The 540823-nt window shown below is 45.9% G+C and overlaps 2 protein-coding genes across 11 annotated transcripts in view; one reads left to right on the top strand and one right to left on the bottom strand.

Moving 5' to 3' along the window:
• Positions 1–73137: 73137 nt before the first annotated feature.
• On the bottom strand, positions 73138–421637 carry CTIF (cap binding complex dependent translation initiation factor). Of its 10 annotated transcripts, none has more exons than XR_007773256.1 (15): positions 421470–421637; positions 383648–383802; positions 335507–335719; positions 328569–328652; positions 312122–312244; positions 303471–303544; positions 302244–302348; positions 296661–296736; positions 246596–246672; positions 189978–190422; positions 185570–185899; positions 117987–118142; positions 96755–96808; positions 80733–81415; positions 73138–80539 (listed from the first exon to the last, which is right to left on the bottom strand). XR_007773256.1 is itself a non-coding variant. In XM_050944701.1 (14 exons), the coding sequence occupies exons 2-14, from the start codon at positions 383690–383692 to the stop codon at positions 81200–81202; spliced, it is 1998 nt and encodes a 665-aa protein (XP_050800658.1). In that variant the 5' UTR covers positions 383693–383802; positions 421470–421637; the 3' UTR covers positions 73138–81199. The 10 variants fall into 10 exon arrangements, 8 of the variants coding, with proteins under 8 accessions (XP_050800658.1, XP_050800659.1, XP_050800665.1 ...); XR_007773257.1 differs by having other exon boundaries at positions 73138–77647; XM_050944701.1 differs by having other exon boundaries at positions 73138–81415.
• A 97837-nt stretch (positions 421638–519474) lies between these two features.
• Positions 519475–540823, top strand: part of ZBTB7C (zinc finger and BTB domain containing 7C) — a 312136-nt gene continuing 290787 nt past the window's right edge. The window contains exon 1 of the mRNA XM_050944717.1: positions 519475–519529. The gene's annotated coding sequence lies outside the window, so the exon portion shown is untranslated. The remainder of the gene's footprint in view (positions 519530–540823) is intronic.

The raw sequence follows: 540823 nt of genomic DNA, 5'->3' as shown, positions 1-540823 counted from the left end.
GCAGGCCGTTCCATTTTTAAGGGCTCTGCTGAGAGAGCCACACACAATAGTTTTCATAGTAACTCAGCCTTAGTACCTCCGGGAGGAAGGGCTGAGTCATATTTGACTGTGACGTACCAGGGCAACGAGGTTGATAAAACTGAGGCAAACCTTGGGATCCTGGCCAGTTTCTGGTGTTTGGCAGCTGGATGCATCATGTTCTAAGAACTTGGGAAGCAGGTGAACCATGTCTGGTTACCAGGATGGGTTTAGGGCAAGTGGGAAACACATTGTGACAATTGGCTGGTGGGTGACTCACTCTTGCCCATCTCCCTACCACTAGAAGCCATCCCTGCTACCCTTAGCTATACACCGACCAATCTCTTTCTGCCAGTTCCCTGCTCAGCCTGTGGCTCAGAGAGCATTCAGGTTACTGGAATGGGAGTGGGCCTGGACAGAATTGCCAGCAGAGATGGGGTATGGGATCAAGCATTAGAGCACTTCCAGGCATTCAGCAGGAAGACAGACGTATTGAGAGGGTATTGAATCATTGTGGGGGGGGGGGAGGGGGGATTATGTCGCTTGGGTGTGTGAAGAGAAAGGAAGACAAGCTGGGGTTGTAAACTGAAGGCACAGTATGGATTGTGCTGCTAAAGGTAACGGTGGTTTTCAGGAAAGGCAATGCATGGAGATAGGAAAGAAAATTATGGTAGGGTTGTCACATTTCAGGGCTCTAGGAAAATCCTGTTCCATGTTAGGGCAGTTTCTAACTAACAGCATGTACCATGTTTGGCTGCTGAGCTGATCCTGTTTGGCAGAGGCTTGGTTACAGCTGGGGGGCCAATCACTGCTTTCTTTGAAAGGGAATTTGGTGCCAAGATGCATTTGAAGCTTAACATTAGTTCTGGTGAAAAGCAGCAGAATCCTGTTGCCTGAAGCCCAGACAGATATAACATGAGACTTAGCAGTGCAGGCTCTTAGCAGCACGGGCTTCCTCCTAGTCACCATCCCTAGGTGAGGAGATACTCAGTCTCTAGGCCCTCTCAGTTCCCAGCCTTTTTGATGACTCAGCTCTGGACAGAGATGCCAGTTGTGATGGTGTTTTTGGTAACATAGTTTATAAATGCCTAGACTAGGAGAAGCTCTTTAAGCCAGGGACTGTGTTGGCCTATACGTTTGAACAGCATCCCGCATGATGAGGAGCTCCTCATGACTGAACCCTCTGGGAAATATAAATCAAATATGTATGTCACTAGGAACTGACTGCACCCTCACTTGGGCTCATTTCACCCTGGCCACCAGCTAGTCATCAAAATAACTGTCTGTCAGGTGCTAGGTTTGAACTGGAGACTAAAAGATAAAAGGCACAGTATCCCATTGCCAGCCCCCAGCCTTTCCTCTTTAAACAGAGTGTCGGTGTCAAAGTTAGTGATTCTTTAAATGCTATTGTTATTCAGTCTGTCTTGCTTGATATGTTCTTAAGTGACGGCTAAGGGCTTATCTACACTACCGCGTGGGGTTGATCTTAGGTACACAACTTCAGCTGTGTGGATAACTGTAGCGGAAGTCGACATACTTAGATCTACTTACCACGGTGTCTTCACTGCGGTAAGTCAACAGCTGACACTCTCCCGTCGCCCCACTTGCGCTCCTCGTTCTGGTGGCGTACCGGACTGTTGAGCATATACAGTCTATTTATCGCACAGGATTGATCACTGCCCACCGATCTGGCTGGTAGCATAGCCCTTAGGGGTCAAATGTTGTGGAAACTTCATTGCGACCATAATTCAGTTTGTTTTCTTAGTATTCTCTGCCAACTGATGTGAAATATTCAATTGTCACATCACAGCTTTTGCATGAGCTGAGAATGCTAGTTTTTTGCTAGAGGTTCAAACATATCTGCATGTCTAAGAAATTCATATAGGGCTAGATCCACAAAGGTATTTAGGCTCCTAACGGCCACTTTAGGCACCTATGTCCAACATTTAGCTCCTAAAAAAACCCTGCTTAGCTGCTGCTTAAAATCCCTGGGCAGCTAAGGCTCCACTGATAAAGACCCACCCCTCCCCTGCCCAAAACTGCCAGTGAGCATGTGAACAGCTGTGTCAGTCCTAATGTTCAGAACCTCAATCACATTTATGGCTTTGGCTACACTACAGCATGTACAGCAGCGCCACGCTACCCATGCAGAGGTGCTACTGTAGCACTTAGTGCAGACAGCTCGCCCGACGACTTAATTGTTTCAGTCCCTCCGCGCGGCGGTACCTATGTCAGCGGGAGAAGCTCTCCCACCGATATAGCACTGTCCGCACTGGTGGTTAGGATGGTGTAACTTACATCACTTGGTTGGGGGGAGAGGTGCTTAGTTACACCCCTGAGTGACATAACGTGCACTGATGTAAGTGGTAGTGTAGACATAGCCTTTGCCTGGCTAATGAAAGTCAGCATAGTGCGCACATGGCCTATGTGTCAGAGAGAACCTCAAGCTTCACCTGTCTTCCTAATAGAATAGGCCCCACACACCCCACTGCTGCAGGAGGAGGTGAGCGACACACGCATGCAGACCCCCCCACACACACACACACAGAGCAGACAGGATGTAGGAGACCTGCATCTAAATCCTCTCTCTGCCTGATCCAGAGCAGTGAATCATATATTCACAGGTGCCAAGTCCAGAAGGGACACCTGTGCTCATCAAGGCTGATCTGTATACACAGCTTACAGAACTGCCTCAAAATAATTCCTAGTGCAGATCTTTTAGCAAAACATGCAGTCTTGATTTTAAAATGGTCATTGATGGCGAATCCACCACAAAACCATGGTAAATGGGTCCAAGGATTAGGTACGCTCCCAATTAATATTTTATGCCTTATTTCCACTGAATTTGTCTAGCTTCACCTTGCAGCCCATGTATGATGTTATACATTGCTCTACATGTAGATACTTATAAACTGTAATCAAGTCACCTGTTGAGCTTCTCGTTAAACTGCACAGATTGAGCTCCCTGAGGCTATCATTATAAGGCATGTTTTCTGATCCTTTACTCTGCGCCTCAGCCCTGTACCCCTCCAGAGTACAAATGTCCTTCTTGAATTGTGGGCACCCGAACTGGGCACCATATTCCAGCAGCAGTTGCACAAGTGCCAAATAGAGCCAAAATAACCTCTCTCCTGCTACTTGAGCTTCCCCTGTTTGTGCCGCCAAGGAGCACATTCGCTCTTTTGGCCACGCACCTTATTTGAGCTCATGTCTCCCACTTGACTATGCTAACCACTGGGCTATGGAGTCTTTCTGGTGCTGTCTCTGGCCCAATGGATATTTCATTATTTATACAAAGTGGAACGGCTTCAACAGGAGAAGCTGAACGAGACTAGACAGCTACATACCAGAGCTGGGCAGAACATTTCCAACCAGCATGAATATTTAGCATTTATGTAGTACTTTTATTTTGAAAGGGAGAAGTCGCATCTTTCAGTGGTTAAAGCCAAGGACTTGCTCTGTGGGACCTTGGACACGCCAGTTTAAAAAAAAAAAAAAAACCTCTGTGCCTCAGTTTCCCCTTCCACAAAATGAAGACTGCCAAAGCCACATAATGCTACGGGTTGATTTTTTAATGTTTGTACAACAGTCTGAGCACCTTGGATGAGGTGTGCCAAGAATTATAGAAACTTTATGGACTTTAACTAAATCAGCCTCATGACAACCCTGTGGAGTAGATGCTATCCGTTCCATTTTTACAGACGGGGAAAATGAACCCGAGAAGTTAAGTAACTAGCTCAAGGCCACAGATGGCGTCAGTGTCAGAGTCAACATTAGCTCTCAGGATTGCTGTGCCGTAATTGCAGAGCGCAATAAAATAGGTACAAACCATCTAACTTTTTGCTGATCAAGCACATAAAAAAATGCTTGAACCGTCAAGCTCCTGAGACTAGAATAGGGTGGATAATGTTTCATGTACCACAGGAGCAGAGCTAGGCTGAAGAAAAAGTGTTTGTTATGAAACTTTGTTTTAAGCCCGTGCTGCAATCCCAGCAGATTCCCCCAGGCTAAATCAGTTTGGGACTGGACGGGAGTCTGCCAAATTCCTCCCAGGAGCTGCAGGAAGTGGTGTTGGTGGTTCATTAGGCGGTGGCTTCCTTTGAGCCAAATACCAAATTCATGGTCTACCACAGAACTAAGGGGCACTGTGCACTCAAGGAGCCTCCTTGCCCACATGCTCGGGATCTAACTGATCACCATATTTGGGCTCAGGAAGGAATTTTCCCCTGGGGTCAGATTGGCAGAGCTCCTGGCGGGGTTTCGAGTCCTCTGCAGCATGGGGCATGAGTCACTTGCAGGTTTAAACTACTATAAATGGTGAATTCTCTGTAACTTGAAGTCTTTAAATCATGATCTGAGGACTTCAGTAACTCAGCCAGCGGTTAGGGTCTATTAAAGGAGTGGGTGGGTGATGTTCTGTGGCCTGCAATGTGAAAGAGGTCAGACTAGATGATCATGATGGTCCCTTCTGGCCTTAAAGTCTATGAGACATGAAACTAAGGCCCCCTAACTACTTGTAGTTAACTATCAAGGCTCTGGCCACCGCTCTAATTATGTGTGTCCATCAGACAGCTCCTTAATGACAATACTGACCCTGGTGCATAAGTGAGTGCAGCAGACTACCAGCTTGGAGTGGAAACATTTTAAACTCATTGTGCTCTGGAGTAAACGGTGACACAAAGTGCAGAGAACTAGTGAATCCAGGCCCTCTGTGAACAAATATTCAGCATTGTTTCTGGAGCTGGTCTATCTGTCTGCACCGATACTCTCTTGCCTTGTACGTACATTGTGTGCTCATTCGGGCAGGCATTGCTCACTGTTCGTACAGCACCTTGCACAGTGGGCTCTTGCTGCATGACTAGAGCCCCTAAGCGCTGTGGCAATACAAACAATAAGTGCTTGACATGATTGTTTGCTGATGGCTTATCTACACAAGAAATTTCCACCCGTTTAATTGAACTCAATTTTAAAACCAATTTAATTAAATCAGTGCAAGCCCTGTGTAGACACTGAGCTCAGTTAACAAGTGGTTTCTTGCAGTTTAGTATAAGTTGTAAATCAGGACAGTGCCAATGAAATCAATGCAGTGACACCAATTTATTACAAGTATTTATTCGTACGGCAGTAGCAGCTAGTGGTCTCAGCCAGGGATTGTGGTATCGGGGACTGAGCCTTTAAGGGCTGAGGTTTCCAGATAGAGTCTGGGCTGGGTGCTGCAGTAAAAGGCCATGGTGTTGTTTGCATGCCCAGTTAGAACTGGTCACCAAAATCAAACAAAGCTGCTAAAAACATTGTATCATCAGTGACCACCACAGAAATCAGGGTCCCATTCTGCTAAGTGATTAGACAAATATAACAGAAAGCCCCAAAGACCTTACAATCGACGTATAAGACAAGGGACACATGGATACAGATATCTGCCAGGGGCTTATCTCTGATCTCAAATGTGTCAGTGTACAGCAGAGTCCTTGAGGCAGGCTGTGATCTGAAGTGAACATTGAGTCCAGAGTTCTGGAGGGGGCCCGGCTAATCCAGGCAAAGCTCCCACTGGAGCCAGTGGGAGTGTTACCTGAGCAAGGCTGGCTGGATCAGGCTTTAATAGGGTCCAGATGTCATTCAAGAGCATGTCAGAATAAATTACCTCCAACCTGTGCGTAATCCACCCCATTTCCTGATTTAGACCATGCTTCTGCCTGGACGGCGTCATGTTACATAACACAGTGCAACGGCTGGAAGTCAAAGCTGATTCTCCAGTTGGATATTTGCTGGCAAGTTCCCGATCAGCCCATCCAGTGCTGCAGAAGCTAAAGGATCCACGGCATCTGAGAAGCAATTTGCCAGCTTTTCTAGTTGTTTCAGAATAGCCTGGCACAAACCTGCTGCTGCTTCCCTTGGCCATGCTGCTTGCAGGTCTCTTCACACTCCCTAGCCAATGGTACTCAGGGTGGGTGGACCCTTGTACTCCACATGGAACCCCACTGATTTCAGTAAGATTCTGCACTTGCATAAGGGGCTACCTACCTGTGTGGAGCACTTCCAGGCTCAGGGTTCTGTAAAGTGCAACCTTCTGCAGGCCAAGAAGTGGGTTAGTTCCTCATGACAGGCCAGGGCAGATTGACAGACAGATATGTGTGTTTTTACCTTGGAGGCCTCACCTAACTCCTCCCTGGTCTACACTTCTAACATAATCTCTTATCATAGAACATCAGGGTTGGAAGGGACCTCAGGTGGTCATCTAGTCCAACCCCCTGCTCAGAGCAGGATCAATCCCCAGACAGATTTTTGCCCCAGATCCCTAAATGGCCCCCTCAAGGATTGAACTCACAACACTGGGTTTAGCAGGCCAATGCTCAAACCACTGAGCTATCCCTTCCCCTCAACACCTCTTCTTCACCAGTGGTGGACCTCCCTGTGTGTCCATGTCTCCCACAACCATCTCTGTGCCTATTTCCACACCATTCCCTGCACATGCACCGCCCATTCAGGTCCAGCTCACCACAGCACTACCCTCTTCTCATTCCTTTTCCTACCTTCTCCCTACCTCTGTGAAGCCCACAAGAAATGAGTCGGCATTACTGCACTGGGCTTCTCAGTGCATCCGTGCCTACTCCATGTCTATTTTGCTTAGATTGCCAGGCCTACCTTTTTGATAAGAAAGTGCTGAGCAAACAACCTCTGAAAACCAGGTGCTTGTAAGGTGTCTCAGGTTGGGTACCCAAAATTACTAGTCGCTTCAGAAAATGTATTATTATCACTATTTATTATTTGTAGTATGGTAGTGCCTGGAGGCCCCCAACCATGATCAGGACCCAATTGTGCTCAGTTCTGTTCATACACATTGTAAGCTCATCAGCGTAGGGACTGCCTCTTACTATCTACCAAGAGAAGACAGATCAAGAAAGGGATGGGGAAACAGAGTCACAGAAAGGGGGAGTGCAGGGATGAGGTCAGCTTGTGGCTGAAGAACAACTGGCTGAAGCTGAACCCCAGCAAGATAGAGGGGATGCTGGTGAGCAGAGGAAAATTCTCTGAAGAGCTTGCAGCCCGGGGCAGTCTCTGTTGGTTGAAGATACATAGCCACAGTCAGGCAATGGCTAGGCGTGCTCTTCAATTCCTCACTGACGCTGAATGCGCATGTAGCAGAATCCACAAGTAACACTTTACCATGTCTGCTTGGCTAGGAGACTCCTTCACTTCCTGTGAATGAAGATCTGGCTTCTCACCTGCATTACAACAATGATATACCTGGGCATGAGGTCGTCAGCACTTAGGAAACTCTAGCTGTTCAGACCATGCTCCTTAACAACACAGGCTACTGCAAAGGTGTAATACCTCTCCTCCATGGGCGGTGGGTGGAGCCCCACTTAGGGGAAGCTAGCCCCCAGCTCTGCCCCTTCTGCCCCACCCCCAGCAACTGAAGGCCTGACACACCCTGCCCCTCCCCTGTGGCCGGAGGAGCCCTGAGTGCCTCCTTCCCCCCAGAAGAAGGAGCCCTGGTCTGGCCGAAACCGCAAGCATCGCCCCTGCACCTGCCTGGACATGCCCTGAGGGCCCCCACCCCGGTACCTGCCCAGAGATGTTCTGAACCCTCCCCCTCCCGCCTGCCCAGAGGAGCCCAGACCAGCCACAGCCGCGCTTCCCCTCCCCAGACCGCAAGCTGCTGCAGGAAAAAGCCTCTCACTCTCCTCTGAAGAAACTTTTGATATGCCCCATGCAGGTTCTGGGGTGGCTGAGGAGGTGGTATATGCTACTCAGCTTCTTGGGTTCTCAGTAATCTCCCTGGAGTCCCTGATGAACCCAGGAAGCTGAATAGCACATACCATCTCCTCAGCCACTCTGGAACCTGCATGGACCATAATAAAACAAAAACTTCCTCCCAAAACACCACAATCGGGGGTCTGCTGGCAGCGGCAGTGCCCGGGAGCCAGCGCCTCCCCTGGCCTATCATACCCACTGCCCAAACTGTCCTCCACTGTCCTCCTGTACAATTTTGTATCAGTTGCAAGGTCTCAGTCTTTATCTTCAAAGTCTGAGGCCATGGTATCGAAAAGACCATCTAAATCTCTACAACGATGATCATGTTCAATAACTCTGCTCCTTTGGAACGATGGAACTCAACTATAATAGTAAAGCTTATCCGTGGGGGAGACAGAACTGTCTCTGGGGCGGTCTGAGACCATGTAAAGAATGGCCACAGGAACTAAGGACCATCACAAACCTCACCACTTTCTGCTCCAAGTGCAAAGTGGGTGTTTCTTTGACCTGGTCTTCTCTTACATAAACACATAGCAATAGGTATTCTTATATTACAAACCAACAAAAAACCCACCACACCCTACGACAACAAGACACTCCACCACACATGCATCCCCTTCTGAGGAGAAGAAGGGAAACCCAATAACATGTGACAAATGTTTAACCATATTGCTCAATGCACTACTGAGAGGCCCTCAGCTACCACAGCAATAAGCTCAGTATAAGAATCTATGCAGAATAGAAAAAAATGTGACTTGCCCAAGAGCACACGGTTGTCCAGTGGCTGAGCCAGGAATAATAACCAGGTCTCCTAATTTCCAGCCCAGTGCTCAGGCTTTTGGGGGCATGGGCTAACTGCATTTTGTACCTTGTGTAGATAGCACTGATCACATTATCAGTTCTTAACAAATATACAATCATAACAATAATGAATAATACGTGGCATCATTTAAAAAAAAATGTGGACCAAGTTTATTCCAACAAACCAGTTTCTCTCAGAGCAGCCCAGATTTCAGTGGTGCAAGCTCAGTTGCTGTTTACCCACCAAGATTAGGCATTTAGAGATTACCACAGTGTGGTTAATGGCATCAATTTTTTTGTCTTTTTTTTTTTCTTCAAAAGATTACAGAAGCATGACTCTCCACTGAGCCGGTTCCAGGGCTGTGGTGCGAACATCTCTTCTGTGTCATGCCTTTCTCCTAATTCCTCTCATTTCTTAGCAGATGATTTGCTTGACTAGGGGAGAATGTTCTCACTTCCTTTGCAGCCTGTAACTAATGTGTGTGGAAAAAACACACCTAAGGGGTTAAAAAAAACATCCCCAAGGGAACTGATTGAATCAGACCTTCAACTGGGAAAGGCAATCTATCGTCTGACCTGTTAGAGAAAGGGTGGGTCTAACATGCAGGACAGTGATGGGGTGTGAATTTAAGGCAAGCAGGGAGTGCAAAGAGCATTCAGTCAGGACAAGGAGCGGGGACAGCGGCAGTAGATGTGCTTGAGGAAGGGACGGGACAGCTCTCTTGCTGTGCACTGAGGGGAATATGTTACAGGGCCATGCTGAAGCTGAGGCTGTGTTATAGGGCCAGAGCAAGTGTGGGGACCCCTCTCCACCCCTGTGGTCCCATCCCCTTCTGCCCTTTCTGCCTGCGGCCCTACCCACAGACCCACCCCTTTCTGCCCCTTCCTCGAGGTCCCATCCACCCAGGGTCCCCCTCTTTCCACCCCTCCCTCAACGCTTTGCTCCTTTCTGCTCCCCTCAAACCACTGCGGCCTCAAGACTGGAGAAGCTCTGTTCCCACGTCACGGCCCTGGGGCCGCAGCGGGGAGTGAGCGCTTCTCCAGTCCCAGAGCTGCAGCGGGCATCCAGGTGCTGGGGCTTCCCTCACCATCCCCTGCACTTCTGCAGGGGACCAAGGTCGAGGTGCTGGGGCTTCTCTGGCACTTCTGCTGTTCCAGACCTGTAATCTATGTTGTTGCCCTTCTCTTTACTTTTTCCAATTCTAATATATCTTTTTTGAGATGGGGTGACCAGAACTTCATGCAGCATTCAAGGTGTGAGTGTCCAATGGATTTATATTGTGGCATTATGATATTTTTTTGTCTTATTATCTATCCCTTTTCAACATTCTGTTACCTTTTTTGATTGCCACTGCACACTGAGTAGATGTTTTCAGAGAACTGTCCATGATGTCTTTCCTGAGTGGTAACAGCTAATTTAGACCCCAGCATTTTGTATGTATAGCTGGCATTATGTTTCCCAATGTGCATTACTTTGAGTTTATCACCACTAAATTTCATTTCCATTTTGTTGCCCAGACACCCAGTTTTGTGAGGTCCCTTTGTAACTCTTTGCAGTCAGTTTTGGACTTAACTATCTTGAGTAATTTTGTATCAGCTACAAATTTTGCCTCCTCACCCTTTACCCCTTTTTCCAGGTTATTTATGAATATGTTGAACATTTATGAATATGTCTCCTTCAATAATTCATCTTTCAGGGTCTCCCTCAAAATACTAAAGGTTGGACGAGCTATACTTTCATTTTTTGCTCCATATACCTGTACTTTCCTGTATGTTCAGATGTTTGGTTGTTTTTTCAGCCCGCTGTCCCAACTCTGTGCAGATAGCAGAGATAGTAGGCTCCGATCGAATGACCCAATAAATCCACAGACTCAGTTCATAGCAAAGGAACTTGATCAGGTTTATTGTCAATGAAGCATGGTCCTAGTGTCCAGAATCCATGGTTACAGGTACATTAACATATGTATGCCCGTTGCAATGGACTAGCTCCGTTAATGGCAGGACTTTCTATTATCCCCTATGCCAGCCAAAGACAATCCCTCTGAGAATCCATTTTATACACCAATACAAACAAGTTACGCATTACTCCTGATGTAGCCTGGTGCCACCCTCTGACATATTTGGTTGCCACCCATTAGCTGGCACATGTTGGTTTGATCAAAACATCTCTATCCATCATGCTGTCCTCCTGACCTCATCTTTAGGATGGGTTAGAGTGTTCCTGTTATTTTTGGGGAATGTGTTTGGTATTGAGGTGTTCTGGTATCACATTGCTGGAATGTGTTTGGGTATGTATTCTTATGCCTAGCACAAGAAGAAATTCACAAGTGTTTCTGCAATATCAGACCTGTTCTTGTCAGATTCTGTGAGCAGGGCATGCCTCTTGCTCACAACTTAACTTTGCTTTATATTAGCAAGTTTTGATCATTACATTAGCCCATGCCTCAGGCCTCATACCAGGCCTCTAATACAAGGCCTTATGTTTCAGGCCATCTTCATACTACACACTGAAAGCCTTTCCACCTGTAACTCAGATCTGGTCCACACTTAAACCCCTGGTTGACCTAACCACATCCCTCAAGGGTGCAAAAAATTCACACCCTGAGAGATGTAGTAAAGCTGGCCTAAACCCAGTATAGACATAGCTAGGCGAATTCTTCTGGGAGCCCAGTTACTGCCTCTCATGAGGATGGGTTTATTACTGCAATGGAAACCCTCCTTCTGTTGCTGTAGCACATCTGTGCTGCTGTAGCACTTATAGAGTAGACATACCCTCAGTGAATGCTAATAGGACATAGTGGTCCAGAGCTAGATGGGACTAGAGTGGGAGTTTGGAGATCTCTATTCAGTTCCCAGCTCTGCCACAGGCTTACTGCGTAACCTTGGATAAATAGCTTCACTTCTCTTTGCCTCAGTTTACACAGCTATCAATTGCAACAGTAATGCTGAAAAATCCATCCTTGTGTATGTAACCCTAGAAAAGAGGGTTTTTCCACAGTATCTTAATAAATCATAAGTAGGAGCCCATCTTGAGCCTGTTTGGACTTAGATACTATATAGCTGAATTCTTCACTGTAAACAGGTCCTCCACCTACATCTCCCTCTGACTGATTTGCCTTCCAGCCTTCACTGGAGGTAGATGACAACAGCCTGATTCTTCTCTGTCTTGTAAAGCCATTTCCACCAGTGCAAAATCAGAAGGGAGCATTTAGAACCACTTAGCACCTACATAAATGACTGCCCAAAGGGACAAGGAAGGGAACAGTCAGGCCCCACAGATTCTTCATGGGCACCCAAAAAGGATGACTTTGAAATTGTTATTACTAATGGTGCCAGGAAAATGATCTCTTTATCTCCACCCATTTTGTAGTGCTTGGCTTTGGCTGTGTTCACAGCCCCCTTGAGTTTGCTTTCTAAGAACGTTTGTGCAAATGGAATTTACTGGTTACAGGGAAAGCAAATGGGAAACTCACACACTTGTGGAATTTGCCATTAGACTCCAGCTTGGTACAGGCAGAAGCAGCCAAAGCAAGTATTAATGCATTGGTAAGGAGGCAGCAAAATGGGGCCCAGCCAGGGCCACTCCTGTCCCTACCAAACTCCTCTGATGCCAGATCAATGCAGGGGAAACCTCCTACACACACTCTGAGGCACTAGAACCATAGGTGCTGGAACTAAGGGTACTGGGGATGCTGCCACACCCCTTGGCTTGAAGTGGTTTCTATCATATACTGGGTTTACAGTTTGGTTCAATGGCTCTCAGCACCTCCCCATACACATTGTTCCAGTGCCCCTGACTAGGACTTAGGTGATACCTCCCTGGCCCTGTGGGCTTGGGAGAAAATTGCAAAAAGGAGCCAGGCAGAGACTCAGACAGGAGGGGCAGAAGCAGCCAAAGCAGGACCTTTGGAGAACTCTCTACAGTTGTGAGTGGACTTTCTCTGCCTTGTGCTGTTTGGTTGTTTGCACCAACCCTTCCCTGGCCTCTCCATCACAGTCTCTTCACCTCGGTGTTGTCATAAACAGATAGTTAAGGGTTAATGTCTCTCTTTCCTGTAAAGGGTTAACAAACAGGGACCCCAAACACCTGACCAGAGGACCAATCAGAAGACAAGATACTTTCAAATCTCATGGGAGGGAAGCCTTTGTTTGTAGGTTTGGGTTTGGCTTTGTTCTCTCTGGGTCCTGGATGGGGGTAGAGGTGCAACCAGGTTTCTGCCAATCTCCCTGCTACAGTCTCTTATCTATTCAGAATTGTGAGTAAGAAAAGGCGGTCATAGTCTTTTAATTTGTTTTTTTTTTCATTTACATATGTGTACTTGCTGGAAGTAGCTTAAATTGTGTTTCTGCTGGAGAAAGTTTCTTTCTATTGTTTATAGTTGAAAGACCCTGTAACTTTTTACCATCTAAAGTGCAGAGATAAATCTTTTACTTTTTTCTTTCTTTCTTATTAAAAGTTTTGCTCTTAAGACCTGTTTAATTTTTTTCTCCTAGTTAAGGTTCAAGGGAATTGGTGGGGAGAAGGGAAGGATAAATTTTCTCTTTGTGTTATATTCACGCAGCTTGTATTGCCTCTGGGTGAGGGGGAAGGTAACACTCCTCTCGGTGTGGTGATTCAAAAAGTTGAATCAGATGATCTCCTAGTGTTCCCAGGGCGGGAAGGAGCTGAGGGGAAGAAGGGAAGGGAGAGGGAATGGCTTATTTCCCTTTGTTGTGAGACTCAAGGAATCTGGGTCTTGGGGTCCCCTGGGAAGGTTTTGGAGGGACCAGAGGGTATCAGGCCCTAAAAATTCCTGATTGGTGGCAGCCTATCAGATCTAAGCTGGTAACTAAGCTTAGGGGAATTCATGCTAGTACCCATATTTTGGACGCTAAGGTCCAGAATTGGGAATTATACTACGACAGGTGTCACTCTTCTTACCCTCTTCTCCCCATCCCTATCCCCTTCAATGTCCCTCTCCCTTCCATGTAGGGTGACCAGATGTCCCGATTTTATAGGCACAGTCCCAATATTTGGTGCTTTTGCTTATATAGGCTCTTATTACCCCCCACATCCTGTCCCGATTTTTCACATTTGTTATCTGGTCACCCTGCTTCCCTGTAGCTGATCCCCTCCTGCTAAACTCACCAAAAAAAAAAATAATAATAATAATAATTGTGGCACTAACATGACTTTTGGTGCGATCCCATTGTTTGTTCATCTGGTGCATTCTGCTTCTTTCCTCCACCCTGTGTTTGTCTTGTCTAGTTAGCCCGTGAGCTCTTTGGGGCTGGGGCCATCAAACAGGGACTCTGTCTGGACAGTCTCTAGTGCAGTGGGGTCCTGAGCCATGACTGGGGCTCCTAGGTACTACTGTGATACTCATAAATAATATCAAAAATAGTTTGAGCTCCTGACCATAGATTTATAGACATTAAGGCCAGAAGAGGCCATTAGATCATCTAGTCTGACATCCTGTATATCACAGTCCATTAAATTTCACCCAGTTGCCCCTGCACTGAGCCCAATAATTTATCTGACTGTAGCCTGCCTTCCAGAAAGGCATCTAGTCTTGAACTGAAGACATACCCCACTTCCCTTGCTAGTTTGTTCCAATGGTTAATCACCCTCATTGTTAAAAATTAGTGCCTTTGAATTTGTCTGGCTTCAGCTTCCAGCCACTGGTTCTAGCTCTGCCTTTCTCCGCTAAATTTAGTACCTGGTATTTTCTTCCCATGAAGGTACTTCTACACTGTAGTGAAGTCACTTCTCAATCTTCCTGCCGATAAGCTAAACAGACTGAACTCTATAAGTCTGTCACAGTAAGTCATTTTTTTTCCAGGCCTCAAATCATTTTTGCGGCTGTTTTCTGAACTCTCTGATTTTGCAATGTCCTTTTCAAAATGTGGACAGCAGAAATGGACACACTATTCCAGTATTGGTCTCCCCAGTGCTGTATGCAGAGGTAAAGGCACCTTCGTGTTCTTACACACTACTCCCCTGTTTATACATCCAAGGGTCACAAACACACACTAGGAGTCCATGGTGCTTTGTCTGTCCACCATGACCCAGTGGCAAGTTCTATTGCATCTCTCACCTGGGCAAAGTTTGGGTATCCCTGATAGACAGCGACAGGAAATTCTTCCCATCGCTAGTGTAAGTTGTCTATTTTAGAGATCACGATCAGTTCTTCCGAAGTGTGTTCATACAGACTTTGCCGACTGTGTATTAAAGACAAAAGCTGAGTGCCTTCTAAGGATAATATTCCATGTGACTGAGGTCTAAAGAAGAAATACTACTGTTGTTGCTGCTGCTACTGTTTGTAGAACCCACAATCCAATAGACAGACTGTGGCACCCTTTGCTACAAGGCAACAGGGAGGTGAAATGCACTTCCAGTGCAAACTTGCCTCAGAGTTTGCTAAAACCACTTCATATTAATCTATGTAATTATGTCCTGGCTCTAAACAACCCTTTCAACAAGTTTAAACATGGGGAGACCTGAAATATACAAAACTGGCATGTTGCATACTGAATATCCCTCAAGCATATGTTTCTCCACTGTGCTCCCCTGGGAGCTGGTTGCCGTATGTCTCACAAAATCCAGCGTGTCCCTACATCTAATTCCAGATTGGGCCATCTACCATCTTTTTCACATTTAAAAATACATGATCCTCTCTGTTTGCCTGATGAAAAGTTGGGCACTAGTTTCATTTTCCACCAGGCGCTCTGGCATGGTTCTATCATATTAAATAGTATTTCAAATTCTTACTTGTCTTCTGAGTGCTTCCCTGCTCCTCCTTCAAATCCCTCCTTAAGCCCTGCTTCTTTCCTGACAAATTCCTCTAAGGATCCCCATGCCTAAGGCATTCCTACAGACCTTCCCTTTGTATCACATTTGTCTGCTTGCCCTTGGTGTCCAAATTGTTGCTCAGCTGAAAAGGAATCCCATCTCCCCTGAAAGAGAGCTATGCCTTGTGCATTGTTCCTTATTAGTGCCACGCACACAAGAACACATTGTATTTAAAATCTCTGTAAAGCAAATATCCAACTCCAGGATTCAAACCACCCAAGGGACAAACCCCCTTATGAAATGGGGAGATCTGGGCAACTCCATCAAGAGTCTCAGACTCCTGGCTTCATTCACCATTACCTTGTGCAGTCAGCTATACCAGCACAAAGTAGCTGTCAGACATGACCACATCTGAACTGGACTTTGCAGTGGTGCAAATGGTGGCAAAAGTATTGAGACTCTAATGAATTGGGCTGTCTTTCTCCGAGAGTCTCCTACTAAATAAACTCAATGCATTGCTTTCAGGGTAGATTAGTGTGCAGGTCTCATTTCAAAGAGGTAGTCTTATAAACTGAGGGCTTGTCTTCTTTCTATGGACGTTAACGCGCCCAAAGTAATTTCTGAACAAACAGAGGCTTACCCTGTTCTTTGGCCCCTATTCCTTACCTTGGCTCCTTCCGTCTCACGGCCTGATGCTCACAACTCAGGATGCAAGTTGCATTGCCATCCTTGGGAGTAAATTTAGCCCTGCTGCATGAGAATAAAGCCTTTGCTGTTGTGCAGCAGGATGGTGCACAAACAAGAGAGGAGAAAAATGTGTCCACACACACACATACTCTGATTTTTCATCAAAATTTCCAAATTCAACTAAATAAAAAAATAAAAATATAGTTAAAAATGAAACCAACTCTGCTGCTCAGCTATTTGCCAGTTGGTTGGTGCACTCCATCCCATTTCCGTGATGATAGATATGTGTTACACCTATCAGCTGGCTCTGAGGGCCACAGCAGTAAGGGTATGTCTACACTAAAAAATTACATCAACGTACAGCCATCTCAGTAATTAAATTGCTTCTGCATGTCCACACTATGCTCCTTGTGCCGGCGCTGCACGGTCTCACCAGGAGCTCATGCACTGATTGAACTGTCAGTGGGGGGCATTGTGGGATGGCTTTTGGACACCAGCAACAGTCGATGTCAGCAACGCAGTGTCTACGCCGACACTGCATCTACTTGTGTCGGCCTATGCGCTACGCCTCTTGCGGCGGTGGAGTTATTAAGTCAGCATAGTGGGTGAGTTACGACAGTGGGAGTGACATTTTAGTGTAGACTCTTACAGAGTCAGGTCGATGTAAGCTGCCTCGTGACAACCTAACTCTGTAGTGCAGACCAGGGCTATGACAACGCAAACTTTTAAAAAGAAACGCTCTAGTTCAACCACCAGTAGCTGGGCTAGCTGCAGGGCTCACCGGATAGAATTGTATCACTTGTGTTATGCAGGACATCAGACGAGATGGTCTGTATAATCCCTTCTGGGCTTAAACCTACGCATTGCCGCAAGGGAAAAAAATAGTTCCCAAAATTATATATAAAACCATATATAGTGGTGGGAACGGTTAATCCCCTTTGGAGGAATAGCTTTGCTGGTACTGCTGTCCAAGATAGTTGGTATTTATTATCCCTCTGAGCAAAAAGATGCTAATATTGTGTAGATCTGTTTAAAGTGTTACACTTCACTGAGATTGCTTCACAACAGGTATTTTTCTTCACGATGGAATGGTCCTTTTGTCTGCATAAAACTTTTCTTATAAATTATGAATAAAAATACAGCTCACTGCATCGAATTGTTGGAAAAAATAGAAAAGGCTGTATGTTTTTTATAGCTGTTAGTTCTTTGGATAAGCTAGAGTTCCACTACAGATGACTGCATTATAGAAACACTTATATTTCATAAGTGAAATAATCAACATTTCCATTAAAGATTGCACTAGAGAAAGAGGGCCAGAGGCTGTGAATTGGCCTTGTTCTATTGAAGTCAATGGAGTTAAATCGATTTACACCAACTGAGGGTATGGCCCAGAATCTTTAAAATTAAGTCATAAATAGCTGTTTGTAGACAGCCTATTTCCATTACTGATTTCTGAATGAAAGAAACTGGTTTTGAAACAGTGTCACACTTTTGTCTGCATAAAAGATCCATTAGCATGGAAGGTTTTTGCATACATTGCAGTTCGTTTGTGAAAGTGCACATTTATTAGACTGCAGGCTTTAACTTAGCCCGTTTAGCACATACTAAAGTACAGCTCACCTTGTCTTGACAAGAGTTTTAGATGGTGGTACGTCAAGCTAGCTAACATGCTCTAACAACACACCTTTAAATCGTCATTGAGGTAAAGCCTAAATCCATCTAGTTACACCAGTGCAAATGCTAATATAGCTGCAATACACCCTTGTAGTGTGGAGCTAAGGGTGTGTCTAGGTCAAGGAGAAATTATACCCACACTAGCTTTGATGTAGCGAATGTGCTAAAAATAGAGCATAGCCACTTACTCTTTGATTTGAGATGCTAGGTATGTACTCAGGGCAGTTAGCCCCTCCACCATTTGTGTGGCAGCAATTCAACTCTTTTTTTGGTACACTAGCCTGGTCACAGCTAGTGGGGAGTCTGTCTCCTCACACACCTGCAATCTGGTAAGTTACTACACTGGTAAGATGTAAAAGCAGCAAAGAATCCTGTGGCACCTTATAGATGTTTTGGAGCATGAGCTTTCGTGGGTGACGAAGTGGGTATTCACCCACAAAAGCTCATGCTCCAAAACGTCTGTTAGTCTATAAGGTGCCACAGGATTCTTTGCTGCTTTTACAGATCCAGACTAACACGGCTACCCCTCTGATACTTGGTAAGATGTAGTTACACCAGTGAACACTTCTCTGACGTAGACAGGACCTAAGTCTGGTTATTTCAGTAACAAAAACAGAGGTCCCTGGCGTAAGTGAGAGTGGAATTTGGCTGAGTGGACTTAGCAAGGAGTACGAAAATCATCCGTGAAGAATCCTTGTTGGGCTACATGAAAGTTACTCCACTTGATAGCTGCATTTGGTTAGAGCAGTGAACTGTGTGCTGATCTGAACCTCTTCTCTGCAGCAAAAGCACATCTTGCTGTTACTCAGGAGATGCCACTGATTTTAATGGAGTTATTTAGCGCCAGTGTAAGAATCTGCTAATGCATCACTGAATGTGGCCTATCTGTTCTTTTCCTTAATCCCTATTAACATTTGAAACATTTTAAACATTTGAAACATATTAAACATTTGAAAAACGAAAGATTCAGTCAAGTTCAAGGGACAAAAGTTCCACCAACTTCAGTGGAGGCAGGACTGAGCTTTATGGGCTTTTCCTGCAGGAAATTAAACTCAAGGAGGTGAAATGGGATGTGGAAAAATGCAAGTAACAGGCTTTGGGAGGGAAATAAAAGCAAACTGAGGAAGGATGCTGATGCTGTTAGAGGGCTGTAATACAAAGGGTTGAAAAGGGAGATGGGAGATAAATTAATAGTAACTGGGAAGTGTGACACTATTGCACACAAAGCAGCAAACTTCATTCTGGGTTGTGGCCATGGAGGGCTCATGTGAAACTTTAGTGAGGTTAATACTGATAAAGTCTTACTAAGAGCACGGTGGGTCCTGTATGCACTTCAAGGCTCCCCATTGCAGAAAGCAGATGAACTTCAGAGCAAGTCCAAAGAAGGGCATTGAAAACGACAGAGGGCTTATCCTCTAAAGAGACTGAAGGAAATGGATATGTCCTGCTTGGGAAAGAGGCACCAAAGACAGGATGGGAGTGATAATAGTCTATAAATACTTGAGGGGCAGTAACAAAAAAGAAAGAGGGATACAGCAGAGGAGTTAAAGACAACAAGACAAGGACTGAATGGGCCCAATGCAAAAGCCTGGACTTTAAGAAAGTTATGCAGCCCTCCCCAACACTTTCACACATTTTTAGGAAGTTTGGATCTGGATCCAAACACTGAAGCTTGGGGCTTTCTCTGTCTGCAGCTAGAGCAGGGGAAACTGGGATTAGATAGTTGATAAGAATTTTAGTCTGTGAGGTCACTCAGACAGTAGAACTATGTAGCCAGGGACATCATGAGACTTCATTGCATGGGGCGTTCAAGCCATAAATGATGTGTAACTCTTAGAGAAATATCACTGAAGGCCGCTTGCTGCACTTATGAGCTGTTGAACTAGAGTTGCCAGGTGTCCAGTTTTTGGCTGGAAAGTCCGGTTGAAAGGGGACCTGTGCAGTGTCCGGTCAGCACTGTTGACCAGATACCAACTGTCCTGTTACTGCAGTAACTGGCTTCCACCGCTGGGAGGGCGGGAAGAGCAATTGAAGCTGAGCTGATGGAAAAAAGCTTAATTGGGAGAACTGGCTCCCGGCTCTGGTGGCGAGATAGGTACCAGTGACACCGGGGGAGGGATCCTAACTGCACGCAACATTTGATGAGCAGGGCCGGTGGCCGGGCTCACTACTCATGATGGCTCAGCGGAACTTTTCAGTGAGAGTGACAGCCCCGGTGTGGGGGTAGAGGGGATGTAGTGTCCAGTTTTGAAAAATTGGAAAGTTGGCAACCCTGTGTTGGACTGAATGGTCCAGAATGTGCCAATCAGCACTAAGACCTACCAAAGCTCAACTTGCCCCAACTGTGACACAGAGACCCCCTTTGCAAAAGATACTCTGTTCTTTGTAAACAGCTCTCACCTCAGACCTGACAGACAGATGTCTTGCAGGATATTTAACCATAAAGCATAACATGTTAAGGTAGCTACAGAAAGCTCATAACTTGTCAAGAATCATAATCACTGTCAGATGTATATACAGGTAATATTTAAGGAATAAATGTATTTATATTGAAAGTACGCTAGAAGTAGATTAGTCACCCGGATGGTTTCTTAATGGCCCATTTGCGCAAGGAGAAGTTGCCACCCCACCCTGTCTGGCCGTTGATGCAATGGAAGGCTCAATAGTTTAACTCTGAGCAATACTGAGGGCTTGTCTACACTTTAAACATTGCAATGGAGCTGCTGTAGAGTTTCAGTGAAGACACACCTATGCTTACGGGAGGGCTTCTTCCTGGTGGTGTAGACAATCCATCTCCTCAAGTGCAGTAGCTAATTCAATGGGAGAATTCTCCTGTCGACCTACGACTGTCTACACTGAAGGTTAGGTCAGATTAACTGCATCACTCAGGAGTGTGGGTTACACTCACCTAATTTCCTCACATAGACCAATCTTAAGACTTTGACTGGGAAAACATCAGAGGCAACAACAGTCAAAATCACTCAAAGGTAATAAAGAAACTCTACCACAAGACAGGGGTCCACCCTGTCTATGAACAGAAACAAAAAAGACTTTATAACAGAGTGTGGGGACAGATACTCCACATCCATCACTGAGGAAACCACTTGAAAAGTGTGGGGAACATTTATGAACGTTTGGATCCTGCTTTGTTTGAAACCAGCTAGCTCTGCAAAAGACTGAACTTCTTAGGGGAAAATCTACTTATTTAGCTAGGAAAGGTAACAATTAATAAATGTAGACCAGGGTTCATGTTTTGTATTGTAACCACTTGTTTCCACCACTTGCTCGTATTTCTAGTTAAATCTTTAGACTTACCGGTAATTTAATAAATCTTTTTTTTTGTTTTTGTTTTATTGTAAGTGCTCGCAAGTGCTTTGTGGTTTACAGGAGCAGTGGTTTAAGCTAAAACTAGTAAACTGAAGCTAAACTAGTAAGCTAAAACTAGCACTTTTGTGTGCTGAGGATCTGGAAATTCTGTAAGTGGCCAGCGTCCAGGGATGGATGTCAGCATCACAGTGGAATGAGTCAAGAGGACTCAGGGATTGGTGTTAACCTGCAAGGTGAAGTCAAGACTGGCAAAGAGCAGAGGAGAGCGTTTGAGCGTTTGAAAGGCGGATTGTGCCAGGTTGCTGACACCCAGCTACCACAAAAAAGACTCCTCCCACTGATGGTGATGGGGGGCTTTGAGAATAGGCAGGAATTTTAGCCCTCAAGTGCCACAATCTCCGAAGATGTGTGCAAAACTGCTACACTAATTTCTTTTGCATCTGCACTAGTCCTGGTGCCCTGCTGCTCTTCACTTTCCTCCCTTTTTCAGTGGCATAATGAAAAAAGTGAGGAAAGGGGGAGAAACAGGAGGGGAAAAAAAGGAAAATATGAACCGCTGAAAACACAAAAATGTTCAAAAACCGAATAGGTATCAGTAGTAACATTATGATGTTAAAAGCACAGTGTGAAGTTATAATATATGTGTGTTTTGAGAAGCATATTAGCGTCTTGTCTCTTAGGCCAGCTCAACATCAGTAACTTTTGAGGACATTGCTTTAACAGCAAAAGCCCTTGTGAAGACACAGTTATACCAGCTTATAAAGTTATAAAATCTTATTTTGCTCAGGGAACTTGCTATATCTGGAAACTGTAGTTAGATCAACAGACCTTTTTTAGTGTATGTCTGGCCTCAGATTATAAGCTCTTTAGGGCAGGGAATGTCATTTACTATATGTTGATTAATCAATGTGACGCTGACTAGGCGCTACTTCAATATACATAATTAGACAACAAAACCTTTGCAAACTCATTCTGTTTAACTCTCACACTAGCACAAGGCTAGGGTCATCCAGGAGGTGGTGGTGGAGAAGCTCTGTTATTGCCCTTTTGGAAAAAGAAGTAACTTGCTCAAGATGGGGGTGGGGGAGAAACGGGGTGGAGAGCAGAATTAGAACTCAGAGCTTTTGTTGCCACTCTTGGGCCTAAGCCTCTAGATCAGAGGCTCCACAGGCCAGTGATGGGCTATGTAACAGCTCTTGATGGCTGGTTATATTGTGCTTGCTCTCCCATTTGTTTCCAGGCTAAAGAAACAGAACACGGAAGAGGAGGAAATAAAGACTAAAAGGAGATTGAGCAAATAACGATTTTTCAAACAGACCAAAATGCCACAAGACAGGTGAAAATGTGTCTGCACTTTCTGAGGATCACTTGCCCAGGTTAGCATTTGCTGCATTTCTTCCAAGAATGTTCTGTCATCCTGAATGGAGCATCAGAGGGAGGGAGATGTGATTGTGAATAGGGAAACAGGTGTCCATGTGACAATCTACACATTAAGGATATGATTGGAGTCCTTTGTTTTTGGTTATTACTGAAAATCTCCAAAACAAATTCCCAGAGTTTGAAAAAGCCAGTGTTTGGATTTTTCTGATTTCTCCCCAGATTTTACACCTGCTCAAACTCCCCAGACCTGGCTCCTTGCTTGGAGATCCCGTTAGATGGCAACAGAGCGACCTGCACAGAGGGTAATTGCTGGCTGGCGGCTGCTGCAGCAGAGCAGTGGGGAGCAGCATGGAGAGGGATGACATGAGAATTGACCCCCTCCTGACCTGGGGCCTTCAGCGTGACCCGAGGGTTTTTTCCCATGGAACATCCCCCGCTCCTATTCAATCTCCCTGCAAATGCTGGGCACCCCCTTTCCCACCTCACCACCTGTTGCCACTGGAGTAGCAGGCATACCTACTTTTCTCTTTGTTGCTTTTTTTCTGTCCTCCCAGTCCCCAATATTAACCCTGATATTTACCCAGAAGACCATGAAGTTCATTTTTTGCACTGTCACCCATTTTTTAATTTTTGAAATAAACACTGATAAATTGCTAGGAAAATAAAATAAAATCCAGAAATGAAAGGCCTCAGATATGATCCATGTTCTCAGCAAGTCTGAGAACCTCCTCCCTTGTCTGCACTTCATCATCCGCTGGGGAAAGCTTGTATACAAACCCAAATTGCAACTGTTCATCCAAATACACCTGAACGCTGGACTGCAATCCAAATTATTTCTCGGTTTTGGTTTTGCAATTCCCAGTGCCTCCCTGATGAGGTTCCACAAACCCATACCCATGACCCCTTTATTTACCTACCTCTCCTTGTCCTGGTGAATCTGAAGTGGGGTATAGAGAACATGGGCTGCCTGCTGTTCTTTGCCTGAGAAGCAGCCTCAGACACCAGGCCTATACAGCTCCCCAGCAATGATTTTTGTTGAATCAAGTGAAGCCAGGGTTGCCATTACACTGGGAAAGATCAGAGGGAGGCTATTTCCATTCTCAGGCCACACATCTGCCATTGGCAGTATATGGAGAGACAGAAAAGGCTTCCTGGGTAACCACACTGCAAATTTTAGCCCTTCAGAGCAATTTTCCCTGGCACCTGCCTCACCAGCCAGGCAGGAAATCTTTTCTAAGCGTCATTTTAACCATTTGGTTTTAATTAACAGCATTTAGGAGTCATTTTGTCACTGACTGAATTTACTCCCTTCCCCCACCAGCTGCTAAACTAAATGAAAATTAATTAAATTTTATGTCCCAATACTAATGAAGCCATTTTTTGCTGCTGTCATTGTAGTCAGTGCATCAGCTTTATTCCATTAATCAGGAAGGTCATTGCCCATTCTCCTTCATCCAAGACATCCGCCTACGGCTAAGAGAAGGGATTCTCAAATCCTGCCTCAGCTTGAGGTCACTCCTTTGCACAGCAACCAATGTAGCACCCAAACTAGAGGCTACTAAAGGTTTGTTAATTTGTTTTTTTTGCTGGGGGAATTTAGAGCTTGTGTATGGACTGGAGTGATAGGCCTGGAGACACAAGTCCTCTGTACATCCACAGTCCGGGTACAGAATGGGCAGCAAGTAGTACAAAGTTCTCCACACGGTGCTGCTAAGTAGGCCTCAGCTGTGATCTGGAAGGACCACCTCTCATAATGATAATATTGCACACTTCTCCAGCACTTCCCACAAGAGGCTCTCAGAGTTTTTTACTGACACCGACAAGTTTAGCCTCTTAAAAGTCCTGTTGGGAGGAGGGTAAGTGATTTTAGTGCCAAATGGGCAAACTGAGGTAGAGCATGGTTAAATGGCATATTCCTTTTAACGTGGTGAATTGGAATCCACTCCAGTACATTTTTTTTATCGTCAGTGTCAGTTAGGCCTGCACAGCATACACTATATCCCATCCATAGTGTCTAACTGCCCTGTAGCCTCAAGAAAGAAAATGGAATTGTCAACCCTTCTCTTTGACTTGATACTCTCCTCAACTTCCCCCAATTACCTCTAATAAAAATTTCTGTGGTGCTTTGAATATGCAAAATATTATTTAATACCATTTTGGTAAAGGGTAACTTGAAGAATGAAGGGTTAACTCAATGAGCCTCTCACCTCTGACCTTGACACAGAATCCCATTACAGTGCAGTAGGATAGGACACAACGATCTAGTATCTTGTTAAGAAAAAGCCTGATGAAGGAGGGGACAAAAGCCTTAATAAAACTAGTGCTGCCCAGGGGAAATTTAAGGCTGTAGACTAGAGCCGTGCGAGTAATGGATTTTTTTTTCGCTGCCATGACCAATTTGGCAAAAATGGCACAAATTCAACAAAATGTTTGTGTCATCAAATCTTCATTTTTCACTCAAAAAAGTTTCAGCTGAAAAACTTGGCCCAGCTTTGCTGTCTACACATGGCCTGTCTCCATTCACAGGGTTCAAGGCAGAGTGTTGGTCTGACACTCCAATTTCCAGTCTCACTGAAATATGTCTTCTTCAAGTAAGTATTGCTTCACAAAGAAAACCGAAGATGAACAGGGCAGTGTAGATCAGTGGTCTCCAGTGTGCTTCGCTGAAAATAACATTTTGAGCTGATGTGAGATGGCTGATTAGGAAGCAATCTTCTGGGTGCCCCAAAACTCACCTTTAATGTTGAAGTCTGGCCCTTTAAAGGCGTTCATTTCAACAGAGAGAGGTAGCTAGGCCAGCTGAATTGGCATCCTTGTCCTTATCTCCTTCCTTCACCTTATCTACTTCCACTAGAAATTGGATTTGAAATACAGTATGTACCTCTAGCTTGAAGCAGGGAGCTACTGCACCATCTTGCTGCTCAAAATCAGCCTCGGATGAGGGCTGCCGATAACATCACATTGTTTCCTGGAAACCGAACGCTTGGGCAAGGACTCGTAGAAACAACTCCTCGCAGACGGGGAGAAGGCTGAGATCTGAGAGATAAAAGCACTTTGCAGCAATGGGCTCGTAATCTGCTTGCAAAACAGGCCAAGAATCAGTGAGTTGGACTGGGGCCAGCAAGCACCAAGCTCCTCTGTGACACCTCTGAGACACAATAAAACAGAGAGAGAGACACCAACAACCTGAGATGACCCTGAGAAACAGATACAGGCAAGGAGCTGAACAGGAAGGCCAGGTGATGCCTTCATTGAAAGCTTCTGCTCCTGAGCACTCGACTTCAATTTCTGCATAATTAATAATGCCGAGAAACTTATAAAGTGACTCTAATGCATAGCCTGAGCTCCTCAGATCAACAAATGCATCTGGGTCACAGCTGGAAATCCAACCAAACAGAGCAGTGAGATGAGTAAAAAATAGCAATACTAATAAAGTAACCACATTTGATATGAATGATAGCTACCTACAGAAGATATCAGCATCCCTTGCAGAGACACACGCTACTCCACCATATGGGAGCCACTCGGAAGATAGATAGGGTATACCTACGCTGCATACTTCTTTCAGAGGGGCGTGGAGTGTGTGCTCAGGGAGAACTTCCAACAGGAGTGTAAGTAGCAGCATAGATGGTGAGGAACAAATAGAGTGCAGCGGGTACGTACCGAAGTACATGCCCTACATGGTTCTCTACTTGTCCAAGCCAGGCTTCCCCATCTACCCTGGTATTTTTAGCTGGGGAGCGTCCTGCTGCCTCTCAACTGTGGGAGCCTTTCCCATTGGAGGAAAAGACTGCAGCAGTGGGGAAAGGCTCTGGCAGGCAGAGGGGGTCGAGCATTTCCCTGCTGCCTTTCCCCCGCCAGAGCCTTTCAGCAACACATGTAGCTACAGGCAGCAGTGTAGACCCAGCCTGCTTCTCACTGCAGCATGATACATACGCTACACCAGAGCCAGCTCTAGGCATAAGCAGACTGATTGCTTAGGGCCCGAAGGAGCTCAAGGCGGCCCCATTTTCACTTTTTTAGTATGTGTTCTGTGTGTTGGCCCCCCAAATATTCCTGCTTAGGGCCTCCCAGTGGGTTAGTACCACCTCTTCCCTACACACAGCCCAAAGTGGTGCGTAGCGTAGCTATAGCTATAGAGCAGAGGTCAAACTTACTGACCGTCCGAGCCGCATAAAACAATCTTCAGAGTTCAAGAGCCAGGGCGCACCTGCTGCAACTCGGGGCTTCAGCGCTGCGGGAAGCACCTACCAGGGCTCAGGGCTTCAGATGTGTGGCAGAGGCGAAGCGTGGAGGGAACATGTGGGATCACATGCCCGTTGCTTGGTTTTTGCCAGGATTTGCTGGCCCCACTCAGTCACAGGGTGCTGCCAGGCCCCCTCTCTGCATGGCAGGTGTTGGAGCTAGCAAGCTGGGAGTTGTGGCCATGGGGAGAGGCAGTGGCAAAGAGCTGGGAGCTTCAGGGAGAGCCACTGCTTTTGCTGATGCCTCTCCCTGCGGAGCTAGAGCAGCTGCCCCTCCCTGCAGCTGCCAGCTCTTTGCTGCCTTTCTGCATAGAGCTAATACCTGGGAGCTGCCAGGAGGGGCCACTGAGGGTAAGAGGGGGGATGTGCCTGGTGGGGCATGACTCAGGCTACTGGGGGGGTGGACCTTTAAACTGTGCTTCCCCCACTCTCAGCAGGCACCAGGGGCAGCCCCTAGCCTCACCATCCTGCCACAGCGCAGAAGCCCCAAGCCTCTCCCATCCCTCCCAGTCTGGTAGGCGGAGAAGGGGGGTAGGCATGGGGGGGCCTACTTGACTGTAAAAAAGCTGCTTGCGGCTTGTGAGCCACAGTTTGACTACCCCGGCTATCAAGAGAGAAACCCCAGATAGTCGTTTCATACATTAGAGTCCTGCCTGAGTCAGATAGGAAGTGACACTAAATCCAAGACTGAGGGTACAGCGACACTTAACACACTTGAGCTGCACCAGGGCAGTATTTCGGCGTAGGCACTAGCTACACCGACAGGAGGGCTTCTCCCATTGCTGTACATAATCCTCGTCCCAAGAGGCAGTAGGCGCTAGGGTTGATGGAAGAATTCTACCTACACCAGGGACTAGGTCATCTTAACTATGTCGCACAGAAGGGGTGGTCGACCTAACTTTTCAGCATAGACCTCCCGAAATGAGCACGGCCCAGTTGTCTTTTGCTGGTTAGGTTTCATGGGCTTTGGATCATGCCCAGCAGCTAGGGAACGCGAATGAAAAAACAGGATGCCAAATTGGTCCTTCATGACTTCATTAGAGCTACGTGAATTCAGCCTGAGGACTCTTGGATTCTATAACCAGCTTATTGTGGGAACTTAGGAAAATCACTTGGGCCCGTCTTATTTTCAGAACGAAAAAACCAGACTTGTAACTGACATAGTCATACTTGTACAAAATGTGGGTGTACACAAGGCCTTAAGCGCCTAGAGTGCCCAAGTCACTTCTGAAAATGGGACTTATCACTTTTGAAAATCCCACCAAATTAACCACATCTAAGAGTGTGGGTGCTCAGCAACGCTGACAACTATGTACCTCAACTTCCTTTTCCGTAAAAGGGAGTCAATGACACTGAGCTCCCACAAGTGTCGGGCCTAGTCAATGGATTGTAAAGCACTTGGAGATCCCTAGAGGCAAGGTGCTATAAAAGACCAGGATGTTACTATTGTGACTTCGTGGGCAGGGCTCATTGAACACATCATGCGCTCCTTGCATCCCTCCATTCCCCCCACAAGCTCTGTGTGCCACACCCTCCCCGCCCTGCATGTCCCAATCTACCCCCTGCCAAGGGCTGTGTTCGCCCCCTCCTCCATATCAGAGTACCCCCGATGCCTCTGCCAGGAGTCCTGTGTGCCCTCCCATTCCAGGACCCCCATTTTCTCCATGGCCTCCATTCTTCCTTCCCCCATATGAGGGTCACCCCACCTCCCAACCACCACCAGGTGTCCCATCCCCTCCATTTCTATCTCCCCTGCCTCAGCAAGGTCTCTGGGTGTTCTCCTATTCCCTCCTTTCCACCCCCCTTCTACCTCCCTGGCAGGGGTTCTCTTGTGCCCCATTTCCCCATCCCAGGGTTTCCTATTTTCTCAAGCCAGGGATTGTATGCACACCTCCTCTCCCACCTCCAATCCTCCCCCTGTCTTGCCCCTCCAACAGCTATTCTTGTTATTGTGTAGGATGTAAGTGATCCATACTGTCAACATATTAAACTCTCTTGGGAGGAGGGGCAGAGAGGAGATGGGGTTTTGTTATGATGGAAGGCATTAATGGTTACCGTCAACCAACCTGACCTATAGATAATTGCAGGGGTGCTTACAGCTGAGGATGTGCTAATCAGCTAATCAGCCGAGGCTCCAGTTTTCCCCTTTCAGTTTTCCAATTTTCCCAAAAGTCAATAGGGTTCTGGCCACTTGTGCCTAAAACGTTCCCTGAAATTTTGGAGTTCATTGGATGCAGTGTTCAAAATCTATCACATTACAGAGAGACAGACAGAAAAATGCTATTGAGTTGAGTGTGAAGTCCTTCAGAGTCTCAGCCAAAGTGCGTGTCTTGCACTGGCACATTCAGATGAACTGAAAGAAGAAACTGCAGGCACGAAATTACATAAATTCCCCAATCATCTTTAACCGAGTAGGAAGTGTGTCATAGTTTGAAGCCAGCCTAAAAAGAATCTTTCACCCACGTGCTTCCACTCCAGGAAATGAGTCTGCTCTATCACACATATGCCCTATGTCACTAGTGCAGTCATCCTTATTAAAATTAGTGTGTCCTTTTCAGTTAACTTTCTAATAATTATTGGGTAATCTAGGAGGTGAAGTAACCATGCAGTACATCCCACATCTTTTCCAGTAAGAGAGATTTTGAGCTCAAACACTTTCAGAAATGCAACTCATAGGAAATGATGCATTGCTGAATGTCCTTCTACAACTGTGCTAAGAGTTACATTAGAAATGTAAAAATGCAACTGGTAGCAAATTGCATTCCTAAAAGCAGCTAGAGTAGAAATATCCATTGCCTGGTTGTCACGGAGTCACCGGGCGATGCTCTGGATGCTCCCCATCAAGCCAGTCAGGACTTTGGGGAGCCTCCTCTCCCATGGAGCAGACTTGTTCAGGGCAAGAAGCTCACACATCTTCACCTCCTGGGTCTCTCCTTGGAGCATTCAGCATCCTCTGCCCCTCCGTGTGCTTCCCACAGCGAGCCCGCCTCAGTGGGGTCCTGGGGAAGCCACAGGGTCCTGCACCCCCACTTCGCAGTCAGACGTGACTCTCAGCCAGCCAGTAAAACAGAGGTTTATTCGATGACAGGAACAGGGTCTAAAACAGAGCTTGTAGATACAGCGAACCAGACCCCTCAGCCGGGTCCATTCTGGGGGGCAGTGAGCCAGACCCCCCACGTCTGCACTTCACTCCTCGACCCCAGCCAGCTCCAGACTAACAACCCCTTCCAGCCACTCCTCTCTGCTCAGCTCCTTTCCCAGGCCAGGAGGTCACTTGATCTCTTTGTCTCCAACACCTTCAGTTGGCACCTTTGCAGGGGAGGGGCCCAGGCCATCAGTTGCTAGGAGACAGAGTGTCAGGCATTTAGGTGCACTGGCCCTTTGCTCTGCCAGATACTTAAGAACGGCCATGGGGACACTGAGGCACCGACACAGTATTCAGAGAAACATTAAGAACATTCCCAGTTCGTCACACTGGTCAGCGGGTTACATGGCAAAGGGAAAATGTAGACATTGTTCTGAACACTGGTCATTTTGCTTGAATAAAACAAGATTTATTTTCATAGATTTAATAGAATTTAAGGCCAGAAGGGACTATCTGGAACATGTAGTCTGAGCTGTATATCACAGTGTAGAAGACTGGATTCACCATTCCCCCCACCTCTCGAATGGCATATCAACCTCCTCTCACTGAATACCCCCTCCAATAGTTGCACTGGCCTGTGGTGGTCTGCCTCTTCCTGTGAGGTTGCCCTCTGGCCACATCACTTACAGGCCACATCTACACTGGTGGCAGCACATAGGGTATGTGGAGCTACACACCGCAGTGAAAGGCACGCTGCATCCAGACTGTGGTGTGTAGCTACATGCAGCCCTGGCAGTGAAAGGCTCTGGCAGGTAGGAGAGAATGGGGAAAGGTTCTGGCAGTGGGACCTTACACTGCTAGACACAGCAATATAGATGGGGAGTACTGCTTGGGTGTGTAGAGAGTAAGGTATACTACTTTAGGGTCCTGGCAGGTTTTGACACTACTCGCCTAGTGAGTGCCTCACCATCTACACTGCTATTTATACCCATGCTCCGGAGGTGCCATGCCCACCATAAGTGTAGGCACACCTATAGTCTCCCCCACCGGTTTCCTCCTTCCAGGGTAACAGAGCTCAAGAAACAGAAGTCTAACATCTTTACATCAGGTCTTTGGCCCCTGAGTCTGCGCCCCATGGTCCTTACTCCCTCCTGTCTCGGGGCTTTTCAAGTCTTTATTCCTTTATATCAATGGGCTTCATGCCACCTTCCCAAGTGGCATGGGGAACCCAGGCCCTCCCTTCTCCTCTGGGTTCCAGTCTAGGGACCCTGTAGTGAGCAGGCAGGGTACATCTATTCAGGCCCACCCCCTGCTATCTCACTGGGCTTCTACCCATCTCAGCCTGTCAGCAGGCCTTTCTCACAGCCCCTGGCTGGGCCCACTCTGTACTGGTACCCTTCTCAGGCTCCATGGCCTCTCTGGGTTCACTCTTCTTTCAGAACTGGAACTCCTGGGGTTCCTCCCTTGAGTCCTCCAAGGAATCCCAGATGAAAATAGGAATCTGCCCTCCTCAGCTTCAAGCCTTCATCCCTTTTAAGTTTTCTCTAGAGTCTGTTCCTCAGCTGAATGCCTCCACGGGCTTTCTCATTGGCAATTTGGATACTACCCTTTTACCAGGGCTCACCGCTAGAACTTTCTCCACCCTGGTGGCTGCTCCTTGTCTTTCCTGGCCTCTTGCCAGAGTCTTAACATGGGGACAATCCCAGGACCGATTCTTCCTCTGGGCTTCCTCTTCTTTAACCTTGCAATGAGTCTTCCTATTCCCTGCAGGCCTTTGCCCAGAGAGGGAGTGTAGAGTTCTACCCTTCTCTCCCTACAGCCCTCTTTCTACTCTGGGCTTTCTCTCTCTAGAGTAAACCCCCAGCTCATCCTCCAGCTGGAACTCATCTTTCACTTGGGCCTGGCCCACCCTCCAGGTGCAACCAAGTACCATAATTGGGTTCTCCAGCTCCAGTTAAAGCTTTCAGACACAGTGTGGGATATACACCCCACCACACACAGGCCACTGCATTTCACCCAGTTCGCCTGTATTGAGCCCAATGACTTTAGCTAGAACAAAGCATTTCAGGAGACACCAAGGTGCCACCAATGCCTGAGGCCCCTGCACTGGCAAGGAATTCAGTAGGTGAGATATGCCCAGATGAACCTAGTTGGCAATCTATGTGCCATCCTGCAGAGGAAGGCAAAAAACAAACAAACAAAGAAACCCACCAAAGTCCCTGCCAGTCTCATTTGGGGGAAAGTTCTTTCCTTACCCCAAATCTGGTGTTCTATTTGACCTTGACCACATGGGTGAGACTCACCAAGCCAGGCCTCTAAGAAGGAGGTGCTCTGTACCACCCCGAGCACTCTGTCTGGTATCTTGAGGCCAACCTCTGACACTCCAGAGGAAGGTGAAACAAGTAAGCAAATCCAGAATTTATCTGACCAATTGTGCCTCAAGGGGGGGAAAAATCCTTCCTGACTCCTGTAGGTGACCAGCTGAAGCTCTGAAGCATGAGATTTAATTATAGTCATTGGCTCAGTGCTGAGCTGCAAGTGTTATGAGCACGCTGAGGGCAACACATGCAATCTTGTTTTCCTGAATGGCCCATGAAGAAAGGGGATGAACACAGGGATTCAGAGTCACAGAAGGAATCACTGCAATCATTCAGCCTAACCTCACCCCACCCCCACTCACATATTGGACATAAAATTTCTCCCAGAAGCTGGATTAAATCATAACTTTTAGACAGATATCTACTCTTGTCTTTTCTCTTTCAACTCTCAGTGGTTGATTTGAATCTAGGCCAGGTCAGTCATTACCAGGGGCAATGGAAGCTCCATAAAAGTGTGTGTGGGGGGCCACTGGGGCCGACACTGTGGTCCCATCCTGGACTGCCCCTTCCCTCAAGGCCCCGCCTTCTTGCCACCCATTCCCCTGAGACTTCACTCCCTGCTCGCTCCTCTCTACTCCCATTCCCCATTGCTCGCCCTTATGGCCGGTAAAAAGTGGGAGGGCTTTTAAAAGTGATGAGGCCATGGCTGCTGGCACTCCCAGTTCCAGTACCCCTGATAATGACTGAATGTTATTACTATCTGGTGGCTGTTCACTAGACTGTGTGAAACGAAATTGGTGGAGCACATTTTTGGCACTCAACAATAACGCAACATCATCACAAAAGCCATTACCACAACTGGTAGGTATTGGTTGCCAATTGTTAGTCATTGGCAACATCATCAGCACCTTCAGCAGCCGGAGCACGGCCTGAATGAGACAGAGCCATCTAGCTTCCTCTTGTGCTGCTCCCTTCAGGTCAACAGGAAAGCAGGCTGACAGGCACTGCGCTATATGGTAGATAATAAACAGGGGACTTCATTTTCCAGGGCTGTTAATTTGATACCATTCACAAGCCGTAAATTCACATTGCTATGAATTTTAATGGTGGTGAGAATGGAAACAAGTTAAATGTGAGTGAAAAGTTCACCCTGGAACATTTCTGCTCTTAAACAGCCTTATTTTTTTGCCATTGAGGCCAATAAATAATGACAGGAGGAGACGTGGATACACTGTTAAGCATGCAGCATTCTTGGCAGTTCTAGCTATATTTGTGGACTGAGCTTCTGTGTTGTGCTTCCAGAGGGAAGGAGAGACAAAGGGAAATTCTGTGCCCCTGGAGGCGTAGTACTGGCCACTAGATGCTGTCAGGGACTGGGATTGGGACAGAATCTGTCCTGTGGCAAGTCATGTCAGACTTGTGACTCCACCAACCAGGGAGAAACCACTGTAGCAGGTGATGAGAGCTGTGGCAGAGAGTGCGATGGGAGAGCTGAGTGGATTTCAGCATGAAGAAGAGAGTGGGAGACTGCTGCTGTAGGATACCACCACCACCTGGCTGTTCTACAGATAGGGTGACCAGATAGCAAGGGTGAAAAATTGGGATGGTGGGGAATTGGTACCTATATAAGACAAAGCCCCAAAAATCGGGACTGTCCTTATAAAATCAGGACATCTGGTCACTCTATCTACAGCACTTTTCATCAGTAGATCTCAAAGTGCTTCATAATCTTTAAAGTATTTATCCTCCCCACACCTCTGTGAGGTAGGGAAGTGCTGTTATCCCCATCATCTAGATGGGGAACTGAGGCACAAAAAACCCAAATGACTTGCCCAAGTTCAGAGGCTGTAGCAGAGCAGGGTGTTGACTCTACCTCTCCCAACCAACCATCCTTCCTTTTTCAATGAGCAGAGAGAGGCAACTGGGAGGGGAGGGCAGCTCCGGCCATGAACAGAAAGGGGCAGCTGAAGAGGAAAATCCTGGAGCAGAGAAGGAGGGTGGAAGACCAGCAGCAGAAAGTGGGAAGGAAAAGGGCAGTAGCAGAGGAGTTGTGAGAGCAACAGGGCTGAATGCTGGGAGCAGAGAGTATCCTGTATGAAGCATGAATATGCATCAGTGGCTATGGTGTCTAGCTAAAGTACTGGAGCTCGACAGATTATTATGGGATCAGAATCCCTGGGAGATACTGCAGCCCCAACACTGGCACCTTGGTTAACCGTTGCCTATCCAGTGTACCATCCCTGCTGTTTCATTTCTCCTCCAAACACAGGCTTTTCTCCAGGGAGTCACAATTCACCTACTAAAGGAAATATTGCAAGTTACACAACACATAACCCACACAGTGAAATGGAACATAAATAATCAGCCCTCATTCCATGCTGCTGTTGGAGACAAACGCCAGGGGGACAGGAAGGATGCTGTCTTGCTGATGCGTAAAGATGTTCTTAGCTGCTAACCAACAACAAGCACAGCTTTGCTGCGGGGTGCGAGGTTGACTCAGAGAGAAGCTGACACTCCATGGCAGACCATCTGCTAAGAGGCAACGCTGCTTCTCTTCCCTCGTTTGTTATCATGAGAGATATGTCTGAATGAAAGCAGGGGCCTCCTCTCTTGTGGGCCTCCCCTTGTCCTGCACTTGAAGTTATGCGCCTCCATTTGGGACCTCATCATCTTCACAGCAACCACACCAGAGGTTACGAACACAAAGTGTGGCTTCGAAGCAGGGAGAATAAGCAATGGGGCAGATGTGCTTTAAAAACGAAAAGGGAGTGGGGGAGGTTGTGGTGCAGAGGAGAAAGAACAGGCCTGCTACTCAGACCTGGGGAGCTCCAGTCCCAGCTCTGCCAGTGACTCACTACGTGACCTCGACCAAGTTATTTACCGCTCTGCACCTCAATGATAGAAGATTAGTTCATGAGGTGTGGACACCAGAACTAGACACAGTATCTCTGTAATAGTTTCACTGCAGCTGTACACAGAGGAAATACCATCTCCCTACTCCTGCTTGAGATGCCCTAGCTTACACAACCAAGGAATGCATTTGCCCTCTTAGCTACAGCTTTGAACTGGGAGCTCATAATCCACTGGTTTATTATGACCCCTGAGTACTTTTCAGTGTCACTTCCCTCCAGAATCCAGTCCCCATCTTGTAAGTGTGACCTATTTATTATTTTGTTATTGCTATTATTATTTATTACTATAGCACCTAGAGTCCCACTCATGGACCAGCACTCCATTGTGCTAGGTGCTGGACAAACACAGAACCAAAAGATGGCTCCTGAACCAAAAAGTTTACCATGTAAATATGAAGCTAGAGATAACAGCTGGATGCAGACAGATAGGGGAGTACAAGGAAGTAGTGAGACTATACTGATCAGCATGCTAGGCACAGCAGCCTACCCATTATCAGGTCTCTTTGTAAACCTACATTCTTTCCTGGCTATATGACCTTGCAATTAGCTGTATTAAAACTCATATGTTTCAAAGGCCTCTGTCATATTAAGTGAACCAGAGGGGCGTTTCCTCTTCATTGTTTGCCACTCCACAAATTACGGAGTCATCTGCACATTTTACCAGCAATTATTTTATATTTTCTTACAGATTATTGATAAAGATATTGAATAGCATCAGGCTGAAAACAGACCCCTGCAGACCCCACGAGAAACATCCGCACGAGAAACAGTTATCCAGTTTTTAATCCATTTAATACGGGCTACCTGTAACTATGGGGAGGCAGTATCCAGTATTAAGGCTGAGTGTTCCTACACAACAGAAGACACAAACTAAGCCATGTTGCCTGTAACCCACTGATGGTTCTGGTTATAAAATCATGGTTTTACTTGTTGTGTGGATGAGCCTTACAAAATAGTTGCTTCACCTCCCATACCTGAAATACCAATTTGTTGACTGCAGTGACCTGGAGAGACAAGCAAAACAGCCACCTCAGGGAGCACCTGTCTTGAGAACAGCGCAGGCTGGTACCAGGAGGAACATGTTGTTTTCATCATACATTAGAGAGGCAGGCAAACAAACCACCTCTATACTCTGAGAAGGTTCAGATCCACCCCAGCGCTGTCTTTGGTCCTTATCTGACGCCCATCAGCATAGTGTCTAAGGTCCTCACAGTCTTTAATGCACTTATCCTCACAACATTGCTGGGAATTAAGGAAGTGCTCTTATCTCCATTTTACAGATGGGGAACTGAGGCAAAAAGCAATGAAATGTCCTGCCCAAAGTAACATAGGAACTCTATGGCAGACCAGGGACTTGAACATGGCTCTCCAACAGTCCAGGCCAGCAGCTCAACCACCAGCCAACCTTCTTCCTTCTATCCCCCTTTTTAAATATTGGGTTTGTGTATTGGCTTTGGTTTCTCATGAGAAAAGAATCGCCTGCTAGATGACTCCTTTCCTCCTCTTAGGGGCCTCTCTCTCTCTAGCAAATCCTCACTAGAGCTCTGCTAAGACCAGAGCTTGGCAATGCCCTGTCTAGTCCCTGCTCAAGCAGCATGGAGAATAGGAGAGGGTCCTGGATTGCTAGTCGCAGTCTCCAAGGGAAGGGAGTTGAAACTGGCAACTGAAGCTGTTCTGGGTAACAGAAAAGCTCCCCACAGCGGGATTGAATGAAAGAGGAGTGCTGATGGTGAAGGAGTCTCAGGAGTGCACCCGGGGATGTCACACGTACTAGCAAACTAGAAAGGCGCATGAAGTCTGATCACAGGGCACGTGATAATTTGTGGTTTCACATTAATCTGCAACACGGTTTTCAAAGGACCTAGACAGACAGACAGGAAGTTTGTTAGTTCCCATCTGCTTTCTTTCTGGGTGCTGTTATACCACTTGCTAGCCTTGCAGAAGGACTTGGTTTATTTCTTCTTTTCTTTCAGCTTCACTAACCAGTACAAGGCATTGGAGGGCTTGTAATGTGCTGGGGACATGATGTGGTCCTCAAGGCTGTAACATCTGGGACCGATCTTGTCAATCCTTACTCACATGAGTAGTTATTACTCACCCCATCAGTCCGATTGAAGGATAAGCGTTTGCAAGTTCTGGCTCTATATTAGGACTGTTTGCTAAATACAAGATCCTTTCACGTCACCCACACGTAGTCTGCAACCTTGGGCCAAATTCCGCTCTCAGCAGCACTGGTTTAAAACTGGAAACGCTTCACTGACGTCAATATAGTTGCTCCAGGTACAAAAACAGAGTCACTGATGGCCAATTATTTCTATTAGGATTTAAGCTCCGAACAATACATTTCGTGCAACGTGAGAAGCCTGAACAGAAGCTGTTACAGGGGAAACTGGTAGCATATACAGAATTCCCTAGGCTAAAAGACTACGTGCCAAACCCTGCTCATTTTACTCACACAAACACTCCAATAGATTTTAGTAGGATCACTTGCTCAAGAAATCTGATCAGGATTTGCTCCTATATGGTTGTATCATCAACAAGTTCTTCTGCACTGCCTTAATGGTGCCAAACGGAATTTAATTTCACCAGCCTGTACATACAATAAGCTACTAGTTAGGCCAGGGATTCTCAGCTTGGGGGTTAAGTCTCCACTCAACACGGGTCACGTGACTATCCTACCATTCACTCCCTCCAGGATGGGGTCCTGGGTTGGGGTGGGAGGGGAATTCTGAGAGGTTCCCGCTATGGAAAAGGTTGAGAACCCCTGCCCTAGTCCATAAACAAATGTCTGACATGTAGCAAAGGGATCTCAACCCCAATTAATGCTCATTTCCATAGCAATTTGCTTCAGATAGAAGTTCTGGGAAAACACTTTAAAGGGGGGGGAGGAGGGGGAGGTGGCTGCAGTGAAGCCTCTGATCTGCCTTCCTGAACTGGGCTGTGGCTTTTGAGAGAAAGAAGTCTCTCAAGTGTTTTGAGTTCTGACTGATGCCAGTTGAAGCAGAAGTATTACGAGAAGAGCCGCTTTTGCAGCATTCTAGCACTTCTACCTCAGCCCAGGAAGTAGAGCTGCAGCAAAACAACAACAAAAAAGAGTTTATTAAAAAAAACCTATAACCCTCAAAGACAAAGCGAACTTCTGAACTTCAAAATAAATAAACAGGCTGCAGATAAGAAAGTAAACAAACAAACAAACCAACAGTAAACAGCTGTAGCTAGAAGTTCAGCCTAGTTCTAATTTTATTTAAATTCTAACTTCATTCAAATTTTACTCTGATTTGATTCAAATTCTCTCATAAAATGTACTCCAGTGTTCTATCCTTCAGCAGCTTCTGGTCTTACTCATGCTAGTCCAGATCAAGAGTGCTGCTTTTAAAGCCAATAGAGCTACACTAGTATAAAACCAGTGTGAGAGCAGACTATGACCCTGAATCTTACACCAGAAAGGAATAGCTAGTGACTACAAAATACAATAGTATACTAGAGTAACAGCATGAGCCATTTGCAGTGACTTTTGTGTGTGTGTGTATGTTGTAGAGTTTGGGCCCATTGCTGTGGAATGCTCTATTGTTCTATAGTAATGGACAAGTGCTAAGAACCAGGTCTGGCTTATGTATAAATGGAGATATCTTGGCTAATCAGGTGATCTTTGGGGGTCTCACAAAGGATCACAGGGTAGCTTTAAGAAGCAGAGAAATCAGACATATAGACCCAGTGAAGAGGTCTCTCAGCAGCCCTCAAGGGGGTGTGAAGGAGGGACTAATGGAAGAATGACTATGAGTGACCATGTGCCAATTTTCACCTCCTGCCACTTACTGCAGTATGTGAAACATCCCAGCCATCAACAGTCCCTGCAAAATAGAACTGTAACCCCCGCCCAGAGCCATAGAGATAAACAAAGATTTGTATCTATGGGCAGGTTATAAACACTCTCCATTGAGCTAAGGTCAGGTCAGCATTCACCACCTCCCTGCAGGCTCAGGTCTCTCAGAGATCTCCACCCTCAGCCGGGCCATCCCATGCAATGTAGAGAGGCTAAAGCAGATACTAGATATAATGATCTCTCATAGTCAGACACATCCTGTAATGTACTGCATATCAATAGTGACCAACCTAAAAGGAGCCACCATTGGCCCACTCCCATTCACACATCATCATCTGACTCTATTGCTCCTGCTCTTTGTGGCAGCCTCTACAAACTGTTTCAGGAAAGTGGAACCACCATTAAAGACAGAGAGCCACAGTAGCGCTTTGTGGGGTTCTGTGCTTTACCTGTGCCCTGCCGTTTTTGTGTGTGCTGTGCTAGAAGACTGTCAATGCAACTGTTTGATTTTGCGGTGCTTGCTGTACATCTATGATTATTACTGTGTGTTTGTCAGTGATGCTGAGTTGTGTCACACTGTACGGCAACAAGTGGGTGTTTTCAGAACTGCGAGGCACTCTACAGCATCTGTCGTGCACTAGTAAAGATGGCTTATTTTCCAAATGATAGAATTTTACTCAGTAACAAAAGCAGTGCAAAGAAAAAGCTGCACAATTTTAAAGTAACAACATTAAAAACATCATAAATGAATGGAACAGAACTTAAAGGAAAAGAACACCTGTGCCCATTTTACCTACACATTCAGCAACCATGGCTTTCACAGGGCAGTGCATGTGAAGCTGTGGTTGTCGTTGTCCCCAAGGATGGAGTGGTAGGAGTAGGATGCAGCCCCTGATGCCTCATGGAACACTGGTGGTGGGGTGTAGGGAGGTATGTCATGGAGTTCTCCCTGGATGGCAAAGGGAGGTGAGCCAGGGCTTGTTGAACCTGTAGGTAGGTCCACAAGAGTCTGCAGCGTCTGTGTTTGCTACCAGAGAAGCTCCATTATGTTCTGGTGCATCTCCCTCTCCTTTTCCTGCTGGGACTCCTGGGCCTTTCCCCTGTCCAGTCTTCCTTCTCCAGATTGTCTGCTGTGTCCACTCTCCAAGCCCTTTGCTCATGGTTTGCAGGACTGGCTTGCAGGATCTCACTGAACATGTCACCCTGAGTTCTCTTCTTTCTCCTACTTATCTGGCTCAGGTGTTCCACGGGTGTGGAGGGGGAACCCCTCAAGGTCACAACGGCAGCAGCTGCAGACAAAGCACACACAGAGATACCATTGTCAGTACAGTCACAATGGAAAGTGACAGTTAAGATTCAGAACTCCCTTCCCTTGGTCCCTTAATGTTTGACTCAAAGGCAGGCTTATTGACACTACTGCTTTGGATTGCTTGTGCACAGGGCCACTCACAGCACCAGCCATGATGAGTATGGCCCACCAGGGGTGAGGGAAATGAGGAGGGAATTGCTTGGTTTCATGAAACTATGAATACCAGGCAATGGCTCTGAATACTGGCACCATTTTTCACAGGCGGTGGTGAGTTTAGCTGATCTCACTCCTGAGTGTAACAAAGGCAGAGAGAGCCCAGCGGGTCTCTCTCCTGTGTCCCGAAGCCACCCAGGACCATATGCTGCGTCCTAGACCATCCCTGCGAGGTGTTTTTTAAATTTTGTTCTTAAGATTCCACAGCTTCCCTAAGTAACCTGTTCTAATGCCCTTAACTATCCTTATAATTAAAAAGTTTTCTCTAAACTCTAATTTAATCTCCCTTGCTGCAAACTGAGCCGATTACTTCTTGTTCTGCTGTTGGTGGACGTGAAGAACAATTGATCACCATCCTCTTTATAACAGACTTTTACATATTTGATGACTTATTATGTCCCCCCTCAGTCCTCTCGTCTTTAGACGAAACACGTCCAATTTTTTCATCCATTCCTCATAGGCCAGGCATTCTATGCCTCTCATCATTTTTGTTGCTTTCCTTTGGACCCTCGCAGTTTGTTCCTATCTTTTTAAAAGTGTGATGACATGGTCTCCAGGCCTCACCCATACCAAACAGAGAACAATTGCCTCCTGTGTCTTACATACAACACTCCTGTTAATACATCTCCTAATGACATATGCCTTTTTCATAACTACATCACATTGGTGGCTCACATTCGATTTGTGATCCCCTATAACCCACAGATCCTTTACAGCAGTGCTAGCGCCTAGCCACTTATTCCCCATTTTGTAGTTGTATGTTCGATTTTTCCTTCCTAAGTTTAGCACTTTGCACGTCTTTATTGTCTCATTGAAGTCAGACTAATTCATCTAGATCATTTTGAATTATAATCCTGTTCTCCAAAGTGCTTACAGCTCCTCTCAATTTGGTGTCATCTGCAAATTTGATAAGTGTACTCTCCACTCCGCCATCTAATCTGTAATGGAGATACTGAATAGTGCTTGACCCAGAATGGGGCCCCGTGGAACCCAACTTGAAATGTCCTTCTAGTTTGACAGCAAATCATTGATACTACACTTTGAGAACAGTCTTTCAACCAGTTGTGTGCCCATCTCTTAGTAATTTCAAATAGACCATATTTCCTAGTTTGCTTATGAGAATGCCATGTGGGACTGTGTCAAAAACCTTACTAAAGCCCTGATATATCATGTCTACTGCCACTCCCTTATCCATGAAGCTGGTAATCCTGTCCCAGAAGAGAAATAGGTTGGTTTGGCAAGATTTTTTTTTTTGACAAATCCATGTTTGCTATTACTTATCATATTATTATCCTCTAAGTGCTTACAATTTGGTTGTTCTTTTTTTTTTCCCCTGGATATTAAAGTTAGGCTGACTGATCTATAATTCCCTGAATCCTTTTTGTCCCACCTTTTAAAGATTGTTACTCTGTTTTCCCCTCTCCAGTCCTCTGGCACCTCACCAGTCCTTCATGAGTTATCAAGGATTAATGTTTCTGAGATTGCTTCAGCTAATTCAGCTAAATCCTGCTAGAAAAGTTCACAAAAATGATCACCACAGAGACAACTAAGTATTGAAAAAGTATTGAGTATCATTAGCCTGGTCAACCTGAGCTGATGCAGCCACTTTTTCAGGAAGAATTTGAAGGCAGGGGGTTAAATTGGGATCCGATTCTTTGGCCTTGCCTGCATTAGGAAGTCGTACCATTTTAACTATACCAGGATAGTTAAAGTGGTACAACACTCGCAATATAGATGCAGGCATGTGGTATTACTGGTGCTTTACATTGGTATAGCTATTCCTGTGTGGGAAGGGGCATAACTAGACTGGTACAAGTCACCTTTATAGCAGTATAACGGTGCCCATACCAGGGGATGTTCTAGGATAACTCTACTGGGAATCACTCCCTTAACCTAAAACTTTTAAATGTAGACAAGGCCTTAAGATGAAATCCTGGGCCCACTGAAGTCAGTGGAAACACTTCCATTCAGTTCCATAAGGTCCAAATTTCACTCCGTATTCCTCACCCTTGTCTTTGTTTCCTCCAGGAGCAGGGTTGAGCCATGCTTTCTTATCAGGGTTTTCTTCATGAGCTGGAGCTCCTGTTGCTCCCAGATGGTAATAAATCCTGTATAAATCTCATCGGCTATGAGCTAGAAAATGTGATAGTGCTGGAATTCGTTGCATTGTTCTCATGTTATATCTTTTATGGCTCAGATCCAAGTCCCTATAAAGCCAATGGACTTCAGTGGGGGTTGGATTGGACTTTATGTGAATCATTGTAATCATCTTTGGGAAGTAAGAAATAATCCCCATTTTTCCAATACATCATTGACAAGGATTTACAGCCGAGAGTAGATTATGACTTTAGATAAAGATAAGATAGGTGGATGTGTCTGAGTAACTATTGTAAAGACAACCTAGATACAACAGTGAGGAGTGGTGGATCAATTCTTGTAATAACAATATCACAATAATAAAATCAGAATATTATGATTTTTTCTTTAATTTATCACTGGAAAGAGCAGGTCTCATCTTTATTCTGCAGCAGTGTTTGAAAGATCAGCTCTGACGAAGCAAGCAGTATTCTCTGACATATCGCATGCATCTCAATTTTATTCATTAAAAAACACAAAAACCCAGAGCCGCGAAACAGGGATTGATTTCAAGCAATAGATGCAAAATATTGCCCTCAGGATAGAAGTTATCTGAGCTGTAAAATAATACACAAACTAAATTTCACAAGCTCTGTAATTTTTCTCTCCCTGGGGCAACATTTTACAACAATGGCCCTCAAGACAATTTTTCATAATACAAAATGTTCTGTTACTGCAAGGCTTATTTTTTCTATAATCTGTCTTCTTCCAACACGCCTTTCAATCTCCTTCCCGCCTTACCTTCAGCATGATTTTCTTCAGAACCTCATTTTTCTCAACCTGGTTTGTCAAACCATGATCTCTATTTTTTTTCTCTGAAATGTGAGTTTGAACTAAAGTGTTAATAATTCCCAGCATCAAGAGAACTATTCGTGGTGCTTAGAAGACTCTATCAGAGGTAAAGAAGTTTTATTATCCCCATCTTAAAAATGAGAGAAACTGAGGCACATAAGTCCAGTTACTTAATCAAGATCACAGAAGAAGTCAATCCAAGCCAGAAATAGGATTCAGGAGTTCTGCATTCACAGTCCTCTGCTCAAACCCACTGTATCATACGTCTCTAAAGTATAGCCAGCACTTTAACAGAGAACAAGTGATTTTAAACTATATAAAACAGCAGCTGAGGGCACCACTAAAGTTAAGGGTGTTTGAGGGTTCCCATTTCAAATGAAATTTTCTGGGCTTACCACACTGTCATAATAACTAATGCCCCAACCATGCAAACACTGAGGGTATGTCTACACTAGACATGCTACAGCTGCACAGGTGCAGCACTGCAGCTGAACCACTGTAGAGCTGTAGTGTAGACATTTAGTACAGGAGTTCTTCTGTCACTGTAATAAATCCCTCTCTCCAAGAGTTGGTAGCTAGGTCAATGGAAGAATTCTTCCGTCACCCTAGTGCTGTCTACACTGGAGCTCGGGTTGGCTTAACTACATCTCCCACGGATGTAAATTTTTCACAACCCATGAGTGACATAATTAGGTTGACCTAACTTTCTAGTGTAGACCAGCCTTTACACACAGGAGCAATTTTATGCACAGAAGTAGATCCATGGGTGCAAAGTTACTCATGCTTGTAAGAGCTGGTCTACACTGAAAAGGTACATTGGCATAGCAACACCTTTCTGGGGAGTGAAAAATCCACACCGCTGAAAGACGTAGTGAAGCTGATTGAAACCGCGGTGTTGACAGCACTACGTCAACAGAAGCATTCTTCCCTCGACCTCGCTACCACATCTCCAGGAGGTGGATTACCTACAGCAATGGAAGGGTTCTCCTGTCACTGTAGTAAGTGTCAACACTGAAGTGGCACAGTGCCGCTGTAGCATTTTAAGAATAGTTATAGCTTCAGTATTCATAGGACTGAGGCTTAGACTATAAGCTCTGTGGAACAGGGACCAGCTTGTTATTCTGTGATTGTACAGCGCCTGGCACAATGGAGTCCGGGTCCATGACTAGGGCTTCTAGGTGCTACTGCTATACACATACTACTTAATAATAATTTAAAGGGGTACTGTCATGCTAAAAATCAAGGGCCTGATTCTCACTTATGTGAAGACCTCAGTGTCTTAATGCACAAATGAGATTCAAGCTTCAAGTATTTAATAAAAACATCCTCGCCAGGAACAGCTATTGTAATGGAAAGGAATTTTGAAAATTCTGTGTGCTTTAAATGCTCCAGCTAGCCTGTACAACAAACGTTACGTTTTAGTACTGGCAGAGATGTGGGGGGGGACATGATATGTGGAGAAGATGTTTCTTTTCACAGCTTTAGGTTACAACGGCTTACTTCATCTTGACCTTCATGTACATAATATGATTTATTAATGGTGTTAGCGGCAGTTCCAACATTACTAATTAATGCAGCAAATTTGTTTTCTCCAAATCAAAGTTTAATCCGGAAAGTGGCCCTCAAGGATTTCAAACGGGAGAATGGCTGAAAATTGTAAAGACACATGGAATAAAAGAGAACAATGTGTTACTCTGAGGGCAGAGTAAATATGGAAGCTGACTGCTCCTAGTTCTTCCCTGGCTCTATGACATTACTTGCCCATTGTAATTTTGCTAGCTGCTTATAAATTGGCAAATCATTGTATGAACTGTAGTTTGCACCACATGATCCAAACAAGTTTGTTTAGGGATCTGAAGTATGATTTGAAGGGAAGGGGCTGAGGCTTTCTTGTGGGCGAGATGCATGCAGAGACTAGAGGATTGTGGAAAGTGGCACCAACAGCTCCCACCAATGCGATGAGAAAAGCTAGAGTCAGGCATGATTTTTGCATTTTAACCCTTTCTGTGCTATAGAGATTTTAACCAGTCACAAGATTTTTCCTGTGAAAAAACGAGGGCACCCAGCTCACAATTCTCCCTTTCTTAACCATGCTGTATAAAGAACCTTAAAGGGACACATTCAAGTTGGATTAGGTCTCATGTTTAGGCTCTGTTGTAATAAATCCATGGCTACCATGACATTGTGGCTAGTACATTGCACATACCGTGGCCATACAGAACTTCATAGTAACAGCCAGGTGAGAACGCAGATGATCCATCTCCAAAATCCCAGTCTCGACATATTAAAGGCGAATCTTCACTAGCTGTCAGCAGCATATGGCCTATGACATGCAGATGAGAAATTCAGATTCCTTCCAGAGGTGCATAGTGATGGTGACATACGCACACTAGCCTTTTCAATTACAATACATATAAATCTGCCTTGAACAGTCAGCAGCTTTGGGGTATAACCAGATGGCGTAAAAGACCATTTCGCTCTGAATACAATTTGTCCAACATATATCAGCTACATTAGGATTCAAAGCATGTAACCCAAACAGGATGTCGTAAATGCTGATCTTGATTTTGTCGTGCATTTCCACCAAGGACAAAGAAATGCAGCATTAGCCTCTTACCAAAAGTCCAACCTCAAGCCCCAAAGTCCAGTTCTGGCCAGAAGTCCTTCGCCCACTCAATCATAAATTGCTTATCTAATTTAAATCTATCTAGCTGAAGTGTTTATATAGCATCAAACTTGAAAATATCATCCTTCACCGCTCTAGTCCTCAATTTCACCATTTGTGACAGGGGATAACACTTACCTTGGCCAAGTGTTTTGAGAACCTCAAAGTGTGTAAATCCAAAGTACTATTATTATAAATTCCTGCCATGTACCACACTCATGACTAATTTGTGCAGCTGATTATTTATTAATGACAGGGACCAGCCATAGCCCTCCAGACCAATCAGAAGTGAGAGTAGCTCTCATCCATGCAGTCACACTGGTTAAATTGCCACTTACCTCTTTAAAGCTGCATTATTTGTGTGGCCTTGGAATGGAAGACACTTTGCAAAGTATTGTGAGGAACTCACCTAGTGCAGCAGGGAATTGGAGCCAAGCGAGCAGCCATAGATCTTTGGCCTCCAGAGAGTGACGACAGAAGGGAATTAATTGGATGCAGTTGGCTCATTCGTGCTACAGATCACTGCATGGTGACGAATCCATTCACTTGGACTGGAGTCTGAGAACAGACACACAAAGCTAATCTGAGCCATGAGTCTTGCCTTGCCCATCAGAGCACAATGCCCTTGCTCAAGTCTCTTGCTCAGTGGAGTAGGGAAGGAGGTGCTGCTGTATATGCTCTGAAGCACTGCAGGGATATGTCTACTGCCATAGAGGTCTATGTCTTTTTGGGTGGCCCTGGTGTTTTTTGTTTTAAAAAGTCTCAAAGGATGGCATTGTAGGATGTCTAACAGGACTCCTTCCTCAGTGAGTGCACAAAAGGCCCTGTAAAACAGAGGTGGCCAAGGTACAAGCCCATGAACCAAACACGCCCCAAGTCCCATGGCTAACTATCTTCAAAGAGACAAGGTGGGTGAAACAATATGTTTTACTGGACCAAATTCTGTTGGTGAAAGAGACAGAGTGAAATATCCTGGGCTGAACATGGCTACAACAGAACTGCAGTAGCTATCTTTAACACAGAGACGTGGCTCACAAAGACCAGACCTCCGAGCAGGGAGACTTGCATGCTGGGAGCTATAGGTTTCTGTGGGCTAGACTGCCATATTAAAGATGAGTTCTGCTCTGTGGCGGGTAGTCATGTTTATCTGAGGTTTAATAATGTTTGTTGAGCACTTTGAATGCGGAGAGCAATAGATATCATGTGATACAGATCAGGTCTGATGAAGTTCTGACAAGTTGCCAACAGGGTCCCCCACTGGACATAGTTTGTGCATCCCTGCTGCGCAGTTATTATTATTATTATTATTATTAATTTGTATTATCATAGCACGTAGGAGTTCTAGTCATGGACTCGATTGCACTAGCGTAAAGCCAAAGAAAGTCCAGGGAAGTGACTCAGACGCCGTTCAGAATCTGGATCGGTGCTGAAATGTTTTAATTACTACCAAAGACATTTTTTTTTAAAAGGACGATTTTTGAAAAAGTTTCCAGTTTAAAGAAAAGTTTCCTTTAAAATAATTGCTGAATGAAAACATTTGACTGACTCTCGTCATGACAGCTGTTCATTGCCACATGTATGCATCTCCCATGGTGCATTGTAATTGTCCCTCTGACCAAGCTGGGTGGGGTGGGTGCATCATGGAGGTCACATGGCTATGGTGCATCAGTTGAGATGGAGTTCAGTCAGGGAGTCCAGTCTCCAGGGAAGGCTTTAGGCACAATGCACCCAAACTACAACTCCCATGAGGCACTGCAGCACCAGAGGCTGAAGCAGTTTAATATGACATTGACTTTAAACAAAACGTTTGCTTGGGTTCAACACACCAAAACAAGCCATTCAGTGGCATTAGAACAATCTGGATAGTGGGGTTGCTGAAGGCCATTGAACAAAACTGTAAACCCTGTATGTGATGGAAACCATTTCAAGCCAGGAGGTGCTGCTGCGTCTCCAGCACCCCAGTTCCAGCACCCCTGAAAATATCACAACATTTTTTTATTCAGAGGTGTCTGAACTTTTCATTCCGTGGAAAGTTTTCAACATTTCATCCCAATTCAGGACAAAAACAAAGGCCAAATTTTGGAAGGAAATTCTAAATTAGAAGGAAATTTTGATTTTTGCTCCACTCTACACAGGAGAAGTTTGCATGGCTGCTGCCTGGGCTCTGTGTGTTTTTTGAATAAAGAGGACTTCAGTCTTCTGTGTTACAAATCTATGTGCCACCATCCCTAAATACAAAGAGACACAGACACAAACATTGTGGGCCAATTCCTCAGCTGACGTAATTCAACATATTTGCATTGGCTTCAATGGTGTTACCCTGATTAACCAGCTGAGGAGCTAGCCTGGTATGTTTTCTGATGTTTTTATGAATACATAATTAAGTACTATTATTGTATTTTAATGGTATGTCCAGCATCCTGCGTCTCTTGGCTGGGAGGAAATATGTTTAGCAAATTACGAATTTATTATTATATGTATTAAAATGCTCAATAATTATGGGCATGAGGAACCAATGCAAAAATCAGGAGAGAGTTTATCTCTTGTAAGCCTTACACAGTACAAGTATAATTGATCACACTGGGCTTGACTTGACACTCTCTGAAATCACTAACAAAACTTCTTCCACTGGCTTTAGTAGAGGACCAAAGTAATGCTGATCTAAGAATTTTTGGTTTAAGGATATTAATAGCTTTAGACTTTTAGTTCCGAGTTTGATTTGGATGAAGGAGGAACCATAGCCAGCTGGAAATTTTCCAGTGGGTCATTTTCCTGCTGTTTACTATTTTGTTTTTTTCAAGTTGGACAGATCAGGGAGATGCAGGTTAGAGTTTATGGCAAAAATGTTTTCAAGACAAAGTCATTTAGTCTGTGATCCAGTCACCACTGCCAATGATTTCACAAAGTGATCATTGCTCCAGAACTGTTGAGTAGAACTGGGCAAAACTTTTCCAACTGAATGTTTTTCCATCAGAAAATGCCAATTTGATTAAACTGAAATGTTTTGTGGAAACAGATAGATTTTTTCAGAAATTTAATTGGAAATTATCAAAATGTTTTGTTTCAATTTTGCTTTGACTTTATTATATATATTTTATATTAAAATTTATAATATATAAAATAAAAATGTTTAGACTTTTATATTATATTATAATATAAGTTGAAATAATAAAATCAAAATGCAACTTTTTAACCTTATCAAACCTAAACACTGTGGTAAGGCTGAAATGAAACATTTCAGAATATTTAATTTCATAAAAAACTCAGATTTTGAGTTTTCATCATGATTTGAGACAAAAGCAGCATTTTGAAATTTTGGAATTTCTCATGGGATGGAAATTCCATTTTTCAATGAGCTCTACTGCTGAACTGTTATACCTAGATAGATAGATAGATAGATAGATACAAAGTTAGAGCATAATTCTCCACTGTCTTGCACTTTGAATCATCATTAACACCTGTACAAAGTGAGGACAAAGTGCTACAATTCAAATTTTTGCATAGGTGTAAATGACGAGAGAAGAGAATCAAACTCTCCATCTCTAGCTAGGATTTCCTAAGGTCTATCACTGCAGAACGCTCCAGTGAAAGTCATCCATCTACAGCAAAGGATCAAAAGGGTCAGCAGCAATGCATGTTTCCTCACACAGTGTGGCCAGTGTGCCCCACTCCTGACCTGGAGAGAAGCGTGACAGGGTCCATCAGCCTTTATTTTTGCATTCAGTCTATCAGTTGTGATGGAAACACCCTTCCAGTAGAAAATGGGCTGAGACCCACCAAACTCATTTCACACACTGATACTCAGCTGGCCATTGTATAATTCTCAGCATAGCGTAAAAATATGAATTTCTAATCTTTCCCTTAATGGTTCTGTCTCATATGTCACAGGATTCAAACAAAAGATGCCAACAGGCACTCTCTACTGACCGATTGGTTTAAACTGAATGAGTAGTAGTATTTATTATTTGTTTTTGTGGTAGCACCCACCAGGGACCAATCGTGCTAGGCTCTGTATTTACATCAATGGAAAAAGTGACCACTGCCCCTGAGAGCTTATCAACTAAATGAATTAGTATAGATTATTTACTATCAAGTGGATTTAGCAAAATCCCTGGCTAAAAAAGAACACTGAAAAGTGAACTTCACGTGAAGGCTTTGTTAGACCCACTAATACGGCAGGACTATTTTAACATGTTTCCAGAACAAATATAATGGGACTGGTCTCATCTTAACCCCCTGGCTAAAAGTCTATCTGAGTCTCTATCAAAGCCTACAGGCCCCCAAAACTATTTGCACTGAAAGGATTTTGTTTATTGCTGGCTCTGCTTGGGGTGGTTAATTGTGGGTTCTGCGCCTTGCATCTGTAGCAAAACAAAAAACAGTCCCAAGCAAGTCAGATATAAACAAAGCTGTGCACTCACTCTCCCTGCCCTGTAAACATGCCCACAATATACGTGCTTTGCTGGAGCACCCAGGGGACTTTGCCAAGACACACTTTCTGTCTGTCTTATGCATAAGCTTTCCTCTTGGTCGGGGTATCACTTACGTAGCACCATAAACGTATATGGTGGTGTACATATTGTGCCCTCATTGGAATCAACAGTAAAATGCTCCTTGCCTTCTCTAGGATCAGGATTTGACCCATAGATTAAGACAAGTTCCTTGCCCCAAGATCTTACAATGGAGACAAGATAAGTGAAGGGAAGGGAAGGTGTGAAGATTATACACCTAGTGATTGGTGTAATGTATTTATCTTACCACTACACCCTAGTTTTAAACGCACTGCACTGTTTAATCTCTAAGGACTCTGCTGTCTCAGTGGCAGGTAGCAATTTTGTTCAGTACAGATTGTTACAGAGGAGATACATACACAGTCCTCTTCCATGGAGACTTTACTTTTGTTCTTTCTTGTTTGTTGATTTTGATGAATCTAAAATAAACTCTTTCAGACTGAAATCAATTTGCTTTTTTGTGTATGACAAATATAACAATATGGGCCTTGTCAACTGGACTGTGTTGGAAGGAATTTTTACATGGGGAAGAAAAAGTCAGTATTTGTGAAGGTGCATACAGGGTAACGGGTCAGGTTGTGATTTACCCAAGACCACAGATTGTCCAGGGAGTCACTGTTCAGGACATAGATCTTCCTCAGCCAGGTCTGGAGGCAGAAGAAGTCTGGCAAAAGGGGCACATCGGTGTATGACACCATGTGGCCTAGGAAGACCAAGCAGGACTAGACTGTTGTGTGAGGACTGAGTCTAAGTTGGATGCTGAGGTCTTTCATTGCTAGGCACCTGCCCTGCAGTAAGTAGGCCCTGGCCACAACTGAGTCCAGGACTGCTCCAATAAATTCTATAGCTGTTAAAATGGACTTTCCTGGGTTTACTTGACAACCCAAGGAGCGGGAACGGTTGAGCAGGGTGGTGAGCATTACCTGCACTTCTTGAACAATCGACACTTGAGGAGCAAGTCATCCAGGTAAGGAAATATATGATAGCTCTGACAGTCCAGGTGCACTGCCACTACAGCCATGACCATTCTACAAACCCTTAGAGGCATGGAAAGTCCAAAGGGGAGCACCTTGTACTGGGGTTGGGGTGGATTTGCCAGCACTTCAATTTCAATTTCAAAATCAAGATTGGAAGGTTTTCTAAACCATCTAGGAATAATTTTGGAGACGCTTGTGTTATACAGTCAGGTGGATTAGATGATCACAGTGTTCCCTTCTGGCCTTGGAATCGATGAATCTATAGAAGTGCTCTGAACTCACTGTAAAGCACAGGAATTTCCTGTGTGCTGGGTGGATTTTACACGAAAATAAGTGTCCTTTAAAGTAAGAATCGCAAACAGATCATCAACATTCAGGGAGGACGTTATATCTGCAAAGGTAATCCTCTTGAATCTTGAATGGTGGATGAAGACGTTTAACTGCCTGAAATTCAAGATGGGTCCCCAGCCCCCTGTCTTTTGGGAGATTAGGAAATATTTGGAGTAAAAGCCCTTCCCTTGTGTTGAGGAAATGCCAGCTCTATCATCCCTAGATGGATCAGGGATTCTACCTCCTGCCTGAGAATGAAGGGGAAGAGGATTCAGGGGAAGGGACATAGAGAAATTTGGTTGAGAGGGAGTCCAAAATCCATTTGTCCAAAGTTAGGTGGCCAGTGAAGGGAGTGATGGAGATTGGCTGTGCTGGGACTGGTTGATGGCTCTCAGACATCCTGTCAAAATGCCTTCTTTGGAGATGGCTGGGTCTAGAGAGGGGATGGTGGCGGGATGGTGTATCTGCCATGCTGTGCCCTCAGGTGTTTTTTCGGTGGTTCATAGAGCCTCTGATAGTCGAATGGCTGTGAGGCTGGCCAATATCTATGTTGCCCTGCCTTAGAGTGAGGAGCTGGGTTGTAGATTTCTCAGGAACAGAGGGTGGCATGCATGTGTTTGAGTGAGTGAAGTGACTCATTGGTCTTTTCACAGAAAAAGCTGTTACTTGAACTTTCTTGGGAAACCCTGATGACTGCAGCCAGGAAGCCAGTCTCATAGCTGCCAGATTGCCAGGAAGTGAGATGCCATGGTCGCTGTATTGAACGATGCCTGAAGGGATGACCTCGTTAATAATATCTCTTCATCAAGGATAGCCTGGAATTGGGGCCTACTTTCGTATGGTAATTTACTGATGAACTTTGGTAGCTTGTTGTAGTTAATTAAGTTATGCTTAGACACCAGTGCCTGGTAGTTCGCAATATGGAAAAGTAGGCTGACAGAGGAAGACTCCTGGCATCCTTATCCAAAGGAGTAAATCTCAATCGGTATTGTTTGCACTGCACTATGACTGCTTATACTACCAGAGAATTTGGGTTCAGGTGAGAGAATAAATATTCTGCCCCCTTAGAGGGAATGAAATATTTCTTTTCAGCCCTCTTGGGGGTAGAGGCACAGGTGGCTGGTGTGTACCAAATGTCCCTGGCAGGCTTCAAAATGGCCTCATTACTAGGAAGTGTAACTTTGAAGGGAATTTCCAACTGGAGAATGACCAGCGGCCTGTGTGTGGGTTCTCCTTCAGCAGAATCTGGAAGGTTTCCTACTTAGAAGCCCTTGGTACTGTATGTAATCACCAAGAGGAGAGAGGGAAGCTGGTGCTACTGCCTCCTCTGGGGATGAAGAAAAAGCCAGCAGCAGATCCAGAGGTATGGGCTATTCTGGCTGCTCTTGTTCCTCACCCTACTCCAGGAGCAGTTGGGATCCTTCCGCTACAGGCGATCTTTGGCAAACGCAATGCCCATGCTTTTCAAATTCTGGGACTCTTTAGTAGGGATCCCAGGCACTCTAGTAATGCCAGTGGGTGGGATCATAGTGATAGGAGGATGGACTGCTTGATGGGGTACCATTGAGGTATAAGGGTCTCGGCGAGTAAGGGTCATTGGACTTGAAGGGCTGAGCCATCAGTACCAGCAGTGCTGATGAGATGCGGGGGAAGCCTGTACAAATTACCGGGGCCTGGCTGTCCGGAAGGAAGCCCGGGGCCCGGCTTTCCCAGCTTCATCGGCCCTGTTTAGCCGGTCCGTCCTAGCTGGGGGGCCCGAAAAATTTTTTTCACTGGGGTCTGAACCCGCTCTCGGCGGCCCTGAGTATTAGTTGTGTTTTGGTAGCTCAGCCAGTGTGTAACCAGGTGTGACAGGTCAGCACTCTGATCACTGTAAGGTCAATTAGTTTCCCCAGCGACTGGGGAAGTAGGGAGGCATTAGCCAATCGAACAGGGAGGCTGGGTGAGTTAAGGAACTAACTGGCCCATCAGATGATTAGCTTGATAAAAGGCAGAAAAGTGGTGGAGAGGGAGGGAAGGGCAGGGCCAGTTGTGCCCAGGCTGAAGGAGATCCCAAGGAAGGAAGATCTTTTTTCTTCCCAGGGCCCTGATGAACAGGATCTGGAAGTAATAGGGCCATAGTATTAGAAGAGTTCTATTGGCCTGTAAAGATGGCGGTGGAGGGGACTTAAATAAATTACCTGGAGTGAAAACTAAAAGAAGAGTATATGTGTTCTGTGCAGACCAAGGATGGGAGGAAGGAAGCCTGGGTACATCAGGTGACTAGCATACCAACAGGACTAGTGGGTGACGTGTTGTGTCGTGAAGTCTCTCACTATCACTGGATCTGAAAGGATCAGAGACTCCAGATCCATGTAAATTGCCAGATACTCAAGAAGGGTATATCGAGGTCTGACAGGAGGAGAACTAGTGGGCGTCTTTGGAATTGGATCTGTTGGTGCTGGCACGGTTGTCTAGGCTTGGTGTGGAACCACTGGTGCCAAAGGTGATCTGCTTCTACTGTCCTTATGTGCCTTAGTGGTTAGTTTTGGAGTGCTAGAAGCATCTAGTACCATCAGTGCCAGCCTGTGATCCCATGAACTACACATGTGCCAGAGTGTGCAGAGTCACTTGGCTCCAAGGGCGGGGGGAAGCTGCCCACGTCTTAGCAGACTTACAGGTGGTTTTGACCTCCTTCCAGTGAAGGTGCTGCTCTTTACCCTCATTGTGCCTCTTTTTAGAGGAGTCTTTGTGTCTGCTATTCTGTCAGTACCGGTGAGGCACTGCTCGGCAGCTCCAGGCAACAAGGTGGGGACTGGTATGGTCCCGGATCCAGGCAGGGCCTCATGGTGATCTCCGTCAGGTGCTTGTGAAGTCTGAACTCCTGGGACTGCTTGGTGTGGGGAGGGAAGGAGTGATGATTACCTGTTTTTTCATTCCCTCTGGGGCACCTGGCATTGGCCACCATTGGAAGACAGGATACTGGGCTAGATGGACTTTTGGTCTGACCCAGTATGGCTGCTCTTACGTTCTTAGATGTCACACTTCGATGGGATATGTGACTCCCAGAAGTAAATGCAGCTCTCATGTGGGTCACTTACTAGGTAGGAGAAGCCAGGCAAAAGGAGGGAAATCCCTGATTCCCACTAACTATAAACGTTCAAAACTATTTACAGTGTTTTTATAGGAACGTTGAGCCTAAGAAACTAGGAGCTCTGGACACAGGAGGTTCTGTGCCAGTAGAAAGGGATTGAAAAGGTGGTTGGGCCAGGCTGCCACTTACACCATCCGTTTATAGCACGAGGGAGTATAGTGTGCAGGCATGGACCAACAAATACTGCTATGGAAAGTTGCCATTCCCGGGAGCATGGAGTCCATGTGCACCTAGCAATCAAAGGAAAACTTGTCTGTCTTCTGAGCACACAGAGGGAATAGTGGGAAAGCATAGGAGGACTATCAGCTCCCAAGTGGTTTCGCCCGTGTCCTCGTTTCAACATGCATGGGTTACCAGCCTGAGTAAAAGCAGCATGCAGGCTTTAGCCTATAGCCCTGGAAAAGCCAGCTAGCCAGGTTTGAAAGCACCACTAAACTCAGGGGAGAGGGTTGTGTGTGGGGAACAGCTGTTTAAGAGCCCTGGGGTATACACCTACCCCCGTAGCGGTGGAGCTGAGGTTAGAACTCAGGCGTTCTAGGATCCTAATCCTGTGCTCCGGCTATTAGACCACCTCATCAGAGACAGGCAGCAGCTTTCTATGGATACCCACATGGTATCCATCTGTTCAGATACCAGTAGCAAAACCTTTTGGCCTTCTGATCTGATGCACCTGTGCATGCTAGACTCCAGGCCAAATCTGGAATGAAGGTGTCTTACCAGGACTTCACAATAGGTGCCTTTCTTTCATCTAGCACCTCATGAAGATAGACCTGCTAAGTATTTTCTGAGTTTAGTTCTGAACATCAGACCGATGACACTGCGCACAGCTGTACATTTGTCCAGTTCACTCTGGGCACAGCTGTTAATGATGCTGAAAATGCCCAGTGCAGCTTCCTCTCTGTCCCCGAAATTAGAAAACGCTGTTAACAAATCCAGTGGCAGAGAAGGGTTTAATTACAGAGCGAGGGAACCCACACTGTTCCACATTCGTTTAATGTTCTGTTTCATCTTTTGCCAAAGCAATAATTATTTAAGCTACATTTCAGCTCACATCAGGGCAACAATGCATTACGTCAAGCGTGAGCTTGGTATGTCACTTCAGCGGGATTTATCGTTGCGATCCATGCTGCCACTAGGCCTGTGCTTCAAAATGCACCAGCCTTTACACATTATTAAGGGTAGAGCTGAAAAGTGACCGAACCCTGATTTGTAAATGTGTCACATTTAGAAATGCCAACTTTGGATTTACGGGCTCTCATTAGTGGTACTCACAGGTTTTCGGACTGCAACTATGAAGTCATGAAAATATTTCCCAATCTTGAATTTCGTATTTGCACCAGTGAGTATGTAACTGTCAATTCAAGCTGAAAAGTATTCTCCAGTTTAAAACATTTCAGCCGGCCAGCCAGGGAGCAGAAACAGTGCTATATGATATCCACACAACATGAACAGTAGAAGCAAACAATTTACTAACAACCCCGGGGCTGAAACTTATTAATCCAAACCATTTGATGAATACTTATGAATAATCAGTACATCAGAAGCTCATCACAGTGGGTTTGTGACATATTCGCTGATCAAATGGGGACTAAATTACTAATGGATATTGTTCATAATGGACAATAAAAGTCATAGGTGCCAACTCCGTGGGGGAGTTGGGGGAAGAGGTGGAGTGTGGGTGGGGCCTGGGGCATCTCCCAGCTCCTGGCTTAGGTGAGGAACTGGCTAACCTGCTGGCTTTTGTGAATCCCATTCTAAGGCAGCTCTCTCTCCCCATGCACTGTAGAGGGAGCCTAGGTGCCTAAACCAGGCTTTTGTGAATCCCAGTAATTTTCTTCACAGTGATGCTGAGGGTCGCCACACATAAGTTTCATTGTGAGGCTAGCCCTTACCCGTTATATAATGATTTTCATCCATGGATCTTACAAAGAAAGGGCTGTATCATTATCCCCATTTTACAGAGGGAAAAACTGAAGCAGAGAGCAGCGAAGTGACCTGTCCAACGTAACCAAGCTGGTTAATGGCACAGCTGGGTATAAGATGCAGGTCTCCTAATTCCCAGTGCCCTGCCGCGGTCACTGGGTCAAAGCATCTTCCAAATAAAGTGTACCACAGATCCCTTCATTATACTATAATGGAAGCTGATGTTTCTAGTAGTTAGAGCAGGCCTGCACAGCTCGTAAAGCGGCAAGGGCCATATTACTCCAAAGAAAACAGCTGAGGGCCAACTCCCCCGACCCCTACTGGCCCTCCCCCAGTGTCGCCAAGCTCTCCCCAAACACAACCCCCCCCAGTGCTGCCCAGCACACCTGAAATACTCCGCCCCTCATCCCACCCACCCCACGGAAACAAACCCTCCTTCCCCAGCACTGCCCCACTGAAACATTGAACCTTGGTAATATGTTATAGCGGGCCCCTAAGGTACTATAATTAAGGTAAAAGAAAAATGTCTTTTTGCTAGAAGTAGAATAATCTCTTCCCCCCACTCTGTAATCGATTGCTCTGTTGAATGAATGAGGTGTGACTGAGGAAGGCATGGAAGGCGTCACCTCCAGACAGCTGCAACCCTTGGAGAGGGGATGGGAGCCAGACCAGATCAGTAGAACAGGTCAGCCACTGACTCCTCGCTCGCCTCCTCAGCCCTTCTCCCGTCACTCGCCTCCTCACCCCCCCCACTGCCCGCCTGCCTCTTCAGCCCCACTCCCTCACCCGCTGCTTGCCTATTCACCCACCATGGGCCACACAGTGAGCCCACACGGGCCGCATGTTGTGCAGGACTGAATTCGAGTAAACCATCTGAGATTAAGGCCTTGTCTAGACTAGGATTTGGAAGGTGGGAGCTAACACATGGTAGGAGCCTAAAGTCAAGAATGGCACACTGCATTATCTGCACTAGAAAGGCGACCCATGTTAGCTAACATCTTCCAAATCCTACTCAAGACAAGGCCCACAACTCTTGGGCTATGGCTACACTGCTTAGTGTACCCAGGTCCACATATCTGCTCAAGCATCTCTGTGCTGCCCAAGGTGGCCTGTGAGCATCTACACTACATTGGTATGCTGCCTCATACCCACCCCATACCTTGGCAGGCATGTCCATTCAAGCTCACTTTCTGAGAGGATGCAGCTGCCTTTCAGAGGGCTTTTATGTGCAGACAGGAGAGTGGTTTGGGCACAAACATGTGTCAGAGTCTCTGCCCACACTGTAGCGTAGACCTCTTTGCAGCTCAGCCACAGATTCAAAGACATTCGTTTCTCAATGCCTCTGTTTGCCCGCTCTGTAAAAAGGGTATTTGCAACCTACCTTCAAGGGGAGGTGAGCTATTCACTTGTTTGTCAGACGCTCTGAGGCCATCAGAAAAGGAAAGGAACTGTGTATGTTCAAGGGATTCAGATGACAATACTGCGGTGAAGACTGTTTTGCTGCGGCTGACCAAAGAGAAAAGGTAAAGGGAAGCTTCACAAAAAAGGAAAAAGAACAAAAAAGCAGAACTAAAATTAATTGTTTGCACTGCAGCCTTTCTTCAGGAACTAGTTGCACATGCTATGCTATGGGATCTTCCCCCTCTGCTGCCATCATGCAGATGGACACAGTCCATTAAACCAGCTCTGCAATAAATCCCCTGCAATTCTCCCCCCAACTAGCCCCACAAATGTTCTGTCTGAAATTAGCTGCTCTTATTAAAGGAGAACGACCCAAACTTCTCATAATAACAATGCGCCAGCTGTGAATGCCCTGGGCTCTAGAGATTGGGAGACCTACTTACCTGAGATTAGCAACAGCAAGCCAGGCCAGGTGGGAGAGCAGAGCCAGACTCAAAAAAAGAAACTCAGCAGCTTGGCAGGCTGCACACAACTAAGCGAGTCTGAACTGCTTTGTTACTGGGTGGACACAGTCAAAAGCCAGACAAGTTCACCTGCTTGACGCTTCTGAGAGTGACAAAAATAGCAAAAGGACAATTCAAACAGGCAGCGCCAGAGAAGATCGGATTTGGAGAGATGAGATGAAACTAAGGAAAGGAAAATTGAAAGCCATCACGTGGAGAACTTCACTTTGACCAAATCAATTAGAGTGGAATATTCCCCCCACAAGGGAGTGGTTGGAGGCCTCCTTAATCTGGACAGTTTAAAACTAGATAAAGCACCAGACAGTGTCCTGGAGGGGAAAGGCCTGTGTTGACTGGAGATAATGTAATGGGCCAAGCATGCAGAAGCTTCCTCTGTTATTCTTGCTCTTACATCAGTTTTGTGCCCGTAAATTATTGTGTCTGTGTTTCTGTGCCTGCAGATCAGACAGATGCTTCACTACTATCACTTATCATCACAAATTATCATGGCACAAGATGACACCTGTAAAAAGTGGAGGCCAGCTGGAAGCCTAGCTGCAAATCTGGTCCAGTGGGTCTTGCCTGTCTCTAGCGTCTATTATTTTATCATCTTGATTTTCCTTAAATACACACTGGGCTAGTGCTCTGAATTCTACGTAGTTACACTGTACTCATAACCATGGTATCTCAGTGACTATATTGTTAGTAATGCACATTAAAATGTGTCCAGATGTAGTCTGACTTGCTGTCTCACGCAGATCTACAGCAGTGGTCTCCAAACTTTTTTGATCGCGCACCCCTATCAGTAAAAAATGTTTGAGCACGCATCTCCTGCCACGCTGGCTCTACCATTTTTGCTGAAGAAAAAAAAAAACGCGCCTGAACTGCTGAAGCAAAAAAAAAGCGCTCCTCCTCCTGCCATGCACCCCTAAGAATCCTCTGGCGCACCCCACTTTGGAGACCACTGATCTACAGGGCCAATGCTACCGTCTGCTTGGCCTATAGAGGACTCTTTTATCGTTGCAAAACATTCACATGCCCAGAATCGGAGTCACAGGAGCAAACAACGAGTAAATAAAGGAACACAAACAATTACAAACAAAAGTCCCCAAAGACTTTAATAATTCAGCTGCTCACCCTCTGGAACTCATTGTATAATAGAGGAGCATATATCTTCATCAGGCTACTGACAAGGCATACTGCACACTGTCTCAAATAATGTGTCTCAGGTTTAATTCCTGAACTTCTCTCATCTCCTCGGCTGTTAGGAGCTCAGAAGTCCTGCTCTAAGGAGGGTTCCCGATGATGCTACAGTCTGGGCACACATTAATTGTCTGAAGGTAATCTGGTCTCTAGTCCCCCTCTGTTGTGGTGGAGCCATAGGACCTATGGGATGGAGTTTTAAGGATGGACAATAAAGACTCTGGGGGAAGAAACTCACCTCTTTTTTTGGTGAATGTGGTGTATGTAGCTATTGTGATGGGGCAAGGCCAGATGGCTACAGTAAAGTACTGAGGAACAGGTATGTTAGCCCCAGGCTAAACAAATCCCTAGGACCGTTGCGGCAGGAGTGCCCCCTCTTGGGCCAGCTGTACACTCTGGCGATTGAGCCCTTCCTCTGTCTCCTCCGCAAGAGGTTGACAGGGTTGGTGCTTCGGGAGCTGGAGCTGCGGCTGGTCCTGTCGGCGTATGCTGATGATGTGCTCCTCGTGGTCCAGGACCCGGGAGACTTGGCGTGGGTGGAGGCTTGCCAGGCTGTGTACTCAGCGGCCTCCTCCGCCTGAGTCAACTGGGTCAAGAGCTCTGGCCTGGTGGTCGGGGACGGGGGGCAGGCGAGCTCCCTCCCACCCATGCTTCAGGCCATCCGGTGGAGCGCGGGTCCGCTGCTCTATCTCGGCATTTACCTTTCTGCCACGCATCCGTCTCCGCCGGAGAACTGGCAAGGTTTGCAGGGCAGGGTGATGGAGCGGCTCCAGAAATGGACAGGACTACTCCGGTGCCTCTCCCTTCAGGGGAGGGCACGGGTGCTTAATCAACTGATCCTGTCCATGCTCAACACCCTGGTCCCAGCCCCAGATTTCCTGGCCAACCTCCGGACGGCGATTCTGGAGTTCTTTTGGCCAGGGACGCACTGGGTCTCTGCAGGGGTCCTCCACCTGCCCCTGGAGGAGGGGGTCAGGGCCTGAAGTGCTTACGCACGCAGGTCCATGGCTTCCGCCTCCAGGCCCTGCAGAGGCTCCTCTATGGCGCAGGTAGTCCTGCGTGGAGCGTATTGGCGCACACCTTCCTCCGCTGCTTCTGAGGGCTCCGATACGACCGGTAGCTCTTTTACCTCCATCCGAGAGGTCTTCTGGGAGACCTCTCCGGGCTGCCAGTCTTCTACCAAGACCTCCTCCGGACCTGGAAGCTCTTTTCAACGACCAGGTCCGTGGCGGCCACCGTGGGGGCCGACCTCCTCGCGGACCCCCTGCTACACAATCCCCAGCTTCATGTGCAGGTGGCAGAGTCCCCCACGGTGCGCCAGAGGCTGGTCTTGGCGGGAGTCACCAGGGTCGGAGACCTTCTGGACCATGACTGGGGAGACTGGCTGGATCCCCTGACGCTCGCTCAGCGCATGGGGCTCTCCAGACCTCATACTCCCCAGAGCGTACTTCAGGAGGTGAAGGCCGCTTTACTGCCCGCTGCTCGGGCTTACCTCAACTGGGTCCTGCGAGAGGGCACGCCCCGCCCACCCTCCACCCCAGGCCCCGTGGACATTTTTATCGGGCCCCTGCCCCGTGGACCCAATCGGCCCCCTCACCCTTTCACTGCCAGCCGGCTGCATGATTTGCAGCCGGTTCTGTTCCAGACCGGGCCATGGAAACATCTGTACACGCTTGTGCTCCACACCCTTCACTACCTCACCCTCGCATCCCGCCCCGATACCAAATGGCTGGACCTCTTGCCACCTCTCGAGGGTGAGAAGCCCCGGTGGGCCAGCTTGTACTCTGCCCTGGTCCTGAGGCCTGCCAGGGATGTCAGTTGGTGGCTCCTTCACGGGGCCGTGAGCACGGGCGTGTACTTGGCACGGTTCACCCATCCCTAGCACCTGCCTTTTCTGTGGCGAGGAGACCGTGGCGCATATTTATTTGGAGTGCGCCAGGTTGCAGCCCCTGTTCCAGCTTCTCTTGAATATTTTCTTCCGTTTTTGGTTGCACTTTTCCCCTCACCTTTTTATCTACACGCTCCCCATCCGTGGCCCCATGAAGTCGCAGGATCTCCTTCTCAACCCCCTCTTGCCCTGGCCAAACTGGCCATCTACAACACCAGAGAGAGGAGGTTGGCCAACAGGATTTCCTGTGACTGTAGGGCCTATTTCCGTTCCTCCGTCTGTTCATGCATCCAGGCAGAGTTCCTCTGGGTGGCGTCCACTGGCTCCCTTGACGCCTTCGAGGAGCAGTGGGCGTTGTCCGGGGTTCTCTGCTCGGTGTCCCCATCAGGTTCCCTTCATTTAGCCCTATGACCTCACTCCCGATCCTGTTTTTTCATTAGTTGTCCCAAATAATTACTTGGTGTCCCAGACCTGTGGGTCCTCCCCTTAGGCTGGGGGGAGGTCCTTTAGAAGTGGGTGGGATTCGCCCGCCAACCCCCGCTGGATGCCAATAGGACCGTGGTAACCAAATCGCAGTTGCTCCAGGATGATCAAGGCACCTGGGGCCAATTAAGATCTTTCTAGAAGGCAGTGGAGATAGCTACTTTGATTAGAACACCTGCAGCCAATCAAGGCAGGCTAATCAGGGCACCTTGGTTTAAAAAGTAGCTCACTCCAATCAAGCAGGGAGGAGCCAGAGGAGAAGGAGTGTGTGAGAGGAGCTGGGAGCAAGAAGCACAAGGAGCTGAGACTGAGAGAGTGTGCTACTGGAGGACTGAGGAAATTATCAGACAATCAAGCATTATCAGACACCAGGAGGAAGGCCCTGTGGTGAGGATACAGAAGGTGTTTGGAGGAGGCCATGGGGAAGTAGCCCAGGAAGTTGTAGCTGACATGCAGCTGTTACAGGAGGCACTATAGACAGCTGCAATCCACAGGGCTCTGGGCTGGAACCTGGAGTAGAGGGTGGGCCTGGGTTCCCCCCAAACCTCCCAACTCCTGATCAAACACAGGAGGAATTGACCCAGACTGTAGGTTCCACCAGAGGGGAAGATCACTGAGGAGAGCAAATCTGCCAATAAGCACAGGACCCACCAAGGTAGAGGAGGAACTTTGTCACAACACGTAACAAGGAGTTTGTGTACTGTACCTTGACATTTCTAGGCCTTCTCCCTGTGAGCAGGGGCAGTTGCCATTAACTGAGACAGAGCTGATGCAGCATGTCCCGGAGGGGAGAGACACACTGTGCTCTCCCATGAAAAGTCTACTTCCTTTAGTGTAAAAGAAGGGCTTGTCAAGGTGGACTCCTCCACCGCAAACCCCATTATAGATGTGCTGCACTGGTGCTAACCTTCCCCTTCCCCCAAAGAAACAGCTGTGTAGGAACATGTCATCCAGGCTGGAAGTATTTGCTGCTCTGTGTATGCATGGAAATGCAACAGCTTGTGCTTTTTGCTCCTACATTATGAAACAACCTGTTAATGCAAGAGGCATAAGAATGCTCACAACCCATCAGCAGTTGGATTTAGCACTGCCAGAGTCCTTTAATAATAATGGGCCAGATCCTGCCTTTATGAGGTGACCTCTGGAGGGACATGACATTTATGAGGTTCCCTTGGTGAAATTTCCTCTACATTCTCCCTCCCCTCACAGAAGAAAATGGTGGCCTGGCTCTCAAAGCCCAGCACCTTTCTGCCTATTAGAGATGCACCAATTGTGACCTTGGGGCAGAGGTGGGCAAACTATGGCTCACAGGACCGTCCTGCCCTGAGCTCCTGGCTGGGAAGGCTACCCTGGCCCCTCCCTTGCTGTCCCCCTGCAGCTACGCCGCCGCACAGGCAGCGCGCTGGGCGGCAGGGCTGTGAGCTTCCGCTGAGCAGAGCAGGAGAGTGTCTAGCTCCGGCCAGGTGGCGTGGCAGCCAGACGTGCTGCTCTGAGTGGCATGGTAAGTTGGCCGAGGGGTTGGATAAGGGGCGGAGGGTCCCGGGTGGCAGTCGGGGACAGGGAGCAGTTGGATGGGGTGGATGTTCTGTGGGTGGGGGCGGTCAGGGGATGGGGAACAGGGTGGGTTGGATAGGCGTGGGAATCCCAGGGGGCCTGTCAGGGGGCAGGGGTGTGAATAGGAGTTGGGGCTGTCAAGGGACTGGGAGCAGGGGGGTTGGATACAGGGTGGGATCCCAGGAGGGGGCAGTTAGGGGACAAGGAGTGGTGGTGGATGGGTCGGGAATTCTGAGGGGGGCAGGAAGTGGGAGGGGGCAGATAGGGGGTGGGGGCCAGGCTGTTTGGGGGGCACAGCCTTCCCTACCTGGCCCTCCATACAGTTTTGTAACCCCAATGTTTGCCCACCCCTGCCCTGGGGCCTTCCCAAAAGGAGGATCCCTGCCACCTCTGGCTGTATTACATTCCCTGGGATATACAGAGGACAACGTGTTTCCCTCAGCCCCATTCCTGACCTATTTATGTGACTGCTGTCATCTTGGCCAACACACCAGGGATTGAACCGGGGACCTCCAGAGTGATATGCATAGCTCAAGTGATAGCAGCTCATCTTGCTGATTGGGACTGTAATAAACACACAACTTCTGAAGATTGGACATAAAGAGGGGATGTGTGACACACACTCACCAATGGGTAACATTTACTTCCCACCCCACTCTGCATTGCTGTGAAGGTGCTAGAGTCCCTTTTCTGCATGCAAAGTGGGAAATCTGTGTGCAGGGTGCCCTCCAGAACTACAGAGGCATCCCTTAGGCCTCTCCCATTCGTGTACTGAGACAAATCAACCCAGCTTGTGAACTCTGACATGACCACAGTGCAAATACCAGGACATGAAGAGACAATGGCGAGGAGTCTGTCTGTTCCACTCCCCATGTAGAGAGACCATTCCCTTCTTAGGGTCCGAATCTGTGAGTCTTTCCAGGATGCTCTTCAGGGACAATATGTTCAGCCTATGCCAAGCTAAAACATGCCTAGGGTCCTGAAAGTCACAGCCAGCACTGCCCCTTTCCAACCTGATCTGGTGCTTTATTGCCAGCATGCTGCAATGGTTTCCTGGCTGCAGCCCCGATACTAGGTTGGCGAAGGGCTGCAGCTGCAAGTTAGCTGCTGCAGCTTCTTAAGGGGGTGAGAAGGAAGCCGAATGACTCGGGATTTCCTTCAAATGACCGTGCTCCTTTATCCTTCCCCACAGGGTATGAGTCCAGTAAAACTCCTCATTTGCCTTATGGTGGGAGGGAGCAGAAGGGCTGTAGTAGAAGAGAAACGTCTCTACAGAGCACATTAAAACATGATACTAACAAGGGAGATATTTTTTGCATAGGACTCCACTGCACTCACCTGGCAATGGTGGATTTCCTCCCTCCCCCCCAAACCCCCTTTGGTGGTGGCTGCTGAGAAGAAGTCTGGCTCATCTGAAAAAAGCAAAAAGGAAAGCAAAGCAGGGATGATGGCCATTTACTAAAATAAACTCGGAATCAGAACTTGATTCTGATCTGTGTACCAGCTACAGTTTGAATGCTTTGCTTTAGAGAAGCAGGGCTGCCTAGTGGTTGAAGCTCAGCTAGGGCCCCTGGGGCCTGGTCCCAGTTCTGCCATATGACTCTTTTTGGTGAGTCATGTAGTCCGTTAAAGGGAGATGTTAGCACTTACTCACCTCCGGGGTGTTGTGAGGGTTAATGGGGATTGGTACGCTGCTTAGAAGTCTAGCTACAGCCCAATGTCCTGCAATCCCCTAGGGTAGGAATTCTGAGGGACACAGTTCATCTGGCTGGGGAGAGATAAATGTGTCAGGTAAAACATTTTAAGCCAAGTGTAAAACTGCTGAGTGAAATCCTGGTGTGACATTGTGGGGCTCATTCAGGCCGGGAGGGGGTTCTCTCACTGACTGCCCTGTAACTTTGGAGCCTTAACGCCATGCTGTTGTGGCTCAGAGCCATGACTCCAGTAGTTAGCCCACAAGTAGAAAGGTCTCACCCTGGCTTCCACCAGCCTTGTTACTTCCTTGCAAGATGACTCCAACAACCTTTCGAGTCTCCTCAAATCCGTCTACTATGGGCAGCGGGTATCATAGGCCAGGGGAGGCCAAGCCTCCCCTAACTTAGGCAGTGGCCCCATCCATGATTTGCCCCAAGGCCCTGCCCTTGCTCCTCCCTCCCCTGAAGCTGGCAGATGCTATGCTCCAGTCAGCAGCCATGGGCAGCTGGGGGCCAGCCTGGAGGATGGGCCAGTGGCCTGGGGCAACCCTAGGTCGGCCGGCTGCTCAGTGCCTCGGCTGGCAGCTTGGGGTGGCTGGGGCAAGTGGGCTGGGGCTTCTCCAGCCGTGGGACTGAGATGGAAGCTTCAGTCTCCAGCCACAGGGAGGCTCGGAGCTCCGGCGGAGGGGGCGGGGGAGGTAGGGCCTCAGGCAGTAGGAGGTGCAGGGGCTAGCCTCCCCAAAAGGGGAAGATTCACCTGATGCCTGTACCCATCTACCTTGGAATTTTACCATCTGGTTCATCTCTCCTGAAAGCATGTACCCTCCCCGCAAACACCAGCTTGCTTCAGCGCACACAATTTGCACACCAGAGACCTGCTTGAGGTAAAATAAACCAAAGGTTTATTCAATAGAAAACTCACAGTTTCAAAGCTGAAGGAGCCAGGGAAGCAAACACATACAAGTTACACAGAAAATAAACACAAAAGACACAACTTCAGGCTTTACACTTTCAAATTAGATAAAAATCCCTTTTCTAATACAAGTTACTTATGAACAGCTTCCCAGTCATAGAGGGGATCCAACCTTTCACGGTGACTGTCCCTCAGTTTCTGGATAGATTTCACTTCAAAGCCTTTCCCCTTTAAAAAGGGGGTTCAGGTTTTTTTCTTCAGTTACTATAGATATTCCAAGTGGGGAGAGCTCCCTCCTTTCTTAGTTTTCCAAGACTGGGGTTTTCTTTCCAGTATCAGGTTGTTTCAATGTTTTCCCATTAATGTTGATGGCCCATCATTTGTCTTTTCCTGGTTCCTACAATGCTAAGTGCTCAGAGCTGGGCCTCTCCCTGCCTGGCTACCCACCGCCCCACTGTGAGGTGGAGCTGAATGCTACAATGCCATTCATGAGCACAGTTTTATATACACACAAGTACATACATTCATAACCACCATCTGTATGCATATCTCGTAATGACCATCAAGTTCAGAACATCACAAGCTTCCATAAAAGACCTTACTCAACGTATTTGTATACACAATAACACTGTATACGATCAGTTGACTCAACTGCTTATTCTTTAGGGTTCAAACCCCCTGTTCTCCTCTGGGGAGGATGGTCCCTGATTGTCACCCTGGCCCCATTGCAATCAATGGCTAAAACTCCCCTTGACTTCAGTGGGGCCAGGATGTCACCCAGGGTTGCCATGGAAATACAGTATCATCGAGCTGGCAGTGAGCTTGAGGCAGTTCCGTCAGGAGAATGGGACTGGCACTATGGCAGCTAAATATGATTTTGGCTCAGGGAGGAGGCTGTGCGTGTGCAGGGAGCAGGGGGTCTTGCTTAGGAAGGGAGTTGCTTGAAAAAGGTGGCCTTTTGTACAGGTTTCACTGTGTATTCAGTGTCTGGATCCCTTCCACATGTTCTGCTGACTCCCTGCGGAGTTCTGTGGAAACTCTGACCAAGGTCTGGAGCTCCTGAGCTGAATGCAGGTGAGGTTTTTCAAAGCCAATTTGGGGATTTTGCCACCCAAATCCCATTACATTTCCATTTGGCTAAATCCCCCTCAATGGTTTTGACAATCTTAACTTGAGTGCTCACTCCTGCTCTCATTGAAGTCAATGAAAAAATTCCCAGCGACTTTAATGGGATGGGGATCAGGCTCTGGACATGGCTGAGGTGATTTATCCCATGTGAATTCCTCAACAGGTAGCACTGGTACATGCTGAGCAACAGGAGCTATTGTGGTTTTAAAGCACTTTAGGCTAGACGTACAAAGGAGGTTTTGGGACCTGCCACTTTAGGCACCTAAGTCCAACTTCTAGGTACCACCAACATTCTCAAAACCACCACTCAGCAGCTGCCTGATTCCCCAGATGCCTACGTTTCCACTAATGGGCATGCACACCACCACCTAAATCCCAGTGCTGCCCCAGAGCTAACAAGCAGCTCGGAACTCTAGTGCAAGCCGAAGCCCTAACAGTCCCTGACCTATCTTGCCTGAGTCTGAAGCCATGACTGGACCATGCCTACAGACTTGGGCCCTGCACAAAAGAGAGGTAGGAGAGAGAAAGGGTCTGTATCCTCTCAGAGTACCCAGTAGCCTGGTGGTTTGGGTACTCACCAGGTTTGGATCCTATTCTGCCTGATTTGCTGCAGGACTTGACCCTCCGCCCCCAGTCCAGAGGAGTGCCCTAACCACCAAGGTATTGAGGGGAAGGGGTCTTTCCTGTTGAAACTGTTCCACTTTATATAAATAATTAAACATTTGAGGCTCTGGGCCTAAATCCCACCCCTTTCCTCTGTATTTCACTCCTGGCTAGATAGGCAGATCCCTGCTCAGATTGCTGGCTTCTGAGAATCCTTTCTTAAGTGCCTAATTCTCCCCATACAAGGCACGGGGAGCCTGGGTACCTAGGGGTTATGCCTTGCAGCCCCTAAATACCTCTGCAGGTCGAGCCTCTTGCCTACTCACAAGTTAACTCCACTAACCGAAAAAAAAAAAAAAAGGGCATAGCTTACACCTGCAATATTATGGTTAGTGCAATCTCTGTGCATCCATTCAACATATAGTTAGCATGGGAGCTGGCTTGTTAATAAGGGCCCATCTGCACACGAAAGTTGCAACTCTTTAAGTATACCAGAATAGTTGGAGCAGTACAACCTTCTTATGAGGATGCAGTTATACTGGTATAAATATACATATATCACTATAGCTGTTCCTGTGTGGGAAGGGAAATAAGTTATAGCCGTACAAGACACATTCACACCCCTATAACGGCATCCACACTAGGGGCTGTGCTAGTATAACTATATTGTTACAAAATATCACCCCCTTCCCCAACCATAATTATACTGCTAGAAAAACCGGCCTGTAGACCCGGCCCTAACTGGTTGTAGTTTACAGCTCTGTAAATGATTTCAGGACAAGTCTGTGTGTGGATACTCTGATTTCAAATTGTGTGTCTTATTTCAATGTAAATCAAGTCTATCTTTTTCTGACCTAAGAAATAGGACTCTCTTAACAGCAGTATCCACTGAAATGAAGGTGTGAATAAAAGCCGATTTAGTATTTTTTGCTCACCAGTGAGTTGAAATAGTCACAAGCTTCAGACTGTAAATAAAATGCAAGTAAAATATATTGTGGATATGAAATTTACATGGCTTAAACTGATTCAAGATGCTTAATTTAGTTCATAGATCTGGATTACACATAAAGTTGCACATGATTCAGTAAAAGTGTGATCCTCCCCCTCGCCCCATCATCATGACGGAGCAGCACCTGGGCTAAACCTGAGCAGCACTGCAACCCTGGGCACCAGGCTGTAATGCCCAGAGCAGGGGGCTGAGCCCAAAGCCCCAACACGCCTGTGGGATAGGAGCCATCGCTGTGGGGGAGTGTGGAGGAGGCTTGCAAGCCCCCCTTCTCCTCCTTCCTTCCCTGCAAACAGGACCCACCCCACCCCCTAGGCCTCCCATGTGACCCTTTGATGCACTCTGGGCTCAGTTTTGGGTCATGCCCCCTGGGTTGAGAAACCCTGTCTTAAAGGACTTTACAAACATTAGTGGAGCCTCACAATACCTTCCACCAGCATTATTCTCCACCTTGCCAATCGGGAATCTCAGGCAGAGAGGCTGTGGCTTATGCAGCATCAGGTAGCAAGTCAGTAGGAGGGTGACCACAGGAGTCCAACTCCCAGTCCCCTCGAGACCTCCCTGCGTTGTGTAGCATCTCCCTCCTTCTCCCTCTCTGTCACCACACACAGTGCTGAGCGTCATGCATGCAACAGCCTTACGCAAAGCAGGGGAGAGCGCTGCATAGTGCTGTGCTCTGCAATGACAGTAATGCACAGGATTACAGAGCAAAGATAGATTTTACTGGCAAGATGAAAGGAAACTGCATCTTTAATAATTTACTTGGGTAGTTTGGAGGGAGCTAGGTTGGTGCTATCAGTGCAGTCAGAAAATCCCACCATCTGTTCCTGGGAATCTTGCTGGCTCCACTGTCCAGCCAGAAAGACCACAGGGGGCTCCATTTTCTCATTAAAAAGGGACAGTGGATACTCAGTGGTGTCTAGACCAGGGTGAAAGGTTAAAACACAGTAATCCCTGGAACATGTTAAACTGATCTTTCCTGGAAAAAAAGAAAGAAAATCAATACAACTGTAACTGAGGTAGGCACAGAGACATTGCTCTATGTGTGTGTGAATTTAATAACTGCAGAATCGGATTGTATACCTTGTCTTCTGTGCATGTTACTAACGATGCTTTGGGTCGGCAGTTCTCATTGTGATCATCTCTGTCCCACTGGATAACACAGGTCACACACCTTCCCTTTTCTGATCTTTCAGGAAAACCATCCAGTCTTGATTTTAAAATTGCCAGTGATGGAGAATCCACCACGACCCTTGATAACTTGTTCCAATGGTTAATTACCTGCACTGTTAGACATTTATGCCTTATTTCCAGTCTGAATTTGTCTAGCTTCAACTTCCAGCCATTAGATTATTTATCCATTTTTCTGCTAGACTAAATAGCCCATTATTAAATATTTGTTCCCTATTTAGGTACTTATGAACTATGATCAAATCACCTCAGCCTTCTTTTTGATAAACTAAATAGATTCAGCTCTTTGAGTCTATCGCTATAAGGCAGGTTTTCTAATCCTTTAATCATTCTCATGGTTCTTCTCTGAACTCTAATTTATCAACATCCTTCTTGAACTGTGGACAACAGAGCTAGACACAGTATTTTCCATCAGGAGCCACACCAGTGCCAAATACAGAGGTAAAATAACCTCTTTATTCCTACTAGAGATTCCCTCATTTGTGCTTCCCAGGATCGCACTAGCTCTTTTGGTCACAGTGTTGCACTGGGAGCTCATGTTCAGCTGATTATCCTAAAAGCAGTGACTCTGAAAAAGACATTGCTTGTTCCTAGATGTATACAGTTACACTCAGTCCTATTAAAATGCATATTGTTTGCTTGCAACCAGCTTATCGTGCAATCTAGATTGTTCTGTATCACGGGCCTGTCTTCTTCCTTATTTACCACGCCCACAAGTTTTGTTTCATCTCCAATTTTTATCAGTGATGATGTTATGTTTTCTTCTAGGTCACTGACAAAAACGTTAAATAGCATTAGCACAAGAACTGGGGTCACTGTGGGATAGTGATTCCCCTTTTTACAACTACATTTTGAAACCTATCGCTTAACCAGCTTTTAATTTATTTAACGTGTGCCAGATTAATTTGATATTGTTTTATTTTTTTAATCAAAATGTCAAGCGGGACAAACTCAAAAGCTTTACAGAAATCTAAGTGTAATGCATCACCACTATTACCTTTATCAACCAAATTTATAATCTCACCAAAAAAGAGGATATCAAGTTAGTTTGACAGGTTCTATCTTCCATAAACCCACGTTGATTGGCATTAATTATATTACCCCTCTCCCCCTTTAAGTCTTTATTAATCGAGTCCCCTATCAGCTGCTGCATTCTCTTACCCAGGATTGATGTCAGACCAACAGGTCTATAACTACTCAGGTCATCTTGTTTACTCTTTTTAAATATTGGCACAAAATTAACTTTCTTCCAGTCTTTTGGAACTTTCTCAGTGTTATAAGACTTATTGAAAATCAACATTAATGGTCAAGTGAGCTCTTCAACCAGCTCTTTTAAAACTCTTGGATGCAAGTTATCCAGACCTACTGATTTCAAAATGTCTAACTTTAGTAGCTGCTTCTTCTGAGATACTAATGGAATGGAAAGAGTGTTAGCATCATATGATATGACTACGTCCAGTTTTGTTCCCAAATACAGAATTGAAATATGTATTGAACCCGTCTGCCTTTTCTGCATTATTATTGATAATTCTGCCATTTCCATCTAGTAATAGACCAATGCCAGTCAGGATTCTTTTTGTTCCTAACATACATAAAAAAACTCCTTCTTATTGTCCTTAACTCTGCTGGCCATAAATTTCTCCCTTTGGCCTTTTGCTTCCCATATAAATTTTCTACAATTCCTAGCTTCTGATTTATATTAATTACTATCAACTTTCCCTTTTTCAGGGTATTATACATTAATTTTTGTAATTGCCTTCACTTCCCCGCTAAACCCGGTGAGTTTTTTTAACCAATACATCTTTCTTTCTCAATTATGGCTTTTGGGGCATCTAGTAAAGCATTCCTAAACAATTCCCAATTATCAGTCACATTTTTCTGATTAAACTCTTCCTCCCAGCTGATGTGGCTCATAATTGTTTTCAGCTTTGTGAAATTGGTCCTATTAAAGCACCAAATATATATATATTACTGGTCTGGATGTCATTCTGCTTGCATGTTATAAATGTGATCAAGTCATGATCACTTGTACCTAAGCTACCATTAATTTTTAGTTCTGTGATCAGTTCCTTTTTAGCTGTGTAGATGAAGACTATTATAGAATCATCCTGTGTTGATGTTATTAACAGTTTTGGCTCATGCAGAATTGGGAGAGAACCCTTACAGCCAGCTTTGCATAATATTTGAACCACAGAATATTAGGGTTGGAAGGGACCTCAGGAGGTCACCTAGTCCAACCCCTTGTTCAAAACAGGACCAATTCCCAGATTTTTACCCCAGCTGCCCAAATGGCCCCCTCAAGGATTGAACTCACAACCCTGGATTTAGCAGGCCAATGCTCAAACCACTGAGCGATTCCTCCCCCCAAACCAGCTGTGTTACCAGGGCAGAGTTGGCCCATGCTGCAAAGTTTGGCTCAGAAATGGAACTTTCCAACAGCTAGGGAATACCTGGATCCTTGATCTAGCAATTAAAGACGTTGGGGCCTGATCCTCAAAGGAGCACCAGGAACTCCCATAAAAGCCAATGGGAGATGTGGATGTTCCATGTAAAAGGCCCTTGATTTGGGCCTTCATCTCCATTAAGGTTAACTGGCTGCCCTGTAGGGAACCAGCAGTATTAGATAAGCCACAGGTGCCAAATTATTTTGTGTGAGGGGGGCTGTTACTTTTTTGTAGAGCTGAGACATGAAATATGTGAGGAACACAAATACTACAAAAACAAAAACAACCCTCCCTCCCCGCAAAACGTGGCAAAATAAGGAGGCAATGGAAGTTTCTAAACATTGATTTCAATATTTATTCTGTGATTAATATCACAATTCACCATAATAGTTGCACTATTTGTCATCCATTTTGATGAAACCATAATATAATAAAAATGAAAGTTTCAGCAAGAGAGTTTTTGCATATATTAAAATGCAGACTTTTACAACAGCAACAAAAATGTGCAAACCCCCTTTCTCCCCAATGTAACAAAACAAAACAAAACCTTATACTGAGGTATTTAGTCATGCTATCAATTTCAACAGAAGCAGGGGAAAAGAGAACCTAATGGATATCGCTTTGGATGCCCCTGCACTGTTTCTTCTTGGGGAATGGGATCAGATCAGTAGCAGAGTCAGAAGACTGGCTCTGATCCAATGCCCACTGAAGCCAAATACAGTCTTTGCATTGACTTCAGTGGGCATTGGATGGACTCTCAGGGCCCAAATTTGTTCTCACTGAAGCCAATGGCAAAACTCTAATGATTCTAATGGGAGGATCCAGCCTTCTAAAACCTGATAATGTGAAATGGTGAGCGCTCTCAATTTTCCATTCTGAGCCCTCTGCATGGCACAGGATTGAGGCCTTAGTGATGAGTACATGACAGGGTGATAATGGATCAGACATGCAGCACAGCCTGCTGTACCAAACAATAAAGGAAGGAAGAATGAATCCCTCCTTTAAATTTTTAACCAGGCAGGTATTCTTTTTCTTCCATACTTAGTTCCAAGCTCAACAAAATAAACATCTCAGCAGACCACCAAAACTGATACCACATATCGAGAGAGATGGTGAAATGTCAGGCTTTAAACATTTATTATGCAGATGATGTATTTCATAGCATACAGTGGTTCTGGATGTTCTATAAACGAGACTGAATTGCCATGAAGAGTGATCTCCCTTGTCTTAACAGTCTAAGAACAGCAGAAAATGATGTTTTTCTCCCCTAGCACAAATAGCTAGTCTCTTCCCCCCCAAAAAATGTTTCCTTTTCTCTTTTTTATAAAAGCGCCTAGTTTAACAAATCTGATGATTAAATTTTCAAACACAATAAATACATTTAAAAAAATAATTGTTAGTGTGACTGTGTTCTGAAGGAAACCTCAACTCCCTTTGCTTTTGACACTGGACTTGGAAAGCTTTAGTGTTATTTCTCCTGGAGATCACAAAAGGATGGGATAATAGCTTAGTGGAAAGAACAAAATTAGTATAAATCCACAGAACACCCGGAGGGGGAATAAAAATCAAGTTTAAGATTCTGAGACTTCTAAGTGAGAGGTGTTTGTAAAAATAAGGCTAAGCTTGTGAACAAAAATAAACCATAGGGCTTCTATCAATTTTCCTTTCAAACTCATCCATCACGCCAAGAATAGATACAAAGTAGTCTCCTTCAGGGGGAAGGGGAGACCCAAGCATATCACTTACTTCACTGCTCTCCCCTCTTTGTGTTTCACCCTTTATATAGATGATGTCTTCTCCAAACAGTGGTGAAATCCCTCGTGGGAAACCACACAAGTCACTTTGTGGAGAACTAAAACCTTCAATTCGGAACTAATTTCACTAGGAACCAGTCTAATCACATGCCATATAGACTTTGGGCAGATGGCTAACCACTTTGTAGTGGAAGACTCCACAAATCTGTTCTTCATTTGAGCTTCTCCCTCCCCCTTCATCCTCTCAGTAAATTTAGTTACTGTAACACTGAGAAAACATTCTTTGCCTGTGCAGCTTCATCTCAGGGATTTCCCAACGGTACCACTGCTTTTCTCCACCTAGATCCACAAACCGCAGGTGAGAAGATATCTTCTCAGGGTACAAGGCAGGACAAATTTAATGACCTATGGATGAAGGGCCAGATCCTGAGCTGGTGTGAACTGATATAGCTTTAGTGATGTTACTCCAACTCACATCAGCTGAAGATCTAACCTGACATATCTAAGCCCTGGTCTACATGGAGGACTGGAGGGTGGAGACGGGGATCGATCTAAGTTACACAACTTCAGCTACGTGAATACTGTAGCTGAAGTCAGCGTACTTAGATCGACTTACTGTGGTATCTTCACCTTGGTGAGTCAGCTGCTGACGCTCCCCCGTCGACTCTGCCTGCACCTCTCGCAGTGCTGTAGTACAGGAGTTGATGGGAGAGCACTTGGGGGTCGATTTATCGTGTCTAGACTAGATGCGATAAATCGATCCCTTCCGGATTGATCGCTGGCCACCAATTCAGTGGGTAGTGTAGACATACCCTAACTGGACTTCCTGCCCCCTCCCTCCACTGATTTAATTTTAAGGGAACAATTTTTGAAATCTACGTTTATTGAGAACACAAAGGTTGAAACTGGACAAAGCTAATGAAGAAACATAAATGGTAACTCATGTTCCTTCAAAAGGTAACTCAGTGCACACTAAGGCTATGTCTACACTAGAGAGTTTACAGCAGCAGAGCTGTCCTGATACAACTGCACCCCTGTAAGATCTCTCGCGTAGCCACTCTATGCCCACGGAAGAGAGCTCTCCTGTTGATATAATTAAACTACCCCCAACGAGCAGCAGTAGCTATGTCGGCAGGAGAAGCTGTCTCACCAACAGCACAGTACATTCTACCACTTATGCCAGTGAAACGTATACTGCTTAGGGGTTTGTTTTTTCACACCTCTGAGCGACAAAAGTTTGCTGACATAAGTGCTAGTGTAGACATGGCCTTAATAATTACAGGCTCTGGTGGCTATAAAGAATAGAAACAACAAACAAATTCACTTGGATTTTTGTACTTGACCTTACCATGAATTGGTGAAAATATTAAAAACAGAGATGGTTTTACAGTGCTGATTTATAGACATTTCCAGTGAACCTATAATATTGGATCTAGTTGTATCTTGGCACTACTGCTTCTGCTGGACACTTCCCACCACAGAGCATCTTATAGAATGCATGTTATTTACACCAGTGGTACTGATGATGCTTTCACATTCATATAGTGGACAGTCTCTCACTATTGAGAAACCTGGAAACATAAATTGGTGACCACTCTTAGATGGAGAAAAATGCTATTTTGTCCTGTTTCTTTCATTCCTTAGCAATGCTGTTCAGGGGTAGCAATGTCATAGGTAAAGTTTATTGTTATCAATGGACTTTCAAAAGATATGATTGATGGTGTGTATAGTTCCAGGGGAAAAAATACATTTTCAGTCAACATTTAGATTCATAGGTACCCATGGAACAATCAAAATTTCAAATTACAAAGCAGTTAATGGCAGAATGAACACACTTTAAATGTCAGATACAAATCACGAATCATTGAAAGATGGATTTCACATCACGAGAAATTCTTAGACACTGTCCAAAAAGGGCTGGGGGAAAATTTCAGGGCTACAGAACAAAGTAACAGGCCAAATCCATTAAACCTGAATATCTGGGTACAGGACTGCAGCTAGAAGGCAACCTCTAGTAAAGGAAAACTATGAATAAATCCTCATGCCTGGCGGTGGAGAAGCATTTGAACAGAATTACTGTCATGTGGCTTGGCTTTGCTTCTTGGTGCTCTAAGAAAATTCCCAGTGATTAGGTGAAAATTCAAGTCTTAGAAATGCAATTTCCAATTCTTCTCTGGGTTCTTCTTTTTCCCTTCCTTTGATACATTCAGAGGTCAATTCTGAAATGTTGCAGACTATACTGGGTGAAAGACAGGAGCCACAGAAGCTGGCATGTATACTGGGAGGGCTGGGAACAGGAGCTGGAGATCGTGGTTATTGGAGGGCTCAATTCGATCATTCACACATTTCCCCATATGGCCTGTATTTTAGGGGTTGTTTTTCTTTTTAAAAAAAAAAGCTAAACCCAAAAATAAAACAAAAAATCACTTTTAAATTCTTTGTTCAAGTCTGAAAAAGTAGCAGCAGCACATGGATATATTAAGCTGCTTAAATAATTATTCTGATTGGCTGTGGACCTTCTAAAGCAATCAAATAATCAACTGAGGATAACCCACATATCACATTACATCAACCTTGAACATTTTTGTTTTCCATCTTTAGCATCGTCTTGAAACGGGGGTGAGTAGAGTTTGTGCTCAGGTTGATAAATTGTCATGACAATTCTGTGAGACTGCACTGAATCCAGTCTTAAGCAGCTGCTTCTTTCACACCCCAAGGGGCAAGGCATCAGAGGGCAAACACGTTAAGGAGGGTTTAGATTCAAAGGCTACAGCCCTGAACCTTATAACACTGTTGGGCTTTGTTGTTCTATAAAGTCCAATCTCTCAAGGATATTCACTATAAAATATTGCTGCCCCTACTGCGACACAGTCTTCTCACAGACAACCTAATGCTGAGGTACTGCAAGTGTCAGTCTTCAGAGAGCTAACCTCTTGTCATCCCTAGACTGTTTCTGGAACTTAGAAATCAGTCTTTCCAGAGAAGTCCAGTGCATTAGGCAATTTTTTACAGCTGAATCAAGGTCTTCTCTTTCTTTCTTGGACACGGTACTGTTGAGGATTCTGTTTCCTGCTGTTTTCTCTTGCTTTGTATGCACCTTAGAAAAGACCCAAGCAGAGAAGTTTTGAATAACTGTGAACCATAAAACAAATCTTCTCTCCTCTTGTGGTATTTTCTCTGTTGGAAATTTTTGCCCTCAAACTTGGCTTCCTGCAAATAATTTCTCCCCAAGTAACGGAGAAATCTGGTTCTCTCTTATACTGAACATCCAAAAAAGATCTGGATTGAATCTTTGTTCTTGTCAACAAGCAGGCAGAAATTCAATCTACTTGTCTAAGTTGTGGAGTTCAGATCCAGATCTGTATTGCCTCCAGGTGGGTGGGTATTTGGATCTGGGGGTTTGTGTTTGGGTCTCATGTTTAAACAGGAGCTACACTCCAGTTTCATGGTGCCAGAGGTGGGTTGCCGAATCCATACTTCTTACTATCAGGGGAAAGGGAAGAAAACTGAACAACAGGAGAAAAGTGAAGAAAAAATTGGAATATATCATCCTCCCACATTATAAGCACCGATCAGTAGCGCCCTAATCACAAACTGACTTTTGGAAAACAGCTTGTGAGTGTTACAAACACCAAAACAGATTTTCTAAATGAGTTTCTGAGACCTGTTGCAATAATGAAATAACGCAGATATTAATCTCTTAATGGTTAGATTCACCCAACATTGGCAGCTATGCTCAGATCACAGGTGCCTGGAGGGAGGGTTATGTACTGTCTCTTCCTTCTCTAATCTTCCATTGTAATAAGTGCTGAACAAATAAAGGGAAATTTCCACCCTCTAATTCTGTTAGACTTCATCAAGTAAGCACCAGAAGTGATGTAGTAAATAAAAGCATCAATAAAGAAGCAACTGCTAAGCCATGACATCATTTCCTGGTCACTGTACAGGAAGTGAAGTAATGGCCTGCCCATCCCTCTTTATCAATATAAAGTTACTGAAATAAGTAACTTAAAAGCATGTTTCAAATACGGGGCTGGAACAGATCTCCTTTTCCAAAAAAGAAACTGAAGTTAGTCAACAGGATCCATAAATCTGGTTAATGTTACTCACACCCCAAATGGTAAATATTGTGTTTACGTCGATCTCACAAATTTCTTGCCTTATATTATACATTAAAGCCCTAAGTCTGCAAGTTGATGAGCACCCACACATCCTGCTGGCATCATTGGGAATTAAAGCCATGCTGTCCCGTGGGACTGGCCCTTAAGGAAGGGTTTGGTGGGCAGCTTTGCTCTTCTTAGGAATTACAGACTTGCTACAGAATAGATACTTTAAAAAATAAATGTACCATATGCTTGGAAGCTGTGGTTTCTCTGCCAAACTTGCAGGTGCTTCAAAACTAATACTTGTTTTATGACTGACATGGCTCCATCTCAGTCTAAAAGCACGTCGCACATCTAATCAAGTCAAGTCACTGGCTTCACCTCTCATGCTAGACTGATCTGCCCTAGGGGCATTCTGCAAACACTTCTCAGCATTGCCAACACCACTTCAGCTTCATCGATGTGACCATTGTGTAGAACCCTAGAACAGACGGAGCACTAGGGTTTTTAAGCACGTATATCACTTAATCCTGCACGTATATCGCTTAATCTCAGGTCTAGAGAACACAGCGCTTAAATTGCAATCAGCAGCCTCTCTATAAAGGGCTCCCAATGTTTCTAACACCAGTGAAACTGCACTAGTGTTAAATATGATGGGACAAGTAGATGTGATGGCTGCTGCCTTTGCCAACTGGAGATTGAACTGGGCACCTCCAGAGCTCAAAAAGCATGAGCTGCGACAGCCTGCACTAAAGAATCAAATCTCTCTAGCTCGGGCTGTAACAGACTCCTCTCTCTGCGCACTGGGCATGGAGGCTGGGGACCTGTAACACATGCTCACCAGTGAGTTATGTCCTTCCTCGGATCCAAGAAAGCTCATCCTCAGTGTCTGAGGCCCAAAGCAGTTTGAATTCCAGACAAGCTTCCACTGTGCGACAGCTGCCATCTTGTCTGACTCACCAGGGATTGAACCAGAGATTGCCAAAGTTAAAAGCATGAGCTGTTACCGTTTGAGCTGAAAGTCCCTAGCTGGGGCTGTAACAGACTCATATCCTCTGTGAATTGGACACAGAATGGGAATTGTAACACACATGCACCAGTGGGTTACGCGGGTAAGGCCAGTGAGGTGTACTGTGGCTTGCTTCTCGTACTACCTCTAACTCCGTCTCTAGCCATTCACATTGCTCTCCTCTTTAGTGGAACGAAACAACCCGCTCTGACCCTCCTCCATATCAGAGGCTGTATTAGTTACACCGACTAAACAGACTATGCTTCTGGCAAATAAAAAAGACAGGGACAGCCTCCTTCTGAGTTCCACGTCTATACAATGCAAACTGAGACACACTGGTTAGGAAAGTTTAGCTGATTAGAAGCCAAACCTGAAAGCTATATTTTCAGCTTTTCTTTTTTCCTTTCCAATGCCATATACTTGTCACCTTCTGTTTACCGGTTTCCAAAGAAGAACTTCAAGTCTTAATTTTTCCCTCACCTTGTCTATTATTAGGACCAAGCATAAGGGACCTGGTTTAAATGTATAATTACAACTGTGACAGTAATTACAATAAAGCACTCTTTAAACAAACAAAGTAAGTTACAAAAAATAAATGGATTATAGTTTAGTGGATGAGGAATACTGCGTCTTTAGTAGCAAACAGCTGCAGAATGCCTGTGTTTCTAAGAGTTACCAGTGCAGAGTGTACATTTTTTCAATTACCTTGACAGGTTACTGGCAAGAAGACTGTGGCTATGATACTTCTAAAGTGGCTTTTGGATTTTTTTTAACTTCTTCTTCCAATTTAACACCCTCGTGCCAACCATTCAAGCGCTCACATTATAATGTTATTTTCATATTTCAAAGTTGATAGCAAATGTCCATTTAAAAAAACCTAATAAAACAACAACAAAGAAAAATGAAAACCCAGTGCAAATAAATAAATCATCTTGTGTGAAATCCTAACCTAGAACTAGGTGTTTCGTGGGGATTTTGCAGAGGGAGGGTCGGGGGGAGAATAAAAAGTTGAAGACAAGAGGAGGGGAAAAAATAATAAAAGCTTCGCTTTGACAAAAGCCGTCAATTACCGGCGTCTGGTGTGGAACGTGTCTTTCTTTGTCTTCCCAAGACATCTGCTGTGTGTTGTCTCCTGCCAGTTGGCTGGTGCAAGCCAAGAGAATGGCGTGAAAACAATGCTAGCCTGCACGTCCACTTGCTTTTCAAATTCTCCGTGTTCTTTCTAAAGCCAAACAACAACACGGTGGGATGAGCAGCTGCATGAGCAATGATTTAATAAAAGAAACCTGAAACAAAAACTCAGCAGGAAAGAGGGGTGGTGCTCCGCAACGCAGCTGAAAAGAAACATGCTCCCCTGCCCCCCAACCTCATGAACAGATTCTTAAGCATGCTGGGGTTTGTCTTCTTAGGTATTTTCTCATAAAGGTTCTTGCTTCTCTCTCCAGTAGCTGATCAATTTGTAGCACAGTTCCTTCCTGTTTCCTTTTAAGGTGCACGTCTTCTTCCTGCTCCCTTCCATCCCCACCGCCCCGCGTTCTCAGGCTGTCAGTTTCTGGATTGTCTTGTTGTAGTACTGTGTGATGGTGGGCGTCAGGGGGTTCCAGTTGTTGGCGTGCAGCTCAATGACCTCGAGGAGGAGGGACCGTGTCAGCATGGACTCCGAGGGGCACAGCATCTTGTCACGTGCTATTGCCAGCAGCTCTGTCATCATCTCAGGCAGCTGGTCCTCCAGCAGCCGGCCTGTGCTTTGCAGCTGTCAAGAGAGAAGGGTTGAAAGTTGCATGTTAAAGTGCAAGTCACCACTCCAGTGTTTATTATTGTTCAGTTTTAAAACTATCCTGGTTGCAACTAAGATGTCAGCTTGGGCTTGTCATGTAGGGTGGTGGGGGGCTCAAGGGAAATATAAAGCTCAGTTAATCACAGCATTGCTACCAGAATCCCTCACTTTGTGGAGACTCTCCTGGAAAGCTATCCTGCCGGCACCCATGCTTGTAAATTATTAAAGTGCAGAGCTGGATGCAGGCATATGGCACCTCTGAAAAAAGTGATGCTGGCTGCAGAGAAACAATGGCAGAAGAGCCACAGATGGTCTGATGTTTGCTGTCATGTAACAACTTAAGGGCTTCTGGAGGCTACACTTAACAGCATTCAACTATAAGGACAAAATATTTACATAATAGGGCTGATTTCAAAAAGTGTAGCCATCCTTTCTGGAGACGAAGTCCTCACCTGCATTTGGCACCTGCAGCTGAGATATGAGTGCAAATCTTGAGATCTTGTACGCTGAATTACCTGGTTATGGGTGCAAATGTGACATAGGTACGGTGTGATAACTGGGCCTACAAACTTATCTTTATTGTGAACTCAACTGTAAGAAAGTTTAAAAAGTGTCACAATAACCTGTGACAATAAATGTTGATGGGAGAAGATACAAAAAAGAGATACAAAGACTGAATTAGTCCAAATAAAAAGGCCCTACTGATATAACTCAAGATCATGCCTGGCAAACAAGAAAAGTGTGCAACCGTAAATTAACGAACCAAAATTGGTGTGTCAGAAATTAGGCCTAATTGGTGGACAAAATAAGGAGGAGGATAGGCTATTCCAGTCAAGACTCTGCTTTTTGTGTCCTCCAAAAGAGACTTTGGGGAGAAAAAGCTGGCTAGCGCGATGCTGGCTGACTGAAAGATGGGGAAAGAGCGAGCTTTATCAATATGGCTGCCACCACCATCGCCTACTGGGATCCACAGGACCTTCTTCATCCTAACCCTGAAAGATGTCCTGACCAGACAGGGCCAGAGAGTGGGAGACAGATGCTGACATCGCCACCTCCATCAGCTTCAGATCCCAACCCCACCTGGAATGTGAAACTTTGTCCCCCACACACTGTGTCCTTTTCCTTCCCTACCTTAATCATTCTCTTTCCCCTCTCTCTCCTTTTCCCTTTTGTCCAACAAGAGTCTGGTTTAGATGGCCAAGCTTGCATATTTTGCCACACTGCTATAAGTCTGTGACCAGAAAGGCAGCTAAATGCAATGTCAAAAACATCTGATGCTCGTAGAAGTTTGCCAGGTCTCAGAGTGGCTGCTAAGGTGAATACGTGCTCTTCTTGTACTTTTCCAGTAGCAGGGCTGCAGGTGAAAGATGAAGTTTTGATCTTTGTTGTATTTTTCACTCCTCTTTTTGTGTGCGTTCACCTTGTTTTGTCTTAACAGAAGCAGGATTGCGCTTTAAGAACAGCAATAACAAATTGGAGAAATGGTCTGAGGTAAACAGGATGAAGTTCAATAAAGATAAATGCAAAGTGCTCCACTTAGGAAGGAACAATCAGTTTCACACATACAGAATGGGAAGAGACTGTCTAGGAAGGAGTATGGCAGAAAGAGATCTAGGGGTCATAGTAGACCACAAGCTTAATATGAGTCAACAGTGTGATACTGTTGCAAAAAAAGCAAACGTGATTCTGGGATGCATTAACAGGTGTGTTGTAAACAAGACACGAGAAGTCATTCTTCCGCTTTACTCTGCGCTGGTCAGGCCTCAGCTGGAGTATTGTGTCCAGTTCTGGGCACCGCAAGAAAGATGTGGAGAAATTGGAGAGGGTCCAGAGAAGAGCAACAAGAATGATTAAAGGTCTTGAGAACATGACCTATGAAGGAAGGCTGAAGGAATTGGGTTTGTTTAGTTTGGAAAAGAGAAGACTGAGAGGGGACATGATAGCAGTTTTCAGGTATCTAAAAGGGTGTCATCAGGAGGAAGGAGAAAACTTGTTCACCTTAGCCTCCAATGATAGAACAAGAAGCAATGGGCTTAAACTGCAGCAAGGGAGATTTAGGTTGGACATTAGGAAAAAGTTTCTAACTGTCAGGGTAGTTAAACACTGGAATAGATTGCCTAGGGAAGTTGTGGAATCTCCATCTCTGGAGATATTTAAGAGTAGGTTAGATAAATGTTTATTAGGGATGGTCTAGACAATATTTGGTCCTGCCATGAGGGCAGGGGACTGGACTCGATGACCTCTCGAGGTCCCTTCCAGTCCTAGAGTCTATGAATCTATGAACAGCTCACAAGAACAAAAGCAGGGACAAAATCAGAAAGGCCAAGGCACAAAATGAGTGACACCAACAAGAGACAGAAAAGGCCAAAAGAAGAGGTTCTTTAAATACATTGGGAGCAAAAGAAAAATGAAGGAAAGTGTAGGTCCTCTACTTAGCAAGGAAGGAGAGCGAATAAGTGATGACACCAAAAAGGTGAGGTGATTAATGCCTATTTTCTTGAGCCTTCACTAAAAAGGTTAATGGTAACCAGATACTCAACACAATTAATATTAACACCAAGGAGGAAGGAATATATGCCCAAATTGGGAAAGAACAGGTTAAAGAATATTTAGGTAAATTATTTGTATTCAAGTCGGCAGGGCCTGATGAAATTCATCCAAGGGCCTTAAGGAACTAGCTGAAGCAATCTCAGAACATTAGCAATTATCTTTAAGAACTCAGAGGATAGGCAAGGTCTCAGAGGACAGGAGAAAAACAAACATGGTATCTATCTTTTAAAAGCGGAACAAAGAGGACCCAGGGAATTGTAAACCAGTCAGCCTAACTTTGATACCTGGAAAGATACTGAAATAAATTGTTAAACAATCAATTTGTAAGCACCTAGCGGATAATAGGATTATAAGGAATAGCCAGCACAGATTTGTCAAGATCATGCCAAATCAACCTGATTGGCTTCTTTGATGGGGCTACTGGCCTAGTGGAAAGGGTATGTGGGGGGGGGGAGGAGGACACAGCAGATGTGATATATCTTGGTTTTAGTAAGGCCTTTGATACAGTTTCACATGACATTCTCATACATAAACTAAGGAAATACGGAGTAGATGTAATTAGGTTGAAATGGGTGCACAACTTGTTGAAAAACTGTACTCAAAGAGGAGTTATCTATGGTTCACTGTCAAATTGGGAACGCAGGGTACATTTAGTGGGGTCCCAGAGGTGTCAGTCCCGGATCCGATAGTATTCAATATTTTCATTAATGACTTGAATAGTGGAGTGGAGAGCATGCTTATAAAATCTGTAGATGATACCAAACTGGAAGGGGTTGCAAGCACTTTGAAGGGTAGGATTAGAACACAAAACTACCTTGACAAATTAGAGAATTGGTCTGAAATCAGTAGGATGAAATTCAATAGAGGCAAGTGCAAAGTAGTTCACTAAGAAAGGAAAAATCAAATGCACAACTACAAAATGGGGAATAATTGGCTAGGTGGTAGTACTGCTGAAAAGGGTCTGTGGGCTATAATGGATCACAAATTGAGTATCAGAAAACAATGTGATGTGAAAAAGGCTAATATCATTCTGGGGTGTAGTAACAGAAATGTTGCATGTAAGACACAGGAGGGAACTATCACGCTGTACTCGGCACTGGTGAGGCCTCACCTGGAGCACTGTGTCCAATTCTGGGCGCAACACTTAGAAAAGATGTGGACAAACTGGAGCGAGTTCAGAGGAGGGCAACAAATGTGATAAAAGGTTTAAAGAAAACCTGACCTACATGGAAAGATTAAAAATATTGGGCATATTTAGTCTTGAGAGAAGGGGGTACCTGAAAACAGTCTTCAAATACATTAAGGACTGGTATAAAGAGCAGTGATTGATCATTCTCCATGAGCACTGGAAGTAGGACAAGAAATAATAGGCTTAATCTGCAGCAACAGAGATTTAGGTTAGATACTCACTTTCTAACTATAAATTAAGCTCTGGAAGAGGCTTCATCATCACTTCCCGAGGTCCCTTCCAGCCCTACATTTCTATAATTCTCTAATCTTGCTCAAATAACTGGCAACCCACTTCTCAATGTTACTCACTAGGTCCTGTACTGAGGCCATGTATTCCTAAGCCTCTCAAATTTTTTTTTAATAAAATATACTACTGAACATTCAGTGGTAAATCATGAAGAACTGAACAGTCAGAGTGGGAATTTGAAAGCACTCACTCCAACAGGAGTACTGCTGAATGCTTTACCAAATCCCACTCGAAAATCAATCTGACAAAACAAAATGCATGCTGTGAGGTGATAGTCTGGGTTTTTAAAAAGCGACAAGGAGTCCTGGGTCACCTTATAGACTAACAGATGTATTGGAGCATAAACTTTTGTGGGTGAATGCCCACTTCGTCAGACATTTTTAAATGTTCATTCAGTAATTTTGCTGATTCACAAGTGTCAGTTAACCCCCAGTCATTAGTGTTAATTTAGGAAAGTTGCACTGAATTGGTAATCTATATAAAACAATGATTTTCATTTATCAGGTATGGTGCACTTCCTCTGAGAGTCTCAAGTTGCTTTAAAACAATGAATCCTCAAAACATTCTTGTGGGATAGAATACGGCATTGCAGCCATTCAGCAAAGGTGGAAATTGAGGTACAGAAAGGTTGGTGACTAGTCCGAGTTCACACCATACCAATGGCAAGGCATGGACTAGAATGCATGTATCCAGAATGCCAGACTCTGCTCCAGCCACAGTGCTGCAAATCCTTTTCCTATTATTATCTTATGGCAGCGCCAGCTATTATTAAGGTTGCTCCACACTTTCCATTATTAGACCCTGTTTTCAGTTGTTTATATATAACGTTGCCAATCTTTAACCATTTGAGCTGAAATTTCCCAAGCCAGGTGTCTGCCTCAGCCTGAGTCTTTTTGGAGAATTTCAGCCATTTCCAAGAGAGACACTAGCGAAAAATAAGTTGTTTTGTCCATGTTAAATTCTGGCAACTGTTTCTTTGAAATGCTTTCGTGCCTCCAACTTTGAAGCAGGAACTTGAAATTTGGCAAGGGGGTGGGATGGCCTTTGTGTCAGGGATGTGCCTTTTGTCAGCCTCTCGAAAAACTGCCCAAATTTGGCCAAGTTAAAATCCTTCAAAAAAAATAAAAAATTGCAGTTTGCATATGCTGAGTAGTGACTTGCTAGAGCTTTGAAGCTAAAAACTCTGACCATTCCATCCACACTGAGCATGCTCCTCCATCCAGGGCAGAGATGAACCTTCCCTGGAATTGCAACTCTCAAGATGATGTGGGCCATGCCAGGGCTGGCCCCTAAACTAAGAGCAGGGAGACTGTCTCTCCTGTGCTCTCAGCATTCGCCTCTCCTGCCATCCAGGCAGTGTCGAGGAAGAAACAGCCTTTTTCAATTGGAGAGGGGACAAGAACCATACGCGGGGGGAAGGAGACAGATTTGGAGAAGGATCCTTGGGTGGGAAGACAACACATGACTGAGACTGAAGGCTCGGGTGTGGTGGGGAGAGGGAGAATGAGACAGGAAGCCATGTGGGGAGACCGGAACTGGAAGCTGGGTGGCGGGAGGCAGTTTCATAGATTTTAAGGCAAGAAGGGACCAACAGATCATCTAGTCTGACCTCAAAGGAGATCAGGACTAGCTGGGCAAAGAGACTGGGAACCAATGTAGTGGGGGGAAAGGGATGGGGAAGAGAGACAAATTTGACAAGAAGCCAGGGTGCAGGGGAGAATGGGACTGTCTGCAAAGAGACTGGGACAAGGAACTGGAGGGGAAAGGGAGGGAAATGGGATGGGGACAAGAGCTTGACAAGAAGTCCAGAAAGGCAGACTGGGACTGGGAAAAGACGGTTACTCACCTTTGTAACTGTTGTTCTTCGAGATGTGTTGCTCACATCCATTCCAGTTAGGTGTGCGCGCCGCGCGTGCACGTTCGTCGGAAACTTTTTACCCTAGCAACTCCAGTGGGCCGGCAGGTCGCCCCCTGGAGTGGCGCCGCCATGGCGCTCGATATATACCCCTGCCGGCCCACACGCTCCTCAGTTCCTTCTTGCCGGCTACTCCGACAGTGGGGAAGGAGGGCGGGTGTGGAATGGATGTGAGCAACACATCTCGAAGAACAACAGTTACAAAGGTGAGTAACCGTCTTTTCTTCTTCGAGTGATTGCTCACATCCATTCCAGTTAGGTGAATCCCAAGCCATACCTAGGCGGTGGGGTCGGAGTGAGAAGTCGCGGCATGGAGCACTGCAGATCCGAAGGCCGCATCCTCTCTTGACTGCTGGACCAGGGCGTAGTGGGAAGCAAAGGTGTGGACCGATGACCAGGTCGCTGCCCGACAGATTTCCTGGATGGGCACACGGGCGAGGAAAGCCAGCGACGACGCCTGCGCCCTGGTAGAATGCGCAGTCACACGGCCCGTAGGGACGTGGGCCAAGTCATAGCAGGTCCTGATACAGGACGTTACCCATGAGGATAACCTCTGGGAGGAGATAGGAAGCCCCTTCATGCGGTCCGCTACCGCCACGAAAAGCTGGGGGGATTTGCGGAAGGGTTTGGTCCTCTCCACATAGAACGCGAGAGCCCTACGGACATCAAGCGAGTGGAGCTGCTGCTCCCTGCCTGAAGAGTGAGGTTTCGGGAAAAAAACCGGAAGGAATATCTCTTGGTTGATGTGGAAGGTCGAGACTACCTTGGGGAGAAAGGCAGGGTGTGGCCTCAGCTGCACCTTATCTTTGTGGAAGACTGTATACGGGGGGTCTACCACAAGAGCCCGGAGTTCCGACACCCGCCTAGCTGAGGTGATAGCTACTAGAAAGGCAGTCTTCCAAGAGAGATAAAGTAGGGAGCAAGTAGCTAACGGCTCAAAGGGGGGCCCCATGAGCCGAGACAACACCAGGATAAGATCCCAGGTTGGAGCAGGGAGTCGGACGTTAGGGTATAAACGTTCCAGCCCCTTAAGGAATCTAGACACCGTCGGGTGAGAAAAAACAGAGCGACCATCCCCACCCGGGTGAAAGGTGGAGATAGCTGCCAGGTGGACCCGAAACGACGATATCGCCAGACCCTGTTGTTTGAGGGACCAAACGTAGTCTAAGATATTGGCCACCGAAACTTCCATAGGGCGGAGACCTTTCTCCACGCACCAACAGGAGAAACGCTTCCACTTGGCCGAGTATGTCGCTCTCGTGGAAGGCTTCCTGCTGCCCAAAAGCACCTCCCGCACCGGGGTGGAGCAGCGCAGTTCAGAGCCGGTCAGCCACGCAGGAACCACGCCGCTAGGTGCAGCGACTGCAGGTCCGGGTGACAGAGAGTCCCGTGCTCCTGGGTAATCAGGTCCGGGTGAAGGGGCAGGGGAACTGGGTCGGCTATGGCCAGGTCCAGCAGCATGGGGTACCAATGTTGCCTGGGCCACACCGGGGCTACCATGATCACGTGAGCCCTGTCCCTGCGCACCTTCAGAAGGACCCTGTGGACCAGAGGAAACGGGGGAAACGCGTAGTACAAGTGGGTCGTCCACGGAATAAGGAAGGCATCTGCTATAGACCCGGGCTCCCTGCCCTGAAAGGAGCAGAACGCCTGGCACTTCTTGTTCCCCCCGGACGCGAAGAGGTCCACACGGGGATAACCCCACCTCTGGAAAATGGAGAGGGCGACGTCCGGGCGAAGGGACCACTCGTGCGATAGGAAGGATCTGCTCAAGCGATCCGCCAGCGTGTTCCGTACTCCGGGGAGGAAGGAAGCCGTGAGGTGAATGGAGTGGGCTACACAAAAGTCCCAGAGTCGCATCGCCTCGTGACATAGGGGAGAGGATCTGGTGCCGCCCTGCTTGTTGATATAGTACACGGTCGTCGTGTTGTCAGTAAACACCGCGACACAACGACCTCGAAGCTGGTGACAGAACGTTTGACAAGCAAGGCGGACCGCTCTCAACTCCCGCATGTTGATGTGCAGCTTCACCTCCTGCGGGGACCACAGGCCCTGTGTTCTCAGGGTTCCCAGGTGGGCCCCCCAGCCGAGATCTGAGGCATCCGTTGTCAGGGACACCGAGGGCTGAGGTGGGTGGAAAGGGAGCCCCGCACACACTACGGACTGGTCTAGCCACCAGTCGAGAGAATCTAACACCCCCTGGGGGATTGTGATCAGCATGTCTAGCGGCTGCCTTGCCGGCCGGTAATGTTCGATGAGCCACAACTGGAGGGGCCTCATGCGGAGCCGAGCATAACCGGTCACAAACGTGCATGCTGCCATGTGGCCTAACAGGGTTAGACATGTCCGCACTGATGTCAAGGGGGCTGCCCGCAGTCGTTGAACGATCGCCGACAATGCCTGGAACCTCGGCAACGGCAGAAGAGCCCTGGCCACGGTGGCGTCCAGGACGGCCCCGATGAACTCCACCCTCTGCGTGGGGATCAGGGTGGACTTGTCCATGTTGATCATGAGGCCCAAGGTAGCAAACAGGCCGGTGATCACGCGGATGTGGCTGCAAACTTGCAGTTCCGACGTGCCCCGAATTAACCAATCGTCTAGGTAAGGGAACACGTGGATACGACTGCGCCGAAGATGTGCCACAACGACTGCCATGCATTTTGTAAATACCCTCGGGGCCGTAGAAAGGCCAAATGGGAGGACTGCAAATTGGTAGTGAAGGGGGCCCACCACGAAACGAAGGAAACGTCTGTGGTGTGGCCAAATGGCAATGTGAAAATAAGCGTCCTGCATGTCGAGGGTGGCGTACCAGTCTCCCGGATCCAGGGATGGGATAATGGTCCCCAGGGATACCATGCGGAACTTCAACTTCACCAGGTATTTGTTGAGCTCTCGCAGGTCGAGGATAGGCCTGAGGCCTCCCTTGGCCTTGGGGATCAGAAAGTAGCGGGAATAAAACCCCTTACCTTTCTCGTTTTCCGGAACCGCCTCTGTAGCTCCTTTGTTGAGGAGCGTCTGTACCTCCTGTCGAAGGAATTACTCGTGAGAGGGGTCCCTGAAGAGGGACGAGGAAGGGGGGCGGGAAGGAGGAAACGATGTAAACTGCAGGCGGTATCCCGTCTGCACCGTACGCAAGACCCAGCGGTCCGATGTTATTTGGGTCCACGCCGGAAGGAAAAACGAAAGGCGGTTGGAAAACGGGGGGGAAGGATCCGTGGGGGAAACTGTTACTGCGCCCTCGGGCGCACCTTCAAAATGAAGGCTTGGGTCCAGGCGGGGGCTTAGAGGAGCCTTGATTCTGCCCCCCTTGGTTCCCCGAATGCCTACGCCTTCCATTCCTGCCACGGCGCCTATTGAGGTCCTGCCGTTGGCGGAACTGGGGGTATGGCCTGCGCTGCTGTTGCTGCTGTGGCCGGAAGGGTCTGCGCTGTGTTCCCGGCGTGTGCATCCCGAGGGAGCGCATAATGACCCGATTGTCCTTGAGACTCTTAAGTCTGGGGTCTGTCTTTTCCGAAAACAGGCCCTGGCCTTCGAACGGGAGGTCCTGGATGGTATGTTGGAGCTCCGGAGGAAGGCCAGAGACCTGCAGCCAGGAGATACGGCGCATCATTACCCCGGAGGCGAGGGTGCGGGCAGCCGAGTCTGCAGCGTCCAAAGAAGCTTGCAACGATGTACGCGCAACCTTCTTGCCCTCGTCTAGGATGGCCGCAAATTCTTGGCGGGCGTCTTGCGGCAGCAGCTCTTTAAATTTGTCCGCTGCCACCCATGAGTTGAACGCGTACCTACTGAGCAGGGCTTGTTGGTTCGAAACCCTGAGCTGCAGTGCCCCAGCCGAGTAGACTTTGCGTCCAAGGAGGTCCATACGCCTGGCCTCCCTGGATTTGGGGGCTGGAGCTTCCTGCCCATGACGCTCCCTGTCATTCACCGACTGTACCACCAGGGAACACGGTGTCGGGTGGACATGGAGGTACTCATAGCCTTTAGAGGGGGCCATGTACTTCCTCTCGACGCCCCTCGCCGTAGGGGGGATGGAGGCCGGTGACTGCCAGATAGTATTGGCGTTGGCCTGGATCGTCCTTATGAAGGGTAGGGCGACCCTGGTGGGAGCATCCGACGAGAGGATGGTGACAATCGGATCCTCGATCTCCGAGATCTCCTCGGCTTGTAGGCTCAGATTCTGAGCTACTCGCCTGAGGAGGTCTTGGTGCGCCCTGAGATCCAGCGGGGGGGGGGCTACTGGAGGAGGTGCCAGCCACCGCTTCATCAGGGGAGGAGGATGAGGAGACCCCCGGCAAGAAAGTGTCCAATGGGGGGTCCCCCTCGGCCCTCGCCTCTGTCTCAGGAGCCAGAGCGGAGTCTTGCTGCTTGGACCCTTCCTCTCCATCCGGGGAGGGAGGGGGGCGAGACAACGAGGCTTCCGGCACCCTGTGCTCCGCCGTCGCAGGCCTAGCAGGAAGCTGTTGGGGGCCCTGGGCTTGATGGTATGCCCATGGGGTCCAAAACCCCCACTGCTGCGGGCCTTGGTCCTGTTGCGGCGGGTCTTGGAAGAGCGCCGCCTGCCGGTCGGTGCCCAGCGCATACCCGCTGTCCATCTGCGAAGACACCGACGGCTGCCTAGAAGGCCACGGCGGGGCCGACCCTGGCTGGTAAGGGTCTGCGCGGGTTGGCAGCGAAGATGTTCTCGGTGCCGGGGATCGGTACCGGGAGTCATAGCGGTGCCGGGATTGGGACCGGGACCGGGTTCTGTCTCGGTGCCGGGATCTGGACCGGTACCGGCCGCTGCTTCGGTGCCGGGATCGGGACCGGGACCTGCCACCAGCTTGGTGCCGGGAGGTCGACCGGTGCGGCGAGTGACGGCGGGACTGGCTCCTGGAGTCACGGTGCCGGTATCGGCGGCTGGAGTCAGACCGCGACCGTCTGGAGGTCGATCGGTGCCGCGAGTGCGACCGGTACCGCCGAGGGGAGCGGTGCCGGGACTGCGAGCGGCGATGGGATCTTGATCTGCCGTGACGTCGGGACCTGGACCGCGAGCGCGAGTCCCGAGACGGTGCCGACATCATGGGAGGTACCGGGGGTGGCAGCTGAGTAGGCTCCGTCAAGGCAATAAGGTCCCGTGCCGAGGCGAAGGTCTCCGGTGTGAATGGGACCAATATCTCAACCCCAGATCTTATGGGGGAGCTTGGCGGCACCGGACTCAACGGACCCGCCGGGCCCGGAGTCGACGGTGCCGGCGGCGCCGCGGCCGATGTCGAGGCCGGGCGCTCAGTCGGGTCTGCCTGGCTGGAGTAGCAGACGCTGACGGACTCCGCTCTGCACCCGGTGCCGGAGAAGGTCGGTGCCGGGGAGTCTTCCCGGTGCCGGTGCCGGTGCGATCCGGTGCCGGCGCCGAGATCACGGCCTGCGAAGCCGCCGGGTCAAGTGCCGCCTCCATAAGGAGAGTCCGGAGTCTTTGGTCTCTCTCCTTTTTTGTCCTGGGCTTAAAAGCCTTGCAGATGCGGCACTTGTCCGATCTGTGCGATTCCCCCAGGCACTTCAGGCACGCGTCGTGGGGGTCGCTGGTAGGCATAGGCTTCTTACAGGCCGCACACTGCTTAAAGCCCGGCGAACCAGGCATGAGCCCGGTGCCGGGTGCCGGGAAGGGCTACAGCCCCCGGCGAACAACTATCTACAACACTATTTACACTTAATTACTTACTAACTATACTTAACGATCTAACTAACAACTATAACAATAACGAGAGATAACAAGGAGAGCTAGGGACGTGGAGGACAGCTATGCCGCGCTCCACAGTTCCAACGACCGACACGGCGGTAAGAAGGAACTGAGGAGCGTGTGGGCCGGCAGGGGTATATATCGAGCGCCATGGCGGCGCCACTCCAGGGGGCGACCTGCCGGCCCACTGGAGTTGCTAGGGTAAAAAGTTTCCGACGAACGTGCACGCGCAGCGCGCACACCTAACTGGAATGGATGTGAGCAATCACTCGAAGAAGAACCAGTGGAGATGAGGAACACACAGGATGGATGGCAGGCAGCGGGAGGCTGTCAGGGAAGAGAGACAGATCAGATGAAGAGCCAGAATTCCCAGGACTGGAGCTGTGAGTGACAGGGGAAACAAGCAGAAGAATCTGTGCCCACTACAGCTCATATCCCTTTCAAGCCTGGAATGGAACTCATGATTCTTGATTCCCACCATTTCACTGCTGTCAGAAAATATCTGTGAAACCTACTGGCAGAGTGTTTCGCTCTTGTCATAAACAGATAGCTAAGGGTTAATGTCTCTTTCACCTGAAGCACCTGACCAGAGGACCAATCAGGAAACACGATTTTTTTCAACTCTGGGTGGAGGGAAGTTTGTGTCTTTGTCTGTCTGCCTGCTTTTCTCTCAGCTTTGAGAAGTGACTTCTGTTTTCTAATCTTCTGTTTCCAAGTTGTAAGGACAAAGAGATCAAATAGTGAGTTATATGATTTCTTTTCTTTGGTATTTACATGTCTATAGTTGCTGGAGTGCTTTGATTTGTATTCTTTTTAAATAAGGCTGTTTATTCATATTTCTTTTAAGCAATTGACCCTGTATTTGTCACCTTAATACAGAGAGACCATTTGTATGTATTTTTCTTTCTTTCTTATATAAAGCTTTCTTTTTGAAACCTGTTGGAGTTTTTCTTTTCTGGGAAACTTCAGGGAAATTGAGTCTGTACTCACCAGGGAATTGGTGGGAGGAAGAAGTCAGAGGGAGATCTGTGTGTGTTAGATTTACTAGTCTGATTTTGCATTCCCTCTGGGTGAAGAGGAAAGTGCTTTTGTTTCCAGGATTGGAATTACAGAGGGTGGACTCCCTCTGTTTAGATTCACAGAGCTTGTGTCTGTGTATCTCTCCAGGAGCACCTGGAGGGGGGAAGGGAAAAGATTTATTTCCCTTTGTTGTGAGACTCAAGGGTTTGGGTCTTGTGGTCCCCAGGGAAGGGTTTCGGGGGGACCAGAGTGCCCCAAAACACTCTAATTTTTTGGGTGGTGGCAGCAAGTACCAGGTCCAAGCTGGTAACTAAGCTTGGAGGTTTTCATGCTAACCCCCATATTTTGGACGCTAAGGTCCAAATCTGGGACTAAGTTATGACAACTCTAGTGCCGGTCCACACAGAGGATGACAATCTACTACTGCTATCTGATATTCCATTAGCTCAAGGGGCAGAGACCTGTGCGGTGGATCTCGGACAGTCTTTTTGTTCTGTGGGGAGCACCTAGAGCAGTGGGGTCCTGGTCCATGACTAGGGTGCCTAGGTGCTACAAAAATACAAATAATATATATGAATAAAGGTTCCAACCATGCTCATGATCCATGTGGGTTTCAATATGACGCCACATGATGGAATTTCAATGTTTTCAGTTAATTTTTTTTAAACCTAGGAAATTACATACAAAAATTCATTAAAAGAACATTAATATTAGAAAGTCAAGCACTCATACCTTAGGAGATGTCAGAATTAAGGTAGTCTATGCAACCTTATTCAGCCCCTTGGTGTTTCTGCCTTATGACCACGAGACAGTCTTTAATTACATGATCCCATATTATTTTTTCCACAGGACCCGTCTCATTCAGTGCACAGGAGAGAGATGCTCTGGGGTTGAATCAGGTTTGGGTAGTGAAGGAGGCTGTTATCTGTAGGATCCCTGGCTCATTTGTTGCACAGGCTGGAAGGTGTGTAGTGAAGAAGGCAGGGGATTACAGAAGACAAAGGAAGGTCTCATGCTTAAGGCAGTTGAATGCTGCTCTGGAGAAGAGGATTTTATCTGTGCCTCTGCCACAAAGAGTCCCAATGTGATTCTGAGCAAGTCCTTTAAACCAAACTTTTCACAAGTGGTCACTAATTATGTATTCTCGTTTTCTGGGTGCCTGGCTTGAGACACTGGGGTCTGGCCTGCCCAAGTGCTGAGCACTCAGAGGTGCAACTGACGTCAATGGGAGCTGCGCTTTGAATTTATAAAGGGCACAGACAACCTTAATTCTGGCATATCCTAACTTCTGAAGGCTTGACTTTGCTACCTTGCTGTTCTTTTTAACATAGACTTTTAAAAAGTGTAATATAAAATCTAAAGCAAGAGTCAGTTGGGTGGCGTGGCACTGTGTGCACAGTGATGGGACTCATACTTAGGATTCTGGGCCCCAGGCCTGGTTGAGACCGAGCGTGCAGTGTATATACCTAAAGTGATGGCTCAATTTAGGGCTAATGAGATGCTCCAGATTTCACTGATGACTGCCAATCAGAACACTTCACTGAGGGTGGTGCAGGCCTATCATAAGGACGGTCAGTCAGGGGGAAAGCAGAAGCAGCATGTAAGGAAGGAAGAACTATGGGGGATTGAATTGGGAAGGGAAAGGGAAAGAAAATCCTCAATAATTGAAAATAAATCAGGGCAGTTAGAGGAATGTCAGTCTTTGAGCGGAAAGTGTCCTGTGTCATACAGGAGCATTTTAACATCTCAGATGGGGAACCAAGTTCTAGCAAGATTCCACTGTGTGCAGTAGATGGGACCTTAAATGGATTTTGTAACCACGTCCAAAGCTTTAGCCTGGTTACCGAGCCCTGGAAAAGTCCTGTTGAGATGAGAGATTGGCATTGCATTGGAAGTGAGACAGGAAACAACTGGGTTATATCTGGGTCCCCTGACCCAATTTGATTTGTGCTGCAAAGAGGAACTCAATACTTCACCCTTGTGGTCATTAAGTGGTTAGGACATTAACTTAACATTTCACTTGTATAATGGCCCTTCCAGGAGCTCAGAGCCAGCACACACTGGGCTGGGCACTTTCTCAGTACTGACTCATGTTGAATCGCCAGTGTTATTTCAGATATTCCCCACCTACTACGGGCCTGCCTTGACTATACATAGCTTGTGATGGGACCACAACACAAAGCAATAAGGCTGCAGGATGCAGTTTGCTATATTCAAATATAATGAAACAGACACACTCATAATGGTAATACCCTTATCACAGACAAGGTGTTGTGGGATTTTGATGATCATGGGTGGTCAGGAGCTTGATTTCACACCTTGGCCTGGGGTCATTTGTAGCACAAGGCTGTGAGACAGAAACTGTGGCCCCTCTTGAGAACTTTCATTTTGGTTGCAATGTCCCTCAAATAAACAAGTTAAAAAAATAAAGATAAAAAAGAGGGCCTGATTCTCCACTGCTTGCCCTCCTGTCACCATTTACTTCTGCACAGACCAAGTGCAAAGGGGGGGGGGGGGCAGATGCAAACACCACCGTTCTGATTTCACAAACACTTGGAACAGGTGTAAACAATGACACAAGGTGAAAAGCTGTGAAGAATTTGGCTTGGAATATCTGAGGTCCCAACAGCCCCTTCATACCTCCATGGAACAGCAAAGGACAGCGTCTTCTTTCACATCCTGAGATTGCAACAACTGCAAGAGAGAGAGAAAAAGAGGCAGCCAGTTATTAAGGCATGCCTTGTTTCTACTGCATTATAATCCCTCCCCTACCAAACTGCTCCTTTCATGTTTTGACCTGTGTTCGTTTTCCTCACAGCCACAGCAGGGAAAAGAAGAAAGCGGAGGGGAAAAAGGAAAGATGTCTCTGGTGTGAATTAAGAGAAACAAAACCCGAATGCAGCATTTCCACTGATGAGACTGAGGAAGCAGAGAAGAACATACATAGTAGATAATAACTTTCAGGGTAAATGTTAAGTGTGTAGCGAGAGTTTTTATGACATAGGTAACTGTACACAAGGAAATGCGCTGAGTCCCACCAAGTCATTTCACATACATAGGTGATGAAATATCCATCACATGACAATTTTCAGCCATTGACAGTCTGGGCTGTAGCTGAAGCAGTAAGTAGAAGTGAAGGGCTTTCCATGCCCTTTTCGAATTAGAAAGCATAGGAAGCATTAAGAATGTGCACCCTGAACCTGATTGTCTCTTTCAGAGCCGTTCTTCTGAACAATAGGAGAATTACACTGCACAAGAGCATCATTTCCTACGCACAGGGACTGATTTTACTTCCTGATTTTACTTCACTGATTTCACACTCCTGTAATTCCACTGATTCCCAACTATGCCGAATCGTGTTTAAAGCCAGCTCATAAACATGGCTGTGAGGCCAGTGCAAACACAACCATCACACAGGTGGGAAGGACCAGCGCAGAGTAAAGGTAGTGATGAATGGGGACCCTTTCAAATGCTGCTCCATGGAGAAGGAACAGATGGGGTGAGAGAGGGGGCTCTTCCCACCTGCTGTCATAGCAAGCTAATAATAAACAGAGAGCAGTTAAACAGTGCTGGGGTATTGCCTCCTCTCGAGATGGGTTTTCAAAAGCTGTTTGCAGAGAATCACAGGCTAAGACCTGGTCTACACTAGGGGGTGGGGTGTCGATGTAAGATACGCAACTTCAGCTACAGGAATAGCGTAGCTGAAGTTGATGTATCTTATTTCGACTTACCTCCCGTCCTCGTGGCGCGGGATCGACGGCCGCGGCTCCCCCATCGACTCCGCTTCCGCCGCTCACCCTGGTGGAGTTCGGAGTCGACGGGAGCGCGTTCGGGGCTCAATTTATCATGTCTAGACAAGACACAACATATCGATCCCCGATAGATCAATCGCTACCCGCTGATACAGCGGGTAGTCTGGACGTACCCTTAGAAGGGATTGCGAAGGTCATCTAGTCCAACCCTTGGTGAAGATGCAGGAATTTAGTCACATTACGTCCTGTCTGCACTGGAGGCTGGACTGCGCTAGACAAAACCATTTCTAAAATGGGTGATTTGTGCAGCATAGGCAGGGCTCAATCAATGCCTCTCAGGCTAGCTTAGATGGCTGCGCATAAGCTTCCCCGCCGACAGAAATAACAGATCTCTAAGCTACTCCTCAAACCTAAGGGGGCTAAACTGGCTGAGACACCTCACATTTGCATGCAAGGGCTGCTGGCTGGTTAGATTTTTGCAGGTTGGGGCTACAGAGCTCAGGGCCAGGGATTTTGTTATTTGGCCAGTGATTTTGTAACCCTTTTCAAAGGAATGTTATTCTGATATGCTTCTCTCTTTGTCTCCCTGAGTATCCTACGCGTAGGAGAAGAGTCCGTGGGGCTGGCACCACAGCTAGACTGCACCCTCTGAGTGGCTCCTATGCACTGGCAGGCTGGCACGGCTGCCAACAATCTTGTTACCTCACTGCCTGCCTCCGCAGCCCTGGGAAATCTCTTCTGTATCGACCCTTGGCTCCAAGACCCCAGCGCTGAACTGCATAAGACCATATCCTGAATTCCCATGGCATGTGTGACACCCAGTCCCAATGGGATATCAAGTCAATGGAAGTCACACGCATGCAGAGTGCACAGTTTGACCCTGAGGTAATGAAGTTTTCACCATTCAGCTGCTGTTGGAATTGCAACTTTGAAGTGTCTGGCTTTTGTGTGATCAAAGTCTCAACCTAATTAATGGCATTAGCAGTTTAATGTATTTTCTCCAAATGTATTATTTATGCCTATTATGTAAGTGCCCCTCCTACATTATAATTATGATCTATATTTAAAAATTTATAACTCCACACTGTTTGAGGTGGGCAAACTTTTTGGCCTGAGGGCCGCATTGGGTTTCTGAAATTGTATGGAGGTCTGGTTAGGGGAGGCTGTGCCAGGCATGGCCTGGCTCCCACCCCCTATCCGACTTCCCTCTGCTTCTCGCCCCCTGATGCCCCCCACCCCCAGGACTCCTGTCCCATCCAATCCACTTAGTTCCCTGTCCCCTGACCGCCTCGACTGTCCCCTGCCACCATATCCAATCTCCCCTCTCATTCCTGACTGTCCCCCTGGGAACCCTGCCCCATCCATCCCTCCTTGTCCCCTGACTGCCCCCAGAACCTCTGCCTCGACTGCCCCCTGCTGCCCTATCCAACCCCCGCCCTCCTTCCTGACTGCTCCCCCAGGACCCTTGCCCCTATTCAACCCCCCTGTTCCCTGCCCTCTGATTGTTCCGCCCCCTAACCACCACCCCAAACTCCTCTGCCCTCTATCTAACACCCCCTCCCCAGCTTTTTTTCCCCTTTACTGTGCTGCCTGGAGCACCAATGGCTGGTGCCACTACAATCACGCCGCCCAGAGCACCAGGACAGGCAGCAGTGCTGCCCGGCTGGAGCCAGTCATGCCACCATGCAGCACAGAGGACCGGGTCAGGCAGAGGCTCTGCAGCTGCGCTGCCCCAGGAGCTCACAGCCCCGCCACCCAGAGCATTGCGCCAGCGGCGCAGTGAGCTGAGGCTGCGGGGAGGGGGAACAGCAGGGAAGGAGCCGGGGTAGCCTCCAGGCCCAGGGGATCAGGGGCTGGGCAGGAGGGTCCCGCGGGCCGGATGTGCCCCACGGGCCATAGTTTGCCCACCTCTGCTGTGTATGCTACGTTTGCAGAAATACTACCACAGAAATGAGTCGTCTTTCCAAAAACAGGCACTCACATCTATCAGGACAGCTACAAAATGTGGAAGAAGGAGCTTAACAGAGTAGAGAAGACAGAGTAACAGGGAGGAGGAGCAAGAGGCAGACAACAGCACAGGTGAGAGGAGACTCACACACTTCTCTATCTAACCTGTAACCATCCCCGGAGGCTTGGACTGTCTTGGGGAAAACTTCGTTTTGCCCCCGAGTCAGTTCCTCATATCAGGAGAAGCCACGGAATGAGAGAAGTGGTTGGAGAGTAGACAAAGTGTCTACTTGATTTCCCAACAGGAGGAGCCGCATGCCAGACTCTGCCTGACTGGTCGGATCATACCCAACCTTTGTTGCGAAAGGATTCTCACTTTTGCTCAGGGTTTCTGGTGCTAACAGCTTTGTAGACTGGAAGGAGACACTCCAAGAACACTCATTTAGTTCTCTGGAAGGGAGGGCTCCTGCTTCCAAATTTCTGTATTCCTGTGACAGATAAAGCATATGCCAATCTGTCTGGGAAAGCTGGCATGTCTGGAGGGTCCCAGGGGGTTACATGTTTTCATGAACAAATGCAAATAAACTTTATAGGCTTGCTTCCTGGAAATAATGTGTGCTGCATGGTTAGAGTGATTTCATGGGAGCTGTAATGCATTTTTCCTAGAATTCATTAATCTTTGCACTCAAATGGTCCACAATTTCTTTTACAAAGTAGTCCAGGAAAAGAGACTTTACACTGACATTTTCGTGTGCAGCAAAGAAGCAAAACCAGATATGTGCCTGGCATGCGGAGATGACAAACTGCCATCTGTGCCAGTAGATACTCCCGGAGCACAAGCAGCCTTGAGTCCGTGCCAGTGTTTTTACCATCCACTTTGGGAGAAGACAACGGATTTCTTTCAAAAACTGAACGCATGTCCACACTAGAGGTGGTACCTTTCATCAAAAGAATCTCAAGTGACTTACAAATGCAGCTGAAGTTTTACTGCATCCCTAGGAGGATAGGGAAGTATTGTTATTTCCATGCTACAGAGGTAAACTGAGGCACAGAACAGTTAAATGTCTTGCTCAGTGTTAGCCAAGACACTAGCACCATGAACAGAATCTACGGACCCTGACACACAGTCCCATGTTCTTATTACTAGACAAAATGTGGAAGTAAGGATACATGAACATTTAAACGTATTGTTAATTCCATTCTTCCTGTCAAACAGAGCAGGAACATTTTAAGTCCAGAGGCGTAAACTACACTGCATCCTTATTAACATTATTCCTGAAGGCACAGTGCTAATTACTAGAGATGTGTAAAATACTTCATGCAAAAGAAAAAAAAAAATCAACATTTGCCACAAAGTTTCTAACAACATATAATGGGTCTGATGTAAAAACGTACATAGAAAGATACATTTTTCATCTCCATGAACTTGTCATTCAAACTGGGCACACAATTTTGCACCCATCCAGACAACCATGAACATTTCACCATGTTTCAAAATTATTTATACTGTGGAGGTCAAATTGACTGAAGTCAGTGATATTTCTTCTGGTTCCCCAACAGGCTGAAGCTCCCGTGTGCTCAGCAGCGCTAGCAAAAGCCACTAAGAATATGTGTACGCTGTGGCTGGGACTGAGCCTTCCAGTCCTGGTCCACAGACTTGTGTTAGCAGGACTCAAGTCTCCATGTCACAACAACATGCCTGCAGCTCTTTTTAGTGCACTAGTGCAAGCCCTGCTAACACAAGTCTGTGGGGCCCAGGCCGGGAAGCTCCCTCCCAGGTGCTGTGTAGCCAAACCCATGACTATTTCTACAAAGGAGGGGTTGCCCTTTGTGTGTTCACTCCAAGTCAGTCAGGGGACCCTCTTCCCGCAACACTCTGATACCAGTTGTCTGTTATTCTTCCAGGGGCCATTTGCCTAGCGACCACTGCAAGACTCTATAGGGTCGTACGCCTGTGCCCTGATTTCTAAGAGCCAGGTGCGCAGCGGCGCACATGGGAGGATCAGGTACTTAACTGAATTGTTACAACTCCAGCTTTTATTGTCACAAGACAAGGGGTGATGAAAACAGGCAAGTGGGGCAAATTGCACAGTGCAAACCAGGATGCAGGGGATGAGTAACCAGAAAACACTCTACCAGCAAATCCAGTTTGAAGAGTTCCACAGTCTGTACCAATTCTGGATCGGTTTGGAAATGTTAGTGCTCTCTCTACCAAGGCATCAGAAGATCAAGGAGCCTGCTCCTTGCTCCCACTGAAGCCAGTGACAAACTGCCATTAATTTCAATCGGGAACAGGATAAAACCCAATTCCTCTAATGGGATGTTGGACTCGGTGCTAAGGCTGTGAGCGAAGAGAAGTACAGTGGTCATGGGGCTAAGGGCTTCTGAGACATTCCTTTCCTTTAGCAAAACAAAGGACCACTGGGAATCACTGCCTTTGGGGGACCATGCTCTTGTGTCGTCACAGGAACTGCCCCGATCTCCCCCACTAGCAGCAGCAGGTCTGCAGAGCAGTGCAACTCATCACTGAACTCTGATTATCCCTGAGGCTGCAGAACAAATTATGATAGCTTTTTGGAGTCCCCCAGCCCAGAGAGAGAGAGAGAGAGAGAGAGAGACTGTGTGTGTGTGTGTGTGTGTGAGAGAGAGAGAGAGAGAGAGAGACAGACAGACAGACAGACAGAGATGCAGACTTCATCCTGCCTGTCTGAAGCCATAATGACCACTAACCAAGGCAGCAGAGGATGTGATCTCAAGTTAGGCACAGATGTTTTGAGCTCCTGGAACCTGCCAGTGTCAGAGTAATGCACAGCTCCAGGACAAACAGGTAGAAGAGGAGAAAGGTTTTTGAATTGGAAAGATTCTTTTATGTACTGAATATGCCTCCAAAGTGCTAAAGAAGTCTCCCTGTGAAACTCTAAAGCACCGCAGCTAGGAGCCATTTACAATGATGAATTGTGGCACTGGGATTTCTTGGTTACCAAATCTCCATAAATTATTATCAATACTAAATGCTAAAAATTAGGCTCTGGAAGGGCACAGTCATATAATAAAAGTGTATGCAGTGGAAGCAAAGCGACAACAATTACTGTCTCTTAAGCTGCCTGGCTGGAATATCTGATGCCCCTTCCCTGACTGTTCCCCACAGCCTTTCCGTGCTTCTTACAAACGTCTGTTACAATACACTGCAGTGTCAGGGAGACAGGGAGAAGTCTCCAGGGACCTTCACTGTTAACAGAAAGTGGCATGTAAAACACTGAAGTTTGAAGACATCCCTGCTAGGAGTTGGGCTGTGGCAGTCATGCCGTGGAGAAGAAAATCTCCCACACCTCTGAGACAGGGTGAGCAGATGGTCAAAGGGGAAAGCCAGGACACATGCTGCTGGGGTGGGGAGAGTTTTAGAGATTGGGCCGAGGTAAGCGGGGACAAGGAGATGAGCAAAGGAAGGTTTGGCCGGGGAGGGATGGGTGGAAGGGAGTGAAGGTAGTTCACGCCCCACTTGTCAGCCAAGCCATCTCTTTTCTTTCCCCACACACCAAATAAAGATCAGGGCCTTTACCCATCCCTTGTTACCCTCTTTAGTCTTTTTTCCCAGGCTCACTCTATCCACAGGCCCAGCTTGGCTGTATCTGTGAATGTCTCCTGCTCCAGTCCTACAGTCTTTCTCCTTTTCTAGATTTTACATTCTCCTCCTCTTCCTTCTCTGTTCTCTTATCTTCTGTGCTTTTGTCTTCTCCTTTTCCTTTCCCTCACACCCTTCTCTTCTTGTTCCACCTCTCTGCCTCCCCCAGCCCTCAATCTGCTTCCTTTCTGCCATTTCTCTTTGAAGCGCTCACTGCCCCTACCCCCCCCCCACTCATATACAGGGAGTATAATGCTCCTTAACTCCTCTCTCTCTCTCTCTGTGTCTCTCTCTCATTCATTCCTTTGTCTCCTTTTCCCTCTAAAAACAGCCTCGCTGTTGTCTCCACACCTCCTGCCACAATCTGGTGCTCACCCCTGGTGCAGGTGAGATGGGGAGAAGCCAGGATGCCAACGAGGCTGGGTCAGTAGCAATGTGCATATGGTAGAAATGCAGCAGAGGTGCCTGCTGCCTTGCTCATCACTTGGAGCAATGCAGAAGTGACCTGCTGAGGCCGGCTGGCTCCAGGTCTCACGCAGAGGGCAGGAAACAGGGTGGTGACAGTCCTGGTGGGAGAGCAGCCCTTGAGGTGCATAAACAGCCAGCCAGCCTGCTATCAGTTTCACTGCCCAGAAGCTTTGTTAGGATGCCAAAGGCCACACGGATTTCGAGGAATTGGGACAAAACACTAATTTTTGTAAAACAGACTGGGATACCAGGAATAGCACTGGAAGGGAGACATTGCTTGTTTTCAGACACAAGCTACTCTATAGAGGCTTAATTGCAAATATCTATTTCCTCCTCCTTTGGATGAAGGTGTCTGATTTTTCTTCCCTGCATATTAATCATTTTCTTCCTGAGAGAGGGCCTGATTTGATCTCAAGTACTCTGAGGTGCATCTCCACTGAACTGTATGGAATAACTGGTGTAAAAGCAGTGTGAAGTAAAAGTCACACTCCACTCAAATCTTTAATGCTACAATATACAGAGGCAAATTCTGTCTCATTCTATTACTAGAAGAAAAATCTTAGAATCCTATCATCTTCTTATACTGTCAAAGACCCTCATTAGTCTCAAAGGGTTGATTTTTTTAAAATGTGAAAGATTAAAAAAAAAAAAACAAAAAACAAGGACAACCCAACCCTTTAAAAGCTGCAGTTGTCCTCTAAGGAAGACAGTGAAAAGACGGTGTCCTCTTGACTTTTAGACATTAATTACCGAGTTAGAATATTTTCCTAAATTACACAGTGTGGCCCCAGGAGATAACAGTAACTAAGAGGAGGGAGGGAAAACGATGAAGTCTACAAAAAAGAACTAGATAAGGTCATGGAGGATAGATCCATCAATGGCTATTAGCCAGGATGGGCAGGGATGGTTTCCCTAGTTTCTGTTTGCCAGAAGCTGGGAATGGGCGACGGGATGGATCACTTGATGATTATCTGTTCTGTTCATTCCTCTGGGGCACCTGGCATTGACCACTGTCGGAAGACAGGATATTGGGCTAGATGGACCTTTGGTCTGATCCAGTATGGCTGTTCTTATGTTCAAATGACACCACAGACTCAGGCACAGGGGAAAGGCAATTAGACAAGGAATATTATTCTCTATACTCATCACCTTGAGGCAGAGGTGAAAGTAAGCCGGTCTGGTCCAGTCCGGCATACCAGCAAGAGCCAGTACACTGTGCCGGACCGCACCGGCTTCCATGGCGGGGACTGAAAGGGATCTGGGCTGCCCGAAGCTGCAGGCAGCCCAGAGCCCTTTAAATCCTGGTCGTGGCTGAGATTTAAAGGGCTCAGAGCTCCTCGCCGCTGCGGGCAGCCCAGAGCCCTTTGAATCCCGTCCGTGGCTGAGATTTAAAGGGCTCAGAGCTCCCCGCGGCTGCAGGCAGCCCAGAGTCCTTTAAATCCCGGCCACAGCTCCGACGGCACGGCTGGGGCTGGGATTTAAAGGATTCAGAGCTCCCCGCAGCTGCAGGCAGCCCAGAGCTCTTTGAATCCCGGCCACAGCTCTGGCGGCCGGGCTGGGGCCAGGATTTAAAGGGCTCCGGGTTTCCTTCAGCGGCAGGAGCTCTGAGCCCTTTAAATCCCGGCCCCAGCCCTGCAAAGCTCGGGGTTCCCCCTGGCAGCCAGAGCCCCGGGCCATTTAATTTGCCCCTGAGCCCCAGGGGGGCTCCTAGCCACCTCTTCAGCTGGGAGCCCCTGGTTGATTTAAAGGCTCTTGGTCTCCCAGCCACAGCTGGTTCCCCAGGGCCTTTAAATCTTGAGAGGCCATGCCTCTTCCAGATGAGGCCACGCCTCTTCCAGATGAGGCCACGCCCCCTCAGGACTCCAGCAGTTCTGGTAAGTCCTGTAAATTACTTTCACCCCTGCCCTGAGGCTCATACTTAACAGCCTGTACCATAGGCAGTGAAGGAATGGGTTAATGCCAGTACTTTAAATGAGACTGAAATGGAATGGTCTCTGCCAACCAGACTACAGGGACGATTCACAATTGCAAATATGCAAATCTCCTACTCTCTGATTGGCTGTGAGATCTGCTCTCTCCATAATCATTGGATGATTATTCATCAATAATGGTGTTGTGTAAATCCTTGTATGCCGATAAACTGGGGGTCATTAATGCCCACTCAGAGGCAGAGTTTTGGACAATCACAGCAGAGTTATTTAATTGAAAAAATGCTCAAAGCATGCAACATCAACCCCCCAGGTGGTCTCAAACCTCCCACTCCCATGCAAGCCTTTTAGGAAGGCAGCAAAGAGATTCCAATGGCACGTAGCCTCTGCCAATTTCCTTCAACCTCTGAGTCTGGCTTCAGGATAAATCATAGCACAGAAGCAACCCTGGCTGCATTTGGACATCCTCCTTGAGGACAGAGAGAAGGCAGTGATATTCAGCCATTCAATACTGCTAATCCATCTGCAGCTCTTGATGGAGTGACTCTGGGCTGGCTACCATCTTTCCATTCCATCAGTTCCCAGTGAACCGTGGGCAGATGCCCAGGTTCACTTAAAGCTTTGTCCTGTGGAGTCTCACAGGACTCAATCCTGACACTGCCCTTCTTTAATGTCTATGTACAACCGTTAGGTGATATGGTGAGACAAAACAGGCTGCTCCACCACCAGATATACCCAAAACATACAGTTCTGTGCAGTCTCTCAGGGCAGGAAGGACCCCATGAAAATCTGCTGCCTCCAACTGAACCCAAGACAGATTCAAGCTGTGACAGTTGACAGAAGGACATTATTATTTATATTAGTGAAGCACCAAGAGGCCCCAACTGAGATCTCATTATACTCAGCACATGGCATGAAACAGTCCCTGCCTTAAAGGGCTTACAGTCTAAATAGACACGACAGATGATGGGGAGCAGACAGGAAATACTATTATCCACGTTACAGGTGGGGAAAAAAGCACAGGCAGGCTAAGTGATTGGTCCATTGTCTAAACACAGATCTCCTGGATCCCAGCCCTATGTCTTAACCACAGCACCGTCTCTCCTCTCTTCCTACTTCAAGGAGCTGCTGAGCATCTCCCATCCTGAAACTCAGGATTGCCACCATGATTGTGAAGCAATCGTTTTCTAGTCTGTTTATTAGCAGGTCTACATACAAAATAACATGGTAAATTTATGGAGAGCTGCGCTTCCTGCACAAATCCTGTCTCCCTGCTCCCCAGCCACTAATACAAAAGGACAAAACTGGCGTAAACTACTGATTCCTGCTCTACTGAAACTCTGGGAAAAACTGCATGAACCTGATCCTGAGAGATGCTGAGCACCCACAAGTCTCTGCTGACGTCATTACACAGCATCTCTTTGGGGCTTTTACTCTGCATTTTCCACAGGTGTGCTGTCGTCGCCCTTCTCCTGTTTCAACCAGGCAAGCGAGAGCTGGATTCAATATGGTTGCTGGAGTTAAAAGAAAAACGTAGATGTAAGTGAGGGGAACTACTTGAGTTCCCTCCTGACCACCCAGCTTCAGGAGTAACTAATCTGTACCCCTCCTGTGGAAATTCTTCCATGTGAGAGGCAGCATGGTCCCCTGGCCTGGGTGCTGGGCTCAGGAGACATTGAGTCTAACCTGGCTCAGCCATTGTGCTGCTGTGCATCTTCAGCAAATCCTTTCGCCTCTTTCCTTTCGTCCCCATCAGCTGTCTTGCCTATTTAAAATGTCAGCTCTTTGGGGCAGGACTTGAGCTCTTACTGTGTGTTTGTACAGGGCCTAGCACAATGGAATCCCAATATTGGTTGGGGCCTCTAGGTGCTACTGGAATATAAGCTACAATAATTCCCCTTTGCTGGTCGTCAGTCTCCCTGCCTCTCATCCCATCTGTTTCCATTGTTCCTATTTTTATGATCATTCTGAAAGAGTTCCATAGCCACAAAGGAACAGAAACACGGTGGTGCTACAAGAAGCCAACACCCTTTGGATGTGCTCCTGTTTTAAAAGTTGTTTTTTTTAATAGGAAACAGAAAGAGGCAGGCAGCAGAATTTAGAAAAGTGGACATTTAAGGCCAATTGAGTTGCATTTGCTTATGCCAGGGCTGAATCTGACCCTAAGAGTTCAATCACATTACTGTCTCTTTGTTGGTGCAAGACCAGAAATTAGAATACTAACCTCAGTTATCCTGGGAAGGATGAGAGGGGGAGTTGGGATATGCCCCCACCATGGTACTCTGGGAACTGTGTGTGTGAGAGAAAGATCATTTGTTGCAGCCTTGTGAATTACAGTTACTTTAAATTAGGCGGATGAAAGGGGGACAATTGTACCAGGCTCCAAGCTCAGGGGAGTCCACAAAACATCTGTAACTGGGGTGAAATGGAAGGGCGTGGGGCCCCAGTGCACATGATGTACCAGGGCCCCAGAGTTCTCTCGTAAGGCCTAATCATTGGGCTTTCTGAGCAATGCTGTTGTACAGAGGGATAGAGTTCAGGGCCATCAGCTGCATCTGGCATAATTTTGAGCAGCCTTCCAGTGGCACTACCTACATGGGTGGACTAGCCCTGCACACAGGGAACAACAGAGAATATATTACCCAGCCCTCCAAGCCCTCACATAAACACCTCCCTGGAGGCGAGGAGCTGCGAATACATTCAAAGCCATCACCGTCAAGTGGATTCCACCTTAGGAAGAAAAATTCTGGGAGATCAACAACTAGCTTTTGGCAACTGCAGCAAACCCTACTGGCCTCCAATGCCCCTCAACAGCCATCCAAATTGCATCAGTAAAAAGCCACAGCTCAAGCTTCCAACTCTTCCTGACAAATACTAGGTCAGCCCTTAGCACAATGAGCATCACGCTTGAGCTGTTCACAGAAGAGACTTCCAACTGTACACAAATCATCAAAACCTGCTTATGGTCCAGTTTGTCCCCACACAACACCTACCATGCAACCGCCTTACAGCATGCAAGGGCAGTGGGGTGGCCATTTTAATTTCACTGGACCAGAAATGCACCATGAAAACGAGGAGAGATCTGAGTGTATGTGAAGTGAGCGATGGAAGAAACTGTGGAACATTTCTGCTATTGAGATCTCCAGCCATAAGAGCTTCCAAGGCCCCAGTCGAATTCCTGAAAGAACTAACAGAGTTTCCACCAAGGCAAAGTCTCCAAGAATCATGGTCCTGGAAGATCTTAATATCCGTGTGTACAGCAGATCTGAATAAAGAGACCCAGCGATGGAAATCCTTGCCAGGAGAGACAAGAATGAGGCCAAACCTGACTGTGTTCAGACTGAAATGTAAGATGGCCTGTAGAGAAAACCTTTCCCAAGGAACAATGTCCTGTTCCACACACACTCAGGCTGCTCCCCCCTTCAGAACACACACATACCCTCCAGTCCAGGGGCATGGATGGGAAGAAAAGATTTTCATTTATTTATATTTTGAACTTTTATGCTTCATTATAATTTTGCCTGGTGCCTGTAAACTAAGCCAGCAAGCTCCTTAGCTTTGACAGTTGCAACAGTCCTCTATCCTCCTGTTCTTATCTGCCCTCTTCTCTCTTTCAATTCCCTCCTTAAAACCCACTTCTGCAAACAATCCTTTCCACCTTCTCCTTGTCAATAAACCTCTTACCAGTCCAGCCCTCAACTTTGTCCAAGGTCTTTTCTCACATTTGCCTTGTCCAACTTTAACCGCTAGTTCTTCCAAGTGGTGAATGTGTTTTCATCTCGGTTTGTAAAGCACTATGCAAATTCCCCAGGTTGTGTAACAGATTTCTTTTAACAACAATAAATAATAATGATCAGCTGCAATAACTAGGTACGTGTTATTCATTACAACACATAATACTTCCAGCCCCCAGCATATACAGCTGTACCTCACTTTTACTTTCCCAAGGTCAGCTTTCCTCTTGAATCCAAACAACACAAACTGAGCTGACATACAGCAAAAAAGTGAGGCTTACTCACTGCTGTAGAAGTCCATTTTTCTCTTGTTGAGAGAGGCTGCTTTGGTGACCTCTGAGTTGTCGTCATCCTCCTCATTAGCCAGCAGCAGGAATTCTTTCAGGCTGGCCCAACCCGTTCCAATGTCTTCACTGCCCCTTGACCATATCCACTCCCCATTCTGTCCAGCCTAGCATAAGCATAGGCCATTATTGAAGGTGTTAATATGCTTTTACTGGGGGAGGAAAGGAAGGGAGCTATGGAGAGGGAGCCTCCCTGGGGGAAGGGAAGAGACATTCCTGCCACAGCCATCAGAAACATTCCCCTTCCTCTTGCTCACTCCCTTGGTGACCTTTGGCTGAGTCTGCCAAAGCTATAAAGGAAAAGGGGGAGGGGGAGAGAGGCTAAGATGCAGGAATTGCTGAAAGGACTGAGGCCATGTCTACATCTAAAATTTTGCAGCGCTGGTTGTTACAGCTGTATTAGTACAGCTGTATAGGGCCAGCGCTGCAGAGTGGCCACACTTACAGCAACCAGCGCTGCAAGTGGTGTTAGATGTGGCCACACTGCAGCGCTGTTGGGCGGCTTCAAGGGGTTTTGGGGAAGGCGAGAGCAAACCGGGGAAGGAGACCAGCTTCGCCGCGGTTTGCTCTCGCGTTCCGCGAACCACCCAGCAAACCGCAGGGAAGGAGACCTGCTTGCTCGGGGGTTCGGCGAACGCGAGAGCAAACCGGGGAAGGAGACCAGCTTCGCCGCGGTTTGCTCTCGCGTTCCCCGAACAAGCAGGTCTCCTTCCCTGCGGTTTGCAGGGTGGTTCGCGGAACGCGAGAGCAAACCGGGGAAGGAGACCAGCTTCGCCGCGGTTTGCTCTCGCGTTCCCCGAACAAGCAGGTCTCCTTCCCTGCGGTTTGCAGGGTGGTTCGCGGAACGCGAGAGCAAACCGCGGCGAAGCTGGTTTCCTTCCCCGGTTTGCTCTCGCCTTCCCGGAACCACCCAGCAAACCTCAGGGAAGGAGACCTGCTTGCTCGGGGTTCGGGGAACGCGAGAGCAAGCCGGGGAAGGAGACCAGCTTGATTACCAGAGGCTTCCTCAGGTATGCTGGGATACCTGCTTATTCCACGGAGGTCAAGAAAAGCGCTGGTAAGTGACTATACTTGATTACCAGCGCTGGATCACCAGCGCTGGATCCTCTACACCCGAGACAAAACGGGAGTACGGCCAGCGCTGCAAACAGGGAGTTGCAGCGCTGGTGGTGCCCTGCAGATGTGTACACCTCCTAAGTTGCAGCGCTGTAACTCCCTCACCAGCGCTGCAACTTTCTGATGTAGACAAACCCTGAGAGACAGAGATCTTAGCTTGTCTCTTATAACGATTTTTTATAAAGGACTACAGAGTAAAAGAACTGGGTGGATGGGAGGCAGGAGAAAAAACAAGCACAAGTGTTTGAAGGGTGTCATCAAATAGGAGGGAGAATCACAGAGTTTAAAGCCAGTAGGGACCACCAGATCATCTGGACTGATCTGCTGTATAGCACCAGGCCACCAAAACCACCTGAGCCTGCACTCCAAACCCAACAAACAAAATTAGACAGAAGTATTACACCCCTCAGGAGACGAGCATGTGCCACAGACAGAAGAGGGACTGAGGTGTACCAGTGCCCAAGGTCCCCGCCATGGCAGGGAAACAATTAAGTGAGATATACCCAGATAATCCTGGCAAGTGACCCACACCCACATGGGGCAGAGGAAGGTGATAAACCCCCAAGGTCACTGCTGATCTGACTGGGTGAAATTCCTTTCCGATCCTACATGTGGCATTCTGCCGAGCATGGGAGCAAGAACCAGCCAGCCAAGCACCTGAGAGAGAAGCTGCTCAGTGCCAACTCAGTGCCCTGGTGGTCCCCGTCCAACGTCTCATCTCCAGCTATGGCCATCCCTCATTCTTCAGGGGAAGGAGACAAGACAAAATGAAAAAACAACCTCCCCAGGCTCTCCAAGAGGGTACAAACAAGAGTGATGGGATGAAGTTACACAAAGGAAAATTTAGGATGAATATCAGGGAGATCTATTAGGCTGCGAAAATGTCTCCCAAGGAAGTGGTGTAATTCCCATGTTCTTGGGACATTCAAGACTGGACTGGGCCCTAGAAAATACACTACTGGGAACAATCTTGCACAGACAGGGAGAGTGAAAGATCAGGCTAGTTTTGCTGTCTAAGTTGAGTGAAAGGCAATATGTGAAAAGCATGAAAAGCAAAGGAGATTTAAACAATCCTGCCGCTTGTAAGAATTCAAGCTGTGATGGGTAACACAAGCAAGGAGAGTGCTGTCAGAGCCACCTAGGCCTGCCTTTCATTGCCTGAACCACTCTGATCTGGCTTTGTCTTAAAGAGACCTGCCAAGGGCAGAATGTCCCTGCAGGAAGGAATGGTGCCTGCATCGCCTCCCCTGGAAATCCACAAATGCACTTCTATGGGTAGCTCCCAGGGTTGGACCTGACAGGTCCTGGAGGTTGGGGAGGGGACAAGATGCTCTTCCAAGCCTTGTACCCTGCTGACCCAGCAGATCTCCCTCCAGCCAGCTTCCAATGTTACTATCCCCCCTGTGGAGTTCCATCTGCAACTGCTACCGAGCAGCCTGAGAGCTGGGCTGAACACGAGCAGGGGCCATAGCAACTGCACTACGGGGCTGCTGTGCATGGAGGACTGTTACAGCTTGCATAACTCCAGGGGTTCCCAGTATCCAGCTTGGGTTTGGTGATCCATTTAGAGTTGCCACCTATCACAAACGCTGACTGGCTGAACCCTTCTCATGAGTCCATCCTGCGAGATAAGATTAGCTAAGGGTATTAAAAAAATCCCAAAGCTGGTTATGCCTAGATACCATGAAACAGAGCACCTGCACCATCAGGTCACAACCTCCCTCCAAGGATCAGCCCGAGATCCACCATTTTAGGGTTTGAAAACAGCAGAGTTGTCACCGCCACTGCCAATCCTGATAACTAATGAACGAAAACACTTTGCTCAGGAACGAAGATGGGAAAAGACAATCGCAGCATAACTTGGCTCTTTATTTACATTTATTTAGAGATTTTAAAGTATCCTTGCTGATAGTGAATCACCAGTATTCTGAATTAATTTTCTGTTATCCAAATGAATTTTAATTCACACTGGGTTTCATACAAAACCCCACATACTCATTGGGATGACAGATTGGCAATTTCTTGCAATATCTTTGGGAGAGCTTACAGTATTACATTTACGTATTATTTGGCCACAGATTGTAATTCCATAGGGGAGGGTGACCACAGCTCCTTCAGGAATTAAGAAGAGTGAGGGGATGATTGGGCAAAATTCTGCCAGATTGTAACCCCTTCAGTGAGGTACAATGACCAGCAGAGGCTTGGATTTATGGGTTCAAACTGGATTCTCCAGAGACCAACAGACAAAGGCAGGACTTTTGGCTAAACAGCCTGAGCTTAAACTGTCTCAGGCCCTGCTTTCTGATCCAGCAAGCAGACAGAACATACTGTCCAAGGGGGCACCCAATCCTTCATGGGAAGGGTTGGAAGGACTTTGGTCTACTGAGGCCCCATAAGATTGATGGGTGACCTCTGGTAAGCATGTGTAGAGGAACTTTTATTGTTTTAATGTTTTTTTTCTATAATGCTTTCACCTTAAGAATAAATGTGCTTGCTTAGAAAGGGCTGTGCAATAACTTGTGACTGCGGGAAACCACAGTTGTTCATAGCCTTCGAAGAGAAAGCAAAGTGCAGACACTGGCTTATTTAGGCAGACTGGCTTGCTGGGGATGTCACAGTGCCAGCAGAGAACTGGACAGCCTGGAAACCCCTCGTTCAGGAGGGAGAGACACTGGGTCTCCACCCTAAGAGAGGTGACAGTTGAGGAGCTGGAAGCCTGAGAGTGGGACTGAGAGTCCTCGAGGGACCACGGAGGTGGAATACAGGGGCAGTTGCCCTGAACTGTCACACTGACAACACACCAGAACATATTATTAAACAATCCATTTGTAACCATCTAGAGGATAACAGGGTTATAATCAATAGCCAGCATGGATTTGTCAAGAACAAATCACGCCCAACCAATCTGATTTCCCTCTTTGACAGGGTTACCAGCCTAGTGGATAGGGGAGAAGCAGTAGATGTGATTTATCTTGATTTGTAGTATGGGTTTTCACACCGTCCCACAAGACATTCTCATAAGCAAACTGGGAGGAAGTACCTAATAGGGTCCCACAAGGATCTGTCCTGGGTCCAGTACTAGTCAATATTATTTATTAGTGACTTGGATAATGTCGTGGAGAGTATGCTCATAAAATTTGCGGATGACACCAAGCTGGGAGGGGTTGTAAGCACTCTGGAGGGCAAGATTAGAATTCAAAACGACCTCAACAAATTGGAGAATCGGTCTTAAATCAGTAAGTCGAAATTCAATAAAGACAAATGCAAAGAGCTACATTTAGGAAGGAAAAATCAAATGGATAAGTACAAAATAGGGAATAAATGGCTAGGCCAGAGATGGGCAAACTATGGCCCATGGGCCACATCCGGCCTGCGGGACCCTCCTGCCCGGCCCCTGAGGTCCTGGCCTGGGAGGCTAGCTCACAGCCCCTCCCCTGCTGTCCTCCCTCCCCCACAGCCTCAGCTCACTACACCACCGTCTCTACGCTGTGCGGTGGTGTGGCTGGCTCCAGCCGGGCGGCGCCACTGCCTGTCCTGGTGCTCAGGGTGGCGTGGCTGTAGCGCCGCCAGCCACCAGTGCTCCAGGCAGTGCGGTAAGGGGGCAGGGAAGAGGGGACGTTGGATAGAGGGCAGAGGAGTTTGGGGTGGTGGTCAGGGGGGTTGTGTGGATAGGGGTCGGGGCAGTCAGAGGGCAGGGAACAGGGAGTTGAATGGGGGCAGGGGTCCCCAGGGGGCAGTCAGGAAGGAGAGGGGGGATTGGATGGGCTGACGGAGGGCAGTCAGGGGCAGGTGTTCCGGGGGCAGTCAGGGAGAAGGGCGGTTGGATGGGGCAGGGATCCCGGGGGGTAGTCAGGAATGAGAGGAGGGGTTGGATGGGGAAGTGGGAGGCAGTCGGGGCAGGTGGTCTGGGGGCAGTCAGGGGACAGGGAGGGGTGGATGGGGCAGGGATCCCGGGGGGCAATCAGGGGACAGAGAATGGGGGGGTTGGATGGGGCAGGAGTCCCAGGGGGGCTGTCAGGGGGTGAGAAGCAAGAGGAGAGTCAGATAGGGGGTGGGGGCTGGGCCATGCCTGGTACAGCCTCCCCTAACCAGCCCTCCATACAATTTTGGAAACCCAATGTGGCCGTCAGACCAAAAAGTTTGCCCGCTACTGGGCTAGGCAGCAGAACAGCTGAAAAGTATCTGGGGGTTACAGTGGATCACAAATTGAATGAGTCAACAATGTGATGCAGTTGCAAAAAAGGCTAATATCATTCTGGGGTATATTAACAGGCATATATATGTAAGACATGGAAGGTAACTGTCCTGTTCTATTCGGCACTGGAGCCTCAGCTGGAGTACGGTGTCCAGTTTCGGGTGCCATCCTTTAGGAAAGATGTGGACAAACTGGAGAGGGTCCAGAGGAAAGCCATAAAAATGACAAACGGTTTAGAAACCCTAACCTATGAGGAAAGGTTAAATATACTAGGCAAGTTTAACCTTCAGAGAAGAAAATTGAGAGGGGACTTGGTAACAGCCTTCAAATATGTTAAGGATGGTATAAAAGCGACTGTAAATTGTTCTCCGTATCCATTGAAGCTAGGATAAGAAGTAATGGGCTTAATCTGCAGTATGGGAGATTTAGGTTAGATATTATGAAAAAACTTTTCAACTATAAGGACAGCTAAATAATGGAGTAGGTTATCAAGGGAGCTTGTGGATCTCCCATCCACTGAAGGTTTTTAAGAACAGGTCAGACAAACACCTATCAGGGATGCTCTAGTTTGACTTGGTCCCGCCTCAGCTCAAGGGGCTGGCCTAGGTGGCCTTTCAAGATCCTTTCCAGCCCTACATTACTATGATTAACATCACATGGGGGAACGCTGTCTTGTGTGTATCATAATATTGTCTAGTGTGCGTCACTTGTGACACACTGGGGAGTGTGTGCTAAAAATCCCCCTCTGTGCTGATGCAGAGAGGATATGAATTGGTACAGGCCTCAGCTGGGCAGCATTACCCATCATGCTTTTAGCTCTGAAGGTCCCTGGTTCAATTCCCAGTACCTATCATGATACTGGCACACTGGGAATTAAACCAGGGACCTTCGGAGCTAAAAGCATGACTAGTACTGCTTCTCAGCTTGAGCCTGTAGCAATTCATATCCTTTCTGCATCAGCACAGAGGGGGATGTTCAGCACACACTCCCCAATGTGTCACACTTGTGACACACACTAGACAACATTGTGACACACACTAGACAGTAATCTCGGTTGGGGTTGCTAGGCAGATAGGGCTTCTGGGTTCTCTTAGCTTATAATAATGACTCACTTAATTTCTCTGTGCCTCAGTTTACTCATCTTTCCACTCACAGTGGTGTTGTTATGAGCTTAATGTTTACAGCATCCCCTGGCACACACAGACGAAAGTTGCTATGTAAGTACAAAATAATTACTCTTAGCACTTCCCTTTTTTGCTGTCGTGTTTGTTTCAAGAGCAGAATTTATCTTAGGCCACAGATCGCTTTTTCTAAGAATATCTTCTACAAGCAGCAGAAGATATAAAAGCTTTTAAATTGGCTGGAGAAAAGTTCTCTTCAACACTTAGATAATATTTTAACACTTTAGCTTATTTTTGTATTTGCAAATCTGAGGCGTCTGCCAAAGTCATTAAAGTTCGATGTCTCACCATGCTTTCTATCTATCCCCCCATCTCATTTAAATGATGGAAGGCAGTATTGTCTAGTGGATAGTGCATTGGCCTAAGAGATCTGGGTTCTGATCTTATCACTACCACAAACCTGCTGTGTGACCTCGAGTAAGTCTCTTCATTTATTTGCGCCTGTTTTCCCTCCCATCTTTTGTCTGCCTTGACTATTTAGACCAGGGATGGGCAAACTTTTTGGCCCGAGGGCCACATCTGGGAATAGAAATTGTATGGCGGGCCATGAATGCTCACAAAATTGGGGTTGGAGTGCGGGAGGCAGTGCGGGTTCTGGTTGGCGGTGTGGTTCTGGGGTCGGACTGAGGAGTTTGGGATGTAGGAAGTTGCTCTGAGCTGGGACCGAGGAGTTTGGAGGGGGATCTGGGCTGGGACAGGGGGTTGGGGTGTGGGAAGAGGATCAGGGGTGCAGGCTCCCAGCGGTGCTTACCTCAAGCGGCTCCCAGAAGAAGCAGCATGTCCCTTCTCTGGCTCCTACGTGGAGGCGTGGCCAGGTGGCTCTGCATGCTGCCCTGTCCGCAGGCACCGCCCCTGCAGCTCCCATTGCAGTGCTAGAGGGGGCCATTGGAGTGCGTAGGAGCCGGAGCAGGCCATGCTGCGGCTTCCGGGAGCCACATGGAGCAGCCCCTGCCCCTGCCCCCCAGCAGGAGTGGCACAGCGGGGCTATGCTGTGACTTCCGGGAGCTGTGTGGTGCGGCCCCCGATTCTGCTCCCTGGCTGGAGCCGGGCAAGCCCCAGACCCCACTCTCCAGCCAGAGCTCGTAGGCCGGCTTAAAAAGTAGTTTGCCCACCCCTGATTTAGACTGTAGATTCCTCAGGGCAGGCATGGTCTCTTCTGGTAAACCACATGGGTTTATACAGCACCTATCATGATACAGCTCTGCTCTCAGCTGGGGTCGCTAGTTGCTATTTTAATATAATGCAACACCACCTCACTCTTTTGGTTTCCTCAGGCTGCTCTCCGTGAGATGATTCTGCGTGTCCTAGTCCCCTGTGGTTGGAGTTGGCCATTATTTACCCTTTGTCCTTCTGGATTTTGCACAGTTGGTGTCCTTAAGGATGGGGTCTCGGGACTCTGTGCTTTAATTCAAAGGGCTGTGCAGGACGGAAGGATCCAAAAGCCCATGCCAGAATGGAATAATTTAAAGGGACAGACGAGGGGCAAATGTTAATAATTGAAAAGAAAGAATGAATAACCAAGGACTCCATCAGAATTGTAACTCAACAGCTTAGCTCATACACAGCTGAGAAAATGAGGCATTACCTCCCTGAGGCAGGTATAAATGGGACAGACAAGGACTCGGAAGGGCTCCCCCGTGTTGCTTCTCATGGTGCCAAAGACTTCGCAGAGGAAGGTGATGAACCCCAGCCAGCGCTCCACGTCGCGCTGCTGCAGCTCCTCCCGCATTGTGAAATCTTTCTGCAAGGGGGACAGACAACAGGCGGCATCAGCAAAACCACAACTCACTGGGAGAGGCAACGGCTGTCTAGGGAGGGAATTAAGAAAAGAGGAAATTGAAACTAGACGGGGAGAGACAGTCTGACTGTCACTTTAGTAATGAGCATGCAGATTACTCAATGTAAGTGCAGTGGCTGAAATTTCAACACAGTATAAAGCAGGTATTGTAGAAATATCAGCAGCAGCTGCACAGTGCAATAGAAACAACTTCCCTTTGGCCTTTCTGCCTTTTGTAACATATGTGAGTATTCAATTCAACATGCAAAAAAGTGGGGCTGGTTTAATGGGTGTGGCAAACACAAAAGGCAAATGAGCTGTGCAGGCAGCACACACACTTCCTGGTTTTTCTGCTGATGGGAATTCCTGTCACCACAGGTAAGTTCAGTAAGTTCAGGCTGTCTCTCAAAATTAGCACCCAAAGGGACCATGGCTTCCCTGGGCTGCTGGTGATTCTTGGCTGCTGCAACTGCTTCTTGGCATCCTCTAAAGTACAGCAAGGGACTGGCCCACTGCCCACTTGGATGAGGACCAGGAGGGTACAATGTTGGCATTCAAAAGTCACCCCCTCCTGTGCCATACTCTTGCCACAATGAAGGACTGTGAGAATTATGCAACTCCAGAAGCAAGGTCAAGATCAGATGCACAGCGAGTTATGTCTCTCTCAACTGGGCCTCTACTCTAATCCATAGACAAAAATGGTGGCTGCCAAGGGAAAGAAAGTAAGAACATAAACAGGTGAGGGACAGGAGAAGAAAAGAATTACAGAGAAAATACAATAAAACAGAATCTTCATCTTTTTAAACAAGAAATTTGGTACTTTACTTTTACAGGGACCAAATAAAAATTATGATGCTATAATCCAAGTGTATATAGTGCTCAGGACAAGGGGATGTTTCCCTAATCCCTTTTTGATGTTATAGCTGCGTGCTTCAAGAAATATCACAGCAGCCTGCTAATTTCCACTCTTAATTACCTTTCCTTATGGTTATAATTTAGTTGACATAATGCAGAGAAAAATTACAGAACAAGTTCATTCTCGAGTATAACATAAAAAAACTACAGGTGAAGTGTGTGTTCAATGTGTGTTGCTCAATATATGAAATCCAGCAACTAAAATGATAATTATTTAAGTATCTTTTCTACATCATCTTATTCCTATTGACTAAAACTAAAAAGGATACATTGTTGCACCCAATGAGCTAATCTGCACCTGCACAATATGGAGACAGCTGTGCAGAAGAGCCACCGGCGAGAAGAGTACTGGTTTATAAACTGTGTGAAATACTGATGTTTAAATGCATGTAAGTGAAGCAGCTGCTGAAGAAACCCAAGTGAGAGATTTGTGATTTATTTTATTATGCAACAATATGTGTAAAAAACTCAAGAGATGTTAATCAGTGCCCTCCTAATACTCAAAAGTGAGCCACCAACAGACTGATGAGCCCTCTATAGCAGGGGTGGGCAAACTACGGCCCGGGGGCCATATCCGGCCCTCTAGATGTTTTAATCTGGCCCTTGAGCTCCCAGCAGGGAGCAAGGTCCAGGGCTTGCCCTGTTCTGGTGCTTCAGTCAGGGGCTTGTCCCGCTCTGTGTGGGTTCTGGAAGCAGTGGCATGTCTCTCCTCCGGCTCCTATGCACAGGGGCAACCAGGGGGCTCTGCAGGCTGCCCCTGCCCCCAAGCACTGCCCCTGCAGCTCCCATTGTCTGGGAACAGCAGCCAATGGGAGCTGCAGGGGCAGCACCTGCAGATGGGGCAGTGCACAGAGCTGCCTGGCCCTGTCTCTGCGTAGGAACCAGAGGGGGGACATGCCGCTGCTTCTGGGAGCTGCTTGAGGTAAGTGCTGTCTGGAACCTGCCCCCCTCCCATGCCCTTTTCCCCCTCCTGCTCTCTGAACCCCTTGGTCCCATCCTGGAGCACCCTCCTGCACCCCAACTCCCTCATTTCCAGCTGCACCCCAGACCCTGCATCCCCAGCTGGAGCCCTCACCTCCTACCATACCCCAACCCCCAATTTCATGAGCATTTGTGGCTCGCCCATCCCTGCTCTATAGCCTTGGTTCTTTCATCTCAGGCAGCAGAAGCTAATTCATTACGATCCAGAGATTCCCAGGTTCAATCTCTACTGCCAACAACTCATCCAGAGGTGTCGGTGTTACAGAATAATAATACCAATCTCCTAGAACTGGAAGGGACCTTGAAAGGTCATCAAGCCCAGCCCCCTGCCTTCACTAGCAGGACCAAGTACTGATTTTGCCCCAGATCCTTAAGTGGCCCCCTCAAGGGCTGAACACACAACTTTGGGTTTAGCAAGCCAATGCTCAAACCACTGAGCTATCCTTCCCCTCTTCTGTTGGTCCTAGGTCTGTTCCAGTTCTTCTGCACCTGGGAACACGCCTAGATCACAGTCCCTGTAGGAAAGGATAGTTTTGAAGAATGCCATTCACTTGAGGCTATTTAATGGCTTGTTCTGGAGCTTTCATTCAACTTTTAGTTTAAAAATTATATCGACAGAACAAAAATATCAATGTGATTATTGAGCAATTAAAAATAAAAACACTCTAGCATTTGGCCATATGCTTGGACATCTTTACCTCTTCCCTTTGGGACTGGATCACTCCACCAGCCCTTCTTTCTCCACTGTGCTCACATTCTGTCCAGAAGCATAAAGTAAGTTAAAGCACGGTTCAGATTGCATCTCAGAGCACCTGTAATGCTTTCAGCTTTGTGCAGAGGTAGAGGGGTTTCTTTGATTTTCTTAGCTTTCAATGCTTCTGCCTGCAAGCAGGGGTGGCCTGTCCATATAGACGAACTAGGCAGTTGCCTAGGGTGCCAAGCAAAATGGGGCATCAAATTCGAGAAAAAAAATTAAATAAAAAAAAATGAAAAAGATGAAAAAAAACCAAATAAAATAACAAAGATGTCATTATTTCAATTCCCGTTGCACGTATGGAGGGAATATGAATTATTATTCATTTCTCCACATTTCTGAGAATTTATTAATATGTGAAATCTTGTATTTACTGCAAAAATAAATTATATTTTAGCATTTTTTTTCAGTTAGAGATGGAGGGTTAAGATGATCCACTCTACAATGCCAATAAAAGAAAATTGTAGAAGCTGCCCATTCTGCAAAATACTTTTTAATAACACTGGACTGTATACCAGATGTGAATTGTGTTGAACAAATGACAATGATCATTCGTTTGGTGGATACAGAAAAGTCTGCAGATGAAGATAATTCTGAAGTGCTCATAAAGGAACATTTTTTGGGTTTTGTACCACTGAAGGAGAAGACTGGAGCATTTATGATTGAAACTATTCTACAAGAGCTTGAAACAATGTCATTATCTGTTGAAAACTTAGGTGGCCAAGGCTATGATAGTGGGAGTAATATGGAGGGTAAAGACAATAGTGTGCAAAGGAGAATGATGGAAATCAATCCTAGGACCTTTTTCGTTCTTTGCAGTGCACATTCTCTGAATCTGGTTGTCGATGCTGCTAGATGCTGTTTGGAGGCAAGCAGTTTCTTTGATCTGGTGCAACATGTTTTTCTCAGGCTCAACACACTGTTGGGAGATTCTGACTCGCCATGTGACTTCTCTAACTGTGAACTGTGGTATAATATCTTTTCAGGATTAACGGCAGCTTCAGGAATAGAACCTGAACATACATTCTGCTGTTCAAAAACTGCAGCAAACTAAAAATATTCTGAAGGAATTCAGAAGTGATGAAGGGTTCAAAAGAACACTGGTAGATTCTCTCAAGCTTGCTGAAGAAATAGACTTTCCAACAGAATTTGAACCAGAGCCAGTTCACATTCGGCAAAAGAAACAGCAGTTTTCATATCAAGGACGAGACACACCCATTCAGAACCCAAAACAAACGTTCAAAGTGAATTTCTGCTTTGCAGTCCTTGATATTGCTATTTATTCAGTTGACAAAAGATTTCAACAGATGCAGCAGCAAGAGTCAGTATTTGGCTTTCTATATGATATCCACAGCTTGCAAAAGAAAACAGCAAAACAGATAAGAGAATTTTGTATAAAACTGGAGTTGGCATTGACTCATGACCATTCAAAAGGCATTGATGCTACAGACTTGTGTAGTGAGCTTCAGGCTTTTTCAAGACGACTCAAGAAATATTCCACTCCTGAAGAAGTACTGAAGTTTGTTTGTGAAAGTAAATTCACAGACAAGTTCCCCAAACATCTGTATAGCTCAATGCATTCTTTTAACTTTGCCAGTTTCTGTAGCTAGTGGGGAACGTAGCTTCTCAAAGTTAAAATTGATAAAAACATATTTGTGTTCAACAATGGTGCAAGAGAGACTTGTTGGACTTAACACAATGTCAATAGAGCATGAAATATCTGCAAAACTGGATCTAAAAGGACTAGTGACTGAATTTTCAAAACTTAAAGCAAGAAAAGTCATGTTTTAAGAGCACAGAGTGTTTTTTATTCGGAGTGTTTTGTAAACACAGGTTAAAGTTCATGTGTAAACACAGGTTAAAGTTCATGGAAGAGTTTTCTTATTTCTTTCTATATTGGATGTGGTGCTAATGGCAGTTAAAGAAGGATGGCGTAATGGATGATTCTGGATTCGTAATAATAAACATTATAATTAACATTTTTAATGCATTTTTATTTGAAATTGGACAGAAATATCATCTAGCTGTCATGTGCAAATCTATTCTGAAAATTTCATGTCTCTGTTTTATCTGATCTCAGAAACGTTGACTGGACGGACGGACGGACAAACTGAATAATTAAGCCTCTGTTTTTTTTAAAAAAAAATGCTTAAAAAACACTGAAAGGAGAAAAGGGGCAAAATGTTTCCCAGTTTACTGAAAACCTCAGCTTAGATATGTCGTTGGGGTTTGGGCGCCAATTGCATGGCTCGCCTAGGGCGCCAGTTGCCGGCAGCTAGTCTAGGGTTGCCCCTGCCTGCAAACAGCTCCAGTTCCATGGAGACAGGCCCCTTCTCAGCTCCTGAGGTTCCTCTGCCAGCACCTGACATCCCTCTATCCCTTTAAAGGCACATCCCTGTGGTATGAGGATGAGCCGCACTGCAGTAGGAACATCTCTATTCTCCTCAGCCTGAGTTCCTCCTGGGGGCTCCCTGAGAAATGCCTTCTCCTCTCTCCTCCCCTTTCGGGAGCACAGGCTCTGCTTTCATGTGGGCTTTACACTTCCTAGCTGCACTATGCCTTTGGTTTAGTGGAGGAAGGTTCCTCGGACTCTCATCATCTCCTTATACAGTCAAGCATTGCTAGTCACAATCCGACCTTCGGCATTTTCCTGCAGGATCTCACACACCCTCCACCAATCCCAATGTCTTCCCCTCCAAATCCTCAGGCTTCCATTTAAACCCCAGTTTCCTGCCTGAGAATGTTTACTGAGGCACTGTTATTTCCTGCATGGAACCACATCAATCCAGTTTGAAAGCCATTTAGTGTCTAAAGATTCCCAAAGCATTCTGGGAAATTCTTAGCCGCTTGGGATAACCACATGAACTCATGTTCCAATAAGTCTGTTAGTCTATAAGCTGCCACAGGACTCTTTGCTGCTTTCACATGAACTCTGGCATGGTGTTTTCGATCGCAAAGCCAAGAACAGCTCCATGCAAGCGCGGGAGAAACAGAGACATGTATATATTCAACTCCTCTGTGGATTCACCTTGAGAAATGCAATGGGCTCATGCACAAACTCGGTTTTGTATTTTTAAACTTCCTTAAGTAGGCAGCCCCTCTATCATTCCTAAAAACCTATCATAAAAAACCCAGGCTGGGATACCTTACAGTTTAAATAAGAAATTCTGGGAGATTTATGTTTTGATCGTGTCCAGAGCGGTGAGTTTATTGCCAGCTCAAACACTTCAAGCTGAAAATACACCTTTCCTTATTTACTGTAAGTAATTCATAGCAGATTATTGGGAAACTGCAGGGAGAGTTAGGATGCAGTTTTGGAATTGCGCAGAGCACACATAAAGGACATTGCACCACACGCTCTTCCTTCAAATTCCTGCTTAACACACATTCCCCTTCAGCAAAGCCTTCCCGAGAAATGCCTCCAAAGAAATTCATTTTAAAAATACAAACATCTGCCCTACTTTGAGATTCACCCTGACTACCACTGGATGGATCTGAACTGTAATATCTATCTTTTTAGACTGGAAGTTCTGTGAAGCAGAAACATCTTTTCTTCTTTATCAGCGACACAAAAATCATGGGGCCAGCGCTAAAATATTTTGGTCATAAACTTCCTTTGATTCATAGCAGAGTGTCACTGGACAACTAAGCAAAGATGGGGAGGGTTTAAGCACTGGACTGGGACTAAGGAGACCTGAATTCCATTCTCAGCTCTGTTACCGCCTGCTGGGTGACCTTGGGCAACTCACCTCACCTCTGTGTGCCTCAGTTTCTCCATCTGTAGGATGGGGATAATAATACTGCTCTCCTTTGTAATGCACTTTGAAATCTACGGATAAGAGCTAAGGCTAATGATGAAGACCAAGGGTAGATAAAGGCCCTTCTGAAGTAAATAATCAATCATCATCTGGCAACACAAGCAGAAGCTGCAGTTGCTCGTGTTGAACAAAGAACCATCTACAAAATGACGTGGCTTATCTGTGGTAAATGGCAGACACCAACGAACACTCTCATCAGGAACAAACAACCGAAAAAGACTGGACAGAGCATTTCAAAGAATTGCTGAACAGGAAGCCACCTAAAGAGGAAGCAAACGTCCAGGAGGTAGAAGGAGATCTTGATATCAACACAGACATCCCAACTAAGGAAGAGATCATTCAAGCCATTAAATCCTTAAAAAATGGGAAAGCTCTTGGCGAGGATAACTTGAATGCAGAATGTTCAAGGTAAATCCTAAATTAGAAGCATCTATCGTGTCCCCTCTGTTTACATCAGTCTGAGAAAGGGAAAAAGTGCCAGATGAGTGAACCAATGGGGTTATAATGAAGATGCCAAAGAAAGGAACTCTCAGTGATTGCAATAATTGGTGTGGTATCATACCACAATCTGTGCGAAGCAAAGTATTGTGTAAGATCACAGTTCAGTGTATATCAGAGGCAGTTGATAGTGTTCCCAGAAAAGAGCATGCTAGTTTTCGGAAAGGGTGTGAACGCACAGACCAGATCTTCATTCTACGAAACATAACAGAACAGTGCTTAGAATGGCAATGGCAACTCTACATAAACGTCATAGACTTTGAGAAGGCTTTTGGTAGCATTCACAGGACCAGCCTATGGCGCATTCTGCGGGCATATGGAATTCCTTTCCGTATAATCAATGTCATCAAAAGCTTCTATTTCAACTTTATATGCAGTGTTGATCACTATGAGCTTAGTTTTGAAGTCAAAACAGGAATACATCAGGGGTGTATCATGTCTGCAATTCTCTTCAACACTGCCATCAACTGGGTAATGCGGCGTACAAAAGAAGACATGCCAAGAAGTATTAAATGCACGCTCCTCTCATCCCTTGAAGACCTGGACTTCACAGATGATGTCACTCTCCTATCACATACCCAACACCACATACAAGAAAAAACAACTTGACTCAACACATTAAGCCAGCAAATTGGACTGAAAATCAAGAAGATCTCATGACCTTTAATGTTGCCTCACCATCACCAGTACGGATAGAGGATTATCTTCTCACCAATGTAGAAACATTCACATACTTGGGCAGCTCCATCAGCCAGGATGGTGGAACAAGCAGGACATTTGGAACAAAATCAGTAAAGCCAGGAAAACCTTCAGGAGCTTATATACAGTCTGGAATTCATCAAAATACAACACCAAAACCAAACTCAAGATTTATCAGAGCTGCATACTTCCAACACTACTTGATAGTGCAGAATTCTGGGGAATGAGGAAGTCTGACATGTCCAAATTGTCTTCATTCCATACAACCTCCCTCAGAAAAATCCTCTGTATCGCTCAGAACAATCTAAAACCAAGATCTGTAGACACAGTGCAGCCAAGAGGATCTGAGCACTGTCATTGCCAGGAGGCGTTAGAGATGGATCAGTCATGTGCTTCGGATGGAAACTGATGCCATCACCAGCGTAGCAATAAGATGGACACCTGAAGGCAAGTGAAAATGAGGCCGCCTGAAAACAACATAGCGAAGAGCTGTGGAAGCCAAGCTGAAAAACCTGGAGCACAGCTGGGAAACTATTGAAAGACTTGCCAGAAGCAGACAGGAGTGACGGAGCTTCGTCACTGCCCTAAATGCCAGAGGCGTAATAGGAACGTGATGATGATGATAAAGAAGTAAATAAACTTTTATTAGAAGTTACTACTGCCTTGTACAATGGGGGCAAATGATTCAGGGGACTTAAGTCAATAGCTATTTCTATCCCTTGTTTATCTGGGATTTGCATGTGCACAATTGCAGTGTTTTGTTTCTGCAACTGCTTGTTTAAGTCTGTAGAAAACCTGGCCTGAAAGGTGTAATCATTATGATTCGGATTCAGCATCATTTAGATGAGGTTCCTCCTAGAACTCACACCTCTCTTAGACCTATTTCATATTTCACAGACACCGTTCAGTTCTGCCTATTTTACAGCTTTAAACCAAACAGTAACCAGGTCCCCTGACTGTGTTACAATTGTAGCCTACTTACAGCCTAAGCCATTCAAACAAAAAATTAATTTGGGCTCCAATTTCACCTACTCACTTATGAACTCTTCCAATACAACCTACACACTCCTTGGCCTGATTTGCACCCCTTGCTCTGGAGAAGATCAAAAGTGGCAGAGGCTGGCCTGGAGAACTCTGCACGGCACGCACCAGTACTATGCTTGGTTGTACCCGCAGTATTGTTATTATAAGTGCTGACAGTGAACTTGCCGTTGTAAGGATAGAAATAAAGCTCCCCTATCCCAAGGAGCAATGAACAAAGCCCACACAACCAGCAGAGCCTATAGCGCCGAAAAGCAGCTGCAAGCTTTCCTATAAACATGGTCTGGCAACACTGCACACCAAGCCACTCGACACCAGGACCTGGCTATCGGTTTCACAAAGCATCCAGCGCTTCCATGAGAGCAAATCCAAGCGACGCAAAAGGCCTCACTGGATCACTGCTGGTCTGTTTGTTTCCCAACCGTCAGATCACTCATCTGCGTCTCCCGCTGTCCTCCACCTAGGAGGGCGAGAGAGCCCTTTCGGACCACAATCGGCCAACAGTCCCATTCACCTACAGCACGGCCGGCCTCCAAGCCACAAGCCGCACTGCAAACAGCTGTCGCTGAAACGCTCGAATGAGAACTAATGTGTTAAGTCAGTGTGGCTACCTTTTCCAGCTGTTCTGTTATTCTAACTGAAGCATCCCTGCTGACAGAGGTAAAGCAGCCTTTACTGAACCCTTCTTAAAGACCTCACTGTGCTTTTTACACCGACTTCTTCTATCCTTGGTTTTTAGCAGGTAGGCCCCCTTGGGGCTGTGACGGTATCTTGCTGTGTGCTCTGTGCAGGGCCAGGTAGGCTGTTGGCATGCAAATAAATGCTACTTTTTTAGTGCTTAAATAGCATGTCTCCTCCTCTGAGCACTTTAGGAACATTAAGGGATTCATCATGTGATGACCTCCCAGGTACCGGGACGAATTAAGGGCTCTTTCTTCAGCATTTCCATAGTTTGAAGCAAGAATACAAGCAGTGCTTGATGGAGAAGGATAACTAGCAAGAAAGCAACATTTTTGTTTTATTTATCGGGAGGCTGTAAGCCCAATTCTGCTTGTACTAGTGTAAATCTGGAGTAACTCCCCTGGAGATGGTATGGATTTACACTGGTGTAACTGAGCTGTCATAAACAGATAGCTAAGGGTTAACGTCTCTTTCACCTGGAAAGAAGTATCTGAAACACCTGACCAGAGGACCAATCAGGAAACAGGATTTTTTCAAATCTGGGTGGAGGGCTTTCTGTGTGTGAGTCCTTTGTTCTGGGTCTTCTGCCTGACTCTCTCTCGGCTATGAGGGGGTTTCTATTTCCTGCTTTCTAATCTTCTGTTTCCAAGTTGTAAGTACAGAGATCATAAAAACAATAGGGGTTAATTGTTTTTTTCTTTTGTATTTACATGTCTATAGTTGCTGGAGTGCTTTGAATTGTATTCTTTTTGAATAAGGCTGTTTATTCAATATTCTTTTAAGCAAATGACCCTGTATTTGTCACCTTAATACAGAGAGACCATTTTTATGTACTTTTTCTTTCTTTTTATATAAAGCTTTCTTTTAAGACCTGTTGGAGTTTTTCTTTAGTGGGGAACTCCAGGGAATTGAATCTGCAGCTCACCAGGGAATTGGTGGGAGGAAGAAGTCAGGGGGAAATCTGTGTGTGTTAGATTTACTAGCCTGACTTTGCATTCCCTCAGGGTGAAGAGGGAAGTGCTTGTGTTTCCAGGACTGGAAATAGAGAGGGTGGACTCCCTCTGTTTAGATTCACGGAGTTTGCTTCTGTGTATCTCTCCAGGAACACCTGGAGGGGGGAAGGGAAAAGGTTTATTTCCCTTTGTTGTGAGACTCAAGGGATTTGGGTCTTGGGGTCCCCAGGGAAGGTTTTTGGGGGGACCAGAGTGCTCCAAAACACTCTAATTTTTTGGGTGGTGGCAGCTTTACCAGGTCCAAGCTGGTAACTAAGCCTGGAGGTTTTCATGCTAACCCCCATATTTTGGACGCTAAGGTCCAAATCTGGGACTAGGTTATGACATGAGTGGCAGTGGTAAGATAGATACAATCCAGAAGCCAGTAGGAATATTATATTTTTCTTTTCTCTGCTAGGTGCTTTTTAGCAGAGAGAAACAGTTTGGTTTTAAAAGGGAACCAGAGAGAATTTTTTTTTCTGCTCTCTCTGGCAGTTGTGGCTTGCATATTAAGCAAGAAACCATTAAGGAGCTGTTACGGGTCTTTTGTCACACAATAGCACTCCCATTAGGAGTCAAATACCAGCACTATATACATGCAAATAAAGTGGTTTTTCTGGTTTACTTTACATTGAAAACATTAGCTAGAGAAAGAAAGGGAAAAAGGCACTGTTGCTAGGCAGATCCCAGGAGGCAACAGAGAACCTGCAGTTCAGACAATAAACACCGGAGGGCACCCCAACACAAGAAAACAGGAACCATGCCTTCCAATACAAAAATGGTGGCCGAAGGACAAATCAAAGAAGCTGAACACAGGCGACAACTGGAAAAAAGACAAAAAGAGGTGGAGCTGAAAGAAAAGGAAGAAAGCATCAAACTGGCAGCCTACAAAAGAGAACAAGCAGCCAAAGAGGCAGCCCACAAAAGAAAACTAGAAGAAGAAGAGGTGGCCCACAGAAGGAAACAAGAAGAAGAAGAGGCAGCCCACAAAAGACAGATAGAACTCCAGAGGGAGGCACACCGCCAGACCCTGGAATTAGAAAAGGCTAAGCAACAGGCTCCAGCCAATCCTAACAACCCATCGCCAATTATGGTTCCACATCACAGAAAATTTCCCACCTACAAGGCAGGTGATGACACCGAGGCCTTCTTGGAAAATTTTGAAAGAGCCTGTCTTGGGTACAGCATCCCTGAAGACCAGTACATGGTAGAATTGAGGCCACAGCTCAGTGGACCTTTAGCAGAGGTGGCAGCTGAACTGCCTAAGCAGCAAATGAATGACTATAAACTTTTTCAAACCAAGGCCAGATACAGAATGGGGATAACCCCAGATCATGCCTGTTGGCGTTTCAGAACCCAAAAGTGGAAACCAGATGTGTCATTTCCCAAACACACCTACTACGTTGGGAAAAATTATGAGGCCTGGATATCAGGACACAATGTTAAAACCTTGGAAGAACTGCACCTCCTCATACAAATGGAGCAGTTCTTGGATGGTGTTCCTGAAGACATCACACGGTACATACAAGATGGAAAACCCAAAAATCTCGCTGAGGCGGGGGAGATTGGAGCCAGATGGATGGAAGTGGCAGAAAGCAAGAAAGCTACAGTCAAGGGGAACGAATACCCCAGGGGGCACACCGACCATAAACCCTACAACCGAAGACAGCCAAAGACCCCACATACAACCCAAGTAAAGCCACAGACGCCCTATTCTTCCACCTCACCAGTCTCCAGTAACTCACCTCGGCCCAGTGATCCATCAGATGGAAGATGCTTTAAGTGTAATGAACTGGGACATATCAAGGCCAACTCTCCAAAGAACGCCATCCGAGTGCAGTTCATTACACCACCATCACACAAAAGATCCCCAGGCCCAGATGCCTCTCAAATACCCTTGGAGCGAAGGGAAGATTTGAGAGTGGGCGGAAAGAAGGTTACTGCGTGGAGAGACACGGGGGCACAAGTGTCAGCTATCCACCAATCCTTCGTAGACCCCAAATTCATCAACCCAAAGGCCAAAGTGACAATTTACCCCTTCATGTCACAAGCTGTAGACTTGCCTACAGCTGAACTGCCTGTCCAGCACAAAGGCTGGTCAGGAATGTGGACTTTTGCAGTCTATGACAATTATCCTATCCCCATGCTACTGGGGGAAGACTTGGCCAACCAGGTGAAGCGGGCCAAGCGAGTGGGAATGGTTACACGTAGCCAAACCAGGCAAGCCCCCAGACCCATTCCTGTTCCTGAGCCATCCACAGACGCCCCGTCTGTGTTACCAGAGACCCAGACAGAGGTAGTGGACCCGGATACCATGCCAACCACTGAAACAGCCACAGCACCTCCAGTCCCAGGCCCGGAACTGGAACAGCAACCAGCACCAGCAATTGCAACCACATCTTCTAACTCAACGCCAGAGGGCACCAGCGAGACAAAACTGGCAGAAGCAACAGTCAGCCATACCCAAAAGGCTCAGCCAGAGCCTGAAATACCCTCAGGTGCACCACCGGAGAGCGGTTCACCAGCAACGGAAACAACCCCATAACCTACATCGCTTCCAGAGGGACCAAGCCCAAGTCCACAGTCTGAGGAAGAACTGGTGACCCCAGCCTCAAGGGAACAGTTCCAGACTGAGCAGGAAGCAGATGACAGCCTTCAGAAAGCTTGGGCGGCGGCACGGAGCACCCCACCGCCTCTCAGCTCTTCTAATCGATCCCGGTTTGTTATAGATCAAGGACTTTTATACAAGGAGATTCTTTCTGGTGGACACCGGGAAGAATGGCAGCCGCAAAAACAGTTGGTGGTTCCAACTAAGTACCGGGGGAAGCTCTTAAGCTTAGCCCATGATCATCCCAGTGGCCATGCTGGGGTGAACAGAACCAAGGACCGGTTGGGGAAATCCTTCCACTGGGAGGGGATGGGCAAGGACGTTGCCAAGTATGTCCGGTCTTGTGAGGTATGCCAAAGAGTGGGAAAGCCTCAAGACCAGGTCAAGGCCCCTCTCCAGCCACTCCCCATAATTGAGGTCCCACTTCAGCGAGTAGCTGTAGATATTCTGGGTCCTTTCCCAAAAAAGACGCCCAGAAGAAAGCAGTACGTACTGACTTTAGTGGACTTTGCTACCCGATGGCCGGAAGCAGTAGCTCTAGGCAACACCAAGGCTAACACTGTGTGCCTGGCCCTAACAGACATCTTTGCCAGGGTAGGTTGGCCCTCCAACATCCTTACAGATTCAGGATCTAATTTCCTGGCAGGGACCATGGAAAAACTGTGGGAAACTCATGGGGTGAACCACTTGGTTGCCACCCCGTACCACCATCAAACCGATGGCCTGGTGGAAAGGTTTAATGGAACTTTGGGGGCCATGATACGTAAATTCATCAACGAATACTCCAATAATTGGGACCTAGTGTTGCAGCAGTTGCTGTTTGCCTACAGGGCTGTGCCACATCCCAGTTTAGGGTTTTCACCATTTGAGCTTGTGTATGGTCACGAGGTTAAGGGGCCATTACAGTTGGTGAAGCAGCAATGGGAGGGGTTTACGCCTTCTCCAGGAACTAACATTCTGGACTTTGTAAGCAACCTACAAAGCACCCTCCGACACTCTTTAGCCCTTGCTAGAGAGAACCTAAAGGATGCTCAGGAAGAGCAAAAGGCCTGGTATGACAAACATACCAGAGAACGTTCCTTCAAGGTAGGAGACCAGGTTATGGTCTTGAAGGCGCAACAGACCCATAAAATGGAAGCATCATGGGAAGGGCCATTCACGGTCCAAGAGCGCCTGGGAACTGTGAACTACCTCACAGCATTTCCCAATTCCTCACTAAAGCCCAGAGTGTACCATGTTAATTCTCTCAAGCCTTTCTATTCCAGAGACTGACAGGTTTGTCAGTTTACAGTCCAGGGAGATGATGCTGAGTGGCCTGACGGTGTCTACTACGATGGGAAAAAAGATGGTGGCGTGGAAGAGGTGAACCTCTCAACCACCCTGGAACGTCTGCAGCGGCGACAAATCAAGGAGCTGTGCACTAGCTTCGCCCCATTGTTCTCAGCCACCCCAGGACGGACTGAACGGGCATACCACTCCATTGACACAGGTAATGCTCACCCCATTAGAACCCCACCCTACAGGGTGTCTCCTCATGCCCAAGCTGCTATAGAACGGGAGATCCAGAACATGCTACAGATGGGTATAATCCGCTCATCTACCAGGGCATGGGCATCTCCAGTGGTTCTGGTACCCAAACCAGATGGGGAAATACGCTTTTGCTTGGACTACCGTAAGCTAAATGCGGTAACTCGTCCGGACAACTATCCAATGCCCCGCACCGATGAGCTATTGGAAAAGTTGGGACGGGCCCAGTTCATCTCTACAATAGACTTAACCAAGGGGTACTGGCAAGTACTGCTAGATGAACCTGCCAAGGAAAGGTCAGCATTCGTCACCCATGCGGGGGTGTATGAATTTAATGTCCTTCCTTTCGGCCTTCGAAATGCACCCGCCACCTTCCAGAGGCTGGTAGATGGTCTACTAGCAGGACTGGGAGAATATGCAGTTGCCTACCTTGATGATGTGGCCATTTTTTCAGACTCCTGGCCTGAACACCTACTACACCTGAAAAAGGTCTTTGAGCGCATCAGGCAGGCCGGACTAACTGTTAAGGCCAAAAAGTGTCAAATAGGCCAAAACAGAGTGACTTACCTGGGGCACCAGGTGGGTCAAGGAACCATAAACCCCCTACAGGCCAAGGTGGATGCTATCCAAAAGTGGCCTGTCCCAAGGTCAAAGAAACAGGTCCAATCCTTCTTAGGCTTGGCCGGGTACTACGGGCGATTTGTACCACACTACAGCCAAATCACTGCCCCACTGACCGACCTGACCAAAAAGACCCAGCCAAATGCAGTTAAGTGGACTGATGAGTGTCAAAAGGCCTTTACCCAGCTTAAGGCGACGCTCATGTCTGACCCTGTGCTCAGGGCCCCGGACTTTGACAAGCCATTCCTAGTAACCACGGATGCATCTGAGCGTGGTATATGAGCAGTGCTCATGCAGGAAGCAACAGATCACAACTTCCATCCTGTCGTGTTTCTCAGCAAGAAACTGTCTGAGAGGGAAAGTCACTGGTCAGTCAGTGAAAAGGAATGCTACGCCATTGTGTACGCCCTGGAAAAGCTACGCCCATATGTTTGGGGACGGCGGGTCCAGCTACAAACTGACCATGCTGCGCTAAAGTGGCTTCATACTGCCAAGGGGAACAACAAGAAACTTCTTCGTTGGAGTTTAGCTCTCCAAGATTTTGATTTTGAAATTCAGCACATCTCAGGAGCTTCTAACAAAGTAGCGGATGCACTCTCCCGTGAGAGTTTCCCAGAATCCAGTAGTTAAAAAGTGTTCTTACCATGTAGAAGTCTGTTAGTTATATACTTAGTGGTATATGTAACGGTGCATGTGTTGTATTAATCTGTTTATTTTAAAGTTCTAGAAGGAAATCGCCGCCAGTGAGCTTCCCCACTGTCTGCAATTTGGGGGGTGGGTCATAAACAGATAGCTAAGGGTTAATGTCTCTTTCACCTGAAAAAAAAGTAACCTGAAGCACCTGACCAGAGGACCAATCAGGAAACAAGATTTTTTTCAACTCTGGGTGGAGGGAAGTTTGTGTCTGGGTTCTTTGTCTTCTGCCTGAATCTCTCTCAGCTAGAGAAGGATTTTTCTATTTCCTGCTTTCTAATCTTCTGTTTCCAAGTTGTGAGTACAAAATGGTTTGTTGTTTTGTATTTATATGTCTGTAGTTGCTGGAGTGTTTTGAATTGTATTCTTTTTGAATAAGGCTGTTTATTCATATTTCTTTTAAGCAATTGACCCTGTATTTGTCGCCTTAATACAGAGAGACCATTTGTATGTATTCTTCTTTCTTTTTATATAAAGCTTTCTTTTAAGACCTGTTGGAGTTTTTCTTTAGTGGGGAACTCCAGGGAATTGAATCTGCAGCTCACCAGGGAATTGGTGGGAGGAAGAAGTCAGAGGGAAATCTGTGTGTGTTAGATTTACTAGCCTGACTTTGCATTCCCTCTGGGTGAAGAGGGAAGTGCTTTTGTTTCCAGGACTGGAATTAGAGAGGGTGGACTCCCTCTGCTTAGATTCACGGAGGTTGCTTCTGTGTATCCCTCCAGGAGCACCTGGAGGGGGGAAGGGAAAAGAGTTATTTCCCTTTGTTGTGAGACTCAAGGGATTTGGGTCTTGGGGTCCCCAGGGAAGGTTTTTGTGGGGACCAGAGTGCCCCAACACACTCTAATTTTTTGGGTGGTGGCAGCAGTACCAGGTCCAAGCTGGTAACTAAGCTTGGAGGTTTTCATGCTAACCCCCATATTTTGGACGCTAAGGTCCAAATCTGGGACTAGGTTATTGACAGGAAATCGCCGCCAGTGAGCTTCCCCACTGTCTGCAATTTGGGGGGCGTGTCATAAACAGATAGCTAAGGGTTAATGTCTCTTTCACCTGGAAAGAAGTATCTGAAACACCTGACCAGAGGACCAATCAGGAAACAGGATTTTTTCAAATCTGGGTGGAGGGTTTTTTGTGTGTGAGTCCTTTGTTCTGGGTCTTCTGCCTGACTCTCACTCGGCTATGAGGGGGTTTCTATTTCCTGCTTTCTAATCTTCTGTTTCCAAGTTGTAAGTAAAGAGATCATAAAAACAATAGGGGTTATTGTTTTTTTCTTTTGTATTTACATGTCTTATAGTTGCTGGAGTGCTTTGATTTGTATTCTTTTTGAATAAGGCTGTTTATTCAATATTCTTTTAAGCAAATGACCCTGTATTTGTCACCTTAATATAGAGAGACCATTTTTATGTACTTTTTCTTTCTTTTTATATAAAGCTTTCTTTTAAGACCTGTTGGAGTTTTTCTTTAGTGGGGAACTCCAGGGAATTGAGTCTGCAGCTCACCAGGGAACTGGTGGGAGGAAGAAGTCAGGGGGAAATCTGTGTGTGTTAGATTTACTAGCCTGACTTTGCATTCCCTCGGGGTGAAGAGGGAAGTGCTTGTGTTTCCAGGACTGGAAATAGAGAGGGTGGACTCCCTCTGTTTAGATTCACGGAGTTTGCTTCTGTGTATCTCTCCAGGAACACCTGGAGGGGGGAAGGGAAAAGGTTTATTTCCCTTTGTTGTGAGACTCAAGGGATTTGGGTCTTGGGGTCCTCAGGGAAGGTTTTTGCGGGGACCAGAGTGCTCCAAAACACTCTAATTTTTTGGGTTGTGGCAGCTTTACCAGGTCCAAGCTGGTAACTAAGCTTGGAGGTTTTCATGCTAACCCCCATATTTTTGACGCTAAGGTCCAAATCTGGGACTAGGTTATGACATGAGCAGAACTACCTGTGTAAGTAAGGCTCTGTACGCGCATAGGAAAAGGAGGAACATTCCCGCAGGCTCTCCTGTCTCTCATCTGTAAGGTTAAGTATAAGAGACCTCAGTCTTTATCACTGTGTTGTCCTGTAACTTTCAGTACAAGCCATTCTCCTTCACTCTACCCCTAAGCAATATATATTAACAATACATAGAGAGCAGTATATACACATACACACTAGAAAGATGACTGAAAAGAGAAAAAAGAGCCAATTTCTACACTCTAGCCTAGACAGACGTGCATTTTCACACAATGCATTTTTGAAATATCCATGCAACTTTAAAATCTACATTCGTAGCTTGACAAGGATTTTTTCTGGCAACTAAAAACAAACAAACCTGTCCTAATTCTGTCAAATCCTATTTCTTCTCTCAGGTACTACAAGCAGCATCCATTTTAGAGACCAGATTTTGTCAAAGTCAGGTTTTGATTGTTAAAACTAAATAATTGCTGGTTTGAATTAAATTAAGGTTTAGGGTGGACTTGGTTGCTGACCTATAAACTGCATCCCTTTGACCCGATCAGGATCATGGGATCTCTTTTCAGATCTGCATGCAAATGAAAATGAAGATATCCTACTACTGAATCTTCATTCTGGTTCAGAGAAACCAGGTCTCAGACACTTCCAAGCATTTAGCATGCCACCAGAATGCTTTGGCCACCTGAGGATTATAGGTATCAATGACATCCATCATTGGATGGAGAAACCAGCTCCAAATTCCAGAAGCACTACATTAGTTTGATGTATTATTTGTATCAAATTAGTCGCTCAGCTCTATTTATCATGTTTAGCATTTATGTGACATTTTGTGTCCAAACAACTTTATTTAATGTAGCATCTTCCATACGCACAGTACCCCACAACGCTTTCTACTGCTAAATAATAAATAGTATCTGAGATGGAAATGCAAGAGGTACAGCTGGGGGAGAGAGCTCAGTGTGCAGACTGGAGATGAGCTGGTGAGGTCAATGAGGTGCTGAGAAATATGAAGATTGTTTCAGTCTGCATTAGTGAAGGCTCTCACATCACCAATTTGCAGAAAGCTGGGATAAATCCTCAGTAGATTTTACAATACATTTTAAGGAGGGGCCAAGCTTTCAAGCACGAGTGACTGAAGTTAGACACCAAAGAGCTGACCTGGCCTTTCAAGAGCGTTGAACGCTCGCAGTTTCCACTGTCTTTTCTGGCCCATCCCCAGACCATCCCCATCTTCACCTTCTGCTCCCATTCTATATAAAGAACTGGGGAGAATAATTGCATAGCATACAGGGCTGCTCAACATATCAAACCCCTTATGCAGTCTCTATGCTGAGCTTAAGTGGTACGGAGGGTCTAGTGCCAATGTGAATCTGGCCTTTAGACATCAAGCATTCACTAGCAGCGTGGCACTTATGAGGATGAACAAAACATCACACTGCAGACGTTGGGAGAAAAGGACATTATTCCTTTTGGATTTCAAAAAAACAACTCAACTGGCCACAAAACTCCCAGACACCAAAATGATTGCATTACAGGAGCACATAGGGCTCCCACTGAGATGGAGCTCCATATGCGCTAGGCACTGTACGAATGCACAGTCTAAATAGACAAGACAAATGAAGGGTGGGAAGCAGAGCAGAGACAGTTGCCCAGTGGCATACAGCAGGTCAGTGGCAGAGCTGAGAACAGAACTCGGCCCTTGCAACTCATGGTCCAGTGCCCTAACCACTAGCCTGTGCTGCTGGTCTTATTGACTATGCATTAGCTCTGCTGGAAGAATGGACGCTCAAAACTACCAGTGTGAGTGTGCACAATGAAAACACCATTCTAACGTGGAACAAAGTGGCAAAGACTTCAGGAGGCTGGGACAGACACTGACTGTTATAATTAAACAAAATGTAAGAGACCCCCACCTCAACAAAATTTAATTTGCTATAGAAATGCTTTCTTAACCCAGAAAAAATAACCTCTGGGAGGCAGATGGGCTTGCTCCGCATGCTCAGGTTGTGATGTCAGTGCAACGAGCAACTTATCTTTCATCAACTCGACTATATTTTTAAACACAAACTGTATTACTAATCTGAAGATGTCTTGGACTCTAGATAGTCCAAGTGCATTCACCAGATTGCTTTCCTCCAGCACCCACAGATTAAAATACATCCTATTTATACCATGTAGCAGGTTTGATCTCACGTACTTCTCCGACCCGGAGAAAAGATCGTTACAAAACCAAGCAGCAAATGGGGAAAGTGTAAGGGGCATCTCAAGAGGTTCCAGATTGGAAGGAAGAGCTCTGATAGGGCAAATTATACCTCCAAGCAAAGAAAGTGCTTAATTATCCTTGGGTAGCAATGGATGGCCTGCCGAGGGTGCTCAAAAAGGCCAATATCACAAGGAGCCACTCTCCCTCTCTTGGACCCAGCCCCAATCCCTGTCCTTGTACTTTCTGAGGACAAGGACTGGGAGGGGCTAACACAGCTGGCAGTGCTGGCCTCTCCATGGGCCCAGGGAAGGAAGATTCCTTGTCCCAGCCCCACTTCTACTTTGCACTGGTCAGCAGAGCTGGGGGTGGCAAGGAAGCCTATACTTCCCTCTGTTATGGGTGTTTATGTCTCCATCCAGGCCAATAATTCACGACTAGAAACTTTGCAACATCTTTTAATCTGGTTCCCAAACAGGTTTGTTCAGTGCCCAGTAACTCCCTGCCGGGTTACTGGATCAGCACCAATTTGGAGGGTAAACGTTTACAGTGGTATCAAAATGAGGGTTAATTTAAGCATCGGCACTTATAAAGGAAAAAAAAATAAATCACACATTTGAGCTTGTTGGTCTCTAAACACATGGCTCTTCCTCTGGCAGCTATACTGTTTGCTTAGTTATTGGCATGGAAGCAGGAAATATTGAGTCAGAAATACTGTGTAAAAAAACAAAACAGAGCTTCGATATCACGGTGATAGACACTGTAGAAAAACTTGAGAGAGAGTGTGCTAAATACTTGATCTTATTGCCAATAGGCTACAAAAGGCTGGAGCCTTAAATGGCTGCTTGGAAAGTGTCCACAATATATAAAACAACTCAGAGGGGAGAACTGGCTGACGCTAGCAAGGAGAGCACCCGCCCTTTGTCATTTTCACCTTTGCCACCAATTACTATTAAATACAGTTTCCAGTTATTACAATTCCCTCCCAGTGCTTTCCAGAAAAACCCCTTCAGAAATGTACTGTGGTAAACCCCACTCTGTATCCCTCCACCACTACCCACTACTGGATGCCCTAGGACTCAACCTATTATGAACAGTAGCACTTAGAGGCCTTAGCCAAAATCAGGGTCCCATCAGGCACTGTAGTAAGTAGTCCCTGCCCTGGAGAACTTACAGTCTAAACAGACAAAGAGAGGCGAAGGGTGCGCAAAAGGAAATATCATCATCTCCATTTTACAGAAACAGTGAGTGAGCTGCCCAAGCCCACATAGGGAGTCTGTAACAGAGGAGGAAATTGAACCCAGATCTCCTGAGTCCAGCCCAGCCCAGTGCCTTAGCCACCAGATCATTCTTCCTGTCTGTCTCAGGGCAGCCCTTCCCTCAGTCAAGCACACTTAGGACACTCTAGCTCTCCACTCCGCTGCCTCACACGTATGCCGTGGTGCCCTGTGACTAAGATGATTGGGTGGTTCTAAGTGCCCCTGCTTGTGGGCATCTGCTAGCTCTGAGGAGCAGCGCAGATCACTGTCCCAGTGTCGGAGCAACAAAGTCCCTCAAAGGATACTCATAATCTCCAAGGGTAAAGCAGAAAACCACGTCCACCCGCCGGACAGCATCAAGGAAAAGCCAGGCTCTCAAGCTGGGAGATGAGGGCCAAGCCATGATGGTGGCATACTTTAAAGCACAGCCTACTTCCAGTTCCATATTGAAAATGAGACCAAGAGGGAGTCCTCATCTCCCTGTCCCAAGTCATAAACAAACAGAGATAGGTAATGGCTACAGAGCGTTCACTTCTAGGCTGGCACTTCAAATCCAGGCAAGGTGGGAAGTGACTGAAAGCAGTGACCCTCTGAGGACTGTTTGTTGGTCTCTGTTAAGTGGCTTTCATGGCCTCGGTCTGGGTCTCAGTGAACAGGTGCCAGTCGAATTAGCATCTTTTTCTGGCAGCCTCAGCAGAAAGACCAAGTCATGACTGGATCATGGAGAACGAACTCTTCTGGGACTTGAAAAGCTGGTCACTCTGGCTAATGGTTGAAGTACACAATGACTTTGCTGTATTTATCCTTTGGAGCAACCAGCCACAAGTCAGCGGGGCCAATAATCTGTTTTCTTTACACACCCTACAAATTTCATACAGAAAATACAGAGAAGGAAGAGAGGGGTGCCATGTATCTTGATGAGCAAAACCTGCACTGATAGCTTACCTGGCCGGCTCCTTCTGCACTGAAAGCTTACCCGGCCGGCTCCTTCTGCATTGATAGCTTACCCGGCCGGCTCCTTCTGCACTGATAGCTTACCCGGCCGGCTCCTTCTGCACTGATAGCTTACCCGGCCGGCTCTTTCTGCATTGATAGCTTATCCGGCCGGCTCTTTCTGCATTGATAGTTTACCCGGCCGGCTCTTTCTACATTCACATATTGCAAAAATCCAGGCCTGTCAAGTCACACATTGTCATGTTGCTTAAAAGCAGAAGAAAACAGCAAGGGGAGCCAGCTGCTCTTTTGTGAGTCCCCTGCCACCTTGGAGCCAATGGATTTGCAGGTAAGACTTTCAGGCTCTTGACCGTAAATATGGATTTACAAAAATAAATCTACACTTCTGCTCTGCATGAGAGTAACCAGGGGCTCATTACTGTATTCAGCAAGGGACTGTAATCTGAGGGAGAGGGGGTGTAAGGGTGGGGAAAGTAAGAGGAGGGCACAACCACAAGTGTATCCATCTGAATTTCTTTCTTTAAAGTTATGCAGCAACCAGAGGGGAGCCAAGACTGGATTTATTTGTAGAAGTTGCTTTAGCCTTTGCAACAGCGGATGGATTTTCTATCCTTAGTTTTGTGGGGGATAGGAGTGCAAGTGATGAGTCATATTAAAATGCCAGGCTCCAGAGCACTGTGCCATTCCTATCCCAGGGATTATTAACACTATAGGGGAAAAGAAAAAGCAGGGTTGGATGTGAGGGGTTTGGGAGGGAGAGAAAAGCCAGTGCAACTCTATGATTAGGGAAGCCAAATCAGAATAAATCACTGTCTCAGAAACTAAATCACTGTCTAGTACAATGGTTCTCAACCGGGAGTCTGGGGCCCCCTGGGGGGTCATGCGCAGGTTTCAGGGGGTCCTCCAAGCAGGGCCGGCATTAGACTCGCTGGGGCCCACGGCAGAAAGTTGAAGCCCCACCTCATGGGGCTGAAGCCTGGGGCCCTGAGCCCTGCCACCCGGCGCTGAAGCCAAAGCCTGAGCAATTTAGCTTTGCGGGGGCTCTGTGGCATGGGGCCCCAGGCAATTGCCCTGCTTGCTGCCCCCCTAACACTGGCCCTGGCTTTTATATGCAGAAAACCAGTTATTGTGGCACAGGTAGGCTGTGGAGTTTTTATATCATGGTGGGGGAGGGGAGGAAGGGGCCTCAGAAAGAAAAAGTTTGAGAACCCCTGGTCCAGTAGGTCACAGGGATGGGAGGCAGGAGACCTGAATTTTATTTTCAGCTCTACTATGGACTCACTCTATGAACATGTCACGTATGCGCTCAGTTCCTCCATCTGTAAAATGGGACTATTATTATTTCTGTGTAGCGCTTTGGGAACTATGAGTGGAGAGTGTAACATAAGCACACATTGTTATTATTACCATATAAAGGAGAGCTACTGAAAACTTGGCACAGGATAACCATCTAAACCTGTTCTGAACCTCAACTCTGCACCTTCCGTGCTGCAGCATTCCTAGTGCATTTCACACCACTGGACTCTCAGCACTGTGTTTCCCCTAAGCTATAATTACATTGACATTGTCATACATGGTTTCCTCTCTCCTCCTGTTTGAGTATGTTTCATCTACGTTGGCAGGATCTGCAGGAGCAAGCAGCTGCCTTTAATGTGTACCTTTCACCACCATCACCACCACTGCACTCTGCGATCCTACAGTGCCTTCCAGCCAAGGATCTCTAAGCACTTTCTGAACGTTAATGAATGAAGCCTCACAACCGCCCTCTGAGCTGGCTAGTATCATCAGCATTAGTTTACAGAGGGAGAGAGAGCTGAGGTGACTTGCCCAAGGTCGCACAGCAAATCTGCTGCAGAGCTGGGACTACAACCAAGATCTCCCGACAACCAGTGTGACTCTTTAGCCATAAAATCCCTACAAGACTTTTTGGACAAAACAGGAAATTCTGTGGCCTGGGCTTTAACAATACTCCAGTCAGCTATGACCAGAGGTAGATATGAAAGAGGCTCCAGGAGAACAGCCTGGTGATAAGTTCAGCCCCCTTGTCATCACCAGATGCAAGGACTGAGGAGATTTCTTGGATTCCTCCCAGGGTGCTCTCCCTTGACCCTGCTTGTGAGCTCCATCTTTGCTATCTGCCTCTGGTTAGCCGGTGTCTAATAAATATGAACCTTCAAATACCTGCTACTGGAAGGGAAAGGAGCTTTCTCTCTCTTCCACACACTCTAAAGCTCCCTGGAAGTACTGATGGGCCTGCTCTCTGCCCTCCCTAGAACATTTAACTGCTGAGAGAGAAGTTCTCCGCTCCTCTACCCCTGGCTGAGATCTTTACTACTTGACCTCTTCACTACTTTGTTTTTCAGTCCTCTTCCCTTGTGACTAATTACACTGCCTGCCTTTGCCCATGCTGAGAGATTTCCTCAGCAGCATCAATGTCCGCAGCAGAAAGCTAACATTCCTCTGACAGTTTTGTGGCTTCCCAGAGGGCACTGAAGCAGTGACCAGTCTTGTCAGTTTCATTTTGCTGCTCCAAGAGGTTGGGAGAGCTAAGAACATCAGTTGTCTGCAGGCCCAGAAAAGCAGCACTGGGTCAGTTTATAGTGAGGTCACATTTGGACTCACAATTCAAAGGATTTTTTTTTAAAGAAAGCTGTAAATTCTCCAGAAGCCGCTTGCCTAGGGCTTGTCTACATTTGAAACACTACATTGGCACAGCCGCAGTGCTCCAGTTGCACTGCTCTGGCGCTTCAGTGTAGACGCTACCTGCACTGACAGGAGGGGTTCTCCCATCCGCATAAGTAATTCACCAAGAGGCATTAGCTTGGTTGATGGATGAACCCACACCGGGGGTTAGGTCAGCTTAACTACATTGCTTAGGGGGGTGGATTTTTCACACCTCTGAGTGACGTGGCTATGCCGACTTAACTTCCCAGTACAGACCAGCCATTAAGATCCTACAGTCATCAGAGGAATCTTCCCACTGGGACATGGATTTCTCAAGTCCTGCCTGTACAAGAAAGACACTCTGCTCATTGAAGAAATATTACTCGCTCTTCTCCATTGTACATGGTTATGAGGAGGATGAGCGTGGGTAGGAGGCTAAAATCAGAAGATTGGGATTATAGTTCCTGGCTCAGTCAAAGACTTGCTGTGAGATCCTGAGCAAGTCACTTAGGACCAAATTTTCAAAACCATCCATTAATTTTAGGTTCTTCGATTGTCTGGGTGCCTATCTTGAGACACCAAGGGCCTGATTTTCAGAGATACAGTGACTGAAGCCAATGGCAGCTGTGGTTACTCATCACATCTGAAAAATCAGGTATTTAGGTGTCTCTACTTGGGCACCCTAAAACTGAGGCCCCAAATTTAGTGGACACTTTTGGTTGTAACTTCTCTGTGCCTCTGTTTGTTCAGCTGTAAAATGGGGATCATGACAATTACCCACCTCCTATGGCATGATTCAGTAACGTTCCTGAGTTCTCTGAGAAGAGTTCATAGACAGCTAGTTTAATTACTAATTTCACAATACCTGAGTGGGAATATCAAAATGGATTTTCAAATACAAAAGCGTTGGCATTAACGTACCAGTGTGAGAGATTCTGGAGCTCTCTCTTAGCAGAGGCTCTCAGATGAGTAAGGTTATGTCTACATTGGAAACTTCAAAGTGCTGCCTGCCGTGAGCGCTAGGAGAGAGCGCTCCTGGTAATCCACCTCCACGAGGGGATTAGCTCCGAGTGCTGGAGCCTGTCTACACTAGCGCTTTAAAGCACTCAGACTTCCTGCGCTCAGGGGGGTGATTTTTCACCCCCCTGAGCCAGCAAGTTAGAGCACTATAAAATGTAAGTGTAGACAAGCCCTACGAGAACAGAGTAGACACAATCTGGATGAGAAGACAAGCAAATACCATGCATAGTACTAAGCTGTTACTCTAATGCAAAACCTTCTCCAATGACCCTTTGAATCTGTGGTGACAGTCTGCAAAGGGACTCGTGTAAGGGGAGGGAATCTAGGGAAAAAAGGGGGGACAGGAAAAGACTAAAGCCCCATGCAAATCACAGACTTTCTTGCTATTGTTTTTCTTTCCTCTTGAGGAGGGAGAAGGGCAGAATTCAGCTGCAGCCAAATCCCGAAAAGAATATATCACCCAGGGGTGGTAAGGAATTGTGGTTATCGTGTGCACTGTTACAATCCCCATTTCAGCTGCAATACATTATAATTTGTAATAAAGTGACAAAGGCAGATAACAAATTACAGCGAGAGTTACTCTTCAGACTGTTTTAAAAGAAGTATAATGCATGGAGAGCTATTGCTATGGCAATACTTTGGAAACAGGTAGTTAATTGCTGGGAAAAGGCTGGGAGTCTGCTCTTAAATGGGCTCATTGACTGAGTGGAGAACTCTTTCCCCATTCTTTTAAAAATTTTCCTCTACAGGATTTTGCCACCTTGCAGAGAGAGCCATCTTTCCATTTTATTGCGGTTATCCCCACCTTCCAGATCCTGGGTTAAGTTAATACAAATTTTGTCATATTCCAGCTATTGGGTAGAAGTGATTTTGGTGCTTGTGGAATTTCAAGATGAACCCACCCTGCTTAGAGCCAGGTACAATGCAGGCAGAACTGTGCCATCTTCCCCACGTCTCTGCCAATCCTGACCTACAAGATGCCCCTATTGTTTCCTTTCCTGGGCCCTTCACAAGTCGAGATGGGTAATGATGCCCAAATGTCCAGTACACATAGTGATGAGAGACATTTCTACAATGAAGCAGGCAATAGCTTTCAAATCAATCAAGAGTGAGTGGGAGGCTGCAGTGCTTAATTTGCAATGAAAGAGATGCTGGGGCTCAAGCAACTAGATGCAGGAACTCCAACAATTATTTTACTTTCATAACCGACGCAGCAAGTCCAGAGGTGCCGGGGCTCTGAACGGCCGAGCCCAGAGGTGCCAGGGCTCTGAACGGCCGAGCCCAGAGGCGCCGGGGCTCTGACCGGCCCAGCCCAGAGGTGCCGGGGCTCTGACCGGCCCAGCCCAGAGGCGCCAGGCTCTGAACGGCCGAGCCCAGAGGCGCCGGGGCTCTGAACGGCCGAGCCCAGAGGCGCCGGGGCTATGAACTGCCGAGCCTAGAGGTGCCGAGGATCAGCCCTAGCAACCCTCAGCCAGCACAAATTAAGAACTGGGAAGCTGGCTTTGAAAAACGGTGACAAATTCCCTTAAAATGAAGGCCCATGTCAAAAACAGCAGAGTGGAGACCTTGAAATGATGGGATAGACAGTGGGGGGGAAACTCATCAGATTTGTGTGGGATGGAAACAAACTGGTATCTATAATCAGTTCCGTTACTAGAAATTGAACAGAGTGGAAAGGTACCCTCTGGATAAGGATAAGACCGGCAAATGAGACTGCAATACAGGTCTCCAGAGGTAAAAGTAGAGTGAATTACTCCACCATGTCACTTGAACTGTCTCCATTTAGGATTACTCCATCTGTAAGTTACACTGTCTACCTCCACTCCCTGCACCCATCTACTTAAAGTATAATTACAGTATTACAGTAATCTTTCAGATGAGCTGTAAAACAGGGGTCATGACCACTTATGTTCGTAGAAAGAACATTTCACAGAAGTAAGGCTGCTAACTTGGTATCCTCTTTGGGTCATGTTCAATTTACCTAAAATCCCTCCAAGAGTTTCAGCTGGATTCTTCTTCACCTCCTGCCATAAAATATTGTGTGTATAATAAATAGCTGCTGTGCTCCACCTTGGAGGTGGCTGCTTTTCAGCCTAGGGGACAATTATTCATAAAACAATTTGGGTGAAAATACTGTTACAAAGATCAGATATGATTTTGATAGTTGGTATTTCTAAGGAATGGTGCAGATGTATTAATGACACCGATAAATACAAATACACAAGATTTTCCCTCTCTGTTTCCCTTGAAATATTACCTTTATTTTGTGGTCACTTAACATAGCCACAACCCACTCTGGTGCAGCATTCGGAAAGATAACACTGACAGCACAGCAGCCCCATGCCCTGCATTTTGAAAAAAAAAGCCATCTTGTCAATGTAGGTTTTGTGCCTGGAGCCAGTATTTGAAGCTCTAGAAAGCTGTATAAGACAAGTCTGCAGCGTAGTGTGAAAAGTCAGGCTGTTGCCAGATGCAACAGAGCCGTGTTCAGATATTTCAAAGGGTTAGGAGACAGTGGGGCATGTGTGAGGGACAGTGGGGTGTATGTGTGTTTGTGCGTGTGTAAGAGGGGTAGGTGGGGAGAGAGCATTTCTGAATTATGACATGACGGGACAGTTAAGTCAGGTTCATAAGTGCTTCCTAATGTGCTCACAAAAACGCCAGGACAGCTTCTCAAGAAGCTGTGAATTCTCAGCAGTACGTGACAAAAGGAAGTCGGGAAGGGGCCGCGCTCAAAAGAAAACCCTCAATGCTCTTTAACAAGGAGGCAGAGTTCCTTTGCGCCAGGCTGGCATTGTCCTGCCAAACTGCGGTGGGCATAAAACAGCAGGACTCCAGGAAGCCACAATGACAACACACACTATCAAGGTAACAAGACAGGCTCCAGTGAATTATTGCTCAGGCTGCTTCTGCAACTCAGGAGCTCTCAGCTTCACTTATCCAGACCCTGTTGCTCACAGTCAGACAGTATGTTTCTTCGCTGGGGTTGGATCATTGCCCCAGCCTGCATCTCAGCAATCCCTACTTTAACCCCTGGTACCTTTCACTTGTACTTTCTGCCCCCTCAGCATACAGGTTACACTAACTTACACCCCTTACACACCACTGCAGTAGAAACAGATTCAGGAGTCTAAATAAAGAAACAGTCTAGTGTCTCGGAGGAGCTTGGGGCTTAGGTGAGGCCTACCTGGCTATCATGACAAGTTGGTGGGCTAAGGGGAGCAGCTGGAAGAGTTGGCAGAACTTATAGCAGTGCCCTGACTGTGGGAGCACTGCTGTCATTTGTAAGACAGGCGTGCCACGTCCTGGGTGGCCCCCCAAAACCCAGAGAGTGACCATAGCCAAGAGGGCGTCTATGTCCTATCTACACAGGGCAAGGAGAATGAGGTCTTTTTCTTCCGACACAGGGGCCTTGGCACATCCATCCATGTCTTTGTTGCCTGCTACTATGCCCTCTACATGGGGCTACATACTGAGCCCACTTGGAAACCTCACCTACTGCTGAATGCCATGGGCTCTTCATTAAATCCATCTTCCCACCAGGACCATATAACTGCTAGTGCCCAGGGGTCGGCACTGGCTCTTGACAAGTGGTCAGGTGAAACTCAAGGTGCTAGTTATAACCTCTAATACTCTCTCTCATTGGGGACTTGGTTACTGGCAGGATCTGTCCTTGGGAAATCAATAGAGATGTTTGAACTGGGTTCCTCTCACTATCAACAGGAGAGACCTGCTGGCAGGGCGCTTCTCTGAGAGGGGGTCCTCAGCTTTAGAATTCACTCACCATCTATGCCCAGATCTGCTAACTTCCCAGGCACACTGTAGAGCCCATCTTCTCCTTCAGGCATTCGGTGAGGGCTGGAGAGGTCATGTGATTTTCCTGGGAGGGGTCCACTTGATGCTATGTAATCGCTTTACAGCAGGACGAGTGGTCCACTGTATTTCAGATTTATTGTGACAAGACATTTGTGTCAGGGCTTGGGATGGGATCCTACTTATCTTACGTATCAGAGGGGTAGCCGTGTTAGTCTGGATTTGTAAAAGCAGTCAAGAGTCCTGTGGCACCTCATAGACTAACAGATGTTTTGGAGCATGAGCTTTCGTGGGTGAATACCCACTTCGTCGGATGCATGGGTTTGGACATGCATCTGACAAAGTGGGTATTCACCCACGAAAGCTCATGCTCCAAAACATCTGTTAGTCTATAAGGTGCCACAGAACTCTTTGCTGCTTTTACTTATCTTACAAAATACATTTCAAAAAAATAAGTTAACTAATCACGTGGATGTAAGACAATGTGGGCTAGAGTAAGGGACCTCTGCATTGCCCAGGGCATGGTCAGCATAGGCACTAGGGGAGAAACCCTTCCTTCAACCCACTGTCTGTCATTAACCAGACAGACAGGTGAAGCCCTCGGCTCCTGTTTCTCTCTCTCATGCTCCCGCCTGCCTGTCGCTGCCTCCTCTGAGCACTGAGTCTCTTGCCCACATTTGCTGGCACACACAACACTGAGAAATACCACTGCAGAGCCCTCCCTGCGGCAGTCATTCATCAGCAGGCAAATACAAATCCCAGTGGGGTTCTCCATCCCCTCTCCTAGCCCCTCTATGCCTGGGATCCCGAGAATTTCATCTAGGTGTTTCAGTCCGTCTGGAGGGCAGCGGGTCCCAGGAATGCTTGCCTTACAATCTCAGGCAAACGGAGAGCTGGAGTAGCTGCTGGCATCTGCCAGCACACTGCATTCTTTTTCCTTAAGCTTCACACATGCAATGTGTCCTCTCTATAAGGCGAAGGTGCCAGGGAGTCTATGGGGTGCAGCCAAGTCAGCAAGAGGAGCCAGCGAGAGTGAAGGCAGCTATGTGTTTGCATATGTATTAGGGGTTTCCCCTTGACCTTCCCTGTTGCTGTGACCCAGAGACCTAATCAAACAGCAGATCTCCAAAAGTCAATATCCCAGCGATCGAAGAAAGAGGGGGAACATTTGGAGCTGTAGGGGTGACTCACGCCGGATCTATGCCTACAGGACATTAGGTGGTTTTAAATAGCTTGGCCTCCACCTTGTCCTGTGCTCCCCTCAGCTCAGAGGCTTAATTGCTTCTGAATTATTTGAACTTGTCTTTTCTCCTTGTGTTGCCTTCCTTCTTCACACTGTCTCTCGGCCTCATTCAACCCGACATCACCACTGGAGAGCCTGATCCTCAGAGGTGCTGAGTGCCCTCTCCTCCCCAGTGTGTTAGACAATCAGAGTCTGCCAAGTCTGGGCCTGAGCCTGTGAGGAGCTAAGTGTCCTTGGACCCTGCCAATATGCGTGTGGGAAACTCTCTACCTTCTACCACCTATGCATCAAGAGACAGACTGCAACACAGACAGGAAGGTGGCATCTCTTTTATTCCATGCATCTAGGCAGCCCTGTGCCACCACCCATCTGTCTGCGTGTCAGTGGCTCCCCTCACACTGATAACCATCGATCATGTTCTCTGGCAGAGATGAAACCCCCGGGCATCACTGTAGTTCCTCCCTGCAGCAGAGCCCTCTCCAAAGCAGCTGTTCACCAACAGGCTGGGCATAGTGACTGTTTTACTAACAGGATCCTCGGCCTGACTCGCCCCATGCTTGGGATCTCTGGGTGCCTCATTAGTGTGGGGGAACCAGGAGGGATAAGTTGCCCACGTTCATACAAATCGTCATTGGCTCCCTCTCCATTTCACACCTCACAGCATCACTGACCTCAACCATTCAAAGGTCAGGTGTCTGGCCCCCAAAGTCACACAGACATGTTTTGGTTTTTGAAGTTTGCCGTCTGCTACGGTTCACGTTCCCAACTTTTCCCTGCAAACACAAGGGCTAGAAACTTCCTTTTTTAAAGACGGGAAAGCTGAGGTTCCCAGGTGACATGAGGATGGCAGCAGCTGGGGCTTTAACTAAAACGTTAATTATCATGAGACTTGTGATAAAAAGTAGAAAAATTGGAATCACTGAATCCTGCACAAAACCTCACCTTAGTCATACTCAAGGCTCCCTTGCACCCCGACTGTTCTCCTACTTGACAAACCCTTCTACCTTATCTTTATTCTCTGACTCAACCCTATGCACCTCTGCTTATGATACTCCATCCCATGCTGATGCTGACATCTGGAGCAACCCACTCTCTCCACGATTCTTCGCATATTTGATTCCTGGTTCATGCTGCTTAACTCACTCCCCAATAAAACAACCTAGTTATGCTTCCTTGAACCTACTGGTTTAATGAAACTCAACTGTTCTCCTTAAAACATGGCTATTGCCCTACTCTTCCAGCCTGGCTTTCCCTGATCAGCAGATGCTGCCTGCATCACACTCGCAGAGCAGTAACTGGAGGGGTATATGCTACTACTCTGTACAGACTAACTCATTTTAGGAACATTGCCTCTTGGAAAGGAGCTGAAGCAATTTGTTTTAAATCTTCCATTGAGCAGAAGCGAGTTGATTCTCAGCTTAGGGACTGCCGAGCGAAGGACTGCCTTCCCCATACTTCATGATAGCTTCCCCCACCCCTCTGTAACTGTACTACCTAGCTCTGAAGAGTGTGCTGGATGGCAGTATCTATGACTGATCCTAGTGAAAATAAGGGCTCGGTTCTGTCAATACTTTATGCCTGAGCACGCTGCTTTCTAGTGCCAGCAGTTTCACAAACTTCCCTGCAACCCGCTGTGGATTCAGAGGTGCCCAGAGTTACACTCTGCAGTTGCAGACAGGCAGAGAACATTGGGAGCCAGCTGGAGTTTGCCAGAAGGCCACATTCTTTTTTTAAGCTTCACACATGTAATGCATCCTCTTTATAAGGCGGAGGAGCCAAGGAGTCTATGGGGAACAGCCAAGTTTGCAAAGAGAGATATAAGAGGAACTAAAACTGAAGAGGGGGCAGGTGCGTAGGGGCGGGGGAGAGGAGGTGTGTGTGGGCCTGCGTGCTGTAGTTATCCCTCCCGCAACGTTTTAACATTTTGTGAAGCCATCGTGACAGAAGAAATGTAACTTGCATTTGAAAATACGCTGCCTCCGTTGAAATATCGGCATCTCTATGACTGAAATACAATAAAAAGCAGTAGCTAAGCCCAGTTAGCATTTGGAATGTCTATGGGTGAGTGCTTCTGATTTTAGCTAGCTGAACCTTAGGAGATTTACCATAATTAAATTATGTCTCCACCTTGATTGGCTGGGTCACTGACTCATCTCTGCCGCTTTACTGCAGCTTTAATTATTTGGAGAGGGGGAAATACTATGCATTTCATGTATTCATTTTGAGTTATTTATTTTACAGATGCCAAATGACACTGTAGTCCTGGGGACCTGATCTTTCTTCTGTCCTGTTCTGTCAAGACACAAGTGCACGAAGATCACAGCCTGAAAAGAAAGAAAGAAAAAAAAAAAAAAGCAGGTAGCCCTATGGACTGCAATGACAGTTTTGCTGGACTGGGGCCAGACAGCACATTGGAAAGTTACATACACATAATTCCCAATTGTTGTCATCTCCCTGCCCCTACCCAGTTTGAGCCAGTATTGGGAAACAGAGGGCATGATGGCTCCACCCACCAGGAAGCAAACAAGACTTCTTCTATATAAGCTCCAGATGGACCCTCTCCCCCAGCTAAGCACTTCCAAAGAAGGAACCGTTTAGGCAACTGAGAGGGAAGACTAGGAAAAGCCACATCTCAGAGGGGAGGAGGGTAGTTTAGGATGGGAGGAGATGAGTCTAAGGGACTCAGCGAGTGATTTTACTTTGTCGTATGACCCTCTTCTCCCTTCCTATGACAGAGATGGTTAGGGAGGGTTGGTAGCTGAACAAGCAGTATCCATGGAGAGGATGGCGATTAGTAGATCTCCGTGTCCACCAAGGGTAGGACAAAAAGCCACTGGCTTAGTTTGCAGCAAGGGTGATTTAGGATGGATATTAGGAAGGCCTTTCAAGAGCTAAAGATATTTAAGCTCTGGAGCAAGATGCTTAGGGAGGTTGTGGAATCCTCATCACTGGAGATTTTTAAGAAGACACCTGCTGGTGTAGTTAGTCTTGCCTCAGCACACAGGGATGGACCAGATGACCTCTCAAAGTCTCTTCCAGCCCTCTATTTCTATGGTTTTTATGATTCTGCCATTTGCAGCACATTCTGCCCATAGGAGACATCCCATGCAGACAGCAGCCGCAGAGTGATTTCCAAGTAAGTGTGGCGGCTGACACACCTCAGAGACACCCACCTGAGCCCTGGCTGCCCAGGAAGCAGACATACTTCTAGAAGGGTGAGAGGGGTTGCCGGGTTGCACATCATCACAGATGTGTGACAGCCACCATCTTAGCTGACCTATTGAAGATTAAACCAGGAACCTCCAGAGCTAAAAGCATGAGCTGTTACAGCTTGAGCTAATGTGCCAAAGTGCCCTGGCAGGTACCGGAACATGCTCACATCCCCGGTGGATCAGGTATGGAAGGGCACTCTCCAGTGTGCTCCACATGGCAATGGTTTCATTTAATCCAGTGATGGTTATCTGAGTAGCTGCTTTCCCTTATGGCAACCCTCTAAACAGATAAATAGCTGCTTCACTCCTCTGAACTCTCAAAGTCATCATCCAAGTTTGGAAGGTGTTTAATGTCCAATAACTGCAACTTCCTGTCACAAAGGTAACCGGGTTAAGGTAACTGGGTTAGGTAACTGGTACCTCAGAGTGCGGGTTGAGCACAAGATGAAGCCTAGCCTCTGGAAAGAACGCCAATATGGAGGAAAAGTGATGAGGGAATTCTATGACTCTCTTGCACAAAATCTCCACTAACGGGGCTGCTTTCAGAATAAGAAATATTTGGAAGCCTGTCCTCTGAGCTCAGAGGGGGCTCCTGAGCGGGGCACTTCCCACTATGGCCTCACAGCAGAGGGACAGGTCAGGGGCTCTTTCAGGGACATCAGGGATAGGGGGACTTACTTGTGTCCCAGAAGGCTGGAGGTAAGAGCAGGCAAGATTCTGCGGAGCTGGTGGCTGGAGGCTGACTAGGAGGAATTCCAAGCATCAAGAGAGTTGAAGACAACTCCCCGCTGTCCCCCAAATGGTTGTCTAGATTCTGCAGGCAAGTGAGGAGGAGAGCATGTCCCTGACCAAGCAAGAAAGTTCACATCCTTGGCAGAGGTGAAATGGCATCTCCAGCATTAAATACCAGAGAAACGAGCACTGCAGCAGGCTCCTTACAACTTTCCCCCAAGTGCGATCCCTTTATCTCAGCGGGTCACTCAGATGCAAAGTGGGGGACTCTGCCTTCCAATATTCTTCTGACTGAGAATCCCCCCCAAGTAGATTTGGTGGGGGCCCAAGGCCTAAGAGCCTAGAGTTTCCATCCTAAGAAAAGGAAGAATGAGGGAAGGACTGAGGGGAAGATATCATACTTCAAAGGTGAAGGATGAAAGAACCACAGAGGTGTGTGGGGGTATATAAAAAGAGAAAGTCTCACTCAAGTCTTTTATCTCCTTGCCTCCAACAATCTCTCCCACAGGACATGAGAAGAGAGGAATACCACAGCTTACATTCCTCTTCCAGGGCTGTCCACCTTACATGCCACAGCAGAAATTTGAACCAACCATGATGCATCAACATTCTCATGTCCAAACTATAAGTACGCATGCCCATGCACTGTACTAATGCGGCTACACACAATGGCTCACGTAGAACAGACTCTTGTCTCTTGGCTGAGTAGCAAATACCATGTGACCCTCTATAGCCTGGTCTCACAACAATCTGCAAATCCTGAAAAAGGTCTTGAAAATCATTTCATGATTGAAGACTGCTCTGGAGCATTCACTAGGCCTCCAGGCAAACTCATTCTTTTCAAGGTACAACTTCACCCAACAGCCAGTATTTCTTTGCAACTAGATTTGCCCATTATTGTGCCCCAAAACAATCTGGGGCTTTCAGTCTACTTGTCAGTTTCATTAAAGGGGGGATTTTTCCACTCTATGCACAGTATATAAACAATCAAACATATGAGTGGGGAGGTGACAGAGTTAACAGATTCCAAGCCAGAGATATTCATGGCACCAGGGATTTGCGTAGTTTCATACTGGAACCCTTTTCTAAATTCTTTTGGTCATGAAATGACAGAGGGGAGAAAAAACATTGCAACTGTTTAGTCTGCAGGGGAGGTGGCTCTGGCCCAGCACTCCGAACATACTGTCGCTCAGCAAACATTTGAGAAAGGAATTTAACAGACAACTCTCTGTGCTCTTGCCACCCCTTAGTGTCCCACTGACAGTGCTGAACTACCTGACTGTTCAATAGATACGAGCTCTATCATTAGCGCTTTTTGCTAACGATGCAACTTGGGATACTGTGAGGGACTAGGGTTGCCAATTTTGGTTGGATGTATTCCTGGAGGTTTCATCACATGGCATAATCTTTAATTAAAGATTAATCTTTAATTCATGGAGACCCCAGGCCAGTCCTGCAGCGTCGGCAACCCTATGAGGCACAAGTAACAGGAGTAGTAACTGAAAAACATTTCCCAAGAGAAATGACCAATCTGATTAAAAAAAAAGAAAAAAAGTTATTGGCCAGGTCCACTTAGCTAGAAGATCTCTGAAAACCTTTTTGAGCCGATATGCACAAACCCTATGAAGTCATATAGTTTCAACAGTAGCAAAGCTTTTATTTTGCTAAAAAATAAAAATATTGTTTCGGGGATTAATTCAATTTTTTAAAAGGAGACAAACGGTTCTGTAATCTTTGCAGTTTGCACTCTGCAGCGCACATGTACTGAACACACTCTGCATGCAGTTCAGCTTCTATGAAACTAACCGCATGGCGCTCAGATCAAAAAAGCCAAGTAACAGAAGAGAAGGGGCTGGATGGAAAGCTGCAAGACTGCAGAAAATAACATGAAACCACAATAACCTTCTTTGCTGAATCCTCATACTTAAAGGGACACTTTCAAAAAACAAATGCAGTATCGTCTTGATCTAGGATGACCAGATGTCCCAATTGTATAGGGACAGTCCCAATTTTGGGGTCTTTTCCTTATATAGGCTCCTATTACCCCTCACCCCTGTCCCGATTTTTCACACTTGTTATCTGGTCACCCTATCCTGATTTGCCAAACCTCTGCATTGTCCAAATCCTTGTTGACCCACATGAGGGGACAAGGAAGGGATTTGGAAAATGCAGAAGTTCAGATAATAGAGCAGAGACACACACACCCCCGGGTTGGTGGTGGGAAAGGAAGGCCACACCCAATCTCTGTAGGCACAAGGTCCAGAGACAGCTGCGGTCCTGGCTGGACAGAGCAGATTCCTGTTAAAGGGTCTCTGCTCTGCCCCACCAGGACTGCAGCCTCCCACCAACATTTCCAATAACAAGGAGCACAGGAGCGACACTGCAGGGAGCCCTCTGCAGCCAGGCTGTCACAGGAGTGAGCAAGCAGCACTGTGACAGCGCAGCTGCAAGGGGCTCCCTGCACTGCTGCTCCTGTTTCCTCGATTGTCCGAATAAAATCCATGCCCCCTATGCTCTCCGGTTAATGGGGAGTATGCTGTAGTATAATAACCTTTCCTTATGGGTATGACAAACAACATATCTGTAAACTGGCAGGTATGGGGTACAATCTCTTTATAAAGGTGCCCAGTGATGGGAGTGCTAGAGAGAGGGGAAAAAACCCTCCAATTATTATAAGGCAATGAATTTTTAAAATCTCATTTACTTTTCACCGCTGATGCTAATTGTTCACTTGATGTTTTTCAGCTGGTTGGATCGTGAAACCTGACCAGTTCATTCTGCTCACTTTATACAGTCAGTTTCACTTTCTGGTTCTCCTGCACTAGCACCATGTAGCTGTGCTTGGGGTACTCACACTTGGCAAAGAGAGCTTTTCCGAAAGCTCCCCCCACACTGGACGCTGTGTGGGTAAAAGGAAGCACATGTAAAGTTAATGACACTGATGGCAGACAGTCAGTTACTAGGAGGGGCGCAGAGGTGATTCCATTACTTGCAGCATGTTCTATCCATTGATTAATCCAGAGGCTGTATTGTGATGTGAAATCAGCATCACACTATGCTTTAGAATCATAGAACATCAGGGTTGGAAGGGACCTCAGGAGGTCACCTAGTTGAACCCTCTGCTCAAAGCAAGACCAATCCCCAACTAAATCATCCCAACCAGGGCTTTGTCAAGCCTGACCTTAAAAACCTCTAAGGAAGGAGATTCCATCACCTCCCTAGGTAACCCATTCCAGTGCTTCACCACCCTCCTAGTGAAAAAGTTTTTCCTAATATCCAACCGAAACCTCCCCCACTGCAACTTGAGATAATTGCTCCTTGTTCTGTCATCTGGTACCACTGAGAACAATCTAGATCCATCCTCTTTGGAACCCCCTTTCAGGTAGTTGAAAGCAGCTATCAAATCCCCCCTCATTCTTCTCTTCTGCAAACTAAATAATCCCAGTTCCCTCAGTCTCTCCTCATAAATCATGTACTCCAGCCCCCTAATCATTTTTGTTGCCCTCCGCTGGACTCTCTCCAATTTTTCCATGTTCTAGCTATGTTGTTTAGGCCACACCATCTACAAGCTGTCCTACCACACTGCTAGCAACATATATACACATGTAGTAACATACATAGATCTCAGCAACTTTGAAGCAGCTGCCTTGCTAGTCTACTTCAATCTCTTATCTAGGGCAGAGGAAAGTTTGAAATCACTACTACTCTACTTTGTTACCCAGTAGATGGGAGTGGGAAACTTTTTGGCTTGAGGGCCACATCAGGGAATAGAAACTGTATGGCGGGTCACGAATGCTCACAAAATTGGGTTGGGGTGCGGGAGGGGGTGAGGGCTCTGGTTGGGGATGCTTTGTTTCCTCCTCTCCCTAAAGAAGTCTTTGGGTGCTCTGCTCAGAGCTCAGGTGCTGCACTTCCCACTGTTTGCTGTCCAGGTATAGAGAAGACAGATGATGGGCAGTCTCCCCTCTCTTTGGCCAGCGCATATCAGTCCTGCCCTCCCACCATTCTAGTTCTAGAACAGATTGCGGACTATGATCATGCAGAATTCTATGTAGTGATTTTGGAAATGGACAAATGCCAATAGGGGATAAGGATAAGGATGAGACCCTCCAATATTATGTCCACTTGAGAGGTAATCTGAACCCAAGGTTACTCTGAACTGCTAACTCACTTGTCCCTCATTATTGACTAATCACCAGCTCCAGCATTTTACTCTGTGAATTCTGTTTCTGACTTATAAGCACGTTAAAAACTTTACAGGTAGATCGTCAACTGGTGTAAGCTGTCAAGAGCGCCTCTCTGTCCTGAGTGGAGCTATGACAATTTACACTAACTGAGGATTTGACCCTAGCCATTATGTGCTTTTTCCTGTGGAAGCTTTTCTCTTGAACTTCTGCAACTTAAGGAAAAATGTTGGGTCCCGAATGGTGTAGGGGATTAGTAACGGGTCATCCACCTTCCAAATCCAGCCCAAGGTAGCAGTGACTAAAAGTTGCTCCTACTTGATGGCCTTGTAAAATGAATTTGGTGGTCCCAACGGAGAGGTGCATCAAGCTGGCATTTACTCTCAACAAAGAAGCTAATGACTGAATGGACCAGAGGGATGAACTCCATTCACACCCCAGGATTTGATACCTTCTGGGCAGAGCTGGAACACATTTGTGGCATTAGAGAACCCTGTGATACTGCTGCCCACGCTGTACTGGTCCTGTAGAAAGCTCTAGGACTTCACTCTCCAGCATGCCTCACTAACTGATTTAAATAACAGTTCAAGCAGTCTGTGTTTGCAAAATGCTTATTTTAGAATTGGAAAAGGTGCAGAAAAGGGCAAAAAGAATTATTAGGGGTATGGAACAGCTTCCATATGCAGCGAGATTAAAAAGACTGGGACTTTTCCGAGAAACAACTATGGGGGTATGATAGTGCTTTATAAGATCATAAATGGTGTGGAGAAAGTAAAAGTGTTATTTACTCTTTCACATAACACAAGACCTAGGAGTCCTGATTAAATGAATAGGCAGCAGGTTTCATTGCACTGGGATATTGTGAAGGCCTGAAGTACAACTAGGTTCAAAAGAGAATTAGATAAGGCCACAGAGCATAAGTCCATCAATGGCTATTAGCTAAGATGGTCAAGGACACAACCCCATGCTTTGGGTGGCCCTAAACTTCCAACTGCCAGAAGCTAGGACTGGATGACAAGGAATGGACCACTTGAAATTGTCCTGTTTTGTTCATTCCCTCAGAAGCATCTGGCACTGCACGCTTTTGGAAGATACGATACTGGGCTAGATGGACCATTGGTTTGACCTATTATGGCCATTCTTACGTTCTTGTGAATGTGTCAATTATCGTCATTACTTTGCTTTAAAAAAGAAAAAAGCTCCTAGGTTCAGACCTTTTCAGGCCAAAATTTTAGCCTGGAGCAAAGCATTGTGGCTAAGTTATAAATACTTAGAATAGGTTACTAGAGGAAATGCTAAAAGATCATAAGCTACAGCAGGACCAAATAATTTATCCACAATATTTTTGGAGTCTGTAGTCCATGTAAAATGTTAATTTCCACTTAAAAAAAATAAAATGAAGAGAAGAGGACATTTAAAAACTGCAGTGTCACCACGGGACAGATGCTTACAAACTGTATGTAGTTTCCTACTACATACTCTATGCATGTGTATGAGGAGTTCAGTCATTTGCCGGCTAGTTCGGTTACTCCAGCAATCCCTGCAGCATAGGCGCCACCTAGAGAGCAGTCTGTATCTAGACTAATAAAACATGCCATGTATCAGAGAGAGAGAGAGAGAGAGAGAGAGAGAGAGAGAGAGTGTTAAGATTTACAATGCTTTGGACAGGGAATTTCAACTCTTAAAGGAAAAGAGCCTACATTGCTGGTTAGGAAGAAACAGAAGAATGCTAAAAATATTAAAACAAGATCACACTAAAGGGATGAGGAAGCGATACTTCCTTTTTGATGCTGATGCTGTAGGTCATAAACACAACTCAACCTTCAGTGCTTCACACTCCCAGAGAGCTTCTCAGGGTACGTCTATACTACCCGCCAGATCGGTGGGTAGTGTTCGCGGCATCGGGGATTGATTTATCACGTCTCGTCTGGACAGGAGAAACTGATCCCCGAATCGACGCCTGTACTACAGGAGGAGTAAGCGGAGTCGACAAGGGAGGCACGGCGGTCGACTTGCTGCTGTGAGGACGGCCAGGTAAGTCAAACTAGATACTTTGAAGCGTAGCTGAAGTTGCGTATCTTAGTTCGACACCACCCCACTCACACACACACAGTGTAACCCAGGCCCAGACACTATTTAAATAATGCTTACAACACTCCTGTGATGTAGGCTGGTATTATTATTCCCATTTTATGGTTAGGGAAATGGACACTAAATGATTTGCTCAAGGTCACAGATAAAGTCGGTTTCAGAATTAGGAGTCAGAAAGTTGCTGGCTCCTAACGCCTTCCCTTCCCTTTCTCTGTGTTCCTATTCCAAACCTCCCATTTTCAAGCCTTTACAAATTACCCCTAGAAGCTCGTTTTCTGTTGAAACTAGAGGTACAAAGGCAGAGAGGATGCGGGGGAGGAGAACTGGTTTTCTAATGGAATAAAAATGGGATTGCCACTTGTTAAAGTCAGACAAAGGCATTCAGTGAACTAGTGGTTTTAAAGCCTTTTTTAAAGAAGAAAAAAGGGAAGTGGACCCAAAAGAAAAGAATCTTTATCCCTTTGGTGCTGGTTCTCACTGCAGTCTCCAGGCCAAATTCACCTCCCACTGAAGTCAACGAGCCCCCAGTCAATTCAGCAGGATTTGGCTCTCTGAGCAGTGAATATATGCTCTGAAGTCCTGACCTTCCAGATTTGTAGGCGAGCAGGTGTCCTTTACCCCAGGTAAATCAGACAACTCTGAGTAATTAACTAGAGGTTTAGGAGAAACACTAGCATGCTCCACCACATGGACTATATCTTTAAGAGGTTGGGGGTGGGGGGGATCCTAATATCCTAATTAAACTGAAAAAACCTCTAAATATGGGTAATACTTAATTTCAGTTGGCAATGCATATCCTTAAAGCCACCGGGGGCCTAATTCTTTGAGAGATCTCCTCCCTCACCATATCCAGCTGGGTCAGTTATGATCCACTGAGATGCACTTTGCATCTGGTCCTTCAGATTAATCTCTATGCTCAGCAAGGGGACGGGCATTCTCAGCAGAAGCGCTTTCAGTTCATCAGAGCTAGAGATTGGTGAGCTTCGGTGCAAGGCTCTTTAGTTTTGATTAATATCAAAGCTAGAGCCACCAAGCCTATCAGGAGAGTGAGTTACTCATCAGTTAGCTAGAGGGTAAAGGCATAGGCACAAGATAATTGCAACAAATGAATGCTGATAAATAATAGGGAAATGTGGCTGAATTATCTCTACTTGGAAAAGCAGCATTTGAGCAGGGCCTCCAGACATGTAGCAGGGGTCAGGCTTATGCTCACGCTGTCAGGAACCACCTCACTATTCCATGCTTTGTACAGTACATCCCAGCTGGTTTCCAAACGAGTGGCCCAGACACTGTTGGGAAACCAGTGCAACTGACAATGGCTTTGCAGTTGAAACCGTGCCACAATAATCTACGTTTGAAAACAGCTGTAGAGGTTTGTGCTAGCGCAGGCAGGATCCTAACAACTCAGACTGAGAGGCAAATGGAGCAAGGACAGACTTGCCACCCTGACAGGGCAGCGCGTTGACTCAAAACGTGGCAATTCAGGACGTGGCAACCAGGGCAGTAGAACAGCCAACTCATATTGGAAACAGCCTCTTTGCTGCTACTGGGACAAGTTGGAGTGCTGATGGCCGTCCACTCCTCTGAAGAGAACACTGGGGATGCCCCAGGTATGGACTGCTTGGACTGCTCTAACGGAGAGTAGTTCATGAACCTGCCAAGCATGCCATTCGACCCTAAATAGATTAATATGCTGTGCCAATCTCATAGTGCAAGATGGATGGTGCAATGTCTGGGATAATGCAGTAGCAATAGACCTAATTCCACAGAATATCAGGGATGGAGGCAAGGGCCATTGGACGGTAGAGAAAAAGTTGCAGATGTCTCTGGGGGCTAAAGCTTGTTATAGATTGGGAGAGGAAAACATTTGGTATGATTCACCTCTAAAGTGGCACCCCTAGAAATACAATATAAATCTGAGACCTGGTATTACAACAACAGGAATTTGTGTTATTCATTTATCTGCATGCCACACAGCGCCTAAATAAACTGCTCAGCAAAGCCAGGGCTGGGCTGAAGCACGAAATATCCCCTATCACCCTGTTCCCAAAAAAGAAAAGACCTCCTCCATCCCGACAGACTTTTACTGATTATTCGGTGAACATTTATTGCTCAATGTATTTGTCTGCTATCTGTGCATATCTGCTATCATTGGCTAGATGGAAACATGGTGCCCCTAAACCAACCACTTCCATGACACATTCTCTGTGCTCATCATTTACCCTGTAGTCAGACAGACTGGATGTTTAAGAATTGCCTGCTCCCATTCCCTATTGGATTTCCCTAGGTCTTGTCTACACTGCGATTTCAGCCACCAGCGTAGCTGCGCCAACGCAATCCCGGAGCACAGACAGAGTTTGCACTAGTGCAGCTTACCCCCATTTCAAACCACGGTGTCTACAGTAGGGGGGATGCACCCAGACAGCTGCACCGGTGGTTAATGTGTACACTAGTTCGTTGTTAGGCAAAACACCCTTTATTGAGTCACTGGCCTGTTTGCACTATACTCTTAGTTGGCTCCCTCCATACAGCTTGATGCATGCTCTCCACTACACCAGGCACTGGAAGGTAGAGGGTAGTGCAGTCTATTTCCCAGGCAGCAAAGCTGTTCTGTGGAATTTCCCTACCATACAATCTTTCTGTTTACTGTTCCTTGTGGTGTCAGGGCTCTACAGAGATAGCTGCCCCTTCAAATGCTCACCCAGCCCCGGCACAGATTTACAGATAAGCATGTCAGCTACCACCTCAGGCCAAGAGAGGCCCCTTTCACCACAGCCCATCACAACAGCTTTCCCAGGCACAAGGAAAAGAGAGCATTTGAAAGCAATTAAATTAGGGGCATTCTAGGTTGGATATAGCAATGTGCTTTCAGCAACCACTGAAATGCAATGTGGACTCTGTATTTTTGGATGAGGAGAGGGGAAATAAAATCTCTCTGCACCCTTCCTCCTCAGAATAAGGCTCAAGTGGCAATACACAGAACCAGACCTCTAGGGAAGTTGACAGCATCCCTGAGAAACCTAGCAAAAAACTCATCCTGCATTTCCCAATGCCAGGAGAAGGGATCAGCTGAGGGACGGCCGGGGTTGGGGGGGTGGGAGGAAAGACAAGCTCTTTCTGGCATTAGCCTTCTGGTGCCAGGTGCTGGGATTTCCCAACAATGCAGCCATCAAACCTCTAAACTTCAAGCAGTTCTAACAGAGTGACGTGGATTTAAGCTGGAACGCTCAGGAGCAGATGGCCTGACAGACTAAGCTGAGTCCCTGAGCTGGCAAGCACACATATTCTGTCCTGGGCTAGGATTTGTACCTTTTGAATAAAAATGGATCCTCTGCATCAGTCCTGGAAAGGGAGGCCAGCACTTTAAACACCATTCTCTCTGCACTGTTGTGATCTGAGGGATCTCGCAAGTTAAACAATTTTGTGGCTGTGTAACAGACAGAAATATTTTGATGGGTTTTTACAAGCTAACTCCTCTAACTTTCAACTCAGGCAGGGGCTGCGAGTGCAAGTGGCTTTAAGTCATTTTTATGCTATATTGTCCCCTCCGAAATTCTGGAGCCATGAGTCAGGAGGCACAATTCAAAGCAGCCTCAGAGCTGCACTAAACTGCATTGGCTATAGACAGCTGTGGATTGGCTGAATGTAGCAGCCCCTAACCCATGCCCTCTAACTGGGAGCTGGGAGAGGACATGGCAAGGGAACTGACAAGCCAACCCTATGACACCTGTGGATTCCCTCACACCAGGGCACTCTTCAGGTAGCCAGACCCACCAGTTTGTACTACTGAGGCAATTGAAAGCACCCCCTGGGGGTGGGAAGGATCTGGCTCAAGGTATGTTTTCCGCAGAAGAACTAAACTCCAGGCTGCAGTTCACCACAATCAGAACTGCAGTCTCCTCATGGAGATCTTTGGGGCTTGCATTCCAGTTTACCCTGCACCCAGGGTCACTATACACACGCTCCACTGCACACACAAACACCCTGCAATTCTGTCAGGATCCTTTACAGAGCAATTAGGTTACACAGGAAAAAAACCAACTGCAAAATAATGAAGGGAAAGTTTCTGATAGAGAAAGGGAGCAGCATGTGGCTTGCAAGACTCATTCATTCTGGGCACTGGAAGACCACTCTTTTTTTACTCCTCAGAGGACTGATAAATATTCACAGTTGGAGTTTACATGGAGCCTGATTCAACAAAGTATTAGTAGCCACCAATTAGATGCACTCCCACTGAGAGGCATCAAAACAGTGGCACTGAAGGGAACTGATAAATCTCATCACACCCTCCAGCTGAACCATATACATTCCCAGTTCCCTGGGTCTCCTTCCTCAAAGAATAACAGATTTGGTGTGTGTGTAAAGGCTTCATGTTTAAGACAATTTACAACGTACCAAGTGTGCTGTTATGTCAATAAAGCATAGAGAATAAAGTTCCCAAGCAGCTGCTGTTTGGTCTGACGTGTCAGAGGTTGTAGATTATACCAGCATAACCAGTTAAAAGAACTGTTAGACACACGAACAGTGTGTGTGTGTATATAACAGAGTAATTATAGATGTATAAACATTTACTCATGATCCTTAATACAGGTGTTTGAGCAATTATTACCTCTACTGAATAAATAGATTATTATAATTATACCTAATGATATCCAGTACTTCTATAGTACTTTGCATCTTCAAAGCACTGGCCCATATCCCCATTTTATAGGTAGGTGCATGGAGACACAGTGAGGTTAAGTAAAACTTTCTCAAGGCTACACAAAGCACCAGTGTCAGATCTGGAATCTTACCCCTTTCATTCACCCACAAATAACGTGTAGCTTATTCTTCTTCAGACTGGAAATGGAGCTACAAGAAATCATTATCCATTTAAAGGATTTCATTTATTTAATAGAGGTGAGGAGAACTTGATGTTTCTTTTCTTAACATGGCTGAGGTGCATTAAACTCAACACAAGCCTATCATTCTTCTGGACTTTTAAGCCCTTTCTGCAACTTACTTGGACATTCTAATCAATCCATCCATCCATCCCAGGACACAGCAATTAAACTTTTCCCTTGTCGGGAGTCAGGAACCATTGCTGGGTCAGGTGGGTTCCAACCAACTTCCTGCTACGCCCCAAACCTGAACCGAACAGATGCAAGGGATGGCTGCTAGTCACATGAGCTGCTTTGCGGACTGTCCCACTACTCAGGGCATTTCTGCAACAGTCAAATTTAGGTTCAGCTCAGATGCTCCAAATCCACGATCCCTGCAGCTTGTGTTTTTCCCCTGCCCTGTTATCAATTGCTATTTGTCTCCCTTATGTAGTCCACTAACACCTCATGTTTATCCTACTAGCCTCAGAGACGTCCTAGGTACGTTATTATATAACGCTGCAAGCAGTTTTTCCGTGCTGCTCAGCCGCTGCCAGTTTTTCCATTCACCGACCCAGCAGGTACGTGCCTTGTTCCCACTGCCAGGCGTGCCTGTGCTATGCTGAGAGCTCCTGCTAGATCGCGTGGTTTGGATTCCCTCATCTGACTGACTGCGCAGGAATCGATCTACACACAGTCTTCCCCTCCCACTCCCCCCACCCGCACTCGTAATGGAAAGGATCTACAAATTGACCGTGCAGCTTGTACAGCCGGAGAGGTGCCACTGCTCCACTTACAAAGAGGAAACTTTAAACCATGCATCTTGACATTTAATACGGGGTTCTCCAATAACCCACTTATCTGCCTGGGACCTGTTTAAGAGCAGCTCTGTAACGTTAACAAACACAGCAAAGCCTGTCGAGTGTTATTACTATCAGTAGATATGCAAAGACTAGGGCTTGGCCAGACTGGCAGGGAACAGTGGAACATTCCCAGGGCTGAGTGAAGCTACTCCAGAGCCGGCCCTATAACATTAATTGATTTTAAACCCTCATCTTCACCTGCCGGGTCAGGCAGACGGCCAGAACTGCCTCCCCTGCTCTCATTCCTCCCCAGTGGAATTTTGGTCATTACAGACGTTTGGGCCCTGACTACTACACAGTGTAGAATAAACCCCCTGTTACAGAATTACAACACATATTCAGAGATATATCTACAAGTAATTGGCAGCAGGCCCAGTGGTTCGGGGAAATGAAAAAACGGAACATACTCTCCTCTCCCATCTTTTTTTATTTTAAACTCGAGTGAATATGTTTTGTCCATGCTGATCACTGATTCAGCAAAGTGGCCTCTCTGAGCAGATCCAAACAAGCCCAGGATGCTTCTCGGAACCACTCCCGTGTCCATTCCTTTCTCTACTCTCAGCCAGCTCTCCAGACACAATGGCCTGATTTTGCTCTTCCTTTCACCACTGACCCTGGGGGAAGCTATTCCTGATGCACGCCAGTATATGCAAGCTCAGAATCAGGCCCGATGAAACCAGATGAATGAACTTGCAAAACCATATAAAAATGACACATTCGGTTTTGTAAGCTGCTTGACCTTTCCTAGCTGCAAAGAAAAATACATTTTATTTGCAACACAAGAACAACTTTAATGCTTTGCACTTACAAAACAACTTTCATCTCAGGATCTCACAGTGGTTTACAAAAGGGCAGGGAGAGGTGTCATTATTATTATCTCCATTGTACAGGTGGGGAAACTAAGGCACCCAATGTCTGAAAACTCATGAGTGCCCTATCTAAAGCCAGTGTTTCCATTTACACTAGGTCTGTTCAATCCACCAGAACCCCCAGAGACAAGAGCATGTACCTCTATGTCACTGATGAACTAGATCTATGATTTCTAGAATGGAGCCAGCTATAGTCTGAACAACTGTGGTTTAGTGGTCTGAGCAACGGGCTGGGAGTCAAGATGTGTGGGGTGAAATCCTGCCCCTATACTGAAGTCAATGGGAGTTTTGCCATGAACCGCAATAGGTCCCAATTTTCATTCCCAACTCATCTCTGCCACTGGCTGAGCGAGTTTAGGCAAGTCACTCAGTCACTATGTGACTCGGTTTTCCCATCTGTAAAGTGAGAGTAATAATGCCTGCCCGCTCTCATAAAGCCCCATGGGATCTACAGATGAATAGCACTGTTTCAGCGCTAACTTTTATCATTACATGCCATTTCTGCACACACACATACTTTGGGGGGGAGATTCTCAATCTACTACAGCAAAGGAAGATCTTTCCCCAAATCATCATCCTGCTACTCATCGTAACAGCTAGTAAGAAACGTTTCTGGATTACTAATCAAAAGCTGTAAAATGTTGGATCACACACCATCCACAGTGAAAAAAGTGGTAACCCTTGTGATGCAAAGTTAACAAAGTTGTATTTGCTGTCATGCCTTGCTTAATGAGACAGATCCATTTCTAAATTCTGGCTTGTACTGTGTTACAAATCTAAGAGGCTCACATTTTTAATGCTCCAGGATCTCTACGTGAAGAAACCTCTTTGACATCTCCTGGGCATCGGGTTTTCATAGACAGCAAGCATTCCTGAACTGCCATTGTGTTTCCAGTACATGGATGGGCAATTGTCATCCTCTAATTAAATTAAATTGAACTAAAAAGACACCAATGGCTAGACACTTGGGCTGAAGTTACATGTCAATGCTACAGTTTAGGTTCTCATTCCGAGCTGCATTTTGGTTCTCTCGTCTTCCCTTCTTTCCAATTTCAAACAACAACCCCCTATTCCTTATCTGGAACCTGGAACACTTTCGCCACCAGTTCATAATCATGTAAAGGAAAAAATGCTGCTTTTAAACATTGTCTGTGGTATTTATTTTGTCCCCATTACCATTGCACCTGTGCTAGGAGGGCCTTCAGGTGCAGTGCAGACTCAGGTACTTGGAAGGTTATTATAGCAGCAGCTGCAGTTCAGCAGCACGTCCTATCTTTAATAGACCTATCCTCACAAAACCTCAGTGAGGTAGGGCAGCACTATTATCCCCATTTTACAGATGGGGAATTGAGGCACAAAGAGTTAGAGTGACTACTCAAGCACCCATGGAAAAAAAGTAGTGGGTGCTCAGCACTCACCAGCCACAGCTATTTGATAGTGCAACCGATCAGCTGTTTGGTGGCTGGGGAAGGGTGGAGAGCAGTGAGTGACAGGGGGTCAAGGGTCTCAGGGGAGTGGCTGGAGTGAGAGTGGGAAGAGGCAAAGCGAGGGCTGGGCCTCAGGGGAGGGGGCGGAGTGGGGCAAGGCCTTGGGGTGGAGCACCCATGGGCAAAAATAAAAGCCAAAGATGACAAAAGAAGTCTCGGGGAGAGCAGGGAACTGAACACAGGTTTCCCAACTCCTAGGTTAGTGCCCTAAGCACTGGACCAGCCTTCTTCTCTTTAAGCCTTCATTTTAAAAGATCTGTTTATTCTCCAATGCTCCATACCACCATATTTACATTCTAATATGGTATTAACATTCAGTGTTGTACTAGCTTATTCACAGACTTGACTGACAATGGAAGGGTTTGTTTTATGGACTTAGGTACAGCTCTACCCCGATATAACGCTGTCCTCGGAAGCCAAAACATCTTACCGCGTTATAGGTGAAACTGCATTATCTCGAACTTACTTTGATCCGCCAGAGCACGCAGCCCCGCCCCCCCGAGCGCTGCTTTAACGCGTTACATCCGAATTCGTGCTATATCGGGTTGTGTTATATTGGGGTAGAGGTGTATTTCTTGTTAGCATCTCCCCAGAATCTGTTGCCTTGAATTTATCAAATACAGTGGAGTCCACTGAAATATAGTATCTTTGAATATATTATATGCAAAACGAATAAAAAAATAGGGTAACATTCTGAAAAATGAGTATAAGATACCAGAATAGACGAACTGAATGAAGACATTTGCAGTGCATCAAGAGGTCAAATCCAAGATCATTACTTTCTGCCTCTCAAAAAAATGCAGTGTTTGTGAAAAGACATTAGATTGGATAAATAAATAAATTCAGTGACCTACCATAGACAAAGTAAATTCTGGGCTATGGCAACTTCCCCACACATCCACTGACCATAATCCTTATTTCTTGGCCTTTCCATTGCCCTCCTCTGTACAATATCTAAGCAGCCCCCAAAACATGTATTCATTTAGCCTGAGATGGGGGATTATCACTAGTCTATGGATGGGGAAACTGAGGAATGGAAAGATGGTGACTTACTAAAGGTCACACAGCAACAGGTTGATTCTCCATTGCCTCACATCGTGTGCAATCGTTTACGCTGGCATGAAGTGAGTGTACAATGATCCCAGTCAGCCTGGTAACAGTTTTTTATACCCACAAGGAAAAAGGCAGGGATCAACCAGGTCCAATGGCTGTGGCTAAGCTGGGAACAGAATAGAACAATCATCTACTAGTTCCCTATCTCTGAACCACAGACCGCCCTTCCTCTCTTGAGGACAATGGTCATGACTAGTGGGGAGAAGACTGCACAGTCTTCATGCTCTCTCAGTCATTGCCCCCCTCAGGCTATACCAATCAGTGCCAAGCAACCTGACCTGCTGACGTACATCTTTCATGCACTGTACTCAAAACACAGTATACTTCACAAAAACTACCTTCGGTGAATACCTGATAACGAGAAACAGCTTGGTGCAACGGAGGGGTCAATGGTTTAGGGTGTGTACTAGAAATAGCCCTGCTACCGTGACCCAGAAGTTTATTTCTAAATGCAGGGACATACCAGATTTTGAATCTGACTGGATTCACGTAGCCTTTCCGCAACAGCCTGGCTCTGTTGATCTGAGTACATAGATGTGTATTTTTTTTAAAAGGTATCACATCCTTCTGTTTGATGTGTTGTTGGGAACAGTTGCTAAGGAAAGCAGTGTACAATTACAGCCACAGTGATGTCCACTCTAATAATATACTTTGCTATGCATAGTTCAGATGCAGACACCTCTCTGCTATAAAGAGCACACAGATTTCAGCGGAGGAATACTTTAACTTATGTTACAGACACAGGGTTTGCAGTAGATCTAGTTTTCAAAATGCGGGGGCTGCGTAAGCCTGTGTTTAAAACTATGACAAGCGAAATTCTCCTGTGGGAGACGAATCACCCACAGGCTAGGAGACAAGGCAAACACATACACAAGCTTTGATTTGTTTTTTGATGAACTCGCCTCTTCCAATACTCTCTGGGTCTAATGCTGCACTGTATCTCCCGGAGCCAGAACCTAGGGCCAGCCATGGACTCTGCCCCCTGCCCTCAACCTCCTCTTTGCAGCATATTTGCTCCTACTATGGAGAGAATTTGCCTGTTTCCCCTGCATTGGGACCTAGTGTTTCGGAGAAAGAGGAGGCCCTAATCATGGAAAAAGAACTAATATCAGCCCATTCTGTTTAGCGGAATTATTGCTTCTGAGATTCTGAAGGATAACCTGTATTAAAGGCCAAAAAGGACTACTCCATACCTCTAGCCTCAGTATTACATGATCCGTTATGTGTGTTTAAAAGACACCCCCCCAAATAAAACCCTACCCGAGTAAAACTCTCCACTGCGCACATACAATTCTCCCCTTGAGGAGAGAATGAACCACACATGATGGACTTGAGTCATGTCACTGCATGGTCTACCAGAAGATGCTCTACTGCTGGGCTGATATAACAACTTATATAGAATACAATGTGCTCCGCATACATGTGTTTCACATCTATTTATAGTCTGGGTGGAAGAAGAAAGGCAGCATGGAATGATACCTACCCTGTATTCAGAGGGGTTCAGCCCTGGGTGATGACAAACCAACGAAGTCTGCACTCATCTTTAACTGAGAAATACACTTGCCACAGACTATAAGGCCCAGAATAGAATGTAAAGCTTCATGGCTCACAGAGGCCTGATGCACGTTGCATCACATGCTGGGACTGGCCACACATCCATAGTAAAGATGAGGGCAGATGCAATCTGCTCCATTTTGTGCCAATTAGTTGGGGCCAGCGGCTCCTGGCAAGTTGCCAAGGCAGCCCTCTGTTGGGCAATATTTCGATGACTCTGATTTAACCCATCTGATTCCACTCAGAATTTCACTGGTTTAAAAGCAAAGAAAACCGGTGCTGGGTCCAGAAATAGCAACAGTTCCCCAAGGCCCATCAGACATCAGTTGCATTATTTTGCTTTTCATGTGCCACTGAAGTGCCTCTAAAGGTTTACATCATTCAGATTCAAGAGCAAAGACTGCATTCACAGCCAAAATACGGGGAGAGCGAAACCCAAACCAGAGCTTTCCTGTCAATCCCAGTATTTCACATCAAGACAGCTGCTACTTGAGACACCAGTTCGTTTGCAGCCAGGGTTATTAAGTCTGAATATCTGTAAGTCTGCCAAGAGAGATACTCCTCAGAGGAGCTGTCTTGAGGGGGGCACTGTGGCGTCTCTGTGCCACCGAACTGGCATATGTCTTGGGATCATAAAAGTCTCACGAGATAAACTATGAACTTGAGCAGTTCCTGAAGCGAAATCAAAGCAGGTGCCCCTGCTATGCATGTGCTTGTCAACAGCTAAAAACAGAAGAGGAGCCAGGTTGAAAAGACAAAACCACATTTGTTCATTAAGCAGTATCCTTAGCTCTGCGATTTAATTGTTCTGCACCTGCTTTTCTCTCACAAGGATCAGCCAAGGTTTAGGGACATGATCAATATATATTGAATAGCGCAGGCAGGACGGCTCAGTGGGTTAACACTCTAATCTGTTAGATCCTCTGCCAGAGCCTGGTTCGTGTCTGGGTGTTGCAGGACTGGCTGGGGATCTCAATTTGCAGTTATTTGCTCCTGAAAGAAAGAGACAAACAGGTCCACACAGCTCCTACAAAACAGGAACATCTGTTGGGACCATATGCGAGGGGCTTGACCTGCAGTTATCGGTTCTGCCTTCGCTGTCAGTGGCCAATAGTATTCAGAGGATGAGCGGGCATGTTTATCCCTATTTATCACACCCTTGTATAGAGAGACTATAGCTTGACCACGTATGGCTAGCTGAGCTCTTTACACTTTGGGATAAGCTTAGTCTGAAAGATGTTACTGACAAACAAGCCCAGTTCTAGACCAGGCGTTTTAGAGAAGTTATCAATTAAAAGTAAAGAACAATGTGTGAGTTACAATTCGGAAACACTTGTCTCCTAGGGGCTGGAAAAGGTCAGGACTCCTGGGTTCTATGCTCTTTGCAACTGATTTCCTGTGTCACTTTGCGCAAAACGTTTAGTCCTCTGTGCTTCTACTTCCGAAACGGATGTTAGCTCCTTACCTATCACACAGAGCACAGTGAACTTCCTGTGTGTAAAGCATTTGGAATTGCAGTTACTATATTACTAGTTAATATTTATTATATTACGATGTTAGTGCTAAGTGTTATTGTAATGATACAGGCTCTACCCAGCATTCACTCCATCAACAGAATGGTCAACGGTGCCCAGGGAACAGTAACATGTAAAACTGTTCATTATTGCACTAATATTCTTTCTTGAACCAGTTTAATCAGCTAGTCTGGGGGAGAGCGATAGTGACAAGCAGTAAGAGAAAGATATTAGTAAGAAAGGTGCTGTCTCCTAGCCTCGTTAAACTGCCGCTGTGATCTTTGTAACACTTTCAAAACTCCTTTCTGGCTTTACAGAAAATTACACATTCTGATGAGTGCTTTATGATTTTTCAATAGCCAATGATTATACAGAACAATCACAAAGGAAAAGGTTGGGAGAACCTCTGTAACTCGAGATTACACACATTTGTTTTCATGCCACATTCTCAGACGGTGCAAGTACACGTATCAGGGTTGCCTGGCCCTTCCCTCTTCCCCCAAACTCCACAACTGAGCAATTTCCTAGATATGTTCTATGTGCCCATATAAAGAGGCCAAATTCGGCATTAAATTACTCCAGGTTGACACTCGTGTAATTGGGGGGCAGAATTTATTCCTTCCCTTTCCAGTCGCTCATAAAAGGAAATTGTTCATGTGAAAATCCCTTTCTGATATGCATTACTCTTACCCTGTGTTGTACATTGGGAAGCTGATGGACTTGCCATCAGTCAGTGACAGAGCCAGGAACAGAATCCAGGAGACCAGACTCTTTGTCTGCTATGCTAACCAGAGCAGGCTGACATTTTTTGAATGGACGACACTTCCCTGGGACATGCTGGTTTGAAAACATTCTGTGGGCACATGTCAGTTCTGTCGAAGGTTTGGATAGAAACCAGGCAGGCAACATGTGGAGCCAGGGAACAGGCAGCAGCCTCCTGGGGCTTCCCGACTCCCCAGGGAGTGTGGCAAGCTGCTAACTGCCTGACTTCCTGGGCGGCTGCCTTGCTGTGCTAACTAGATTCCCCAGGGAGCTGGGGCAACCAGGAGCAAGCTGACAAATTCCGTTTTGGTTCTTCTCAAATGGCTTTCTTCCTCACGTGAAAAATGTTGACTTTCTGGTCCAGATTCGGGATGAAATTTTATTCCAGAAACATGAAAATTTTTAGTGGGAGGGAAATTCTGTTTTCTGGGCAGCTCTAATGCTAATGACAGCACTAGACTTTCAAGTCAATGAGAAAAGCTAATAAAAATCAGTTGGCTGTTGACTTCTAGAAGAGAGATGCTAGCTATACCTAACGTTACTTCTTATGCTACCCAGGGCACTAGGCTGAGAGTTAGTAGACACAGTGCCTCTTTTCAGCTCTGCTAGTGCCCTGTTATATGACCATGGGCAAGTCACTTCACCTCTATGGCTATTTCACCTCACACCCTTTGTCTGTCTTCACCATTTAGAACTTAAGCTTCTCTGGGGCAGGCATGGTCTCTCACTGTATCTCTACACATCACCTAGCACAACAGGGCCTAAACCTTGGTTGGGATCTCTAGGCATAATATTGTTATACACATTAATATTTCTCCTTTTCTGTCTTTTTTAAATTACAGGTGTTACCCCCTTTGCCCAATGATATTTTGATTGCCTTACAACACATTAGTGCAGTATCTATCCTACAAAAACAGATTCAGAAAAGTGTTAATTCTTGCTGACTAAGTGATTTCACTCTATTTTGGAAATGCTTTCTCTGGAGAAAGCAAAAACCTGAAATAGCCTTGCTTTCTGCTGCCAGTTTGCTTCCTCCTGAAAGCTCAGCTCTGATACAGCACCTGGTGATCCTCAAGGACCATTTCTTCTTTAACATTACTTTTTCAATAGAACAGTTTCTGAAACAGGACAATCATGTGATTAGTTCAAAGTTCCACCGGCATTTAAACTGACTCCCAGGACTCTCTGTATCTGCCCACCCTACTTCCTTAAACGTCTCTAATCCCGGAGGTGGGAAATCACTTAATGGTAAATAACTACAATACTGTTCACAAAGTAAATCCCAGAAAGTGTGTTAGCCAATGCTTCACGCTGTATTTAGCCATAAGCATAAGCTCAATGATCCTCCAGTTGCGGTAACAGCAAATTAAAAAGACGGATGACTTCCTGGAGCTACTGTCAGTTGCTGAGTTTTACAAGTATCATTTTTTTCAAAGATCAGTTTAAATGTTTCCTGATCTTGCTGTATGACCACAGAGAGCCCAATCCTGCCAGTTGCTGTGCATGTCTTAAAAGGTGCCAAGTATCTTCAACTCCCAGTGAAGTGAGTGGCTCAGCAACTCGCAGCATCTGGGTTGCCCTTTCCTCTTTCCACAAAATCACTGGTTCTGCAGTTGATAATGCAGAAAACTTGTCATGCAGCATCCCTGGATTGCCCTGCCCAAAGTAACTCTGTTGACTGGATTAGAGACATATCTGTCAGTTACTGACGCCTGAGGTCAGCCGTTTCCTTGCTGAAGAAGATTTTAGATTCTTTTCTTCTCCTCTTCGGACCGTTAGCCCTCACGCTGAACTCCACTTCATCACAGGAGAACCCTGGATGAAAATAGCTGGAGCCACGTCTGATTTCCTCTGGCTTTAATAGACGGGTGCGCAGCACAACACACAAGACGGATATCCTCTCCTCGGCTCTGTGCATTCACTCACATGGATGTTTCAAACAGAGCTCACAAATCCCGCAGGTAAAGACAGGATTCATAGTGAGGAGAGCGGAGACAATTCTGGACATGAACCTGCGCCAGCTACAGGGCTGGAAAGGAAAAGGCTGGCTGCAAAGGAGGATTGTGCAACTTTCTGAAATATTACGTTTAACTGTCAAAGTCCTGATTTTCAGAAGCGCTGTGCTCTGACTGTTCCAGTCTAAGTCAACGGGAGCTGCAGATGTAGGCCTCTGCTGGTCTTAACATGTTTTTTTAATGGGCCTGCAAAATTATCTACCCTCTACCTATGCTACCACTGTCACTGTGAACAACCACCATCATTGACAGCTGAGATTAACCTAGCAACTTTTCAAGGGAAAGAGCCCAGAGCCACAGGTCAGGCTCAAGCCTAACTCATCTAAAGTACCCCAGGCAGGTACAGTATGTCTAGTTGTTTCTGATGACAGTATATGACAGTTAAACATTATTCCTGGGGGTGGGAGCTGAGCCAAGGACAGTGTCTTGCTTGAATTCCTGCCTTATAGCAAAGAATTATTAATTCTTAACATAATAGCTTTCTTCCCCCTTAATGGAGACAACGGTTTAATTTAAACAAAGAAAAGAAGAGCGTTTGTGAAACTGGACTTTGAAATAAACACATTTAGGACCAGCATGGTGGGCCTCTGCTGCCTCCCAAGAGACCTAGAGTGAAATCCTGGCTCCATTAAGGCAATGAAAAAACTTCCATGTGGCCAGGATGTCACTCCTAGGTTCAGCTGCTGGGAGCAGTCTCTTGGTCCCCGGACTGAAAGGCACCGCAGCACCTTGGGTCACCCCCGTGAGGGAATACACCCTACACATCACTGCAATAATCTTTGTACAAAGTATGCCTTGTGAGGTGTCATTTGAAAACTCATAATTTGTTGGTCAGCATTGTCCTGATAAAATACATGTGGCAACACTATGTGAAGTTATAAGATTCCCCTGTCAGAGGGTATTAAAACAGGTTCCATACCCCCACAGCCCTGCCCACGCAGAAGTCAGCAAACAGGTCTGTCCTAAACAAAGGAATGTATGTTTGCCTTAATTTGCATTTAGGCAATAAACAGAATAATCAAGCAGGAAGGGAAAACAAAGGAAGCTCAGACAGGTGAAAAAACCCAGCAAGGAGTATCCTTTCACATAGATTCTTTATCTTCTGGCTCTTAGCTGGAAATGCTTTTCAAGAGGGGGACTGAAACTATCCAGAGGGACAAACACTCTCAGGCACCCACTTCTCTCTCCTTGCTCACCTCATTTTCCAAACCTAAGAAGAAAAGAGGAAACAGCCATCGGACTCTGGGGAAGGGGTCCTGACCTGAAAGTTTGGTCAGTAATCTGCTGGAATATGCAGCATGAAAGTTTGCTTTGCCACAACAATAGTTTCTTAAGTAGATATTAGAAAGTGCTTTGTCTTCATTTTTCTTGTAACCATTTCTGGCTTTTATGCCTCATTACTTGTACTCACTTAAAATCTCTCTCTTTGTAGTTAATAAACTAGTTTTACTGTTTTATCTAATCCAGCATGTTTAAATTGAGGTGTCTGGGTAACTCTACGTAAAATAATAAACTGGCATATTATTCCCTTAAAGGTATAATGGACTTAATATATCTAGTATTATCCAGTACTATCCAGAAGAAGGCTAGGTAGTACAGGACATAATTCCTGTGGGGGTGTTGAGGTCACCCTGTAGTATAACCGAGGCTGGTGAGAACCATAGTATAACCGGTAGGCACCCAGGGTGTGGCATGCATGCTAGAAAGCTGTTTGTGAGTGGCCCAAGTGGGCCATAGACATTGTAAGACACCCATAGTTGCAGGGCAGGGGTGACACAGCCCCTCACTAGTCTGGATTGTATCGCAGTATGTCACAACCCCACAGTAATGTCCATGGCCAGCTGGCAAAGCTGAAGGGACAGTTCACCTGAGTGTTCATCCATCTTATGTTCCTCTTTCAGTTCAGCAGCAGGGTCCCCCCAGCCACCAGAATGTGGTGGTGTCAGGGATGCCGACAGCCTCTTTAGCCCAGGAAGTTCCCCAAGACATGAGGCCTGCAGGAAGAAGCTCTCTGCTGAGGAAAAGTCTCTCAAATCCAATTCAAATACACTCCTAGGATGCTTTCCGCCAATCCTGATGATTGTAGCAGCTTCCCGGGCTACTGGAGTGTTAACAATGACAGAGTTTTTGTTTGTACTACATACATACTCTTAGAAAAGCATGAATGGGATCCTGTTTCTGATTTATAGCTTTCAGGATGTTAAATCATTGATAAGTCTTGCTGATAAGTCTCCACAGATCATGCTTTAAAGAAAGCGTTACAGGTTTCCTGCAGTGGCACAGAGGATCTAGCTGAGAGCTCACCAGACAGAAGGATCTGCTGCTGCTTAGGGCTCCAGATGGCACATGACAATGAGGTTAGTTGTATCTCCAGAGGCGCCGAAGCTTGGTTCAAGTTAGACGGATAGTAGTTTTTAAACACTAGAACAGGGGTAGGCAACTATGGCACGGGTTCCGAAGGCGGCACGTGAGCTGGTTTTCAGTGGCACTCACATGGCCTGGGTCCTGGCCACCAGTCTGGGGGGCTCTGCATTTTAATTTAATTTTAAATGAAGCTTCTTGAACATTTTAAAAGCCTTATTTACTTTATATACAACAATAGTTTAGTTATATATTATAGACTTATAGAAAGAGACCTAAAAATGGTAAAATGTATTACTGGCACGTGAAACCTTAAATTAGAGTGAATAAATGAAGATTTGGCACACCACTTCCGAAAGGTTGCCGACCCCTGCACTAGAACATGAACATTTTAGGGATTTGCTAGTTTAGTTTAATCCTGGATGTGGCTGCCAGAAATGACTGAAAAATTTCACCACCACCACAGAAGTCTCATAGACTCAAGGTCAGAAGGGACCATTATGGTCATCTAGTCTGATCTCCTGCACAATGGAGGCCACAGAATCTCACCCACCCACTCCTGTAACAAACCCCTAACCTATGTCTGAGTTGTTGAAGTCCTCAAATCGTGGTTTAAAGACCTCAAGGTACAGAGAATCCTCCAGCAAGTGACCCAGGCCCCATGCTGCAGAGGAAGGTGAGAAACCTCCAAGGCCTCTGCCAATCTTCCCTGGAGGAAAATTCCTTCCCGATTCTAAATATGGCCATCAGTTAAACTCTGAGCATGTGGACAAGACTCACCAGCCAGCACTCAGGAAAGAATTCTCTGTAGTAACTCAGATCCCACCTCATCTAACATCCCATCACAGACCATTGGGCATATTTACCTGCTAATAATCAAAGATCAATTAATTGCCAAAATTAGGCTATCCCATCATATCATCCCCTCCTTAAACTTATCACAGGAAAGAGCGAGTCATAACTGCAACTACCAAGGGGAATCTCCTCTGCTGTTGGGTTAGGTGCTAGTATCTCATGGGCTCTCAGTGTATTTTGCTACCTACCCCTCTTGCTTATGATCAGGGCTCTGAGTTTTTTGCTGTGATTTTTTACTCAAAATCATGGGCTGGTCATGGATTTTGTTTTAAGGAAAAATCAATTTTCTTTTACCCTTAGAGATAATCTCTCTGCCAAGTTCAGCCTTTGGTGGTTTTGCTGGAAGACTTCTTGGGAGTCAGTCTTGCAAGAAGAACCATGGGCTTGTGGTTAAGATACTGGGCTGAGACTTGGGCTGGGCTGAGACTCTGCCAGAGACTCCCAGTGTGCCCTGGGGCAACTCACTTCAGTCTTCAGTTTTGCAGATCCCCAGCGGTAAAATGGAGGTGATGGCTTTGCCTTTTCCCCCACTTTATGTCTCTCTTGTATATTTAGACTGTAAGTTATTTGGGGCAAGGCTGGGCCCCAATCTTGGCGTGGTCTCTAAGCACCACAGTAACATAACTATTAATCAGCTCCACTATATTTCCTTCCAGCCTCACTAGGACTTGCTTCCTCAAATTCCTGCTCCTGATGCCCTAGCATCTACCTCACACTGCAAGGACATATAGCAGCATAGTCACCTAGCATCATCTTCATCTTCTAGGGCAGAAACCAGAGCAAGAACCGAGACAAAACCACAAGAGGTTTAAAAAAAAAAATCACTTGACCCAAGGAAAAATACAAATATTCAAAGGATTGGCGATTCCCATACACCTGTGCCTAGCTTGTGTATTTAACCAGCAGGAAGGTAAAGGAAAGATGAAACAAGCCCATAAGTTGCCTCCAGTAAAATGCCCGTTGTTGATATTGTCCATGCAACCTCCAAAGCCACAACTCCTTACCTAAGCAATACTTGAATTTTCCTCATTCAGTAGCTGAAAGCAGGGATAGGTACATAATGATACAACGAGGGAGTGTGGACTATTGGTTAAAGCAGGTTCTGGGTCTCAGGACTACTGGTCTCTGTCTACTGTGGAGCTAGATACCACAGGGACTAGCCCTGTCACGGACTTGCTGCATGACCCTTGGACTAGTTAGTTAAACTCCAGACCTCAGTTCCTTCATGTGCGAAATAAAGGAACGAATGGTAAATGTGGCATCGTACCTCCCATAGTTTAATTAAATTAGTTATTTATTTGTGGAAGTGTCTTGAGACCCTTAAATGATGCTTGACAGCATGCAAGCACAGAGTGCTACTACAATCATCCAGCACTGGAGTGAGCTAGAAAACAAACCCCTTGAACAGCACGTGGGCATTGTATAACAGACCTCGTTGCTGAAACATGTGCATATACAAGGGGATAAATAAGGATACAGTTTAACCAGCTTGTCTAGCTATAGAAGTCACAGGTGACACATTACACATAAATCTCTCTCTCTTATTTTTTCAGACTCCTCTGTGCATCAACAAGCCAGCCTTGGCTACGATTCTTATTATATATGCCTGCCCTCTCATTGACCCAGAATTGTGAAAGCAAAGCCCTCTTTTCATTGTAAACCCATTGGAGAGCAAGACTCAAAATCACTTAAAACTTTGTGTAATGGAATTTCTCTTAACTATAGTCAAGATTTGCCCCATCTATTAGCACGAGCAGGAAACAAGAGCTGAGATTTCTTGCACTCAGAAGGATCTACAGGTTAGCTTTTATGTCTACCTCGTTACTACAACTGATATTTCAGAATACAATGGACATACACAGCGGAGGAGCTGCATCACATTAAAGGCTTTCTGCTGGCAGCTTCAGAGAACTTGGGGCAGATTCCGTCCCTGCATAATTTCCTTTCTTCAGAGACATGGCGTTTCATGAGATCTGCTAGTCTCTGAGATTTGGCTGAGCACAGGGAGAACCAGAAGGCGACGGGCAGTTCATTAAATAGACATTTTTAATTTGTATTTAATATTGCACCTTCTTCTAACGTGAAAGTGCTTTACGCACACGTTAATTGGGGATCACAACAAAACACGCAGGTAGGTAAGTCAGTATGATCATCCTCATTTTATAAACCTCAAAGTACTTCACTCCAGTAGGTGAATGCAGTTGGGAAACTGGAGTGCAGCGAGATACAGGGACTTGCCCAGGATCAGACCATGAGTTGATAGCAGATCGGAACCCAGGAGCCTTCACTCCTCATCTCCTGCCATTTGACAGAATTCTACCCACCTTCCGAGTAAACAGCATTTGGGGGTGTGAAGTTTTGACCTTACTGGAAACCTCTCAACTCACCAAAATCACAAAGAGAAAGATTTAGCTCCACAGAGTAATTATTTTCCATAAAAAGGGACAAGGAGTAAATGGAAAAAATGGGAGGAATCTTCCAGGACACTTCCCCACTCAAAATACTGGAACAGACAGTCAGTGAGTTCCACTGAAGCCAATGATCTACACCCATTTACACCAGGTGAGCATCTGGCTACAGCACTGAAGGAAGAGTTAACAGCAGACAATCAAGAGAAGATGGTTACTTTCCTTGAGAGGAAGAATCCTCTAATCGTTAAAGAACAAGAGTGGGAGCAAGGACTCCTCAGTTTTATTCCTGGCTCTGCCAGTTGGTCAGAGTAACCTTGGGCAGGTCACTTAACTTCTCCGTGCCCTATCTGAAAATCGAGGATGATACTTACTGCAGGGTTTAATTAGCGTTCCCTAAGTAGCTGAAGGTCTGGAGTTTGAAGGTGATGCCTGATTACTGTTATGTTCATAAGAACTGTACATACTCGATATTAACAAAAAACCCATAGAAAGAGGTCACCCTTATTGGACAATCTCCTTTCTTAAGAAAGTGGCCTGAAGTATCCCAGATGTAGTGAATAATGAATACACTTTTGCCTCTCTCTTCATGAGAAAGTCACCATGAGGAATCGACTGACTTTTGTGGGTCACTGGAGCAGTTGATAAGACAGTGTTCACTGGGGTTTGTTTCTTTAAACAGAAACATGGACCCTTTCAGAGAATGATCAGCTAGTGACACAAATCTCACCAATGTGAGGCTAACTTGCAAAGCCTTCTGAGCAAGGAATGCTCTCAGGGTATGTCTACACAGCAATTAGACACCTGCGGCTGGCCTGTGCCAGCAGACTCAGGCTCACGGGGCTCAGGGACTGTGGCTGTTTCACTGCTGCATAGACATCTGGGCTTGGGTTGAAGTCTGAGCTCTAGGACCCTGTGCGATTGGAGGATCCCAGAGTTTGGGCTCCAAGCCCGGCAGTCTACACAGCAATGAAACAGCCCCGCAGCCTGAGCCCTGCAAGCCCAAGTCGGCTGACACGGGGCAGCCAAGGGATTTTCTTTCCTGTGCAGATATAGTCTCAGGTTCCTGGAGATTGGCTCACGCCTGCATGTTCACCACAGCTGCTATTTCATATTCTTTTTTGGGGGATGCAGTCGTTCTAGCTGACAACGTCACAGTAATGGCAGCAGCCACCGCAGGATGGCACAGTAGCACTTTAGCAAGATCTTCTCCCTCCTTGGTTTGTGGCTGCATCAAATCAAAGCAGAGGGAGTCAGAGGCTCATTATATGTTTAAAAGATTGAAGAATATAGTGAGAATTGATGGCAGAATATTCTTATATTCTGGGCATCACTTCAACCCATCTCAAAGTGAAATGTAAGGCTAGGAATCGGTGCTGTTTCTCCACAGAATAACAGCTGTCACATACTAATACTGAGCTGGAGTCTATTTTACTGTGTATAGTGAATAGTATTGTTAACAAAGTTACATTTGCAGAGCCAGATTCTGCTCTTATTTCCATCTGTGCAGTTTTAAGTTGTAATGGGGTTGCATAACAGAATGAAAAGAGACAAGAACAATGGTGACTTTCACAATCCAGGTTTTGTGGTGCTGGCAGTCTGGAAAATATCCTGGTTCTTCTTGAACAATTATTATGTTGTGGTCTGACAGATGAAGATGGAATCCCATGATATGCGTGTATCTTTTTCAGAGTAGAACCCCATTTTCGTGAGAGGTCTTCAAACCACAATTTGAGGACTTCAATAACTCAGACATAGGTTAGGGGTTTGTTATTGAAGTGGATGGGTGAGATTCTGTGGCAGGAGGTCAGACTAGATGATCATGATGGTCCCTTCTGACCCTAAAGTCTATGAGTCTATGTAAATCAGAGTGCCAGCATTTTGCCAGATGGATTAAGGGTAGATATATGGCAAGAAGGAATGTCAGACAACTGCCATGTGCTGTTTGCCCAAAAGCCTGACTCAGCCCCGGGCACTGCACACAGCCAGCCACAGGATTGGAAACAAGCAATGCAAAGTATAATAAAGAGATGAATTCCAGCCACAGCAGAAAAGGAAAGCAGAATGGCAAGGAAAGTACATTGAAAAGAAAGATGTGATTTCAATGACAGGGCGTGTGCGTAACATACACCATCAGCAACAAAATGAAAATGAGGGCCGCTCCCACATCACCACCACAAAGCATTTCTGCACATAAACGAAGCGCCAAATTCTCCTCTCTGCAGAGCACAAAAAGGGAGCCTGTGTCTATATAAAATAACATCACTGGCTGGGGTACAACATTGTTACATGCTATGGACAATGCCTTAATGTGGCAAGGGGCTTTCCATATAATCCTCATCGACTTGGTTCTTTTCACTAAGGGCATCCTTGCCATCCACCACCCTCTCAGCTCACGGAGTGATGCTGTGGCTGTCAATGCCTGTTTGTTTCTATCAATGTGACCTTTTCCACTTTCCCTGGGAAGAGGCACATCAGTCATGACCACACCTGCGGGGCTGAACACTTGCTTGGAGTAGACAGAGGACAGACAGTTTAGGTGAGATACATGGATCTCCCATCAGCCTGGGGAAGCCTTAGCTGAGAAGTGAGAGAGACCCTGTCATCATTTCCCAGAAGCTCCCTTCCTCCACGTGATGCCTGGGGCTCAAACCCAGGCCTGTGAGTTCCCAGACATCCTGGCCTGCAGCCAATGTCTTCTGAAATCTGGTGGGTCAAGGAGCTAGTAGAACTACAGCCTCAGCCAAGGCACCACCCACAGAAGCCCTGATTAGAAGATCGCCCGGCTCCACCGATTGGCCCAACCATGCTATTTAAGCCAGATGAAGGCACAGGCAGTTGTCTGAGCAACCAGGTGATTCCCTGTTGCTGCTGCACTGGAGCCTGCACTTGTGCCCACTTCCTGCATTTGGCACCCTGTACCCAACCCTGTTCCTGATTCCTGCTCCGCTCCTGGCTCCTGCCTCATCCCTACCTTTGCTCCTGGCTCCCACAGTGCTCCTGGCCTCTCCTCTGGTTCCTACCCCTACAGCTTGCTTCCAACCATCAGTTACCAGTCCTGGTTTGGATCCCTGGCTTGGACTTCTGACTCTGGTTTGACACTTGGCTCTGGCATTTGGTATCTAACCCTGGCCCCACCCTTCAACTTCGATTCCTGTCCCTGATTCTGCCTCGACCCCTGGCTCTGGTAATTGGCAGTTGACTCTGGTGCTGACCCTCAACTTCATTCCCCAACCTGAATGCCTGCTCCACCCACTACACCTACTCTGACCACTCAGACCACCTAGGGTCCTGGTCTCTAACACGTCAGCCAAGTGCTGGTATTTTAGTTGCCAGGGTATTAAGAAAAATGCCCATGGGACTTTGGGAGCTGGCACCACACATGTACTGCTGAACTGAGCTGTTTTCAGCAGATAACTAACAGGTTAAAAGGTCCCACAGACTATCAATCCCATAAGACAGCCAGCCTCCTTGCAAAACAGTGAGCTAAACTGAGCCCAAACATTCAAGACTGTAGGGCCACATCTCATGGATCCAACCCATCAAAGATGTGGAACGAGGTAGGCCCTGACAAGGCCGGCTCCAGGCACCAACGAAGGAAGCAGGTGCTTGGGGCGGCCAATGGAAAGGGGTGGCACATCCAGGTTTTCGGCGTCAATTCGGCGGTGGGTCCCTCAGTCCCTCTCGGAGGGAAGGACCCGCCGCTGAATTGCCACCAAAGAGTGAAGCGGTGCGGTAGAGCTGCCATCAAAGTGCCGCCAATTGCAGCTTTATCTTTTTTATTTTTTTCCTTCATTTCACTGCTTGGGGAGGCAGAAAAGCTGGAGCCGGATCTGGGTCCTGATGAGCTTTGGAGAGAGCCAGCTATAACCCTCCTTGGCCAAACAAATCAGGCACGGCATGTGCCCTGTGCAGGCAGAGAACAAAGAGGGTATGTTGAAGGGTGCAGGCAGGCCTACGGACTCTAAGATACCCTCTCCCAGAAAACAAATAATCACATATTAACCATGTGATGAGCTGCAAACCAGCATAATAAATCAACACAGACATTTAAGCTTATGCTCTCCATCAGCGTGCAGCCCGTGCCTAGGGGACAATCCCAATCTCCCTGGTTATATATCATTATTATGGCCTAAATGCCATGGCTGTCAGTTTATTTTTTAATTGACTTTGCTTTTCTATAGAGTTCTTGGACACGGTACAGTAAACCCAGTGCTGGGTGTACTGACAAAAAAGTCACCCATGATAATCAATGATCTGAACACACACAAATCATTACCGTCCGGGTTGTAAGTGCAGCTGTTACAGCTGCAAGCCATGCAGGTCGATACCAGCAATTTTCATCCAGCAGCGAGCCGCTTCCTAGACGGTGTAATTGAGTCAGGGCTCATCTCGGATGAAAGCAACTTTCAGCTATTTGTTTGCATGTGTTTGGCACCAAGAGCTGTGAGATATGTGGCAACAAGCTTGGGCTCTGGCAGACCAATGGGGGACATAAATAAAAGCGGTGAAGACCCTCTGCGGATAATGCCCAGCTTTCTTCCATTAAGCCAGAGAGCTGTCTCCTCAATGCCCATTACCTCCTCAAGTGCCTCACCGGATCTTGTAGGAAGGGAGATCTGGATTCAGTTCAAGACTGTGCCATAGACTTTCCTGTGTGACCCTGGGCAAGTTGCTTCAGCCCAGATCCACAAAGGTACTTCGGGGAAGGCCTCTGAGCACACCTATCGGATTTAGGCCCCACAGGTGAGATAGGTTGGGGAATGCCTATCTGCACCTGCCTTGAGGATCATGCTGGGCTTAGGCGTGAAACAGGCTGCCTACATGCCTGCCTGTGCCAGTAGTGCACTTGCCCCCAGGTAGAAACTCAGATGCCTCGGGAACTTTTACAGTGAAAACGTTGGTGCCGAGCGAGTTTAGGAACCTACAGGGCAAGGCAGCAGTCGAATGGGGGGTTTTGTGGACTGCAGCAACACATTCTGGTCTTCAGGTACCTAAATCCCTTTGGAGATCCTGGCCTTCATCTCCCTGAGCCTCCTCTCCTGTCTGTAAATGGGGATAAAGATCCTTCCTTTCTCCTCTTTGGCCTGTCTTGTCTATTTAGACTGCAAGCTCTTCAGGCCAGTGGCTGTCTATGTACACTCCCAGCATATGGGCTCTGAAGTTGGTCCAAGATTATAGGTACTATAGTAATACGAACCACAAACAATAATAATCTCAACCGCTGGGGAATGGCATAAGGAGAGAGGTAGTCTCCGAGGTACTAAGAATCCAAACCTTTTAGAGCTTTATGGGTTAAAACTAGGTGGGGACAGTGCCTGGGGAATGAGCATTTGTTAAACTGAGCTTTTAAAATAGAAGGAGAGATAGAGATGGATATTAACCGGATGGTGCCTACAAAATTATATCGGTCTGTCGTAACCATGAAACACTTGCATAAACAAACACAAAAACCACTGCCCTCTCTTCACTTACACTTTTCTTTTCTATAATTAATTGGGCAAGAATGGAACTTGGGAAAAGCTCAACTATGGTCAGAATTTCTGGACTTCTTTCTAGTAATAACACACTGGGAACAGCTGCAAATATCTAATTACCTGCAGCATGTTGAGAAGCAGGCTTCGGAACTTGGTCCCCTCCACCATGAAGAGCGCCATTTTGTCACAGAGCTTGGCGGCTGTGGAGGCGAAGCTGCGGTCCGTCACCGCTTTCTGGTAAATGGTCTTGACAATCTCACCCAGCATCTCCTCAGAGTTGGTGGAGTTCTGAGCCTCCTCCATGAAGGTGGTGAGCTTGGAGTCCACATCACTGCTGTTGTTCCTCATGCTGTTGAGGATTTCAATTAATTTGTCCATTTTGTTCTTTTGGGGGTTGGTTGCCTCCACCAGCACTTCGTCCTGGTCCGTGAAAAGGGAAAGACAAGGCATCTGTTACACAAGGAAAAAACAGACATATCAGCCTTTGTTCTTTCACAGAAAACAGGGGGTAGGGGGCAATGGGAGTCATACAATCAGATCTAAATCTAGGCGTGTTCTAGTGGCACACTCTAGAGGTCCAAGGTCTGGAATGGGAGCCAAGAACTTGGGAGAGCTAATTCCTGCTCTGATGGGGACTCCATCTATGATTCCTCTGCAAGTCATATCACATCTCCGTGCCTCAGCGTCTCCATGTGATAGATATACCTGGGTACTTCAGAGGTGTGACATTTACTAAGTGCCCATGAGCCAGGTTTGCCTGAAGAGAAAAACCGTAGCTACTGATACTGTGAACACACTGACTCAGCATGATCCTGCTCAGGCACCTGGAAATACCAAGGTGACATGGGTGTCAGAGTTTGTATAATTTTTGGTGGTGCCCAGAATGGGTCCAAGCAGAATTATTCCGTCCATAGGACGCACTGGGGCAACTGCCCCAGGACCCGCACTTTGGAGGGCCCCACGCTATGGGGGGCTGTGGGGTCCAGGGTGGCCTAAGGAGTTAGCGGAGGCCTGGCGCTGGCAGCATTGAGAGACCTGGCCCCAGCCCCTGCCCACTCTGCCAGCTCCCAGCATCACTCAGGGTAGGGGACGGGAGCTGGAAAGAGGCAGGGTGGGTGCTGGGGGAAGGGGTGGAATGGGGGCAGGGAGGGGGCGGAGCAGGGGCAGGAAGGGGTAGAAGAAGTGCAGACTTGGGGGAAGTGGTGAAATGGGGATGGGGCAGGGGCAAACCAGGGGCGTGACGAGGTGGAACAGGGGCTTGAGTGAAGGGGCAGAACAGGGGCAGGGTAGAGTGGGTTGGGGGCAAGTCGCTTGCTGCTGCCGGCGCCAGGTCTCCCACTAACCCCCCAGGCTGCACTGGATCATGCGGACCCCTGAAGAGCAGGCTCCCCCAAAGCGTGGGGCCCGGGGTAGTGGCCCCGGTCCATCCTATGGACGGGACGGCTCTGAAAATATAAGCCCAAACATTGGTGGAGCTGGGCCCACGTTCCTGAATATTGGTGGAGCACGAGCACCACGGGCCCATATAACTCACCACCTACGCAAGGTCACAGTGGGCATATGCAACTTCCCAGTTTGGGTAGCATGAGACCTAGCTCTGAAACAGGGAAGCTGTGGGGATTACTTAATGCTCATAAAGTATCTGGACGGTGGAAAGCGCTATGGACATTCTAGTCAAGCCTCTCTCATAACTTTTTGAGCAGCTCACAATGATTAGCAGTGAGCACTTGAGGTTTCTGCAACATACTGCAGGCAACAGAGAACTTTGAATATTCGGTCACTGAGTAGCAGAATGCTATAAGGAGCTAGTTCTGCTTAAAGGAGCCAGAAAGGCCGGTTCTTCTGTTGCTTTTGTGCAGCAAGTGCTGCATGAGAGTCAGCCATGTTATGCCGTACCCTCTCTCTCTTCCACTCCTCTCACTTTCCCTTCTTTATTAGTGGTAGTAGGCTGGTCCCAGTAGACGTGGCTCCTTTCTCCCTCATGTTACAAACTTACAGCCCATATGCTCTGGTCAGTGGGAAGAAGAGTAGCCTGAGGGTTTAAGGCACTGGGCTGGGACTCAAATCTTCAATCAATTCCTGACTCTGCCAAACACTTTCTGTGTGATCCTGGACAAGCCCCTTGATCGCTCCATGTCTCAATTTCCCATCTGTAAAGTGGGAATAATGCTGCTTTCCTGGCTTATGGGCTTTTATGAAAATAAATTCACTAATATTTGTGAGATGCTCAGATTATAAGGCTACAATGCCACAGAAGTACCTAGATCTGGATAGACATTGAACAATCTAAGCACTAATCAAGACTATCGCATGTTATATATGCACAATGTGAACCAACTGCAGCTACTACAAGAGCTCTAACTTTTTCATCTCCTGCCTTTTGCGCATCTAAAGGAATAACATTACCACTCATAGTATTGCAGCTTTTTAACATTTAATTACGCTGTGAAAGTTTTTGCTAGGGACAGACATGCAGTGGACATCTCACATTTGCTAGAGCTGATCACCTCTTCCTTTTTTTCCATTGACAAAACATTGTGCCACACTCTATGAAAGTCTCCTGAAACCTTTAGCAAATTCCAGGTGTGGCCTTGAAACCTGATGGCTGGAGTTGTCAGAAGGCCAGCTGTGTAAACTCAGTGCTGGACATGGGGCATAAACGTAACTTGGTGTTTACCTGGAGTATTGCTCTCACATGACACCAGGCTCCTAGAAGCTATGATTATCGGTTTGAGCCTTCAAACCATCTCTTCTCATGTAAATAGTCCCACAGAAGCCAGTGAAATTGCTCACACGAGAAAGGACTGTTTAGGTGAGTGAGAATTTGCAAGCTCAGACCCTACATTAGGGCTCAGGAAAGAAACCTGCAAGTGAGTATTTTAAAACAGTTTGCATATCATCTATGTTTTACAGGAGAATATTAAGAATTAAAATAGTCTACATCGCACTGCATACATACAGATACACAGACATAGTCAAATGGGTATGCACACAAACACACAACAGAGCTGTTTATGTTCATGTTTGCTTCATTTCATATACTAGATATGCTCTGCATATTTGTGTTTATTTTTTACTACACATTTGGATATTTTTGCTGAAAATTCGTTTGTGTGGATTTTTTCAATACGCACAAATACACTTACAACAAAAATCCTGCATTCTCTAGGGTGCATGCGGACGGATTATCTATTAAACCCTCAGAAATTTGAAACTTTGTCTCCAGAAAGGATTTCTCGCCCATCACTTGCACACACAAGTTTTGTTATTGTTGAGTTGGTCAAGAGAAGGGGGAAGGATAAGTGTGCTTTTGATATATTTATCCATCTATCTAGACAAATGGATATCAGGTTTAAGTGGCTAAATCTAGGTATCCAGTGTTCAAAGTCTGAATTCTGCACTCAGTATCTAGATCGGGGTGGGCAAACTTTTTGGCCTGAGGGCCCCATCGGGTTTCATAAATTGTATGGAGGGCCCATTAGGGGAGGGGGTCATGTGCCCCCCGGACTCCTGCCCCATCCAACCCCCTCGTTCCCTGATGCCCCCCCCCGGATTGACACACCCCCGCTCCCTGTCCCCTGACTGTCCATGGACCCCTGCCGTCCCATCCAAACCCTCCTTCTCCTTCCTGACTGCCACCCTGGGACCCCTACCCCCATTCAACCCCCTGTTCCCACCCCCCCGCAACCACCCTGGGCCCTATCCACACTCACACGCCCTGACCACCACCCCAAACTCCTCTGTGCTCTATCCAACCCCCCTGCTTCCTGTCCTCTTACCATACTGCCTGGAGCACTGGTTGCTGGTGGCGCTGGAGCCATGCCACCCGGCTAGAACTGGGCCACACCACCGCCGCTGCTGCCACCGTGCAGCACAGAGCACCGGGTCTGGCCGGGCTCTACAGCTGCGCAGCCTCAGGAGCTCACAGCCCCACTGCCCAGAGCATTGAGCCAGCGGCGGAGTGAGTGAGCTGATGCTGCGGGGAATGGGGAACAGCAGGGAAGGGGCCAAGGGCTAGCCTCCCAGGCCAGGAGCTCGGGGGCTGGGCAGGACGGTCCCGTGGGCTGGATGTGGCCCGCGGGCCGTAGTTTGCCCACCTCTGATCTAGATTCTCGAAGACACACAAAACCACATTTTAGAACACTCCAGTGTTTAGAACACTTCACCTGACATTTGTAAAGAGGCTGGGAAATGCACATGTTCTTGATTTGGGCTCATAAACCCTCATCTTCATGCAGTGTTTTCTGCAGGGGGGAGTTCACAATTCCTCCTTTGAAAACTCGGTCTTAACATGAACACCAAACAACAGGTCAGGTGCAGTTAGATAGAGAGACTCTGCAGTGTGTCAGTTAAAGACCCGACAAAGAACCACAAAAAAGCCCAGCCACCCACCAGAAGAAAAGTTGACTTTAGGAGAGGAGACGGTAAGTTTGGCTTCGCTCAAGAACAAAGCCCCATGTACGTGTGCGAAATGATCAACAGCTGCGATTTTAATAAAGGGAAATTCAGCTCCCCACAGGAATAGTACCTTTTCTTTTAGTCTCCTTCGCAGTCTGTCTTTGGAAGACTGGAGCAAATTGACCTTTGGTCTTTCCCCGATGCGCTCATGAACACTGTCTCTCCGCTTGGTTTCTGGTTCCTGAATATACTGCTGGGACTGTCGCTCCACAATCTCCGTGCTCCGGTGCATCTCCAGGGGGATGTGCACTGTGCAGACGGAGGCGTCCTCGATTTTCAAATTCTCAGTCTCTTTGGCATTTCTGTGCATTTCTCTGTCGTTGGGCGAGTGCTTCTGGTTGTGGTGCCATCGCCGGTTTTGGCTGTAGCCATGGTGGCCTGGCCTCCCTGAGGAGTGAGGGGGTTGGCCTCCCTGGTAGAGTTTCTGGTGTTCCCTGTTGTGTTTGGCAGTACCTTGCTGATGATCCGTGTGCTGCTGCTGTGATTTGTTTCCTCCAGGAGGCCTCTGCTGTCTCCTGCAAACAAACGGATAAGTCAGCATGCTCAAGCCCCTCACCTTCTCCTGCGTTCATCTGCACCAGGAGACCAACAAACTTGCTACAACAGCTTCCAGAACAAGGGCTTTCCAGTGGTGTAATTTGAGGCACTGACGAAGAGAGTGATTTCCTGGGGAGTTGCTCAGCCGTACAGAATAACACAGCAGCCAAGCAACTGGAACATCTTAAAAAATGATCCCAAATAATAACAGTCGAACCGTGTTTGCATTACTCAAGCCCACAGCGCACTCTCATGCTGATCAATACATCTCCAAGCCCTGCTGGGACCCAACACAACTTCCATAGACTCCTGGATGATCACCACCAAGAGTCTTTCACATAATTCCCGTTTCCATGCTGGTTCTTTCCCTGGGGCTATGCTGCAGGGAGCCTCTAGAGGAGTGGTCACCCGCTCCTGATTTAAAAGGTTTAAATCAGCCTGGGGAGAGGGCTGCGGCAGGGAAGGAAAAGCGGGTTTGACTGGGAGAAGCAGCCTCAGCTGGGGGCCATGCCCCAATCAGGCCATGGCTGGCTTAATGAGGGCCCAGGTGATCCTTATAAGAGGGCTGGGGTCAGAAGCCAGAGGAGCACTCTCCCTTTAGCTCTTGAAGGAGAAGGGCCTGGCTGCCTGGAAGCTGAGAGGGTACCTAGACTGGAGCAGGGCTAGGGGAAGGGCTGAGGAGCTCCGGCCTGGAAAACCCCCAGGCTGCTGGCCTTGTTAAAGCCCCAGAACAGGTATTGGGGCTACAAAGGGGTAGCCTAGGGTAGGCGGAGGCAGCAGGTCCAAACCCCCCTCGCCAGTGATGAGTGGCACTTACACTGCAGTCTGCCCCAGGGAATGGGGGCTAGTTGATGACTGGCAGTAGCTATAGTCTGAAGTGAGGTGGGGATAGAGGGTGGGGGTTCCCTAAGGAGGGGAGACCCAGATCTGTAGGGGTACTGCCAAGGGGCAGCACCAAGGCCTGAATAGGGCACCGGGGTCCAGGACGGACTTGGGCCCAGCGGCAAGCGGAACATCGGCCTGCAGAGGGCGCTCCGGAGGCTGGAAACACTAATTCCTTGGACAACCAGCAGGAGGCGCCACAGGGGTGAGTCCCACCCCGTTACAGAGCTAGACAGAGTTAGCAATCTCTTGTGCACCCAGTTCTCACACTACTATTCCCCCTCTTCTCCCATTTTTCTTTCCTTCCTGGTTAGAGTCAGCTGCTCTCACTTGCTCTCTGCCACCTGCCTGTGACTGTCCCAAACAAGTCTCCAAGCCTAACAATTCTATTGGTCTTAAATATAAATAGGTTTTATTGGTAGATTACAGAAATAGAGAGAAAAAAATATGACATCAAAAGGAATGTAAGAGAAAAACCAACTAGACAAATGCTGCAGAATGTGTTGTTACAGGAGGAAGGATGGTCCAGTGGTTAGAGTCCTAGCCTCGGCCTTGGGAGGCTGGGATCAAGTTCTTGCTTTGTCACAGACTTCCCATGCAACCTTGGCAAGTCACTTACCCTCTCTGTGCTCCAGCCCCTATATCTGTAAAATGGGCATTCCCTACATCACGGAGGTGTTGGCAGGATAAATACTTTAAAGATTGAAGCAGTGAGATACTACAGTAGTGGAGACAGATAGCTAACCCTAGGCTTCAGTAACAAAGATGGCTTGACACCTGAGAAACCTTACATATCGTTGCGCCCAGTGTGTCTGATCTCTGCCAACTGGGTCTGTATTTCACCATTGACCTAGCAGACTAAGCCACCTAGTCTCAGATAGTCTTTGTGTCTCACGTCTCACTAGAAAGTCTTCCCCCTCTTGCAAGGAAGAGCTCTGTGCACCTTCCCAACAAAACAGGAGAGATGTTATATCGCCATCCAAGGTGGTACAAAACCTGACACATGTCTCTGAACTTCCCCCAAGAAGCTGGGTTGGATTTTCAAGAGAGTTAGGTGGTCAAGTCCCATTGAATGTCTAATTGCTTTGGTCCCCTTTGAAGGATTTCAGCTTGTTGCTATGTTAGTTTAGCAGTCCCTTCTAGACCAAAGATCTGAAGGGTTGGTTTCTCCCAACCCCAGCAGTAAAAACGTCTCTTTGGATAGAAGCCAGGCAAGGAAGAGATCTCAGGAAAACTTTTCCCCATAAGTTTATGGCAAAATAACTTTTGGGTGTACCCCTACACTGTTCCACCAACGTGGAGCCCTCGGTTTCAAAGGGGCCTGCTTCTGAGTTCTTTAAACTGTTCTCGTTCAGGTAGAAAGTTATTTGAAATGTAACAGAAGTTGCTAAAATTGAGCATCAAGGGACAAAATTAGAAAAGAAAATGAACAAATATAAAATCCAACACTCGACTGCCAACTCTCCCTATTCAGGCCTTACTTTTCAGCAAAGCTCTGACTGTTTTCACCCTGTGCCCTACAAAATGCCCTCCCACTTCTATGGATTTCAATAGCATTTTCTCCCCAAATGCTCCTATTTATGGCATTCATATGCCGGCATGCCTGTACAGTAACACTCGCTGAACATCAGCAGGTTCCTGTGAGGGCCAGAGGAGGAACAGAAGAGTGTCAAGTTATATCAGAATGTGGCGTGTGGGCTTCTGCTCCTTCCTGACAGGACCCCCGTTACTGCTCAGCTGTTTACTTTCTAGTGAAAAAAGAGGGAGTCATTATCCGCTCTGTCCGAAGAGACATGCTTTGTCCCTCTGTAGCACGTCATCCAAAGCTCTAAAGACACTTTAAACACAATCATTATGTCTCCCAACACCCTTGTGAGGTAGAGGAGAACCTTTATCCACTGAGTCACTGAGAGCTACGGTGGAGATTTACCCAGGCACAGATGGGAATAAAAGTCTGCAAATGATTTGCCAAAGATAGCACAGCTAGTCAATGGGGAAGTCATCTATTCAACCCACAAGTCCTGGCTCTTAGCCTCTTTCTCCAACTACTAGATTAGAGTGTGTGTCACCATGAAACGCAACAGTAAAACGAATGAAGTAATCTGGCCGCACATTCACTTGTGTCCACAGTTTGTATTTTCTCTACAGGAGCAAATGTATCTGGTGTGGGATGTTTCCCCAAAGCAGACACTATCATCCTAAACAACAAACAAACAAAAAAACAATAATGTGCCTGTAACACTGAAAAGTGAGGACATTTCCCCTTCCTCCTTTCTACAGGAAGCTGAAGGAAATTCCTGCCAGTAGATGTGGCCAAAGGATGTCTTGCATTCTCCATCTGAACTTGGATATTTCAGATTTCCAAAAAGGCTGTCAAGCCAAGATTATCAGGATTTGCAAAACATGAAAAAAGGGGAGGCAGTTTAAAGGCCTGTTTTCATAAAAAAAGGACAGGATTTAGGGCATCCTATGACCTATGTGGTCTTCCATTGCTTTAATCCAGGCTATCTTCAAGGCAACACCAGAATAGAGTTTTAAAAGATGCACAAGAATTTTTTTAAGTATACCACACTGCATCCAAATCCCATGTAGCAGTTGTGTGCCTTTTACCAGGGTTATTTCCTTTACTCCTGCTCTTGATTATCCAGAAAGCTGTACATCTAAATAGAAGCTCCTGCTCTTATCTAATCAGACTCTCCTCCAGCTCATTCAGTCTGGTGACTGTAACATGACAACTGCTTCCCCATGGCGGTGACATGTGAGGTCACCAGTTCTGGACTGTGACTGCATCAAGATGGGGAAGCAGACAGTTCTAAAAAGGAGGAGAGCCTCTATTTACAGTGCTGTCCCTTTAAAAGGAGACACCCCAGAGCCCTAGATTGTGTTGGCTTCTCAGTGACTACATTAGGGCTAACAGCAAAACAGTAGCAGTTCCCAGCATGCCCACTGTCCTTCTAACATTTGCTATGTTGTTTAAAAAGCATGCTGGATCGGCACTGTAAAATTCAGCACTTTTCAGGCCCTTGGGGTTGCAATGATGTAGCTTCACAATTTGCACTGACAGAAGGAGAGAGGCTGTAGGGAGTGGGGCAACCAAAACATTCATGAAACTGACTTTGTAATGTTGTGTCTTTCCCCTTCTCTCTAGGCCCTTAAACCTCAACCCTCAGAACGCTGGATCTTTTTCACTGTTCATTTTCAGACATTCTAACATTTGAGTTTTTCAAGGGGAAGAATTTTTATAAAGAATGTGCAATTTTGAGTTTAGGTGTCAGCTGGACTCCAATGAAACATTTTTGCCTTAACCTTTTTAATTTTTTTAGTAAAGATTTTTGTTTGCAAACAGATGTTTTATGTGTAATTAAATGTGTTGTTACCTGAATCATTTCCCTGCAATATTTGCAACCCAAACACAATAACATCATACTGCTGCATAAGAACTAGAAACTGAGACTGAATATAAACAGAAAGCAAAACTGACCAGTTAAACTCTGGTGTTCAAGTGGAGGGAAGTGCAAAGCAATAGAGAATGAAAAGTAACAATGTAAGGAGTTACTAGTAACCTAGGTAAAGATTTTTTAACTCACCTTTATACTGACATTGCCCTATTAAGGATAAAGCTTAGCTCTCAAATACCTCTTTACACACTTACAAAACAACATTCAACCGTATTAATTAATGGAAACAAATATATATTGTTAGAACCTTGTGTGGAGAACCTATATTTGTAACATGATTGTAAATTACAGCAAACAGGAAAGTTTCCCGTCTTCCTCATCTTTCTATTTCTTCTCCCATTCAGTTAGCAAAATTTTTTTTGAATGTCTCAAACCTAAATTCAGTGGTATGAGACTAAACACAAATTCCTTCCATTGCCACTGAGCACGAGTCTGTTCTTCCCACATTTAGCCAAATATAAGCCCTCAGTCTTTATGGTTAAGAGCCAGTTGGCCTCAGAAAATGGGTTGAACGAATGCGGGCACCAAGGAATACAGTTCTGATGGGCAGACTGGTTTGGCAGACAGATCTGGAGACTGTTCAGCCACTGACCACTGTAATATATTTATGAATGGCCACTTCCTTTGTCAGAGCACATTTAGCAGATCAGTGCAAATTTGTTCTAGGAAAAGTATAATAAATTGCTATGTGAAATGTTTTAAATTTATCTGGAGGGGAATTGGAGTATGAGGATGAGGATGACACTGAACCACAGAGTGGGGGATTATTCACAATACCAGTACAAAACCAAGAGTGAAATGCAATCTTATTGGTTTACTGCAACAAATTTGTGTCTGTCCCTCTGATGTATATGCACATTTGCTTGGCACAGATCTGGAAATTTAGAACATTAAAACAGTGTCTCTCACTAAAGATCCAATTTTGGGCTGCAACAGTAACACAGGAATGTGAAAGACACACTCAGGATCAGCGTTCTGACAGTCGTAAAGACAGTATTCAGATGGCAAGCAGCTGAACACACATAAATGCAAATTTGCAAATAGAGTCACCAATTATGGCTGAACACACGGCAGTTAAACAAGTAAGGAAAAAAGTTTACAGAAAATAAAGAGGCAAAGGAAAGAAAATGTCAGACACATAGTGATGTCATTGACTTGGCAGCTGGTAGAAGCAGAGAAACTGTCCAGCATTCAAGCAAACGTGGAGAAAGTGTGACGAGTCCAACCTCTTTGCAAAACAGCCCAGACATAGCAGAAAGATGCCTGGGGAGAATGAGGATTCTTCAAGTGATGGAGAACTGTTCGTAAAACTTAATGAAGAAGCTGCAGATTCAAACGGAAATATGAATGACATACAGGGATCACTTCATTCATCACTAAAAGCAGCGACTTCTGGGATGGAACACAGCAGCCATTTAACAGCTCACAGAAATACACAACTTTAGATAATATTTTCACCCCTCAGCTCATAGAGCCGAGAAGCGATGAGAACAGGAAGTGAAGGAAAAGGACAGTTACCTGTTCCCTAATTGGAGTTCTTCGAGATGTGTTGCTCAGGTGTATTCCACAGCAGGTGTGCGTGCTCGCCACATGCATCGGTGTTGGAAGTTTTTCCCTTAGCAGGAACCGTACCGGGGGAGCACTGCTGTGACCCCTGAAGTGGCACCTCTATATCATGCTATAAGGGGAGCTGTGTGCTCCCCCGACCCTTGGTTCCTTCTTGCCAGACAACTCCGACATAGGGGAAGGAGGGTGGGATGTGGAATATACCTGAGCAACACATCTCAAAGAACACCAGTTAGGGAACAGATAACTGTCCTTTCTTCTTTGAGTGATTGCTCCTGTGTATTCCACAGTAGGTGACTCCAAGCTGTATCTGATGGAGGTGGGTAGGAGTTTAAGGGTTTCCGGGACGCAGTACTGCCCTACCAAACCCAGCGTCATCCCTTGCCTGGGAGACGATCACATAACGCGAAGAAAATGTGTGGACAGAGGACCATGTGGCAGCCTTACAGATGTCCTGGATCAGGATGTGGGCTACATAGGCAGCCGACGAGGCCTGAGCTCTCGTTGAGTGCACCCTGACGATCAGTGGTGGGGGAACCGTCACCAGGTCATAGCACGTGCATATGCACGTGGCGATCCAGCGGGAAAGGCGCTGGGTGGAAGTTGGTTGCTCCCTCATACGCTCGGCTGAAGCAATGAACAGCTGTGAGGATTTTCGGAACAGCTTAGTCCGGTCCAGGTAGAAGGCCAGTGCCCTACACACATTGAGCGTGTGAAGGCAACATTACTCGTTGGAGGAAGGGGGCTTTGGACAGAGCACCGGGAGGAAAATGTCCTGTTCCATATGGAAGGCAGAGACCACCTTCGGGAGGAATGAGGGGTGTGGGCAAAGCTGGACCTTATTCTTGTGGAAGAATGGAAGGGATGGTTTGATGGGACAGCTTAATTTTGGCAACTGATCTTTGATTATCAGCAGGTAAGTATGCCCAGTGGTCTGTGATGGGATGTTATATGGGATGGGATCTGAGTTACTGCAGAGAATTCTTTCCTCAGTGCTGGCTGGTGAGTCTTGTCCACATGCTCAGGGTTTAGCTGATCGCCATATTTGGGGTCAGGAAGGAATTTTCCTCCGGGGCAGATGGGAAGGGGCCCTGGAGGTTTTTCGCCTTCCTCTGCAGCGTGGGGCATGGGTCACTTGCTGGTGGATTCTCTGCAGCTTGAGGTTTTCAAACCACAATTTGAAGACTTCAATAACTCAGACATAGGTTAGGGGTTTGTTATAGAAGTGGATGGGTAGGATTCTGTGGCCTGCTTTGTGCAGGAGGTCAGATTAGATGATCACATTGGTCCCTTCTGACCCTAAAGTCTATGAGTCTATAAGACTGGATGTGGGGGTTCTGAGGACAAGGCCCTAAGCTCCGAGATATGTTGGGCTGATGTGATAGCTACAAGGAATGCTGCCTTCCATGACAGGTGAGACCAGGAACACATGGCCAAGCGTTCAGAGGGAGGTCCCGTGAAACGGGATAACACTAGGTTTAGATCCCATTGCGGAAAGGGGGACCTAGCACACGGGAGTGAATGGTCCAGGCCCTTAGAAAGCGAGAGGTCATAGTGTGAGAAAAGACCGATTGGTGGAAGGCCGATATGGGAGCTAGTCCTTGGGTCCTAAGGTATAGGAGGTAATCAAGGATAATCTGGAGCTGTGCGGACGATAGGGAGGTTCCCCGCTCCGCCTCCTGCGTAGAAAACCTGGTCCACTTTGCCAGGTACGTCCGCCATGTGGATGGCTTTCTACTTTCCAGCAGGACTCATTTGACATTCTCTGAGCACCTCTCCTCTTCCTAATCTAACCACTGAGCAACCACGCTGTCAGGTGGAGCGCGGCTAGGTTGGGATGGAGGCGGTGGCCTCCTTCCTGGGAGAGGAGGTCCGGGTGAAGTGGTAGCCTCCGTGGGTGGGGGAAGAGGGGGGCGCTAAGAAGTGCTATGAGGATAACCCACGTCCTGTCTGTTTTTACTTTTTGCAGGACCTTGCCGATCAGGAGAAAGGGTGGGAAGGCATAGAAAAGCTGGCCTGATCACTGCAGGAGGAAAGTGTCCAAGATCACCCCCTTCCCCACTCGTCCCCTGGAGAAGAACTGGAGACAGCGCCGGTTCTGGTCGGTTGCCAACAATGTAAAATAGATTATGAGCCTCCACCTTACATACAACAGGTCGGTCCAGTCTTGCACCCACTGAAATCAATTGCCCAACACTCATATATTTGAGGGAGCACTGGCTCCAACTGGGCATTAAGGTCAATTAGCTCTTCTGTAGCACTACTCATGGATCAGGCCTTTCATTTGAGAGAGTGGTAAGGTGTCATCTTTGTCCCACTCAGTGTCCACTAAGGTGCTGCACTGCAGAGACCTCCAGTCTGGCTGGAGAGCGATGGGGCCCAAAAGAGGTGACCAGAAAGATCCAGATTCTGGCACTGCTACTCATGTAAAATATCCAGTATGGGACTCTATGGATTTGTGTGCATGAGCTCTTGAATTAAAAACATCCCCTCCCCCTTCCAATGGAAACGGGGATTTGCTGTTCTCTGTTTCTCAGATAGGCTAGCCATGTAGAGGAAACATTTTTCTTAACCTGAGGTTTTCGTCGGGTGCAATGTCAGAGTTTTAGGCTTCACTCCTGAAGCCTAGTGTAAGGCTACTGCAATGGGATATAACAGGTGCCTCTGAGGAGACAAGGCCATCTTTCTAATGACGTGTTGAGCTTCATGGTCCTCACTTAGGGCCTGATTCAACAAGCCATCCTTATTCAGCACAGCACAGGCTGCAGCCTGATCTACACGTGTGCTGTGCTGAATAGGGATGCACTTTAGCACATGCTTCAACACCTTATTTCTGATACTAGGGCAGGATGGTTTTCCCCTGCAGTCCCTTCCTCACTCATCTCTTTTCACCTTGCTCTTACAAGCACCACACTGTGCACCTGCACAGCGCAGGATCAAGCACTCAGAAGGAAGTGAGTGTTAAAAAAACAACAGTCATTAAAGATTTGTCTGAAACCTGGGTGCAGCTTCTCAGTAGACTCCAGTGGACGAATGCCAGGACACCAGCAAAGGGTCTGACTCAAAGTTTTAAAAGAACAATCTGAAGACAATGTCAGTTGCATTCTGACAATCTGACAACTGATGGACAGCCTGCAGTTTGAACATGAGCAAAAACTGGCAGAAATTCGAATGAAAGAGAAGCAAGCCTTGGCCCAGCTGGAGAAAGAGGCTGCTGAGAGAAAGAAAGAAGCTGCTGAGAGAGAAAGAGGCAGCAGAAAGAAAGAAAGAAAGAAAGAAAGAAAGAAAGAAAGAGGCTACTAAGAGAAAGAAGGAGCTGCTGGCTGCTGAGGAGAAAACTCGACAGATGCAACAGGAGACAGCTAGACTCCAGCTCCAAGTCAAAAAAGCAAAGGAAGAACAGCAGAAATTGTATCCTTTTGAAAGTCCAGTTTATAACAATGTTGGTATGTTGTATAACTCTGAGCAGTTGTCTGGGTGTAACCAAATGTACCCCAACACTGCCACCTTTTATGCAAATGCTGTTACTGAGCATTCAGTAGAGGGTTATTATAACCTAGTCCCAGATTTGGACCTTAGCGTCCAAAATATGGGGGTTAGCATGAAAACCTCCAAGCTTAGTTACCAGCTTGGACCTGGTAAAGCTGCTACCACCCAAAAAATTAGAGTGTTTTGGGGCACTCTGGTCCCCCCAAAAACCTTCCCTGGGGACCCCAAGACCCAAATCCCTTGAGTCTCACAACAAAGGGAAATAAACCTTTTCCCTTCCCCCCTCCAGGTGTTCCTGGAGAGATACACAGAAGCAAACTCCGTGAATCTAAACAGAGGGATTCCACCCTCCCCGTTTCCAGCCTTGGAAAACAGAAGTACCGAGAGCTAATTTCTCTTCCCCCATCACCCAGAGGGAATGCAAAGTCAGGCTAGTAAATCTAACACACACAGATTTTCCCCTGACTTCTTCCTCCCACCAATTCCCTGGTGAGCACAGACTCAATTCCCTGGAGTTCCCCACTAAAGAAAAACTCCAACAGGTCTTAAAAAGAAAGCTTTATGTAAAAAGAAAGAAAAATACATAAAAATGGTCTCTCTGTATCAAGGTGACAAATACAGGGTCAATTTCTTAAAAGAAATATGAATAAACAGCCTTATTCAAAAAGAATACAATTCAAAACACTCCAGCAACTATACCATGTAAATACAAAAGAAAAAAACAATAACCCCTATTGTATTATGATCTCTGTACTCACAACTTGGAAACAGAAGATTAGAAAGCAGGAAATAGAGAAATCCTTCCCATAGCCGAGAGGGAGATAGGCACAAGACAAAGAACTCAGACACAAACTTCCCTCCACCCAGACCTGAAAAAGTCTGGTTTCCTGATTGGTCCTCTGGTCAGGTGTTTCAGGTTACTTTTTTTCAGGTGAAAGAGACATTAACCCTTAGCTATTTGTTTATGACAAGGGTGGCCCTGTAAATTGTGCCAGTGCTATGTATGGGAGTGGTAATGGAAAACTCATAGAGAGTGTAAAAAAACACTGATCAGAGCCCAGGAAATGCACCATGCCTCGATCTGGAGCTCGGCTGTTCTCCATGGTGGCCGATGACAGAACAAGGAGCAATGGTCTCAAGTTGCAGTGGGGGAGATCTAGGCTGAATATTAGGAAACACTATTTCACTAGGAAGGTAGTGAAGCACTGGAATGGGTTACCTAGGGAAATGGTGGAATCTCCAATCCTTAGAGGTTTTTAAGGACTGGCTTGACAAAGCCCTGGCTGGGATGATTTAGTTGGTGTTGGTTGTGCTTTAAGCAGGGGTTTTGACTAGATGACCTCCTGAGGTTTCTTCCAACCCTTATATTCTATGATTCTATGCCACTGTAAATCAGAGACAGTCAGAGCCTCTGTAAATGCTAGCATTTTTAATTTTTTTTTTAAACCAGAGGTTAGTTTTGCCTCTTTCTGTCCCACCTCAGTGTCACTTAAGGTGCTGCATTGCAGCGACTTCCTCTCTGGCTGGAGAGAAATCGTCACTACGGCATGCTGCTCCATGTGTTGATCATGGACCATTGTTCTGGGAAAACCCAAATTCATATTCTTTGCAACAGTGCAGTGTATTTCTCCAAGCCTCAATCTGTTCCTTAGCAGGAGGCGCAGTTGGGAGTGAATCAATGAAATATCAGTACCCACGGAGAGACACACCAAAGCCATTCAATGAATGGAGACACAGGAATTGCTAAACACTATTTGGAAAACACCTATAACGTGTTCTTATCCATACAATATTTATTTTGCTACCTAAGGCGTGAGCACTAATCACTGCACTGTGCCTTGAGAGGGTGCCTGGAGCTTGTGGAAGCCCTAATGCATTTCCTTTCAAGGAAATCCAGCTCAGAATTAACACTGACCACAGATACAATTGCCCCATCACCTCTGCTTAAGAAAATGCTGCTGTTAAATGCGGCCACATATACAACAGTTTGGTAAAGTCATTCTGTACAGGGAGATTTTATGACTCCCTGGAAACGGAATAGCTGTGTACAATTGGTCCTCTCTGGTTGAAAAAGGAAAAATAATCAGGACAATGTGACAGTCTGTTTCCCCTTTCCTTTGACTTTTATGACAAATAACTATTTTCCCTTTAAGGGTCAAATCCTGCTCCAGCTCAAGTCCCCGACAAAGCATCCATTCACAGGATTTGGGACATAAGTCAATATGTAAACTAAAGAGACACTCAAGAGTTACAGACTAATTGAATAAGTATTAAAACTGACAGGCTCTGGTCAAGGTTACTAAGCTTAAAATGTGATGGCCCTTTAGGAGGGCGTATTTTCATTTGCAACATCCCTCTATACTGATTTTTAAATTAACGAAATGAGGTACCTTTCATAAATCAGGAAAACTGCCTGTTCTGCTGGGAGAGCCTATACACCACAAATCTAAGACTCCAGCTGTCTCAGCGATTACCTGAATGTCACTTCAAAATGTACAGGATCCTTGTAAGTTTCAATATGATGTTTGCTCCCAAGAAAGAGGGGCTGGAGACACGGTGGTGGGGAAAATAACTGCAGAAACATGCATACAGTAGCTGTGATCTAAAACACAGTTGCTCTGCCCCATCAGCCTTGCCTCACATCTCTTTAGCTACACGAGTACTCTGAAGGCTCACCTGATTTGTCTGGCATGTGGAAAGCTCAAGGACAATACATGGGTGCATTTTCATAGTGATTGCACGGCGATTTGGTCAGGCAATTCCCATTAATTTCAGTGAGAGTTAAGCAGCTACATCCCTAAAAAAGCATTTTGGAAATGTAACCCACAATGTACACCAGCATGTTTTGGCTGAGAACACCAAAATCCTGACTACTTACCTACCCACCCACCCTGTGAACTCTCTGGAGCAGGGACTCTCTTTTGTTCTGTGTTTGTACAGTGCCTAGCACGATGGGGGTCCTTGTACATGACTGGGGGGCTCCTGGGCACTACCCCAAAACAATTAATAATACTCGCAGTCACTGGAGATCCCAGGAAATTCTTTGCAAGAATTGGAGCATTAACACTAGCGTCCTGCCCAAATTCCAACTTCTTTTTTTTACAACTGTTCTGTGGTTTTGATGGGGTAAAGCAACTCCCCCTTCCTTCCACACACTACCATAGAGTTGCTGTGGTCTATTATACAAAACACAGTTTGTCTATAGATAGATACAGGTATAGATATCTATACACTAGATAATACGTTACATAGGTCTAGAGCAGAGAACTAACTTATACTAATCCTTTTCTTGGGGCAGACAGTGCCTTCTTCTAACTCCACAGGCCTTCTCCTTGGAGGCCAGCTTTACTATTAACAATGTGTCTCCTGCTGAACAGGAACTCCTATTAGCGGGGATGAAAAGCCAGCCATGGGGACATCTTAATGGAGAGGATTCTGCTCTGCTCTTAGTCAGGGTCTCCTATTGTCACCGTCCCTTTGAATATCCTGCGGCTGTGAGGAATGAGTGGACCACAAGAAGGCTGGAAGAACAGAGCACTGCAGATGCATATAGCCATTTTCATTATGAATATTCAGTAGGGTTAAACCCATCTGATGAAGAAGTGTCTCCTCTCCCACTTCCTGCCTGACCTGTAGGGCTTTCCTGAAAATCTTACTAGTACAATTTTGCATTTGCAGGGGCAGGGAAAGAAGGTGAAAGGGAAGATTTTTTATTTTTTTACATCAAGAGTCAGCAATAGAAGTGTTAAATGTTATGGCATCTAGGATACCAATGGGCCGACTGCCTTCTTCGTTACTATTCTGCTTAGCTGACTGGATTAAGTTTGCTAGAAAAGAAAGAGCCAGAAAGAAGCAGAGACCTCTTAAATATCTGCCTGAACAAACCGATTTCTCTTGGCCCAGCCTTTGTGAATTGTTTCATTCAGCATGAAATCTGAAGGGAACCTATCCCCAGCCAAGGAGGTGACCTCTTGACACCAGAAATAATACAACTCCCCTGAGATGTATGATGAACATAGTACTTTTGAAGGGGAAAACACCTAGGCTTGCCAATCTCCTCCAAATTCTGATTCATCACTTCGCATAACTCTGGCACTGCTTGGCCTAACATCCTTTTGTTCATGCAGAATAGCACAGGATACCGAAACAGCCTCTTCTCCCTGCAGCAGTGGTGATTAATTGGCAAGATCTTGCCTCAAGATAATATTGTTCTCTGCGATGCTGCATTAGTTGCTTAGGCCCCAGTCCTGAGTAACTTTAACCATGTGCACAAGCATTTGTAGGATCGGAACTTTAGGGTTTAATCCTGCTTCACTGGAGTCACTGGCAGGTTTGCTATAGATTCCAGTAGGAACAGGGCCTTGATTTCCATTCTAGAGGTTCTGACATTGCACCAAAGATAGTTGTTTGTACCCAAGCGAGTTCCATCTAAAGTACTTATATATTATCACAGTGTTTGAGCACCTGGCAGGTTTTAATGTGCTGATTCTCAGAATACTCCTGTGAGGGACAGCAGCACTAGTACCCCATTATACAGATGGAAAACTGAGATATAGAGAGGCTAAGTGGCCCAAGGAAGTCTGTGGCAGAGCAGGGACTAACTCTGAATGTGCCAAGTCCTAGTGTCCCATGGGTCATCTTCCTTTCTAGTTCCATCCTTGTTCTAAGTAATGTTATCATGGAAGCTAAATGCTGTTTCCAGGATGCAGTTTATTACAGCCCAGATATGGCTGTTTGGTATCTTTGTTCCGGCTTGGAGTGGGAAACATTCACATGAGCTTGACAGTTCCACACCTTTTAATCAAAACACTCAATACTCCTCAAAAAAGGACGACGACTGACACCAAGCATGGGGAAATGAACTTCTGTTAGCTCTTTCCTTTGGCTTCCTCCCCACAAATGGGTTCAGTTGGCTCGGGTTTCATTTTTGTTTGCATTCTTCTCATATGAGAAAGAAGCAAAGAAACATGTTAGCTTTTGAAAACAAGAATGAAAACTTTCACACCTTCGTTATTTATACATCTTCATTAATTGATTTCCACATACAAAGCACCTTTCATCCCAAATTGCTTCATGGACTCTGTTACACACAGAAAATAGACATGGCCTGAATCTTCCAAAATGTTTTATCATTTTGGGTGGCTAACCTGAGTTACCATAAAAAGGCTGGATTCTCATAAAGTGCTGGGAAACCCACCCTTTGAAAATCCAGTCTCAAGATGAGCACCCAAACATTGAGGCATCTGCTGCACAACAATGCAGGGTGAAGAGATTTTTCGACACAATCACCTTGCTCTTCGGAAAAGTTCTGTGAAATTTTTAAATGTACTCATTTACCACGCTCGTTACCATGGTCTCTGAGCGTTTGCCCATAGCAGACAGGACTATAGTCTTGCTATCAAGTCCTTTTCCCTTACTATAAAAGTCACTTCATTTAGATATTATAAAAACACCAAAACAAACTGAGTACTACAAGAAGCTTTTAATACAACATCTGCTACTGGAAATGTAATAGCAAATATGTCAAAATGTAATATGTTGTTTAAGGCTGACACCTGAAGAGTTTGTATGGTTGATAATTTAATATGTTGCAAAAGGTGATGTTTCTGTTTTACTTAGGTTTCAGCAGAACCCAACTGAGCTAGGTGACCTCTAAACACAGAGGAAAGCACAGAGACAGGGAATGTCTCCTTCTCTCCCATTGCTTCCCAGCTTCAATTCCAACCCCTTCTGCCCCTTCCTCCACATTGATCAGCAGTTGACTCAACCAGAGAAATCAGTGAAATAGACAATCAGATAGGCTATGGGCCACATCCAGCATCCACTGAAGTTAACAGAAATACCACCATTGATTTAAAGGGGCAGTGGATTAGGCCCATCGGACTGATTTGGCAAAGCACTTCAGCACATAATTATGGTCACTGAAGTCAAATGGGCATACTCATGTGCTTAATGTTAAGCACGTGCTAAAATGAGCGAGTGAATTGGGGCCTTGCTCGGCTGGTCTCTTGTAAGGCTCATGGAAGTGATTCCTCAGGTGGGATTAAAACAAAGTGGGTGCAGCTCCTTTGCAGACCAGCTCAGGGAAGGGTTCCAAGTACAGATGGCATGAAAGATAGCACAGAGATGGCATGTTTAAATACTCTGTTTGGTTTTTCACAAATTGTTCTGGATGCCCAGGTATGACCCCTTCCTACACACAAAACCTACTGCCAACTAGAAAGCCATCCCCATGATTCTCAAGCTGTTGCTTGGATTGTTGCATGTAGTTTTTGGCCTCTCTCTCTTTTTAATAAATATGCAGAAGTACTGAGAAATCTAATTTAGAACATGCGAAGCAATGGCTGCATTAGTGAACTGCAAGTGCTGTTATGCAGAGTTATGTTTTTGATCATTTGGCCTTTGGAAATGTAATGGCAAATACTTCAAGAAATTCTTAAAAAGAGCCTGCAAGTGAAAACCATTTCATTCTAACTTCTTTAACCACAGTGAACCACAGCATGCAATCAGTATTGTGAAGATTCACTGAGTGGAAATACGACGAGGGTCTTGGACTATTGCTGAGAATGTGAATTTAATTAATATTTATATTATTTTACTACTCTACAATAAAAGAATTCTCATCTCAAGCTCTAAGAGCCCTTTAAAAGCTTTTAAAAATATACCCACACCTAGTTACCCAAAGTTCAAATAATCCTGTAAGAGAGAGAGAATAAAATGTAGTTTAAATTCCCACCAACACAGAATCCCAACCAGACTCCACATCATCACCCCCAGCCCTACCCATCACCTTATGTCCTAAATAGAACATATAAAAATCCCACCCACTGCCCTTTTGTTACAGCTGTTTTTATTTAGATCTCCATGAGTCTTTGACCCGCAGGCAAGAGACATCCGACTGTGTGTTTTTTCCATAACCTATTTATACCAGTACTTTTAGTCAACAAACATTGTCTTTCCCGCAGAAACCAGAGCAAGCTTCGGCAGGACCTCCTACCGGCTGTCCAGACATGTGAATTAATTCTGATCCCACGACCAACGATTATTTCCGACTCAACTTGTTTGTAAAATATCAGTCCAAATAGCGAAGATGCTTTTGAGCTACACCTGCCCATGTATGACGGTGGCCCATTGTAAGCACATTAAATAAACTCATAATGATGGAACATACTATAGTATTTAAGGGTTATAGGACTGGGAGCCAAGATTCCTGGGTACTAAGACCTATTCATAGGGGTTGTTTATTTTTCTCATCCTTGAGGTGAAAAATGAAGCCAAAGTGATTTCAGTTCTGTTGGTTTAATGTAAAAAAGGAAAATTTTCATTCATGCCTTAAATGAATGACGAGCCTAAAACAAGACATTACCGGACATAGAGCAGATATTCAACTTCATGCCTGTTAATGACCTCTACCCCTTCCCACTCAGTCTTGGGAACATCTTTGCTACAGATGGTCTCTTTGCAGACAAATCCGGCTCTAGCATTAGCAGGAACAAATGCAATAAAAACAATTAAAAATATTCACTAATAGTGTTTGGTTAACTCCTCATTTGCTTATACAGGGACCCACGGTAGGGGCGAAAAGAAACCCCAAGTGGTTTATGTGATATCGGCTCCAGAATAGATGTCATACTTTTAATATTAATATTTTGGGCAGAGACTAAGAGAGAGAATGGAAAATATTTCCAGGGCCATGACTTCTTTATTTTGCAAACATCAGTTGCTAACTGGGGTCAGACAGAAATACTGTTCAGAAATAAGAGCCCAAACAACTCAGGCTGGCAGCTTCTCCACACACTAACCATGCCCTAAGGCGCTGAGAAGATTCTCCACATTGCTGACTCTTAAGTCTCCTGTGTCTGGTCTACGCTCCACCTGCTAGCACGTTAAGGAACTGTTTTTAAACAGTGTACTATACAACTGGTTTCAGGTGAGACTATTGCGCAGGATGTGACTTGGCTAGAGCGGATTTTGAAAAGCTTGGACGTCAGTCTTGAGATTTCTTTCTTTTTCTAAATAAAAACACTTTAATTAAGACATGCCCTGTCCATAACTGTGTTAGTTGAACTCATTTGTAAGCGGCCTCCTAACATAATGGGCACTGAATGCAGATGGTCATTAGCACACTTCTCAACAGCATAAAGCAGTGTCTCTCCATCTTTCTAAACTACTGTAGCCTGATTTGTCTTGTGTACCCCAACTTTCTCCTCACTTAAAAATGACTTGCTTACAAAATCAGACATAAAAATACAAGTCTCACAGCACACGATTACTGAAAAATGGCTTACTGAAAAATGGCTCACATTCTAATTTTTACCATATAATTATAAAATAAATCAATTGGAATATAAATATTGTACTTACATTTCAGTGTATAGTATACAGAGCAGTATAAACAAGTCATTATATGAAATTTTAGTTTGTACTGATGTTGCTAGTGCTTTTTATGTTACCTGTTGTAAAACTAGACATTCTAGATGAGTTGATGTGCTCCCTGGCAGACCACTAAGTACCCCCAGTGCTACGCATACCCTTGGTTGAGAACCACTGTCATAAAGGAACACTTCTTAGGAACACAAAATTGCCCTTGCCCCCAAACACACACACAAAATTTGGGCTTGATCCTCCATGGCTCAGGTGCAGGGCGCTGCACATACGGTGTAAATACAGGGTACTATGCAACGAGCAAGACAAGTAATGTAGGGCTGCCAGATCCTGCTGCTGGGTTCTTCCCAACCTGCTTCTGCCTAGGAGTAAGGGTCGAGGCGAATATGCCTCATTAGCATAGTGAAGATTCCATTTAATCCTTAGACACTCCCATTTTCTGCCCCGACCCCACCGTCCTCTTACCTTGAACACCTTTGAGTAAGGGTGTAGGCATGCAGGGAGCTAGAGAATTACTGCTGGAGGGAGGAACCTTGGTTTTGACCACACATAACTTCCTTTCATTGGGGCACAACAACTTTGCATACAATATAAGGGGTTGCAGGATCAAGGCCCCTGAGTGATATATAGGAGTGGAGCCTAAAAGATGCAGATGGAGGCTCCTCACTATGCCCCTTTACCAAAAGACTTAACACACAAGAGGAAATCATGTAACCAGACAGCTAAAGTGCCACAGAACTTTTCTGAATCAACCAGGTTTCATTTACAGGTCCATCTTACTAAATCACATATGATGTTCCAGATACTGTCAAACCTTAACCCTCTACCTAAGGGTCCAAAATAGCAAATAACTTGCCCAGTAGAGACTGATCTTTAAGATCAACCAAAACAGTAACAGAGACTTTAATTTTAAAATGGATGCCCACAAGAAGACCAGATCTATTGGCAAGGATCCTTCATTCTGATTTCACAGCCCTGTATTCCTGCTGCTTTGGTGGTGAACACTGCATCTTTTATCCTGCAGCATCTCATTAGATATTACAAACAGAAATAAATTTGTTAGTCTCTAAGGTGCCACAAGTACTCCTGTTCTTTTTGCAGAATTTATGTGCAAATCAAACCTCCTTACACTAATTTAGGGCTTGCTTGTCTGACTGGGGATATCCAGGAAAACTAATCTGAAATAACTAAAGGTATGAATTTGAAGTGGATTAATTAAATTGCATTAAACCCCTGTGTGAACACCCACATTCAGAATTAAAGTGAATTAAACTAAATCATAGTAAGGCCATTTTAAATCTGAACAACAGCATCCACACAGGGATTTAATGTGGTTCAGCTAATCCACTTTAAATTCACACCTTTAGTTAATTCAGATTAATTTTCCTGGATGACCCCATGCAGACAAGCCCTTAGACTCTTACATTCAGATTCTCTTAGAACTTCTTTCTGGTATATTTTCTCTACCAATGCTTCAGGGAGTTTACACTGGCATAACTTCCATTCCAAGAAGCTGGAAGATGTACCAGATATCCAGAATGTGGCTCCTTTATCACCAGCTACAGTACCTCATAGCAATTCAGCTGAAAGAGGAGAAGATAGCATAACTTCTTATTCATTGTATAAGTTTACAAAATAAGAGGGTATATATTTATATACTGTAGTACTGACCAGCTACTGACACTAATTGCCATGAACTGGTGCTGAAACATATAAATAGACAAAGCGACTTTCATATCATACAGGAAACACGCCAGAGAGACAACCATTGTCGGTAATTGGTCAGTTTCCTAGTGTAGATGAACCTGCATTGTACCATTTTTGTGTTGCCCCCTCTCAAGTCTGATTGGCTAAAACAGCATCACATGACCATTTATTTTCTGTACCACCTGTCACTAAACCAGAAGTCTTCCAGGGTGGCACCATGATCCAGAGGCTAGCATGCTGGACTGGCAGTCAGGAGATCTAAAGTTTATTACTGTCTCTGTGACAGACCTGCTGTATCACAGAAGTCCTGTGACCTTGCACAAAGTCATGTCACTTCTATTTTGCCTCAGTTTTCTCATGGGTAAATTGGGGATAGTGACACCAACCCTTCTTTGAAAAATAGTTTGAAGTCTATGAATAAATACCACCATATTATTATTTCAATTTCAGCCAGCTGTTTAAATTAAGAGAAAACTAGTCACTACAATGCTCAATGAAATATGGCAGCACCTTCTTTCTCCTGAAGATTTTCCTGCCTTCTTCATGTCTTTTCCTCTGGCTCACTTTACCCTGGATCCCACATAAGGCTTTATCTACACAAGGAAGGTTTTACCACCCAAACCCTCTAGTGTGAATGCAGTTATATGGGTATAAAAGTGCTTAAACTAAGGCCTGGTCTACACTATGCGTTTAAACCGAATTTAGCAGTGTTAAACCCATTTAACCCTGCACCCGTCCACACAACGAAGCCCTTTATATCGACATAAAGGGCTCTTTAAAGCAATTTCGGTACTTCTCCTCGATGAGGGGAGTAGCGCTGAAATCAGTATTGGCATGTCGGATTAGGATTAGTGTGGCAGCAATTCTACGGTATTGGCCTCCGGGCGGTATCCCACAGTGCAAATCTGAACTCAGATGAACTGGCCAGGTAGTCAGGAAAAGCCCCACAAACTTTTGAATTTCATTTCCTGTTTGCCCAGCATGGAGCTCTGATCAGCATGGGTGGCCATGCAGTCCCAAATCCAAAAAGAGCTCCAGCATGGACCGTGCGGGAGATACTGGATCTGATCGCTGTATGGGGAGACAAATCTGTTCTATCTGAGCTCCATGACAGAAGACGAAATGACAAAGCATTTGAAAAAAACTCCAGGCTATGATAGACAAGAGTCCACAGCAGGGACTCAGCACAGTGCTGTGTGACAAGCGTAACGGAAAGCGAAAGAATCAAATGGACGCTCACGGAGGAAGGGAGGGGGTACTGAGGACTCCAGCTATCCCACAGTCCCCGCAGTCTCCAAAAAGCATTTGCATTCTTGGCTGAGCTCCCAATGCCTGAAGGGTCAAAAATATTTTCCTGGGTGTTTCAGGGTGTATGTATTCAATTTACACCCTTCCCCACCCCCGAAAGAAAAGGGAAAAAAATTGTTTCTCGCCTTTTTTCAATGTCACCCTATGTCTACTGCATGCTGCTGGTAGACGGGGTGCTGCAGCGCTGAACACCAGCATCCCTTTCCCGTGGCAGATGGTGCAAAATGACTGGTATCCATCGTCATCATCAGCCCATGAGTGCTCCTGGCTGGCCTCGGTGAGGTCGGCCGGGGGCGCCTGGGTAAAAATGGGAATGACTCCCGGTCATTCCTGGCAGATGGTACAGAAGGCTTGGTAACCGTCCTCATCATAGCAGCTGGAGGCTGAGCTCCATCAGCCCCCCCCTTTCATGTCTAAAGAAGATTCTGTACTCCCTGAACTATCATAGCAGCTGGAGGCTGCACTCCTCTCCCGCGCACCCTTTAATGTCCTGCCTGGACTATCATAGCAGCTGGAGGCTGCCTCCCCTTCACTTTATCTCACTAAAAACTCAGTGTTTCTTATTCCTGCATTCTTTATTACTTCATCACACAAATGGGGGGACATTGCCACAGTAGCCCAGGAGGGTTGGGGGAGGAGGGAAGCAACGTGTGGGGCTGTTGCAGGGGCACCCTCATTTCTGTGGAATCTCTGGGGCTTTGACCCAGAGCAGCTATGCTCTCTGGGTCTCTAGTACACTTGCCTCATATTCTAGGCAGGACTGACTATTTTTAGACAAAACATAAAGAAGGGAATGATCCGGGGAGTCATTCTCATTTTTGTGCATGCACCCCCGGCCGACCTCAGCGAGGCTAGCTAGGAGCACCCATGACAGCAGCAGATGGTATAAAAGGATTGAAATCATCATCGCCAATTTCCAAATGCAAATGGTGCAAAATAACTGATAACCATCATCTCATCGCCAATTTACAATGGCAGACAGTGCAATAAGGATGGTAAACGTCTCTGCTACCGTGCAAAGGCAAATGAATGCTGCTGCGTAGCACTGCAGTACCGCCTCTGTCAGCAGCATCCAGTACACATACGGTGACAGTGACAAAAGGCAAAACAGGCTCCATGGTTGCCATGCTATGGCGTCTGCCAGGGCAATCCAGGGAAAAAGAGTGTGAAATGATTGTCTGCCATTGCTTTCACAGAGGAAGGATTGAGTGACGACATTTACCCCGAAACACCCGCGACACTGTTTTTGCATTGGGATCTCAACCCAGAATTCCAATGGGCATGGGAGACTGCGGGAACTACGGGATAGCTACAGGATAGCTACCCACAGAGCAACGCTCCGGAAATCGACGCTAACCTCGGTACATGGATGCACACCGCCGAATTAATGTGCTTAGTGTGGCTGCATGCACTCAATTTTATACAATCTGTTTAAAAAAACCGGTTTCTGTAAAATTGGAATAATCCCGTAGTGTAGACATACCCTAATCCATTTTACGCCAGTTCCCCTCACCAGCCTACGCCATAGCAGTATAAAGAGTTATACCAGTATATCTGTGCCCACACTAGGGCTTATACTGAAATATCTTTGTCAGTTAAAAAAAATAAAAAAAATAAAAATCAGCCCCTAACCAGCCTAACTATGCTGGTAAAAATTTTAAGCATAGATGAGGCCCAAGAGAAGCACATGGCTTTGGAAGACCATAGATTAGAGAGCGGCTCTAAGTGCCCACTGGGCCTTCACAGTGGCAACCAGAGGACACTTTGGGAGCCTTCTTGGTTAGCAGCAGCACAAGCAAGTTGCAAGGCAGTTGCTCTAATGAACTCCTTGCTTTTGAAGCTTTTGGCAACATTTTCTTCACTGTCTGGTCTTGTCACTCTCCAGCAACTCCAACTTCCGTTGCTAGTTACCTCCAGCTGCCAAGGGAACCTTCTCTCCACCTTCTAGCATCCCTGCCAGTCTGTCTTTTAAAAATACATTCTCGTGGTTTACATTGTCACAAAAACACTCAACAAAAATCCATCCTTCTCCCACACAGCAATTTATGCTGTCTGAGTGAACATGTGAACACATGCGTGCGCACGATACAATTACTTTATGTAGGTCATATTCTCATGTGGAAAAAGACACGGCACCCATATTGTACTCTTGAGGTTGGCAATTCAGAAAATTAATTTAGCAACATAATACTGTGCCAATTAAAAATATTGCAGCTCCTGAAGGTCAGTGGCACCAAGACAGTCGAAACAGAAGAAACAGCTATGTATTTCTCAATCACTTGGAAAAAACAGCTTAGTTGACACAATATTTATGTTCCTCCTCAGATCTGGGGTGGTTGTAGCTGTGACGGCAAACTGTGCTCATCTGGGATGGATAAAAGGAGGTAACTTAAGCACTGACCTTGCATGCTGAGCTGTATAAAGACAGTAGAGTGTCTCTATTCTTATTTTTGAAACTTCTTAAGCATGGACACTTACCACTCAAGAACTCTCATCTTGACAAACAAAGACTTTGATAAGTACTTCATTTTCTTCCCGAGTTTGACAACTCTCAATTTACTTTGATTTCCCAAGTATGGCACTTATTTCTGAAGATGTTTCTTTAATGTGGTGGCTTCTATAAACACAACTTGTCTTTGACCAACAGTTCAAAGTTTCTAAATCTCCAAGCAGGGCAGTAATTATTATGTTAACAATGAGGCTATAATTAGTTGCTTTCAAATACCTAAATTTTTTTTACCAGAGGTCTCTGCAACTCTAAATTTTCACACTATCGATCTATATTCTTGTGTTGGCACCCATCACCAAAGTAAGCAAAGGTATATTTACTTCCCTTCTTTATAAGCTCTGGGGTCCTGGATCTGTTTCAAATTACTGGTTCTGAGTTGGCAGGTTCTGTCTCAAGGTACAATACTGGTCCTGAGTTAGCTTAAGGGACAGATTCCTCCTGCTTCTGGCAAATTTCCCATACATTCCCTGGATAGGGTTCTCTCACTAGCTCACACTTCCTGTTTTCCACTTGCATGTGCAGTCCCTTGATGGGTTCCAGCTCCAGCAGTTCCCTTCAAATTCAGACTGCCAGTGACATCATCCACGATGGCTCCAAATAACCTCTCTAGTCAACAACTCTCTCTCTTGGCAACTCCCTATTGGCATGTTTTTCTGCATCAACTAGTGCCATTTGGCAATGACTCCCCCCACACCACGAAGGTTCTGCTCAGCCTACACAGTTCTAGTGATGGGTGGCAGCAGGGGTTCTTGCGGCTCTGGCTCATTCTCCATAGGTGGTGGTACTGGGACGCTTCTTCTGTTCAAACTGGAAATGGGAAACCCAGCTGCCCAACCAGACTGATGGCCCTTTCTGACCTGTATGGGTCAATTTGGCCTGTGTCCCACTCAGCCCTTACTGCTGTGCAGTCCCTGGTTTATATGAGCCCCAGGAAGGAGGTCAGCCGGAGCACTGGTCCTTTTGGGTTAGAAGAAGTGGGCACAAACCTGTGTGTCAAATTTCCTACTATACTGCCTCCGTCTCAACACTGCTTAAGCAGAATGAGCATCTCAACAGTGAAGGTTCATGAACTGAAACCCAGTGACCTGTGGGATCCAAAGAGATGCTACATGTAGACAATCAAATCTACATGTGCAATGTAAGACCCGTTTCTGGTATCTCTCGTTTACATCTGTGTGTCTCCCTTCTCGGCCCACCTAGCCTGTGCTCTGCCAGGTTTTATGGTCTTCCACCAGCTAAAATGGACAGCTATAAATCTGCTTCTGGGAGAGAGGCCAATGTCTTCCTCACTCCCCACGCAAGTCTGGGCAGGGCAAAAAGGAGGCTGGAGGGTGGGTGGCGAGGTGCTTGAGAAACTTGAAGTCTTTATTGTAGAATAAATAGACAGACAGAGAGGCTTCAGGGCCATATTTTATCCAACCATGTTTATAAAATCAAGTGTATTTCGTTTGAAGGAGTTCTATTATGTCTGTAGCTACTCCTGTACCTAAGAGAGCCTTTACTCACCTGTGTCCAGCTAGGCGATTATAACTCCTCCCTCTCTTTCAGATGGGGATCTTACCCTGATTATCCATGTCTTATCACCAATAAACTTGATCAAGGCAACTGCCCATACTCAAAGCTTCAACCTAAAGACCAGCCTGAACTTGTAGGGAGTGCAGCGTGTCAGCGTCTACATCTTCATGTGCTGTTTTTAGCATGCAGCATATTAGACCTGCAAGCTGTAGTTTGCACTGGTTACAAATAGTGCTCACATACCACAATGCAGCATGTAGAAAGCTGAACAGAACAGGTAACACTTCTCTTCTATTATGTCCCTTCCTGGTGGGGTTTGCTGTAATCTTGATAAAGAGAGCTTGAATCAAATTTCAGAGGGGCTAGGTGGTTGGTACTGTGAGATGGAGCCTCCTCTGTACGCATGCAGTTCAAATATGGCCCTGTTCAGGAGTGGAGTAGTAGTCTCATTTGAGTGCTGCTCAGTGTTTTATGTAAGAAATAAATTTAGTGTTCACAGACTAGTCACTAATGCCCAGAACAGTGCAGGCAGAATTCTCCAATGGCAAGAGCAGAGGATCTGGAAAACAGGATACTCAGGTTCTCTATTTAGATGTGATTTAGCTCAGATAAGGGATATGGGCTTGATTTCAAGAATCTCTGGGTGAAATTCTGTGGCCTGTGTTATGCAGGAGGTCAGACTAGGTGATCATAATGGTCCCTTCTGGGCATTAACTCTCTGAATCTATTTCCAACTCTAACCTTCTGTGTGACCTCGGCCAAGTCACTTCCCCTCTGTGTGCCTCTATTTCTCCTCCCAGTTTTTTCCGCTCAGCACTACTGTAATATAGGTAATAATCACAAAACATCATCCCCCCCATCTGCATCACAGCTGCCAGTTCTACAAAGAGCTGGACGTGATACTCAGTGGCAACCCCGCCTCCACTGCGAAGGCCACTGGGGATACTTCAGTGGCTCGCGAGCCAGTCAAGAGTGGACCAAGCCAGGAGGAGGAAATCTGGGACATGGACATGGAGGGGGACCCAGAGGCAGAGGATGACTCGGAGGTCAGAGATGTATGAAGCCAGGAGCTCTTCTCTAGCCCAGAGGAGGCTAGCCACTCACAGCTGGTGGAGCATGGCGAAGCACGAACAGGAGAGGAGCCCCCGGTAAGCGGCTTTGATTTTGGGATTCACTGAAGCGAGTTGTTGGGGACAGGAGGGTTGCAGAAAGCAGGCTTGTGTCTGTATGATGTGTGTACTACCACATGCCTAGTCTGAGCGGTGGAACAGTGTGTTGATTGACTCCCCACTTCACGGGACTCTGCCTCAGAGATCTCCACGAAACTCTCATGGAGATACTGGGCAATCCGCTGCCGCAGGTTCTTTGGCAGAGCTGCTTTGTTTCTTGCCCCATTAAGGGTAACTTTCCTATACACTCTGCCGTCACTGGAGGCAGGGGGGGAGGATCACCGTTGCACACAGGCGAGTCTCATAAGGGCCAGAGTGGAAGCCGCAGTCTCGGAGAAGACCCTCCCTTGATTTCTTGCTCACCCTCAGCACTGAGATACCTTCCACAATGAACACAGCCCGTGGAAAATGTGAGGACAGGAATGATTATAAGCCCCCTACTACAGTGCTGGCTCTCCCCAAGAGCCATGTGCCCAGTACGGGCCTGGAACGCTGATTGCCCCAGCCCCTACGGTCACTCACCATTCTGGGGGTCTTGCGGCTCATGGGTCATGCGGTCAGCCAGTTAGTGACAGGCATGTGAACAGTGGCTGTGTTTGAAATAACTGAATCAGTGGTCTCTGCGTTGCAAACAACACGGCTTCTGTAAAAGGTTGCATTTTGGCTTCACAGAGATGACCTTGGAAGCCCAGCCTTCCTCTTTGTTATCGTTGGCTGAACAGCTGCACAGAATTAGAAAGCGGCACGAAGAACTAAAGAGGACTTCCTGCGTGATGTCATGATGCCCTCTGCGGCCAAAACACAAGAATTGAAGGAGTGGCGGGACAGTGACAAGAGGGACCGAAAGGAGAACGCGGCACACCAGAATGAAGCCACGGAGCAGCTCTTAAATGGTATGGGACACACTCCAAGTGCTACTAACACTGCAAACCAAGCAGCTCCGTGCCCACCCTCCCCTGCAGCCACTGTCACAAAACGGTTTCCCATGCTCTAGTCTGTACCCGCTGCATTCCACTCCTCCCCCCTCCCAGTCCAGCACTGCGGACTCCCAGTACCCACTGCACTCAACACCCGTCCCTCTGCAGTTTAGCTCTGCTGAAGTACAGTACCCGCTGCACTGCACGCCAAAGGACAAGGTTGCATATGATACCTGGCCATACACAAATCTTTAACCGTTCCCAGATCCCACCTCTTCCTGGGACCCTCCCTTCCCCCATCCCCCACAGTGCTGGTGTGTTTTTTTGTTTGTCTCTCTCCTCCCATTGTTGTTTTTTAATAAAAGAATTGTGTTAGTTTGAAAGCAACCTTGACTCCATTCATTGAAAGCAAACAGAGCCCTGCAAAGCAACAGGCAATTTTCTTAAACCTTACAGTGCCTCATCTGCACAAATCACAATCATCTCCTAGCATTATAAGCACTGTACTCCTGAGCACAGCATCAAATATTACTGGCTTTCAGCTTCAAATTGCTGCCTCAAGGCATCCTTGAACCTTATGGCCCTGCACTGCGCCCCTCTAATAGCCCTGGTCTCTGTCTGTTCAAATTCAGCCTCCAGGCACTGAGCCTCAGCCGTTCAGCCCTGAGTGAAGCTTTCATCCTTCCCTTCACAAATATTATGGAGCGTACAGCACACGGATATAAGCATAGGAATATTGTCATTGGCCAGTTCCAGCCTCCCATATAGGCAGTGCCAGCGGGCCTTTAAACAGCCAAAAGCAAACTCAGTCATGTCATTCTGCACTTGCTCAGCCTGTTGTTGAACCGCTCCTTGCTGCAGTCAAGGTGTTCCATGTATGGCTTCATGAGCCACAGCATTAAGGGGTAGGCAGGGTCTCTCAGAATCCCAGTGGGCATTTTGACTTCCCCTACAGTGATCTTCTGGTCTGGTAAGAAAGTCCCTACTTGCAGCTTCCTGAACAGGCCAGTGTTCCGAGAGATGTGTGTGTTGTGCACCTTTCCAGACCAGCCTGCGTTAATGTCCATGAAACACCACGGTGATCCAAAAGCACCTGGAAAACCATTGAGAAATACCCCTTCCGATTAACGTACTCGGTGGCTAGGTGGTCTGGTGCCAGAATTGGAATGTTTGCGCCATCTATCATCCCTCCGCAGTTAGGGAAACCCATTTGTGCAAAGCTATCCACAATGTCACACACATAGCCCAGAGTCACAGTCTTTCAGAACAGGATGTGATTAATGGCCTCGCACACTTCCATTAACAAGAGTCCAACAGTCTACTTTCCCACTCTGAACTGGTTAGTGATCGATCAGTAGCAGTCTGGAGTAGCCATTTTCCACAGCGCAATTGCCACGCGATTCAATGACAGCGCAGCTCTCATTCTTGTGTCCTTGTGCCGCAGGGCTGGGGCACGGTGCTGAGCATTTGTAGTACCCACTGATCTCTGAAAAGTCAGGTTGCTTTTATTCAGGAACCAAAATATAGATTTAGGAGCTGAACCTTAATCATGCAAGTTTCAAAATTTAGATCTATGTTCTTAGAATTTTGTTCACTGGCATTACACTCCAAGCAATAATACTGTACCAAAGTAACACCTAGTTTAATACACATCCTCTGAATAGGTGGCCCTGAAAGAACAAAAAAGATATTTTTCTTTATTGTTCCAAGAGCTGCTCCTTTCTGGAAAAGCTGGAATAAAGAGGTGGAAACACAAATGTGTCCATGCTATAAACTTTATAAACTCATTTCTATTTCACTTTCCTAGCAGAAGAGATTTCCCTTACTGACCTTTGAGAGCGGGGTCCAAAGCTTTTCCAGAATTTCACAGCATTGAAAATGACATATTAACATCAGCTGTAAAACACGTTCACTTTCACATTCACCAAAAATAACCTGCTATCTTGAAATCTACTGGAAGTGAGATTCCTATGACTATTTATACTCCTGAAATGAGCTCTAGCACTTGTTCATGAATAGAACAGTACGGCAGCACTAGAAATAGTGTAACTTTAAAGACAGCATGAAAATTTCATGAATCAGGATCTTAACTCCAGCTCATTATGAAGTGGTTGGAAATAAATACACCGCATGAGGCCATCATAGGAGATACCAGGCCTTTCTTACCAATCTTATCAATATCCTCAACACAAAGCCCTAGCCAACTCTACAAGAAGGAAATGCATCATTGTAACGTTAGCTTCATGCCACTTGCAAGTACCTGCTAAAAAGCTTTATTTTGTTTAACATCTACTGCCTGAATAAAACTTTACAGGATGAAATACTAAGAGGAAAGAGTTAAATTATACCGATGAGCAGATGTGGAAGAGAGACATCAAAGAGGTGTAGGTTAGGGAAATAAACTGGGGGGGTTTTGATTGAGGGATTTCCTGAAATGCAAATTGATAATGTGAAGAGCTACAGAGAGTCAGCAGCACATAGCAAGAGATGCAGAGCAGAAGACTCTCACACAAAAAGATGCATGGCTATCCATAACTTCCAATTATTAAATGAGAAGTAGAAAATGATTTTGCAGTACACACACGAAACTGCAAGGGATACAGGTTCTATTTTTGACTGCCACTGACTTCATGTGACACTTTGTGGAAATTGCATGATTCCTATGTATCTCAGTTTCCCATTTACTGATATTAACTTACCACAAAATAGTGTTGTAAAGATTAATGACTTCATGTTTATAAGGCACTCAAAATCCGTAGATGGAGGGTGCTATAGAATGAAGAGGTTTTAGAGAGGATATTAGGAAAAACTTTTTCACTAGGAGGGTGGTGAAGCACTGGAATGGTGTCAAGTATCAGAGGGGTAGCCGTGTTAGTCTGGATCTGTAAAAGCAGCAAAGAGCCCTGTGGCACCTTATAGACTAACAGACGTTTTGGAGCATGAGCTTTCATGGGTGAATATCCACTTCGTCGGATGCATGTAGTGGAAATTTCCAAAGGCAGGTATATATATGCAAGCAAGAAGCAGGCTAGAGATAACGAGGTTAGTTCAATCAAGGAGGATGAGGCCCTCTTCTAGCAGCTGAGATGTGAAAACCAAGGGAGGAGAAACTGCTTTTGTAGTTGGCAAGCCATTCACAGTCTTTGTTTAATCCTGAGCTGATGGTGTCAAATTTGCAGATGAACTGAAGCTCAGCAGTTTCTCTTTGAAGTCTGGTCCTGAAGTTTTTTTGCTGCAGGATGGCCACCTTAAGATCTGCTATTGTGTGGCCAGAGAGGTTGAAGTGTTCTCCTACAGGTTTTTATATATTGACAATCCTAATATCTGATTTGTGTCCATTTATCCTTTTTCGTAGAGACTGTCCAGTTTGGCCGATGTACACAGCAGAGGGGCATTGCTGGCATACGATGGCATATATTACATTGGTGGACGTGCAGGTGAATGAACCGGTGATGGTGTGGCTGATCTGGTTAGGTCCTGTGATGGTGTCGCTGGTGTAGATATGCGGGCAGAGCTGGCATCGAGGTTTGCATGGATTGGTTCCTGAGTTAGAGTTACTATGGTGCACTGGAATGGGTTACCTAGGGAGGTGATGGAATCTCCTTCCTTAGGGGATTTTAAGGTCAGGCTTGACGAAGCCCGGGCTGGGATGATTTAGTTGGGGATTGGTTCTGCTTTGAGCAGGGAGTTGGACTAGATGACCTCCTGAGGTCCCTTCCAACCCTGATATTCTATGATTCTAACAGTGTATTTATCTTGCCTTTTTAAAAAAATATTTTCAAAAGGGATACATTCAACTTGAAAACTAGTCAATTTAACAAGACAAGTTAAAAATACTTTCAGCTCCTATACCAGCCCGATGGTCTTCCCTGCCAATTTCTGTGGTTTTATAGTGTCCCTGTTATTGTCTGAAAGATGCACACAAACAAAAGAGGGAAACTAACTGGTGGACTATGTAAGGGAAATAGTGAAATTGACTATACATAAAATGCTGGCAAATGCACAAAACAAACACTAAAAAGGAGGGTTGTTTTCCATGCAGTCTCTGTTTGGTTATAGTGATAATAGGCATTACCTTTTATTATTAGAGGTACGGCTGTTCATTAAGAAATGTGACTTTTTTTTTTTTTAAGATGTAGATGGTATCCATGTGAACAGGGCCGGCGCTACCGTTTAGGCAGCCTAGGCAATCACCTCGGGCGCCAGGATTATTCGGGGGGTGGCATTTTGCTGGGGGGGCGGCAGGCGGCTCCGGTTGACCTGCCGCAGAAATGCCTGCGGAGGGTCCGTTGGTCCGCGGCTTCGGTGGAGCTGCCGCAGTCATGCCTGCGGAAGGTCGGCTGGTGGAGTGCCTGCAGGCATGACTGTGGCAGCTCCACCGGAGCTGCAGGATCAGTGCGGGGGGCGGCGAAATGGCCGTGCGCCTAGGGCGCGAGAAACCCTAGCACCAGTCCTGCATGTGAAAGTGTGTTTGGCCTGGTTCAAGGAGTAAGGTAATTAAGGGTTTTTTTTTAATCAAACTACAAAATATGGATGCATGTTTTCTGTGAATCTTAGGTCTTGTCTACGCTATGGGCTAAATTGGCGACACTGCAATTGATGTAGCGGACATCGATTTAGTAGGGCTGGAGATAAGTGATAAGTTGACGGGAGAGCTTAATTAATCTGCCTCAAAGAGAGGCGGAAGCTATGTCGACAGGAGAGTATCTTCCATTAACATAGCACTGTGTAGACATTGCATTAAGTAGATGTAAGTTACATCAATGTAAATAGTGTATTTAGCAGATGTAAATAGCATAACCTAGATTGACTTACATTGCCAGTGTAGTATCAGAGGGGCAGCCGTGTTAGTCTGGATCTGTAAAAGCAGCAAAGAATCCTGTGGCACCTTACAGACTAACAGACGTATTGGAGCATGAGCTTTCGTGGGTGATTACCCACTTGAATACCCACGCATGCATCCGACGAGGTGGGTATTCACCCACGACAGCTCATGCTCCAATACGTCTGTTAGTCTATAAGGTGCCACAGGACTCTCTGCTACCATTGCCAGTGTAGCTGTTTTATTTTGAAGTTTTACTCTATAAAAAGTCTTATAATAATGTGAACAAGTTACTATGCAGAAATAAAATTACTAAATCCGCTTGATTGGGTTCCATCCTACACCATCATTTTTATTCATGTGTTTAGCACCTTTTTAATTTCTTCAAGTGAAGATGAGACGTTTCTCTTGACCAGTGGTATTTCACAAGAAAATCTACGGAACAAGTTCTGAAGGGGCTATGCCTTTGAGTGCATTTGAGAAAACATCCCCTGACCGAGGGAATCAAAACTGGAGAAATAGTTCTTTAAAAAGAGCGATACACTGCAAGATACAGAAAACATTTTGCTGTCTTTATTTTAATTCCACACAAAATGCTGCCCTTGAAATACCAAAAACTTTCCAGTCACCTATGAGTATACCGGAATCAATAGTTTTAGGACTGGAAATGTGAACTCCCACTGCTGGCTGTAACTCAGAAAGACAGCATATCTTAACATGTCTATCACATTCTTAGGGCTTCTGTACTGCAGCCAGCACTGATAAATGGTAGGCACCCAGATTAGACAATTTTGGTGCGAGCCCGTCTGGGCAAGGCAAAGCCCTGTGTGACAATTCACTCCATATTATTTGTGAAAATATGCTTATGATATGAATATGACATAACTGAGATATAGTTTATGCAAGATGGCTCATGGGAGATATCATTGGAAAGGTTCTGATTTACTGCATGCCATTATCCAATTTGTATGTCTGTAGCATTTCTCTATCTGAAGTTAGGAATATTAACTATGTCTCTGTATTTCAAATATGTTACTTTAGGTGTCACCCCCAACCAGTGGCACAGGTACAACAATGGAAAAGCCAGACAGGTCTAACGGGCCATTAGCAGAGACAATGGACTGTGAAAGAGCTTAGCCTTCCCATGGACATTGGAGACAGCCTATGAGCAATGTCTGCCACAGCCCGGTAGAGACATGGGTCTTGTCACCTGAAACATTACCTGGGACTTTTTGTAACTTTCCACTGTGAGGGAAGGGTGTGTGTGTCAAGTTTGGGAAACAAAGGATTCCCGCCTTATGTAAATCCTATTTAAGGGTGGAGAGAAAGGCAAACAGGACTCCTCCTCTCCATGGCCTGTCTGCCCAAGAAGAAAGACTGCAAAAGCCACCTGAAGGGAAGGGAACGGGGGGAAGGGAGAAGAGTCCAGACTGAGACGGGGTCCAGTCTGAAAAGGAATATAACTGGAACTCTGAACCACAGAAACTTTGCAACCTGCCTAAAATAACATTTAGGGTAAGAAATTACATTTTGTAACCTATTTCTTAAGTATATTGAGCTTAGCTTGCGTACTTTCTTTTATTTGCTCAGGATTCTCCTTTGTTATGCATTATCTCTTATATTCACTTAAAATTCATCTTTTGTAGTTAATAAACGTATTGCTTGTTTATAATATAACCCAGTTTCTGTAATTTCTAACTGCGGTGGTTGGGGGGATAGGGAGGGGAAGAAGTGATGCATATCTCCCTCCACTTTGAGGGAGGGGGTGAATTTCATAAAACCTTTGGGTTTGTCCCTCTTAAAGGGAGTGGGCACCAGATTGCTGGGGTGAGCCCCTGAGGCTGAATCTTTCCAGAGCGGATCTCTTGTCTCTCTGTGCAGCTGGGTGTGGCCCTGACCGTGTGCTTGGCTGGAAGAGGCTTGTGAGCCTAACCCAGCAAGGCCAGGTAAAGGTTCCAGGCTGGCAGAACAGGCTACTCAGTTAAACCCCAGCACATCAGGTGATACCCCAAAGGGCCCACACCCATCACACCCTGAAGCTATAGCCATATTTTACTCACAAATACTCTTTAGGAAAGACACCCACACACAGTGCAGCACCCCCGCATACTTGAATGTGTTTAACCAAATCTGTCTGGCTTCAGTTTCTCATTTCTACACCTCCACCCATTTCACCAGCACTGAACAGAAATATCTTGCTAGGTCAGTTCTGTTGTTGATTATTTCCCATCAATCTAAGACTGCTGACCTAGCTGACCACTATTTCCTTTGGCAGAAGTAAATGGCTGCATATACCTAGCAGAAGATCGCAACCAACACAAACATAAGCCTTGCGCAGTGTGTAACTGTGTATGAATCAGACCATCGATTAGCTCTGATGAACACACTACTCCAAACATCAACTTTTAGGTTCTCTAGTTTTCTTCATTTTTGTTACTGGTAGCTAGTAGTCCTAGTAGCAAATGCACTCATAGAATATCAGGGTTGGAAGGGACCTCAGGAGGTCATCTAGTCCAACTCCCCTGCTCAAAGCAGGACCAATCCCCACTCACCCACAGCATCACCCTAAGATGACATTACCCTGATGTTCTCTGCTAGTGCCTACACCGTGGAAACGTTCAGAAGCTGAAGTTAATAAACAAGCTCCTGCATTCCGGATTAAGTAGAACTAGAAGCACAGAACAACAACACTCTGCAAGCTGCACTAGCTCCCTGCGGGCTTCTGGGGAGAATTAGACAAGTTCATTTGGACCTTTAAAGCACTAAATGCTTTGGGACTGGCCCTCTCCCTAAGCCATATTACTGCAGTTGTGATCAGCAGAAGTACTAGGGCTGGTGCTTCCATGATAACAGAGAGCTGCCAGAATGGCAAAAAGTCCTTTTCTCCACCTTTCTTTTACTGCCCGAATCTGGGATTTGTGAACCTTAGACACAGAAGGTGCTCCTTCTGCAGGCATTTGGGAGTGGGATGGGAAGAATTTAAGGGTTGTTAGTTCATTAACTGTGGTATAATGGAGTTAGAGGTGGGAATGGATGGGGAGTTGGCAGTGGATTTTAAGGTTCAATGTCATTGCTTAAGTGTGCCACTGTGCTGTAGTAAGAACCTACAGTGAAACCATCAACTCATTTCACAGAAGGCACTGGCTAAAATCAGTAATAGCCTGCCACTCTCTAGTTAAACAGTGTTTTGCTCTGAGCAGCAAAGATGCCCAGATGTCTATAATTCAGGCAGAAGATGGCAGAAAGAGAAGGCAGAGCTGATGCAAACTGTAAAGAAAGGAAATTCGTGTTGGCTCTGTCAGCAGCATGCATTTTTTTCATATTTAGGGCAGTATGCAGATACAGGTACATTTTCTTCAAACACAACAAACATGGACAATAGGCAAGGACTGAAGTGGAAACAGAATATTGCCACATGCAGAGCAAAAGCAGGGACTGCCAATATAACCATTTGATTCTTGCTGACCATACAGATTATGACTCTGCGTCAGATTTCACTTGCCCTTATTCAAAAGAAAGAGAGAATGGGATGGCTGGTTTGAAGGCTTTGTTCTTTTAAAAGTAAACACAGGGACCAATCCCAATTCAAACTTTTCCTTAAGTGCAAAAAACTTTGGTTAACTTCTCCAGCCCAATTTTTTTTTAACTTCCTTGGTTCTCATCAAAATGGAAAGCAAAGTGTAGAATTCTACAAGAAAACCTGTTCTCATGAGATCTCCAGACCCAATCTGATGACTCCCACTGAGTCCTGAAGCTGTCAAGGATTCTCTAAGCCCTAACTGCAAATGGTCTTTAAAATTCCCATTTTAAATGATCAAAAAAGAGTAATTCTTTCCTAATCCATGCAGGATTGGATCTTCCTAGTGTTGCTTTCAGAATCCACTCCTATACAGGGACTTTATTATATTAGTATCATGGTGGCACCAAGAGAAACCAAATTAGATTGTGCAAACATTACCCCCATTTAACAGAATGGAGACGTAAAGAGATTATGTGTCTTGCCCAAATTCTTAAAAAAAGTTTGCAGCAAAGGCGAGAATTGGTCTCCTCAGTCTCATCCAGTCCCACAAAAGAAGGTAGGCGCTGTAGTTAAAACAAACACCTGCTCCAGCTCAATTGCACATCATTCTCCCTAAAAAAGTACAAAAACAACATCCGGTCTACAAATGCAGATCCACACCCCTTGGAGTTTTGTATTTCCTATTCCAGATCTTGTTCTCCAACGTTAGCAGTAGCTAGAGCACGCAGAAGCCTACAATCAGGAGAGGTGGGTTCTATTCCTGGTAATGCCACTTATGCACAGTGAGATCCTGGGCAACTCAGGTAACGTCTCTGGTCCTCAATTTTCTTCTCTGTACCCTGTAGTATTATCTATCTCTGCAAGGTGTTGTTTTAAGGCTCTTTAAAAACCATGGATGAAAGTGCTACAATTATGAGAAAGGTCCCTGAAGAGGAACAGGGAAGTGAGTGGGATGACTGTGGGCAACTATATTCAACACCTATTTGCCTGAGATAATATCAGACCAACCTGAAAAAACAGGGCAAAACAGCTCCAAAACATGGCTGCTGCTCGGCTCTACTGTGGCTCTGACACGCCTGTCAAATTTGCCATTTCGTCCAAATTGGTTAATGGATGATGAAGGAGGCTGATGACTGGTGCCTGCTTGAGTATCATGATCACTGCCGCAGTGGATTCGCTGGCTGTCTGAGAATAAGAATGAGCCTCGTTGTCTCTGTCAGGGCTGTATTTGTATGGCTTCCAGTAAGGGGTTGGTGTAGGAGTCTCCAGTGACCTCAGCAGGGCAATGGAATGGAAAGAGTGGAATGCTTAGTCCATTGTCTTGTTGAAGAGCTCCATCCTCTCAAATGGGAGGTCCTGGATAGTGTCTTGGACTTCTCTCATCATTCCAAGAGGCCCACCTCATGGCCACTGATCTCGGTGCTGTGCTGGAAGTATCCGGGGCTGCCTAGGGGGCTGTTCTGGAGACAATTTGGCCTTTTAAAATCTCTGTTAATTCCTCCCTACGGTCTTGTGGCACTTTCAACAGAAAGGGAGTCATCCTTTCCCAGGTCAAGAAATTATATTTGTCAAACAACTCCCTGCAGTTGCAAAGAGGCAGACAAGTAAGCTTGCACCTGACGAAGCGTAATTCTTTGGGAGCCTTGCCCTTAGGCAACCCTTCTGTAAATTTCCATTTCTGCTGGACTGCTTTAATGATCCAGGGTTTGTGTGGGAGAAAAAGCACTTGGAACTTCACAGGAGCATCTGATAACACTTCGCTACCTGTTTAGAAGGGGTTGGACGGTGGCCAAGGTTTCCCAGAATCCCTCGGGTGGTTCTAGCATGCCCTCATTGCTGGGAAGAACTATCCTGGCTGGGGATAATGCAGTCAAAATATCAAAGCGTTTATTTCTCTTGTATGACCGCCGTTTTGGTATCTAGGTGTGACACTTTCTCGGGTCACCAATAACAATGGTCATCGTGTAACCCCTCTGCCTTGATGAGAGAAAGATTTGCTGGTGTTACACTGTGTGACAGCTCCCTGTCTCCCCAGTCTGTTAGCCACTCCAGACAAATTTCGCAGGACTCTGTCACCCCTTAACTTTGCCCTGCAGGTAACACTTGCTGCACCCCAGTTCCTGAGCCCCCGGAAGAGCTTTCCCCTGGAGCATCCAGCCCCTGTCCCTGGATATTCACATAAATTACCAAGATTGCGACCTCCAAAGAGACAGTGTACACACCAACTTGTTTGATTCAACTAAGAATTTACTCTTTGCTTAACATTACAGCACTGAGATCTACTTAAGATAAAACCAAGAGAAGTTTATTAGCAGTTGGCGAGTTTCAATTGATTCCGAGTAACGATAGTGGAGACAGAATTGGTTATAAACAAAACAAAAGTGTAACATGCTTCTAAGAGACTAAACACAACTTTAGCAAGCTAAAATCTTTGTCTCAGTCAAGTTTCTCATCCAAGGCAGCCTCTCAGCATCACCACCCCCAGGCCAGGATCGAGCTTTTCTGGATACAGAAAACACTGTCATTTTTGTTCCCTCAGCGATGGTTAAACACAATGTCTTTTTGCCTCCTTCTTGTAGTCCAGTAAACCTTTGAAACGTATTCCTGCTGTTTGCTCTCTGGAGTGCTGGCGCCATGTTGCTTTTCTCATCCTCTTATTAATTTGCTTTTCCTATTGACCTCAAATGCAAACGAATGCCCACTGCGTTCGATTTATCCTGTTCACTTTACATCAGAGCTCTTGGCAGGCAGGTAAAGCAACATAACTTTGTCTGGGGAAAACTTGTTTATCAACACTTCTGGGTTACATAGTTTAAACATATTTTTAGTATGTATACACAACTTCTTGCATGACACCTGTACATACATCTCCCAATGCTTATGATGACCAGTGTGACATACGCTTTTATTTGATACCTTACACAACACTGTTTATTGATAAATACTGTGGAAGCAATGCATTAGGTGTAGTGAGTCTGTCAGGCCTGACAGGCCTTGCAGTTACAGAATATTGAACCCTTTGCCATCTGGCGTTACGGACGTCTTAGGGTCACACTAGGTCTCTGCGATGCACAGTAGGCGATCCAGAAAAGCTATAAAATAGCCAACTGCCAGGGAGGGGGTTGGCAGAACTGCCTCACCAGGTGATGACAACAATTCTTTTGGTGGAGACTGGGGATCCTGTTGTTCTGTTACTCCCAGCTCCTGGGTGCCAGTGATGAGTTCTAGTATCAGTGATTTGGGCACAGATGCCTCTGGGGAACCTGCTCTCCTTCTCGTCCTGGACCTACTGGGTGGGGATCTGATGCGGGGCACCTGAGATCCCTCAGCATAGCCAGGGCAGCATGTTTCTCTCAGTAGCAGCCAGGTGTGACTGACTGATCCAATACCACATGCAGTTCTTTTGCCATGGAGCGCTGTGAGAAACATCTCTGGTACTAGCTCTAGGGTTGCCATCAAAAGGCTGCTTCAGGCCAATGGGAGCTGCTGGAAGCAGGGCGGGCCGAGGGACGTACTGTCCACCACTTCCAGCAGCTCCCATTGGCCTGGAGCAGCAAACCATGGCCACTGGGAGCCACAATCAGCCAAACCTGCAGAGCAGCAGGTAAACAAACCGGCCTGGCCCATGAGGGGTTTTCCCTGCACAAGCGGCAGAACACGTTTGGGAACCACTGATCTGGGATATAGTAATAGGTAAGGCACAGGAGGTAACTGTTCTGTTCTACCCAGCAATGGTGAGGCCTCAACTGGAGTGCAGTGTCCAATACCCGGCACCACATTTTAGGAAAGATGTGGTCAAATTGGAGAGGGTCCGCAGAAGAGCAACAACAACAAAAGGTTTAGAAACCATGATCTATCAGAAAAGGTTAAAAACATGAGGTATGTTTAGGCTCGAGAAAAGAAGACTATGGAGGGACCTGATAGTCTTCAGATATGTTAGGTGTGTTATAAAGAGAACAGAGATCAATTGTTTTGTATGTCCACTGAAGAAATGACAAGAAGTAATGGGCTTAATCTGCAGCAAGGGAGATTTAGGGTACATATTAGGAAAAACTTTTCAACTATAAGGATAGCTAAGAACTGCAGTAGGTTACCAAGGAAGGCTGTGGAATTCCTATCACTGGAGGTTTTAAAAAACAGGTCAGACAAACACCTGTCAGGGATGGTCTAGATTTATTTGGTCTTGCCTCAGCACAAGGGGCTGGATTTGACGATCTCTCAGGGTCCCTTCCAGCCCTGCATTTCTAGGATTCCATGTCCCTGGAGCTGAATCTTGACTCTTCAGTGAGAGTAGATCTTGGTCTCATACTTGGCACGGTGGTCAGCACTGGTCCCTGGGCTGGCTTACTGACCATCACTCCAGTCTTAGAAGCTCTGTCCTTGCAGAATGATGTCTCTTCTCCTCCCTGTAGCACAGCATCTCTTGATGTTCAGAGCCATGCTTGGGCTCCACTCAGCCCTGCCTCTCGGTCTCCCACTTGTATTGGGGAGCCAGTGCTGGCTCCATTGATGATAGTTATCAATGCCGAGACTGTCAGCTGATGCTGAAAACCTAGTGCTGAGGTGGTCGCTGTTGACCTGGCCAGTACTAATTTTGATTTTGTCTTCTTCCTTGCCTTTCTTTCACAGCTGACCTGCCAGATGCGGTATCTGTTCAAAGGGGTACTTACTGACGATGACCCTTTCAGTTCTTTGGAAATGGATGTCTCCTCCAGATCACAGGTGACGCACATCAGTTGCTCAAGTAGATGTCGCTTCTGCCACGCATCCCTTGATTTGCCAAGTCCTCAAGAAGGCTTTACACACCTAGCACTAATTGGGGATGTGGTTCTCCCCCCAGACAAAATAGGTATTGCTTATGTCCATCAACTGCGGGGATGAATCCATCACAGGTTGGGCAGGGTTTAAACCCGAAGAGTTTGAAGTCTACCACGGTGGTAAATGCCTCATCCCATTATACAGAAGGAACAGCCAAATTAAGAAAATAAAGAATAAGCAGCGTGAAGATTAGTGAAGAAAACCTGTTGAAAAAAGATGAGATTGATGCTCTGTAGAAATGGTGGGTGGGACACCATGAGGCTCCATCTCACTGCCACGGGGGCAAATGGGAACTGAGGGAGGGTCAAGGCTGTTCTGCCCTTCATGTCCTTGCACAGAAGCATGAGGCAGCTCAGGGCCCATGTGAGACCCCAAAGGACACTCCCAGTAAAAAGAATCCTCGTGTGCCTGAAGTGAATGCACCCCTACACTGGGATCCACACTGACACATGCTCAAAGAACAACAGCTCTTCTTAAATAATTAAATCAATCGGATGCATGCATGAAACCAGGACTCTGGAAAAAAAAAACAATTTTAAGCCCTGGATTGTTTACTTGTAATCATTTTATGCTCCATAAAGTGTTATCATAAAACCCTGAGATTATCCAACACACCATTATGTATCTATTGAGATTTCTACATAGTACAACATTTTGCAAGTTGTACGCAAACCTTTCAACCAGCAGCAGAGACAGAGAAAAACAACCTGCAAGAGAGTCCTGATGTCATAAAGTATATCTACAACTTGGGCTGAATTTAGTCTAAAGGACAAGAAGGACTACAATCACCAAGGTCACAAAAAAGCTGAATAAAAAGTCTTGTGTTGTACCGTTTTTATGTAATGACAAGGTCACTTTAAGCATAGAGGTGATAACCCAGCCAGCTGTGAAACACACTGGGCTCTTTGCTTCCAGGGGCTCTTGACATTAAAAAAAGCAAACAATGAAAGGAAAGGACTTGATTTTCTTAAATGAAAACCTGTTAACGCCTTTCATGCCACCCCCTCAACTAGGGATAGAATGGGGCGGACTGGGTTTAGGGAAAAATAACAGTCACTGAACAGTAACATTCACCCACACAGTCCTGGAACTGGCTGGAAACCCAACACATCTGGCTGATCAAGCAAAAGGGTCTGTTTTTTCACCTTGTATCACATTAATTCTGCTACCATTTTATGGTTGTAATTTCATAGAGCCCACAAATGTTTATAAAGGTACATTTTCTGTGTGTCACAGAATGGCTCACTTGATAATTACCTGTTCTGTTCATTCCCTCTGGGCACCTGGCACTGGCCACTGTCGGAAGACAGGATACTGAGCTACATGGACTTTGGTCTGACCCAGTGTGGCCGTTCTTATGTTCAGGATAGAAAGCTCTTTAAACTCTCATTAGTGTTAGCAAAATGACTTTAAACTGGGCATCCTCTTGCACAACACTTCTGTGCCAGAGTGTCTTCTAGTCATTTCTGCTCCTTTCATTGATAAGGTTTTACATCTGCTAGCCATACAGAGTCTACGCCCCTCTGGAAGAGCGAGCTGGATTCTATTGTACGTTATGAACCACCACAAAATTATCAGCTAAATTCTCATCATGGAATCTGTTACCCTGGATGGTGATTTAGCAGGCAATAAGAATACAACTTGATGTACAGACCTCAGGCTAAGTGTCCCTACTGGCAATTAGGAAAAAAAAATCTCTTGGTTTGAAAATTGATCAGATTCAATATTTGCTGATAAGATGCTAAACATGGAACATCACAAATTATTCTTATTAATACACTTTAAAATGAACACTAATGCTGAAGCCAGGAGAAGGAGGGTCAGTGGGTTAGATCCATGCAAACAAATCTATTTGAATTTGCCACAGTAAATTCATAGGTCAGAGGTTTGGGCTCACTGCAGTGCTAGAGCGAGGAGCAGATTGCCTTCTTCCTCACAGAAAGATCATAAAATTCTTATGCCTTCTAGTGTGTTCTTTTAATTCAACTGTTCATTGAAAGACATACATGTTTGCTGCCTCCCAGTATAGCTTATTTTAGCCTGTTCATTGCTCTAGACACATCTCCATTTGTGACCACTAGGCATCTGTCCGCCTTATTGTTCCAGGCTACCTTTCATCACACTACGAACATGTAATCTGCCATACCAAGCTGGATCAGTAGTTCCTCAAATCCAGTATTGCCTCTGGCAGTAGCCTACACCTGATACTTAGAAGGAAGGGAGCAAAAAATGTAATGCCAATGTGCCTGGTCAACTGTGCAGTGCTGCATGGGAGCAGGGAAGGAAGATTCATTTCTGATCCCTGCTACAGCCAGCTCAGCCCTGGAATATTCGAAATGATTACTCCTATGTTCCCTAGAGCACAACAAATGCGATTACTGGTTACAAAATGAGGCAGCCTCTTCATAAATCCAGCTGCAGTAGCTGTCTCGGTGTCCTCCTGTGGCAGCATAACGAACAGAGTAAATATCTGATGTGTGAAGAAGCATTTCCTTTTCATAGTTTTTAATTTACTCTGCCATTCATTTTATTGGGTGACCACCATGACCTTGCATTAGCAGACAGTGAAAAAAGAGAAACCTGTTTTCACTATGCATTGTCATCATCCTACAATCCCTCAAGTAAGTATCCGCTTTCCACCACCCAGGCCTCGTGCTCCTCCTCTGCACCTTTCTAGGAGGTCTGCATCTAACTTTCTCCACTAACCGTTCCAGCTCAGCCATCTCTTCCCTTTGTTTTCCACACACACAGCTCAACTTTTGCTTAAGTCCCCTCCCCTGCAGCTGCCCAGTACTTACTAATTTTTGCCTCTACAGCATTATAGTGCGACTGGCGCTTCCTGTAATATTTATTGTACAGTAAATTGATCTAGTGCCCCTGATGGTATTTCAAAAGGAAACAGTTCAGGAGTAATGTCCCTCGCGGTGCCGCTATTAAAAATACTTTACAAAGGGAGTTTGCCACAAGAGGAAAAGCAGTGTAATCATTTGAGCTAATCACTGCAGGCAGTTTAGTGTCCCCAAGGGTCTGTAAAAGTCTGAAATAGAAATATGTTAGAGCTCCTACTCTCTTCACCAGAACGGATGAAGGATCTCAGACTTTCACAGCTGACTCAAAGCCCACTGATTTCAAGGGGCTTTGGATCAGGCCCAATCACTTGTGTGCGAATTCTCGTCAGGCTCTGCAGAGACTAATCAGAACACAGTCTATAATGATTATTTAACCGGGCTTTATACTTTTGGAACAGAGTTGCATGGCTGTCCATAGTGTACACACACACACACACACACACAGACAGCCACACCCACACACACACCCACTCTCTCTCTCTCTCTCTCTCTCTCTCCTTTCTTCATCCCAAACAACCCTGCTACCAAAGAGGACACAAAGAAAGTGGGTCAGCAGCAGCTTACAAATCACTCATGTTTCAGAATGAGGAAACACTTTCTGACAGCCACCTGGGGCTCTTGTAGGAAAGGGATGTTTTTTTCCCCCAAGGTCTGATTTTTAATTTTTAATTAAATTTGCACAGGTTTAACTTGATCATTTAAGTGTAAAGCCAAGTTAGCCACAGGAAACACACTGGGATGGTATAAGGGAAAAGTTAGAAAGTTAGAGACATTTCTGTAATTCGGTTATCAAAAAGCAATTATTATTCGGGATGGCTACTTTAGGCACTGAAAAGCTACAGGGAAATTAAAAAAAATAAATAAATCACACCACTCCCACTCCTTACTGAAATACCAGAGTCATTAGAAACTATAGGATTTTCTGATCATCCAGAGGCTGCTATTTGAGATCCTTATGGCAGCACCGTTTGGCCACTCTGGTATCTGTTGTATTACTGTCTAACTGCAACTTTGCCACTTCTAAGTGAACATTTGGATAAGACATAAAAATGCAGGGCACACATGACAAGACGGATGAATCTTGTGCATGAGGCCTGGCAACCAGCATGTAAAGTCCTGCTCCAGAGAGCTAGATCTGTCCTCTGCTAGGATTGCACCAGGACTGCACCAGCCACTTGAATCTCTGGCTGCCTTGATACGCAGAGGGGCTAAATGGACAGCAGGAACGTCTGGAAAGGATTGTTAACCAACAGAGCTACTTAGCATTCTGCACCTTGTTTCCAAGGAATACAGTGGAAAGAGAACATTAATAAGCAACAGATGAAGAGCAAAGAGTTCAAAGCTTTTATTCAGAAAAGAAGCAGAAGCCTTTTGGGAAGAGGTGATCAGCTGCTTTCCAGTTAAACAGAGTTACTTTTCTGTCAGATCTTTAAAGCCCATTTATTTTTCAAAAAGTGGTGCCTGCGTCTATATAATTGCCATGAGTGAGGGAGACAGTTGTCCCCACACTTGCAGCTTCTCATTTGCTGCAGAGTTTCTGAACCTCCTAGTCAATGCAGAGGCTGAAATGATATAGCATTCTTTTGCCATCAAATAAAAACAAAGCACTGTCGGTTTTGGAGGAGATAGATCCCAGCTTCAAGTACTCTAAACAATTGTCCCACAATCCCCATCAGCTCCATTCTCCTTTCACTATACGAAAGGCAAAGCACAAGTCTGTCGGTCTCCTTTTAAGTGTATGAATCCCATCAGCAGTAATGGATAATGGCATTCAGGTCTATCTACATTACTTACATGACACCCATTACTGGGGTACCTGAGCACCTCACGGTCTTTGATGTAATGTACTGCTGCTTGGTGCTGTCCAACTTCATTTATCCCCATTCTACAGTTGGGGAACTGAGGCAAAGAGAAATTAAGTGACTTGACCAAGGCCACACAGGAAGTCTATGGCAGAACAGGGAACTGAACCAAGGTCTTCCAGCTCCTATGCGAGTGCCCTAACTACTGGACCATCCTTCTTAGCAAAGATGTCTGCTAAGGCTCCTATGTGCAGCACAAAATCCTGGCCAACCAATGTGCCCAGATGGATTACATTAAATGGGAGTTCTTACTCAGCAATACAGGAGTATTTCTTTCACTATAACTTTAAAAAAAATTAATTAGATGCCATAACAAAAAGCACAATCTCTCTGTTAAACAGAATCTGTCCTGAAGAACCATTTTCCTCCACTTAATTTCATTATCTCAAATAAAAGCTGTCCATTATTATTCAAACAGACGGCAAGGAAGATGGACATCCAGAAATATTTCAAACCTTGACAGATGCCACTGTGGATTTTATGACTAGAACAAATAGCTAAAATCAATTTACTGAGAAGCCCCCAAAATAACTGGTGGGGTACCTGGCAGAGCTAATGAATACAAGAAAACACTCATTATTTAAAAACTCCCCAGTACTCTTCAGGTTCATCATTAAAAATGTGCTCCTACTCAGCTGGTCCAGTGACATACAATTAGTGCAGCGTTTCACTAACCCAATAGACGACGTACACCTCTACCCCAATATAATGGTGTCCTTGAGAGCCAAAAAATCTTATCGTGTTATAAGTGAACCTGCGTTATACTGAACTTGCTTTGATCCACCGGAGTGCGCAGCGCCCTCTCTCCCCCTTCCGGAGCACTGCTTTACCGCGTTATATCCAAATTTGTGTTATATTGGGTGGCGTTATATCGAGGTAGCAGTGTATCTGGCATTAACTCTGTTGCCTTAGCCCAGCCCCTCCTGTGAGGGAAACCACTAAGAAAAGATAGACCATTCTCCTCCATGAAATCAATGCTATCCCCACCGTGCCCCCACTTGTTCAGTTCCACAGAGATGTAAGTGGTAGTTCCCTGAGAAGCTCTTCTGTAGAGAAGATGCTGGGAGGGCGGACTACAAGGGGGAGAGATAGCGGGAAAGTAGGAAGGATTTCAACTTTGATAGACTTTTAACCATCTTTTGTAGTGGGCAAATCTGACAGGGTGATCTCAGGAGCGCGGGCAGCCTTTTTTGGCGCCCTAGGTGGCGGAAGGTCCCGCCCCCAAAACAGTGACCCCAACAGAGGCAACGGAAGGTCCTGCCCCCAAAATACCGCAGATGACCATGGCGGCCGAATGTTCAGCCGCTGCGGTCGCCGCCCCCCAAATGTCAGTGCCCTAGGCGACCGCCTGGGTCGCCTAATGGGTTGTGCCAGCCCTGGGTAATCTGCAAACTCAAGAGTGGACATTATACTGAGTGCACTTGAGAGCCAGGCTGAAATTGCATTCACCTGCTGACTAATTTATTTTTAGATAGATGAATAAAATAAATCCATCGTTAGTCTTTAAATTGTCGTCATCATCATGATATGGGTAGACAACCAGAGATGCTGTTTGGGGTGATCAAAGTTTCATGCAAGGCTAGGCTAAGAGGGGCAGCACAAACTACTGAAAGTCCACCTCACATACATTTGTTTGGCTGTCCCTGCTCTGCTGCCCCACTATGCATTATGCAACCAAAGAAACACTTCTGCTGACTTGCAATTGGTTGATTTGTTTCTTAAATTATAAACAGTGCCTTCAAAGATTTTTTAAAAAAATATTGGGCCAAATTCATGGCCCAAGTCCCCAGTGACACCAAGTCAGCCTAAAATCTCTGCCCCATGAGAGGGCTTTGAACTGCTGGGAAGAGCAGAGACTAAGGCACCTGACAAATGTGCCGATTTGGCCCATCTTTCCAGGTGGCCTCCATCCTCTGGACCCCCAGATGCAGTTTAATGCTGCCTCATCCTTGTGAAGGCAGCTGCAGTACTACCATCTGCCTTGCTCCGAGGGCAAACCCCTCCTCATATACAGTTGCCTCTGAGGATGCAAAACTGCATCCCCCAGGCAAGTCATGTCCAGCACGTAATAACCATTCCAGTTTTTCATTTGGCATATCAAATCACATTTAAGTCACATGCAATTCCCGCTTCCATTGAAATCAATGGCAGAACGTTCACCCCTTGCATACTCTTCCATTGACACGACAGCTTTGTGAAACTAAAACCAGAGAGGAAAAAAGGCAATAAAAATGGTACCTAAGAAAAGTTTCCCCAGCTGTAAAATGGGAAGAACAATACTTCCCTCCTACTCTTATCTGTCACTTCTATTTAGATTGTAAGCTCTTTGGGGCGAGGACTGTCATTCACAGTTTGTTCTTCCAACATATAGCACAACAAAACCCTCTCTGACCTGGCTAAGGCTTCTAGATGTTACCACAACATAGATCTACATTATGTAGAAAGACGACCACTAGCCATGTTAAAAGAATGTTCTTTAGGTCACAAAGTCAAGGCCAGTTCTAAGGTTGCCTGCGCAACCTTAATCCTGCTCCCCTGTGCATCCATCCTGTTCATGGAAAGAGGCAAGATTCTGTGGAAAAAAAAACAGTGTGAGACCACGTTATTAAAGACTGTGAGAGATGCACAAGGGGGAGAGACAATCATAAATGTGGCATTTCCCAACTTTTGAAAAAATTGAGAAAGCAGAGGGAAAAGTATTTTCAACTTTTGCTACCATTTTTCTCTGGAGAAACAAAAGGGAGAAAGTTATACTTTTTAAAAGTGGGAGAAAAAGGGCTTTTTTCAAAAAATGTCAACATTTTGAAAATTCTGTTCCAAATGGAGTTGAAAAATGAAAGATTTTGAGAAAAATGTATTTTTTCTATGAAAATAAGTGTATTTGTTATCAAACCCCCCTCCCCAATTTTTTGACAATGTTTTTGACAAGTTGTAATGTCCAGTTACTAGTCTGGCACACTGACAACATTTTCTTAAGGAATGCAAGAGAAAGAAAATGATATTTTTTAAACAGGTTGTAACTCAGTCAAACTTGGATGATACTTCCTGGGACAAAAAATAAAGAGTCATATTGCTAGTCCTAGGGCTTTGTCTCTGTCAAATTTCATGGCTGCGATTAATGGAGGAGTAAGAGCACTCAAAAAAAGGCTGCAGCAATCTTTCTAATAGTGTTAGACAAAGTCTATATATGGGTTGCTATCAGCTCTCCCTATTCAAAAACAACCTTGAAGGCTAAAAATATCCTGCATAGTGGGGCCAGCAGAATCCTTGGATTTGTGAAATAAACATTAATCCATTGTGTCCAGAATGCAAAACTGGACTTAGAATTCCAAGTACAAGTTTGATAACTTCCTCCTAATGGTCATTTATCAACATGACAGAAAACCCCCACCACATAATTTCTCATCTTTGCTCAAGCAAGGCAGGCAGCAGACAGGAACAGCAGGCAGCATGCCAGTCAGAGTGGAGGGAAGTTGCATAGCACCTGCATGCAATATGCCTGGCTCTGGCAGGTGCTATTCACTTTCAAGAGGACTGAAATTCACACAGATAAGAGCAGAATTTAAACCAGACAACCAAAAAACAAAGCAGCTCATGCCAGGATTGTGGGTCCATGCTCATTTCTAACAGAATCTTTTTTCCACATTTCCTCTTACATGTTCCAATTCCCAAAGACACCACTGTCCAGGGCCAGATTAACATAGGGGCATTAGGGGCTTCAGCCCTGGGCCACAGGCTAAGGGGGGCACCAGCGCAGCAGGGCTCAGTCAGGCTGCCTGCATGTCATGGCCTCACACCGCTCCCAGAGATGGCCGGCTGCTGGCATGTCACTGTGGGCCCTGCAGGAAGGAGGGGAGGGGGCAGCTCTGCACGCTGCCCCTGCCCTCAGCAATGTCCCAGCAGCTCCCATTGGTCGCTTGCAGCCTTGGCAGTGCACAGAGACAGGCAGAGACGTGCTAGCAGCGGGCCACTTCCAGGAGCGGCGTGGGGCCACGACAGGCAGGCAGGCAGCCTGCCTGAGCCCTGCTGCGCCGTGGTCCAGGAGCCACCTGTGGTAAATGCTTCCCAGCCGGAGCCCACACATCACCCCCCCTCCTCAACCCCAACCCCCTGCCCTAGGTCAGAATCCCTTCCTGTACCAAACTCCCTCCCAGAGCCCGCACCCCTCACCCCTCCTGCACGCAAACTCCCTCCCAGAAAGAAATATAACGGCTGTAATAAGATAAGTAGGCTATTTTGAATTAACTATATTCTATGTGTTTTAAGACTGAAATGTAACCACAGAACGGCTTTATGTTAATTAAAAGGCAAGTTTAGTATAGCGTTAATAGCCTGGATGCCATAACAGTGATTGTTTTGTTTTAAATTAGGAAAAAGACTTATACACGGAGGCCCCACAAAATCTAATAGCCCCGGGCCCATAGGAGAGTTAATCCGACCCTGTCACTGTCCCCGCTTCCAAGTCCTTCTTTTAAGGGCTCACTGAAGTCAATGAGAGTTTCATCTGATTTTGGTTCAAGCCGTTAGACTTTTGTTTCTACTATGACATCCATCAAAATGATCTAACTCAAGCATTACAAATCATTCCTTCTTTTGAGCTTCCCAAGGTGTCCTGCCTTCTGTATTTCTGTCTACGAAGCTGTTAACTCCTGACCTTCATTTTATGTTTAATGGAGCAAATCCAGCCCACCTTCCTCACGCCAAGTAGCCACACTGACGCAGTGGAGCTGTGTGCCCCATTCTAAGGCCCCAAGAGTAAAGCTGTTGTAGGTGTCACACAGCTTTTTCATTGTATTAAAATAAAAGAAATGGCAGAATGGGCATGAAATGCTTTCTCAGCTGACCCGGACAACTTTCACAAGCCAGACTCAGTTGGGTTTGGGAGGGGACTGTGGGCTTGATTTTGCAAGGCTGGGTCTTTCTGTATCCGGACAATGTTTAATGCAGAGGCCCAGAGCTCCCATCCGTTTCACTGGCAATAAAATGCCTCCTCTAGTGGTCGTGCAGCAAAGAGATATTAATACCACCAAGTGCAGCTATACCACCAGTGGAATGAATCTTATATCCACCAACACAATGCCTTTAATGCACAGCAATAAAATGTGAATACCTTTGCAACCAGTTCTCTGTTTCAATACAACCTGTACATTTAAACTATAAACAGTTTGATTAAATGAGATTTAAAAAAAAATTCCCATTGTACCACGTTTTTCACATAAAATAACCATTTTGAGACCCTCACTTACTGCAAATCAATTTTACAGAGGGAGTGCTCTCTTGGGGCATCATAAGCAGCATTAAAATGACAGGCAGCAAAGCCTTCCATTATATTCTGTGATACACTGTGAAGTGAGAAGGTTCCAGAGTGTATAGGCTGTTTATATGAAGCAGCTGACAGCACCAGTCTAGCCATGTAGTGGGAGAGGGTTGCCGGCCAGCCATCAAAGTCTGGAGGATTATCCAAGGTCTCTCAGTCTAAAGAGTTTACTGAAAGATGTTTGGTGGGAGAATCGATTCAGTTTCACTTGTTCCCCGCCCTCCATTTGACCGTGTTGCTTCTGCACTCATGACTAACTACTGCATAAACTCCAGTAGGGGGCAAACCTATTGAAGACATTTGTCCGCTTCAGAGGGGCCCCATTGACTGCAGTAGTTCCATTCAGACCGCACGCAGGTCTCAAACAGAGCAGTATAGAGTAATACTCCAGATCAAAAGGGGAACACGATAGCCCCAGGTAACAAAGTAAACACAAGGATGCTCTGGTATCTAGTTATCTATGGCTGGGACTATGACCAGGCATAAGCCAGGCACATTGGGACTATGACCAATAAGACAGGCATATTGCATGCAGTGCTATGCAACTTGTCCTTCAGGAGCCAGCACAAAAAACTGCTCTCCCTCCCAGTCTCCTCTCCACTCAGCTTTCTCTTGCCTTTCAGCCACCCCCTCCAGCCTCACAGCTCTTCAAGGTGAAGCAAAGTGGGGATGACAGAGGACACTGCAGCTCATTAACCCTTCCCTGGCTAACGTGGAGTTTGTACTGACATCACATCCTCTTAGGTCAGGGGTGGGCAAACTTTTTGGCCTGAGGGCCACATCTGGGTGGGGAAATTGCATGCAGGGCCATGGGGTTGGGGTGCAGGAGGGAGTGCAGTGTGCAGGAAGGGGCTCAGGGCAAGGGGTTGGGGTGCAGAGTGTGGGAGGTGTATAAGAGTAGGGGCTTGGGGTGCAGAGTGCAGGAGGGGCCTCAGGGGAGAGAGTTGGGGTTCAGGAGGGGTAAAGGGAGCAGGAAGGGCTCAAGACAAGGGTTTGGGGTGCAGGAGGGGGAGTGGAGTGCAGGAGGGGCTCAGGGCAGGGGGTTGGGGTGCAGGAAGGGCTCAGGGCAGGGGATTGGAGGTGCAGGAGGGGTGCGGAGTGTAAGAGGGGGCTCAGGGTAGGGGGTTGGGGAGTCAGCCTCCCTGCCTGCCCTGGCCCCACACCGCTCCTGAAAGTGGACAGCATGTCTGGCAGTAACTCCTGGAGGTGGGCTGGGGTAGGCAGTTCCGCCATGCACTGCCCTCGCCTGTGGATACTGCCCCCAAAGCTCCCATTGGCCGCGGTTCCCCATTCCCAGACAATGGGAGCTGCAGGGGACAGTGCCTGCAGATAAGGGCAGCACAGAGCTCTCCCCCTCCCCTAGGGGCCACAGGGACGTGGCTGCTTCCAGGAGCAGCAAGGGGCCAGGGCAGGCAGAGAGCCTGCCTTAGCCCCACTGTGCAATAGGGCTGGCAATACCATGGGCCATATTAAAAGCCCTGATGGGCTGGATTCAGCCTATGAGCCGTAGTTTGCCCTCACCTGTCTTAGGCAGTTGTTTCAAACATTTTAAAATTAAGATTAAAAATGCTCTTTCCAAATTCCAGAGCACTGTCCGTCAGAAACTCTCACGGAGTGCTTTACTAACACTGAAGGACTGAGCTTCTCAGTCTCCATGCTCAGGAAGCGTTATTCCCTTTGCAGGAGGGGAAACTGAGGTTCAGAGAGGTTAACAGAAAATTGAGAAAGGAGCTCAGAACTCCAGGCTCCCCAGTCATGCACTGTGAACATAAAACCTACCCCAGTCTAATCCATCTAGGTATTTCTATGCACCATTAGATCATTTCCCCAAGGGTGCACTGCCTGCCTCCCAGGAAACAGTGTTTCTGTCCAATGAGCGGCTAGAAGTTTGGCCTGAAATAACTTCTAATAAACCCCAGCTCCCTGAGCCTATACTCCCACCGGCTAGTTCAGGTTAGTCCTCCAGCGAGTAGGTTCTTAATACACTTTTTAAGCGTTGGTCTTAAGGGATGCACTATAGAACGTGTCCCATAAATGCAATAATCTTATTACAAAGTTGCCTTCTTTCTATAAGGATTGGGGGAAGAATCAGATTCAGTCTAACAGAAAAAGGGATGGGACAAGACATTAGAAACTAGAGGGGATGGGCTAAATCACACCCCTTGTGAATCATAATCTCATTCCCTAAGGTCACGAACCAAAAAGTCTTGTGTGGCTACCAGACTGTGGGATGGTGTACTTTGCAGAGGGTCACAGGATGGCAGCATTTGAGAGTTCATTCACTTTTCAAGCATTTGGCATATTTGTTTTTTTAAAAGGGCTGAAATGAACTGTTGTCTCTCCGCCCAGTTGATCTGATTCCCATGTTGCGTTATCGACTGAAATTTAAAGTGTCTCAGTGGATTCCTTGCTTTTGTCCTAATTCAGCATACATGGTCCACGGCTCTGTTGCTCTAGCATGAACAACATACATTATGAATGTCTCTGTAATTCACAGGTTACCAGATCGCCTCTTGGGATATTTATCACAGTCCCTTTGGAAAACCCTCGGACTAGTCTGCATATATTAGCTATACTTTATCTCGCTATGTGATCTTCCAACATCAACCCAAGGCAGTTTCCTCTGCTCTCTGTTTTTGTAATCTGTGGGGAGGATGGCCAGAATGCCCTCAGGGGAGCTAAATGCTTGTTTGTTGACAGTTTATAATGGTAACCTGAACACAGCAGGAGGACAAAGAAACACCTATAATGTGATTCTTTCACAACTACACAATGGGCTAGATCCAGGGATGGGGAACCTCTGGCCCGGATCTGGCCTCCTGCTTAATTTCAGCCGCCGCGTGGCTAGTCTCTGTGCCACGGGCCAGAAGCCCTGAGCCTCGGTGCCACCACGCGGGGCTGGAGCCGCGAGCACCAGCTCACCCCACTGCAGGGGGAAGCTAAGGTGCCAGGCCAGTTGGTTGGCTGCCCCAGAGGCCTTGAGGCGTAGGGGCGATCAGGAAAGCTCAGGGTCCATATGTGCCTACCCCCGCCCGCAAGTGCCGCCCCTCAGCTCCCATTGGCCACATTGTGTCCCCTTCCGGGAGCAGTGCAGGGCAGGATGGGGGGAAGCCTGCCTTAGCCCTATTGTGCTGCTGACCAGGAGCTGCCTGAGGTAAGCGGTGCCCGGCTGGGGCCCACATCCCTCATCTCCTCTTGCACCCATCCCTGAGCCCCTGCCCACATCCCAATCCCCTCTCACAGCCCACACCGCCATCCCAACCCCCCGCCCAAGGTTGGAACCCCCTCCCGCAACCTAACACCCTCTCAAAGCCTGCACCCCCACCTCGAACCCACTGCCCCAGCCATGAACCCCCTGCTGCATCCCAACCCCCTGCCCCAACCCAGAGCCCCCTCCTGCACCTTGAACCTCTCATTTCTCGCCCCACCCTGGAACCTAGGGGAAGCCCGCAACCTCCGTGCCCCGCCCCCGCACAAGGCTGTGTGTGGCCCACGACTGATTTTTTTTGTGGGTCAGTGGCCCCTGAACAGCTGTAAGTACAGGTCACAGAAATATCACCATTTCAAAGGCTTCCTTAACAGGGATGACTTACAGTAATGCTAAATGTTTCCCATCCAGAGAGAAGAGTCCTGAGCTGCGAGAAGCCTTCAGAATGATACAAACACACACACACACACACAGGGCTCTCACACCAGTTTTACACAGACATAGCAGCACTGATTTTAGCAGAGCTACCCTTGATTTACATAGGTGTAACAGAAGGAAAATCAGGCCCACATTCTGATTCAAAGAGGCCCAATTTATTTTGGTCCCACTCACAGAGCAATAATTATGCTGGGGAGACCCTGCCATAGGGTTATATGTGCCCTAGTTCAACCACTTGTTGTTCTGCTCAGCGCAGGAATTAGTGGCCAAAATTCTGTGACCTGTGTTATGCACAAGGCCCTATGTTTTGGGTATTTACTAACTTTCTCCAAAAAACTCCCAGGTTTTGAAAAAGCCAATTAATTGGGTTTGAACAATTTTAACTTGAATTGTGGCTTTCTGGGGACCTCTGCCAACTGCTCACTGTGAGTACCAGGCACCCTCCATCCCCACTCCTGCCCTCCATATTCACACATCACTTTGGAAAATCCAGGCCCAGGTTTCTACCGTATAACAAGATTAACTCAGTAGCTTGGTACAGCAGGTGTCCTTCGCAGTGAACACTTTATACCGTACACAGGATATGACTATCCTCAGTTATGCAAACCTTTGTCACTTCTTGGCTTCATTACAGCAATAAGATACACCTGGGCACAAAACCTTCAGTACATAGGAAACTAGTACAGAATGGTGCAGCACGTCTCCTCAGCAACACAGGCTACAGTGAGCACATAACACCTGTCCTCCGCTCTCTATGCTGGCTTTCCATAGACTTTCTAAGCAAGTTCAAGGTCTTGGTCTTTATCTTCAAAGCGATCTACAGCCTGGGTCCAGGATACTTAAAAGACTCAGTGGTTTGAGTATGAGCCTGCTAAACCCAGGGTTGTGAGTTCAATCCTTGAGGGGGTCACTTAGGGATCTGGGGCAAAAATTTGTTTGGGGATTGGTCCTGCTTTGAGCAAGGGGCTGGACTAGATGACCTCCTGAGGCCCTTCCAATCCTGATAGTCTATGATAAAGCTCCAGGATGAAGACCACGGCTGACAACTTTCCTCCTCTGGCCCAGTAAAACTCTCAACAATAAGAGTAAAGCTTGTTTGTGCAGGAGACAGAACTTTCCCCAGGCCTGGTCTGAGACTGTGGAATGAACTCCGCCAGGTTCTAAGGACCATCACAAACCTAACCTCTTTCCGTTTCAAGCACAAGGCACATTTCTTTGACTTTGCCTTCTCTAATAGTGCACACACTTCTCCCTCTGGAGAGAGGATGGGAGAACAAACGACCGATGTGAAGCCATGTTGTTTAATGGGCTGCCGGAAGATGCTCTGGTACTACAATAAAGAGGTCAGTATAAACACGTATACTGAATAGAACAGAACCAAAAAACCCCCCAGGAACTGAAAATACTACCTGGGTGTGCAACATGAACAAGTTAAGATGGACGCCTGTATTTCCTGACTGGTTTTTAGTAACTGTGCAAACTAATTACTTATTAATTTTAATTATTTATTATTAAATTGTATTTATTATTTTAAATCTATATAAATAAAATTAAATAATGATGCCTATCCAAGGCTTTAGGTGCTCTAGTATTATGATACAATAAATACAATTACATTAAATCTCAGCAGTTTTAAAATGACTGGCTCCACAGGCTAGCCACTTATTCCCCTTTGGTTATGTCTATACTGCAGTTGTACTCCCAGGGCTCAGGCTGTGCGGCTGTAAAGTTGCAGTGTAAGTGTTTAGGCCTGGAGCCTGAACTTTGGGATGCCACAAGGTGGGGGGCAAGTCCCAGAGCCCAGGCTCAAGCCCGAGCCCAAACTTCTACCTTACAGTTTTACAGCCCCAAAGCCCGAGCCCTGCAAGCCTCAGTCAACTGTCACGGGCCAGTTGCGGGTGTTTAACTGAAGCATAGACATGCCCTTCATTATCTAGGAAGCCCACACTCAGCCCTCTCCAAAAATCCCCTCAAACAGATTCTTTTGCAGTGTGCCCAGAAAGACACCAAATTCAGACTCTCTCAAGGGGTGGGGGGGAAGACAAATTCTGCAGTCTCAACACCCTCACAGAGAACATCCCACCAGTCACCTCCTCTCTTTCACAAAAAGGGGGATCCAGCTTGGTAGACCAGCTGACCGCAGCTGAGACAGTATGATACAGGGAGGGGACAGTTTGTCAGGTCCGGGTGGTCCCACGCCACACAAGGATTTATTAGGCCATAACCAACACCTTAATCTCCACCAGGAAGTCAGTGCAGACCATGGAGCCCTGGTATCATAATGTAGTATTTTGCATTTCATAAATATTTCAGATAAGCACAATATCATTGAAAAAGATTCAAAGAGATAGGGAGAAGAGATGCAGGATGAGTAACAGAAGGTCAAAGATGCTTTGAACAGGTCTCTCCTACCTCCGGTCGTTTCTCCTTCTCCTGAACAGTTTTTTGGTGTGTGCAATTTCAGCTTCATGTGGCAATGGATGATAACCCTGGTTAAAAGAGGAGAAAAAAGGCAACTGTGAATTCTGAGATCTATGAGGCATTGATGTTTAAATAGTTGGTACTGGGTTCTCGTCCCACTGTGTGGATGTGGGTAAACTACATGTTGCTCCTTAGAGAGACAAGGCGGGTGAAGTAGAAGAGCTCTGTGTATATCAAGAGCTTGTCTCTCTCACCAACAGAAACTGGTCCAGTATAAGATATTACCTCACCCACCTTGTCTCTCTAAAATCCTGGGACCAACACAGCTACAGCTACCCTGCATGCATTGCTCGTCTGTCCTACACAACACGAAAACTGGTAGCACAGATTAAACTTTATAAATGCATCTCTCCCTCAGCTTGTAAGATCTATAAAACAGGCATCATGACAATTACCTCAGGGCAGTTCTGTGGGTTAGTTAATCTGAAGCCATCTGAAACTCTCAGATGAATAGTGTTATACAACATAAACAAAGGATTATTAACGGCACCTGGTACCTGATTTACGGGGAATTCAGGCACTCATGCCACTGAAATGTCATTTGTACCACTATGATAAGGGTGCTGCTTTATTTCCATTACAAACCATCCACACTTCTTTTTTTTTTCTAAACTCAGCAGTAAAAATTTACAACACTTATTTGGAAACATAAAGACCAAAATTTAGCTGACAGAGCATTGAAGTGGGAGTCAGCAGGAACGTCACATCGTGTGCAGCTTCATGTCCACCTCCCATCCCCACAACTTCATTCTCATATTAGGGTTTATCAGAGGACAGCAATACTCTATGCTTTGTGCTCTAATATACTCCTTGTATGTTTCTGTGACCAGTTACCTCATATAGAAACCGCAGCCGCTATATACTACAAAGCAAGAGAGACTATCACTATCGTAACTTCGTTACAGAACCTACTATCTAGGATGACTAGTTAGGGAGACCGTGTTGCCTAGAAACCATGTTGCCTAGAAATCAGAACAAGCCCACTGTGAGAGTCAGAACGCTCCTGGCTTCTATTCCTGGCACCCCATTTATTCACTGTTTTAGCACAGGTAAGTCAATAAATAAATCACATACTTAGTGCTTAAAAGGCATTTTCCATCCTCATGGTACTTTACCATTATTAATTAACCTGTACAACACCTCTCTCATATAGCGGCATAATATCCCCATTTTACAGATGGGGAAAAAATGAAAAGTGATTTGCCCAGCCAAGTTAGTGAAAGAGCTGGGATTAGAACCCAGGCTCCTGGCTCCCAATTCTGTCCCTTATCTATTAGACTATGCTGTGTTCGCTGAGACTCAGTTTACCAATCTGATAAATGGGGATGATTTTACTTACTTTTCTCCTACAGGTGTCGTGAGGCTTCACTGATGCTCACAAAGAGTTTTGAGGTTCTTAGATGAAAGGCACTATATAAGTGCAAAGTATTATTTATTTTCTTGGATCTATGAAGCCATGATAACCACCAAAGGCAGTAAAAATATTTTATTTATGCACTACAGTACTTCCCAGGCTGGCAGTAAAAGCGCTGTAAAAACCACTCTTTATATTTCCATAACAATCCATCTTCTCCTCTGAGTTACAGTCTCTGCCTCAAAGCTAATGAATCACCACATGAGAGAGGCCACCAGAAAGTGGCATGCATCTGGGGAGGAGAGAGTATGTTTGAGCATGTAACAGTTCTTTGTTACACTGGCAAAACAACAGAACACACCTACCACACTTTCGAAAGTTCCCTCTCTCCCAACACCTCAGTTAAAGTTATTGTAATGGCTACTAAAGTGAACTCTAATAGCAGCAACATCACTTCAAGATCCTCGTCGGAGATGCTACAGAAGTGCAAAGGTCTTTATGAACATGAATGAATTTAGCCTCACAACCTGCCTATGAGCTAGGCAAGCATCATAGCTTCAGACATTTTAAGACTAGAAAGGAGTGTTATGCAAGTGCTCAGACTTGATCATCATAACACAGTCCAGAGAATTTCATCAAATAGTTTCTGCATGAAGCCTATAACTTTTGGTTGAGCTAGAATATATTTTTTAGAAAGAGATCCTATCCTGATCTGAAGACTTCATATGATGAAGAATCTATCACAGCCGTAGGTAAATTGTTCCAAAAGTTTACACTTTTTTTGAGTTTGCCTACCTTCAATTTCCAGCCTTAGGATCATGTTAAGCGTCTATCTGCTAGATTAAAGAGTCCTCTGCTACCTGAAATCTACTCCCTATGTAGGAATGGCTCATTTGCAAGTCATTTCTGAACCTTCTCCTTCACCATTTTACATATGGGGAAAGTGATGCACAGAGAGATTGCATGACTCAGCCCAGGTGCCACAAAATTTGTGGAAGATCCAGGACTAGAAACAGTTTTCCCAACTCCCTATTATGTACTTAACCACAAGACCTTCTCTCTGCTCTTGAAATCCATATCAAGATGCCCACACGTTACAATCTGTGCTACAACATATAAGCAGTGACAATATGTGTTATTGAAACCCAAGAGGAGATGACACTGTATTCGTTTTCAAGCAGATTAATCTTGGAGCATCCAATGGGGCTATTGAGTAGTTCAGCAAAGTACAACATGGTGTTCTGCAGTAACTTGCTGTAAGGCCACTCACTTGGCATCACAAATACTGTTCCGTTCATGCTTGCTGGATCTTGTTCTCACAATTCTACACAGCACACCACTGACTAAGGAAAAGATACTAGAGTATTAAGCTACTTTGCTGAAGAACCCTGTAGTAATCCAGTTGAGGAAAATTTGAGGGCCATTACACTACGGCATTTTTTAAAACTAAAGTTAATGCATGCAAACAGTTAATAGTCTTCTCTGGCAAGCATAAGGACCCGCAAACCAATTTCTGCAGGATTTAAGCTTTCATTAAATCTCTAGAACTCCAGCCATTCCAAATGTAAACTCAGCATAAACTGATGTCTCCCTCCTCACACAGGAGCTCTGCTGTTGTCAAAACTTTGCCAAGCAGCAGCAGAGCAAAATTAACCGAACTGCTTATCAGCATGGCATGTGGAAGACAGAACGGTTACATCTGAGGGAATCTTCTACTCAGATGGGGCCTGCAGGGGACCTGGATGTGTCCGGACAGGAGAAAATTCTATGTCTCTATCAGGAAGTTAGGAATCCCCCTTTTCCATGGGGCACAGCTCCCTTTTTCTAAACCCAGTCATGAGACTTCTATGTTTTCTTGGAGAGTGGAAGAGAGGAAGTCACCAGCCCTTGATTGTACCTATTTTGGGGATCTAGCAGGGCTAATTTTGGGGAAAGGAAGTCTACAATGGGGGGGCAGGCTAATTTAAAAAAATGGCAGAAGCTGCTCAGAGAACTGGAATATTAGAGTAATTCTTGAACAGATGGTTTAGAGAGCAGTCAAAAGGTTCATAATAAAATAATTTATTACATGGTTCCACTATGTATCTGATGGATATCCCATTACATGTGGCATAGTCATATTTTTACACACACGCGTGTGCACATACTTGTTTTTAAGGTAACTTTTCTGAGGACAACCTCGATCTCAAGTGTGGTTTTCCAATCAGAAAATATGGCAGTCCCATTTTTCAGTAACCACACCTAATTAGCAGGTGCACGCTTCCCTTTCAGTATGAAGGTGTAACTGGCTGAGATGAAGCCAAAGGGCCAAGTTTAGCTAAGCAGCGGACTGGACAGCCAAATACTTGGCATTTTCTGCTACAAGAAAATTGAGATAGGAGAAAGCCATTTTAGCTGATGGCCTCCAGGCGAACACATCAATGAGTCAGTGCCTTCTCTAGTGGGCAGTAAGCGTCACACCCTGGTCCCCACAACAGTCTCAAGCAAAGGAGTTGGTTCAATTCCTCTCCAGGTAAGCGGTAAAATTATCGTCTTCTTTCAGGATACAGAGCAGCTGTGGATTGAAATTGTCCAACAGCAGTAGTGGCTGCTTGTTAATGTGATTTTTCACAGCCTGTTTTTATATATATAATTTTAGATAAGATACACATGCACAGTGTAAGAAGGTGGTCTTCCCCCTTTAAGGGCAGTGGGTGTCTGCGTCCAGACAACGCTGTTTCAAGGCCTAGCATCCGCTGAAGAGCAGGTATGCAGTGATGCACAGTTCCCTGACGAACCTGTGGAAATGAAGTTCTTTGGGGCAGGTGGCAGTCTCACCACCAGCCACCATGTACAGAAGGCAACTCTATCACTTAGCTTAGCAGAATAAAGATCACGCTCCAGAGCTCCCAAGTAGAGGACTTGGGAGAGAGACTTCCAAGGGAGTACGAGCCCACTGAGAGACAAACCCCAGCTAAGAGGGCTACGAAGGATTGTGAAGCCCTAAAGGGAGGGCTCGAAGGGAGGTAAAGTCCTGGCAAAGGATGGGTAAGACTTTTGAGCCTGGGGGGAGGATGGTACAAATGCTGAAGCTCATTGTAAACTAAAAACCTAAGGAAGAGGGGTGGCAGGTTTTGAGTGACATTTTAGGGTAATTAACCAGATCCAGAAAGGGAGCAGTACTGTGAAGACAGCAGGTGTGATGGCTTGTTTGATATGAGATAGGAAGGTAAACTGAGGCAGTAGATGGGCCTGAGGCTGGACTGGGTGAACCACTGCTATGCGCAGCTACATGCATATGCAGGGGCAAACACACATACACTTCTCGCTTTCTGTATTTTAACCACTTAATACATTTAACAATTCTTAACCCCCTTTTGCCCCACCCATAAGAATCGAGAAACGGGGCAGCTCTCTTTGTTGCCACAGAACCATTTACATACAAAGTTCCATAGAAAGAACAAATAAAATTTTTTCAAGAACATGCTGACATTCTGCAGCAGCCTTGGAACCTGCCTCCCCTCCCCCCAACCCCTCCACAGAAAACCACCCTCCATGGGGCATTGTCAGACTCATGAACTTATTAACCCAGGTTTCCCTGGTTACTCATCTGGGAAGGACGTAATGAAGTGGAGTTGGGAACCTGGGGAGAGAGGTTATATTTAAAGCCACTCTTACGGCATGTGCTGTTACAGTATTTGCAGGTTTCATGTTCCGTAAGATCTGCATAGGAAATTATACAAACTCAACCATTCCTTCTGTCCATTTCACTTGTTAAATCATAGGAAGAAAACCAGAATAAGCCAATTATGCCATCATGAAATTAACATAGCCTGGCTGACCCCAGGGGTCCAGGCAAGGGACTCCTAAAAGCGACGTCCTTACCAATTAAATGGTCTCAACCCAGTCATATCTGATCACCATCCCCGATCTGGCTTCTCAAAAACTCATGTGTAAATTTATTCTATGGTGGATAATTTCGAAGAGGTGTATTAGGGATATTGTGGATCTGGCTGAAATGGTCAAATGTTGTCACTTTGCCCCTCTGCTGTTAAGATCCATTTTATTCATTATGGTTTTCAGATGTGCATTTGCCTGCAGAAAACAGCTGCCTTTGTTTTTTTGTTTTTTTGTTTTTTACGGATGTTGTCTTTTCACAACAAATACTTAGAGAATTATGCAAAAGGGTGGTAAATTAACCAAGTAGCATCTTAGTTTAAAATAGCCACGTTGGAGCAAGGACTGCAGAAAAGAGCAAGAGAAATAGCAGGGTTTGTCGGCAAAAATAATGGGTGCTAAAAAATCCTTTGGCATTACCAAGGTATTATTGGTTGTGAGCTTTATCTCAGTGAGATTTTTACCACTGTCCTGCCCATGCAAAGAAACATCTCGCCCCTCAGCTTATCCTAAAGAAATAGCTGCAGAAGGCTTGAACTGAACAGGTGGGTTACGAAATCTACAGTAGATTCTAGTAGTTTGGCCCCATTTTATTGTATGCAAACCTCGGGTGTCTTTTTTGTTTTACTTTGAAGACACTGATGGTGTTATCACAAAGGCCAACAGTAAAATATCATCAGCTAGATCCAGCACAAAAATCTGCAGTTCCAGAACTGACCTAAAAAGAAAACAAACCTGAACTGATACAGAAACTCATGAAACATTGTGAGAAAAAGGTGTTAATCTGACTACAAAAGGGATTATTTACTCCAGGGCAGGAAAGTCCCGGACACCATAAAACCACAGCTACATTTATTTACTGAGATTTCATCGTGGCAATGTCATGCTGTCAGCACTTTACGGAATTTAAAACAACAAAGTTCAGTACCAAAAAAATTCTAACCACTAACATTTGTCCAACTGCCATATGAAACTCATAGCTCAACCTCCTCCTGCCCCAATTCTTCTCCCAAATATCCCGTTCATCTTCTCACCAAAGCTCTATGAAGTACATGAAGTCTAAGCTGACAGGTGGCTCAGGAGACAGATACACGTTGTGAAAAGAGAATACACTACACATAACTCAAGAGTTAATCACAGCCACCTCCAGTGACAAAACATAGGGTGGCTCTTTGATCAGCATTGCAAAAAATTGTAACAAAAAATATCCCTGTCCTCATACACAAACTACTCACTCACTTTATAGTGGGTGAGGCTTTCTTTGTGGGTGGAACTTGGGACAGCACCCCCACCAGTTTGACCCTGACCACCTTCCCATCCGATTTACACGATCAAGGCCAATACTTTACAAAGCAAAGAATAACTATTGTTTGTGTTTTGGCTGGAGACAGTTCCTTGGAGACTACCTGCTATTCCCTCCTCCCATTCCAGGAATTTCCACAGCACTCAGCCTTTCATTCACTTGTGAATGTTACAGGAGGGGATTTTTTTCTCCCTGTAGAAGATGGCAATGGCATGGCTCAAATCCTTGACCTGATTCACATGCCACAGAGTTGTACCAAACAATGACAGGAAGCTGCAAATAAACTATTTCCCTTCTATGAAAATTCAGATGATAAATTTATTCCTTCAAATTCCAAAGTATTCATTTTTTGTGGGAAGGTGTTTTTAGTAATACAATTGCTGCTGCATAAGGAATCAACTGGTTTTCTTCACTGAACTGAACTGGAAATTGATGGGATAAGCCACAACAGATTTGCAAAATGCTCTGACCAAACAAAGGAAGAAGCTGAATTTTCAGAGCATCTTCATTAAAATAGGATCCATCCCCTCCATCAAGACCACAGTAAAACTGGATGGCTTCTTAATCCGACTAATCAAACTTCTTCCAACCTTACTGCTAGGTCTGGGGCTAGATTAGACCAGGATAGGAACGTGTAACAGAATTTCCAGTCTCCATAAGGACTGGAACAGAGAGGGGAAAATCTGCAGCTGCCTCCATCCTAGTTGCTGCAAGCCTTACAAGCTCCACAGCAGACAATTCAGAAGTCAATAAGCTCTGCAGCTGCCCACTGGAGCTCAGAGGCACTGTAACAGGATGTTCATGCTTGGTGAATCAGGACATCCCATCCCTATTGACGGGTAATTCATCCAAATGAGAGGGGTGGGAAGTTGCTCCTTGAGAGATGTTCTGATTTAGAGGATTTCCTGGTTAACTGCTTCCCTTTTAAGTGGAGTGTACTGTAAATGTACGATGGCCGTTGATGGCTAAGAGGCACATAAAACAACAGTAACGTTTAGTTGTGGTAGAAATGTAGATTTTAGTTTCAACAGGAGAATCTCTCTTGGAGGCACAGAGGAGGTCAGAGGGAGGTTATAGAACCCACTGTGGCTGCTATGGTGACCGTTTTTATGACATTATATATAAAACTCTCTCTTCAGTGCATTAAGGTATTGTATATGGGGCCATTTCCACACACAGCCCCCCTCTCCCAGTTTGCCCCACAGACTCAAAGTTTTCTTGGGGAGCCACAATGAAGCATTCGGCCCAGGAGTTGCATGGATATTGCAAGCTGACTGCTAGAGAAAATTTATGTACACATTTCACACAACTCCAGTCGTTACAAACTGTACCCCCATAGTGATCAGGTCACTACATTCCACTAGTGAAACACATAAGCCCCAGTTGAACAGCAGGAGCGTGACTACACAACACTGTTCAGGAGGCAGCATGAAGAACAGATCTGCAATTAACATTTTTGGGATCACTGGGTAAGCAGAATATAATGTTCCTGCTTGGAACTGGGCTTGAATCTCATTTTTAAGGAGGGTGCTTACAAGTGCTCTATGATTCAATTTTAAATCTCAACCTGGAGCTTTTCAAGACATAGAATCATGGAATCACATCAATGTAGGGCTGGAAGGGACCTTGGGAGGTTATCAAGTCCAGCCCCCTGAGCTGAAGCAGGCCCAATTATACCGAGACAAGTGTTTGACTTCAAAATCTCCAATGATGGGAATTCCACAACCTCTCTTGGAAAACTATTCCACAACTTACTCTTATAGTCAGAAAGTTTCCCCTAATATCTAACCTAAAGCTCCCTTGCTGAATATTAAGTTCATTTACTTCTTCTGCTTCCTCCAGTGAACACGGAGAACAACTTGATCACTGCCCTCTTTATAACAGCCCTTAACATGTTTGATGACTGTTATCAGGTCCCCCTCTCAGTCTTCTTTCCTCAAAACTAAACATGACCAGTGTTTAACCTTTTCTCATTTTATAAACCCTTTTCTCATTTTTGTTGCTGTCCTCTAGACTCTCACCATCTGTCCTCATCTTTCTTAAAGTGTAGCACCCAAAACTGGACACAGAACTCCAGCTGAGGCCTCACCAGTGCAGATTTCTTCCCGTGCCTTACATCAACACTCCTGTTAAGACTCCCCAGAATTATATTAGCCTTTCTCTCAACTGCAACACACAGTTGACTCGTATTCAATTTGTGATTGACTAAAACCCTCAGACACTTTTCAGTTATTTTCCATTTTGTAGTTGCACATTTACGTTTTCCTTGCTAAGTGTAGTACTTTGCACTGGTCTTTATTGAATTTCTTCTTACTGATTTCAGATCAATTCTCCAATTTGTCAAGGTCCTCTTGAATTCTAATCCTGACCCCCAAAGTGCTTGCAACTCCTCCCCTCCTGGTATCATCTGCAGAGTTTCGAAGCATACTCTCCACTCCATCATCCAAATCAATAATGAAAATATTGACCATCAGGACCCAGCACAGAGCCCTGCAGCATCCCACTACATACATCCTACCAGTCTGGTAGAGTACAAATCAGATATATTAAGACTTTAAAAATCCAGACTGTCCATAGCCCCATAGCAAGAACTGCCTCTGGAAACATATTACAACTCTTGGCTGCTATGTTCATCATGGTGCATGGACCCCAGGGGTCGGTGAGTCAAAACCAAGGACAACCCCACCAACTCCAATCAGAAAAGTGAGGTATTGATGCTCTGGAAACAGCCTATTGAAGTCTCTTCTATGTTGTACAGAAACAGGACTCTGCAGAGGTTCTCAAACTTCCATAAAGTACTGTAAGAAGAATATAAACAACAGACAAAAGAAATTCCCCTTTGTTACAAGAATCTGCAAATGCAAAATCAGTGACAATCTGACTTAGGAAACACCGAGTTTTTCCCAGGTTACAGAAAAATGGGAACAATACCTCATAAGTGGAAGTAACCGTAATTGTTTTAACTGATGTTATTTTAGTGTTGTTTACATTTATTGTTTATTTATATGTGTTTCCTTTGCCCAGGTCATGCTCAAAAACAGACTTTACTACCGGTGTAACTGTTCTGTCTACAAATAGACCAGTACATTCAATAGACATGGATACAACAACCACAGTGCTGCGTGGAGCCATCAGAGGAGACTCAACACAATCAGTTTTAAAATAAACCATGCTGGGGACGTGGATGTCTCTCCCAGGCAGTCAGGTCTTTTTAATACTAGAACGCTGGTTTGAATGATGCTCAGGTCACTCTGACCAAAGGTCATTAACTACCAAAAGCTAATGTTTTGTGGTCTACTTTAAATGGGAGTTCAGAGTCAGCCAGTAATTCAAGGCAGATGTTCGCATGACATCCACCTGGGGATGGTGGGAAATGACCTCTCCCCCATCAAAATTGGTAGCCTCAGGCATGAGACCCAGGATTAAGTAAGCCATAGAGACCGAATGCCGCTGCTACCACCAGAGATAATCTGTTATAGAGTGGTCCACCACTACAAGTGGGGAGACCCGAGGGTCCGGGGATTGGTGCAAGACTAAATGGGTAATTAATATTAATTTCCTTTAAATCCTAAGGGAAATGGGAAGGTGGAAACCAACTGCAGGGTGTGCTCTGGAGATGTGGTTTCTCCTTTCCTTGGAGCATGTGGGTTTACGTTAGGTGGTGATATTCTTCTGGAGCGAAGAGTGACTGCAATGTTTGGGAGACTCCATTTTAAGTTAGGGGAGGGAACTGATTGCCCAGAGCCTACAGAAGGAGGGGCTTAGGTGCTATCAAGCCTATTGCAACCTTCCCGGGAGCTTAGTTTAAGCAGAGGTCTGCTCTACCTTTGGAAGAGCCCCAGCTAGTCTGTCTTAGGCATAGGCCTGTGCTAGCCTTGAAAGACAGAGTGTAGCCTGGAAGAGGCCTGCACTAGTCTGAAAAGACCTTGCTAAACTCTGGCTGATTCCAACTCTTAGCAGGGGAGAGGGAGAATTATTTAAGCTGGGAGCTACAATATTACTACGTTGCTATAGGAATTTTTGTAACTTAAGTTATTTCAGTTCCTCTGGGACTGAAAATTGCTTAAAGTATGATTTTCCCTGTATTTGTGGTGTTCCTGAATTTGTCTGGGTTCTTTTGCCTTTGACCCCTTCATGGTGTCTGGACCTATGGCCCACAGTTCACTCCCACTACGCCACTGTAGATAAAGGACTTCAATCTCCACAGCTTTTAGTCTGGCCCTTCTCAGCAGCATATACAAAGAAGTGAACAGAGCATGCATGGCTAATTCACTGATGTATCACCACATTGGCCATTAATGTAGAAGCTGGCACAATGAGAAGAAGTGAGCGCTTTTGCCCGGTTTCTTACAGAAATAAGAGGGGAGAATATCCTTCATTCATTTCTCGCTTTATAGCAATATTTCAGCACCTGCATTTAGTGCAGGTATAAAAGGACAGACAGTTAATCTAAATATTTTATCAAGCCAACACACACCCTTCAGAATTCCACTTGGGAAAAGCCCTATACATTTCATAGAGAATGAGAACCTTCCTAAAGAATTTTTAAACCAACCTCCAGTTGACATCATTGGGCGTTGGCTCAACCTCTGAATCATTCTCTAAGTTCAAAAGAGTAATTTCTATTAAATCCTATTGATTTTCAGCCCTAATAAATGCTGCATGACTTTTCCATTGGCACATCAGCTTTCACTGAGATTATCACTAGTGTGTCCACCCCAAATTTTCCATTCAGCCTTTTGCTCTTGAGATTGCACTCTTGAGAAACTGTATCCCATGAGTCTTTTGGTTTCATCCTCATCAAACAAAACCTTTTTTATAAATATACACTTATATACATTCCCCCATCTTGGCTGGGCCAGAGATCTGTACCGTGGAACTTTCAGCTCAGGGAATTCATGTATTTCTCAGTGGAGGCTGAAGCATTCATAATAAGAGACTTCCCCATCACAAAAACAATGAAGAGTCCTTGTGGCACCTTACAGACTAACACATTTATTTGGGCACAAGCTTTTGTGGGCTAGAACCCAATTCAATCAGGGTCAACTGTTGAAAATGGGCCACATCCACCCTGACTGAATTGGCCTCGTTAGCACTGACTCTCCACTTGGTAAGGGAACTCCCATCTTTTCATGTGCTGTATATTTATACCTGCCTACTGTATTTTTCACTCCATGCATCTGATGAAGTGGGTTATAGCCCATGAACGCTTATGCCCAAATAAATCTGTTAGTCTCTAAGGTGCCACAAGGACTCCTCGTTGTTTTTGCTGATACAAACTAACACGGCTACCCCTCTGAAACCTTTCCCCAACACAGTAACAGAGCGATCATTAAATTACCATAAAAACACCACGAAGCTCTCTCTTTCCTTTCAGCATTAATGGACATGGTGAGAATAACTGAAGCTATTTTTGCATCACTATCAATAGTTAGCACTCCTAAGGTACCTCCCAGCAGAGGGTCCCCAAATGCTTTACATACATTAATGAATTAAGCCTTCTAACACCCACGGAAGCAGGTCTGAACTATATCATGATGTGTTTTCCTGCTCTGCTGACTGGCAGGGGAACAGGCAGGGTCCTGAATTCCTAACTGGTCTCTTCTCCCACTCAGTAAACAGAGGTTGCCAGCTCAGGTGAGTAAGATCAATCCCTAGAACCCACTAAGGTCATGATCCTGCACCATGGAAGTTCATGGGAATTCTGCTGCCAACTTTAACGGGAGCAATATCAGGCCCCTTGAGATCCATGCATTCAAGACTCTCTTGCTGCCTACAGAAAAACATAAACCCCTGGTATCTGTCACAAATCTCAGGGCATGTCACTATGCAATTCTTCCTGGCTCCTTATGCTGTGTTTTAGATATTTTCACAATACAACTAAGCCACCTCACAATCTCCTCTACTGAAGTCAAGACTTTGTTCCTGGAACTTTCTGTCTATATCTCAAACAAATTTTTCTATCCTTTTCTTTCCCTTCTCCAATCCCCGACTATCCTACATTGGCCAGCAGAGGTAAGTTAAGGACCATCTTCCTGACATATTAGCTAAACCCAGTGACAAGAAAATCTGGAAGGACCCCTGAGGGTTGATTATTCCACAATTTGAAGACTTCAATAACTCTGACATAGGTTAGGGGTTTGTTATAGAAGTGGATGGGTAGGGTTCTGTGGCCTGCTTTGTGCAGGGGTTCGGACTAGATGATCACATTGGTCCCTTCTGACGCTAGAATCTATGAGTCTATTCCCCCCTTCCCCTTTGAACAGGGTTTCGTCTTCTGGAGAAGTACAGGGAACTTTATACAAGACATCACCTTTTCTATTTGCCAGAGGAATCCTTGTGGGCTTTGACTTGGACCACACAGTCAAAAGACATAAGACCCAAGGGTATCTTTAGGGAAGATGGCTTACCATAGGGCGTGGTGTAGTTGCGGATGGCATATGCAGGGGTGGATACAGCTGCTTGTTGAACATATCGGACTGTTTCCACCCCAGGATGTTTCGGTCATGCTTCAAAAAGACTCCTCCGATTTTTTTTTTTTTTTAAGGCAGGAGCAAGTACAAGAAACACAACACCCAAAATAATGCACTTTTCACAGTGATTAAATTGCAACAACTGTATATTAGTTACATATTGTCCACTAGAACTCTCAAAGGAGCATTCCAACAAATATTAGCGTGACCTTCAACCCTCCTGCATCTATTTGGGTTGAAAGCCCGACAGATAGGTCTCCTCATTTCCTCCCTCACTCCAGGCTAACAGCCTATTATACAGATCTTCAAAGAAACCAACCAGAATGTGTATTGGCGGGACTCTGTTGTTGGTTTAATCATAATTCTTTTTACCATTTCAATATTTCTTAAGTGAATTCACTGCTGGTCTAAGGTGACAGCTTGGCAGCAGTAGAGCTGAAAATCTGCCCCAAGAACAAGTACAGCAGAGGCAGCAGCCCAAGCTTTCCTCAGTGCCATCCCACAACCCTGACCACCTCGAGAGGTGAGAAGTTAGCTCGTTCTCCATTCAATCCTTGGCCTTTCTGCTGAGAGGGCCAATTGGCACCAACTGCAGTGGCAGCTTTGGTGATCTGGACATATATTCACTAGAAACTGGGCTGAGACCCCACCTCTCAATTCATTTCCCACAGGATTCCAAACCAGCATCAGGTAGTAACGGCTGTCTGTCAACACCAATCTGGGCCAGAGACACCAAGTGACTTGCTCAACGCCACCCAGGAAACCTGTGGCAGCTTTGGGATCTGAACTCAAGTCTCCCGACCTGAGTTCCAGTCCAGTGAACCTTAACCACAAGAGCAACCTTCCTATGTGTACAACAGTAGCGTTAAATTAGCTAGCTAATAGGGTGACCAGACAACAAGTGCGAAAAATCAGGACTGGGGTGGGGGGCAATAGGAGCCTATATATGAAAAAGACCCAAAAATCGGGACTGTCCCTATAAAATCAGGACATCTGGTCACCCTAGTAGCCAAGTACTTAACCTAAAGCAATTATACGCTTCTTCGTTTACATGCTCGCTTCACTCACTATCTCTAGCTACACCACCATGGTAAGACGCTAAAGGCATGTTTGGATCCTTTCTCCTGTCCGCACTTCCAGTGCAAATGAAAACATCCTGGTGAGCCTGTCTGACTACGGCTGTGCTTCCCAAAATAAATAAATAAATCACGTCTGGGTGGCTGCCTGTCTCTGTGTTTGGCAGCTCTCGCTCTTTATCAACACCAAAAACATTCATCTAAGAGCCATGGCCTCTTGCCAGGCAGAACGCCACACTACAAACACAACCGCCTCCTACCCCCTCAATCAAACCAAAGCAACAAAAGCCAGGCTCTTCCTAGAGCAAATGGAAAAACAGATTTCCCACCAGCTACGAAAAGCTGGAGGTTAATATAAATTCCATGGCTTTGAGGGGGAAATGGAGCTGCATTCAAAGACTCAATGGCTAACCACGTTTCCTTCGTCTGGCAACTGTAAGCTCCGTGAGCCGAGTTATTGAGGAAATGAGATGAGGGCTATATTTGTTCCAGCTGTCGTTTTCCCTTAACCCCTTGAAGTGGCATTTCCCAAAGAAGGATTTCATTTTTAATGCTTGCTTTTCATTTTTATTCAGACAATGATAGAACTATTTGTTTGAATCGCTGTCGTTCATGAATTAAAAAAAAAAAAAAGCCCTATAACCTCCGAAAAAGCACAATCTGGATGAGTGGGGGATCGGAGGAGTCCAAGAAAAGACTTTCAAGAATTAACTTGGAAAAGGAAAGAGAAAGAGATAAAGCCACAAAAAACTTGTGTGTTAATATCAGAATATTTTTTTGCTTTTAAATGTTAACGCAGCCAATGCAAAATTGCTATGAAAACGTTATCAGATGGGTCATGAAATCTGCTCTCCCTCATCCTCCAATGATGATGAGAAAATGAATGATGTTTCACTCTTACAACAACATTTTTTTTTATCCACCAAAAGTGAGCGAGCAAACTGATTTTTTCAAGCCTGTATTTGTGACATACATCTGAGATCAGCTGATGGCTTTAGAACAACTAGATACCTAAAGACTAAAATATATGTAGGCTTGGAAGGATTAGATTGTGATCGGTAAATGTCAGTATACGTTGATTTCACCACACACACATGAAAAATATTTATAGTGATAATAATCAAAATTTACAGATAGGCAAAGCAAGAAAAATAATACTTGAGAACTTATTAGAGTAGACTTTGGTTTAAAGGATATTGACTTTGTACATTTTGAAATGTAATGTTGACAATTTGCTTTTTAATGGTTTTAAAAGCTTTAACTTCTTGAATCTCAATATCTATTGTCATTAAATAATTGCCTTATTGCTTGACACTCCCCCATAATTTCCCACCCCAGTGAAAATTTAAATCAATTAAAATTGGAAACAAATTGTTAAAAATAAGCATCAATATTATTCATCAAAATTATAAAAATAAAAATCGAATTCTGCCAAGTCTAAATATAAGATATTTTGTTTAGAGCCTGTAATCTCTTCAGGACTAGCACTATCTATGTTATGCGTCTTTTCCAGTGCCAGACACACCACAGATATTTAACAATAATAAATAAATTGAGGATATCTAAGCAGCTTTCAGTACTGCGCCTTTTCTTTGTCTAAGGACAATGTCCTTACTCACATGGAGTAGTGCCTTACTCTGCAACTGATTTTCTCAATAGGACTATCATACAGTAAAGTACTAATTTACATGAATCTGGCCCTACTCATTTAGGCCATGATCCAACCAAGTATTTAAGCACATGCTCAAATTTAAGCATGTGAGTAAACAGACTAAATTCAATGGGTCTAATCATGGGTTTAAAGTTAAGCGTCTGCTTCATGGCTTTACTGGATCAGGGCCCTATTTTTGGTGTGCCAAGTTTAAAATATAACTTGTAAGAATCTCTGCTTATTAGCTATTTCCCCCACATTTAAAACAGGCAGAAAACCTGATTTAGAAAGAAGCTTGTCTAGCACACAGGCACACTATGTCTATTTTTAATTATACCTGCATGTGAAATACCTTCCTGAAATCCCCACCCAAACAAAGCCTTAAGAAAGGAAACAGTGGAAATGCCTGACGTTTCCACTAAGCAGTGAGAAAAGGGGCACGTAGGATTGGGCTGATGTCTGTCCTTACTGTTCCCAAACCAGAGTGGTTACCACAACAACGAACAGCCTGCAGAGACACCTATTTATTACATACCTGATTTTTTTAAGACAGATGCTTCCTCAAGACTGCCCAGAGCCTCAATTCCCAGCATGTATTAAAAACCCACCTTAAAATTCTGCAACGCCTTACAGCACTGACATACCACCAAAAGAGCATTTCAATGGATATAGAGAAAAAACATAACAATGTGAACTCCATGAAGTAAACAACGTTTCCATTCTGTTCCCCATGGAAACACTGGGCACCCAGAGCCCAATCTGGCAACGAGCTTGCATGCCACCAGCTCCGATTGGCTTTCACTGGAAGGAACTCAGGGCACCCCTCAGAGTCAAGACCCAAGGGAGCATATCCCTTTATCCTCTATGCCCTGTCTTGCTCAGCATGGCCTGTTATGCTGATCTGTGACTAGTATTTCATACCAAATCTATGGGTCCTGATGTTGAGCCCATTGTGCCAGGCACTGGACCTACACATATAGACAATCCTTGTCCCGCTTACACTCTAAATAGACGAACTGGGAATGTTCTTAATGTTTTCTCTGAATACTGTGTTGGTGCCTCGGGTTCCCCCATGAAGTTCTTGAATATCTGGGTGGTGTGATAAAGGTGTATGGTTGCTGCAGAGCAAAGGGCCAGTGTACCGAAATCAGGGGTGGCTCTAGAGATTTTGCCGCCCCAAGCATGGCAGGCAGACTGCCTCCGGCGGTTTGCCTGTGGAGGGTCTGCTGGTCCTGTGGCTTCGGCAGACCTCAGCACCCACCAGCAGCTCTCCGTGGCCCCGCCCCACCCCCCTGCTCCAGCTCACCTCTGCCTCCTCCATGAGCGTGCCGCTGCGTCCTGCTTCTCCCTCCTCCTTCCCAGTGCTTGCGCTGTGAAACAGCTGATTCGCGGGGCAGGGAGGGAGTGAGGAAGAGGGGGAAAGTGGCGCGCTGGAGGAAGAAGCAGGACTGGGGCAGGGATTTGGGGAAGGGCTCCAATAGGGGCAGGGAGGGGGTGGAGTTAGGATGGGGACTTTGGGGATGGGGCGGGAGTGGAGGCGGGGCCAGGGATGGGGTGGAATCAGGGCGGGATCAGGGGGCAGGGAAAGGGGTGAGAGGGCACAGGCATTCACCGGCCAGAGAAAGTTGGTGCCTATGGGGAGGTGAGAGCTCCATCTGGGGCTGCTGACTCTGAGGTGGGGCCAGAAATGAGGAGTTCAGGGTGCAGGAAGGGGCTCTGGGCTGGGGTAGGGGGTTGGGATGCAAGAGGGGTAAGGGCTCTGGCTGGAGGTGTGGCCTCTGGGGTTGGGCCAGAGGGTTGAGGTGCAGGAGGGGGCTGCGTGCTTGGGGGTGAAGCAGAGGACTTTGGAGTATGGGAGGGGACTCTGGGCTGAGGTGGGGGTTGGGATGTGAGAGGGGGGTACAGGCTCCGGCTGGGAGTGCAGGCTTTGGGGCTGCAGGGTTTGGGATGAAGGAGGGTGCTCCAGGCTGAGACCGAGGAGTTCGGAGGATGGAAGAGGGATCAGGGCTGGGGCAGAGGGTTGGAGCATGAGAGGAGTTCAAGGGTGCAGGCTCCGGGCAGCGCTTACCTCAAGCAGTTCCCAGAAGCAGCGGCATGTCCCCCCTCCAGCTCCTATGCAGAGGTGTGGTCAGCTGGCTCTGAGCACTGCACTGTCCACAGGCGCTGCCCATGCAGCTCCTATTGGCCGCGGTTCCCAGCCAATGGGAGCTGCAGAATCGGCACTTGGGGGGGGGGGGGCAACGTGCCGAACTCCTGGATGCCCCTAGGTGTAGGAGCTGGAGGGGGGACATGCCATTGCTCCTGGGAACCATGCGGAAGCACAGCACACATGAAGCAGGGCAAGCCCCCGACCCTGCTCTCCGGTGGGAGCTCGAGGGCCGGATTAAAAGGTCTGACGGGCTGAACATGGCCTGCGGGCCATAGTTTGCCCACCCATGCAGTAGCAGATTACCCCTTACCTGGCATAAGCAGGGTGCAGCAAAGGAAATGGGCCCCTTGGAAGTCCACAGATTCCCTGAACCGCTCTTGTAGCATCATAGCTAGCACCCTTTACGCAGAGCTAGATGTAAAGGAGCAACGTAGCCTGTATTATCATTTATTATTTGTATTGTACCTAGGAGCCCCATCACGGACAAGGATCCCACTTGCACCAACACCACGATGCACGCTGAATCTTCTATCAAGGGGAAGGACATGCTATGTCTTGGCTTAATGGAAAAATGTCACACTGAGACCCAAATTCTGGTTTTTATAAAAAGAAATGTAACGAAAACAAACGTTTCCATGATTTTTTAAATTCCACTGGAAAAACTGTTTATTAAAAAAAAAGAAAAAAAAGAATCCTCACAGTATTTGCCGCCCAAACATTGTGGCACCGTGCTGAGGCAGGAGACCCTGAAAGTGAAGTTGACTAGAAATACAAGTGATCCTGATCAGTCTATCCTCATCATCCAAACTGAGAGAAACACCCAAAGCAAACAAACTCCACAAAGCACTACAACTTGAAAGAGGGGTTTTTTTTAATAAAGTTATTTAAATTTAATAATCTAAAGCAGTGGGTCTCAAACTTCTTTTTGTTTTTGAGGACCACCTGAAAATTGCTGAGGGTCTCAGAGGACCATTTAATGATCTTTCCAAATGTTGTTTGTACTGTTAGCTAACTATTGTAAAGCGCTTCAGATAAAAGCGCTATATAAAAAAAACACAATAATAAACATTTTTTGTTCGACAAATAAAAGCACACAACTCAGATTTTAATATCAGTAGTCTGACCTTTCTAATGTGATGGATGTGCCCTCTCTCCCCTGCTGTGGCAGCCCCAGAGGTGGGGCTGGGAAGGAGGGCAGTCTCTCCCCCTCCACAGCAGCCACAGAGCTGAGGCTGGGAAGAAGGGCCATCTCTCCCTGGCAGCTGCAGCCCTGGAGCTGCGGAAAGTCGTCTTTCCTCTGGCCACCACAGCCCTACACGTCCCAAATTCCCCCCACCCCTTCTTCACACCCCACTGTCCCCTCCCACCTACCCAGGGCCAGCGCTACCATTTAGGCAGCCTAGGCAATCGCCTAGGGCACCAGGATTATTGAGGGGGCGGTATTTTGCCGGGGGGGGGGGGTGGGGTGGCAGGCAGCTCCGGTTGACCTGCCGCAGACTTGCCTGCGGAGGGTCTGTTGGTCCGCGGCTCCGGTGGAGCTGCCGCAGTCATGCCTGCGGACGGTCGGACCAACAGACCCTCCGCAGGAATGCCTGCGGCAGCTCCACCGGTGCCACGGGATCAGCGCGGGGGGCGGCGAAATGGCCGTGCGCCTAGGGCACAAGAAACCCTGGCGCCGGTCCTGCGCCTACTCCCTATTTTCCCCCCAAGGCCACCACCTCACCTTACATGTGTGTCTTCTCCAGGGTTCAGACACCTAATTAGTGGAGCCACACCTGCATCGCTCTACTAATTAGGTGGATGGCCCTTCATTCTCTTGTGTGCGGCCACCCAGGCGCACACCTTAGAGGGAACTATCTGTGGACGATCTGAATGGAGCTCACGGACCACTGGTGGTCCACAGACTACAATTTGAGAATCTCTGACCTGAAGTATTACTGATAATATGGATAAAGACAAAAAATAGAGGTCAAGATTTTGAAAAAAACAACCAGTGATTTTGGGTGCCCAATTTTCATGCTGAGCATCTGTCTCTGAAAATTGGTCCCTTTTAAGTGTGTCTCAAATGGGCACCCAAAATCTCTAGTCACTTTGCAGAATCTTGCCTGATAGCATCCTTTAATGCAGATTGAAGGTAAAGTAACCAATAGAGCATTATAGCAAAGAACTAACACTGCGATTAGAATGGAGTTTATTGGGAGTGTCCTCGTAGAGGTTCTTACAGTTTGCATGTAGATGAGCATGGGGAGAGTCGCAGTGTCAATGATCGCCAACACAGGCCCTAAAGTACCAACAGGGGTGCAAGTTAAGGCAGGATCCATAGGATCCTACCCCTGTGTTGAGAGGGGGCCTGGGCTCTCACAGCTTTGGTGGAGCCAAGTTCAATATACCTTGAGTACTGCATCCCTCCTCTGTGACACACAGTTACTTCTCAGAGTGCTTGCAGACTGGGAAGAGGAATTCCCACAGACACACACAGGGAGGTGTGTGTGTCTGGTGGGGGGAAACGAGAGAAGTCATCATGCTACTCTGCAGAACATGTCAGGTTGCACGTATTCAAGAGGATAGCGGCTTAGTTCTCAGCAGTGAGGATCAGCTCTTTGACGGTCACTTCCCCTACCAAAGCCGAGCTGATCCTCAGGAAAGTCCGTTAGTGTGAGGAAATCCTGACCACTAGCACCAAGGTGTTATCAACACAGCAAGAGTATAATGACGGCAGGATCAGACACATGGCATGTCACCTTCATATTTATGCTTCTAACCAGCGCTAGAATCCACCCCAGGTCCATTCCACACCATCACTCTGGGATGTAATCAAGCAATATATTAGTATCTAGTCACTGTGGACAAAGGGGCGGATTCTTACTAGGGTGATTTTACAGATTCCCTATTCTCTGTAGCTATTTAATAAGCTCTTCAATCCAGGTTGTGCTCAAAGTAAACTGGGAGTGGTTTTTTTTTCTCCCCTCTATACAATGCCAGCTTTAAAAGAAAAGTAACAAGAAAGTCCTAAAGCAAAGCCTGGCATGCCATGACATTAACAGTTATGCACACACACAGCTTTTCATCTTCAAAGCAACTTGAGCATGTTAGTTAGGGGACACAGCATGCAGATGATGGTGTTTCTCTGTGAATCTAGTGCAGTCAAGCAACAGTGATAGTGTCCTCACAGCCAGTTCTGGCTTTTGCCTCACCATGAACAATAACAGCTTTTCCAGATGTCAACCATCTGTGGTCATCTAATGACATCAGCCAAGCTGGACACCAACCAACCACCTTGCAATAGGAGGCGTTTATCCTCCTCTTGATCAACCTGCTTGTATAAACACTGCAGAAGCTCATTCTTTTCTACTGCATTCCTCTGCTGTGTCTGTGATGCTGCACAAATGTACATCCACTTAGAAATGCCAATATCCCACCATAAAACTATAAGGAGTGACGGAGGCTACCTCACATATTAGGTACCCATGGTAGAACTCCAACAGGTAACAGGAGTCACACACACACTCCGAGGGCAGAAGAGATCCCCGCTATCCTTGATGTTCAATCACAAAACAAAGAGTTAACAAGGTGCTGTGGGAAGAGACCAAGGACTGAGCAGACATGGGTACTAAGCTATTCTCTCATCTGAATAAGTGGCCCTTCCAGGTGAGGAGATAGAGGTACACTGGCAGGGCACTGGGGAAGAAACTGCCACCGTCTGTGTTGTACCAGTCCAAGAGAAGAACATCAGTGGTCACTGGACACTTCAGAGATAGGTGCATTAGAAGTGTCAGGGGCAGTATATCAGAAATTTGCTTTGGTACCTTTCATGAGCACTAACTTCACACCAGAAATGTAGAAAACTCAAGGGGATTGTTCTTTGTTTCTTGCAACTCAAATTACAAATTTCACTGGGTTATTCAAGAATCTAAGAATCTTTCTGATATGTCACACATGTTACTAAAACTCTCTTAGGGCCCAAGAGAAGCACAGGCAGCCTGGGATATTTGCACATACCCCTCACAATGGAAGGAAGAGGGTGTAGGAGGGAGGATCATACTGCTGACCCCTTTATTGTTCTTGGGCCAGAAGAAAGCTTCCTCCTGGCCTAAGAACCTCTGTGCTGAAAAAGTTTTCCAGCCACAGCGAATCATACAGAGTCACAGTTTTCCCCCCCTCCCTTTGGGTCGAGCGACAGGGAGTCACAGGGTTGTGATCCATTCACAAATACCTGCTGCACATCACGTAGTCTTTCCCCCCTGCTGCAGGGAAAGGCGCTGAAACCCAAGCAAACTAAAATAAACCATTTTCTCCAAAGATTTGAAAAAGAAAGGAAGAAAGGACCCCGCTCCCAGACTGACGCCTCTAGTGAGTGTGTATGGGGGGGAAACGAGACGACAATATGAAAAAAACAAAACAAAACAGCAAATTCTGCTAATAAAGGAATAAATGGAGGTTTTCCAAAAAAACACAACAATCCACCATTATATAACGAGGTTTAACTAAGAGTCACAGAGGTCACATGATGCAGCAGACTGGAAAAACTAAAGTGCAATGTCGCCTTTTAATTGTTAAACCAACCATTAAAAAACCTAAAATAGAAAAACGATACCAGGATTATAAAATAAGGTGGCTGCTCACGCACTAATGGGCTTATTTTTGTCCCCTTACTTTTTCTGGCTGAAAGGTCTGTCAGCTAACTTTCCATTTTTCCCCCTTCATATTTCTGGTCAGTGATCTATTCAGTCTAGATGCTTCTGGAGTCAGTCCTGGCCTCCTTCTCACTTGGACAGATGGGGTCCTGCTTCTGTGGACCTTGAAATACTTAAAAGCCCATCTACACTAAAAGTAGAAGAGTATTAAAGGACCCTGTTACCACACAATGGTCCTAGGACATGGTGAAAGCTCCATTCCATTTGGTACAGTGCCCTGACCCTAGTTCCAGAATCAATGCAGTTGCAGGGGACTTAAAACACAGACTCCAAAGAGAAACTGGTGAATTGGAATTAATTTGCAAACCGGACACCATTAAATTAGGCTTGAATAACGTCTAGGAGTGGATGGGTCATTACACAAAGTAAAAACTATTTCCCCATGCTAATTTTCCCCTACTGTTACTCACACCTTCTTGTCAACTGTTGGAAACGGGCCATCCTGATTATCACTACAAAAGTATTTTTTCTCCTGCTGATATTAGCCCACCTTAATTGATTAGCCTCATTATAGTTGGTATGGGAACACTCATTTTTTTCATGTTCTCTGAGTATATATATCTTCCTACTGTATTTTCCACTGCATGCATCCGATGAAGTGGGTTTTAACCCACAAAAGCTTATGCCCAAATAAATTTGTTAGAGGTGCCACAAGTACTCTTTGTTCTTTTTGCTGATACAGACTAACACGGCTACCACTCTGAAACCTTAAAACACGGAGATGAAATTCACAGTCCAAACGGAAACAATGCCATATCTCTGTTGAATAACTACATTGAAGCCAGATGCCTCAAACACAGTGCTGCTCGTAGCGTAGCTGGGCCCTCAAGCTGTTCATATTGGGGAAATGTTCATAGGAACGTTTCTCTAGTGCTAACATCTCATTCAGCTGTTATTGCCAGCGGATGCCCTTTTACAGAAGAGTCTTGTGCATTCAGATGCATTATTTATATCATGTTGGTTAAACCTGCTGGAACCCGGACCAATCAACAGTCCCGTAAAGCAACCTAGCCTAGCACTTGAGTTCCTCCTGGTTCTAAACACTCTTCCAACTGGACTGTGTTAGAACCAGCAAAAATCGCTTTGTAAATCTCCTTAGCATAAACAAGACCCTAGGATCCCAAGACCCCATTCACGCTGGAGTTCAAACATAGGGGAGCAACAATGTTTAATCATGCTTCCTGCTAAACCACAGTTTACCTAGTTCGAGTGGAGGAGACGAGCCAAATTAAAAACATGTTATAAAGCACATTCTAGCCCAAATCTGCTTTTAAAATCATGGTTTGAATATGGCGTGGGCCAGGTGAGAGTGGCCAGCAAAGACATGATAAAAACAAGCTATTGTCCCATTAGCACTGCAAATTCAAGGCAGGAGGGAGAACCTGGTTATGAGATGATGGGTTATCCTCTGACCTGGTCATGAAATGGTTTTAAGTCATAGATGAGGTTCTGGCCAAGGCTATCATCCTATCTACAGGGAAAGTTACACCCTTCTGTAACTGAGTTCCCTGACTTGTCATTTGCAGTGTCAATGTCTGAGGTAGGATTTTCAAAAGTGCTCAGCATTGGCCTAATCCTGCTCCCACTGAAGCAAATGGAAGTTTTACTTTGAAGAAAGTTCTTTCTAACATGGTTCCCAAACGATGTATTAAGGCTGGCAAAGAGAGAGCCTAATGTAACAAGATAAGAACATGTCAGTTACATCCAGAAAACATTCCATATTCTTTCTGCAGGTGTAGCTAATGATGCTGTTTATTAGCATTCTGCCACTGAATCCAACTTCACCTCTTCTCAGTTAAGAACAGAATTAAGTTCTCAAACCCTAAGGGCTTGTCTACATGGCCAGTTAGGGTGCAGTAAGCCAGGGTATGAATCTACAGCACACTAGCCTGCCAGCACGAACTTGATGTGTGGACCCTACTAGAATGCACTAAAAGTTCTGTAGGAAGCTTTGTTCTACTCCCACTTCAAACAGCGTATGTCAAACTGCACTATGGAGCTTTTAGTACTCTGTAGCGGGATCCACAAGGCAAGACAGTCGGCTGTAGACTGCAACGCAATAACCATCCTATGTAGACAAGCCCCCGCCGGTTACCCACCCGTAGCAGTGGCAGTACAGTGTTACTGGACAAACAAAGAACCAGTATTCTTAAGGTGAATTAATATAAGACAGGCATCCATTAGCAACAATGGAGCAAAGAGAAAGCAATTGGTTTCTTTACCAACCTTATTTGGTGTGACACCTGGAAACACGGCTTTCAGCCCACATGCAAGTCTGTGTTTAAAAAGTAAGCAATTAAAAAGAATACTTCACATTTGAGTGAAAAAAAAGGCTTAGTTCAGAGAACAAGATCCAGTGGTGTATGGATTGGTAATAAGATACAGTAGAGTGTATTTCATCCGTAAGATGCTGGTTCAAATTAAGTCCAGATCACTAATAAGTCTTTTCATCATCATCTAGCAACGGTATTGGCGCCCACAGTCCTGTTCCTACTGAATTATTCTAAAGTGTACATAGCACCTCAAAGCCCCATTGTGCTAGGTGCTGCACAAAACACAGAACAAAAAGACAGTCCTTGCTCCAAAGAGCTTGCAACCTAAGTATAAGACAAGAGATGGATACAGACCCAAGACGGAAGACAATCATAGAATATCAGGGTTGGAAGGGACTTCAGGAGGTCATCTAGTCCAACCCCCTGCTCAAAGCAGGACCAATCCACACACAGATTTTAACTCCAGTTCCCTAACTTGCCCCCTCAAGGATTAAACTCACAATGCTGGGTTTAGCAGGCCAATGCTGAAACTACAGAGCTATCTTCACATCCCAGAAACCTGGGGTCTCTGCATCCTAGAAACCTGTCAAGTTTTTTTGCAGGAATCATGGAAAATAAGAGATTTAAGGAGAGTTTGAAGTGAAGAAACATCAGCATCATTAAAATCATAATGGCACTACTGACATCTTTGCTGGCAGCATCAGCAGAGAGGCTGGCAATACTTAAGTGTGTCCAGGCCACTAGCTTTAGTGAGTAATGGCATTCACATGTGTGATCAAGTGAGCTTTGGAGGTTCTTTTCCATTAACCTGAAGCCAGGGCCCAGAAGCAACGAGCATCTTGTAGGGTACCTGGGTGCTCCCTCAGTCCAGAATCCTCTCCCTGCTATAAACGTACATATATATTCTGTCTGGAAAAGTTGCCTAAACAGAATAAGCAATGGGACTGAAATAATGAAGAAGGCCACAAAAGCAGGAAGAAATGCAGCTTGATCCTCTAGTGGCTTCACTGCTCACACATTACAGAAATAAAATGCAACAATGAACAATTTCTTCATGGTTGTATGAAAGGTGAAAGGGCTGTTGGGTTTAAGAACATCTGAGGCATTATACATCACTGCTGTCAATGAATGAAATACAGTATTGGTGGTTCATAGTGAGAGCCTACTTAAAAGGATGAACTAAGGGTTTCTATTTTGCAGAGTCTTACTTGGTAGCAGGAGCACATAGCTCTTGACTAGCTGAAATCAATCCTGCGATAAGATGAGGAATTACTGAAGCAAATATGGGATGCACAACACAATATTACACAAGGATACACAACACAGCAGAGTGCATCATGCTAAATAGTAAAATTAGCACATATCAGGCTAGCAATGTGGCCCAGTGAGTGAGCTGCGAGTCCAGAATCAGAGGTTCTGGTCCTAGCTCTGCCACAATGTGCTGGGAGGCCTTGGACAAGTCACTTCCTCTTTCTGTGCCTCAGTTTCCTATGCAGAGATGGTGAATAGCGAGAGATTTGCTGCTATTACAGGGCACCCCCATAGTAAACACATTTATATACAGTGCCCAGATGCTACACAGATGGACTCAGTGTAGTATTAACACATTATTTGCTATGTATGCTCGCCTAGATTCAAACATTTATTCTCCTAAGTCAGTGTTTGAAATTTCAAAGAGATGCGTAGACTTTTTTTTATTGACTGTCTTATACTTTAATGCTCATATCTGAATGACCTATTGTATCTGAAAAACAATCAAAATTTTCCAGTTATGGGACAATCTCTACCAGCAAACTACTTGTATTGTAATATATCTATATCTATATGTATTGTAATATATAAATATCCCCCAGTCTGCATGTCATGTTCAACTGCAGCACATAAGTGGATTTACTTATGGGCTGGAAACAGACAGGAAACATGCGTTTTAAGAACTTCTGGTCTTATTTTTTCTATCACTTGCTATTTTCATAAACAGCAGAAGAAACACTTAGCAAAGGGTGGAGGAGGGGGCTTTTGCAGGCCGAGGATTAATTTTAAATGCTACAGGAAATGTTAACCTGTTATTCTGTCGGATAAGGGATTGACATTAGAAGAAGTTTTACAAAGGAGCTGAGTTTTTATGTTAAAGAGGCTCTGGTTCTTAAGAGGACGTACGAAGGGGAAAAAAATGGGTCATGACTTTTTTTTGGCTCTTCTATAATGTATTGAAAAATTCAGGATTTTCATCAAAGACTTTACTAGACAACTGGGAGGATTATGACATTGGAGATGTGCTTCAAGAAGACTGAAAAAGGAACTGGATTTTGAGTTAGCCTCTTAAAAACTCAGATTTCTGTTTGCTTTTATTAACTTTTAAACTCAAATACCGAGAAATACCTAGGAGAACAGATTGCTTTGTTAAAAGATTCAACATCATTGTCCCTTCAACTGAAGGCCGACAAAGACATCTCAGATTTCTAATGACTCCTCCAGGTAAAGGAGGAGAGAAAACACATCCAACTTTCTTGCTATTTCTAAAAGAAAAAAGAAGCAGTTCATTTTTATAGGGGGGATGGAGGAGGATGAAGCCAACCTTCCAGCTCTTCTTTAAACATTATATAGCTGCAAAAAAGACAGAACCTATTTTTCTTTTGAAACACACCTATAAGTCTGAGAGAGAGGGAAAGAAGTAAAGTAGCAAGAATCACTCTCACAAGTCAGAGCTCAATTTGAGACCATTTTTTTTAGTCTCAAATGTCTGCAGAATTGTTATTAATAGGCCATTCTTCATGCTCATTCCCAAATCAGTTAATTTCTCAAAGAGTGCTCTGAGTGTGGCAAAAGCTGCTTGTGGACTTCTAAAGTGTGACCCAAAGCAGCCCTTGCCTTTAGATCAGGGGTTCTCAAGCTTCATTGCACTGCAACCCCCATCTGACAACAAAAATTACTACATGAGCCCAGGAGAGCCCAAGTCCAAGCCCCACTGCCCAGGTGGGGGGCCAAAGCCAAAGCCTGAGCCTCACTCCCCCCAGGCTGAAGCCCTCGAGCTTTGGCTCCGGCCCCGGACAGAGAGGCTTGGGCTTGGGCTTTGGCTCTGGGTAGTGGGACTCAAGGTTTGGCTCTGTGTCCCATCAAATCTAACGCCAACCCTGGCTTGCGACCGCGTTACAATGGTGTCACAACCCACTTTGGGGTCCTGACCCACAGTTTGAGAACTGCTGCTTTAGAGCATGGTCTGTGAAAATGGCCAGGACATGCAAATCACCGTCAGTTTCTCCCTCCCTACTTCCATGAGTACTTTGAGGCTGCCAGCTGGGTGGTGTTTCATGAAACACCACCCAGTTGGCAGCCTCAAAGCACTCATGTTCCTCAAATTCTCCCTCCATGTCCACGACCTCTCCCGTTTCTCCTAGCTCCACCCAGGACGATGTGCCCCTGTCTACCTTGCTGCCTTTAATCCCATGTTCTCCAGGGCTAACTCCTACTCTTCCTTCCCCCACCCAACTGCTCAGGAACACCCACCTGCACCCTGCTGTCACTACCCAGGTAGTCCCACTTTTTAGTCGCAACCACTTTTAATTTCTCCTCTTCAGTTCCCTCAATTCCCATTTTCGGCCAACGTTCAGGCTCCTTCTTGGTTTATCCTAACCAGTCCATGTTTGCCAGTTTTAAAGGGACGCGGACCAAGCCCAAAATTCTGGCACTGAACACTCCTAACCTCTGTGGCTAGGCTCATCCATGGAGAGGAAGGATGATCCGATGGTAAGGGTACTAGCTTGGAGTATAGGAAACATGGATTCAGTTCTAGACTCTAGACACAGATCACACAGTCAGTCTGTGGCAGTCACTCAGGTAACTTTTTCAAAAGCAGCGAAGTCATATGTTAAAAAAATGTAGCAGGCACTTCAGAGTCCAAATTTCAATGAAAGTCAAGGGGACTAAAACTCCTAAGTCACTTGGGTGCTCTTCAAATGTTTACCCTTAGGCCGCGTCTACACTACCCGCCAGATTGGAGGGTAGTAATGGATCTGTGGGGGATCGATTTATCGCGTCTAGTCTAGATGCGATAAATTGATCCCCGAATCAACGCCCGTACTCCACTTAGGCAGGAGGAGTAAGCGGAGCCGTGGCAGTCGACCTGCCACCGTGAGGACAGCCAGGCAAGTTGAACTAAGATACTTCGACTTCAGTTATGCGAATAACGTAGCTGAAGTTGCGTATCTTGGATCGATTCCCCTCCTCCTCCCCCCCAGTGCAGACCAGCCTTTAGTCTCTCTGGCTCAGATTCTCAAAGGTACTTAGATGCCTAACTCCCATTTAAATTAATAGGAGTTAGGCACCTTGAGGATATGGGCCTCTGGACCTCAATTTCTCATCTGTGCAATGGGGATAATAGTACTGCCCTGTCTCACGGGGGTGTAGGGAGGATACATACGGTGAAGTCTCTGAGGTGCTCAGATACTACAGTAATAGGGGTCACACAGAGATTTCCTATTTTAATCCCATTCCAGCGATGTGGCCCAATCTGCTCTGATTAGCAGAGCGCCTCACCAAACATTTCCCCCAAAGTTCTAATCAATTTCAGCCCAAAATACACATACACAGACATGCCTCTGCCAGCCTCTCTCTAATACTGACCACTTGGTCCCAGTATGCAGATCACAGGCCTGTGTTTGGATGCATGATGGGAGGTAGTCTGAGGTCAGTTGAAATGTTTTCAGTGGGAAGAGAGAGTGGCATGACCCTGTTTCAGGATGCATATGGAAATGTAGCCACCGTACACAGTATATTTTACTATTTGGAAAAAGTGACAATCTCAGCCTCCGGTACAGCTTCCTCTGTGCATAGCTTTGTTTAACCACCCGAGTCCATGGTGCCAAAGGCCTACCAGTCCTTCCACAGAAATGCTGCAGTGCCCTCTAGTGCTGAGAGTGTGCCACGTGTCCTTAGCCCAGCCAGATTAATCACAGGGTGGAGTGACTCACTCGGCCATTCCAGTTCACACAGGCCCTCCTTTCGGTTTGATTCATGTGCCTTTGCTCCCTGTGTTTCACTTTGACTTTCTGCTTTAAATGCAGCCCAAAACTCTGAATCAAGGCTAAGCTTCGCCTGATTTCCACATGAAAATAAAAGCCAGGAATCCACCCCACTCCTTTCTTAGCCAACAGGATGCAGGCTCCCTTCCCTTCCCTTCCCTTTTGCTGTCTTCCAATGGGGAGCAAGGACAATGGCCTGCAACCCAACTCTCACTTATGATGTGTTCAGGGGGAGTTGCGGGGTGGCTGGCTGCTTACATTCCCCTGCCCTCCTGGATCTATGGAACCCAGTGGGCCTAATCCAATCTTCTGGGGGACAGCAAAAGAAATCTCCCTCCCCACCCCACCAACTCCACTCTTCCTCAGGAGCATCAGGACCCAGAAGATCCCACTGTTGCCATTACCACAGCCCCTGGGTCCAGGCTTCCCAGTTTACACACTGGCTGCCTTCTGATGGCCTGGGTCCCCACGGCAGCACCCAGGGAGTTAGATGCTGAAGTCTGGACCTGAAGTGCAGACAGACACAGTGCTCAGAACAGAACAGAACTGAAAGGCTAGTGAACCTCTATGAACCAAGGTGGGTATGATGTGCTCAGGGCATGGCCTAGTGCAGAGACTGGCACACGGCTCGCCAGGGTAAGCACCCTGGTGGGCCAGGCCAGTTTGTTTATCTGCTGTGTCCACAGATTCAGCCGATCGCAGCTCCCATTGGCTGCGGTTCGCCGCTCCAGGTCAATGGGGCCTGCGGTATGCGGTGCGGGCCGAGGAATGTGCTGGCCATGCCTCCCACACCAGAGTAAACTAGGACCCACACCTTGAAGTTTGCAGTTATTACTACTGTTGAGAGCTGGGTTAAACTTTGTTATGGGTTAAGTTAAAACCATGCTGAAACTGATGGGTGTGAACACATCCTTCATTTAAGATAACAGAAAAAGATAGGCAAGGGGTCCCACCTAAAACAAAACATAACGGAGCCTGCTCAGAAACTAGCACCACTGGGTATTGTTCTGACCAGGTTGGGGGTGGTGACATCTGTGGAAAACATTAGCTGGGAGGGGCAACAAGAAACTCAGACCCACTCAAAGGAAGAGCAAGAAAGTCAAGCAGCACCCAGCAAGCATGGTGTGGTCCTGGGAGAAGCCTAAAGAGAGGTTCTGGGATAAGGGGGTGGGGGTGATGGCTGAAAGAAGTTTGGGCTGAAAAGCTAAGAAAGTGTTCCTTCTGTTTTTGGTTCCTCCTGCATTTGGAAAAGCAGGACTTGCTACATTCCTTGAAAATAACAAGAATGCATCAATGAAAATACTGTAGTCCATCATCCATTTGCACTCCTCACTGGAACAACCTGCAAGGCCCCGAACTTTGACTGGCTGCTGGGGTCGAAAAGGGGCATCATAATTACCATTTATATTAAGGTAATACAAGATCAGGGTTTGTAAAGTTTTCTGCAGATTTGGGATAAAGAATGGGCCAAACTCCTCCTGACCCCCTCTTTTTTATTTATTTTGCCAGCACACTATGGATTTACAAAAGGGAAAATCAATTATTTTTTGGCAAAGTCCAAATTTCCTGATCAAGGTACAGTCAAGGTCCAGACCCCAGAGAAACATTTTTCACACTGCAGTAACAATAATGATAATAATAAGGGTAAGTCTACACTACAAAATTAAGTCAACCTAAGTTAGGTTGAGGTTCAGCCACTGCGGTAATTACTGTGGTTTTTCATGTCCATACTACGCCCACTCTGTGGCGGTGCATATCCTTATCAGGAGCACTTCTTCTGGTTTCACTGATAGTGAGGGGCACTGGGACCCTGGAGCCATGCACATACCTATCCTGTTGCTGCCTTTGACAGCCTGAGCCGCATGGGGCTGACAGTTTGGACTGTCAAAGGCAGCAACAGGCAGTGTAAATATAAGTAAATAAAAAGATTTTGCAGTCCGTTCAAGTGTCTGGCGGTCCGGATTTGGTTCATGGTCCACCTATTGACTACCCTAGATTTACAACAAGTCCTGTATACAGTTTACCAGACACGTACGGAAGAGACCCTCCTACCCCAATCTAAAAACAGCAAGAGCTCCCATCTTCTGCACCAATAAGCAGCAGTGATGATACATTTGATGCAGGTCACACAGTTCAACTGCATTCATCACAGACAACGCTTTTGTTCCTCACAAAAATATTTCAGTTCGTGTAGGCGAATAAACTCTGTGACCAGAAAACCACACTCATCCACGACTTCTCTTTTTTAACGTTCCAGAGACAGCAACGGAACGAGCAGCTTCATCTGTTTTGCCCTGTCAATGACCTTATTTCTGACTTGGGAATCACCCTCTCATTAAAGAGGTCAGAGGTGATTAAACCAATCTAGTCACTGAGCCCTGACCTTCTCCCAAAGAGACTATCATTGACAATCAAGGCAAATGGCATATACGGAGGCTTGGCAGAATTCAATCATTTTTAAATATAATTTTAATAGATATGTTTATTTTTAAATTTTTTTTTCAATTTTTAGCTATTTAAATTTTCATAGTTGTGGGAAATTGGGTGGGGGGAAGGGGATATCAAACAATAATTATTTAATGACAGTCTCCGGTAAGTTCTCAAGCAGTATTTTTCTTCCCTTGCCTCTGTAAATTTAGATCTCCATCAATGGAAATATTTTTGTGTTGGTTTGCGTGTGTGTGGTGAAATCAACACTCACTGATATTTACCAATAAAAATTTAATTCTTCCAAGCCTACATATAGGGTAGATGGTGAAAAGCTCACCCCCGTGACTGGAAGTCACAGCACAAAACGGCAAAACACATTTCATTTGGCAGGGGAGATTTGACATGCGGTACGGTCCTTTGGTGATGCACATTGTGACCTATATTCAGTAAAGCCTGGCTTTCTCACAGGGACTTTCCACAGTCATTTTAGTAGCTGCAGTGTTGGACAGACTCTTGGGATATGAGAAGCTAGCTTTGTTAGACTGAAATGCCATATGCTATAATGGGCTGGATCAAATTCAGTGGGGACATAAATGAGCACAAATTACAGGGTAGGTGTGACTCAGTCAGACGACTGGGACACATTTTAAAGGAGTGTGGCTTCCTCGAATATGGCAGTCAGTGGGTGTGCAAAGGGAGAGTGACTCACATGCCAAGGGAAAGGAGGTGTGGCATCAGAACAGTAATTGTTATAGGACCATAGAAACTGCTGAACTAGATTGGGCCAGTGGTCCATCTAGTCCAGTGTCCTATCTCCATCCCCACCACAGGACGGTTCCAGATGCTGAGAGGAGGAGGACAGAATCCCCAGTAATAGACAATTATAAAATAATCTATCTATAGGAAACTGCCTGGGAGGGGATTGCATCAGTGATTCAATGTACTTGTTTACACCAGATCTCAATTTCACCAAACACCCCTTGATCTGATGCTTGTTATATTTTTCCTCCTGCATAAGTCCAGCTGCAGTTCACACACAAGGCACGCAGACATTACCTGAACCTCATTTTCCGACATTTAACCCCTGTCTTAGGGATGCTTTAATGCTCCTTCTCCATTATTTAAGAACAGTGTCCTATCCAGGAATGACTGCATGCATCCGACAAAGTGGGTATGTACCCACAAAAGCTCATGCGCCAATATGTCTGTTAGTCTATAAGGTGCCACAGGACTCTTTGCTGCTTTTACAGATCCAGACTAACACAGCTACCCCTCTGATACAAATTCATAGCTATGAATGATGTACTGCAGATTTGCAATATATCTGAAAGGAGCATGTGTCTTTATTAGAGGTACAGTAATCAGCTAGCCTAGTACAGGTGATCAGGTATCCCCCTAGTGGCTGGATGCAGCAGTGTTAGTGGCAGCTAACAGAACTACTCCCGTAGCTCAAATGGGAGAGGCTTGTGCTTTCGGATGCTGAAGCTCCCCAACCACAAGCATAATCGATTGTTTTTAGGTTCGCACACCACACTTGTTACCATGGCACCTGAGCACGTGATTCCTACGTACACGTTTCTCCAGGGGCAGGTCATGCTGGTTGTTGTGTCACAAAGCAGTGTGACCTTTGTGAGCCAAGGTCCCGCATCCTTCCTCCGCCCCACCCTTGGCAGGTATAAACGGAAAGGGGGCGTTGAGTGCACTGCTGGGAGGGGTTGCCTACAGCAATCACTGGCTAAAGGTGAAGCTAGCTTGCAGGAGAATGCTGAACAGGGGCACGTTGCTTAGCAACCTCAGGCAGCCAAGATACCTAATGAGGAAAAATCCAGTTTTGACTGGGAAAGGGGTTGGGTGGGCTAGAGTTAGCTGCACCGAAAACAACGCACAGGAAAGAACGACCCGCGCTGTAACTCCAGAGGTGAAAGGTGACGGGGTACTCAACAGAACTGTATTCCAAGCAATGGGTGCTGTACGGAGAGGAAGGGTCTCAAGGACTCGAAAGCACTCAGCACCACGCTGATAAGGTTGTTTTATCATTGCCTACCACCTCCAAAGAGATCTGTGCCCAGTCCCTGATGTGCCTCATGGATGGAGTGAGATCTGCATTGTTCACTAGTGAGCAATGGCACGCAAAGCCTTTCACAATTGGCAGTGCCACTCTACCAGGGTGGCAGCACAGAGAACCTAGTGCAGGCAGCAGTCCAGGTATTTTAACCACTATGTGTCTAACTCTGGTTTGGGCAAGTCTAGTTGGCCTGGCGGCTGAAGTGCCAGTAGCACCTTATCTACACGAGGGCTCCCGCTGTTGTTGCGGCTCATCCAGCTCCACCAACGGTAGCAATCATAGGACTCTATAGGAAAAGTTTAGCATACACAAGACCTTAGTTGATGCTTCTTTAAATGTAACACAGCTGTCACTGATAGCTTTACAGCAAATGGGTCTGTAGTGCTCAAGCCAGGCCTAGGGGCTGGTATCCACATCACAAACCCACCTTCACCATCATTATCTTAACTGGCAGCCTGCTGAGAGGGCAAGTACTAAATGGGTCAGAGACTCAACTAATCACTTGTCCCTAGACTTGGTCCCTCCAGGTCAGGGTTGAGGTGTGATGGAAGCTTGTACTCTCATTCCTACCTGTCTCATACATACAAGGGCTGCCAATCCAACACCACTCATAAATGCTAACATTGACTTTTTTAAAAGGAATATAAGCAGCATAAATTCCCCTCTTCTTGCACAACTACGCTATAGTTCCTTACCCAGTTAGGAAGTTGAATGACAGCTGTAACATTAACTGTCTGCATCGAAGTGAGACAACCCTCATAATATTCAAGACAACTTCCGAAAAGGGACATGAGTCAGAAAAGGGAAGTGACTTACCCTATTGTCACTATCCACTAGCAATACTAATAGAACTAAAGATAAACAAGGTCTCAATTTGCAGTTGGGGAGGTCTAGGTTGGATATTAGGAAACACCATTTGACTAGGAAGGTGGTCAAGCACTGGAATGGGTTACCTAGGGAGGTGGTGGAATCTCCATCCTTAGAGGTTTTTAAGGCCCAGCTTGATAAAGCCCTGGCAGGGATGATGTAGTTGGTGTTGGTCCTGTTTTGAGCAGGGGACTGGACTAGATGACCTCCTGAGGTCTCTTCCAACCCATATAGTCTATGATTCTATGAAACCTAACAAACTTAGAAATATTTATAGGTTTGAAAACAAGGATTGAGCTGAAGAGAAAGGAGAAACTCTGAATACTGGAGAGTCCTACTTGGGCCATGCTGCGGTAAGAAGGAACCAGAAAGACAGTTGGTCCATGACATCATTTGTACCCTCTTTGTGGTGTGCAAGGAGAGCAGGGGTACAGGTGTGAACCAGTGGACGCTGCTTGCAAAAATATTCCAGCCTCAGGTGCATGTGTACCCCACAGTAGAATACACACATGGACTAGTAATTGAAACAGCAACTATACATCAAATAGGTATTGGAGAAGAGAGTCCAATCAGTTCCACTAATCAAAAGGTCAGTTGCTATTGAAAACCCAGCATCAGCTATGGTTTTTTTGTTTGTTTTTAATCCTTCCAAACAGGATGGACAATGATAAACAGAGGGAGAAGAGTGAGGTGTAACCCACAGGGCAGTTCAGACGCACACACTGATGAGTCATTCTTAGACACTGAGCCAGATCACATCAAATCCACTCTTATACTCAACGTTTACCACACATTATAAAGCAAAGCAAAACACACTTTCAAGAATGCCACATATCTACTGCGACATGTGAAGTACTGTACTTCTTAGAACATAAAACAACTAACTATTCACTGGAGATTTAAAGGTGCATGTGGATGCTTTGGGGAAGGTCTGTAGATGGGAGGGAGTTCAACAAACCTTAGGCCAGCGAACATTCAAGATGCCAGCGGTAACTACCTCGATTCTTCAAGCCATTCTATAAAGGCTTTCTCGCAGCGACCAGCAGAGCGCCCCCTGTGGCATGCCGTCCCAGGCATGTGCTTAGTGTGCTGGTGCCTGGAGCCGCCTCTGCACAGATGGGAAGGGTGTTTCACCCCACCCATCCAGAAGAACTATCAAAATCACATGAGCTATCAAGAAACATTACAATGCAAAGGATTGGTGAATGGCCCTATTGGAAATACTACGTGCAAGGAAGCTCATCCTATGGAGTTGGAGGCTGAATGAAAGAAACAAAAACAAAGACACAGGAAAAATTGTCATCTTGTTGCTGTTTGAACTCTCATAGGACCAGATATACTAAACTGAAGCGAGGGATCCCCAGGGATTACCTCTGGGTCTGCCTGAAAGACATTTTGAATTGACAGATCACTACAGCTCTGTCACTCAGGATTGAGGGCTTGTCTACATCAGAAAGTTGCAGCGCTGGTGAGGGAGTTACAGCGCTGCAACTTAGGAGGTGTACACATCTGCAGGGCACCACCAGCGCTGCAACTCCCTGTTTGCAGCGCTGGCCGTACTCCCGTTTTGTCTCGGGTGTAGAGGATCCAGCGCTGGTGATCCAGCGCTGGTAATCAAGTATAGTCACTTACCAGCGCTTTTCTTGACCTCCGTGGAATAAGCAGGTATCCCAGCATACCTGAGGAAGCCTCTGGTAATCAAGCTGGTCTCCTTCCCCGGTTTGCTCTCGCGTTCCCCGAACCCCGAGCAAGCAGGTCTCCTTCCCTGAGGTTTGCTGGGTGGTTCCGGGAACGCGAGAGCAAACCGGGAAAGGAGACCAGCTTCGCCGCGGTTTGCTCTCTCGTTCCCCGAACCCCGAGCAAGCAGGTCTCCTTCCCTGCGGTTTGCTGGGTGGTTCCGGGAACGCGAGAGCAAACCGGGAAAGGAGACCAGCTTCGCCGCGGTTTGCTCTCGCGTTCCCCGAACAAGCAGGTCTCCTTCCCTGCGGTTTGCACGGTGGTTCGCGGAACGCGAGAGCAAACCGCAGCGAAGCTGGTCTCCTTCCCCGGTTTGCTCTCGCGTTCGCCGAACCCCCGAGCAAGCAGGTCTCCTTCCCTGCGGTTTGCAGGGTGGTTCGGGGAACGCGAGAGCAAACCGCGGCGAAGCTGGTCTCCTTCCCCGGTTTGCTCTCGCCTTCCCCAAAACCCCTTGAAGCCGCCCAACAGCGCTGCAGTGTGGCCACATCTAACACCACTTGCAGCGCTGGTTGCTGTAAGTGTGGCCACTCTGCAGCGCTGGCCCTATACAGCTGTACTAATACAGCTGGAACAACCAGCGCTGCAAAATTTTAGATGTAGACATGGCCTTAGATTACAACTAATTTATGTGCGCCTGTTTGCCTGTTTTAACCTGTTAATAACTCATTTCTTTTTCCTAGTTAATAAACCTTTAGATAGTTTATTACAGGATTGGCCACAGGCATTGTTTTTGGGGTAAGAACAGGGTACCAATTGATCTGGGGCAAGCAACTGTCTCTTGGGACTGGAACCAACCTGAATATGTTGTGACTTTTGGTGTAAGTGACCATTTATCACTAAGTCCAACTTGCCTGGGTAGCAAGACAGACTGGAGAGTCTAAGAGAAAGGTCTGTGAGTCCAGGGTCAGACTGTTACAGTGATCCAGCAGTTCATATTTGTCACCAGCTTGGTGAAATCTAAAGAACACACCAGCAGTTTGGGGTGTCTGCTCTGAGGTAGGCACTCACAGTCACGAGCCACTCCAGACAGCGTGACAACTATCAGGAAGAACATGTAGCACTGTAGTGACAACATGCTTTCTAAGCTGCCAGCTTGTTAGCTGCTCTCCTGCCATACAAAAAGGGAAGGTCAAGAGGCAGGATCAAGTTTCAGAGATTGTTTTGTAATTTTTGGGATGGGGAAAACCTTCACTGAGGCTAGACAAAAGCACACCTATCTATGTATCTGCACATAGAATCACAGAAACATAGGACTGGAAGGGACCTTGAGAGGTCGTCTAGTCCAGTCCCCAGCACTCATGGCAGGGCCAAGTATTATCGAGACCATTCCCTACGTGCACACACACACACACATATATATGAAACAGGATGTTTTGAAGACATATACGAGTGCTGGTCTTTCCCTCCAGTGACTCAGAATCATCAAAGTTCTATTAACAGAGACAGGTGATTTGCCACCTGGAGTGGAGCTTCTGGATACTAAATTTAGGTGGGAGGATCTTTGCTTCATGACTGAGCAGAGACAGATTCTTTAAAGGCCCCATTGCCTAAACCACAAAGGACAGTGCAGTTTCCCATTTCTTTAAATAGGGGAACGGAAAGAAATGTGCTTCTTGCAGAATTATTTTGACATTGTGAGCAGCTGTGCGAGTCTGCATCACTAATCTCTAGAACATGTATGTACAAACATATGCTGCACACACAATGAAATAGCTAAAAACCCACTGCCATCTAATGGCAGCAAAAAAAATTGTCATGGCACATCTATGCTGGAACTGGAGAGCCATGCTTTGCTACATTTCAATTTGGAAACAAAGGGACTGTGTGCAGTAAGGAGAGCCAAAAACTCCTCTGATCTGATCCCAGCTCTGCCACTAACTTGCATGAGATTAGAGAATCACCTAACCTCTTTGTACTCAGTTTCCACATTGCAAAGCAGGCGATAATACTTCACCCGGGTGTTCCAATTATTGGAACTATACACTACTTTGAGGATGCATCGTACTATTATACAGTATCTTTTTCACCAGCACAAACTCCATTTTAAAGTATACACGCCAGGAAGATACATAGCTGCTCATTGCTATTTGAAATGCTGTCCCTTTAAAATGCCGTGATAGTTCAGGCCTGCTCCTGCCACACTGAAGTCATCTGCAAAACTCCCAAATTCTTCAGCAGGAGCAGGATTCAGCTTAGATTTCTCCAAATCATCCCCTCCTCTTCTGCTCCCCACCCCAGCTCCAGATGCCTAGCTGAGGCTAGGACTCCTTCCTCACCAGGGGACAGTACCCATCGCAGTCCCTGAAAGTTTTTTAAAAGCTTCATTTCAACAAGACACAGGTCCTTTGGAGCAGGCATAATTAATGCTCAGTTAAGCTCTCAGATGCCCAAGAGAACCTATCCCTTTTGAAGTTTGTCCTTCTCCAAGATAACTGCTGTGTGCAGCTTGAGCTACTCTTTTTAAGCTACAAAAATTCTCAGGCCAGCTCCTTCACTGCCTTCCACATTGTGTAGTTATCTACACATAGGGCTTGGCTACACTTGCAGGTTTGCAGCGCTGGGAGTTGCAGCTGTCTTCGTACAGCTGTGTAGGAAAAGCGCTGGAGTGTGGCCACACTGACAGCTACCAGCGCTGCAGTGTGGCCATATTTGCAGCATTTGCAGCGGTGTTGGAAGTGGTGCATTGTGGGCAGCTATCCCACAGAGCACCTCGTCCCATTTTGGAGCCGTGGGTTGTGGGACGGGGGCAGAGAGTGCGGGTCATTCTGCTTCCTGTCCCAACGCCCCGTGATGCATCGCTTCACATCCCAACAATCCCTGTTTTTCCGTCCACATTTGGCGCCATCTTGACTCTCTCAACGGTTTCTGTGCAGCGCAATTTCTGTGGGAAATGGAGCCCGAACTGCTGAGGAGTATGCCGACGAGTCTTGCCAGCACATCACGTTTGGCAGTTGAGCTATTCCTTAAGATCCAAAGTGATGAGGAGTCCGACAATGATAGCGAGTCGCCTGATGCATACGACACGAAATTGCTTCTGGCATTCACGGAAATGCTCAGCATGGTGGAACGCCGCTTTTGGGCTTGGGAAACAAGCACTGAGTGGTGGGATCACATCGTCATGGAAGTCTGGGATGATGAGCAGTGGCTGCAGAACTTTCAGATGAGAAAAGCCACTTTCATGGCACTGTGTGAGGAGCTCGCCCCCACCCTGTGGCGCAAGGACACAAGTTTGAGAGCTGCCCTGCCGGTGGAGAAGCGGGTGGCTATCACAATCAGGAAGCTGGCAACTCAAGACAGCTACCGATCGGTCGGGAACCAGTTTGGAGTGGGAAAGTCGACGGTTGGAATCGTGTTGATGCAAGTTTGCAGGGCCATTAATCGCATCCTGCTAAGAAGAACCGTGACTCTGGGGAATGTGCAGGACATTGTGGATGGCTTTGCACAAATGGGTTTCCCTAACTGTGGAGGGGCGATAGATGGGACGCATATTCCTATTCTGGCACTACCCCACCTAGCATCCGAGTACGTTAATCGGAAGGGGTATTTCTCTATGGTTCTCCAGGCACTTGTGGATCACCATGGGCATTTCATTGACAATAACACAGGCTGGCCTGGAAAGGTGCATGATGCATGCATCTTTCGCAACACTGGCCTGTTCAGGAAGCTGCAGGCAGGGACTTTTTTCCCAGACCGGAAGATCACAGTAGGGTATGTTGAAATGCCCATTGTGATCCTTGAAGACCCTGCTTATCCGTTATTGCCTTGGCTCATGAAACCGTATACAGGGAAGCTTGACAGGAGCAAGGACTGGTTCAACTACAGGCTGAGCCAGTGCCAAATGACTGTGGAATGTGCTTTTGGCCGTTTAAAAGGGCGCTGGCGATCTCTGTATGGGAAGCTAGACTTGGGGGAAAGCAGCATCCCTGCGGTTATATCCGTGTGCTGTACTCTCCATAATATTTGTGAAGGGAAGGGTGAAACATTCAGTCAGGCATGGACCTCCGAGGTTCAACGCCTGGAGGCTGAATTTGCACAGCCAGAGAGGAGGGCTACCAGAGAGGCCCAGTACAGGGCTTCAAGGATTAGGGATGCCTTGAGGGAGGAATCTGAGGCTGAAAACCAACAGTAATGTTTGATGCCTTGCACAGGAGTGAAGTGCAGTGGTTACAATGTTAGTAGGAATCTGTTTTTCCTAAGCTGATTTGCAGTGCCTGTTTCTTTCCTGGGCTAAGATATCTTTGACTTTCTGCAATAATAAAGACTGTTTTCAAAGCCAAGAATTCATTTATTGAAAAGAAAATAACTTTATTGACAGACACACAACATTTTGGGAACCTAAAAGGGCAGGCAGATGTGGTGGGGAACTGTACTGTCATAGGTTTGAATATGTCCTGTCTGGAGTGCTGTGCAATGACTGCTGCACTTCAGGATGCCTATACTGCATGATGATGGGGGTTGAGTGCAGAGGGTAATGGTCGTAGTTCTCAGGGCTGGTTGGTGAATGTACAGGTGTTGGAGGCAGCTGGTGGTGGTAAGAACCTGGATGCTGGGGAAAGGGGTTTGGAGCTGACATTGGGGCACAAGGGAAAGAGCTCTGGGACGGGGGCGGGACAGCGCGGTAGTGCTCTGCCTGCATGGCTACGAGCGCCTGGATAGAGTCTGCTTGGCACGCTAGGATGCTTATCAGCTGCTTTGTGCTTTTCTTCCTGACTGCTGCATTTCTCTGGCGGATCCTGCTTTCCCTTTCCCTGCAGTCCTGCACTTTTTGATTCTCTCTGGCACAGTGATCCATAACTGTTTGCAGCAGGTCGTCTTTGCTTTTTCGTGGCGTCTTCCGGAGGTTTTGGAGTCTTTGAGCTGTTGATAACACGGGCAGCCGAGAACTCAAGGTTGCTTGTGGAAAGGCAAAAAAGGCAACAGTGAACAGAGGCAGCATTGTTTATATCTCAGACAGTTATTCCCACACAGTGAAGGAGTTTACAGTCTTCACTTTAGCATAATTTTCCCATACTAAAGAGAGCTCACATAATCCACAGGAGCTCCGAAATGGTGAGTAAGGGGGACTGATTGCTTCAGGGTTGTACTGGGGTTTCTAAACTCTGCCAACATTTTCCACAGGAGTTGATCCTGGAAGATATCTCGCTGCTGCGGGTCACCTGGGAAGAGCGGGAGGGTCTTCTACAGCAATGTTGATTCTGCCCTGGCCCCTATGCAGCTTGCCTATGTGCAGCAATGGTCCCCCCACCCCTCGCGGCACAGTGGCGCGGACGCATTAGCCTGACTGGGACAAGGACCACAGTGGCTCTCCCTATAAACTTGCGCAAGCACATTGCCCACGCTCTGACTGAAACTTTTGAAGAGATTACCGAGGCCGATTACCACGACGTTATAGAACACATCAATGGGCTATTCCACATCTAGGCAGGCATGCATGCATGCAGCCATAACCCCCCTCCTCTCCCGAAACATTTCCATCCTGAAAATAAAAGCCGCTTACCGGGAACCTGCTTTTCTGCTTGTCCTTCACCAAGTACTGGCTGCTGCGACTGGCTGCCTTCCTCCTGGCTTGAGAAGAGCTCCTGGCTGCATGCCTCCTGGGACTCCGGGGTGTCTCCCCCCACCCCAGTACCCTCACTCTCGGTTTCCTCCTCCCCCCCTGCTCTGAAGTGTCCATCGTGGTCCTCGGATTGGCGTATTGCGTCCAGCTCTTTGTAAAAACGGCAGGTCGTGGGGGCAGCGCGGGAGTGGCGGTTTCCCTCACGGGCTTTGCAGTAGGCACTCCGCAGCTCCTTTACTTTAACCCTGCACTGCAGTGCGTCCCGGTCATGGCCCCTTTCCAGGGATAGCTCAGTGGTTTGAGCATTGGACTGCTAAACCCAGGGTTGTGAGTTCAATCCTTGAGGGGGCCATTTGAGGAATTGTCCTGCTTTGAGCAGGGGGTTGGACTAGATGACCTCTTGAGGTCCCTTCCAACTCTAATAATAATAATAATATCTGCTCATAGGTATAGTAATTCCTACAGCTGGGACTGCACAGCTTCCTCACCCCAAACACTGATGAGGTCCAGCAACTCACCATTGCTCCATGCTGGGGCTTGTTTGGCACGTGGAGGCATGGTCACCTGGAAAGATTCACTGATTGCACTGCACACCTGGCTGAGCAAACAGGAAGAGGATTTTTAAAATTCCCGGGGCATTTAAAGGGCAGGTCACCTGAGGTAGGGGCAGTAGAGTTCAAACTGATGAGCAGAGTGGCTGAACAGGCATTCTGGGATACCTCCGAATACCTCTGGAGGCCAATAACAGCACTTTTGGTGGCCACACTGGCGGAGCAGCGCTGCATCACCAGCGCTGTAGTCGTTATTCCCCAGGCCGAGGTGGAGTACATGCAGCATTGTAGCCAGGGAGATACAGCGCTGTATGTGCCTTGCAAGTGTGGGCGGTGAGTAAGTTGCAGCACTGTAAAGCCACCACCAGTGCTGCAACTCTCCAGCATAGCCAAGCCCATAGACAAACTTCCGGTGCAAGGCAGTGAAAAATCAGACCCCTAGTGTTTGCAATGCTGCGCCCTCTACTGGAAAGAAAATGTTCATTGTTTTTAACAGACAATACAACAGCACAACCTGTCACAGTGATACAATATATAAGCTAACGATTTACAAAAAGGCTTGTTTGCGCCTGTCTAAGGAATGCAATGTAAACTGATATACAGACAACTCTGCATTCTAAGAATGTGAGAACTTCTTTCGAACCTCACTCCTCTGGTCCCCTCTGGAAGATTACATAGTTTTATTTCTTATCACTACTCATGTCGCTTCTTCTCTCACACTGTTTGTAACTCTGATTTGTGAGTCAGAGAGACAGGTGACTAGCCCAGGGGAATTGGGAACTCCTGGGATCTAGTCTCGGGTCTGCAATTCACTCTCTGTGACCTTGAACTAAGTCACCTAACCTCGGTGACTCAGTTTCCACATCTGTGAAATAGGCATAAAATCATTCTATCCTATTTACACGTCACTTTTGTATTTAGTCACCAACTGTTGGAACTCCTTGGAGACAAAGCCTTAATTGGTCGGTCACCAATATTTCAAAATTGGGAGAGAATTGGGTCAGGAAAGTTACCAACATGGGGGCAACGCTTGTGAAAGGTCCAGGAAACCACGGCGAGGTTTACGCCAGATATTCCAGAACCCACTAAAACAAATGGCTTCCTACGGCCCTGCTGTGAACTAAGTGGTCAACAAAAAAAAAAAACCCAACACATTTTAAATGCTATAAAACAAGCTTTGAAAGATTGTATTACTGTTAAATTAGAGGGATTGTGCCATTCTTGTTCTTTATGAAATAAAATACTGCAATAAATTGTTTTTCTTGAGAAGGTGGCCAAAGCTCTGCTGGTGGAACTGCATCTACCCGGAGGGGAGAGCTACACATGGAGACCTGCAAAATATGGCTCTTGTGCATCAGGTTGGTTTTCGTTTGGTTAATTTACAGCTTGTCAGGGTTTTGCCATCTGCAGAATTCAATCAGCTGAGATCACTGCGTTCAGCGATAACCATTTCCAAGCCCACCAGACTCCCCACGCATGTGCCAATGGCCGTGAAAGCACTGCACATGCTGCATGCCCTCCCCCAATTCTGAGACACACATCCATGATATTTCAATGTCAGGCAAGTCTTTTGGTCTTCCGTGCCTCTGTCAAAGCAGCTGACAAGCCAGGTAAAAACTAAGAGGATGACAAAAACCCGACACTGCATCTGAGCAAACACAGCACCAAAAAGCCCTGCAATAACAAAGTGGGTCGTATAAACAGAAAATATTTATTTACCTTCAAAACATATCCCCTCCCACACCAAAGACTATTTGCAGCAGTCTATCTGTGGAAAGTTTTCAAAAGAGTTTAAGTGACTTAGGTGCCCACATCCCATTGACTTCTACCTTTGTCATCACAAATTGAGTATTACCCATAAGCCATCACATTTTGGCAATACAAGGCATATCCTGTCGTTATGTGTTTCCAGTAGTCTCTCCAATGTGCTAGCCACTGTACAAATGAAAAGGAACACTCCTTCTACCCGAATGTGCTTAACCTCATTCTTTTACTTACTACATCCATTATTGCACACTCTTTCAAAACAAAGGCGGTTTGTTACCAAAAGCAACAGATCAGCTTGAAAAAAGATGGGAAAAAATCCTAAAAAACTTAAATCTATCTGGGCTGTTAACAAATTTTAAACATCACCACTTGCTTTGGTGATGTCCTAATACAAATGTCCACAAGATGGCAGAATGCACCATCACTCTTAAACCTTAATCTTGCCTACTCTTCCCAGTGGGGTGTGGTATAAATATTTCCATTTCAGAACAAAAGGCTGGGAAAGTGGGAAAAGGAAAGGAATACTACCCAGGAAAGCTGTGAATGCAGACTTTTTTTCAGTTCATCTTTGTTCTGTTCACTTAGCCTACAATATTGATATTGCCAAAAAAACCGCAGATGTCTCTTGTGATATCTTCTGCATAAACTAGAGATGGGTTCTACCAGCAAAACTTATCAAGTCTTGAATATCCCAAAAGATTCAGCGTGTTCAGATCTCACATTCCATTGCAAAGGCCACTGCAACTGTCAGATACCAATCTCAGTTTGAAGTGTGAATTCCCTCAAAACGTGGCTGTGTTTGGAAACAGGGATTTGACATAAAAGCAAATCAAAATTTATGAGGCACCTAGGAGGGAGAAAGGGCCTCCTTTCGCCTCCACTTGGCATGCCTGATTAATACTTTCAAGGCTGAGAAAGAGCTCAGAATTCTTAGCCACTTAAAATTTAATGCATCATAGAACCACAGAGGAGACCTATTAGTACATTCAGTGCAGCTCTCTACCCACGCAGGTTTTCTCCCCACCACACAGGGAACTGTTAACACACAGGTCCTGGCAGATGAACTGGAAGCAGTAACTGGCCAGTTATAAGGTGCTTATCAACAAGCCACCCACAAGATTTTAAAAAGCTTATACCTTCCTGAGCGGTTTTCCTACACTCACACCAATGCTTTTTCTAACATGCTTATGCACTATGGGGCTAGATTTGCAAAGGCACTTGGGCACTGTAACACTCACGTCCAGACTAACCCGCGGCATCGGCGGGTTAAAATCGATTGCTCGGGGATCGATATATTGCGTCTAGTCTGGACGCGATGTATCGATCCCCGAGCGCGCTTACATCGATTCCGGAACTCCATCAACCCGAACGGAGTTCCAGAATCGACAGGGAGAGCCGCGGACATCGATGCCGCGCCGTCCAGACGGGTGAGTACCTCGATTTTAGAAATTCGACTTCAGCTACGTTATTCACATAGCTGAAGTTGCGTATCTAAAATTGATTATAATACCCTAGTCTGGACGTGGCCGTGGCACACTGTCTAGCTTTTAGGCAGCTAGAAAAAAAATCACAGGAACAACACTGTAATTCACAGAACCAGAGCTCGCCCTCGGCATCTAGGCTACCTATATAATGAACGGGGAGAGACAGGCGTCTCAGAACTCAATCCACAAAGCCAGCACACTTGGCAGAGAGCTGCCAAAGCTAGGCAGTGGGAGACACCAACAAGAGGGGTGTGCGCTAAATCCTGCACCTCTCATGGAGTTAGGAGCCTATGTCCAGGCAGCAAGGAGGCTCCTCTCTCTGCTAGCAATTCACAAACAGGAACCCCTGCTTGTGGGAAAGGAGGAGGTTGAGGTGGCGGTGCCATCCACCTTGTAACTTTTAGGCCACGTCCAGACTAGGGTATTAAAATCGATTTTAGATACGCAACTTCAGCTACGTGAATAACGTAGCTGAAGTCGAATTTCTAAAATCGAGGTACTCACCCTTCTGGACGGCGTGGCATCGATGTCCGCGGCTCTCCGTGTCGATTCTGGAACTCTGTTCGGGTTGATGGAGTTCCGGAATCGATGTAAGCGCACTCGGGGATCGATACATCGCGTCCAGACTAGACGCGATATATCGATCCCCGAGCAATCGATTTTAACCCGCCGATGCCGCAGGTTAGTCTGGACGTGGGCTTAGTTCAGTGTTTAGAGCACTCAGCTGCGATGTGGAGGACCCAGGCTCAATTCCCCCCCTCTGCCACTAGGTGCCTAAATCTGGGGTTTAGGTGCCGAAGAATCTTTGTGAATCTAGCACTGTATTCCTAAGGTTCATTGAAAACCAGAGAGCGATAAACAGCAGATCAGTCATTGCCAGCACTGCATGATTACATTCAAATCCAGTTAACAATGATCGATCAGGCTTACACCAGCTGCCAGTAAGTATTTCACTTGTCAATAGTGCATGCAATAAATCCATAGCAGTAAGTGCACAGCTCTTAGCTTCCATATGCATAGGTGACAATACATGCACATATAAGCAAGTCTTTGAAAAACACATCGAATATTCTACTAATCTGCCTACAGGCAAAATTGATACACCAAATTAAAACACTTACACAAGGTCTTTTTGATGGGTCTTTGACTGAACAACAATTCAAGTTCCCGAGTAACAAGTGGCAAAGGTCATGTCTCAAAGTAAGGCTCAATATAACATACAGGGACTGATTCTCCTCTGACACTGGTATAAATCAGGATTAACTCATTAAAATCAATGGATTTAAACAGGTGTAAGAACAGCATGAGAGGACAATTAGGGCCATAGTATTCAAAGGCAATGACTTTGTAGTGGGCACATCAGGTGTGAAAAAAGCCCAACTCTCTGGAAAAAGAGGTTTAAACATTGGCAGAGTTTAGGAAGTCCTTCAAGATACTGGAGTACTTTTTACTCGGTAGCTGAGAACGGAGGATCGCCCACCTCATCACACGCACGACATTCTAATTTTTCAGTTCTGGAGGCAAGGAAGAGGGTGATTCTCAAGTCTCAGATGTGATCTGACCCAAAGAAGAACCAAACATATTCAGCTTTCACTGAGTCTAACAGGAACTGCAGGGGCTCTGCTCCTTTCGAGTTTGGGACACTAGCAAGTGAAGTGTAATTGAGACTGACCAGCAGGCAAACTCAACAGGAATTATTAACCTGAAAGTTTCTCCCCACTTACCACAAAGGCCGCTGTACCAGAATGACAAGGACAGTTGAGCCGTAACTATTCTAGTGGAAAGATGTCTGTCTGAGGAGAATGGATCCCGCAAAGGAAAGGGCTGGAGAACTTTTTTCAAGATAATAATCCATATATAAATGCTTCACTGAGTATTTCACGTGACACAGAGACCTCACTTAGGCTAACAGCAGGACTTGAACTGGGGCCTTTCAGAGTGACAAGCATGAGGTCATGCTACTTGAACTAAAAGACTACGGTCTAGATCAGGGGTAGGCAACTTATGGCACGGGTGCCTAAGGCGGCACACAAGCTGATTTTCAGTGGCACTCACACTGCCCGGGTCCTGGCCACCGGTCCAGGGAACTCTGTATTTTAATTTAATTTTAAATGAAGCTTCTTAAACATTTTGAAACCTTATTTACTTTACATAACAATAGTTTAATTATATATTATAGACTTACAGAAATAGGCCTTCTAAAAAGGTTAAAATGTATTACTGGCACACGAAACCTTAAATTAGAGGGAATAAATGAAGACTTGGCACACCACTTCTGAAAGGTTGCCGACCCCTGGTCTAGATTCACAAAGGGATTTAGATGTGACGCTGGGCAAGACAACGCCATCACTTTTAGGTGCCTAGAAAAATCACAGGAACACACTGTAATTCACGCAGCCTGAGTTAGGCGCCTAAGCTCCCTATACAATGAATGGGGAGAGAGGTGCCTCACAATGTGATTCATAAAAGCCAACATACTGGCAGGGAGCTGCCTAAAGTAGCCAATGGAAGATACTAACAAGGGGGTGGGGGTGCTAAGCCCCAGACTTCCTGCTGAGCTAGGTGCCTATCTCCGCTAGCCACCCACAACTGGGGACCCTCTTTGGAGTTAGACCCTAAGGCATAAAGCTGGGAGCAGGTTCCCCGCAGTCTCTCCTGCTGAAGCGGTTCCACTGTGGATAACTAAGTAAAAAGAGTCACTGGAGCAAGGGGACTGGACCCTGGGTCTCTCATCTATCTCCTGGGTGAGTGCTCTAACCACTAGGCTACAGAGTGATTCTTCTGCCTGTGCACACTCTCCCCCTCTGGCCCAAATGGCTCTCTACTTATTTATCCACATTGCAACAGTTTCAACAGGAGAGACTGAGGGAGCCCCACACCAGAATATCCCAGAGCCCATCTGAGAGGTGGCACATCTGAGCGGCGGCTGATCCCCGTTTAAATCCCTTCTCCGCCTCAGGTGAGGGGAGACCTGAACTGGGGGGGGAGGTCTTCCACACCTCAGCAGAGTACCTTAACCACTGGGCTAAACATTATAAGGGAGACTCTCCTCCTCTCTCCCCAGCCTTTTTCTGTAAACTCCCTTATGGAGACCCAATCCAGTAGGTGGCCTCTGAGCATGCTACTGAATCAAGTCCTGCATGAGAGTTAGGAAGCTGAATGCTTGTCTTTCCCTGGCTCGTGACTTGCTCTGGTGCTTGGGCAGGAGACATGCATCCGGACCCCTAGAACGAGGCAGCAGTGTGCATGCCCAGAGGAAGAAACAGGTGCTTAAGGAGCTTTTTACTGCAAAAAGCAAGGTGCTGACTGAGTTTACGCACCTACAGGTTCAGCGGGAGTTCTGTAAATAAGTGGAGTTTAAAACTGAGACATAGGTGCCTAAATCTGGGGTTTAGGTACCTAAGGGCTTCTGTGAATATAGGCCTGTGTTCCTTAGCTGGAAGTGACAGCAGACTCAAAGAAACAGCCCCCAAACGCAGACAAAAACCCACACTCCTCTCTTGTGGATTACACAAGCACCACAGCTAGCTGACCACAGGACTTTATTTTACACAGCGGGCTAGATCTCTAACCATGTGGGGTACAGCGCAAGAGAAGGGGCCATCTTCATCAGCAATACAAACAAATGGGAACCAGCAATATATCAGCAATATGGTGCCACCAAAACATACCTGCCAGACGGGAAGGACTTTCTCTATGTCATTCAGGTTGATTCCGTCTCCATCCTCGTGCTTCGCTTTTCCAAGCCTGAGCCAGGAACAACAACAAGAAAAAGAGCACGTGAAACCAAAGTTAACATTTCTCACCCACCACAGAAGGCGAGTTTAGTTTTCTACCTCTACATGGGGAAGGAAAAAAAAAGAATGAGGAGGATCTCTGAGCCAAATAACCCTTGCCTCCAAAACATCCACATGCAGACAGGTAACCATCCATGCCAAACAGACAACTGCCTCTCCCAGATCTGTTTGCACGAATGATTATTTGCTTCTGTGTGCATGAAAACAACTGTCTTTATCCCTCATGTTTCCCTGCATACTGCTAATTCTCAGCACTCATCCCTGGTTCAAGCATAGGTCAGTGTCAGATTTATAGAGGATTTTTTTTTAAATAAAAAAGGACAGAAGGGGAAAGAAGGTTAAAAAGAAGAGCCCGGAAAGCCGCAGAGTTTGAGCACAAATGAGAGATTCACATACGCAACACCTTTCTCTCTCCCTGAATGTTAACTGTCCATCTTTTACAGAAATCTAAGCCAATGTAGTTTTTCAAAACACATCATCATTTATCTGAATATTTTCCTGTTTGCAATTCCAGCGTAACGCAACACCCCAAATGCAGCCGTTGCACTGATGCTGGTAAAGGAGTGGTGAGAAAAACAAAACCTAAGCCTGGACCCACAGATCCAAATCTAAACAATTCTATTTAACTGTTGTTTACTCACTTGAAAGGGTTTTATTAATTGCAATCCACAGAAGGAAAGAAAGAGGGCCTCTGTCCCTCTCTAGTGGCTGCCACATTAGCAAAAACACAGTTTTCCTGTTCTGTACTGACTGTCTCATGGATGCACTTCCTGTGGGAGGAAGTTACATTTCATGCAGCTTACATCACAGAACTTATTCAGAGTCTGGGCTTTTTAAATACGTTTCATCCTAATTTGTCTGCAGGTATAACGCACTGAATACAATGGCAAAGCTCTCATCAGCTTCAATAATAGGGGACCACAGAGTATTAGGGTTGGAAGGGTCCTCAGGAGGTCATCAAATCTAACCCCCTGCTCAAAGCAGGGCCAATCCCCTGACAGATTTTTGCCCCAGATCCCTAAATGGCCCCCTCAATGATTGAACTCATAACCCTGGATTCAGCAGGTCAATGCTGAGTTATCCCTTCCTGCCCATAGGCTGGACCTAGGAAGACCACATAATACTGTGTAAATAAGTTTGATGCCCGGCAATTTTCATCCCTGCCTTCTTGTTCCAGTTATATGGACGCATATGTTTATTAAGTTTTATATGTATAATAAAACTAAAGTGAGGTGTGTTCCATTATTGGATTTTAAAATATGGTTATAGTTAGTAAAGATAAACAAAGGACAGTCCCTACCAGTAATATACATACTGTGGGTTTCAAAAAGGCTAATTTCCCAAAGCTGAGGAAAATTATGAGCAAAACTGAGAGGAAAAAGTTAGACAAATGTGAATGAAAATTCTGAGTTCTTTAAGAAGAATTCATTAGATGGCCAAAAATAAACTATGATTCCATAATTGAGGAAGAGGACAACTGTGGGTTAAAGTCTATCTGAGTTCAGTGGGGAAGTGAAGGCTGCAAATAGTTTAAAATAGATAATACAACAAATGGATAAAAGGGAAAGTTGAGAGCAATCAATATAAATTTAAAGTTATGAAGTGTAGAAAGTTGATAAAGGAAGTAAGAGAAATCAGGGACAAATCTATGGCAACACAAAGGACAATAAACGTGTTTTGTTTCGGTTTATTAAGAACATCAGGAACAAAGTCCTAACAATGGGACAGGGCAATTACTAGGTAAAGATAGTAAAGTAAACTTGTTAACAATGCAGAAGAAGCAACAGTGTTCCATAAATATTAGTGTTCTCTATTTGGAAAGAAGCAAGATGATGTACTCATATTACATGAAGATAATGAACAACTTTTCAGTCCTTTGGTAACTAAGGAGGATACTAAACAGTATCTACTAGGGATAAACATTTCTAAAGCAGGAGGTCAGGTTAACCACATCCAGGAATCCTAAAAGAGTTGGCTAGAAAAATCTCTGGCCTACTGATATTCATTTCTTAATAAACCTTGGAATACCAGGAAAAGTCCAGAGTTCTAGTGATATGCCAGTGCACATAAACGATAAGTGGGATGACCCAACTACTTCATTATAAGCAAATTAGCCTTAATTCCAGGAAAAATAATAGAAAAGCTGACACAGGATTCAGTTAATAAAGAACTAAAGGATGGAAACATAATCAATGCCAGTCAACATAGTTTTATAAAAAACTGAACTTGTCAAACAAACCCGATTTCATTTTTTGATAAGATTACAAGTTTGATTGATAAAAGGAAACTATGCAGATGTAGTACACTTTTGTAAGGCATGTGATTTAGTACCACATGACATTCCGATTAAAAAAATAGCACTGTAGAATATTTAATGAATCACACATTAAATGGATGAGGAACTGGCTAACTGAGACATCTCCTAAAGCACTTGTCAATGGGGAATCATCATCAAATGAAGGTTTTTGCAGTGGAGTTCTGCAGAAATTGGTTCCAGGCCCCACACTATTCAATATTTTCATCAATCATCTGAAATCAACATAAAATCACTGCTGATAAAACTTGCAGATGACACAAAGATTGGCAGGTAAATGATGATGATAGCACAGTCACACAGAGTGATTTGGATCAGATGGCAAGGTGGGCCCATTCAAACAAAATGCTTTCCAGCCAAATGCAAGGTCATACACCCGGGAACAAACTGTGCAGGCCGTACCAACAGAATGCGGGACTGTATCCTGGAAAGCAGTGACTCTGAAAAGGATTTAGGGATCACAGTGGACATAACAGAACGTGAGCTTTAAGTTTTTCTTCCCACTGTTCCTGGATGAAAACAAAAAAACAAAAACCAACACAAGGAAAGGAAAAATTGATTAACTAGCCAACTATCCAGGAGATAGAGAGAGAAGCTGTGACTAAACAAAATGCTGCTGAATGCACAAAGTATGCAAACTCAAAAAGAGAGACAAAAACTGTTCTCTAGTCTTTCAGTTCTAGTAGGGGTTATTTGTAACTTGTATTACTGACAATTATTGGGAAATATTTTCAAACCCAAGCATAACTTAAGTTGATGATGTCCATTTAACTTTCCTATTTCTGCTATCCCTTCTTATTTCAATTCGGCAGCTGTACTCTTTAGTTCCAGTAGGAGTTTTGGTACACATTTTGTGTGAAAGGCAACAAACAAAAATAAAGCTCCAGTCCTGCAATCAGATTCACATGGGTGGCCTCTTTCACCTGAACGGTGGCCCACTGCTTTCAACAGGGCTCCACGTTGACACACAGATCTACCCATACCGATCCAACTGCAGGATCAAGGCCTAAAGTTGTAGTTTATTATGATAAAGTTTTAATTTCCAATCAACCCATCCAGAGTCCGCACCCACCAAAACCTGCTGCATTTAAAACTACATTATGAATCCGAGGTAGCCCACAAAGACATTCCTGACACATCCTTTTGTATTGAGCAACTGTAGCCAGTAAGATCATTCGCTGTCCCTGCAACAAATGAGCATAACAAGGTGAATTAAGCATAGAGTTTTGTCTTTATCCTCGCTATTGTGGATTTAAGTTGGACTCTGATAAACAAACCCCAAACCAACATTCAATAATGTTTATCTGGTAGAATTAAAGACTTGTATGTCTAGTGTCTTTCATCCAAAAGAAGCCCAAAGCAAACTCTGAACTGCAGAATCATTGCCTGGCTGAAATCCAGCCACCTCTGCAGTGAAACAATACACATTTTTAATGGCACCCAGCAATACTGCATGCCAATTCAAGGCAGAAAATTAATAATATTGTATCAGGTAAATCTGTATCTAGGAAGAACACAATCGCTCAATTAGAAACTGGTGAACACATCTGCTATAGTGCAAAAGAATTCCTGCATTAGCAGGGCAGATGATTCAATGAATATAAAATGTCTCTTTCACCTCTAATGGCCATGATTGTCTGAAAAGTGCCATGAGATCTTGAGCACAATGTATTTGATTTTTACATAGCAACCTTTGTATAAAATTCTTAAACACAGAGGTAGACAAAAATATCACCAGTTAAAAATGCTTTAGAAGTTATTCTAGTTATTCTGTAAGATGCTATTTATAAACTCCAGAGAACACCAGTCCACAAAGACCCAAGCCAATGTTTTGAGTGCACCATGAAGTTGTGCAAGATAGCAATGCTTTGCTTCTCAACAGTTTGAGGGTCTCGTCTCCCACACAGCTATCTAACACGGAAAGTTACCAACTCCTGTCCTTGGGATGCACCACCAATTGTGATACAATGCTTAACTAAACATTCAGTTTAATGGCATGTATTGAAACTTTGAATTTTTTTCCAGCAAATGGAAAAAATTGAATGAGTGCCAGCTGACTTCATTAGATAAAAGACATTTGTAATCCTTACGGTCATTCCTTCTAAACAGGAACATACTTTTTCATCCCTCTTCAGACAAAAGTAAGCATCACCGGAGGCCAAATTTAGCCATGGAGTAACTATATTCTTGTCTCTAAAGAAACGATACCCTTCCATTTGCTGGAGACTTTACGGAGTTACATCAAGGATCGACTGGTATCTTGTCATAACTAGACATACAGAATATGTAGTGGCCTCCATTTCCACAGCCAGCGTTGCTCCTTAGCTGCTCAATGTTTAGGTGCCAGGACTGACTGGCTGGGAGAGGGGAGACCACTCACATTAAGATCTGGCAATTTCTCAATTTGCAGAAGCCATGAACAGTGAGGCAACGATTTCTTTCTACACCATTGGTGAGTTACACCTAGAATACTGCTCACAGTACTGGACACCTTAGTGTGGAGGAGGCTCAGGTTGATAAACTACAGAGAATGAAGAGAACAACAAAGATGATTAAGGGACTGCAAGGACTGATGGATGAAGAAGGATTGAAAACAGTCCCAGTAAATATTTGTAGCTTTATACAACTATGGTGGAATACAGCCTCAGTGTAAAAGCATTTAGATTGTGTTAAATGCCAAGGGTAGAGAGGGACCGTTTAATAATATACACAGGTTTATGGCTAGGAGATATAGGGTGAAATTATGGCAAGGAATATTTATGAAGAATATTTTCGTGTTCCACTGTGGAAGTCTTGGTAGAGAAAGAGGTGGAAGCCATGTCTCTTAGGATTTTTTAAAGCAGAGATGGACCTAAATCAGAGAACTGGGCTCTAGCCCTTCCCATCATTAAGGGGTGTTTGACTCTAAGGGATTTCGTTTTGCCCATATTTGTTGGAAACTGGCCTGGTCAAAGCAATAGAAAATCTAATAGAGGGAACAGTTCCACACTAGCCCCCTGGGAGATGACCCAAGCTTCCACCTCAAATTTCTAATATCTGCTACGTGACCCATTACTGTTTCCCCACCCTGAAGCCAAGCGCACGCACAAACACCCACGCACACACCCACACAGTATTAGAGAAGACAACACCATGACACTTACCCTTCTCTGTCTATGTGCGGGAGCGGGTGTTTGGGGATGTTTCGGAGCTTCCTGTGAAACTGTGTGAAGTCCAGCTTTTCAGGCTGTAAATCCCAGGTTGCACCACTAGGAAGGGAGAGAGAGAACACACTACTAACTAAACGTGTTCATATTGTGCAAAGCATCTCATATATACTTGCCCTTTATTTTCCAAAGGTTATTGTTTCTGGAGACATTGTTTTTGCTTCCAGCAGTCCCTGACCAGGTACCCCCAACTTTTACACTTAAGCGCCCTAAATAAAAACTCTACGTGCAGCACCTAAACCTTCTTAGCTACACATGCTCTTAGCTTTTGAAAAGTTCCCCTCAGTCTTTTGCTGCAGCAGCTAGTCTGGTCCTTGCAGTGGAGATGCCTTCTCAGGAATCCTCATCTGTTGCTTGGAAGATCCCTGTTGGAACGTGGATTACATAGCCTGGGGCGCAGGATCAACAAGTGCCAAGGAAGACACTTACTTCTGGAGATCAATGCCTGCAGTGCTCTACGGACAGAACAGAATGGAGCACAGAGCTGGGAGGAAAGTTTATTTTCTTGATTTAAACCTTTGTGCCCACGTGCGGGAATGAAAACTGAAGCGCTCCTGATACAAGTACTGATGCAAAATGCACATGCACATTGCTGATATAGGGACAAACAACTGGATTTGCCCAAGTCCCTGAGAGACCTCTTTGGTTTTGTGTATCAAGATTCCTTGACAGATATGGGCATGTCTACACAGCAACTGGAGGTGTTACTGCAGCTCAGGTAGCTAGCATGATTAAACACAGCAGTGAAGGCATGGAGCACAGACCCCTGTGCAAGCTAGGAATACGAGTATGTACCCAGGGTTCTGGGAAGGATTGTACAGCCAAGTGCTACCTTGTCTTCACTGCTATTTTTATTCAAGCTGGCAGGGATATGCCTCCATAATGTGCAATCGCACCTCCAACTGTAGCACAGATGTAGCCTTAAACTAGTCCAATTAGTGCACCTTTGGTGTGCAAACAATCCCACCAACCTCCTCTAGCTTGAACTCCAGCAAAAACAAGGTGCACGTTATCTGCACTTAGGACGAAGGACTGGACTGGGGAGGAGGAGGCATGACAGTCTCCAAGTTGCAATTCTTGCATGTCTGTAGAAGAGCCCTGAGGCGAGGGATAGAAGAGGTCATATTCCATCTGTCTTGTAAAAGGGCTTTTAAATGAGCTTACCTGAAGGAATCGAAGGTATTGGCTGCCCAGATATCTGTCCCCAACATGTCCAGGGAGTTGTCTTTGTTGCCATTCTAAAAAGGAGGGGAAAGAGTTGTTATTCTTGAGGCGTTGCAGTGAACTTCCCAACCCAACATATAACTCTGCCACTGAGTATTAGCAACACTCTTCATCTGAGTGAAATACAGACACTACAATGAACAGCATTTTGGGTGGGTCTCACATTTCCCCAATTGCTTCTGAGACATGTTAGGCTTTCCCATTTTTAACCCGTTTTAAGAAGGTGATAACTCACAGGGACAAGTTTTCTCTGGGCCAATGAAAATTTGAATATAAAGTCTCATTGCACAATTTGAAGAGTTGGTAAATTAGGTGGAGCCGAAACCTGCCTCAATTACTCCAGGGAATTTGGTGTCAACTCAACCATGAGCAGCCAAATGGCTACTGGGAACGATCCAGGACTGAAGGGAACAAGGCAGAAACTGGGTGTTGTGGAGGGATAATGATTAGAAGATGGTTGGCCACCATGATGTCCCTGATGGCATAATGTCCCCCCATTCACCAGCACAAGCCACTTGAAAGGAGAAAGTGTTGACTTAGAATGCCAGGAGACTTCTCCTGATAAGGAGAGGGCTCTGGCTCTGGCTCTGGTCTAGGTGTGATATCCCTCCTTCCTAAACCTTAGCTTGTAAGCCTTATAGGGTCTGTTAGGACTTGGCTTCACAAAGGAAACATAGTTTGCCAGGTTTAAGGCTTGCTGGCCAGTCAGCTCATCCCTCAGATTTGGCCCTGACTGAATCAAATCCCTGAATTTTAAGGGGCTCCTTTTTGTAGCTGACCGTGAAGCAGTTTTAGCAGTCACAACAAGAGAGTTGTCCTTATCTACAGAGTCACAAAAACACCAACATGACAGCATTTCACCAGGCGGAGTTATCTGATGAGACACCGGACACCTGTAAGGTTTACAGCTGTGATAATTACTGCTCGAGATCTGACAGGAACACCATTTCTTCTGGCTCAACACAATATCAGATCATGAGATATCACCATACCACGTAACTCACACGATAATTGTGCCATTACCATACATCACCACTGCAGACTAGAAGTGCTTGGGTGCCCAACTCCATAATGTACAAAAAATTAGCATTATGGAGGGATGGGAGGGGGAGGTCTGATAGGACTAGCCTGAAGACTTTGGAAGTACAGGGCCTAGCTAGCTCCCACACCAACCATTCAAAGACGTCAAGCTTACAGTTTACTAAAACATTCTTTAGTTCTTTCCAAAGGCATTACCCTTTGAGCAACAAGCTCCTGGCTAAGGGAGATGAATGCTTTATCCTTTTGTTTCATAGTCCCAGATTACCCTGTCATAAATGTGCAGTTTCTGTCCACCTTCCTCACCAACATGCATCGGGTGAAGGACCTCGGAGGAATGCAAAGCCCCTCTGTTATCTCCAGCAAAGCTGCTTACCTTGAGCACATAGCAAACTCACTGTCAACACTTGCACTTAATAATCATCTGACTACTGCAGCCCCACTAAGATATGAACCTAATCACATAAATGGTTTGAAAGCAAATATGCTGTAGGTCAGCACACAACATTTCATCCTCCCTGATATATATCAAACCACTTGTGTTGAAAACATATGGGGGAAACCCAAGTGTTTTAAGAAAACAAAGTCAAACCGAGCTCCTTGCATTTTCTTTTCCAAGTGAAATGGTGCTAGGAGAAAGTGTTGGCTTGACAGCTCTGGAGTCTTTACTCTTCTGTTTGTCCACAAATGGTTGCAACATATGTAACATCAGCATAAGCAAGAGTTCTCTGTACTGCCCTAACATACCTCAACCATACAGTGGCCACCATATAGCCATCTAACGGTAATAACTTTCATTCACTCACCACCAACCTGAGTAGGATTTGAACCAGCAGCCAATGGCTGCATAGAGATATAAGTCCCTTGAGCCAACCAGTCTGTGAAACCTAACAGGTCTCAATCCTCACCTCCTTGTCCCACTAAGGTTGTTAGGTTTTCTGAATTAAAGGCCTACTGCAAAACGTAAGTGTAATGAAGTCAAACATTTTTTACATTTATCCCTGTAAACATCCCATGAATCTACTGTAATAACATGTCTCCTCTTTCCCTGGAGTAAACAGGAAAACAATGCAATATAATCAGATGTGAATCATTGAAAACTCAGGATAAAGCAGCACAGAGACTAGAATAAGGAGGGTTTTTGGTGTCCAAAATCTTTACTGAATTAAGAGCAAAGTGAGAAGAATGGAATGGTAAGTCACATAAAATGAACAAGTTAAATACTTACAAGGTGCTTCTCATCTTCAAAACCCTCTGCTAGCATCCATCTGTCCATCTCCCTACACCCCCCTGCTATGTAAGTGTTACTCCCATTTTAAGATGAAGGAAACTGAGGAAGAGAGGTTAATCGACCTGCCTGGGCCCCTCAGAGAATCAGTGGCCAAACTGGAACTAGATTATGTCCCTAGCTCCCAGTTCTGTACTCAGACCACTAGATTGACTCATGGGATCAGCTTGTAAATACATTATAGGAGGGTCTGGTAGCAACATGCAATATTAAGGCTGTCTGATGCTTCTGATAAAACTCTGTTGCTTTCAGTTTAATATAGCACTTGGGCTGAAATTTTATGTGCTGGGTAGCTCCTTGGGGCTGATTTTTTTTTTTTCAGCTACAAAGATTCAGTCATTTCAGAGAATGAGTTTAGAGAAAAATAAGTAGTTTTACCAATGTTAAAAAATTTTGGTGACCCTTTTTTTGAGAAGCTCTAGGACCCGCAGGCTTTGGAGTAAGGAACTGGATTGGCTGGCGGGTGGCCTTTGCATCAGACATCTGCCTTCTGCCATCCCTGTGAAAATCCACCCAAATTTCGCCAATTTATAATCCTTTGAAAAGTCACAGTTCACATATGCTCAGTAGAGATCAACTGGCATTGTGCAGCTGAATTCTTCAAAGATTTGGTGCGCACTGCGCATGTTCCAGCCGAGAGTTACAGGAGGCTGAGCAGGACTTGCCCTGCAACTGCAGATCTGGGTCATGCCAGATCCAGAGCTGGGCACCTGACACTGAGCACAAGAGAGCCTGTCTCCCTTGTGCTCTCAATGTCTGCCCCTCTGCTGGGGCCAGGAAGAGCGGAAAAGGGAGCTGCAAATTCGAATGCAGAAGGGAGAAGAGCCAAACCTGGGAAGTGAGGGGAATAAATCAGAATAAGGAGCCATGGGGGGGGGGGAGGGCTGACACTGGAGGCTGGTGGGGGCCAGGGTAGGAGACATCTGGAACTGCGAATTAGGGTGGGGAGAGATAGGGGACTGACTGGGAGCCAGAAGGGGAGCAGAGGAGAGTGGGACTCAGTGGGAGGAGACTGTGAACGGTTTGGCAAAGAGAATGGGACTGGAAGCTGGAAGAGGGAAATTGGATGAGCAGTTGGGCAAGGAGAGGGGGAACCAGCGAGGAGGTGGGCAGGAGGTGTGTGAGTAGGACTGATCTGATGAGGAGACAGAATGCCACGGATGGTGGGATGACTGGGACTAGTTGGGCAAACAGACAGCGACAAGCAACCTGGGAGGCGTCTGACATTTTAGTTGGTACTGACTTCGCTAGTGCTTTTTATGTAGCCTGTTGTAAAACTGGGCAAATATCTAGATGGGTTTATGTAACCCCTGGAAGACCTCTGTGTACCCTCAGGGGTACACGTACCCCTGGCTGAGAACTACTGCTTTATGCCACCTCCAAGTACCAGGTCCCATCTCCAGCTGTGGCCATTGTTTCAGAGGAAGGAGACAACAAAACAAAACAAAAACACACTGGGGGTTGGGGAGGATCCCCTCCATAGCCCATTATCAGTGTCCTGAGCTATTCGGTTACCCAGTTTTCTAATTAAAGTTACATGGATTAATCGATAATAAACTGTGCGCCATTTCAGTCACTCACTTCAATGTATATGTCCCTCCAAACTTTATTTCAAGTCAACTTTTTAAATAGATTTAAATCACAATTTAAAAGCCATGGTGTTCAGTTGTGAAGTCTGGGTGAACTGAAGGACCAGCGAGGTAGCATATATGTAAGCCTATACAAGGCATAGCTGTGGACACTGATACGCTCTCTGTATGGTCCTGAAACTCAGTTATCAAAGAGGCTGGTTCTCAAATCCTGATGCAAAAGGTATTTTAAAATAGTTCCCTGGGATGGCAATTATAATTATAATCAGCTTTAAACTTCAAGATCCCAATGACCCAACCCATGGGTTTAAATAATCATTTGTATTCAAGTGGAGCTGGAATAGTACTCTCAAAAATTAATTGACCCATTAACAGTGATGAATGAAAGACAGAATGATGTGAGCATTATAAATGCTTAGACAGATTAAGGAGATTTGATCAAACAGACACTACACACATTATGGGACTAGGCACATTAGGGACTCAAAATACTGTGTGCACAAATGCAGGTGGACAAAATCTACATCAATAGTGTGTCTAACGTGTGTGCAGTCACAGCACATGTGCCCACATAACCATACTGATGGCACAAGCAAATGACCAGCTATGGGTCTGACTATTTACACCTACAATTGCAGTAAATTCTCCCAAATAAATGAGACATTTAAATGCCCACAAAGTGGATTTTGAAAATCTGCCCGTTTATGAGACAAACTTTTCCATCATTCTTCCCCTTCCATTCCTTAGCAAATCAATCTGAATACAGAATGCTTTTTGTTACATTAGTGTCAGAGTAGATAATCAACGTTTATCTTTTTTTTATAATCAGATTTTAAAATTTTATTTAGATATATTTTCTTTTAAAAAATTAGTATGAAATTATGATAATCTGCGTCAAAGGACAAAACTTACTATGATCTATTAAATCATTTAAATTAACTAAAATAATATTATTATTAAACAGTACATAAGAATGGCCATAATGGGCAAGACCAATGGTCCATCTAGCCCAGTATCCTGTCTTCCAACAGCGGCCAGTGCCAGGTGTCCCAGAGGGAATGAACAGAACAGGGAAGTTATTGAGTCATCCAGCTCATGTCATCCAGTCCCAGCTACTTACTGTCAGAGGTTTAGAGACATCTGAACTATGGGGTTGTGTCTCTAATGATCTTGGCTAATAGCCATGGATGGATCTATTCTCCATGAACTTATCTAAATCTTTTTTTAACTCAGTTCTATTTTTGGCCTTCACAACATTCCCTGGCAACCAGTTCCACCAGTTGACTGAGCACTGTGTGAAGAAATACATCCTTTTGTTTGTTTAAAACCTGCTGCCTATTAATTTCATTGGGTGACTGTTGGTTATGTCGTTATAGGAAGGGATAAATAACACTTCCCTATTCACTCTCTCCACACCATTCATGATTTTATAGGGCTCTATCATATCCCCCCTAAGTCAACTCTTTTCTATAAAAGAACATAAGAATGGCCATACTGGGTCAGACCAAAGGTCCATCTAGCCCTGTATCCTGTCTTTCGAGAGTGGCCAATGCTAGGTGTCCCAGAAGGAATGAACAGAACACACAATCATCAAGTGACCCATCCCCTGCCACTCACTCCCAGCCTCTGGAAACAGAGGCTAGGGATACTATCCATGCATATCTTGGCTAATAGCCATTGATGGACCTATTCTAAGCTAAACAGTCGCAGTTTTTTTGATCTCTCCTCATATGGAAGATGTGCCATACCCCTCATCATTTTAATTGTCCTTCTCTGTACCTTTTCTAATTCTAAAACATCTTTTTTGAGATGGAGGGGACCAGAATAGCTGCACTATTCAAGGCTGGGTGTACCATGGAGTTATATAATGGCATAATATTTTCTGTCTTATTATCTATCCCTTTCCTAATGATTCCCAACATTCTGTTAGCTTTTTTTTACTGCCACTGCACATTGGATATTTTCAGAAAGCTATCCATGATCCTCCAAAATCTCTTTCTTGAGTGGTAACAGCTAATTTAGACCCATCATTTGTATACATAGTTGTGATTATTTTTTCCAATGTATATTACTTTGCACTTATCAACACTGAATTTCATCTGCCATTTTGTTGCCCAGTCATCCAGTTTTGTGAGTTCCCTTTCTAACTTTTGGCAGTCAGCTTTTGTCTTAATGATCTCAAGTAATTTTGTATCATCTGCAAACTTTGACACCTCACAGTTCACCCTCTTTTCCATTACATGTATCTGACAAAGTGGGTATTCACCCACAAAAGCTTATGCTCCAATACATCTGTTAGTCTTTAAGGTACCACAGGACTCACTGTTGCTTTTTACAAATTCAGACTAACACGGCTATCCCTCTGATACTTGACTCCTTTTCCAGATCACTTATGAATATGTCGAACAGCACTGGCCCTAGCATAGATCCTTCCAGGACCTCTCTAATGACCTCTCTGCACTGTGAAAGCTGATCATTTATTCCTACCCTTTATTTCCTATCTTTTAACCAGTTACTGATCCATGAGAGGGCCTTCTCTCTTATCCCGTGAATTCTTACTTTGCTTAAGAGCCTTCAGTGAGGGACCTTATCAAAGGCTTTCTGAAAGTTCAAGTACACTATATCCACTGGATCCCCTTTCTCCACATGCTTGTTGAGTCCCCTCAAAGAATTCTAATGGATTGGTGAGGCATGATTCCCCTCTACAACAGTCATGTTGACTTTCCCCCAACACATTCTGTTCGTCTATGTGTCCGATCGTTCTGTTCTTTACAATAGTTTCAAAGTAATTTTTACTGAAGTTAGGCTTACTGGCCTGTAATTGCCAGGTTTGCCTCTGGAGCCCTTTTAAAAAAAATTGGCATCACATTAGCTATCCTCCAGTCATCTGGTAGAGAGGCTGATTTAAGGGATAGATTACATACCCCGGTGAGTAGTTCTGCAATTTCATATTTGAGTTTCTTCAGAACTCTTGGGTAAATAACATTACTGTTTTATCAATCTGCTGCAAAACCTCCTCTATTGACACTTCAATCTGGGATAGTCCCTCAGATCTGTCACCTAAAAAGAATGGCTCAGGCATAGGAATCTCCCTCACATCCTCTGAAGTGAAGACCAATGCAAACAGTTTGTTTAGCTTCTCCACAACAGCCTTGTTTGCTGCCACAGTTTTAACAAAAGCCAAACCATTGAAGTCACTGGTTAAACACCTGGAACCAGTTTGTTGAAGTGCTAACCCAGCTATGACTGCCTTTTGCAGGTACAAAGAGAATATATTTTTTTAATTTCAGTTTATTCATCTAGTTCAGTTCAGTGACTATATTTCATTCAAAGTTAAGAAATCGATTGGGTTTGGAAAACACAGGAAAGCTTGTTTTCCTCTTCTAATCTATGAATAAAAATTAGTTGTGAGGATGAGATGTACTAGTTCTAAAGACTGAAGGACTTCAGGACCTATTCACTAACTACAGAGAATACTTCCTTTGTTTAATAAATCAGTTGGTTTAATGTATTCAGCAAATTTTAAAATGTTTTTGTGTACTTTAATTGAATTACAATTTCCAGCCAAAGACAGCTTGACACAAATCATGAGTAAAATCTAATATGTAAGAATTGCACTATTCACCATTTTCTAACATAATACAAATGCAAAAATTAAGAATGTGAATAAATACATACTAAGCTACATAACTGCTTAAATAAATGTGTATAAATATAGTGTATCATGGTTAGCAAAAAGCAGTACCAAATTTATCACCAAGGCTATATTTAGTTGGAAAAATCAACTTTATTAATGGGTACCAATCAATGAGAATCAAACTTTCTTTAGGAAAATAACTGAAAAATACAAATGCAAACAAGACTAAAAATAATTATTTAAATCAAGGTTCTCAGCTTGCTGATTTAAATAACTTAGATTTAATCACAAAGAGTTAAATCAATCAATCATGATAAGTACTGCATATAAAATCACTGTACTTTCTATTATCATAAATAATGTAAACAATTGACCGAGCTTTGACCTTCCCAGTCACTTAAATACCGGGATTATCCTAGGTACCATGGTGAATTCTATGTGCATATCACCTGGCAGGTTTCCCATGGATAAGAGCCTTCACCACACTGCCTCACCAGCTGTACCTTGGCAGCACACAATCAGCTGACAGCGCTCTCAGCTGCTGTAGGCCCCAAGACAGGAACTGATCCTGGGACCAAAACTCAGCCTCTGTGCTGTGATGTTTAGACTAGTGGGTTGGTCGCACATTTTTGCTTTTAATGGTGATCTGCAAAAATCTTTTTTAAACCACCTCTATAATATCCCAAAACTAAAGCATTCCCAGATTTCAAGCACAAATTAATTCCCTCTCCCTCTAGACTAAACTGACCAGCAGCAAACTTATTTTCCTGCATTAAAGCACCCAATACTACTAAAAAGGCCTCTTGAAATGTAGACACCTCAGAGATGCATTCCAACCAGGTCTTTAGCAGTTAGGCCATGCATTATGCAGACAGGTTAAGTATTTGTGTGCGCGCGCACACGCACACACACACACACACACACGCGCACACACACACACACACACGTCATTAAAAGAATAAGCCCACGATTAACAGCAAGCAGAGCATATGATTCAGCGTTCCTCAATCAGCTTTCACCAAACACTACCAGTTTATACCTTGGTTGAATGACTGAACTGGCTGCTTCTCCCTTGGCTGTCAGACCTTGATCCAGACCCAGGCCTGGAGCCTGAACTAGGCTGGGATCCTGAACTCCCACTGCTGCTGTGATCCCACTCTTCCTAGAAACAACAAACAGCTTGCTTTAGTCAAGTGCAACTTAATTGCTACCCTAATGAAAAATGCCAGTTTAATACACTAAAGAGTTCGTGTAGTCTAAATCTTGCAGGCACGGCAGTAGGAGCCAAGAATTCTCAAGAATTTATGGCTCTGCCACCAGTTTACTCTGTTGCCTTAGGTACGTCACTTAATAGTTTTAGACCAAATTCTGCCTTTATTTATACACTGTGCAACCCAACCAACTACAATGGGGTTGCGTGATGTTTGAATCCAGGCAGGATGTGGCCCTTCATACCTCAGTTTCCCCATCGATAAAACCAGGATAATAATGCTTATGTTCCTTACTGTCTTGAGGACTAATTAACATTTATTCAGCAACATGATGTACTGCGTCAGTGCTAAGTACCATTAATTACCAAAGAAAAAAATATAAACTTGTGCAGTGCATTTTCTTCTCTCTCTGTTTATTTCTTAGGCAGTCAGACATCAGCTGTCCACACACCTTGAAAATATCTAGGCTCCGCCCTCCCAATATACTGAAAAACTGTCATTATTTTCTTCTGTAAAACAACTGTTCCAAATGTGCTGTCTTTATCCTCACTACATTTGCTATAATGGCAAAGAATTGGCAGGTTTCTGGGACTGTTGGGGGCAACAGGTGTCATTAGCAAACTAGAATAACTGATTTGACCAGACATATTTACCCAAACAAGCCTGGAGGGGAATTTGTTTTCAGGGTGGTGGGAGAAGGGGAAAATATCTTCGGCACGCTCGTGATTTAGAAGGCTTCAAAAGGGTTGCTTTGAAAAGATCTTTGAAGTGGGCAAATATGCAAAAAAAGATTATGTAGTGCAGAATGCTGACCTCCATTAAGGATTTTTAGAAATTGGAAAATAAAATGAGGCACTTCCACTAGAAAAAAGATGTAAGAGCTAACACGTTAAAGAGGGCTTTTGACATCTCACAAGTACTAACTGGGGCTTCTCAAGTCTTAGCTCACTGACATCCTATCATGAATTAAGAGACAGGACAGCCACCTTTACCTTTAAGAGCCAACTAGACACACTACCAGAGTGTGCTGTACGCTGCTGCTTATACACAGGGGTACAGGTTCCAGTCATTAACCTTTGGAACTCAGCCCTGGTTGATACAGTTTTTAATATGGCACAACTATATCAATTAGGAGGGTGATATTTTAGCAATATAGTTATACCACCACAACCTCTAGTGTGGATGCTGTCATACTGGTATGCAGGTGTCTTACACTAGTCTAACTCATTTCCCTTTTTATACCAGAATAAGCACATTTATACAAGTGTGCCCACACTAAATGGGTATAGTTAAATGAATACAACTTTGGTGTGTAGACAAGTCCTTGGTTTTCTAGCCTATTTTAACAAGGCCTTCATAGCCTGTGCCTGGAGAGTATGTTCGTTCTTTACTCATTAAATAAACAGTACTTTGCTTAAATGCTAGTACAATTTAGACTTGATTGCTGATGCTGGGAAAGAAGAGCTGACTGCCCACCCTGAGACAGGCAGAAGGCTCAGCCCTTAGAAGAGAAAAGCAAACAAGCAAGATGAACCAGTCCTGAAGTTACAAGGAGATGGGTTAGGAGGGGCTGCGGTCTCCACCGATGACAGATGGGGATCTGTGGTGACACGGAGCGAGCCCTCGGACTTTCAAACACATTAATCCCCTTAGGTAACTAGATACTTCCTATGCACATGTCACTTGGGACTAGGGCGAGGAGACAGCAAGTGTGAAAAATCGGGATGGGGAGGGGGGAAATAGGCGCCTATATAAGACAAAGCCCCAAATATCGGGACTGTCCCTGTAAAATCAGGACATCTGGTCACTCTACCTGGGATTTAGCTAATTTCTGTGGTTTGGGAAAAGACTATTGAAAATGCCGCTGAGAAATAGTGACGATGACACAGTGCATAGTCAGGTAGCCAAGCTAGGATGGAATAAAGATATTTATGGAACCAACTACCAGGGTACAGCAAGGTGGCAGCTGTGTGAAGTGGTTAGGGAGTATGAGACATACAGACATCTACAGAACTGAGAAGAATCTCATTTTTTCTCTGACAAAGAGACTGTTTAGAGCAGGGTGACTTTTTTCTACCAAAATTCTGCCCCCTCCCCCACAAAAAATGCAGATTTGGATCAACCAAAACGTTATGTGAATTTGTATCTATTTCACCAAACTGTTTCTGTAAAAAACCAAAAACACCTCCCCCTAAAAAAAACCCCCCCAAAAACAGAAAAGCACCCTGAAAAACAATTTTGGAAAAAAAATCAAAGCATTTCAGTTTGACATTTCCTATTGACATTGTGACCTTTTGTTTCAAAATTACCTTTAGATTTTCTTTAAAAAAATAAAAAAATTAAAGGAGAAAAAACTTGAAATGGAAACAAAATGTTTCATTTGATCCAAAATAATTTTTTTCCCATTTTTTGGACTTGGCAACAAACTGAACAATCCATTATTCACACAGCTCTTGCTGTGACAAGAGTAGTGGACTTCACTTCTATGTTCTAAGACAAGGGTCGGCAACCTTTCAGAAGTGGTGCACCAAGTCTTCATTTATTCACTCTGATTTAAGGTTTTGTGTACCAGTAATACATTTTAATGTTTTTAGAAGGTCTCTATCTACGTCTATAATATATAACTAAATTATTATTGTATGTAGAGTAAATAAGGTTTTAAAAATGTCTAAGAAGCTTCATTTAAAATTAAATTAAAATGCAGAGGCCCCTGGACCTGAGTGCCACTGAAAATCAGCTCACGTGCCGCCTTTGGGCACGTGTGCCATAGGTTGCCTACCCCTGTTCTAAGAACTATGTTCTAGGGATGGCATTGGGGGGCTGTGTTGTGAGCTGGTGGGGTGAATATCCGAGTGTGCACAAAAAGGAAGTTTACAATACGTTGAAACAGACAGATGACTAGGGAGGAGTATAAAAAAATTGCTCGAGCATTTAGGGGTGTAATCAGAAAGCCTAAAGCACAATTGGAGTTGCAGCTAGCAAGGGATGTGAAGGGTAACAAGAAGGGTTTCTATAGGTATGTTAGCAAAAATAGAAGGTCCGTGAAAGTGTGCGACCCTTACTGAAAGGGGAAGGCAACCTAGTGACGGATGATATGGAAAAAGGTGAAGTACTCAATGGTTTTTTGCCTCGGTCTTCAAAGACACAGTCAGCTCCCAGACTCTGCACTGGGCAGCACAGGCTGGGGGTGGGGGGAGGTACACAGCCCTCAGTGGTGTAACAACAGGTTAAAGACTATTTAGAAAAGCTGGACATGCACAAGTCCATTGGGCTGGATGCAATGCGTTCAAGGGTACTGAAGGAGTTGGATGATGTGATTGCAGAGCCATTGGTCATTATCTCTGAAAACTCATGGTGATCGAGGGAGGTCCCAGATGATTGGAAAAAGGCAAATATAGTGCCCATCTTTAAAAAAGAAACCCGGGAACTACAGACTAGTCAGCCTCACCTCAGTTCCTGGAAAAATCATGGAGTAGGTCATCAAGGAAACCATTTTCAAGCACTTGGTGGAGAGGAGGTTGATCAGGAACAGTTAACATGAATTCACCAAGGGCAAGTCATGCCTGACCAACCTGATTGCCTTCTATAATGAGACAACTGGCTCTGTGGATACGGGGGAAGTGGTGGATGTGAAATACCTTGACTTAAGCAAAGCTTTTGATATGGTCTCCCACAGTATTTTTGCCAACAAGTTAAAGAAGTATGGATTGGATGAATGGACTATAAGGTGGATAGAAAGCTGGCTAGATCATTGGGCTCAACAGGTAGTGATCAATGGCTCAATGTCTAGTTGGCAGCCGGTATCAAGCAGAGTGCTCCAGAGAGGTCAGTCCTGGGGACAGTTTTGTTCAACTTCTTCATTAATGAGCTAGACGATGGGATCAACTGCACCTTCAGAAAGTCCACGAATTATCCTAAACTAGGGGGAGAGGTAGATATGCTGGAGGGTAGCGATAGGGTCCAGAGTGACCTAGACAAATTGTAGGATTGGGCCAAAAGATCGGATAAGGTTCAACAAGGACAAGTGCAGAGTCCTGCACTTAGGACGGAAGAATCCCATGCTCTGCTACAGGCTGGGCACCAACTGGCTAAGTAGTAGTTCTGCAGAAAAGGACCTGCGGATTACAGTGGACGAGAATCCGGATATGAGTTAGCAGTGTGCCCTTTTTGCCAAGAAGGTTAACGGCATATTGGGTTGCATCAGTAGGAGCATTGCCAGCAGATCGAGAGAAGTGATTATTCCCCTCTATTCGGAAATGTGCTTATTCTGGTATAAAAAGGGAAATGAGCTAGACTAGTGTAAGGGTATGTCTACACTACAGGATTATTCTGATTTTACATAAACCGGTTTTCTAAAACAGATTGTATAAAGTCGAGTGCACATGGCCACACTAAGCACATTAATCCGGTGAGGCCACATCTGGAGTACTATGTCCAGTTTTGGGCCCCCCACTACAGAAAGGATGTGGACAAAGTTGAGAGAGTCCCGCGGACGGCAATGAAAATGATTAGGAGGCTGGGGCACATGACTTACGAGGAGAGGCTGAGGGAACTGGGCTTATTTAGTCCACAGAAGAGAAGAGTGAGGGGAGATTTGATAGCAGCCTCCAACTACTTGAAGGGGAGTTCCAAAGAGGATGGAGCTCGGCTGCTCTCAGTGGTGGCAAATGACAGAACAAGGAACAATGGTCTCAAGTTGCAGTGGGAGAGGTCTAGCGTGGCTATTAGGAAACACTATTTCACTAGGAGGGTGGTGAAGCACCGGAATGGGTTACCTAGGGAGGTGATGGAATCTCCTTCCTTAGAATTTTTTAAGGCCCGGCTTGACAAAGCCCTGGGTGGGATGATTTAGTTGGGGTTGGTCCTGCTTTGAGCAGGAGGTTGGACTAGATGACCTCCTGAGGTCTCTTCCAACCCTCATATTCTATGAGTCTGTGACTGAGGCTACAGCATCCTAAGGCTAAGGCTGCAGGTGAGAACATGATCTTTTAGGTCTACTCCTGCAGTTAGACAAGTGCCAAAGAGGAAATCTACATTCCATTAGCAATGGCTTTAGAAGTCTTTAAAAACCATGGATTGCACAGGTGGCAAGCCTACTGATGTTTGTGGGGTCACATTCTGGGATAACTTCAGCAAACCAGGAAGTATATGCAGGATATCACAGACAAGAAAAAGAATTCTCTTTCCCACCCCCCACAGCATGGTAGTGGAGATATTCAGCATATAAAGCTGAGCTTAACCCAATTTTCACTATTAATGAGCCGCTGATGTTCTAATAAAACACCAGTTTTTGAATACCAGTTTTACAAAACAAAAAATAAGACACAAATACACATCGAAGTGCTGGAGGGAATGCCATAAAGAGAAACTTTTATTAAATTATATTATTGTTTATTTGGTATCCCCCAAATATCTATCACTATGTTGTTAGGAAAATGTCCAGATTGAATTTTTGTGACTGCAGCCAATTAAACAAGGTATTTCTGCAAGTGACTAACTTTACGCACATGAATAGTCCCCCTGACGTCAATGCCTAAAGTTAGGCATACACCCAGGTACCTTGCCAAACTGAAGCCTGTGGCTACCTAAATAAATACCAGCTATAGAAATGTGATTGACCAAAATAAAAGAATTAAGAGAAATGGAGGGACGTATTGCCTATATTAAATTAACATCTGAATTATGGGAGGAAATATGGGCCAAATGCAATGAACTAATGAGACAAATAATAAATAAATATAAAAATAATTGCTTTAACTTTTACTAAATCAATTTGTCTACTAACTGTGACTCCTATAAATCTTATCTCTGCTGTATGCATATGTAATATGTAAGGATAAGAACTAACTTCAATTTATTCTCTACGTGGGGGTTAAAGGACAAGCTGTGTCATCACAAAACCTCATGAATGATCCTGGCAGCAAGAAGGTGTGAACGCTGAAAGAATACACAAATAAAGTTACTAAAAAAAAAATACTCTAATTGGACCCTCAAAATAAAAAAAAGGGTTCAGCAGCGATCAGATAAAGCAGACTTCACTGCAAGTTTCATAGATCTTAAGGCTAGAAGGGACCATTAGATCTAGTCTGACTGCCTGTACCACACAAGGCCGCAATTCCACCCAAATACCCCTTTGTTGAGCCCCAAGATTTAGGCCAAAGCATTTCAGCCCTCAGGAAATTAAACTGTTGTGAGCTACAGGCAGAGATCAGGCGAGAACGAGGTGCCAGCAGTGCCCAAAGCCCCTGCCGTGGCAGGGAATTGATTAACTGGGAGCTGCCCAGATGATCCTAGCAGGCAGTCTACATCCCAAGCTGCAGAGGAAGTCAGATACCTCCCCCCACTGCTCCCCCCCAAAAAATCCACCAGATCCCTGCCAATCTGACCAGGGGGGAAATTCCTTCCCAACCCCAAATCAATGATCATGGTGACCCTGAGCATGTGGGCAAGGCACACCAGCCAGGCACTCGAGACAGAGGATTCTTTGTACCACCTCAGAGCATTGGTCGCCCGTGGCCGGGGTCCCATCTCCAGCTGTGACCAATCCCTGATGCAAAGAAAGAAAGAAACAAATGATGTAAGTGGAGTAAAGAATTCCTTCCTGACCCCTGCAGGCCGGCTGAAGTCAGACATCTCCCCCTACTGATAAGTGTAGGTTTGCACAATTGAGAGAGGCAGCTGAAGCCCTGAACCATACAGGATTTCTGTTATGAGGAAATTAATTTAATAATATGCATTAATCTCTTGACTGCAGGAAGGCTCTGCCACTAGCCCCGGAACATGATCACTGTGGCAAGGGTTCTCTGCTCCTTCTCCCTGTCTCACACCAAACTGATCTCAGGTGACATCTAAATCCATCCCTCCTTCCATGAACGATCCCTTGCTGTCTTACGCCAAAGGAAATTAAACCTTCTTTCAGCTTCCCAGCATTCCCCCATATACAAAAAGAACTGCACCTCAAAGCCCCCACTCTCCCCACCTCTTCTTTCAGCTGCCTCTCTAAATTGTGCAAACCTACACTTAGCAGGTTGGGAATGCATTGTGGGAGATAAGACACAACACCCACAAGGGACAATGGAGGTGGAGTGGCACTCAGTCCAGGCAGGAATCCTGACCTACAAAATAGCCTTGCAAGTCCCCAATCTAATACACCTTGCAAGCCTCACAGAAATAACCAGGCCTGCGGGCACAAACACACTCTAAAAGGGCAGCTAGCTAACAGAACTTAACAGCAACATTATCGGCTTGAAACTCAGAAGCCTATCTGCATTTTCAGAAAGTCATCAAGCCCCACCTCACACCCGGACAGCACTGCAGAAGTCTCCCTATGGTTGATATTTCTTTGATGGTCACCATGCTTGCGAGAAGTATTAAGTGTGGCTTTTTATTTGCTACGGTAATAACAATAACAGCTCAGTCTTATATAGTGCATTCCATCAGTAGATCCCAAAGTGCTTCACAAAGGGTATCACTACCACCATTTTATAGATAGATAAATTAAGGCACAAAGCTGGGGAGCTCAGAGTCCCCCAATAAGTCAGTGGCAGAAGCAGGACTGGAACCTGGGTCTCAAGAATCTCAACTGGCTGAGAACTGCAGCTAATGGGAGCTGTGGGGATTGTGCTTGCAGGCGACAGCAGCACACAGAGCCTCCTCCTTTAATGTTGCTGGTGTAGACAAACCCTCAGACTTCTGTTCTCAAGCTAGGGTCTTTGCTCAGCTTCCCTGCTGAGAGGCAAAGAACTCCATTAGTCCTTGGAGCTTGAATTGTTTCTCTGGCCTCCTTGTTGATCTAGGTCAATTTCAACCAGTTGCTTAACAACTCTTCATTCCACCCATACAAGGAGGGGACACACACTTATATCTTTTAGTCTGCCGTGACAGCAAACTTAATTTCTTCCTCCTGCCACGGGGTAGCCATGCAACATACAGGGGAAACTGAGGCAGATACAGGAGGCTTTAAAAATATTACAAAAATTCCCACTTTGTTACACAGTTCCATTTCACAGACAAGGAAAGTAAGGCTCAGAGAGGCTGAGAGACGTGCCCATGGCCTCACATAGTGAGTCAGTGGCAGAGCCAGGATTATAACTCGTATCTAGGTTTGGAAGGATTAGATTTTTAGCAGTAAACGTCTGTAAGTGTCAGTTTCATCGTACACCCACACACTGATGAAAAAGTATTTCCCTCAACAATGGCTGAAATTTACTATAGGTAAAGAAAAATGCTGCTTGAGCACTACAGTTTGACTTAAGGATATTTATTTTGTATATTCTGACATGCGATGTGACAATATGTTTGAACAGAAACAAAGCTTTAGATCTTTGAATCTCAACATCTACTATCATTAAATAATTATTGTCTGGCTCCCCTATTGTCTGATCCCCCCATAATTTCCCACAACTGTAGATATTTAAATCAATAAAAATGCTTAAGAATAAATCGAATTCTGCTAACTCCATTCATAGTCTTGGCCTCTCATGCTTATTTCTCCCCTTACCTTTATAATCTAAAACTGGCTTCAGTATATCTCACCCAAGGTAGTGACCCAGCACTGACCTCTCAAATAACAATCTCACAGCCATTTGATCAAACTGCAGTTGCCAAAGAAAACTATCAAGTGTCATCTCTTTTCGTTATCACTTTAGAAACAGCAGAATCGACTCCTCAGCATATGACACGCCTTTCCAGCTCTGCTATCTATGATTCTATTACTAAGGCCTTTTTTCATAGAGTAGATAAATCTGAACAGAAAGGGTTACCTACTCGAAAAACCCTTACACCCTCTAAGTTAAGCATGACTGTTTGAGAAATCTATCTACAACTTATGAATTCTGAATGATTTTTGAATTTTCTGCGTCAGTACATCATCGTGTCCATTGAATTAGCCGTTTCCTGACGAGGACTGTGTCAAGATCACCCGCCCTGTTTGGTAACTGCTACAGGACACTCAGCAAGGCATTAAGATTGAACGACAGCCCTGGCAACACAATGTGTATGCTAAAGAAGGTGGCCAAGCTGCAGGAAATCATTTCCCCCCCCAATCTGAACTTCAGATGGAAAGGAACCAAGGGATGGATCACCTGACAGGTGACCTTGATTGCCTGAGGGGGCTTTTGAGGCTGACCAGGATGGTCACATGACAGAGGGGAACTGGAAAGTTACATGAAGAAAAGCATCTGCTCTTACTAACTCTTTCTCACCAACCATAACAAAAAGGCAAGACTGAGCAGGAAGAGAGGACAGTCCTGGGATCCTGAAAAGACTGACTCAAACCCAAAGGGCTCTCAGAGTGGTGAGGACACTGGAGGAAGATTTTTGCATTGCAGTTTATTATTTTTTCGTGGCTTCATAAGTCTCTTATGTTTTTTCTATTTGTACCACGTGCATGGGTGCACGTGTTTAGAAATGCTTTTTCAGAGTCTGTGTGTTACTTGCACTGTCATGCACATCTCAAAAACAGAAACAGTAAAGCAGCTGATCCACAGCTTCAGTCAGAGTGTGCAACATCTAATGCGGAGGCTTGGGAGAGCCAGCACTAGTTTCAGGGCCTAGGCAATCAGACTGCAGGGTCCCCACCACCAAGAGAGGTTTGAGACACAAGGTCTGCACCTGGGCGGGGTGCGCCTATAATCCCAGAGCCAGAGAGACAGCGCCTACACCTGCCCAGCCAAGAGCACATGGGACCCAAAGTCTGCAGTACAGCGGCCTGGTAATCATCCAGGAGTGGGAGCTCATCTGGGTTGTAACGTTATGGAGACATGACAATGATATCCATACGATCAATTGTAGAACCATGTGATAAACGTGTTTATCGTCCACCTCTGACTGCCTGATTTGCCCTCAGCCATCTCTGCTGGGCCCAATTCTAACATTCCAAGCCATTCATCAGCTTCAAAACAGCCACCAATCTCATTTTATTTTTTTAAGTTGATTTGCCACAAAAATACTTCCTTCTTTGCTCCAAATGTAAAGTTTTCCCCCCAAAACATCACATTAGTCCAAGGCTTAGGCCAGGCAATGTATTTTATTCTGGATCAGTAACAAAGATAAGAGACAAATATCTTGTCAACCTTTCACATGTACAGCCAGGTGCTTTAACCATCAAAAAGACAGAGGTTTCTATAATGCAATACACCACACAAGCTCTGAATATCAGGCTTTACAAGCACACCATCAGTACTGAAACATCAGATATTGTGAGGCTGATAAGATCGCAGTTATAAACAGAAAAAGTATTTTAGTGGTTTCTAAAATGTTCTAACTATGATTTCTCTCCCCCATTACAGTTGGATTCATAGTATTCAGAGAGTTTATTTTCACAGGGAGAGGGAAATGAAAACTACCATCAATGTAGAAAAAATGCTGAACTTTAAAGCGTTTCTAAAATATTTTCCCGTCAACATGTGACGTACAGAATATATGAATAAAGATTTTATTGGCACTCATTTGAGATAATCTGTATAACTCATTGTTACACCACTCATGAGAAAAATTAATATTTTCTATTTCTATTACAGTAGCAAGTAGGGTCCCCAATCACGGATTAAGTCCCCTTTTGTGCTACAGGCTACAAAATCAAGTCAGTCCCTCCTTCAAAAACTGACAGTCTAAGCTTTATGACAGATGCAACAGGTGGCAGGAGCCTCTGCTCCACCTGGAGAATAGGGGCAATCCTAAGTGTGTACTAACAAACCCTCATTCAAGAACCATTTCACACACAGATACCAGTCCTTTCATGTGTGAACATCTCCGTTGGACTTCTTTAAATATATACATTTTCAGAAGCCTTTCTACTTAATGAATTCCTCTCAAAAATACATCAAAGAGATTCCTATTTGCAACGGTCCTCCTCAGGGGAATACAAATCAAGTATTCTATATAATTTTCCCAGCAGGCCTTTTCTTTACATTTTTTTTCCAATGGAAAAAGATTAAAATTATTCTATTATCTAATCTTTCCTCATTTACATTGGGAATGTGTCACAAAGATGATATTTTACTTACAGTGATACAGTGGTTTTCACCCCCGAGGCTCACAAAGCGCTATACAGACTCTTTAAGGAGATCACCACTCAAATACCACAGAAACATACAGCAAACTAGGTCAGGAAGTGAATGCTGCGTTCAACTGAAACTGCAGGGAGAACTTTAGATAAGCAGAATGCAATTATCTGATTGAGCACACCAGGAGTTAACTTGAAAATGTTACTAAGCGCTTTAATAATCATAAGTGGGAAGAACCTTAGGCCAGATTTGCCATTGCCGTACACCCTGAGTTGTCACTTACACCTGTGCAGAGGGCATGCAAAGTGGGTGCAAAATGATACCAACTCAGAACTCTCCATGCACACCAATGACTGTTTTACAACCATTTTGCACAAGCGTTACACAAGACGCACAGCAGTGGAGAATCAGGTCTCTTAAAAGCACCACCAGCAGTATACTGCCACCCTGGAAGTACAGGGGGACAGATTTTCGAAAGGTTTGGCCAATGCTGGACAGTCTCTATGCAAAAGAATAAATGGACACAAATCAGACATCAAGAATTATAACATTCAAAAACCAGTAGGAGAGCACTTCAATCTCCCTGGACACTCAATAACAGACTTAAAAGTAAAACTAGCAAAAAATCCTGTGGCACCTTATAGACTAACAGATGTTTTGGAGTATGAGCTTTCGTGGGTGAATACCCACTTCGTCGGACTCTATGCTGCTTTTACAGATCCAGACTAACACTGCTACCCCTCTGATACTAAACTTAAAAGTGACCATCCTTCAACAAAAAAACTTCAAAAACAGACTTCAACAAGAAACTGCAGAACTGGATTAATTTGCAAACTTGACGCTATCAAATTAGGCCTGAATAAAGACTGGGAGTGGCTGGGTCACTACAAAAAATAATTTTCCCTCTGTTGATATTCACCCCTTCTTGTCAACTGCTGTGAATGGGCCACATCCACCCTAATTGAACTGGCCTCGTTAGCACTGACCCCCACAACTTGGTAAGGCAACTCTCATCTTCTCATGTGTTGTATATTTATACCTGCTTACTGCATTTTCCACTCCATGCATCTGATGAAGTGGGTTATATCCAATGAAAGCTTATGCTCAAATAAATTTGTTCGTCTCTATGGGGCCACAAGGAAACCTCATTGTTTTAACCTGCTTATGGCATTTTTGAAAACTCCAGTAGGCCACTGCATCTTTAAGCACCTAAATACCTTTGAAAATTTGGCTCTGAATTCCTACTGACTCAGAGGGAAGATAGCCACCTATTGCATAAACACACCTTACGCTACCCTCGGTTTTTCAAGGTCTCCTACCAGGTCAGACCCTTCTTGCTCGTGAGGTCTAACAAGAACCCAGCACAATGGATAAAACAGCTTATAAACACACATTTGCACAGAAACTAAAGCTTGTCTAAATACTTAGCTCAAAAGGGGCTTTTTCAGCCAAAAAAAGGCATTTCTATCAAAATGGAATTTTTAGTAGGAAAGGCCCATTTTTAACAAGATTTTTTGAAAACCAAAAAAACCTGGAAGAAAACTGATTTTTTTTCTTTTCAATAAACCCCTCCAAAAGTTTCAGAGAAATTTCACTGTTAATAGCAACATTTTTTTGTGGAAACAAACATTTCCTGGCCAGCTCCAACCGTGATTTGTATTTCACATTTAAAGCCAACATTTTAAGAATGAATCTGTTTAAAATGTTGAAAGTTATATGTAAAAAATCAACAACCGACAGCTGTAAGTGGAGCACACTCCTCACCAAGAGCTTTCTAAGGATAAGTCAGTAATAAAGAGGTGATTGTTGACAGGGAAGGAAGAACAATAGGGGGCAGATCTTTTTCAGTTCCAGGGAAAATCTGTCACTGATATTTAAAGCAAACTGAATGGTGAGAGGGGTCATTATTAGCTCTGTTGCAGGCTGGGAGAGAACCCAAAATATAGCGAGAGCAGATCAGAAAGGACAACTTGGACATATGTGAACGTTATTTGTTTATACAAAACAAAATCGCTGTTGGAAGAGATCAAAAAGCTTTAGCACTTTCCCCAAAAATGCCAAAGCGCAAGACAGATGAATGCTATTTTGTGATAACTGATTTGAAAAAGAAATGCATTTCTTACACTGACCTCCATCTCCCTGCACTCCACTCTACCTGCAGCCCTTCATGTCAGCCCATCAGCTGAACCAGACAAGCCGGTTGCTATTAGTCTGCTTGGGAAACCAACCTGAGACACGCTTGAATAAGAAAGTAGTATCCTGTTAATATTCTGAGCAATCCAAGTAGGCTTAATCAAATCAGCAAGACCTGAACCAGAATTTCAAGCAGCTGGCTGAGTTAGCATTCAGAGCAGATTCAAAGGGGGGAGTGGAGGGGGGAAATCTTACCAAGGAATCACTGTTGAATATTTCACAAAGTCAAGAAGGCAACAGATCAAAGCTACCATGTATTGAATCTATATTTATCTTTACTATCTTCAGAGGGTTTAATAAGTGTCTGTAGCTGAGTCTCTGGATAGTGTCTCCTTTCACACTGTAAGCTTGTAGTAGAGACTATAATACTCTAGCACCCCCTTGGGGACAGGGTGGACACTGCTTCTGTCTTGGAGTCCAGGGCAAGGCCCTCCAGCTGTGCTGCTCAAAGTCTCTGACCCCTTTCATGGGACAGTTAAAGTAATACAAACAAAAAGACAGTTACTCCTACAGCCCACCAAAAAGCAGAGTCCTAAGCCAAACAAAATAAAAGAGAAAAAGTACCAGCCTTTTTCATTGGTGAGTGGTCCTATGCAGCCACGCTCCCTAGCCGTTTCTACAGTCAGCAACCTCTACTTCTGGGGGCCAGTGAGCTCTGAGCTGCAGTCCTGCTCCTTCAAAGTGCCAGCCTGTACTAAGCAGGGATCCTCCCTTTCGAGGGACCACTCTAAATCCTTCCTCACTGGCATGGGGCTATGCATCACAAAGCTCTTTGGGACAGGGTTTTATCTTACGTAGGTTTGCGCATCTATTTTTCTTAGGCTTTCCTAAAACATCCATCATCCCCAGATAATCCAAGCACCAGAACTGAATGTAAATGAGAATCTCCATCCTGAGGACAGGTGACAATGAGGGCTGTTGGAGACAGTTATAGCACTGTGGACAGAGCGGGAAGGCCAGATCGTACAGATCTGTTTGGGAGGAAGAAGCGACAAGACAGGGACATGGAATGCAAATAGTTCTGCATCTCAGTGCAGTGCTCAACACACAGTTTCATGCACAGGTTGCCGTTGGAGCAGGGTGTCTCAAGCTTTCTCATATCACTGACCATGGCTTGTTACTGAGATTTGTCCCTCCAGCACCTACCCCTTCACTGGCAACTGTGCAAAATCCAAATGGTGATTACAAACCTGTGCACATGACAGTTAAAGGGTCATGAAAGTGTCCACATGGAACTGTCCCTTTAACTGTCTTCAATTCAGTAAAACGTCTTGATTGAAGAAGGTTTTACTTTGCTCCATTTTCTCTCCCTCTACCAACTCTTCTCCTTCCTGCACAGGATTGCTGACAATGGTCTGCTGTCACCCTATGCACGTGCTTCTCATACTCTTCCCCCGAATAGGTTTCCCAGCTGCCACACATCTTTCTGTCTAAATAACAGCACAGAGTGGCTCTGTTCCCACTTCTTCTAGCCCCTAATGGATACAGCTTGGTTAGCTCCTCCTTGTTCACAGCTCGAATACCTGTAGAAAGAGCTGAAAAGAGCCACCGCCACATCACCAGACAGTAACCAGAGAATCACCCCCCAGTGCCCTGTTGAGCACAGTTTGGGAACTAGGGGCTTATACGGAATTGGCTGATGTTGGAGAATTCTTTTTTTTTTAATTCTGAATTCAACCTCAGCTCTTATTTTCTAGGCTCTTTGTTCATGCAATTCACGCTCCAAGCTCATTTTACATCTTACCGTTTGTAAAATGCTTCAGTCCCACAACAGATCCCACATTTCCGAGACAACCTGCTTTTCTGTTTTGGCTGGTGATGAGTGATGCACATGGGGAACTGCCAGCAGGAGATGGGTGTGTTTATTTATCCATATGCCAGAAGAGAAAGAATGCTGCTACTTCCAGTGCTGCAACATTTTGCTTCAGAAGGGTAGTTTAGCCCTGACCAGTGGGACATGCTCTCTCTGGAACTACTTATTAAACTCTTCTGTCTCACTCTTGGGCCTTCTCACATAAGCAAGGAAGGAAAATCATAGGCAAGGAAACCATACGTGTGCAAGTATGGTACTTTACCATACTGTTCACTGTATGCACAGATTTCACCTTGCACTCTGCTTTCACTAGCGCTTCTACTTTACCACACATGGCTATGATGGGTTTGTGATCTACCCTCCACAATCATACTTCGCCCACATGGATATTTAACTCCTTCTCCTCTTTCTCGCTAGTAACATGATCCCTACATTGCAGTAAACATATCAGCAGGCACATACTTTCACATGCTGTACACACGACTCCCAGACCTGAATTTTAGTTCACATATTCAACCTAACTTTGACACTGTGAGTTGCAGTCTCACGGGGCTTTTCTTAAAAAGCTCTCCAGAAAACAACAGCACCCTCGAAGCTATTTCTGTTTAAAATGGGCTGTCTTCAAGGGAGGAGCTTTTCCGTTGACAGTGGTTTTTGCTAGGAGAAGAAAGGTCGGCTTTTCCTGATAGACTATTTACATGGTGAGTGAAAAGATAAGGTTTCCGGCAGCCTTAACTGGAGAAGAGGGATGAAACCGAATTTCAGACTGGATAGTGATAGGAAATTAAATCCATGCCTCCTACTCCACCCACACCTACACACCAAACAAACAATCTCCCCTTGCTACTGGATGGACTAGATGATTCAATAGGTCTTTCCCATATCTAGCTCCTAGGATTCAGAACTCAAAGTCTAAAGCTTCATTTCAAGCCTGATAATACACCAATCAACAATGACCAAGTGGTACAGTACAGCTCCTGTATGAGTGCTAAGGGAAGTACAGTGGTCAAAGGAGATAGGAGGCCAGGACACTAGCTAAGTCATTATAGCCCAAAAGCTCTTCTTCCAAGGATCTGGGAACCTCCATACTCAATTCTCACTATCTGCTTCCATTGCTATTCCTCCTCCTTAACTGTGGAGTCACCGCAGACTCCAAGAATCATCTCTTACTCTAGGAAAGTGAATGCCGACAACACCAAGGCTCAGTGACCCTGAGTTAAAAGAGAAAGAGCTTTGACAGGAAGAGCTAAGCACGTCCCCTACCTGATTGTGTTCGTGAGGCGGTAAGCCTTTCCCTCTCGACGAGGAACAGCTGTCATCCAGCTGCTCACTACAATCCGCTGTCCACTGCAAAAAGGATAGAAAGGCATTGTGTAAAATAATAGCTAAGTTGGGAAAACTGTCGAATCAAACCCCTGCGTCTAGCAAAACACCATCAGACTGTTTTTGGAAGCCAATGAAACTCTACAGTACTGATGTGTTCATGTTTTGCAAGAGGGACTGTTCACAAAAGGCACTGCTGATCAGAAAATACACTTCTTTCATGAAAAATATTTTGCCAAAAATGGGGGGGGAGGGAGGAGAGAAGAAATTTTCCACAAAAAAGTTGATTTTTCAGCAAAAAAAAAAATAAAAAAATCAGAATATTTCAGCTGAAATTTTAAATATTTTGATCAAAAAATGCTGCTGCAGTGCCTCGTTCTCCCATTCTTCTCTATAGGCCAAGCTACTTGGTTGGACTACATCTCCCATGATGAACAATGGTCTCCCCTCATGGTGAGAGATGATTGGCCCCAGGGAGTTTCTTGCAGTAGCACATCATAAAAGATGTAGTCCATGTGGGGAGACCAACCCATAGGGGACAAGATGAACATTAGGAAACTGAACTATGATTTCCCAAGAGGCACCACAGCATGATATCCAAACCAAAGTACTTCAGTTTTGGAGCATTTGGTTTGGCAAAGAAAACCTGGCGTTTTCTGCTGCTAGCAGACACGTTTTATGAAAAACCCAATTTTCCATTAAAAAAGCACAGTCGGGATGGAAAATTTTCACCCTGCCTCATTACGGAGCTCTCTCTGCGGCTCCAACTTGAGGTAAATGCTATTCTAGAGCTATTTACTCTGCTGATGACATCACAGAGGCTGAAGCACAAAGCAAATAGTAAGTGAATTCCACACAAGCAGAAACAGGAATTAATCTGACCATTCAAGTACCGATGAGGACGAGGCCACAAAACACGAAGAAGGGCCAATATGAGAAGCAGTCACTTCAAAAGTGACCTGTAAATAAGATCTCACCCTTCTGGCAATGGCAACATTAGGTCAACATTTTAGGAGGGTTATTATAATTGACCATAACTGTGCCTGTGCTTATTTATTAAGGGCTGTTCAATTCTTCAGTGAAGTCTTGTTACTGTTGTACTGGAAAACCTTCTGCTGGAATTATGTGTGTATCCCTTTAGCAGTCTTAGGCATAGGAACAACAGCCCTGGAACGAATACCTTTATGGGACAGCTATTGTGTTATATTAACAGCTGCAAGTGGCATACTGCTGGGGCTCAAACCATTTGTTTTACATTCATAACAGATGCAGCAAGTCCAGAGGTGCTGAGGCTATCAACTGCCAAGCCCAGAGGTGCTGAGGCTATCAGCTGCCAAGCCCAGAGGTGCTGGGGCTCAGCCCTGGCACAAATTAAGCAGAAGTTACATTTACTTTACTCTCACTATATTCTCTCTTGTTTTCTTCTGACTGGAGCAGTATCCCAAGTGCCCCACTGGCAGAAATGCCTTTGCTGTAGGACTCCCAGGGCTAGGGTAAGGAAATGGAGACTATAGCCAATTTGCGATACACAGTAGCATTTAACACCTCCTCCTTTTTCTAGGTACTTATAGTAAATATCCTCCATCACTGCACTATCAGAGCACTTCAGACATGTCAGTGAACAAATTTATCCTCACAACACTTCTGTTGGGAAGGGAAATATTATTATACTCATCGAGAATTGAGACACAGAGAATACGAGTGACTTGCCCAAGGATATAGATTAAGGCTATGTCTACAATACAAATGCTACAGCTGCTGCGCTGCAGGTATGCCACAGTAGTGTAGACACTTGCTACAGTGATGGAAGGGTTTTTTCCATCACTACAGTAAATCCACCCCCTCAAGAGGCAGTAGCTAAGTCAATAGAAGAATCTTCCTCCTCAGGCTCCCAAGTACTCAGTCATTCTCCCAGAGCTTGCCCATAGCCCCATTCTGCTTCTCTCCTTCCTCATCTACAGATGCTGCCTATATAACACAGTGGAGCCTGTTGGGTGGTTTAATGAGCCATGAAGAGTTTTGTGACTAAAAAGTGCTATGGACAAATCCTTTACACTGAATCTCTGGGCAAAGGAAATGATCCAGTTCCATCCAGGAAACTTGTGGAGATCTGAGCCCATTATCCCGTCCATTATTAAAAACTCGTTCAGAACCACGGCTGGCACTTATTGGATATTGTTTCATAAGTGAAACGGTGACAGGACACAGGGAGGGAATTCATGCTCCTATTCTCCCCAACCTCCTTTCGCTGCTGGCTACAACACAGAATCAATTCACAATCCTATCCTTCATAATGGTTCTTGAGTACATCTGGTGAGGCCTTCTCAGTTCACAGACCACCTCCTTTCTATGGAACTGTCTCCCTGGACACATTTGCCCGAGTCCCTCTATAGCAGTCATCAAGGTCTTTCTAGTCAGGTTAGTTCACGTTGGGTTATTTTGGTACGTCAGCCCTCATTCTCCCCAATTTTTCCTGTTGGCAGAACAGCTGCTTCCTTCTGAGCCACTGGGCCTACGTCTCCTGTCACTGGCTTGGTTTCTGCATATATCTTCACCCAGACTATATCGTGATAGACACCATGTAAAAGCAGAACAAGACGCAGAATCTAACCAATCCTGTGTTCCCCTTTGAAACCATAGTTACCAAAGTGACCAACTCCCAGCCCAACCCAACTCTCTGGGGCAGATTAGGGGTGGAAGGAAGTCTCTAGAGCAGCTCTGCCATCCCTGCTCTCTGCATTGCATTCTGAGCAGGGAAATGCCAATGCACCTCCCATTGCATGGACCCTTGGTGTTATTCACTCATGATCCAACATCAGTCACAAAGGGAAGCAAGTCTCTCTGGGCTGTTACCACGGCAGGGCTCTTTACAAGGCACTTCCATGCTGAATGAGAGAGAGTTGTCTTCTTCTTGGTGTTTGAAAGCCATTTGACTTCCAAGATCATGCCACTGCAAGAGGGAAAAAGAAGCAGCCACTCCTATAATATGCAGCAGCACAATCATTGCATTCACTGTCTCTTCACTACCTACGCAGACGATTCCTGTGTGACAAGTTGGCAAACTGAACTACAACTCCCAATATGTTACTAAATTGCTTCCTGAACCTCCACCAGGATGGGAAGCCTGCATATTCCTTGAAGAAGTGGAAAACACAGACCCAGACTTTAATGCCAGAAAGGACCATTGTGATTACCTAGTCTGACCTCCTGCACATCGCAGGCCACAGAACCTCACCCACTCACTACTGTAATCGACCTAAAACATCTGTCTGAGTTACTGAAGTCCTCAAACCAAGATTAAAATACTTCAAAATACAGAGAATCCACCATTTACACGAGTTTAAACCTGGAAGTGACCTGTGCCCATAGGCAAAAACCCACCCTGGTCTCTGCGAATCTGACCTGAAGGAAAATTCCTTCCTAACCCCAAATATGGTGAGCAGCTAGATCACGAGCATGTTGGCAAGACCCACCAGCCAGACACCTGGGAAAGAATTCCCTGCAGTAACTCAGAGCCCTCCCCATCTCCGGGCAATGGGGATATTCGCTACTAGCAGTTGCCGATGGGCCACAGGCCATTGTAAGCAGTCTCATCACACCATCCATAAAAACTTATCAAGCTCAGTCTTGAAGCCAGTTAGGATTTTTGCCCCCACTGCTTCCCTTGGAAAGCTGTTCCAGAAATTTACTCCTCCAATGATTAGAAACCTACATCTAATTTCAAGCCTACACTTGTTGATGGCCAATTTATATCCATTTGTTCTCGTGTCAACATTGGCACTTAGCTTAAATAACTTCTCTCCCTTCTTGGTATTTATCCCTCTGATGTGTTTATACAGAGCAATCATATCTCCCCTCAGCCTTCGTTTGGTTAGGCTAAACATGCCAAGTTCCTTTAGTCTCCTCTCATAAGATAAGTTTTCCATTTCTCCGAGTAGCCCTTCTCTGCACCTGTTCCAGTTTGAATTCATCTTTCTTAAAGATGGAGACCAAAACTGCACACAATATTCCAGATGATGCCTTGTATAATGGTAATAACACATCCCTCTCTCTACTGGAAATACCTCACCTAATGCCTCTCAGGAGTGCATTACCCGTTTTCAGGGGAGCATCATATTGGCAACTCAGAGACATCCTGTGATTGACCAATACATCAAGGTCTTTCTCCTCCTCCGTCACTTCCAACTGACATGCTTCCAGCTTATAGCAAAAATTCTGGTTGTTAGTCCCTAAGTGCATGACCTTGGACTTTGCATTATTAAATTTTATCCCATTTCTATTACTCCAGTTTTCAAGGTCCTCCAGATCTTCTTGTATGATATTCCAGTCCTTCTCTATATTGGCAATACTTCCCAACTCTGTATTATCTGCACATTTTATTAGCACACTCCCCCTTTTCATGTCAAAGCCATGAATGAAAATGTTAAATAAGACTGGCCCCCTGGTGATTCAGGACTTCTAGTGACCTTACTGTGAGAGGCATGGACACGTCACCAGAACAAAGCCCTTTCATCAGACCCTGCCTGACGCCTACTGCACTTTGGATTTTGGTGTGACTAGCCACCATTGCCTCAGGCACAGCAGAAAACCTAAATAGAAGCTACAGCAAATAAAAGGCAACCATGGAAGCAAACAAATGCACAGAGAGCGGAATCACAAGACCAAGTCTTTCTATGGTGACTGGAAGGCTCATAGAAATCAGAGCAGTTAAAGGTTGGAATGGATCTTCTATTCCATCCCTCTGCCAGGGTGGGATTCCTCCTGACAGTACACTCTCCCATACATCCAAAAGAATTATTTTTAAATAAATCATCTTTGGCACACAGACTGTCTTTTTGCTCTGCGTCTGTACAGCACCTAGCACAATGGGCTCCAGGTCCATGATGGGGGTTCCTAGGAGCTACTGCAGTACAAAAATGATGATTGTAACAAACAGACGGACCCAAACACACCTTGACCTTGGTATATTCAATATCCAGATCCAAACCTAGGTCTGAAATTGGATGCTTAAATCCATTTTCAGTTTTAAATGACTACTGATGGCAGTACCAATAGTTAAAGATATGGTCTTTGCGACAGGGACTGTATCTGTATATTGTCTTAAGTACTTACATGGGTCCTCTCATCTGAGCATCTGAAAGCCTCACAATCTCCAATGTATTTATCCACACAACATCCCTGTGAGGCAGAGAAGTGCTACTGTTCCTGTTGTACAGATGGGGAACTGAGACACAGAAAGTGATTTGCCCAAGGCCATACAGACAGCCTGTGACACAGCATGGACTTGAACCCAGGCCTAGTTTAGGGCCCTAACCACTGGACCATCCTTCCTCTCAAACGTATCTCTGCCATTTTACATGTTCGGAATGCACTTAGCACAGAGTAACACTGCAATACAAACTAATAATTTCGCTCAGGAGACAGCTCTCGGTTTTATGACATTCAGCCCAAATTGTCCATTTTAAAAGTTACATCCCTAGTGTGTAACTTTCTAGTATTATTTCTAGTTGTATCCCTTCCACTGACAACCTTAAACCACCCCTCCCTTAGACAATCCCTCTCTCTCCTGGGCCTTTGCACCCCTCCAAACCAGAAATATATTAAGTGTCTTAGCAAAAAATGGCAATATTGCAATATGCTCTCAGGTCCCTGAATGAGCAGCAGCCATACGCATCCATTTATGGGGTTTTTGGGCCATGTGCTATGTTTGATAATGAATCAGTGTGCTCCCAAATGTCAGTGGACACTACCCTTAGAATCAATGCAGCGCAGGTCTTTAGGTTCTAACAAGCACTTCTCAATTGCTCAACACATCACCACGCCTCATAGGCACTGACTCCGTGGGTGCTCCGGGGCTGGAAAAAAAATGGTGGGTGCTTGGCAGCCCCCCAATCAGCTCCTCCCCCTCCCCCCAGCTCCTCCCACCTGCCGTGATGCAGGAGGCACGGGGGGAAAGGGGAAGGAGCGAAAGTGGGGCTTGCTTCGGGGAGGGGGCAGAACAGGGTGGGAAAGGAAGAGGTGGGGTGAGGGTGAAACAGGGGCAGGAAGAGGCAGGGCGGGGGTTGGGCTTTGGGGGAAGGGGTGGAGTAGGGACAGGGTCTGTGACAGAGCGGGGGCCAAGCACCCCCCAGCACAATAGAAAGTCAGCACCTCTGCCAAGCTTAATATCCCTCAGTCAGTGTTACTAAAACAAATCCCACTCAGACTGGTCAAGACAAGACAATCCATCTGGGGCCTGGGCCGCTGTGTTTTTGCTAGTGGTGCATTGCACAGAGCTATGAGCACTCATAAGGGACTTTTCTCTTCCTTGCGGAAGTATCGCTCTCTTGGCCCCCTCTGTAATCTAACAGAGCAGCCACTTGCAGTACAAAGCAACCACTCCTTCCTAACAACTCAATCAGAGCAGCAGATTGCTGAGCAGAGTCACACAAGCCAGCTCTCCACTCTACCTTCCCTGCGCACAGATTTCCTTTTTCCTCCCACCCGTAGACGCAGCAATTCCCAGCCCCAGTTCACCAGAGTAGAAACTCCAGCTCTTTGTGACCTGATATTTATGAGAAGACAAAATTTCTCTTCAAATTGAAACTCAGAGGTGTTTCAACTGAAGCTAAAACATTAGGTCTATTTTGAGAACATCTGCTGAAGAATGTAATTGACAAAAGATCTTTACTAGCCACCTCAAGCATCAGAGCAGACAGATCAAAAATCTGTCACTGTACTATCCCCCACACCCTTCACTGCCAAGATCTGTAGATGCCTGCTTAGCTAAATGCACATAATATGTATCCAAACCTGACAGCCCATCTACTAGAGAGCAGGGCACCATTTCATGGTGACCCTGCATCTTGGTTTAACTCCTCATGTCCAGTTGCACTAACCTGCGAGATGTTGGACTGCGTTTTCTCACTCTCCCCATCCCCTTCCGTTTTGTCGGTCAGCAAACCTTGGACTTGGTACTCAAGGACGTAGCTGTCAATGAACCTCTCCAGCTCTTCGATTTCCTGAGATCGGCTACTCCCTGCCTCAGAGGAGGCAGATGCCACAGAGGAGTTTTCCATCACTCCAGGTAAGGAGCTCAGAATGGAGGGGGCCTGGGAAAAGAATGAAAATACAAATTAATTCCTTGTTCTCTACCTAAAGCCACAAATCTGCCAAGCAAAATATTTTATATACCTGCACACAAATATATATAATACACACACTGCATTCTCCCTCAGGTGACAGTCACAAGCATGTGCCTTCATATTTCAAAACACCTACCAGGTACAGAAGCAATGTACCAAAGCCCCAATATACTGCTTAGTGAGTATGGTGCTTTCTATTGAATGTGCCTGTGTTTACAATTACACTAACTTCCAAAAGCAGGGCTAAAATAGAATGTAAGCCTTAATGCTACTCAAATCTTTCCTTTACAAGAACTCGAGTGGCAGACACACGTTCTAAAGCAGAAGATCCAGAATTCTATTCACCATAACCAACCAGTGAAAGATACACTAGTCTCAGACTGCTCTCTGCAGCGCTAAACCAGTACCAAACAACGACATCTAGAAAGGCGAAGCAAGGACAGCTATAAATTTCAATGCAGAACAAAGAAAGTGAAGGAAAAAGGCTAGAAATGCTTTTTTCTTTTTCCCTACCAGAAAGCTGGAAACATAATCACATCCCTGTGCCTGTCTGGCATAATCTAGCCCATAATGTTTTACACAGATCCAAGGAAAGAAATGCTGACAAAGGTTTAAGTTTAAACTTATCATTAAAGCATCTTCTCCTGTAAGGGTACAGCAGAAGTGATGAAGAGCACATTCATTACTATTCTAGTTTCACTGCTGACAAATGGACAACATGGCATCAGGTCACAGCTGGGAATGACAGGCAGGAATGTGAGGAGTCCAGGGGAAGCACAAATAATTAAAGATATATACTGTATCTATAGCATAGCGGTACAAAACAAAATACTGCTTCAGCGTCTGTGATTGCAAGTGGAACGGCCAGGAGGTAGTCAAAAGTGTGCTGAGCGAAACGGAACAAAAAGGTCAACCTGGGTTCTATTTTGCATGTTTTTGGTCATTAAAAATTTAATATTTGAGTGGAAAAAAAACCCAATTTCTTCATGATCCCATTTGCTGGAAACCACAGGGGAAAGCAGTGAGTGGTTTGGATCTCATTACTCTCAGTCTGAACTTACACACCAGAGCAGCATTAGGAGATAAGCAATGTATTGCTGTCTGCAGAGAAAGAACACAATCCCCTTTACATATAAAACCTTGTTCTCTGGTGGTGATAGTTTTGTTCCTAGCCTGAGCTGGAATGGCACTGAATGGTGAAGCCAGTGGAAGTTCAGGACAGTTAATTCTGCTCACAAACCGAGCCTTCATGTTATACATGATGGGGCATACCATATATGTATCCCTTTGTACAGTACACCTCCAGTCGGAGCCTGACTTGAAAGTCCCATGAGGAAACTCTGGATTTAATTTGAGGTTGGTGCTACTTATTCATAAAATCATTCCTAAGTTTGCTGATTTCTAGACAGCAGATAAATCTGCTCTGAAGGAGTTGTTGATTTCATAGCCTCTCATTTCCCTTGCCTTTAAGTCTGTCTTTGCCAGAAGCTGGCCTATTCTCCATGAACTTATCCAGTTCTTTTATGAACACTGTTATAGTCTTGGCCTTCAAAATATCTTCTGGCAAACAGTTCCATAGGCTGACTGTGCGTTGTGCGAAGAAATAATTCCTTTTGTTTGTTTTAAACCTGTTGCCTATTAATTTCATTTGGTGACTCCCTATTGCTTGTGTTATGAGAAGGAGTAAATAACACTTCCTTATTTACATTCTCCACACCAGTCACCAGACACCTTTAGTTGTCTCTTTTCCAAGCTGAAAAGTCCTAGTCTTATTAACCTCTCCTCATATGGAAGCTGTTTCATACCCCTAATCATTTTTGTTGTCCTTTTCAGTATCTTTTCCAATTCCAGTAGATCTTTTTGGAGACAGAGTGACCAGATCTGCATGCAGTATTCAAGATGTGGGTGTAGCATGGATTTACACAGAAGTAATATGATAGTTTCTGTCTTATTATCTATCCTCTTCCTTTCTAAACTGAGCTGGACAACAGCCCACCCTCATGCCACCACAGGACGGGGAGTTGCTGGACATGCTTAATAAAAAGAGATTAAAAAATTAAATTCTAACTATTTGTAGAAACAGAAGCTCCCACTTTTGAAAGGAAAGGAGTGGGAACCACAGCGTCCTAGTCAAATTCCAGCTTGAGTAATTATGGTCTGCCAGCCTAAATTCACTCTGTGGTTTCAACAAGACACAATGTTCTTCTATATTTCCCATCCTCAAGTGCCAGGACGTGTTGCTGTGTGCTGTGAAACACCTGCCACATTTTCCCCCAGAGATGGCTGCCTTTCAGCAGAAGGTGAAATGATTCCTACATATAGTTGTACAGTAGGTAAATCTGCAAAGGACTTTTGGATCTCTCAGGATAAAACGGCACTACATAAACCTAAGTTATTAATAACAGAGTAAGAAACTATTATATGGCTTTCACTATTGTGATACAGGCCCGGGCTGGGCATTCCTGTCCTGCATGAAAGAATGTTATGTTTAAAAACAAAAAAACTCAAAAGCATCTCCAGCCAATAATGCACCCTGCCACCAACCCACACTGCACATAGAGGGATGCACATACATGCTTAATTCAAGTTTTGTAAGAGACTTGACATTCCACTCTCTCACCACACTGCCCTTCCCAATTTTGTTCAGGAAACGAAAAACCTCTTCACAGCCTACGATTTTCCTTTATCAAATTACTGCTGTATTTGGAGGGCTGAGTTTTAATCCCCTGAAAACCTGGGGTTATAAATGGAAAAGCTGACAGAGCTTTAGCTATAGTGTTACTAGTAGGCGTCGTTCTAATTATTTTAAAGGTCTCTCTCCTAACATCAAAAGCTTGCATTTACATAGTGCATTTATCACAAAGGATCTGAAAGCTCTTAAGAAAATAACACTGATGTATGTTACGAACTACTTGCAAGAGTCTCTTCATACGCCACTGAAACACAACCACCTATTTGGGATGAGAAATGAAGGCAATTACTATATCCAAATGAAACTGCACCTGTATGAAGAATGTAGTGACCTGAAATGGAATATAGCCAGATCACATGGTTTGTATGCCTCTGCCCCTGTGAAAATAGCAATGAGATATTTCTAAACAAGATATGGTCAGAATATCTGTGTTATATTTACTCCAAAGCACAACACGCGCTGCAGTAAAAGGACCCCTCATATCTTCCTGGGGCACTGACTTAGGCAGGAACTGAACCAACCATTGTTGGTAATACTTTGCACTATCCAGGTATCGACCAGAGCAGGTTCTGCTTAGCTTGCAAACTCTAGCTGAATTCACCGGACAAAACTGTATGGCTGTAGCTTCTAGTTAATACACAATGTGTTCTATATCCTTTTAGTTTCCAGTCTCCAAAGATCCTTCACAAATAAAAAACGGAAACAGGACAGGGACTGACAACGTACTACAAAGCACTATATGCCAGGAAAATATTTAGATAAGCACAAAAGTGAATAGCTCTTAATAGCAAACATGTACAGCTTTCAAAAACATTACAACTTCACTACCAGGCATAATGCAGCCTGGGGGACAATCAAAACCCAAGCCAGAGTTGAAAGTATGCAAAGTCAACCACTACCTGACTCATGACAGGGACATTCAATGAAACTGAAAGGCAATGCATTTAAAACTGATAAAAAGAAAAGCTTCTCACACAACACGTAGCCTGTGGAACACACTGCCACAAGATATCATGGATATTAGGAGTCTAAAAAGGATTATATGTTTATATGGGTAAAGAGAACATTCACGGTTACATTATTAGCAAGCTAAGAAAAGAAGAAATATAAACCTTCATGCTTGGCCACTGTCATTAGTTGTATACTGGGCTAGAAGAACCATTGTTCTGACCCAGTATGGCCAGTCTTATGTTCTTACATCACACACTAGCGGACTGAGGATGGTAATGGGCAGGTCATTCCACATTTGTCCATTGTGGGGACTCAAGCACCTTCCATCAGAAGCATATGATACTTTCCTCTATAGGAGAAAGCCCGCTGCACTAGATGAAGCACTGAACTGCCTAATTTTGGCAATTAATTGATTTTTGACTATTAGTGGTAAATATGCCCAATGGCCTGTGATGGGATGTTAGATGGGGTGGGATCTGAGTTACTGCAGAGAATTCTTTCCTGGGTGTCTGGCTGGTGACTCTTGCCCACATGCTCAGAGTTTAGCTGATCACTATATTTGGGGTTGGGAAGGAATTTTCCTCCAGGGCAGATTGGCAGAGGCCCTGGGGGGGTTTCTCTTTCCTCTGCAGCATGGGGCATGGGTCACTTGCTGGAGGATTCTCTGCACCTTGAAGTCTTTAAACCACGATTTGAGGACTGCAACAGCTCAGACAGGAGTGGGTGGGTGAGATTCTGTGGCCTGTGTTGTGCAGGAGGTCAGACTAGACGATCATAATGATCCCTTCTGACATTGAAGTCTCTGAGTCTATGAACTGATCCAATATGCCAATTCCTTATTCAACACTTACCTTGAAACAGGTTTAACATTTTCTCAGTCAAAGAAACAACAATACCAGTAAAGGTCAGTGAACAGTGACTGTAAGCTTCTGCCTTTACACTGACCGTTACATAAGTGATCAGTAGAGCCCTGCGCGCATACAAAATTTGTATCCGCAGCCAATCTGCAAAAACGATCCACCAATATAAAGTGATTATCCGCCGATATAAAGCGGATATCCGCTGATTTGCAGGGCTCTAGTGAACAGAGTAGACCCCTGACCCTGGATGTCTGGGATCTTTCCCAATCTCTGCCACTACAAGTTTGAGAATGTTCGCCTAAAGCTAAGCACCTAAATAAACAACCTGAGTTTCAGAGCTGCTAAGCACTCTCAACTTCCATCAATGTCAATGAGAGCTACACATGCTCAACACCTCTTAAAAGGAGACCACCTATTTAGGTGCCTAATTTAAGCACACACATTTGAAAATGTTGGCCTAACTGACTTGGCCAAAGTAAAACAGCATGTCAGAAACAAGAGTTGGGAATAGAACCATGCAGTAAGAAAGGAGGTTGGCTGCATTTCCATTTTATACAGTGGTGGGAAATGCACAAACAAAATCCACAGTTCAGGGTTAACTGCACTACTCTATCTTGCCCCACCTCGCGCTACTCCAGCAAATTCTGAGTGCAAATGCAAATCACAAACTATACAACTATAGCCTCTTAATTTTTAACTGCAAAGCACAGCAGCATTCACATCTGACAAAACAACGGAAGCCTCTTTGGAGCACTCACCTTAACAAGGATCTAATTCAGTGGTGGGCAACCTGAGGCCCATTAGGGTAATCTGCTGCCGGGCCACAGGACAGTTTGTTTACATTGACCGTCCGCAGGCACGGCTGCCCACAGCTCCCAGTGCCTGCGAATGGTCAGCGTAAACAAACTGTCCTGCTGGTGGGTTGTGAATTACCCCAACAGGCTGTGTGCAGCTGGCAGGCCACAGGTTGACCACCACTGATCTAATTGCTAACAACCATTCACACCTTACAGAAAAAGGATCCGAATGCTTATGTCTTCTATGTTATAGGGCCTGATTCAAAATCCACTAAGTCTTTCCATTGACTTCAATGGCTTTGGGTAAGGCTCTTAAGGTACAACCTGTGTTCATTCCTGTTGCCTATTAATGAGAAAAAGCAGGAGTTCTCATCTCTCTGCAGGCTATATATGCAGGGTTCTGTCCACCACCATTTTGTCACACCACTAATATTTCAAAGTATGAAATTATGAAGCAGATTTTAAGCCAGTTTGAGAGAAAAAGAAAAAAGAAAAAAAATCCCTGTTCTCAACCTATCTAGCTCCCATCTTCTGTCATTTCTGCCCAATTCTGGCAACTTTCTGAATCAGCTCAGAATGAACAGTTCTGGCTAAAGGACTTCATATGCTTACTGAATTGTTCCCAAATGTGCCCAGATTGTCAAAAAGGCTCATTATGTAGATCAGCATCATACATTAGCTCCATGAATAGGATTCCAAGTCTTATTAAAAACAAAATGAGTCTCAGAGGGAACCACAAAGATAACAGGAGCTCAGCCCAGAGAGATATCTTGTTTCTCACCAGTGACGCGACTAGCTAATTCATGCTAATTATTAAATGGAATCCACGGATGTGCTCTCAAAAGAATCCAGTCAAATCCTTAGCTGTGAGGATGGTGGCCATCATATATGGCCTTGTCATAAACAGATAAGTAAGAGTTAATAGAACAGAAGTACTTCATCTCTTTTGCCTGTAAAGGGTTAACAAGATCAGTGAGCCAGGCTGCCACCTGACCAGAGGACCAATCAGGGGACAGGATACTTTCAAATCTTGAGGGAGGGAAGTTTTTGTTTGTGCTGTTAGATTTTGGTTGTTCTTCTCTCTGGGTTCTGAGAATGACCAGACGTGCAACCAGGTTTCTCTCCAATCTCCCTGATACAGGTTCTTATAGATTCAAAATAGTAAGTACTAGGTGATAAGGCGAGTTGGGCTTATGTTTGTTTTCTTTATTTGCAAATGTGTATTTGGCTGGAAGGAGTTCAAATTGGTATTTTGCTGAAAGGATTTTAATTTGTACTTGTATACTTAGGCTGGGAGGGTACTCCCAGTGTCTATAGCTGAAAGACTCTGTAACATATTCCATCTTAAATTTACAAAAGTTAATTTTTACTGTTTTTTCTTTCTTTAATTAAAAGCTTTTCTTGTTTAAGAACTTGATTGGTTTTTTTATTCTGGTGAGACCCCAGGGGACTGGGTCTGGATCCACCAGGCAATTGATGGCGCGAAAGGAGGGAAGGGGGAGAGGCAGGCTAATTTCTCTCGGTGTTAGGATTACTTTCTCTCTCACGGAGAGTCTGGGAGGGGGAGAGAGAAGGAGGGAGGAAGGTGGATTTTCCTCTCTGTTTTGAGATTCAGGGAGTTTGACTCACAGTAATCTTCCAGGGTAACCCAGGGAGGGGAAGCCCGGGAGAGGCAACGGTGAGGGAAAGGGTTTACTTTCCTGGTGTTAAGATTCAGAGGGACTGGGTCTTGGGGGTCCCCGGGCAAGGTTTTGGGGGGACCAGAGTGTACCAGGCACTGAAATTCCTGGTTGGTGGCAGCGCTACAAGTACTAAGCTGGTAATTAAGCTTAGAGGAATTCATGCTGGTACCCCATCTTTTGGACGCTAAGGTTCAGAGTGGGGAATTGTACCATGACAGGCCTCAAGAATGTGAGAGTGTGAGGAAATGAATAAGGGAGGGAATCTTCAAGAACGGGGGAAGATCTTACATGAACGCAACCTACCAGGAAACAGAATAAGGTATCACCTATTCAGAACTCACTGCAGGATCACATAGGCGGGTGGAGGGGAGACAGGACTCAAGTGAGCAGAGTTGGAGGCGTTTCCCACCCTTTTTCCATCCTAATTGCTCATGGGATTTTTTTTCCTCTGCTGGAAATCTGCCAAGACATTGATGTATATCAAGGTGTGTCTTCCTGTCTCTTCCTATCCAAAAGAAAGTCCCTTTTTGCCTCCATATCTGTATTTTTTTAATCTAGGTTCACAAAGCATATATATTACATACACAGTTCCAGTTTGTTTGAATCAGCCGTTAGTTCTAGAGAGTGTCGCAGGACGCAGCTTGGAAGACCTGCATTATACAGAGTGATTTTTTTTTCTTGTAAAGGCATTCCCGATTTCTTCTGCTAGCACCCACTTTTATCTCTCTATCTCTAAGTGCAGCAGTTCACTAGTGCCACACTAGCCTGATAGTTATGGCAGAGGACAGTAGAGCACTAGTGTAGACACTTAATGTTCTCCTATATTCTTTTCATACCTTTTCATGCCTTTGCGTCTCCTCCCACTTCCATCTTCACACCCTCTTCTGTGCTGCATCCTTCACTTGGACAGGTCTCCCAATTATTGTTCAGCCAAGTGCCCTCACTCTCCTATTGCAAGCCACCTTCACAAACCTCATCCAAACCAGAAATGTCTGCCAGCCAGTCTTCATTTGTTCACCACACTACATCCATTTGGGCCTTCAGAACATGAGCTCTTCTGGGCAGGGACCTTTTTCTTGGCATAATTACTTATTTTTGCTTTGCACATCTTGTATCTGTTTTCAAGTGCCACATACACTTACATTGCTGATGAATAACAGTCATGCACACAGGCAAATCTGTGGGTCCCCCGACCTGGTGCTGTAAAAGTTTCACAGGCCCCGACACATCATTCATTTCATGCTTAATAGTTTGCTGAGCTGATGAAAATCCCTGGGACATCTGCTTCCTGGCATGAGAATTCCAGTAACACTAGGATTTCAGAATTCACTCCATTGAGCTGGTCTCAAGCAAGCCACCCCTAAAGAAAAGGGATGGAGATCCTGGGAGTCAATGGGCAGCACCCTCCCCTCAGAGGTGAAAGTAAGCCGGTACGGGTGGGTATGGAGGACCTGTAAGAAAAGGAGACTGCCTGAGGGAGGGAGAAGCCTGCCCCCTGCATAAGAATAGTTTAAACTCAGCTGTTTGCTGAGCGGTTCAGCCCCCCGGGGTTAGGAGTGGTTTCTGGCATCCTTGTTAATTTCACTCACAGTAGCTGGGGGGAGGGTGTGTTTGACCATGGCAGGGGCAGTCCTTTTCTGCTCCTGGGATGAGGGGATCTCTCCAATACTAATATACACAACAAATACAAGCATTTGGCTGCAGAGCTTAAATCTAGAGCTAATAAAAGCAGGTGGAAGGGGAAAACTCACTGTCACATTGGTTTCTCATCTCCTCCCTCCCCCTCCTCCAGCCAGACTGCAGACAAGGCTCTGCATTCCTCCCCCCGCCTCAGCAGAGGTTCTCCTCCAGGCTCTAGCTTGCAGTAGAGAGACTGGCTGAGATGCCTGCTGCTGCTGCCTGCATAAGAACAGTTTAAACTCAGCTGTTCCCTGCGCAGTTCAGGCCCCAGCATTAGGAGCCGTTTCTGGCATCCTTGTTAATTTCATTCCCAGTTGTTGAGGGGTGGGGGGGAGGGTGTGTGTGTGACCATGGCAGGGGCAGTTCTTTTCTGCCCCCGGGGTGAGGGGATCTCCTATACACAAAAAATGCAGTCAAAATCAGGAACTATTTCCAAGTTCAAACCTATCCCATTCCCTCCCCAGCAAAGAATAATGGTTGTGATGTCCAAACTGCTTGCAGATCCTCTTTGAAATGTTACTGAACTGAGCAGGGAACAGCTGAGTTTAAACTGTTCTTATGCAGGAGGCAGGCTTCTCCCTCCCTCAGTCAGTCTCCCTGCTGCAAGCTAGAGGGAAGCCCCTGCAGCTGCTGAGTGCCAGGCAGGGAGAAAGCAGGGAGCCCAGTGTTGGCAGCATGGCTGGAGCAGGAGGGAAGACACAGAGAAAAATGTGACAGTGAGTTTTCACTTTTTCAGGCTTATTCCAATAGTAAATTTTTATTACAGACAGTACTGGTAGTAGTAATAGTAGCTTTATTTTCTCTATCTATGTCATGCAGTGGGAGGGATCCATGAACTACATAGGAGAGGTGGGTTCCTTGCAATCGGACCATATGGGTAAGAAATGTAAATTACTTTCGCCCCTGCCCAAACCCCAGGGCTCCCAGCCACCTCTGCAGCTGGTAGCTCCGGGAGTGATTTAAAGGGCCCGGCTCCTAGCTTCAGCCAAATCCCTGATCCCGTTAAATCCTGATTTAAAAGCCCAGGGATTTAAAGGCCCCACTTCTTCCGATAGAGGCCCTGCCTCTTCCGGTTGAGGTCCCTCCCCCTCCGCAGGACTCTGGAGTACCGGTAAGTCCTTTAAGTTACTTTCACCCCTGCCTCGCCTTAACAATCCCTTTGGTAGCAGGCTCTCTCATCACAGCAAGGAGGCCGGTAACAGTTAAATCAATTCAACTAAACCAGGAAAGGTTTTCCTTCCAGTATTGATGCCTGGCTTCTCTCTCCCCTCTCATAAATTAAGTACCACAATGCATTGCCGCAGGCAACAGTTAACCCACCACATACTTGCTATATTGGCTGCTTCCACCAGCTACGGAAGGATGTATAACACTAAGGTTTGGGGCTAGTCTACACTAGAAGCTTGAAGAGGCACAGCTGTGCCACTGTAGCACATCTGGCAGGGTTACCACCTAGCCAGTCTGGGTTTTTTTATGGATCTGCCAGTTGCTAGAAAAATAATTTAATCTGCCGGTTTGTTTTTTTTAACATGGTTTAAAGATGTGCGTTATTATCACAATTCATTGGGATCGCTAATTCTAAAAGTTTCTGCGTCCAGCTAATGATGATACAGTGTTCCCAATTCTGCAGTTTCAGCAACAACATATGAAAACTGTTGAAAACACAGCAGCTGTCAGCCCATCAACATGCAAGTGCACCGCATATATGTGCGTGAGAGAGGGTTTGAGTCACATGAGAATGAGAAGACATGCAATGTAACCAATCTTATCTATATGTGTTCTCTCTCTAGATACTGTAAGTGGCTGTTGGGAGGGGTTATGGAGTTGCCTTGTGTTTGGGGTTGCAACAGGCTTGCCTTGCGGGGAAGTGAGTGCCTTTTTTTTTGCATTTCAAAAGGTAGTAACACTAATGTCTGAGGAAGATGGTCTATGCTGACGGGAAAGAGCTTTCCTGTTGGGATAATAAAACCATCTCCACGACAGGTAGTAGCTATGTCAACAAGAGAAGCTCTCCTTCCAGCCTACCGCTGTTCGCACTAAGGTTGGTGTAATTTACATGCTCGGTGGGGTGCCTTATTCACACCGCCGAGCGGTGCGAGTTATACCAACATAAGTGGTAGTGTGTACAAGCCCTTGGTCGACTCTGCCAACTTATGTCAGTATAACTAAGTCCCGCAATGGTATGGGAAATTCACACCCCTGAGCAACAAAGTTATACTGTACTGACCTAATCCCTGGTTTAGACAGCACCGGGTTGATGGGAGAGCTTCTCCCACCAACATAGCTACTGCCTCTGGAGGTGGAGTATCTATACCAACTGGAGAAGCTCTCCTATCGGCATAGGTAACATCTTCACTTAGCGCTACAGTGGTGCTGTAAGTGTAGACAAGCCCTAGATATATACAATAAATGGCAATATGATAAGTAAATATTTTAGAAGAGCCTTCCATACAGCACTATAGCCATTATTATGAATATCACTCAAAGCACGGTTATACTTATCAATGTGACAGCCTGTGGAGTGAAATGGTCAGAGAAAAACGATGCTGATGGTACTTGCTGGCTACTAGTCCTATGCTCTATTTGATCTAGTGGATAGTGTCTCCAACAGAGAATCAAGAGACTTGGGATTACAGTCCAGACTCTGCCACTGGCTTGCGGCGTGAACTGGCGTAAATCATTTACAGTAACTTCCTTATGCTTTGGCTTCACTGTCTGTATACTAGGCATCATAATGCTAAATGCCGCCCTCTCTTTCCGTTAAGTGCTTTAAGAGATCTTACTCCATGACGCCCCTTATGCTTGGAACAGCCTTTAATCAGGCTTTAAATTAGAATGTATTAATCAGGCTTCCCTCTCCACTTTAATGAAATGAGTGTGTTTTTAAAAAAGCAGTCTGAGCCATAAAGGGGTATGCTCCACCAATAATAGGACAAGACGCACTCAGCTAAATCTGCAGCAAGGGAGATTCAGGTTAGACATCTGGAAAAAACTTTTAACTGTAAAGGATAGTTAAGCACTGGAACAGGCTAGCGAGGGAGGTTATGGAATCCCTATTACTGGAGGTTTTTAAGAACACGTTAGCCAAACACCTGTCAGGGATGGTCTCGGTATATTTAATCCTCCCTCAGCATGAGGGGGATGGACAAGTCCAGGGTTTCTCAGCCCATGGTCAGGAGCCAAAACTGGGTCATCAGAATGTTTCAAAGGGTCGCGTGGCAGCTCCTGTCCCATGGGGCTGGCTCCTGGCTGGGCGTGCCTCCCTGCTCCAGGCACTGCAACCTCTGGGGTCTCAGCGCCACTCGGGTGTGGCCCAGCCATCATCAGCACCGCAGTCCGGAAAGACCAAATTTGAGTGAGTGGCATGGCAACCTCATGAGGCAGGTCACAACTCCACTCACACAGATTTGGTCCAGTTAGGAGGGCGTGGCCAAACCTGAGCGGGGCTGCAACCCCAGGGAGTTTTTGCTCAGAGGATTCCCTGAGCCAATTTCCTGGTTTAACTAGCCGGTGTGGACCAATCAGGTGGTTTCTCTTGCCCTGGCCTCTTCAGGCAGTATTTCCGGTAGTGTCTAACCCTCCAGTAATTGTTGGATACCACTCTGTGGCGGTGTGGAGACACCAGGATCCTGTAACCTTTGGTTCTAGACCCGCAGAGCCAATCATTTAGGGTGGAAGCTCTTTGGGAGTGGTAACTGCCTTCTAAGTGTTTTCAGTGAAGCGCATGGCCGGTGTGCTGATATTATCAAATAATAAGAATACAAGCATGAGAAAAGCTATGTAGGTACGAATCATTAATAATAATCATTAATTTAAGCAGAGATCTGTTTTACATAAGCAGAAAGAGCAGACACTATGATGGTTCCTTTATACTTACTGAATGAATGCAAACACAACAGTTGTTTTTATACAGTATGTTTATTCCTTTGGTAATAGGATGTGCATAAGGGGAGCTCAGATGGCATGTGCTTGGTCATGTTTTCCACTAGGGGGAGCATGGAAGCAGCATCAGCAAGACAGGCCAGTCCACCTAGCAAGCCTATGAGTGGCTGCCAAAAATCAAGGCTGGGACAGGAGAAAATAAGTAAGGCCAGACAGAGAAAGTGCCGCAGGTTCCCATCCTCAGCAAGGCTGTCTCAATGTTTGCACAGAACTGGAGGAGGCTGAAGGGCAGAAGAGGACAAGACACAGAGAATAGGATGACCAGGTGTCCAGTTTTCAACTGGAACACCCGGTCAAAAAGGAATCCTGACAGGGCTGGCAGGCTCCCAGCTAGCCTTCATGCCGCACGGCGCCCAGAAACAGCGGCATATTCCCCCCTCTGGCTCTTACGTGTAGGGGCAGCCAGGGGACTCCACATGTTACCCCCACCCCAAGCACTGCCTCCACAGCTCCCATTGGCTGGGAACCACGGCCAATGGGAGATGCGGGGGTGGTGCCTGCGGACGGGACAGCGCACAGAGCTGCCTGGCTGCACCTCCGCTTAGGAGATGGTGGAGGGACATGCCGCTGCTTCCAGGAGCTGCTTCAGGTAAACGCCACCCAGAGCCTGAACCCCTCAGCCCCAGCCACACACCCCCAACCCGCAGCCCTGATCCCCCTCCCGCCCAGCGCATCCTCCTGCACCTCAAACCTCTCATCACCAACCCCACTCCAGAGCCTGCACTGCCAGCCGGAGCCCTCACCTGCTCCCGCATCCCACTGCCCCTTCCTGCACCCTGAACCCCTCGGTCCCAGCACAGAGCACCCTCCTACATCCCAAGCCCCTCGTCCCTAGCTCCACCCCAGAGTCTGCACCCCCTGACAGAGTCTGCACCGCCTGACAGTTCCCTCACCCCCCCACACACACCGCAGCCCAGAGCCCCCTCCCACACTCCGAACCCCTCAGCCCCAGCCCACAGCCCCCTCCTGCACCCCAAATCCCTCCTCCTTGGCCAGAGCCTGCACCCTCAGCCGGAGCCCTCACCCCTCCTGCACCCCCTGAGCCAGCCCAGTGAAATGAGCAAGTGAGTGAGGGTGGAGAAAACGAGTGACAGAGGAAGGGGGGGATGGAGTGAGCGGGGACAGGCCCTTAGAGAAGGGGCGGGACAAAGGTATCTGGTTTTGTGCAAGTAAAAATTGGCAATCCTGATGGGGTGGGGGGAGACACAACATATGGGGAATTCATAAGGGGATGCAAAGCAAGAGAATTAGCAAAGCAGGAGTGAATTTTGACAAAGATACATGAGGTATTTAAAAAACATTTCCCCACTCACCCCGCCTTGGGAAAGGAAATCCCCATGCCCCACTCCAAGCTGAAAGGATGTTCCTGCTTTTTACTTTTTGTGTCCCTCCCAAAGACTCGCGTTGCAGCAACCCAGATGCTTCCCGAACAGCCAGAGAGTTGCTGTGCTGCAGAGTGACAGGAGATGGTCCGTCCCAGTACGTCTGAGCAGAGTTACTTGGATTTCTCCGCTTCTGCCCACAGTCCTGGCTCATCAGTCTTCCTGTAGTGAAGGGCCCCCTCTGGTCACTAGGCCAAAAAAGCTGCTGCCTTAGTATTCCCATTGGCTAGGTCTTTCTGCCTGCACTGACTGATTTCTTTTTGCAACCAGTCCATGCGCCAACTCAGCGTATAACAAACCAAACCAAAATTCTGGCATGTGGCTGTCATCCAAACCTAGTATGATGAAAACCACTGCACACTTGCTTCCCTGCTCCTCTCCAAGGCAGGGCCCAGGCTTGCTTACAGTTCAGATGTTAGCAATAGTGACAGATACTCATGGTAATATTATCATCAACCTTACACGGTCTACACCAAAAGCAAAGAAACTGTTTGTAACATTTTGCAAACATCAGCATCAATTTCTTATCAACCGGTGGCATGCAACTGAATGCAATTAGGCAGCTGTGTGCGGAGTTCATTTTCCATATGGGAATGCCAAGTGGAAACAAACCACCACCACCACCACCACCACCACAGAATAATTGCTGGTTTCAGAGTAGCAGCCCTGTTAGTCTGTATCCGCAAAAAGAACAGGAGTACTTGTGGCACCTTAGGCCTTGGCTACACTGGCGCTTTACAGCGCTGCAACTTTCTCACTCAGGGGTGTGAAAAAAACACACCCCTGAGCGCTGCAAGATACAGCGCTGTAAAGCACCAGTGTAAACAGTGCCGCAGCGCTGGCAGCGCGGCTCCCAGCGCTGCAAGCTAAATCCCATGAGGATGTGGAGTACGTGCAGCGCTGGGAGAGCTCTCTCCCAGCGCTGGCGCTGCGACCACACTCACACTTCAAAGCAAGTTTCAAGAGTAGCCATACCCTTAGAGACTAACAAATTTATCTGAGCATAAGCCTTCATGGGCTAAAACCCACTTCATTGGATGCATGCAATAGAAAATACAGTAGGAAGATATATACACAGATGACATGAAACAATGGGTGTTACCATACACACTCTAACTGGAGTGATCAGTTAAGGTGAGCTATGCTCAAATATATGTGTTGGTCTCTAAGGTGCCACAAGTACTCCAGTTCTTTTTGAGAATAATTGCTGTTGCCTAGCAGGTGGGTGGAAGTGCCTGGCAGTACAATAGAAATGTTAAACTCCCATAACTGGGGCAGAAGGGGGGCTGAGGCTAAAGGGACATAAACCTCATGCGGCTTATATTGGACAGCTTACCCGCCCTCTAACAAAATCACAACTAAAGTTGCATGTCTGTCACGGAGGTCTTGGATTCCAGGACTTCTGTGACTTCTGCAGCGACTGGTGCATCTGGCTCCAGGGCTGTGCTTGGGCAGCCTCTGGGTCAGCAGCACTTTGGGTGTGGGAGGGAGCTCAGGGCTGGGGTAGGGTGTGGGGTGGTGCTTACCTCCAGGGGGCTCACCGGAAGTGGCCAGCATGTCCCTGCCACTCCTAGGTGGAGCGGCCAGGGAGCTCTGCATGCTGCCCCTGCCTGCAGGCACCGCCCCTGCAGCTCCCACTGGCTGCAGTTCCCAGCCAATGGGAGTTGCAGAGCTGGTGCTTATGGTGGGGGCAGCATGCAGAGCCCCCCAGGCCTTCCCTCCCCCTAGAAGCTCCGGGGACATGCCAGTCACTTCCAGGGAGCTCTGCAAAGCCAAGTAGGGAGCCTGCCAGCCCAGCCACCCTCCGCTCCAGCACCAGGAGGGGTCCCGGGCAGCGCACCACCACCTCACCGCCCCCCCCAGCACCAGCAGGTGTCCCAGGAAGCCCACTGCCACCCCCCACTCCAGCACCAGTAGGGGTCCCATGCCACCCGGCACCAGCCTGCCCCCAGCACCAGCGGGGGTCCCGGGCCGCCCGACACCACCCCCCAGCACCAGCGGGGGTCCCGGGCCGCCCGCCGCCATCCTCCAGCCCTCAGCACCAACAGGGATCCTGGGCCGCCCGCCGCCATCCCCCACCCCCCAGCATCAACAGGGGTCCCGGGCCGCCCGCCGCCATCCCCCACCCCCCAGCACCAACAGGGATCCCGGGCCGCCCGCCGCCATCCCCCACCCCCCAGCACCAACAGGGATCCCGGGCCGCCCGCCGCCATCCCCCACCCCCCAGCACCAACAGGGGTCCCGGGCCGCCCGCCGCCACCCGATACTGCCCCTCCTCAGCACCAGCAGGGGCCCTGGCTCAAGGTTTAGTTAGGGTATATAGTACAAATCATGGACAAGTCACGAGCAGTGAATTTTTGTTTACTGCCTGTGACCTGTCCATGATTTTTACTAAAAATACCCGTGACTAAAACGTAGCCTTAATCAGAACACATACTGAACACGTCCATCACACTCTATGGCCTTGTCTTCACTGAGAAGTTTATTTGAGTTATAACTAAATGCTGGTCCTAACTCTAGTCTTGTCCATATATAAAAACACTTAACTTTGAGCAGCGGTGCTTTTAACTTCACTTCACTGGCCCAAGAGGGGACGCAAACTAAAACCTGAGCATGCACAACTCATCAGCTGCTAATATGACCACTCTGTAGTGCAGACATAGGCTAGCACCACTGAAGTGCCACTAGTTCTTCCATGCTTTCCCACAATTTCCCCCATGTGCCCAGAACAGACAGACAAGTTCTCCCACAACCCACAGGGAAAAAATTCATAGAGTAGCTCAGCGTAAGTGCAGCACCTCAAACCACGGGACGTGCCCCCAGAAGTGTTAGCAGCACACATCATTGGCAGTGTGGACACAGCATTTGGAGTGTAATTTCACAGTGTGGCCATTGTCATTCAAACTAGGCTCTCTCAAGTTAACTGCATGGAAGACATACCCGAAGGGCCGTACCCGTAACCAAACCCCACAACAGCCTTGTGAGGTTGGTAGGTATCATTTTACTTCCTTTACAGATGGGGAAAACAGACACAGACACCGATGTGAAAAGTAACCTACAAAAGGAAAGAAGTTGCAGTTGCCATTTTTAGCTTCATTATGACGACACCCAAAAATGATGTCTGCATTTCTTTGACGTTAGAAACTCAGGCCTTGCGCATGCTGCTTTTCCTAGAAGATTCGATAGGGGGCTTAAGAGCTAGCAGGGTTATGACATTACAAGTTTCAAAGAAATAAAATCTAATTAATTGAAAGGAGAAGTGATTTTTTTTCACTTCAGAGAGTCTTTGTTAAAACCTATTTAAATCAAATGCCTGATACAATCTCTTTGTTAAACACTCAGTCTAGCCAGAATTTCCTGATCCAGGTGCCTAAAGTTTGGAGCCTAAAGACTATGGCACGCCTATAAATTCCAGAAGAATTAAGGAGAATTGCAAGTTCTCAGCTCATTTGTCAATCAAGGGGCTTTGATTTAGGTGCCTAGATATGGATTTAGGTGACTAATTTTAGTGAATAATTTGAAAAGTTTGGTCTCCACACTCCTAACCCTTCAACTAAGTGCTGACAAAGTTGCCACTTTAGATCTCTGGTCCTCCATGGAGACCTCCAGCAAAATCAGGGAATTTAGGATTACATTTCTAAAGGTTAAAAAAAAAAACAAAAAAACCTCAAGCCTCTCAGGCCTCCTTTACCCATCAGAAAGAAGCAGGTCACCCTTAAACTACTTGCCCAAGGTCATAGAGTATTTGTCTGAGCTGAGCTGGAATTAAGAATTTTGGGTTCCAAGTTATTCCACTGGCCTCCTAGTCCTAATGATGGCATCTAGTTTGCTCATTGTGTCAGATACTTCTCTGAAAACTCATGTTAAGAAATTGTGCTTCATAGACTTTATTTAGAGTTTCTGATTATTTGATTCTCCTGGATGTATTTGCTTGAGAATCAATATCCTTTACCAACACTAAAACACCTTGAAAGATAACAGAGAGCATTCCAGGATATTGTCTTGAAACACACTTATGGCCTAATGTTTAAAAATAGTAACAATGAAAAGTAGAAGCCCACTTGCACATCTGCTTTTGCACATGTGTTTTGGATACATACATTGGGAACTATTGCACATGTACAGGTCTGTCTCTTATGCTGGGGTTACGCTCCGCAGGCAGTGCATAAAGCGAAAATTGCGTATAGTGAAAATTACATTGAGTGTAATGGCGGGCAAAATTGCTCACACTACAGAAACAGTATTTAAATTGTTATTTTTCTCTTTTTTTTTTTCTTGTTTTTGCTGACCGCATAAAGCTGAAATTGCATGTTAAATGCACCTAAGATGCGACAGGCCTGTACAAGGCTGTGCAGGTGCCTATCTAATCATGTGCACATGCAAAGCCGGAGACCTAACTTAAAGACAGGCCTTTAATGGGGTCAAAAGTCTTTGACTATTTCATTACATCAGTGCAAGCACGCATGATTTAAAGTGCCCTGACAAATGGACAGAAACAGCCCATCCTCACACAACTCCCCAAAAACCCCTCAAGCTGGCACCTATACACAACTAAGGCCTGATCTACACTAGAAGGTTTTACCAGCAAAACCTTCCTTCATGCTTTGCATGTAACCACATTTTATTTTGAGTCCTGCTGACAAAAACCTCCAATTTTGCCACTATAGTTACTCCCCTTCCTTGAGTGACATAATCCCTCAACCCTATATTCCCTTGACCACAAATTCCCACAGTCCCCTTAGAAGACGGAGGGTGTCCTGCAAAAATTTCCCACAGGATAGTGCACCAGAAGGTGGTGCTGAAGATACTGGGATGCCTGCCTAGGGTGCAACACCTCTTTTGCCAATACACCCTGATGCTGTGTGGACACACCAAGTGGACACACACCAACACAAGCAGCCAAGTCTGAACGCACTCCAGTGAAACAATTTTTGTTGGAAGCACTATGCCGGCAGGACTCTTGAAGCTAAAGCTTTCTAGTTGGGCAAGGCCTGAGTAACTCAGGCAAGACCACCTTCAGAAGAGAACTTGTCTTTTAAAACAAAACAACAAGGAGGAGGAGACTGTCGTGGTCCAGTCGGATTTGCTTCAGCATTCTTGCACTGCACACCTCATGACACTCCAAGCTTATGGATGTCACTGATACATGACAGCTGCTTGGCTTCTGTCATGTTATTGATGGTTCATGCATCCCTGGGCAGCAGAAACCATACACAGGAACAGAAGGATGATGGAATACATAAAACCTTCAGCCAGCCACTGGAACATCAATATCCAAGAAATCAGATCCAGAATCACATTAGTAATAAGCCTAAATGCAAAGCTGATTTAGAAATGAGTCAAAGACAGAAGCTCAGAATTTACATTTCGATATTTAACATCTTGTACCCTTGTAATATATTGGCTAAGAGACAACAAATCCAGATTGCATACAGAAGGCACTGATGCCACTTGTGGGTGTATTACAATGACTAGATGGCAGGACTGGTTACCCCTCTCTTGCATTTTTATTTTAAATAACTGTTCCTGCAGTTTGTCCAATTATGCAGACAGCTAACTCTGTATTTGAGTTTGGTAGTAAGGTAGTCACTCTTCTCATTCAGTAAGATGCTTAATCATTTTAGAAAGGCACACTGCTAATTGGTTATTGCTGGAAACCTGCTAGATTAGAGGGAAAGAGCATGCTGGTGCTAGAACAGCTCATTAAAAGGAAATTCTGAGAAGGCAAACCAGTCATCTCTTGGCATGGCTTAGACACCATGGTGACGGGCAGCTGTACAAAAAACTTTTAAATACACAGACGCTTAAGGTTATTCTACACTAAACCAAGGAATTGTTGCAAAGGCATTACCTGGCAACCACCAAAGCGCATTAAGGGTTTGATCCTGAATCACTGACTTCACTAGGAGCAGGCCTTCACCCAGCACTGCAGTTTTCGGTGCATCCACACATAGCACACCTTACAGTCATTGTTACATCATAGTGCCCAGCAACATGGCTGGAAGCAAATGCTTTGGGCTGATTTCTTGGGCTCCACACTGTGGGACTGAGATCGGAAGACTGGCTAAACCTGTCCTCCCTGGGCAAAAAACACTGTGGATTTATTGGGTTAGTGAGTACTAGGCTAACCAGTACAACGGAATCTTTGAAAGCTCCTGGACTGCCACCAGCACGTGAACATTGTGCAAGGATTGCAAGGCTACGTGGCACCCCAGCCAATGGTATGCTGCAATGTTTTACAGCATAGTGTAAGCAGGGCCTGACAGTGCCCTTCTCACCTGCCAAGCAACAGAGTTCCAGCTGCTCACAGGCAGAAGGACATTCTCATACGTTTGAGCTTTGTGGCTTATTCTTCTCTAAACAGCAGTCAATAAGAAAAGCACGTAGACTGCAAGTTTGGCAGGACAGGGCTCTCTCATTTCAGGAGTGAACAATGCAAAGAACAATGGCACTGCAACCCCCTGACTGAGGCATCTAGATGCTACTGCAGGACAAAACAAGGAGAAAGCCCACTGGGTTTCAGTTCCCCAACTTACGCACTTCTTGGAGCACAGAGTAAAATTGAAGGCGACTAGTGCAGTGACTATGTAGCCACAACTTCAGCCAGACATAGCTCATATACAGTCGTAGAGATCAGAATCGGCTTGATCCAGGAGCAAGGATGGAAGATCAGGTTGGGATTTTGACCTACTGCTTCTTTACTCGCCTACCTTTCCTCTTATACACCCATCCCAAGGAAGGAGGGGTGACCTGGGAGATAAAGCATTGCTTCCCTGAAAGTACACAAAACCCATATTTTCACTACTATAAAGCTTCGAGAGCAGGGGGAAGCAATTCAAAGTCAAATTAAATACGCCAAAGCTCAATTTGCCTAGGTCACTAAATAACCAGCACATAATGTCTTCCAACCTGGTCTGGACTAGAACCAGTACCATAGGAGGGGAATGCCCCTCTCAGGACTTCTCTTTGATTTTTTCTAAGGGCCTGCACCAGTATTTTCAAAGGGTTTCCATTGTTTTTTTTCAGCAGTGCAGTTCCACCTATGTAGCTGCACCAAACCCCTAGAATAGACACACTGCACTGATGGCAGCTTAGCCCGGTTTGAAACTGAAGTAAATTGAACTGGTGCAAGTCCCAGTTTAAATTGGTGCTGTGTGTCTACATTAGGAGTCTGCAGCTTTACTCATGGAGCTACCCATTTAAGGGAGAAAAAAGCAAGCAAAACCCAGCACAGACCCTAAAGGCCCTATCATGAGGGTATCTAAGCACTGGGATAGTTCCAGTGACTAATTTGAAGAGCATTGCCTGTAATGTAGAGAATAGCCCAACCTACTTACCTGCACTGGAAAGGAGTCCAAGGGTTAATATAAGACCTGAACCCAGAAGCAAGAATGTTACCAAATGAGCTAGTTTGATACCTTGGAAATCCTAGGGTTATTCTCCGAAAAAAAATTACATTTGCTTCTAGAAGGTGCATCCTTCCTATCACTGAAACAAGACCTGCAAAGAAAGGAATTGGCAGATTGCATAATGCACACAAGCACCTAAAACTATGACCCTATGTAATTAAGCATGTAGTCTGTCATTGGTGTTGCTAGCAAAGAGAAGGATCTGCTTGCAGAGGAGATGGCACCTAGAGACCTGCTAAACTGGCATAACACCTTCTGACTGGGCCCAATGCCATCCGCAAAGTGATGAAAGAGCTCAGGCGGCGAAAGACCATGCACAGAGTTAATACCACACTAATAGGTTCTTTGGAATAGTGAGAGAGCAAGTTGTGCACACTCCCCATATCCACAGTGCCCCTTATAGTGAGCTCAGGTGGGAAGAAAGGTAACTGTGTAAGGATGAGGTTTTGAATGGTGAATCAGGTTTCCGTCCCACAGGATGAAAACATTGGGATGCTGTTGTATATGAAATATTTACACCACAGCTACTTTTTACAGGAGGCACCTGAGATCTTGGTAAAAACTGCTCTGCGATGGCACATTCCACAGGACAATAAGGATTTTAGCGATCTGTCAAAGCAGGTCTGAGTTCTAGCAAAAACCTCTCTTAAGCATCTCGGTATGGTGCACAGCCAGGTCTGGGTCCTCATGCAATGTGATTTCTGAGGAGTCCAGCCCATAGAGAAGGAATTTCACATTGGAAGAGACATTAATGAATATAAAAAAAGAAATGAGCTTATCTGGTGTCTTTACTCTCTTTGCCCTACACTTTTGGTCTAGTCAGATATTTGAGCTTGAAAACAAGAGTGTTTCTTAACAGCCCCGCTCCTCTGCCAGGCAGGGAGAGGTGACCCTGTTTTGGGACGTATGTTGTCAAGAAAGAGGACAAAAAAGAAAACACAATGCTGCATCACAAATCCATCATCCCGACTTCAGAATCGAGGAGCAAGGCCATTGTTTATTATTATTTATTGTTTGCACTGCGGCAGCACCTAGAGCCTAGTCATAGACCACGGCTCCTTGTTATAAGAATGCAGGGATCAGCCCAGTATCCTGATGAAATTCTCACAGGCTACTAATATTACAGCAACCTAATATCCCTGGAGTCTCAGGGTGGATTCATTTCTGATTCTAAGCTGTTGTGTCATATATTGTGACCCCCAGTTAAACTGCTGTGCTTTACACAAGAGGCAACTGCAGTTCAATACTGGGTGAAGTCCCTGCTTCCAGGAGGAATGCACCCAAGGAGTAGCACCTCTGCCTCTAGACCCCTCACTTGTGGAGGGCCACAAGGATCATTTCTCTCTCCAGTTCTCTTTAACAGCTACATGCAGCCACTAAGTGAACTGGTCAAATCACACAGACTCAAATGCCAACAATATGAAGTTAACATGCAACTCTACCTATCCTTCACTTAATACAAGCAATACCATTACCACCGAGATGGCCCAGTTGGATGAAGCTAATGGATGAAGATTGCCCGCAGAAGCTAAACCCCAGAATGATGAAGGTGATGCTGGTGGCCAGAGGAAACCATTCTGAAGAGCCTACAGCCCTGGTACCCTCTCCTTGGGCTGACGGGATGCACCCACTGTCAAGTGAGCCTGTACTACAGGAGTGCTCCTGAGTCCCTCGCTGACACTAAGCTCTCATATAGCAGCACCAGTGAGTAACAATTTCTACCATCTCCAGTTGGCAAGGAGACACCAACCCATCTTGCGTATGATGACCCGGCTTTGGTCATACACGCCTTTTTTGCCTCAGATCTGGACTACAGCAACACAATATACCTGGGCAGGAAATCATCACTCTTGGGGAAGGGTAACTAGTACAGCAGAAGTTCTCAAACTGGGGGTTGGGACCCCTCAGGGGGTCACAAAGTTATTACAAGGGGGGTCGCAAGCTGTCAGCCTCCACCCCAAAACCCACTATGCCTCCAGCATTTATAATGGTGTTAAATATTGAAGAAGTGTTTTTAATTTATAAAGCCGGGGTCACACTCAGAGGCTTGCTATATGAAAGGGGTCACCAGTACAAAAGTTTAAGAACCACTGTAGTGCAGAATGCTCCTCAGTAACACAACACTACTGCAAGCACATCCCACCTGCCTCCACTCCCCACATTGACTTACCACAGAATATCCAATCAAGTTCAAGGTCCTTTTCTTCAGGGCCCTCCATGGCCTCAGACAAGGGTATCAAAAAACAAATAAATCAACTCACTCTCCAGCATGAAGACTGTGGCCAACAACTGCGCTCCTCAGGCATCATGGAACTTTTTACCACAACGGCAAAGTCAGTCCGTGCAGGAGACAGAGCTCTCTCAGGGGCCAATCCAAGACTGTGGAATGAACTCCCACAGGTACAAAGGGCCGTCATAAACCTCACCACTTTCCACTCCAAGCTCAACGGGCATTTCTTGGACTTGCCTTTCCAATATCAACACAGAACAGAGTGTACGTTTGAAAAAAAAAATACTGAAAAAAACAAACTACCAAAACAAAAAACCTCCATTGCATGCACAACTCTCCCCCTAGAGAGAGGGGTGAGAATGAACCACACAAAACGTGTTAGCCATGTCACTGAATGTATTACTGGAAGGTGCTCAGATATGCTAATGAGGGCAGTATAAGATCCAGTATAGAACTGAACAGTAATTTCTATATAGCCTATAAAGCTTCTTGGGATCTCTGGATGACAGGAAGAGTATACATCAAGTTATAATTATCAAACAGAGCATTTTGGAAGTAATTTTGAAACTGGCCATGAAAAAAAAATCATCAACATCTGAATCCAGGGGATGCTAAACTTGACATGAATAGAGCTACAGATAAAGTAATATTTTACCATATTTGTAAATCCGGTGATATTTCACATTATGTCTAAATTAAAACATTCGCTATTTGCATATTCACTCACCTATGTTGACAAGAGAAAAAACAAAGCACAATTCATTATTGTGCATTCCGCCCCCCTCAAGGAAACATGTTTTACAAATCAATCTGAACAAAAGGCAGAAATGCAGTATTAAAACCTACACAAATATGTCTACACATACCCCTTTCCAAGAGCTCCTCTCAAAGCTACAGTGCCTGTCCATCAAAATCTGAAAACTACTATTAGCATATTCTGTTCACACCAGCAACCTGGGTAGAATAGATCATGCCTTGAAAAAACAAACAAAAACCAAACAAATAAACAAAAAAAACACTTACAGGACATCTACTCAAAGAGGCTAATATGAAAAATGCTCCTCCTCCAAAAGGGATCCAAATACAGTACCTTAGTGAAAGCAGCAAAGAATCCTGTGGCACCTTATAGACTAACAGACGTTTTGGAGCATGAGCTTTCGTGGGTGAATACCCACTTCTTCAGATGCATGCATCTGAAGAAGTGGGTATTCACCCACGAAAGCTCATGCTCCAAAACGTCTGTTAGTCTATAAGGTGCCACAGGATTCTTTGCTGCTTTTACAGATCCAGACTAACACGGCTACCCCTCTGATACCTTAGTGAGAAAGCTCCAAGCTCCAATGTGCTGAGAGGGAAGTCTGCTAGCAATGGGAACAATAGCACTTTCCCAATAGCCGCTGTGAAACTGACAATTCTTGACAGTTTCGCTCTGATGACAGGGCACCAACACGTTTTGCAAACTAGGGCTATGAGTACCATTTAAGGATCATTCGTGGTGCAGAAATCCTAAATTCAGGCAGAGCTCTGCAAAAGCAGATTTTATTCCAAATTCCAGCATCATGCTGCAAATTCCCCAAATACGAGTACAGCATAATAAATGCTACTCTGACAGTGATCTGATCCATACACAAGTTCACACTCAAACATTTGACCACGTGCTTATGCATCAGCTACAGCCAGCATGTACTGTCTTTTGCAAATAAACAAAGGGAGACCATTACCAGAAACTAAATCTTTTCTTTAAAGGCACTCAGGCGACAGAACAGCCACTTGTGCTTTGAAAAGCCCCATAATCCTAAAAGACACATCCAACTCCAGTTGAGATGTCAACAAGCTGAAGTAATCCATACAGTAGGTCACTGAATGAAACCAGGTCACATGATTAGAGGCAAGACAAGCACAGTCAACGACTAATCCCCTTTAAAGCATTCCTACAGTTTGCTGGCCAACAGGATTTTTGTGCCTGCACAGAGACAGCCTACTAGGATTCAGAGAACATACCATAGCTGTGAGCCAAGCAAAATGGCAGAGCTGCTGCTCAGTCTCTCTCTCTCTCTCTCATGCACACACTCTATTAACTATCACCTCAGCAACAAAAAGAAAGGAGGCACCCATTAGTGGTCCACAGAACAAAAGCTTAGCTGAGGTGAAGCAGGGAGAGCACTGGATTTTTAGGTAACTGGCCTGTGTGAATCTTGCAAACAAAGCTCCTAGTAGGGTGACCAGATAACAAGGGTGAAATATTGGGAGGGTGGTGGGAGGTAATAGGTTCCTATATAACAAAGCCCTGAATATCAGGACTGTCCCTATAAAATTGGGCTATCTGGTCAGCCTAGCTCCTAAGGACTTGCTTCTCTTATACATTAACAACAAGGAGTCCAAAGGCACCTTAAAGACTAACAGATTTATTTGGGCATAAGCTTTCATGGGTAAAAAAATCACTTCTTCAGATGCATGCAGTGAAAGTTACAGATGCAGGAATTATACACTGACACATGAAGAGAAAGGAGTCACCTCACAAGTGGAGAACCAGTGTTGACAGGGCCAATTCGATCAGGGTGGATGTAGTCTACTCCCAATAATTGATTAGGAGGTGTCAATTCCAGGAGAGGCAAAGCTGCTTTTGTAGTGAGCCAGCCACTCTCAGTCTCTATTCAAGCCCAAATTAATGGTGTTAAATTTGCAAATGAATTTTAGTTCTGCGTGTTTCTCTTAGAAGCCTGTTTCTGAAGTTTTTTTGTTCAAGGATAGCTACTTTTAAATCTGCTACAGAATGTCCAGGAAAGTGTTCTCCTACTGGCTTTTGTATGTTACCATTCCTGATGTCCGATTTGTGTCCAATTATTCCTTTACGTAGGGACTGTCCGGTTTGGCCAATGTACATGGCAGAGGGGCACTGCTGGCACATGATGGCATATATCACATTAGTAGACGTTCAGGTGAATGAGCCCCTGATGGTGTGGCTGATGTGGTTGAGTCTTCTACAGAATAGACAACAAGGTTTGCTACAGGGATTGGTTCCTGAGAGTGTTTCTGTGGTGTGGTGTGTAGTTGCTGGTGAGTATTTGCTTCAGGTTGGGAGGCTGTCTGTAAGGGAGGACTCCCTTCTCTTCATGTGTCAGTATATAATGCCTGCATCTGTAATTTTCACTCCATGCATCTGAAGAAGTGTTTTTTTTTACCCACAAAAGCTTATGCCCAAATAAATCTGTTAGTCTTTAAGGTGCCACTGGACTCCTTGTTGTTTTTGTGGATACAGACTAACACGGCTACCCACTGATACTCTTACACATTAGCATGTTTAAAGTTTTAAAAAAGAGATGTAGCACAGACTGGCTATAATTGTTTATATGTCAGCTCTAAGAGGCTCCAATCATCACAATTAAACTGTGGCAGAGACTAGGGGCCCAATCAGAGACCAGGGCCACATACTGCTAGAAGCTATACAAACGTGTAGTAAAAAAAAATCCCTGCCCTGAGAAGCTTACAATGTAAGAATAAGATAAGAGTCCATGCATGAATACAAAGGACAAGGTAATGGCGAGAAAATATTAGTCAGTGTGATCACCAGCAGCCACAACACACCAGCCACCTAATCACTGTCAATTTTTTATCATCATCCCAGCAGAGGAGAGTTTTAATGAGGGATCAGAACCCCAGTTGTCAGCACCGTATATGCATGATGAAAACATGGCTCCTACCCCAAAGGGGTTATAGTCTAACTTTAAGAGGAGACACCGCAGAGGAATAGGACAAAGACAGAGGAGAGTGCAAGAGGACAGACTAGAGTAGCACAATAAGCTGTGTTGCCCTTTTTTGACCCCAGCAGCTGATCAATGTTTGGGGCCCTGGGTATGCTCCAGTTGGAAGTAGAAATTGGTGATAGTCAAGTGTTTCTTCGATGCAGTTTTATTTACAAAGAATGTACTCAGGGCATGTCAACAGAGCACGCAGACACCCGTGGCCAGCCCATGATACCCAAATCTGGCTCGCAGGGCTCGGGCTGGAGCCTGGGCTCTAGGACCCTGCGGGTTGGGACGGTCCCAGAGCTCAGGCTTCAGCCCAAGCCGGGCAGTCTACACAGGAATGAAACAGCCCTGCAGCCCGAGTCAGCTGGCACAGGCCAGTCACGGGTTTTTCTTTGCTGTGTAGACTTAGAGCAGATCCTATCTCTCAGAATGCAGGAGGAATCAAATAGCAAAAAAACTGCTTCTTTTGTTCACAGCATGAAGAACACATTTTCAGCCTGCAACTCCGCCTCAAAAACCTCTCCCGAGGTTTCTTCCACGGCCAGACACCGTGCTTTCAGTGGCTCCTTGTGTCTGTCTCTCCCAGTTTTAGTCTGTCTTTGTGATACAGCAACTGCTGCAACACTAGGTCCCAATTATTGGAGAATTCGTTGATGAATTTTCGTATCATGGCCCCCAAAGTTCCATTGAACCTTTCCACCAGGCCATTGGTTTGATGGTGGTACGGGGTGGCAACCAAGTGATTCACCCCATGAGTTTCCCACAGTTTTTCCATGGTCCCTGCCAGGAAATTAGACCCTGAATCTGTAAGGATGTCAGAGGGCCAACCTACCCTGGCAAAGATGTCTGTTAGGGCCAGGCACACAGTGTTAGCCCTGGTGTTGCCTAGAGCGACTGCTTCTGGCCATCGGGTAGCAAAGTCCACTAAAGTCAGTACGTACTGCTTTCCTCTGGGCGTCTTTTTTGGGAAAGGGCCCAGAATATCCACAGCTACTCGCTGAAATGGGACCTCAATTATGGGGAGTGGCTGGAGAGGGGCCTTGACCTGGTCTTGAGGCTTTCCCACTCTTTGGCATACCTCACAAGACCGGACATACTTGGCAACGTCCTTGCCCATCCCCTCCCAGTGGAAGGACTTCCCCAACCGGTCCTTGGTTCTGTTCACCCCAGCATGGCCACTGGGATGATCATGGGCTAAGCTTAAGAGCTTCCCCCGGTACTTAGTTGGAACCACCAACTGTTTTTGCGGCTGCCATTCTTCCCGGTGTCCACCAGAAAGAATTTCCTTGTATAAAAGTCCTTGGTCTATAACAAACCGGGATCGATTAGAAGAGCTGAGAGGCGGTGGGGTGCTCCGTGCCGCCGCCCAAGCTTTCTGAAGGCTGTCATCCGCTTCCTGCTCAGTCTGGAACTGTTCCCTTGAGGCTGGGGTCACCAGTTCTTCCTCAGACTGTGGACTTGGGCTTGGTCCCTCTGGAAGCAATGTAGGTGATGGGGTTGTTTCCGTTGCTGGTGAACCGCTCTCCGCTGGTGCACCTGAGGGTATTTCAGGCTCTGGCTGAGCCTTTTGGGTATGGCTGTCTGTTGCTTCTGCCAGTTGTGGCTCGCTGGCGCCCACTGGCGTTGAGTTTGAAGATGGGGTTGCAATCGCTGGTGCTGGTTGCTGTTCCAGTTCCGGGCCTGGGACTGGAGGTGCTGTGGCTGTTTCAGTGGTTGGCATGGAATCCGGGTCCACTACCTCTGTCTGGGTCTCTGGTAACACAGACGGGGCCTCTGTGGACGGCTCAGGAACAGGAATGGGTCTGGAAGCTTGCCTGGTTTGGCTACGTGTAACCATTCCCACTCTCTTGGCCCGCCTCACCTGGTTGGCCAAGTCTTCCCCCAGTAGCATGGGGATAGGATAATTGCCATAGACTGCAAAAGTCCACATTCCTGACCAGCCTTTGTACTGGACAGGCAGTTGAGCTGTAGGCAAGTCTACAGCTTGTGACATGAAGGGGTAAATTGTAACTTTGGCCTTTGGGTTGATGAATTTGGGGTCAACGAAGGATTGGTGGATAGCTGACACTTGTGCCCCCGTGTCTCTCCACGCAGTAACCTTCTTTCCGCCCACTCTCAAATTTTCCCTTCGCTCCAAGGGTATTTGAGAGGCATCCGGGCCTGGGGATCTTTGGTGTGATGGTGGTGTAATGAATTGCACTCGCATGGTGTTCTTGGGACACTTGGCCTTGATATGTCCCAGTTCATTACACTTAAAGCATCTTCCATCTGATGGGTCACTGGGCCGAGGTGAGTTACTGGAGACTGGTGAGGTTGAAGGGTAGGGTATCTGTGGCTTTACTTGGGTGGTATGTGGGGTCTTTGGCTGTCCTCGGTTGTAGGGTTTATGGTCTGTGTGCCCCCTGGGGTAATCGTTCCCCTTGACAGTAGCTTTCTTGCTTTCTGCCAGTTCCATCCATTTGGCTCCAATCTCCCCCGCCTCAGCGATATCTTTGGGATTTCCATCTTGTATGTACCGTGTGATGTCTTCAGGAACACCATCCAAGAACTGCTCCATTTGTATGAGGAGGTTCAGTTCTTCCAAGGTTTGAATGTTGTTTCCTGTTATCCAGGCCTCATAGTTTTTTGCAATGTAGTAGGCGTGTTTGGGAAATGACACCTCGGGTTTCCACTTTTGGGTTCTGAAGCGCCGACGGGCATGATCTGGGGTTATCCCCATTCGGTATCTGGCCTTGGTTTGAAAAAGTTTATAGTCATTCATTTGCAGCTTAGGCATTTCAGCTGCCACCTCTGCTAAAGGTCCACTGAGCTGTGACCTCAATTCTACCATGTACTGGTCTTCGGGGATGTTGTACCCAAGACAGGCTCTTTCAAAATTTTCCAAGAAGGCCTCGGTGTCATCACCTGCCTTGTAGGTGGGAAATTTCCTGTGCTGTGGAGCAATATTTGGCGCCGGGTTGTTAGGGTTGGCTGGCACATGCAGCCCAGCTTTTGCCAAGTCCAGTTCATGTTTTCTCTGTTTTTCCTTCTCTTCATGTTGTTTTTCCATTTCTTTTTGTTGTTTTTTCCATTTCTTTTTGGTGTTTTTCCATGTCTCGGCGGTGGGCCGCCTCTTCTTCTTCTTGCTTCCTTCTGTGGGCCAACTCTTCTTCTGCTTGTTTCCTTCGGTAGGCCACCTCTTCTTCTTCTAGTTTTCTTTTGTGTGCTGCCTCTTGGGCTGCCTGTTCTCTTTGGAAGGCTGCCAGTTTCATGCTTTCTTCCTTTTCTTTCATCTCCATCTCTTTTTGTTTTATTTCCAGTTGTCGCCTGTGTTCAGCTTCTTTGATTTGTTCTTCGGCGTCAATTTTTGCCTTAGAAGTCATGGTTCCTGTTTTCTTGTGTTGGGGTGCCCTCCGGTGTTTATCTTCTGAACTGCAGGCTCTGTTCCCTCCTGGAGTCTGCCTAGCAACAGTGCTTTTTTCCTTTTCTCTCTCTAGCTAATGTTCAATGAAGGGAAACCAGAAAAACCACTTTATTTGCATGCATATAAGTGCTGGTACTTGCCTCCTAATGGGAGGGCTATTGCATGACAAAAGACCCTTAACAGTTTGGTAATGGCTTCTCGCTTAACATGCAAGCCACAAACTGCCAGAGAGAGCAGAAAAAAAAATTCTCTCTGGTTCCCTTTTTAAAACCAACTGTTTCTCTCTCTGCTAAAAAGCCCTTAGCAGAGAAAAGAAAAATATAATATTCCTACTGGCTTCTGGATTCTGTCTATATCCCACCAGCTGCCACTCATGTGATAACCTTATTCCCAGATTTGGACCTTAGCGTCCAAAATATGGGGGTTAGCATGAAAACCTCCAAGCTTAGTTACCTGCTTGGACCTGGTACCTGCTGCCACCACCCAAAAAAATTAGAGTGTTTTGGGGCACTCTGGTCCCTCTGAAAAACCTTCCCTGGGGACCCCAAGACCCAAATCCCTTGAGTCTCACAACAAAGGGAAATAATCCTTTTTCCCTTCCCCCCTCCAGATGCTCCTGGAGAGATACACAGACATAAGCTCTGTGAAACTACACAGAGTGACTCCCCCTCTCTGTTTCCAGTCCTGGAAGCAAAAAGTACTTTCCTATTCCCCCAGAGGGAATGCAAAGTCAGGCTAGCAATCCAACACACAGATCTCCCCTTGACTTCTTCCTCCCACCAATTCCCTGGTGAGTACAGACTCAATTTCCCTGAAGTAAAGAAAAACTCCAACAGGTCTTAAAAGAAGGCTTTATATAAAAAGAAAGAAAAATACATACAAATGTTCTCTCTGTATTAGATGATACAACACAGGGTCAATTGCTTAAAAGAATATTGAATAAACAGCCTTATTCAAAAAGAATACAAATCAAAGCACTCCAGCACTTATATTCATGCAAATACCAAAGAAAAGAAAACCATAGAACTTACTATCTGATCTCTTTGTCCTTACACTTAGAAACAGAAGATTAGAAAGTAGAACTACTTCTCCAAAGCTCAGAGAAAGCAGGCAGGCAGACAAAAGACTCAGAGACACAATTCCCTCCACCCAAAGTTGAAAAAATACGGTTTCCTGATTGGTCCTCTGGTCAGGTGCTTCAGGTGAAAGAGACATTAACCCTTAGCTATCTGTTTATGACAGTCTTACATTCTCATTCCTTCATTCACACTCTACTCAAAATAATACTCAAGGAAAGCTCCTGGACTGGTTCTCATACTCCTTTTTTATTTTAGGTGAGGCACTGTGATTATCCTTACACTTATGTTTAATTGAAAGGCGCGTTCACACCCATCAATCTCATATTTTACCTCAACCTATAGCAAACTCATAACAACTGTATTCAGAGCACACCAGGTGCTTAACCACTGCAGTGTGCTTTGTAGTTGCAGCTAGCTGTGGTCTAGTAGCCACTTGTTCTACGCCTGGACTGAATTGCCTGCCAAAGCTGTCGTCGCCTCCATTTTGATTGGAAACTGTGTTCTTCTTTACTTACTGTCCCAACAACTGCCACATGGCTTGGATGTATTTCAGTCCAGAGGTCATTGAATATCAGGGTTGGAAGGGACCTCAGGAGGTCATCGAGTCCCACACCCTGCTCAAAGCAGGACCAATCCCTGACTAAGTCATCCCAGCCAGGGCTTGTCAAGCCTGACCTTAAAAACTTCTAAGGATGGAGATTCCACTACCTCCCTAGGTAACCCATTCCAGTGCTTCACCACCCTCCTTGTGAAAAAGTTTGGACTAGATGACCTCCCGAGGTCCCTTCCAACCCTGATATTCTATGAATATCCAACCTAGACCTCCCCCACTGCAACTTGAGACCATTACTCCTTGTTCTGTCATCTGCTACCACTGAGAACAGTCTAGATTCATCCTCTTTGGAACCTCCTTTCAGGTAGTTGAAAGCAGCTATCAAATTCCCTGCAGATTAAACAATCCCAGTTCCCTCAGCCTCTCCTCATAAATCATACGCACCAGCCCCCTAAACATTTTTGTTGCCCTCCGCTGGACTCTTTCCAATTTCTCCACATCTTTCTTGTAGTGTGGGGCCCAAAATTGGATAACAGTACTCCAGATGAGGCCTCACCAATGTTGAATAGCGGGGAATGATCATGTCCCTCAATTTGCTGGCAATGCCCCTACTTATACAGCCCAAAATGCCATTAGCCTTCTTGGCAACAAGGGCACACTGTTGACTCATATCCAGCTTCTCATCCACTGTAAACCCAAGGTCCTTTTCTGCAGAACTGCTGCCTAGCCATTCGGTCCCTAGTCTCAGAGTAGCAGCCATGTTAGTCTGTATCCGCAAAAAGAACAGGAGTACTTGTGGCACCTTAGAAACTAACAAATTTATTTCAACATAAGCTTTTGTGGGCTACAGCTCACTTCTTCGGGTGCATAGACAGAAGATATTTATACATACAGAGAACATGAAAAGGTGGAAGTACGTATACCAACTGTAAGAGTCCAATCAATTGAGATGAGCTATTATTCGCAGGAGAAAAAAAACCTTTGAAGTGATAATCAAGATGACCCATAGAAGGTGTGAGGAGAACTTAACATAGGGAAATAGATTCAATTAGTGTAATGACCCAACCATTCCCAGTCTGTTTAAACCTAAGTTAATTGTATCTAATTTGCATATTAATTTGAGTTCAGCAGTCTCTCTTTGGAGTCTGTTTTTGAAGTTTTTTTGTTGCAAAATTGCCACCTTCAAGTCTGTCACTGAGTGGTTAGAGAGGCTGAAGTGTTCTCCCACTGGTTTTTGAATGTTATGATTCCTGATGTCAGATGTCCCTTGTTTGTGACAGTAAACAGGATTCTTCCATCCTAAGTGCAGGACTCTGCACTTGTCCTTGTTGAACCTCATCAGGTTTCTTTTGGCCCAATCCTCTAATCTGTCTAGGTCCCTCTGTATCCTATCCCGACCCTCCAGCGTATCTACCACTCCTCCAAGTTTAGTGTCATCTGCAAACTTGCTGAGGGTGCAAGTTCACACCATTCTCCAGATCATTAATGAAGATATTGAACAAAACCAGCCCCAGGACCGACCCTTGGGGCACTCCGTTTGAAACCGGCTGCGAACTAGACAGAGCCATTGATCATTACCTGTTGAGCCAGATGATCTAGCCAGCTTTCTATCCACCTTATAGTCCAATCATCCAGCCCATCCTTCTTTAACTTGCTGGCAAGAATACTGTGGGAGACCGTATCAAAATCTTTGCTAAAGTCAAGGAATAACACGTCCACTGCTTTCCCCTCATCCACAGAACTAGTTATCTCATCATAGAAGGCAATTAGGTTAGTCAGGCCATTGGTGAATCCATGCTGACTGTTGCTGATCTCTTTCCTCTCCTCTAAGTGCTTCAGAATTGAGTTCTTGAGGACCTTCTCCATGACTGCATTTCAATGCTAAGTGAAGCGTTCCTATATCTAAGTTTGTATATCAGTTCGGTTCACCAAGCCCTTTGAGATTCCACTGAGACAAAAAAGCTGTTATTTAAATGCAATATTTTATTATTCCACCAGACTGCTGGCAAGAACATCCGTTCACTTTGGGACCGATCACGGTTTCACCCCTTGCAGTAAGCTCTGATGTGGGACTGGTGGTTTTATTTACCAGGAGAGCTCAGACTAGACTCACTATTTTTTGTGTCCTTACATCAGAGAGAATTTAGTGCCAGTGCCAGAATGACTGAAATACTCTATATACCCAAAGAACAAACATGGCACCAGCCCAAACTGACTCAAATGGCCCCCTCTAGACCGCTAAATCCACTCAGTCCTTGGCTTCTTGGCTAAGAGTGCCAGCAAGTGTAGTTATGATCAGTTACATGGACTCTTGTCCTCCAAGCACTGGACTGAAACTCCACCTCATTTCACATAGGCAACAACTTTTACTCAACTGACCCAACGGGATTGGAATTGGCAACCCAACATGACACTCAGGCAGCAAAATGATGAGTGGGATATAAAAGGCTAGACAGAGGCCAAGGGCTCCCATTGCCAATGCCTTGAGCCACTCACTTCCTGATACCCTGCTCTCAACTAAGTAGTGGACATGAGGCAGCAAAGCATGGAGGGCCCACTCCTGCTGTTCCTGCACACCCCGGAGTCTCACTGCAGGCAAGCAGGTGCACAAGAAATGAAGGATCAAGCCTGTGCTTTCATCCAGTGTGTGGCAGCTGTTCTGAGCACATGACTGATTAAAAACAAACACACATGCAGACATCACCGCATCTGCAAAAGGAATTCAAGCATTAAGAGACACTGCCCCCAACCAGCAAGGTATATCACACTTCTCACTTCACTTCCTAGCATCCTCCTGTTCTTCTTTTGTAACAGCACTAGTGCATCAGGTGAGAATGGGACCGAATGAAAGACAAGAACAGCTGGTTGCAATCAGAGAGAGGAGGGCAAGTTACAGAAACAGAACTCAGCCTTACTGTTTGTCTACACCCGGAAAATGTGTCAGCATTTTAAAAGCACTGATGCAAGTCTACCCGTGGCAGATGATGTAGTGGAGACAGGATGCAGGAACTAGTCAGAAGAGGTCTAGACGCCAGAGTGGTAAAAAATCCTGGTTGCACTTATTCTCAGGGTGGATGCACAAAAAGTTTGTCTTTTCACTGCTTTGAAGTTAAAGTAGTTATATGCACCTGTGCAAAATATCCCCAGATCCTCACACAAAAAGACAGTGGACAGCCAGCATAGCCAGCCCAAAGTATCTAGAGTGGAGCCATTAGAATCAAAAAGTTACAGAGCAGCACTTTCATGCAAAGCACACTCCTTTTTCAGGAAGTTCTGAGAACCGCCTAAAACACAATCCTAGGCCAGATGTGGTTTTTATTATCCAGACAAAGCTGGCTGAAATCCATCAAATAATTCTGGCAATATTTTCAGAAGACACTACAACCACCACAGAAGCTGCAGCTGAGAGGGAAATTTCAGGCAGTTCACGCCTCACTGGGCTGCCTTCGAACACCAGCACAATATGGTGTGTGTCTCTGCATCCGCATGTTCCCTTTGAGCCAAATTCCAGGCAGACACCCCTGCTGTGACACCACACTGAGATCCGAATACAAGTCAGACCAGAATTCGGCCCATTATACATTTATACTGCACTCCTTCTTCCAAAGAGTGGATGGTGGAGGAAAGAGAAGGATGTAGCCAAAATAATAGCCCAGAGTTCTACAGTGCATCCTCACATCTTCTAAGGGGTCTATGGAGATTACAGGCTTCAGTACACAATGCTCCATGTGGATTATTATTATTTGTATTACGGCACTGCCTCCGGGCCCTAACAGGATCAAAGGCTCACTTTGCTGGGCACTTGGGCAAACACAGTGAAACACAGGGGTTTCCCTCTGCAGCTGCCACAAAGTCTGCACCACAAGCAGCTGCCACCACTTATTTCCCCACATGTATAAGAAAGAAGCTAGGCAGAGCTAAATGAAGAGCAGAACACTGGATCCCTCAGGGTAAAGAAACTGCAAGTATTTGTGCTGCTACATTTATTGCCCAAGAGAACCCTGATTTTGATTAATAAAAAGTAAATGAAGCAGCTCAGCAGAGTAAGCTTTAGTGGATGGGAGAATAGGAGAGAGGCTTTTATTAATTAAAACTCAGCATAGATTACAATGGCTGTAACACTTTCTACTTCAGCAGTGTTAATATTTCAGCTAGCTGGTTAGGGGAACAGTGTTCCCTCGCAAAATATTTGGGAGATCTCACTGTATTAAAGATATGTATCACTGTGGTCCAGGGACAGCATGTAATTCATGGAGGAAGGTGACCACAGCTTTCCAGGAACTAGGAACAGTTTGGGGGGATGGGAGGTGATGAGGCAAATTTACTCAGGTTGTAATACCTCCCGAGCGGTACCACCATTCCTACCTGCAAAGGCTCACATATACTGGTTCAAACTGGATTCTCCAGAGACCAACAGACAAAAAAATAACTTTTGGATAAATAGCCTGAGTGTAAATGGACTCGGTGCCTTCTTGCTGATTCAGCAAACAGATAGAACCTTCTATCCAAAGGGGGGCCCAATTCCTCCAAGGGTTGGAAGGGCTTTGACCTACTCGGGCCACATAAAACTGATGAGTGATCTCTGGTACGCTTTTAACATGTACATAGGAACTTTCATTGTTGTTAATCTTTACTCTGCAATGCTTTCACCTTAAGAATAAATGTACTTGCTTAGAAAGGGCTGCGTGGTAACGCCTAACTGTTGGCAATACACTGTTCATAATCTTTGAAAAGAAAGCAAAGCACAGATGCTGGCCTGTTGGGAATATCCCAATGCAGGTAGGGAACTGTGCAGCCTGGAAAACACCCTGTCAGGGTGGGGCACTGTGGAACAGCTTCTGAAAGGCAGCAACAGTCGATGTTAGCAACGCAGCGTCTACACTGACATTGTGTTGACCTAACTACATTGATTTAATGCTACACCTCTCACAGAGGTGGAGTTAAGTCGGTACAGTAGTCAAGTTATGTCAGTGGGACCTACATTTTAGTACACAGTTAGGTTGACATAAGCTGCCTTATGTTGACCTAACTCTGTAGTGTAGACCAGGCCTGTGTCAGCTATGATAAGAGAAGTGAGGAGTTACTGTAACTTCTTTTTTTTAACGTTGTAGTTATGTTCTTGAAAAATGCGACTTTAAGCGAAACGATGTTAAGCGAATCCAATTTCCCCATAAGAATTAATGTAAATAGAGAGGGTTAGGTTCTAGGGAAATTTTTTTCACCAGACAAAAAATTATTTTACACACACATCACATACATACACACACACACACACACACAGTACACGTTTTAAACAAACGATTTAATACTGTTCACAACTATGATGATTGTGAAGCTTGGTTGAGGTGGTGAAATTAGAGGGTAGAAGAGGGTGGGATATTTCCCAGGGAATGCCTTGCTGCTAAATGATGAACTAGCACTCAGCTGAGCCCTCAAGGGTTAACACGTTGTTAATGCAGTAGCATAGCTGGAGGGGCGTGGGGGAGCAGCTGCTCCCCTACCGAGCACAAGTGGCGCCTTTTTAATTTTACTCACCCGGGAGCAAAAAAAAAAAAAAAAGGCGCCACCCACTGTGGTGCTTTTACTGATGGGGCGGTGCTGTGGGTCTTCAGCGGCATGACCTTCACTCACTTCATGAGTGTCTTCAGCAGCACTGAAGCTTCATCGCCGAAATGCCACCGAAGACCAGCGGAGCAAGTGAAGCTCCTGCCGCCAAGGTGCTGCCGAAGACCCGGAGCACCGCCTCGTCAGTAAAAGCACCGCAGCAGGTGGTGCCTTTATATCCCGCTCCCCCTCTTCCCTCCACCTGGCTACGCCACTGTGTTAATGTAGCCTCTCACTCTACCAGGCAGCAGGAATGGAGTGGAGGGGAGACAGCATAGCAGACAGAAACAGACACACACCTTGAGAAATACACACTGCCTCTTTAAGTAAGCTGACCCACTCTAAGTGCACTGGCTTTTCAAGTGGATCAGGAAGTTGAGACAGCAGATGCTGCCCCAGGCTCTCTGTCCTCTCCTCACCCTGCTCTATATGGTGAAGAAACGATAAGTGGGGTGTAGGAGCAGGGGGGAAGGGGACATTAGCCCCCTCCACCCCCTTCCCCTGCACAGCAAGCAGGAGTCTCAGAGAGCAGCTCCAAGCAGAGGGCAGGAGCAGCACATGGCAGTAAGGGGAGGGACAGCTGCAACTGCTAGTCTGCTGGGCACCTGCTGCACAGGGAACGTTGGGGAGTGGGGAGTTGATGGGGGGCTACCGGTTCATCCTGGTTCTAAGCCCCCACCAGCTAGCTGCAACGGGCTGCTCTTCCTGCAAGCAGTGGACAAAGCAGGCAGCTGCCAAATGACGTTAGAAGGCAGCATTGCACAACTTTAAACAAGCATGTTCCCTAATTGATCAGCAACATAACAATGAAACAATGTTAACCAGGAAGACTTTAAGTGAGGAGTTACTGTATCTTATTTCTTTGTACTCTCCTGTGGGTCTGTCTGTCGTCACCTGCTGTCTCTTGTCTCATACCTGTAATATAAAGCTCATTGAGGCAGGGACTGTCTTTTTAGTCGGCATTTGTATAGCACCTAGCACAATGGGGTCCTGATCTATGACTGGGGCTCCTGGGTGCTCCAATAATACAAATAATTAATCCAACTCACATCTTATCAGGTGAGAGAGGAACTGATAAAATGTAAATGTCTTTTAAAATATTTGTATTTATTTCCTTTCTATTTAGAATGAAAAAGGGCACCTGTACACTCAATCATCTAGTTATAATTACCAACTAATGATGAATTTCAGTCAGCTCACCCCTTCCACCTAGCAGCAGCTCTAACACCCACCCTGAAAACATTATCAGTGTTTGCTCTTGAATAGCCATTTCTCAAGATTACGGAGTCAGGATTGAGGTAGGGCCTTCTCTTTGTATTGGATGTTTGCCTTGGAAATGCTGAGAGGATTTGACAGCAGAAACACAACTATAAATGCAAGATCATCCAAACTGACAGATCCATCTGAAACAAACCCAACTTAATGTACAGAATTCTTACTGATTTAGGACCCTAAAGTTAGACAGACAGACAGATACACACCCACACACATACTTTGTTTAAGCAGGGTTACAGTTGATCTTTAAGGTCTAAAGTAAAAATTATTTATCCCTTTCCCCCATTAAATAATAAATAAATTAATCCCCTGCGGGAATATCAGATAAGACAACTGGTCCACAGGCCTCTGTGTGTGGAACTGGGAATGTCGCCTTACCCCTCTGTACCTGTTTTCCCTTCGTGCCTGACCTGTTGCTGGGAGACATAGTTATCAGCTGGTGAGTGATTTGAGACACTTGGTTGGAAGGTGTTGTGGGCTCTATAGGAGTGCACAGAAATAGTGGCTAGTAATTGATACTTCAAACTAAGTTGTAAAACATGCCCTGTTGCATTACTGGGGCAGGGGAAATCTTCACTGAACACAAAACATGGAGCAATCTACTCAACCTATTTTAAGCTAAGAATCCTCTGTGTTTTCTGCCTGGTATAGTTAGTGAGCTACGAGGCCTTGCTGATGGGTTTGGTCAAACTGTGGCTGGAGTCTTCCTCCTTCTGAGCGAAAACTTTCAATGTCTCCAGGTTTGTACACTAGAGACTGAGCAACAGGTTCCCTTAGTGAACCTGTCAACAGCTGTTCCCAAGCAATCCTCCTTTGTTCTACAGCAGAAGTCTCAAACACCCGGCCCGAGTTATTTGCTGAGGCCCGCCAAGCTCCCTGTGCCCCCCAGTTATTTACTGCGGCTGCCAAGCTCCCCTCACCTGCCACCCCCCCTATATCCCAGCTTGCTGCATCCCCGCTCCTCTGCCTACCTCCAGGTGCTTCCTGCCACCAAACAGTTGTTTGGTGGCGCTTAGCACTTTCCAGGAGGGAGGGGGGAGAAGCAGGGAGCAGTGTACTCAGGGGAGGAGGCGGAGCAGGGGTGGGGATTTGGGGAAGGGATTGGAATAGGGGCAGGGAGGGGGTGAAGTTGGGATGGGGACTTTAGGGAAGGGGTTGAATGTGGGCGGGGAAGGGGTGGGAAGAGGCAGGGCAGAGGCGGGGCCTCATGGATGGGGTGGAGTGGGGGCAGAGCCGCAGGCAGCAGGGGGAGGTGTCAGTCATGCAGCCCTCACGCGAATGTACTAGTTCTCATGTGGCCCCTGTGGTCATTTGAGTTTGAGACCCCTGATCTACAGGGACCCTGACTCAGAGGCTGGCTAGAAACTCTGAGAAGGGCCGCTCTGGAGATCGAGTTAGTTCATATTTCATGAGCATTTTTTGAGTGAACTAAAACCATTACGCAGTAATTAAAATTGAGTTTACAAGTCTAAGCAGCTTAGAGAGATTTCTTTTCATCTCAGCGGCTCTTATCAGCATAGTTCAGGAGGAGGCTGCCTTCCGAGTCAGGCTAATCAAAAAGCTGACCGCAGTTCAGGCGTGTTTTCAAAACACAGCCACTACCAGCACGCCTCGCGCACAGCCTGGATTCCACACAACCCCATGAATCTGGGCACACGTTCCAATGCCACTCAAGACTCCGCCATGCTTTCTCTTATTCTGCCAACCACCCGAGGCTGGCTACAGATGAGCCCACGCAGGGTGACATTCCTTCCCTGCTCCCTACAGGGATCCCTCTCAGTGAGCCCCAATAGTAGACAGCATGTATTGGCAGGACTCCTTCCATGCACAGCTTCCCAACGCGTCTTGGAAGGAAGCTAAGAGATAGGGTGCTGCATTAGGTCGGACTCAGGAGACCTAGATTTGATTCCTGGCACTGCCAATGGCCTGCTGGGTGACCATGGGCAAGTCACTTCCTGCCTTGTGCCTCAGTTTCCCTATTTGTAAAATGGGGATAATGACACTGACCTCCTTTGTAAGGTGCTTTGATATCTAAAGATGAACGTAGTAGGTATTGTTATTGATAACTACAAGGGAAGATGAATGGACAGAGGCAAGAGGAAGGAAAGTAAATCCAAGAAGAACAGAGTAGGGAGGAGGAGGGAAATTATGGGACATACTGTGAGTAAGAGGGAGAGGAGGAGTGGGTCAGAGCAGTGATGGTCTCCATTGCATTTTTTTATTTTCCCTTATTTTAGGGCTGCATGTCCCCCATTACACCTCTTTGTCTGAGATCAGCATTCCCCAATACAACACTGTGAGGTAGAATTTCCAAAAAAAGCCATTCCTGTTTATATCTGTTATCAGGGCAGGATTTTCGTCTAATGATCAGAGCAGGATACCAGGTCCTATATGCAACTCTGCCCCCGATTTATTGTACACCCTTGGGCAAATCACTTAACCTTTGTGCCTCAGCTTCCCCATCTGTAAAATGGCATCATGCAATGCATGTTATAACTGGTTCCCTAAATCATAAGGTCTTTAGGAAAGGGACTGGCTGTTTGTTAACCCAAAGGGGTTCTGTCCGGGACTGGGGCTCCTGGCTGCCACCATGTTGGAACTGTGATGGATTTGGAGCAGCTCTGTAATAGTTGGTGAATGCTGTAAGTCATTGGGATTTTATTGTATGAATGCGCTGGGTTAACTCAATAGAGGGAAGCCTGGGAAAACAGGCATGAAGGTACACAGATTGGCTAAAGATATACTCCCTCTCAGCAAATACTTCAGAGTTAACTGTTACGAGACAACGCCAAAACTATTAGCTTTGATTATTTTGCCTCCTCTCCAGCCAGCCTACAAAACCGGTTGAGGACAAATGAACTCTGGCTGGACAAAAAGACCCTTTTTCAAGAAAGGTGGGTAGTTGTTTGGGGGAACCAGACAGATGCAGGGCCCCTGCTGGGCGTGTCTAGGTTACCATCTGGGGATGGCAGCCTTTAGGTAAAACAGATGTGTCCTGACTGTTGTTTTAAAACTCTCTCTCTCTACAAGCTTTGTTCCAACAGTTAAAATAAACATGTTGGTTTTAAAAGGCTGTCTGGTTACTGTATTTACTCATGATCACAGACTCCTGAAAGGAAGAATCAAAGATGCCCAAATGTAGTTGGATCTGCTGGGTAAGTACTATTGATGCACAGGGTACTGTAGCCCAAGGACTGGTCTAAGTGTGGGAGAAGTGTGAAATTCCACCCCAGGAAAGGTACAGGCCCGAGATCTGACACCTCAGGGGGTGCGCTCACAGAGACCCAGGAAAGGGGCCAAGGCATAGCTAACCACAACAATAATGAATATGATTTAGGCGGTAGGGGGAGGAATTGTGAGGCTTATATTGTTTAAAGCCCTTTGATATCTTTGGGTGGTCAGCCCTGTCAAAACTACAAAGACATTATTATTCTCTGCGGAATCAAGGGCATCAGCCATAACAGAGCAGCATCGCCCATGTTTCATAATCAGGAGAATTGTAAAAAAAAGCCCAATAAGAACGACCCTATTTCAGTTACTAAGATAAGAAATTAATATACGTCAGCATGTCAGCCCGCTCGGACTACTTACAAGGTCAATATGCTGCTCTACACACACAGATATACCTTCCTACAAAGCTCTAGCCCATCACCCTTACTCTTTTTGTATATGTCGCTGTTCATGCGAGACACTGCAGGTTCTCAAAAGTATCTGACAAACCAGAACCCACATTTGGAAAAGCTCCTCTTCAAACTCTGCTGCTTGGGCCCACCTCCAATTACATACAGAACAAACAATGCGAGGGTTCAGTCTAGGGAAACTGCAGCGGGACGGTCTAACTCCTTCGGGGAAGTATCACTCACCACTTCAACAAGAAGCCTGGTTTATATACATCTTGTAAATACACCTTATGATAAGAGTCTTAAGGAACTCAGACTATTGGTGCCTTACTGGATGCAGCATTGGACTGGGAGTCAAGAGACCTGGGATCTATTCCTGGCTTGGCCACTGGCCTGCAGGGTGACCTTGGGTGAGTCACGGCACCCATCTGTAAAATGGCGGTAATGATACTGACTTCTTTTGTAAAGATCTACTTTCTACTTTGCTGCAAGATCTACAAGTAACAACTGGCTATTGTTATCAAGCTAACTTGTTCACAGTCTAAAAGTCTCTTACATTAGAGGCCTCTTTAATCTAGCAGGCAAAGCAAGATGTAATAGCTAGAAGGTGAGGCTATTCAAACTGGAAATAAAACAATTGAAAGACCAGAAAGGGTAATTAACCACTACAGCCATTTACTAAGGGATGTAGTAAATTAATCATCACTTGGAGCCTTTAAATCCAGATTGGGCTGTTATTCTGAAACATCCTCCAGTTCAAAACACACGTTACTGGGGTTGATGGTGCTCAGTTGCATATTAGGGAAGAATAATTCCCTGCACTGCAGAAATCACATTCTATGGCCTGTGCTTTACAGGATGTCAAATTAGATTATCGGGATTGGGGGGGGGGTCCTTTTCTGGTTTAACAGTCTATAGCTAGGTCTACACTGATGGAGGGGGGTGTCGACCTAAGATACCCAACCTAAGATACTCAAATCAGCGTATCTTAGGTAGATTTACCTGGCCGTGAGGATGGCGGTGAGTCGACTGCTGCCACTCCCCCGTCGACTCCGCTTCCGCCTCTCGCCGCGGTGGAGTTCCAGAGTCGTCGGCAGAGCGATCAGGGATCTATTTCATCGCGTCTACTCTAGATGCGATAAATCAATCCCCAATAGACCGATTACTATCCGCTGAACCAGGGAGTAGTGTAGACGTAACTTAAGACTGAAGTAATAGAGCTTAGCTAAAGAAAGGAGGCTCAAAAGGAGAATTTACAGGATAACCTGTAGGATATGAATGGTCAAGAAAAGGAAATTCACACCAAACCTCCGAATATAGTAAGTGCTTTGATGCCTCACATTAAGAGAGTTGGAATGATGCTGTAACTTAAATGGTTTTATGGATTTAGTGAATGGTGTGCTGGACAGCATACCAATTACCATTGTCTGAAGTAGTCTTCCCTCACCTCCACTGGATACAATTTTTTTTTTTTTTTTAAGGCACTAAAGCTCACACACAGAATGAAAAATGTCTTCAATCTTCTGAGCTGCTAACATTCAGTTAGTCAGTGTGATTCAAAGAACCTCATGATGGAGATTTTATATCACTTCTCCCCGCTCCCCCCCACCAGCAAGCTCTCAAAGCCAATTACTTCCATTTTAGATAATAATCAGTCCATGGGATTAACATTCAAAGTTTCAGTCCTTCCCAAGAATTAAGAGAAGTTGATCTTTTTTTTTCTTCCTCTGAAAAACCAAGGGGATTGAAAGAGGCGGTCTGGTGAGCTTCCCTACCCTAAATGCCAAGTAAGAGTGTAGGCAAGTACAATGGAAGATTCCCTAGCCACATCTTCCAGTGCAATTCAACCCGCATTACTCCAGTTCTGGCTCAGAGATGATTAGTTCTTTGACACTATGCAGTATTTTCCTCCAGCATACAGAAAGACATATGGTGCTAGGTTAAGACTCGCCTACTTCATTCCCCTTGTGACCTCAGTAGCAAGTGAACCCACCTCCGCTGAGGGGAAAGGCTAATGCATTAAGTCGCGGTAGTAGTTGACCCCTCTGCAGCAAGTCAGAATCTGAACATACCGCAACTTTAAAATTCTGCTTTGATTATCAAAGTGATTAATCTTCGCAACAGTACATTGATTGAAGTTGGCTGCTCTGTTATAATGGGCCACAGCACCTAATCCTCATAGCAATGTATCGCAGCCGATGGCTTCAGGCTACTAATGACAGAATTTAATAGAAAATTTAACTGTTCAGCTCTGTCTGTGAAGCAAACAGACCCAAGTTTTTAGGATTCTCACCTACTGACACCTAGCACCAGATCTCATAAGAATTACAACAATCTCATATGAAAAATGTTTTATTAAAACAAATAAAAGCTTTATTTAGTATCAGGATTCACTCCCTTCAGCCAAATCCTTAAGAGCACTGAAATAAAAAGTTCAGAGAAAAGTCTGCAGCATTCTTCACCACCTTCAGCTCACGTACATCACTGTCAATACCACACGGCACTGCTCCATAAACCAATCTCATCCACCTCCAACAGACACCAAAAAGTAACAGAGGGTATAGTTGCACTGAAATCAATGCTGGTGTAGTTAAGCACCAAAAGTTATAAATTCAGTCAAACCTAGTTAGTGTGTCCTTGGAAAAGTAACATGGGACAGATTTCCAAGAGTGTTCAGGAACCAACAGCTCCCAATCTGACACTTCCAGCAAGATTTTGCAAATTGAACAATAAGCAAAAAACAAAGATTAGCAAAAGTGCTTTGAGATTCTCAGACAGCAGTTGATACAGAAGTGCAAAGAAAGGTTATACTTTTATCTCACATCCCACTCGAGCTCTGCCCTAATCCCCCCCATGTAGGTAGCGCTAGATTGACTGGAGAAGCTCTCTCATTAACATAATCCACCACCCAGAGAGGCTAACTATGCCATTGGGAGAAGCTCTCAATTCTGCATAGGAGCATCTTCAGTAAAGTGCTGTAGTGATGCAGCTGCACCAGTATAGCTGGGCCACTGTAGGGCTGTACATAAGAACAAGCCCTTAGTCTGCTGGTGTGCAGAGACCACATGCTGACCAATATTGTGTTATTGTTTACTTGTACTCCCCTGTCTGCATTCATCTGCTGTCTCCAGCCCTATACTTTGATTGTAAGCTCCTCGGGCAAGGACTGTCTTTTGTTCTGTATTTGCAGAAAAAGGTTCTGATCCGTAAATAGGGCTCCTAGGCCCTACAACAGTACAAATAATACTTTGTGTTGTCTGACTGAAACCTTTATTTAGTGCAGACTAATGGGCATTCATACAGCATAATGAAGTGGCTATAGAAGCCTCAACATAGATTGGATAAAGGCTGATGCAGAGCCATTGCTTCTAGAATATTTACTCTGACCACACCAAACAATGAAAACCCCACTCTGCTAATTGTATTGTTTATTCTCTCTCTCTCTCTCTCTCTCACACACACACACACACACACACACACACTCTCACTCTTAATTGGCCTTAATGTCAAGTTTTACAGGACAAGAAAAAAGTGAACAGTTTAGATCTGTAGCAACACTGTGGTGCTGGTTTTTAAATGATCTGATACCAGCAATCCATGTTTCTATGAACCCATCCTGATCCAATACCAATCAAATGGTTTGAAATTAGGAAACCTGACTGCAGGCCCTGTTCCTGCAAAATCAATGGGGCTACTTGCAGTCTGTAAAATTATAATTACAAACCATGATGATTTTTGCAAGACTGGGACCTTACTGGCTTTCAGAGGGGACCAAGGACAATTTTGATTTGTTCTGAGAGGGAATGTGCAATGAGAAATTTAAGACGAGAACGTGCCACTCAGGAATCAGCAGCTAAAGTTTTACAATTTTAAATCATCTGGGGTTTTTGTTTTGTTTTATCTTCTGCAGAACAGAAAAAAAAATGTCAGATGTGATGCTCCATTCTGCACACTAGTTAGAAGTGTGTCAGACAATCCATTCACTCTCAACAGTATTTCTTTTATTCCTGATACTTTCAATTAACTTTAACATGTTGCCAACTCCCATCCTCCAATAAATTATAAAATCAAAGCCTCTGAAAGAGGCCCAGCCTCTATTTCTATTTACTAGACTGGAGTAAAAAATTGTTTGCCTTCTGCTTACAGAAGACTGATGTATCAGAATGAAAGATACCCTACTTTACTCCCCCCAAATGAACCATTATTAAAAATGAAAGCATTTGGACAGTGAATGTGAGCCATTCATGGCTTGAGTCAGGTCAGCAGGAGGGCCCTAAAGAATGTTGAAAAATCAAGGCTGTCCCAGTTACTTCTCTGGTAGGTGGCAGACTGCAAAGAGTCTCCTGGACGCATGGGTTAATCCTGCTACATGCTGGTACACACTGTGGCATATTTAAGTGGGTGAATAAAGATTTTTTTAAAGAACTAAAAAAAAAAAAAAAAAGATCAAATTACAGCTTTGAGAAACTAGGAAAGCCCCCTGGGAAAGTTAGTCAGTCAGACACACACACACCCTCTACAGAAGTGGTTGTCAACCTATAGTCCATGGACTCATGGAAGTCTGCAGGCTATGTCTAAGATTTCCAAAGGGGTCCACATCAGCATTCAGATTTTTTTTTAGGGGTTTACAAATGAAAAAATGTTGAAAACCAGTGTTCTAGAGCAACTGAAGAAACTAAAAGTCCACAATAAGCCAAAAAGGTGAAAACAAGTTACTGATTTATACGACAAAATAGGCCATGTGCTAAGTATGTCATATGACCTATATAACTTACATACTTATGCAAAAGTCCATTGGCCCAGATCTAATGCATCTGAGGGTGCTGAGAGAACTGGCTGATGTGACTGCAGAGTCATTGGCCATTATCTTTAAAAACTTGTGGAGATCGGGAGAGGTCCCGGACAATTGGAAAAAGGCAAATATAGTGCCCATCTTTAAAAACGGGAAGAAGGAGAACCCGGGGAACTATAGACCAGTCAGCCTCACCTCAGTCCCTGGAAAAATCGTGGAGCAGGTCCTCAAGGAAACCATTTTGAAGTACTTGGAGCAGAGAAAGGTAATCAGGAACAGTCAACATGGATTCACCAAGGGTAAGTCATGCCTGACCAACCTGACTGCCTTCTGTGATGAGACAACTGGCTCTGTGAATATGGGGAAAGCAGTGGATGTGTTATTTCTTGACTTTAGCAAATATTTTGATACGGTCTCCCACAGTATTCTTGCCAGCAAGTTAAAGAAGTATGGGCTGGATGATTGGACTATAAGGTGGATAGAAAGCTGGCTAGATTGTCGGGCTCAACAGGTAGTGATCAACAGCTCGATGTCTAGTTGGCAGCCGGTATCAAGTGGAGTGCCCCAAAGGACGGTTCTGGGGCTGGTTTTGTTCAACATCTTTATTAATGATCTGGATGATGGGATGGATTGCACCCTCAGCAAGTTCGAAGATGACACTAAAATGCAGGGAGAGGTAGATATGCTGGAGGGTAGGGATAGGGTCCAGAGTGACCTAGACAAATTGGAGGATTGGGCCAAAACAAATCTGATGAGGTTCAACAAGGACAAGTGCAGAATACCACACTTAAGACAGAAGAATCCCATGCACCGCTACAGGCTGGGGACCAACTAGCTAAGCAGCAGTTCTACAGAAAAGGACCTGGGGATTACAGTGGACAAGAAACTGGATATGAGTCAGCAGCGTACCCTTGTTGGCAAGAAGGCCAACAGCATGATCATAACTATTATGTATTCAAGCAATCCTCTGGGAAGTCTTCAGATCAGCCTGTATTATCCACTTGACTAGAATCATTACCAGCAAGCCAGTCTTTTCTCAGCCTCGCCACTGACCGACCAGCTGATGTGACTTTTGGGCCAGTTGCCCATTAGGAACAGTTTTATTTTGGCAGAGAGCATGTGATCTAGACTGAATTAGCATTGTGCAAGATACAGTTTGTATGTAAACTGACCATTTATGCAAGGAGAGGACACCAGAGACATTGATCTATTAAAAAAACAAAACAAAACAGTATGTGGGAGCTGAGAAACAAGCCTTATACTGACTGGTCTGGAGGATTTCACTTTGGGCAGTGACTTGCACTAAATTCAGGATGTCCAAATGCTACTCAATTTTATCAACACTGGACACAGACATTTTATTTATTTATTTTTAATGACAGCCACTTGTTTCAAAGTTCCTTCTTTTTAGCTGAATGATGTCCAACAAAGTTCAAGTTAAACAGGCTGGAGAAGACAGGCTATTTAAATGGGATTTAAGTGGCCAGTGATCATTTGAAACCCGTCAAGCACCATACATAGAGCAAGTAATTACAAAACCATCTTTCCAGCTATAGCTCTCCAGATAACGTCTTGGAAGATGAAGGATCACCTTGGTATTCTCTCCTACTTGTGGTCACCCCTCAAAATAAACCATTTTAATCTTGTTTTTGCTGGTACATTCACCCATCCCACAACACTCGAGTCAGCCTCCTCTATTACAGGCACGTAGGTGTGGGTGCTCTGCCTAGAAATCTTACGGACTTTAGAACTATTTGTTTTTTTACAACATTCAAAATAATATCAGGCTAGGTGAGTGAAACCTATGCAACAGAATCTTTTATCTATGAGGTAAGAAGCCCCATCACCTTCTCTCATCTGCCTTTCAAATAGCTCAGTCCCTGGATACTTCTGCGCTGTCAGGCTTCTGTGGAACTTTCCATGCTACCCAGTAAGCTAGTAAAATTTGGTTTAAGGCCCCACCCCCACCAACAGTGTGCTGGAAAATGTGTTACTCCAAATTGGTTGTAAACACCGTTTAAACATGATTGAGGTTAATTCTGTTTAAACATGACCCTAGCAAGCCTGGCTCGCCAAACCGTGTTTAAATGGCTTTACCCTGAACCAGTGACTGAAACACAGTTTGCGTCCCAAAACTGTGCAAACAGGCCTTGCACTCAGTTTTCCAGGGGAGATATTTTCCTAGACTCGGTGTTGCAAATTCTCGTCATTTTAAATCACACCTCAGGGAACTTGGCGGTTTTTCTTAAAGCACCAGCTCCTGGAGTCACGTGATTGCACAAGAACCTCAGCTTCCAATAAAAAATAAAAAAAGTACTTCTCAAGCACTCATGGTTAAAGAGAGAAACTTGGAAATGTGACCCCCCTCAAAGGCTTCAAGGCAAATAAAAAAATAAAACTATTTTTGGAAGTCTGGAGTTGGCAATACAGGAGAGTCCTATTTGCCTACCTGCCTCCCCCACTCCACATCCACACTTTGCTCAGCTACTATTTCAGACCGCACATCTGTAGACTCAGTATGACAGTCCTTGCAATGGATCATATTCAGATTTTCCTTTACTATCATGCTGAAACATATTGGGGGAGATGGGGGTAAAACAAAAAAAAAGAAAAGCAAAAGGGGGAGGGGCTTAAGCTTGGGGAACTAAGTAAAGAGCTTGTATATTGCTTGCAGAGACACCAAGTACTTTTTTTGTAGCATCTGCAAAACCAAATTGCAGAGGCTTCTCCCACTTCCAGTCTCTGGCCCTCCCCTGTGGATAAACGGGAGATGGATACACTTGGTGGCTCTGCTGAACTGGAGACAATCTCAATATTAAATCATTAAATCAGGCTGTACTGCTGAAAACTGGACAGGTTTCAATTTCCCTCCTGCCTCACTAAATCAGCTATTCCCACCAGTCATTCTGGAGGTACTAATCTAAAACAGCGAAGTAGACGAGCCAGTGTCACTCAGCAGCTGAGGACAGAGCCAGAAATGCTTTTAGATATTGTACCACGGGATCCGTAGTGAGCAGGACAAGACAACAGCCTTGGGTCACAGACATGAGGAACACCCCTTCTCCCTCAGTATTCTTGTGAAAGAAGGGGTCATAGATTCATCATCTGTTTTAAGGCCAGAAGAGACAGCTGTGATCATCTGGTGCGTAACCCAAGCCACAGAGTTTCACCCAGTGATTCCTTCACCAAGTCCATAATTTATGGCTGAGCTAGAGCGTAACATTTTAAAAGACACCGGGTCTTGATTCCCTGGCTGGCTGAGGGCGGATGAAATGGAGCAATGCCAGACACGTGGGCCTTATCTACTCTTGTGCAAAATGCACTCTTGTTGACACTGGTTCAGCTGTACCAGGTGCAGCAATGTGGGGCGCCCCACAGCAAGCTGGCCAATGGCTGTCGCTCAGCGATATATATCAAAGGAGGGTGAAACACCAGCAGCCTGTTTGCACCAGAGCTCCCGCCATCGGGACAACTGGTGGAGCTGCGCCAGTACTAGCAACAAAGGGATATTTTAAGGGGTAAAAAGCCTAGTGCAGACTGGTGAGTGGGTAGGACAGGTCCCGCTCTGTGCCCAATCCACAAAGAACGGGCATTTGTTACAGCCCCATGTAGAGAGCTTCAGTTCTTTAGTACAAGCTGGAGAGACTCTTGCGTTTAGCTCTAGTGGTTCCCAATTCAATGCCCGGTACGTTGGCCAAGATGGCAGCAAGCATTAAAGCTGGTCAGGAAATACCTGATGGACAGGTTTTCCAGCAGAAAATGCAGAGTTGTCAAATTGGAAATTTTTCATGGGAAGGTGCCAGTTTCAACAAAACTATGGAATTACGGGGAGCAGAAATAAAAGACACAACCCAAAGAAGCAAATAACCAGTAGCCTGGTTGTTAGGGTGTTCCCCAGGGACTTGAATTTTGGCCTCCCGCATCCCTGTGAATGCCAGGATACTGGCTAGTTTGGGTCTCTCTGGTTAGTTTTTCAATGAAATTTAGACAGGTCCTGGACTTCGTCATGATGCAAAATGAGAAACTTTTCAGTATTTCAAAACGTTCTGCAGGACAGGAAAACCATTTCCTGCCCAGTTCTCGACATCACACATGTACCCTTTCCAAAGCTCATAGACTAATATCCCATTCCTTCCATCGCCCTGACCACCCAAGTACTTACCCATGCCACTCATACTTAGCTCCTACATTTTCTTTTATGTCAGCCCCCAGAACACTCTCATCAACTGTTATTCTCTGAACTCCCTGCTGCTTATCACCCACTAGCATTAGCAAGGAATAGTCGGGGTATTTATTTAGAATCAGAATAGACAGCATCTTGTATATATGAAAGAGATCCAATGTGTTCCAACTATCGTTTAAATTCCCTGGAGAATAATGCTATCGGTATTAATTCATGTTCCTTTCTGTGAGCTGAGAAGGGAGGAGCAGAAATCAGAGTGGATTAATAAAATGGGATAAATGGATGATATTAAGCATAAGTGCTGGAACTAGGAATACAGGGGGTGCTGCCACATCCCTTGGATTGAAGTAGTAACAACCACCCAAATACATGGTTTCCACCTTCAGCAACCCCCACCATAAAAAACTGTTCCAGCACCACTGAAATTTAAGTGAACAATTTAGGCTGGGATTTATTAGCTTGAGGAATAATCTGCCAAGGAAAGTGACAGAAGTCCCATTGCTTGGTGCATTTCAAGTTAAACTGGAAAAAACACCGGTCATAATAACAGCAAAGAACAATAACTTGTAACAGTCCTACAGTGGCAGAGGATAGATCAAATAACTTAACAGATTTCTTCTCTCCCCAGTTACAGGAAAACCTGCTAAGTAATCTTAACTATAGGTGTTGCTAACATTTTTCCTTATATAAAACCTATATTGGACAGCAAATGCTCTCTTGTAGATTTATGGTTTGATTAGATTGTTTTAAAATACAAAAATAGAGCTAACAGAAGCAGGGAAAACACAAACAATGTTGCTAAAACATTTCCAATTCATCACCAACTTCTTCAGACATATCAGTACACCTCACCTACTCCAGGCAAATATTTACAAAACTGGAGACCTCTCAACAGCTAAAGAAGACTGTCACAATATTAGCCTTTATCTTATCCCCAAACAAGCTGAAAGAACAACATACAGTAAAGCTTTATTTTGCTAACAGAATTGCACACAGCAATTCTGAGATATTCTAGGGGTCACAACTGGATCAAGTAGGTAAAGCAATGCCTATGCCATCCCCATTATAAGAAATGTGGATGTGTTTGATTTAGGGCCATAAAAGTTATTTTGGGGAAAGAGAAATTGACACAGATTTAAAAACTAACAACAGGACTGATTTCCTTGTTTTTTTTAAGGGGGAAAAAAATCCCATGTACCTGGCCTATGGCCCAGCAAAATTCAGGGTTTGCGTCTGGGGATATTTATCTTCAAGCAAAGGTTTTAGAAGCCCCTGATCCTACAGCACCGTCTGCACACTCAGTTGTGTCGAGCTGGGATTTGATTTTACTCTAAGTATGTCTCAGGCCTATTCCAACCCTTAGTTGTAAAGCACTAGGAGTCTCAGTCATGGACCAGGAACGCATTGTGCTCTGCTCTACACACAAGAGATAGTCCCTGCCCCAAGGACCTTACAAGAGGAAAAGTGCAATAAGTGAAAAGTATTATTACTTTATTTCTCTGAGCAGCCCATAAACCCTTTCTATATTCTATTCAAAGAAACGAGACTGGGTTTTGGAGCAGGCCAGACAAGCTTCCAGGTTGGGAGAACAGTCAGCTTGTACTTAATTCACTTTTTTTTTTTTAAACACAGTAATTATCAACAAGTGGACCCCCCTACAATAATTTAATTGCTCAACGTACCATCCTCCAGAACAATGGTTCTCAACCACAGGTACATGTACCCTGGGGGCATACAGGGGTCCTCTGAGGGTACATAAACTCATCTAGATATTTGCTTAATTTTACAACAGGCTATATAAAAAGCACAAGTGAAGTCAGTACAAACTAAAATTTCATACAATTCGTTGTTTATACTGCTCTATATACTGCATTGTAAGTACAATATTTACGTTCCAATTCATTTTATAATTGTATGGTAAAAATGAGAAAGTTGGCAATTTTGCAGTAATAGTGTGCTGGAACACTTTTGTATTTTTATGTCTGATTTTGTAAGCAAGTCGTTTTTAAGTGAGGTGAAATTTGATGGTACGGAAGAGAAATGAGACTCCTGAGAGAGGTACAGTAGCCTGGAAAGTTTGAGAGCCAGTGCCGCGGAATGAAACGGTTCTAGCACAGGCTGCAGCTACGGTCAGACCTTCTAAGAACAAGCAGTACACTTCTGCAACATTGTCTGGCAGCAACTCTGCAAACCCCATTGCTGCACCTTTGCCCACAGCACAACTGAGGAGACTCCTACCACTCTCTCAACTACTTGTTTCTAAGGTGGAGGAAATTCAACCCCCCTTTCTAAATTAGGCACGTCTTTAAGAGAGTGGCAAGTAAAGCAATGGGATGACTCAGGATCCCGCTGAAGGGAAGGGCCATTTGGGATCTGGAGTTTAGAGCACAGCTTTCCCAGTGATGGAAATATTTAAAGCTGATGGTCCCTCCCTCTCTGCGCTACCCCTTCAAAACACCCTGCAGCTGCTCGTTGTTACATTAGCTTTTGTATGCAAACAACATGCAGCTCAGCAATTCCTTTTCACTAGATCAGGATGCTGCAGCATGTGGGACAAATTGGGCACCCAAAAATCCCTGGACATTTGGTTAAACCTTGATCAGTGTGCATCTACATAGCACATGCACCTGTACGTTATTTCATTATTTCAACAGACCCTCTCACACATGAATCTTCATATCAGCAGGGTAACCTCACAACAGCAAAACATACAGATTAGACAGACTCTTACTCAACAAATACAGCATCAGCAACCAGAGGTGGACAACACAAAGCACAGAGCAAACCCAGAGAAGAATGACTGTGCAACCAACATCAAAGAGGAGAGATTGAGTCACTTCCTACTCCAGTGTCCAAAACACAAAGGTGTGCAAGGAAAACACTTCAAGCTACCAGAAAGGAATCAAATTTCCCTTAAAAAGGACGAAGAGCACTGCATGTAAGACAGGGAGAAAGGGAACAGACAGAAGGGATTGCATCACCCTATCTAGCAGCCTGCCACCAAATCAGGAATGGATATTAAAGGCCCAGGGTTTCAAAGTCCAAACACACTGCAAAACCGTAGCCTGGGCAGATGCTTCCTGTATTGTTTCTACCTCTGACAGAGACAGAATTTCTCGGTCCCCACTACGCTCTGGCAACGTTCATACAGCTGGTCCCCTCGGGAGTATTTTGAATTGCAGTTTATAGTGGAGTATGCAGTGCTGCCCTCTCTTCTCTGTGCAGCACAGTCACCTTGGACTGCTGTCAAGGTGGCAACACTGTGAATAAAGTCCAGACAATGGAGGAGGCGAAAAAATGACACAACTTTGTCAGTTCAAAGGGTGATTGATCATCATCAGATGGCTTGGATTACTGCTGAGGCAAGTGAAGCAGCTGGCTTGGCAGCTCCATGCTGTACATTTCTGGAAGTCCTGCAGCGAGCACACGCAGATGCCCCCCCAAATACTAATGCTTGATGTAGCACTGCCCAAAAGGACGCTCCTACGTGAACAAATCCCCATGAGAAATGAAAGAGGCGATGCTCCCTGCCTTTGGGGCTCAGTGGTTTGAGCATTAGCCTGCTAAACCCAGGGTTGTGAGCTCAATCCTTGAGAAGACCACTTGGGGCAAAAATCTGTCTGGGGATTGGGCCTGCTTTGAGCAGGGGGTTGGACTAGATGACCTCCTGAGCTCCCTTCCAACCCTGGTATTCTATACACCTACGTATTTACATTTTTCTGCAAGGACAATGCATGTGTGGACATGGAGACACACAGGCCGGCCTATTAAAAAAGTCTCAGCCTAGCTTCTGAAAACCTTCTCTCTCTGGGATGGCATAACCAACTCCAAGTCCCTTTGGAATATAACTCAACTGCAGTAATTGAGTCAGCTGGAGAGGATTACTTCCTCCTCCCTCATCACGGGCTGCAAGTCTTTTCAGCGTGCTGAGTCCTGGTCTGGAGGGCTTGGGAACTGAGCTCAGTCCTGAAATCCAATCCCCACAGAGGACGGCACCTAGGGAGTGCCACCAGGAGTCAGCAAGAAAGTTTTTATTATGTGCGGAAGGGCATACCCAGACTCAAGTAAACTGTGCCAATAATAATTCTAGGGAAAGAGGGAACTGATTGATACACGTCATTCAAATACTAAGTCACAATACTTTTTTATTTGGTTTAAGGTGAAATCTATGCAGTTTTACAGGTTTAATGAAGTTCCGTTCCCTTTGCTGGGGGAGATCATGTTCTCCCTGCTGAGATATCAGGGTATAAATACAAAACTGAGGCAGTTGTCACATTAAAAAGGCAGCCTTTGTTTTGAATTGACTGTCTGACTCAGCACAAGTCTAGCTAATAGCTCCAAGACTGAAAACAGGAGACAGGCCGAAAACCATCATTTCCCACTGCAGGCCATGAATCCTGGCGGATTTTTATTGCTAGTGGAGCTCTCAGATAGATGATTCCAAGCAACATTTCGTACAGAAAATCCTTCTTTGTGGCTCAGTCCATCTCCTAGCCTAGAAAGTGCTGCCTGCATAATAGCTCCTAAGAGATTCGGGGGAGGGACAACAGAGAAGGAGCAGGGACAAATGTATCCCTTATTTTTATAGCATCTGGGTTGGGTTCTTTTCACCCAGATTCCCCTGAAAGAAAACGCTGCAGTTCCTGTCCCTGTCAGTCAGTTACCACTTGACTTGTCTGCCTGTCCCCCCCAGTCTTTGAGCACTTTGAAAATGGAGTATAATTGGCAGCAAAACACAGCAGGCGTCTATGCCACTGTAATTTGTGACAAAAACTTAAGAGTTCGGACTTTGGCTGTACCACCAACTCACTGGGTGGCCTTGGGCTACTCACTTAGGCTCCTAAATCCCTTATAAATCAGGCCTTAATTCATACATATCTTAAAAAACATGGGCCAAAGTGACTCTGGATTGGAGTTTCGCCATCTGCTAAAATGGGAATGATAGTGCTTAGTGAAGGGTGGCCAATCTGAGCCTGAGAAGGAGCCAGAATTTACCAATGTACATTGCCAAAGAGCCACAGTAATACATTAGCAGCCTCACATCAGCTCTCCTCCCCTCCAGCTCCCAGCGCCTCCTGCCCACTGGCAGCCGTGCCGATCAACGCCTCCCCCTCCCTTCCAATCACCTGTTTCGTGGTGTGCAAGAGGCTGGCGGAGGGGGAGGGGGAGGCGAGGGCATGGCAGGCTCGGGGAGGGGGCAGGAAGGGGTGGAGTGGGGGCAGGGCCTGTGGCAGAGCCAGGGGTTGAGCAGTGAGCACCCCACAACACACTGGAAAGTGGGCGCCTGTAGCTCCAACCCTGGAGTCAATGCCTATACAAGGCTCTGCATATTAACTTCTGAAGAGCCACACGTGGCTCCGGAGCCACAGGCTGGCCACCCCGGCTTAGTGGCTACTTGCGATCACTGCCCCAGCTGGCTATGAACTGCAAACAACGTATCATTTGTGTTATTCTGCCTCTTTCTACCACCCTCTGTTTGCTTATCTCATCCACTCTTATGTCTTCACTTTTACATTGTAAGTGGTCAGTTTCTCTATAACATAAGAAATGCCATACTGGCTCAGAGCAATAGTCCAGATTGCCCTGTATTCTGTCTCCAACAGTGTCCAATACCACAGCTTCAGGGGGAGTGTACAGAACAGTGCAATTTTGGAGAGATCCACCCGTCTTCCTCTCCCAACTGCTGGAAGCCAGAGGTTTAGGGTCACCCAGAGCAAGGGTTTACATCCCTAACCATTAATAGACCTATCCTCATGAACTTATCTAGTTCTTTTTTTAACCCAGTTATAATTTTGGTTATCATAACATCCTATGGCAATGAGTTCCACAGGTTAATTTTGTCCTATGTGAAAAAGTACTTCCTCTCGTTTGTATTAAACTTGCTGCCTAGTAATTTCATCAGGTGACCCCAGCTTTGTATTGTGGGAAAGGGTAAATAAACACTTTTCTATTCACTTTCTCCATACCATTCATGATTTTATAGACCTCAATCATATCCTGCTTTACTCATCTCTTTTCTAAGCTGAACAGCCCTAATCTTTTCAGTCTCTGTCCCATATCCTAGATCATCTTTGTTGTCCTTCTCTGATCCTTTTCCAGTTCCACTATATCCTTTTTGAGATGGGATGACCAAACCTGGACACACATTCAAGGTGTGGCGGTTCCATGATTTTATATAGTTGACATTATGTTTTCTGTCTTATTTTCTATCCCTTTCCTAATCGTTCTTAACGTTTTGTTATCCTTTTCGACCCCTGCTGTGCCGTGAGCTAAAGTTTTCAGAGAATTATCTGTGACAAGATCTCTTTCTTGAGTGCTCACAGCTAATTCAGAACCCATCCTTACGTATGTATAGCTGGGAATATTTCTTCCCATGTGCACTACTTTGTCTTATAATTGAATTTCATCTGCCTTTTTGTTGTGCAGTCTCCCAGTTTTGTGAGATCTCTCTGTACCTCTTTGCAGTCAGCTTTGGACTTAAACTACCTTGAATGATTTTGTTTCATCTGCAAACTTTGTCACTTCACTGTTCACTCCCTTTTCCAGAGCATTTATGAATATGTTGAACAGTACTGGTGCCTGTACAGATCCTTGGGGGACCCTGCTGTTTACCCTTTGTTTCCTGACATGTAATCAATTACTGATCCATGAGAGGACCTTCCCTCTTATCCCAGGACTGCTTAGTTTTCTTAAGAGCCTTTGGTGAAGGACCTTCTCAAAGGCTTTCTGAAAGTCCAAGTACACTATATCCACTGGATCACCTTTCTCCACATGCTTGTTGACTCCCCTCAAGAATTCTAATGGATTGGTGAGGCATGACTTTTACTATGTCACTGAAAGGCTCCTCTGTGTACCTCTCTGTCTCCCAGTGCAGCCACTCTGGCTTCCACAGCCCATACTCAGTCTCTGAGGGCCGTGTGTTTGTACAACATCCGGTAGGTTGGCTCCAAGGCACTAGTGCAAAAGAAAGCGTTAAGTATTAGTACAATTATCTAACTACCTCAGCAAGTGTCTTGTGTGGTTGAGCTAATGTTTGTACAGCACTTTCAGACTGTGAAGGGTTGTTATTATGGAGAGAGAACTCTCTGTAGTTAAGTTGTGGCTAGTTTTTCATTAAAACCCATCTCTCTCTCTCTCATGCACACACACACACACTTTAGCTCTCTAAATGTCACTGAAAGCCCTGGGACACCTTTATATCTGCACACCCAACTTCAAAACATGGACAAATTTACACCTACAATTCTTATTCTTTAATATTTGTACTACCATAGCACCTAGGAGCTCTAGTCCTAGACCAGGATCCTATTATGTTAGGTACTGTACAAAGGCAGAACAAAAAGGCAGCCCCTGGCATAAGATCCTTCCAGTCAAAATTAACTGTAATACACAACGCACAACTACACAATCTCAAACTACCCTCCAGTCAATCCTCCCCTTACAATGCAACAACATCAACATATTCTCTCATCATTACCTGGAATACACAAAGACCTATCCACCTCCCATCTCACCTTCCCAATAAAGTTTGCTGGAAGTTTAACTGCTAATTGAACTCTTCACAGCAGTAAGTCTTCTGTAGCTGTGGACAGCTGAAATCTCATGTTTCCTTATTACTTATTATTTTTACTGCAGCAGTGTCTAGCAGGCCTAGCCATGACCAGGACCCCACTCTGCTAGAGGCTGTACAAACACACACCCAGCAGACAGTCCCTGCCCAAAGCACTTCCAATCATACTTAAAGCACTTGATAGTACACAATTTTTACTATCCGTGGATTAACCAACAGAATTATATTTCAACAATCTATGGGTATTAAATGTCCCAAGGAATTCAACATTTAAGATATCAGTCTGTTAGGTCACTTGCCACTTGGATGAAGGAAGAGGATAATGGGCAGAGTTAAGGGCTATCTTAGCTCAGATACCTTAACTCTGCATTTTCATCTCTCTATTTGTTTTAACTTTCACCTTCCTTTTGAATTTCCTGGCTGCTGTTTACTACCCCATGATTTCAATGGGAGTTAGGCACCTAGGCGCTTTGAAAAACCCACTCAGCACCTATCTGCGTGTTTAGGTGCCTAAATACCTTTAAAAATCTGGCCCTCCGTGCCTCAGTTCCGCATCTGTAAAATGGGAATAATTGCCCATCCCTAGCTCACAGAGATGAAAACAGTAAAGAACGAAGTGCTCCAATACTATGGTAATGTGGGCCACGTAAGTACTTTAGATAGATGGAAAGATTCCCATTGACTGTAATGCACTTTGGGGAAGTCTCTTAGATTGTAAACTCTTTGGGGCAGGTTTCTTACTATGGATATGGACAGCACTTAACACAATCTATAATTTGTATTACTATAGCACATAATATTTGTTCTGGATCAGGACCCCATTGTGCTGGGCGTTGTACAAACACTGAACAAAAAAGATGTTCCTTGTCCCAAGGAAGCATGATCTCAACTGAGATCTTAACTCTAGGAGCTACCAGACACAAAGAGTAAATAATGATAGAGAAGCATTTTAAAAAATTAATTAAAACTAGACCCCAAGAGCGCTCAGTGTTAAACAAGGGCACTGACAGCTACAATAAACTCTTTCCCCAACATGGTACACTGCAATTTACTGTCCCCCAGCTCTTTGTTTACATTTTGTGCCATGAGTTCTAGACTACCCGAAGTCAATGCTCAAGTTAAGATTTCATGAGGCATGTTATTAAGTGAGTCTATGAAAGCCTAGGTACAGCCTGGCCACTCTGCGGTTTTATGTTATCCGAGACAAACATAGAAAACAGATCATCAGGCATCGAGAAAAGAGGCTTCCATTCTACGTTGTGATTTCCATTCTAGCAGTCATCCCCCCCCACAGCACAAACGTAATGCAGAGGCGTGTCATTAAAATTCCTCCTTCAGATCTCTGCAGCCAAGAAGGAGCTGGATTCCTAGAGGGACTGTGTGTGCTGGGACTTGGTACAAGCTCAGAAAAGCAATGGAGGGAATAGCAGCCTTGTATTTTGTGGTCTGAATAAAACCATGTACTATTGATTTATCACAGGATTTATGATTCCAATTATATGGCTATGCTTGGACTGAGCGTATGTATTCAGCCATCCTAGAAGCTACACATTTGAAGCAAGCTCTGCAAATCTTAACCAAATTTTTCCCCTCTCCTTGTATGTATTTAATACCTATTAAATTACACCAACATTGTTTAACGCAGAGTCAGCATCATCACCTAGACCTGCAGTGCCAGAGTGTGGTGGGGGAAGGGAGGTGGTTCAGCAAGGGGAAAGGAAATAGGTCAGCTCCTTTATTTGAAAGCAGACAGATGCAGTGGTCTAGAAGGATCCAGCGGAGCATCACAATGAAGGACAAGCTACCCACACAGCACAATACACACCAGGGCTGGAAAAGGCTTTGGTTTTAAAAAAGTAGGCAGGATTTATTTTTAAATGGGAGGCACCATGGGGGGAGGGGGGAACTGTTTCCAGAAAAGGTCTCTCTCCCTTCACTTTGCCTCCCAAGCGCCAGTTGGTTTTTGGCCGTGGCAAATCCTGGAAAAGGGGTGGGGGGATTGCTCTATGGGAGGGCAGGGCTGGACAGCATGCTGACATAATCCAGCTTGGTGAAGCAGTGGCTGAAGTGGGGAGGGGAGGGACTGGCTTTCAGGGCTGGGCAGAGGGCAAAGAACAAAGCACTCGGCACACAGGGCAGCTCCTCCTCTGCCAGCCCACGAGGCTGAGGCGGGCTCTGGCAGCCAAAGCAACGAAAGGCTTAACTTGGAGACTTCAGCTAAAATGTGCCTTCAGTCTGGGGGAGAGGCACCAACTCCTCCCCCTCCACCACTGACTCCTCCATGCACGACCCAGCTGCAGCATTCTAAGGAAGACACTGAGGGAGGGGCATATTGGAAGGGACAGGGATTGTAAACTAGGGGGTTGGCCCTGCTGCCAGGCAAGGAAAGCAAACTCCACGCCCCGTCCTTTGTAAGGCCTCTTCCTCTTCCTCAGGGCGCTGTTAACGGGTTATTACAACCCTCATAAACAAGACACAAATGAAGTCACTGGTCCTAACTGCCACAGAAATTGGTCCAATGAAAGATATTACCTCAGCCACCTTGTCTCTCTAACATCCTGGGACCCACAAGGCTACAACTACACTGCATGCTAATCCCCACAGGCATTTCTGGCCTCTACCAGCAAAGGGGGCTGGGGGAACTCCCCTTCCCACTGCCCCCAGCTTCCTCTTCCTTATGTATCCCACCCTGAAGAAGAGCTCTGTGTAGCTGGAAAGCTCGTCTCTTTCACCAACAGAAGTTGGTCCAATAAAAGATATTACCTCACTCACCTTGTCTCAGCCAAATGATGGTTAAGATGGTTAACCCCTTCCAGACTGCAGCTTTACTTTACTAACAGCACCTAGCTCTTATACAAGGTGTTTCATTTGCAGCTTTCAAAACAAAGGAGGTCTGGATCATTATCCCCATTTTATAGACGGGGAAACCAAGGCACAGAGAAGTGAAATGACTTAATCCAGGTCACCCAGCAGGCCAGTGGCAAAGCTGGGAATAACCTAGGCCTACTGAGTCCCAATACAGTGCCCGATCCACTAGGCCACGCTTTTGTGGCAGTGATATTTTATACTTTTAAAATGCAGGTTGTATAAACCATGTCTGCAGATTTACCTGCCTCTCCCTTCATCTGTTAGTTTCCACACTTTTAAAACGCATGGGGTTTGGTTTAAACTGTAACAATCCTTAGTGACACCCAACGTTTTCACCACTGCAGGGTTTTGTTTGATTGGGTGACTTTGCTTTGAAGAGAACACACTGCAACACTGTATTTGTTTTCTCCTAAGCATTGTGGGATGAAGCCTGCAGTGGTTGCTGAAGGCCTCAGCTGAGATCTGGGGGGCAGTGCACCCCTCTGTACCTCATGAACCAGAGCTCATTTCAGACAGCATACCCTAGGAACAGTGCCCCCCAGCGTATCTCCCTGCTGATTTTCTAAGGTCTACAGGGATGTTTATTACGAGATAAAGAAGTGAGACAGGTTGAGCTTAAGGGTGAAGGAAGAAGCTGGGGAGGAGTAGCAGCAACAGTGGAGAAGGGAGAGGCCTTGAGGAACCAAGGAAGAATCTGGGTTCTCTCTGCTCCCTCCCTCCTTGCATGCTTCCTAAAGTCACCTACTCTCTGCTCCACAGCTTCCCCTTTGCCCTCATGCTCCCCGATCTCCTTCCTCTCTCAGAGTCTCCCAAACTGAGGTCTGCAGCGTGCTGGCTGCTTCCATGGCACTGGTCTCCTCCTCATTTCCCGCTACTTCTACAGGTCCAGGCTCTACCAAAGCAAATGGATACAAGGAGGAGGAGTCTCTTCTAGGAGCCGCAGCTACATAACCAGGACCTGGAGGAGAGGACAGAGCAGCCACCGCCAAGCTCTGGAGCCAGCAGTGCAGCTGGAGCTGCCATCAGGAGAGGCATTTCTAGAACTCCATACAATCCCTTTATGAATTGGTGCTCAGTGCTCTGAGACTGTGCGGGAACAGCAGCCCCAGAAAATTAGCATCCCTGTGGGCATTCTAAGGTCTGTATCAGCTACTAGGTAACCTTTGCAGGGGCAGAAATAAATGCCCCGATGCCAGGTTTTTAAGACGCGTGAGGGCAGAGAAAGTGCAGTGGGGGGAGTGAAGAGGGAAACAGGTGGAATATGGGAAGTGTTCTACAGCAAACAGATTTTATTTTCCCAAACATGTGTTTAATTTAAAAGCCTGCCTGGATTTGAAAAACTATCAGCCACTAAATAATCACAGGGCAGATGTATCACAAATAACTACACATCAGTGTGGCTAGCGCTCAACCGCATGCACTGTGGTTTTCCAAGTCAACTAAAATAATGCTGGAGTGGTTAACTGCAAGTGCTGCTTCAGGAGGGCTCTGGAATAATAGCCTCCTGAATCTTGGTGGAACTGACAGCCCAGACGTTGCTAATGGGCCTTTCAGCTCAACATGCCAAGTCCTTCTGAAGGTCATTCTCCCCTGGCGAATTAAAACAGGGAACAGTAGGAGCCAATAAACCAGCGTCCAGGGCAAGTATAACATGTTACCGTGAAGTTTAACCAGTACCACCCTGCACGGAACAACATGGAATACAGAACCTAAACACTAGAAGGTGGCTGGGAGTGGTTACTGTGCAGTTAAAAACTGGTGTAGCAGAGTGAAAAAACAAAGAAGTCTTATCAGTTTGAAAGTACTTGCAGTTTGGGTTGCTTGCAGATTAACCCACGATGAAGAGGGGCTGGATGGAGCTAGAGGGAAAAAAAAAAAAAGACTCCATCTCTATGTGGTGCTAACACTACTCATTTGTATTATTGCAATTTTTCTGATCCAGTTAGTCACTGGAGTTAGTTAAAAATCCATATTTGGTTTTCTGGATTTCAGGAGAAATAAGCAGAGGAATGATGCGGGTCATATTCTTTACTGTAAAACCACACCACTGAACAGTTATAGTTCACTGCTAAACAATCCTTCTTATCCAGGGTTTCACAACTGAGCCCCCTCAAGAGAAATGAACAGAATCACAACCTCCCTGCATCCCAGCTTTGTGTTGTTAAAAGCCTACACACATGAATTTCTACACACACCCACAACAGTCTTCACACACCCACTTCCCTCAGGAAATGAGGATGTAGAGCTTCTTAACAGGACGCTTCCTCTCTTTTCTGACATGCTTTGATGAGCAGAGATATAGTCAGAAGTACCGACATTTAAAATACCATCCCTGGCATCTTATTCAGGACCCATAAAACGGGCCCGTTCAACACCTCGCAGCTGTTTCAGGCTTTCTGAAAACTCAAGCAGGCTTTGTTGCATCCGTTACAAAATGGACCCAAATGTAGGTTTTCTTTAGAACCATAATGGGTAGAGACTTATTTAATAGAAGAAAAAAGTCTGAGTTTCTAGAGGACAACTGAGAAACTTTCCATGCCCCACCGACAGCATGCCCTGAGCAGCAGGGTCCCCACTTCGGGGACCACTCCTTCACTAAACCAAACCAAGCCTTGAGGATGTGTGCAGCAAATTGAGACATATCTACAAACAATTATCTTGGGTATGTTTTTCATGATAGTGCCGTCAGCACTAGTTCTAACAGTTCAGGGAGGGAAGTAGTGATCCACACAAACTGTAGCTAATCTTGAGTTACACAAGCAAGTTTGAGAATATTACACAAAAACAGAGCTTTAAAGATTGATATCAAGCTCTCCCAAAATGATAACTGCTTCTCTGTAAACATTGAAAAAGATTAGCAAAACAGCATTTAAAGGTTACTGACTCACTTTAAAAAAGAGTTGTGACTTTTTTGCTTCTAAATAATACAGAAATAAAGCCTGGAAGGCATTGTTGGTTTTTTCCCCTACTTGTTTCTTATTTCAGCAGTTCAGGCCTTGTCAAACCATGGAAGATTCTTGAGCTACTGGGGATTTAGTGATATAATGACATTGCAAAAGACTGAAAGCTGAACCATTAGGAAGGAAAGGATTTAAGTCAGGCTATTTAAACCAAGTGATGTGGCAATTTCTCCCATCACTTGGGGTTTTAAAATCAAGTAGTATCACTAAAAATATTCTATAGTTGAAACAGAAGTGATGGGTTTGATGCAGAAATAACTGGATGATGTTTGTTGGACGGCAGAAGGTCAGATTAGATCAACATTTCTCAAATGCAGCCACTTGGCTGCTTGTGCCCACCAGGGGCCTCCTGGGCAGTGACTGCAGGGGGGGCGGAACCATTCACCCCTTCTCTGGGGCCACCAGTAGGGGTTGGGCCCTGCCCCCCTCTGGAGTCACAAACACCAGAGGAGCAGGCCCCCTGTGTGAGTTCCCCCCTTTCCCAAGGGCAGTGGGGCTCGATCTTCCAGTTTCAGCCCTGGGGCGCTGGGTGGCAGCCTCCAGGCATGGGGCTTTGGGTTCTGGCTACAGGACTTCAGGCTCCATCCCCCAGCCATGTGGCTTTGGGCTCTGGCCCACATCGCCCATGGCCCTCACTGCCTTCCTCAGCTCTACATTGCCCCGGCCCCTACTGCCTCCCAACCCACCTCTCCATTAAAGAGCTTAATTTGTCCGCCAGTTTGCCAGGGCTGAGTAAGTCTGCTGTGAAAAGTGATATTAACAAACCTACAAATATCAGTTTTCACATGAGTAGACTTAATTGCTAATAAATCTAAAAAAAAACAAAAACAAACCCAGCAACCAAAAAAAAACAAAAGAAACAAAAACAAAAAAGAGAAGAATGTGCAAAGCATCCTACTTTGTTTTTATTCTGTTTAGGTCCAGTAAAGAATAGAGACAACTGTACATTATTTTTATTACTGAGTCGGAAAAAAAACCCTACATAAATAAAATACAATGATTTGGACATGGATATGCGCACATTTGTTTTTCCTAAAGTTAATTAAGTATTTTAGGAAAAATAGTCGGAGCATTCTAAGACCACCAAAACATTTCTTGTGGGAACTCCTGGATTAGATGATCACAACGGTACCGTCTGGCACTGAAAGCTTTGTCTTCTGTGTATTTTTGCTAATAAACTTTTAACTTGGGTGCCTAATTAACAGGAGGGAAAGGATGCCTTTCCGAAGGCTTGTGAGAGCTCACAATACTCTCCTCCAGAGATTTCCAAAGAGTCCTCCAGCAAGGCCATGGAACAGCGCATTCCTGATATTCCTCCGATAAAGTCAAGCAGAAAAATACCCTCTCATTGAGCCTTTTAATTTCAAAGGTTCTTTATATATCATACAGAAGCGCAAAAAAAAAAAAAAAAAAGACAATTTTCAATAAACATCCTTTGCCCAACTGCTTGTAAGACAACAACAAAACCCCACTAAAGCGAAGCAGTCCACAGTGAAGGCAAGAACTTTATCCATGGCTCTCCCCAGTGGCAATAAAAAAGCAAAGATAAACAGAAAACATTCCCAACCAGATCCTGAAAACCTAGAGCAGAGAATAAACATCAGTCTAGCTGCCACAGAGGTGAACTCTACAGAAAACCTTACAACTGTTCGGCAGCGGGTGTGCTACACCCACTGCCCATCATGCTGACCAATATTAGCCCGTTGTTTCCTTATGCTCCTCAATCTCCCCCGTCGTCTCCCTTCTTATATTTAGATTGTAAGCTCTTTGGGACAAGAACTGCCATTTTGTTCTGCATTTGTACAGCACCAGGGGTCCAGGCCCAGCACTAGGAGTTGCCGCAATACAAATAATAATAATAATAATAATAATAAACAAACGTCCAGTAAAGACATACACGAGAAGTCCTAAAGAAACTGTCAACTAAAAAAAAATTCCCACATTGCACTGTCCGAATTTTTCTTAAACTTAGTTCTGTCATAAATTACATCTAAGATAATGAAATGAAGGATTTTACAGAAAAAAATAATTGTACTACAGTAGCACTAAGATTGGGGTCTCCCGGTTGGATTATCTATATTTCTTCAGTATGGGATGTCTACATCAGGGGTAGGCAAACCAAGTCACACTGTCCCTTTAAGTAAATTCTCCTCACCCGGTTACACAATCTTTAAAACACATCAGCTGCTAAACTAATTTTTTTAAAAAAACCTGAGACCATAGATCCCATTTGCCAAGCTTTCAAAGCAAAATGTTTGCAGCAGAATTGTAAGCCCCTTAAAAAAAAAATCTAATCAGTTTAGCAGCGTGCGATAACTCATCACCTCACAGAAGTTAAAAAAGAATTTCCTAAAACTGCACAAGCCTGCATATTTTACCATAAAGCTTTCAGGTGAAGAACTGCTGCAATATTACAGACTTCAGTTACCAGACTAACAGCCTAGTTTTCCCCATCTTTAAACCAGAGAAGAATTTAATCTACCATCTGCCTCCAAATTCATCAGCTAATTAGGCAAAGGGTACCTATGCTGTTCCATATTTAGAGCTCTCCCAAAGTGAATACTATGCTTTACACCTGTACAAGACACGGTCCATTGATTTCTAAGGACGATAGGTGAAATGCTGGCTCCATTCTATAGCATTAAGTCAGAAAGACAAATGACACACATGGAAACATTTTTCTATTAGTAGCATCCAACAAAGCAGCAACATCATCAGTTCCTGCTTCTTTTCCTCTCATATAAACACCAAAGATGGTACTACTTATAATTGCAACACTGAGACACTTAAATCTAATCCTCTCTTAATAACACAGGGGCGCAGTCTATTGTCAAAGAATACATAGTCCATTAATCTCTCTGACTCACTGCAAGAATCTGCTTCTGGAAAACTGACTTCCACTGTCTCCCTTTGCCAAAAAAACCAAGAACACAAGAGCAGTAGTTTCCTGCGAGTCAAAAAAGGCTCCCACTTCACAGGGACACACCACAATGTCAGACGCACAAGAGGAAAGAGACTAATATTTAAAAGGATTCTCCCAAACCTTTTGCATTTATGGTAGGTAAGCCAGAAAGGCAGAAAACCATCAGTGTGACATGTAAGGGCCACAAGGTGTGCCCAGGGGATTTAGGAGCACAGGTCCCCAAGGAAAGTCATTAAGATGCTTTTGAAAATCTTCCTCATACATTTTCAAATGTGAACACTGATTTTAGGTGCCCAACCAGAGACACTCTATGCCTGCACTTCCGAAGTGTTGAGCACCCCCACTGTTCCCCACTGCAGTCACCCAAACATCATGTCATCCCAAATCAGTAGTCACTTTGGCCTCACTCACTAGCTAAATTGAGAAGTACAAACAATATGCCAGGAGAGTAACAGATTAAGTTTCTCAGCAGGATACTGAAAGGAAAGGCTCCTGGAGCTTACGTGATCAACTCGGCAAGTAGACAGGAAGTGGGTATGTGAGCAAAAAACAAAAAAAAATAGTTTCATAACAGTCCAGGGAGATCTGCAGAGATGCACTGCAGCAGCCACTTGTTCCTTTTTCAATGTTGACTACAAGGAATCTCGATAACAAAGAGGACATTTGATAAAAGAGAAAAGGGAGGGCAAAATCATCAAAAAAATCCTTAAAAAATTAAAACAACTGAATTTTCATCACACTAGATCCCTCTCCAAATCAGCTCTTAAAAGTACACGTTCACAGAACAGGAAAACCATTACACGTTGGACATACAGACCAACCTTCTAAAACTGCCAGGAAAGCGTATTCACCCAGATGCAGAGCAAGTCCCACCATGACGATCACTAGGATGAGATAAAAAATTGTGTTCTTCTGATTAAAACAAAAATCCAGCATTCTCCTCAGATGAGCAAGGGAGTAGACGTTTTACAAGGCCAATCTAATTACAGTTCCCAACTCCAGCAGGAGTAACGCAATACCACTGTACTCTGTTGCAGCAGAGTAACTTCTGCCATAAGAACTCCAGGGGATAAGGCAATGGGCTGGGAGTCAGGAGACCCGGGTTCTATTATCTGATCTCCTACCAACCTGCTGTATTACCCTGGGCCAGCTGCTCCATATCTGTGCCTCAGTTTCCTAAACTGGGAAATGGGGCTAATGATTAGGGCTGTCAATTAATTGCCATTAACTCAAAAAAATGAATCGCAATTCATTGCAGTTTTAATTACACTGTTAAACAATAGAATATCAATTGAAATGTATTTAATATTTTTGGATTTTTTCTACATTTTCAAACATTGATTTCAGTTACAACACAGAATACAAAGTGTATAGTGTTCACTTTATACAATTATTTTGATTACAAATATTTGCACTGTAAAATGATAAACAAAAATAGTATTTTTCAATTCACCTCATACAAGTACTGTAGTGCAAGCTCTTTGTAGTGAAAGTGCAATTTACAAATGTAGATTTTTTTTGTTACATAACTGCACTCAAAAACAAAACAGTGTAAAACTTCAGAGCCTACAAGTCCACTCAGTCTTACTTTTTTTTTTTAAGCCAATCGCTAAGAGAAACAAGTTTGTTTACATTTATGGGAGATAATGCTGTCTGCTTCCTATTTACAATGTCTCCTGAAAGTGAGAACAGGCATTTGCTTGGCACTTTTGTAGCTGGCATTGCAAGGTATTTACATGTCAGATATGCTAAACATTTGTATGGCTGTTCACGCTTCTGCATCATTCCAGAGGACATGCTTCCATGCTGATGACTCTCATTAAAAATATAATGCATTAATTAAAATTGTGACCGAACTCCTTGGGGGAGAACTGCACGTCCCCAGCTCTGTTTTACCCACATTCTGCCATATATTTCATATTATAGCAGTCTTGGATGATGACCCAGCATGTTGTTCATTTTAAGAACACCAAAGAAGGTACCAATGTGATATTTCTAAAGATAGCTACAGCACTCAACCCAAGATTTAAGAATCTGAAGTGCGTTCCAAAATCTGAGCAGGACGAGGTATGGATCATGCTTTCAGAAGTCTTAAAAGTGCAACACTCTGATTCAGAACCTTCTTCTGGTGGCACCTGACTCAGATAATGAAAATTTTATATTTCATAATTGGAGATATACCCATCTCCTAGAACTGGAAGGGACCTTGAAAGGTCATTGAGTCTAGCCCCCTGCCTTCACTAGCAGGACCAAGTACTGATTTTTGCCCCAGATCCCTAAGTGGCCCCCTCAAGGACTGAACTCACAACCCTGGGTTTAGCAGGCCTGAACTGGCATTGGTCTGCACTGCTTTGGATTGTTATCTAACAGAACCTGTCATCAGCACGGATGCACGTCCTCTGGAATGGTGGTTAAAGCATGAAGGGACATAAGCATCTTTAGTATATCTGGCATGTAAATATCTTGCGACACGCCACTACAACAGTGCCATATGAACACCTGTTCTCACTTTCAGATGACATTATAAACAAGAAGCAGACAACATTATCTCCTGAAAATGTAAACAAACTTGTTTGCCTGAGCAATTGGCTGTACAAGAAGTAGGACTGAGTGCACTTTCTAGGCTCTAAAGTTTTACATTGTTTTATTTTCGACTGCAGGTTTGTTTGTTTTTTTCACATAATTCTGCATTTGTAAGTTCAACTTTCATGATAAAGAGATTGCACTACAGTACTTGCATTAGGTGAACTGAGAAATACTATTTATTTAGTTTTTTACAATGCAAATATTTGTAATAAAAATAAATATAAAGTGAGCACTGCATACTTTGTATTCTGTGTTGTAATTGAAATCAAAATATTTGAAAATTTAGAAAACATCAAAAAATATTTAAATAAATGGTTTTCTATTATTAACAGGGCGATTAATCACGATTAATTTTTTTAATCACTTGATAGCCCTACTAATGATTCCTTCCTTAGTAAAATGTGTGAGATTGATGGGGGAAAAGCACGATATGCTCCATGTATGAGCTACATACTATTAATGATTATTGGAAGACAAGAAATACATTTGCTACATGCCCTCCAGGGTTGGAATTCTGCTACCAGCCAAATTTGCTTTCAATTTGCTCACCTGCCTGTCAAAATTGCCACATACTTATTAATGAAAGAACATTTCCAAATATGACATCTAGTAAGAGCATGCACATCATAGGATTGGCTTTGCAACTGGACTGCCCCTCAGGTGCCAAAAATGCCAGAAGTGCACATGCAGGCAGTAAATTTAACACCCGCACAGGGAAGCAATTGCTTTTTCATATATAGAATCCATTTCTCTCAACAGACCTGGCATGTGCAATTACTAATCGAGTGCATACACTGGTGCTGGTGCACAAAAATGCCCTTGCACAAGTGGCCATGGTGGTGAGGTCTCACTGAAAACATCTCAAACAAAACTGGCCCAATGACCTCCACTAGTGTTTTACTGTTCATATACTGTCAAAGATACAACAGTAATGTTCTCAACTAACAGTGTCGTGATTATGAAAGCTGATGTCAAACCACACACTTCTCTATGAGTTTTCTGCTTTTGCTCGGGGAACTTGGATTCCTGCAGTCCCTAAGCTTTCCATGCGAGATGCACAGTATTTAGACTCAGAGGACTAACATGGGCATGGCTAATGACATCCGGAGGAGAGAAAGAATAAGGAAAGCAATCTCATTTCAGTTGTATACCACTTTTCATGGTCACAGAACTCTGACCCCACTCCCGCCCACCACCACCTCCTAGCTCTGCCACGGCCATGCCAAGACACAACTTGTAGACCCCCAGTTTCTCAATGACGATATACTCCTTACCGACCTCAAAGCAGGCTGTGAGGCTTAACTAGTGACTGTTGTCCCTATATGAAAGGCTCTCTAAAATGCTAAGTATTATTAAACACCTATAGGACAGACTCTTCTCTTCCACACAGCAGTGAGCTCCATACCATCAGATAGCAGGTCAAGACAGAACAGAGAAGTGTCACTGCATCTTCATCAGCTCCTCCTTCTGCAGAGGAAACTTAGGTCTTGTCTACACTACAGACCTACCTGTATCGGTATAACTACATTGCTCAGGGGTGGGGAAAATCCACACCCTGAGTAATATAGTTATACTGACCTAACCCCCTGTGTGTAGACAGTGCTATGTCAGCAGGAGAGATCTCCTGTCAATGCAGTTAATCCACCTCTCTGATAAGCGGTAGCTAAGCAGACAGGAGAGCAATCCCCCATCTGCTTAAAGGATAGGTTGCCAGCCCTCCAGGATTCTCCTGGAGTCTTCAGGAATTAAAGGTTAGTCTTTAACTAAAGGTTATGTCACGTGATGAAACCTCCAGGAATACATCCAACCATAATGAAGATCCTCTAATAGGGTTGCCAATTTAAGCACCAGAGCAGTGCAGCTGCATCAATACAGCGTTTTAAGTGTAAAGGTGCCCTGAGTTTGCTAAATTGCTCCGAAGCACTTGGGCAATTGCAGCATAACCAACTTGCCATTTAGTGGACAGGGAGACTAAAAAGTATATCAGGGCAACTGGTTAGACAGCTAGGAACAGCTGCTGCTTCATCAAGGTTAGTGTGTGACTTACCCCCGCCCTTTAACTATTCCCAGTTCCATGCTTACATCAAGGATCAGGACACCCAAGTATTCCTAGGAACACAGGACACCAGCACAGCAGAGCAGGTTTGCTCATGGGTCAATTCAGATAAGAGTTTCAAGAATCAAGGCTTTAATAAGAAGGCCAACAGGATCAAATACATGTAAGAACCAAGACCGCTGCCCCCTATATTCTCCCCCATTTTCCATCTGCAATGATTGTCCTCCCACATGTAATCAGATAGGTACATTTATCTTCCTCAGGATTCAAAGCAATGTATCCATAGGGTACAGATTTTTCTTTCCCACAAATGGCCAGTCAGCAAAAAGAATGAGTAAAGCAGACCTATTTTCTGATTATACGAATGAGACATAGCAATCGTATTCAAAACACATGACAATACAGTACACTTCTCTGGGGCATTTCAGCAGAGCATCTCATCCAAGGCCCTCAACACCCTTGTAAGTAAGGGAAGGAACACTTCTCCTACCAATTAAATGTAGCCACCTCTGAACAACACTATGTGGCAGTTTAAATATCATCCATTGGGGAGACATGGGGGATTACGTTTCTGTCTGGAAAAGGTGCTTACCTCCAATAGTTACAAGTGGTACTGAAGATTAATATATGTGAAAGAAAAACTTAACAGAAAACCCTATATTATTCCAATTTATTTACTTTGTGTATAGACAAGTTTGTTGTTTCCCTTGCACAGTCAGTTTCCTCCTTGCTGGAAATCTACTTACAAACATCAGCAAGGGAGAAGAAAACCCTTTGGACATTTGTCATGGTACAATTCCCCACTCTGAACCTTAGCGTCCAAAAGATGGGGTACCAGCATGAATTCCTCTAAGCTCAATTACTAGCTTAGAACCTGTAGCACTGCCACCAACCAGGAATTCCAGTGCCTGGTACACTCTGGTCCCCCCAAAACCTTGCCCAGGGACCCCCAAGACCCAGACCCTCCGGATCTTAACACAAGGAAAGTAAACTCTTTCCCTCACCGTTGTCTCTCCCAGGCTTCCCCTCCCTGGGTTACCCTGGAAGATCACTGTGATTCAAACTACTTCAATCTTAAAACAGAGAGGAAAATTCACCCTTCCCCCTCCTTCTGTCTCCCCCTCCCAGATTCTCCCTGAGAGAGAACGTAATCCTAACACAGAGAGAAAATAACCTCTCTCCTCCTTCCCTCCTTTCTCCCCACCAATTCCCTGGTGGATCCAGACCCCGTTCCCTGGGGTCTCACACCAGAATAAAAAAAAAATCAGGTTCTCAAACAAGAAACTTTTAATTAAAGAAAGAAAAAACAGTAACAATTATCTTTGTAAATTTAAGAAATGGAATAGGTACAGGGTCTTTCAGCTATAGACACTGGGAATACCCTCCCAGCCTAAGTATACAAGTACAAATTAAAATCTTTTCAGCAAAATATCAATTTGAACTCCTTTCAGCCAAATACACATTTGCAAATAAAGAAAACAACCATAAGCCTAACTCACTTTATCTACCTAGTACTCACTATTCTGAACTTATAAGAGCCTGTATCAGGAGAGATTGGAGAGAAACCTGGTTGCACATCTGGTCCCTCTGAGCCCCCAGAGTGAACAACAACCAAAAACTAACAGCACACACAAAACTTCCCTCCCTCAAGATTTGAAAGTATCCTGTCCCCTGATTGGTCCTCTGGTCAGGTGACAGCCTGGCTCACTGATCTTGTTAACCCTTTACAGGCAAAAGAGATATGAAGTACTTCTGTTCCATTAACTCTTAACTATCCGTTTATGACAACATTATTTCAGATAATTAACTTTTAAAAAATTCAGGACATGCTATTTAAAGTGCAATTTAAAAAAAAATCAAATTGACAAGATCCCTTTAAAAGAAGATGGGAAGAATTCTATGGGAACTGCAGAGGGAGTTTACGGAGATAGATTTAAATTGCCCAAGCTCGAATTGGTTCCTAGGTTAAATGCCTTCAAGCCCTATATTTCTTGCAAGAGTAACCACCAAGAATGGTCAGGACTTCAGTTTTACAGCCTGAAAGACTGCACTCACACAACAGCACAGCCCCCCTCACCATGAGGCAAAGCACCCCCTACTCCTAAATGCCAAGGCTTGCAAGATTACATTCATTTACTCCCTGCCTGTTGGTGAGAAGCTGTTTCTCAAGTAAGGAGCCTGGGCCATCAGTGTCCACAGAAATCAAGCTTTGGGGTTTTTTATAAGTTAAATTCCTAGTTTTTACTGTTGCCAAAATAATCTTCCCAACATAACTGATGCTGCATTGAGGCTGCATTGTCCTTGGGCTGCAGACAACCTGGAACTACCACTAGCTCTGAGGGGTGTAAACTACCTCGCACATCATTTGTATTCATTATTCACTCTGAAACCTAATGGGTATGTGTAAATACCAACATTGCTAATCATTTCTCTGCTGATCAGCTTAGCAGAAGGAAACTGTCCGATAATGTGCTTGTCCATTTTTACTGGAATTTAAACATACCTGAATCTGCTGGAGGATAACTAGTCTGCAGCACCAGGATGTAATCATGTCAATCAACTTCAGTTTGCTCCTGCTCAGGATGGCAGAGAGCAGCAAGGGCAGGTACTGGAGTTACAGGGGAAGGGCACCCAAAATGAGAGGCTGGAGGTGAAGGTTAGAGTAGTGGAGACTTGCCCTTGTAGCAGCCAGGGGAATGGAAGAGGGTAAACATAGTGGAAACAATCCTCCCCAGAAAACAAAACTGTGAAGCTTGGAGGGACAAAAAAGAGAGCACGCAAAAGAGCGTGCTTTTCCCTTCCAGCAATGAGAGCTGGGGAAGAGGCAGCAATACAAAGAGTGCAATGAGGTCACAGAACCAGCCCACTTCCTGCAACTAGCAGTGGAACTCAGTACCCCACTGCTGTCCCGTTCCGTATTTGGTATCGGTCTCTGGCTATAGCAGCTATCTGGTAACTTTTCAAGCTCTGACCACCACTTTCTGCAGCAACCTGGGTTTCCCCTAGAAGATTCCCATCTAATTAGTGACCCAGCCTGACCCTACTTAGATGAGATTGCAGTTTCAGGTGGCATGGCTGTAGGAATTTAACTGCTCTCACAGAGACCTCACTGCAAACGCGTAATGTACAGATTTGTGCTATGTAGCAAGACACGTTGAATTGGCTTCCTCCTAAACAATTCCTCAGGTCTCACAGAACCCCATGTACAAGAATGTGAAGTAAACTTTCTGCATTTGCACTATTAAATGCATGACACCTTCCAGAGTGGAACTTGTACGCAGAGGGCTCAATTCCGACCTTAGATACACATCAGTGGGACCTCTGTGCACGTGTCCAAGCAGAGCTGAAGCTGACGCACAGGACATTGCATTCAGAGGTGGAGTTTTAAATACAAACACAGGCAGAGTTCCCTTATGCACACAACATTTCTACTTCAGCCAAGTGCAACATGCTTAGCCTGATCAGATCTCACTAATAAATTAGTGTGCTTTTTAAAGCTTTTACTGCTAAGGACTGTAAAAGGTTTTAGTCTGGATGCAAAAATCCAGACTAAAACTTTTTACAGTCCTTAGCAGTAAAAGTTGAAAAAAAAAACACTAATTTATTTTAGCTAAAGCGTTAAAACCATTTGCTTGTCAGAGGCATAAAATCATTGCCAGAGAAGAAAGCAAACCATTACATCAGGCAAGAATCCCTCAACCAATGCAGGATCCTTCCTTGCAATGGGCCACCATATTCTCAGCTGGTATTAAGTGACACAGCCAGTGCAGCTACTGATTCACACCAACTGAGACACTCCTCAGATTTTAAGATCGGAAGGAACCATCAGATCATCTAGTCTGACCTCCTGTATCGCACAGGCCACTACCACCACCCAGCAATCCAATAATCAAAGAGAGACCAAAGTGTTACAAACCCCAGGAAACTAGACTACTGTGTGTCACTACAAGGTGCCCCAATGCCTGAGGCCCCACAATGGCAAGGAAATGGTTAAAAAGAGATATACCCAGATAATCCCGGCAAGTGACCCACACCCAAACTGCAGAGGAAAGCGAAAACCTCCCAAGGTCACTGCCAATCTGACCTAGAGGAAAATCCTTTCCTGACTCCACATATGGGGATCAGTCATACCCTGAGCATGCAAGCAAGAACCAGACAGCCAAGCACTTGAGAGAGAGAATGCTCGGTACCAGCTCAGAGCCCGGGCCCAACTCCCTCACTGTCCTATCTCCAGCTGTGGCCATCTCCAGATGTTTCAGATCAGCTAGTCTGATTCTCTGTATAACACAGGCCTCAGAATCTCACCCAATTACCCCTGTACTGAGCCCAATAACTTGTAACCTTTAAAAGAAAATAATACTGGCTTGACCATGGCTTTTACATACACACACTAAAATAATTCAGTGAAAGGCTGAACAATGACAGGAGAACAGTACACCATAGAAGCTCAGAAATTATCATATACATTCCACACAGAGAAAACCTGGATTCCAAGTAAGATGCTGGTAGTCTGACTGATCCAACTCTCTTGATTTCAGTGGAATTACTCAATTTACACCAGGTTAAGTGAGATCGGAATTTGGAAATCAGATTACAGTAAGAATATGAGTAGCTGCTGATCACGGATACCAGTGATACTTTTCCTTCCCCATGTTAGGAGACATTCAATTGTTTTGCTGTTGGTGTCAAAGGGATAAAACCATTGGCAACAGCAATTGAGAAAGGAACAGTGGGCACTTCTGCGATTCACAAATCCCTGTCAGTAAAGACATTTTCCTCATATTCTATCTTGGCAGCAAAACCTGCAAAAGAAACAACTGTAGAGATCCCATCATTTTTACAGGAAGGGGCAAGAAAAAATGTCTCTCTCTTCCTGCCACATACATGACTAGTAGGCTCTAAAAAATGGCATCTGACTCTATCCTAATCTAATAAAACCACCCAAGGCAACCTCATTGAGTTTCTCTGCACACAGTCAACTGTAGTAACTGGAGCCAACCCTAGACTTGTTCTCTTTACTTATGGGGTTGTTTGGAGATTCCCCAAAATAGTCCTTACATTAAATTATAAAAGGTCATACAGGAGTTTTTAAACAGAGCTAGGGGAAAGCTGGCAGGTGCAGAGGAGCACACAGCTTAGACACAGACATTCCTTGCGGGAGGATTTATTAAAGGGGAACCTCTATATCCTAGTTAAGAGGAGAGGATATAAATTGATAAAGTACAGGCTGGAACTGAAGAGAAAGAGTCCCATTCAATTACATCACAGGAAGGCAGACAACTAGATATTGACAAATGCTATAAGTGCTTGTATACAAATGCAAGAAGTCTAGATACTAAGACGGGGGAGCTAGAATGCCTGGTATTGAGCGAGGATATTGATAGAATAGGCATCACAGAAACTTGCTGAAATGATGATAATCAATGGGACACCATAATACCAGGAAACAAAATATACAGGAACGATAGAGTAGGTCATGGTGGTGAGCGAGTGGCACTAAATCTCCAAGAAAGCATAAAGTCAAATATAGTAAAAATCTTAAACAAATCAAACAGTACCATAGAATCATTATGGATAGAAATTCCATGTTTGAATAATGAGAGCATAGCAGTAAGAATATACTATCGACCACCTGACCAGGATGGCTACATGATTGTTAAATGCTCAGGGAGATTAGAGATGCCACCAAACAGAAACCCTCAAAATAATGGGGGATTTAAACTATCCCCATGTTATCTGGGTACGTTTCCTCAGAATGGGATGCAAAGATAAATCTTCTGGACACCATTAATGACTGTTTCTTGGAGTAGTTTGTCCTGGAACCTACAAGAGGAGAAGCAATTTCTGATTTAGTCTTAAGTGGCACAAAGGATCTGGTGCAAGAAGAGAATATAGCTGAACTGCTCAGTAATAATGACCATAATGTAATTAAATTTAATATCCTCATGGGGCAGTGGGAGGGAAATACCAAAGAAACCCATCACAGTAGCATTTAACTTCAAAAAGGGGAACTACACACACAAAAAAAGAAGCTAGTTACATGGCATTAAAAGAAGAGGGACTGGCTAGAGTAGTCAGGAGAGCGTTAAGCTATTAGCAAGAGGGAGATAAAAAAAAGGAAAATATGACCAGCCAATTAGCACAAAATTGAGATGTTAAGAATAAAATTAATCAAGGAACCAAAGAACATGAAAAATTGCCTTTACGCCAATGCTAGGAGCCTGGGTAACAAAAAAGAGGAAGCATAATGGCTCATTTATGAACATAAACTCAGTGTAGCTGGTATTAGCGAAACCTGGTTGGGCTGATTCGCAGCATTGGAACACTAAAATGAACGCCTATAACTAGGGCCCTACCAAATTGACAGCTATGAAAAAAACGTCACGGACCTATTGTAGGGGGGTTGCAGTGTTGTCACCTTTACTTCTTCGCTGCCTTCAGAGCTGGATGGCCGGAGAGTGGTGGCTGCTGGCTGGGAGCCCAGCTCTGAAGGCAGCGCCTCCACCAGCAGCAATGCAGCAGTGAAGGTGGCATGGTATGGTATTGCCACCCTCCTGTGCAGCCGGGGGGGCAGCAGCAGCAGCAGAGAAGTAAGGATGGCAATACCATACCATGCCATCTTCACTTCTACACTGTCCCTGGTGGCAGTGCTGCCTTCAGAGCTGGGCTCCCGGCCAACAGCCACGACTCTCACGCAGCCCAGCTGTGAAGGCAGCACAAAAGTAAGGGTGATAGCAGCATGACCATCCCCGCTCCCCACAACAGCCTTGTAACGGATCCCCAGTTTTGAGAAATGCTGATTTAAGTGTTTTAATATTTATATTTTTAAATACATATTCATGATTTGTGACCATACAGTGAAATTTAAGATTTAAATATCTGTAATGGTGAAATTCAAGGTTTTTAAAATGCTATGATCGTGAAATTTACCAAAATGGACCATGAATTTAGTAGGGTCCTACCTATAACCTATTTTGGAAGGCTTGAGTGGGCAAAAGGGAAGGGAGAGTGGCACTCTATGTCAAAAATGGCATTACCTGCTTCTCAGTCACAGAATTCTGGGGGAAAAAAGATCCTGAATGCTTATGGATTGATGTCCTAACAGATAAACCACAAGATGGGGTACTAGTTGGCGTTTTCTACAGAGCATCAAATCACAGTAGAGTACAGGGTAACCTCTTCCGTATGCATTTATCTATAATGTGTAGGGAAAAACTGTGTGATCATGGAGGACTTCAAATTGAGTGGCATATGCTGGATGTCTCACTCTGCTACTACAGAAACATCCTTGGAATTTCTAAACATTTTAGATGACAACTTCCTAACTCAAAAAGTGTTGCTGCCAACACAGGAGAAGTCTACGTTAGACCTTGTCCTAACAGATAAAAAGGAACTCATCATAGAACTAAAAATTAATGGTCGCTTAGGTAGAAGTAAATGTGATCAGGTCACATTTATAATGTGCAAACAGAATAAAGTTCAGACCAGTAATATACATACTTGGTCCTTTAACAAGGATAATTTTACAAAACTGAAAACAATTATAAGCCAAATCAGTTGGGAAGATGAATTTAATCAGAAAAATATTAATTATATTTGGGAATCATTTAAGAGCACCTTACCAGATACCCAAAAAGCTACAATTCCACAACTGAGGAACATGGTTAATAAATCAGTTGGTCTAGAGGGGAAATGAAGGCAGCTGTAAAAAATAAAATTGAATATAGCAAATGGAAGAAAGAGGAAGTTGATAGTAATGAATATAAATTAAAAGTTAAGAATTGTAGAAAATTAATAAGTGAAGTCAAGGGACACAGGGAAACATCTATGGCTAGCAAACTTAAGGACAATAAGAAGTTTTGTTACTATATTAGGAACAAAAAGAATCCTGACAATAGTCTTGGTCCATTGCCAGATGGAAGTGTTAGAATTATCAACAATAATGCAGAAAAGGCAGAGGTATTCAATAAATATTTCTTTTCTGTATTTGCGGGGAAAACAGCTGATGCAGTCTCATCATATAGTGATGATAGTACACTTTCCATTCCACTTGTAACTCTGGAGGATGTTAAATAGAAGCTACAAAAATTAGACATTTTTAAAACAGCAAGTCCAGATAACTTGCATCCAAGACCTTTAAAAGAGCTGGCTGAGGAGCTCGCTGGACCATTAATGTTGATTTTCAGTAAGTCTTGAACACTGGGAAAGTTCCAGAAAATTGAAAGAAAGCTAATTCTGCGACAATTTTTAAAAAGTGTAAACAGGATAACCCAGGTTATTACAGGCCTGTTAGCCTGACATTGATGCCAGGCAAGATAACAGAGCACTTAATAAGGGACTAAAGGAGGATAACGTTATTAATGCAAATCAACATGGATTTATAGAATAAAGATTATCAAAGTAACCTGATATATTTTTAATGAGATTACACATTTGATTGATAAAGATAATAGTGTTGATGTAATATGTTCAGGGCCGGCGCTACCATTTAGGCGACCTAGGGCGCCAGAATTGTTGGGGGGCGCTATTTTGCCGGGGGGGGGCGGCACGCAGGTCCGGTGGCTCTACCGCAGTCATGCCAGCGGACGGTCCGCTGCTGGAAAGGCTCCGGTGGAGCTGCCGCAGTCATTTCGGCGGACGGTGCACTGATGTAAAGGCTCCGGCAGACCTACCGCAGTCATGCCTGTGGCAGGTCCACCGGAGCCTTTAGACCAGCGGACCGCCCGCCGGCATCACTGTGGCAGCTCCACCGGAGCCTTTCCAGGAGCAGACCGTCCGCCGGCATGACTGCGGTAGGTCAACCGGGGCTGTGGGGGGCGGCGAAATGGCCGTCCGCCTAGGGCATCAGAAACCCTGGTGCCGCTCCTGAATATATTTAGACTTCTGTAAGGCATCTGACCTGATGCTGCATGACAGCTGGATTAAAAAACTAGAACAATATAAATTTAACATGACACACATTAAGTGGATTAAAAACTGGCTAAATGATAGGTCTCAAAATGTAACTGTAAAAGGGGAATCATCATTCAGTGGGTCTGTTTCCAGTGGGTCCCGCAGGGCTCTTGATCCTACGATATTGAACATCTTTATCAATGACCTGGAAGAAAACATAAAATTGTCACAGATAAAGTTGCAGATGACACAAAAATTGGGGGAGTGGTAAATAATAAAGAGGACAGGTCAGTCATTCAGCTATCTAGCTTGCTTAGTAAACTAGGTGCAAGTAAACAATATATATTTTAATATGGTTAAATGTAAATGTATATCTATAGGAACAAAGAATGTAGGCCATACCTACAGGATGGTGGACTCTAACCCAGGAAGCAGTGAGTTGAAAAAAGATTTGGGGATAGGGGTGGATTATTAGCTGAACTTGAGTTCCTAGCATGATGCTTGGCCAAAACAGCTAATAGGCTCCTGGGATGCATAAATAGGGGAATCTGGAGTAGAGAGGTTATTTACCTCTGTGTTTGGCACTGATATGATTGCTGCTGGAATACTGTGTCCAGTTCCAGTGCCCACAATTCAAGAAGGGTGTTGATTAATAGGAGAGGGTTCAGGGAAGAGCCAGGAGAATGAGCAAAGGATTAGAAAAACGATTTATAGTACCAGACTGAAGGAGCGCAATCTATTTAGCTGCCCTTTGACACAGCTCCAATGATCCTGCTCCAAAGCACGGTGACAACTAGCCCCTGATCCTGTCCCACAGATGGCAACGGCAGAACTCCCTAAAAAGGGTGAATGGCTTTTTTAACCTAATCCTAAAGTTAGGCTTCAATATCCTACACTGTTGATATTTATCCAAGCCCTCAATAACCCAATATTTGTGCCACAATGCTTTATTAGTCTAGGTAGGGTCCAGACATGCTTTTATTTTGCAGGAAATGGTGTGGCAATATACTACAGCTATTATTACAGGCTTCAGCAGACCACTGACTCTGGCCTATACTACATGTTATTCGTCATTTTTCTACTGCTTTCAAATCATTGTTTTGTTTTCCTCAGAAAAACTGACTCCTGCGTTTAAATTAATGGGAATTAGGTTTAAAGCAAAATTCATGTCTTCACAGGAGGATTCGTCTAGTCATAATACAACTGGGGAGAGGGGGGGAATTCCTTGAAGGTCAGCCAGGCATCCATAAATTCAGACCTATCCCTCTTGAATCTAAAAAAAAAAAAAAAATGGGTTGGAAATCAGAATTAAAAGCTTTTTTTGGTCAATTTTCACACTTCAGTTTTAGAGAAAAATTGTGAGTGGAGAAAAACAATTAGCAAAAGGAGGCAGTGCTATGTAGTGGTTAGAGGGGCTTATGAATCAGGAAACTGAAGTACTGTGCCTAATTCTGCCATGTGAATCGTGGATAGATCATTTAGTCTCACTGTGCCCTTATCTGTGCAAATAGAGATAATGCTCCGCAAAGTGCTTTGAGGTCCTCTGCGAAAAGTGCACATCATTGCTTCAGAACCCCAAACAAGGCTCTTCTTTTCTGCGTGCCCCAGAGGAGAACAGGAAAGATGTTCATGTGGAGAAGGCAGGGGAGTGGGAGGCAGGGTGCCTGAGTTCTCCTCTGAGCTGTGGGCCAAGTTACAATTTCTCTGCGCCTCTGCTTCCCCCACCTCTACCAGGGGGCTAAGAACCCTGAGGCCTGTGCATAGGGCAGTCAGATGGGACATACACAGGAGCAGAGTTCCCTACACTTTACTCTTCCCCACATGCAAAACCAACTGGCCTGAGCACCTCTGGAGTCTAAAGCTGATGGGACCAATCCCCTCGCAGGCATTTCAGGCTCCTCAGGGCAGAGAAAAACGTGACCCCATGTAGCATCTTCCCCTCCACCGCAGTGAGTACAACCAGCCAGGGCTGGCGGGGAGTGGGAGCTGCTGGCACTCAGTGCCAGGGCAGGGGTGGGGGCTCAGGATGGCAGCAGAGAGCTGCAGCTGCTGCCCACTGCAAGCGCCTCCTCGCCTCCCCCAACGCTACAGCAGCGCCGCCAGCCAGCTGCTGTGTCACTTTCCCCGGCCCAGGGGCAGCTCTTACGTGGCGCGGGGCTGGGGCGCCTGCGGCTCCCACCCAGCTCGGAGCCTTTGTCCGGCTCCTCGCCGGGCGGAGCGAGGGATGCCCCGGGGGTGGGGAGGAGGAGGCGGCGGGGTCTACTCGAATCAGCCGGAGGTGCCAGAGCGGGAGCGGGGGGGCGTCTCTCCCAGGCACCGGGGCCGCACCCAAATCTAGGTACCGCTCGCTGGCATGGGCTAGGGGCCGGGCTGGCCCTATCGCACCCCCCTCACCCCCTTAATTCCTGCAGCAAATCGCGGGTAACGCACGAGGGCAGGGCGTTGACAGAGGGAGCTGCCGTGGGGTAGGGGGAATAAAAGCCATCGAGGTGACTACAGATCCACACCCAGACTTTCATTGCGTTCGCCCGCAGACTGGCAATGGATCTAGTTAATGCGAATTGGGCTCTACCTCTTAAACCACAGCCAGTTGTGATCCCATACCCCACCTCACTACCTCTGTCTGTACCGACACCCAATTAGTTAGGACTTGATTTATACATACCGAAGTCATGTAAAACCCATATAAAAATAAAGCCCACTTCGGATCGTTCTGTGCGCACACAGCCTAATTATAATAGACGAATAGGATCCGAATTCAATGTAGACAAATGCACAGCTAGCCAGCACAACCACAGTCACTTAATTCTAAGTAACCACACACACACACAAAACCCACCACTCTCTAAAGCAGCTGGGTTCAGTGGAAACTAAAAGGATTACAATATCTCACACCAATTAATCCTATATCATCATCAGGAGGGAGAGAAGGCCCCGAGAATGCATCATTAATCAACAACATACAAAAAAGCTTCTATCAATTAGACACGTTTCTGGAACAAACAGTATTGTAGGAAACAGAGCAAAGCTCAGGAACAATCTCGCCTCCCCATACATTGCTCCCTATTGTTGGGGGGCGGGGAGGCAGGCACGCCTCATTTATCTAAACAGTCTTTTAATACGGGTCTGACCGCGATCAAGCTGCGTGCACCCTCCCACCCAAGAGCAGGCATCCCCCGAGTGCCTCGTTTGTCCGAGTGATTGTATCGGAACGATGCCATGAAAACAAAACCACACGCAATCCCGATAGCTCCAGAAGGCCCAATTTGCAATTCCTGATCCCGTTCGCACCACACACCGCAATGGGAGTTCTCCGACAGCGGAGGGGAGGGAGCAGTTCGGTCTAGACAACATGCAGTCAACACACAGCCACGCAAGACATTGCCCCTCTGGAAAAAAAACAGAGTCACATGGGAGGGATAAAAATGAAAGCAAACTGCATGCCGCTGTGGCCTGTGAAGAGGAAAGGGAACAGGATCCTGAATAATCACAGCGCTGGGCACAAAAGCATCCAGGCCACCGACATGCCCTTTTGCATTCGTGGCCGAAAAAATAAAATAAAAAAAAAAAAATGCGAACAGCTGCAAGCTGGCCATTGCAACTGCAACCCAATGCAGCAAAAGGAGGCTTCACAACAAAGGGAAAACACACCCCGCCTTGCAACACAGACATGACAGCGACAACATGGTTTATAGTCCATAGGCTCTTCCTTGCCACCAAAACTGAACTGCCCTTTTGCCGGTGAGCAGAAGCTGCTCCCAGCCTGAGAAATAGCTTGTCTGGCGCTGGGAAGGCAGATGAAAGCCATACACCCCAGAGAGTTACAATGGTGCGTATGTGTCTTTTACAGTGTCCCACTATTAGATGGTTCTTTCCTGGAAATCTGCACAGATACCCACAAAACAAACACAAGTGCAAAAAAACCCCAACCAAACACACCAACAGCCCCCTCCCCCATCTAGAGATTATCTTGATTTACCTTGCTGGCCGTCCAAGGCTCGTGCAGAGGGTGGCCTGGCGGGGGGAAGAGGGTCTGGATGTCAGATTCCTGCCTTTAGGTTCATGAGTCCTGCCTGGATGAGGGAGGTTTGACTGCCCAGTGCACAGGAGAAAAACCCGGCTCTGACACAGGCAAAGAGAATGCAGGAATGTGACGTCTCAGCTCCTCCTGACGACCCACGTGCATAGACTTTAAAAGAAAGGGACACGCTGGCCATGCTGGGAAATGTAGTTCCACTCCTCACCCTCCCTGGGCAGGGAAGAATTCTGGGGATGGAGTTTCTCTCCATCTGGGTAAGGGGGAGGTTGGCTTGTTCCTCATTAGGGGTCAGAGTTAGGGCCAGGGTCCGTTTGAAGTGGAACAAGGAAACGCTCTTGCATTAAGGCTCCTATTTCCCCTCTACACGCACACACACAAACACTTAAAAACTCTTCAGATAAAGCACTGGGGACCAATATACCAAAGGCAACAACCCCATAGTGGCCAGGAGAAAGTTTCGCTAGATGGATTATTTCAGGGGTTCCCAAACTTCATTGCACCACGACCCTCTTCTGACAACAAAAATTACCTTATGAGCCCAGGCCAGGGGACCAAAGCCTGAGCCTGCCCAAGCCCCACTGCCCTGAGTGGGCAGGCCAAAGTCTGAGCCCCACCACTCCATGCGGGGGGGCCAAAGCTGAAGTTCAAAGGCTTCAGCCCCAAGCAGGGAGTCTACAACCTGAGTCCTGCTGAAGCCCTTGGGCTTTGACTTTGGCCCTGAGCAGTGGGGCTCAGGCTTCAGCCCTGGGTCCCAGCAAGTCTAACACAGCCCTGGCAACCCCATTCAAGGGGGGTCATGACCCACTTTGGAGTCCTGAACCACTGGATTATTTCAACTGTAGGATCCCTGGAACACGGACCTAATCTCTCTTTCTTTATTTGTAAGACATCCAAGCAAATGTTGTGTGTTATGTACATAATTATTATTTATATTGTAGTACTGCTTAAAGGCCACACTCAGTGATTAGGACCCTACTGTGCTAGGCACTGTACACTCACATCTGACTCCAAGAGTTTTTATACTTCAAAAGATTGTAAACTCTTTGGGGGCAAGGACTGTCTTTAGAGATTACTAATAATTATAACTGACTGAAGGGGGAAGGATAGCTCAGTGGTTTGAGCATAGGCTTGCTAACTCCAGGGTTATGAGTTTAATCCTTAAGGGGGCCATCTAGGGTAAAATCAGTACTTGGTCCTGCAAATGAAGGCAGGGGGCTGGACTCAATGACCTTTCAGTTTATGAGATAGGTATATTTTTTTATATTACTACTTTAGTCTTTAGGGCAGGGACCCTCTTTAGGAACTACTAATTAGTGCTCTATTAGGCTAGGGCTTTTTCCATCCAATAATAAAACTATAAAACGCAACACTTTCAAAGTACTTTGCATGCAATGATTAGTGAGGCACGGATGCTAAGGGACCTGACCAAGGTCACAGAGGAAGTTGGTGGCAGAGCCAAGCCAGCACCTCTTTCATAGCCTTGCCCTCCAGGTATAGCACTGAGTATAGCTTGGCCAGACCAGTGATTCTAGGCATTTCTAGAAGTGGTGAGCCTACCCCAGCTGCTTCTGATTATGGCTATAGGTCATGGCAGCTCATCGGAAGAGCTGCCTCAGTGTTAAGTTGCCAGCTGGTAGGAAGCTTGCAGTAACTCACAGTACTGTCAGCAGTAGCCTGGGCAGTAATGCCTCCTACTACAGTGAAGTTGGTCTGGCCTCCCAGAATGAGTGCGATAGTTAACAGTCGGTATAATTTGTCCTTTAGGCATAATGAAACCTGAGTGTTCCATCTTTCAGTCATTTGGGGTTCTGGTGCGACGAGTTGGAGGGTTATGCCACAGCACAACCCCTTTGACTTCAATTGGGGCCTGTCACCACGGAATCAATATCTGGATCACAACCTAACTTTTTGTACCTCAGTTTCTCATCTTTACAATATGGCATAACACTACTCTCTTTCGCCCATCTTTTATCTGTCTTGTCTCTTTAGCTAGCAAGCTCTTTGAGGCAAGGGCTCTCTCTCTGTGTATGTTTGGACAGGGCCCCGAATTCAGCGGGGGTTGGTAGGCACTATAAATAGTGCTGTAAATAATGGTATTGGCTAACAATCATAAATTGGAAAATAGCAGCTAAAACATTTTGAAACAAAGTCACTTTACTTTTTTTAATTATAATTAAGACAATGTTAATACGAATAGTGTGCAAAAACCATTTTAAATTAAAAAATAGAACTTGTTTTTCCACACGTTCAGATGAATTTTACTTATTCCTTAGACCTCATTACGGCAGCTTTGAAATGTTTTCCTAGGCATTCAAATCCATTCTCCTTTCTCCCCTCAGGTCTAGTCTATACCATCAAGTTCTCTAGATGACAGTTTCTTATCTGATTGTGCCTTTCTTTAAAACTTTAAAACTTTTCTCGCGTATGCTACCTTGCAGTTTCTCTTTAACATGCACCTGTATAAATATATAAAGCTGCCAGACATACAAGTCTCTTACAGGGAGAATTGCCACCATACCTTAACTTGTCTAGCTGGCCTTTAAAAAAATTAATTTTATGTTGACAATGAAATCAGATTCAAAAGATTTCTCCCTGCTGTGCTTTATTTTTGACCATATAGTACATAGCTTTTCCTGGGCATGTTGCCATGGCAACCTTATATTCACCGGAGGGTGTCTGTAATTGGGAGAAGACATGGTTAATTTAGTTCTGGATTTTTATTTTAGTCACTGTTTTAGGCAAGAGGAACTGCTCAGATTTGAATATTTTTGCCCAAGATCAATTTAATTATTAAACCAGCACCAGTAGTATCACTCGGTTGAAGGTTGAGTTGGCATTTATCTTATAAAGAGGGAGCTCCCTGTAATGGACAACAGCTGTAGCCAAGACCCACATTCACTGGCCATTATCCTGGCCATAGTGTAATGTAGACAGACTCTGGTCTTCAGCAACCGGGATCAGATCTGGGACCTCTGCAGCTTAATGCATTAGCCTGTACTGCATGGAGCTAAAAGACACATGTCATTTAGACAACGCTGTAGCACACTCATTAATCTCTAGCTGATCTAAGATGTCAGTAGAGGGGGACAGAGCGCCACATCAAGCAGGCATAGGTTACATCGGGGTAGGCAACCTATGGCACATGTGCCAAAGACGGCGTACGAGCTTCTTTTCAGTGGCACTCACACTACCTGGGTCCTGGCCATTGGTCCAGGGGGCTCCGCATTTTAATTTAATTTTAAAATGAAGCTTCTTAAGCATTTTAAAAACCTTATTTACTTTACATACAACAATAGTTTAGTTATATACTATAGACTTATAGAAAGAGCTTCTAAAAACGTTAAAATGTATGACTGGCACGTGAAACCTTAAATTACAGTGAATAAATAAAGACTCGGCACACCACGTCTGAAAGGTTGCCGACCCCTGCGTTACATACATCCTCTAGCTGAGGGAGCATGATCCAAGCTTCAGAGACTTCCCAGTTGATATCCTGGACGAGTCCCCTCTTGTAACGCTGACAGACTCTGGCCAGTAGCGGCCGGGATCAAATCTGGGACCTCTGGAGCTTAACACATGAGCCTCTACTGCATGAGCTAAAAGACACATCTCTTAGCCAAAGCTGTAGCAGGCTCAATCGATAGCTTGTCGAGGTGCCGTTAGAGGGGTACAGAGCGCCACACCGAGCAGGTCTGGGTTCCACTAGCACTCACAGCCTTCAGCTCCACAACACAGACCACTGCCCAGCCACCTATGACCCCAGGCTGAGCACTCAGAACTAGGGTTGCCAACTTTCTAACTGCACAAACACACTTGCTCCTCCCCCTTCCCTGAGGCCTCACCCCCCAGTCACCTCATCCCCTCTCCTTCCGTTGCTCATTTCCCCCACTCTCACTCACTTTCACCGGGCTGGAGCAAGGGGTTGGGGTACAAGAGGGGGTGAGGACTGTGGCTGGGGGTGCGGACTCTGGGTGAGGCCAGAGATGAGGAGTTTGGGGTAAAGGAGGGGGCTCAGGACTGGGGCCGAGGGGTTCAGAGTGCAGGAAGGGGCTCAGGGCTGGGACAGGAGTCTGGGGTGTGGGAGCAGGTGTGGGCTTTGTCTGGGTGGCACTTACCTCAGGTGGCTCCCGGAAGCTGGCTCTTAGGTGGAGGCATGACCAGGCAGCTCTGTGCACTGTCTGCACCCGCAGGCGCCACCCCCGTAGCTCCCATTGGCCGCAGTTCCCAGCCAATGGGAGCTGTGGAGCTGGTGTTGGTGGGAGGAGCCAGCACACAGAGCCCCCGTGGCTGCCCTTGAGGCTAGGAGTTGTATATCCGAGCTGCTTCCATAGAGTCAGGGCAGGCAGGCAGGGAGCCTGCCTTAGCCCTGCTGCGCCACTGACTGGACTTTTTGTGGCCCGGTCAGAGGTGTTGAGTGGAGCCGCCAGGGTCCCTTTTTGACTGGGAGTTCCGGTCAAAAACCGGACACCTGGCAAACCTACCCAGAACCAAGATTCTCAAAATAACTCCATGCCTGAAGTTAGGTCCTCAAGTCCATTGGTAGGCCGATAAATAAGGACCCTGGTTTTCAAGAGTGCTGAGCACGCAGGCTATGTCCATAGTAGGAAAAAATTTGAAGCTTGAACATGTATTAACTCACATACAAAAATCCTTGTGTAGACAAGGCAGGTGTATTTTTAGTTGATGTGAGGTAAACTCTAGGTCCCCCAATGGTGGTGATGGGGGTAGGTTTTTACAAATATGCCTTCTTTCCTAGTTAAAGGCAAGGCCTCAACAGCTCCCACTTAGATCATGCCTAAATGTGGATTTAGGCATCTTATTGTAGTCATCCCATTTTGACAGTCATGGGCCATGCAAGTAGCTTTACTGCCGTGAGCAGTCTCATTGAGTTCATTGCAATAACTCACCTGAGTACAGTTACTCACTTGCATAAGCATTTGCAGAGTCAAGACTTAAAGCAGAACCCACAGTAGCTAAGCTAGTAGAGGGAACCTATATGCATATCAGGTTTGTAGTACTACTGCCTTGACATGGTTAGGACACAGTTTGGTCTGGTCTGCACAGGCAAACCAAACTGTGTCATAACATGATTGGGACACAACTGTGTTGTGAATGCATTCCCTACCATGGCTGTAACTGTAGTGACAACAAGTCCTTATTCAACATGGATGTGAGACTGCCTGGAGAGATCACAAAATGCCATGGGCTACCAGGCTATCAGTAAGTCAGTGGCACAGAGCCTGACTACATCCATCTCAGATACTGCCATCTCCTGGCTGTTCCAGTATCTGAAGGAAATTTGAACCGAGATGAAAGGAAGCTAGTGCAAGCTAAATCCAAAGAAGATGGAGGTTGTTATTATTCATTATTTAGAGCATAGAACACACAATATGCTAAGGAACTTCCATTTTCATTAGTACCAATGGAACTCCGGCTAAGGAAGGATGGAAAGAGGCACCATCAACTTTACTAGATTGCAGAAATGTACTTGAATAGTCATTTTATCTTGTGCATTTGAAGCTTGCCAGGTCCAACTCCATGGCGATGTTCTTTTCACAGCCTGTCCTGGCAGTGGGGAGAGATGCTGTCTTTAAAGGAACAGTAAGCTGTTGCTTAGTCTTGTCAAGCCCTTAGCCAGGCACAAAGCAGCATGTACTTCTGCTGGCTGTTACTGCACACTGGCAGAGTATTAGGGTGGGAGGAGCTGGGAGTGGCAAGGGAATTCCACTTTAAACAAAAATCCCACCATGGTCAGAGTTAGCTGTGAAAAGCAGAACAAGGAAAAGAGGCCATGACTGTTTCTCATACCATGTGCTAGGTAATAACATGAGATGACTCCAGGCTTGTTTAACTAAAGTGGCTCTTTAATCAAGCAACTATTTACAGACTTGCTACTACTGCAGCTTAGCAGTCTAGCCATGTGTCAAAGGAACCACTTTCTGTTGCTTCCTCCTAAGCCTGTTGCTCCTCCCTTTAAGTTCCATGAAGGTTGCTACAGTTGTGACTGTCATCTCGTGTGCAGCGGTGCAAATCAGGAATAAGTCCATTAAGAGACATTCTCAAAACTACAATACCCGCACGAGGAAATAAGAAAACAGATCAACAGAGCCAGACGTGTACCCAGAAGCCTCCTACTGCAAGACAAACCCAAGAAAGAAACCAACAGGACTCCACTGGCCATCACATACAGCCCCCAGCTAAAACCCCTCCAACGCATCATCAAGGATCTACAACCCATCCTGGACAATGATCCCACACTTTCACAGGCCTTGGGTAGCAGGCCAGTCCTTGCCCACAGACAACCTGCCAACCTGAAACATATTCTCACCAGTAACCGCACACCGCACCATAATAACTCTAGCTCAGGAACCAATCCATGCAACAAACTCTGCCCACATATCTACACCAGAGACACCATCACAGGACCTAACCAGATCAGCCACACCATCACCGGTTCATTCACCTGCACATCCACCAATGTAATATACGCCATCATATGCCAGCAATGCCCCTCTGCTATGTACATCGGCCAAACTGGACAGTCTCTACGGAAAAGGATAAATGGACACAAATCAGACATTAGGAATGGCAATATACAAAAACCTGTAGGAGAGCACTTCAACCTCCCTGGCTACACTATAGCAGACCTTAAGATGGCCATCCTGCAGCAAAAAAACTTCCGGACCAGACTTCAAAGAGAAACTGCTGAGCTTCAGTTCATCTGCAAATTTGACACCATCAGCTCAGGATTGAACAAAGACTGTGAATGGCTTGCCAATTACAGAACCAGTTTCTCCTCTCTTGGTTTTCACACCTCAACTGCTAGAACAGGGCCTCATCCTCCCTGATTGAACTGACCTCATTATCTCTAGCTTGCTTGCTAGCATATATATACCTGCCCCTGGAAATTTCCACTACATGCATCTGAGGAAGTGGGTATTCACCCACGAAAGCTCATGCTCCAAAATGTCTGTTAGTCTATAAAGTGCCACAGGACTCTTTGCTACTATTCAGCTGGAATTAGTGCAGTTGTCCTGAAGCGGGGGAAGCAGACCAAGAGTTGAGCTCACTCCCCAGTGACCTTGTCTGTGCCAGTGTCAGATAGAGAGATGACGCTTGGAAACACTGAGATGTGTAATGTCAGAGATGACACAATAACTGCAAAGGAAAGAGACTGGGAAGAATGAACTACAAGGCACAAGCTGTGGGACACTGAGATACAAAGACACTGGGCCATATTCTGTTCTCAGTTATACCCCAAGAACAGACTGATCGGTTAGCCCAGAAAGAAAGGGATGATACAGCTTTGAAGGGAAATGTGGAATAGTTACAATGTGTCACTGATTTCAATGGAACTTAGGATCCTAAATACCTTTGAGGATCTGGGCCAGTTTGCCTGCAAACCGTTCCCTTCTTGCTAATCTAGTGATGTACTCACACTGACTTCTGAAGAGTTGCTCTGAATTTACATTGTCATAGCTTTCAGCCTCTTGTATACTACTCAGCTTAAATATCCCTTATGTGAAAGTACTGTTATAAGTACAGGTAAGGGTATTTTGGGGAGATGAGAGAGAAAAGTGTGGTAATCCCTGCAATGTCTCCCAGTCCCTTGTGGATAGCTTGCAGGACACATCATGGAGATATAGTGGTCCTCTACAAGATTCCAACAGGAGTAAAGTGGCCAGCAATAGGCTGTGCAGAGATGCTGTGTACTTACGGTACATACTACGATGAAGGATACTATAGAAGAACTAGATAGATAGATCAAAGTTCTAATAGCCAGAGAGATCATTAATCCAATTGGTTTGCAGTTTATTTGAAACTGTAAGGAGGAAATGAAGCCAAAACTGGAGACAGAGGACTTCTATATTCCTCTCCAACCCTCAACTGACACACAACCTCACCAAGTGGCTCTGCGCTCCTCTTTCCTTAGGTCAGGATTGGTTAGAATACTCATCACGATGTCACAGATGAGTATCATATTTTGCACATGTGCAGCATATTCCACCTGTGAGTGCAAATCCCGAATGGTAAGTTAGCCTTACTGCACCTTGTGAGGCAAGTGAGTACTAGCCCACGGTACAGATGGAGAAACGGTAGCATGGAGAGGTGAAGTGACTTGCCCAAGGTCACACAAGAAATTTGTGGCAGGAGCCAGAAATAGAACCAAGGCCTCTTGCCATACAGTCCTGCGTGTGACCTTCCAGACTGTCCCTCCTGAACATTAGTCAAGCTTCAGAAAGAGCCACTACCAGGCAAAGATTGAATGGTCATAGCAAAAGGAAAGGATGGCACAGCCTCCCTTTGGAAACATGGCACACAGGGACAGAACTACATGCTCCTTTTTAAATTTATTTTTAGAAGGGTATTTGCATCCAGGGTGATGAACAATGCCAAAACTATTTTCAAGCCAGTACTGGATTTGCTGGCATCAGGTCAAAGTCTGAAATGGAGGATGGGTCTGTACTCCCGAAGAGCTGGCTTTGTAATTGAATTTCTGATAACACTGGCTTTTGCAAATGGTCTCCTGCATTCGTTGCCGTCCTCACTCATTAAAACTGAGCATTATACTTATCAGCTTTAGTACTCTTAGCACAAATCCCTGAGAGAAAGAGACACACTTGATTTCCTTCAGCTACAAAATTAGCTGGTCAATTAACAGGAGCCACTCTGTTCTGCGATAGCTCCTGAAGTCTGAGACCACACATCAATAAGGCTCTTTGTGCTGAGCTCTCCACTGCTGCAGAAAGAGAGAGTCTAGTTATTGTCTAAAGGCGGAGAGCTACCTGTGTGCTAGGGGATAGCTGCAAAAAGCAGATGGGAAAGGTAACAAGAATTTTACAACCAGATCAGACCAATGGCCCAGCTAGTCCAGTATCCTGCCTCTGGTAGTGGCCATTCCTGGATGGCTCAGAGAAAGCAAAGATACTGGCTTCTTCCTCCATGAGCACATTCTTCGTGTCCTCCTGCAGGTAAAACTCCCCACAAATCCCTGAGCATTTAGTTGGAATGAGGATTGCATCCCTCTTTTGGGTAAAATCAGAAGCCCCCTGCATCCCTTGTAGATTGTAGGCACCCTGTGGCAGGGACTGTGGGCCTGCTTCTGATCTCACTTCCACCCAAAGCCCACTGGAGTCAATAGCAGTGACAGGAACTCAAGAGGATGCTATGAAATTAAACCAGTGTAAAGCTGGTGCAAGAGCAGAATCAGGCACAGTGTCTTTATGCATGCCCCAGCCAGTGTGGAACCTGTACTTAAAAACATTATAAATGTAACTTACCCCTGGAACTGAACTCTTCCGAGCAGCACTGGGCCTTTTGAGGCTGTCCCACCACTACCTGCAATTCTGTGCAATGTTAGTTGAGGCTTCAGCTCCTGGTACCCATGGCTCATTCACATTTTGCATTGCAGTGAACCTTGCTCTTCGCAAACATGAACTCATCGGGGTTGGAAGGATCCCTTAGCTTCCTCACGAATAACTCCCAGGTCAACTTCAGACAATGGCATGGCATCTTCATCAGTATGGTCAAAAAGGTAGTCACAATCAAACAGGCCCCCGCAGGACAGTCATGCATAAGAGACACAGGAATTAGAAGACAGTTTCACAGCCCTAGGTAAAAGGAGAAATGCCCCACTCACTACGATCAAGGCACATTGCAACCAACTGAGGACATTCCTTGCTCTCTGTCTTTTCTGGGCTAACCATGCCTCTTTCACAGGTGACAAGTGTACCTGCTTTAGGATTCCCACAATGCCTTTCAGTTCTCCAGTCCATCCACTTCCCTCACCCTTTTAATAGTTTGAAGTGCAGAATGAAAGAGAGGCATAGCATGGCCTAGAGTTAACAAGAATAGAAGTCAGAACACCTGGGTTCTTTCCTTGGCTCTCCTGTTGACTCACTGCATAATCTAACACAAACCCCTCAATCTTCCTCCCTCCACTTCACAGTACTCATCTGTGTAATGGGGCTAATACTTCCTACCCGAGGATTGTTTGAGACCTAGTTAATTCATGTTTGTAAAAGGATTCTGAGATGCTCTGATGAAAGAGACCATAGAAGTCAATGTATTGTTATATATTTAAGAATAAACTACCATTTTAAGGTGTTGCTTCTCTTACAAACCTCAGGATACATGCAGGTATTTGCAAAGACGAAGGCATTTGGAGGACAGCTAAAGATGCCTTCCTGATGGCTAGCAGAGGTGGTGTTCTGGAAGACACTGTGGTTTGGGATGTGCGCTAGCCTACCATACCAGGCAAGACAGAGCCTGTCTTAGTGAACGTGCCATTCTGCTTGTGCAGAACAACAGAAAGCACCTTCAATGGTGACATAAAGAACTGCAGGGTTTCTGGAGAGTGAATTCATATTAACCACTGACAACAACAAATTAGCTTTTTACTGGGCTTGGCATAGGACAGACCACAATCTTGTGTATTCTGCAGGGGTATGACAGATAGCATTAGGCAGGCACCCAGGACTTACTGCACACAGTGCTAGGGCACAGTTCCCTGTTATATTCCTCTGTCATCTGAGCCTCACTGCCATTTGCAATCACTGATGAAATAATCTCTGTTCCGGTTCTTGTCCTCTGGTATCTACTTCGATTTTTCTCTGCAATTCCTTATTAGCTGGAAGATGTTAGCTGCATCCGATGACTGCTATGCTGTTTGGAAGGGTAAAGGGAGCATGCAGGAAGAGGTATCATGATGGCAATTAGGGGCAATGGTTAAAAGCCCTGTGGCCAGAGCCTGCCACCCCACCCCACCGGCCCGCCACCCCAGGGCTAAAGCCCAAAGCCTGAACCCCACTGTCCCCCGAAGGTGGGAAGCTGCCTGGTCCTCCAGCATTGTGCGCCAGGTATCTTCAATGGGGAGCAGGGCATAACCACTGCTGGAGGCCCCAGTAATCAACACCAAGGTGGTGCATCCAGGAGCAACAGGAAGAGGCTGCTATTTCCACCCCCGGATAACAGCCCAGGAGGCTGTGGCCACAAGAAAAGCCCCTGATAGTCGCATGCGGCCATGGGGGCCATATTTGAGAAACGCTGCACTAGCAGGTACCCAAGGTTTTACCATGATCCCCTAACATGTGAGGACTACAAACTGCCTTGTCATCACTAGGATTTTACCTTGTGTTAATAAACACCTCATAACATACCCTTCTTCCTATTGAAAACACAGCCTGAAAGCACATAGCTATAACCCTAGCAACAGGGAGTAGATTGTGCTTGGGGTCACCCTTGGGTTAGAATTCTTTGCCTTTGCTGAAAAGGAGAAAGCTGGTGAGGTAAGAAAATTCAGTCTGTTACTCTCTGCTTGCTGCAAATGTTGTAAAAAGAAAGGGTTCTGCCCCATTTTGTTGCGGTTTTTGAAGGGGGAAGCAGATGCTGATAGAGAAGACTACCAAGACTGTTCCCAATAAGGCAGAAGTGCCAGGGAACCACTTTAGGATACCACACCTGTTAAAAAACAGAGGGTGACAGTAGCACATTAGCTTTTTGAAGCATTACTTATATGTTCACTGTTCCCCCAAATGTGCAGGAGCTGTGTGGCTTGAAGAGATCTGTAATGAGGTTTACAATGCATCCTACATAACAGAGTCTCTGAACTGACTTGCATGACTATTTAGTGTTTTACTGCACGTGTATTTGCAATAGCACTCTCCTTTGGCTACACTACACCTGCTGTTAAATACAATTTATATACAGCATACTCCCGATTATTGAGGTAGCATGGGGGACATGCGTTTTATTGGGAATGTGAATAATCGAGCGGGCAGGAGTCATTCAGCAGCAGGGTGGCCTCTCATGCGGCCAGGCGCTTGTCCTCCTTCTCACAGACCTGGCTGGGGGTCTCTGCTCTGCCCTGCTCGCACATTTTCATGTGTTTACAAGTGGGGGTACAGGGCTTGTGACACCCAATCCCTGTTACAGCAAGGTGTGGGGGGCAGCTGTGGTCCTAGTGAGGCAGAGCAGAGATCCCCAAGCCAGGACTCAGCTGTGTACTGCCAGGACTGCAGCCTTCTCTTCAGCTTGTGCCTGCAGGAATCGGATGTTACTGGCCATGTGACAGCACAGGGAGCCCGCTACAGCTCTGCTGTCATGGCCCCACTCACTCAATCCTGAGAAAGCACCGTGTACTGTGGCCACAGCCATTCAGCTCCCCTGAGGCCTAGAGCTTATTCTGCTCCAGTCCTGGTCAGGGGCTTCTGCTCTACTATCTAAATCTCCACATAAGCCAAATCCCTTCCTTGTCCCCTAGCATGAGATACATGGGGAACAAGGATGAATTCAGATAATGCAGAGTTTAGGATAACAGGGTTGCTGATAAATGGGGATAAACTGTATTTTTAGTTCTGTATTTGTCACCGTTACAGAGCAAGTTGTGCTTTAGACCCCTTTTAATCCCTCCTGAGTGCACCCCTCCCCATGTGGAACCACGCAACCCTCTGGGTATCTGGGCTGCAGCTCTCCTGTTTACCAACCATGATAATATGGCAGATTTAGCATCTATATACCCTTTTCCCCTGGAGGTCTGTGACCAGGCCTGATTAAAGTGACTCAACAGCTTCTTCAAAGCAAAGCATTATTCTTTCACCCAGAGGTACACAGCACACAGAACAAAGGGATAAAACAAAGGCCTATAATGCCTGAGTCTTAACCAAAACTTGCAAGGAAAGAATAGTGTATGTTCCACTTAGCTCAGACTCCCTACACCTGGCCTCAGGGAGACTCCAGCCCTGCAGCATTCTCTCAGTGCTGCTTCTGACCACTTAATCCACTTCCTTTCTAGGCTGGGGACTTTAATGTGGTAGTGCCCCTTTGATCCTATGCTTGTCCTGGGGAAAAATAACCTTCTAGCTTGGAACAAGGCAGGTGGGCATTTCCCCATTAAAAGCGCTTCCATTGTTTCCTTAGAGAAAGACCCCTGACATTCTCTCTGGAGGTACCGTATCTCAGTGATGGTTTCATTTCATGTTTCCTCCAGCAGCCTCCTTTGACTGAGTTCCATGCGGTCAGGCAGGATAATATTAAACAGGTAAACTGACTCTCTCCCTAGTATACCATGACATTTCATAACCTTTTCTCTCAGCAGCTAGTTTTTGACAAAGGCCCACCGCAAGCTCACTCTGCTTAGGGTGACCAGATGTCCCTTATTATAGGGACAGTTCTGATATTTGGGGCTTTTTTTTATATGGACTCCTATTACCTCCCACCCCCGTCCTGATTTTTCACACTTGCTGTCTGGTCACCCTAACTCTGCTGTACATGGAGTATGCTCATTGGATGAATAAGAGTTGTGTGTTTATTTTATTTTTAACTCAAGTAACTTAAAACTGGACTTGGTAATGCTGTCTAGATCACTGCACTGGCTGAGGGAAAGCCTAATGACCTAATCAGTCTATGGGTTCCACAGTCTACTCTACAAGGTATTTTCTTTAGACAGACGATGACTGACAGGCATGGGTTAAGCTATAGAGCAAGTGCAAAACTTGCATCCAATCCTAGTTGTAGCTGTGTCACCGCTCCTCATTATAGCATGGCTGAAATATACAAGTTCTCCCTGTCCTAATATTTCACTCATCTTTTGTTCCCTCTTCCACCATCACCACCTGCACTATGTCCAAGAAAAAAGCCGATGAATTCCACCTGCCTGCCAAGCCAGTATGAGCCCTGAGAGTTCATTGCTCTCCCTCACTTGCTGTGTGCGCATATTAACTCCTGTTCATATCAATGGGAGTTATGTGTGCACATTGCAGGAAAGATAGCACCCCTTCTCCTGCCGAGGACTGGTTGTTTTTCAAAGCTTCTGGCATTGAAAATGCAGCTGAGGGACTAGTAGGCTTTAGAAGACTCCAAATCAAATCCAGTCAACAGCAGCAAAATAGAAGTGTGGTTGGATATTTGTCTTCAGCTCTCCCATGAGTATGACAAGCTGAGAGATTTTGCGCTGAACCTTCTTATTTCTCCTGTGACATAAAATATCTCATCCAATCTTACTGTGAAAATTTATATTTAAAAATAAAAGCAGCAAAGAGTCCTGTGACACCTTATAGACTAACAGACGTATTGGAGCATGAGCTTTCGTGGGTGAATACCCACTTCGTCGGATGCATGTAGTAGAAATTTCCAGAGGCAGGTATATATATGCAAGCAAGAAGCAGGCTAGAGATAACGAGGTTAGTTCAATCAGGGAGGATGAGGAGCTCTTCTAGCAGTTGAGGTGTGAACACCAAGGGAGGAGAAACTGCTTTTGTAGTTGGCAAGCCATTCACAGTCTTTGTTTAATCCTGAGCTGATGGTTTCAAATTTGCAGATGAACTGAAGCTCAGCAGTTTCTCTTTGAAGTCTAGTCCTGAAGTTTTTTTGCTGCAGGATGGCTACCTTCACACCTCAACTGCTAGAAGAGGGCCTCATCCTCCCTGACTGAACTAACCTCGTTATCTCTAGCCTGCTTCTTGCTTGCATATATATATGTAAGCAGAGTCAGGATAAGCTCTACCCTGACATCTGGTGGAAAGAATGTCAGAGAGTGTATTTGCATAGGCACGCCTACCCTATCCCAGACTGCTGAGCGGTGGGACTGCTTGGTGACAAATGACTCACCCTCAGTTGGGTGGTACTTGCTAGACAAGGGACATGGGTTCCAAAACCCAGTGAACTGAGAGAGGCTGGGGGCAGGTATTTGTGCCTGGTGGTGCAGGTTCCTTGTGGAGCCAGAAGCACCAGTTGCACCCCCTTCTCTCTCCACTGTGGAATGTTAGAGTTGATTTTTTTTATTCCCTCAAGAATCTAAATACAGGTTACTGAGCTGAATGCACTTTGAGCTAATGGTGCACTATCACTGGGGCTCCCCCACTAAGACCTGAGATCACTAAGAGTTGAAATCACGAAAGAGCTGAGATGACTGAGCTGAGAGCACTGAGTACTGTGCTAACTAGTGGGGGAGCCTGAAGATATACTGTGGAACAGAGCAGCTGGCGGAGTGGAGCAGTTGCGGGGATGGCTGGTGCGGATCACGGGACAGCTGGTGGCAGCAGAGCGGCTGGCAGAGCGGAGTAGCTGTGGGACAAGTGGAGCGGCCCACAGAGCGAGCGGAGCTGAGCAGTTTTGCAGAGCGGCTCATGGAGCAGAGCAGCTGGTGGAGCGGAGCAGTTCCTGAGGACGGCTGGAGGAGCAGAGTGGAGTAGCTGGTAAAGCGGAGCAGTTCGTGGAGAAGGTGGAAGCAGAACCCACGGAGAGGCAGGGCAGTTGGCCCCGGACCATGTAAGGTGCCCCTTTCTACCCAGGCTGGGGGGAGGGACCTCTACAGATAACTCTTGAACTCTGGGGTGACATTGACCAGAGACTTTTGGGTTGTTGGACTTTGGGGTGATTGGACTTAAAACCCTAAGGGGAAAAAGGACAGTGCCAAACGTACTTGGAGGTGGGTTTTTGTTTATGGTTTGTGTTATAACCCTGTTTGTGGTGTTTCTCCAATGGGATGCCGCATTGATTCCTTCCTTTATTAAAAAGATTTTGCTACACTCAGACTCCGTGCTTGCGAGAGGGGAAGGATTGCCTCCTAGAGGCGCCCAGGGGGGTGTGGTATGTGAGTGTCCCAGGTCACTGGGTGGGGGCTCGAACCGGTTATGCATTGTGTTACTGAAACGGAACCCCTGGATACTGAACCCGGCCCTTGTTGCCGCCAACTCAGAGGGGCAGAAGGGTTACATTTTTTGGGGGCTCGTCCGGGATCCCTGGGTCAGTACACCTCGCAAGCACCTGTTGAGTGTTCCACTGTATTGGGAAATAATTATGTTTATATTTTGAGGAAACTACTGTTTGTATAATGGCTAATATGTCGGGTTTGTTGGGCCCCAGTCCTGCAGCCTCTAGCTCAGGGGCGGCAGACTCAGCCTATGATTGGGCAAGAGCACTGGGGCATATATTGGAAAAGATTGTGTTGGCCTATGCTACGTTGAACTCTTGTCGTAAGTTAAGGTTATTTGATGGGGAAGAAGAGTTTGAACTCTGGTCGGAGCATACTACTGAAATGCTGTGGGAGTGGGCCGTACCCGATGTAGAAAAGCGACGATGTCTAATAGAGAACCTTAGTGGCCCAGCATTAGATGTAATTCGCACCCTGAAGCTCACTGACCCTGAGGTCAGTGTGAAGGACTGCCTAGAGGCCCTTGATAATACCTTTGGGAGCGTAGAGGGCCCTGAGGACAGTTACTGTAAATTCATTAATTCCCGACAGCAAAGGGGTGAGAAAATTTCAGCCTATATACAGAGTCTGGAGAGACTACTTCAGAGAGCTGTTATGAGGGGAGCAGTGACTGCTGAGCAGATGGATCAGACCAGACTGGCTCAAGTTGTAAGAGGGACTCAGTATCGGAACCCAATCCTACTTCATCTCCGACTAAGAGAACGGCAGGAACATCCCCCAAGTTACTCCCAGCTGATAAAGGAGGTCAGGGAAGAAGAAGAAAGGCAGGCAGCCAGCAAGTGTTGGGAAGCCCAAACATTGGAACCAGCCAGCACGACGCCACCGCCAATGGCCAGTGTACTGATGGTGAGCACCACAGAGGAACTTGCCCAACAAATGCAGGTCCTGACAGAACGGATAGCTGAGCTGCAAAGCATCATTGACCGAGCTAAGATTTCCAGGAATAAGGAGCTCAGACTGTGATGATAGAGAAGTCAGTATCTAGAGTCACCGTCCCACCTCGCCGAATGGGGAAAGGACACTTCTTTTGCTACCGGTGTGGTCAGGATGGGCACAGTGCTGCTAACTGCCATAAGGAAGAGAACCCCTCCTTAGTGTATGAAAAGCTGAGGATCAGTTGGGAGAGATCCAGTAGCTGCCAGAAGGTCCAGGGACGGAGACCACCTAGGCCTAGAGGATTTGAAGATTCCCCCAGAAGAGACCAACCAACTGGGATCTCTGCAGGACTGATAGGGCCTCGAGCAGAGGTCATGGTGAGGATTGAAGGGGCGGAGTGTAAAGCCGTGCTTGACACTGGATCTCAAGTGACTATTATATTTCAGTCATTCTACCAACAGATGCTTAGGCACCTGCCCATACAGCCACTGACTGGCATTGGTCTGTGTGGCCTCAGCATGGATGAATACCCCTATCAAGGGTATGTCATAGTGCACCTGGAATTCCCAGAGGAGGTTGCTGGGGTAAAGCAAGAGGTGGACACCGCTGCCTTAATATGCCCTGACCCGAAAGGGACTTCTGATGTGTCTGTGCTGATAGGGACCAACTCCAGCCTCTTCAAGGTGCTCGCGGATTACTGCAGACAACAGGCTGGGGACCAGTACCTGAGTACCCTGATGATCCATACGCTTTGTGCTGAAGCCTATAGGAAGATTGAGAGCGCTAAAAAGGAGACATCTGAGCTACCGATTGGGGCACTGAAGTACATGAGTACAACCCCCTTAGTAGTGCCTGCAAGGACGGAGCAAGAAGTACTTGTTATGAGTACCAGGCTGAAAGGCAGTAAAGGGGCATTAGCAATGATAGAGCAGCCGGCTGAAGGAGAGCTCCCGGAAGGAGTGCTGGTTCCCAGTGGAGTCATAACCCTACCTGCTGAAGCCCAGGAAAAGGTGACTATACTGATTACTAATGAAACAAGTAGAGATGTTGTTGTGAGGCAAGGAGAAAAGATAGCAGACCTCTTTGAGCCTGAATCAATTGTAAAACCCCAGTGTGAGACTCAAGTGCCAACAATAGACCCAGCAAAGTTTGACTTTGGAGATTCACCATTGTCCGAGGAGTGGAAAGATCGCCTAAGAAGGAAACTTTGTGAAAGATCCAAGGTGTTCTCATTGCATGAGTGGGATGTGGGATGTGCAAAAGGAGTAGAGCACAACATCAGACTACATGACTCTCGACCATTCAGAGAGAGATCTAGGAGGCTTGCTCTCTCCGAGATGGAAGATGTGCGACAACATCTTCAAGAGCTGGCTGCAAATGGCATCATTACAGAGTCCCGCAGCTCATACGCCTCGCCCATTGTGGTGGTCCGTAAAAAGACTGGGAAAATCCGGATGTGTATTGACTACCGCACCCTAAACCGCCGTACTGTGGTTGACCAGTACACAATGCCTCGAGTTCAAGATGCCTTAGACTGTTTGCTGGGAAGCCAGTGGTTCTCTGTTTTGGATCTTCGGAGTGGATACTACCAGATCCCTCTGGGTGAAGAAGATAAGGAGAAGACAGCCTTCATCTGCCCATTAGGGTTTTATCAGTTCGAACGCATGCCCCAAGGGATTTCTGGAGCACCTGCCACGTTTCAACGTCTTATGGAGAAAGTTGTGGGAGACATGAATTTACTGCAAGTGTTAGTTTATTTGGATGACCTGATTGTGTTTGGAAGAACTTTGGAGGAGCATGAAGAAAGATTTCTTAAAGTGCTTGATAGGCTGGAGGATTATGGTTTGAAGCTTTCAATTGACAAATGCCAGTTCTGCAGGACCTCGGTGAAGTATGTGGGGCACATCGTGTCCCAAGAGGGTGTGAGTACTGATCCTGATAAAATAGAAGCACTCACTACATGGCCACGTCCAAGCAACTACAGAGAACTCAAGACCTTCCTTGGGTTTAGTGGTTATTACCGTAGATTTGTGAAAAACTATGCTACAATTGTAAAACCCCTCAATGATCTTACCAGGGGATATCAGCCCAGCAAGGACAAATCTAAGACCAAGAATAAAAGGCCTTCCGTGCAGAGACACTATGGCCCCTTCGAACTCTTTGGGCCACGGTAGGATGAGAGATGTGAAAGGGCTTTTCGAGAAATCATTACTTGCCTAACTCATGCCCCAGTCCTAGTATTTGCTGACCCAAGCAAGCCATTTATCCTGCATACTGATGCCAGTTTGGAGGGTCTGGGGGCAGTATTGTACCAGGAGGTGGAAGGCAAGCGTAAACCTGTAGCCTTTGCTAGCCGAGGACTGTCTGATAGTGAAACCCGCTATCCCACCCACAAGCTGGAGTTCTTGGCCTTGAAATGGGCCATCACTGAGAAATTTCGAGACTACTTGTATGGGGCTCAGTTCCAGGTGTGGACAGACAACAACCCACTGACTTATGTGTTAACAAGTGCTAAACTGGATGCTACAGGGCAAAGATGGGTGGCCGCTTTGGCTAGCTATGACTCAGCATTCAATACCGATCAGGGAGAAGCAATGTAGATGCAGATGCATTGTCCAGGCGTCCACAGGCACCACGACTTGCTGTGATATCCATGGATGGAGTGAGAGCTATTTGCAGTGTAAGTCGCCGAGAGCCGGAGGCCCATGAGAGCCTTCATGGATGTGTTGCTGAAACTTTGGGCCTACCCCCTGAATGCGTGCCTTCTGCTTCAGTAAACTATATTGCTTTGGACCAATCTCCCTTGCCCATGCTCAATACGGCTGACTGGCAAGAGGCCCAACTGCAAGATACTGACATTCGTGATACACTACTTGCCAAAAGAGAGGAGCGAGGCCCAGCTGAGGTTGTCCCACCTACCCCAGAGGGCAAACTACTATTGAGAGAATGGACCAAACTAAAACTGATTCAGGGAGTGCTACACCGCACGACCACAGACCCTCTACAAAAGCAACGGAATCAACTAGTGCTGCCAAAAGATTACAGAGCCCTGGCCATGAAGGCCCTGCATGATGACTTTGGACATTTAGGGATGGAGAGGACCCTGGAACTTTTCCGCAGTAGATTCTATTGGCCACGGATGGCTGAAGATGTTTGCAGGAAATGTGAGACCTGCGCGCGATGTGTTCAAAGGAAAACTCTGCCCACGAGGGCTGCATATCTGAAGAACATCACCAGCAACAAACCTCTGGAGCTGGTTTGCATTGATTTCTTGTCTTTAGAAGTGGACAAGAGGAATATTGGGAACATCCTAGTAGTGACCGACCATTACACGCGATATGCGCAGGCATATCCCACACGTGATCAGAGGGCCACCACTGTCGCTTGAGTACTGTGGGAAAAATATTTCTCAGTTTATGGATTCCCAGCCTGGATACACTCGGATCAGGGACGAGATTTTGAGAGTCACCTTCTGAAGGAGGTGCTGAGGATAGCAGGTATTAAAAAGTCGAGGACAACGCCTTACCACCCACAAGGTGACCCTCAGCCAGAGAGGTTCAACCGAACCCTATTGGATATGTTAGGGACTTTGCGGCCAGAGCAGAAGGCAACCTGGAGCCAACATGTTGCATTTCTGGTGCACGCCTACAATGCCACAAAGAACGATGCTACGGGGGTCACCCCATATCTCTTGATGTTTGGGCGAGAACCAAGACTACCCATAGATTTGTGCTTTGGGGTATCAGAGGATGGCGATAGCTATGAAACCCATCAGCAATATGTATCCCGACTACGAGAAAAGCTACGGGATGCTTATCACTTAGCTACGTCTGCAGCTTGGAAGAATGCAGACCGCAACAAACAGCGATATGATGCTAGGGTGCGTCTTCAAGAGCTCCAGCCAGGGGACAGAGTCCTGCTGCGAAATTTGGGTATTGCTGGCAAACACAAGATAGCTGACAGATGGAAGGCAATACCTTACTTAGTGATGGAAAAGCTAGGAGACCTGCCGGTCTACAAGATCAAACCTGAAGAGGGTCCAGGGCAGACCAAAACCGTGCATAGAAACCTTTTGCTCCCCGTGGGAGAATTGGTAGGCAGCCCTTATGAGATGGGCCACAACAGGGCAACTGGGCAGAACGAAGGTGCTGTACCAAAGCCGCCTTCCAATGTGGACAGCCGGCCTCCTGCAGCTAACCTACCCCTACTCGGCACATCTGACAGTGAGTCTGAGGAGGAAGACACAACCATGGTGTATCCTGGGATGAAGACAAGATTTCAGTCTCGATCCGCTGAATCAGAAGACAGCACATCCTCTTCCGCTCTAAACCCCATGGCAGAAGTATTTAGGCCCATTCCTGACATCCCTGAGCCACTGGTGGGACCCTCGTGTAATGACTTACACAGGCTATTGGACAGTAGTGACATACAGATGGAGGATGTCCAGAGCACCTGCGACCCTCCACTGATAGAACTAGAAATGCAGGAGCCTATGCCAGTATCTGAGGGGAACTCACAGGAAACCTCCCCATCCAGCACTCAAGAGGATGTCCCCCCTGCCATAGCAACAGAGATTCTCAATAGGCGAGACAGGGTAATAACACCAGTGAAACGGTTAACTTACGATGCACCTGGGGTGATTTATGAGGAGCCTATACATTTAGCACACAGGTTTGTGAAAGCTAAAGTGGGCTATCTAATGCCTTTTGGAGGGGACCAATAAGTTGGTATAGTAGGGAATGTGATTTGTCGGGACGACAAATTCTTGGCTGGGGGGAGGATGTAAGCAGAGTCAGGATAAGCTCTACCCTGACATCTGGTGGAAAGAATGTCAGAGAGTGTATTTGCATAGGCACGGCTACCCTATCCCAGACTGCTGAGTGGTGGGACTGCTTGGTGACAAATGACTCACCCTCAGTTGGGTGGTACTTGCTAGACAAGGGACATGGGTTCCAAAACCCAGTGAACTGAGAGAGGCTGGGGATAGGTATCTGTGCCTGGTGGTGCAGGTGTCTTGTGGAGCAAGAAGCACCAGTTGCATCCCCTCCTCTCTCCACTGTGGAATGTCAGAGTTGATTTTTTTTATTCCCTCAAGAATCTAAATACAGGTTACTGAGCTGAATGCACTTTGGGCTAATGGTGCACTACCACTGGGGCTCCCCCACTAAGACCTGAGATCACTAAGAGTTGAAATCACGAAAGAGCTGAAATGACTGAGCTGAGAGCACTGAGTACTGTGCTAACTAGTGGGGGAGCCTGAAGATATACTGTGGAACAGAGCAGCTGGCGGAGTGGAGCAGTTGCGGGGATGGCTGGCGCGGATCACGGGACAGTTGGTGGCAGCAGAGCGGCTGGCAGAGCGGAGTAGCTGTGGGACAAGTGGAGCGGCCCACAGAGCGAGCGGAGCTGAGCAGTTTTGCAGAGCGGCTCATGGAGCAGAGCAGCTGGTGGAGCGGAGCAGTTCCTGAGGACGGCTGGAGGAGCAGAGTGGAGCAGCTGGTAAAGCGGAGCAGTTCGTGGAGAAGGCGGAAGCAGAACCCACGGAGAGGCAGGGCAGTTGGCCCTGGACCACGTAAGGTGCCCCTTTCTACCCAGGCTGGGGGTAGGGACCTCTACAGATAACTCTTGAACTCTGGGGTGGCATTGACCAGAGACTTTTGGGTTGTTGGATTTTGGGGTGATTGGACTTAAAACCCTAAGGGGAAAAAGGACAGTGCCAAACGTACTTGGAGGTGGGTTTTTGTTTATGGTTTGTGTTATAACCCTGTTTGTGGTGTTTCTCCAATGGGATGCCGCATTGATTCCTTCCTTTATTAAAAAGATTTTGCTACACTCAGACTCCGTGCTTGCGAGAGGGGAAGTATTGCCTCCTAGAGGCGCTCAGGGGGTGTGGTATGTGAGTGTCCCAGGTCACTGGGTGGGGGCTCGAGCCGGTTATGCATTGTGTTACTGAAACGGAACCCTAGGATACTGAACCCGGCCCTTGTTGCTGCCAACTCAGAGGGGCAGAAGGGTTACATATACCTACCTCTGGAAATTTCCACTACATGCAACCAACAAAGTGGGTATTCACCCACAAAAGCTCATGCTCCAAAATGTCTGTTAGTCTATAAGGTGCCACAGGACTCTTTGCTGTCCTAGCTAGTGGCACCAAGACCACTTAGCGAGAGAGAGATTAATGAGTTTGCTCTACAGCGTTAGCTAACAGGCAGTTGGCTTTTAGCTCATGTGGTAGAGCAGTGGTGGGTAACCTGCGGCCCGTCAGGGTAATCCACTGGTGGGCCGCAAGACAGTTGTTTACATTGACTGTCCGCAGGCATGGCTGCCCGCAACTCCCAGTGGCCATGATGAACCACGGCTCCTGGGAGCTGCGGGCGGCCGTGCCTGAGGACAGTCAGTGCAAACAAACTGTCTCGCACCTGCCAGCGGATGACCCTGATGGGCCGCATGCAGCTCATAGGCAGCAGGTTGCCCACCACTCCAGTAGAGGCTCATGCAATAAGCTTCAGAGGTCCCAGGTTAAATCCCTCCTGCCAACAACTGGGGTCTGTTGGAGTTACAAGTGGGGGCTTGTCTGGGATATCAGCTGGGAAGTCTCTGAAGCTCAGGACATGCCTCCTCAGCTAGGGGAAGTATGTGACTCACACACCTCCTGGGTGTGGTGTTCTGTCCCATCTAGTGGCACTAAGACCACTTAGCGAGAGAGAGAAATTAACGAATTGGCTCTACAGCCTTAGCTAACAGCCAGTGGCTTTTAGCTCATGCACTAAGCTTCATAGGTCCCTGGTTCAATCCTGCCTGCCAACAACCAGGGTCTGCCAGGGTTACAGTATCCCTTTAGGACTGCCCATTTAATGCACATGCATCAGTCTCTCAAGGACTAGACCTCAGTTTGGTAATTTTCACATTATCCAGAATTTTCCCACTAAACAACCTGAACATGAACTCACCAAACCAGAGGCAGACGTCTGCCAGTTCTTTAATGAAAAAGAGTGAAAGCATCAATCCATCTGCCCATGCTCTTCGGTCAAGGCACAGTTGCAGGTTTTCCTGAATCATGATTCATCCCCAGAGTTCTGTCTGCTCGCTGCACTGAAGGAGGCAAGAGTCCCTCATCAAGCAACATGGAGCTCTAAAATCTTTGCTAGAGCCACTGACATACACAAGCTAGTATCAGCCCTCAAATTCCTACAATGCTACTATTAGGCCTGGTCTACACTGGGGGTGGTGGTGGGGGTTGATGTAAGATACGCAACTTCAGCTACGGGAATAGCGTAGCTGAAGTCGATGTATCTTATTTCAATTTACCTCCCATCCTCATGGCACGGGATCGACGGCCGCAGCTCCCTCGTCGACTGCACTTCCTCCGCTCACCCTGGTGGAGTTCTGGAGTAGACAGAAGCGCGTTTGGGGCTCAATTTATCACGTCTAGACGAGACGCGATATATCGATCCCCGATAGATCGATCGCTACCCGCCAATCTGACGGGTAGTGTGGACGTACCCTTAGTTAGGGAAGTATTTTACTACCTATCTGTGGGGAATGGAGGGAGAAATTAAGTACCATAGTCACACTTAATGCTATAGACCAGTAACACTCAGATCTCAGTAATTCAGGAGCCAAATTAGCGCTCAACATTACCCAAAAGAGCCACAGTAGTGCAAACTCATTGTTTATATAATTATCACAGCAAAATGACTAACGAAGTATTATTTTATCAACTCAATTGGTTAATAACATAGTGAAAGCATCCTGATAGGTTAATAACTTAGACTTGTTAATAATAAATCACACCGTGTTTTAATACCGTCGGCTGCAAAGAGCCACAGGAGACACATTAAAGAGCCACCTGTGGCTTGCGCACCACAGTCTGAGTATCACTGCTATAGACTCTGGCATAGTTAAAACACAGATTCATTGCATTGATGAGCAAGGACCTGAAGCTAGTTTTGGTGTCGGTGAGGTTTTTTTTAATTTCAATTGTTAGCTCTTTGGGACAGGGACCATCTTTTTGTTCTGAGTTTGTACAACACTTAGCACAATGGGGTGCTGGTCCATGACAGGAGCTCTTACGCACTACCACGATACACAAATACTAAGGACTTTGTACCTGGCCTGATCCCATGCTATCCCTATTAAAGATGAAGCCACGTTTGCAATGGAACAATGGTGCTTTAGCCAGCAAGATGGTTGTTTTGCGAGTGTAGCTACATCTTGACCGGCGTCTCTGTTGGAAGGGACAGCGTTCCGATGTGAGAAAGCCTTGTCAAATGCTATTATCCTCCTCCTATTATAGAGCTGTTAAAAGGCCTCTTCCTTTGTTTCCACCCCTCCATCCGTTATCATGGACTGCTTTAAAAGCATAGAGGATACAGCTACTACAAATTCTGGCTCTTACCCAGCCTGCACTGTAGGGGGAAGAGGAGGCAGAGCAGAGTCTGAGTGGAGTCCGCTTGTCCATTCTGTCTAGAGCAAACCCTTGGTGCTCCTTTTTGGGGCAGCATGCATGACCCGCAGCGCCTGCATCCCGGTGTCTGGGAAGGGGCAGTGAAGGGCAGGCAGGTGGAACACAGACAGCCATGAAGTGAAGGAAGTCCCTCTGTATTGAAAACGTTTCCCTAACAGGAGCAAAACTGGTGAAGAGGCTGTGCCAGGCTCTCCCTCTGAAGAGAATTATGGTGCCAGACCCCACGACTCTTAACTTACACCAGTAAGGGTTATTATTGGGACAAAGGCCTGCAGGCCGAGGGCATGGGTTGTATTCGGTGGAGTTACACCAAAGTCCGGATGTGCTGCATTAAGTCGTTAATTGTTCCCATGTCCACCTTCATCCGCAGGGAAATAAAAAGTTAAAATTTAATTTTATTTCTAAATGATCCTAATGAAAAGGGGGCTAGTAATACAATTAAACAGGCTCCTCAGAGGGAGTTGCTGCTTCTTTGGAAGAAAACTAATCAGGAAAGGCCTGACTTGGGCCACGGGATAATATAGTTTCCAGCAGATAATCTTTAATTTGTCTATAATAGACCTGTGGTCCCCAGTCAGGCTCTGCGTCCATGTGGAGTGAGTGCAGACAGTTTTAATGCAGAGCCTCTGAACATTGGTTACTAACTTCAAAATACTGGAGCACAGAATAAGCTTTTCCTTTTGAAAGCCACAACGTTGTCCTAAACAATCCCCCCGTTTCCCACTAAGACTCCACTATGTCAATTGTCTTTTCCCTGTTCTTCAGCTCTTGCCATGAAAGGCTCTATATTGTTGCTGCATGCTGTTACACAGAACAGTTGTGCTTTTCACCCCAATGGTGGTTCCATTTCAGTGCTGGGCAAAGTGATTCCCATTATAAGCAGCTATATCACTCGAGTTAAAGCTACAAAACCGTTTCCATTCCAAGCCCCTGTTTTATTTGCTATTTCAAAACTTTCTGGAGCACTCACCTTTTGGGCTGAAATTTCCATGCTTGGTCTCTGCCCAAGAGAGCATTCTTTTTGCAGAGGAGGGAAGAAATTTGGACAAAGTTTCTTTCCCCATTTGGAGTGTTGCAGGACTGCCATCCCCATGTGTTCACAAATCAGGAGACTGGCTTAAAAATAAAGGAATTTAAGGAGAGAGAATAATACGCTTTTCATCTTTGCTTCTGATTTCTGAGACCTTCGAATGCAGCTGGGTCATACTTTCAAGCTTTTCTCCATGACTGTAAAGGCTATAAATGGTTTGTTTGGTTTTTTCAAAGGAAAGCAGAGATTGTCATGTGCTCTGTTAATTCCAACAGCTGGAGGCTATAAGAAAAGAAACCAAACATCCTGAGACTCATGGTAAAAATCTCAAGAGTTGGCAGCTCTGACGCTGAGATCAAAAATTGTATTTTGCCTTATTTCAAAGAAAAAAATTGGAACCCTTTTCCTAAGGGTGGATATTCCTAGTAAGGACTGGAGTTTAGAAAGGGCTCAACATTTTCACATTTCAAGCATGGAAACAGGCATGGGCTTTGCTAGGCCTGAAGAAAAACTGGTTTTGAAGTAAAAGGATGAACAACTGGAAAAGGAATATTCAGGGCCTGATCCGAAGCCCAATGAAATCACCGATTTCAATGGGCTTTGGGTCAGGTCTTTAGCATGGACAGAACAGAACGTTATTAAAACTGACAACCCTTAGGGTTAAAATCCTCATGTGACAAGCCTGTGACAGAGGGGTCTGATTGATCTGGGCTTCTGTACCCACTCCTATTACAGAAACAATCCTGAGACTGAATTAGCCTATCACACGGGTGCTCTTCTGCTCCACAGAGATCATTGCCTGGTGGTTCTCTTAAGTGGTGGACGCCAAGGCCCTACTTCTGCTCCTTCTTTGACCCAGCTCTCCAAACCTCCCCATACAGGATCACCCCATGCGACTGAGTTCTTCCACTGCCTTAATTCTGCCATGTGTGCCCTGCCATGTTTTTTTCTGGGTTCTGTGTCACAAGAAGTCTAGCTCTGTGATGCAGAACCAAGAAAAGGTTAAAAGGTGAGTTAATCGCAGTCAACAGGGAGAAGAGATTTCTGACAGTAGATGGCTCTTTAATTTAGCAGAAAAAGACATAACGATATCCAATGGCTGGACAGTGAAGCTAGACAAATTTAGACTAGAATGAAGGTGAACATTTTAAACAGAGGATAATTAACCATTGGAACAACTTACCAAAAGGTGTTTTGGATTCTCCATCACTTGCCATCAATACATCAAGACTGGTGTCTTTCTAAGAGATCTGCTACAGTTCAGACAAAGGTTATGGGCTTGATGCAAGAATTGGGTGAGATTATTTGGCCTGTGCTATGCAGGAGGTCATCTTAGATTATCACAGTGATTCCTTCTGACTTAAGATCCATCAGTATTCCTGCTTTCCTTGTGAAATGTCAGCTTTGACGCATCATTGTTAATGATATATACCGTAAAATACACAAGGTGTGCACTAAAGCCAAGTTAACATTTCACAAAGTTTAGCTTCTCTTGCAATGTCTAACGTTGATTTGCTTGATTAACATAACCTTTTGCTGTGACAGCTAAAGTACTTAAAACACAGCGTATGTGCAGTACCACAGTCGCTGGGTGAAGGCTGAGGTTGTCTCTTTTCTGTGCCTCGTCTCAGATCTATAGCATTAAATTGCTGTACACGCACGTCTTTGCTCTCAGCTGCCTGGCTCTCCTGGAGCAAAAGGGTTTGGTAGATGTGATGGCTAGTTACACACATGAATTATTGCATGGGAACATGACATAGTTACAAGTCATGGGCTTTCATAGCCATGGGTTTTACACTGGGGCACAGATTATAATATTCTTTATGCTATCACATACTGGTGAACATAGCCGCACTCCGCTGTCCTTGTGCATGTGGAACGGACTTGGGAGTGGATACAGCAGCAATGGAAGGTCACAAAAGGCTAGATAGGTAACTTCTCTGACCCTTATAGATTTTAAGGAGAAAGGGGGGAGGGTCAGCATTGCTAGTGGTGTGACACATAGGATTAATCCACACAGGATGGGGGTGAGGCCTTGCCTCCCCTGAATACCTGGTGGTGTAACAAACCCACGTTGTACAGACAACAGAACACAATCCCAGCATCACTCACCCACCTGGAGCCAGGCCTGGAGCCTTCATCCTATGGCTATAACACAGGCCCCTACCACTTTGGAGTTATGGAAAGACTCTTTTAGCTAGGAGGTCCTTCACCTTGATTAGAGGGCAATGCCACACAGGTACAACCACAGAGGGATGCATTGTGAACCTCTTACTCATCTTAAGGAGTATCTCACTCCTTGAATGTCACCATGGATGAGTAATCTGACCCAAGGCAAGTCTATTACATTAGGCTGGCACTGCAAAATGCCTCTCCACAGAGTTGTAGTGATCCATCATGCATCTCCATAGCATTGTATTAGTACTACTGCTCAGCATGCTCCCTTATCTGTGTCCCACTCACCTGGCCTCAGGCCCCCTGGGAGGGACACCAGCCCTTTAAAATCTATTTCAACTCTAGCAATCAGCCAACCCCTATATTATATTCCTCCCAAGCCTGGTAGCAAGACTCTAAGAGCTACAGGAGACTTGGACTTCCAGGAGTACAGGGAGACAGGTGCCTGCTTAGGGCCTTCACTTCCTCCCCCAGCATCTTACAGGCTTCTGATCCTGCTCCTTGGGCAGCTTCCTACCAGTTTGCTGCAGATGCAGGGTAGCCCTCAGCCTGTCTGTCAGCCACTCCCTTCTGCCAGGGCTGCAGCCTCCCATCCCAACTGTTGCTGGTCAACCAACTAGCCACAGTTGGGGAGGAAGTTACTCTGTCCCTTAATGCCTTAGTGACTGTGGCAGAGTGGCACTTATACACCCCATCACATCCCCACAACCATTGTGTCTCCTGCAGTTGCTGTGGGAGCAGGACTCCTCCATACCTCCCATCCCCAGCCCAGCTGACGCTACTAACACCACCATGTGGAGGTATCTTAGCCAAGTGTAGTGAAATAGATAATGGCATTTATTAGTGTATCAGTATAAATACATCTGAGAAAGCTGCCAACCATGTAAATTGGAGGCAAGTGTCAAAATCATTCTGGGCATTTCTGTAGTAGTCAGTGTGCACTGGGGAATAGAGTGGCTTAAAGTGTGAGGTTCCGCATTGCATTCCTTTTATTTTAAAGAGCTCAAACCCAATCTTAGTGTAAGTCTACCATATGCATATTCACCCAAGAATGTGGCTTTTGAGCCCTTCAGGTTGAGTAGATAGAAGGGATGCTGTATTAACTTTGTATTGGATTTAGTGTTCATACAAAATTAATGTGTGTCACACCAAAACATATTTTGGGAACAGCTGTTGAGCTATTGGAAATAAATTCCCCACGGCTGTGAACTGGGAGCACTGGAATTTTGCCCTCTGGTCCCACTTCCCAGCATTCTCAGAGCACTACACAAAGGCAGTGGGAGAGCACACAGTCCAGAGCATGGATCAATCCAGGGGGGATTCCACCCAGACATTTGAATGAGATGAATCAGTTGTTTTAGGTAGACTGACACAGGAAGTCTTTGGTCCAGATCCTCAAAGGTAGGTAGGTGCCTAACTCCCATAGTTACTCCCCTTTATAGATCTACAGCTGAGAGCACAGACTTGTACCGTGAGGGCTGCTTGAATGTACAATGCACTGTTTATACAGGTCTGAAATTCCCCAGTGAGGAGAGCAGGCTATCACGACACAGCAGTTTCTCAAAAAGGGATGGGTTAGTTCCCGCTCCTTTGTTCTACAGCAGGACTAACCCCAGTTGTGATGATAAAGACAATCTGATACCCCGCTGAGACCATCCAGCTGGAGAACAACAGCCCTTTACTGTGCCTATTCAACTGGAGAAATGAGAAGCAGCATCATTCTAAACTGCCCCCGCTTTAGAGACAGCAGAACTAAACCAGGGGTCTCTACTGGGTGCCCAGCAGATGCTGTCTAGTATCATGCACCCAGTTACATTGCAGAATAAACATGCTTGTGTAGACAGCCTGAGGATTTCAGTGTGTCCCAGCCATGTGTGTATTCCCCTCACTCTCCCTCTCGCACCTGTCTTACATCTCTTTCCTCCCTCCTTCTCTCCCTCCCATCTTCCATTCTCCTATTGTCAGCCCTTTGCTCCTCCTCCCCTTTTCTCTCTCTCTATCATTCATCCGGCCTGCTTGCAGAAAGAGAGGGCTCCGTTGTGAACCCCGCAGCGTCCCTGCCCGAGGGGGTGAGGGAGGGGTAAGGAGCCGTTTCACTACTCTGCACAGGCCACCCCCAGCACCAGGGCATCCTCTGTGCAGGGGGCAAGGGATCGCAGGGATGCAAAGCTGTGTCAGCAAAGGGCCTGGTCTGATTCCTCCCTTCCCCCACAAAGGAGACTCAGGGACGTCAGTCAGTCCAGCTCCTGCAGCTACACACTGCTCTCTGGTTGGGCTGGATCATCAACTTTTAAAGTGGGCCTCTGTGTAAGCTGCTGATTTCATCATGTTGCTCCTGTCATGACTCAGCCTCCTCCCTGCTGCTTGATGGACAGAGTTATTTCTCCCCTTCTCCTGCATGGGCTGGGGGCTGGGTTCCTTGCTGTGACGTTTGGTGCCTCCACCTGACGCAGCTCTTTTCCGTGCCTTGGGCATGTGCGGTGCTGTCCTTTGGGAAGCGGATTAATGCTCCTTGTTCAGAGTAGTATAACCCAGGACACAAGAAACACACACAATAATACAAACCCCACCAAATGAAATGTGACACCCCAAAACAACACCCAGTAAAGTCCCCACTTTTTTGGACAGGAAAGAGGCACCAGGGAAGGAAAGGGTTAAGGTTAACTAATAAATGCTAAAACATGAATACAACAAATTCTCCACCTCCTACTATTCACAACCGTGCCACGACCTCCAGCTCCCTCCCCAGGCAGATGGAGCATGTAAGATGAGTCTGGAAATGCATGCAGCAGCACCCCTAATGCTGGCTGGCTTAAAAAGAACAAACAGGGTCCTCTTCCAGTGTTTTTACCTGTGGATAGGATCCTCTCCTAGCTCCTTGGTCTGGAGTCCTGTGGCTGACCAGCACTGGGTCGGATTTCTGCCACTCTGGTCTCTGGAGGGCTGCAATGGTCTGACTCCTAGATCCCACTGCAGTTCAAACACCCCCTTTGTGCGGAGGGGGAGTTAGTCAGACTCCCTGGACTGTTCTGCTTCTCTCTCAGCTCCAAACTCAAACTAAACCTAGCCCCCAGGTCTCCGGGTCAGGCTGTCCCTCCCACTCAGCAACCCAGGCTCATATCCAGCCCAGCAAACTGCCTGTATAAATCATTCCAGCCAAGCCGACTAGTAGCAGCAGGAGTATCTGGCCCTTTCCATCCTCGCCCCTGACTCTGGGCAATGGTATCTGGAGGCTCTAGCGCCACTGGTGTTGTATTTCATGGGGTAGGACCTGGCTATATATATGGTCTAATCAAATAATGGCAATTGTTTAACTTCTAAAGGCACTTAAGACCTCTGAGTGCATTAGCAATAATAGAACAAGAGCAATGGAAATAAGCTTTACAGATGGGTCAAATCCAAAACCCAAAGGTCAAACACCCCTAAATTTTCTGCGGGCTCAGAATCTAAGGCATGATCCAGCTACGAGTCAGAGGGTTTAGCTCTTTAATTGTCTCTATTGAATGAAACTCTGGGAAGGTGCCACACTACGAAGAATAGGGGAAAAGGGAAAACAAGAGGATGGAACATTCTGACATCCGGGCAGGGACTCTGGGGAAGTACCAACATCCACGAGTCCAGCAACAGACTATTTAGAGGTGATTCTGAGAATAGCCCCACACTATTGATTCCATACCTCAGTGATTTGACATGGGTTGGTATTGACAAGCCTCTGGGATCTCAGCACCTCTCAGGATCAGGTCTATCATTGATAAACCTAGATCGAGGTGGCCAACCTGTGGCTCTGGAGCCACGTGTGGCTCTTCAGAAGTTAATATGCAGCTCCTTGTATAGGCACTGACTCCAGGGCTGGAGCTACAGGTGCCAACTTTCCAATTGGCTGGGGAGGGGGCGGCTCACTGCTCAACACCTGACCCCTAGATCCCACTGCCACAGGCCCTGCCCCCACTCCACCCCTTCCCTGAGCCTGCCATGCCCTTCCTCCTCCATCCCCAGCCTCCTGCACGCCACAAAACAGCTGATTGGGAGGGAGGGGGAGGTGCTGATCGGCAGGGCTGATGGGTGGGAGGCGCTGGGAAGAGGGGGTGGGGGGTGATGGGGGGCTGCTGACTTATTACTGTGGCTCTTTGGCAATGTACATTGGTAAATTCTGGCTGCTTCTCAGGCTCAGGTTGGTCACCTCTGACCTAGATGTTCAGTCTAAATACTAGAAATGACATGCAAGGCTTTGAATTGAGATATGAACTGGGTGTTCAGTGTGGGGACAGAGGTCTGTCTTTCCATAGCTGTTTTCTTTCTTTCCTCTGTATAAAAATCAAGTCCACAGTTTTGAGTCTGAGTTTGTCATTTACCTACAGAGATGTGATGATTGGTGGCGGCATTTTAGGCATGTTCTAGTCTGGAAGGAAAGAGAAATCTGACAACTTTAGTTTGGAGACAAGGGAAAGAATTTCCCAAGCTCCTTTTTACAAGTTTTTCTGACTGACAGATTTCAGCTGGACCAGACATGCTTAGGCTGACAGAAATCAGGAAAAGGATTGTGTGTGTGTGTGTGAAAGTGCCTAGCAAGTCACTGCGAATAAGCATTATATTGCAAGGAACTATTGCTTGACCTTGTAATACTTGTTCAACGCCTTGTATTTGCATACCACAGTTCAATCAGGGTTTTAAATTATAAGGGTCGGTTGCAACACCTGGGAGCGAGTCTTCAGCACAGTTCTGGTGCAAGAGTCTACAGAGGCAGTTGCACCAGTTCTGCTGGTTTTAACCCCAACCCCACAATGCAGTGCCTCACCTTTGGAAAATTCTCAGAAGCCCCTGCATTGAGCTGAATTCTGGAAAGATTACACCATGGTTTAAAGACCAGCTGTCAGTACAGTAAGGCTGCAATCAAAGCTGCAACAGTGGAAACTTTAAAGGAAAAAAAAAAATCTAGTACATAGACATAGGCCCTGTGGATAAGACTTACTACTAGGCAGGGTTAACTTAATCATCAGTTCTTGTAACATGCAATTATTCCAATGACACTGGGTGTAAAAGCTTGGTTTCAGGGATTATGGCCAGATCTTCCAAGGTATGGAGCGCTTACCTTCCTCTATTGATCTGCGCCTTTGTGCCCTCCACTCTAACCAGAGAAATTATTTAAAAAACAGAAGTTTAAGTAGGGGATGCTGTTTCTTCTACTCATTTCAAAGTTACGAGCCTTGGTCCATACATTCTAATCAGCACATGCGCAGGACAACCTCTTGAGGTCCGTTCCGGCCCTACCTGAGTCTATGTATTTGCTCTCCATAGCCAGTCACATGGACAGAATATGGGTTTAACTTCACCCCACCTAGTTGCTGATATGAAGTCTAACCTGTGTAGCAGATTTTGGTTAAGTTGTGAACTCTAGGGCTGACCCCATACAAATTTAAGCAGTGATAGTCTTGTACAAGAATACATATTGGCCAGCATTTTGGGCCTGCATTATCACTACTACTAGCCCCTCTTCCTGCGCCGCTGGAGACCCAGCACAGGTCAAAATTCTGCCATACGCACAGACTGCATTGTCCCCCTAAGATGTCTCATCAGGACCCTGCCACTTTCTCAGCAGACCTGCCTGGAACTGTTGTCAGCTCCCTGGTTGTATTATTCTACTCAAAGCTGCAGTTCCTGGACTCAGGTAATAACATGAGACTCTCAGCTTAAAAAAAAGTCTAACCTTAATTGTTGTAGAGAAACGTTTTAAAATGTAACTCTTAAAGGTTCAAAAACCAGGAGAAAAATAAAAAGAACCTCAAATGGTGATTTTTTTTTAAACTTATGATTTCAGCCAGGGCCTGACTCGTGATTTTTGTTTTTTAAAGACATCTAGGGTTAGCAATTCAGTATTTATTTGGCATTTATGTACCTGTCAAGGGCAGAATTTGGCCCTGAATTATATACACAACATCAATAAGTTATCAATACAAGAGCAGAGTGCACCAATGAAGAAGGTCCTTTCAGTCTCAATTTGTATGTAACCCTTCTGCCCCTCTGAGTTGGCAGCAACAAGGGCCGGGTTCAGTATCCTGGGGTTCTGTTTCAGTAACACAATGCATAACCGGCTCGAGCCCCCACCCAGTGACCTGGGACACTCACATTCCACACCCCCCTGGGCGCCTCTAGGAGGCAATACTTCCCCTCTCGCAAGCACGGAGTCTGAGTGTAGCAAAATCTTTTTAATAAAGGAAGGAATCAATGCGGCATCCCATTGGAGAAACACCACAAACAGGGTTTTAACAGAAACCATAAACAAAAACCCACCTCCAAGTACGTTTGGCACTGTCCTTTTTCCCCTTAGGGTTTTAAGTCCAATCACCCCAAAGTCCAACAACCCAAAAGTCTCTGGTCAATGCCACCCCAGAGTTCCAGAGTTTATCTGTAGAGGTCCCTCCCCCCAGCCTGGGTAGAAAGGGGCACCTTACGTGGTCCGGGGCCAACTGCCCTGCCTCTCCGTGGGTTCTGCTTCTGCCTTCTCCATGAACTGCTCCGCTTTACCAGCTGCTCCACCCTGCTCCTCCAGCCGTCCTCAGAAACTGCTCCGCTCCACCAGCTGCTCTGCTTCATGAGCTGCTCCAGTTCTCCCTGCAAACTGCTCGGCTCCGCTCGCTCTGTGGGCCGCTCCACCCGTCCCACAGCTACTCCGCTCTGCCAGCCGCTCCGCTGCCACCAGCTGTCCCGTGATCTGCTCCAGCCATCCCCGCAACTGCTCCTCTCCACCAGCTGCTCTGTTCCACAGTATAGCTTCAGGCTCCCCCACTAGTTAGCACAGTACTCAGTGCTCTCAGCTCAGTAATTTCAGCTCTTTAGTGATTTCAGCTCTTTAGTGATCTCAGCTCTAGAGGGGGAGCCCCAGTGCTAGTGCACCATTAGCCCAAAGTGAGTTCAGCTCAGTAACCTGTATTTAGATTCTTGAGGGAATAAAAAAAATCAACTCTGACATTCCACAGTGGAGAGAGGAAGGGGTAGAACTGGTGCTTCTGGCTCCACAAGGAGCCTGCACCACCAGGCACAGATACCTGTCCCCAGCCTCTCTCAATTCACTGGGTTTTGGAACCCATGTCCCTTGTCTAGCAAGTACCACCCAACTGAGGGTGAGTCATTTGTCACCAAGCAGTCCCACAGCTCGGCAGTCTGGGATAGGGTAGGCGTGCCTATGCAAATACACTCTCTGAAATTCTTTCCACCAGATGTCAGGGTAGAGCTTATCCTGACTCTGCTTACATGTATATTAGAGGGTTTAACTCAGAGTAGATGTGACAATATGGTAGTCCTGATAAAGACTCATGCATATCTCCTGGATGGAGAAGATGAATGCTTGTAGTAGAAATATTATTGAAGAGAAGCAGACCCTGCTGTCAGAAATCAACAGGCAAACTTTTATACTTTGGTCACATCAGACATACAGATGGAAATAACCTTGAGAAAGTTACCATGGAAGGAATGGTGGAGAGCGATCGCAATAGGGAGATGACCAGCAAGAGATGCATAGATGGTTTGCAGCATATCACTGGCAAGTCAGCTGCTCAAAGCCTTCTGAAAATTCTGCATGTCACCACCAGTAATCAGACATGAATAAATGGATTTAGCGCACTTACTGGATGAGATAACCGTTTGCTTTTGAGAACGTCAATTTTTCATTTGGAATCATGAGCTGGTAGTTTTCTGCAACAACCCCCTAGCTTAGAGCCTTATCCCTAAATTGTGTATATCCTACTTGAACTAAGTTTTCAAATTTACATGAAATATGGCCCTTTGTGCCTCTCCACTGTAGACAACATCAAACCAATGTCCCTTAACATAGATGACTTTGCAATATTTCATGCAGCATGAGAGATAATTAGGGATTGCACAGAGAAAGAAGAGCCAGCATGCAAGCAGCAAGTATAATTAAGCATGCTGCTTCACAACCAGGGGTATTTGTTTCTGAAAAGATATGGTACCACAAATATATAGGATATCACACATGGGATGAGATCACTGGTCCACCTAGTCAGAGGAACCCCCACTTGGTGCTCCAGGCTTTAATGCATCTGGTCCATTTTCTTCCTAAAACCACTGGCAGGCAGCATATGTCCTGTGTGACAAAGTTCCTCCTCTACCTTGGTGGGTCCTGTACTTAATGGCAGATTTGCTTGTCTCACAGATTCACCCTGTGGGTCAGAAAACAGCCCAGAGACCTTCCCCTCTGGTAGAAGCCACAGTCCAGGTCAATTCCTCCTGTGTTTCCTCAGGAGTTGGGAGGGAACTCAGGCTCGCCCTCTACTCTGGGTTCCAGCCCAGGGCCCTGTGGACTGCAGCTGTCTAGAGTACCTCCTGGTACAGTTGCACAACAGCTACAACTCCCTGGACTACTTCCCCATGGCCTCCTTCCAACACCTTCTTTAGCCTCACCACCAGACCTTCCTCCTGATGTCTGATAACGCTTTTACTTCTCAGTCCTCCAGCACTATACCTACTCACCCAGCTTCTTGCACACTTCTTGCTCCCAGTTTTACGCACGCACACACTTCCTCTCCTCTGGCTCCCCCTGGCCTGACTGGAGTGAGCCCTTTTATAACATCAGAGGGACCTTAATTAGAGTCAGGTGCTTAACTGCCTCACCTGACTCTTAGCAGGTTAATTGGAGTCAGGTGTTCTCAATAGCCTGGAGCGGCCCCTGCTCTGGTCACTCAGGGAACAGAAAACTGCTTCTTCATTGACCAATATATCTCCCTTCTACTACTCTGCTCTTCCCAACTGGCCTGGGTCTATCACACCTGAAGCATGAAGCTGGACTATCACCCTTACCATTGCTTTGTTACTTTTGACCACTGGTAATGTATGCATCCAGTCATTTTACAGATCTAGCCACAGTATGTGTCTTGATGACCTTCCTGGGTCAGGGAATTCCTCCAACACTTCATTGCTAAACTCCTATATAAGAGGGTTAGTACAATTGGGCCAGACTGTTCCCTCTAGGAGGGTGACATCCAGTGAGGGGCAGGGAAATGAGAGACTGGCCATGTGTAGTTGCCCTGGAATTTTTCCATAGGGCTGGGAGGCAAGGGGTGAGGTGTGGTTGGTGGAACTGGCTGTGTGTTCTACCCCAGGCCTCAAGGGACCTCAAAGGAACAGAACCATCCACAGTGACTCCCTACTTTCACCTGTCCTCCCTGGCAAGGACATTCCCACAGGCTGGTACCCCTGGAATTCATTCCTAAATGGTGAGTTCCCAGCTCAGAAGATGTGAGGAAGGGGTACTCACTGAGTATCATGGGTTTCAAAGGTATATGACACCACCTCCGCTGTCTCTTCCTTTTCATGGTCTCCCCACCCATGTTTCCCAGGTCTTCTGCGGGGAGGGGAACAATGCTGTGGAAGCATCATGACTCTTGGACCAATGTCTGCTGGCTCCTGTAAGTGGATGGGATGAGCTGATCCTTTACCATAAGGTAGAACACAGCTTCCAGGAGATGCAGCATGATCAAACACTGGGATGCTGCACTGGATTTGCACCTGAGTTCTCTTCCTGGCTGTGCTGGTGACCTACTGTGTGACCTGGGGCAAGTCTCTTCACCACTCTGTCTCTCCTCCCACTCTTTGCCCTATCTATTTAAAATTTGGGGCAAGAGCCATCTCATACCATGGCCACATCTGCACTACAGGGACTATACCTGCATAGCTATGGTGCCTGGCAGCATAACCCTGTAGTATAGATGCAGCCTATGCTGACGAAAGGAGTTTTTCTGTCAGTCTAGCAACATCACTTCCCAGAGCGATGGTAGGTAGGCTGAGGGAAGCACTCTTCCATGGACCTGGCTGTGTCTACACTGGGAGTTACACTGGCATAGCTACACCACTTGGGGTATGGATTTTTCACACCCCTGAGCAACATAGCTCCAACTGTAGGCCAGGCCTAAGTGTATGTACAGCACCAAGCACAAGGGGGCCCTGCTCTTGGTTGGGGCTTCTGGAAAGCAAGTAGTCTTGCTGTTGTGTAAAACACTGAAGGCTACACAGCCCATATCCCAGAAGTGTATAATCTAAACAGACAAAAACCCTAAATGCACTGGATGTCCCAGAGCATGGCTCTATCACAGTAAGTGAGGCAGGTGTGTAAAGTGGGTACAGATAGTTCCACCAGCTTAATTAGCCAAATGGAATCTTTCTACAAATTTGTTTTCCCCATTCTGATGTCAGCTAAGTTAGAGAAAGTTTAATAAGATCCAGCTCCTACAGACTGAATTTGGAAAACACTCCACCACTACACCCGGATTTGGGGGAATCACTACAAACCTTAGTCACCTGATTACTTCCTTAGCATAGCTTATGTAACAATGACATTGAAATGAGCAATCATCACCTATGTGTAGAACTGCAGGAACTATCCATTGCAAGTCATTGATCCAGAGGATTGTGCTCGTTTTTCTATTTTCAAATGACCCAGAAACAGACTTTAGTTTTTTACTAGTTTTGTCATTAACTAGAGTTTTTTGAGCACTCAGGGGAGTTGGTGAAAGTGCCTTTAACGCCAAGTGAATTCAGTGGAAGCTGAGGAGGCTTGGCACCTGACAGGCTGAGGCCCTTCATGCAAACAGATTTTAGCCTGTGGTGCAGTCCTGAGCTATTCATCTCAAATGGGAGTTCGCCTACTCACTCTTTGGTATCTGTGGCATGTGACTGGCCGCCTAAGTCACATTCTGTTGTTTCTACTGGATGAAGCTTTTAAACAAATGTTACATCAGAACATTTGAAGTGGCTGCACAGAGAACTGCACTTTCATGAACATTTTTGCAAACGGACAGTCACTCAGACGTGAATTGGAGAATGAATACTGAGGACGGCAAACAGCACTGAAGCAAGTTCTCAGCTTTTTTACTCAGGCAGATATCTGTGACTGTTTCTTACTTGCCCTGATTTATATACAAGGGAGTTCTGCTCCTTGTATTCATCACCTGCTTTAAAACAGGGTACAATGGTAGGATCTCTCTCACTCACATACACAGCAAAAGCAGACCCTGGGGCCTTGCTGCACGGCTGGCAACATATGGTTCCCCCACCTGACCATAATAGCGACTTCTTTGCAGAGTGCCAGCTGGCCAGTAGCAAGCATAGTCCAGCTTGCAAAAGAACTGCAGTGGCAGCTGTTAAAAACGAGCCTTTTTCATTTAGCAACAGATGTAACGAGATACCTAAATGACCACTAGGGGGAGCAACACACCAGCAATACACCCATAGTTCTAACCAAGCACAAGGTTGCACATTAATAGACAAGCTGAAGCAGGCTGACATTCTGCGTGTGTCTTACCGAATTCTTCTCCCACCTTTAGTTAAAGTATTGTGACTGTTTTTAGAACAGCAATGCCACAAAATTCAAATACATTATTTAACAAATCTATTACTATTTGCCCAGCTCTTACAGCTGGGATATTAGTAAAAAAGGTTTATTAAAGATCTGAGTAGTTTATTCTACTTTCAATTATTTTATCCAACCAACCCAAAGCCATACTGTTTGTTTCATTTGCTACGGCACTGCAGCAAAGCTATGGCCACCTAGCACTTCACTCATCTTCACTGCCAGAAGATACAGAACTTAGCTTCAATAGTCCCGAAAGCACAAGCCCCTGTCTTGGGAGTTAGAGGAGAATTCACCAGTAGATGTCAGTACTGGAGAGTCTATGGCATACAGTTGAGAAAGTAGATGGCTGTGGTACACCTACACATTACTTCTTGTTGTATCCCCTTCATATTAGAAATGTGGACATTTCCTTTGTTCGCGAGGAATTTGTAATGGTAACACCCAGTTTATCAATGATAAGCCTTCAGTCTTAAGATGCTATTGTCTCAGTTTGCTTTGGCTTTCCGCTAAGCTGCTCAAGAGTAACATCCCCGCATGTCCCGTAAGCAGGTTATTTCCTTCCAGCTGGACTGTTTAATATTTAACATCCTTATTCCATTTTAACATTGGCTTAATCCGGATTTTCTCTCTCAGACACTGGGTTCCCCTACCATTTGAGTCACTAGTGATTGATCAAACTCACCTCTAATACAAACAGGTGCCACCCCAGGGAAGCCAGATGAATTTAGAGGTTACATTTTGGAAAGGAGTGGACAATAGTAACCAGCTCAGAAGCACTACTTTTATTTTATACACAAAACCAGGTAACAGTTTATAATAAAATCTTTCAATTATTTCTACTACAGTAGCTCCTAAATGCTTCAGTCTGGATTGGCCCCAGTATACTAGTCACTGTGCAAACATTACGGTAAGAGACAGACCCTGCCCTAATTAGCTTATACTCTAGGTAGACAAGACAGACCCAGTGAAAGAAGGGAAACAGAGGCACAGATCTGCTAGAACACAATGAAAAGCCAATACAGAGCAGCTCTAAATTGGCTTGGTCCCAGCACTCAGACTAGCACAGAAAGAGTCCCAGAGCTGGATGATTTGCAAAAGGTACAGGAGAGCTTTTTCTCTGGCAGAAAGTTACCTACTAAGGAGGAAATGCTTCCTCTCTCTCAGACCCGTGCAACACCAGCCTAAGCATGCCTTGTGCATGGGACACAAGGAGCCTTGGCAGATTGGAGCAGCATCAACAGGACAGCTGCAACAGCCCTTAGTAACGGCTCAGGCATCTGAGCCTTAACCCAACCTTCCCATTGCAGCAGAAACCAGCCTCCCAGAACGAGTTATTGTGCACACAGCCAGTGTGGACTCTCCCTGCATGGCTTGTCTGCAGCTTGCTCCATGCAGGAGAACCACAGGCTATGGGCCTTCTTTGCTCATGTAATAGGTGGGTAGGGGGAGGCTTTAGAGGAGCGGCTTGCCTGTTGCCATATCCTCTCATAGCTGGGCATGGTGTAGCTGGCTCCTCTCCTTGGGCACCAGGCACTCTGGGCCTGCTGTGGTCTACGCAGAATCATGCTTAGTCCCACCCCTTCCAGGTTATCCGAGTCCCACAAAACAATAGTGCAGTGACTTTATGCCAGATCTTTGGCCCAACACTGGGCTCAATGGCCCTTACACTCTTTATATCAGGGTGACCTTCATGCCACTTTCCACAGTGGCCAGTAGGGAGACCCAGACCCCTCCCCCCACTCTGAATTCCAGTCCAGGCACCCTGTAGAAAGCTAGGTTGGTTTCCTCCTACTCCCTGCTGCCTTCCGGGACCACTTCTTACCTCAGCCTGTCTCTGCCAAAATGCCGCAGAAATTCGGCGGATGCTCCAACACCACCACAGTCCTTCATCTGCCTCCTGCCAGATGAAAATGTTGGGACCACTGCTCTAGGCCCTTTCCCCCAGTCCCTTCCCGGGCTTCCCCCTCCATAGACTCTGCCCCCCTTCCCAGGATCTGCAGAGCTTTACCAGGAAACACCTCTTGTTCTCCCTGGAGGTCCAGTTAGGGTGACCAGACAGCAAGTGTAAAAAATCAGGAAGGGGGGTAATAAGTGCTTATATAAGAAAAAGCCTCCAAAATTGGGACTGTCCCTATAAAATTGGGACATCTGGTCCTCCCTAGGTCCAGTCCTTGTTTGTCTCTTCCCAGGCTTTGTGTGTCCATCTCTCTCCCAGGGCCTGTTGTCAAGGCTCACAGTAGGGGCTCACTCCATTCCTAGACCTACCCAGTCTCTCTCTTACCTACTCATCTCAGGAGCTTAGCTCCAGGCCTACTCCCAACTCATATCCTTCCTTTAGTAGTCATTCAGCCCCAGCCCAGCTGGGACTCAGCTTTAATTCAACCACCCAGTTCCTCCCCAGCTGGGTCTAATGCTAAATTAGGCCTAGCCCATCCCCCAGGTGCAACCAGGAGCATGATTTGTGCACTGGCTCCAGTTAACCCTCTCTCTGCCAGTGTGGGGTATACACACCTTCTCACAGAGACATTTTGGGCCAAAGAAATGGTCACAATGTTCTAGCTGGAACTTACTCCACCGGCAAAGAGGTGCAGAGCTCCTTGGTGGAGCATCCTCACCTGGTGCATACAAAAGAGGTATGAACAGCAAAGCATAATCATATTTTTAATTTGGCAAATATCTCAGGGATATTCAAGGTATTAGCCCAATGCTGGAATTAATTCACAGTGTAACCTTGGTTGTTATCCATGCGACTGTGTGCCTCAGGCATAGTCAATGCTTAAAAACCACCACAGAAAAACCCTACAGGACACACATGCAAGCCAAGACTTTCAGCAGTGACTAGTGATGTTGAGTGCCCAGCTTGTGACAAGCAGGGACCCCTGCCGCCCACGGTGGGAACTCAACACTTTCTGAAAATCAGGTGTCTCAAGTAAGGCACTTCAAAACTGACACTCAAAATTAATAGGGACTTTTAAAAAAAACTTGGCAGGTGTTTGCCAGCCCACTGGACTCTGTTAATAGTATTGTCTCTAATGTAGGCAACAAATGCATTGATATAACTAACACGCAGCAAGGCTCAAACCCAGAACCTTCAGTATCAAGAGGATAAGCCTCTAAGCCTGAACTACAAGATTCCACTGATGGCAAATCTCAAGTAGCATATAGATACCTGTGCTTTGGGTGCTACAGATCCCAGCCCCTATCCCAGACTAGTCCTGCTGCATGTGTGTCTGCAGCCATGGTTCCCACCATCAGGGCCAGCTTTAGGCCAGTTCCACCAATTCCCCGGAATCGGGCCCATTGCCTAAGAGGGCCCTGCGCGCAGTGGCAGGGCCTTCAGGGAGGGCAAGTGGCCGAGAATAACCTCCCTGGCTAGAGGCTCCTTTTTAATTTTTACTCACCCAGCAGCGCTCTGGGTCTTGGGCAGCACTTGGGTGGTGGGTCTTTCACACGCTCCAGGTCTTCAGCAGCACTTCAGCGGCAGATCCTTCAGTGCCGCTGAAGACCTTGAGTGAGTGAAGGACACGCCTCCGAAGACTAGGAGCACTGCCCGGTGAGTACAAGACCCACGTGTTTTTTCATGTGTGTGGTTTTTTTTCAGTCATCCCTGCTGGGACCCCATTGAAACAGTTCGAATCGGACCCCGCACTTGCTAAAGCTGGCCCTGGTTAGGGCTCCTATGCGTCGGGTGCCCCGTCCTAGGGTTAGAGTTCCTATGGGTAGGGCACGTGGCATTAGGGTTCCTATGAGTAGGGCTTGCTGCCCTAGGGTTAGGGTTCCTAAGGGTAGGGCACTTGGAGCTAGGGTCAGGGTTCCGACGGGTAGGGCGCCCCACCCTAGGCTTAGGGTTCCTATGGGTAGGGGACTTGGAGCTAGGGTTAGGCTTCCTAAGGGTAGGGCACTTCGAGCTCGGGTTAGGGTCCCTATGGGTTGGGTTTCCCGCACTACCGTTAGGGTTCCTAAGGGTAGGGCACTTGGAGCTAGGGTTAGAGTTCCTATACGTACGGCACTTGGAGCTAGGGTTATGGTTCCTGTGGGTAGGGCACTTGGAGCTAGGGTTAGGGTTCCTATGGGTAGGGTGCCCAACCTTAGGGTTAGGGTTCCTAAGGGTAGTGTACTTGGAGCTAGGGTTAGGGTTCCTATGAGTAGGAGACTTGGAGCTAGGCTTAGATTTCCAATGTTTAGGGCCATCCGCCAAAAGGTTAGAGTTCCTAAGGATAGGGCACTTGGAGCTAAGGTTAGGGTGCCTATAGACAGGGTGCCGCGGCCTAGGGTTAGGGTTATTATGGGTAGGGCACTTGCAACTAGGGTTAGAGTTCCTATAGGTAGGGTGCCCCGGACTAGGGTTAGGGTTACAATAGGTAGGGCACTTGGAGCTAGGGATAGGGTTCCTATGGGTAGGGCTTCACGCTCTATGGTTAGGGTTGCTAAGGGTAGGGCACTTGGAGGTAGGGTTAGGGTTATTATAGGTAGGGTGCCCCACTCTAGGGTTAGGGTTCCTTTGGGTAGGACACATGGAGCTAGGGTTAGAGTTCCAATGGGTAGGGCTACCCACCCTAGGGTTAGGGTTTCCAAGGGTCGGGCACTAGGAGCTATGGTTAGGGTTCCTATAGGCAGAGCATTTGGAGCTAGGGTTAGGGTTCATATAAGTAGGCTTTCCTGCCTGAGGGTTAGGGCTCCTAAGGGTAGGACACTTGGAGCTAGGGTTAGGGTTCCTATGCGTAGGCCTTCCCGCCCTAGGTTTAGGGTTCCTAAGGGTAGGGCACTTGGAGTTAGGGTTAGGGTTCCTATGCGTAGGCCTTCCCGCCCTAGGTTTAGGGTTCCTAAGGGTAGGGTACTTGAAGCTAGAGATAGAGTTCCTATGCGTAGGGCGACCCGCCCTAGCATTAGGGTTCCTATGGGCAGGGGACTTGGAGCTAATGCTAGGGTTCCTATGGGTAGGGAGCCGTGCCCTGGGGTAGGGTTTCTATGGGTAGGGATTCCTGCCCCAGGGTTAGGGTTCTTAAGAGTAGGGCACTTGGAGCTAGGGTTAGGGTTCCTAAGGGTAGGGCACTTAGAGTTAGGTTTAGCAATCCTATAGGTAGGGCACTTGGAGCTACGGTTAGGGTTCCTATGGCTCGGGCTTGCCGCTCTAGCATTAGGATTACTATGGGTAGGGCACTTGGAGCTAGGGTTAGGCTTCCGAAGGGTAGGGCACTTGGAGTTAGGGTTACGGCTCCTATGGATAGGGCACTTGGAACTAGGGTTAGGTTTCCTATTGGTAGGGCACTTGGAGCTAAGGTTAGGGCTCCTATGGGTAGGGCCCCACGCCCTAGGGTTAGGGTTCCTATGTGTAGTACACTTGGTGATACGGTTTGGGTTCCTATTGGTTGCTCACTCCGCCCTAGGGTTAGGGTTCCTAAGGTTAGGGAACTTGGAGCTAGGGTTAGGGTTCCTATTGGTAGGGCACTTGGAGCTAGGGTTAGGGTTCCTATGGTTAGGGGCAACTGACCTAAGGTTAGGATTCCTAAGGATAGGGCACTTGGAGCTAGGGTTAGGGTTCCTATAGGTAGGGTGCCCCGGCCTAGGGTTAGGGTTACTATGGGTAGGGCACTTGGAGCTAGGTTTAGGTTTTCTATGGGTGGGGCAATTGGAGCTATGGTAAGGATTCGAATGGGTAGGGCGTCCAGCCCTAGGGCTGGGGTATCTAAGGGTAGGGTACTAGGAGCTAGGTTTAGAGTTCCTACAGGTAGGGCACTTGGAGCTAGGGTCAGGGTTCCTATGCGTAGGCCGCCCGACCCGAGGCTTAGGGTTCCAGTGGTTAGGGCACTTGGAGCTATGGTTAGGGTTCCTATGGCCAGGGCACTTGGAGCTAGGGTTAGGGTTCCTATGGCCAGGGCATTTGGACCTAGGGTTTGGTTTCCTCTAAGTAGGGCGCCCCGCCCTAGGGTTAGAGTTGCTATGGCTAGGACAGTTGCATCTCGGATTAGGGTTCCAAAGGGTAGGGCACTTGGAGCTAGGGTCAGAGTTCCTATGGGTAGGCTGCCCTGCCCTAGGTTTAGGGTTTCTAAGGGTAGCCAATTGGAGATAGGGTTAGAGTTCCTACAGGTAGGGCACCCCGCCCTAGGGTTAGGGGTCCTAAGGGTAGGGCACTTGGAGCTAGGGTTAGGGTTACTATAGGTAGGGCGCCCCGAACTAGGTTTAGAGTTCCTATGCGTAGGACACGTGGAGCTAGGGTTAGGGTTCCTATGAGTAGGGCGACCCGCCCTAGCGTTACAGTTCCTAAGGGTAGGGCACTAGGAGCTAGGGTTAGGGTTCCTATGGCCAGGGCACTTGGAGCTAGGGTTAGGGTTCCTATGGCCAGGGCATTTGGAGCTAGGGTTAGGGTTCCTATAGGTAGTGTTTCCTGCCTGAGGGTCAGGGTTCCTAAGGATAGGGCACTTGGGGCTAGGGTTATGGTTCCTATGTGTAGAAATTCCCGCCCTAGGTTTAAGGTTCCTAAAGGTAGGGCACTTGGAGCTAGAGACAGGTTCCTGTGCATAGGGCGTCCCGACCTAGGGTTAGGGCTCCTATGGGTAGGACGCCGCACCCTAGGGTTAGCGTTCCTATAGATAGAGCACTTGGAGCTAGGGTTAGGGTTCCTAAGGGTAGGGCTTGCCACCCTAGGGTTAGGGTTCCTAAAGGTAGGGCAATTGCAGCTAGGGTCAGGGTTTCCATTGGTAGTGCACTTGGAGCTAGGGTTAGGGTTTCTGTGGGTAGGGGACTTGGAGCTAGGTTAGGGCTCCTATGGTTAGGTCCACCCACCCTAAGGTTAGAGTTCCTAAGGATAGGGCACTTGAAGCTAGGGTTAAGGTTCCTATAGGTAGGGTGCCCTGGCATAGGGTTAGGATTACTACGGGTCGGGAACTTGGAGCTAGGGTTAGGGTTCCTATAGGCAGAGTGCCCCGGCCAAGGGTTAGAGTTACTATGGGTTGGGTGCCTAGAGCTAGGTTTAGGGTTCCTATGGGTAGGGCACCCCGCCCTAGGGTTAGGGTTCCAATGGGTAGGGCACTTGGAGCTAGGGTTAGGGTTCCAATAGGTAAGGCTTGTCTTCCTAGGGTTAGGATTCCCATGGCTAGGGAATTTGGAGCTGGGGTTAGGGTTTCTATGGACTGGGCGCCCTGCCTTACGGTTAGCATTCATATGGGTAGGAGACTTGGAGCTAGGGTTAGGGTTACTATGGGTAGGGCATCCCGCCCTAAGATTAGAGTTCCTAAGGGTAGGGCACTTGGAGCTAGAGATAGGATTCCTATGCGTAGGCCGCCCCGCCCTAGGGTTAGGGTTCCTAAGCGTAGGGCCTCGCGCCCTACGGTTAGGCTTCCTAAGGGTAGGGGACTTGGAGCTAGGGTTAGGGTTCCTACGGGTTCGGTACTTGGATCTAGGGTTAGGGTTCTTATGGGTAAGGCTTCCCACCCTACGGTTAGGGTTCCTAAGGTCAGGTCACTTTGAGCGAGGGTTTGGGTTCCTATGGGTTGGGCTGTCCGCCCTAGGGTTAGGGTTCCTATGGGTAGGGCATTTGGAGCTAGGGTTATGGTTCATATGGGTAGGGCTTCTCACCATAGGGTTAGGGTTCCTAAGAGTAGGGCACTTGGATCTAGGGTTATGGTTCCTATGGGTAGGGCGCCCCGCCCTAGGGTTAGAGTTCCTATGGGAGGGCACTTGGAGCTAGGCTTAGGGTTCCTAAGGGCAAGGCACTTGGAGCTGGGGTTAGGATTCCTATGGATAAGGCACCCCGCCCCAAGGCTAGGGTTCCTATGGGTAGGGCACTTGGGGCTAGGGGTAGGGTTCCCATGAGTAGGGCACTTGGAGGTAGGGTTAGGGTTCCTATGAGTAGGGCACTTGGAGGTAGGGTTAGGATTCCTAAGGGTTGGGCACTTGGAGGTAGGGTAGGGTTGGGTCAGGGCCGGTTTTATGCCAATTCCACCAATTCGCCCGAATTGGGCCCCGCGCCTAAGAGGGCCCCGCGCGCAGTGGCAGGGCCGCTGCGGGGGCAAGTGGCCAAGAAGCTCTTCCCTGGCTAGAGGCTCCTTTTTAATTTTTACTCACCCGGCGGCGCTCCGGGTCTTTGGCAGCACTTCAGCGGCAGGTCCTTCAGTGTTGTCGAAGACCCGGAGCGAGTGAAGGGCTCACCTCTGAAGACTAGGAGTGCCGCCTGGTGAGTACAAGCCCCAAGTGTTTTTTTTATGTTTTTTTTTCCAGTCATCCCTGCTGGGGCCCCGCTGAAACTGTTCGAATTGGGCCCCACACTTGCTAAAGCCAGCCCTGCCCACAATCATCCCAGCAATGTGTGTTCTTAAATCACTGTGCCATAAAAACAAAAAGAGAATCCTGTTGCTTCTGTGAAGGATACGGATGTGCAGGAGACACATCTGCTCATCCAGACCAATCATGCATCCAAGTATTTAAATACACAGTTGTTTTCTTAGCCATGGCCAGCTGACTGATACCTCAGGTACCCAACTCAGACTCTAGAGATCCCCTTTTTGCCCTTTGATTCATAGAGCTCACAGCTAAGCTAGTGCAGAGCTGCCCTCTAGTGGCCATTGTAATATATTCTCAGCCTCCAAGATCTTGTAAAAACGTAGTTTTGCAAGACCATAAGTACATATTAAGGATTTAAAGAGAAAAAAGAATGAGTGAATATTGCAGCTCAAACAGCCATGCATGCAAACAGCTATGTTTGAGAGGTAGGAAATTCAAAGGGTAGGCCTACACTCATTGACATCCCTAACACTGGAAACTATGGAACTGGAGAGTTAACTTTTGATGGGGGTTTAACTGTGCACATCCGCTAGCTGTGATATTTGTCATGTACATGCATCTGCCCGACACACAGGAGGGAGGGAGAATATGGCAGCCATGCTAAGGTCTGAGCTAGCTGATTATTCGTTTTCATACTTTTCACAGTTTGGAATTTATTTGAAGCGTGACTTTTGTTTTGAATTCCCTGGCTCTCTGTTTGAAAGGTGGTTTTAGTACACATTATTTATATTGTACTAGTGCCCAGATACCCGGTCAGGTTTTGCGGCCCACTGCGCTAGACACTGCACCCACACAGGAAGACAGGGCACCTGTTCCAGAGAGTTTATACACCTAAGAAAATAAATCCGCTGGCCAGTTTTCATAGGTAGAAGTGCTTGCCACAGTGGGGTTCGAAGCCGGAGAGAAGCCGCAGCCCCGTGCCTGCTGGGGACAGAGAACTGCACCCACAGCCTGCAGCCCTGGAGAAGCCAGAGAGAAGCTGCGGCCCCGTGCCTGCCCCCGGGGACAGAGAACATCGGCGCCAGCAGCCTGCAGCCCTGGCATTCTCTGTCCCTAGCAAGTGCGGGGCCCTGGCTTCTCTTCCCTGCTAGGCACTAGGCAGGAGCACATAAATACCCCAGCGGGCGCCATGGCACCTACGGGCACCACGTTGGGGACCACTGCTCTAGATGTTCCTGTAGTACATTTAAAAAGTGTTAAGATTCACAGTGATGCTTTATTAGGGTTCTGGCCAAGCATTCGAATGACAGAATTCCTCACGGGAGAAAAACATCTCCTAGTAAAACCTGATCTGAATTGGAAAGTTGTGAACTTTTTTTCTTTCAGCACAGCCCTCACAGCACTACGGCCCATGAGCACTGCACAAGCAGATGTAACGTACCCAATTTGAGGATAGACTATTTTCTTGCTAGCTTCAGAGGATTTCAGTGGCTGGTAGGTAAACAGGACAGCCAATCTACTGCTGGGGCTGCAGTGGTCTGAAAATTGTTTGTCTCGTGGCACACAGGATCAGGGAGGCCATTCCAGGCATGGGAGAAAACACAAAGGTGCTTATTAGAGAAGGATACAAATGGGGTGTGAAGGGACGTGGGGTAGCAGAACCCAGAGTCCGAGCAAAGGGGAGTACAAGATACGGGCAGGGATTAAGGTCCAAAGGGCCTTGAAGGGGAGGATGCGGAATTTGGTATAATTACGATGCATGAAACTGGGGAAGGGTGCGAGAGCATAAAAATGGAGCTGTGTCCTCAAATGTCAGCCTTCTGCTGCTAGTGGCCAGGGTACCTCTCCTTGTCTAGGCTTCAGATCACCGCCCCTAGGTGCTGTCAGCATTTAGCAGTTTTAAAACACTTCAGAGGCACTTTCTTTAACACCCCCTGCCAAAGAAGTTAAAGATACAAGCACTGCCTCGTGATCAGAGCACCTGGAAACCTGCTACACAGTGTACCCGAGCTGTTCTGTTCTGTTCAAGACCTGAACCTCTAGCCTTGTGCACTCAGAATTGCCATTCATCCAATGGGGCCAGATCCTCAGCTGCTGTCAGGCTGAGCTGTCAGCTGTCAGCATCAGCTCTATAGATTTACACCATCTGAGGATTAAACCAAGTGGACTGCAAGATCTCTCATGTATTTCTAAAAGGCCTATTTAGAAATCCAAGCACTTGGCCATTATGATTTTAACATGGTTGGGGCTGGGACCAGATCCCCCTCTGTGCGTGGGACCAATCGTGAGCACTTGGTGAGCTAAACTGTTCATTGGTGCAAACATTGTTCAACTTAGTGCTGCCCAGCAAGCAGTTTGCTTGGTGTTAACACTATTCGGACAATGCACAGGCTGGTCTGCGATTGTTCACGCTGGAGGCCTCGCTCGGTGCAGTCACCATAGCCTGAGTCCCACGTTGGGGGAAGCCCTTAGGACCTCATTGAAAAAATAGGTCAAACAAAGCTTCAGAGACAGGCCAAGCTAATAAGCTCCTCGATTTCTGAATGGTGTTTGGCACCTGACTACCAGCCCCAGCGCCTGTAAAAGTCCTTCTTTCCTTCTCCCACTGCAGGTGTCTCGGATGGCTCATTATTTCCATCAGACTAAAGCTGACAGTCAGGTTTCAGCTATTATTTATGAAGATTCTTATTTTAGCCTCTGGAGAGGTTCCAGTCTGCAGCCCGGGTGAGATTATTCTTCGTACTGTAGTAGTGCCTAGGAGGCCCAGTCTTGGACCAGGACCCCATTGTGCTAGGTGCTGTACAAGCACCGAACAAAAAGACTGTCCCTGCCCCAAGGAGCCAACAATCAAGAGACAACAGAGAGAGACAGACAGGCGGACGGGGTAGTACAACTGAACAATGAATCGATACTGAGCAGCATGGTAGGCGGTGCTTCTAGCACACCCGCAGCCTGAGCCTTGTCAAGCTTTTGTAGCAAAAGGAGAATTTTAAGGAGGGATCTGAAGGAGGAGGAGGAGTTAGTTTGGTAGATGTTTACTGGGAGCACCTCCGAAGTGTATGGGGCAGCGCAGGAGTCCAGTCTAGCGTGACAGGCTTGGGGTTGCTTTGTAATAATTCATGAATGCTGGATGTTGGCCTGATTCTTGGGGTGGACTGTACAGGTTATACTCAGTTGGAGTTTGAGTGAAAAGACAGACAGGCAGGAAAGGAATGGCTCAAGAAAGCCAGCCCCCACCAAACACTTCGGAGGTGGTGAGGGACAATGCCAGAGCGCTCAGCTTACATTCTGCCTCTGTCTCCAACCAACCTACAAAACTGGTTTTAACCAGGACAGAAGTCGACTTGTGACCACAGAAGAACTAAAAACTGTAGCAGGATTTAAGGGACACTCGAACAAGTTATTCGGGGAGACCCAGAGACCCACTGGGTGTGCGTGGAGGAGCTAGGTCTGCCTACACCACCATTGCAGAAGGACGAGCCTTTCGGTAAGACAGACATTGCATGGAGACTGTTCTTTTAAAATCCTCTCTCTCAAAAAGCTTGGCTTCGACTGCAAAAATAAACAATTCTTTGGCTGCAGAAAGTCGTGTGTCACTGCACACCACTGGGCAGAGACCCCGAAGGGAAGAACTGCAGCTGCCCAAACTCAGTCAGACCTGCAGGGTAAAAACAGTGGGTCCAAGAGTTACTGTAGCCGAGGGGCCGGACTCAGAGTGGGAGAACTGTGGACTTCCACGCCAGGAGAGGAAGAGGCACGTGGCCTGACACCTGAGGGGGTGCACTCAGAGACCAGCGAGGGGACTGAGGTGCAGCTGGCCCTGTAACCATGACAAGTAGGATATAATATGAGGCCAGTGGAGGGACCTCACTAAGCAGAAGCCAGTCTGCTCTTCGATCAGGGCCAGACTCGGTTTTGTTTGCCAGATGTGAGCCTTGATCTTTTCAATGCTCGTTTGTTTAGTCGCTGCTCCAAAATCTACCAGTGCTTCCGGTATCTTACCTGTACTGTCCTAAGGCCTAATCCTGCAAAACCTACACATGCAAGTTGTCTCTTTGGAGGACAGCTCCATAACGTCAATACGGCCTCTTTATGCTTCTCCCAGGTCAGAAAGGCCAACTTTCCAACCCTGAAGTGGGCAGTAGCAGACTGAAACCCTCAAGGGGCACAGGCAGAGGTGAAAGTAAGCCTGTACGGTCCAGTACCATGTAACGGCAAGAGCTGGTACGCTGTGCCTGACTGGACTGGCTTCCCCGGTGGTGATTTAAAGGGCCCAGGGCTCCAGCTGCTGCAAAGAGCCCTGGGACCTTTAAATCACCACCAGAGCTCCGGCAGCTGGGCTCAAGTGGGGATTTGAAGGGCACAGAGCTCCAGCCGCTGTGGGGAGCCCCGCGCCCTTTAAAGTGCCGCTGGAGCTCCGCAGTGGCAGGAGCACCAGGTCCTTTAAATCCCTGCCCAAGCCCGGCTTCCAGATCCCCAGCAGCGGCAGGGCTCCGGCAGCGCTTTAAAGGGCCTGGGGCTCCCCGCAGTGGCAGGAGCACCGGGCCCCTTAAATCCCTGCCCACGCCCAGCTGTCAGAGCCCCAGCGGTGGCAGGGCTCCAGCAGCGCTTTAAAGGGCCTGGGCTCTCCTCAGTGATGGAGTCCCGGGACCTTTAAATCACTGCCAGAGCTCTGCTGCCATGGGGTGGCAGTGGCAGGGCTCTTGCGGTGATTTAAAGGGCCCAGAGCTCCATGGCAGTCAGAGCCCCGGGCCCTTTAATTCACCCCTTAGTCCCGGGGCTCCCAGCTGCCTCTGCAGCTAGAAGCTGCGGGGTGATTTAAAGGCCCTGGGTCTTCCAGCCATAGCTGGAGCCCCAGGGCCTTTAAATCTTGAAAGGCCCCACCTCTTCCAGTCGAGGTCACACCCCGGCTCAGGACTCCAGCATACAAGTCCTTTAAGTTACTTTCACCCCTGGGCACAGGGCAGACAGAGCTGCCTCTTTGCTATTTCCTCCTGGTCCCACTTGACAGAGGGGCACATCGCAGGTGTAACTAGAAGGGCACATGCTGCATGGCCAGAATGTTGCTACATTTCCTGGCTGCCATAATGGACCCCTGGGAGCCATTATCAGCAACTGTTAGAGCCACCTCAATTCTTACTTATGCCAGAAGCAGAAGAGGCCTCAGGCAGCCCTGGCTCTGCGTGTGTGTGTGCACGCACACATATTAAAAAAGTAGATACCTTGAGACTCCCCTCTCTGCACATTCCCTCCACCCCCACCCATGTGATTTCTTCTAACTGCAGAAAGCTTGAATGTCGGCTGTTAATGCTGGAAGATCCCTCCCCAAGTTACATCAGGGCTGTGATTATTATGCAGCATATTAAACTTAGTCCCTCGCATGACCGACATCAGGGAAAGCTGTGACAAAGGATGCCTCTTATACAAGTCAGGCAGAAACTAGGTAGCCATAAGTTAGGAGAGGAAGCATGGTCTAATGGTTAAGCCAGCATTTAGGGAGCCAAGAAATCTGGGGCCTATTTCCAACCCCAAAACAGATTTATAATGTTGGTCTAGTCTCTGAATCGCTCTCTGTGCTTGTTGTCTGCCCCCATCCCCAGCTGTAGCAGATGAATAAGAACAGAGCTCATCAATGTTAGCCAGCTGCTTTTCGATCCTGCATGACTGCAACTCATTTTAGCTAGGAAGGAAGCCAAATGCCCCGAGAAAGCTCCAGCTGGTGCAAATACAGCACTCTGCTAAGAAACCCAGGCTGCTGTTAATATCTCACCCCAGTGCTCCTCTCTCTGTGCTGGCTCCCGGCTAAATACAGAGTCCTAGTCACATTCACTCTCCCAATACTCAAAGCCCTGATGGATATTGGCATACCTTATTTGAGGCAGTGAGATACAGTGGGCAGAGCAGTTGGCTGAAACTCACTAGACCTGGGTTCTCTAGTCCTAACTCTGCCTCTGGCCTGCTAGGTGACCTTGGGCACGTCCTTCCCTGTCTTTCATTTTCCCCATTTGTAAAACAGGGACAATGATACTCACGCCCCCAGTAAAGTGCGGCTTTGCACTGGAATAATTCAGTCAGGCCACAGGGGGAAGTTTGTGTGGGTGTGCAAAGAGGTTCACTCACTGCAGGCAGGGCTGCCCAGAAAATTCAGGGGGCCTGGGCAAAGCAATTTTGGGGGCCCCTTCCATAAAAAAAAGTTGCAATATTATAGAATACCATCTCGTGGGGGTCCCTGCGGGGCCCGGGGCAAATTGCCTCACTTGCCCCCGCCTCTGGGCAGCCCTGACTGCAGGACCGCCCCCTCATGGTGTAGCAATTGTCTTTCACTCTGGCAGTCGCTGCCGTGGTCTCTCTTCTGCAACTCAGGCCAGGTCACACCTCTTTTGGGGTAAAATATTCCAAAGCTTTGGCCCTGTTTCTGGGTCCAACAGTTACCATGTCCCACCAGGCACCAAATTATCCTTAGCCCTTTATGTCAAGGGGCTTTATGCAATCTCCCCAGTGACTGGTAGGAGAACCCAGGCTCTCCCCTCTAGCCTGGGTTCCTGCCCAGGACCCTATAACCAGCAGCCAAGGTCTGCACAGTCCTGCTCCCTACGGCGAAAAGAACAGGAGTACTTGTGGCACCTTAGAGACTAACAAATTTATTTCAGCATAAGCTTTCGTGGGCTACAGCATCTGAAGAAGTGAGCTGTAGCCCACGAAAGCTTATGCTGAAATAAATTTGTTAGTCTCTAAGGTGCCACAAGTACTCCTGTTGTTTTTGCGGATACAGACTAACATGGTCCCTAGTGCTGTTTCCCTGGGCTTCTTTTTTGTTCCTTGCAGCATCTTTTGGTTGATCCTTCTTTCAGGGCTAGTATCCCAACACGTATTCCCCCCCCATTTCTTACTCACCACCTTTTGGTTCCCAGAGAGTGAGGGCAGACTCCCTCCCTGCGGCCCCTTTGTGTGTCAAACTTCCTCATGATAATAACCAGTCTGCTCCCGCCCAGCTGGGCTTCATGATCACTGAAACCTGGCTCCCCCTGCAGGTGCAGCCAAATAATACAACTGACTCCTGAAACCAATACTAATCCCATCAGAGCCTGGGGTCCAAACACCCCAACACAGGGGGTGACAGCACTTCTGCAAGGCTGAGACTGAGAGTATAGAAAGCAAGGCCACAAGAGGTGGCACTGACCATGGGAGGCACTACCACAGTTAAGTGTAAAGATCTCTCCCCCCCACATTAGTTTTCTCTCAATCATTTCTCCACACACACACAAGCTATTTATAAGCTAATCAAGCTATTTCACTTATAAGCTGAGAAAGAAGACAGAGTTACAAATAGAGGTAACAACAGTTTGATTGGTGCTCAGATGCCAGGGTGATGGCAGCCACATCAAGCCAGATTTACACTAGAAAAGATTTCCCAGTACAGCTAAACCAGTAAACCCTCCTGGCATAGATGCAGCTTATATCAGCAAAAATGATTTTGCCAGTATAGCTTATACCAGGCGTGGGCAACCTTTCAGAAGTGGTGTGCCGAGTCTTCATTTATTCACCCTAATTTAAGGTTTTGCATGCCGGTAATACATGTTAACATTTTTAGAAGGTCTCTTTCTATAAATCTATAATATTTAACTAATCTATTCTTGTATGTAAAGTAAATAAAGTTTTTAAAATGCTTAAGAAGCTTCATTTAAAATTAAATTAAAATGCAGAGCCCCCCAGACCGGTGGCCAGGACCAGACAGTGTGAGTGACACTGAAAATCAGCTCATGTGCCACCTTTGGCATACGTGCCATAGGTTGCCGACCCCTGGCTTATACTGATTCCCTAAGGAATATTAGCTATACTGGTATTACTGTGTTTAAACGAAGGCTTTTGCCAATATAAAATGCCCCCCCCTCCAAAAAAAATCCCCCATTCTCCTTGCCAACAATACTATATCGGCAAAAGTTTTGGGTGTAGATGTGGCCTCAGTTACTTAGCTAACCAGATGAAAGTGAAGTCATCCAGCCCTTTAGTTTAACAGAATCTCCATCAGGGATTGGAGATCAATGGTTCAGAGAAGTTTCCTAATGTAGGTGCTGAGACAGATTTCTACAGCAGCTTGTCAGAATCAAGGCATAAGAATAACGATTTCTCTCTTGCTGGTCCCTGCCTATGCAGCTGATTTTTTCATACTAACAACGGGACAGAAGTCCTTTATTATTGCTATTGACAAGCTTTTATATGGCATTGCCTGTGCAACAGCACTTTTCAAATATACAGAGTCAGGCAGGTTCCCTGCCCCAAAGCGAGGCGATAAGTTAGACTGGTGAAAAGATCCTTTGGGTTCCATTTTGTTCCACATGCCTGGAGCCTCCTGTTATAGAATATTGGCTTTTGTTTTGCTCATGTGTCTGCTCGGAGCATATATTGGGGGAAAGGGCTCCCATCCCTCTGGGTCAGTGACTGCATGTTCATTTCACAGCTCTAAAGGGCCCAGGGTTGGTTCCACCACCCCAATATCCTGAGAATCCATTTTGCTCAATGATGCTCTTTCCTTATCCTCACACATTTCATCAGCTAAATGTGCTGCACTGGGCTGGCAACTGAGACTACAAACCTCCCTCTTCCTAGATCATCCTCTCACTCCAGAATACACCGCCAGGGTGTGCAAGAGACTGATGCACATTGCATTAGTCTCTTCAAGTCAGACTGAGATCATCACCTCATTGCTCTCAGTTTGAAGTGACACAAGTACCGTATCTAAGATGACGAGATGAGATGAAGAAAATATTGGGACACATGAGGTGGGAGGTCCGCCAGCAGAGCAAAAAAAAAAAAAAGCCGAGGGCTGCCGGCGGAGCAAAATATCAAGACAAATATCGGGACAACCACCCAAATATTGGTCTGATCACCCTAGCTGTATCCACAGGAACCACAGCCAGTTTCTATTGCTGAATCTCACTGAACGATTAAAAAAAAACTGGCAGCAGAAAATATTTCAGACTCTATCAGCCCTTCCTGCGTGCCTTGAAAACTCTGACAGCCAAGTTTAACAAATGGAGCATCGTTGATCATATAAATGCTGAACAAGACAAGGCACTATGCCAACATGTCAGTCATGCAAAGGGATGCTTGTCAATAACCTAGTCCCAGATTTGGACCTTAGCGTCCAAAATATGGGGGTTAGCATGAAAACCTCCAAGCTTAGTTACCAGCTGGACCTGGTACTGCTGCCACCACCCAAAAAATTAGAGTGTTTTGGGGAACTCTGGTCCCCCCAAAAACCTTCCCTGGGGACCCCAAGACCCAAATCCCTTGAGTCTCACAACAAAGGGAAATAAACCTTTTCCCTTCCCCCCCTCCAGGTGTTCCTGGAGAGAGACACCGAAGTAAGCTTCGTGAATCTAAACAGAGGGATTCCACCCTCCCCCTTCCCAGCCTTGGAAAACAGAAGTACCGAGAGTTAATCTCTCTTTCCCCCCTCACCCAGAGGGTATGCAAAGTCAGGCTAGTAAATCTAACACACACAGATTTTCCTCTGACTTCTTCCTCCCACCAATTCCCTGGTGAGTACAGACTCAATTTCCCTGAAGTCCCTCACTAAAGAAAAACTCCAACAGGTCTTAAAAGAAAGCTTTATATAAAAGAAAGAAAAATACATACAAATGGTCTCTCTGTATTAAGGTGACAAATACAGGGTCAATTGCTTAAAAGAAATATGAATAAACAGCCTTATTCCAAAAGAATACAATTTAAAGCACTCCAGCAACTATAGACATGTAAATACAAAAGAACATAAAAATCCCCTATCTGATCTTTGGTACTTACAACTGGGAAACAGAAGATTAGAAAGCAGGAAATAGAAAAATCCTGCTCATAGCTGAGAGAGAGGCAGACAGAAGACAAACAACTCAGACACAAACTTCCCTCCATCCAGAGTTGAAAAAATCCTGTTTCCTGATTGGTCCTCTGGTCAAGTGCTTCAGGAACTTCTTTCCAGGTGTAAGAACATTAACCCTTAGCTATCTGTTTATGACACGCCCCCCAAATTGCAGACAGTGGGGAAGCTCACTGGCGGCGATTTCCTTCTAGAACTTTAAAATAAACAGATTAATACAACACATGCACGTTTACATATACCACTAAGTATATAACTAACAGACTTCTACATGGTAAGAACACTTTTTAACTACTGGATTCTGGGAAACTCTCACGGGAGAGTGCATCAGCTACTTTGTTAGAAGCTCCTGAGATGTGCTGAATATCAAAATCAAAATCTTGGAGAGCTAAACTGCAACGAAGAAGTTTCTTGTTGTTCCCCTTGGCAGTATGAAGCCACTTTAGTGCAGCATGGTCAGTTTGTAGCTGGAACCGCCATCCCCAAACATATGGGCGTAGCTTTTCCAGGGCGTACACAATGGCATAGCTTTCCTTTTCACTGACTGACCAGCGACTTTCCCTCTCAGACAGTTTCTTGCTGAGAAACACGACAGGATGGAAGTTGTGATCTGTTGCTTCCTGCATGAGAACTGCTCCTATACCACGCTCAGATGCATCCGTGGTTACTAGCAATGGCTTGTTAAAGTCCGGGGCCCTGAGCACAGGGTCAGACATGAGCGTCGCCTTAAGCTGGGTAAAGGCCTTTTGACACTCATCAGTCCACTTAACTGCATTTGGCTGGGTCTTTTTGGTCAGGTCGGTTAGTGGGGAAGCGATTTGGCTGTAGTGTGGTACAAATCGCCTGTAGTACCCGGCCAAGCCTAAGAAGGATTGGACCTGTTTCTTTGATCTTGGGACAGGCCCCTTTTGGATAGCATCCACCTTGGCCTGTAGGGGGTTTATGGTTCCTCGACCCACCTGGTGCCCCAGGTAAGTCACTCTGTTTTGGCCTATTTGACACTTTTTGGCCTTAACAGTTAGTCCAGCCTGCCTGATGCGCTCAAAGACCTTTTTCAGGTGTAGTAGGTGTTTGGGCCAGGAGTCTGAAAAAATGGCCACATCATCAAGGTAGGCAACTGCATATTCTCCCAGTCCTGCTAGTAGACCATCTACCAGCCTCTGGAAGGTGGCGGGTGCATTTCGAAGGCCGAAAGGAAGGACATTAAATTCATACACCCCCGCATGGGTGACGAATGCTGACCTCTCCTTGGCAGGTTCATCTAGCGGTACTTGCCAGTACCCCTTGGTTTAGTCTATTGTAGAGATGAACTGGGCCCGTCCCAACTTTTCCAATAGCTCATCGGTGCATGGCATTGGATAGTTGTCCGGACGAGTTACCGCATTTAGCTTACGGTAGTCCACACAAAAGCGTATTTCCCCATCTGGTTTGGGTACCAGAACCACTGGAGATGCCCATGCACTGGTAGATGAGTGGATTATACCCATCTGTAGCATGTTCTGGATCTCCCGTTCTATAGCAGCTTGGGCATGAGGAGACACCCGGTAGGGTGGGGTTCTAATGGGGTGAGCATTACCTGTGTCAATGGAGTGGTATGCCCGTTCAGTCCGTCCTGGGGTGGCTGAGAACAATGGGGCGAAGCTAGGGCACAGCTCCTTGATCTGTCACCGCTGCAGACGTTCCAGGGTGGTTGAGAGGTTCACCTCTTCCACGCCACCGTCTTTTTTCCCGTCGTAGTAGACACCGTCAGGCCACTCAGCATCATCTCCCTGGACTGTAAACTGACAAACCTGTAAGTCTCTGGAATAGAAAGGCTTGAGAGAATTAACATGGTACACTCTGGGCTTTAGTGAGGAATTGGGAAATGCTATGAGGTAGTTCACAGTTCCCAGGCGCTCTTGGACCGTGAATGGCCCTTCTCATGATGCTTCCATCTTATGGGCCTGTTGCGCCTTCAAGACCATAACCTGGTCTCCTACCTTGAAGGAACGTTCTCTGGCATGTCTGTCATACCAGGCCTTTTGCTCTTCCTGAGCATCCTTTAGGTTTTCTCTGGCAAGGGCTAAAGAGTGTCAGAGGGTGCTTTGTAGGTTGCTTACAAAGTCCAGAATGTTAATTCCTGGAGAAGGCGTAAACCCCTCCCATTGCTGCTTCACCAACTGTAATGGCCCCTTAACCTCGTGACCATACACAAGTTCAAACGGTGAAAACCCTAAACTGGGATGTGGTACAGCCCTGTAGGCAAACAGCAACTGCTGCAACACTAGGTCCCAATTATTGGAGTATTCGTTGATGAATTTACGTATCATGGCCCTCAAAGTTCCATTAAACCTTTCCACCAGGCCATTGGTTTGATGGTGGTACGGGGTGGCAACCAAGTGGTTCACCCCATGAGTTTCCCACAGTTTTTGCATGGTCCCTGCCAGGAAATTAGATCCTGAATCTGTAAGGATGTCAGAGGGCCAACCTACCCTGGCAAAAATGTGTTAGGGCCAGGCACACAGTGTTAGCCCTGGTGTTGCCTAGAGCTACTGCTTCCGGCCATCGGGTAGCAAAGTCCACTAAAGTCAGTACGTACTGCTTTCCTCTGGGCGTCTTTTTGGGAAAGGACCCAGAATATCCACAGCTACTCGCTGAAATGGGACCTCAATTATGGGGAGTGGCTAGAGAGGGGCCTTGACCTGGTCTTGAGGCTTTCCCACTCTTTGGCATACCTCACAAGACCGGAAATACTTGGCAACGTCCTTGCCCATCCCCTCCCAGTGGAAGGACTTCCCCAACCAGTCTTTGGTTCTGTTCACCCCAGCATGGCCACTGGGATGATCATGGGCTAAGCTTAAGAGCTTCCCCCGGTACTTAGTTGGAACCACCAACTGTTTTTGCGGCTGCCATTCTTCCCGGTGTCCACCAGAAAGAATTTCCTTGTATAAAAGTCCATGGTGTATAACAAACCGGGATCGATTAGAAGAGCTGAGAGGCGGTGGGGTGCTCCGTGCCGCCGCCCAAGCTTTCTGAAGGCTGTCATCTGCTTCCAGCTCAGTCTGGAACTGTTCCCTTGAGGCTGGGGTCACCAGTTCTTCCTCAGACTGTGGACTTGGGCTTGGTCCCTCTGGAAGCGATGTAGGTGATGGGGTTGTTTCCGTTGCTGGTGAACCGCTCTCCGGTGGTGCACCTGAGGGTATTTCAGGCTCTGGCTGAGCCTTTTGGGTATGGCTGTCTGTTGCTTCTGCCAGTTCTGGCTCGCTGGCGCCCTCTGGCGTTGAGTTTGAAGATGTGGTTGCACTTGCTGGTGCTGGTTGCTGTTCCAGTTCCGGGCCTGGGACTGGAGGTGCTGTGGCTGTTTCAGTGGTTGGCATGGAATCCGGGTCCACTACCTCTGTCTGGGTCTCTGGTAACACAGACGGGCGTCTGTGGACGGCTCAGGAACAGGAATGGGTCTGGAAGCTTGCCTGGTTTGGCTACGTGTAACCATTCCCACCCGCTTGGCCCGCTTCACCTGGTTGGCCAAGTCTTCCCCCAGTAGCATGGGGATAGGATAATTGTCATAGACTGCAAAAGTCCACATTCCTGACCAGCCTTTGTGCTGGACAGGCAGTTCAGTTGTAGGCAAGTCTACAGCTTGTGACATGAAGGGGTAAATTGTCACTTTGGCCTTTGGGTTGATGAATTTGGGGTCTACGAAGGATTGGTGGATAGCTGACACTTGTGCCCCCGTGTCTCTCCACACAGTAACCTTCTTTCCGCCCACTCTCAAATTTTCCCTTCGCTCCAAGGGTATTTGAGAGGCATCTGGGCCTGGGGATCTTTGGTGTGATGGTGGTGTAATGAATTGCACTCGCATGGTGTTCTTTGGACAGTTGGCCTTGATATGTCCCAGTTCATTACACTTAAAGCATCTTCCATCTGATGGGTCAGTGGGTCGAGGTGAGTTACTGGAGACTGGTGAGGTGGAAGAATAGGGCGTCTGTGGCTTTACTTGGGTTGTATGTGGGGTCTTTGGCTGTCCTCGGTTGTAGGGTTTATGGTCGGTGTGCCCCCTGGGGTATTCATTCCCCTTGACAGTAGCTTTCTTGCTTTCTGCCACTTTCATCCATCTGGCTCCAATCTCCCCCGCCTCAGCCAGATTTTTGGGTTTTCCATCTTGTATGTACCGTGTTATGTCCTCAGGAACACCATCCAAGAACTGCTCCATTTGTATGAGGAGGTGCAGTTCTTCCAAGGTTTTAACATTGTGTCCTGATATCCAGGCCTCATAATTTTTCCCAACGTAGTAGGCTTGTTTGGGAAATGACACATCTGGTTTCCACTTTTGGGTTCTGAAACGCCGACGGGCATGATCCGGGGTTATCCCCATTCTGTATCTGGCCTTGGTTTGAAAAAATTTATAGTCGTTCATGTTCTCCTTAGGCATTTCAGCTGCCACCTCTGCTAAAGGTCCACTGAGCTGTGGCCTCAATTCTACCATGTACTGGTCTTCAGGGATGCGGTACCCAAGACAAGCTCTTTCAAAATTTTCCAAGAAGGCCTCGGTGTCATCACCTGCCTTGTAGGTGGGAAATTTTCTGTGCTGTGGAACCATAATTGGTGGAGGATTGTTAGGATTGGCTGGAGCCTGTTGCTTAGCCTTTTCTAATTCCAGGGTCTGGCGGTGTGCCTCCCTCTGGAGTTCTATCTGTCTTTTGTGGGCTGCATCTTCTTCTTCTAGTTTTCTCTGGTGGGCTGCATTTTTGGCGTCTTGTTCTCTTTTATGGGCTGCCTGTTTGATCTGTTCTTCCTTTTCTTTCAGCTCCACCTCTTTTTGTCTTTTTTCCAGTTGTCGCCTGTGTTCAGCTTCTTTGATTTGTCCTTCCGCCTCCATTTTTGTATTGGAAGGCATGGTTCCTGTTTTCTTGTGTTGGGGTGCCCTCTGGTGTTTGTTGTATGAACTGCAGGCTCTGTTGCCTCCTGGCATCTGCCTAGCAACAGTGCCTTTTTCCCTTTCTTCCTAGCTAATTTTTTTTCAATGTAAAGTAAACCAGAAAAACCACTTTATTTGCATGAGTATAGTGCTGGTATTTGCCTCCTAATGGGAGTGCTATTGTCACAAAAGACCCTTAACAGCTCCTTAATGGTTGGTTGCTTAATATGCAAGCCAAAAACTGCCAGAGAGAGCAGAAAAAAAAAATTCTCTCTGGTTCCCTTTTAAAACCAAAATGGTTTTTCTCTGCTAAAAAGCCCCTAGCAGAGAAAAGAAAAATATAATATTCCTACTGGCTTCTGGATTCTATCTATCCCACTTCTGCCACCATGTCAATAACCTAGTCCCAGATTTGGACCTTAGCGTCCAAAATATGGGGGTTAGCATGAAAACCTCCAAGCTTAGTTACCAGCTTGGACCTGGTACAGCTGCCACCACCCAAAAAATTAGAGTGTTTTGGGGCACTCTGGTCCCCCCAAAAACCTTCCCTGGGGACCCCAAGACCCAAATCCCTTGAGTCTCACAACAAAGGGAAATAAACCTTTTCCCTTCCCCCCCTCCAGGTGTTCCTGGAGAGAAGTAAGCTTCGTGAATCTAAACAGAGGGATTCCACCCTCCCCCTTCCCAGCCTTGGAAAACAGAAGTACCGAGAGTTAATCTCTCTTTCCCTCCTCACCCAGAGGGTATGCAAAGTCAGGCTAGTAAATCTAACACACACAGATTTTCCTCTGACTTCTTCCTCCCACCAATTCCCTGGTGAGTACAGACTCAATTTCCCTGAAGTCCCTCACTAAAGAAAAACTCCAACAGGTCTTAAAAGAAAGCTTTATATAAAAAGAAAGAAAAATACATACAAATGGTCTCTCTGTATTAAGGTGACAAATACAGGGTCAATTGCTTAAAAGAAATATGAATAAACAGCCTTATTCCAAAAGAATACAATTTAAAGCACTCCAGCAACTATAGACATGTAAATACAAAAGAACATAAAAATCCCCTATCTGATCTTTGGTACTTACAACTGGGAAACAGAAGATTAGAAAGCAGGAAATAGAAAAATCCTGCTCATAGCTGAGAGAGAGGCAGACAGAAGACAAAGAACTCAGACACAAACTTCCCTCCACCCAGAGTTGAAAAAATCCTGTTTCCTGATTGGTCCTCTGGTCAGGTGCTTCAGGAACTTCTTTCCAGGTGTAAGAACATTAACCCTTAGCTATCTGTTTATGACAATGCTATTCTATTCTATCTAGGTGTTTTTATACTGCCCTCGTACCCGTAATATTTGAGCGCCTTCCAGTAGTCCATGAAGTAACATGACTGTCATGTGTTTGTTCTCTTGTCCTCTCCCCAGAAGAGTGTGGAGTGACAAGTCTTGTTTTGGTAGGGTGGTGGCAGTGTTATTTTGTTAACTGTATCTGATGCTCAGTGTTGACATTAGAGAAGGCAAGTCAAAGAAATGCACCTTGCTCTTGGGTGGAAAATGGTCAGGTTTGTGACAGTCCTTAGTTCCAATGGGAGTTCATTCCACAGTCTCAGCCCACTCCTGGAGAAGTTTTGGTCTCCCTGAAGATACCATGAACCACAACAGGAAACTGGAGCGATTTGTAGCATAAGAACATCAATTCCATTTCCATCCATTTGACTGAATTAAGTACTTGAGTTTGTTGGCCAAAATTCTCAAGAATGATGACAGTAAATATGGAGAACCCACCCTCTGAAAAATCAGACCCTTCTAGAAATGTCTCCTTGTGGATATCCAAAACCCACAAACCAGCCGCTTTGAAAAAAATCTTAGCTGCTACCCTCTCACAGTATCTAGATGCCTTTGATCTTCTTGACCCTTGGCAATCTAGGTATAGACCTGGCTATGGCACACAGACTGCATTGGCTGATGATCTCCACCTGGCAATGGATGAAAACCAGGTGTCCATGTTGATATTATCCGCTGCTTTTGACACAGTTGATCACATGGTGTTGCTGTCTTGCCTGCGGAGCCTAGCAGGAGGAGGCAGGGCTGATCTTCAGTGGCTTCATTCTTTTGTCTTAGAGAGATCTCAGCGGGTAGTTGTGGGCAATTGCTCCTCCTTCCAAACAGCAATCAATACTGCTTCTAGGGGGACCAAGATGTTCCCTTACCTACTTTTACTGGACCTACTTCTGTTGGTGGAAGGTACAAGCTTTCGAGCAAAGAGAGCTCTTCTTCGGGTTCTGATGGCACTTCCACTTGGGCTCAGAACATGAGCTGCATCCACCCCCTTCTCCCCGTGTTAGAAGATGTCTAGACCAAAGATAAACTTCAGTTTGGATAGTCTGCCTGGCACTAGTTTACATCAATAATTTTTTCTAGAGCACCACATTAAATAAATATAAACCCATCTGCTAGAGGGACATCTCTGAACAACAGTTACCTTTAACAGTGATTAGGGAACATGCAGAGCAATGTGCCGTACTTCAGTCCTGTTCTCTGTTACTAAGTCATCGCAGTTTTGAATAGGTCATAGATTCTTAGATTTTGAGGCCAGAAAGGACCATTCTGATCATCTAGTCTGAGTTCCTGCGTTACACTGGTCACGAAATTTCACCCAGTGGTTCCAGCATCTTGCCCAGCAACTTGTGGTAGAACAATAACTCTTAGCATTTTGCATCTTCAAGGAGCTTATTTACCTTGTAGATTCTGTAACTGGGATCAGAGCCCCACTGTGCTAGGGACGATTCAGATCCAGAGTAACAGAGAGTCCCTGTCCCGGAGAGCTCACAATCTAATTTAAAATGCAAGAAGTGAGCGCTGCCACAATAAGGAGGAGCAAGAGGGGTGGGAGGAGAAATGAGGGAAGGTGTAATAAGGACATGAATTCACGTAGGCAGTCATGTGCACAGCTAGGTGGTTTTGAATGGGTTAATTAAAACTAGAGATCAGTAACATCAGGAGTCCCTCCTAGCTCTCTGACCAGCTTTACTGACATAAGGAGGTTGATCACACTTTGTAACTGTGCACCTAGCTCGTAGAACAGGCACTCTACTAACCAATAAACAGAGACCTCTCAGATCCCTCCACTCCTGGGAGAGGCAAAGTATGGAAGGGATCTCAAGCCACGACTATGTACAAGAGACATAATCCATAAATTTAGAGAACTGGAGCAAATGAACAGAGGAAAGAGGGCTTCCTCCAGCCAGAGTTCAGCTAACAAGAGCTTCTGGGAACTCAAGTGCAATACACAGACAGGAGAAAGAGACAGTCTCCTTAGTGCCCCACTCTGCAAAACTCTTTTCATAGTTCTGGTTGCTACCTAATGGGGCAGACCGTTCCTGCTGGGCTAACTGGCTCCTATCCCTTCCAGCCCTGGCTAACAACGGGCAGAGTATATGAAGGGACAGGAAAGAGACCAATGCAAGATGACAGGGTGGAGTGGGAAGGAGAGGGGAAGAGATCAAATCTGTGAGGTCTGGAGTCTTAGAAAGAAGGGCAATTTGAACTAGGCTACTCTAAGTACAGATGATTTGTGGCGGGGGGAGAAAGAAACATACACAAAGTGACTAACGATGATGCAGGAGCTCAGTTATTTAGAATAGTGCTTGTGTCTTTTCACACCTGTATGATGAACATTCATTATAAAACAGGACCAGTCCCAATAATCGCCATCCTCAGACAGCCCCCTGGGTCCCGGGTCACTTGCAAATCCTGGTTTCGTTTGCCTTTTTAAAAAAATGCAGCACCTTGTTGCAGGGTGATTTATATCTCCAGCATCAGGTGCAGCCACCGGCTCGGCTTCCGGATTGGTTGGGTAGTTTAACCAAAAACAGCGCCCGCCCCCCTTCCAAGATAAACTAGACTCCAGGGGAACAAAAGCTCAACAACTCTGCAATTCTTGGTGCAAGGGCTCACAAACTGTCCTGTACCAAATGGGAATCTCTTACCCCTCCCTGGGAGTCTTTCCCCCCTGGCTGCACTAGCCTCCTCTCCACTCCCTCTCACTGGGAAACCCTAGCACAGGTGGATTTTCCCCCACTCAGAACAGGGAGGTTCCCTATAGTCCTCTGCCCCCTTTCCCAGCAGCCTTTGCTCTCAGAATAGACTTGTCTATGCTCCCTTGGGAACTGCAGAATGTGTCAGCTCTGGGTTGCAACAGAAACAGGGCTATACTGGGGCTTGTTCTTAAAGGGCCAACATACGGTGCCTCTATTGACTCACGTTGGCCTGCCCCCTGGGTTTTGCCTGACTCTGTTCCCCTTCGTCACTGCAGCTTCTGCTCGCCTAGCACTGGCCTCCTCTAGAGCTGGTGGAAAATACAGGAACATTATTTTGTGAGCTTTTCAGTTTAAAACATTCAAAATTCTTTGACCAGCTCTGGTCTCCGCTCCATCTTTTCAAGCAAACTGGCTTCCTGCTTCTCCTGTGCTGTGCATGTAACCTGGAGCAGTCTGCCTGTTTCTCTGCCTCATCCATTGTCTTTTTCATTTCACATCTCAGCTGAATACACGTTTTCTGTCTTGCTCTTCGGTTCTCTCTCCATCTGCTCTTATTTGGAACACCTCCTGCCACCTGCTTAGCACTTCTGCAGCACTCTGCAGCCAAAGATCTCAAAGAAATTCCACAACTGTTAAGGAACTGCTTAGCAAACAGGATCTGCTAACAGGGAGTTTTGCAAGGGAGTTCTCCAGGTGAAGGAGGAGCACATACAGCATCTGTGGGCAGAGCAGAGCCGACAGGGAGCTGTAGACGGGAATATGAGAGAGTTTGACAGAGGGAGGCTTACAATGGTGAGGAGGACCCGCAACACCTGTGCCAGCACTGCTTCTGTCTCCTCCACCTGCGCCTGTAGCCAGACAGAGCACCAAAGCATGGATGCTTTTACCCAGATTCTGGTGTGGGCTTGCAAAGATTGTAATTTGCAATTTCCACTTACTGATATCCAGGCTGGGGGTAGCATCCAATGTGAAAGGTGCCTACTGGTGGAATCTCTCAGGCAGCAGGTGGGAGAGCTACAGGAGGAGGTGGCTAGGCTGAGGAACATCCATATCCATGAGCAATTCCTGGACAGTATCCATGTGGAGACAGCTGACGTAGCTGTCCCAGTTGACAGGACTACCGACACACCAGTGGAGGAGGAGATGCCTCAGGGTGTGTCTGACACACCAGTGGAGGAGGAGGCTCAGGGTGGACACAGCCAGCTGGTTACTTCTAGCAGCAGGCAGTGCTCCACCGCTGCTGCGAACCCTCCTGCTGTGGTAAAAGATAACCGTTATGCTCTTCTTGATACAGGAGAGAAGGAATCACCCCCAACAGTTAGGGAGGTGAAGCCTCGTACCCCTAAGGCTGGGAGGTCTGCTGCCACCACTGATAAGAAACGTAGGGTAGTGGTGGTTGGAGACTCTCTGCTGAGGGGGACAGAGACACCCATCTGTCGCCCTGACCGTTCATCCCGGGAGGTATGCTGCCTGCCAGGGGCCCGTATCCGAGATGTTACAGAGGCATTGTCGAGGATTATCCGGCCTTCTGACTACTACCCCATGCCATTCATCCATGTGGGCACAAATGATACTGCGAGGTGTGACACTGAGCATATCAAGAGTGATTACAGGGCTCTGGGAGTACGGGTTAAGGAGTTTGGAGCGCAGGTGGCATTCTCTTCGATTCTTCCTGTTGAAGGTAGGGGTCCGGGCAGAGACAGATGCATCGTGGAGGTGAATGCCTGGCTGCGAAGATGGTGTCGCCAGGAGGGCTTTGGCTTCCTCGACCACGGGATGCTATTTTCGAGGAAGGACTGCTAGGAACAGATGGCGTTCACCTTTTGAAGAGGGGAAAGGCCTTATTTGCGCACAGACTGGCTAACCTAGTAAGGAGGGCTTTAAACTAGGTTCGACGGGGACAGGTGAGCAAAGCCCACAGGTAAGTGGGGAACAAGACCTGGGAGATGGGTTGGAAACAGGAGGGAGCACGGGCTATAATGGCAGAGAGGAAGGAGGGTCAGGGCAAAGCTGGGAGGCAAGATCAAACCAGTATCTTAGATGCCTATATACAAATGCAAGAAGTATGGGTAATAAGCAGGAGGAACTGGAAGTGCTAATAAATAGATACAACTATGACATTATTGGCATTACTGAAACTTGGTGGGATAATACACACAACTGGAATGTTGGTGTGGATGGGTATAGTTTGCTCAGGAAGGATAGACAGGGGAAAAAGGGAGGAGGTGTTGCCTTATATATTAAAAATGTACACACTTGGACTGAGGTGGAGATGGACATAGGAGACGGAAGTGTGGAGAGTCTCTGGGTTAGGCTAAAAGGGGTAAAAAACACAGGTGATGTCGTGCTGGGAGTCTACTACAGGCCACCTAATCAGGTGGAAGAGGTGGATGAGGCTTTTTTCAAACAACTAACAAAATCATCCAAAGTCCAAGATTTGGTGGTGATGGGGGACTTCAACTATCCAGATATATGTTGGGAAAATAACACCGCGGGGCACAGACTATCCAATAAGTTCCTGGACTGCATTGCAGACAACTTTTTATTTCAGAAAGTTGAAAAAGCTACTAGGGGGGAAGCTGTTCTAGACTTGATTTTAACAAATAGGGAGGAACTTGTTGAGAATTTGAAAGTAGAAGGAAGCTTGGGTGAAAGTGATCATGAAATCATAGAATTTGCAATTCTAAGGAAGGGTAGAAGGGAGTACAGCAGAATAGAGACAATGGATTTCAGGAAGGCGGATTTTGGTAAGCTCAGAGAGCTGATAGGTAAGGTCCCATGGGAATTAAGACTGAGGGGAAAAACAACTGAGGAAAGTTGGCAGTTTTTCAAAGGGACACTATTAAGGGCCCAAAAGCAAGTTATTCCGATGGTTAGGAAAGATAGAAAATGTGGCAAAAGACCACCTTGGCTTACCCTTGAGATCTTGCGTGACCTACAAAATAAAAAGGCGTCATATAAAAAATGGAAACTAGGTCAGATCATGAAGGATGAATATAGGCAAATAACACAGGAATGCAGAGGCAAGATTAGAAAAGCAAAGGCACAGAATGAACTCAAACTAGCTATGGGAATAAAGAGAAACAAGAAGACTTTTTATCAATACATTAGAAGCAAGAGGAAGACTAAGGACAGGGTAGGCCCACTGCTCAATGAGGAGGGGGAAACAGTAACGGGAGACTTGGAAATGGCAGAGATGCTTAATGACTTCTTCGTTTCGGTCTTCACTGAGAAGTCTGAAGGAATGTCTAGTATAGTGAATGCTTACGGGAAGAGGGTAGGTTTAGAAGAGAAAATAAAAAAAGAGCAAGTAAAAAATCACTTAGAAAAGTTAGATGCCTGCAAGTCACCAGGGCCTGATGAAATGCATCCTAGAATACTCAAGGAGTTAATAGAAGAGGTATCTGAGCCTCTAGCTATTATCTTTGGGAAATCATGGGAGACGGGGGAGATTCCAGAAGACTGGAAGGGGGCAAATATAGTGCCCATCTATAAAAAGGGAAATAAAAACAACCCAGGAAACTACAGACTAACTACAGTTAGTTTAACTTCTGTGCCAGGAAAGATAATGGAGCAGGTAATCAAAGAAATCATCTGCAAACACTTGGAAGGTGGTAAGGTGATAGGGAATAGCCAGCATGGATTTGTAAAGAACAAGTCGTGTCAAACTAATCTGATAGCGTTCTTTGATAGGACAACAAGCCTTGTGGATAAGGGAGAAGCAGTGGATGTGATATACCTAGACTTTAGTAAGGCATTTGATACAGTCTCGCATGATATTCTTATAGATAAACTAGGAAAGTACAATTTAGATGGGGCTACTATAAGGTGGGTGCATAACTGGCTGGATAACCGTACTCAGAGAGTAGTTGTTAATGGCTCCCAATCCTGCTGGAAAGGTATAACAAGTGGGGTTCCACAGGGGTCTGTTTTAGGACCGGTTCTGTTCAATATCTTCACCAACGATTTAGATGTTGGCATAGAAAGTACGCTTATTAAGTTTGCGGACGATACCAAACTGGGAGGGATTGCAACTACTTTGGAGGACAGGGTCAAAATTCAAAATGATCTGGACAAATTGGAGAAATGGTCTGAGGTAAACAGGATGAAGTTCAATAAAGATAAATGCAAAGTACTCCACTTAGGAAGGAACAATCAGTTTCACACATACAGAATGGGAAGAGACTGTCTAGGAAGGAGTATGGCAGAAAGAGATCTAGGGGTCATAGTAGACCACAAGCTTAATATGAGTCAACAGTGTGATACTGTTGCAAAAAAAGCAAACATGATTCTGGGATGCATTAACAGGTGTGTTGTAAACAAGACACGAGAAGTCATTCTTCCGCTTTACTCTGCGCTGGTTAGGCCTCAACTGGAGTATTGTGTCCAGTTCTGGGCACCGCATTTCAAGAAAGATGTGGAGAAATTGGAGAGGGTCCAGAGAAGAGCAACAAGAATGATTAAAGGTCTTGAGAACATGACCTATGAAAGAAGGCTGAAGGAATTGGGTTTATTTAGTTTGGAAAAGAGAAGACTGAGAGGGGACATGATAGCAGTTTTCAGGTATCTAAAAGGGAGTCATCAGGAGGAGGGAGAAAACTTGTTCACCTTAGCCTCCAATGATAGAACAAGAAGCAATGGGCTTAAACTGCAGCAAGGGAGATTTAGGTTGGACATTAGGAAAAAGTTCCTAACTGCCAGGGTAGTTAAACACTGGAATAGATTGCCTAGGGAAGTTGTGGAATCTCCATCTCTGGAGATATTTAAGAGTAGGTTAGATAAATGTCTATTAGGGATGGTCTAGACAGTATTTGGTCCTGCCATGAGGGCAGGGGACTGGACTCGATGACCTCTCGAGGTCCCTTCCAGTCCTAGAGTCTATGAGTCTATGAATTCAGCTGTGCCTCACCCCGATGAAGTAAGTAACAATGACCTTGTAGAGAGAGAAACTGAGGGCATTCTCTTTAGCTCAGTTACACAGCACACAGATTCTAAACTCACTCCCGGTTTTGCCTTTCATCTCATGCAACCACCCTTCTTTCTCTTTTCTTTGTGACTGTGTCATACAACTCTAAAAAGCATTTGGGGACACAACTTGCTTGAAAGATGCTATACCGAATATCCTTGCAATGCACTGTGCTTGGATCAGATCTGGCAACACCTGCATTTGCAAATGTGACCTTGGTTTAAAACTGGAACCCATCCCAGATCCTTCTGCTTCATTAATATATTTAGAGGCCTTGCAGAGCCTGACAGGCCAGAAGCAGCTAAGCTGAACTCACATGGTATCAGAAGGAATGTGCTGCAATCTGAGGGTATGTGCTGCAATTGAAAGGCTAAGGTAGAGCAGCAGTTGTGCAACTGAACTGGGCATAGGAATCCAAAAGTGTTCTTTGGATCTTAGACACAGGCTCTTTCAGAAGAAAACGATATACTGTCTCCAGCACAAGATGTTTGCTTTGGGAGACTAACATCTGGTGATGATAATTGCACAAGGACATCTTATACTGTAGTCTCTGGGAGTGGCCACCTTCTTTTAAAAACATAGGACAGCTTTTGCCAGGATTAGCCTGGTTATTGAACTCTGTTATTACTTCTCACCAGGCTGATTTATATGGGGAAGAGTTTTTTTGCTGGGGCCAGACACCACTCAAGAGGAGTGGGAGAGACCGGGACAGCTGCAGGTGGGCCATGCTGAGGAAGAGACTGATTTTGTCATGTTGACATTTGTGGACGAAGTGCCAAGGAAAAAAGACGGGGGGTGAAATCCTGGCCTCACTGAAGTCAAAGGTCAATTTCTCATTGACTTTAATGGGGCCTGTCATAACATTTCCTCCCAGATCTGGACCTTAGTGTCCAAAATATGGGTGTTAGCATGAAAACCTCCAAGCTTAGTTACCAGCTTGGACCTGGTATCGCTGCCACCAGCTAGGAATTATACAATGCCTAGCTCACTGTGGTCTCCCCAAAACCTTCCCTGGGGGACCCCCAGACTCAGATGCCTTGAGTCTTACAACAAAGGGAAATAACCCCTCCCCTTGTTTCCTTGTTACTTCCTCCCAGGCTCCCCTCCCTGGATGACCCTAGGAGATTCCCTGCTTCCAGTCCTGGAAACACAAGTACCGAGAGATCTAATCTCTCTTCCCCCTCACCCAGAGGGTATGCAAAGTCAGGCTTAGTAAATCTAACACAAAGAGATTTTCCCCCTGACTTCTTCCTCCCACCAATTCCCTGGTGAGCTGCAGACTCAATTCCCTGGAGTCCCCACTGAAGAAAAACTCCAACAGGTCTTAAAAAGAAAGCTTTATATAAAAAAGAAAGAAAAAGACATTAAAAATAGTCTCTGTATAAAGGTGACAATATATAGGGTCAATTGCTTAAAGGAAAAAAAGTGAATAAACAGCCTTATCTAAAAAGAATACAATTTAAAACATTCCAGCAACTACACACATGTAAATACAAAAGAAAACAATATAAACCTATTGTATTACTATCCTTGTACTTACAACTTGGAAACAGAAGATTAGAAAGCCAGGAGATAGAAAAAATCACTCTCAGAGCCGAGAAAAGGAACAGACCCAAGACAAAGAACAAAACTCACACCCAAAACTTCCCTCCACCCAGATTTGAAAAAGTCTTGTTTCCTGATTGGTCCTCTGGTCAGGTGTTTGGTTCCCTGTGTTAACCCTTTACAGGTAAAAGAACATTAACCCTTAGCTATCTGTTTATGACAGGGCCAGGAGGTCATTCCACATGTGATGGTCTGAGAAGACACAAACGCATTGGACCATGCATCTGGCAAGAAGTTGAATCTTCATTTCAAAATATCAGGTGATTTTTTTGTTCTGATGCTTTGTTTTGCACAGCTTTATAGAAGATGGATACGTCGCTCCTTTTCTCTTGAGCTGGGCAAATGGTTCAGAAACCCCCTAGATTCAAGCCCAGACTGAGTTTGCGGGACTGAAAATAAGCATCACTGGGCTAGATCCCCACCTCATGTAAACTAGCTTAGCTCCTTAGATTTTAGGGGAACACCAGCTAAGAATCTGGTCCATGCATAGTCTCATATGTAATGCCCTCAACTGATACAATGCCGACCTAAGAGCAGTTGCGTTTTAAGACACTTGATCATACAATCATGTCTGCTGTCACCTGTACACCATTCCTGGAGCACAGGCTCTGCAGGGTGATGTCGCAGAAAAATGATACTAAAACATGATGTACATATTGGGGCCTGTACCTGGAATCTGAAGCTCCTGGAGTTTATTTACTATGCCTCAACAGTTTTTTCAGCTTTGCAAACACTAGTGAGTTCAGCCTCAGAATTAGCAGAAAGTGAAAATCAGGATCCCTTCACCTCTAACTACTAGATCTGCATTTGCGACCAAATAGAGGTGCAAGAATCCAAATCTGCATCAGAAATAGATTGCAGGCCCCAAAATTTCATGCAACTGTTATTGGTGCAAAATTCTCTTGCTCCAACTTTGCTACCACCCACGTGGGAGTAAGGGATAAATCCCTGCACCTGTTGAGGTGTCTACCACTGCTGGAAGTGCTACAACCCCTGCCCCAACCCCTACCCACCCAGCCCTTGTATTGAGGAATGATGGTTGTCATTTGTAAAGGAGGAGAATGGAGAAAAAAGAGTTCTCAGATCTCTCCCCAACCCCTCACAAGAGAGATCAGACTGTGGCCCAAAGTTTTTAGTAATGAGATGAACTTGGATGGTCTGCAGAATGGTTTTGGAAAACAGTCTTGCACCAATACAAGTTTAGCAAACAGTTGTACACAGAGCAGTATTCCAGTAGGTACTGGAGCAGGCAGGTAGAGTGTTGGGTCTCAGTATCAGTAATCAAAGACCTTGCGTGGAAAACTGGTACTTACGTCCACAGGAAGGTCCCTGAATTCTGTGGCATGTTGGTGAAGCCAACTGGAAATCAGGCAGCTGTGGAGACTGGGCAGAGAACTCTGCCCGGAGTGTTTCTTCTAAAATAACCAACAGTAAAACATGTAGGCAGTGTTGTTGTAGCCATGATGGTCCTGGGATATTAGAGAGACAAAGTAAAGGAGGTAATATCTTTTATTAGACCAACTTCTGTTGGTGAGAGAGACAAGCTTCTGAGCTTACACAGAGCTCTTCTTCAGGTCCATGTAAGCTCAAAAGCTTGTCTCTCTCACCAACAGAAGTTGGTCCAGTAAAAAATATTACCTCACCCCCTTGCCTCATTAGTGAAACAGGCACAGCTGTGTTTTCCTCTCTTTACACAAGAAATATGAAGAAAACACAAGGGCACCATGTTTACTAAATATTCACAAATGTCGCAGCATCCGTACTGCTACTCTGATTGACTTCTGGAGGCCTCCACAACAGAAAACACAATGAGCACCAGTATGGGGCACACAATCTATTTAAAGGGATAATACCCGATTCCTATACACTAGGTTTAGCAATACTGGTGTTTAATGTCTTACTATTAGCATTAATGTTCCATTAAGATTAATGAGGCATTTCACACCTTTCAAAGCTATATTTCAAGATGCTTGCAGATTAAGGCAACAGTGCACCAGTTTAAAAGAGAGTTTAGACTATGGGCTTGTCTACACTTAAAATGCTGCAGCTGTGCCATAGACACTACCCACCCATCAGCAGAGGTAATTTACCTCCCTGAGAGGCAGTAGCTACGTCACCAGCTACTCATTCACCTGCACACCTACCAGTGTGATATATGCCATCATGTGCCAGCAATGCCCTTCTGCCATGTACATTGGCCAAACCGGACAGTCTTTATGCAAAAGAATAAATGGACACAAATCTGACATCAGAAATCATAATGGGGGGGAGGGATAGCTCAGTGGTTTGAGCATTGGCTTGCTAAACCCAGGGTTATGAGTTCAATCCTTGAGGGGGCCACTTAGGGATCTGGGGCAAAAATCAGTACTTGGTCCTACTAGTGAAGGTAGGGGACTAGACTCAATGACCTTTCAAGGTCCCTTCCAGTTCTAGGAGATGGGTATATCTCCAATTATTAAAAAAAATTAACATTCAAAAACCACTAGGAAAACACTTCAACCACCCTAGTCACTCAGTAACAGACTTAAAGGTGGCAATCTCACAACAGAAAAGCTTCAAAAACAGACTCCAACAAGAAACTGCTGAACTTGAATTAATATGCAAACTAGATACCATCAATTTAGGCTTGAACAGACTGGGAATGGCTGAGCCATTACACATATTGAATCTATTTCCTCATGTTAAGTATCCTCACCCCTTCTTGTCATTATCACTATAAAAGTTTCTTTTCCTCCTGCTGATAATGGCTCATCTAAATTAATTAGCCTCTTAGAGTTGGTAGGGCAACTCCCACCTTTTCATGTTCTCTGTATGTGTATATATATCTCCTTACTATATGTTCCATTCTATGCTTCCAATGAAGTGGGCTGTAGCCCATGAAAGCTTATGCTCAAATAAATTTGTTAGTCTGTAAGGTGCCACAAGTACTCCTGTTCTTTTTTTAGTATATGCTGCAGTTCACACCCCTGTAGTCTGACCTGCGGGGCCATGTAGGTAAGCCTTTAGGATTCTGCAGCACAATTCTGTGGCAAGGAGTAGATTCTGCAGCAAATTCCATAGCTGTGGAACTGTGGAATCCAGGAGGCCCTATCACTATTTATACACTTCCTACAGTTTTACATATTTCCTTGCTCTAACTTTCCCAGCTTGTAAGAAGGAAAAGCACTGGGGAACCCTGACAAAGTGTGGGGATAAGAGACAGATGGATTGTGAGCCCCCATTTCCACACAAGCTTCCCATTCAAACCTAACCCACTTCTGGCTCTGCTGCCTTCTCCTTCTGTTACAAAAAAACAGAAGAGAAAACTCTGATGGGCTCCAACAGGGCCGCTCCCTTTCTGCTATATCTAAGCATTGGGAAAAAGAGCCGGAAACTGCCTCAGAGTTGACAGTTGAAGCAGACTCAAGCTGCATTTAGCTGTTTGGGAGCCCGTGTAATATGTAAATCCCCTTACATCAAAATAACAGCATCCAAAAAGCCTCATCAGTCACTTGGTATCAAACCCAGGGTCTGCTCAGAAGCTGCCAGCACAACAGTTTAGGGAAGGTGCCAAAGAGGAGTTTGATATTGCTAGGGAAAATGGTCCTTCAATGAGCACTTGCCTTCTGAGATCTATCTATGGTGCTTACATGGCCTTCATTACTGCGGTAACATATTATTTTTCCTCCCAACAGGAAAGGAAGTGCTGTTATCCCATTTTACAGATGTAGAACTGAGGGACAGAAAGGCTAGGGCTCAGATCCTCAATGGCTCTTAATTTCCATTGGATTCAGTGGAAATTAGGAGCCTAAATACTGCTTATAGTTGGGGCCCCAGTGACTTGCCCAAGGTCACACAGGAAATCTGTGGCAGAGCAGGGAATTTAAGCTTTATCTCCCAAGTCCCAGGCTAGCACCCTAGCCTTTGGACCAGCCTTATTCTTCTGGTGGGCATTTAAATACAATGAAAAGGAAGGAGAAATAGTGCCTGTACCCGTGGTCCTGAGTCCAGCGTGGTTTATTTCAAACAATACATGCATATGTGCAAAAACACAATGGGTACAATTTTGAAAATAACCTATGTGACTTAGGTGCTTAAAACCCAACTATTTTTCAATAAAACTTAAGACCCTAAGTCACTTAGGCTTGTTTGAAAATTTTACCCACTGGTGATGTTTTGACCAGTCCTATAGAGAATAAGTATGATTGTGTGGGTGCAGAGGGTTGCATAAGATACCTCCTATGCCACACATGAAATTTGTAGGGGCTTTTTTTGGGATATGTATTGATTTAATGCTGGTGAAAGATGTCAGATATTGAATATTCACCCACAAAAGCTTATGCTCCAATTGGTCTGTTAGTTTATAAGATGCCACAGGACTCTGTCGCTTTTTACAGATCCAGACTAACACGGCCACCCCTCTGATACTAGATATTGCTCAGACTACCAGCTGTTTTATACTCTGCATCTGATGATTCATGTAAGATGCTCAGATACTAGTATGACATGTACTATAAATGCGTAGAGACACAGCTCCAAAGAATGAAGTCCTCCATTTACACATACAAAACGGATACTGAAATGCAAAGTTTCCCACAAAGTCCTCCAACCAATGTGTGTCAAGCCAGACCTGGAGGAAGTGAGAGGGGAGTTCTGTCTCCCTGTCTGTTCAGTCACTGCTAATACTGCATATAACCAGAGGGGCCACTCAGTATTGGCTTTTGTAATAGGGACATGAACCTATCTGGAACTACACTCACGTCACCAAAGTCATCCATCTGATAACAACAAATTTCAATCAGTACCAGGCTGGATTTGAACCAGAAACCTAAATGTTCTTCATCCCATTAAAAAAAGTCTTCTGACCTATCCAGTTCCTGGTACGTCCAAATTACATTACCTGACAGGTGCTGTCATCCACTCGGGTTGTTTTGATTTATCTGCCTGTTGTGTCTTGTCATTCACCAAGATTATAAGGTGTTTGGAGCTGGGATTCTCTTTTAACATGTTTTATACAGCATCTGGAACACAGGACCTCGATCCCTGATTGAAGCCTGTGGGCTCTGCAGTAACGCCAATAATAAACATCGTGATGCAGTACATACAGGGAGATAACAAAACCAGAAGTAATAAGTGAGGACTAACAAACTCACAGGAGACAGAGTTCCCTATGGAGCTAACATCAACAGACCTGTTTTGATACATTTCAGAGATAATTACTGTAGTGACGTGCACATTTCTGAAGTGCAAAAACTATACTTTCACTTTGCAAATGCGAAGACTCATCTCTCTTTCTGGGGAAAAAAAAAAAAAAAAAGCCTGATGGGATCTCAACTCAAGACAATGAATCTATCTATTCACAAAGGATTACAGCACTTAAAAAAAACCACAGAAAAGCTGCAGAAATCTTCCCAGTGTAAACTCCTGCTCCATGCATTGATCCATAGTGTTGGAAGAGAAGGCAGCCCAGATACAATCTTGCCTTAACCGAGGTAAAACTGATATTACTATACTGCTCAGGGAAATGATTACCATGTTGCATTGGGGGAGGGACAGCAAATGCCCTGCAGGTGTTAATGGACTAGCTCAACCCCTGGCTCTGCTGCAGATCCTGTCCTCACTCCAGCCCTTCCTGCAAGGCCCCACCCATGCCATGCCTCTTCCTGCCCATTTCTGCCTCCTCCCCCAAGGATGCACCACATCCTCGCCCCTCCCCCCGCCCTCCCAGCCTCTTGCCTGCATGCCAGGAAAGAGCTGATTGTAGTGGGTGGGAGGAGGAGGCGCTGATCCGCAGGGCCCGCTGGTGGGCAGGAGGTGCTGGGGGTGGAGAGAAAGCTGATGGGGGGCTGCTAGTCCCCATGGGTGCTCCAGCCCCAGAGGCGGCGCCTAAGGCTGAAGATGTCAATCCAACTCCGTTTGGTAATGACCGGTAGTTACTCTGGGGTGATCTGTATGAAACAAGTTGACTGAGCTCCTGGTTCTAGTGGACAGTTGTCAAGCCAGCTCATTGCACAGCTTGGCATCCGTGTTGGTGGAGAAGTCACTGAGTGGTTTGGAGGTGTCCCCTGGAAGCGCACAGTTCAGGGCGGCTACACCTATAATCCCCCTGTGTGAGCTACCAAAGGCGCCCATGCTGGGCTCGCAGCTCCTCAGCCATCACCTCTCTTGGGTGGAGACCCACATTTCTTCACCAGGCTGCACAGTTCCCTGCCTACTCTATGATATTCCCAGCAAGACAGACTGCCTATATAGGCCAGCGCCTGCACTTGGCTTTCCCTGTGAAGGCTATGAACAGCAGTGCTCTTTGTAAACAAGCATATTTATTTTTAAGGTGAAAGCATTAACATAAAAAAAATATGAAAAACAATCAAAGAACCTACACACGTGCTAATAAGCTTACCAGAGCTCACCCGCCAACTTCAACAAGAGCTGTGGGATGAGTCAGGCTTCAAACGCCACAAATGGATTTTTCTGTGGTTACACGTTCAAATCAGTCTTAGCTCAGAACAAGCACCTCCTGAATAGTTCAGTTTTTCTTTTATACATCTTGGGCCTTTGATCTTTAGATTCCGGGAACAGGTCATCGGCAGACAAGGGGCTCCTCCCTCAGGGAGTAGCTTCAAAAGGCTGGCGTGGGAAATTTGCATTAATCTCCCCATACAGATCCCTAGGAAAACCACTTGACACTGTTTGCCCCCAAAGGCAATTCTTGTCTGGCCTATTGTTCAATAAGGTCCTCTGAAGTTCATAACACTTCCCAAGGGCCCCATCCCATCTGCCATCTAGAGAAGTTACATATAATCCCAGTGCACAATAATTCATAATCTTTGCATTTCATACAATGGACTCCAAAGATATTTGAACTTAATTCACTAAGGTTTTCCAAGGATGCTGCAGGAAATTGCCACAACTGTCAGAGTACACTGGGGGTCGCTTGTGTTGCCAGCTCTCATACCAGCTTTGACCTGTGAAGAAATGGAGAATTTAGCTCTCTGGGACTGACAGGACAGCACCTTTTGCCAGCACTAAATTCTCACATAGACACATTGACGTCAAACAGTTGCCTACAAAAGGCAAAGCTATTAGCACAAAGGGCATAGGGCCTCCTTAAACCTCAGAGATCCCTGGCAGCCCTAATTTCCCCTTCTGGCTATCACCAACCTGTGTAAACTACAGAAGCTTCTCAGCTGCTCTTTATTTATGTAAGTGGCTGACCCAGCCCAAGACCGGGGTGGGTGCACGAAGTGTACCTACCCCAGTTTGACTTGCTCTGAATATGCCTTGGCCAAAGCAGCAAATCAAGGCAGTATAGATTGCTAGCCCCTCACCTGAGCAAGCACTGTGAACACACACACCTTACACCAGGGTTTATGACAGGATAAGGGGAAAAGATTTTGTCAAAGCCCTTTCTTAAAATACTGGTTGCACATAACTGGGACATCTATAGGCATTTAGGGAGGGCAGGTCACACAGGATTGGGTCCAATACATATTTCTGCCATAGTCTTTTTTCCTAAGCCCACTGCCCTTTAAACAACTCTGTGCCCGTCTGAAGTCCTGCAAGTCCTAGGATCAGCATCTGCTTCCACTGACATCAATATCCGTGCTTTGATGGAAGCAGGAGTGAGGCCCCAGTGGGTAGATAGCTCCGCCCATGCTTAACCTGTTGCTCCTACTATTTTGTTCCTATCTGTGGGAACAGGATGTGGGAGGAAGCCCTGCCTGGATAACTGCATTTTCTTCCCTGTACCACACCTGACTATGCTCGTTGTTTTTATGTATGTCTTTTTTTTCTAACTAAATGAAAAGTCTGAACAAGTCTTTCAGTTGTAAGACACTCACTCGAGGCCACAAGAAAAGAACCACAACTCTTTTAAGTAAGGATGCTCCTTTTTGTTTTCATGACCACCTTTCTAACTGTGAGTGATGTGTGCTCAGATCAACACCAATTCACCTAACAGGAGAACAAAGGTTTGCTCAACACACCACAATATGCTGGAATGCAGCCTAGAACAGGCCTGCACAACTCATATTACTCCAAAGAAAACAGCTGAGGGCCGAAAGCTCCCAGCCCTGCAGAAACACCCCACCCCAGGGCCACCCAGCCCTGCGGAAACAAACCCTCCTTCCCCAGCGCCACCCCACCAAAACAGCTGTGGGCCAAAAAGGAAGGCTAGGGGTGGGGAGGTGATACTTTATTTTAAATCTACTGGGGGCTCCCAGCTGAAGAGGTGACTGGGAGCCCTCAGGGTCAAATTAAAGGGCCCGGGGTTCCGGCAGCTGGGGGAACCTGGCAGGGCCAGCTCTAGGTTTTTTCTGCCTCAAGCAAAAAAAAATTTGGCTGCTCCCCATCCCAGCCCTGGGCTCCCCTCTGTACCTTCCTGCTATCCCAGTCCTGGGCTCTCCCCCCACCGACCCACACCCCCTGCTGCCCCAGCGCTGGGCTTCCCCCTTTCCTCCCCACCAGTGCCCTCTCCCCACCCCGCTGCTGCCCCAGCCCTGAGCTCCTCCCCACCAGTGCCGTCCCCACACACCTCCTGCCACTCCATCCCTGGGTCACTGGTAATGCTCCCAGGGCGGGTCATTCAGCAGGAATTTTGGATGTGCACAAAACACAGACAGGATTGGTTCCCATATGGTTACAGAGCTGCAGGAAAGTGGAACAATTTTCAGCTTGTGTGACTGGAGGATTTCTGGATGCATATTATAAGACTGTCCTCCATAAATGAGGAAAAGCTGAGGTGCCCTTATTATTCTTTTGTTCCACTTTTTCTTTCTATGGGGAATTTGCCAATGCGATATCACTGTCTTCCTTTTAAACAAACAAAAAGGCAATGGCTGTTGAAAATAGCAATTCCAGTCCTAATAAGCATTTCTTGCTCAATTTTATCCTACTTCTTCTACAGCAAGTTACAGTGGATCAGTGTATTTGATCTGGGAGAAATGAAGTAACAGCTGCCCAAACTGAGACTGAGCACTCCTGAATTTTGAGGTGTTCAAATCTGGAAGGCAGGTGCTGGGGGGAGGGCCTGTGGGCTCCGTGGGGGAGCATGGCAGCAACGTGTCTGGAGCTGCATGGAGCCAGACACGCTGGTCTGAGTGGCACGGTAAGGGGGCTGGGGGTTGGAGAAGGGTTAGGGGGTTCGGGGGGGGCAGTCAAGGGACAGAGAGCAGGGGGGTTGAATGGGGTGGAGGTTCAGGGGGGCAGTCAGGGGACAGGCAGCAGTTGGATAGGCATGGGAGTCCCAGGGGTTTATCAGGGGACAGGTAGGGGGTGGGATCCTGGGGAAAAGTTGGGGGGGTCTCGAGAGGGGGCAATCGGGGGACAAGGAGCAGCGGCATTTAGATAGGGGGTGGGGTCCTGGGAGGCAGTTAGGGGCAGGGGTCCAAGGAAAGGGGTATCAGGGGACAAGGACCAGCGGTGTTAGGGGGTGGGGGTCCTGGGGGGCAGTTGGGGCAGGGATCCGGGGAAGGGGCAATCAGCGGCCGCGGACCGGGATTCAAAGGGCTCTGGGCTGCCTGCAGCCAAGGGAAGCCCTGAGCCCTTTAAATCCCAGCCATGGCTGGGAATCTCTGCGGGCAGCCCAGAGCCCTTTGACTCCTGGCCACGGCTGGGATTTAAAGGGTTCTTGGCTCCCCGTGGCTGTGGGCAGCCGAGAGCCTTTTGATTCCGAGCCGGCTGAGATTTAAAGGGCTCTGTGCTCCCTGCGGCTGCAGGGAGCCCAGAGCCCTCTGACTCCAGGCTGCGGCTGGGATTTAAAGGGCTCTGGGCTCCCTGCCACTGCGGGCAGCCCAGCACCCTCTGACTCCCGGCTGCGGCTGGGATTTAAAGGGCTTTAGGCTGCCCGCAGAATGCCGTGTGAATCTCCCTGCAGGCCACACAGTGAGGCTCCACGGGCCGCATGTTGTGCAGGTCTGGCCTAGAAACACATCCACTTGCCTGAAGGACATACAGCAGCCACAGCTAAACTGTGTTTGTAATAAGGACAAACCTATACACTGGACAATCTTGTCTTCTCTGCGCTTTGGGAAACTTTAGGATTTTTCACACTGAAGGAAAAAAGAAATCACACAAAACTACTGCATCCTTTAGCTCCAAGGAAAGTCTTTTGGTAGGGGTCAGCCTCTAAAGCACTAGCATGAAACATAAACATTATCTATGGACAAGTGCATGAGCCTTTACAATCAGATTGGGTTAATCAAGTTATTTTCATTAGTTAACCATTGTCTTTGCCATACAATCTCTCCCCGCATTTGGGGTATGCAATAAAAAGTCAGGAGCATTTACAAGTTACACTTGATCTCTTGCAGCTCAGAGCTGAATGAACCCTTACCAAAGGCCTGATCCAGAGCCTACTGAACATAAGAACATAAGAGTGGACATAGTGAGTCAGACCAAAGATACATCTAGCCCAGTATCCTGTCTTCTGACAGGCCAATGCCAGGTGCCCCAGAGGGAATGAACAGAACGGGGAATCATCAAGTGATCCATCCCATCACCCATTCTCAGGTTCTGGTAAACAGAGGCTAGGGACACTATCCCTGCCCATCCCAGCTAACAGCCATTGATGGACCTATCCTCCATGAACTTATCTAGTTCTTTTTGAACCCTGTTATAGTCTTGGCTTTCACAACAGCCTTTGGTAAAGAGTCCCAGGGCTTGACTGTACATTGTTTGAAGAAATACTTCCTTTTGTTTGTTTTAAACTTGTTGCCTATTAATTTCATTTGGTGACCCCTAGTTCTTGTGTTATGAGAAGGAGTAAATAACACTTCCTTATTTACTTTCTCCTCATCAGTCATGATTTTATAGACTTCAACCATATCCTCCCTTAGTCATTTCTTTTCCAAGCTGAAAAGTCCCAGTCTTAATCTCTCCTCATATGGAAGCTGTTCCATAACCCTCAAAAATTTTGTTGTCTTTTTTTTAACCTTTTCCAATTCCAATATATATTTTTGAGATAGGCAACCAGATCTGCATGCAGTATTCAAGATGTGGGCGTATCATGGATTTATATAGAGGCAATATGATATTTTCTGTCTTTTTCTCTATCCCTTTCTGAATGATTCCCAACATTCTGGTAGCTTTTTTGACAAGTAGAGATGCATGGTAACATGGACGTGGATGCTGATGGCTCCTATCTAATGGATCTGAGGGGGCCCCTTCCTTGTGGATTGCCAAGATCCATGGGGTTTGCAGGTCTTGTCCCCGAAAATGTTGCCTACCCCTAACCCCTGCCCATTGAAAGGGATACTTTGCAGGAAGCTCAGGGAGGAAAACCTCTGTTTTTCCTGTCCCTCTGGTTTCACCTGCCGTACATTCGATGCTGAGGTGACAGGTGCCTTCAAGATACCTAAAACTGTAAGCAGATGTGACACTAAGAGTCTAGGATTATTTCATATAATATTCATCTGTTTATGAAACTCCACACTCATAACCTTGTACAAGGGGAACAACAGAGTTATATAACTAAGATTTCTTTAAAATTGCCACTGGGTCTCCTTATGGATATTTTGAAAATGCCAGAACTATTCACTGGAGCTTTTTAAGAGGCCTTATGAGATGAACAACAAAATATGCTGAAAGGTTACCATCAAAATCGCTAAGGACCATGATCATCTGTATGTGATGTGCAGCCCTTGCTTCAGCGGCATATTTTCTGAGCAGCTCTCCTTTGGCTCATGTAAAAGAATGTGCTCTGAAAGGTCAGAAAGGTAATTAAAGAGACAAAAGACCAGCTCTTCCCAACCACCGAAGCAGGTGCTCAGTCTAAACGTTTGCCTGCCAGATTGTATCTCTTTAGGCTTATTAAAAATTAAGTGTTTGTTTTTATGAGATGGATCATGACGATCGCAAACTGAACTGCAAGTACAATCAGAATCACTTAGAAAACTATTCTATTTTTGGTTATGCAAATATTTGAAAAGCAACCTGCTTTGTTATACTATTGCAACATTAGGAAACCCTAAGCCAGACCCTCCAGCAATGCAAACCCAATGTAACTGGCTAGTTTATCAGTTTACAGCTGCGATGAATGACTGGCGTGGTGCCAAGGTGGCCAGAATAAACCAATGAATCTGGCTCACTGTGTATGAAATGGGAAGGCCTGATTTGTGTTCCAGGGTGACATACTGACAGTGTGGGAGGGATTCTCTATTGTGCCAGACAGGTTGGAAAGCAGTTGGATCTGGCCAGCTGAGAATTCACCTGGCATGATAGGGCAGAGACAGCCTATCTGGCTCCCGCAGCACCCACCAGCCGGTCCCAAAGCAGGGAATGTATCTAGGGCTGGGGCGGAAATGCACTGAACTCTGGCTGTAACCAGCTGCTGCGTGGTCCCTTAGAAAACTTGGCACTGCGGAGAATCTTGGCTTGTGTTTGTAAAGACCAGAGTATGTACCACAGCGCCACCGCCGTCCCATCCTTCTCCCCTCCGTATCAGTCATATCCTGTTGGATCAACCCAGGCTATTAGTTTGCAGGAGCAAATCTGGGTCACTAGCATTAGCTGCTTTTGCTCAATGGTATTTGATCACTCTTGCGGACTGCAGTTGTTGCATGCTTCTCCTCGCATCCAGGAAGGCAGGTGAGTAATAAGCCCATCCATAGAACTGGTGCCAGTTCCTTTGTGTGCATGAGCTGACTCGGGACTCTCTGGATGGACGTGCTACACTCCTTTTCTCCCAGAGGCTCATCTTCATTCCTGAAAATGCAGTCAATTTTTCCTGGCCCAGAGCCTGGGAACAGGAGTCTCTTCCTAAACCCAGGTTTCCTGAGCAGTCTACTGACTTGGGAATACTTCTCCATGCCATTTTCCCTGAAGGCAGTTCACATCCATGCCTATGCTGTCTTGGCTGTCTTGCCTTCATTGGATGGCTGGAGCCCCTTTGGCAACTACATTAAATGTTATAAAGGAGAATGATACTTGTGCCAATACCAGAGAGATTCAGATGCTCTCTCCTCTGGAATCTCGATTGCCAGGAAATTCTTACACTATCAGGGCTAGATTCCCAGCTGGTGTAATTCAGTGTCCCTCCGCTGAAGTCTGCCTCAGAATCCTTTTGAAAGTCCTGACTGAGTTGCCAGCCTGTTAGCCGCATCCCAGCATAGGTCTCTAGAAGCAATCAAGGCTAGATTTTTAAAGGTATTTAAGTGATTAAAAATGCTGGTAGACACTTTTGGGATTCCCACTAGGTGCCTACATGCTTCTGAAAATCACACTAGGCATTTAGCTGTATCTTTAGGTGCCTAAATACCTTTAAAATTTGTCTGTCAGCCCCTAGTGCTCTTACGAGTCTTGGGCACAACTAAGCCCTGGTCTACACAGGGGGTATGGGTGGGAATCGCTCTAAGGCCTTGGCTACACTGGCACTTTACAGCGCTGCAACTTTTGCGCTCCGGAGTGTGAAAAAACACCCCCCTGAGTGCTGCAAGATACAGCGCTGTAAAGCCTCAGTGTAATCAGTGCCACAGTGCTGGGAGTGCGGCTCCCAACGCTGCAAGCTACACCCGTAAGGGATGTGGTTTATGTGCAGCGCTGGGAGAGCTCTCTCCCAGCGCCGGCGCTCCGACCACACTCACACTTCAAAGCGCTGCAGCGGCAGCGCTTTGAAATTTCAAGTGTAGCCATACCCTAAGTTACGCAACTTCAGCTATGTGAAATATGTAGCTGAAGTTGACATACTTAGATCGACTTACTGTGGTGTCTTCACTGCAGTAGGTCGACTGCTGACGTTCCCTCATTGACTTCGCCTACGCTTCTTGCTCCAGTGGAGTACCGGAGTCGACGGGAGAGCGCTCGGCGGTCGATTTATTGCATCTTCACCAGAGTCCTTCCCCTGCCCTGCCTTTCAGTGTCCTGGTTTTGCACCAGGGCAATCTGGTCACCCTGCTTATTCACCATGCAAGCCCTAAAGGTATAAGTTGGGCATAAGTGATGCCTAGGCTTTGGTGCAGGCCCTCTTCACAATGGCGAATCGTGCCAGGGCATTTCCCTAGTTCATGCCGGTCGATTTCAACTTCAGCCAGGGCCGGTGCAAGGATGTTTTGCGCCCTAGGCGAAACTTCCACCTTGCGCCCTCGCCCTCCCCCGCGCACCCTGCCCTGAGGCACCCTCCCCGCAGCAGCTCCCCCCCTCCACTCTGAGATGCCCCCCCCGCCCCAGCTCACCCCTGCTCTGCACACCCCGAGCACGTCGTGGCTGCTTCACTTCTCCCACCTTCCAGGCGTGTGGTGCCAATCAGCTTAGGTGCTGCAAGCCTGGGAGGCGGGAGAAGTGAAGCGGCCATGGCATGCTCGGGGAGGAGGCAGAGAAGGGGTGAGCTGGGGTGGGGAGTTCCCCTGCGTGCCGCTTCCCCTACCCTTACTTGTTGCAGGCAGCCCTCCCCGCGCTCCCCTGCTCCAGCTCCCTCCGCCTAAATGCCGGCAGCGAGCAGGGCGGCCGAAGATCTGGCCGCCGCGGTCCCTGCTGAAGAAAATCACGCCCCCCAAATGCCAGCGCCCTAGGCGACCACCTAGGTCACCTAAATGGTTGCACTGGCCCTGACTTCAGCCATCTTGTTTCATAAGAGAAGAGAGGTTGAAATGTTTCAGTGAGATTCAAATCCCAGTTTCAAAGCTGGGCATGCAGATCCCGAATTGGAGCTCTCCACTTTGTGCTAAAGGGTATATGGGTACTGGGGGCCCCGAACCTGCAATGAGGATCCCTGTCAATGTTGACGACAAGGGAGTGCCTGTGCGGAGTTAATTGCAGGATCAGGGCCTATATGACTATTTAGTAGCCTGATGTAGCCTTCATCGGTGAAATCCTGACCCCAGTGAAGACATGAATGGGGTCAGGATTTCACCCCACAATCCCTAACTTAAGTACCCATCTTTGAACAATGGGCCCACAGTGTGTTTTTCGGTCATCAGCTTAATTAGATAATGACATTATAGTGTCTTAGACCTCAGAAGGAATAGGGACCTATCAGGCGTATAGGATTTTACAACAAAACCACACTCACCACCAGATTTAAATCATTATACATGAAGCAGATGCATAATCCACTAAACTACAGCTTCAGCAGCTAGAGAAATCTGCAGGAGTTAAATTAGCCACCAGAGGGAGCTCACAATATTCCATGAAGGCAAAAGAAACAGGAAAAAGAACAGGAGTACTTGTGGCACTTTAGAGACTAACAAATTTATTTGAGCATAAGCTTTCGTGGGCTACAGCCCACTTCATCGGATGCATAGACTAGAACATAAAAGAAACAGGGAATGCTACCAAGCAAACATATGAGAGCTGCAGAATTCCTAGCCCATTCAGCAAGGTGGATTTCCATATTGTGGCAGCTTTATTCACACACCAACACCCGATGTAATAAACTGAAATGCGGATGATATTCTGAGAGAAGGAGAACTTTCCTCCAGTACTAATTCTGTTTGTCCTGAGGTCTTGAGCCAAGACTATTTGTATTTGAGCCACTGGAAAATCCAGAGTTTGCCTTGGTGCTAAATATTACATGTATTTTATTTAAAAACCTGCACAGATATTGGCCAAATCTTGAGTTCCTCACTCAGGAAAAACTTTCATGAGTTTCAATGGGACCTGAGGACTTAGCCCTATATTCTTGTCTAGTGATATTTACTATTTAGCAATGGTCAAATCCATGCCCCTCATTCTAGGACGTTATATGTGTCACTCTGACCCCTCAGAACAGGAGGTTTAGGTTTAGAACGCATATCCTCTGGCTCCAAGAGCACAGGCCCTTACCACCTGAACTAATGAACATTCTCCATTAGCAGTCAGTAGTAGAAGGGTCAAAGGCACACAGCTGAGCAATGCCTGTTCCATCCAGAAGACGGCCATGGCACACATACACATTTGCCTACAGCATTATAACTAGTCACGCCAATTGTTGTCTTTGATGCAATCCACAATGCTTTTAACTAGCTAGCAGATGCTCCCCACTGGCCATCTTTATTATTTTCACTTAACATACATCAGCAGGCACAGGAATCTGCTAAATTTATCTTCTGTGCCTGAATCTAAATGCACAGGCCACACAGGATATTTTTAATTGTAGGTAAACCTCCTCTACAAACACCTTCTCATTTCAATACTATAGATGGTACATTTTCCAGGTCACTTGGACTCAAAACCTGTACTTTCTTTCCACAAGCCCCAAATCACTGTTTTCTCCTGGTACTTTTGGTGCTAGTGTAAGCAGGACGTCACTTGGCAAGGAAATCAGCTCTACGGGAGAGCTGGGGAAGGATGTGGCCCATGGCTCTGAGCATTTGGCTCATGCTGGAGTTAAAGCCAGGGAGATTTTTGTGCCTAAAGCAACATGGTTCATGCAAATGCCAGAGTCACTGAAAGCGCCAGGCTCTGAGGACAAACAAAATGTCAAAAAAAAAAAAGTTATTTTTCTGCTAGGTTCACAAAACCCCATGGCATACAAATGAAAATAAGCCATCTGGTCAATCATTCTGAGATCTTAAGTTGAGCATCCAGAGTCAAATTTTGCTCAGTTACACCAATGCAACCCCATTGGCGCTATTCACAGGCAAAACACTCATATTTGCCATCAGCTGCTGTCATGGAATAAACTTCTTAAGTAACTCTGGGCCCATTCATGCTCTCATTGAGATCAACTGGTGTACAGGATTGGCCTCACAGCCCCCTCACTTCCTCTTTTGGACAGTTTCTGAACTGAGATCCTGTCCATTCTCTTATGTTTAGGTTCTTATATTGCACGTATTAGCATATGTGCCACATGGCATCTATCTGAAGAAAGCTCTGAACAGATACTTGGCCCCACTGAAGCCAATGGAGTTTTGTCATTGGCTTCAATAGGGCCAGGATTCTGTCCCTGATTTTCCTGGTTTCCTCATCCTGTCTACGGACACTCTGTCATTATAATTATTTACATTAATGTGCCACCTGAAATTGGGGCCCCCAGTGCTAAATCCTGCCCCTCAAAGTTTACAGAAAAAAGGGGGGATTATTATTCCATGGTACAGATGAAGATTTGAGACACAGAGAGTTTAAGTGACTTGTCCAAAGTCACAGGCAGAGTTTGTGGCAAACCCATGAACTGAAGCCACATCTTCTAAGTCACAGTCCACTGCTTTAACCACAAGGCCATCCTGCCTCTGTTCTTCTTCCCTCCCCGCTAATTTTCAAATAGTTAAGTGTCCACCCCTCCTCCTTGAGGGCCTGATTCTGACCTCACTTGCACTACTGTAAATCAGGAGTAATTCCACTGACATCAATGGAATTAGCCTGCTGTTAAAACCCATGTAAGGGAGAGAAGAATATGAGTTATCCACGGAGAGTTCTCCGTGATTTACCAATAAATACATAAATAAATAAATAAAAATCAGTTTTGCTCCTTGTTGAACTGTCAGCTACAGACCAAAATCAATTACTGAGTTCTTTGAGTAAAGCAAATAATGTTATAATGGAAAGGGAAGAACCATTAGATTTCTTGGCAGAATCCCACACTTCAGCTGTGAGTATTCAAACTGGCAGCATACCATATTTAAAAAGGCAGACATTTCAGAAACAGTGATCTACATCTGTAGTGGATATAGCTATGCAGGGGTCTTCTTCTTTTGTATGGCTTGGGTAGGTAGCAACGATTACAAATTTATATCTAGATTTGATAGCCAGCGCATTGTCACAGCAGTGAGCTGGTGAATGTCCTTCAGGCCCCCGGACAAATAATGAAGGGGACACTCAGATATGATGTTTTCCATCGTTTGTGCCTGGTGACCACAGTTGTATACAGGTGTTCGCCTCATTTTCCATTTTAAGAGGGTTTGTCCACATCTCCCATGAGAGGTCCTGATGAGATTCAATCTGCACCAGTCTTTCCACATAAATCAAAACCCAGTAGTTCCTTGGCAGGGTCAATGACGTGCTGTTTGTTCTGAGCAGTCATCAAGTTGGGGGTAAGGGTCTTGTGCAGTTCCATAGAAGGTTATGGGATTTAAATGTTGTCTTTGGTGGGTTCTGAAGGTCATCGTGCAATGGGATCCTCTTGTTTGCACTGACATGGTTGAGAAAGTGAGATGACTGGGTAGTTCTTCTAATCTGTGGAGGCTGGATGTGCGATAGGATCGGGAGCCAGTCAACTGGAGTTGATTTGAGTGTCCCTGACACTGTACGCATGGTGCTATTGAGGTGAGTATCAAGGAGTTTAGTATAACTTCTGGGAGACCCCACATTGGTGCACAGCATTGAGCTACAGAATATAGCAAGGCAATTGTTGTGGTTCATAAGGTCTGTGGACTGGAGTCCCATGATATTCTGGCCAATTTTCTGATAAGTGTGACACGAGATATGACATTATCGTGGGTGTTCTCAAGGTGTTGTCGAAAGATCAAACTCTGGTCCAGTGTAACATCAAGATACTTTGGGCCAGCCTCATGGCTGATGCTCTCACCGCAGAACTGCATATCGAGTTTGGTATTAGACATCGTATTGTTCAGATGGAAAGTAGTCACCATGGGTTTTGTATTTTCTAAATTAGGCCTACATTTCCAGCATTGGAAATAATCAGCCATTGTGCTAAGATCTTGGGTTAGGGTGCAGCTGATGGTATGGAGGCTTGTGTGCTGAACAGCTAGGGCACTGTCATCTGCTTACATGAATTTCCTTGACTCCGTCACTGCTATATCTGTGGTGTACTGATAAAAAACTATCAGTGCCAGGACAGAGCCCTGAGGAATGCCTGAGTTAAGAGTTCTTGATCTACTGTTCTGGCCATGAAGGTATACCTTAAAGTGGCAGTCCCTGGTCATCGCCACCAAGAGGCAAATAGTTTGCTGGCAGTGAATGACATGGGAGATCTTGAGGAGAAGGCCCTGTCTCCAGACGGTATCATATGATGAGGACAAATCAACAAGTATATGACAGAGAAGATATGGAGCTATTTATCTGTCAGTCCATCTCTCAAGCATGAGATCTAGGCTTTGGTTCAGCCCCATCTCTGGCCAGGAGAAAAAAATTCACAAGTGGATCCACCCAAGAGAGACATTTGGACTGCTTAGAATAGAGAATTATCTCTCTGGAGCTTCATTGTTAGTGCTTTCCCAGCTAGCAGCTGGCCCAGTACCCAGTACCAAGAGAGACTGCAGACCGTTTTCCATGGGGAAAATAACTGGACTGGCAAGGGGAAGATGGGCCTCCCTTCCTTCCAGCCTACTCACTTCTCCCCAGAACCACTCACTGCCCATCCCCACTACACGTTGAACGTTGGATCTGCAAGGTGCCCTCCGTAGGGGCTGGAGGCACGGGGAAGCTGTGCTGCAGAGGCCAGTGCCCTCCCGTTCTGTGTGGAGGCATGAGAAGGAAGGCCCCCTCTGTGCATGGACCTAGGGGATACGATAAGCCTCATGTTTGCTGAGTAAGAACAGAGTCAAAAAAGAAAGACTCAGAGCAGTGTTTTGAAAACCCTGTCCCTGGGCTTGAGCTATGTTTGATGATACAAACTACAAAGGCAAGGATGCTCTGGCACTGACTTTGGGGATTTCCTATGAGCCCCTTGTTAAAATTCCATCAAACTGAAAGGAGGGTTGGGATCATTTTCCTGTCCCTGGTGGGGTTTTGTTGTTGCATGATTTTCTCTCTGCAGTGACACTTTCTACCCCTATCAATGTGCTCTGCCTATGACTGCCTCCCTAGCAGTGTATTATTCTTTGTGCCTACCAGGCGGTCACTAGGCGAAGGTGTGCACCGCTTAGTTAGCACGTCTGGTACGGCTGTGCTCTCTAAGACTCCTGAATGCTGATGGAGACAATAGGCTGGCTGTTGATGGGTTTAGGAGGCAGGACACGTATCCTGAGGTCAGGAAGCAGCAGCACATTCTGTCTCTCAACCACAGGAGTGTGTTTTACATCGGCTTGTTATTTTGAAAATAATCAGGGCCAAATGTGGTAACTAGCGAGCAGGCTAAGTGCTGGGTTGTTAGCTAGATTTCTCCATGAGGGCTGGAAGGAAATCTCCCCAGGAAGGCTGCAGGGGAGCAACACTATATCTAGTACTACAGCTTCTGTAGCTAGTGCACTCCCTCTGCATCAGGGAAATTGGCTGGTAGATCCTCACAGCTGCTGATCCACTAGCCCTGCCTCCAAACCCTTGAGGCACGGGGGGCAAAGGCAGAACAGATCTTCATGACACGCAGGCTTTGTGGATGCTGGGTGATGTCCACAAAGCCTGCCCTGACTTTCTGCAGTGGAAGCACTCTTCTGCATCAGCGGAGAAGGCTCAGGATTTGGCTCTCCAGTTCTTTCTAATGGGAACTCCAATGTTGCAGTCCTAGGGTCCAATCCGACACTTAGTTATGGAAGATTTCTATTTAAATCAATGGGAGTTTTGTCTAGGTAAAGCATTCAGGATCAGAACCCTAGTTTGGATCATTAGATTAGCAAGGTTATCGGTACTGAAGTAGCACCAAAACACAATCAGGGCCCTGTTGTGGTAGGTGCTGTTCACACACAAAAGATACACTTGAGAACAACATACCAAAAAAACAGTGGCTTGATACTAAGTGTCTCTGTAAAATATGAGGGGAGTTTGTTTCCTGGCCCAACAGTGTTAGAAGATATCCTGGAAATGTCCTGGATTTAGGTGTGAATAAAAAAAAAAAAAAAAACAAATTACTGACGTGAAGGATGGAGTATGCAGCAACTGCTTAATGTTAAAGTTCAGAGCATGCTGGTATGACTCATCATAAGCTTACTGCTCTCTGAAAGCTGGGGGACGGGAGGGGAAGAGAGTGGAAGGGAGGAAATTGATGACATTCAGGGTTACCAGATGAAGCGCAGTGTAGGTTACTTTCTGATTGTGATTTGGGAAAACATCACATGAAAAATAAACAAACTGCTGTCAGATGCTCACTTTTTCTTCCTTTTGCAGCAGAGACAAATGAGTACTTGAACTAACCTGACTCAACAAAGGGAGGAGCTGTAGAGACTTATCACTCTTCTAATTTTAAAGAATAAATAGGATTTATTTCAGTTATTTATCTACTTTCTGAGGGCCAAATCTTACTCTCTCTTGATGTACCTGCAGGAGGTTGAAGAGCAGACCAGGAAATTCTGCAAGAGTTACCTCATTGTGGCATTAGCATCTGCAGAAGATGCAGGGAGTGTAGCCTCCTGATCTTAAGATCCATGGAAAAGGACACATCCCACTCCCATGGAGGGTCTTTATCTCCATGTAGCTATTCTAGCTCCCCACACCTCCTTTGTAAGCACAATCAAGAATCTGAGTAGCAGGTAGCATCCACACACCAAGGAGCAGCAGCAGCTGTTGCAAAAGAAACTCAGTGGGAATTCATGCTGTTCAAACATCCCTAACTCCCAATGAATTTCCCATAAAAAATCCATATGGTCAGCAGGGGATAATGCCCTGGATAATGTCTATTTCCCTGCTCCACCACTTTGCATACCTGGATCTACACGCATAGAGCTGAGGAGCATCCCTGAGGGTCACCGTCTCACAGAGAGGTGATGAAACTATAGAGCAGTGATTCCCTCTGACAGCAGGGACCTGGGGTATTTCATCTTCTCCATGTATGACGGCTTCTTTACGGGAACTGCTCAACAGAGCAGTTTGTCCATCCTTCAGGTTTACTCTAGAGGGAGGGCGATTTCCAAAGTAAACTCTGCACAGCTTATTAGTCACTGTGAAAATCAGCAGAGCTGGTTGTACTGGGAATGGAAATGGGCTGGAGCTGTTTTTGTCTGTTTGCAGCAGTTTGACCAAGAGACCCAGGAAACCCTGACAGAAATTGTCAGTCTGCCGTTTAACTGGGCAGGAGGTGATCATATGATCAAATATATTGGGGGATAACCTGGGGGCGAGAGGGGAGAGAGCGATTTACACTAATGAACAATACTAGCACAAGGACAAATGGGTATAAACTGGCCATGAAGAAATTCAGGCTGGAAATTAGTAGGTTTCTAACTATCAGAGGCAGGGGTGTGCACAGGAATAAAAAAAAAATGTGGCCACTTTTGGAGGGGCACTTTTTGTCCCCCTCTCCGGACAGAGGAGCTGCCTCCCCCAGTCCGGAAGGGCTGCCTCCAGCCTCCCCAGCCCTGGCACTGGCGGAGCTGCCTCTCCCTCCCCACACAGCCCCAGCAACTGGAGGAGCTCTCATCTCCCCCCCACACCCTCCCTCAGCCCTGGGGTTGGAGGGGCTCGCTCCTCTTGCCCTGGCCCCCAAGTTCTGTGCCCCACCGATGGAGGGGGGCATACCTTCTGGAACAGCTTTCCCTTAGAAGGCATGTGGGTAAACAAGCTAAGGAGTTTTAAGAGACAGCTTGATAAGTTTATGTGTGGGAATCGGGATTACATGAGGGTTTCCAACAATAGCAGGGAACTGAACGCGATGACCCAGAAAGTCCCTTCCAGTCCAATGTGTCTAGATGCCTAAACCAAAACACAGCCATGTATTGCCACCTTAACCCATCCCTGCCTTAGGCGCTTCCATTGTTGAGTATGAGGGGTAAGTCTGCCCCCAGGACAGGCAGCATTCCTCTCAACACGGCTGCATGAATATAATTAATTCCTGGGCCCGTTCCTCTCAACTTTTCTTTATGTATCCACTTCTATTCTTGCCGCCTCCCTTCCTTGCCTGCTGTTCAGTGAGCTTACTTCTGGCACAGTCTCCCGCTGCCACGCTGTGCTCAGGCAAAACTCCCACTGGCTTTTACTCGAGCACTCCTGGAGTGAAGATTGCAGGGTTTATATTCTTATTATTTAACACTTACATTGCAGTAACCCCTGGAACTCACAAGCAAGTCAGAGCCACGTTGTGCTAGGTGCTGTACAAACAGAGTACACGACCATCCTCGCCTCAAAGAGCTTAACTGGCTGAAAGAAAAGACAACAGGCGGATGAGAGAAACAAGTGGGAGGGAAGGGGGTGGCCAGGAGAAGAGAATGAATAGGATTTTCTTGCACAGACAACTTACATATACAAGTCCTAGCTAGTCAGTTGCAGCCAGCCACAACTTTACTACCTGCACATCCAGTACCAGAGACCCATTTCCTGTGCACGGTGGCAAAGGGTTTTGAAGCAGAGTAACGCGGTGGCTTTACAGATTCTGGAGCGGGAGTTTCCCCCCCAGGCATACGGGGCAGGGCAGGCAAAAGCACCAAGGTGCTCACCGTGCGGGAAGCAGGCGAGCCCGGCTGCAGAGGGAAGGCGGCAGTCAGCCTTGGCGCAGCAGCAAGGAGAGACAGAAGGAGGTTACGCTATGACGGTCGGGAGGACAAGGAGCTTGTGCTCGAAGTGGAGGCTCCAGCCTGAAGCGCGTGGCCCCAGGGATGCCCCCCTGGGCTGGGTCAGCTCAGGCCGCCCCGGCTGCAAGGGGGAGCTGAGGGGCTGATTTGCAGCAAACGGGAGAGAAGCGGCCCGTAGCCCCGGCTCCCGCCGCTGGCCCCATGGGGAGCCTCCCCCCGCCTCCCAACTCATTCATCAGGGCTCCGCCTTCGCTTTCTCCCACGCTCGACCCGCGCCCTCGGCCCCTGATTGGCTCCTTCCCGCGTCAGTCGGCCTGGGCTTCTTTGGTCGCGTGGAGCTGTCAAGTCCGGCTGGGTATGCGGGGGATGTGGCTTGACCGCCCCCCCTGCTCCCACGTGGCAGGCTGGGCTGGCAGCGGCGGGCAGCACGTCCGAGGCCAGGTCTCCTGCGGCCTTTGCAGGCGGGCCGGGGGCAGCGGAAAGTCTGAACCGGCGCAGCCAGGGATCCCGCTGCCGGCCATGAAGCAGTGGGGACTTCCCCTGGCCCCCGGCTGTTAAGAATTAGCGGTGCAGATACCTGGGAGCGCCCCCCCCAGCAATGCACAACCCCCCCCCCCCGCACGCACTGAGTAAGGGAAGCCCTGCGAGCCGCGCCTCCCGGGGAGTTCCTCCCGCCATGCCAAGAATTAAGGGAACCCCTGGCGCGCAGTGACTCAAAGGGACCCTCCTTTCTACGCAGCGGTTCAGGAGATTCCCTTGTCCCACCCACCCAGCCGCAGGGAAACCTGTGGGCGCTCAGGGACTCCCCTGGGCTCGGCTCTTTGTTGGCTACCTTGAGCGCGGGGCTCGCACGGGCTGGCCCATGTTCTCCCAAACCCAAAAGGCAGCGCCGGGCAAACTGCTGCCTTCTCCGCGGGGAGGGAGCCCACCAGCTGCCGGGAGTGCGACCCAGCAGAGCCCCCAGCCAGCAGCACCCCCAGCCCCGTGGGCAGGGACATGCCCTAGATAGCCAAAGCTGCACCCCCTCCTCCATTCCCGGCAAGCCCGGGGGTGCGGGGCAGGACAGGCTCAGGCGCTGGGCCGGGAAGGGAGGGTGTGGCAAAGGGTGGACGGCGCGCCTCGCCCCCTGCCCCGTCTGTCCCAGCCACAGTTCGCATCTCAAGCCATAGAGGGAAGAGTGTGCAGAGGCGACACGCCGAGTGCATGTGTGAACAGGGGGGAGGAAGAGGGGAGGGGAGGGAGCAGGCTACAGACATCCGGGCCCTTTGCACATTCCAGTCCCACAGCCCTGAGCAGCCGCCACCTCCGGGAGACGCTGCCAGCCGCCAGCAGAGCGAGCGCGGCAGGGCTCGAGCCCCGCGGTGCAGCAGCGGCAGCGGCAGCTGCTGCCAGCCCGGCCAGAGCCGCAGCTGGGGCCGGCTGCGCGGCGGGGAGACGCTGACAGCTGAGCCGGTGCCGCCTCCAGGAGACACTGACAGCCGCGGCAGTTGTGCGCCAAGTGAGGCGGGGGCGCTGCGCCCGCAGCTGGGCAGCGGGCGGAGGCGCCTTCATCCAGCACCCAGGTTTGTGCCCCGGCTGCGCTCCGCACGCGTTCCCCGAGCCACCTGTCCCACCCTCGGTCCGGCTCTGGTGCCCGCCAGAGGGATGCTGCCATGCTTGCGGGAGGAGGGCTCGAGTGGTTCTTTCAGGTCCCGGGGGGAGGGCTCCGGGCTGGCATTAGTGGGCGAGATGGCTGGGAGAGAGGATCTTGCATCTGCAGGCAGGGGAGGGTTGTGTCTGCTGGGGAGATGCAGGGGATGGTGGTAGGGGGGAAGCATTCGCAGAGCGATCAGACAGGTGGTTTCCTTGGGAAGTTTTGCTGTAGTTTGCGTGGAAACGATAGTTTCCACAAGTCTGCTTGGCATTTGGAGGCGATTTCCTGTCCTACCCTATTGGAGTTTATTTATTTACAGAGGCTGTGCCGGAGCCATGGAGCTGCCTGCAGCTGGGCAGTGTAACAGCACCTCCTTGCAATGGCTAGTGGAAAGCTGGGGATGAGGGGTGCTAGTGCTGAAGTAGTGAGAGGACAAAGCTTTCAGCACATCACTGGGATTTAAGGCACCCAGCAGGCTGTAAGAATTGCCAACTTGTTACATTTTACAGCAGCAGTTAGAATTTTATCCTTAATTGTTTTTAGTGCAGACTTCTAGATGGGCAAAAGATGAAGAGTGGTTTGGTGACATGAAGGAGAAAAAGTAAAGAATTAAGAAATGGCTTTAACAAGTCTCTCTTGGCTTAAAAATTACATACTAAAACCAACCCCCTAAACGCCTTACCTGTGTTGATAATAAACTGTCAATTTTAAAATCTAAATGGACGTTAATTTTGTAGGCAGCTTTACTTTTAGGATCTTATGTTCTAGTGCATGTTTATGTTTTAGTAGGAAACATTGGGCAGGGAGTGTGTGTGTGTTTAAACCCTATTTATAATGGTGTCTTTGAAAAAGAATGAAAGCATTTCTGCTGTTCTTAGCTTCTGTAAATTCTTGTTTTTACAAAATCTAAATTTTCAGACAGATTTGACCCCAAGACTTACTGTACTTTTAAGCATCTGCAATGTTCATGCCACAATTAGGAATTAAATGGAAAGATAAGTATATCCTTTCACTGATTTGCTCCATAACTTGATGTAAATGGTTAAAAGAAATCCATCAAAACTCTGCTAATGCAATGTGCTTTTGTACTTACAACAAATGGAACAGTCTCCCACTAAATTTGTATCCAGGAGGGAAAGGCTGTCTTGTGGTTAAGGCACTGATTGTGACTCAGGAGACTTGGATTTAGCTCCCAGCTCTTCCTGTGCGACCATGGACTTTCTTCATTTTCTGTGCCTCAATTCCTTCTCTGAAAATGGGTTTAATAATATTTCCTTACCTCTTGGGCGTGCTGCAAGGATAAATCTATTAATATTTGTGAAGCACTCAGGATATTCTGGTGAGGGAGCTGCGTAAGTAGATATAACTGAAATTGCATTTCCCTCTTGTCTATAATCAAATAGGATAAAGAAACGTCATCAACTGGAAATCCTCCTAGGGGACTGTAGGAGGGCATTGAAGTCTGTAAATTCTTGTTTTGTTTGGGCCTGAATTTGCAGTCATTGCAGGTGGAGGTTAAGGACTGCTGGGTCAGTGATGAGAGCAGCCTTGAGACCTCCTGGAACAGAACACTGTATTGGGGAAGGGGGGTGAACGGGACACCTAGACTTTACTAGTAACTGTGCGAAACTGAGAAGGAAGTCTTGCTGTTTCAGTATTCCAGCATGGATTAAGGAATGTGTCAGACTTGTGGATTTGTTTATTGTTGGCACAGATGTTAAATTCAAGGATTTGGACACCTTTCTGGATTCCTTTTTGCAGTAGTTTAGAAGCTTGCAGATGAACAAAGATGGGGCTACTCTTTCCCAGGGCTATCGTGGCTTTATCTTATGTTGTAGCTAACAGCATAAAAAGATAAAAGAATAATAATAATCCAACACGTAAGTAAAACAACAGGAAGCATTATTCTCACCTGAAGATTCTCTGCTACTTTACAACAACCTACATTGCAGATCCTGAATCACAGATAGCAGAGAAGGCAGAGAACTCTTTAAGTTATGTTGTCCATCTCCCAGCTAGCTGAAAATTTGTTCCACCTTGCAGTATTCTTGAGTATTCTCCCTGAGATTCAGGCAGCAAGTAAGCAAGCCAAAGACTAGATTGAAGCTGACTAGGTAGAAGGTGCACATTTTTAACAGTGCAGATAACTAACCATTAGAAGGGGTTGCCAAGGGATGTGGTGTATTCTCTGTGTCTTGGAATCTTTAAATCAAGACTGGAAGTCTTTTGGAAAGATACACTCTAGTTCGGTCAGAATTTATGGGCTAGCCGCTAGATGCATAACACAAGCTTTGGAATGTCACCCAGTGTTTCCTGCAAGAGGTCAGACTAGATGATCATAATGGCTTTAAAATCTATGATTCCTCCTCCCCTTGATGGCCCAATCTGCTGTCTTTATTGAGATGACACTCCTGCCGAAAGCTGCCAGTAACACAACTTAATTTAATAGCTCTTACACTCAAGCAAATATAACTTTGAATGAGAACGTCTGTATCAGTTGATATAGCCTGCTATAGAGCATCCTGTAACTTACAACATGTTCTTTTACTACTTGTAAATGACACTGTCTTCCTATTTTATGCCCTCCAATTTTGTGTTTATGGGGAGGTATCTCTGCTGCAGCAGATTGCTGCCATGAATTATCTATCACATCTCCTTTGCTCATCCTCTCAGCACTAATTTCACAAACTCTCTTTACAATGGAGTGGGCCCAATCCTTCTCCCATTGAAACCCATTGCAGGACTCCCTTTGACTTTAATGGGAACTAGGGTGACCAGATGTCCTGATTTTATAGGGACAGTCCCGATATTTGGGGCTTTTTCTTATAGAGGTGCAAATTACCTCCCACCCCCTGTCCCGATTTTTCACACTTACTATCTGGTCACCCTAATGGGAACAGGACAGGAACTCTGTTTTATGTATTAGCTTTTCAAATTCACTGCAGGCCAAACGCTTCCTTCTGGTTGTGGGAGTGGAGGGGAGGCTGAAGCCATGGGTCTCAGTTGGGAGGGAGAGGGAGGGAGCGAAAGCTGCAGATTATTCCCCCCGGGTAAGGGTAAGCCTTGTCTGTGAGAGCTCATGGGGCTTCAGCCAAATGGGTAAGGCAGGGACTGGCTGGAGCAAAAAGGGGTTAGAGGAGCAGCTGGACTCCACTATATTCCTTTCCCCCTTCAAGCCCATAGGCCAAGCCAGTGCCTGCTGCTGCTCTGTGCATGTACAAATGCAGTGGTTCCACTCAGCTCTGCATGGCTCCAATGACCCCTTGTTTCCAGAGTATCTTCTACAATGGACGGTCCCTGGAGCTCATGGGGAAGAAGGAGAGGTTCTGTTGAGCCAACGTCCACACCTCCATTTACTCATAATGTCTAATGGAACGTGGACCAGGCTGTGCGGGATTAACTAATGGGCGGGGATACAGTTGTGGCTCATTCAATGGCAGGACCTGCATACAAATCTAACTTTAGTGCCCTCGTGGCCAAGATGGAGTCTGCTCTGCAGGCAGCTCTGGCCAAGAGACAGCGCACACAGGAATGCAGCAGGAGAAATCCCTTCCACCCCAGGGGCTTCTGTTCCAAACCCCCCAGAGTGAACACACAGACACACACACAGAGGAAAAGTACAATGGATATAACAAAGGGAAGTATTTATTTACAGAGGGATGAGAGGAGAAATACAGCAAGAGGAAATATAAGGGGAGCAGTAAAACAGGGCTGCATCCAAACCAAGGGCCCATAGGCCCAGTGGTAGCACAGTCTGACAGGGCAGACACTGAGCAATTGTCTGCACACAGAGTTCAGGAGGCCTGAGCAAAGTTCCAGTCTGGTGATGAGTCTTTGGGTGCTCCTGGTCGTCTTCGGCACCAGTGAACTTTCCCCAGCAAACCCTTCCAGTGCCCTCTTCTGCGGCTCTCTGCAAAACCACACAGAGCGACCACCTCCCCACTTAACTAGCTAGCGGCCTCCCTCCTTGTTCCCAGTGCAGAGTCACAAGTCCCAGTACTCACAGCCCCATGCACATCTGGGCAGGCGTGATACTGGGTCCAGCTCCGGCCTGTCCTTCTTGGACGATTCCTCCCTGGCACAGTGCTCCTCCTGGCTCCTGTCCTGGGCTGTCCTGATCGGGCCTGTCCTGCTCAGGCCTCAGGCAGGTTCTCCCTGCTTCCTTCTCCCTGGGCCTGCAGGCTGCCTCTCTCCTCCCTGGAGCTCCAGACCCGCCCCCTGGAGTTTCCCTCCTTTTTTCTTACTTTCCCCCTCCCCCCTGGGAAAAGGATTTTCAGGGGCCATGCTTTCTAAACCCCAAAGGGATTACACAAACTTATTAGTTGACTCTTGTCTTTATAATTGGATCCATGTGTGTGGAATGGTCAGTGGAGCTCAGCATGTGTATCTGAGCCCTCCTGTGTAGATCTGATGGCTGGATTGTGGGCTTGCATGGTAAATTTTGGGGGGCAGAGACTGTGGGTGAAATCCTGGTTCCACTGCAGTCAATGGGAGCTTTGCTGCTGACTTCAGTGAGGCCTGGATTTCACTCCTTAGCTTGGGTACTGTGTATATGTACAGCACCTAGCACCATGGGGCTCTGAATGGAATCTTTGGGCACTATTGAAATACCAGTACTACTAATGTTACTAAAAAGTGGGAAAGGTTGGCTGAGAAGGGGAAAAGACTGGAGTGGACTCCTGCTGGGCAGCGAATGCATTGCTCTACCATGGAAGGGGGAGGGGAACTTGGCGGGCAGTTTCAGTGCTGATAACGGAGGGACCTTGCCTTTGACAGGTCTGTTAGTGTTAGCAATTACCAGGATGTACAAGCAGTGGTTAAAGTAGATTGGAACAGGAGCGGGAGCTCTCAGGGCATCAGTCACAGGGGTTGGGGAGCTGGGAGGCAGCACTGCTTACACAGTCCTAATGTAGCTCCCTCTGTTTTTAGCAAAGGAGGGGCAGCTGTGCTCCCCTCCCTCCCCCGCCCGATTCCCCTTACTTTAACCTGCTGTATACTGAGAAATATTAGTCATTATCTTTGACTTTATTATTAAGCCTTAAGATGTGTGTGTTTTTTTAAATCTAAATATTGCAGGCCATACTATGCCATTGATTTTTTTTTTAAGTCAAACTTCCCACTGAAATCATTAAAGCTTAAAAATTGATAGTACAATATGGCCTTTTATTAGCAACATAACTTTCTTTTTTAATCAACACGAAAGGGCAGTCTAAGCTCAGATTTGTGTTCCGCATCTCTGCAACACTCAGACAATACCCCCTCCTCCGCATAGCAGCTCCATAGCTGTCAATGCAGCTTTACAAGGCTATTCTTTAAGAAAAACATAAAGAAGAGAATCAATGTCTGCGAGGTCCCCTTTTCTACTCTCCTCTTCCAAGGCCCTAGAGTGTGGAGAATGGTTCTATGTATTGTTTTAAAATGAAAATAGGTGAAAATTGACTTTAGTGGTCTATTATTTGTTATGTCTCTCGCTGCTCATGCAGAGACAGAGTTTCTGGTAGGAATGAACTTGCTATTTTAGTAACCGTGGCATTTTCCTCAAGGGAATCCCTCAGGGTTGGTCATTATGGTGTGGTACTGTAACTCAGTAAAAAGATAGATTAGCTGGATGGATCTCCTCAGATGTGATTCTTTCCAAATGGCAGGTTTCAGCTAATTATGCCTGCACCTGTTATAATACTTAGCACTTATATAGTGCTTTGCATGTTCAAAACCTTGCACATTCACTAGTTAATCAACCCCCTGAGAGGTAGGTATATATTAGTGTCCCTTCTCAGCTGGGATTATCAAGGTCCAGTGTTGCTAACTGTTGTGATTTTATTGAGTCTTGTGATATAGTTGATTTTTTTTATTTAAAGCCCCCACTCCTGGAGTCAGGTGAGCACATCAGAATCTCAGCTTTTAATTTTTTAAAAAATGAGAGTCTAGCCACAGAAAAGCTTGCAAGTGTGACCTGAGTGCACCCCAAAGGCTCAGAAGCCAGAAGACAAATAAAAAGAGCCCCAAATGTATTTTTTTCAAGTCTCATGATTTCTGAGGTGGGGAGATTGGAGTCCCGAGGGTCACATAGCTAGTCGGTGCCAGAGTGGGGATTAGAAATCATGAAGATTAACTTCTGTGTGGCCTTGGCCAAGTCATTTTTGCTCACTGCCTCAGTTTCCCCAGCAGTATAAAGAGTGTGTTGGGTTCCTAGCTTTCACTGCTATGGTTATGTCAGTGCTTCACACTTTCCCTGCCCTTCCACCTGAACTGGCTTCTGCACCCCACTGTTTTCAGGGCTCCTATTCTTCTGCTGGGGGGCGGGTATGGAATACCTCCACCCTGAAATGCCTTCCTGCCCACACCTGCTCTTCCATAGTGGGAGCAAGAAAATCCGCCTTTGAGGTGGTTGATGCAGCCATTCTTTCAAAGCAGCTGGAACTGCAAGAGAGATTTGCTCTCCCTCTGTGGATAGCGGTACTGGTTTCAGGCCTAACTTGCAGCTGGGGGAAATGCTGCCCCTTCCAGTGGTTAGTGGATGTGCTGTTTGCTTAGTTATCCTGTAGGAAAGTGGTGCTACTATGAAGATAGCTGCTCCCACGCTATCCCCTTGGAATTGTGGGCTGTTTGGAACTGATGGTCAGTGTTAGGACCTGATCATATTCAGCACACTTTACTCCCTCTGATGTTGGCAGGAGGGGAGAGTTCTCAGTGCTTCTCAGGATTCAGGCCTCGGTTTGCGATCTCTACAGAATGACTGTTAATTCCTGTCACTTTATTAGCACCTAGCTGTGAGCACAGTGGGCTGACAACTCTGATCTGGCTGAGCCATGTGCAGAACTACATGAGGTAGAGCAAAGGTGGCTTTAATTATGCAGTGACTTGTGAGCTGGAGGCCAGCTTGACTCCTGGTGCTGCTTAAAGCAGAGGTGGCTTAAGGAGAATGTGGACCCGATTGTGCAAACCTCGTTTACTGCTGGGAGTAAACCTTACTCATAGGAGTGCTCTGCCACTGCCTTCAATGGGACTGTTTGGGGGAATGTGTGTTTTTCACAAGGCTATGGCTTGTAGGATTGGGCCCTGTGTGAGAAATTCCTCCTTCAGAATGGAGGAATGCACACAGTATAAAATCTGGGGACTATTTCACAGCCGATAAGCACATGCCCCTACAATCTGTAATTATTATACAATACATTCAGACTGGGAATAAGGCATAAGTGTTTAACAATGAGGGTAATTAACCACTGAAACAACTTAACAAGGGCTGTGATGGATTCTCCATCACTGGCAATTTTTAAATCAAGATTGGAAAAAGTCTGCTTTAGTTCAAACAGGAATTATTTTGGGGGAGGTCTCTGTTATGCAGGAGGTCAGCCTAGATGATCACACTGGTCCCTTCTGACCTTGGAATCTGAATCACACTCTGTTACTGAAAATTGCAAAGGCATAAAGCAAGAAAGGGGCTTGCCTAAGCCAGGCTGTCTGGAAAACTAATGAAAAGTGTGGTGATGGCTTAATCAGACTGACTCTCTTATCTCTGTGGTAGGTAAATCTCCTAGTAATGTTACTGCACTTTTTACAGACAAGAAGAAATAAAAGTAAAGATGCTGGAGGTGTAGATTTTTTAATCATCACATTTTTAGGACTGTTTTTTCTACAGCCATAGCACCTGATTACACAAATGGGTGAGTAACTTTACTCTGGTGAATAAAGGCATGTGTGTGTTTGCAGGCTTGGGCCTGCAATAAGTATGGGGGGAGGTCAGAAAGGGATTTTCGAAAGTACCTAAGTGACTAAGGAACACAGGACAATGGGAGTTGGGCACCTGAATCACATTTGAACATCGCATCTCTCTCTCTCTCTCTCTCTCTCTGTATGTATGTATGTGTGTGTATATATATATATATATATATATATATAAGCAGGATGAGATTTTCATGTCTGCAGGAGTCAGATGCACAAGTCCATTGACTTTGAATGAGAGTTGGGTACCTAACTTCCTTAGGTGGTCATGGAAATCTTATCCTATTATAAGGAAAAGGCAGAATGAATTCTCCAAGGACTTATTGCTCAGCTGTGCTGGGTTTACTGCCCTCTCTTCAGTTGCTTGCTGGAAACAAAGTTTCTTACCCCAAGTCAGAATAAGCCAGAGTTTTCACATTTCTTGGTCGAAATCTGCTGACAAAGGTACTTTTGAAGACTAAGTGAAACTGAGGATTTTAGAAACGAGGCCGAGGAACATAAATATCACTTTCAGCTACTTTTAAAAGTTCAACGCCCACATTTGCAAACATGGGTGCTTACTGTTAGGCACCTAAATCCAGATTCAGGCTTCTACATGAAAGTGGCCTGATTTCTTTTCTTTTCGTAGGTGCTAAGTACCCCCAGCTCCTAAGGGATTCAGAGAGAACCGTGGGTGCTCACACCTTTGAAGATCAGGTCATTTATATTTAGGTGCCTACACATGGCTTTAGAAGCCTAAAATTAAGCACCTAAGTTTGAAAATGTTGTCTAGTGTATCCTCGTTTACTGCCAAACCATACTCACATTTGCAGTGCTGCCATTCTCCATCACCCGTCATTTAGATGAGGTTCACTGAAACAGACGTTTAGTGACAGAACAGGTGTATTCAACTAGAAATACATACTATCATTGTTTTATTCAGTGTTTGTACAGTGCCTTGCACAACTGGATCCTGGTCTGTGACTGGGGCTCCTAGGTGCTAGGGTAATACAATAATAATAATAATAAATACTTTATTGCAGTAAAATGGACAGTTCTTCTTACTAGCATACCTCCCATGGATGCTGTGAGCCTTAATTAGTCTTAGCAAAATATTTGGGATGATCAGATGTATCATGCTACATACATGCAAACTATTATGGTTATTGGTTTTAAAAAGTATCCAGGAAGACAGCAAAGCTTTTGAAGGGCCAGATCCAAGACCCATTGAAATCAGTGGACAGATATCTGTTGCCTTGGGTAGGTGTTGGATCATGTCCTAAGGGTACGTTTACACTGCAAAAAACACCCCGCCCCCCCGTAGCAGTGAGTCTCAGAGCCTGGGTCTGCAGACTTGGGCTCATAGGGTTTGTGCTACAGTGCTAAAAATAGCAGTATAGACGTTCCTTCTCAGGCTGGAATATGGGCTCTGAAGCCTGGATCTCAGATCTTGAGCTCTAGACAGAGAGGGAATCGCTACACTCCTATTTTTAGCAGCGTAGTGTGAGCCTCACTTTCTGGACCCAGGCCCTGAGACTCACTCCCACAGGTTTGGTTGGGTTTTTCTGTTTTTGTTTTCGCAGTGTAGATGTACCCTAAGTGTCTGACCTTACATGTGAAGAGCAATAGCCTATGTTAATTTCAGGTAATGTAAAGGAGGAAAACCCTCTAATCATTAGAATAGGGAAGTTACAGGATTATTGGCTATGTGTGGTTCTGTGACAGAGTGCTGGGCAAAAGTACCCGAACCGGCACTCTGGTCACTGCAACTTGAATTAATTACTCCAGAGCAGACCTCATTAAGAAGAGCCGTGCCTAACTGAGGAGAACTAAAGAGGCTATTTAGACATTTAGGGGATGATACAAAAGGCACAGGAAGGAAATGGGATGGGAAGAAATGGAGAAATTGCTTCTCCCTGCTTGCTTCAGGAGCGGAGGACTCCCCAGGACTGTAGGTGTGAGGCTGTAAGACTCTCTAGGACTGTAAGCATAAGACTCTCTAGGACTGTATAAGAGTGGTGGAAACCAATATTGTAAATAAACTGCACGAGGTGTTTTACCAGCAAAAAGGTCACTGAGCTGTTTGTGAACTTGAGCAGAGGCAGGAGCGAGCAGGCCCTACCACACGCTGATATAATGCATTGTTTGTTTTTTCATTGATTTGTTTTAAATTAAATCATACTAACTCTCCTAACAAAATAAAGAATAGGCCTTAGCCTGCATTCTTTCCATGCATGCCACTCCCACTGAAGGCAATGGGAATTCAGCATGCTTTTGGACAACACGGCATATTTCAATGCTTTGTACTTCTACAGTGCTTCCTATCTGAGACTCTCAAAGTATTTTGCAAGCATTAGCTGTGGTGCCAGATCTCCTGATTTATCCTGAGTCTTGTAACATTCGATGGTTTTCTTGAGGTCCCAACTCCTGAAGTCATGGAAATATGAGAATTTCAGCTTTAATTTAAAAAAATAAAGTTTGTAGCCCTCATGGCTGTAGAGAAAATCTTGAAAATGTGATCCCAGTGTATCTCAAAGGTATAAAAAACAGAAAGTGGAAAGAACCTAACCTATACTAATAAGTTTGGTTGTTTTTTTTTAAGCCAATTTCATGATTTTGGAATGTTTGAGTTTAGCAATACTGCATTAGTAAAGCCTTGTCATAACTCTCTCAGGCACTTATAGCCATTGTACAGATTGAGAAGACTCAGGTACAATGATGTTAAAAGGGCTTGATTCTGTGAGGCGCTCAGCTTCCTCAACCCCTCACTTAGGCTCAGGCACTAAGATTTTCAACGCTTGGTGCCTCAATCCATATTTAGTCACCTAAATACAAGTGGCCTGAGTTTCAAAAGTACTGAAATCAATGTAAACAGATGAGTGCTGAGCACTTTGAAAAATCAGGCCACTTACGTTTACATGCCAAAATACGGATGTAGGAGCCTAACTGCTGGCTTGTGTTTTTGAAAATTTTAGCCAAAGTGACTTGCCCCAGGCAATTCAGGGAGGCTATGGAAGAGGTAGGAGTGGAACCCAGACTACATGACAGCCCAGACTGTGTTTTTACCACAAGACCACTCTTTCCCTCATAGGGCTTGTCTACACTTAAAATGATACAGCAGCACAGCATTAGGCTGGATACTGCCTGCACCAGTGGGGGAGAGGGGGCAGGTTTCTCCCGTCGCTGTAGGTAATCCACCTCGCCGAGAGGTGTTATGGTATCTAGTTTGATGGAAGAATTCTTCTGTCGACTGAGTGCAGTCTACATGGGACTTAATTCGGTTTAACTGTGCCGTTCAGGGATGTGGATTTTTTGCATCCCCACCGTGACGTTGCTATGCCGATGTAATACTTTAATGTAGACCAGGCCTGAGTGAGGAGTTTCTGTTCTCCTCTCCCATAAGCACAGACGAAGAACAACCCCAAGCTTATACTATTTTCTCCAGGCAAGATTCTTGTAAGCTATTATTTTAAGTACATTGTTTGTTTGTTTGTTTTGTTTTTTTCAAATGAGATAAGTTTTCATTGTATTTGAAAAGCTCTGGGGTTTCCTTTCCCCTCCCTCTCCTGGATAGACTTTTATAGACTCTGGCTATAAAAACGGGGAGGCTCCATCCAGGAAGTATTAGAATATAAAAGGAAATATTTCAGTTCTGTAGTGAATGAAGCTTGGCAAGTCCAGAGAGGATGTGGAGAGAAATGGCGGGGGGGGGAAGTGGCAGGTGTGTTTAGAGGGAAAGGCGTGCCATCAAATATATTTTAAGCTCTGGAAGTTCTCATTTTACTGCACTCTGGAGAAAAGACGTTTGGTTGCTTTTTTTTTTTTTATCCTCTAGTGACACACTTTAAGAGACAACCCTAGCTGTTCTTTTAACTTGTTTCAACTCATCGAATTAATCAGAGCCTAGTTTATCTCTTGCGCTTTTTCGAGGGAGATGCCCAAGGTTTATTTAACAAAGAGCTCTTGCCTTACAGAACAAAAGTTTGCATTTTTGTAGGAAATAGTGTTTTAAGGAAATATCCTACCCATAAGTAGGGTGACCAAATAACAAATGTGAAAAATCGGGATGGGTGGAGGGTGATAGGAGCCTATATAAGAAAAAGACCCCCCAAAAACGGGACTGTCCCTATAAAATCCGGACATCTGGTCACCCCTACTCATAAGGCTGCCCGCTTCCTCTGCTGGATCCCAAGGGAGTGGCTGCAAAGGACCTGGGTTACAAAGGAAGGCTTCGAAGAGCAAGATGAAATGAGCAATTCAGCCAGATGAGGGGAGGTTTGGAGTTAGGGCACTGCTCTTGTTGAAGTTGATGAGAAAACTCTCAGGGAGCAGGATTGGGCCCTAAGGCTTTTGTCAAAGAAAAACTGTATAAGGGAAGCCAAATGGAGTGCAGCATGCTCAGCACCTGGCAGGACCAGGCCCAAAGATGGAGGGAATCAGCTGCTTGTTCTTATCTTCAGGAAGGAGAGTCGCTTTCCAGTGTTTAACTCTTTGACATTTAGAATACTGCATGGGCTGATGACGTGTGATCTGCCCATCCACACAGACTAAAACCAAACTGGGGAAAGAGTGGGGGAGGGGATTTGGTCAATGTGGTTAATATGCAGGATGTTGGGGAGAGATTCTCTAGTGTGCAGAGAGCAATTATCCTAACGAGGACATAGCTGGAGAGCCTCTTTTTCAGTGACTGGGTTCACAGAGCACCTTGCAGAGGGGTGGACTCATGCTTGTATTGTAATGCTGTTGCTTTCATAACATAGATTAATGTGTTGATGCAATAATACAGTACAGACATCTCAATATGACAGGATTTTGGGGCATTCTGACTCCCTAGTCTCTCTACCTGAAGTATGGACTCCATGCCAGTCACATGTGGAAGGATGGTCTTATGGTTAATGTATTGGACTGGTACTCAGGAGCTCTGGGTTCAGTTTCTGGCTGTGCCATAGCCTTCCTACCTAGGATCATAGAAGATTAGGGTTGGAAGGGACCTCAGAAGGTCAGTCTAGTCCAATCCCCTGCTCAAAGCAGGACCAATCCCCAGACAGATTTTTACCCCAGTTCCCTAAATGGCCCCCTCAAGGATTGAACTCACAACTCTGGGTTTAGCAGGCCAATGCTCAAACCACTGAGCTATCCATTCCCCCCCAGATATTGGGCAAGTCCTTTTTTCTCTGGGCTCAATTCTCCATCTGTAAAATAGAGATAATCATACTTCCTTTTTCTGTCTTCTCTAATTACATTGCAAGCTCTTCAGAGCAGGGACTGTCTCTTACTATTTGTGGGGATGGTGCCTAACACGACGTGGCCTCAATCTTGATTGGCACCTCAAGGAGCTACTGTAATACAAATAAATATTAATGAAGTAGCATTCAACAGAGCAATGAGTTGAAGATCTTACATTTACAGAGGGGCTTTCATCAGAAATGATGCCAAAGTGTTCACATAGACATGAAATGCTGCTGCCAGCACTGAAATGTAGCCCTCTCTGGGGTGGAAAGCAGCTGCTACCTAACACAACAGCGTAGGACCTAGAGTATAGAACACTGCATCCGCTTGAAATGGTAGGACGAATGTAGTTCAACCAATGTAATTAAGCAGATTGGAATTTGACCAGGCTACTACTGCTAATACCCAACTCCCGTGATAAGTATCACAGGATCTTTATTGTCTGCCAGTGGGCATGACATTGATTTTATGAATCATTGGGAAGTTTTCACCTTCTGCAGCATAGTGATCCCTGCAGGGGCGTTGGGTCTTTGGGGTCCTGAGTGGCATGCTGCCATGTAAAGTGTGGCATATTGTCATTTGTTACTGACTGACAGGGCAAAGTGTTGCCTTCTGAAGTGCCATCGGCACTTCCTGTAGATCTTGGGTTTTCCCCGTATAGTGCATACCTGATTTACCTCTGCTTAGCTTCTGCAATCTTGGGCAGTCACAACTCTTTCAGTCTCCATAGTAGGTCTGAACTGTCTTCTTGTAAAAGGGACAACTGTGCAATTTGCAACAGCCCTTAGCAGCTGGTCTAACATATGTACAGGGAGGGGGAATTGTTTTTAATGCCTAGTTTACTTAGGGCAAGTCTCCACTAGAAACACTATAGCACCTGCACTGCAGCTGGGCCACTGTAGCGCTGTAGTGTAGACACTTACACTGTGACGGAAGGGGGTTCTTCCATCGCTGTAGTAAATCCATCTCTCTGAGTGGCGGTAGTTAGGGTTGACAGAAAAATTCTAATGGTGTCTGTACTGGGATATGGGTTAGATTAATTATATTGCATAGGGTGTGAAATTTTTCACCCTCAAATTTGCATTTCCTTTTTCTGTGCCTATTTGACTGTAGTATTTTCTAGCCTAATGTATTAATTTTTATTTTACAGTTGTGCTTAGGTGTGGAGAGAGAGGATATGGCCATGTGTGAATGCATAACTTACGGTGTTAAACGCTAGCTGAGTGCCACTCCAGAAGCAGCTGCAGGAATATTGGGTGGAGGGATTCTTGTTCTATAAACCATTCATAGAGTGGTTTGGGATCTCTTGCTATATAAATCCAAATTACTATGTCCTGCTTTCAAATACAAGCTACTGAGTAATCACATAAGTAAGTACTTATTCTCCCCATAATGTTTATAACAGCCTCCTAAAGAAAGAGACAGACTTGATGGTATTAATGGGGACCATGTGGTTCAGTTGCAGGCTCTTACACAGAAGGTTAAAACAGCTGTAAATGGACTCTTATACAGCAACCTGATCAAAAGGGCAGGCAAAGAGAAGACTGTTTTTTGTTTTTCATTGTATTTTTTTTTACAAGGGCTGGCTTTATGATAAACACACGATTAAAATGAAAACCCCAAAGTAAAAATAAAAAAGGGTGGGCAGGAACACAGTGACCTCAAGTAGACCATAAATGGGCTTGAGGTTAGAGTCCCAAAGGGCCTGAGACACGAAAGTCTGCAACTGTTTACAGTTTAAGGATTAAATTTCCTCTCTTGGCTTCCAGACGTCAATCTCTGTGACATGAAGAAGGATATGAAAGAAAACATTCTGGGTATTCATTGTCACTTTTAAGCGTGCTGATTGTCAATGAAATAGAGGAGAAGAGAAACATGACTGATGATAGTCACTTAAGTTGCTCAGTAGGGATTTGTAGCTGGCATTATTACTGCAGTGCTGTCTGCCCGCAGTGCTGTAGTTGAGATCTGTCAGGATGTCCATTATAAATCTCTTATTTTCAGATGTTCAGAACCTGATGGCAAAATTTCTCTCCAGGCTGAAATTTGGTAGAGGAGACCTCAGTTGGCTATCAGATTCCTCTCCCCCCCGCCAAAAAAAAGGGTGGTGGTGTCATTTTTAAATTGTATAAATGCAAAAGTCAAAGGACTACATACATCCTGCTAATCTGTCTCATGTGAATTGACTCTGATTAGTGATGACTAGTGAACAGAACTTAAATGAGTGTCATGGACTTTGCTGCTGTCTTGTAACTTAAACATATCTTTGGTTCTTTACTTCTTTTACATGAAATTTCTTGCTGGCATGCAAACCCTTCTTGCTGAATGTATTAAAAAGTAGGCAGCTGAGAGATGGAACTTAAAATGAGGAATGAAAATGGAATGAAAATTAACTAGTAACTTCATTTCTTTAGAGGTTTTTTTTTTACTACCATATTTCAAATTTTAGGTCCATAACATGCAAGTAAATGCACACCATTAATGGTACACATTCATAACCTACATTTGATGTATCATGATGTATATTGTAAATGCGATTATGTACATTTATACACACACGCACCTACCCTTGAGCATACAGGTATGTGCAAAATATTGTAAATTCAGTATTAAAGTAGCAAATTTAAAATCACAAAATAGTAAAGAAATATCAAAAATTAAGGTTCCAATAACAACATTAACTTGACCAAATTGCATATCTTCTGTATTTTATAAGGAATACATTTTATGACATAACTTCAATATATTAAGCTATACATTTAACAAAAAGAAAAAGCCAAGATAATCTTGATTTTTTGTGTTGTTAACTATGCAATTTTAATATTGCATTTGCAGATTTTTGCATTTGTGTGTGTATAATATAATATATAAGTGCATATGTGTATAACATTGCATTAATGGAGTTTTTGTATGTAATTTCATAGGCTTTTAAAAAGGAAAAAAATAAAATAAAAACGCACATGCCTCATAAGTTTAGTATATTAACAGTCGTTTAGAAGTTGCATATCTTTGTATTACCCAGGTCCTCTCTTCCACTGTTGCCATCATTCAACTAACTTTGACTCTGATGTTTTCTGTCTCATATTATAGCCCAATCTTACAAACACATACTGTGTGTGTATAAATGATTTCACTTCCATGTCCTGTTGATTCTAGAATCATGTCTTTCAATTGGAGGACCTTTGGGGTCGTGTGTATGGGATGGTTCCAAAAGCCATTGACTTCAGTGGACTTTGGATCAGATCATATAAAAAAGTGCGACCAGATTTTGGGTGCTGTGTAAATCATAAAAAAGCATGAGCAAAAATGATCAGGAATGCAGTCTTTTTGAGAATCAAAGCCAACAAACCGTTTAGGCCATCAGAGGAGAGAGATCACATGCAAATCCAATACTCTCCAGAGTTGCTTCATTTCTATACCACAGATTATGTATAATCTAGCAAATAAAAATCTTTAAAGGATTCATCTAATGAAGAAGCATTTAGTTCCTCTTCCAGATTTTCAACAGCAACTATATTAAGCCTTTCCAATTCTTCTAGGCTTCTTATAATAAGAAAACAAAACAAAACAAAAAAAAGCCAAAACTCAAATCCACCCTTGAAGCTGTCTAAAATAACCAAGAGTTTACATGTGAAAAAGGATGTTCTTGTGGTAAGGGACTGGGCTGGGAGATCTAGGTTCAAATTGCAACTCTGCCATAGCCTCCATATGTGACTTGGGCAAGTTACTTAGTGTAACACTTTCAAAGTGTATAAGTGATCTAGGAGCCACAAAACTGTAATCCTTCATTTTTATGGATCTCAATTCCTCATTTGTAAAGCGGGGATAATCTTACTTCCTATCTCACACCCTCTGTCTGTCTTGTCTATTTAGATTGTAAACTCTTTGGGGCAGAGACTTTATCAATGTGTATGCAGAATGCCCAGCACAATGGGGCCTTGTGTTCAGTTGTGGAATGCTGTATGCTACAGGAATATTTAGGGCTGTCAATTAATTGCAGTCAACTCACACGATTAACTCAAAAAAATTAATTGTGATTAAAAAAATGTCAATTAATCACACTTATAACAATAGAATACCAATTGAAATGTATTAAATATTTTTGGATTTTTTTTACATTTTCAATATTGATTTCAGTTACGACACAGAATACAAAGTGCACAGTGCTCACTTTATATTATTATTTTTATTACAAATATATGCACTGTAAAAATGATAAAATAAATAATATTTTTCAATAATATTTTTCACCTCCTACAAATACGGAAGTGCAGTCTCTTCATAGTGAAAGTGGTGGTTAGATAACTGCACTCAAAAACAAAACACTGTAAAACTTTAGAGTCTACAAGTCCATTCAGTCCTACTTCTTATTCTGCCAACTGCTAAGGCAAACAAGTTTGTTTACATTGGTGGGATATACTGCTGCCTGCTTCTTATTTACAATCTCACCTGAAAGTGAGAACAGACATTCACACGGCACTTTTGTAGCCGGTGTTGTAAGGTATTTTCATGCCAGATATGCTAAACATTTGTATGCCCCTTCATGCTTTGGCCACCATTCCAGAGAACGCGCTTCCATGCTGATGATAATGCTTATTAAAAAAAATGCATCAATTAAATTTGTGACTGTACTTCTTGGGGGGAGAATTGTACATCTCCTGCTCTGTTTTACTCACATTCTGCATATATTTCATGTTATAGCAGGCTCGGATGATGACCCAGCACATGTTTGTTTTAAGAACACTTTCACAGCAGATTTGACAAAAGGCAAAGATGGTACCGATGTGAGATTTCTAAAAATAGTTACAACAGTCAACCCGAGGCTTAAGAATCTGAAGTGTCGCCCAAAATCTGAGAGGGATGAGATGTGGAGCATGCTTTTAGAAGTCTTAAAAGAGCAACACTCTGGTGCGGAAACTACAGAATCCAAACCACCAGAAAAGAAAACCAACCTTCTGCTGGTGGCATCTGACTCAGGTGATGAAAATGAACATGCGTCGGTCTGCTCTGCTTTGGATCCTTATCAAGCAGAACCCGTCATTAGCAAGGAAGTATGTCCTCTGGAATGGTGGTTGAAGCATGAAGGGATATATGAATCTTTAGTGCATCTGGCACGTAAATATCTTGCAGTGCCAGCTACAACATTGCCATGTGTAACCAACCTTGTTTGTCTGAGTGATTTGCTGACCAAGAAATAGGACTGAGTGGACTTGTAGGCTGCAAAGTGTTACATAGTTTTATTTTTGAATGCAGTTTTTTTATACATAATTCTACATTTGTAAGTTCAACTTTCATGATAAAGAAATTGCATTACAGTACTTGTATTAGGTGAATTGAAAAATATATATTTTTTTGTTTTTTACAGTGCAAATATTTGTAATAAAAATAAATATAAAGTGAGCACTGTACACGTTGTATTCTGTGTTGTAACTGAAATTAATATATTTGAATATGTAGTAAATATCCAGAAATATTTAAAATAAATGGTATTCTATTGTTTTTAAAAAATTTTTAAATTGCGATTAATTTGTTTAACAACGCGATTAATTGCAATTCGTTTTTAATTGCGTGATTAATCATGATTAATTTTTTAATTGCTTGACAGCCCTGGTAAAATTGCAAATAATAATAAAAGCTGGGGGAAATGTGCTGCTTGAGCCCCAATCTGAGAAAATTTTACTCCAAGAAAATGTAATTATTTTGGCTTTGTTTGGTGAGCGAGACCCAGGTGGAAATGTCTGTCTTCCCTAGTAAAATACCTATTTTGACACATGATCAAAAGCAAAAGAAAAGGAAGAAAAACTAACTCCACATCTCTGCAGAAGATCTTCCAGTCATATCAGTTTGAGGGGAACACAGGGTTAGGGTGGGGGCTTGTTATAAGTTTTCTAACCTCATGAACAGCTCGACTTTAAAATCAAGTAACAGCTCAAGCCCCCCTTGCATTCTATCTGGAGTTCCCTCAAAGCCCCCTTGTTCACTATAAGTACCTGATCCTACAGTCTCTGGTTGTGGAAAACTTCTGTCCATCTAGGTGGGAGTTTGAGCAAGAGCCACAGACAAAGACACTGCATTTGAATGGTCTATTCTTTTGTTATTTTAGTAAGATCCACACAGTTGTAACTGTGGCTTCAAATTACAGCATTTTACGCATTTAGGCCCAAATCCTGCCATCTGATCTGCCTGGGCAACTCCATGTCCCTACACGAAGGCCCACCAAGATCACTCTCAGGAGTGTGGCCATAGTTACTTGATTTCAAGTTGTGAAACATAGGGCCAGATCCTCAGCTGGTGTAAATTGGTGTAGCTCCATTAACTTCAGCAGAGCTATGCTGATATACACCAGCTGAGGATCTAGCTCATAAATGCTTTTGTTTGCACTTACAATTTATTGTGGATGTAAGTATTTGTAGGATCAAAATTGTGCCTGCAATAGTGGGAACTCGGCTTTTGGAGCTAGATTTTCAAGGGTTTAGCAATCACAGTTGGAGCCAGCTTTTCCCAAAATGTGCAGCTGCTTTGCAACACTTCTGCCCAGTTTTCTAAACAGCTGTGCACCCAACATCTCAAGCTCTTTCCACAATCTGGCCCACTTACAGCAGTACCTAAAAGGGAGCTGAGCTCTTCTGAAAATCTGGTCACTGGGGCACAGCAGAAATGGCTTAGCTACCAGCTGCTTCTTCAGATGGGCACATAATGATTTTTGCTAACTAAGGAGTTTAACCCCTCGCAGCCAAAACAGCACAAAAAATTTACTGTGTCTAAAGCCTGGAGGAAGTGGGTATTATCTTATCTCATAACTGATGATATTGGGCAGCTTTATTTCCTAAAGCCAAGCCCTCACCAGTTAACCTGATGATAATGTTATTTATCATATCACCTCCACTTCCAGTGGACACATTGCTGTGAAACTAGATGGAACCTTAAACAATGTTTGCATTAATGATTTTCATCCTATAACCAAGCTGAACTGAGGTTTGTTTGGTTTTTTTAAAATAATGCATAGAGTTTGTATAGAGGATGATGCGTTATCACTGCAGTATTACTTCCTTCCAACCCGTTCGATGGGCAACCACAGAATATTACCAGGGTAGCCAGACCATACATCAAGACAAAGCTTTCCTTGGCTATTACCAGGCAGTTTGGATGAAGGATTTGTTCCTGGGAGTTGTGGCCCAAAGGCAAAAGGAAACTTAAAAAAAAAAAAAAGAAAAGCAGAGGAGGAAGTTAAAGTAACCTTCCAGTCTTGAGCTAGTTTCCTTTGTTGTGTTTTTTGGCAAGAATTGGCATAGCACTCAAGGGGAAATTTGCTGTAACTTTCCATTCTTGCTGCCCATTGTCCTTCCCGTGGACACCAGATAAAAGGGACGAGGTGGGGGTGGAGGGTGGGGAATTGTTGGTAGAAATATCAGGAAATTATACTTCTATTAACCCTCTGATGCTCACCCCATAACAGTCTCCAGTTATGGGCAGATGGATCTCACGTTTGTTGCACACACCGTTTGCTTTTCAGGTTAGTACTGTTTTAAAGGAGGATGGTTTAGGTTGAAATCAATTCATTTGCCTTCCCAGGTCACGTTCCCATGAGAAACAGGGAGCCTAATATGATGCTCCCTGGGGGAGGTGTAAAACTGGGGAGAGCTGGCTATTCAACATGACCCCTTCTTTCTTCTAGGCCCAGAGATTGCCCATCCAGCAGGCCCACCCTGGAACCTGAGATCTATAGGTTGGGTAGGGCAGGGTTGGCATCTTCCCTTTCCCCTCAAACCTTTGGGGCAAAACAGCAGAGTCTGCAGTCACTGGAGCAGCTTTCCCCTCTGTATTATTAACCCCACTCCTGAGTCACTGAGGCCAGGAGCCATAGAAAACCAGTGTGTCGGACAGCTCTGCAGAGGCAATAGCTTCTCCATGGTAGGCCTAATCTTGGTAGACCCCTCTGTGCAGATCTTGGTGGATCCAGAGGTTTAGCAGGCTGAGGCCCTGGTCTGTTCCCCAGATGTAGGAATACTGCTTTGCTCCTGCGGAGAGCAGCCCAGGGGCCACAGTGGAATAGACATCCATTGCTATTGCCGCCACACCTGGGCATTTTCAGCTGCTTTCTCATCCCAGCCCCTGTGTTTCAGCAGCACACGGGGTTGATTTCATTCAGTAATGAACCTCTTCTCACCCACCTCAAACTCTCGCTGTGATTTTGGCCCTCTTCCCTTTTGTCTCTCGCCTTTGCCTCTGGTTGCCTGGCAACCCCATTGCTGTTGATGGGACTTAGTCATTATATGTTACTGTTTCTCCCCCT

This window comes from Gopherus flavomarginatus, chromosome 3 (assembly GCF_025201925.1).
Source record: "Gopherus flavomarginatus isolate rGopFla2 chromosome 3, rGopFla2.mat.asm, whole genome shotgun sequence".
Classification (NCBI taxonomy): domain Eukaryota; kingdom Metazoa; phylum Chordata; order Testudines; family Testudinidae; genus Gopherus; species Gopherus flavomarginatus.
This window is presented reverse-complemented; position numbering and strand designations above follow the sequence as displayed.

What these genes read in the sequence shown, in the direction of transcription:
- CTIF (XM_050944701.1), bottom strand. Translation starts at nt 383,692, where the DNA reads ATGGTTTCCTTGAGGACCTGCTCCACGATTTTTCCAGGGACTGAG. An exon ending in AGTTCAGTCATTCAACCAAG is followed by an intron (nt 303,545 to 312,121) that starts GTATAAACTGGT and finishes CCTCCTTTTTAG; the next exon opens with AATGGCAACAAAGACAACTC. An exon ending in AAGTCCTTCCCGTCTGGCAG is followed by an intron (nt 246,673 to 296,660) that starts GTATGTTTTGGT and finishes TCTTTTAACCAG; the next exon opens with GGTTATCATCCATTGCCACA.